Source organism: Balaenoptera borealis (assembly GCF_965194805.1).
Source record: "Balaenoptera borealis genome assembly, chromosome: 3".
NCBI classification, from domain to species: Eukaryota; Metazoa; Chordata; class Mammalia; order Artiodactyla; family Balaenopteridae; genus Balaenoptera; species Balaenoptera borealis.
In genome coordinates, this window is record NC_138866.1 from 73812546 (window position 1) to 74385045 (window position 572500).

At 44.7% G+C, this 572500-nt stretch overlaps 15 protein-coding genes, 2 long non-coding RNA genes, 2 pseudogenes and 2 gene segments (V, D, J or C); 10 read left to right on the plus strand and 11 right to left on the minus strand.

Annotated features, from left to right (window-relative positions):
- Window positions 1-6: 6 nt before the first annotated feature.
- On the plus strand, window positions 7-7182 carry LOC309626014 (uncharacterized protein C14orf93). Its single transcript, XM_082386249.1, has 5 exons — window positions 7-215; window positions 4655-4716; window positions 5085-5188; window positions 6038-6150; window positions 6440-7182. Exons 1-5 carry the CDS (start codon window positions 57-59, stop codon window positions 6857-6859), a joined length of 858 nt encoding a protein of 285 aa, XP_082242375.1. The 5' UTR covers window positions 7-56; the 3' UTR covers window positions 6860-7182.
- A 3393-nt stretch (window positions 7183-10575) lies between these two features.
- AJUBA (ajuba LIM protein) lies at window positions 10576-21193 on the plus strand. 4 transcript variants are annotated; one of them, XR_014242872.1, is made up of 9 exons: window positions 10576-11976; window positions 14766-14867; window positions 16498-16565; window positions 16657-16719; window positions 17439-17569; window positions 17654-17705; window positions 18411-18479; window positions 18684-18782; window positions 18934-19140. XR_014242872.1 is itself a non-coding variant. In XM_082386170.1 (8 exons), the coding sequence occupies exons 1-8, from the start codon at window positions 10944-10946 to the stop codon at window positions 19087-19089; spliced, it is 1674 nt and encodes a 557-aa protein (XP_082242296.1). In that variant the 5' UTR covers window positions 10579-10943; the 3' UTR covers window positions 19090-21193. The 4 variants fall into 4 exon arrangements, 3 of the variants coding, with proteins under 3 accessions (XP_082242297.1, XP_082242296.1, XP_082242298.1); XM_082386170.1 differs by lacking the exon at window positions 18684-18782 and having other exon boundaries at window positions 10579-11976; window positions 18934-21193; XM_082386171.1 differs by lacking the exons at window positions 16498-16565; window positions 18684-18782 and having other exon boundaries at window positions 10577-11976; window positions 16664-16719; window positions 18934-21193.
- Window positions 21194-31349: 10156 nt separating this feature from the next.
- HAUS4 (HAUS augmin like complex subunit 4) lies at window positions 31350-39181 on the plus strand. Of its 6 annotated transcripts, XM_082386206.1 has the most exons (11): window positions 31351-31491; window positions 32541-32672; window positions 33171-33255; window positions 34738-34873; window positions 34964-35095; window positions 35436-35570; window positions 36716-36812; window positions 37691-37854; window positions 37998-38128; window positions 38488-38556; window positions 38708-39181. In XM_082386206.1, exons 2-11 carry the CDS (start codon window positions 32657-32659, stop codon window positions 38889-38891), a joined length of 1149 nt encoding a protein of 382 aa, XP_082242332.1. In that variant the 5' UTR covers window positions 31351-31491; window positions 32541-32656; the 3' UTR covers window positions 38892-39181. The 6 variants fall into 6 exon arrangements, with proteins under 6 accessions (XP_082242327.1, XP_082242330.1, XP_082242332.1 ...); XM_082386201.1 differs by lacking the exon at window positions 32541-32672 and having other exon boundaries at window positions 31350-31491; window positions 34731-34873; XM_082386204.1 differs by lacking the exon at window positions 32541-32672 and having other exon boundaries at window positions 31350-31491; window positions 34731-34873; window positions 37709-37854.
- A 14090-nt stretch (window positions 39182-53271) lies between these two features.
- PRMT5 (protein arginine methyltransferase 5) lies at window positions 53272-61163 on the plus strand. 5 transcript variants are annotated; one of them, XM_082386159.1, is made up of 17 exons: window positions 53272-53522; window positions 54188-54342; window positions 54626-54711; window positions 54871-55005; window positions 55400-55512; window positions 55659-55708; window positions 55927-56090; window positions 56870-57031; window positions 57207-57284; window positions 57380-57438; window positions 57525-57647; window positions 57734-57909; window positions 58443-58552; window positions 59002-59095; window positions 59283-59399; window positions 59737-59801; window positions 60613-61163. In XM_082386159.1, exons 1-17 carry the CDS (start codon window positions 53413-53415, stop codon window positions 60763-60765), a joined length of 1950 nt encoding a protein of 649 aa, XP_082242285.1. In that variant the 5' UTR covers window positions 53272-53412; the 3' UTR covers window positions 60766-61163. The 5 variants fall into 5 exon arrangements, with proteins under 5 accessions (XP_082242285.1, XP_082242286.1, XP_082242289.1 ...); XM_082386160.1 differs by having other exon boundaries at window positions 54188-54306; XM_082386161.1 differs by having other exon boundaries at window positions 53482-53608.
- A 1254-nt stretch (window positions 61164-62417) lies between these two features.
- Window positions 62418-72624, plus strand: RBM23 (RNA binding motif protein 23; the record flags this gene model as incomplete). 7 transcript variants are annotated; one of them, XM_082386184.1, is made up of 15 exons in its annotated part: window positions 62428-62641; window positions 65513-65666; window positions 66215-66290; window positions 66860-66981; window positions 67485-67532; window positions 67661-67828; window positions 68034-68087; window positions 68242-68359; window positions 68456-68608; window positions 68694-68831; window positions 69365-69430; window positions 70956-71151; window positions 71239-71343; window positions 71433-71517; window positions 71603-72624. In XM_082386184.1, exons 3-15 carry the CDS (start codon window positions 66225-66227, stop codon window positions 71604-71606), a joined length of 1323 nt encoding a protein of 440 aa, XP_082242310.1. In that variant the 5' UTR covers window positions 62428-62641; window positions 65513-65666; window positions 66215-66224. The 7 variants fall into 7 exon arrangements, with proteins under 7 accessions (XP_082242314.1, XP_082242313.1, XP_082242312.1 ...); XM_082386185.1 differs by having other exon boundaries at window positions 65513-65564; XM_082386183.1 differs by lacking the exon at window positions 65513-65666 and having other exon boundaries at window positions 62431-62641.
- Window positions 72625-82930: 10306 nt separating this feature from the next.
- On the minus strand, window positions 82931-87471 carry REM2 (RRAD and GEM like GTPase 2). Of its 5 annotated transcripts, none has more exons than XM_082386223.1 (5): window positions 87239-87471; window positions 85669-86010; window positions 85352-85425; window positions 84410-84617; window positions 83591-84019 (listed from the first exon to the last, which is right to left on the minus strand). In XM_082386223.1, the coding sequence occupies exons 1-5, from the start codon at window positions 87339-87341 to the stop codon at window positions 83724-83726; spliced, it is 1023 nt and encodes a 340-aa protein (XP_082242349.1). In that variant the 5' UTR covers window positions 87342-87471; the 3' UTR covers window positions 83591-83723. The 5 variants fall into 5 exon arrangements, with proteins under 5 accessions (XP_082242350.1, XP_082242351.1, XP_082242348.1 ...); XM_082386226.1 differs by having other exon boundaries at window positions 83912-84150; XM_082386224.1 differs by lacking the exon at window positions 87239-87471 and having other exon boundaries at window positions 82931-84150; window positions 85669-85777.
- A 4659-nt stretch (window positions 87472-92130) lies between these two features.
- LRP10 (LDL receptor related protein 10) lies at window positions 92131-98511 on the minus strand. Its single transcript, XM_082386158.1, is given in 8 exon segments — window positions 92131-93250; window positions 93362-93491; window positions 93842-94859; window positions 94978-95168; window positions 96364-96499; window positions 97000-97044; window positions 97433-97553; window positions 97555-98511. Coding segments are annotated over 8 exon segments (2256 nt in total). The 5' UTR covers window positions 97582-98511; the 3' UTR covers window positions 92131-92662.
- LOC309626030 lies at window positions 97051-109403 on the plus strand. 2 transcript variants are annotated; one of them, XR_014242892.1, is made up of 2 exons: window positions 97051-97332; window positions 106751-109403. It is a non-coding gene; the product is annotated as an uncharacterized lncRNA (long non-coding RNA). The 2 variants fall into 2 exon arrangements; XR_014242893.1 differs by having other exon boundaries at window positions 97051-97327.
- MMP14 (matrix metallopeptidase 14) lies at window positions 109236-119516 on the minus strand. Of its 2 annotated transcripts, none has more exons than XM_082386169.1 (10): window positions 119103-119516; window positions 115005-115153; window positions 114627-114749; window positions 113967-114274; window positions 113254-113419; window positions 112793-112949; window positions 112490-112628; window positions 112209-112359; window positions 111614-111729; window positions 109236-111241 (listed from the first exon to the last, which is right to left on the minus strand). In XM_082386169.1, the coding sequence occupies exons 1-10, from the start codon at window positions 119205-119207 to the stop codon at window positions 110907-110909; spliced, it is 1749 nt and encodes a 582-aa protein (XP_082242295.1). In that variant the 5' UTR covers window positions 119208-119516; the 3' UTR covers window positions 109236-110906. The 2 variants fall into 2 exon arrangements, with proteins under 2 accessions (XP_082242295.1, XP_082242294.1); XM_082386168.1 differs by having other exon boundaries at window positions 112793-112953; window positions 113258-113419; window positions 119103-119514.
- A 1900-nt stretch (window positions 119517-121416) lies between these two features.
- Window positions 121417-124733, minus strand: MRPL52 (mitochondrial ribosomal protein L52). The gene is made up of 5 exons (XM_082386259.1): window positions 124580-124733; window positions 124415-124475; window positions 124271-124338; window positions 121962-122026; window positions 121417-121591 (listed from the first exon to the last, which is right to left on the minus strand). Exons 1-5 carry the CDS (start codon window positions 124716-124718, stop codon window positions 121439-121441), a joined length of 486 nt encoding a protein of 161 aa, XP_082242385.1. The 5' UTR covers window positions 124719-124733; the 3' UTR covers window positions 121417-121438.
- Window positions 124734-131314: 6581 nt separating this feature from the next.
- Window positions 131315-164137, plus strand: SLC7A7 (solute carrier family 7 member 7). Of its 4 annotated transcripts, XM_082386179.1 has the most exons (11): window positions 131315-131446; window positions 131559-131632; window positions 135888-136433; window positions 158352-158477; window positions 159352-159496; window positions 161016-161139; window positions 161393-161496; window positions 161791-161887; window positions 162856-163005; window positions 163215-163398; window positions 163615-164137. In XM_082386179.1, exons 3-11 carry the CDS (start codon window positions 135935-135937, stop codon window positions 163716-163718), a joined length of 1533 nt encoding a protein of 510 aa, XP_082242305.1. In that variant the 5' UTR covers window positions 131315-131446; window positions 131559-131632; window positions 135888-135934; the 3' UTR covers window positions 163719-164137. The 4 variants fall into 4 exon arrangements, with proteins under 4 accessions (XP_082242305.1, XP_082242303.1, XP_082242304.1 ...); XM_082386177.1 differs by lacking the exon at window positions 131559-131632 and having other exon boundaries at window positions 131331-131446; XM_082386178.1 differs by lacking the exon at window positions 131315-131446 and having other exon boundaries at window positions 131456-131632.
- LOC309626033 lies at window positions 147849-161009 on the minus strand. The gene is made up of 2 exons (XR_014242896.1): window positions 160745-161009; window positions 147849-148342 (listed from the first exon to the last, which is right to left on the minus strand). It is a non-coding gene; the product is annotated as an uncharacterized lncRNA (long non-coding RNA).
- Window positions 164138-164588: 451 nt separating the features above from the next.
- OXA1L (OXA1L mitochondrial inner membrane insertase) lies at window positions 164589-180843 on the minus strand. The gene is made up of 10 exons (XM_082386189.1): window positions 180730-180843; window positions 180126-180287; window positions 167878-168091; window positions 166499-166642; window positions 166159-166244; window positions 165806-165970; window positions 165503-165607; window positions 165253-165415; window positions 165085-165165; window positions 164589-164998 (listed from the first exon to the last, which is right to left on the minus strand). The coding sequence occupies exons 1-10, from the start codon at window positions 180790-180792 to the stop codon at window positions 164871-164873; spliced, it is 1311 nt and encodes a 436-aa protein (XP_082242315.1). The 5' UTR covers window positions 180793-180843; the 3' UTR covers window positions 164589-164870.
- A 3187-nt stretch (window positions 180844-184030) lies between these two features.
- Window positions 184031-185425, minus strand: LOC309626017 (elongation factor 1-alpha 1 pseudogene; annotated as a pseudogene). The gene has a single exon. The product of its transcript is annotated as an elongation factor 1-alpha 1 pseudogene (transcript).
- On the plus strand, window positions 184663-275643 carry OR6J1 (olfactory receptor family 6 subfamily J member 1). The gene is given in 9 exon segments (XM_082386200.1): window positions 184663-184803; window positions 261540-261645; window positions 262864-272097; window positions 272100-272276; window positions 272279-272571; window positions 272575-272647; window positions 272650-272717; window positions 272719-272845; window positions 272848-275643. Coding segments are annotated over 7 exon segments (1113 nt in total). The 5' UTR covers window positions 184663-184803; window positions 261540-261645; window positions 262864-272009; the 3' UTR covers window positions 273135-275643.
- Window positions 223303-234846, minus strand: LOC309626020 (olfactory receptor 6E1-like). Its single transcript, XM_082386260.1, has one exon. The coding sequence runs from the start codon at window positions 234741-234743 to the stop codon at window positions 233769-233771; it is 975 nt and encodes a 324-aa protein (XP_082242386.1). The 5' UTR covers window positions 234744-234846; the 3' UTR covers window positions 223303-233768.
- A 10172-nt stretch (window positions 275644-285815) lies between the features above and the next one.
- On the minus strand, window positions 285816-305079 carry ABHD4 (abhydrolase domain containing 4, N-acyl phospholipase B). 10 transcript variants are annotated; one of them, XM_082386196.1, is made up of 8 exons: window positions 304955-305079; window positions 301143-301231; window positions 299670-299995; window positions 299363-299517; window positions 298862-299020; window positions 297496-297607; window positions 288036-288222; window positions 285816-287304 (listed from the first exon to the last, which is right to left on the minus strand). In XM_082386196.1, exons 2-8 carry the CDS (start codon window positions 301164-301166, stop codon window positions 287215-287217), a joined length of 1053 nt encoding a protein of 350 aa, XP_082242322.1. In that variant the 5' UTR covers window positions 301167-301231; window positions 304955-305079; the 3' UTR covers window positions 285816-287214. The 10 variants fall into 10 exon arrangements, with proteins under 10 accessions (XP_082242322.1, XP_082242316.1, XP_082242323.1 ...); XM_082386190.1 differs by having other exon boundaries at window positions 299670-300042; XM_082386197.1 differs by having other exon boundaries at window positions 304848-304974.
- LOC309626023 (eukaryotic translation initiation factor 4E pseudogene) lies at window positions 292968-293772 on the plus strand (annotated as a pseudogene). Its single transcript has one exon. The product of its transcript is annotated as a eukaryotic translation initiation factor 4E pseudogene (transcript).
- Window positions 305080-315403: 10324 nt separating the features above from the next.
- On the plus strand, window positions 315404-335622 carry DAD1 (defender against cell death 1). The gene is made up of 3 exons (XM_082386356.1): window positions 315404-315700; window positions 324629-324803; window positions 335381-335622. Exons 1-2 carry the CDS (start codon window positions 315490-315492, stop codon window positions 324757-324759), a joined length of 342 nt encoding a protein of 113 aa, XP_082242482.1. The 5' UTR covers window positions 315404-315489; the 3' UTR covers window positions 324760-324803; window positions 335381-335622.
- A 12604-nt stretch (window positions 335623-348226) lies between these two features.
- Window positions 348227-376439, minus strand: LOC309626067 (T cell receptor alpha chain constant-like). The segment is given in 6 exons: window positions 375805-376439; window positions 374151-374179; window positions 352218-352472; window positions 350592-350636; window positions 349610-349717; window positions 348227-348787 (listed from the first exon to the last, which is right to left on the minus strand).
- A 58000-nt stretch (window positions 376440-434439) lies between these two features.
- LOC309626287 (T cell receptor delta constant-like) lies at window positions 434440-462321 on the minus strand. The segment is given in 5 exons: window positions 443898-462321; window positions 437467-437745; window positions 436793-436864; window positions 436314-436427; window positions 434440-435367 (listed from the first exon to the last, which is right to left on the minus strand).
- Window positions 462322-572500: the final 110179 nt, after the last annotated feature.

Genomic DNA, 572500 nt, shown 5'->3' on the forward strand with positions numbered 1-572500 from the left:
CCTCAGAGACAGGGCCGGAAAGCGGAACCAAGCTGCCACCGCCCCGCCCCGAGGACATGCTTAGTGCTGCTGCTGCCCTGGAAGGTGCCTTGGAAGAATCAGGCCCTGGGGGAACTGGGGAGCTGAGACACTCTCTAGGATTTACTGCTTCCCCATGCAGGACCAGAGGGAGTGGGCAGAAGAACTCCAGGCGCAAGCGGGATCTGGTCCTCTCTGTGAGTGAGCTCAATTTCTACACATTTTTCTTCAGTCTGGAGAGATAAGTGAAGAGGGAAATGTGGGTTGATTTTAAACGTCCCATATCGAATGAATGGTATCCTGAAGCCTGCTGGAGTGGGAGGGGCAAGAAGGAGACTGACTCTTCCCTAGCCCAGGGACAGGCAGCCCCTCTGCTATCAGTGGAACTTCTTTAGGTTTTTCCAGATAGATTGATATCTTCCATTTAAAGATAAGGGAATTATATCATATATATAATTACATAATTATATCTCCTGGTGATCTCATAATCCTGATGGGGAGATCCTTAAGGGGTTAAGCAGATTGACTGCAGCAGAGTAGCACTGGAAACTGCCTGCAAATTACCAGTGTTCAGGATAAGTAGCAAGGGTCCCCTTGGGCAGAAAGGCCAAGGTGTCCTGAGGTGGTCCCATACCCCAAAGATGCAGAGGGCCACTAGACACTCAGCTCAGGTATAAAAGGTTTGGAGATTCTAGTGATTCTCAGAGCACTTGGCAGGGAAGGTACTGATATGATCCAGTTCTGCCTGAAAACTTGCAGTGGCTCGGAGCCCTAGGAACGTCACTAAACATCCTACAGTGTACAGGATGTCTCCCCCAACACCCCCATTATCCAGCCTAAAATGTCAATAGTGCCTAAACCCTGTTTTAGGGTGACCGCAGACCTTTGGATCAGCTCTGTCGCCCAAAACATCTTTCTGATAACTATGGGGATGTTCTTTAGCCATATCGTGTTCCCACTGACCGTAATGGGCCTCCATTCTCTGGATAATGGCTGATGAGGTAACTTGAGGGTTCTGGTTAGGAGTGGAGGTCACCACTGACATCCAGCAAAATCTCCTCATAGTATAGAACTCATTTCTCCTTGTTACAGTCTTAGTAAAGATTGAAAACAGCTGACTACCATTTATACCTCCTTTATTCATATTACTTCTTTCTTTTTCTAAGAGATCCTACTCTTACTCTGCCTTTCATTTGATTTGTTTTTACATTGACAGATTCTTTTTTTTTTTTTCCCTTCCAGAAGACACAATTCATAATCAGTATCAACTGGTTTCTAACCTTCATTTCAAATTTTGGTTATGTTCAGTGACATGTCACTTATCAAGAACAGGGAATAGGGGGACTTTCCTGGTGGTCCAGTGGCTAAGACTCCATGCTCCCAAAGCAAGGGGCCTGGGTTTGATCCCTGGTCAGGGAACTAGATCCCACATGCTGCAACTAAGAGTTTGCATGCCGCAACTAAAAAAAAAAAAAAAGATCCTGCATGCCACAACTAAATATCCCGCATGCCGCATGAAGATCCCGTGTGCCGCAGCTAAGACCAGGTGCAGCCAAATAAATAATATTAAAAGAAAAAAAAAAAAAAAAGAACAAGGACTAGGTTTAGTTTCTCTGTCATGGATTTCTGGCCCAAGAGGGCACTGTTGTTGCCAGTGATAGAAATGGAGGCTTATACCTAGAAGTACATTTCAAGGGATTTCCCAAAAATTCATAGTGCTGAAATTGTGAATAAAGGTGTGATAGTTAAAATTTGCATAAAATCAGGACTTTTGATCAGTTCCATTCCTCTAGTGCCTACTGCCTCCAGCGAGAGGTCTAGTGATGAGGCCTGGCTTCTTCCTGCCCTTTGGAGAGCTCAGCATTGGACCTTCTGGGAGGACAGCATTCTCAGTCATCCTGCTCTGTGTTATAGTGCTTGAAGAGGAGCGAGAGGACCAGTCAGGGAGTCTTGCTGCCCGTCACAGAGAAAGATATAAAACGTTCTTGTATTAGTCTGTGGGTTTAGAGGGAGAGGGATAGTTGCAGATCTTCACCGTTCCAACCTTTAGCTCTGGGAAGGAATGAGAGAGGCACCTCTCCAATCTGATGAAGCTGCTGTGGGTTGCTGCTAGGGATCCAAAAGAACCAAATCGGAATCTTAATTCCTTGGACTGCTGCAGATCCCAGCCACCCATTGGGGAAATTATTCATTTTTAGCTCACTCAGGAGGTAGGTGAGCCAGCAGCCTTTACAGTCTTAATGCTTATTATTGTCTAGAGTATTTTCCCTTTCCACTTCAAGCTTGGTTGGATTTTTATCAGCTGATCTCTTCCAAGCCACTTGAATTGGAAGCTATGCAACTCCCCCACCCTACTTTTTTTTCTTTTCTTTTTTTCTGCAACTCTTTCAAATTCTTTCTGAAGCATTTACCCATCTTTTGTGATTTTTCAAGTTTGGACTACTAAGAGGTAAAATAACTATATCAAATATGAAGCTAGTACAACAGTCTTTTTTACAGAGTGGAGACCCTAGCCATAAAGAGTTAACAGTAATTTCCTAAGTTGATATGGTCAGTCAGCCATACGGGTAGGAGCGTAAATTGGGCATTTTTTAATATGAAGCTGAAATCCTGAGATCAGCATCCCATCAGTTTGGGACTGGGTAATTTCCATTGACTGAAGGACCTTGGGCTGAAAATATAATGAGAAACAACAAAACTAAATTTAATAGGAAGAAATGTAAAATCCTACATTAAAGTTTAAAAAAAAAAAAAGGGCTTCCCTGGTAGCGCAGTGGTTGAGAGTCTGCCTGCCAGTGCAGGGGACACGAGTTCGAGCCCTGGTCTGGGAAGATCCCACATGCCATGAGCAGCTGGGCCCGTGAACCACGATTACCGAGCCTGCGCATCTGGAGCCTGTGCTCCGCAACAGGAGAGGCCGCGATAGTGAGAGGCCCGCGCACCGTGATGAAGAGTGGCCCCTGCTTGCCGCAACTGGAGAGAGCCCTTGCACAGAAACGAAGACCCAACACAGCCATAAATAAATAAACAAATAAATAAAATTTTTAAAAACACAAAAAACAGTTGCAGAATGGTGGAGACAGTAATCCATGTGAAAAATGGACTTGAGTTGACTACAAGCTCACTATGAATGAGCCCTGTGACACTGAGAGTAGGGATGGGCTTGCTAAGAGAGGTACAGCATCTTGAGTTTCATTCCTAAAAGTATAGAGTTCTACTTGGGGAAGTAATGCTCCCTTTGGCCAGACCTCAACAGATGAGTTAGATTCAGTTCCAGGTGCCATGTTTTAAGAGGGACACTGGCAAACCAGAGAGGCACATAGTTTCATGAGGAGTCTGTCTGGCAACTATGTCATGAGGAATGGTTGAAGGACTTGGTGTTTAGACGGGATAAGAAAAGACTTGGGGAGTACATGGAAGCTGTCTTCAAATACTTCAGGTGCTGTTAGGGCAAAACTGGGGTCAGATTTTGGAGCATCTAAGGCAAATTTTTTTAAAAGTTTGTTTATTTATTTATTTTTGGCTGCACTGGCTCTTGGTTGCTGTGCGCGGGCTTTCTCTAGTTGCAATGAGCTTGGGCTACTCTTCATTGCGGTGCATGGTCTTCTCATTGCAGTGGCTTCTCGTTGCGGAGCACGGGCTCTAGGCGCGCGGGCTTCAGTAGTTGTGGCACGTGGGCTCAGTAGTTGTGGCTCGCAGGCTCTAGAGCGCAGGCTCAGTAGTTATGGCGCTTGGGCTTAGTTGCTCCGCGGCATGTGGGATCTTCCTGGACCAGAGCTCCAACCCGTGTCCCCTGCATTGGCAGGCGGATTCTTAACCACTGCGCCACCAGGGAAGCCCCTGAGGCAAAATTTTTTAAAAATTAGAGATGTTCAATAGTAGCTGAGTCAAAAACTAGTGAGAACCCATCATTAAAGGTGTATAAGCAAAGGTAGCAACTTCCCTGGTGGCACAGTGGTTAAGAATCCGCCTGCCAATGAAGGAGACATGGGTTCGATCCCTGGTCCGGGAAGATTCCCACATGCTGCAGAGCACCTAAGCCTATGCGCCACAACTACTGAGCCTGCGCTCTGCAGCCCGCGTGCTACAACTACTGAAGCCCGCACGCCTAGAGCCCGTGCTCCGCAACAAGAGAAGTCACCGCAATGAGAAGCCTGTGCACCACAACAAAGAGTAGCCCCCGCTCACTGCAGCTAGAGAAAGCTCGCATGCAGCAACGAAGACCCAACACAGCCAAAAATAAATAAATAAAATTAAAATAAAATAAAAAAAGAAATGTCCACTTGCAGTAGCCCTGGTGTATATTTGCTCTCTCCTTGCTATTAGGAGTATGTTTGTGGAAGTGTTTGAAACCCTCTACTGTAGTGATCATATTCCCTGGGAGCAGAAGTAAGACCAGGGGTAATCCTGGAGACTCCACACAAATTAAATGAAAAGGAAAGAAAGGGAGGGTTCATTAGAAATACTAACTTGGATCGGCTCTATGGCTAAGAAAGGACATCAACAGAAATGGTACCTAGACTATGGGCAGCATTCAGGCAGAGAACCCCATAGGGACAGTGCCTAGGGACCAGAGGAGGGTTTCATCATACTTGCTCCTGGCTTGATTCTGTGTTTGTTTGTTTGTTTCCCCTAGAAATTGGTCCACAATGTACATAACCACATCACCAATGACAAGAGATTCAATGGGTCTGAAAGGTACGATCCTCTTGAGGGAAAAGATCATAAGGAACTTTGCCAAGGAGAGGGGAATAGAGGGGGCTGCTCCAGTATAACAGTGAGGCTAAGGCTTCCATCTCACCATTGCCCCTTGTATACTGTCTTAGGCCATGGAGGACTTTGCCACGAAGTTGATTAGTGCTGGGAATCTCTGTCTAGCTTTTAAAATGATGACGAGGGACTTCCCTGACGATCCAGTGGTTAAAACTCTACCCTCCCACTACAGGGGGCACGGGTTCCATCCCTGGTTGGGGAACTAAGATCCCACAAGCCACGTGGTGCAGCCAAAAAATAAATAAATAAAATAAAATGCTGACTGCCTTATTCACTCTCTTCTCTTGTGGTAGCATCAAGTCCTCTTGGAATATTTCAGTAGTGAAGTTCCTTCTGGAAAAGCTCAAGCAGGAGCTGGTAACCAGTCCCCACAATTACACTGACAAGGAGCTGAAAGGTGAGAAAAACTAAGTTAAAAAAACTAAGTTAACTCCCATCCCATCCTTTCTTCATCCCCTGTTCCTGGCCAGAGGAGAAGAGGCATATGGAGATGATTTAGGTGGTTTTGAAAATAGAGGACTTAAAAAAATTGGTTTTGGTTATTCTTTTCACCTACAATATATACAGGATTGTCTCTAATTGCCTTTTTATTCCCCTACTCAGTCTGAAATGAAAATGGGAGAAGGAAAGGGCCAGAACACCATCATGCATGACACTTACACGCAGAGCCTGAATCTAGGGTGTTATGAAAAGGAGGTCAGAATCCAGCCCTGCCCTTTTGTCCCTAAATATTATGTCCTGGGTTTTCTACTTTCCTTGCTCTTCTGTTATTTGTCTGTAGCACTAAGAAAGCTTCTGCTGAAAAAGTACTTGTAATCTGCTGCCAGCTGAGTAGAATGGGGGTAGGTTTAACTGGGAGTGGGGGAAGGGAGTTACAGAAGCATTGGAGTTGTCTTTTTTTTTTTTAAATATCTTTATTGGAGTATAATTGCTTTACAATGGTGTGTTAGTTTCTGCTGTATAACAAAGTGAATCAGCTACACATATACATATGTTCCCATATCTCTTCCCTCTTGCGTCTCCCTCCCTCCCTGGAGTTGTCTTTTTATAGTGGGAGGAGTTCCTGTTGGAGACGGAGAGGGGCAGAGGGAGCTAAACCAGAGAGGAATGAATAGATGCTGATGGACATACCCAGAAAGCCCATCGTCTAAACAGTGGTTCACCCCTCTCCCATCCAGTAGTATTAGGGCAAAAAAAAGGGCTGAGGACTCTGCTTTTTGCTGCCTGCCTTCTCCCTCCCCACCAGGAGCCTGTGTAGCCTACTTCCTTACTAAGAGGCGTGAGTACCGCAACTCCCTGAACCCCTTTAAAGGCCTAAAAGAAAAAGAGGAGAAGAAACTTCGAAGTCGCAGATATCGGGTAGGTTTCTAGTCTTTCCTTTCAAGATGCTAAACTCTAAACTCTAATAAATAAGTCACAGTGGGAAGGGCCAGGGGACGTGGCATCTGAGAAAAGAGTTGAGATCCAGGAATGAAGCAGAGGAGGAGGAGGAAGGGAGCCAGTTCTAAGATCTGACTTGGGTTCTCTTGAGAACTTGGTTCTCTCAGGCACAGATTTTACACAGCCTCCCTTCCACCCAAACCCTTTCCCCAAACCTAATGCATGGTTTGTTGCTCTTCCTAATCTCTGTCCTGGGCTCCTACCTTAGCTTTTTGCCAACCGATCCAGCATCATGAGGCATTTTGGCCCTGAGGACCAACGCCTGTGGAAGGATGTGACAGAGGAGCTGATGTCAGATGAAGAGGACAGCCTTAACGAGCCAGGTGTCTGGGTAGCCCGGCCTCCCCGTTTCCGGGCCCAGCGCCTCACGCAGCTCTGCTACCACCTGGATGCCAACTCTAAGCATGGCACCAAAGCCAACCGTGTGTACGGACCTCCCTCAGACCGCTTACCTTCTGCTGAGGCCCAGCTCCTTCCACCAGAACTTTACAATCCTAATTTCCAAGAGGAGGAGGATGAGGGAGGTGATGAGAATGGACCTGTCTCCCCATCTTTTGACCAACCCCACAAAACCTGCTGTCCTGACTTGAACTCGTTCATTGAAATCAAGGTGGAAAAGGATGAGTGAAATCTATAAACCAAGAATAACTCTGGCATCCGCCTCTTCCCATGTCCTCAAAATGGGTGGCCACAGGGCTTCCCAGAATAACGAGATGTCTTCTGCAGTCTGAGAAAGCAAATCTGCCTCTCTTCTCAACACAGTCTCCACTGGAAGTGGAAGCTGGCAGCTCTGGTGGGATAAAAGGACTTATCTCCAAGGGGGAAAAACTCCCCCTGCTGTGAACGACAGGCCAGAAAATGCTTATTCCTAAGCATAACAGTGCCTCGGAGGAGCCTGGGATGAGACAAGGAGGAGGATGGGTCCAAGAAACAGGAGGCCTTCTTGACGTATGCCCTGGTCTCTGAGTTGTTTTTTCTTCTGGTTTCACTCAAAGCTCTAGGGAAGCGGCGCTTGGTTATACCTTCTACTTCTTCCCCTGACTGCTGGTCTTGCTCTGCAGTGGAAGCAGCACAGGACCAGGCCAGGGTAATACTGCCACCTGGTGGACAGTTTCAGTCATGGGCTTCATTCTTCTGAGCAGAACACAGGCTCCATCCGTATTTGGGAATTGGGATCTAGATGTAATAGCTATTGTTTATTGAATTATATAAGGAAGATTTTATTATTCCCATTGTACACATGAGGAAGTTAAGGCTTAAAGAGTTCCCCTGTCTCACCAGTAGCTGCTTTCCCACCGTGTGACCAAGCAGTATACGTGGCTTGGTAGCTATTTCTTAGTCCTGTCAGCCAAGCTGTATTTTGAGGAAGGTGAGTGTGTGTGTGTATGTGTGTGTGCGCACACAAGCACACATGCAGAATATATATACACACACAAAATTTGTGCCTTTTTGGATGGATTGAGAAGTAAACATGGCTTTCTTGTCACTCAGTCAATCATACAACAAATATTGATTGCTTACTAGGTGTCAGGTACTGTGCTAGGTGCTATGGATAAACTGTTGAACAGGTTAGATACTGATCAGAAGTTTTATTGTCTAGTCAGGAAGCCAGGCATTTAAGTAGGCAATGAAATGAACTGTGATAAGTGTGATGATGGGGGAAGGTAGCTACCATGGCTATGTACCACAGGGGTAACTAACTTACTCTGGCGGTCTGAAAAGGCTTCGCGGAGAGTGTTTAAACTGATGCTTGAAAGACGGGGAGAAGTTAACCAGGAGGGAAGGGGAAGCCAAGAGAGTGTTCCAAACCTAGGGAATAGCAAGTACAAAAGTCCAGAGGCAAGAGAGAGCACAGACAAGGTGCAGTTCTACTGCAGAACCATTTGGGGAAGGGATGTTGCTGAGAGAAGAGGCTGGAGAGATAGACAGACTCTGTAAAATACCTTAAAGAGTATAGACTTAGTTAAAGGACAGTGAGAAATCGCTGACAGGTTTTAAACAGGGAAATAAGATGATCAGTTTTGTGTTTTTGAAGAATCACTTGACCTCAGGGTTCAAGATGGATGAGAGGGAGAAAGCCTTGGCAGGGAGACTTTTGCAGTGGTCCAGGAGAGAAAAGATGGTGGCCTGATATATATATATATATACATATGTAGTGGTGATGATGAGGGAAGGACAGATTTGAAAGATATTTTGGAAGCAGAATTGATAGGACTTGCTGATAGGACTTGCTTGGATTTGAGGTTAAGGGAGGAGGACATAGGGTTGATGTTCAGGTTTCTGGCTTAAGTAGCTAAGTGGTTAATGATGCCATTTACTCAGGAAATGCTGGAGGAGCCAGTTTTGGGAGGCAGGGAAGGTGAGGTCAGGGTGTTGTGTGCCTTTGAGACAACCAAGTGGAGATGCTATTCGTCAGCTGAGTTTTTAAGTCCAAGAATGTCTGGGCTAGAAATATGGATTTGGGAGTCACCTGTGTACACAGAGGCTAATTAAGGTCCTGGGAATGGAGAATAGGGCCGGTGGAGCTCCCAGCTCCAGTTCAGACTATGGAGTGGCTACCCAGAGGGCGTGAGCACTACTGGAGCATGCGCTGTCAGTGCACCACACCCCCTTCACTTTCGTCTCCTTCCTGTTAATCCCCTGAAAACACAGGTTGTTGATCCCAACTGTGCCCATTGCTGCCACTACCAACTCCTGGATGCGCCTCCTTTAACAGCATCTCAACTTTTCAGAAGATTTACTCTCCCACTTTAACCCCAAAGGAGCAAAGTTCCCAAATATTAGAGGATGTAAGTAATTGGAAGGAAGAATCCGAGTTCTCCTTCCCCATGTGGAAACAGGAAAGGAGGGAGAACATTATGGTTGATTCTGAAGACATAGCTCACAGCAGGTTCTGGATGCAACCTGATAGCTCCCCTTGGTTACTAATGCTCTCAGTCCTCCCTGCTTCCAATCTGAGAGTAAACTCTCCTCTGGATCAGGGAAAAGCTGTAGGCCTGACCTGGGAAACAGAGAGGCTGATTCTCAGGAGAGATGAGGTCAGGGAGACAATGCAGCTAGGACAGAGAAGCCAAATAGTTTGTGCCAAATTAATTTCCCCAAAGATATTAACCTCCTTTCCTCCCCCATTCCCTAAGGCTACACTAAAATTATAAAAGGTGTTCAAAATGTTGAGATGAAAATAATATGCATGATTTGTTTGCGTATAATTTTCATACGAATTTACTATCTAAATACAAAGGAGTCATTTCTTTCTCCATTCCCCTCTCCCCCGCCATGTGCTAGTCTGGGCAAAATCAGTTGGCTGATATTTAATTAGGCATGTTCAGCTTCAGCCATGGCTTCCTCTTTTCCTTATTCTTGATCCTTCTAGTATGGCCACGATCAGCCTCTTTTCCTTTTCCACCTTGATCATTTTCACTTGCTATCTCCTCTAAATGACATTTTCTTTTTCTCCCTTTTAAGTTAGTACTTATTCTTTATCACCAACTACTGTGGGCCAACCAAGGGCGAGGCGTTCGCTAGCTCTAAAACCGGGCCTTCTATCCCCAGTCACCTGAAATATTTGCTAAAAATCTCATTTCCCAACACCAGGGGGTGTCTATCTATCCCTCTATCTGTCCTACCCTGAAGGTAAAGATTAGTCCCAAGCCTTTTCCTCTCTCCTTTTATATACACACTAAAGCTCCCTCCCTCCCGTTACAGAGTTTTGGGTTCAGAAAGTTGTCTTTTTATTGCAGCTTATCTGTTTGTCTCTCATTCTCTCTGGACCTGAACAAATTTGTCTTTCTCTTGGTCTGTTCAGCCTTCCGTCTCCGCACCACCCACGATCCCCTTTGGTCCGGCTCTCCTTTCTTTCCATACCTGTCTTCCACCACCTCTCTATAAGGGCTTCCTCGCCTTTCTGGGCTCTTATGCGTCTCTGAACCTCTGTATGTATCTACCTTTCTTCTCTCTCCCTGTCTCACTACTTCTGTATCAGTCCCTTCTCATCTCTCCCACAGTCCCCACACTAGAAACAAAGTCACGGTGTTTGCGCACAACATGCCTCGCGTCGCCCCGTTCTGGACCGCGACATTCCACCGTGCCCCTCCGCGCATTCCAACTGCAAACAAAGAGTTCCCCTCCCCCTCCCCCACTTTTTCATGTCCCAATTCTTGACTGATGTAGTACCAACTGTCCCAACTGCCCCTCGCCCTCCTTTCGCCTCCAGTCGGCGGATCTCCAGTTCCAGGACACTTAGCACCAACACCCGCCCCCCCTCCCCGACGCACCAGATTCCTGCGCCGACACCCCCGTTCGTCTCGCACACGGCGCTCCGCCCCTCCAGGAAAGTAGATCCGGCCAGGCAGACAAAAGTTTGGGAGAGAAGTTGAGTCGGTGCTGAGTGTGTGAGCGAGGGGGGCGGGGGCCTGGGAGAGTGGGGCTGCCGGGCGAGTCGACGCGTGAACAGATAGACCTGCGGACCGGACAGCCGCGGCCGTAGGCACTTCTAGCCCCGCTTAACCCCTGATGCGCGGGGGGACGCAACCCCTCTCGCTGGGGGATGCTGCGGGATTCTTGGCGCCGGGCATCCGGGGCGCCCGCTAAACCCCTGTGCCTATCCTGTGCCCCTGGGGAAGCGAAGTCCGGCCGCAGGGAAAGAGAGGCGGCCGCCGAGACGCTGCAGGGTGCCGGGCGGGGAGGGGGCTGGAGGCCCCAGGCCCGAGGGCATGGAGCGGTTAGGGGAGAAAGCCAGTCGCCTGCTGGAGAAGTTAAGACTCTCGGACTCCGGCAGCGCCAAGTTTGGCCGCAGAAAGGGTGAATCTAGCAGGTCTGGGTCTGATGGGACCCCCGGGCCGGGCAAGGGGCGCCTGAGTGGGTTGGGGGGACCTAGGAAATCAGGGCCCCGTGGAGCTACTGGGGGACCTGGGGATGAGCCGTTGGAGCCAGCCCGGGAGCAAGGCCCCCTGGACGCTGAGCGGAACCCTCGCGGCTCCTTTGAGGCGCCGCGCTACGAAGGCTCCTTTCCCGGGGGACCGCCTTCCACCCGGGCCTTGCCTCTACCTCAGTCATTGCCCCCCGACTTTCGGCTGGAGACGGCCCCAGCCCTAAGCCCCCGCTCCAGTTTCGCCAGTAGCTCAGCCAGCGACGCGAGCAAGCCGTCCAGCCCCCGGGGCAGTCTGCTGCTGGACGGGGCGGGGGCTGGTGGAGCCGGAGGTAGCCGACCCTGCAGCAACCGTACCAGCGGCATCAGCATGGGCTACGACCAGCGCCACGGCAGCCCCCTGCCCGCCGGGCCATGCCTGTTTGGCCCACCTCTGGCCGGGGTTCCGGCGGGCTATTCCTCTGGAGGGGTGCCGTCCGCCTACCCCGAGCTCCACGCTGCCCTGGACCGACTGTGCGCTCATCGGCCCGCGGGGTTCGGCTGCCAGGAAAGCCGCCACTCGTATCCCCCAGCCCTGGGCAGCCCGGGAGCTCTAGCCGGGGCCGGAGTGGGAGCGGCAGGGCCCTTGGAGAGACGAGGGGCGCAACCCGGACGACACTCGGTGACTGGCTACGGGGACTGCGCCGCGGGCGCCCGATACCAAGATGAACTAACAGCGTTGCTGCGCCTGACGGTGGGCACAGGTGGGCGAGAAGCCGGCGCCCGCGGGGAACCCTCGGGGATTGAGCCGTCAGGTCTCGAGGAGCCGCCAGGTGCGTTCGTTCCAGAGGCCGCCCGGGCCCGGATGCGGGAGCCGGAGTCCAGAGAGGACTACTTTGGTGAGTGAGAGAAGTGGTTAGGGACGGGAAGAGACCCGTCACCGCATTCGGTTCCCCACTGCCCCGGCGGCGGGCGCTGGGAAGTCGGAGGCAGAGACGCGGGGGAAAAGAGGCAAGAGGAATTTCCCCTTCCCACTGGGTTTCAGATGGACCACGGGCACCTTATTCCTGCTAAATTCAACCCCCCTGATGATCTCGTGAATCCCAGTTCCTCAGCTTTAGAGCCTGGGTTTTTCGCGGTAGGAGGCCTTGTTGAGGGGAACCAAGTGGGGCTGGGAGAGCATCCCCCCATCTTGCTCCCCCCTCGGCGGCGTTGCCCCTGCAGGCTCCTGCGCGCCGCGCCCCCAGCCGGGCCCAGGCTCCGCCCGCAGGAATTCGGGGAATGCGCGGGTGGGGGGGCGGGGCGGGTGGGCCGCGTGCGTGCCGGCTCCTGCCCGGGCGCTCCAGGTGCCCGCGGGCGGGGCCGGCCGCGCGGCACTGGGCGGAGGTGGGGTGCAGGGGGTGGGGGAGCTGCTTCCTAACACGCGCGGAGCTGTGGCCGCGGTCGGGGAAGTGGAGCCCGGGGGGAGGAAGAAAGCCCTGGGACGGAAAGCAGGGACCCTACTGCTGTCTGGCCCCAGTCCTGCTGGCTCCGTGCGTGGGTGGGCATTTAAGCCGAGACCCGGTGGTGTCAGCTTCTGTTTTCCCCATCCTCCGGAAGTCAGGGCAGAAGCCTTGACCACCGGTACAACATCACCCCTGGATGGATGGCGACCGTGTATAGCTGCCAGAAATAACCCGGGCTTCAGTTCTGGCCATAACCTGCTCAGAATTCAGGCACGAAGTAGCCCCTTATTTCCTCCTGCTAAAGAAACCTGGTCGCCGCCTCTCTCCCGGACGCAGTTACCTTCAAGAAGTGTTAATTGATTATATGTCTCGGCTATGGGGGGGGATATTGGTGTCTTGAACGATCTTTTAGCCGAGACCCACAGGCACCACTTCACTATATAAAAAAATGCTAATCTGATTGTGATAGGAAGTACAGAAAGAAGTGGAGGGCCCGCCCCTAGGTCTGTGGGCCTCTTCAGTGTTCCCAGCATCTTCTCACCTTTCTCACCATCCGTGTTCCTGCCCCGGACCCCATGCTCTAGAACTCTGTGGCTAGAAATGTAAATAGAGAGAGGAACCCAGCCAGGGAAGGAAGGTTGGGAAGGAGGTTCAGAGGTAGCAGGGCTGCAGGCTGGTTCAACTCCAATCTCCCCCCATTTCCCCCCCACCCCGCCCCCACCTGAGAGAGGAAAACCCAGAGCAGATGATGCTTTGGTCAAGGGAGACTAAGTGACAGGATCCTTTTAGCAGTTTCCTTTTGAGGCTGGGGAGAAGTGGCTGATGGGTGGAGAGAAGTCTCCTCGGCTAAGCCATCAGAACCAGAAGGAAGAAAGGAGCTGGGAGAGAGTGCAGTAAAATGGCAGGAAGAACCTAGGAGTGGATATGCTGGGTTAGAGGAGGTGAGGCGGACATGCCTGAGCAGTTGGCTCTTGTCTTCCTGTAATGTCCAAGGCTTCCCAGAGCAATGGCTCTGACAGGGCCCCCTGGCATGGCAATCTTGGGGCAGAGTTCCCCTCCCCTGGGGAAGCCGAATTTTGACCCCGGTGGGGGGGAGGCGTGCTTCTCTCCCTAGGGGTCAGGTTGCCTCCTCTGACAGAACCCCCAGCCTGACTGTACCCTCCTACTCCTGCCCCTAGTAGGGGCCCTCTTCCTTGGCTACAGCCTTGCCCAGCTGCCAGAGGGTGGGAGCAGGACAGGCCTGGGCCCATCAGTCGCTGCAGCTGCTGCACGGGCTCCCAAGCCCCTGGGCAAAGACTGGATGGGCCCCAACAGGCAAGGAGTGTGGCAGTGTGCCGAGGGGGAGAGGTGGGGCGGGGTGAGGCGGGCCCGTTGGGATCTGTTCCCCAAAGACAGGCCCTAGCCCTCACTCATGGGCCTGGAATTGGGGAGTGGAAGGAGGGAAGAACACACCCAGGAAAGGCGGGTGCCAGAGCCAGGTGTTATGTATTTTAGGGGAGATGTCAGGGAAGAGCAGTTTGGCTCTGTTCCTCCTATGATAGAAGATGACAGGCAGACATTAGGGGTTCTGCCACCCTTCCCCTCCTTCCTCTGCAACCCTCAATCCGTGGAACACACCCTGCATTCTCAGCAGCCACCTCCCCAGAGGAGTCACACTCACATGGTCCCCTCTGCACAGGGCCCTCTGCTGAGCCAGATCCTTCTTTCCATCTTTGGAAGCCTAGAGGTACAGAGCAGAAGTCATTCTGTAGCTGAATGGCAGTTCATTTGACAGATGGGGAAGCCGAGGTCCTGGAGAGGCTTTCTGGACCTGGCGTGCTTTCACTAGGAAGTTTTTTCCAGCCTGCTGCTGGGCCCTTATGGACTCACATCTCTGACTGTCCCACACAGTGCAACGGGGATCGTATGTTGCCTGATTAGTCTTTTCTCCCCAACAGAAACCAAGCGTCTGAAGTCCAGGGACCATATCTTTGAGTTTCTCCAATTTTCCACAGTATTGGGCATAATATTGTTGCGAGGCACTAAATAGATGTTCAGAAAATGTCTGTTGATTAATCAGTAAACAAGAATAAGTCTGCCGAGCCAAGACCTTGCTGCATCCCATTAACTCTCTCTTCCCAAAAGGGAGCCCGTCAAAAGGAGGCTGTGACTGGTGGTCCTCTGCCATCAGGAAAGATGAGGAATCCCTGGTTTTGAGCTGGGGGAGTGCGCTCTGATGCTGACAACCTCTTCTCTCCTCTCAGGCACCTGTATCAAGTGCAACAAAGGCATCTACGGGCAGAGCAACGCCTGCCAGGCTCTGGACAGCCTCTACCATACCCAGTGCTTTGTCTGCTGCTCCTGTGGTGAGTGCAGCCCCCAGACCTTCTGGACCAGGGCCTGAGGCCTCAAGCACTCTCCGCACATACACACTCATGAGTGCCTAGGGAAAGCAGGGCTTGTGCTTCTCCATTTGCTGGTCTGGCCCCCACCTTCTCTCTTGCTTCCCTTCTCTGTACTCTACCTGGCTCTCTCCCGCCCGCCCCCATGTCGGGTCAGCTTGCTGAGGTCAGCCCTCCCTCTGCTGAGCCTCTTTCCTCCGCTCTATTCCTCCCTCTTTTTTCTGCCTTCCTGCTTGCCCAGCCTGGACTCCCTCCCAGCCCTCCAGCCTCTCCTTGGAGGGGCTTGGTCTTGGGCAGCCGAGTTGCCTGGGGCGACAGTGAAAGACTGGAATGTGGGAAGGGTGGGGTGGGCTGAGGGAGCGGGGAGCTGTGGGGGAGTGGAGAGGGGGGTTTTCTCTCGGCTGGTCAGAGTTCAGCCACCTCGCTGGAGTGCAGGCCACTGGGCCATGCCAAGCTGATGACATCACGCTCCAGGAATGCCCGCTGCTGTTAGCTCAGGAGGCCCGCCTGGAGCAGGGGGTGCTCCCAGCGGCCTCAACTCCCCAGCCTTTCCCTCACCTCCCTCATTACCCGGCCCCCCTGCTTACCCACTCTGATTCCTTTGCTGGACCTTTAACTTCCTATCTCTGCCTGTCTGACTCCAGCCACTCCCAGCCCCTGCCTGGCTCCCTTTAGGTTCATCTATCTGTTTGTCCTTCTGTTTATAGAGCCTCTTTTGGGAATGTCTCTTTCCCTCTCTCTACTCCCTTGTGTCTCATAAGTTTCTAAGTCAACTTTTCTAAACCACTGGGCAGAGCTGGAAGTGGAGATTTTGATGAGAAGAGGGCAGAGGTAGGAAACTTGCCAATTCTCATTCCTCCTCATCCCTGATAATTTAGACACCCTGGAGCAGTTCCTGGGTGTTGGTTTCACGGGGAGCGGTCCTGCCTTGTCTGCTTGCAGAAGATCCTGGGCTGCTGCTGACCCCGGAGACTCTGGGTCCCTCTAAGCTTGGGGAAGCAGCCTAGTGCAGCAGGAAAGGGGACCGACTTTGCTCCCAAACAAAGCACTTTGTCCCCAGCAGTAGTTCCAGTGTGTCCTGACCTCCACGGAGCCTGTCCCTGGGAGACAGACAGGGCTAGGAGAACAGGAGAGCTGTGCAGAAGCTCCTGGGTTGAAAGGTCCCAGAGGGCAAAGTCCATGACAGTGTGATTGTCTCTGAGCGCATTGTAGGGCCCCGTGTTCAGAGTTCCTTGACCTTGTCCCCCAGCCTGTGGTTGGCTTTGCTTTCCCAGGTGGCTCCCCGAGCAAGCACAGGCACTGGAGAAGGCGGCACCCCTGTAAAGCAGGGTCACAGAAAACTGTTGAGGGGGCAGGAGCTGGAAGAGCAGCAAGCAAAGGAGTGGGGACTTGGCAGGAGTGAGACCAAACAAATTGGAATTGCATCAGATGGGGTATTTGTGTGGGGAGACGGGACAGACAGCAGTTAGGCGGACAAGCACTGAAATCCAGATTTAAACGCATCATGAAACACCGGAGAGCAGTTACCCCATGGCGGGGATTCCCTGTGCCTGGACCCTGGGAGAGGCTCCAGCCCCTTGTCTACTGCTTCTAGGGCGAACTTTGCGCTGCAAGGCTTTCTACAGCGTCAACGGCTCTGTGTACTGTGAGGAAGATTATCTGGTGAGTGAGGGGTCCCCTGGGCCTGGAATTGGCTCCCACCCATCAGGTCATTCTCAGCCCGTAACATCCTCCCTTGGTCTTCTCCTCCTAGTTTTCAGGGTTTCAGGAGGCAGCTGAGAAATGCTGTGTCTGTGGTCACCTGATTCTGGAGAAGGTAAGCACAGTGTCTTCAGCTGAGACTGTGAGGCTGAGGGGCCGAGGGGTGGAATCAGGAACTAAATGCATACTGAGAAAAGGTGGGGGGAGGAAACCTATCAGCAACTACTTGCATCCCATTCTTCCCGAGAACCACTGTTTACAGTGGCTTCTCTTTGCCTATGGGATCAAGTCTGGACTCCTCAGCCTGCCACCCCAGGCTCCTGTGATCTCTAACTCCCTAACTCTGCAGGCACAGCCCGGCCCTCCACCTGAGCCAGCAGCGTGGGGTCCTGAGGCTTAATCCCCTTTCTGCTACTGGTTGGGATCAGTTGAAGCTCAGTTTTCTTTTCTGTAAGGAGAAGTTGGGTTGGATCAGTGGTTCACAGCCCTGGCAGCCTAGCAGATCACCTGGGAAGAAGTCAAGAAAATACCAATGCTGGGTCATCACCAGAGACTGTGGTGAATACTTCTGGGTGGGACCCAGGCATTGATGGGCTTAAAAACCTCCCTGGGTGACCCTGATATGCAGCCAAGGCTGAGAAACACTGGCGTGGAGGCTCCCTAAGACCTTTTTCAGGGTTTCTGCCTCCATTTTAAGACTCTTTGGTCCTCCCAGATTACACAGCATTGTTCTAGGACGAGAGCAGGGGCTCAGATGAGGTTAGTGGGAGCAGCAGGGAACGTCTTCGGTAGCTGGAGAGCAGAGACTGATTCTCCTCCCGCCCCCCGAGCCAGATCCTCCAGGCAATGGGAAAGTCCTATCACCCCGGCTGCTTCCGATGCATCGTTTGCAACAAGTGCCTGGACGGCATCCCCTTCACTGTGGACTTCTCCAACCAGGTGTACTGTGTCACAGACTACCACAAGTGAGTGCCCCGCCCAGGGTGTGGTGTGGACCTGGGCTCAGGGATTCCCCCCACCTCAGCTCCCCTCTGTCCTCTCTCTTTCAGGAATTACGCTCCTAAGTGTGCGGCCTGTGGCCAACCCATCCTCCCCTCAGAGGTCAGTATGTCTGTGTTCTCCTGCAGGGCAGCCAGTGCTGCTGCCCCTGGGGAGGGACTGGGGACATGCCGCCTGGCCTCCCCTGGGAGGCAGTGGTGCTGAGGAATGTACTCCGCGAAGATTCCCGTGTGACTCTGCTCTCTGGGTCATCACCCTGACCCCAACATCCGGGCCTGGACTTGTCTGACAGCCTTGCTGGACCCAGGCTCCATCTCTTTTCTCCCAGTCCAGAGAAGGAGACTTTCTTTGAAGTCAAGGTCACCAGCCCCCAGATGTAGGGGCTGGAAAAAGGTGGGAAGAATCCTCAGGGCTGGTAGGAAGGGGTCAGAAATGATTTACGCTGTGTGTGCCAAGGGAGAGAAGCCAAAAGCCCACGAGGAACCAGGCCCTATTGGGTCTCCTCGTCCCCGGCTTAGCTTACGTTACTGATGCAGCCTGCCCCTTTCCTTTCCCTCTGTAAGGCCTGAGCCCCTGGACAGAGGCGAGGCTCCACGAGGGGACATGCCTTCCTGGAGGCAGTGCCAAGGAAGGAGAGGGGGAAGGTTCCCACAGGGTTTGCAGAGGCCACCTCAAAGCTGCAGACCGTGGCAGAGAGGCTCTGGAGGACTCTGTATGATCTTCCCATTGGAAGGGGGGCTGGTGGGGGAGGGGAGAGTTGGGGTTATCGTGCTGCTCTCATGCCCATGGGGGTGTGCATTATTTCAGGGCTGTGAGGACATTGTGAGGGTGATATCCATGGACCGAGATTATCACTTTGAGTGCTACCACTGCGAGGTGAGTGTTGGGTGCCCGGGATCCCAGACGAGAGCTAGAAGGGGGCTGGGGGAGTGAAGTCCTAGAACTGCCAGAGTCTGTAGGAGAGGTCTAGGATACGGGAAACCAGGAAGGTGCTCTGACCCATCTCCAGTCTCTTTCGCGTCCTTCAGCCGCTCTCTCTGGGTGTGGTCGTTTAGTCCTTTCTAAATCTGGCTTCCCCAGAGTCAAGACTCCTAAAACTAGGGACTCCTGGTAACAGCTGGAAATGGGAGCCTGTCTCATTATTTCTGCTGTAGCAGCGACACCTGGCGTCCAGCTGAGGTATTTTCTCAGGTTTCTCTTCTGGGAGTTCATCCCCCTCCAGCCCCGCCCCCTTTTTCCCAGTCACTGGGAGTCTAGTGCCCAGCAGGGCCGACTTCCACGATGTCCCCGGTGCCTGGGCTGAGGTAAACTAGGTGTCCTTCTTCCCTAGGACTGCCGGATGCAGCTGAGTGACGAGGAAGGCTGCTGCTGCTTCCCTCTGGATGGGCACTTGCTCTGCCACGGCTGTCACATGCAGCGGCTCAATGCCCGACAGCCCCCTGCCAATTATTGGGTTGGCCAAAAAGTTCCTTCGGTTTTTAAGTAAAAATAAAAGACACATTTTTCATTTTCACCAAGAACTTTGTTGGACAGTGTAGTCACTGTTTTGTTCCACTACTTTCTACCATTTTTCAGGCAACTTCATAATTCCATCTTCCCAAAACTCTCTTTTTGAGCAAAGAACTGTTCCAGGTGCCTTTTACAGTCTTCCAGGGAATTGAAATTTTTTCCATTAAGAGAATTTTGTAAAGACCGAAATAAATGGAAATCCGAAGGTGCAATGTCTGGTGAATACAGCGGATGAATCAGAACTTCCCAGCCAAGCTGTAACAGTTCTTGCCTGGTCATCAAAGAAACATGCGGTCTTGCGTTATCCTGATGGACGATTATGCATGTTCTGTTGACTGATTCCGGATGCTTTTCATCAAGTGCTGCTTTCAGTTGGTCTAATTGGGAGCAGTACTTGTTGGAATTAATCATTTGGTTTTCTGGAAGGAGCTCATAGTAAAGGACTCCCTTCCAATCCCACCGTATGCACAACATCACCTTCTTTGGATAAAGTCCGGGCTTTGGTGTGGTTGGTGGTAGTTCATTTCGCTCGCCCCACGATCTCTTCCATTCCGCGTTATTGTACAGTATCCACTTTTCATCACCCATCACAATTTGTTTTAAAAACGGAACGTTTTCGTTACATTTCAGTAGAGAATCGCATGCGGAAATATGGTCAAGAACGTTTTTTTTTCGCTTAACTTAGGTGGAACCCAAACATCAAAGCAATTAACACAACCAAGCTGGTGCAAATGATTTTCAGCGCTTGATCTGGATATTTTGAGTATGTCAGCTGTCTCCCTCGTTGATTGTTCTCAGTTAATGTCTTGATTTGATTGTTATCAACTTCAACTGGTCTACCCAACCATGGAGCATCGTCCAGCGAGAAATCTCCAGCACGAAACTTCGCAAACCACTTTTGACACGTTCGATCAGTCACAGCACCTTCTCCATACACTGCACAAATCTTATTTTGCGTTTCAGTTGTGTTTTTACCTTCCTTGAAATAATAAAGCATAATATGCCGAAAATGCTCCTTTTTTCTTCCATCTTCAATATTAAAATGGCTACACAAAAATACACCAATTTTTATAAGTTTTTTTTAAAATGCACACTGATATGATAGCTGTCACAATACAATCTAACAAAATTGTTTCAAATGAAGTTGAAGACGACTAAGCGCTACTAGAGCCATCTTACGGAAAACATCAAACGAACTTTTTGGCCAACCCAGTATATCTGAGATGCAGTCACTGCTGCTGCCGTCACCACCATTGACAAATTCCTCTGGCCGGTGGGCCCCTCTGAGGCCAGTCAAGAAAAGGAAGGCACTCTGTAGCCCTGGCAGAAGAGTCCCCTAGGGAGGGCCCCAAGGGCCAGAGACCAAAGATCAAGACATTCCAAGTGGATTGTGGAGGTGGAGCCCTCCAGTTGCCATGATGTGGGTGACTGGCCTTTCCAGGTGTGCAGCCTGTGCTGTAGCACATAACAGGCACACACAGGCGGGTTCCAGTATTTTCTAAAGGTCTGATTCTAGTCTGTATCTCTAGTATACATTTGTGTGCACACGGGCACACACACACACACACTCTCTCTCTCTCTCGCTCTCTCTCTCTCTCGTCAGGGGACTCTTACACTTGGTTCATTAGTAGTAGTTCAGCTCTCCAGACCTGCTGCCTCACAGAGGAAACCAGAGTTATATCCACCACAGCTCCCAAACTGTGAGGTTCCAGGAGCCAGAGAGGCAAAACACTTTCACTTGGTTCTGATCAGTTTGGCTAGATCTCTTAAAACCAATCCACTAACAACTTGTTTACTTAAAGTTCACTTGATGACCAGTTTACCAAAAGCTGAGTTCCCTTTTGGATATTTTTATAGCCATTTAGTTGTTCTGTTCTTTTTTGTCACGCTTGGGTATTTCAAGGATTTATATCTTTTCATCTAAGAGTACCCCTGAGTTATCAGCAGCATAAATTTATCAAATTTGCAGCACTTTGTAAATGATGAGATTGCTTCCTACCTTTATGGATATCTTTTTCTGTTACCTACTTTTCAAACTTTTTTTTTAAAGTTTCCAGCAATAAATAGAATTGGTACAGACATTTTGTGTATCATTTTTTGTGTTTCTTAATCCAATATTCTTTTCCAAATTAGACGCTTTGAAAACTGTAACAGAGCTCAATATGATTTTGATGCCTTGGTCTGTCTACTACATTCCTGCTGTTAAAAGGCCAATAGAGTCTCAACAAATAAACAGGCATGTGGCATACTCAGTTGACTAACAAAGGTGTACAGACAACAGCAATGAAAAGTGAAAGGGTGAATCTGCGAAATCTTTTTGAAATGCTGCAGATTTGATAAATACTTATTTGAAACTGTCTCTAGGTGAATTGGTTTTAGGCAAATTAGTCTGATAACCTTTGATCCTTAGTCTTTATTCTCCACCACTTAGAGTTTCATATTGGAAATGACTCTTGAGAACAGAAATTCCACATTTAGGGATGATTCTAAGATGACTTTGCCAGCCAACCTGGGAATTGCATAAAAGAGGCCTCTGATGGGCTTCCCTGGTGGCGCAGTGGTTGAGAATCTGCCTGCCAATGCAGGGGTCCAGGTTCGAGCCCTGGTCTGGGAAGATCCCACATGCCGCGGAGCAGTCGGGCCCGTGAGCCACAATTACTGAGCTTGCGCGTCTGGAGCCTGTGCTCCGAAACAAGAGAGGCCGCGATAGTGAGAGGCCCGCGCACCGCGATGAAGAGTGGTCCCCACTTGCCGCAACTAGAGAAAGCCCTCGCACAGAAACGAAGACCCAACACAGCCAAAAATTAATTAATTAACGGATTAAAAAAAAAAAAGAGGCCTCTGAGTGAAAGTAAGAGATCAGATTCACACCATGGAGTGCCAGAGCGGAGGAAATGTACTTTTTTTTTTGGGCAGGGTAATGTTCTGAAACAAAATAACGTGTTCTACAGCTGGGATTGCTTCTTCTGAACTATTGTTATTAAATAAGTGAATACAAAGGCTCTGTGACTGGGAAAATCTCTCACCAGGCTGCTCCAGGTCTGGGAAATGCAGAAAAGCACTTGTAGCCTTACATCCATCCCTTCAGTTTTTTTACTCTCGGGGGTCTTGTCCACTCTGTCACTCTGACCCTTTGTTTCTTACTGTGGTTTTGGCCTCCCTCTGCCACTGACTGGCTGATTCCTTTCTAGGTCTGTGCTCATCTGTCCTAACCCTGAGGGGTCCCCAAGACTCTGTCCTTGCCACTGGGGCTACTTTCTCCTTCCTGAGGAAAAACAAGTGCTAATATCTGATGAAGATGGGCCCAGGGAAGGCAGGCCATGGCATGGGAGAAGACCCAGCTGCTGCATGGCATCGCTGGCAAGTTCCAAGTGTACCCCACATCTCAAGAGCTTCCCTTCTTCCTGTTCACGGGGAGATTGCTCATCCTTAGCAGTTCTATTTACTATTTCCCGTTGGTATTGAAAGATTCATGGGATGCTGCCAAGGATACAGCAACAGGTGGACCTTGTTTGGCCAATTTGCCACCTGATTTTCATCAACAGCCAATAGGCCTGAGACGGCGAAAGGGGAAATGGAAGAATTATGGATCCGTTTTGTTTCTCTTTAGATGAGAGTCACGGACAGGGGTCAGGCTTTCACAGCAGACTTGAGCTATTTGCTCTGGCCAGCCCTGTTTGCTACAGGCCCGAATGGGGTTTGTGAATAAGCCGACTGGTGCGGGTTCTCTGCCTTACTTCTTAGAGACTCGACTGCTTCCCCTTCCCCCTGGAGCTCTCAAGGCCACGGAAATGGTAAGACTCCATTTATAATCAGGCTGGAGACCATCCTCAGTCAAGAAGGACATAAGAGAAAGCTGTTTCAGGGCACAGAAAGCCATTTGGATGAGGTCCCTGAGACTGTACCTAGATGGAAGGGAATAAAAAGGGGGGAATAAAAAGAGACTAACAGGACTGCGAGAAAAGGATTGGGAAGAAGCAGTGAGTTGAAGCATTTTTATTTCTTTTTTTTTCTTTTTTGGAAGGACCCATACCCCAGAGCTGGCCTAGGGGCATTCAGAACCCTAAAGGCAAGACTCCACAAGAAGGGCAAGGGTCTAACCAGTCTCAATCCTCTCCATCCTCTCCTCCCTTGCAGCAAGGAAGACCTAAGGCTGGGCCTCTGCTGTGTCAATTGCTTGTGGAGGGCCCTGTTGTCCACGCTTGGCCCTCGTTGGGAAGGAGGTCCTAAGGTTTGACCTTGGAAATCTGAGCAGACTATTCCTGGCACATATAGATTAGACTGGTCTAACTGTGATGGTCGGGAAGTCGTCAGAGGCAAATTCTGTCCACTGTGGGTATTATTTCAGCTACTATCCTCTTAGAAAGGATAGTGTTGACCCGTGTGAAGGGAGCAGGGAGAGATGGGTTAGGAGGAACATCTACTAAAAGGTACTGGTTAGGCATGTATCCTAGAGAGTTACAGCCAAGCGAGGTGTGCGTTTAGAGATATCCCCGTCACCTCATTTTACTGAATGAAGAAATAGAAACTCTGAGTGATGATGGGACTTACCCAAGGTCACACAGCTGGAAAATGACTTTCCAACTTCTGAAGACTAATAAAGAGCTTATTTCCCCTCTTCCCTCCCCACTACCCCCACCCAGGGACTCCCAGGGCATCAGTAAACTGTAAATGAGACAAGTGCTTCACTATGACAGATAATTAGGGCAAGTTTTAGTGGGAAAGCCAGGGAACACGAGAGATAATAATGAAAACTTTTGGTTCTTATTAGTGCTTTTTTTTGTTAATTAGGATTAGCAATCACCATAGTACCTTTAAGAGCACATTAGGGGAAACAAAGGAAATATACTGCAGGGGAGTCCCTGTCCTTGAGGAGGCCACAGTCCAGCCAGGGAGATAAATACACACATAAAATGCGGTGAGAAGATTACAAGCAACATGTCAACAAATGCAAAGAAATTGAGTGTTACAAACGAGACCTAATGCGCAGGGTACAGGTGATGAAACAGTGATGAAACAGTCTGGCTTAGAGTGTAGATCAGAAGGTGGCAGCCCACTGGCTAAATCCTGTCCCCAGATGCATCGAGTTTGGCCCACCGGGAGTTATTTTCTACAGTACTAACTTGAACCCTAGTTGAAGAAGGAAAAAATGCCAGCTAATAGATGTAGAAAGAATGACAGAATTGGGAAAATGGCATTTTGTGAACTTTGATAAAACTATTGATCCTAGCAAAGATTATTAATTGGTGTTAAAAACCATAGGTGAGGGGCTTCCCTGGTGGCGCAGTGGTTGAGAATCTGCCTGCTAATGCAGGGGACACGGGTTCGAGCCCTGGTCTGGGAAGATCCCACATGCCACGGAGCAGCTGGGCCCGTGAGCCACAACTACTGAGCCTGCGCGTCTGGAGCCTGTGCCCCGCGACGGGAGGGGCCGCGATAGTGAAAGGCCCGCGCACCGCGATGAAGAGCGGTCCCCGCACCGCGGTGAAGAGTGGCCCCCACTTGCCTCAACTAGAGAAAGCCCTCGCATGAACCGAAGACCCAACACAGCCAAAAATAAAATAAATAAATAAAGTAGCTATAAAAAAGAAAAGTGCTTTAAAAAAAAAAAAAAAAAAAAAAAAAAACCATAGGTGAAATCATTGGTAGACAACTGCACATTCATACAGCGCCAAGTAACACTGTCAGTTTACAAACTTGAGGACAAAAATGTAACTGTATATTGGAGGGATCAGACTGTCATCACTCATTTCCTGGAAACAGTCTTGGTATCACTTACCAGTAGGCCAGTTCTGGTATGAGGCAAATACATAACCCAACCTAGCATATATTCTAGCTGCTCCCTACCCCAAAAGAAGTATTAGATATAACTTACAGTTTACAGGAAATATCTGGGATAGAGAAACGAACTAATGGACACTAGGAGGAAGCAACTGGACAAATCTAGGGGGTGAAGCATTCTGCAGGGCAACTGGCCAGCTCTCTTCAGCAAGTCAGTATGATTTTTTTTTTAAAGCCAAAACTGCTATGAAAGAGACTTAAGGTATACAATAATAATCCAACGCATGGTCCTGGATTCCCTGTTAGTTTAAACAAATTGCTACAAAAGATGTTTGTGGTCAACTGGAAATGTTTTAATATGAACAGGGAATTAGATGGGGTGAAAATTTACTGAAATGGAAAGGTCAAAATCATTAATAAAATACCAGTTCCAAAACCATAATCATTTTGCTTTTAAAATGTCTATATATTTATGAATAAAAAAGATCTGAAAGGATATGCACTAAGGTGTTAACAGTGGTGTTCTCTGAGTGGTGGGAATATGTTCTGTTGTTGTTGGCCTACATTTTCCGTTTTTATACGATGCATGTGTACTTCCTCTGTAATAATAATAAGCTATTATGAATAACTGGTTGCCAACATTTACAATTCAGGAGATTTCATATAAAAATCTGGATATTATATACAAAGAGCTGGGTTACTAAGGTTTTTTGAATAATCAGAAGATGTGTCACCCCGGGCTTCCATTGCCACATGGCAGCAACTGGTCAGAACTGAGTGATGGCTGCTCCTTTGCTTGACGTATTCTCTCCTTAGTTTGTCACAGTCTCCACCACTCTTTGGTCTGTGCCCGTCAGACATTAATTACCTGCCTGGCTCCCATAGACTTTTTTTTTTTTTTATAAATTTATTTATTAATTTATTTATTTTTGGCTGCGTTGGGTCTTCGTTGCTGTGCGCGGGCTTTCTCTAGTTGCGGCGAGCCGGGGCTGCTCTTTGTTGCAGTGTGCAGGCTTCTCATTGCTGTGGCTTCTCTTGTTGTGGAGCACGGGCTCTAGGCACACGGGCTTCAGTAGTTGTGGCACGTGGGCTCAGTAGTTGTGGCTCGCGGGCTCTAGAGCGCAGGCTCAGTAGTTGCGGTGCACGGTCTTAGTTGCTCCGCAGCATGTGGGATCTTCCCGGACCAGGGCTGGAACCCGTGACCCCTGCATTGGCAGGCGGATTCTCAACCACTGCGCCACCAGGGAAGCCCTCCCATAGACTTGTGAGTCAGTAACCCTTGATTTGGATGATCAAGGGCTCCCCATCCATAGAGTCTCCCATTATTAATCATTTGAAAATACCGATAAATTAGTTTTGAAATGCTGCCCAAGAAAAGCATGCATTCCAGAAATATCTGTGCCTGGGTTTTTATACAGCAACCCAGTCATGGGAAACCCAGATGTAACACTTGATCTACTTAGCTACCATGGTTGAATACTATAAATTAGTTTGGCAAAATTTCTCTTTGGTAAATGGAATATAGAAAGTGTACTAAATTGCTAACTTCCTCAAGGTTTTGCTTTTTTTTTTTTTTTTTTTTTGCATAACACCTCAATCATAGGAAGCGTTTCAATATTTACAGTGTATGTTCTTCCCAAGCATGAAACTCCAAATGCCCTTTGGTAGGTCTATTTCTCCCACTGGCTCTGACACAATTTTTAAAGGAGAAAATCTCTTCCATATGCAGCTCAGTATGAGACAGTGTCATTGTCAGTTTAAAGCCCAGGGAAATACTTTATCAGCCTGGTACGTGTTTGCGCATTACAGCACCACACTCGGTCGGTTATAACAAGAACTGAACACGTTGTGCTTCATGTCTAGCTTTTCAAAATGATATGAATCTTCTTCTGAATCAATTTCCTTTAACTGTTTCATATCCCTGTGTTAAAAATGGTTTCAATCTGTCCCATTTTTTGAGCCAAACTTCTCAGCTTTTCTTTGAGATCCAAAATTTCCTATCAGGCCTTGTTTATATCCTAGCTCACAACAGCTTCTCAGTAAAACCAGGCTCATTCCAGTTTGTATAACAAGTTTCCATGAACAGTCAGGCCACCCTTGAAGCCACAGCGCTGGGTTTGAAAGCCCCTTGAAAGGGTTAAGCGTTTGCAAAAGTGGCACATTATGAACATTTGTTCTAAAATTTTCATTTGATGTCATAGGTTGATTACATATTTTCTTTATCCACCTGTTTTCTCCTTAAATCATGTACTTACAATGGGCATGAAATTTTCTAGCTTAATCATCAATAGTTGTGGCTCTGAATAACTTCATTTTCCAGTGAACACCCTTGAAAATAATTCTGAAATCTCTTGACTGCCTGTAATAATTTTTATTCCTGAAACTAGCTTCTGAGTCCATAATACCATAATATATTCCTGCTACTTGTCTTCAGGTACTTTCAAAGTGGTATGGCTTTGTTTGTTTGTTTGTTAATTTTTATTTATTTATTTTTGTATTTTGGTCACGCTGCATGGCATGTGGGACGGTTCCCCAACCAGGGATCGAACCCGGGCCTCCACAGTGAAACCACTGAATCCTAACCACTAGGCCACCAGGGAATTCCCCAAAGTGGTATCGCTTTAAAAAATTTTTTTTCTAGACAATTGCTTAGTTAAGCATGGTTCCATAATTCAATGGCTATTTTAATGTCCTAGCTTTGAAACGGGTTATATAAGCCCAAATTTTCAGTGGGAGAAAATATTCTACTCAAAACTTTCCATTAGTTTGGTAAGTAGAATCCTAAATGCTCACCCGAAATCTCTATCTTTGGAGCAGCGTTTTGTTTCCTGGCTAGGGTATGGGAGGCAGAGTCCCTGCAATATTCTCAGCAAATCTCCATTCTTCTCTGCAATTCTAAACAATGCAGCAAAGGAATGGCCCAAGTCTGAAAGGCTAAGTAGACTTTTTCTCAGACTCCCATTTACATTTATTATCGTTAAAACATATGTGAATATGTTTTTGAATATTTTTTTGAATACTCAGTCAAGAGCAATGTCTTCAAGAAGGTAGAGCTAGATTGTGAACAGGAGTTATGCCTAATTTATCTTTCTCCACCTCCCCCCTAACACCCCCTCCTCCACCAGAGTCTAGCTCAGGAATACTTGAGCATGTTCATGGCTTTATCATTAAAGAACATTTAAGAAGTGAGCGATTGTATTGTGCATATGGTATAGCAGAAGGTGAGATGAACAACAGTGATGAAGAGACAGGCCTATAAAGGCCAAGCATCCCACGGAACAAACAAAACTATATAAGGTATTAGCACTGTGGGGTGGTCAAAAATTCATCCTTTCAACAAATAAGTGCGTCTGTATGCCAAGCACTGAGATAGGTACCTTGGGGTCATGGAGGAAGCACCTCCTTAAATACAAACCCCCCAAAATTAAGGTTTTAAAGAGGATTCTGTAGCACTTCTCAATAATAAAAACATGAACTGAAAAAAAATGAATTATTGAGAGTAGCAACAACATGGATAAAACTCAAAATTCACTATGCTGAGTAAAATAAGCCAGACAAAAAAGAGTACATCTTTATTTGATTCCATTTATATAAAATTCTAGAAAGTGCAAACTAATCCACAGTGACAGAAAGCAGATCAGTGGTTGCAAGGGGCCCGAGAGAGGAACTACAAAGGGGCACAAGTAATCACTTAGGGAATGATGCCTATGTTCACAATGTTGATTGCGGTGATGGTTTCACAGAAGTATAGTTATGTCAAAACTTAATGAGCAGTACACTTTAAATATTGGATGCCAAAATACCTCAATAAAGCTGTTTTTTAAAAAATCCAGAGCAAAGAGATAGAGAGGGAGGGAGGGATGGGGAGAGAGAAAGAGAATGAATTCTAGGGCCTCTCTTGCAATTCTTTCTTGCTCAAGGACACCAGATGGTGTCAATTGTAAGATCCTTTTTCGGTATTCTGCTGCAGTCTTAGCTGCCAGGATGGTCTATAGGCTCAACTTTCTCGTCTTAAGTAGAAGTGGCCTGTGAAGTCTTTCACTTCACCTGGTCTGGTCTCCTCTTGGACCCAGAATGCAGCTTGGACTCCTTGTCTCTGCCTCCACTTGCTGGGAAGTTTCCTCCATTCGAAATGATCCAAATTTCCTCTCCTTTCAGGCCCAGCTAAGAGAAGATTTATTTCAGTCTTCCCTATCCATTCCTGCAGAAAGAGTTCTGTACCTTCTTCAAGTTTCTCTGGTATTTATAATCTAAACTGCTCTTTTGACACCTTTTTGCTGCCATGTACTGTTTGCTTTTCATATGTATGTTTTATCTTCTGAACTTAGATTATGAACTTCTTCAGGGCAGGGACTGAGTCCTATTTATCTTTGTGTCTCTCCCAAGGCACTTAATAAGTGCTTAATAAGTGTCAGTTGTAAAACACCTCACTTTGATAGTCTTTCCAAAGCATTATCTCAGCCATTATCTCATTTGATCATTACATCAACACTGTGAGATTGGAGGAGCTAGAAATATGTTAGTTCTTCCTTTTGACAGATAAGGAACCGGAAACCCAAGGTCACACAGTTTGTTAGAGACAGAGATGGAACAGATAATTGCATGTGAAGGTTTGATCCAATTCAAGGCTTCCCAAGGCTCTCCCCTCTGCCCTCCTACCTTAAGACAGGCCTCTGTACCCTTCACCTCCTCATTTCCCCAGTACTTTAGAGCTGCTTAGCCAAAGCTTTGTAGTACCATTTTAGAAAATTTGGCAACTATGAGACATGAAATTTCAGTAGATTTCTGATCAGCTCTGAGTCACCAAAGCACGCTTGCTATTTTGTTCCAAGTGCTGTTTGTTAGGGACATTATGCCTGGTATTTAATGACGCTGCACTACAGAACTGAGGAAGCATAAATGATCTTTAAAAGCCTTAGAAAATGACAGCACTTTAACATTAAGCATGAAAGGTGGAAGTTGACAAGATGACCAGGGGTAAAAAATTTCTGCACTGGATCACCCTATTTCCCTATGTATTGCTAACAGAATTCTCTAGTTGGTACCAAAAGAAAAGGTTAAACTCTGCCACCCAGCACATCTAGCCCTGAGATTCTTTTCCCTCTACCCCAGACTATCTGCTTCTCTGATGCAAGAGATTTCATAACCTTGGTGCAATTTACTTAACATCAAATATTTTAAAAATAATTCACCTAATTCCAGTCGACTTTGAAAAAAGGGTGGGTGAGGGTTAAGACAGAGAGAGGTGGGGAGACCCCCCTGAGAGGAGCAATGACCTTTGGTCAAAGTCCATAGCCAGCCTGAGGTCAAGGCCAGAGAGGAAGTCAGGGGAATTGTCCTCCTCCTCCCACCACTGTCTTCCCTCCCTCCCACCTCCTGCTGGGATCCCCCATTGGCTGATACCAGTCAGGGAATATGGGAACCCTGAAGTCCTGAGGTAGTCCTTACCTTCTACATAGGTTGAAGAACAGAAGGTGGATCTGGGGGGCAAATGTAAGACATCCAGCTCACTGGTCTAGGGGTGGGCAGGTGACCCAACCTGGCAATAAGACATATGGGAAAGTCTGCTGGGTGGTTCTGGGAAAGATTTTCTTCCCTGACTGTTACAGGAAGAAGGCTCTTCCCCTTCCTTCTTGCTTGGGATGCTGTTGAGAGGATGTACTCCTTGAACTTCTGAAGCCACCTTTTGACCACGAGGGGACTGCGAAGAGAATTGCAAACAACCTTGATACCAGGGAGCTGCTAAGAAGTCTTAGGACCCCCAGCGCCAGACTTCTGGTTAAGCAAACAAGAAATGTCCACATAGTCTAAAAACAGAAGACAGGGGTTTTAGTGACGGATGAGAGGTAAAGGAGAGGGCAGAGGAGGAGCCTGGGGGAGGAAATTGGATGGGAAGCCCACCCAAGGGGCAGGGCTGGGAGCGCCTGACCAAGGAGACTTGCAGACAGGGTCGGGGTGGGCGGCAGGTCTGGGAAGGTTCAGAGGGCCCTTGCGTCAGGTTTACACTCTGCAAGCCGCGACCTTGAGCAAGCCACATAACCTCTTTGCGCTTTAGTCTTCCCCTCTGTAAAATGGGTATGATAGTGACTTCCTCGCAGGACACTGTAAGAACTAAACGGGGCGGGGCAAGGCAAGTAAAACGCTTGGCGTAGTCTGACTCATCGTGGGCCCTCAGGAGAAGCTGGCAATTACTACCATCTTCTCAACGTTTGCCCTCAACATGGGGGAAGGTACCCAGGAGAAAGGGCAAAGAAGCCTGCCTACGACGTCTCCCTTTCCCAGCCCGGATTCCGAACACCCAGTCTTCCAGCCGTTGGGGTCTAAGGGCGCGAGCGAGGCGGGGGGCGGAGCCTGCGTTCCCGCCTCGAGCGGGGCCCCGCCCCCTACCACTGCCTCCAGTGCGCTTTCGGCCTTTTCCCCTCCCCCGACCTCCCCGCGCGGTCCTCCGGGGCCTAGCTTCCCGCAGCCCCTGCGCCCGGCCCGAGGGAGAGCTTCCGGAGCCCGGGCGCGGCCGGGGGTCGGGTGTTGCCGCCGCCGGCCTGCCCGCCCCAGCCCCCTCGGCACCGCCTCGGGAGCTTCAGCTGCCCACGCTGTGCAGGTTTGCTCCGGAGGGTCGGCGGGCGGCGCTGCGGGGAGGAGGAGCGCTGGGAGGGTCAAGCTGGCCAGTCCCCGGTATCCGGTCGCCGAGACCGCCCTCGGCCTTGGGAATCCTTGACTGCCCGGACGGAAGGAAAGTAGGCGCTTGGAGAGCCCGCTCCGCATTTTGATTCATCTCGGGCCCTGTAAGGGTCACATCTTGTGAAAATACCTGTAAAATCAATTTAACGTTCAGTGCAGCGTGTAAAGACAGCTCTAAGAATTTAAAAGACGCCTGAGTCAGAACATTTAAATGCTTCGGTCCTTGTATCACCGTTTTAACACGTCTGAGTGCAAAGGGTGGAGAATCGAGCCTGATTGCCGCCACCGTTCACGCCCTGTAGCACTTTAAAAGGGTAAAGGAAAGCACCCTAAAAAACCCCAAGTGGGCACTTCCCCTAGGGAGGGAAGAACAGCTGACTTTTTTGAAATTTGGATTGGTCCTCATTTCCGTGGGCGAAGTTTCCCTGCAAAATTTGTTTGCAGGCTTAGATCCGTGATAAACAGAATGCTAAAACACTGAGCTTAACTAAGTAGTGGCTTTTGTTGACAAGTCGATTGTGTTATTAATTCTTAATGTCTCATCCAAGGCAGGAATCGTTATCTCAGTTTTGCAGGTGGGAAAAAGTTTGGCACAAAAAAGCAATTCCTTTAAATTCGCACAGAAGCAACGGCTGAGCCGCAAATTAAGTCTTAGCATTCTGATACCTCAGCTACGTCCCCCTCTAGACCATGTTACAACACAAATGAGTAGTTACTTTGATGTTACTCATAAAACCAGGGAGTAAACCAAATGTTCTGTGAACATGAAGTGTTAAATCATTGTAACCTATGTCTGTTCTGCTTTGGGAGGCTCAGCTTCCCTTTGGAGTTTGATACTTTGCAGAGAGGAGGGGGTGGAGCAAAGAAAGAAAAAAATGGGAAGTCATGTCAAGGGAAAAATTTTGTCCCCACAGAGTCCAAACTGTGCCCATCTTTACTGCCCTTTTGTGTTGATGTCATTCTTTTCAGTGTACTCCGTGTTCTGGCAAAACACCGACGGCTCACGTCGTCCTCCCGGCCTCAGACGCATTAATACACCTTTGAGTTCCTCTTCTGGCCCTGACCTCCCTGTCAGTCTTCTTGTCATGCTCTTTCCTCCAGGTGCTCTTTACTAACGCTGTTATGTGAAAACCAGTTGTTTTTGTTCAAGTGTGGAATGATTCGTCACTCCTGAAGGATGTTTCTAGAGTTAATGATCAAAAACTACCAACAGATCTCAGATGAAAGGACAAGTTAAAGAAGCACGCGAAACTATTGTGGAATTTGATAGCTGAGTTATTTGACTGGAGAAAAAAGCAGACCTGGATATTTTTCCCCCTTTTCCCAGTTCACTCATAACTAGAAAGCAGCAGCTCAGTTTTAACCTTAGACATAATGGTGGGGGGAGGGGGCCATCCTCCCGTTTAGACTAGTGAATTGGAAAGTTTTCTTTCCCAAGGAGGCTCCTTTTCAGACAGGACCCAGGATGTGTGACATAGTCCCCGCCCTGTAAGAGGTGTTTCTCCTCCCCTGCTTGTAGATGACAGAAATTTGAACCCAAGGTAGTTGTCTCTCTCTGGAGCAGCCAAACCAGTTTATCTTTTTGTTTCTTTTACTCAGTTGGACAGATAAGAATCACAAGAAAAGCAGATGGCATCCGGGGATTTCTGCTCATCTGGAGAAGGGATGGAAATACTCCAACAAGGTAAGGGTAGCCATTTGCAAGAGGTTTGAGGACTTATCCACAGAGGTCTTATCTAGGGTCTTGTCTTCTGTAATAAAAAGGGGGAATTTCCTGGTGGTCCAGTGGTTAGGATTCGGCGCTTTCACTGCCATGGCCTGGGTTCATCCCCTGGTTGGGGAACGGAGATGCCATGCGACGTTGCCAAAAAAATAAAAAAAGGATTTATAATGTTCACCAGTATGGTTTCTCGCACAGAAGCCTAACTTTCTAGGGAAACTAGAATACTTGAAGATTCTTAAACACTCTCTTATTGGCAGACAGATTATACTGACTCCTGTTCGGTACCTGCTAGTGCAGTAGACTAAAATTTCAAGATGCTCCCATGCTGAGTTAGCAAGCATATCCTGAAGATGAGGGTGGCCAGTGAACTTTTGAAAGCTACCTTCCTACCTGTGTCTTGAATTTTCTCATATCTTGTCCTCCAAAATCTCAGATCCTTCCATATCTTGAATTCTTTGCATATCTCAAATCCTTTCTTGAATCCTTCAAAAACTTGAATCTTCTGTATTTTGACCATTTCCATAGTGATCTTTCAATGCCTTGGGGGAAAAAAAAGAGAGATTTCTTGTTCTCTAAAAGGACTCTGGTATGATGGTCCAAAGAATGAAAATGTAAGTGTTTGGTAAGTGGGAGTAAAACAGAAGACCTCAGCAGAAAGCACGTGGGAAAAGAGATGGAAAAAAAGCCCTTTGAGCATATGGAATAAGCAGTGGATCCTGACTTCTTGCACTTTTTCTCATGCATATGCTGTTCTGCATCCACATGGGTTACTCAGTCTATTTACAATAAGGAGAATTTGGTTAGTTAAATTTTTTATTTACTGTTAAGAATATACCTTCTCTCAGTCTTGCTTATGCGACTAGAGATCACATACAAAGAGGGAACTTTACATGTGTTTTTTTTTTTTCCTTCCTCAAGAGCTCTAGGTATTCTGTGTGAATGAGGCATTTTAGGTACTGTGGTATACCAACGAGTCCCTTATTCTTGATTCTCTTTGTCTAATATTTTCCAACTGCATTTCCATTTTCTAAGATCTTAGTTTTTTTAAGACTCATTCCCTAATTCTTGATTAATGTCCTTGTATATAATATAAATACTTGTTACTTTGAGTATTGCCTCTAGTTTATTTGTGGATTTTTTTCTTTCTTTCTTTCTTTTTTTGGCCACGCCACAGGGCTTGTGGGATCTTAGTTCCTTGACCAGGGATTGAACCCTGGACCCTCGGCAGTGAAAGCACAGGGTCCTTACCACTGGACCGCCAGGGAATTCCCTATTTTTTGATTTTCTTAAAATTTTCATTCGATTTAGAAAACTTCCCTACCAAAAACCTAGGGGTTTTTTGGAATTGAGTATTAAGCTAAGAGTTATGCTCAGTTATATAAATTGAGTCCATACTGTCTTTGCTTTTTGGTCCCTATGGGGGACATCCCTTTAAGTGTGCAGCAAACAGCTCCCTCCTTGTAACCTGAGTGAAGAGGACCTATTACAGAACCCACACTTCAGCAAACTGCTGCTGAGTCTCTCACAACACATGGACGAGAGTGGCTTAAGCCTCACACTGGCAAAGGAGCAGGCTCAGGTAAGGGCCCTGGGAGAAGGGCTAATAGGGAGGAAGGAAATATCTTCTGAGAAAGAGGGGTTCCTACCTGGGATTTTTTTGTTTTTTTAGGCGTGGAAGGAAGTTCGATTGCATAAGACAACGTGGTTAAGGTCTGAAATTTTACAGAGAGTCATTCAAGAGCTGCTTGTGGACTACTATGTGAAGAGTCAAGACAGAAATTTAACTTCTGAGGACAAAAAGGTGAGGCAGGAGAGATGAAGTAGGCGTTGGTACCCGCTGTAGGAATGACCAGGCCAGCTATGGCTTCAACTGATTCTATGATCTGGGGGAAATAGGAGCTTTGAGTAATGGTTATCAAGAAAGAAAGGGACTGTAGTTATGGGGGAGAGGTGGGTGTGTTGTCAGGGTTTTGAAAAGAAAGATTGACAGGAGAAAGTACTGGCAGCTGGGAAGTTATCCGAAGGGGATGACACGTTTGAGGACTTTGAAGATGTGTGAAAAACTGGTTTGTGAGGATGGAGGAGGTGGAGGGGGAGAAGTTTTATAGTAACTTCTTTTTGTTTTTTATTCTCTCTCTCAGTTTCATGAGACCCTGGAACAGCGGCTGCTCGTGACTGAGCTGACACAGCTCTTAGGTCCCAGCCAGGAGAGGGAGGTGCCCCCACTGCTTGGGCTGGAGAAGGTGGACCTTCTGGAGCTCATGCCACCCTCAGAGGTTGGCGGGGAGCAGATATTGGGACCAAAGAAGAGAAATGGCTTAATTTCTCCCATATATTTAAACATTTTTTGGTTAAGCTTTATTGTTTCTATAAAAATGAAACATGTTCGTGGTGGTCAAACTCTAGTAAATAAGAAAGACATTACAAGGAAGAAAGTAAAAGCTGAAATACTAAACCTAGAAATAAATGCAGTATTATTATATACAGCTTGACATAAATAGTATTATACCTTCCATACCTGTATAGAGAGTATAATCTGTTTTCACAATATATTTTGGACTTTTTTCAAGTATATGATTATTTTCAGGTAAATATATTACTTTTCAAATAACTGTAAATAAGATGATACCTCCTAAAGCACTCTTTTTTTTTTTTTTTATTGAAGTGTAGTTGATTTACAGTATTGTGTTTCAGGTGTACAGCAAAGTGATTCCGTTATATGTATATTTATATCTATTCTTTTTCAGATTCTTTTCCCTTATAGGTTATTATAAAATATTGAGTAGAGTTCCCTGTGCTATACAGTAGGTCCTTGTTGGTTATCTATTTTGTATATAGTAGTGTGTATATTGTTAATCCCAACCTCCTAATTTATCCCTCCCACCTTCCTAAAACACTCTCAGCAGTGTCCAGGCACATAGTTAGTGCTCAGAGTCCTTATTATATCATCAGTTTAAATTCCAGATAGGATTCCATTGTATGGATGTAGCATAATTTGCTTAACCTTATTGATGGATATTAATTTAAGGTTATTTCCACATTTTTGCTGGTAGAAACCACACTGATAGGAACATGCTAGTTCATATGTGTCTTTGTATGATTACTTTCCGAGTGTTAGTGCTTGAAGTGGGATCACCAGGTCACAGGCTACACACATAGAACACACTGGTACATATTGCCAAACTGCTGTCCAGAGAGGAGCTCCCAGTGCACCTAGGTCCCCACATTTTCATCAGCATGGGATCTTGACAGTCACTGTATTCTTTGCTAATTTGATAGGTCAAAAATTAATCTCCCTGATGTCTCTTGATGCACTTTCTTTGGTTATCACTGAGATTGTTAATCATCACATATTCATTGACTGGATCTTTCTAGTTCCAACAGTCTGTCTGCATCTCTCTTTTCACTTCTGTGGCTGTAGGATTTTGTGTGGATGAGAGCCCGGCTCCTGCTTGAAGTGGAGGAGCAGCTCAAGAAGAAATGTTTCACTCTGCTCTGCTACCACAATCCCAGTTTAGGTGCGTGCTGGCTGTGTTCTGTTCATGGCTGGCCTTCAGGGCTCCTGGTCTTCTCTTTTGAGAATAATGTGTTTGAATTTTAGATTTGGGACAGAAGCTGAGAAGCGTTGGAAATGTTTACTTGTTTGTTTCCTTGCTGGTAGAATAAAAGCAAGAAATTTTGTACGGACTTCTTTTATTCAGCAAGGTGGCAGCATCCTCTTGCTGCAGGGAAGGATAGTTTGTTCTTAAGAGAATCAGAATGAAATAGGGAGTAAAGTTCAGGTTAATGGGAGTTGACCTTTTCCTTATTTCTATGATTTAAGAGTTAAGGGCCAGGGCTTCCCTGGTGGCGCGGTGGTTAAGAATCCACCTGCCAATGCAGGGGACACGGGTTTGAGCCCTGGTCCGGGAAGGTCCCACATGCCGTGGAGCAACTAAGCCCGCGCCCCACAACTACCGAGCCTGTGCTCTAGAACCCGTGTGCCACGACTACTGAAGCCCACGTGCCTAGAGCCCATGCTCCGCAACAGGAGAGGCCACCGCAATGAAGAGTAGCCCCCGCTCCCCGCAACTAGAGAAAGCCCACGCACAGCAACGAAGACCCAATGTGGCCAAAAATAATAAATAAATAAAATAAATAAATTAAAAAAAAAAAAAGACCCAACACAGCCAAAAATAAATAAATTATTTTTTAAAAAAGATTAATAAAAAAGAATTAAGGGCCAAATCTGGAATTCAAAGTAAGAATGGAGAGAACTTGATGAGAACTGGGCTGTTTTTACCAGGCCATCAGAAGAAAAGCTGGAGGAAGACAGAATTTGTAGGGTTAGATATCGGATAGGGGCACTGAAACATGGCCTTCAAAGGGCAGGAGCAATTAGGGTTTTCCTATCCAGCGCTCTGTCTCTGCCCAGATTCAGACAGTGAAACCCTGAAGGCGGCAAAGGTATGGAACCTTGCAGAGGTCCTGGTGGGTGAGAAGCAGCAGTGCCAGGATGCCAGGAGCCAGCAGAAGGAGCAGATGGTGCTCCTGGAGAAGAAGAGTGCCACCTACTCCCAGGTTTGGCAGGGCGGTGGGATGGCCTCCTTTCATTTTTACCCTGACCCCAGGGGCCCCTCTGGGGAAGCCAGGGATTTCTGATCTGCTTTCTTTTCTACTCTCTTTCGTGGCCGCCCTCTTGCTCCTGCCTCCCGGGTGCTCAGGTGCTTCTCCGCTGCCTGGCCTTGCTGCAGAGGCTTCTTCAGGAGCACCGGCTGAAGACTCAGTCTGAGCTGGACCGTATCAATGCCCAGTACCTGGAGATCAAGTGCAGCGCCATGATCCTTAAGCTGCGGTGAGCTGTGACCGCCGCGGATCTGAGGGACTCCATCTCATACACCACCCCCTCCAACCCTCGCCCTCATCTCTTTCGTCTCCATCATGCCTGGCACCCTGTGGGTGTTCAGTAAATGTCACATAGCAGTATTAGCCTTTGGATTACTCTAAAGCTGTCAACATTCTTGGGTCTTTTATTTTAAAGCCCTCTGAAATAGGTGGTTTATTGTGAGCTAAATTGCTCAGGAATTTGTAATGACCTTGTTTATCCTGTTACTGCTCAACACAGGACCTTGACCATTGGCAGGTCCTGTGTCCCATTCCTAAGTCTGCTGCTGTCGGATCCTCAGCTTGACATTTCTTTCTTCCCTCGGTCAGGATGGAAGAGCTAAAGATTTTGTCTGACACTTACACTGATGAGAAAGTGGAAGTTCATCGTCTCATTAGGTGAGAACCCCCAAGAGCCTGACGCAGCTATTCAGAGCTTGTCCCCATACCCTCCACCCTCCAGACTCATTCATTTTAGTGCCTTCTCATTCTCGTGTACTTTCTGAGGAACCAGATCCTTATATTGTATCTTCTGTGCCTGGGCTTTTAGGGACCGTTTGGAGGGGGCCATTCACCTACAAGAGCAGGACATGGAGAAGTCCCGACAGGTCCTGAACACCTATGAGGTCCTCGGGGAGGAGTTTGACAGGCTGGTGAAAGAGTACACCCAACTCAAGCAGGCAACTGAGAACAAGCGCTGGGCCCTCCAGGAGTTCAGCAAGGCCTGCCGCTGAGTGTGGGCGGGGCCAGGAGGCTCAGCTTCTGCATAGGGGCTGCCTCCTCCTCTTCCTGCTGAAAGGGCCACCACCACCTGAGCCCACCTTCACTCAAGGGAGCGTGGGGACACTTGCTCAAAACACTGCAGTCCTTTAGGCACCCTCCTGGTTTTTCTTCCTTGTTTACAATGAGAGTCTCTTCTAGCAAATGTAACAGATTTGTATAATTTTCTGTACAGCTATTTGTCAGTGCCAGCCCTGTATCGTACTTGATTATCTCCTGAATAAAGTGATAATGTTGTATCTGAGGATTTTAGTCATTTTCCTTTGGGCAAAGATAAAAAAAGAATATCAAAGGCTATATGGAAAAAAAAAAAAAAAAGGCTATATGGATAAGGAGGGAAACTGAGTGGATCCAAATAGAGATGGATCCGTAATGCTTACTCAAAGGGGGGAGGTTGAAGGGCCAGCCCACCCACGTGGAGTCTTTTTTTTTTTTTTTTTTTTTTATTTATTTATTTTTGGCTGTGTTGGGTCTTCCTTGCTGTGCTCGGTCTTTCTCTAGTTGCGGTGAGCGGGCTTCTCATTGCGGTGGCTTCTCTTGTCGTGGAGCACGGGCTCTAGGCACGCGGGCTTCAGTAGTTGTGGCTCGCAGGCTCTAGATCGCAGGCTTAGTAGTTGTGGCTCACGGGCTTAGTTGCTCTGCAGCATGCGGGATCTTCCCAGACCAGGGCTTGAACCGGTGCCCCCTGCATTGGCAGGTGGATTCTTAACCACTGCGCCACCAGGGAAGTCCCATGTGGAGTCTTAGAGGCTTCATTCTTAGCAGAAGTGGATTAAAACTGGTCTTGCTCTTGAAGAACTATAGTCTCCAAAGGAGTGCTAGATGCTCAGATGGATAGGGAACTATTCTGTCACTGTGGCTCTCAGTGGGGCGGGTATGATAAAGTAGCAGGCATCCAGCTCGGTTACAGGAAAGGACACAAGGCATTTGTGTTCCTGCTTCCCTCTGGTGTGGTTTGAGGGTTACTTCTTTCTCTGAGAGCAGAGGGTGGGAGGAGATCACCCTGAGGAACCAAGTTCCACGGTCTATTTAGCTTAGAAAAAGGCAGGGCCCTGGCTGGTGTCAAAGTCAGGGACTGCAAACAAGCACAAGACCGACACCCTCATTTAGAAGGGCCTACCCAGCTTCTCAAACCACTTTCCAGGGAGACTGTCTCAAGGTGCTCTTTTGCTAAGATCAAATAATGATGGTTCCCTGCACTATACAGTAGGCCCTGTTGTTTATCTATTTTACATATATAGTGGTGTGTATCTGTTAATCCCACACCCCTGATTTGTCCCTCCTCCCTCCCCTTTTCCCTTTGGTAACCATAAGATTGTTTTCTATGTCTGTAAGTCTGTCTCTGTTTTATGAATAAGTTCATTTGTATAATTTTTTTAGATTCCACGTATAAGTGATATCATGTGATATTTGTCTTTCTCTTTCCGACTTACTTCACTTAGTACGATAATCTCTAGGTCCATCCATGTTGCTGCAAATGGCGTTATTTCATTCTTTTTTATGGCTGAGTAGTATTCCATTGTATATATATATATATATATATATATATATATATACCACACCTTCTTTATCCGTTCATCTGTCAATGGATAAAAGACATTTAGGTTGCTTCCACTTCTTGGCTATTATAAATAGGGTTGCAATGAACATTGGGGTGCATGTATCTTTTCTAATTAAAGTTTTCGTCTTTTCCGGGTATATGCCCAGGAATGGGATTGCTGGATCATATGGTAACTCTATTTTTAGTTTTTTAAGGAACCTCCATACTGTCCTCCAGTGGCTGCACCAATTTACATTCCCACCAACAGTGTAGGAGGGTTCCCTTTTCTTTACAAAGAGTGTTCAGTGCACCTGAAGAGAGCACTACGGTGGTGTGTCTTGGTCCTTTCCTTCTTCACACTGCCTGGAGATGGAAGGTTCGCAGTAGTAAATTTGTCTATTGTGGAGATGAGAAGGGGCCTTGGAGGGCAAGCAGAGGGGTTGAGCGAGAGCTGAGGGTTAGCATCTTGGACCTCAGCTGCCCTCTCCTCCTCACATTTTTCAGAAAAGATTTGCCTTTACTGTCGCTCATTCATTCTTTCACACTCCTCTCTCTCTTCACTTACCTTTTACCACATCTGATCAAGAACCAAGTCTTGCTGGGAATTCCCTGGCAGTCCAATGGTTAGGAATTGGCACTTTCACTGCCAGGCCAGGGTTCCTGATCCCTGGTCAGGGAACTAAGATCCCTGCAAGCCCCGCAGCCCGGCCGAAAAAAAAAAAAGAACCAAGTCTTGTTGATTCTTCCTCCATAATGAGAGGCAAAGTATATCACCTCCAGAACTTGGAATAGGATCGCTCTCTGGAAGGAAACTAGGGCACTCTCAGACAAGCAAAATCTGTCCCCTCCAGGCTTTCAAGGAGGGGTGACTATCCAGGTCTCAAGGGAGTGACCTTGCCTTCATTCTCTCTCAGCCACCACAAAAAGGGGAACCCGGCGCCCCCGGGAGGGCCCCTCACCCCATAAAGAGTCTCTCCACAATACCCATCCTAAAGGATCTGGACTAGGTTTGTTTTTTTTGTTTTTTTTAAAGTTTATTTATTTATTTGGTTGCACCAGGTCTTAGTTGCGGAAAGTGAGATCCTTAGTTGTGGCATACAAACTCTTAGTTGTGGCATGCATGTGGGATCTAGTTCCCTGCTCAGGACCTGGGCCCCCTGCATTGGGAGCACAGAGTCTTATCCACTGCGCCACCAGGGAAGTCCCTGGCCTAGGTTTTGTTAAGGGAACTGGCAGGTCTCCTTATACCTTGAGATAGTGAAAATATAGGCGTTAACTCATCATGAACGAGGTTAGCAATCTGTAGAAAGAATTTTCCCTAAAATATAGTTATATTCAAGTGGCTGAGGTCCAGCCAAAGTGGCTAAGTAAGGCCTGGTCTCAGAAATATACAACTGAAATGTAGAAAGACCTAAATGTACTAAGCCTGGCTGAAGAAAGAATGTGTAACCAAACGTAAATGATTAGCCCAGAGTTTAGAAAAGGGTTATCCAAAGAACAAGATCAGGGCTCTCCAGAGGCTCTGGACCCACCAAGCTGGAGCCAGGCCCTGAACCAGAAGACCTCCCCAATGTCCTGCCACCTTGTGAGACCAGTCAGCATGGCCAATGGGCATCCTTCCCCTGCCACTGCCCCACCTTACTCAGGTCCTCATTTTGGGTCCCTGCAAATTGCCCTAACTGCCCCTCCTCTCATCTTATACACCACTGCCAGGCCAATTTTTATGATGATTCTGATTTGTTTTTCCCAGGTAGTTTGTAATTTTCACTTCACGTCATTTCTCTGTTCAAAACATGTCAGGTGTCCCCACTGCATACCAAACACAGTCCACATGGATTAGCTGGGAATTCAAGCCCTCACAGTGCAGCTCGACTTTCCAACCTTTTCCCACCACGCACACCTTCTACTCACCCTAAGCCGCGCCCCCAGTGGGCTTACTCAGCCTTTCATGCTTTCCTGTGCTTGTTATGGTTCTATCCACCTGGCAAGAACTCTTCTGCTCATAAATCCTATCATCTTGGAGGCCCACCTCAAGTTCTGCTTCCCCATGATCATTCCAGCTAGAAAAGGTCTCACTGTCATTTAATACCCACAGCACTTTTTTTTTTTTTAAATAAAGAATTTTGGGTTTTTTTGTTTTATTTATTTATTTATTTATTTATTATTATTATTTTTTTGGCTGTGTTGGGTCCTTGTTTCTGTGCGAGGGCCTTCTCCAGTTGGCGGCAAGTGGGGACCACTCTTCATCGCGGTGCGCGGGCCCCTCACCATCGCGGCCTCTCTTGCCGCGCGGAGCGCAGGCTCAGCAATCGTGGCTCACGGGCCCAGCCGCTCCGCGGCATGCGGGATCCTCCCAGACCAGGGCTCGAACCCATGTTCCCCCCGCACCGGCAGGCAGACTCCCAACCACTGGGCCACTAGGGAATCCCAGCCACAGCCCTTTGTTACAACTTCTTTAAGGTGCCTGTCATGCAGGCCTTGAATTTCATTACCCCACTGGGCAGTGTGTTTAACTCTATCTACAACATCAGAGGCTCCTGGAGGGCAGCTGGTTGTAAAACAGGTGTTCTCAGTCTTTCTGGTCTCAGGACTCCTTTACTTGCCACTATTTTTAAGGACGCCAAAGAGATTTTGTTTATGTAAGTTTTATCTGTAGATATTTCGCATATTAAAAAGTAAAACTGAGAGACTATCATCGGTCTTTTCCTGAAGGATATCAGAAAAAAAAATTACTTGGTTTTATTTATTTATTTTTAATTAATTAATTAATTTATTTATGTCTGTGTTGGGTCTTCGTTTCTGTGTGAGGGCTTTCTCTAGTTGTGGCAAGCGGGGCCACTCTTCATCGCGGTGCGCAGGCCTCTCACTATCGCGGCCTCTCTTGTTGCAGAGCACAGGCTCCAGACGCGCAGGCTCAGTAATTGTGGCTCACGGGCCCAGTTGCTCCGCGGCATGTGGGATCTTCCCAGACCAGGGCTCGAACCCGTGTCCCCTGCATTGGCAGGCAGATTCTCAACCACTGCGCCACCAGGGAAGCCCCTACTTGGTTTTATTGAGCATGGATGTTTCTTGAATATAATCCTTTGCCGAGATGGAGTCAGGTAGTATCCGAGCTCTAGTTAGTCACAACTGCTTTGATATTTAAATATGATCTTGATTAGATCTCAATTTTATAAACGCAGAACTTAATCCCTAGTGGCAAACGTAGAACCAAAAGAGCTTTTTTTAAAAAATAATTTTTTTATTGAAGTATAGTTGATTTACAATGTCGTGTTAGTTTCAGGTGTACAGCACAGTGATTCAGTTATACATACATACATATATATACACATACACACACACACATATATATACACATATATATATTCTTTTTCAGATTATTTTCCCCTATAGGTTATTACAAAATATTAAGTATAGTTCCCTGTGCTATACAGTAGGTCCTTGTTGGTTATCTATTTTATTTATAGTTGTGTGTATATGTTAATCCCAAACTCCTAATTTATCCCGTCTCCCTTTCCCCTTTGGTAACCATAAGTTTGTTTACTATATCTGTGGGTCTATTTCTGTTTTGTAAATAAGTTCATTTGTATCTTTCTTTTTTTTTTAGATTCCACATATAAGCAATATTATATGATATTTGTCTTTCCAAAAGAGTTTTATGTACATGTCACAGGGAAGGAGGCAGCAAATGAATAAGGCTTAAATGATTTTCTAATATTCCTTGATATTTGATTGTCCTCTTCCTGCTACAGATAAAACGCCACTGAGTGATATCAAGTATATGAATTACAAGCCTATGTCTTAAGAATGGAAACTTTCTATTCAGAAAAAGTTGAAGATAATTGCTGGAAGTTTACTTGAACATCATTTTAAAAATTATTTTAAAGACTGAAGAAACTAATACAATATAGAATGGTCTTAGTTGTCATTGTTAGAGAAAAGCAAAGAAAAAAAATCCAAGTAATTTAATTTGACTTTGAAATGTGATTTGATATTTACATAATGAGATGATGTGTCTGATATTCTAGACATTCACAATATTTAATAAACTAAATATTTTCCCAATCAAAAAGGTTTTAAAAACTGAGAAAATTTTAAAATATTTATTAATTCATTAAACATAATAAGCCCATTGCATGTTAACATAAATAATACATTTTAATTAAAAAACTGTGTTTTCCAAAACAAAAAAAACTTATGGGGCTTCCCTGGTGGTGCAGCGGTTAAGAATCCACCTGCCAATGCAGGGGACATGGGTGTGAGCCCTGGTCCGGGAAGATCCCACATGCTGCAGAGCAACTAAGCCTGTGCGCCACAACTACTGAGCCTGCGCTCTAGAGCCCACAAGCCACAACTACTGAGCCCGCATGCCACAACTACTGAAGCCCACACGCCTAGAGCCCATGCTCCGCAACAAGAGAAGCCGCCACAATGAGAAGCCCGTGCACCACAACGAAGAGTAGCCCCCGCTCGCCGCAACTAGAGAAAGCCCATGTGCAGCAATGAAGACCCAATGAAGCCAAAAATAAACTTAAAAAACAAACAAACAAAAAAAACAAACTTATGAGAAGAGTGATATTGTTTTATATTTTTGCAAATCTCCTTGGTATCTGGTTTAATCGAAGGCAGCTGGATTCTCATATCTGCTTTCTGTTATGATATGTGGCTTTGGCTGAATAAAGAAAATCTGGCCTCACACAGACACGTAGGAGAGCCTCATGCACCTCCTAAAAAGGACTCAGGGAGCCCCCAAGGTCCTTGGACCACATTTGGGGAAACGCTATTGTAGAAGAAAAAGCAATGGGTTGGGAATCAGAAGAACTGGATTCTTATTCTGGCTCTACTATTTAGTTGAAGCACAACTTTGTTCAAGACACTGAACCTCAGTTTTCTCATATACAAAATAGATATATTAATAAGTCCTACCTCACAAGATTATGTCCTGAGCATTAGGACAAGATTATATCCTGAGGTGAGATAATATATTTAAAGTACCTGGCCTGTGGTAGAGCTTAATAAATATTACTCTGTCCAGAGAAAGACAAACACTGTATGATCTCACTTATATGTGAAATCTAAAAAACAAACTCATAGGAAAAGAGATCAGACTTGTGGTTACCATAGCTGGAAAGTGGGGGAAGGGGGAATTGGAGGAAGGTGATCAAGAGGTATGAACTTCCAGTTATAAGATAAATAAGTCCTAGGGGTGTACATGGCGACTATAGTTAACACTGCTGTATGATGTATAGGAAAGTTGTTAAGAGAGCAAATCCTAAGAGTTCTCATCCCAAGGAGAAACATTTTTTTCTTTCTTTTCCTTTTTATTGTAACTATATAAGAAGATAGATGTTAGCCGAAACTGTTGTAAACATTTCACAATATATGTAAAACAAACCATCATGCTGTACACCTTAAACTTATACAGTGATGTATGTCAATTATTTCTCAATAAAACTAGAAAAAAACTAAAACAAACAACAAACCCAAAAATATTAGTCTGCCTAGGAGGACTAACGTTATTGCTATGAGTGAGAGTGACTGCTGAAGTTCGGACAGCTACAGGGGCCTAGAGAGGAGGGGGGCCTTGGCTAGGTCTTCAAAAGAAAGAAGAATGGAAACAAGCAGAAAGATCAAGGAGAGATCACAGGTTTTAGATACATTGAAAAGATGTTTCCCGCATAGTATAAACATGCTTATTATAGAACACTTGGAAAATACATTTTCCCCCGCACATATTGAAGTCATTCTGCATGTACGATTTGTAATCTGTGTCATTTAATGGCATATCATGAACGTTTCTCCATGTTTATTAAATTTTCTCTGACAACATTGATTTTAATGATGACTGCTTAAGATTTCCTTGCATGGATGATTTATTTGACTATACCCCTATAGGATATCCAACTTGTTATACATTTTTTGTAATCATAAAAAAATGCTACACTAGACATTTCTCTTAATGAATCTTTTTGCCCTAGTTTATGAACATTGTCTAGGATAGCTTTCTAGAAGTAAAGTTATAGATGATGTGTCTTAAGGTTAAGATCAAAGGCTCTGGAGTCAGTTGACCTAGGTTTGTACCCCATCTAAACCCCTTCTTAGGGGGGCAAGTCACTTAACCTCTCGAAGACTTAGTTCCTTCACCCATAGATGGATAACATTTCCTTCCTCACCGGGTTCATGTGAAGATTCAGAGTTCTTGTGAATGTAAAGTGCTTTTCATAGAACCTGACACAAAATAAGGGCTCAATAAATGTTAGCTCTTATTATTATCATAAATGCATTCAGGGGACTTCCCTGACGGTCCAGTGGTTAAGACTTCACCTTCTAATTCTGGGGGTGTGGGTCCAATCCCTGGTCCGGGAGCTAAGATCCCACATGCTTCGTGGCCAAAAAACCAAAATGTAAAACAGAAATATTGTAACAAATTCGATAAGGACTTTAAAAATGGTCCACATTAAAAAAATCTTAAAAAAAAATTGCATTCATATATTTAATCATGCATGTATACACATACAACTGGTCTGTTTCTGGGCTATTGGTTTTGTCTTTCTTTTTTAAATTTATTTTATTTTATTTTATTTTTATTTATTTATTTATTTAGCGTTGGGTCTTCCCTGCTGCATGCGGGCTTTCTCTAGGTTGCGTCAAGCGGGGGCTACTCCCTGTTGAGGTGCGCAGGGTTCTCATGGCAGTGGCTTCTCTTGTTGAGGAGTGCGGGATTTAGGCACGCGGACTTCAGCAGTTGTGGCGCACGGGCTTAGTTGCTCCGGGGCATGTGGGATTTTCCCGGACCAGGGCTCGAACCCGTGTCCCCTGCATTGGCAGGCGTATTCTCAACCACTGTGCCACCAGGGAAGCCCCTGTCTTTTTTTTCTCTGTCTATTCTTGTACCAACTGCACATTGTAGCCTTTTATTTATTTATACATTGCTTGTTTCATAAAGGGTTTGAGGTAACGGGCTAAAAATGTAGAGCAAATTCCGTCTCCTTTCTCCTCTTTTTAAAAATTTTTCTTTGCTTTTCCTTTTTAAAAAAATCTATCTTACTTCCTTTCTTTCCTTGTTTCTTTCCTTCCAGGTCTTAGTTGCAGCACGCGGGATCTTTGTTGCCGCATGCAGGATCTTCGTTGTGGCATGCGCGATCTTTTGCGGCATGCATGATATTTAGTTGCGGCACATGAACTCTTAGTTGCGTGCGGCATGCATGTGGGATCTAGTTCCCTGACCAGTGATCGAACCTGGACCCCCTGCATTGGGAGTGCGGAGTCTTAGCCACTGCGCCATCAGGAAAGTCCCTTCTTTGCTTTTCTTGTCTGCTTTTTATTACAAATGAATGGTAGAATCATTTTATCAAGTAACAAAGGATTCCATTCAAATTGTGACTGAGGGATTCCCTGGTGGCGCAGTGGTTAAGAATCCACCTGCCAATGCAGGGAACACGGGTTCGAGCCCTAGTCCGGGAAGATCCCACATGCCGTGGAGCAACTAAGCCCGTGCACCACAACTACTGAGCCCACGTGCCACAACTGCTGAAGCCCGCGCACCTACAGGCCGTGCTCTGCAACAAGAGAAGCCACCGCAATGAGAAACCTGCACACCACCATGGAGAGTAGCCCCCGCTCACTGCAACTAGAGAAAGCCCGCGCGCAGCAACAAAGACCCAACGCAGCCAAAAAACAAAAATTTAATTAATTAAAAAAAAAAAAAAGAATTGTGACTGAATGTTGGAAAAGTGAGAAATTAATTTGGTAAGAATTGGCATCTTTATAAGATTCATTTTCCTAAGAACATGACTCGTTTCTCCCTTTTTTTTCAATCTTTATATCTCTCAGCAAAATTTTATGATTTTCTATATATAAGTTCCTTGCATTTTCCAGTAAGGTTACAGCTAAGTATTTTATGGTGATATTATTGTTACGTCTGTGAATGGGTAAAAAACTAATCACAATAGCTAATGTATATTGAAGGCCTCCTATGTGCAGATAGGTTCTAAATGCTTTACTATATATATATATTTTTTATTTTACATTTTTTTTCCAGTCTCCCAGTTCATCCCACCCCCCCCACCCAAATGCTTTACTATATTAACTAATTTAATGCTCATAACAGCTTTATGAGATAAGAACTATTATTTACATTCCTATTTTGTGGATGAGGAAACTGAGGCCAGAGGGGTTAGGTTCACATGGTTAGTAAATGGATAAATAGGGCTTTAACCTCTTGCCATCTGGTTCCACCGCCCATGATCTTAACTACTATGTTATTGGGATATTTCCTAGTTCCCAGACCAGGGATCAAACCTATGCCCCCTGCATTGGAGGCACGGGGTCTTAACCATTGGACCGCCAGGGAAGTTCCGGGATATTTTTATTAATTATGTCTTCTAACTGGTTATTCTTAGTTTATAAGAAGGCTACAGATATGTTTTGTATTTGTCTTGTATTAAGTGATGTCGCTGAATGCTGTTATTAATTCTCATCATTTTAGAATTGATTCTCATGGATTTTCTATGTATACGATCATATCATCTGCAAACAATGATAAATGTGCCTCTTTCCAAAAGTTATAACTGCTTTTAAAAAATTTCCAGTCTTATTGTATTGGATTTTTCAGAATAATATTAAATAACGGTGATGAGACAAGACATTCTTGTATTATTTTATCTTTACATGAATTGTTGACTTCATATACACATATATGTGTTTATATATAAAGAATATTAAGACTATTAAGAATGTTTTAGAAAATGGAATTGACTTACCATGTTCTCTTTGATGTCTACTAAAAATTATCAAATGTTTTTCTTGCTTGCTTTATTTTTGACCTATTATATAAATAAATTTCCTAATACCTAACCTTGTGTTAATTCCTGAGATAAACCCTAATTGGTTCTGGTATATTATTATGTTAATATACTATTGACTTTTATTGTTAGTCTTAAATATTTTAGGATTTTTACATTTATATTCCTAAGTGAGACAGGTCTATAGGTTTGCTTTATTTTTTTGTGTGGAGGGGGCGGGTCCTATTTCTGACAGATTTTGATATTAGGTATATTCTGGCTTCATAAACAAATTGGGTAGTTTTCCATCTTTTTTTATGTTCCAGAACAGTTTCTACTTTCTATTCATTTTGACAGATAAATACTGTATAATAGAGATGACAAGGAAGAGAATGCAAATTGGCACAGATTATTTTGCTTCAGTAACTCTGCCACTTTTGTAGCTGGAGGACAGCCTTGATTGTGAAGAAGCAATTTGGAGCAGTAGGAGGGTCAAATGGGCCATTATTTTGGTGTTGAAGAGTGCAGCTGGCTGGGCAGGCACAGAGGTGAGTGAAGGTGGGCCTGGGGAGGGAGGCGAGGGCTGAAGAAGGAGGGGTGCCCAAGAAAAGGTGAAAGGAGGGTTTACAATGCACTGGCAGTGTTTAAACAAGGACATAAAAACAGAAGCAGGTAGAAGAACTGGGCCTGAAGGTGAGGAATGCTAGAGGGCAATGGGAGGGTTATCTGGGAGTGGGTACTTCTTCCCTTCCAAAAAAGTTTCCAGTGCTCTAGACTGTTTGTCACTGGCTCCTGTTGGAGAAAGTAACATTATTTCTCACCTACCACCTCCCTGTCTTCATCCCAGCAAAGGCCTACATCCTATAGTATAATAGTGACTGACATGCTTCTGAGCACAAAAGTTCAGCAAGGAGAGCAGAGCAGAGGGAAGGAGAGCATAAGATGGACCTCACCAACTCTGACTTTATGCCTAGGGCCAAGTCCTTTAAAAGGTTCTCTATTTCTTTTTCAGTCTGTTCCTTCTGCTCCTCTGTAGCTCATATAGACAGACCTACAGACCACGCTGTTCTTTAAGGCAAAGCAAAGTGCTGTAAGACAGGCAGGGAGCAATTTGGTGTGGAATTCCCGGGAACTGTTCAGCATTATGCTTGCCACATAGCGGAGGCCATTTTGAATGAAAAAACAAAGACATCCCAGACTAATGAAATTCAGCCCATCTAAGTTTACTTTAAGGTCAGTCAGAAATTCTAGGCTCTTTTTATGCAAATCCTTTGAAAATTATTTTAACTGATGGCAAAATTGACATTACTGTTTCACAGATTTCCTCTCTCCCTTTCACCCATGGAGGGGTTAGTTAACAGAGCAGCCTCCAGCTTGACATCAGGAGGAAGATTCCAGGAGCACAGATGGTCCACAGCCCAGATAATTAGCTTCTGAAGACAAAACAACATCTAATAAGTCTTCTGTGAATGTAGAGTTTGGTTGGGCACAGCTGGGGGAGAGAACAAGCAGGCCTCCCCAACAACTCTTTTTCTTCTTAAAATGTCGGCAGAGCACTCACCCACTTCCTGTCAACTCCCTACTCATAAGAACTGCAGGGAAGAATTCAAATAAATATTGTAGACACTCCAGCCTAAAGGAGGGGAAGTATAACTCCCTACTCCTTAAGCGTGGAATGCACAAGTGACTTCCTTCCAAAGAGTACAGGATAGAAGGGGGGGGGGGGGAAGGAGTGTAATTTTACAGTGGAGAAACCTGATAAACACTAGTTCTACCAGGTGATAAAGGTCAACATCAACAGTCATAAATTATATTGATGGTATGTACTCTTGATATGATGTGATGAAAATGGCACTTTACCTCTGTGATCTTCCTCCCCCAAACCCATAATCCCAGTCTAATTATGAGAAAACCATCAGAAAAATTCCAATAGAGAGGTGTCCTTCAGTATACCTGACCAGTACTCCTCAAAATTATCAAGGTCATCAAAAACAAGGAACATGTGACAAACTGTCACAGCCAAGAGGAGCCTAAGCAGACATGACAACTATATGTAATATGGTATCCTCGATGGGATGGTGGAACAGAAAGAAGACATTAGGCAAAAACTAAGAAAATCTGAATAAACTATGTACTTTAGTTACTAATAATAATGTATCAATTCTGGTCCATGAATAGTAATAAATGTACCATACTAATGTTAAGATGTTAATAATAGAGAAAGCTGTAGGGAGGCATGAGAGAACTGGTTGTGTTGTACTACCTGCTGAAGTTTTCTGTAAATCTAAAACTGTTTTAAGAAATAAAGTCTAGGGGCTTCCCTGGTGGTGCAGTGGTTAAGAACCCGCCTGCCCTGGTCCAGGAAGATACCACATGCCGTGGTGCAACTAAATCTGTGCGCCACAACTGCTGAGCCTGTGCTCTAGAGCCCGCAAGCCACAACTGCTGGAGCCCGCGAGCCACAACTACTGAAGCCCGTGCACCTAGAGCCCGTGCTCCGCAACGAGAAGCCACTGCAATGAGAAGCCCACGCACCGCAACGAAGAGTAGCCCCCGCTTGCCGCAACTAGAGAAAGCCTGCGTGCAGCAACGAAGACCCAACGCAGCCAATAAATAAAGAAATAAATACATTTATTTAAAAAAAAAAGAAAGTCTAATAATAAGAAGAAGAAGATGGGACAAAATCACCTCCAACTCTCTTAGGCTTCATAGGCATTTTCTTCTTTAGCTTTCTAATCTTCATCCTTTTGGGGCACTTACATTGCACCCAGGCTCCTTATAGCTTATCCCATCCACCCGTTCCGTATTTCTCAGAACTCTGATCCCCCACGGGCTACGGTGATCTCATTCAGTCTCATGGCTTCAGTCAGTACCTCTCTTCCGGCGATTTCCAAATCTTGTCTGGTTCAGATCACTGTTCATCCAACTCTCTATTACACAGCGCCCCCTAGACGTCCAATTTAGCATTTTCAAACCCAAACCCTGATTCTCCCTAAACCAGCTTCTACAGAGGCCAGAACCCTGGGTTATCACCCACAGACTTCCCTTTATCACGCTCCCTGTCAGTCGGTCCCTAAATTCTGTCAACGCCTCCTGCCTCGGGCCTTTTGTACTGTGTTCTGTTTCCAACCCTGCTGCCAGGCCCTCAGCACTTCTGGCCTCCCTGACTTCAGGTATTCCCTTTCTATGTCTTTCATTGCTTTCCTTTCCTTCTTTTCCACCCCTGGAGCAGGCATTCACAAAGGAAAATGTGGAGGTTCTCTCAGGCCTCCGCCAGGCAGTTCATTACTCCTCTCTCCTCACTATATTTCCTCACCATGAGTTCCTTTTCTCTATCATCAGTGTGTGTGTGTGTGTGTGTTTAGGTGTTTGTTTACTTTTTTTGTGTTTGAGACATAGAATCACAAAGACTTAGTGGCTGAATTGCCACAATCTATTTAAAAATATACTAAGGCCCATACAAAGACCCCAGCCATCAACCCGGTTTTCTCAGGATTCGGATGGACCTAAGTAGTGACACAAGAACCACCTTTGAATTCGGTAAGGGGAAAAGCTGACATAAAATGGCTGCAAAACGCAATAAAATTAAGACCTCAAAATGAGGGCGAGAGATAATGAGGAAATTTTAAAGAAGAAAGAAGGGGAGACTTTCAAAATACTGCTTATGTCCATATTGCGTGGTATGCAATAAAGGAAACACCTGTCCCATCGAGCCAGCCAGGAGTCGAACCTGGAATCTTCTGATCCGTAGTCAGACGCGTTATCCATTGCGCCACTGGCCCTGAGACAATTTCGCAGCTCTCAATGATGATACTTCCAGCTTATACTGCAGGGTTTTATGCTGCAGTGTTTCATGGGACATGTAGTCTCTTAACGGAATTCTACGAGTACACGGAGCATTATGGGAGATTGAAGTTCGTCAAAAACCAGACCCTGAGATTGGTGACTCTTCCGGAGCCACGCCGTACGTCACTGTGCAGCCCGCGGATTGGCGGGAAGAGCCACTCCCCACCCCTCCTCCTCCAGCTCCGGAGCCGTGGAAGACGCTTTGGTTGTTAAGGAGACTCGTCCCGCCTTTTGGGGGCTTTTCTTCGGCTTTGTGATTGGCTGCTAGTGTCAGGGAATCTCGGCGTGGACAGCGCGGGGGAAAAGATGGCGGCGATGGCGGTCGGAGGTGCCAGTGGAAGTCGCGTGTCCAGCGGGAGGGACCTGAATTGCGTCCCCGAAATAGCTGACACACTGGGGGCTGTGGCCAAGCAGGGGTGAGGGCCTGGACCTCTGCGAGCGGAATGCGGGGTCCGAACTCAGGGACAGAGAGGCGCAGACCAGTCATTCCCGAGAGGCAGGGGTGAGGGGGTCGGAGTGGATATGACGAGGGCGGGGGAAACCATTAATCCTTGGAGGGGAGAAGCCTCGGGCCCTGGAGCGTGAGAGAGAGAAAAAAAAACTTGTTGGGGGCGTGGGGTCACTGAACCCCAAAGTCAGGGGAGTTATAAGGTGAACTCACACAGGGGGCGTACAGACCTCCAGGGCCATGGAGAGCGAGATTATCGTCTGAGAGTGTAAGAGTTAGGGGGCTAGGGAGAGAAGAGAAGAACCTTGAGGGGGGAAACTTGGGCAGTACTGGTGCAGATCTGGATGTGACAGTCTTGGAAAACCAGTGACAGCAGAATAGAAAGTCCACGTGGTGTGGATTTTCATCGTTTCTCTTTACTCATCTTTTCCATGGCTGTGTTCCGGGGAGAAATTGAGGCACAGTACAGCGGAAGTGATATGCCCCAAGGTGGGCTGAATTCAGCAGTCCAGTCGGATGACTGACGGCAGCTGAAAGGGTTGTGCAGAATCAAGATAGCCTAGTCCAATTGCTTGGATGTCTGGGCACTGCTGTTGTCTTTACATGACGATTCTGGGTCTGTCGCGGTTGTAGGTTTGATTTCCTCTGCATGCCTGTGTTCCACCCGCGTTTCAAGAGGGAGTTCACTCAGGAACCTGCTAAGAATCGGCCGGGCCCCCAGACACGATCAGACCTACTGCTGTCAGGAAGGGGTAGGGACCATCCCACATGCCCCTTAATTATTAGAGGCAATAACAACTTTATTTATGTTTTATCAGTGCCTTCCTTCTCTTCCTTTCTTGACTTGGATATATTGGTTCCCCCCGGGATATAGATAACTCTTGTTCTCTCCTTGCTTACCTGCTAAAAGCCTTAGTTCCCTATTCTGCGTCAGGCTCTCCCGTCCTGTATCTGTGATAGAAAAAGTCTGTCTCATCTCTAACTCTCTAGTCCCTGTTAAGAACTAGAAATTGAATGAGTAAAGTTCTGAACCTCATTCAGTCTTTGTCTTTCTTGGGTGGGGGAGTGCAGACTGGAATACACTAATTGTGGGAAAGCTTTCTCCATGGATTCGCCCAGACTCAAAAGTGGAAAAGATCCGCAGGAACTCCGAGGCGGTAAGACTGACCTCTTCAATTAATCTTTTTAAAGATCAGGTTTGTAAACAAGCTGGATGGGGAGAGTAGTTTTTTCCCCCTCCATAACTTAGTAAATCTAATATAATGCAGTTAAAGCTATTTGAATTGCTAACTTTTTCCTCTTGATCTCCATTCCAGGCTATGTTACAGGAGCTGAATTTTGGGGCATATTTGGGTCTTCCAGCTTTCCTGCTGCCCCTAAATCAGGAAGATAACACAAACTTGGCTAGAGTTTTGACCAACCACATCCACACTGGCCACCACTCCTCCATGGTATGGCTGAGGGCCTCCTTTCCTGCTGCATATTATGGTAGTCAGGCCGTGCTAAGTATCTTCTTGTTCCTAGCCATTCATTAAAAGGTGCATTTGGCAGAATTGAAATGTCAGTACTGCCTACCCACAACTAAAAGTGGTAAGCAGAGAGTTATAAAATATATAGAATATTCAATTACTTCCAGCAACTTGTAGTGAAATAGAAGACAAGGCAGATACTTAAGGATATGCACAAGATACGTGTACACATACATATAATCACAAATTGGGAAAAGCATATAAAGAGAGTAATTTGAAATCTGGATCAAGATCTTTTTAGTTGAAGGAAGCTTTCTGGACCCAATGAGTTCAAAACAGTTCTAGGGTACAGAACCTATTTATTGTTCATGTGCAGTTCTGGATGCGGGTCCCATTGGTGGCACCGGAGGACCTGAGAGATGATATAATTGAGAATGCGCCAACTTCACACACAGAGGAGTACAGTGGAGAGGAGAAGACATGGATGTGGTATGTCTCCTTTTGCTGCTGTACCAGGGCAAAGCCTAGGGTGGAGGGAAGTACAGAGTGGAACCTGTAGGAAGGCCTCCTTGAGGTATGGTGATTGGTGGGCCATATGTATTTGACTGTATTTTTCTGTATTTGACTCTGGACAGGTGGCACAACTTCCGGACCTTGTGTGATTATAGCAAGAGGATTGCGGTGGGTAAGTCCACATATATCCTGGGATAGGTTATCATTCTCTGACCTCCTGTGACCAAAAATCAGGGGTCTCATGTACACTTGGCTGCTCGGAAGTTTTGCTACTTTCTCTGTGCCTCAGGTCTGCCTTGCTCTTAAGGAGTAGACAGATCTTGCACAAAAGAGCAAGGAAAGGCTTCTGGCGTATCAGTGATTGACAGGTCTTTCTTTTCCCTTGTGTAGCTCTCGAAATTGGTGCTGACCTCCCATCTAATCATGTCATTGATCGTTGGCTTGGGGAGCCCATCAAAGCAGCCATTCTCTCCACCAGCATTTTCCTGACCAATAAGAAGGGATTTCCTGTTCTTTCTAAGATGCACCAGAGGCTGATCTTCCGACTCCTCAAGGTGTGTAAGTAGAAGGGTTCTAAAGGTGCTGCAGCTAATCCTCTTGCCTTATTCACATATGTATGATGGGGTGTTCTTTGTTGTGTTTTTTTTTTCCCCTCTGTGGGGCTCTTTTCCCCTGTAGTTTCTGGAGAGCAATTTCGGCAAAGTTGGGGGTCTTGAGAGCAAAAAGGCAAATAGCAGTAGAGGCCCCAGTAACATTTCAAAAGGAACCAGATCTCATGAGAACTTTGCAGAAAGTTTCACTCAAGAAGTTATAGCAACAGGGCTTCCCTGGTGGTGCAGTGGTTAAGAATCCGCCTGCCAATGCAGGGGACATGGGTTCGATCCCTGGTCTGGGAAGATCCCACATGCTGCAGAGCAACTAAGCCCGTGCACAACAACTACTGAGCCTGCGATCTAGAGCCCGAGAGCCACAACTACTGAAGCCTGCACCCCTAGAGCCTGTGCTCCGCAACGAGAGAAGCCACTGCAAGGAGAAGCCTGTGCACTGCAACGAGGAGCAGCCCCTGCTCCCTGCAGCTAGAGAAAGCCCGTGCGCAGCAACAAAGACCCAAGGCAGACAAAAATAAATAAATTAAAAAAAAAAAAAGTTATAGCAACAATCCATGGGCCTCTTGAGCCAGGATGATGTTTACGTGGCATAGGAGGGCTCTTGACGCTTTTGTTGGTATTTGGTGATCTGGGCCTTATTTTATGCTAGAGTTCTTTGGCCATAAACCGTAATAATATCCTCTTGGTATAAGGACTGTGTCTGATGGTCTGACTTATTCTCACAGTTGGAGGTGCAATTCATCATCACAGGCACCAACCACCACTCAGAGAAAGAGTTCTGCTCCTACCTCCAGTACTTGGAATACTTGAGCCAGAATCGACCTCCACCCAATGCCTACGAACTCTTTGCCAAGGGCTATGAAGACTACCTGCAGTCCCCACTCCAGGTGGGTCTGGAGTACACTGAGAGGAGGGAGGTTGGGGGAGGAAATGTCTCTTGAGAACAGGTACCCTAAAATCCTACCAAAGCTCAGGAGGCAGTGGGAAGGTTTTGGTATTCTGGTGCATTGTCCTTGCCAGAAACTGGCTTACTTACTTTGCCTTTTTCCTCTCATTCATCAGCCACTGATGGATAATCTGGAATCTCAGACATACGAAGTGTTTGAAAAGGACCCTATCAAATACTCTCAATACCAGCAGGTACAGTATGGGTCCCAGATGGGGTCAAGCACAGAGCCGGGATGACCTGGGTGAGGATGGCATTATAGCCATGAGGTCTTCCCTCGTTCCCCCAGGCCATCTATAAATGTCTGTTAGACCGAGTGCCAGAGGAAGAGAAGGACACCAATGTCCAGTGAGTGCTCTCCCCATGATTCCAGAGATTTGCATGCCTGCTTCTTTACATGCAGAGTCAGCTTGACTCCTCCCTCTCTTTGTTAGGGTGCTGATGGTGCTGGGAGCAGGCCGGGGGCCCCTGGTGAACGCTTCCCTGCGGGCAGCCAAGCAGGCTGACCGGCGGATAAAGCTGTACGCTGTGGAGAAGAACCCAAATGCTGTGGTGACGTGAGTAGCCACCTTTTTTGCTGGGAAGTTTGTCCCCAGTGTCAGTTTTTCTTATCTTATCCTCACTTGTATCATCTCTGTTTTAGGCTGGAGAACTGGCAGTTTGAAGAATGGGGAAGCCAGGTGACAGTAGTCTCATCGGACATGCGGGAATGGGTGGCTCCAGAGAAAGCGGATATCATTGTCAGCGAGCTTCTGGGGTCCTTCGCTGATAATGAGCTGTCACCGGAGTGCCTGGATGGGGCCCAGCACTTCCTAAAAGGTGCCTCCAGGCTGGGGTGTACTGAGTAAGGGGATTGGATTATCAACTGGGAAGGCTGGACGGGACTGGGGGGGGATGGGTGTGGCAGCAGCCTAGAGGAGGTTACAGAGTTTAGGGAAGGCAGGGCAGACTTGGGTCAGTGCCCTTAGCAAATGAAGCAATTTCTTTGAACCTCGGTATTCGTATCTGTAAAATGAGGAGAGTGGACCAGAGCAGAGACTCTTAGTCTGAGGTCTGTGGACTTCCTGAGATGACATAAGTACTTTGGGCTTAGCTTTCATCAGGATCTTACAGGAAAGAAAGTTAAGAACCACTAGATTAAAATACCTTGGGTTCCTTCCAGTTTCACTCTTGTGTGACTCTAAAGTAACCTAGAAGTAGACTCCCCCAGGGCAGGAGTTAGGAGCAGGTTGGCCTGGGAATGTGATAGCATGGAGCTGCCTGGGTCTATTTTGATATGGGATGCCTGGGCTTTCAGTACAGATGCACCATTTCCATCCCTTGGGAAGTAATGTGACTCTCCCGCTCTGCAGATGATGGCGTGAGCATCCCTGGGGAGTACACCTCCTTTCTAGCTCCCATCTCCTCCTCCAAGCTGTACAATGAGGTCCGAGCCTGTCGGGAAAAGGACCGTGACCCTGAGGTAAAGAGCTACTCTCTTCTGGAGGACTTTTCTCTTTAGTCCTTTTCTTTTTCTCTGTCAGCATAAGTGTTTTCTTCCACTGGAGAAGATGAAGAGGTGAAGGAGTTGGGGATGTGGGAAAGTGATTGAAGTGAAACTATGTTTTTATCTTTTTCTTTTTTTTTTTTTTTTAATATTTATTTATTTGGCTGCGTTGGGTCTCAGTTGCGGCACATGGTATCTTCGTAGCCGCGTGCTGGGATCTTCAGTTGCAGCATGTGGGATCTAGTTCCCTGACCAGGGATGGAACCCGGGCCCCCTGCATTGGGAGCGCAGTCTTAGGCACTGGATCATCAGGGAAGTCCCTGTGTTTTTATCTTTATCTGTGTCCCTAAAGCTTGAGCTGCATTCCCTGGGGAATTAGGTCGCTCTCGCCTGTCTTCTCCAGATCTTTTTCTCTCTCGGGACAGGCCCAGTTTGAAATGCCTTATGTGGTACGGCTGCACAATTTCCACCAGCTGTCTGCGCCCCAGCCCTGTTTTACCTTCAGCCATCCCAACAGAGGTGGGTTCCTGCATGGCTGTGCTCTGACTGGTTGGGAGAGAGCTCACCCTCCTGGTTTCCTCCCTTGCTGTCCTGAGTCTGCTCTATCTGCTCTCTATCAAGGCTCCCTTCCTGGTTCCTGCTCATGCCTTACCAAGTTGTCTAGGGTTTCTGGCCGCTCATCACCCACACCGCTCTCCCCTGACAGATCCTATGATTGACAACAACCGCTACTGCACCTTGGAGTTTCCCGTGGAGGTGAACACAGTGCTGCATGGCTTTGCAGGCTACTTTGAGACTGTGCTTTATCAGGACATCACTCTGAGTGAGTGTTTGGAGCAGTAGATGGGGAGTATAAGACCATGCTACCTGGGCAGCGTACATAGATGTTTCGGGCAGCCTATGTACATGTTTCATTTAGAGTCACAGGGAACCCAGGAATCAGTGAATGGGGATCTTTGATTACTTGCTTCTGTGTTCACAGAAGAGATTCTCCTCAATCTAGGCAAAAAGCAGAGTCATGGAGACCTCAATTTTTTTTTAATTTTTAATTTTTAAAATTTTTATTGGAGTATAGTTGTTTTCCAATGTCGTGTTAGTTTCAGGTGTACAGCAAAGTGAATCAGTTATACTCAGTTTTTTAAATTACTTTGTCCACTTAGGTATCCGTCCAGAGACTCACTCTCCTGGGATGTTTTCATGGTTTCCCATCCTCTTCCCCATTAAGGTAGGAATCACCTTTAAGGCTCCTTGGGTTAAAGAGTAACTTTTGTCATTGGTGTTCTGCCCCTTCCCTTCTCCCAGGATGATGCTTGTCTGTGACCCATGTTCTACTGCTCTCACGTGCTCTTGGATCCTGTTGTAGATGTTGGGATATGTGCAGGGGCCTTCCACCTGGCTTCCCACATCTACTCTGGCTATTCTTCTGTCCATTCTCTACCTGGAGCAAGAGTCATCTTTTAAAAACCTGAATCTGATCCTATCTCTCTCCTGCTTTTAAAACCCTTCAATGTCTCTCCACTGCCCTACGATAAGGTCTTAAATCTTTGTTAGACTTGGTGTGATCTAGTTTTCGCCTGCCTTTTCAGCCACTGTCCTTGGATTACGTTGCTTCAGTCCTATGGACCTTCTTTTGGTTCCTCTAATGCCCCATGTTCTTTCCTGCCTCGGGGTTTCACACCTTTGTCCTCTGCCTGTAAAGTTCTTGGCTCATTTCTTGACTCAGCTGACTTATCTTCCAAGTCTCATTAAACATTCTTATTGTCAGATAATTTTCCCTGACCTTGTAGACTAGGTTAGTGTTACCTTTCATAGGTGTTTTCATAGCACCCTATCCCTGTTCACAGTGTTCATCCCACTTTTGATTATTTGTTCAGTGTCTGATTGTTCATTTCTGATTATTTGTTCTGATAGACTTCAAATAAACCTCATGAGGGTTGGAACATCGTTTGATCATTTTATCTCCACATCTAGCTTAGTACATTGCCACATAAAATTCATTAGCTCCACCCTGAACCTCCATGTCTTTCTTCTTACAGCAGCCCATTACCGTGCGTGAAGGCCAGACCATCTGTGTGCGTTTCTGGCGATGCAGCAATTCCAAGAAGGTGTGGTATGAGTGGGCTGTGACAGCACCAGTCTGTTCTGCTATTCACAACCCCACAGGCCGCTCTTACACCATTGGCCTCTAGCCCTGCCTGCAGGTGTCTAGAGCCTTGGAAGCAGCTTCAGGTTCTGCTCCTGTAGCACAGAAGGTGCAGTACACCATGGGCTCTGATTTGCCTTGCCCATCAGAGAGGAGCGTTTCAGTCCACTTTCCTGCCTTACGTCAAGATGGGCAAAGGATGAGAATTGCAGGGCTCACGCCACCAATCTGTGAAGACTTCAGGCCAGGGCATGAGGAATTCATGTTGGATCTGCGGCTACTCCAACAGGCACTCAGCCTCAAGTGCTCCCTGGGATAGCCCTGAGAACATGTGGATTGAACAACTTTTCAGCCCTTTTCTCTGCCCATCTCTGTTCCTATTTTGATGATTTTGTGTAAGGAGGAAATACAAATAAAGTGAGGTTATGGCCCTTCCTGCTCCAACTCTGCTGCCCCCTGCCTCTGCTTCTCCACCCATTACTTACACATATTCAGATCTATGCTCTTATCCAAGACTTGAAGGGGCGTAGCTTTATTTCCTATTTAAGAAGCTTAGTGGTGACTCTTGGACTCCCAATTATAGGCCTTTCTGACCAGCTACAGAGAGGTCTTGTCCGTTAGGACCTGTGATTAGGCTCTTGTCTGGGGGAGGAGGCATAGTGTTTGTTGCCATGGAGAAAGATAGGGTAGTGAGTGAAGCCAGCTTCCCTTCCACCTTCCTGAGCTGCTGTACTGCCAGCTCCTCTGTTACCTCTTGGGAGAGAAACTGGAAGTCATCCAGGCTTCGCCAGCAAGAAGCCACTTATTTTGTTTGAATAAAATCATAGGATTAGAGTTTGAAGTCCTAAGAGATAATCTAGTCCAATTCTACATTTTACAGAAAAGGAATTTGAATTGATACAATGATACAAAGTTAGTATTCAAATCAGGACTCAACACGGTTCCTGTGACTCCATGGCCCTCTCCATGTTATAACCAGCTATCTTTCTGGCAGCTGTATTAGGCAGCTGAAGGCTCGGGGGGTTCTGGAAGACGTTGCAACGTGAGGGTGGACATCAGTTCCTTCTCTTTCTGGTTAGAGGGCTGAGTACTGCTGCACCGAGTCACCTGAGAAACTGCCTCAAGTTTACCCTTGCGGTGGGAGGTGTGTGGGGCACTGATTTGAACTGAAGGTATGTGAGCTGTAGGACCAGGCAGAAGCGGAAGAAGACAAATCTGTGACAGCCTCGTGAGATCCAAGCGCGGAGGAAACGAGGCAGCGGTTGGGAGGGTTGTAATGACAGAATGGGGATGTGCAGCCCAGCATCCCTCCCCACGGGAAGCAAATACAGTTGCTCTCCAGAAAGCTGTCCCAGAGAAGCCTGACGTGAGCTCCTCGGCAAATCTGAGTGGGGACGACCAAGGACGTCAATAGGCTCCTCCGCGGTGTCCGCCTAGTCTACAGGAGAGCCGGGAGCGAGCCGGAGGATCTTTCTCTCCGGTGCTCTGCCCGGTTGCCCCGCCTTCCGCAAGTCATTTAACCAATGACAGAGCGGTAGGCGGCTACCTAAGGACGCTTCTGCTTTCCCTCAGTCTCGGAAGGATTAGCCAATCAGTGGGCACTTGATGGTTGCTAAGAGACCTTTGAGCTTGGCTCCACCCATGCTCAGGATTTTAGCCAATGAAAATCTGTACTTTGGAGTGTTGCCGCGATACCAGTGAGATTAATTCCACCGCCTGAATGTTTCGGCGCCTGCGCAGATTGGGGAACGTTCTGGAAGACAGCGGAGCTGCCGCCATTTTGCGGGAAGAGGAGCGGCTCCGATTGTAGTGGGGGTCTTACTGCTGAGTCTCTGGAAGGGAGCCGTGCTTCGCGTCCCCCGACACACCCAAAGGAACGGAGGGAACCGGGACCCCCCCCGCCCTGCGGGGACCCGGAACTGGTAAGAAACCCCGAAACCGGGTCCCCCCCCCGAAACGTCATCTATGCGTGACGTTGTCGCACGGCGCCTCCCCCTGACGTCACAGGCAGAAAATGGCGTCAAGAGCAGAATTGGGCAAACTTTTTATTTATTTATTTTTTGGGGGGCAAACTTTTAAAATTAAAAAAATTTTTTTGTTTACTTTGATCTGGAAGTGTTCGCTACCTAACTGTAATCCATCGGCACCCTCGTGGCTACATCCTTTAGCGATGAAGATGCCGTTTCAAGGGTCCCAGTGACTTATCTCTTTCCAGGTCCCCGCAGCCCTGACATTTAGGGTGTCCCACACTGTGGAGGGAGCATCGACCCACCACGGTCTGAGAGGACATGTGAGATCCGTTTTCAGCCCCTAGTGCCACCACTCAGAGAGAGATGAGGGAATTGAGGCTTCTTCAATCTTCAGTCTCTCAAAGACTCATGTTCAGTATGTTGGCCACTCTGCCCACACATCCTGTGGCGGTAGAGGAGCATAGTGGGGCCACATACGAGGCTTTAGAATCGGGACACTGGCCCTCGCAGAGATGCTGCCAGTCGGTAACTTGTAGGACCATTTTTTGAAGCGTGGCCTTGGCTTGTTACACAACATGGGGAATGATTTTATCTTTCTCATTGTTTCTGTTCTTAATTAAGCTGTCTTCAGTTTGGAGATGGTTGTGCCCAGCTCAGTTACCGGACCCAGGAGATGGCGCTACCATCACCCCTGGGACTCCAGCGTTTGGTGAATTCTGCCTGATCAGGGCTGACAGTGGTTCTTCACTCTCCTTTGCCCCCGCGGCAGTGGGGTCTTGTCTGTGCTGGCTTGGGTCTTGTCTGTGCTATGACAAGGTCCATGTAGTGCCGTGATTGTGGGCCTTTAACATAGTTTTTGGAGCAGGGTTGGAAGAAAGCACTATAATACTTTAATGTATGGGATTGAGTGGACTTTGACCCATAAGTTAGGACTCAAAGAGTTTGAAAACTCCCAACGTGAAAGCACACAGTGTTTGGGACATTCTGTTTTTAGGACATCTAGAAAGATAGACTAAACCCAGCAAGATTGCAAGTTTCAAAGTGTGCTGGTGTTATATATGTCTGTGCTTAAATAGATTCATTCATTTGTTTCTGAAGTCTGAAAACTTTATTCCATAGGAAGGGGTTCATTTGTCAACTTACATGAAAGTTTTTTTTTCGTGTTAAGTTATCCCTATGCTGTACTAGCACTCAACAAAGAGCAGTTCTTGAAGCATTTCATTGGGAGAGTTAAAGGCAGGCTGTGAAAAAGAGAAGCATTATGACACTTAGAAAAATTGTATAGATTTGGCAGCCAAAATGAATGAAAGGAACAGAGCTTGTAGATCAAAAACTTACTTTTAGAACCATTTTTTCCCACAGTAGCATATATTAAGATATATGCTGGCATATATTAAAATCAGATAGCATATATTAAAATCAGCCTGAAAAAAAAAATCAGCCTGGTTTCTAATATTTTGTAGCATATACTGTTACACACTGAGTATCTGCAGGCCACACAATAGGTGTGACTAATGGGACTGATTCTTTTGATGTACGTATCAGAACATTAATTCTTCAGGTCAGTGTAAATTTAAAATAGACGTCTTGGTAAGCTGTGTACTTTTCTTTTTTAAATTTCCTTTAGGGTTTAAGTTATAAACCACATGAGAGAGCAGTAACCTGTTAGAATGTTAGACTTAAGAGTCGGAAGACTTATGATCAAGGGTCAGCTCCTCCATTTGAGCTTTGTGACTTTGGGCAGTTCACAGAACCTCAGTTTTTTCATCTGTGCATTTTTAAAATCTTTCTTCCTCCCTCCCTCCCTCCCTTCCTTTCTGCTGTGCAGCATCTTAGTTCAGGCACGTGGGATCTTTAGTTGCGGCATATGGGCTTTTTACTTGCAGCATGCATGTGGGATCTAGTTCCTTGACCAGGGATCGAACCCGGGCCCCCTGCATTGGGAGCACAGAGTCTTACCCACTAGACCACCAGGGAAGTCCGTCATCTGTGCATTAGATCCAATATTTGCCTGTAGCATATGTTACCATTGATTGTTAAATAAATGTAAGGTGTTAGTATAAGAGATTGAGTTCACTGGTTTTTAGACACACCTATTTGATTTTGGTTTGGTTTCCATTTTAAGCCTTAAATTTGGCTCCAAGTAAGTTTTATTGGTTGGCTCTTTCCAAGAATTTTATCTTTGTAACATGTTTAGCATAGTGCCTAGCAATATTAGGTACTATAAATGATAGATATTGATATAATGATTACTCTTATTAAGTCATCAAAATAGGCTATGGACTCTGAGGGCAACCAAGACAGCATGATTGGATGATGCATTAGCTGCTTTAAAGAGGACAAAGTTCTTGAGGATATGGAAAGTCTAATTATTAACCTCCTTGCATAGAAAGTATTTAGATTAGTTTTTTTTTCAGCTTTATTAAGATGTAATTGACATAAAATAAAACTGTACACATTAAAGTGTATAGTTTGATGGGTTTTGATGTGTTTTGATATGTGTTAACACCCATGAAACCATCACCCCGCAAATTCCAAAATGCCCTTTTATAATCCTTTCATCCTAGCCCCTTCCCACCTATTCTTATCCTTAGGTAACCACTGGTCTGCTTTCTGTCACTACAGGTTAGTTTGCATTTTCTAGAATTTTATGTAAATGAAATCATACAGTATGTATTCTTTTTTTTACCTGTTTCCTTCCACTCAGCATAATTATTTTGAGAGTCATTCATGTTATGTATATCGATAATTTCAGACCAGTAATTTCTGAATAATTTATCCTATTGATTTTGTTTGGTGTCTTCTTTTTTTTTTATTTGATAGACCTGTCGTGGACAGACTTGGGAAAGACCATTGCTAGATGTGAAAGCTTGGGGTAGGCGAGAAGTCCTACTGTACCTTCCTAGACAGAAAGGCTTCAAAGTGGGACTGGTTAAGCCTGTCTTAATCATGGTCTTTCTGAGTTACCCAAACTCTGGTTGGTATTGTACAGAAAATGCTTAATGATGAATCCCCTCATTATTTATGTTGGGAGGTGGTGTGGGGAAAAGCTTAGGACAAATCTGCATTATTCTGGTATTGCTTTGTCTTGCTCCTAATTTTTAGTCATGCGTTCTTACCTTTTTATGGGAAATATGTGCCGATTTAAGTTTAAACTAATTATTTATTCAGAATTTTGAACAGTAGAATGGAGGCCGAATGTCTGTTGTAAAGTAAACAGTAATTTTGAGTACCAACATTTTTTCTTCACAGGATGGGGTCTATATTGTATATTGTTTCTACCTAGATATTCAGTTTTCTTCTAGACCCCTGACCTTTTCTAAGCCACAAAGCAGAACTAGTTCAGATCAGTAAGGTGCAAAAATAAACTTAGGGTAAGCAACAGCGGGTAAGGTACCTTTGGAGTTCAAGAAACAGAACTGTATATCCTGAAGTCTGGTTCTTGCAGGGGGGAGGGAATGTGGGGTGCTGGAAGGGGAGGAAAAATATAAATGAGGTTCTTACGTATTGATGTCCTCTCCTCAGATCTGCTACAATGGCGTCCGATGACTTTGATATAGTGATTGAGGCCATGCTGGAGGCTCCCTATAAAAAAGAGGAGGTAAGATTCCCCATCTCACTCTTGGAATTGGGCTGGTAAGAAAAAGCACTTGTGGATCATCAGTTTCAACGTTTTGTGAATCTTCTTTCCCTGTTCGTTTATTATGTGCAGTGGCTTTCATGAAAGGCATAATCTTTTAGTAAGCTCTGCTGGAGGCCGATACTCAAGGGCCATGCTTACAGAAAGGGCCCCAGAAACTGGGGGTCGGGGGGACATGAAGTTGCGGTGGGAACCAGTGCTTTGCTCACAGCTCTCAGTGACACAGTAGAAGGTCAGTGTATCTCAGGCATAACTCTCATTTCTCACTCTCCAGGGAAATGGGTGTTAGTGGAACAGATGTTGGGGTAGCTAAAGGTTTGACTTCAAAATCTGATTTCTTCTTTTTGGGTAGTTTCTTTCCTTATTCTCTTATTCTTTTTGTTAGGAGGTCCAGGTGCTTAGAAACTGTTTAGATGATTGAGAGCTTCGATTTCATGAGCTTTCTTCCTTGTCCACTTCTTTCCTTGCCCAATGGAATCTGTGTGTCTGGCACCTGGTACCTTGTGTCATTTTCCTGGCGAACCCCTCAGGATGAGCAGCAAACTAACGAGGTTGAAAAGGAGAGCCCTAGTAACACCATCAACAGCACCAGCCGTACCGGCAGCAGTGGCAGTGGCACCAGTGGGAGCAGCGCCAGTGGGGAGGCAAGCAAGTGAGTGTGGCCTGAGGAAAATGGGTTGGCAACTTGAGGAAGGGAAGCAACTGTGTCCGTTATAGAGACAGCCAGAACAGGGAGGTGGTTGCTGGTAAGATTTCTGACTTTTAGTAATGGCTCCACTGGGTCATGGGAATGATGGTGACCTGGGTTAATGATCTTCTAGTCTTCGCTTGCCAGTGTAGATTTGTGGATAGACTTGTGGATCAGTCCAGGCGTTGATGTAGTATTTCACTTGAATGAAATAGCAAGAGGATCTCTGATTTGGAAACATGAGCTTTTGCTTGGTTTTGTGGGGGAAAATGGCCATTTCAGATGCCTGACAGCATTCAGGGCTCTGTGTAAACTGATGTCATGCCATTGTTGTGAACTTCTGCCATATTGTCTTCTAGACTTTGGTCTTTCACTGCTTTCTGTTTCGCCCTTGCTTTAGTGTCATTTCTTATCCTTGGGAGAGATAATGAAACCTCAGTAATAAGAGTTTATGTTCTCTTTCACAGGAAGAAGAGGAGTCGGAGCCATAGTAAAAGCAGGGATAGAAAACGCAGGTCAGTCATTCTGGGGCCGCTTGGGTTTTGAGAATTATAAGTGGAAAGAAACCAGGGAAAGCTGTACATTAAAGGCCAGAAAGGTTGGTTTGTTTTTTAAGGAGCTTAATAGTCATTGCCGTCCACAGTCGTAGTCGAGACCGTCATAGGCGGAGAAGCAGTCGGAGCCGGAGTCGAGATCGGCAGCGTCGTCACCGCAGCCGTAGCTGGGATCGTCGACATAGTAGTGAGTCACGAAGTCGAGACCGACGTCGTGAGGATCGTGTGCGCTACAGGAGTCCACCGCTTGCCACTGGGTATCACCTTCTGCTTAGAAGATCGTCTTTGTATCGTATTTTGGGAGAGGCAGGAGACCCAGTTACTGGAGGGGTGATACTCAGAATTCGCATGTGCGATGGGGTGCTGTAATCTGGTTTTCTCATGGTGGAAGACCCAGCACTGGGCCAGTGTGGATAAAGGTGGGTGACCCGGTTTTCAGTTTGGTTGTTCTCTGTTCCGTAGGCGTAGGTATGGACACAGTAAGAGTCCTCATTTCCGAGAGAAGAGCCCAGTCAGGTGAGTTGACAGTGAGCACTCTTTTAGGGATTGTGAGTTACGAATAAAAAGCGTTTTGAGCCAAACCACAGGAATGTCTAGTACTTGAGGGTAGCTGAAGAATGATGACCAAGTACTGGGAGGGAGGGTCTCGACGATTTTGCTCACTCTTTAGGGAGCCAGTTGATACTCTGAGTCCTGAGGAGCGGGATGCCCGCACGGTGTTCTGTATGCAGTTAGCTGCCCGCATTCGGCCTCGAGACCTGGAGGACTTTTTCTCGGCTGTTGGCAAGGTAACCCTCTTCCCCCTCTTAGTTGTCTCTGAGAAGCCTGTCTTCTATCCATCCTCCTTTATGCCCAACTCAGGATTTCCTTTTTGCCCTGGATAGGTTCGAGATGTACGTATCATCTCAGATCGGAACTCACGTCGTTCTAAGGGCATTGCCTATGTGGAATTCTGTGAGATCCAGTCTGTGCCGCTGGCCATTGGGCTGACCGGGCAGCGGCTGCTGGGAGTGCCTATCATTGTACAGGCCTCACAGGTGAGCAGCCTGAGAAATGGACATAAGAAGATGGAGTTGATGGTGGTAGGTGTGGGGCATGACCCATCATCTCCTCCTTCCGCAGGCTGAGAAAAACCGACTGGCAGCCATGGCCAACAACCTGCAGAAGGGCAGTGGTGGACCAATGCGCCTCTTTGTGGGCTCCCTGCACTTCAATATCACCGAGGACATGCTCCGGGGCATCTTTGAGCCCTTTGGCAAAGTGAGTAGAAAGTGAGGGAAACCTCTGAAGGGAATCGGAAAAAGTGGGGAGGGCAAGTGTACCTCCTCGTTCTGTCTGACCATGATTAACCCACTGCGTGTTTCACGATGGCCATGTGGGTCCATGCTGGGGAAGTTGGGCTCCATCTGTATTCATACTGCTCAGGAGACAAATTTGGCACCATGAAATCAAATAATGGGGTCCAGATGAAGTAAGATGAGTCAGAAAAAGTGTTTGGGAAAGAGATGGGCTTTGTCTCTTTTTTAAAATGATTTGGAGAGATGTAATGGGTTGGTTAGAAAGTTAGAGGTATTTAGAACAATCGGGGTAAGGGACTTCCCTGGCGGTCCAGTGGTTAAGACTCCGTGCTTCCACTGCAGGGGGCGCAGGTTCGATCCCTGGTTGGGAAACTAAGATCCCACATGCCACATGCTGCGCATGGCCAAAAAAAAAAAAAAAGAACAGTCTGGGTAGGAAAGATCAAAGGTATGGCTTAGCCAAAAGATTATTGATTATTTTTCTCTATTCTGCAGATTGATAATATTGTCCTGATGAAGGACTCAGATACAGGCCGCTCTAAAGGTTATGGTTTTATTACGGTGAGTCTCTAGTCTTCAGCTTTTTAATTTTAGTTTAGGTTTCTCCACTTGTCTGATTTTGCAGCTTAGCTTCATCCTCCTCCCATAGGAACTGTCTAAATGACCCATAAACCCTGGTGCCTGAAGCTTGGACTAACCTTCTGCCCCTTGAGATGAGTGCATTGCTTGAGATCATGGCTTTTCTCCTACACTCTGTCAGTGGCACTGGTATGGGGTGTCCAGGAGGTCAACCAGCTTCCCTGGTGCTACAGCTTGCTCTCTGGGTAATAGTAACGATTCCAGGCTGCAGCTAAGAGGCTGGGGGCATGAGGGAGGTTAGGTATGGGCCTTTATAGATGTGCTTTATAGAATTGGTATATTTTCATGATGGGGTGGGAATAAGAAGGTATATACTTCTCTCTGGTCCTACCCAGTTTGAAGCAGTTTCCCCATTGAGAAATATCTGTATATTTAAATACCACTATAGGGAAAACAGTGAGGCCACCTAATAGTGGGCAAGTCTCACCTTTTCCTGACACTCCCAACAAAATTGTTTCCAATTCCCATAACTGGTTCTTCCAGCCCCATGTGACTCCAGGCTAGGACTGGCTGCCAGCCACAAAGTCTGATAGAAGCTGATATTTTCTGGGCTCAATCCAGGTAGCATACACCCCCCCCAGTTGCCTGCAGGGCAGAGGGGAGGTAGGTTGTGTTCTACCATGGGAATTGCTCATCTCAGAAGTATCTGGTAAAAGCACGCCACCTACACCACCTGCCTAGGAACTGTCAGTACCACGTGCCAGGCCCTAGGACAGGTAATACCAGAGTAAATAAAGCCAGCTGTGGTGTTCATGGTGGCAAGTACCTTTTCTAGCTCCCTGTGTGACTCAGATGCAGAAAGGCTTCTGTGGGGCCTTTTTGCCCTTGTGTTGCTGCCTTTTAGGTCAACACCCTTGACACATAAACAGCAGACTGGGAATCCTCTTCATGCCAGGCTGCAGCTAGTGCTGCTGCTGAAAGGGACGAGAGAGTAGAGGCCTTCTGGCCAGTGGGCCAGAGTCAGCAGCACTGGGGCGGGGTGGGAGTGGGGGTGCAGTCTCGCTCTCAGTACCAGGGTGTGCGCCTTCCTGAGGCTGGGCTCTGGAGTTCCACGTTCCTGGTTCTTGACTAAGGACTGAAACTTACTAGTCCTGAGGGCTGAAATTAAAGCTCAGGAGCCTTGGATCTCAGCCTGTCTTACTTCCATTTGATATGCCCATTTGTGAAACAGCCTGTCAGACTGGGCTCCCTACAGATGATGCGCTGTTAGGTTCTCAGTGGAGCTGGAAGATTGAAAAGCGATTGCGCTTGAGTCAGCTGGAAAAGGTCTTTCTTAGAGAACCATTTGGGGGCATGGGGATCTTAGGTCACATTCCCTGGGAAAGAAAAGTTTGAGCCACAGTGAGCATGCAATTTTCATGGGACAGTAGGACGAGAGAGTATAAGTGGGGCTTTGAGAGCATGTCTGTGGCCAGGAGGTACCTGATATGGCCTGGGTTTCTTGTAGTTCTCTGACTCTGAGTGTGCCCGCCGGGCCCTGGAACAGTTGAATGGCTTTGAGCTTGCTGGTCGGCCTATGAGGGTTGGCCATGTGACCGAGCGACTGGATGGTGGCACAGACATCACTTTTCCTGACGGAGACCAGGAGCTGGATCTGGGATCAGCGGGTGGACGTTTGCAGCTCATGGCCAAATTGGCAGAAGGTAGGGCTTCTCTGCAGAGTGAAGAACATGGCGTTGAATTTTACATCATGGGTTAGGACTTAACCCCACCTCATCTTTCCCTCTGAGGCTCTGGAATCCAGCTGCCGACCACCGCTGCTGCTGCCCAAGCTGCTGCCTTGCAACTGAATGGAGCAGTTCCTTTGGGGGCCCTGAACCCAGCGGCTTTGACTGGTAGACTTGGACTTGGGAAAGGGAGAGAAGGGTCGGGCCTGGAAGGCATGAATGCTCTATGCTAACTCCCTTGTCTCTCTTTGTTCCAGCTCTGAGTCCGGCCCTGAACCTCGCCTCCCAGGCAATCGCCTCCCAGTGCTTCCAGCTTTCCAGCCTCTTTACCCCCCAAACCATGTGAGTCTCAAGGCCCAGCTCATTTCAGTGTTCACAGTTCCTTTCTTTCCTCCGGCTTCCCGTTTACATCTTCTCCATGCCACAGGTAATGAGTGGCGCAGTCCACTGCCTCCCTCTGCCTCTGGGTCCTGCCACTCCCTTCTCCACGTCTACCCTTCCATGGCCCCTTCTCTCCATTCTGTGGACCAAACCATCCTGAGGGTGTGAACATTGACGGTGGGGGAACTGGGACCCCCCTCGGACACCAAGGAGAGCTCCTGCCCACCGCAGCCGCAGTGGGAATGGACCCTGGTGAGCAAAGCTGCCAGTTGAAGAGAACAGAATCTGCACTTGCATTGAACATCTGTTTCTCTGTGTTTATCGTCTCCTGGGATGACCTTCCTTGCCCTTTCCAACCACCTCTTACTGATTCCTTGATTCCTCCCCCATTGGGAAGGCCATAGGGCATTAACTGAAGGAACTAACCGCTCTCTGCCTGCCTGTACCCTACAATCTGTCACGGAAAACCTTTAAGACCTCTGGTCTGTGAGGACTTTGGAGTTTGAGGGAGTGAACCTTGAAAGTGCTGGCTTGCTGCTACAAGGGCCCTGGAAGATAGCACGGACATGTGCGTTGGGAAGCCTGCCTTAAACCTTAGCTTGGGGCCAGAACTGCTACTGTGGGCTCAACATCTTGCTGGGAGGTGTGGGAATGATCTCTCCTGCCAGCCGTTTTGGATGTCTTAGGGGCATTCGGGAGTTCAGTGAAAGGTGGGGTACCTTTCTGTTATCTTCCATCTTCCTTTGTGTAGTTGTCCTTCCTTTGGCCCAGGGTGGGAGGATGGAGGGGAGGCTGCTTCTCTCCACCACTTCCATGTGCCTCTGGAGACTGGGGGCTCAAGCCCAGCTGGGCACACGTGAGTCTTTCTCACTGTATTTTATACCCTTGTGTCTGTGTACATAAATATAAATATATATATATAAACTTTGTACAAAAGGCAGGTCCCACAGTTGTGGCGGCAGCTGCCCATGTGTGTGGTCTCGGTCCAGTGGTGTGTCTGTCTGACGTTAACTTATCCTGAGCCAAAACCACGAATGGTTCTAGGGATATAAAACATTTGTAATGCCATTGAGTTTTTTTCCTTTATTTTAATTTTTTAAAAATCTGATCTTTAGAAAGAAAAACAGACAAAAGGCACACACGCCATCTGTATCTGCTTTATACTCCCGTGGTCTTTATGCCCTGTGGTCTCCTTCTGTCTTTATCTTGATTCTCTCCAAACCTCCCTGCCTAGTGGACAGACCTCCGGGCTCCCTCTCTCTGCCTGGGGACAGATCTTGTCTTTCCACCAGATGGCAGTGTGACGGTAGCACGTTCTGCACCTTGCTCTAAGGGTGTTTCGTGATCCTGAGGAGCTTAAGTACCAGAGAAGCCTCCTAAGCTCACCATTCTTACCTTGTTGAACTCTGTACCTGCCTTTGGACCTTTCTGTAGTGGACATCCAGTCCAGTATCCAAAGGGGTTTGGGCATTATACATCAGGGCTCCCCAGGCCTGAAGTCTGCAGTTGTTGGTCCTTTCAGTCCCCCAGCTCTTTCCATGCGGCTCTGATAACACAGGCCTGAGACCAGTCGATGAATCCCAGGGAGCTGAGCATTCCAGGCATGGCCCTTCCAAAGGTGAGGGCACACCTTCCTCTGCCTGCTTTGTAAGGCTTAGAATAAGGGGCCAGCCCGGAGCCTGGCTCGCCAACTAGGGACCAACCAAAAGCAGAAGGTCTGAGGTTCAAGGACAGGGCTCTGTGGGCTTCCTCCATTCTTTACTGGTCTCTATGCAACAGAATGTTGAGAGTTTATTGTCACACTAAAAATTTGGATAATTGCTGCTAGGTTTTAACTTGTCAGTTAAGGCTTCTAAGCAGAGTGATGGTTTTTTAGTGGTTAGCTTATGACGTTGCTCTTTACACTGCAGTGTTAAGTACCTGAAACCTACTTGTGGCATAAAAGGCCACTGGGACTCTGGAGGGACTTCCAGGCTGCTGCAGTCTCACCCACTGTCACCCCTACCCCTTCCCTGTACTAATTTGCTCTCTGGACCTGGGAGAAGGGAAGGAGGCCGCGTTGTTTTTAGGTAGGAGCAGCTGGCTAAGGCCCAGTCCCTTGCAGTTATTGATGCGGCTGCTAAGGCATCCTGACCTCAGTGCAAACCATTTTTACATTTTTATGCATCCTCCTGAGGCTATGGGCCAGGCCTCCTCATGGCAGTCTTGAACATCTTCAAACTGTAGGTACCCCCAGGCCTTGCTTCCTGCCCTCAGGTGGGCCCCCACCACTGCTCAGTTTCCTTATACTCCCATTCCTAGCTGCTTTGGCCTTCCTGCACTTTGCGTCCTTCCACCTCAGTTCTAACTTGCTCCTTGTTCTTAGAGCCTTGCATACATAGCTTTTTGCTGGGAGAGAGACAAGGGTGGAAGTAAGGGAATGTCTAAGACAACTTCTGTTCTAGTCTTAACCCACATAAGGTGACAATGTCTAGTGGGTAACAGCCGGTGTCACTGTGTGTGACTCAGTGCCTTCTTGTTACTCATCCCTCTATAGGGGGTGGTTGGCGTGGAGAGAAGGGGCAGTGAACAGCCTCTGGGCCCAGCCTGATGTAAAGGAGCCTCCCTCAACCTCCTGCCTGAGCACGGTGGCTAAGGTGGGAGTAGAGATGAGACTTGCCCAGATCTGTGCCCAGCGCAGTTAGAATTTTCCCACCAGTCCTCAATTCTGAATGGGATTTTTCACCTGACTTTCGGCTTAGAGCCTCCACTCCTCTCTTCTCTAAGGCAGTGGCATTCCTCCCTGTTCTTTAAATGCTGCTGGATTGGGATTCACCCTACTTCTTTCTTAGGCTCTGTGGGCTACCAGTGGAAGCAGGGCTGTGACCTATGAACCTTTAGTCTTGGTGCTTATAAGGAAGGGAAATGAGCTAAAAACTTGGAGATACTCTGTCACAGCCCTGCCTTTCTCTTAAAGAGTCTGGTGCGAATCAGGAAGTATTACCTGGACAGGGACTTCCCTGGTGGTCCAGTGGGTAAGACTCCACACTCCCAATGCAGGGGGGCCCAGGTTCGATCCCTGGTCGGGGAACTAGATCCCACATGCATGCCGCAACCAAGAAGTTCGCGTGCTGCAACTGGAAAAAAAAGGAGTGGGGGGGAGTATTACTTGGACAGTCAGAAGAGGCTCTCCTGGCACCAAAAAGTGGGGTGGTTAACAATGAGAATTTACATTTATGCAGGATTTGGTGTGGGTTAGGCATTGTTCGAATCATTTTATTTTTTTTTATTTATTTTTTTAAAATTTTTTTTTTTTAAATTTTATTTATTTATTTATTTATTTATGGCTGTGTTGGGTCTTCGTTTCTGTGCGAGGGCTCTCTCTAGTTGCGGCAAGTGGGGGCCACTCTTCATCGCGGTGCGCGGGCCTCTCACTATCGCGGCCTCTCTTGTTGCGGAGCACAGGCTCCAGACGTGCAGGCTCAGCAATTGTGGCTCACGGGCCTAGTTGCTCCGCGGCATGTGGGATCTTCCCAGACCAGGGCTCGAACCCGTATCCCCTGCATTGGCAGGCAGATTCTCAACCGCTGCGCCACCAGGGAAGCCCCGAATCATTTTATATGTATTGAATTGTTTAATCCTCACAATGACCCTCTGAAGTAGATTCTTTTATTATCTTTACTTTGTTAATGAGGAAACTGATACCCAAAAGGTTAACTAACTTGTCCCCCGATTATGCAGTTAGCAAGTTTGGGATTTCAGTCCAGTCTAGCTTCAGATCCCTTGATCTTAATTTTAACCTGCCTCAGCATCACTGTGGAAGCCAAAGCCTTGGAGTCATGGGGAAGTGTCACTTTTTCTGTCTCTATACTCATAGTTCTCAGTATATCCTGAATTCTTCCACTTCCATGTCTACTGTCTTGTTCTCTCTTACTGCCCCTCTCTGCTGGTCAAAATCCTGGCCTTTAAGACTGATGATTTCCTAGTTGAAGTTGATTTTCCTTTTCAGTATTCTTGGTCCTATGTAGGTCTTATTCTGACTTTATTTACAGTTCTTTGTAAACTCTGTTACTAGATGGTTATAGATTGATGAAGCCAGTCATAGATGTGTCTTTTTCATTACTGTTTTGTTTGCACCATTTTGTATCTGTTGAGTTGAATTAATTCCCTCTCAGTTCAAGTCAGAGCCAGGCTTTCCAGAGGCTGTCCCTTCTAGCCTGCTTTTCCTAGCAGTCTCGTCCATTTCTTCCTCACTGCTCCAAGAGAGGAGGCAGCTTTACTCTTTTTGGTGTTACCATGGTAACCTGTGAAGCTTTCTGTCTAAAGTGATGCTTGCCACCCCAGAGACTGATGTTTCCATGGCAACCAGGTGAAGTCAGTAGTCATGAGCTGAATGCGGGAAAGGAGTTCTGGTCTGAAGCTGTGTGAATCTTCTGGCTTCAGATATCCCCCCCTTCCCTTCCAACTTTTGCACTCTATATCCAGAACGGATTGCTCGCAAAGTGTATTCTTTTTTTTTTTTTTTTTTGGGCTGCATTGGGTCGTCGTTGCTGTGCGAGGGCTTCTCATTGCAGTGGCTTCTCATTGCGGAGCACAGATTCTAGGCGCACAGGCCTTTGCTGTTGCGGCACGTGGGCTCAGTAGTTGTGGCTCGCGGGCTCTAGAGCGCAGGCTCAGTAGTTGTGGTGCATGGGCTTAGTTGCTCCACGGCATGTGGGATCTTCCCAGACCAGGGCTCGAGCCCGTGTCCCCTGCATTGGCAGGCGGATTCTTAACCACTGCGCCACCAGGGAAGTCCCTCAAAGTGTGTTCTTAGTTGAGAGAGCTCTGTGTGAGGTGAAGCAGACCAGTCAACTTAGATCATGTGGGAAGATGGAGGCAAGGAAAGAGATGATCAAAGATCACTTTTAAAAGTTGGATGAGGGACTTCTCTGGTGTCCCAGTGGTTTAGAATCTGCCTGCCAATGCAGGGGACACAGGTTCGATCCCTGGTCCTGGAAGATCCCACATGCCGTGGAGCAACTAAGCCCTTGCACCACAACTACTGAGCCCGCATGCCACAATTACTGAAGCCCTTGTGCCTAGAGCCAGTGCTCTGCAACAAGAGAAGCCACTGCAATGAGAAGCCCGTGCACCACATCGAAGAGTAGCCCCCGCTCGCCACAACTAGAGAAAGCCCGCATGCAGCAACAAAGACCCAACGTTGAAGACCCAATGCAGCCATAAATAAATAAAATATTTTTAAAAGTTGGATGAGTTCTCTTGGCTCTCCCAGATGATCTGCTCTCAAGAGCCCTTAAGGAGTTGGGTGGAGTTACTGGAGACCCATTAAGCAGTTATTTTTGAGGGCAGTGGGTGGATGAGGTGCCTGAAGATTGGAAAAGAGCCAGTCAGTGCTGGATTGCAAGAAGAGGGAAACAGTGACCTTGGAAATCAGAGACTTGTCAGACTCTTGCCAATATCCCAGAAAGGATGGGAACTTCAGTCAGCTTTCAAGCATCCTGAAGCCTACTTGTTTAAAATGAATGGTGCTGAGAATTAGCCTCCTTCTCCCACTTCCTGGGCCCAGCCAAGCCAGGGAACCTCCACCCTGTAGCAGAAAGATCATACTCTGGAACAACACCATGTGCTTCAGATCTCTCTTCTGCCACAAACCAGCTGAGTAAGCTTAGGTGTTACTTCTCTAACTCAAGACTCCTCCCTTTTAGAAAGGAAATGATAACAGTAGTACCTGTCTCGGGGATGTTGTGAGGATGCAATGAAATGATAACCTGTAGAGGCCTTAGAACTTGATAGCTTCCCATTCCTCTGGATGCCTACATACTTGACTTTCTACCTGACCTAATTCTCCTCCCCAACTTTGAGAATGCTCGAGATTTACAGGGGCGGAACTGATGGTGGGGCAATGGTGAAAATAAACCTTCATTGTTCCTGGGCTAAAGTCCCAGGCTTACAAGGTCCTAGGTCACACACAGGCTACATTTCAGGAAAACAAATCCCACTGGTCAAATCTCTTTATACTTGAAACTCTAATCAGGTTACAACCAGATGGCTTTGGAAAATCAAGGTGGGCCCCTCAAGTACCTTCAGGATACCTAGTGCCCTTTGCTTGGTCTGGCTGGGGAAAATCCCAGAGCAGTCTCTGTTATAGTCCTTTGCAAGCATCCCTCCTAATCTCCCCCAAGCATTCCTATGGCACCTGTCTTTGTGGTCTCCAGAGCCTAGCCCTACCTACTCTGGCAGTTTCCTTTCAGAATAAGTATTTTAAATCAGCACAGGTCCTCTGCCTAAAGTTGTAATTTGAACAGAAAAATGGGAAACTGTGTAGTATAATACCATCCTTAGGCTTCAGTTGCCAATCTTCCCCCCAAAACTCCCCAAACAAGAAATCCGATAATGGGTTACCTGTGAGTCTTGCAGGAGGCTGTTGGACTTTGTGGACCACAACTTAAATTTGTATCTCCAGAGTGGTGCCATGCTTTGAGAGATTAGCATGTTGCATGGTTGCCTGAATAAGGGACCAGACACAGGTTGCAAAAAAACATTGCTTCTAAATCAACTATACTCCAATAAAAATTTTTAAAAAAAGAAAAATAATAAAAAATTTTTGTAAGAAGCATTACTTCCACTGCTGATTTGTACAATCATGAAGATATTTGCATTTTAATCTAGTCCTCATGATTATCCTACAAGATAGGTATCATTATCCTCGTTTTATTTATTTATTTATTGGCCACGCCTTGTGGCAGGCAGGATCTTAGTTCCCTGGAACTAAGGAAGTGCAGAGTCCTAACCACTGGGCCACCAGGGAAGCCCTTATCCTCATTTTATAATTGGGAAGAGCTGAGGTTCAGAAAGACAAGAGAGGTTAAGAGTGACTTTCTCCATAGACTTCCATCCAGAAAATAGCCTGAGTGCCAGGTAAAAGGCTTGCACAGCCCCATTGAATTTATATTCACGCCTTGACTTTACAAGGCCACCAAGCTGTAGAGTCATGACATCAAGATTCAAATTCCTTGAGTATTTCCATCAGAGAGCCACCAGGTGATAAAGGACTAAGAAGCAGAATGCTCTTGTCTGGTTTTGGGGACCCTTTGACATCCTCCCAAATTTTGCTTCCTTCTGTACAGGGAGGGTCTTTACCTCATCATGTGGCAGGCTGCCCACCATTTCTCCTGTACATTTGCTCATGTGGTTTTGCCGCAAGACATTTATTTTCCTTCTTTCCCCCATCTATCTACAGCCTATGTATAACCTTCAAGGCCCAGTTCCTAAAATATGTCTTCCAAATGTTCTGTCTCTTCCATTCAGACTTCTTAGAGCACGTGATATAGCTTGCAGTTAGTCAGAATGTGGTATAGTTTGCTGCTGTTTTGGCCATGGTAGTGCTACTACCTCCAACTTGCCCTGTCTCTCCAGCTCAATTGTAAGCTACTTGAGGGCAGGGATAGTGCCTTATCTGTATTTGTTTTCTCTTTAGGGCCCAGCACAGTGACTGGCATATGGCAGTACTTGAGCAGAGCAACAAGCATTTGTAGATGAAAGATTAAAACGTCCAGGAAGATTTTACTTAGACTGATGTGGATTGGAACAATTAGATTAGATTAATAAAAAGATGTATGTATGGGTGGACTTTCTGGGAGCGAGGATTTAACCCAGAAGACTTGCGGAGTGTCCTTCCATGACTCCGGCAGTCCTTCAGAAGAGGAGAGCCCCTGTTCCAGTCTCTAAAGAGGGTTAGATGCAGCAGGGCACAAAGGCCCAATTGTAAGCAGAGGCCCAGAGCAGAGGGATAACTTCTAAGACAGGACTGGCCTCACCTCTGGCCTCTCAAGGGAGAGAACACCCAGTCTATGCTCTTGGCCAATGAGGCGGCCTTGTGGGCCAGGCGGCATGGGGTTAGTAGAGGTTGGGCAGGGACTGGGCTGATAAGGGAGCACAGACCCCAAGTCAAAATTGGACTGGTTAAGAGGAGCACGGGGCTTCCCTGGTGGCACAGTGGTTAAGAATCCGCCTGCCTATGCAGGGGACCCGGGTTCGAGCCCTGGTCCGGGGAGATCCCACATGCCGCCGAGCACCTAAGCCCGTGAGCCACAACTACTGGAGCCCGCGCGCCTAGAGCCCGTGCTCCGCAACAGGAGAGGCCACCGCAATGAGAAGCCTGCGCACCGCAACAAAGAGTAGCCCCTGCTCTTTGCAACTAGAGAAAGCCGCGCGCAGCAACAAAGACCCAACGCAGCCAAAAATAAATAATAAATTAATTAATTTTTTAAAAAAAGGGCGCGTGAGGGCAGAGAGGATCTTACCTGGCACAGGCAGCTCAGCATCGGGCCCCCTTGCTGGTCTCATGCCAGTCCAGATCAGCAGCCTGGGCTTACTTTGCCTTGATCAGAGGGAGGGAGAAGAGTGGCCAGGCTCTCAGAGAAGACCCCACCTCTCCCAAGTCTAGCAGGAGCGGGGCTTCAGCTTCTGTCTGTTCTGAGCTCTTTCCTGTAGGCGTCTGGAGGGAACACACAGATGGGTCGGGCTGATGGAACTGGCTGAGTTGGGGGGAGGGAAGCTTGTGGCGTGTGTGGCTCCCCTCATGGGGGAGGTCCTGCCGTCATCATCTTTAGACTTCTGCCCCATGAAAGGCACTGGGCCTTCTGGTTCCTCATCCTCCCCTCCTGCCACATTTGACCAGTGGTGGTACTCTTCCTCTAGAAAACCCTTCTCCCTGGGCAGTAGCCATTACCTGCTCAACCCTAGTTCCTCCACCACTTCTTTGGCAGCTGCATCCCACCTTCTTCATCTGCCTGTCCCCAGGACTCTCTCTTTGGTCCCTCTTCTTTCTCTGGAACACCAAAGCTTTGTTTTGTTTTAAATTATTTAGTTTAGGGACTTCCCTGGTGGCGCAGCAGTTAACAATCCGCCTGCCAGTGCAGGAGACACAGGTTCGAGCCCTGGTCCGGGAAGATCCCACATGCCGCGGAGCAACTAAGCCCGTGCGCCACAACTACTGAGGCTGCGAGCCACAGCTACTGAGCCCTCGTGCCAGAACTACTGAAGCCCGCATACCTAGAGCCCGTGCTTTGCAGCAAGAGAAGCCACCACAATGAGAAGCCCGCCCACCGCAACAAAGAGTAGACCTCGCTCTCTGCAACTAGAGAAAGCCCGCGTGCAGCAACAAAGACCCAATACAGCCAAAAATAAATAATTTATTTTAAAAAAATTATTTAGTTTATTTAGCCATAGTTAAAAACCCAAAAGGTAGAAAAAAGGCATACAATGAAAAGTAAACCTCCTACACCTGTTGTCCACCCACCAAGTTCCCCTTCTCAGCAGCAGTCAGTACCATCTCGGCTCGTGATTTGTTGGGTCACAGACCCCTTTGGAAATCTGATGAAATTCGTGAACCTATTCTCAGACAAATGCGTGACTGCACAAACGCATCAGATTGTACCATTTCACAAGAATCACAGACCCCTAAAGCCCATGTGTGGTTTGAGGCTAAGGATCCCAACCTGTACTGCATCCTCTTAGTCTCTCCCTTAGTGGGTCCCTGCTGCAAAGTGAAAATGCAGGGTTCCTTCTTCAAGGAGCCTTGTTCAAGCGACAGCAGAGCATTAAACTAAGCATGGGGCCCTGTGTGACTGCCCTGCATCTCATCCTTTCCTCTGGCTTTACTACCATTGGTATGGCAATTATTCTCCTATCTGTGTCTCTTGCCCTAACTTGTTTTGAATTTCAGACTCAGCTGTCCAGGGATGTATTTCTGAGCATCTCAAACTCAAGAGTCTCCAAAATGGAGCCATTTACCGGCTACCTCCCCTGCCCCCTAACTCCCAGTTCCTCACCATCCTCCCATCACCTGCAACTTCTCCCTGTCTTTATACCCAGCCACTCAGTTGTCAAGTCCCACAGATTCTGACTCTAAGTTCCATGCTGCCTCTCCTTTCCCACTGCCATCTCCCTCCGCGTGGTCCTTCATTACCTTCCATGTGTATTACTGTGATTGTCCCCTAAACTCATCTCTTCAGGCCTTGCCTCTGCTGCTCCAGTCCATCTCCTTGCCTCCTCTTCCCAAAGGACCAGCCCCATCATGTCACTTACACACTCAAAACCCTTCAGTGACTCTCACTGCCTACAGAGTTGGGCACAAACTCCTTTGCCTGGCATTTAAAGTCCTTTGCAATAGGGCTCCCAAACTTCTTTTCGGTGCTCATCTCTTAGCCCTCCTCTTCATGTCCCTGAGGTTTCAACGCAACTGTAGGACCATCTGGTCCCTTAATGGGCCCAGTGTGTTTTCCTGCAGTTTACAATTTGCACTGCCGCTGTTCCTGGTCCCCAGAGTTTAGAGCTGGCTTACGCCACTATAGCCATGTAATTTCTCTGGCCCTTTTACCACAGCCACTGCCCATGGCTCTGCCCATAGTGTCCCCTGCATTCTTTCTACTGTCCCTCTCCCTCTTCCCATCATCCTCACTGAAGGGGAACCTCAGATGCAAGGCTGGATACAATCACCATTAAGTATCAAGCAGACGAGAGTCCAATCCCAGCTCTATTGCTTATTGACCTCAGGCAAGTTACTTTCTGTTTCTTCCACAGTAGAAGAGGTAGTGACACCTCATATAGTCATTAAAGAATTGAGACAAAGTAAATTAAGTCCTAAGGATAGTGTCATTATTCATATCATCATCTCACCACCTGTGCTGGGCTGGTCCCCCTTGGCTCCTCCCCAGCTGCAAGGACTCAGGAGACATCTCATCCCTCTTTCCATCGAGTTCTGGGAACCTGGGTGGGGTGGAGTGGAGGCCTGGCCCTCAGGTGCTCGGGTAGCTGTATTGTATGTCTAGGGGTGAGGGGAACTGCTGCCTCTGCTCTCTTTGTTCACACTCAGCTCAGGCAGCAGCAGGCGTGGGCGTCCCCAGGGGAGGCAGTGACAGCTTCAGCTCTCACAGGGACCTTGCAGGTGACAGCTGGGGAGGTGCAGGCCAACCCTATCACGCCCCAGCTGATGGGCCTCCCTGTTGGATGTGGGCCCCACCTTGAATCAGCCCAGGTCACAGCTGAGTGTAGTTCTGGGTACAAAATGTAGCCTCCAGCCTGCTCCTTGCCGGATAAGGGGTAAGGTGATGGGGACTTGGTCACTGAGTTACCAAATTAATTCTAACGGGTCCCTGCTCCTCTCCAGGCCTGTTTTTTCATTGGCAAAGGGACAAGCTGGACTCCGTAAACTTTAGGGGCCTTTTGCCCCTTGTTATGACTACTCCAGGACTAAGTCAGTTCCGGAGTCTCCCTAGAACCGTTACAGACAAGAAAACTCAGGCTCAGAGGAGCAAGGAACCTAAATCCACCCATCCCTTCCGTGGGGGGGGGGGGGGCGCTTTGAGAACAGAGAGTCAAAGTGAGCAAGTGCAGTAGAAAAATTCTTTATTGAAAAGGGAAGGGTGGCCCCCTTGCTGGTGCCTCCTGGGACCTGGCTAAAGGCGGGTTGCCACCGCACAGCTCTTCAGGCAAAAGTCTCTGCACACCTTCCCCTTAATAACCTTAAAGGGGAAGTGCCGTGGTGTAACGGTAAATCACAATCAATTCAGAAGAACAGCGCTTCCAGGCCCTTGCCTTTAAGAACTTCTTAAAGGCAAAGTGGACAAGTGCAGCAGATCAGAGCCAGGACGCTTTAGGAAAGTCTCAAAGAAGCGGCTCCGTGTCTTTACCTTTAAGAATCTCTTAAAGTTGAGGCATATTCGCGCTGAGTACAAAGGTGGAAAACTGTAAAGGAGTTTACAAAGCACTTTTCCAGTTCTTGCTTTTAGCATCTCTTTACGGGAGAGGTGGTCAAGCGTGAATTAATAAAAAAACAAAATACCTTGCAGAACTACTTCCCTCCCCGCCCGCCGGAAGCCGCCCCGCCCAACAGTCGCTGCGCGACCCCCGCGGGTCAGCGTCCTCGCCTTCCAGGAGCCCCGAGGCCGGGAGGTAACCGGGGGGCGCGCGGAGCGGGTGGGGCGACGCCCGCCGGGGTCTGGGGGCGGGGGGCCCAGCTCCCAAAGTCACACCGGGGCGTCCCGGGAGTTTCTGGTTTCCTAGACTGTCTTCACAGAGGAAGCCGGAGGGGGGCGGGGCGGGGCGAGGGGGCGAGCGGAGGGCGCGGTGACCATGGCGACCGCGGTGACCATGGCGACCACGGTGACCATAGCGACCGCGGCTCAGAGCACGGAGAGGTCGTGACACGACCTGGAGCGCTGCTTGAAGAACTTGGTGTTGCGCGGCACCAGGTTGGCAAGGAAGCGCTTGGCCTTCTTGGTGAGGCTCTCGCGGCGCGTGGGCGGCGCGGGGCCCTCGGGCCTGCCCCACTCGGGCTGCGGGCCCCCAGCGCGGTTCGGGCCCCGCCGCAGCCGGATCTGGCGCACCGCTCCCTCGAAGAGCTCCCGCGTGTTGTGGTGCAGCGCGGCCGACGTCTCGATGTGCTTGCAGCTCAGTGTCCCTGCCAGATGGCGACCCTCTGCAGGAAGGGACGTGTTCAGGCGCCCGCCCGCCCATGGGGTTGCGCTGGGCCCGGGGCCGGGCGAGGCTGGGTCTGGGGGGTCCAGGGCGTGCAGTGGAAAGGGATTGGGGCAAATGGATCTCTTGCAACTGATAGAACAAGCAGGGATTAAGTGGAGGGCGGTGGTGGTGTGGAGGGGGAGGGAGAAAGGGGCCTTGAGAAGAGGTGAGGGGGAAGAGAAGGGAGTCTCGGGGCCCAAGGCGTGGGCATTGAGAGTCTGCCCTTAGCCTGGGGCTAACTGCAGTTTTGTGCACCCAGGAGGGTAAAAGGGCCTTATGGAGAAGAGATGTCCTGGAAGGGAGAGGGTTCCCTGAGATTGCAAACATGAATGAGGTTCAGGGTACTCACCCTCCAGTGAGACCTCCCGGGAGCGGGCCAGGTCACTCTTGTTTCCAACGAGGATGACAGGCAGGTCATGGTGGGGCCTCCCAGCCCTGAGCCGTAGTAGGGTCTCTGGAACTTTGGAGAAGCTTTGTCGGTCGGTGACTGAGAAGACGATGAGAAAGGCATCCCCCGTCTGAAGGCAGTGGTCCTGCAGCCACCCCCCTGCATCCCCCTGCAGATGGGCAGAGAGTCGTGGAACGTCAGGGCTGGAGGCATGGGAGAACCTGCCCAGCACCTACACCTCAAGGATGAGGAGCCAGGATGTGAGGGAGAAGCCACCTGCTTAGGACACAGAGCTAGTTAATGGCAGAATCTCCATACTCAGAGTGTGTTTGTGGAGGAGGGAGAAGTTTGTAATGTGAGCCCCACATGGGCGAATGGGGGACATAGGATCCTAGACTAGGGTAGCCCATCCTACTTTCTTATGCTTAAGCTCTTAAAAAATGAATGCTATTCAAGTGTGTGTAATCTGGCCTCTCGTTTCTGCATAGTAATCATTTATGTCCAAATATTCACAAGTCCTCACTTTTTTCCCCCTTCCCTGACATTACAGAGCCCTGAGCTTCTGTCCTCTCAGATCAGGATCTTCTAGGCTGAAAAATGTACAGAGGGGGTCAGTTTCAGGGTGTTCAGCCTGGCTTGCAGTTGCAGGGTTTGTCAAATCCAGATCCTAACTTTCCTCTGGGTCAGAAGATCCTGGAAACCAGACAGCAGCTCTCAATGCCATGGTATGTGCATAGGTGTGAGCCTTTGCTCTCTGAGACAATATATATGAAAGGTCAGGTTCCACTACATGTTAAAACCAGGGGCTGTAGTCCCACCAGCCTTCAGCCTTCAGCCATACTTGGCCCCTCCTCAGCTCTCCCAGGTTTCATCACCTGCTTGCAGCCACATCTTAGTTCTCACCTGTTCCCAGATGTCATAAACAACTAGAGTCACTTCCTCCTTATCCACCATGATGCGTCTCTCATAGGTGTCCTCTGTTGGGAAATAGGGACAGGGAATAGAGCCCATTAGGAGGCTCCCCAACACCTGTAAGACCTGGTAACCAGGGATGCCTTAGATCCCAGCACCAGGGACCCCCTCCAGGGAGGTTGCCACAGAAAGCATTGAAACAGTTTCTCTTAGGTTCTGGCCTCCAGGACTGTTCATGCCTTGAGCTCTTCCATCCCTGACTAGGGCTCCAGAGGCACCCTCAATCCTTGCAGGGCTCCCCCAAATACCTGGGTTCTCCGGCTCGTGAGCACTGTCTCCCTGGAGACCACCGAAAGTGCCTGCTAGGGTGCTCTTGCCCACGCCGCTCTCCCCCACCAGCATGACCTTGAAGATGCCATCCTTTTGGGTGGGGGCTGCCTCTCCTGAACCCAGGGAGTCAGAGGAGCCAGAGGATGAGGTTTGAGGTGGCCAGTCAAGTTCATCTACAGCCTGGGCCCGCCGCAGCTGGTGCTTGTAGGGGACAGGCATACTGCCTCTTCGTCTGGGGGCCCCCGGGGCAGGGGGTGGCCCGCCCCGGTCCAACCCTGCCAACAGTTTCTCTGGCTTCTTCAGCAGTGTAGCATCTGCTTCTGGGGGGGGCAAAGAGAAGGAAGCTATGAGTGGGGTAGGCCTAGACACCTGCAGAGGACTCAGTCCTGGCTGCTCCAGCCTCAGAGGCCCAGTCGATGACCGTGACCCAGAAGGAGCTGAGAATCTTTGGTCCGACCTCTTCCACTGAACTCCACCAGAGGCCTGAACTGGTGGGGCTCCCAGGGGCTGACCTGAAGGCTTGCCCAGTGTGGTTTCAGCCACAGCCCGTTCAAAACATGCCCCATGCAGGGGAGGCACCTGTGTGCAGGCTTGCACACCCACTCACACTTCACACTGACACACAGGCACACCCCCAGACTAGGCCTCTGGCCGAGGGCTGCCCCTCCTTCCACCGGGAGGCCCTGCCCCCTCCTGCTTCCTGCACTGATGATCCCCACCCAGAGGATAAACTGAAGCTGCTGCCCAGGTTCTGGGATTGGGTACTGATAGAGTCAAAAACTTTGTGGGGAGCCTGTTCCCAGGGAAGGGACTTGCTCACTGAGATGTGTGTGTTGGGTCTCCATGGGTGTGTTAAGGGGGCTGCCTCTTCCCATGGCCCTGTAGGTAAGCATCCCCCAATGCATGTCTGTGTGTGAGAATCCTTCTGCACCCCTGGCTGTCCCTGTGAGTCCGACAGAATATTGTGTTCATCGTGAGGCTGAGGGAGGGAGAGAGAGGGAGGGAGGAGGAGAAATAGCGAGAGAGCAGTAGCAGGGAGAGTGACAATGCACGGGTCAGGGTAACTGGAGGAGGAACCACAGACATAACAAAGGGGGATAGAGAGAGGCTGGAAATAGCCCAGGATCAATACTTGGCTGGCAGCCAGGGCCTCTAGGAGCCAGAGAAACCCTCAAAACAGTTCCCCAGGGTAGCCCCCTGCCCCTGATTCCCAGGCTTGTGGGCTGCCCCTTGTCTTTCCCCCTTCCCTCCTGCCCGTCCCAACCTCTTGGGAATGAGGCAGACCTAGGGGCTAAGTACCAGTTTCCCCAGGGACGCCCCCGGTGATGGGTTAGGGGACATTTAGGCAGCCCACCTCTGCCCCCTAGCCCCCCACCTCAGCTGAGCCCCAGTCCTGGTGTGGGCAGGAGGCTTCCCCACTTCCTGAGTTGGTCTTCCCCTCTTGCTGTTTGGGTTCGAGCTCCTTCAACCCCTAGTTCTGACCTCCCCACCAAAGCTTCAGCTCCCACCCCCATGGTTGCAGCCAGCACCTGCCAGCTCAGCCCTCACCTGGTGTGGGCGTCCCTGGCGGGGAGGCCTGGTGGCTGCCAGCGGGGCAGAGTGCTGTGGTTTCTGTGTCCGTGTCCATGTCGGTGTCGAGGTCTGTGTGCATCGGTGTGCGTGTGCGTGTGCAGCCTGGCGGCTCGCAGCACCCGCTCCCTCACTCAGCAGCACTGTCAGCTCTTCCCTTTAAATACCACCCCCCATGCCCTCCCCCTAGACACCTGGGGAAACAGTCCCACCTCCTGATGAGGTCACATATGCTAATGAGCCATGATGTCAGCGGGATTCCCTCCTTTCTGCCCACCCCACCCCCCACCCCCTTTGCATCGCTTCCCTCTGGGAGCACACACACTGCGGAGTCTGGTTAAGACATGAACAGAACAAAGTCAGAGGGGCAGAAGAGACGGGTTCAGAGAAGTGGGGTGAGGGGTCAGGGGGCAAGGGAGCTGAGGATGGGAGGAGGCAAGGACCCAGGGCCTGGGTGGTCTTTCTCCAGGAGCCAGGACTATGTGTCATTTGTCTCCGTATCCCAGCCCCTTAGCCCAGCGTTCAGCCCGGAGTGGGTGCTCAGTAGCTAAATGGAGGGGCTAAAGGAAGAAACCAAAAAAGACGCAGGGACAGGAGGACAGCCACCCCGCCACCAAGCTTCTCTGCCACCCCCTCTTCCCCATATTACCCCTTCTGGGCTAAGGCCCACAGCAGTACCCACTTCCCAGCCTGGCCGCTAGGCAGATGGGGGCTTTGAGGAAGGAGACATGGCTGCTTTGTTTGGCAGCTTCATATTTTTACTAGGTTCAGGTGGGTACAAACCATTGTGGGGACTCCTTCCCCATCTCTCCCTCCCTGCCCGGCCCACCAACCTCGTGTTAATCAGAGCAGGAAAAAGGGGAGAGACAGCCCTCTAGAAGAAGTTCCCAATCCCCAGTGCGGGAGCCAGCCCCCCTCTCAGTGCTCTCTGGGGCAGCCCCAGGCCTTCTGGGCTACACAGGGCAGACACACAATGACACCTACCTCTTGCGGGGGAAGCCAGGATAGCGGGGCTCCTTTACTGCTCCTTTTCTGCCCGGTCCCTTTCCCTTCAGACTCCCACTCTTGACTTCCTGATGCCCCCAAGGACCCAAACACACATTCCGATTTCCTGGCCCCTTCTCACCCCATTTTTGCCAGATGCTGTGCTAAGCACCTTCCTGCATTCTCTCCTTTCATCCTCATGACCCTGAGGCTCAGAGTGGTGGGTGAGTGGCCTGTCCCCCAAATCAATCATGCAGCTGGAAAATGGGGACACCAGGATTCCCACCCAGATCTTTCCAATGCCAAAGACTGTTTTTTGTCTCTATGCTATGCTGCCTTCCTTGTCTTAAATATTCCAACTGTCTCCTATTATTGGGGACAATCTATATTGTGATCTTCAGTGGACTTTTCCAATTGAAGAAGCAAATAGTGATCTCGGGGTTACTAGTGCAGTGACGCTTCACTTATGTGGAGGTCAACTGCAGGGTAACATTGTGGGGTCTAGAGGGAGCAGAAAGAACTCTTAAGCAGCTACAGTCTTCATGTGCTTCACTCACTGGACAGACCCTACAGTCCTCAATCACAGCCTACTCGTTCTTACTTTATTCACAATTTTAATGTGTCCATGTGTGTTCCTGTGCTCAAAGATTAGAAGCACATTTATAGCAGCTAGTGACCCCTGATCGCTTGGTAGCAAGGGAAGCAGTATCACAGAAAACTTTTATTTTTAAAATTTTTTAAATTTATTTATTTATTTATTTTTGGCTGTGTTGGGTCTTCGTTGCTGCGCGTGGGCTTTCTCTAGTTGCGGCGAGTGGGGGCTACTCTTCGTTGCAGTGTGCGGGCTTCTCATTGCGGTGGCTTCTCTTGTTGCGGATCACGGGCTCTAGGTGTGCGGGCTTCAGTAGTTCTGCCCTGTGGGCTCAGTAGTTGTGGCTCGCGGACTCTGGAGCGCAGGCTCACTAGTGGTGGCACACGGGCTTAGTTGCTCTACGGCATGTGGGATCTTCCCGCACCAGGGCTCGAACCTGTGTCCCCTGCGTTGGCAAGCGGATTCTTAACCACTGCGCCACCAGGGAAGTCCCCACAGAAAACTTTTAAAGCAGTCATAAGCATTTAAAAAGTGGTCCAAGGTCATCTGGCATTAAGGCAAATAGCTTTTCTGACGCTGTTACAGCTTCTGAAAACATTGCTGCAGAGGTTTTTGGTGTCTATGAATGATCCTCAGCTATCCAGAAGGATTTATATTATAGTGCAGATGGGCTGAAGACGAGTGTAATGTTTTAGAGTGATTTCCTTCCAGAATGAGTTTTTAAAAAGTTTTAAATTGTAAAGGGGTGAGCTTTATGTTTCTGGAAAACTCATTTAGGTGGTAGAATTCATTTCTATGATACTAGATAAGAGTGTCAGGGGCTGGAGACCCCAGCGAGGATTCTTGACCATGACTTCCGCCTGCCCTCAATCCAGCCTTAGGCCACAGACGCATGCTGGGTTTCATCTTGAACCACCATCTCTCTTGTCCCACTGGTAAGAGGCTGTGCACTTGCCCAGCGCAGGGGCACTTGCCCAGCGCAGGTCAAGGTTCCCTCAGGAACTGGAGGTCCTGTGTAATAGTGGGACAGACTGAGATTTGGAACCGAGCTGATCCAGATTTAAGTCTGCCTCTCAGTAGAGACTGGAGCAGTCTTAATTCCTCGGAAGCTGCTCATGAGCCTGTGACTTGGGGCTGTGATGCCCACGGCACAGCCTCGTTGTGAGGGTTAGCTACGTGTGATAAAGGGTTTGGCACTCAGCAGGTTGCCCAACAATTTGGTGCTCCCACAGTCTCAGGCTGTGTGGCTGGGGGTCCCTTTCCCCTCCCAGCGTGGCCTGGAGCTTGGTTCAGGCCCAGATTCTGCTCCTTAAGGACCAAATTCTGGTATCTGCTCAGATTTATCTCAGATTTTCAGCCTGATCCCCATCTCATAACTGAGATCACCTCCCTCCTCCCCACCAAGGGCCTTTGCATGAGTCCCACACCCCCGATACTGGGCACCTTGGACAGTGGTGTCTATCCTGATAGGATCTGAAGTCGCCTCACTTCTTTTTCCTTGGGCCGTGGTGAAAATAACTTGGGTGACAGCCCCCTACTGCCCCACCCTTGCCTGGGTAAGACCCTCTATCTTAGTTTCCCCATTCTGCCTGTACAATGTCAGTCCCCTCTCCCCGCCACCTGGGGCTTCACTGTGGCTGACAAAAATGGTGTTACTGCTTGCACCTCCTAGATTACACACCCAGCACCTAGAGGAATCTTCTTTCAGGCCCATAAATCTACATGCACAGGGCTTCCTAGTGAACTCTACCTTCAAGTCCTCCCTCCAGCATTCTGAAGCATTCCACCACGAGGAACATTCTTCTACCTTAAATCTTTGTCCATTTTCAAGTTTCAAATACCCCTAGGAGGTAAAAGGTCTGGAGCAGGACAAGGATGAGGATATCAGGCTGAAGGTTTTGAGGTGGCTATGGAGAAGGAGAGGAGCAGGGAGAGGCGGAGGCCAGGTGATGGAGAGGCATGGGAGGGGAAATCAACATTCCCTGCCTGTTTTCACTGGGCCCGACGCGGGTGGGACCCAGTGATTGTTTGCACTGGGGAAGGCAGGCCCGGAGGGAGAACAGCAAGCAAGGATGAGAATCTCTGGAGCCCCTTCCCCAATCTCTGGAGGGGGCGTGGAGTGAAAGGTGCTTGAGTCTTCCCCAAGCCAAGATGCCAGTGTCCCAAGACTGTACCACATCCCTCAGCCACTTCCCTAGGCTCCTGCTCGCTGCGAGAGGGAACGGTATGCAATTAGTGCTGGGTGTGAGGATGCTGGCAGTGTGTAATCAACAGGGCCCCTCCACCAGGGAGGTGGGGATAGGCCGGGCCAGGCAGGAAGGGTAAGGGAGCCTGAGGGGGAGCCCCTTCTCCGGGGACTGATTCTGTTAGGGAATGCCTCAGCTCTGCTCCTGTGGGCATCACACCCACTCCCACAGGCTCTTTCTAAATCCTTTGTCCCGGCTGATTTTCCTTTTAAACTCTGGGACAGCTCTGTCAGCTTGCTTACCACAGGCTGGGTCCCAACATTTCTCACAGATCATTCCCTCCTCCATTACCCTCTCCAGCTCTTTGGCTCTGGCTATTGCTTGTGCCCCTGAGCCCCTTTCTCAGGAAGTCTAGGGTCCCTCTTACAGCCCTAGCCCTCACTGTCTCCTTAGTTTGCTTATCGTATGGACTCTCACCCCGCCTAAAATTCACAATTCTATACCAGCTACTGACAGCATTCTTTAGGATCTAGTTTGGGCCCTCTTCCAGGAAGACCTCTTGGATCTGGCCAAGGTGATGCTCGCATCTTCACACCCTGAACGATTATGATTTTTCTCTGGACGCATCTTTGCCCGCTTTGAGGCATCCTGGCTGAGAGTTCATCTGTCTTGCCTAGGACAGACTGAAAATGCCTGGTAGGGTGGAGGATGGAGGGCAGGAGTGTTTCACCAGGGACAGTCTGCTTCTGTGACTAATGCTCTGCGAGTACTCCATAAATGGGAAGTTTCTCAGCTGCAGGGCCCAGCGGCCTCACCACTTCCGGCCTGGCGGTAAGGAGGCTTGGTGCTCACTGCTGGTGTCAGTCACTGTAGAGCTGGGCCCCAGGCAGTGAGTGCAGGTGGAGAGGGTTAGTCTTAGGGTTCCTAGAATTTTCTTACCCTCTGAGTGGTATAAAAACCAAGGATGGGTGGTTGGAAGATAAATAGGAAAAGGCCAGGAGGTGGAGGGCAGAGCAAAGGCCTTCATAGGGAGGAGTAAGGTGAGGGGAGCATAAGCTGAGATGGGCAGAGAGGCGGGGGCTCGTGCTCACAGCTCATTTACAAAAATCTTAAATTTCTGATTCCTTTATTTTCAACCTTGGCTTCCTGGACAATGGCCTGGCTATGGAACAAAAGCATTTGCTGTGCTCTTCTTATGAGCCAGGCCTTGTAGGAGGGATCACCATTGGCAAAACCCCAGGGCCTGCCCAAATCCTCCCCTTGGGGGCTGGAAGTCTCCAGCCAATTGGCATTCTGGTGCTTAAGGCCACTTTTGGGTGGGTTTGGCAAGGATGGAGTGTCCAGGCCTATGACCCTTTAAGAACTTTACTTTTTAAAAACAGCTACCCAAATGGTGGTGGTGTGGGGAGAGGGTGGTGGAGGACTGTGGTCTCTGGCCATGCGCAGAGAGGGGGGCTCTGTGTGAGCCCTCTCCCTGCCTGAGGGACACCTAACTTTATAGCAGCTGCATGGGATCCATGGGCGTCCCATCAAGTGCCCTCACACTGAGGGACAGGGAGGGAAGTGGTGGATGGGAAGCTGAGCTGCCCTCTAAAGGGTCACTGTCACTGTGAATAGAGCACCCAGGGGAGCCAGGTCACCTCAGGCCAGCAGTGGCTCATCTTCTGCTTCGACCACCCAGACCCCGGGCTCAGCCAGTGGCACCAGCAGCACATCGTCCTCGTCCTCTGGGGACAGGACTGTTGTGTGGGGTCCAGGTGGGGCCCGGGTTGGTCCTGGCGGCCGCAGGCTGGGCAGGAGGCGGCCTCGCAGGGCCTGTACCACTCCAGACAGCAGTGATGGCTCCAGGGGCGCCGCAGGCAGTGGCCCTGGGGCCTCAGGGACAGTGGGGAAGGCTGGAGACGTGCTGGCAGGTGGCAGTGGAGCCTTTACAGGCAGCGGGGGTGCCTGTTCCCCATCCTGCCCACCCACCGCCCCGCCCTCACGGGCTGGACCTGTGCTGCCATCTAAGGTCTCAGGGGGAGCAGCAGAAGGTGTGACCTGGGATCTGGTCTCAGAGGTCCGGGCTGGGGGACTGGTTCGCGGAAGCAGGCCCCAGCGGCGGAGACGGCGCACCAGGCGGCGCATAGAGCGGCCCCGCTGGCGGCGGCGGGTGCCTGAGGCGCCCCCTGGAGTCATGTCCTGGCGCAAGATCTGTAGCAGAGAACGCAGGTTGCCCAGCACGGAGTTCTGCAAGGAGAGGATGAAAACACCAGAGTCAGAGGGGGTGGGGACAGCCAGAAGCCTGAAAGAAGGAAGGGCTGGGAGTGGGAGGTGGTCCGGCTGGGGAGGGTGACTTACGTCATTCGGGTTCTCTGTAGGGAAGTCCTCTACAGGTGGGATGGCGCCCTGGGCAATGAGCTGCCCGTAGGAGGGAGGCGCCTGCTGTTGCACAATCTCGGCCTCTGTCCGGGAGAGGGGGGCAAAGATGCTGGAAGGGACGAGGACGGCTCGGTCACGGGTGCTGCTCACCAGAGCCGCCTGCCCCAGCCTGGACAGGCCTCTTTCCTCCGCACCCAGGCCGGGGCACCCGGAGCTAGGCCACGGCTTTCCAAAGTCATCTGACAATCCCCCTCCTTCCTTGAGATGGCTTTCAGGATTTAGACCTGTCCCCCCTTCAGAGGAGCACGTCTGCCAAGCTAGACAACCCTAGGAGCCAACCCAGAACCTGGTCACCAGAACCTGTCCCCAATGTGGGCACCCTCTGGTCTTCTGTGGCTGCACAGGCCCTGTCCCGCCCTCAGTCCCCACGCCTCTACCGCCAGCTGCATTCCCACTGACCTGTACTCCTGGGTACGAATGGCATAGAGCTTGCAGGTGCAGCCCAGGGCAATGACCAGCAGCAAGCCGCACACGAGGCTGCCAATGACCGCGGCGGTAATGACCTTGCGGGGCAGGGCATAGGAGCAGTCCCACTCGTCGCTGCCGTCAGCGCAGTCTGGCTGCCCGTCGCACACCCACGTCTCGTACACGCACTTCTCGTCCCGGCACCGGAAGTTGCCAGGCTGGCAGTGCCGACAGCGTCTCTCGTCTGCTCCATCAGCACAGAAGGTCTGGTAGTTGCAGCGGTCAGCAGGCAGGTAGCAGGCTGTGGCACCGGGCGTGCCAGCGGCCCCACAGGGGTAGTGTCCAGGTGGACAGCTGGGGCAGTTCTCCTCGTCCGTGCCGTCGGCGCAGTCCCATGAGCCGTCGCAGCGCTGCGCCTCGCTGTAGCAGCGCTCGCCTAGGCCCTCGCTAGCCCCCAAGCCAGAGCCTAAGCCACAGGGTCGGTCCCAAGGCAAGCAGTAGCCCCGCACGTGGTAGGTGGCATTGAAGCCCCAACCACTGCTCCAAGCGACTGTGTGGTAGTCCACGGTGGCCTGGCCGGACAGTGTCTCCACGGTGACAGCCTTGCCATTGCTGAAGTGGGTGAGGCTGCGCAGCAGCCGGAGGGTCTCGGGGGGCCCGGCGCCATCATACACGTGCACTGCATCTCCATAGCCCAGGTCCAGGGCCGTGAAGCGCACTGCCAGGCGCCGGCCATCATGGGGGTCCAACAGCCAGAGGCAGGACTGGGGGTGGGAGACTGAGGCCAGGTGTGAGTATCCGAGGGAGGAGAAGACCCCATAGAAGTCTTCCAAGGTGTGATTGCAGGGTGGGGTGGGGACAGGGGCCGGGGTCAGGTTGGGGAAGGGGTCTGAACTGCAACCTGCCTCGTCAGAGCCATCGCCACAGGCATCGACCCCGTCACAGCGCTGGACCAAGGGCACACAGCGGTGGTTCAGGCACTGGAATTCTTCCTGCAGGCACATCAGCCAATCTGCAGAGGCACCATGGAGAGGGGCTGTGAAGCACTGGAGCTGGCAGGATCCTCCCCTCCTCCCTCAGGCTTCCACTGCCTGTTCTAGTAGCACTACAGACAGCCCTGTCCAGCCCACCTTGGCTGTAGGAGAGCAGGAAGCCCTGGCCCATGGGTGCTCTGGCCCCAGCATAGCTGTAGGTGATGGTGACGTTGCCTCCAGGCAGCTGCAGAGGGCTGGCAGGTGCCTCGCACAGGGAGATCTGTGGCTGGATGGGGGAGCGCAGGATTAAGCGCTCTGAGCCACAGGCCAGACGCAGTTTTTGGAACCTACAGGGGTGAAGGAGAGCAGGACGTAAGATATTCTTGACCACTGCTGGCTTCTTCCTCCCCCAGTGCTGTCAGGCCCGTTCTACTCCAAGAAGCACGAACACCTGCTTATCCACAATCCAAATAGCCAAATGAAAATGCAGTTAGCCAAATTCCTTTGTAATCAAGGCAACAGCCCTAACAGAGGCCTATGGCACCATGAGACCATGAGTACATCCTAGAGCCTTTTGGAAAAACTGCCTTGTGTTCTGGACTGAGTTAGAACTGATTCGTTGCTTTCCTGTTGTTTCAGCACTGTCACCCGAGTTTGGTGCTAGCAGTAACCGGCAATTACCATACAGCTTAATTAACCAGAACTCATCATCCCCTCCCAGTGCCCAGTGGTGAGACCTGAGATCACCATGCCATTCTGATCCCTCTGCCCCAACAACCTCTCCCCAGATTGCCCTCTCCCTTCACCTACCCATTTCTGGGTAAATTCATGGGAAGTGAGCTGTGGGAAACAAATAGCCAGGTACTCAACATGGGCCCCAACCCCACGGCCCACGGTTGGAGGAGCCCAGGGAGACCTGGACTGTTTAAAAGATCTGGGGAGGGACTTCACTGGTGGTCCAGTGAGTAAGACTCTGTGCTCCCAATGCAGGGAGCGTGGGTTCAATCCCTGGTCGGGGAAGTAGATCCTGCATGCCGCAACGAAGAAGCCCACGTGCCGCAACTAAGAGCCTGTGTGCCGCAACTAAAGATCTCTCATGCCCCAACGAAGATCCCACGTGCCGCAACTAAGACCCAGTGCAGCCAAAATAAAATAAATAAATATTAAAAAAAAAAAAAGAAAGAAAGATCTGGGGAGGCTGAGGAAGGTTCTAAGCTGATGAAGGAACAGCTTTGAATCCCAGGCAAGGATGTGCAGTGGATTGAAGACTCCTCAAAGCAGTCATATCGGAGCGCAAAGACTGTTTCTAGAGTGACTGTTGTCCTTCAGAGATGACAAGACCCAAGCTAGATGTCCACTCCAGGCAGTTCCAATTCACCATGGAACAAGCCAGGCTTTTAGGGCAGACTAGGCCAAATCTAATTCTACTCTTCCCCCTGTTGACAGGGATGGAAGTTCCACGGAGAAATGATCCCTGAAGTCTTTTCCATGGTAGAGGAGGAGGGGTGGGGGAAAGGAATAAGGTCTTGCTCTGCTTCTCACCTGAGCGTTACCGTCTGCTCCTTGCTGCCCAGGATGAGCCAGGTACAGTTGGCAGGGGAGCTGCGGCTGTCCCGGCCCACGGGCCTCTGTAAGGTGCCCTGCACTTCCAAGAGCACTGCCGGGGGGTCCTCACAGGCTGGAGAGAGAGAGGAAGGTAGGGACATCGGTTGAGAGCCTCTTACCATGCCACGCCTCCTCCAAGGGCCTGGGTTTTTCAAGAAGGAGCACAGAAACTCCCCTGCCCCAGCGACACACACTCTAGAGGCATAGCCTTCAGCGGGCCCCTGTCTCTCCACACTCCTCATAGTTCCACTTTAAGTATCAACACCACAAACAATATGAGGTCTGCTTTGTGCCAGCCACTGGGCCAGGAGGAGCCGGAAATACTGTTTCTATCCTCGCGGAGACTACATTTTGGCTAGGCAGTTCAAGGATGGATATTTGGGGAAAAAATACATAACTACCAGCTGAGGGCTTATGCTGCGTCTCAGTTTCCCCATCTGTAAAATAAAGGGTGGATGACCTCCACTCTAAAACTATGGTAGGTACTAGAGGAATTCAAGGAAGAGAGAGTCTTTCTCTTGGGTCCTCCCTCATTACCAAGCCCATGGGACCCCAGGGGCATCCTCTACTCACCAGGATTTGGGAAAATGATCCTGTCTGGGTGGGCCACAGCGCCTCCTAGAGGAAGAGCGAGAAAGGGCAAGAGTCACGCTTCGGAGTTTTCTTCACCTGAGCGACTCAAGTAGGAAAGGGAGCCATCTGCGGCTTCCGGGTAGTTTACAGGAAAGGGTGGTGGAGCAGAGGAAGGCAGCGGTGTGTGACCTCGAAGGAAAGTCCGGCAGCACGGCCTATGGGGTGCGTACGGTGATCTACGGAAGCCAGAGGGAGGCTGCGGGCTGAGGAGAGCGGCTAGAGAGTTCCCGCGGATTGGGGCAGGCACTGCCGGGCACGGGCTGGCAGGGTAAGGTGAGGGGCCACGTAGGAGGAAGGGAGCTAGAGCCCCTGGGCCCGGTGACAGCCCTGGGAGCGGGTTGCCGGGCGAGTAGTCTCGTTTTCGGTTTCTTACCCAGGAGGAGGAGAAGGATGGCCGGCAGCATCGTGAGCCGTCCGGAGGTGCAGGAAGAGTCCCGGAGCTTCGGTGGTCTACCCAGTGGGGAGGCGGCGCCGCTCCGGGCGTCCTGGCCTCCCAGTGCCGCCTCCCCGAGGGGCCTCCATGGCCCGGGCTCCTCGACCGGTGCTCTGGAGGCCAGGGCTGGGGGTGGGTGGGGGGCGGAGGCGGCCCGAGCGCAGGGGCGGTGCCTCTCGCCAACTTCGGAGTTGTTTTCCCCGGCCGCCGCCGCGCTCTCTCTCGAGGCCGGCCCCCGAAGCCCCGGAAATCGGCTGGAAGACCGGTGCTGGGGCGCGCCCTCGCCTAGAGCCGGCCCGCAGGCCGCGAGCGCCCCGGTCCAGGCCTGGCCGCCACCTGCTGGGGCTTGAGGCCACTTCCTCTTCGGGCCAAACTTTACCGACTGTCAGCCCCCAGGGCCGGCCAGGGCGCTGCTCAACTTCTCCAGCGCGTCCAGCCCGCGGAACGCGGCAGGGGAGCGGAGGAGGGAGACAGGCGGCTCGGCACAGCGCCCAGTCCCTCGCCCAGACTGTACCCCCGCCAGCCCAGGGGTTGGAGGAGCCCGGGCGGAGGAGGGGGCGGGTGACGAGCCTGGCCCCACCCCTGCCAATCAACGCGCTCTCCGCCCACCCGCCCGTCTTAACCCCTTTCCGGTCGTGCAGTGTCTTGTCACTTGGGCTTTAAAGGCGCTCAGCTTCCACTTTTAACTCTGCTTTGTTTAGTCCTTTCCGTGTAACGTTAGTTACAGGACACGTCTGTCAAAGGGCAACTGCTTATTCCGTAACTATCATGTCTTTCCTTTGGATCCTTAAGCTCTCAGTACTTTTCTTGTCCCAGTGTCTGGGATGCGGTAGCACTTTTTTTGGTGAGCCTCTATTATAGCAATTACCACACGGTGTTGTAACTATTTGTTTACTCTTTCCCGCCCCTGCCCCTCCCCTGCTGTGGAAACTGAAACTTCCCGTAGGCTGGGGCCTAGACTGTTTACCTTTATACCCACAAGGCTTCTCTCCTGCTGAGACACAGTAATTCAATAAAGGAATAAATGTGCCTTCGCTTCTTGCTGGCTATGTGACGTTGAGAAAATTGTTTAACCTCTCTGTGCTTCTCAATTGTAAAATGGGGTTAATAATGTACAATTCCCTCTTAAGGTTATTGTCAACATTTAGGGAGATACTACAAGTTGGGTATCTAGGGAGTGTTTCATACCTGCTAGCAATTATTATTATTAGTCACAAGAGATATTTCTAATTTGTGTGGGCTTGGGGTTGCAGATTTCTTGTGGCGCTTATAGGTAATAATAGTAAACAATAACAATAGCAAATAGTTTTTGAAAAAAAAATAGTTTTTGAGCTTTTTTTCACATTTCAGGCACAGATCTAAGCACTTTTCAAGTATTTGCTCTTTTAATCCTCTCCACAATCTTGTGAGGTAGTTATTATTGTTACTCCCACGTTACAGGTAAGGAAACTCTGGTACAGAGAGGTTTAGTATTGCCCAAGATCATGGATCTAGTAAATGCTGAAACAAGGGTTTGAACCTAGGCTATCTGGCTTTGGACAGAGTGTACATTCAGAATCTTACTACTCTCTCCTCTCTACAAATGGTACAAACAGTTTTCTGTTCATGACATTTGTTGTTGACATCAGTTTTTAATTTTTTTTTTTAAAGCATTTATTTATGGCTGTGTTGGGTGGGTCTTCGTTTCTTTGCGAGGGCTTTCTCTAGTTGTGGCAAGTGGGGGCTACTCTTCATCGCGGTGCGCGGGCCTCTCACTATCGTGGCCTCTCTTGTTGCGGAGCACAGGCTCCAGACACGCAGGCTCAGTAATTGTGGCTCACGGGCCTAGTTACTCCGCGGCATGTGGGATTTTCCCAGACCAGGGCTCGAACCCGTGTCCCCTGCATTGGCAGGCAGATTCTCAACCACTGCGCCACCAGACATCAGTTTTGATGTGTTCAAAACTGAGACCTCAGCAGGGCCTGAAGCCATAGACTTGGCCATAAGAAGTCCTTCTGCCACTTGGATCTTGGTCCCATGCCAAGGGAACTTGGTTCCTTGGTCTCTCTATGTTCCCTACTATAGCCCTTGGGATTAATGAGGGGTGAAATAGAACCCTAAATGTGGGAGGAGGATGTTGAGTAAAGGGAAGCAGGGCAAAGAGGTTGGGGAAATTAAAAATACTTAAGTCCTGAAAGCGATCACGGAAGTTTTAGTTGAGTGCAGGCTGTGTTCTCTATGCTGGGTACTTAGCAGATGCCTGGAACTTGTAAGATTTCACTTTAACTTCAAGGAGCTTACAGAATAGTTGGGAAGAGAGGTCAGATATATAAATTTAAAAAGTCAGACAGCCATGGGGAGTACTTGGGAGTGGCTTGTGGGGAGTTTAGAAATGAATTTAGAAATAAAACAGGAAAAGTGGTGGTGAGATGGGAAGAGTTGTAAGGGGCAGGAGGAGGAGGAAGAGAGCCCATGGTCTGGAATGCTGAATAAACTAAGATTTGAAAAAAAAAAAAAATCAAGATCTAGGCTGGGGGCTTCCCTGGTGGCGCAGTGGTTAAGAATCCGTCTCCCAATGCAGGGGACACGGGTTCGAGCCCTGGTCCGGGAAGATCCCACATGCCGCGGAGCAACTAAGCCCATGTGCCACAACTACTGAGCCTGCGCTCTAGAACCCTCGAGCCACAACTACTGAGCCCACGTGCCACAACTACTGAAGCCCACGAGCCTAGAGTCTGTGCTCTGCAACAAGAGAAGCCACCACAATGAGAAGCCCGTGCACCGCAACGAAGAATAGCTCCCGCTCGCCGCAACTAGAGAAAGCCCGTGCACAGCAATAAAGACCCAATGCAGGCAAAAAAAAGAGTGAATTTGAGCCAAAAGAAAATAGGAAGAAATGAAAGAGAACCTATAATTAGTTTAAGCTTTAATTCGTTTAGTGATTTTAAGTGTCCAAGCCCATATAAATCACACTGTAGACCAAGTACATTTAGAAATGGGTCTGTGGAGATGTTCTTGGAACTCTGAGAAATTGTGAAAAATAGTGGAAGTACTGGAAAATGGGCAGATATTTGGTTTTCAAAATGCCAATATCTAACTTTCATAGAGTACTCACCATATGTTTGGCACTCTTCTCAGCACTGCGCGTATATCATCTCATTTAATCCTCACCACACCTCCAGGAAGTAGGTGTTATTTTTGTCCTCATTTTATAATTGAGGAAACTGAGTCACAGATAAGTTAGATAACTTGCTCAAGATCAAACTACTAGCATGTGCAGCAGCCAAGGTGCTCTGGTCTGAATGTTTGTGTCCCTCCCCCCACCCCCAATTCATCTCTTGATTTCCTAACCTCCAAAGATGATAGTACTAGGAAGTGGGCCTTTGGGAGATGCTTCGGTCATGAGGTGGAGCCCTCAGAATGGGACTAGTAAAAAAGGCTCTAGAGAGATCCCTAGCCCTTTCCACCATGTGAGGACATAGAAAACACTGGCTGTGAACCAGGAAGAGGGCCCTCACCAGAGAGTGACTATGCTGGCACCTTGATCTTGGGCTTCCCATCCTCCAGAACTGTGAGCAATAAATTTCCCTTGTTTATAAGCTACCCAATTGGTTGTATTTTGTTATAGTGGTCTGAATGGACTAAGATGGAAACTTGGTACTGAGAAGTTGGGGTGCTGTTGTAACAAGTACATAAGAATGTGAAAGCAGCTTTAGAACCGGGTAATGGGCAGAGGCTGGAAGACTGGAGGTGCATGCTAGAGAAAGCCTCCATTGCTGTGAATGGACTGTTAAGGGTGGTTCTTATGAGGGCTCAGAAGAAGATAGCTACAGAGAGAGACTCAATCTCTCAGAGAATACCTAAGTGAACAGGATGTTGGTGGAAATATGGATGGTAAAGGTTATTCTGATGAGGTCTTAGACGGAGATGAGGAAGATATTGCTGGAAACTGGAGGAAAGGCGATCTTTGTTATAAAGGGGCAAAGAACTTGGTTGAATTGTGTTCATGTCCTAGTGTTCCGTGGAAGGTAGAACTTGTGAGGAATGAAATTGGATATTTGGCTGAGGAAATTTCTAAGCAAAGTGTTGAAGAAGCAGCCTGGTTTCTCTCGGATGCTTGTAGTAAAAGATAAAAATGATTCAAAGGTGGAATTGTTCATCAAAAAGGATGCACAACTTAAAAATTTGGAAAATTCTTACCACTATCTAACACTCTATATTTTACTCATTTATCATGTTTATTCCCTGCACCACTCACAGGAATATAAGTTCCATAGGGGCAAGGATCTTTTCTTTCACTGGTGAATCACCAGTGCCAAAAGCAATGTCTGGCATAAAGTAGACAATAAATAAATATTTGTTGAATGAATGAATGAATGAATCAGTGACTGCCAATCATAGGCATCACGTGGATTATGTCTTTTAATCCACTCAACTACCCTTTGAATTATTAGCCCATTAAAAAAAAAAAAATTTAATATGCATTTTTTTTTTTTTAAGTAGAGGGAAGGATTGATTTATTTACTTATTTATTTTTGGCTGTGTTGGGTCTTCGTTTCGTGCGAGGGCTTTCTCTAGTTGCGGCGAGCGGGGGCCGCTCTTCATCGCGGTGCGCAGGCCTCTCACTGTCGTGGCCTCTCTTGTTGTGGAGCACAGGCTCCAGACGCGCAGGCTCAGTAGTTGTGGCTCACGGGCCTAGTTGCTCCGCGGCATGTGGGATTTTCCCAGACCAGGGCTCGAACCCGTGTCCCCTGCATTGGCAGGCAGACTCTCAACCACTGCGCCACCAGGGAAGCCCTAACCCATTTTAAAGACGAGGAAATTGAAGCTCTGGGAGGATACACAGCTTGCTGAAGGTCACCCTACCAATAAGTCATAAAGGCTGGATCCAAACCCAGATTGTGTAACTCCAGAGTCCTTGTCCTAACCACTGTGTGGTACTGCTTCTCTGGGAAGCTACATTTTAAAAGACTGACAAAATGATTTAATCCAGAGGAGGGTGATGGGAATAGTGAGGGGTCTCTAAGCTGCTCCGTATGAAAGCTGTTTATGGAACAAGAAAGGCTTTTCACCTAAAAAAAGCTTAACTGTAGTGAGCGTTTGTATATATGAAAACTAGATCCAAATATTTGAAGAGCTGTAGCGTGGAACAAGAATTTGTTTATTCTGTACAGTCTGAAGGGCAGAAACTGGAATTAACAGAACAAATAAAGATAGTCTCTGCTCAGGGTACAGGAGCTGAAGGCATAGGTAGGGTTGATGCAGAGGGATACCAGTCCTGGGCTTTCAGGGCTCCTTGAAAACTTTGACTTGTGGATTGTCGGATGGCAGAACTTCTGGGAAGACAAGGGCAAAGGAGCTTCTCAAAGCAAGTTGTGTTAGATGCTAATACAAGGCCAAAGAAAGTGAAAGCAGAGAGGAGGCCTGGGGTGGGAAGAAAGGGGTCACGAGGGCCTTTTAGGGAGAAGTTTCAGTAAATGCCTGGTTGGGATGCAGACACAGAGGTTGGGTTAAAAAGAAATGACTGCGGAAGGAATACAGCTTTTGGAAAACCTTGGCTTGAGAGAAAAGGGGAAAATGAGAAAAATCATTCAAGATTGCAGCAGAATCCAGGAGAGCTTTTCAAGATGGGGAAACCTCTGTGTTTGAAGGGAATGGGGATTGAAGACTCTACCATATGTTGACGGGAGTAAGTTTCCTTGTGCTTTGGAAAGAATGAGATGCCGGGTCAGGGACACCCCTTGGAGGTTTGAGAGCCACCTCAATCATGTCCATTTTGGGGGCCTCTCGCGTATTAAAAAATTAAATACTAAGACTGTTTTGAAAATATTTGGTGTATTTTATTTATTTATTATTTATTTATTTATTTAAAAAAATATTTATTTGTTTATTTTGGCTGCACCAGGTCTTAGCTGTGGTACGCAGGCTCATGGTTGCGGTACTGCGGCATGCACGCGGGATTCCCCGACCAGGGATCCAACCTGGGCCCCCTGCATTGGGAGTGCAGAGTCTTACCCACTGGACCACCAGGGAAGTCCCAATTTGGTGTATTTTTAAAAAATTAATTAATTAACTTATTTGTTTATCTTTTTATTTTGGCTGCGTTGGGTCTTTGTTGCTGCGCACTGGGCTTTCTCTAGTTGTGGAGAGCGGGGGCTACTTTTCTTGTTGCGGTGCGTGGGCTTCTCATTGCGGTGGCTTCTTTTGTTGCGGAGCACAGGCTCTCTCAGAGAACAAGCTCAGTAGTTATGGTGCACGGGCTTAGTTGTTCCGCGGCATGTAGGATCTTCCTGGACCAGGGCTCGAACCTGTGTCCCCTGCATTGGCAGGCGGATTCTTAACCACTGCGCCACGAGGGAAGTCCCCCAACTTGGTGTATTTTAAGTGTTTATATTTAACAAATGAAAACTTTTAGCATAAATAGGCAATAATATAGTGATATTCACAAAACACCTACAGGCATTTTTATGAACTACAAAATTTAAGAATTTTATAAATGTAAGACTGGGATTAAAGGAGGCTCCCGGCCCCAGGGTGCAGATGACTTTAGGAGGATGGGTGCAAGTGAGAGTCCCCCCAGGAGGCTTGGGCATGACCTACAAAGGCCTCAGAGAAGTGGCACAGAAATGTCCCATTCTTAGATACAGGAGTCGCAGAGGCCCGCTTGCCTTGGCCAGAGGGAGCTCTGTTCTAGCATTCTGAGGTCCAGGAGTGCAGACCCACCTGGACAAGCCCAGGGGACAGGCATCCCGGAGAGATCAGTGTCTGAGGCGTCCACCGGAGGGCAGTGTGGCAACTCAGAGGACAGGACTCCAGTTCCCCCTTTACTTCCTCCCGCAAACCCTCTGTCCTGCACCCCTTCCACTCCCACTTCCTTCCTGGAGTTATTCGAGGACTGTTCACCAACCCCCAGCACAGGCACAGACGACGGAAACTGACTTTTCCCTCTCTGCAGCTGGAAGACTAAGGCTTGTCATCCTGTCGCGCCCATAGTCCCACCCCTTTAAGTACAGGTGTCCTGGGTGGAAGCGTGGAAAGTGGAAAGGGGGAAGGGACAGGCCGGTGGTGTGCTTGGCCCTGAGCGTTGCTGGCTTTGCCCCTACCTCTCGGTTCTCCGGGCTTGGCTTGCAGTGCCAACACCGAGCACGAGGGGGCGCTACCACCCTGCAAACCCTCCCCAGCGGTCTCTGCTGCAGAAGGGGCTGCGCTCAGACAGAGAGGATGGGGTGGGCGTTGCTCTGGGCCCCTTCTCCAGCTTTCCTCCACCCAGAACTTATGTGCAGTTTTGTGCAGGCATGGGGTGGGGTGGGGGGGACCTCTGGAGCACAGACCAGTAGAGTGGAGGAGAGACTCTGGGGACACCTGGCATGGAGCTTAGAGGAGTGAAGGGAGAGAGACCTTCCTGCTGGGTGCTCCAGGGTCCAGGTGCACGCTGTCCTGGGAGTGCAGCCTGGAGGATTGGTATTTCCAGAAGAGGTAGGCGAACACAACCCAATACCAACCATTCCCTGATTAAGGGCAGGCTCTGGGATAGGGCTGGCACATAAGGAGGAGGTCTGTAGGGACAAAGCCATTGTTCTGGAGTTGTGAACCTCTTCCCTCGACATATTTTCTTTCTTCTTTGAACCTTTTAAAGATTGAGGTGAAATATAAAGTAAAATTCAAAAAATGTACTAAACTTAAGTGTATATAGCTCAGTGATTTTTTTAACCTATAAATTTACTATGTATACACATACTTATTACACGTGTATAGAATACTTCTGTATTCACAACTACAGCTGTTAACATGTGTATATCACAGCTCTCACTGGCAATTCAAGTCAGTAAACATTTATTAAGGGGCTCCTGTGTGCCTAGCGCCAGCCATCCTACTCTTTTGTAAGGAAGTGAGGACAGAACGTTCGGCTGGTGGCTGTGATGTGGTCAGTGGTATTATGAATCATAGTCATTCTTCGACAGAACTATACCACCCGTGCCTTGGAGGGCAACAGCTGCCTGTGTGATCTACCTGCAGTGCCCATATTTTTGGAATCCAAAGTGGGAGCAATTGTCTGCTGTGTCTGAATATACAAACTCATGGAACCTCAGGAAGATATCATTGGATCCAGGATGTTGGGTCAGGGCAGCCTCGCTGCTAGCACAGAGCCAGGCACAGAGTGGCCAAGGAGAGCGTTTTGGGGAATTGATCTTGCTCTCTGGCCTGGTGCTACATGTCTCTGGAAGCTGGGCAAAGGGTGAAGTCTTTGACCACAGGCTGGATCAAAATGAGCTGGAGCCAGTCACGTGTGTGTGAATCCGCTGGGCCCTTCGGAGGCACCCGTCTTTCCCCCGCTTTGTGGTCAGCCTGGCCTTGCCCCACCCAGACCCCATCCTGCCCCAAATCGGGGAAGTGCCCCTAGCGGGAAATCAAGTGAGTGGGCAGGATGTGACCCATGGTGAGGCAGCTCCCAGACCTGGCCCAGTCCCTGAGTCAATGAGCTACTTCAGGCTCTCTGAGGAAGTGCTTCCTCCAAGTCACTACAATGTGGACACCTCTGCTTTCCCCTCTACTGCCCCTCCCTATCCAGGTGTGGGTCTTTGGGTGCAGGAAACTGGTCTTCTCCTCCTCCTCTAAGCCACGAAGGCCCATTGTAGGAATAAGGGACCCTGCGGAGACCTGGTCTCAGCCTGGAGGCAGGGAAAGCAGCTCCCTTGGGGTGTGGTGACAGCCCTTGCCTGGGGTGCCCAACTGATCCTGTCGTGGAACCCCGGGGTCCAGGCCTGCGGAGGGACAGGGGAGGACAGAGGGGGCTGGGCCTGGCTGGGGAAGGCTGGCCTGGAAGGCACCCAGCCGCGGCCCAGGGCCAGGGTGGAAAGTATGTGTGTGAGCTCATTTGGAAGGTGGCTTCTGGCCAGTCAGGCCTGCCTCCTTTCCAGGCCTTGGCTGCCCAGCCCCCTCGAAGAAGGCTGCCTCTGGGTCTCCCCAGTCTCCCAAGACTGTCTGAGTGAGGAAGGCAGAGACCCACAGGCTAGGTGACTGATGGGAGTTGCTCTCCTAAAGGAGGTGAATTCAGATTTGGGCGGTGGGTTGGATGGGGGTACAGGGACTGCAGAACAACAGAGCAACCTCACCTGGCGTTCCCCGGGGCCTTAAGGAAAGGCAACTGCCCTGAAAGCCTCCCCCTCCCACCAGGCCCCTGCCTCAGACGTTCACCACCCCCATCCCTCCCCCAGCTGCTGCCTTTGTCCCATTCACTTCCTCTGGCTTCTGAGTCCTATGCCTCCTCCATCCCCTCAGAATACCTGTTCCTGCCCCCAAAAGGAAGGTGACTCCTGGCGAAGTGGACTCCTGAGGAAGAGCCCTTCTCCCCTGTGCTCCTGCTCCTGCGACACAGCACAGCAGGCAAGCACACACATGCTGACAGATTCCACAGAACACACACTGCCATGCAGACACCCAGCTACATGGAGTCCACAATGGAAGAGACACCCGAGAGACATGGTCAGAATCTGCCTGTACAGGAAAAAAAGTCAGACAGACCTGGGTTTTAATTTTGGACTACCGAGCTGTGAGCTTGAGCAAGTCTTATCTGGGCCTCAGTTTCTGCATCTGTAAAATGGGGCAATGTTTGTGGTTTCCCACCACCTCCCATTAGCTGGAAAGGGAAGTGGGAATACAGAGGGTAAACAAAGGACTGGGAAGGCTGTCAGACTGTGGGGAGATGGGGCCTGGGAGAAGGACAGGGAAGGACCAGCAGAGCTGGCCAGATTGTACGTGGGGGTCACTCCGCTCAGTCCCCTCTCCTGTAGAGAGTCCAGCTCCTCTTAGATCTTCCCCTCCCTTCCTATCCCGTGGACCCAGCACCTGGCTGGCAGCCTTGCAGGCATGGGCCCAGCTGGTGGCAGGAGCCCCGAGAAGAGAGTCGATGTCAAGGGCGTCCATGGCTCCCCCCAAACGTGTGGGGTGCAGTGATGGGCAGAGTACAGTCCTATCTCCTGAGAGCCCGCTTCCCTGGGTTCTGCCCAAACCTCCTTGCAGATTCCCCTTGGCTCCCTCCTGGCTACTCTAACTCACATTTGCTGCTTTCGAATAAAGGAACTTGGAACCATAGAAACTGGGTCAGGCCCAATGGACAAAGCAGGGTAGGGCCAGTGAAAGCAATATTTGCAGGTCTCCCGGGGCCTTCTGCTCTCCCCTCACCCAGCCTGACCTGGTGGTTCACTCAGCTGGGGCCCGGTGGGGTCCCCGGAGCAGCCTCACTGGGCTGGATCCCTCAGACCCAAGGCACGTCAGAAGCACGGGACCTTGCAGCCTTCACCCTGCAATTCTCCCAGCTTGTGAGGCCTCTTCCACCTCTTCCCCCTTTGTCTCTGGTCCTCCATTCCCATCTCTCCCCCTTGGCTTCAGAGAGAATCTTGTGATTCCAGAATCAGGGCCAAACAATTTCCTCGTGATGGGGAAACCACACTCCAGACGCCAGAGCCCTAGGCTCCCCCTCCTCTTCCCTCTGGCAGTCCCCCCTCCCCATGCTCCTCCACTGGCTCCAGCTGTGTTTTGCAGAACTCCCACTGGATAACATCTGTAATTGCCTCCAGATGTGGGCCACAAAAACACAAAAGGGCCATGAGCTCATCTCTGAGCTCCTTGCCACACACTCGGGCCCTACCACCCCCAGACGCCCCTGACTTCTCAGGGTCCCCATCCCCTCCGGTGAGGGTGGCGGGGAGGTGGTGTCCAACTCCACTGAGACACACAGGCCCTGCCAAACAGCTGTTGGGCAGGAGAGGCGCAGGAGGCCAGGCATAAGGTCAGGGTTCCTGGCTGGCAGGAAGGGGGGTACCCCTTCTGCCAAAGCAATCACACCAGCCAGCCCTGACTAGCAGCTGCATCAAACGCCTGGCCTAGGCGGGGCCAGGGCTCTTGGAGGCAGGCTGTGGAGGGGGCCTGGGCTGGAGCCCGGGAGGGAGCGAGGGCTGGGCTGAGGCAGGAAGGGAAGGAGGGGAGAAAGAGGGCTGCTCCCTTCAGCTGAGCTGACTCAGCAACTGAGCGATTGCTCCCTCCAGGCTGGTTTGGAGGAAGGGTGGGTCGACAGCCTGGGAACCCTGTCTGGGGCAGCAGTTTCTAAGGAAAGAGGAAACAAAGCCCTGTCATTCTGCCCTTCCAACCCGACCATCCTGCCTCTCCTGGGCAATTGGGGTGAGACCCCTGTTTTGCCAGAGATAGGCTGCTCCTAACTGGCCACGGGGCAACCTCTTTCTTTCCCCTCTGTTCCTTCTGCCCCTGCAGGGGAGCCCCAGGCCTGGGAGAGGCTGAGATCCTGAGGGCTGGGGAGAAGGGCCTGTCCCCCGCTTCCCCCCCCCCCCCGCCCCCGCAAGCCTGAGGCTGACTGTGATGGGGGAATCCCCCAGCAGCCGCGCGAGGCCTGAGCAAACAGAGGGTCTGCGGCTGGATCACACGACAGGGTAACGCAATTTAGGAAGATTTTCCGAGTGGCTTCAGCTTGGCCACTTCCTCTTGCTTTTGCAGTCCTGGGCCTCAAAGGTAGCCTCTTAGGCCAGGTTGGGAGAGGGGAGCTGGCTGGGCTCTGCGGACAACACCGCCCCCGTGGAGTATGCCCTCCTCCCCATCTCTGGGCCCCGGATCCCTTTCGTCCACCGAGAATAAACATATTCCGTTATGAAAAATACCCAAACCCCACCTCACGGAAAACACCGCACGGCCCTCCTGCTTCCTATGCCCCTCACAGCCACGTCCCAGGCACACAAACTGCAGCCACACCAAGAACGTGAAACACTGTTTATTCTTTGTGGAAAGGTTGAACAAGGTCGAAAATGTCCTTAGAGGGCACTGACCCAGCCCCGCCCTGCAGGTCCTGGGGTCGGACGCCTCTGCCCCACCCCCACCCCTCCCCATGCCCCTTGTTAACAAAAAGGAACGATTTGAAGGGAATTCATATATAATAATTATAATAAAAATATACATTAAACAAAACAAAAAACCCAAACAAGACAACTTTAGCCGAACTGCCAGCACCGTTCACCACACTCCTCCCACCCCTGACATCCCTCTCCGCTCACTGCCCCCACGTGGTCTCTCACTCTCCCAGGTCTCCGGGTACCAGGACCACCTTCGGCGGCCCAAGGAGACCTCAAATGGGTGGGCCGGGTGGGGAGGGGAGGGCAGGACACCTGTAGAAAGGGCTTGGGGGGGCGTCGGGAAGCGAGGGGCTAACCTGACAAAAGGCCCAGGCGCCCGCCCATTCCTGGAGGCTGGCGGAGGCAGGCTGATCCTCGGCTCCCTAGCTAGGTGGCTGCTCTCATCAAGGTCCCGGGTCGCCAGTCCCCCAGGCCTGCCCTCTCTGCTCCTTTCTCTGGCTCCCTGCCTTCCCCTCCGTGCAGTCTGATTGAAGCCAGGTCACCAAACGGGAGCAGGTGTGCCTTTCTTGGGCCCTTCCTGAGAGCTCCAATAAAATGTGCCCTCCCCCGGGTACCACAGCCCACCCTGTGGCGTCCCTGCCGGCCTGGCCTGCCCGGCCCCCGGCCGTCCACTCCTGCTGCACCTCCCTGGTTTGCCTTTTGGTCCTGTCCTGTCCTCTCTGACTGCTCTGCCCCTGGGTCCCTACCCCAGCTGCCTGCATTTGAGTGAGGTTCTTTCTCTGTGGCCCCCAGGCTCACCCCCAGGACTCCTGGGGCCCACCCCGGTAGCTGCACCCCCTGGTCTCAGCTCTTCCAACCTTGACATCCCCGTCCGAGGCTAACGTTTGGGAGGGTAGGGCTGTCAAGGGTTTCTGCAGCCCCAGGTTAGTCCTTAATGGCTCAGGCTCCTTCCGTGGAAGTTCTCGGGGGCCGGTGGGGCAGAGGCGGATCTCGGTGGAGAGGACTGACCCTCTCTGAGCTTTCCTCCCAAGGTCTTAGGGAAGCTGAGCGGCCCTCACCCCCTCACTCTCTCAGGGTCTCCCCCTCACAACAAGATTAGATTTCTTTCAGCCAGAAAGAGTGTGGGAGGCTGCCAATTGGGTACCCCTGGGGGCTCGCGGGGCTAGCGTGCCCAGAGACCCCTGAGGTCAGAGTTCAGAGGTTAAAGGTATGTCAGGGAATGGAAAAGGAGCAGATGACCCCATTTGACCTTTACCAGCGAGGTCTGAGGGTCCTGCCTTCAAGTGCAGAGCCCGGACATTCAGATAGGGCTGAACACACACCAAGCCACGGGGGCCCCTGAGGGGCAGGGGCTGGGAGGCCGGCCCCTGCTCAGCCTCCGGGGGAACCCATCTAGGGAAGAAGCAATGCCAGCGCGGAGTGGGGGAGAGGCCAGTCATGGGACAGAGAAAAAGGGATGTGGGGGGGCTGGGGAGGGGGCTCGGGACCGGCGGGAGCAGCCCACCCACCACCACCTGCTGCCACTGGCCTTCAGAGGCAAAGTCCTCGTGGGAGGAGTGGGCGGGCGGCAGTGGGGGTCAGACCTTGTCCAGCAGGGAGCGCTGGCAATAGAGCAGTCGCTTGGGGGTCCCGTGGCGTCGGAAGAAGAAGACGGCGAGGCCCACCGCCAGCACCAGCAGCAGCAGCAGCACAGGCAGCACCACGGCGGCAGCGCTCACCGCTCCGCTGCCTTCCTCGTCCACCTCGATGATGATCACCTCCGTCTCCTCCTCAGTCCCCTCATCCGGCCGGCCCCCCGACGACGGGCAGCCCATCCAGTCCCGCAGGGCTGACTTGGGGTAGCCCGGCTCGACCTTCAGCTTCTGGTTGTTGAATTTCCAGTATTTGTTCCCCTTGTAGAAGTAAGTGAAGACTGCAAGGGTCAGCAAGAAGGCGGCACGGCAGATGAGAGGTGCGGGCAGCGTCCGGAGATGAGCCAAAGAGAGAAGGAGAGTGGGAGAGAATCCGTCAGTGTGCGCGCCAGCTGAGGGAATCGCTTCGCTTTCCTGAGCATCGGTTTCCCCAGCTGTGAAACCAGGGAACTCTAGCGCCAGGTTGAGACAGTGGTGGGGATTAAGGGGTCTGAAGCGTGGAAAGCACTTACTCAGTGCCTGGCACAGGGCAAGGGCTCCCCTGTCCTCCTCATCATTATTTTCAACCCCGATCCTCTCCGTCTTTCCTCCTGCTCTCTCTCAACTCCCTGTTCCGGTCCTCCCCTCACAGACGCCTCCTGTGCCCCTCTCACCTTCATCGCTGCCCATGAATGACCCTCTGGGAGACTCAGGGATTCCTTCCCAGACCTTGATGTTTTTGGGGTACTCGCTGTCCACTGCTCTGAGCTCCTCGTTGAAACGGTAGTACCTGGGGGAGAGGCAGGGAAGGGAAGTGGTTGGACACTGGGCATGTCCTCCGAGGGGAGTGGGACCCGGGACTGAATTCGCCGGTGAGCAAAGGGTGTCTGTGGACGGGGGGCGGGGGGACAGGGGTTTTGAGTAATGAGGGCCTGCAGCTGAAAGCGGTGGAAGCTGGGGGTGGGAGGGAGGGCCCAGGCTGCAAGGAGCCACCAGCGGCCCTTAATGACAGTGCCTGGCAGCTGGGGCGGCGGCACAGGGCTTGGGGCAGGAGGCGTCAAATGAGCAGGTCTGAAATGGTGACCCGGTCAAACCCCACTCACTCAGCACCCCATGGAGGCTGCCCGTTGCTAGGCAACAGCACAGGCTCAGCCAGCTTCTTCTCCAGGGGAACATTTCAGGGGGAAAGTAGGTCTTCCTCCAGAATTGAGGAAACCTGGTGGTGGTGTCTGAGGAGGAAGGCCTGGGCCCCAGGGATTGAGGCCTTACTTGTTTCCCCGAAAGAAATAGGTCTTTCCATTGGGCATCCAGAAGAGAGCAGCATCAATCTTGTCGGTAGGCAGCCCTCGACCCAGCTCCTTAATGTGCTTGGGGTAGCCAGGCTCCAGGGAAGCTTCGTCAAACACCCAGTGCTTGTCTCCTGGGGAGGAGAGGGAAGGGCAGGATCTGATTCCACCTGGGCTCTGCGGTCTTTGGAGGAGTCAGGTGGAATTTGCTCCTCCAGGGAGACCCTCCCCACACCCAAAGACTATGGCAGAATGTCCGGTTACCTTTGAAGAAGACAAACTTGCCATCCTTCCTCTCATAGGCAGTGTTGATGGATGCGGGCAGGCCCCGCCAGAATTGGCCGATGGGCATGGGGTATCCATCCATCACCTGGTTTTTCCTCACCCGCCAGAACCAGCGCTCCTGGGAGGCAGTTCATTACATCCTTAGCTTTGTCCTCCAGCTCAGTCCCCAAAGCTCCCGCACTGCCTCAGTTTCAGTATTTAGTCCTCCTGCTGCTGTTTCCACCCAGCCTCCCGGTCATGGAGCCCTTTTGTCCCCCACACCAGCCCACTTCTTCCTCTCACCTTGAAGACAAACATCTCCCCTCGGAGCATGGCCACGGTGTCAAAGTTCCCATCACAGATGTTGGGCCCATAGGTGGGGTTTTTGGGCTTATCAGGGACAGAGGGCCTGGAGGTGGTCCTGGGTTGAGGGGGCATCTTGGTGGGGGACCCTGACTCGCTCCCTGGGGCAGAGAACACGAGGGGCACTTCAGACTTGGTGGCAGAGTAGGAGGAAAGGACAGACATATGGGCAGATAACACCTTTGGAGAGGTGTGGCTGGGCCTTTGCGGGAGGCTGAAGCAATCAGCTGGGGAAGGACAGAAAAGGTGGGGTCTTTTAAAAGTGGGAGCGGATGGAGGCAGGGTCAGGTGGGGGGCCGGGGGGAGACTGTAGGGCATGAGGGAGGGGAAAATGCACAGGCCAGGGAGAACAGGAGAGGATAAGGAGCAGAGAGGAAGGAGCAGATGTGGGCATAGATTACTTGCCATAAAGTTGCTGGATGCCCCGGCGGTCATCATCGGGCAGCACAAAGTTCTCTGTGTCCATCCACTGGTAAAAGGGTGCCATGATGGCCGAGGGATCATTGGAATGCTCAAGGCCCAGGGCATGGCCCAGCTCGTGCACAGCCACCAGAAAGATGTCATTCCCTGGAGGGATGGGGATGATTATGATGGCAGCCTGGGTCCCTTCCCTCAGACTCCCTGCTTCCCCATCAGAAGCTTCAGGTTCACAACGAAGCCCGCCTGCCATATTTTCCACCCAAAGTGACCAGATCCTGAGTTCCAGCCTCATATTTGGCAGAGGAGGCAAAAGCCGGCCAGCAACTCTTCTGGGTAGAGGCGAGAGACTGTTCTGGGGCTGGATCCAAATCCCAGCAAGGATTGGGAAGCTGAAGTCCTATCTGGGCCTCAGTTTCTCCCAGGAGCCAGACATGACATTTGCCTGGAAAAGTGAGTGATGCAGATGCTTTGAAGCCTTTGACTGGGAAGTCAATATTGGGCGAGAGAAGGGACCAGATGTAAATAGCTCAAAACGGGATTCCTGCTTTCACTGGAAGTCAGACCGGGAGATGTTTGTGGTCCCCCAAAGCCCTGAGATTTGGGGGTCTGAGGCTTGGGGAGGAAGCTGGAGAACCCCCATACAAATGACTCTTGATTCTTCCAGGGATAAGAGTCCCCAGGCTACCTCGCTCACCATTCAGATCCTCGTTCCGGACAGTCCAGGGCTCGGCAGAGTCAAAGTGGGTGTCCCCTCCAATGTTGGGGCCTGGGAAGTAGGCATGGGCCAGGAAGCCGCCCTCGCCATCGAAAGGCGTGCTGTCACCGTGGAAACCCTCAGCAAAGAAGATCATGATGTCGGCCTGCTTCTCGTGGCCCTCACGGATGTAGGCATAGGGTACCTCTCGGAAGCGCAGCGGCGTGGCACTCTCCCACACACGGAATGCCTTGCGGATGGCCTCGAATGTGGCATACTCCCCCACCTTGGGGGTGTAGTTCTGGATGCTGAGGTCCAGCCACGTGGGGAGAGGATGGGAGTGTGTTAGGACAACGAGGGGCAGAACTCCTTCCCTGTACTCTCCCAGGTCTGACTGAGCTGTCCAGCCACCTTTGTCTGACCCAGCTCTTCCTGCCGCCTCACGATGCCTCTGTCCCAAGAACTGAGGGCTTTCTGGGCCTGGGATATACCCTCCACCGGCTGCACCCCTCTCCAGGATGAGAGCCATTTTCCTCCCTACCCCCAAGGATGCTTCTCAGGAACAGGGGTGAGTAGCGAAGGGAGCCTCAGGGTCTCTAAGCACCACTGATAGGGAAGGGTGACCTGATGTGAGAAAGGCCATTTGCCTGTTGGACTCACCAGAAAGTGATCTCGTTATGCTGCCATTTGAGGCCCTGGATGGCATAGCGCTTCCTTCGAACATTGGCCTTGATCTCAGCCCCAAACTTGTCTGGAACACCACAGCGGGGGCGCCTCATGGCCCTGGGGTGTGAGGATTGTGGTCAGGAGAGCGTATGAAAGAGAAAGATCTTCAGAGGAGAGGGGGACTGTCCGGCCCCAGGGTGAGTGTGGGGAAGAGACAAGGTCATGAGGTCTGGATGAACAGGAGAGGGTCGGGATCAGCTTGTGGGGATGAGGTATGGGGGTGGAATCAGGCATTCAGGTGGCAGCCTCTCTGGTACTCAGTGTTGTGTCGGTGGGTGCTGGGCAGAATTCCTGCCAGGGTCTAGCACTTACTTCATGGTGTCTGCATCAGCCTTGCCTGTCACTCGCAGACCGTAGAACCTCTGCATGGCAGCGATGGCAGCTGAGAGTGACTGAGGCGAGCGCTGTGTGTGGGTACGCAGGTCCCCAGGGGGCAGGTAGCCATACTGCTGCAGCCAGGCCTGTAGGGAAAGGGATGTGGCTTGGAGCATCCCCACCTGGCCCGAGGGGAGCCTCTGTTTCCTCACGGCACCTGGAATGCACCCTTGGCTTGGTGTGGAAAGGGCAGTGAGCTCCCAGCCTGGCTCTGGCAGTGGGTCTGGAGGAACTCCCAGGCTGGACCCAAACTCTGGCCCGGGTCCTAGTATGGCTGATCCTCTTGGAGGGGTGGGGAGCCACAGTGCTGGGCTTTGGCTGTAACTCTTTTGATGGGAGCCCTGGTGGTTTAATTGAGTTCTAGGATGTCTTCTCAGAGCTGGGATTCCTTCTAGCGCTTTTCTCCTCTGTGTCAAGTGTTCTTGTAAATACAGCATGTCCCACCTGAGGCTGGGGTGTGCCCATGGTGGATGGAGAGGGGAGAGGCTGAGAGGGCTCCACTTTGGGGCCTGGCATGGGCTCTCCTGGGACAGGCATGCTGTGCCTCTGGGGTATACACAGCTGAGATCTTTTCAGAAAGGAGAGCAGAAAAGGAGCTAGGGCTCCGGCTGGCTGCTGATAGGGGAAGCTGGGGCGTTTGCAGGTGGTGCGGACGTGATCCAGTCACAGAGTCGGGATCCTGCCACTGTCGCCATCCAAGCAGCATCTGACCTAGGGCTTGGGACCTAAAGACCCATTTAAGGTTCTCAGTAGAGGGAGTGGGAGATTGGGATGGTGGTTAGGATTAGGGTTAGTATTTTACTTAGTATTTTGGTGACTGTAGTTTATTTTAGGTATGATGTGAATTGTCCCTAATATAAAGGCTGGCATATTGCCTTAAAGTTAGGTTTTTGGTGTTTGTTTGATTGAAAGGTACCCACATTGCAAAGCCCTGTTGAGGAAAAAGTCAGCCTTTATTGTAAGAAAAATGGAGTCTTTTCCTAAAGCCTGAAAAGTAAAATGAGCCAAGTTTTATATGGAACATGAACATGCTCAGCTCCTCCTACGGGGGGATGCTACCCGGATGGCTCTGGTCCCTGCTCCAGCTTTGCCTTCTTAAGGAGTCCAGAGGATGCTGCAGGTTGCCTAGGGCGGGAGCTTGGAGTGCAGAGTGGTGCTGCATCCCTTACTCCAGGTCATTAGGTTGGCTCTCCATGTGGCCCTTCACCTCGAGGCCCAGGCCTTGACGGTGGTGCAGTGCTCTTGCACTGGGGCTGGGGGTGATTCAGGAGCAGCTGACTGGGGACCTGAGCCCGCAGGGGCAAGAATTGCAACATGGTTCTGGGAAGCGATCCCCTACGGCTGATGATGGGAGTTAGGGCCCGAGATGTAAACAACACAGCCTTTCCCCAGCCAACAGGCCCAGCCAGAACAACCCTAGCACCACCCGCTCTGAGAGCCCCTCCTCAGGGGAAGAAGGCGGGGAGCAAAGTTTAACCTCTGTTATACCGGAGCAGGGCAGGAGGCTCCGGTCTTGGGCTGCTCTCCCGGGAGCTCTAAACTTGCCCTGACCTGTGCTAACTGATGCCACAGCTAGTGCCTGCAGGAGGCCTGCTGTGGCCTGTGCCCAAGTATGCAGGAAACTCCCTTTGCCCCTGGCCTCACCTGTAGGGTAGTCACATCCCGGGCTTATGACCTCTCGTGGGGGAGCAGCTGCTTCAGCTTTGGGAAAGGATGGGAGCAGCCCACTGCTGGAGCTGGAAGACTGAGGTCAGGCCCCCTCAACCCTCAGGGAGCAAAGCTCCTAGGGCAGGATGACAGGAGGGAGGGTGGCAGAGAGATGGGGAGAATCCACGTCTGGGAGCTCTGGGATACATCCCTCTTCCTGATGAGTCTTTCAAGAAGGTGGATAGGTCTAAATATTTACGCCCACAACCTCCACCCCATATGCAGTAGAGAAAGGTGGAGACTTAGTCAAGAAAGGGACTTCTCTGGAGTCAAGAGAGCCACAAGTCCTGGAAAGGAAGTGCCCCCATTCCTCTCCTCCTCCCAGGCCTAGGCTCCGAGCAAAGCAAGAACCACAGAGGAGACTATGAGGTCGGAACCACAGAAGAGAGGACTCTTGTGTCTGCGGCTGAGTGGGAGAAGGGCCAAGTGACAGACTGGCCAAGGAGAGGAGAGGGCTGTCCCGGAGCTGGTGCAGGACCCTGGAGGTGGTGGGAGGAGGCCGGCTGTTTGAGGCCTGGGCCACCCCAGCTCTCCCTTCCAGATTTGCCTGGAGAGGGAGCAACTCTGCAGGGTCAGAGAACTGAGTCGGCTGGCTTTGTCTGAAAACTGAGTGGTGCAAGGTACTCCTCTAGGGGAAAGTCAAGGACAAGGAACCCCTCCCACTCGTAGGCCCACTTCACCGGCCTAGGAGTCCTGGAGGGGGTTGGGGGGAGTCTCTGGCTCTGCTGCAGGCCCTGGATCCCAGCCTCTGGGCCTGCTCCTCCCTCCCTCTGCCTCCCACCCCTCCATGGCCCAGAAGCAAATGATGGTTCTGGCACTGGGACTGCCCATGACCCGCTTAAAACAGAGCCAGGGCTGCCGCCCCTCCCCAAGGGGACCTAGTGGGGCAGGGGAGGGAAGGAAGGCAGGGCAGGCGAAGTTGGCAGCGGGAAGCCCCCAGATGCCCGGGCTCCTTTTGTTAGGCGCTCTCCCCTTCAGGCCTCTGATGAAGACTCCAGGCCTGGAAAGAGGATGCCTCCTCCTCCTCCTGGACCTTGTCAGGCTTAGCCTCTGGGCAGATTTTCACTCTTCGTGGTCACCTCCATTCCTAGGGCCACACTTTTCCTGTCAGTCTCAGGACAGAGAGAGTGTGTTCTTTCTGGAGATGTTTTCTCCCGGGGTGGGACCAGGGCCGGGACCAGGAGGGAGGAAGCCAAGTCCTGATCCCTTCCCCCTGCTCAGGGGCCCTTCCTGGCCCCTCCCGACCGCACCCAGGCCCTGGCCGAGCTGAGTGGGTTGGGATGGCCCAAAATAAGAAGCTGATCAAATCCGTCTCCCACCTTCACCCCAAAATAAAAGAGAGAGAGAGGAAAAACTTCCTCAGACAACTCCCACGCGGCTTCCTCCCAGGCCCGGTGGGCCAGCGTCGGGGAATGGGTGGGGGGCAACCGAGTCAGTCAAGACCTGCGCGGGAGCCCAGGGCCAGGCCCTCACCCCGCTCCCCGTGCGAAGCCCCCAGTCTCCCTGCAATTAACACAGAAAAGCAATTAACAAAAAGAGCCTAAAGGCGCCGAAGGGGGAGCAGGGAGCGGAGGCGGCAGCCCGGCCGAGGCCCCGGCTCACAAGGAGACCTTTGTGTGTCCGGAAACGCGGGCCAGGGCGCCAGCGCCGCGACCCTCGACGCCAGGGCTCCGAGCCGGGACACAGAGGGTCCTCTCGGGGAGGCGGGGGGTGGGGTGGGGGCCGGGCCCGCTCGGCCGGCCACCCCCGACCGCACCTGGCAGCCGACGCGTCCGAGGAGGGCCGGGAGCGCCAGCCAGGCGGCGGCCACAGCGTGGGGGGCCCGGGCCAAGGGGCGCCGTCCCCGGAGCCCTCCCGGCCGGCAGAGCGCCGGCGAGCGCGGGCGGGAGAGCGCCTGCGAACTGGAAAGTCGAAGAAACAACAAACTCTCGCACATGACAAGAAACCAGGACAGCGCGGGGTCTGAGCGGAGTCCAAATATTTATCAGGCTCCCGACCGGTTCCAGAGCTGAGCTCAGAGCCCAGGGGAACTGGGGAGGGGTGGGGAGTGGGCCCCGGCTGGAAAGTTCTTCCAAGGAAAGGAATGGGAAAGAAAGTCGGCGGCGCGCGCGCGCGCGCGTGGGGGGTGGTAGTTGGAGGAGGCAAAAGTTGGATCGACTTTGAAGTTTGGAGATGAGGAGGGAAAGGAAAGGAAGGGGGACCCTGCAGGCCGGAGCAGCCGAGACGCCGAGAGCCCTCCTCTCCGAATGGGGGCTGTCCCCTCGGAGACCCCCGGGCTCGCCTCCCCGGCGGGCGCGACTCCGGGCAGGGCCGGAGGAGCTCACTTACTTCGGGGCTGAAGCTGCTTTGGGCAGAGCTGAGGGAGGCGAGCGCGGAGGCGAGCGCGAGCAGGGGGAGCAGCAGACTGCGGGCGGGTCGTGGGGCGAGAGACATGGTCCGCGACCGTCCGGGCAGCCGGGCCGTGCGGGCTCCGCGGCGGGGCCCAAGCCCTGGGGTCGCACCGCCACTCCCTCGGGGCGCCTTTTGTCTTCCGTAGGCACTGAATTTGGATTCCTAGAGCGCTGTCCGCTTGGAGATGAGGGGATTGTTCTTGAAAGCGCCTGTTTGCTCGTCCCCGCTTTCCCGTTTTTTGATCTTTCTTCTGCTTAGTCTGCGAACTGGATGGCGAGCCCTCTCTCGCTCTCTCCTCTGGTCCCTCCCTTCTCCCACAGGCTCCCTCCGCCCCCGCCCCAATGCCCTCCTTTCCCGGTGCGGACGTGGTTGTTTCAGTCTGAATCCAATTACAGCCAAGAGCAGGGTAAAAAAAAAAAACAAAAAACCCTAAGTTGCCTTTCTGTGGTGGAGGCTGCCATCTGCAGGGGTTGAGGCCACAGCCGAGAGCGGGGGGCTTGGGGGGACTCAAGGGACGGGATGTGGGAGACTTTCTCCTTCTAAGCATATTTTGGGTGGCTTGATTCCTCTGCTTCCACCGTTCATCTCACCTCCGTGGGAAGCACTGGGAAGCTCAGCGCCTGGGGCAAACACGGAGCTCAGAGCCTGGGACGGTGGGGGCATCTTCCGTGTCCACGAGACCTGGTGTGCGGGGTTGTCTGCTGGGGTCTGTGGCTCAACCGTATTGAAAATTGTGCCCCTTATTCTTGTCAGCCACCTCCGTCCCTCCCCTAACAAGAAATAATAATATTAAAAAAAGCAACAATACCAAAACCCAACTACCCACTGACAAATCCCACCACCACACTGGATCTGGGGGTCCTGTCCCCAGAGAAAGACGAATGCGCCCCCTTTATTATTGTCCTTTGCAATCTGCTGCCCCTTGAACTAGAACTGGCTGGGGAGAAAAGGAGTGCAAGGCCATGAAGTCCCGGGAAAGGCAAATCAAGTTTGGTGAAACTGCGGAAAAGAGAGAATGGGAGTCAGGACTGCGGGGTTTAGTTCCCGCTCTATACCGGAAAAGGAGATAATCCCTTAAAGAGTATAATCTCCTCCTTCAGGGGCTGACTAGACTCTGAGAACAAAAGGTGGAGGTATGAAGGGAAGGGGGAGGGCAGGCTAGACCTGATGGTGGGAAAGGGAGACAGATAAGAGGCTGAGGGCTAGATCTGGAAAAGCAACACAACAGAGGCAGGAAAAGTGTGGGACACAGAAAACCCGACCATCAGCGAAATCTAAGATCCAAGAACTGCATTGGTCAGCGAAGAGAGGAAGGAGGTTGGTGGGGGTGGCGGAGAAGAAGGGAGGGAAAGAAAGCAAGGGGAGGAATAAAGGAGGCTGGACAGAAATTATGTCAGGTAGGAAGTTCCAGAAATCCTAGAGATAAAAGAACTGTCACATATTTGTGGCAGGAGAATGGAAGAAAAGCCCAGTGCTCGGTATTGTAATGGGAGCAAAGGTCCTTTTTCCTTCAGTATCCATGGGAGGAGCCATGATCAATAAAATGAAAGGTTTCCCTGGGGCCTGTGCAGCTAACAGATCTGTGGGAAGTATATGGTGGCTATTAGGTACCTATTCCACGGTCACTGTTTGGGGGCTGAGTACATCAGGGCTCCCCTACACAAGTGGGGGTTGGGAAGTACAGGCCTCTCTCCAACCAACCTCTGGAATTCAGTCAGACCACAGAAACCTCAGGATCCCACTCTTTAGCAGAACATGCAACACCCAAGTCTGCTGTTCCCGTGTCAGCCTTCCCAGTGGGAGTATCCTCTAGGGCCATGTATCTGAAGTTTATAAAAACGGATACCAGTTGCTTGCCAAAAAGTGGATCTCAGCTGGAAAGCCTTTTCCATCAAAACATTTATTAATGCGTAACTGCATGAGGCCTGAACTGTGTATGGGCTGTTAAAGGCTTGAGTGTGTGGCTAAAGCCAGGAAAACTGTTGCCCCCTTTTTCACGTCTGCAGAGGAGGAAACTTGGGCCAGTCCTATGGCCTGCAAAAGAGGGGGTCAATACCCCTGAGCAAGATTCTGCTGAACCGTAATGGAGCTGGGGTGAGGGCACTGTGCCAGCACTTCCAGGCAGTGATCTTACAGCCTGTTCTTCCTGGTGTCCATCCTCTTTTGCCCTGAAGACAGAGAGGGAACATAAAGGCTTTCTTCTGGCTGGGATGACACATCTAGGTGATAGAAAAGAAAGCCAGAGCCAGGCTGGGGGAGACAGGAGTTGCTTTTTATTGACTTGGTCGTGGGTTCTGCAGTAGAGCCCCTTTGGGTTTAAGAGCATTCTGCTGCTTCCTTTCTTCTTCCTGCAACTTCTCTTGCTGCCTGAGCTGCCATGCCTGTAATCCAGCATCCATTTCCTGTGACAGCAGTACAACTCGTCTCTGAAACAGACAGGAAAACAGCGTGGATAACATCTGGGGCTTGAGCTCTGCACCATATATCCTTTCATTCACAGATCAAAGTCAGAGGTTTCAGCTGGAAAATGACACCACTGACTGGGGAAGGGGTGGAACCAGGTCCTGGGCTGGGAAGCAGGAGGAAGGCAGCAAAATGGGTGTCTACTATTGGTTCCTGCCCTAGGAGTGCCCCACTCTATCCTCCCTTCTCCCGGTACCGTTAAAACCTTTGGCAGATAAAACCTCGGAGTGAGGGGTACGTGTTAGCTTAGGTGCCAACTAAAGACAAATTACAATTTAAATTTTCTCCCCCTGATTACACACAGTTTGCTCTGTGTGGGCTCTGGCCACTCACTGCAAACTTTTCCCTTTGGGCTTTTCTCCGAAGCTGGCCTTTCATTGGAGGAGCAGGGCGGCCATCTGCAGATAGAAGTGAGAGAAAAGGCAAGTGTTAGAGATGGCCTGCAGGACCCTGGGAAAGCGGCTGTGATAGGAAAGAGGGAAGAACAAATCTTGAGCTCCTCTTTTCCATTTCACACCCACTGTACCTTAATTCCCCTAGAACACTTCCCTCAATGGCGAGGTATGCCAGAACCACCAAGAATAAGCTCCTAGGCATGTTCCTACTCTATTTTACTTACCCCTCCCTCATTAGCCTAGAATTCAAGGTCCTTTGCAATGCTGAATCTCCTGTTTTATCTTCAGAAACCCTCCACTCAAGCAATCTGATTACTGTTCTACTTACCAGTGAGTCCTTGCTGAGTTCCGTCTCACTCTATAATGAAACACCCTCTTTTCCTTTCCTTCCAGCCAATTCTCATTCTTAGGCCCACCTCAAGCTCTACTTGTCCCAGAAATCCTTCTCTTATCTCTTCAACTCTGTCAGCTCTCTCTTCTGAAAGAAATGCATCTCCATCATTTAATATTCATCTCTCTGTCTGGGGACATTTATTGTGATACTGATTGTTTTTAGCCTTATTTAGCCACCTCAAATCCTTCTGGAAATAGGCAGAGCATTGAAATATTATTACTTAATTTTTAAAATGTCCATGCTTTGTTTTTCCAGCTAGACTTTAAGTTCCTTGGGATTAGGGACTGTATCCCTTACTTTCACTGTAGTATAGTGTAGGCCCATAATAAAAATCTTATAAATGTCTGCTGACTTGCTGAAAAAATGCAGTATCTGATCTCAAGTAGTTTATAACAGAGATTAAAAGGATACTTACTTTCTACAAAGAAAGAAACAGTGAAAACTCTGTCCAAAAGTTTGAAGGCAAGACAAATAAGAGATAATATTCATCAGGAAAGGGAACCAATACTGTGTATATCAGGTGCTTTACACTGGCTGTTTCATTTTATCCTTCCAAGAACCATCGGAGATAGGTATTCTTCTTTTACAGATGTGGAAACTGAGAGATACCATTAAGTAACTTGCTAACCACAAAGTTAGCAAGTAGAGAAGCCTGGATTAAGAATCAATTCCATGGGCTTCCCTGGTGGCACAGTGGTTAAGAATCCGCCTGCCAATGCAGGGGACGTGGGTTCAATCCCTGGTCCGGGAAGATCCCACATGCCGCGGAGCGACTAAGCCCGTGCGCCACAGCTACTGAGCCTGCGCTCTAGAGCCCGTGAGCCACAACTACTGAGCACGTGTGCCACAACTACTGAAGCCCAGGCGCCTAGAGCCCGTGCTCCCAACAGGAGACGCCACCACAATGAGAAGCCTGTGCACCGCAACGAAGAGTAGCCCCTGCTCGCGGCAACTAAAGAAAGACCCAACGCAGCCAAAAATAAATAAGTAAAAATAAAATAAAGTAAAAAAAAATTCAATTCCAGAGTCTTCCCAATATTCCATACTACTTCAAGGAGCTCCTAGGCTTCCTACAGTAAATAACAAGTAGGAAAAGAATCTTCACCATCCTCCTCAGCCACCAAGTATCTGATTAAGAAGGTTCATACTCCTATAGAATCCAGTACTCAGGTTTCTGTGCTGTTGAAGGGGGCCTGGCCTCTGCCCAGTTCTAGTCCTGGCTTTGCTATTATCTAGCTGTGTGCTCCTGAGCGATTTACTTCTGTAGGCCTCAATTTTACCACCTGTGAACTGGAGTCCCAATGCAGTGGGGAGTGGCTTCAACTTTTTTAAGGTCCTTCCTTTCTAGGGCGTTTTGTTTTGTCTTGTTTTAAGGTAAAGGAAGAAACTTTTCTGCAGAGAGCCCCGTCATCCTCTGTCTTCACTCTTCTAAGCCTCTCTCTGAGACGCTCATTTAGGCAGCCTTTCAAAGAGCTCTACCTGCACTTGGTAACAAATTCTCAACAATGTACTCACCACACAGAAGGGCGGTTCTTCGTAACTTTAAAAACACCACGTCCCTCTCAGACACATTAAGTCTTGTCCCTCCCGCGGGATGCCCCACATCAGAGTTAGCTTCTGCTTATCCCCACAAGCCAAGAAGATCCTGTCTAGCTTTACTTTCCATAGGCGTAGTTTAATTTATAAAATAAACAATAGGATTTCTTCCCCCCAACTCCAAATACAAAGTTCAATACTTTGTCCACTCAGACACAACCCGCACCTTGACACGCCCCCCCACCCCCCTCCGTCCAGGGGCGTTCCCTCTGGGTGAAAATCTCCGAAGTAGAGTTAACTGGCAGATCAGCGCTCACCCGCATAAGACCAGTCTGGGAGCTCCGTAAGGGGCCCGTAGTCGGAGGGGTTGGCAGCAAGGCCCTGCCTGGGTGGAGAAAAACAGTTCCGTGAGGACTCAGCCCAGCTTCTGGCCCCTCAGTTCCCCCCAGACCGGCACTCACCGGAGTCGCCACTGACTGCCCGCCCGAGCCGCGGCGCCGCAGTGCAGCCTCCGGACACCTGCTGGGAAAACAGGGCAGAGTTGGGAGAGAGGCCGTGCAGCCAGCCCAGGCGTCCCGGGCCCGCCTCCACGAACCCCCGAGCCCCCATACCCTACACCCGCTTACCAGAGAGCACTAAACGTAAAGCAGCCATGCTGAGGCGCAGGAGCCGGAAGTGGGCGTGGCCTCGTGGCCACGCGCGACGCTGCGCGGGAAGCCGGAAGTCGCCATCTTGAATCTGGTTTTCAATCAAGGGCCACGCCATCTTGGTTCATCGTACGGAAAAGAGGGACAAAACTGCTTCCAGGGATTTTTGGGCGAGAACGGTCGTTCAGCGTATGCATTCTCAGTGGTGGTTACAACCGTGCGGAAGTCGCGTGCGCCCAGACTTAACCGTTCTGAACTGTTTCCCCCCACCCCCACCCCCTCTATTGCCCCGCAGCGGTCTCTAGTCCTTTGAAATTTATTCTTTTATATCAGTTGAGTAACATCCACGTGACCGCATTCTGTCTTCTGGCATCACTGTAACGTATTTCCCCCAGCCTAAGAGTCAAATTTAGAGTGAATCAGAAAATTTGGGTTTCAGTTCTCATTTATCAAACGAAATTGAAGAACTTGTATGTGATAAGCACTGTATTCGGTGTGGAGAGCAGAGCAGACGTCCCTATTCAGATAGAGCTCCTAGTCTAGAGAGAGATGATGATAATCAAATAATCATACACATTACTGTAATATTACAGCTGAGATGAGTGCTGGGAAGGGAAGTAGGTGCTGCTTGTGAGCACATGATGGGAACTTGATCTGGAGTAGGCTGTCTAATAAGGCTTTCTTGAGGAAGAGGTATTGGAGCTAAGATCTGATTCCATTTTTATAAGAGCTACCACCACAGATTGTGTAATATAATCCTCGCAAAAACTTTGTGAGGTAGGTAGTAGTAAGTGGCAAACCCAGATCCGTGGCTCCTTCCCTCTTTTTTTATCACTCACAGACATACTTTTATTGTGCTTTGCAGGTATTGCATTTTTTACAAATTGAAGGTTTGTAGCAACCTTGCACAGAGCAAGTCTATCAATGCCAGATTTTCAAACAGCATTTGTTCTCTTTGTGCCTTTCTGTCACATTTTGGTAATGCTTGAAATATTTCAAGCTTTGGCATTATTATTTGTTATGGTGATCTGTGATCAGTGATCTTCGATGTTACTATTGTAATTGTTTTGGCATTTTTTTAGCAATAAGATATTTTTCGAATAAGGTATGTACTTTTTTTTTTAGACATAATACTATTGCACACTTAATAGACTTTAATATAATGTAAACATAATTTTACATGTACTGGGAAACTAAAAAGTTCCTGTGACTCACTTTATTGTGATATTTGCTTTATTGTGATGGTTAGCTCCGAGGTATGCCTGTACTTGCCTTGGGGAAGTCATTTATCCCTAATTTCTTCATTGAAGAAAAAGCTTAAAATACATCACATTTATGAAAACATTTTAAGAACGATAAGGTAAGTGAAAGTGCTTTATAAATGGTGAAGCGCCTACAAAAGTGGCCATTACTCTTGTGCTAGGCTAGACACTTAAACATATGCTGACTGGGGGAAACTGAGGGAGTGGTGTAATGGCCTATCTGGAAGTTTATCGTTTCCTTCTGCAAGACTGGGAAGTTTTTCCACAGGAGGTGGCTCTGAACTGTGCTTTGAAAGAGGGGAAGGGTGGGTCCTGGTTTAAGAAGTAAAAGCAGCTGTTTCGATAACAATAAGAATGGTATAGGGGAGGGCTGAACTAGAAGGGATGGGAATAAAAGAACCTTGGCTATAAGCCAACGGATGGACCCAAAAAACTAAGCAAGGGAAGTAAGACAATAGAGTACCATTACCATTTTACATTTGTACACTTAATTTTCAGTTATCAAAACACTTCTGTATAAATGATACAAAACACTTCTTTATAAATTTTCATAATAAACCCGTAAAGTAGATAAGACAGACCAGGAAGCAATCACTGTAGAGATAGCTTGTAATTTTCAAAGATCAGGAAATTGAACCAAAATGTGGCTGTGGATTTATTGTTTTACAGTTGCAATAATGACTGAGTAACACCTTTCCCAGGCTAGGCTCCACGTGCCTTTGGCTGGTTCTGAGATAGACGGCTGAGGCAGACAGCACTGCAATCCCATTACATAATTTACAGTTGGAGAATCATGTAGTAGGAGCCAAGGGCTGGAAAAATAACGTCGGTGTCAACATTCAAGATTCGTAGGAAAGATGACAGGCTGGCACTACCATCAACACTATATAAAGGAGTTGAACCAGCAACACTCCTCTATCTTTTAGTAGCTCACACACTATGGGTGCAAAATCATAAAAAAGGCCACATGCATTAAGGGGAAGAAATAATGTGGACAATATGAACTCCACACGCAAAACTGAACACATGCACTAATTTAATAGTCGTGGGAGTCAAGGAGCCAGAGCTGGAGGACTTTGGGGCAGATGGGAATCTTGATCTGGAAAACTGGGAGGGGAAAGGTCTTTGGAAGGAAGATGAGTTCAGCCTTTGATGTGGTTAGAGTGATGTGGCAGGGGGGACAATCCATGGGTTGGAAATCCATGGGTTGGAAATATGGGTTAGGTTTTTGAGAGGGAGAGAGAAAGAGAACTGTAGTGCTGACAGCTAACATCATCAGCATTCTCAGGGACCTCATGGAACACTGTTTCAGGGGAGTGGGTCTGGCACTAGGACAGCACTCCTCAATGACTTCATCAGACTCTAAGCCACAGGAAAGCGGTTTCATCATCCCCTAACTGAATGTCTTTCAACCTCTGGACGTCATCTGGCAAAGGCTAGAGTTAACAACGGTGGGAAGCATCCGGAATCTGAGCTTCATGTCTTTCCTCTGTTACTTAAACTCCTTTGCCTCTCCAGGGCATCACAGCCTGCATTTGGCTTTAACACATTGTTGTCCATTCATGTTTTCGTCCAACATGTTTATTCAAATATCCTTCTGTCAGGTCTGTATACAGTAATTTTTGTACAAGTGCACTGGGAAAGTTGGTGCTTTTTGAACTGTTGTGATGAATAATGATGATGTTGGAGAAAGAACATTAAGTGAAGGTGACTCTGGGTAGCTAATTCCACCTCATTTCGCAACCTCTTCCCCTTTTTGCATACCGTGACTAAATTGAAGGTTGAAGAAGAGCGAACTATTTGGGAAGTGTCTTACTTCATGTTCCTTCATTGGCTTCCTCCTTAGGACGGCTCAAAAAAGATCAAAATCACTGTCACCCCAAATCACTGTCACTCCATGAAAGAACTGTGGGAACTGACAGCTATAAACCACCCACTCACACAATACATTGCTTTGCATATTATTTCCTTATTACTTACATAATTTATTGTAACATATTCCTTTTCTTTTCCCATGGCTGTCAAATCCCTGCTCAATCAGTACAGGCTAAATTCTGTGTTAAATGACCCAGCTTCAGGATGAGTAAATTATGACCTCGGGCTACACTCTTTTTTTCTTGCCTGGTAGCTGGGAAGTCTCTTAAGCTGTGTGCCTTACCACCAGACTGGTCTTGAACGGGGGTGGTTCTCTATGAATCTCTGCAGAGTGGCTTTAAAAGATGCCAAAGCTGGACTGTCCATAAAGTATACTAAAGGAAATTGTATTATTTACAAGTCATCTTTTAGGTTTAATACGTGGTGAAACATTTTCACATCCCTTTCCCCAGCAACTTCCTCTTTTATTGGTCCACTCTGCCACTAAGACTGTTCAGATGGAAGGTGCGGTGGGGACTCCAGCCTCCCGGACACCCTCAGCCCGGACATTTTTGGTTAAGTGCTGCCTCCTGGCGGCGGCCCTACGGCCCGACACCTTCCCGGCCCGGTGGAGACCACTTTCTTTAATTTGGGATCTCGAAGCTGATGCAACAGCTTCCCCGAGGGGGCGGAGAGTTGAGTCGCCCTTCCGGGAGACCCCTCCCCTGGCTCCAAGCGGGCGCCGCTCCCTCCCCTCCCCCACGGGGCTTTGCGATCCACAGTCCCTCCCGAGTTTCAGCCGAGAGCGTCTCGGGGCTGGAGGCGGGGTTGCCTGGGTTCGGGGCCCTTGCCCAGACCCCCGTCGGGCCCGCCAGCTCGAGCTGGATTGGGAGGGAGGGAAGAGGAAGCTGAGCGTTCCTGGGGCGGAGGACGCGTCTAAGGGTATCCGCGGTCATTTTCATTTCCCAGGGGCAGCGCAGCTGTGCCTGAGCCAGGACAGGGCAGGGGAGCGGCTTGCGGGGCCTCTCGGTTCTCGGATCTTTGCGATCTTCGCCTACACCCACCACAAGCCCTCTCTTCTAGCGCTTACTGGAGCCCGGGGGGCGGGGGCGGGGGCGGGGACTGCTTGGCCAGGTGGAGGGAACGAAGGGGTCCGGGTGAGGCGGGGTCGTGGTGCCCCAGGGCAGAGCCCGCCTCGGCGGCCGCAGCCAGACCTGGACTTCGGAGGCGACCGAGCCTCCCTGAGGGGCTTTGGGGGCGGGCGGTGGCTGGGTCGGGGTACGAAGGAGAGATCTTCGGGCCGCAGACACGGAACCGGGGGCCGAGAGAAAGAGGGAAGTAACGGGAAACGGCGGGGACGACGTCAGGGGGCCGGGCCGGGAGAGCTAGGCTGGGAGGGGGGCAGGGCGGGAGAAACGGGCAAAGGTGAGCGCTGCGCGCGGACGGGGCGGGGGCGGAAGGGGGATGGGGCGGGGCGAGGAGCTCAGTGGGGGCGGGTCTGGGAAGAGTTCCCGCTGAAGGGCGTGCGGTTCCGCCTTCCTCAAACCCGCATGCATTTGCGTGAACCTGAGCGCTCGCCTCCCTCTGCCTCCGCCCCCTCTGCCCTTTCACCCCTACTTAGCGCACCTTGCGCTCGCCGCACACAGAGCGGCCACCTGAGCCTGGGTGTGGGGCAGAGCAGCCGGGAGCTTCCAAGCCGGGGAAGGCGCGTTAGCTGAGGGGCATTTTGTTTTTGTTTTCCCATTGAGGAAGCAGAAAGTCCCTTTCAAATCATTCTAGACCGCCAAGTAAAACTGTGAAAACTATACTCTTTTCCTTCCCTTCAACCCATTACTATCAAAAAGAATAAATACCCTCCCCCCTCAATACTCGTTGATTAGGAGCCAGAGCAGCTGCAGCATAGGTGGGCCTGAAGGGCAAGTTCAGGACATTCCCGGAGCCCAATTGGGAAATCAGTCTAGGAGGAAGGGCATTGTTCATTCATTTATGCTTCCAGCAAACATTTGTTTGTCTGCACAGGCCCTGCGCTGGGGATACTAGTGAGTAAAGCTCTGGTGGTGCTGCATGCTAGTGGGGGAGGTGACAGCAAACAAACAAACTCCAGGTGATAGTGGGTGCCTTTGAAGAAAAGTCCGGCCCGTGAGGGGGATGGAGATTGGCAGAGGGAAGAAGTTACTCCTTCCGAGACTCCTCAGGGAAGGTCTCTGATAGAGTGGTGTTTTAAGTACAGACCTGAATGGAGTGAGTGAGGGAATGAACAGTAACATGGGGGAGAATGTTCCAGGCAGAAGGAACAGCCATTGCAGAAGCCCTGAGGTGGCAGGGAGCATGCTTGTGCGGCAACAGCAAGGAGGCCAGTGCGGCTGGAGTGGAGAGAGAGGGAGCAGGGACCAGTGCCAACAGGGGCAGCTTTAGGGCTGTCTTCCTAGGAACTTCCCTCATTTACAACTTGGATTTGAGCCCAGAGTGGGATTAAGGGGCAGGCCAGCTGGGCAAGCAGCCTGGGTCTAAAAGGGCGCTAAGTTATCCTTAGGGTAATTCAGTTTGGAGCCAATGAACTCGGACTTCTGTCTCTTGGTGAACTGTAAGTTGGCTCCCCTCCACTGACAGAATCCTTGACGACTGCTCACCTAGACCACCTATCTCTAGAATAATTCTGCAACACGCAGGTACAGGTACAAGTTGCAGGGTTAGACCAGCCAGCTGATAGTTGCCTAAAGGCAGTGGTCACAGCTGGAATTCTGAAAATGTGCTACACGATGTGAAGTGCCACTCCCTGAGATTTATGCCATTGTCTACATTCAGAATGGTTTGATATGCCTACCAAGAAACTGTCTGCTTCAGAAAACTGCATGTAATGAATTCATGCATTAAGCTCTAATTTTGAAGAGAAAGAATGAGGCTTCCAGTTTTTATTCCGAGAAAATCGGTATTCCCCCACTTCTGCTACATAAACATTCAACAGATATTTAAATAATGCTGGTTTGAGGGGGTGCCAACTCATTGGCTTGCCCAGGGTGCCAGGGCTTGCTCTGGTCCACTTGGCCGGCTCTTACCTGGCAACGCACACATCACGTGAACCACCTGGGGACCTGAGATGTGAGCGGGCTTGCTTAGTGTTTGGGTGTGTGCGTGGCTATAACCCCACAACTGGCCTTCCTTGGCATGCATTGGCTTACATAGGGGCTGAAATGGCACTGAGGCTCTTGAGATGGGACCACAGAGTTCCAACGCCCTAACCATGGATCCTGTGCCCTCCACAGGGCCAAGGATAGTACGTGAGTGGGAGATGAGTAGGGAATGGAATGAGCGGGGAAGGGGAGTTGTAAAGGGCATCAGGAGAGCACCGTAGGTCCTAGGTCGCTGGAAGAACTCAAGAGCTCGGTAAATGCAGGACAACCAGGAAGTTCAGGGGCTGAGGTAGAGGGGAGGAGGAGCTGAGTGGAGAAGGTGCCTGGAGGCGGGCAGGCGTTGAGGTCCTCTGGGTCTGAACAGGCTGTCCCAGCTGCAACCCGTTCCCTGGCCCCTCCCTGCTGCCGGCCAGAGTCACACATGTGTTTTCCTGTTTTCCATATCGGTCCCCGGAGTCACACTCTGCCTTTTCTGCTCCTCAGAGCCAACAGCTGCTGGAGCTCGAGCCTTACCCCGGGTTCCCTTTCCCAGCACCTGCCCCTCCTCCCGAGCACTGGTAGCCCCTCCTCCTCGCACCTGCCCAAAGATCTCAGGACAGGTAAGAGATGGGAGAGGAGGGACAATGGGCGAGAGGGGAAGTGCCAGAGGAGGATGGAGTGAGTCCTGAGAATTGGCTGAACCGGAGATCCAAGAGCCTCTTATTTTCCCAGCCCCAGCCCTCCCCATGCAAAGCCCTCTGCCCAGAGACTTCAGTGCTACATTCGTGGAGGCCCTGGCCACAGAAGTAAACACTTTCTTTCTTGCTGCACTTTTTTTTTTTTTTTTTTTAAAGGGACTGTCATAGCTACAGTGGAATATAGAAAAACAAATGGAGAATGGGGGAGGGAGTAACTGAGCTCCCAGCTCGGAGAGATGGGGGAATCCATCTGTAGCAGAGTGTGTCTGTTTTCTGTTCCTGTTATTCGGGGAGGCAGCACAGCTCAGTGGGAGCTAGGAAGGCAGGACGTGGGTGTCTGGGGGAGAAAGTGTCTTTTCACCTTAGCTCCCTGAGCTTGACTGAGGAACCAAGAAGGTGAACTGTACGCTGGTCCCTGGAGGAAGCGTGTTTTGGTTTTGCCATATTCACAGGTGGGGTCAGGGTGCGGGGCTCCGCTGCCTGCTGGGGCCCTGCTCCCTGTGTTCCCTGAACCCCTGTATCTGAAACTTCTCCTGTAGGATGAATGTGCTGTCCGTAATCTCCTCTAGGTCCTCAGAGAGGTACGCACCTCAGACAGGAAGGAGACGGGGTGCTGCGTATCTGGAACGCTGTTATCTCCTAGGATTCCAGGCTCTGCAAGTTTCTCTTGTAAAGCCTGGGGTGGGAGAGCACTTCAGGACAGGTCCTGCTGGTTCCAGGCTGCCTGAATGGTGGAGGCATGACCCTGAGAGCTGGGGTCTCAGGAAGGAATGCGAGCTGCCAAGGATGGTGCCTTCCTGCCCACGGAGCTGGTGCTGGGCAGTGGTTGAGAAAAGAGGGGGCATCTTTTCTCTGAAGTCAGCCTCCTCCGTCCCGTTTGAGTGGGTCTACTGAAGAGTAGGCTAGGAAAGGGATTCCATTCATATAGATAAGCACTTCCTGGTGAGACCACTAGGGTGTGCTGTTTGCTGGAGTGTGGGTTTCACCCCAGTGGGTTTTTGTCTCAAGATTCCACGATGAGGATTTCACCTTTCAGATACCACCAGCCAGGAAATAAGCCCTGCACGCGTCTCTCCCCACTTAACCTTACAGTTTCCCCTTCGTTTGTCCCCCCTTCACTCCTTTTCCCTATGCCCCATTAGGACACATGCCCACCCTTGGTGCCAGGGAATTTGATCTAAAAAGGCCTGGCGTGATGATGTGTTTCCGTATGTTTTTGTTTGCTTTAGAAGTGGGCACCCTAGCAATAGCAGCACTGCCAAGAGGACTTGTAATCGTTTCTCATTCCTGCAAAGGGATGAGAAAGGGGAGGAGCAACCAGGAAGGAGATGGGTGGGCTTTGTTGGAGCCTTTAGCCTAGACTTTATTTTATTTTATTTTAAATTTATTTATTTTATTTATTATTTATTTTTGGCTGCGTTGGGTCTTCACTGCTGTGCGCGGGCTTTCTCTAGTTGCGGTGAGCGGGGGCTACTCTTCGTTGCGGTGCGTGGGCTTCAGTAGTTGTGGCTCGCAGGCTCCAGAGCGCAGGCTCAGTAGTTGTGGCACACGGGCTTAGTTGCTCCGCGGCATGTGGGATCTTCCCGGACCAGTGCTCGAACCTGTGTCCCCTGCATTGGCAGGCGGATTCTTAACCACTGCGCCACCAGGGAAGTCCCCTAGCCTAGACTTTAGAGTGAAGGACAGCAGAGACTTTCTTTTAATCTACTCACATCCTCCCCCAGGTAGTTCATTAGAGAGCCATCTAAAGGGCTTTCTTGCCTAAGAGGAGGGCTAGAGACTGGGCAGGTCAGAGGGGGTGGGGAGGTTGGAGAGAGAGTACGGAGCTTGGGCTTTGTTGGCTTACCTACCCGCCTCCCTTGCTATGGCATCCTGGCAGGTGACTTACTTAGTGTCTGCTTTAAGGGGCTGCTGGGGGGATTAAATGAGATAAGACATATAGGTGTTTAGCAATATGTCTGGCTTGGTTAAGTGCTCAATAAATGACAGTTACTATTATTATAGGAACGTTTAAGGGGGAGCTGGGAGAAAAGGACAGTCTTCTGGATGGATTTCAGACGTTTTTGTGAGAGTGGCTTGGGAGACATGATCTCTGGGAAGGCTAACACCAGGGTCCCCCTCCTGGGTGAAAAAAAAAAAAGTTTAAGGGACTAGAAGGGGAGGTTGTAGGGTAAAGATAAGCATCCCCCTTACCCCAGGGCTTTTTAGATCTTTGTTCTCTGGTAGTTGAATAACCAAAGGGGGTTTGAAAGGGCACGAGAAGGAACAGAAAGACAGTTGGATTTCAGAATGAGTAGGGTGTATTTCTGTTGGTAAAGGAGACCCAGAATACCGGAGTTAAGAGGACTCTAAAAACAGAATATATGCTTTCCCCAAATTGCTCAACTTCCTCTGTCTGTTCTGGGCCTTTCCAGTATAGCTCAGTGAAATCTTATTTCCCCATAGTTTTAGGAAATTGGAGGAAACTTGTATTTGGGGAAGGTGTTTATAGGAATTTATGCTTAGTCCATAGATCCTGGTATGTTTTCTTAAGGATGAAAGGGCCTGTGAGTTGGGCATGGATGCAGCCAGAGGTTTCAATCTCATTTCTTGACCTTGTTTCCTCGGAAGCAGCTTGAGAATCAGCCTTGGGGTCATGGCGCAAGTTTCGGGCGGCCACCTCTCACTCTGTGTGGGGAAGTGTGCAGAGTTCTCTTAGGACACCCGATCACGAGTTGGACTGTACTTACACTTCCTCTAATCACATATGAACAAGCCTCTGTGGCACAATGTGCAACCTTCCTGCCTTTCTTATTCAGGGTGAGAGAGAAGTGGGGCTAAGCTGGGGCCTGGAGAGAGAGAGAGGGCTGTGCATTCTTTCTCAGCCGCAGCCCTGTCCTCAGCTAATTTGCTTGGGGACAGCTTCCCCAGGGCTGCAGAAACTGTACCCACCCAGCTGACCGGCAATCCTTTCTTCTGGGTCCCCAGTCCTGGAGCAGAGCTGACAAAGGAGATTCCTGAGAGAGGGTGCTCTTATCACAGAAAGTGCTGAGCCAAGAGCTCCTAGCCTTCCCCTTGCAGACGTGAAGGACCAGTGAACCTTGGACCCAGACAGTTGCTTAACACCCCTCTCCCCCTCCCTCTGTCCCTCTGCCCTTCTTGACTTCTTGATATGACTTAAATCCATAAGCATTTGCCTGGCCTTTCCTTTTACTGCTGGCTGAAAGGCAGGAGTGGTCAGATCACAGCTCCCAGAGGCTGTGTCTCTGAATGTCCGCTGCATCGGGGACCTGCTTCCACCCAGGGCCAGGGAGTGAGTGTGCTTCCCACCCTCTCCCTCAGCCCCGCTCATCTTGCCCACTCTCCCTTTGCTGCTCTGCAGTGTCCAATCGCTTCCTTTCCTGAGTGCCTCTAGCCCTAGGATCCGTCCACTTGCTTGGCCAGCCTGGCCTGTCCTCCTCTCAGCACCTCCTGCTCCATGATGCCCAGCATTTGCTACCCCGCTTCAGCTGTTTCCTTGCCTCTGCTTTGGTGCTGTCTCTCCAGCAGCAACTCCTGGGTGGGGAGTGGTCATCAGCTGCCGCCAGTCATCTCTAGGTTGGGCTGCACATTTGGATCACTGATCTCTCATCCATACTTTTTTTCGGGTGATGCAACTATGCAGGGATTTGATGGCCGGAGACCTACAACACTAGGGGCTGGGAATGGTATCTGGGAAAGGAAAAGCACGGAAAAGAGAAGGCCTGTCTTCTTTCTGGGTGGGGCTGGGCTGCTTGGGCTTTAGCTGGGGCTGAAGAGTTCAGCTGAGGGTTGTTAAGGTATACTCCCTGAACAGGGGGATGGTTGTGAGTTTCCAGCAAGAGCTCTCTGAAGCCTTTAGGTTTGCCAGAGCCAGGGTCCTTGGGGGAAAAGGGCAGTGTTGTGAGGAGAACCCACAGACTAGCTGCTTGCAAGGTTGGTTCCCAAGGTTGCATCTCATCACAGGTGACAGGTGAGACTGAAATTGGAGGGAAGACAGACTTTTTTTGGGTAAGGCTGAAAAGCACAGGCTCAAATCATTATGGTTACACGTGGGAACAGCCAAATTGTTCGTCTTCCTGTCTCCAGTGAGCTCAGATAGAACTGGGATTTAGTTTTCTATCTTGTAAATCAGGTGGGCAGTGCCAGCCTAATGATGAGAAACATGCTTTCTCTCTGGGGAATGAATGCCGTCCTTTAAAGACTCGAGTTGGCAAGCCAGATGGAGAAGAGGTTCATGGGAGGTGGGAGGTGAGAGAGAGGTCTCTGAAATGCTGGGCGTGGGTGGCTTGCCCACTCTGGCCCCGGTGGGGGAGAGTTCTCTGTAATTGCCAGCCTGCTCTATGTCTTCACCTTTCTTCCTTAGAGGGCAATGCCAGGAAGCTGGTGAAGGCTTTCCTCTCCTCCTCCACCATGGTCAACGGCGTTAAGTATGAAGTGGCCTCCCAGCATGAGAGGGACGCCTCCCCTTTGGCCGATGAAGCCAGCCCCAGGTCGGAGCAGGTAAAACTGAAGAAGGAGATCTCGCTGCTGAGCGGCGTGTGCCTGATTGTGGGGAACATGATTGGCTCGGGCATCTTTGTCTCCCCCAAAGGCGTGCTCATATACAGCGCCTCCTTTGGCCTCTCCCTGGTCATCTGGGCTGTCGGGGGCCTCTTCTCCGTCTTTGGGGCCCTTTGTTATGCGGAATTGGGCACCACCATTAAGAAATCTGGGGCCAGCTACGCCTACATCCTTGAGGCCTTCGGGGGACTCCTTGCCTTCATCCGACTCTGGACCTCCCTCCTCCTCATCGAGCCCACCAGCCAGGCCATCATTGCCATCACCTTTGCCAACTACATGGTGCAGCCCATCTTCCCGAACTGCTTAGCCCCCTATGCCGCTGGCCGCCTGCTGGCTGCTGCCTGCATCTGTAAGTGGGGCTGGGCAGGAGGGGTGGGGTGGAGCGTGGGGCAGAGGCCGGCACGTGAGTCTGCTTAGTCAGTAAGAAGGAGATGGAAAGGAATGCCTCTGCAAGACACTTTTTTGTTGTTGTTAAATTAATGTACGCTAAGTGTGAAAATTCAAACAGCATCAGAGTGTCCAAAAAAAAAAAAAAAAATCCTTTCTCCCAACTTCCCTTGGTAAACATCATTAGCAGTCTCCACCTTTGCTGACTTTTTTCTTCTTCTTTCAAGGGATGTAGTTTTGTTCTGTTTTACAAAAATGGGATCCTGGTACACATATAATTCTACAGTTTGGTTTTTTTCCCAGAATTTATCAGTGATGTTCTTTTCGATTTACAGATCTACTTTAAAACAATGCTTCATGTTATTCCATGTTAATTTTAAGGATGTATTGTATGTTTAACTAATTAGGCCTCTGTTAATGGCCATTTCAGTTGGTTCCAGTTTTTCAGTCTTACAGATAACACTCCAGTGAATATCCTATTGCGTTTGCATGAGTTTTTCTGTGGGCTAGATTCTTTTTTAAAAAAATTTATTTCATTGAAGTTTAGTTGATTTACAATGTTGTGTTAATTTCTGTTGTACAACAAAGTGATTCAGTTATACTTATATATACATTCTTTTTCATATTCTTTTCCATTATGATTTATCACAGGATATTGAATATAGTTCCCTGTGCTATACAGTAGGACCTTGCTGTTTAGCCATTGTAAATGTAATAGTTTGCGTCTGCTAATCCCAAACTCCCAGTCCATCCCTCCCCTCCCCACTCCCCCTTGGCAACCACAAGTCTGTTCTCTATGTCTGTGAGTCTGTTTCTGTTTCATAGATAAGTCATTTGTGTCATATTTTATTTACTTATTTATTTATTTTCAATTTTAAAAAATTTTTGGCTACATTGGGTCTTAGTTGCAGCACGTGGGATCTTCGTTGAGGCACGTGGGATCTTTTGTCGCGGTGTGTGGGCTCTTCGTTGCAGCGTGTGGGCTTCTCTCTAGTTGTGGCGTGCAGGCTCCAGGGCGCGTGAGCTCTGTAGTTGTGGTGCGCGGGGTCCAGAGTGTGTGGGCTCTGTAGCTTGCGGCACATGGGCTCCAGTTGAGGTGCGCGAGCTCAGTAGTTGTGGTGCACGGGCTTAGTTGCTCCGCGGCATGTGGGATCTTAGTTCCCTGACCAGGGATCGAACCCACGTCCCCTGCATTGTAAGGCGGGTTCTTTACCACTGGACCACCAGGGAAGTCCCTGTGTCATATTTTAGATTCCACATATAAGTGATATCATATCGTATTTGTCTTTCTCTGTCTGACTTCACTTAGTATGATAATCTCTTGGTCCACATGTTGCTGCAAAACGCATGATTTTGTTCTTTTTTATGGCTGAGTAATATTCCACCGTATATATGTACCACGTCTTCTTTATCCGTTCATCTGTCAATGGACATTTAGGTTGTTTTCATGTCTTGGCTCTTGTAAATAGTGCTGCTATGAACACAGGGGTTCATGTATCTCTTTGAATTATAGCTTTGTCCAGATATCTGCCCAGGAGTGGGATTGCTGGATGATATGGCAACTCTGTTTTTAGTTTTTTTGAGGGACCTCCATACTGTTTTCCATAGTAGCTGCACCAATTTACCTTCTTTCCATCTCATAAATAAAATATTATTTAAATTTGTACGTTCAGCAAAGCCACTTTGGAGGTGCTGAGAGGCTGATCCTCTGCAGCCCTTTCCCTCTGCTGCCTCTGTTCTAGAAAAGTGCCCTCCCAGCGTGAGAGACCCTGGGACCTTGGAGACCCCGCCCACCCCCGGCTGTGGAGAAGCTGAGTGGTCCTGTCAGTTTCAGAGGCAGCTGTGGGGGACAGGCATTTTGCACCAGGTACAATTGCTTGCTGGATCAACCCTCTCAATCAGCCTCATGTGCTCCTTCCTTTCAGTTTCTCCACTGCCTCATTTTACTCTCAGCTTCCTCTCCAGCCTCCCTCTTTTGACTGTTGTGCAGAGAGCTGGCTGTCCTCTGTAGGCTCCTCCCGTGTTTCGTGTGCCTGTGTGTGGGCTCGGACTCATGTCTGTGTGTGGGGCTGTTTGTCATGCTGGCAACGGTCAGGGAGGTACAAAGGCACTGCCCTGGGTTGCAGGAAGGGGGTTTTCCCTTGAGGTCTTAAATGCGATCTGTAGTTTCTCTGGCATCATTTATAGATGAGCTGGTGGGCTGACTTTCTGATGAAACTAATCTTAGGATCTGTTGGTCTCGGAGTCCCCTCAAACATGGGCATATACTTACGTATCTTGTGTAGAGTAAGGATTATTCCACTTAAGTAAAATTTCCAAGAGGTCTGCATCCCTTTAAGCACCAGAATTCTATTTTAGCCATCTTGGTTGAAATCTCTTTAAAACCAGTGATATGTCTGCTTGCCCTCATAACTTGACTTTTTTTTTTTTTTTTTGGTGACTCAGGGTCACCACTGCACACGTCAAAGCTTGTATGACTGAGGCCCCTGGTCTGGGGATGAATGTTTGCTTCCTCAGTGGCCTCAGACAGCTGGCCTGACTTCAGGGCCTCAGGTTTTATTCTTTCATGATTTTGATGTGTGTTGTCTCTGACAGCTATTGTTCCTTGATTCTGGCATTGGGCCTGCCTTCATCAGTCTTTTTAATTTGCTGCTTCTAATTTGGGAATAGAGACGTACTCAAACTCTTGGGCACCCAAGTACACATACACACACATGTGCACCCTCCTAAGAATACGTGCAAAGTAGCCACAGTTACGATTAGTCTGGAGAGCTCCCCAGTTAATAAAAGACAGAGTTTTGTGCTGGATTTACAGCATATATTTGAGACAAGCCTGATAGAATGAAAAGCATTCCAGACTTGTGTTTGAGGCTGGGCTCAATAACTGTGTGTAGTGACTGTTACTTCCAGATTCCTGTGAGCATGACATGCGATTCAGTGAAAACCATAAATCATGACTCAAGTGTAATGTATTGATGATTATGATTAAAATTGCTCTCTCTCGGTTGCTTATAGGACTTTGTTCTATCTCTAATAATCTTCAGAGGGACATAGAGATCTGGAAGAAGGTTCAGAAGGGCAACCGAGATTGTAAGTAAGAGTTCAGGGGCATATGATTCATGAGTTTCTTCCTTCAGCTCTTGTTTAATGAGCAACCAGTACAAGTCAGATGCTAAGATATTCTGTCCAGATAGGATCTAGGCAGTAATAGCTCATTTATCTAACCGTAACCCTTCAGGAGAAAACCAAGAAGTAGGGAGAGGAAGAGGCTTACAAGCAGCCAGGAAAGAGGCACCCTAGGAGCAAGGGAGATGACTTTCCTCTTGTGGGGAGGAGCGCTTAGGACGACAGTACAGGGACTCTGATGTCTGAACTGAATTTTGAATAGAAACACAGCCATCTCCTCAGACACTTCTCACAGAGGGAACTGCGTGTGAAGGTGCAGGGTACAAAAAGGCGCAGAACCGGTCCAAGAATTCCAAGTAGTTGGTATGGCTGGAATGTGGGTAGGAGAGGAATGAGAAGGGAGAGACTGGAAATGTAGCCCCAGGGCCAGCTCCGCAGGGGTTTATATGGTGCCAAAACAGGTTAGACTTTATCTTGAGAGCAGGCAGAAGTTGTTGACTTTAAGTGGAGACATGAAATCACATTTGCTTTGAAGAACTCTGGCTTTGTGGAGAGTGTTTTTGGAAAAAAGTGAGAGACAGAAGGTAGGGGTACCCGGTTAGGGAGCTGCAACCTGAAGGGGAGTGGTGGCCTGCACTGTGGGTGGTGCCTTTGGAAGGGAGATGAAGGGATGGATAAAGAAATAGTCATAAGGTGGGATTTCTAGGACTTCTGGGTGTGGAGGGCATGGGAGCTCTCAGAGATAATGCTAAGGATTCAGGCTTGGGCAGATGGGAGGTGATGGGGTTGCCTTCTGAAATAGGGAAGGTGGGCTGAGTGATGAGGTAGAGGGGCCACCTGGGGCTTCTGCTGGGATGCTCATGTGCCCTTCCAAGAGCTGTGCCTTCCTAAGGTCATCATGACCCAGAGTCGGTCATTTTCCCACCAATTGAGTCACACTTACCTAAAAAAGAGGTACATGTTGATGTCAGTCTATTAATGTACATGGTGAGCATACATGTATGATTTCTTTTTTAAAATTATTTTTAATTATTTTTGTTTTTTGGCCGTGCCATGCTGCATGTGGGATCTTAGTTCCCCAACCAGGGATCAATCCTGTGCCCGCTGCGTTGGAAGCGCGGAGTCTTGACCACTGGACCGCCGGAGAAGTCCCACATGTATGATTTCTAATGGGCAGAAGGCATGTGTTCGCTCTCAAGACACCCCCTTCCTAGTACCATAGTCACTGGGGAACCCATCTAGTAATCAGGGAATTCCTTGCAGGGCATGGAACCAGAACAAAGGAAGAAAGTTTTGACTATTTGAGGAAAATTTACTGAATGTGGTGGGTTCTCTAAAGTATAAGGCTGAAAGGTAGAGCCCTTCTTGCAGGGAACTCATGGTTAGTGGAGAAGAAGGGCAAAAATAGTCAGTGAAACATTGTATATCGTGAGTGCTGGGAGGGGCTTGAGTGTGGCTAATTCAGGAGGTGAGGTCCGCAGTCAATACCCAACACCGAAGGATGGAGAGGAGTCAGTGGGGGGGGTGTGAAGAACCCACTCACCACAGCCTACAGAGCCGACGCCATCTGACGCTCTGACACATCTCATCCCTCTCACCCTCACTCTCTCCCCTGCAGCTCCGGGCCTCTCCTTCATGCTTTTCTTCCAATTTGCCTGGCACACTCCCGCTTCAGGGGCTTTGTACGTATTGTTCTTTCTGCCGGGAAGGCTTTTTCCCCAGATGCCTTCAGAGCTTATTCCTTTACTCCATTCAAGTCTTTGCACAAATATTGCCTTACCGGAGAAGGCATCCCATCTAAAATGGTCACTCGCAGTCTCCCAGCCGGTTTTGTTTTTCTCTATAGACTTCTCACCACCTGACATTAATTCTTTACTTGTTTATTATCTATCTTTGCCTCTAGAGTATCAACATCATGAAAGTAAGGACTTTGTTTTGCTCACTGCTGAGCCTCTGGCACCTAGAACAGTGCCTGGTGTCCGCTAGGTACTCAGTAAATATCTGTTGAATGAAGAAGGCGTAAGGAATTCTAGGCACAGGGAAAGGCAATGTAAAGGCACAAAGGTGAGAAGAAGTGTGGGGTGCGGGCTGTGCATGGGGGATTATGGGATGTGAGGGGACAAGGGGAGGCAAGGGGTTAGCGCACGAGGCCAAACCTTCCTAGAGGGTTTAGATTTTCTCCTGAAGCCTATAAGGAGCCATTGCAGGATTGGAAGGAGGGAGCAGGGCAGCTGGGGTGGGACCTAAGAGCAAGTCTGGAGGCAGAGACACGGGTTAGATAGCTTTCTTACCGATCTAGGTAAGAAACGACAAAAGCCTGAACTGCTGTTTTCCCAGCACTGGTCATTGTCATTATGGAGCTCTCGTGTGTGTGTGTGTGTGTGTGTGTGTGTGTGTGTGTGTGTGTGTGTGTGTGTGTGTTTACACAGGATGGGCAACCCAGTCCAAGATTACAATGGATCATGATGAGTGTTGTGACTGGTGAGAGACAGGGAGCCCAGGAGGAAACCTGAATAGCCTAGGGGTTTGGAAGCTCTCCATAAGGAAGTTGACACCTGAATGAAGAAGAATTAACTGAGTAGAGAGGGAAGAGGAGCATCTCAGGCAGCAAGAACGTATGTATGAAAACTTGAAGACAAGAAAGGACATCTTTGTGACACCGAAAGGAGCTTAGGTATTGCGTTTAAGGTAGGAAATGTTGAGAGTTGGCCTGCAGAGGTAGATGGAGGTCATAGGATAGGTTGTTCAGGGCTTTATATAAACTGTTCTAGTTATTATTGCTGTGTAACAAATCACACAAAACTAAGTGTTTTCAAACAGTCATTTTATTCTTTCGTGGTTTCTATGGCTTAGGAATTTGGGAAGGGCTAAGTGGGGCAGTTCTGGCTCAGGGTCTTATGTGGTTGTAGTCAGATGGTGGCAGGAGCTGAAACAGGCGAAAGCTGAAGCAGATGCAGGCTAGATGGGCATCTTTTTCTCAAGTTGCATCAGGGCTTTTCCATGTGGTCTCTCCATATGGATTACATTGAGCTTTCTCACATAATGGCAGCCTCAGCACAATCAGACTGTTTTACTTGGTGGCTGAAGGCTTCAAGAATGAGTATCCGAGCAAGCAAAGTGGAAGCTGCATTGCCTCTTATGACCTAGCCTCTGAAGTCACATGGTATCACTCCTGCAGTACTATATAGGTAGAAACATTCACAGAAGACCATCCAGTTTTAAGAGAAGAGGCATAGACCCTACCTCTTGATGGGCAGAGTATTAAAGTCACATTGTATGAAAAGCATGTGGGATGGAAGATATTGTTGAGATATCTTTGGAAAATATAACCTACAGCACATGCTATATTAAGGAGTTTGGTGGGCTTCTTCTAAGGCAATGAAAAACCTCTTTGGGCTTTCAAAGTAGAGGAGTGATATTTGTGATTTAGATTTTAAATAATTTGTGATTTTTAGGAAGATTATTCTGACTTTGCAGGACCACAAGCAGTGGGACCAGTTAGGAAGCTGTTACCATGATCCTGGTGAGAGATGCTGGTGGCTTGGACCAGAGTCATGTTTTGGGGATGAAGAGCCTGGTTAAGACTTGGACACCAGTTAGATATGGGTAGAGATTGTCAATGATGATAAGATACTGAGCTTTGGCATCTGGCTTGGGCAACTGGGTGAATGGTGATGCCGTTTACTTATAGGGGGAACACTGGAGGAGCAGTAGTAGGTTTGCAAGAAATTGATGGGATCAGTTTGTGCCTGGTGATGTTGAGTAGGTGGTTAGATATTCCTATGTATGTGGAATCATGACAGTTGGGCTGGTGATATACTTTTGGGAATCATCAGTGTATAGTAGTTGAAATCACAGTAGCAGATGAGATGATCCTGGGACAGGATATAGAAAGGGAAGAGAAAAGGGCTTTGGATAGCATTCTTGGAATTCTTAGAATTATAAGAATCCTTAGAGTACCAACGTTGAGGGAGAGGTATTCTGCAAAAAAGATGGAGAAGCAGCATCCAGAGAAATAGGGAAACGTGGAGAGGGTGAGTGGAAGAGAGCAGTTTGAGGAGTCCGTGGCCAACAGTGTCCAGTCTGCTAAGAGGTCAAGCTAGATAGGACTGAGTGGAGTTGTTTGGATTTATCAACATGAAGATCACTGGTGACTTTGGAGAGGGAAACTTCAGGGAAGTGAGGACGGAGTCATTTCAGAGAGATCGTTTATTTATCCAGCATGATTTATTGAGTATCAACTCTGCCTAGTTCTGGGTTAGGTCCTGGGGATACAAGGATAACTGTTACCCAATCTCTACCCTCACATAGCTCACAGTTGATGGGAGAGACAGATACGTAAAGTGTTCCGAGGAAAGGCAGTGCACCCAAGGGAGGTGGGTTTACACTCAAAAGTAGCCTTTCTTGGAAGAACTGTTAAATAAAATATGGAATGGAACATCGTTGGAATTGACAAGAAGGAGGTCAAGGGGAACTTTGGCAGGCTTTTCACTGGAGTAGTGGAGCAGATGTCAGACTCCATTGTGGAGAAAGGGCAGAGAAGGGAATATAGATGTGCTTTCTAGAAGATGGACTCTGGAGGCAAGGAAGGCGGTTGTTAGTGGAAGGGACCAAAGCCGAGGGGGGAGTTTATGGGAAAGACTTAAGCCCGCCTTAGGTTGGTTTGGCGGTGTGTTTCTGGAAAACTTGGATGAAATATTCATACCCTACAATGAAGTCTTCCCCATGGTTGGAATGCTTGGGATCCTGGAGTCAGCATTTCTGTCCCTTGAACAGTCCAGGGCGCATCCTCATCCCTTTGAGAGGCAGCGGTGCATGGTGGTGAGGAGCATGGCATCAGGCAGGTTAAATTCATTAGTCTCAGTTTCCTCATCTGTAGAATAGGACTCTACCTCACAGAGGTGTGCTCTATATTACTACCATACTTTCACCCTTTCCTATTCATCAGTGACAATTTCTGGGGAGCAAATACGGTTTCTATTTCTGTCCGGGTGGCTTACGTTTCCTTTACGGGTGTAGTCCTCCTTTGGAACTGCTGATGAACTAACTACAGCCCTAGATAGGCTAGTATTGTTAATAGACCTTGAAATCATTTACGGATTATTGCTTAGGTAAGTTTTTTTGTATGCATGGGTGACTTCACTCATTGCATGGTCAGGGTAATCACATGCTGCCCTCTCTACCAGGAATTCCACCTCCCTTCCCCCCACCCCAGCATTAGCCTCTGTACACTCAGTGCAGGTAACAGTGGTCCTGGTGCCCACCTGCACCCACTTCACTGCCCCAGGCTGGATGGGTTGCCTCTCAGTGACTTTCATAACACCTGATTCTTGTAGTCATCCAAGTTTACTTTTCTGGGAAGGCTGGGGACTGGGTCTTAATCAAAGAGTCTGCACAGGGTCTGGAACACAGTGGGTTCAAGCTCAATACATGCTTAGTGGGTGGATGGGTGCATGGAAGAATGAATGGATGAATGGATGAATTCTGAGTTCTGAAGGAATCTTGCTGTCCCGTTCAGGGCTCTATAAATGGTTACTTTTCCCAACCAGAGGGGTGTGCATTCAGCCCCTCCTGAAGCTGATTACTCTGGCTTCTTAGAGCTCTTTGAGGATTGCTCCAGTTCTCTGCAGCCAGGAAGCCCTGTTACCCCAGGGGGAGATAGTCCCACTCCCCGGCCCACATCCTTGCATGCAAATGGGGGGCAAATAGTGTAGCGGAATGTGTACAAGCTTTTGAGCTGGCCACTGGCTGAGTGGCCTCAGTTTTCTCAATTGTAAGATGAAGATAATAAACCTACTCTGTCAGATTAAATTAGATGATGTATGTAAGAATGTCAGCGACCCTGTGACCCAGTTTTTTTGGTCTAGATTTCTGCCTTTTGTTAATGGGATGTTTTATCTCCTGTGTATTCGGTCTGCCTGCTGTACCAGTCGGCCAGCAGCACACATGCGGGGCCCCCTTTGAACAGACTACTCTTTAGGGATCAGGCGGTCTCGGCATCCCTGACGCTTGACCCTCGTGATTTGCGTGTAGTAGGTGCTTTTCAGTGAATGTCGGCTGGAGGAGTGAACAGAAGGTACAGCTCCAGATTCAGCTTGGCCGAGAAAGGCATTGCATCTCTTGGCTCTCAGGGTGTTGGGGGCTGAGGGCCACTGTGGGGCCCGGGCAGAGGGGACGGCGGCTGCTCGAGCTGCTCGTGGACGCTCTAGGACTTCAGATCTCTGAGAGCTTTGGCCACTGTCCTCGGGCAGCTTTTCCTGGTACCAGAAGACTTCGTGTCCTTATGGCTAACGAGGTGGAACAGCCAGATGCTGGGCCCCCAACTGCCTTTTGCCCTTTGAACTTTCTACTTGGAAGCTAGTTGCCTCTTCCAGAGGGATTATCCATTTTAAGCTGGGGGTGAGGAAGTTTACATTTCTTTTTTTTTTAAATAAATTTATTTTATTTATTGTTTATTTTTGGCTGCGTTGGGTCTTCGTTGCTGTGTGCGGGCTTTCTCTAGTTGCGGTGCGCAGGCTTCTCAGTGCGGTAGCTTCTCCTGTTGCAGAGCTCAGGCTCTAGGCTCACAGGCTTCAGTAGTTGTGGTGTATGGGCTTCAGTAGTTGTGGTGTGCGGGCTTCAGTAGTTGTGGCATGCGGGCTCAGTAGTTGTGGCTTGTGGGTTCTAGAGTGCAGGCTCGGTAGTTGTGGCTCACGAGCTTAGTTGCTCCGCGGCATGTGGGATCTTCCCGGACCAAGGCTCGAACCCGTGTCCCCTGCATTGGCAGGCGGATTCTTAACCACTGCACCACCAGGGAAGCCCAGGAAGCTTACATTTCACGTTCCACATTCACAGCAGCAAGGGGACTAGAGTCAGAGCGCTGAGGTCTTTCTGGTATGGGGTCAACGTGAACTTCAGAACAAACTCTTCAACAGCAGGGAGGGAGGTGGAGCTCTGTGCTGGCCTGATCCCCAAAGCTTTTCAGGGGTTCACCCTTGGTCTCTTCCTTTTTCTGTTCTCTTTCTCTCTGCCTCAGAAGAGGCTAAGGGAACAGCCTAGAGGGAGCTGGGGAAGGAGCTAGGGACAGTGGGTCCCAACCTCGGCTGACAATTGGAGTCACCTAGCGGGTTTAAAAAAAACACTTGGGACTTCCCTGGTGGCGCAGTGGATAAGACGCTGTGCTCCCAATGCAGGGGTTAGGGTTCAATCCCTGACCAAGGAACTAGATCCCACATGCATGCTGCAACTAAGGAGCCCACCTGCTGCAACTAAAGGAGCCCACTTACCACAACCAAGACCTGGCACAACCAAATAAATAAATAAATAAATAAATATTAAAAAAAAAATACTTCTGGCCCCTTCCTCTCCCTCTCTTGTCCCCCAGCCAAAGAACTCTGAACCACTGAGCAGAAGAATGGAAATTAGCTTGGAGAACAAGACTTGAGGAAGCAGAAAGTTCCTGCCGAGGAGAACTGATGGGGGCCGTGGGAAGAGAGGTTCTCAGTTGTCACCATGCTTTAGAATCACCCAGGGAACTTTAAAAACGTGCCGATGCCTGGGCTGTACCCCAGAGCTTGACTTCATTGTCCTGGGTGGGGCCCGAGCACTGAACTTTGTTAAAGCTCGTTGAGTGATGCTCGTGTGGAACCAGGAATGCTGAGTTAAGTGAGGGTCTGGGCTTGCTCTGATCAAGGTGGTTCTCTAAGTGATGATTTTGTTTTGTGATGACCTAAGGTAGCCCAGAGCAGGCAGGTCATCAGGCTCCCCTGGCGAGCCCCGTCTCAGACCTGCTGAACCAGAACTTCAGGGGTGGAGCCCCAGAGCTGTAGGTTCACACTCCTCAGGGGATCCTCAGGCCATCCTGATGCTCAGTCAGCCTTGGGGACCCATTTCTGAGAACCTGAACTGGACCTAGCTGAGCAAACCAGTAAGGATCCTGTTACCAAGGACTCGCTGGCTTTGAGACGGGAGCTGATGGAGCCGTTAATCGGTGAACCTCCTGGTGCAAAGTGCTTGCTTGCTCCCTCCTGTGGTGCAGACCCACAGCAACTGAAGTGCTGACTAGGCTCCAGAAGGCAGGGTGGGAAGACCTGATCCAGTGACCCACAGGGCTTATGCTCCGTGTGTCTTCTTGCCGGATGCTCTCACCCATGAAGCCTGAGTAAGCGACATGGTTATGTAGCCTGAAAAGGTGAAAGTGTTTGAGGACCAGCTGCTATCTGAGACATGCAACAGCACCTAGGAAGTGTGGAAGAAATAATCGATCAAGGAATCAAGAAGAAAAAGTGATTTTTAAGTTGTAGAGAGTATCCTAAACCAGCATTCAACAACAAAAAACAAAACAAGCAGTAAAGAAAACAAGGAAAAACTTGAAATGTCTGGCTTTAGGCAGAAGAGCTGAGGCTTTTTTGGAGAGCTTAAATCTGGTCCTTCTGAGGGAACAGCCTCGGTAGAGTATTCTGGAGACATCTGGGTATTCGCAGGCCTGAGCGTACCAGTTAAGGGGCTGGACTGCTCCCCAGCAGTGTGACTCTGACTATGCATAGACTAGCCTAATGCAGAGACGGGTGGTTTTTCTTGAGTAACACGTGACAGAGAGCTTGCTCACCCCAATTAAGCCCACAGGCCGCTATCCTTCTGCTGATTGCTGGGGGATGAATGACGTCACCAGTCAGCAGACACATGAGATGTGTCACTGGTGACTTTGAAGTTCACGATAGCGAATGGAGTGGCAGGTGGAATCTTCGTCTCTTTGTCACTTGAAGTCTGTGTATGTGAAAGAAAAAAGAGAACACAGAACTGAGTCTTGGAATGTAAATGCTAGGATACCAGAGGATACACTCTGGTGAGGGATGGAGCAGATGTTATAGAGATTGGGAGAGATGCATTTAATAAAGCTTTAAACTGAAATTTTAGAGGAAGGGGAAAAATACACAGATAAAAGTATACATCTGGGTAGTTTGGAGGCTATGAGGTATTATAGAGAGAGAAGAATAAAGTTGGAAAAATTGCTCAGTAATGCATTTGGAGAGGCTAGAAGATTGGGAGTGATGCTTTTGGACTCATCAACATTCAAGGAGGCTAATAAACACATTTGCTTTTTACATTTACTGCAAGGAGGAAACAATTTATTTGATTAGAATATGACAGTGACAGAGTATACCTTGTTTGGGCTTCTCTGGTGGTGCAGTGGTTGAGAATCCGCCTGCCAATGCAGGGGACACGGGTTCGAGCCTTGGTCCGGGAAGATCCCACATGCCGCGGAGCAACTAAGCCCGTGCGCCGCAACTACTGGGCCTGCACTCTAGAGCCCGCGAGCCACAACTACTGAAACCCGTGCACCTAGCACCTATGCTCCTCAACAAAAGAAGCCCGTGCACCGCAACAAAGAGTAGCCTCCGCTCGCCACAACTAAAGAAAGCCCGCGCTCAGCAGCGAAGACCCAACACAGCCAAAAAAAAAAAAAAAAAAGTATACCTTGTTCAAAAGTGATGGATTTGCTAGAAAAGCTGAGATGGATATAGTATATCAAAGAGAGATGTACTTGTATGAGGATCTGCTATAATAAGGGATGCCTGCTCCCTCTGGGCAAGGTTATGTTTTGATTCTTTTCATTGCAGTGAGAGGGAAATTTCAGGACCAAGACATAGAGACCTGTCAAAGGATTTTACCTCCCCTTTCTCTCTTTCCCAAAAAACGTAATGGACAGTACTACCCAGTACTGCCTCCAGCTTTTTGCCTGCAGGAGGGCTGCTTTTCACAACTAAACAGGAGAAGTCTCTTCCTTCCTCATTATAGATACGTGGCCCATCTCTTAGAAAGGACACCAAGGCCCTGGCCTCTGTTAATCCCATCTGCTTACCTTGGGAAGAAGAATTATTACATAGTGCTATCAGAGGGCTCTCAGATACCAGTTAGGGATTTTTCCTGAAGATCTCCCATAGTAAAGTATATGGAAATAAACCCCCATCCTAAGGGAAGAAGCATGGTGAAGAGAACACGAAGATAAAAGCAAAAAGAAGTAGGAATGATGTAACTGTGGGCATTTACTGCACACTGTCAGGTCAGAAGAATAAGTGTTTTGCTTTCCTCATAAAAATCATAAAATTTGTACAAAAGGGAAATATGGTAGCGATGGAAGCTTCAATTCCCTGAGCACTTTTGCTAAAATCAATTGCATTCTATTAGAAGCAGTACCTCTCTACATTAAAAAAAAATGGTATATTATGGAAGATTTCGAACATATACAAAAGTAGAGCAAATTGTACAGTGAACTCCCAGGGTTCAAGCACCAGCATCAATGATTATCAACACTGTTTTATCAACATCTATGCTCCAACCACCCCTTCCTCACCCACACTAGATTATTTAAATCAAATCCAAGACATCAAACCATTTAATCCATAAAGACTTCAATATGTATCTCTAAAGGATAAGGATTTATTATTATTATTATTATTTGACATAACCAGGGGCAATGTGGAATCCTTGTGAGGAAGTGATTATGCCTTCTCAGAGTTGGTATGTCCCAGGAAAAGAAATGCTGGATTTCCTCCAAAATGTACTCTAAATTTTAGGCAAAGAGATTACAGAAAAGTTCAAGGCAAAGAATTACAATTTTACAGCCAGGGATTTAAAAACAGAAAAAAGACCAGGGGTGTCTTCAAAATGAAATTCTTTTTTTAATATTTGTTTATTTATTTTGGCTGCACCAGGTCTTAGTTGTGGCATGTGGGCTCATAGTTGCGGCATGCGGACTTTTTAGTTGCGGCCTGCATGCGGGATGTAGTTCCCTGACCAGGGATTGAACCTGGTCCCCCTGCATTGGGAGTGTGGAGTCTTACCCACTGGACCGCCAGGGAAGTCCCTTCAAGATGAAATTCTGATACAATAATTAAATTATCTTATTTAGGAAGAACAGGAGAATCATCTGAAGAAAGTGATGTGATTGAACACATTGATTTTTTTTAAACTAATTGATTTTTAAAAATTTATTTATTTTATTTATTTTTTAAATTTTGGCTGTGTTGGGTCTTCATTGCTACGGGCTTTCTCTAGTTGCAGTGAGTGGGAGCTACTCTTCTTTGCAGTGTGCGGGCTTCTCTTTGTGGTGGCTTTTCTTGCTGCGGAGCAGGGGCTGTAAGCACGTGGTCTTCAGTAGTTGTGGCACACGGGCTTAGTTGCTCCATGGCATGTGAGATCTTCCCAGACCAGGGCTCGAACCCGTGTCCCCTGCACTGGCAGGCAGATTCTTAACTACTGCGCCACCAGGGAAGCCCCAAACACATCGATTTTTGATGAGCTCAGATTTTTAGAAATGATACGCAAGAGATAATGAGAGGTGACATAATCAAGACTAAATAAATAAAGGAGTGACCCTGCAAGGAGAGTGTCCTGAAGGTTAATGCCCAGCATAAACTAAGACCTGAAGAAGTAACTAAGGCCAACAAAAGTTTCCGAGAGCAATGTTCAGAGTGAGAACAGCACGGGCAAGGCTGGATGCTCTGGGGGCAGTTAGATCTATGATAATAGATGGTGGAAAGGAGAGGCCACAGTCCCACTTTTCCTCTAACTTTACCTGCAGGATTGCTCACCTAAGAAAGGGTTCAATAAAAACCCAACAGGCCGATAGATCTAGGCCAACAAAAAAACAAGACCAAGAGAGTTGAGGAGATAGTAATAAACCGTGTCATTGCTTTAAATGTTTTTAACTATACACTTGCAAACAAATGGAAAGAATTGATAATTAGCTGAGATGACAGAATGACTACTAGGCATCTCCAGGACCTTGGAGAACAGGAAGGGTATAAAAAGGAAACTGTTGAGTGACGTTATTAGTTTCCTATTGCTGCTGTAGCAAATTACAACCAATTTAGTGGTTTAAAACAACACAAATTTATGATTTCACAGTTCTGTAGGTCAGAAGTCTGAAAAGGGTCTCACTGGGCTAACATCAAGGTTTCAGCATTGCCATGTTCCTTTCTGGAGGCTCTAGGGGAGAATCCATTTTCTTGCCTTTTCTAGCTTCTAGGGGCTCATGGCCCCCTTCCATCTTCAAAGCCAGCAGTAGCTAGTCAAGTCTTTCTCACATCAAAAGTCTTTCACACTGACTCTTCTGTTTCTCAGGGCCACTGTGCCTACCACAAGTGGTAACCTGGCTTTCCAAGAAAGAGAAGGAGGGACTTCCCTGGTGGCGCAGTGGTTAAGAATCCGCCTGTCAATGCAGGGGACACGGGTTCGAGCCCTGGTTCGGGAAGATCCCACATGCCGCAGAGCAACTAAGCCCGTGTGCCACAACTACTGAGCCTGCGCTCTAGAGCCCGTGAGCCACAACTACTGAGCCCAAGTGCCACAGCTACTGAAGCCCACGTGTCTAGGGCCCGTGCTCCACAACAAGAGAAGCCACCACAATGAGAAGCCCGCACACTGCAACGAAGAGTGGCCCCCGCTTGCCGCAACTAGAGAAAGCCTGCGCACAGCAACAGGGAAGACCCAACACAGCCAAAAATCAATAAAGTAAATAAATTTAAAAAAAAAAAGAAAGAGAAGGAGGTGGATTCTGAGCATTCTGCACTGGTAATCTGAGGTTGATTCCTCCCCAGTTCTAGGCTCATCTGTTAAACCTGGTTAGCAAAGTGTGAAGGGAAGAAAGGAGGATCTCTAGTAACCTGTACAGATTTGCTAAAAACAAGCTAACCTCATCTTTTGTTCAATTTTAATTTTTTTATTCAAGTGTAATATACAAAAGGAACTGTGCACATGTCATAAGTGTACAGCTTGATGAATTTTCTAACTGAACACACATGTGTAACCAGCATCCACATCAAAAAAGCAGCCCCCTGAACCTCTCCTGTGTTTCTCCCAGTCACTCCCCTGTGCCCCCCATGCACATGCTAAGGGAAATCACTGTTCTGACTTCTAGTAGCATAGATTAATTTAGCCTGTTTTTATGTAAATGGATATAAAGGGTATGTACTCTCTTGTGTTTGGCTTGTTCACTTAATACGTTTGTGACATTCATCCATAATTTTGTCTGTAGCTGTAGATGGTTCATTCTCATTGTTGTTTAGTATTCCATTGTATTCATTTAGCCATTCTATCGTTGATTGGCATTTGGGTTGTTTCAAATTTTTGACTATTACAATGGTATAGCTATGAACATTCTAGCATAAATATGTACTAATTTCATTTGAATCATTATTTGATAGCATCATTAGATTTCTAGAGCAGAGACATGTGTATACAGATTTCAGAGAGGTTCTTGGCAAACTCTTGTGATATTCTTGTTGACAAGGTAGAAAAAGGTGGACTAGATAAAAAAAATAGTTTGGTGGATTCCTGGTTGACGTTGTGGAATAATGACAGCAGAGAGGAGGGTCTATAGTGATAGACTACAGGGCTCTATCCTAGTCAACATTTTTATAAGTGACTTCAGTGAAGACCCAGAGGGTTTGTTAATTAGATTTGCAGATTTCACAAAATTGAAGGCATTTGAACTGATTAAAATTAAGGGGGAAATCCATTTCTGGTAAATGGGAATGATGCCTAAAAATTCAGAGAGGAAAGTTACTAGGAATAAATGTAAAGCCCCATATTTGGGATTAAAAAAAAATCACTTTTAATAGGCCCAAACACAGGGAGAGGGAAAAGTTCATCAGTTTGGGAGAAAAAAAGGAGTTACAGTTGACGAATTCAAACTGAGACTCCGTAGCCTGCAAAAATATCTGGAGTTTTCTGTGTGGGTCTCAGTTTCCAGGGAGACACTGACAAAGTGCAATTAATACAGAGGAGTGAACTGGGCTGGTGAGTGGGAAACCATATTTATCACACAAGATGTTGAAGAAAATAGGTCTTTGGCCTGAAGAGGGAAGACTCAGGGGAACGGGATGTCAGTCTTTAATGATAAGAAGGGCTTATCATGATGTGCGAGAGGCTTTAGCTTGATGCTCTGTGGCTCCAGAGGACAGGTCCAGGACAATTAGCTACAAGTTGCGAGGAAGAAGTTTTTGGCTGGGTGGGAGGAAGAGCTATTGGTGGTCTCTTTACAAACGGCATGAGTGGCCTAATAAATTACTGAGGTTTTTACAGTTCCTGGGAATTTGAAGCAGAAAATGGCTTAAATAGCAGACTAAGTTGTGTGTTATGTCGTATGTATTTAAAACTAATGGTGCTGGGAGAATTGTAGGCTGAATGTTCTTTTTCAGGGACTGTTTAGTTTGCGCATCTAAACTAAATCTGGGCGTCTGATCCTGAATGGGCCTGCAAGCTTTGTTCACTTCTGGATCAAGCCAGGCATCTGCTCTCCTTGCTTTTAGTTCTAGAGCTGACGCTGGGCCTTAGCGCTGGAACTAGCCTCCTCCTCCAGGGGGCCCATGGAGGCTGGGTTTCATGACCATTCAGGAGCAGCTCTTTAGATAATTATAGGAGTGACTTCTTCTCAGCTGCTTCTTCCTCCAAAGCAGGGGTCAAAGCAGGAATGGGGTGCACCTGAGTCAAGGGTCCGAGGTGAATTTCAGACCGTCTTCCGGTGGTCTTGGCCCAGTGTTGGGTGGGGATTGAATTGCACCTAGAGGTAGGAGGGTAGGGCATCTCTGTCCTTGAGGTTAACTTGCAGTTGCCTCCGTATTATTCTAACCCCATGTCCTACCCCCACCCCCTTCCCTGCCTCTGAAGCAGGAGGTCAGGCTCCACTTCAAGAACAGTGCACTTGGCTGGGCTCTGGGGCCACCGGTCAGCTGTATCCGCTGGGGGTGGGGACAGAGAGCCCAGTCAGCACTGCTGCCTGCCTTACCCATTTCCTGCTCCCACGGCCAAGAGGCCCTGGAGGAAGCTGTGCGCTGGGGAGGATGAGGGCCAGCGCTCTTTCCAGAGGATTCCCTTCTTTGTTCAAACCGAACCTCCTGTGCTCAATACAGAGAGCGGATCAGGGCAAGATGGTGGGTCAGTGGCTGAGAGCGAAGGCTCAGGAGCGGTGGAGGAGGGAACACTGGTGGGTAAGAGCAAGGATACAGATGGATGGATATGGAAGTAGACTAGAGAAGCTGTAGGGATTAAAATGTAAACAATCCATGTATTTTCTTCTCAGAATTTGTTGCAGTAAAGGATAAGGAGTTGGCTCTTCCCTGTCCACATCCTTGGACAGAGCTGAGAACAGAAGCATGTGGCATGTGGCTACAGACTGACTCTGAACCGGAACCAGTCTCTTAATTCTCAAGCCTATCCCAGTTTAGTGTTGTCCCCCTGGTGACCCTGAGGGCTACCCATGAATTTTTTTTTTTTTTAATTTATTTATTTTTGGCTGCATTGGGTCTTCGTTGCTATGCGCAGGCTTCTCATTGCGGTGGCTTCTCTTGTTGCAGAGCACGGGCTCTAGGCGCACGGGCTTCAGTAGTTGTGGCACACGGGCTCAGTAGTTGTGGTTCGTGGGCTCTAGAGCGCAGGCTCAGTAGTTGTGGCTCACGGGCTTAGGTGCTCGGCGGCATGTGGGATCTTCCCGGACCAGGGCTCGAACCCGTGTTCCCTGCATTGGCAGGCGGATTCTTAACCACCGCGCCACCAGGGAAGTCCACCCATGAATTTTTTTTTTTTTTAATAAAGGTGTCATTTTTATTATAATAACATTAAAAATAATCCCTCTAAATAAGATGAACTTTGTCATATTAACTAAATTAAAAAGCCCATTTTTCATAGGCAACAGAAAACATTATGGCTACTGAATTCTTATTCTTGCACTAGGAGAAAAATATATTAGAAATCATCATTCTGAATAGCTGGAGACCTGATGAAATACATGCAAGTATCATAGCCAATTATATAGTGAAAATGAGACCTTAAGAGGAGACTTATGTTGTCGAAGAACAGTCAGCTGCTTTTCACATCAGTATGAAAAAGAGAAACACAACAACGGACAGAGGGGACAATAATAATACCTCTGATTTGTCTTCTACTGATTGCAGTATACAAGAAAATTGCCGATCAGTATCTTCATTTCTTTGCCAATGCAAAAGATAAATTTATCACTTAAAAATTCAGTTACATCCTTTGGTGTACTTTTGTATGCATTTCTGTTGGGTATATTCCATGGAATGGGATTTCTGGGTCATTGTATGTGTGTATGTTCATTTTAATAGAAAGTGAAAGTTTTTCAAAACCCATACATCAATTCATACTCTCTCCAGGCTTGGATGAGAGTTCCAGTTATACCTCATCCTCACCAGTATTTTTACTTGGTATTGCTATGTGACACATTTGATTTCAGCCACTCCCTAATGAATACTTGGTTTGAATCACTTTTCATAGGTCTAATGGCTTTTTTATATCATTCTTTATGAAGTGCATTTATAAGCCTCGGGTTGTTTGTCTTACCCAGGGGCGACAGCAAACTGGAATGAATGGTCATTCTGCCTATTTTTGACATATGCAGTCTTGAAAATTCAAACCCAGTTCAAATGCATAATAAATACTTACCATGTTTTTTTTTAATTCTCAAAAATAAGTCTCAACTTATTTTTTTAGTAGAAAGGCTGGTTTCTTTATACAACGATATATGTTTACAGTGTGTAGCTTTGGAAAATGACTGATATGAAAACTGCTGTATGACTGAGTGATAAGCCCAGGGGACAGATGCTTAATGTGTAAAGCTACAGTGGGTTCCTAACCATTACTAGAGTCGAAGCATTACTACAGATACAATGTGGAACAATTCTCTTTACCAGGCCTGTTAGAAACAAGCGGTGTGAAAATTTATCTGATAAGCTACTTGAGATAGGAGATGAGATACCAAGAATTATGCTTGTATAAATATTGATGATCTCGATAAATGACTCTCTAAGGTCAAGGGTAACTGTGCACTTCTGATTGATGGAGTAGAGTATGTACTTTTGGGATCAGAGTGGAAAAAAATGGGAGTGATCTCTGCTAACAGTAGATCTGGATCCCTGTTGAATCCAGGAAAAGGATGACCCCATTCCTTTGTGAATATGGTAGCTCCAGTTGTCCCAGATGCTTCTAATCCAACCTGGCTTGAGTTATATTAGTAAGTCAGCAGCAGAGCCTGAGGGTGAGGGGTGGAGGTTACAGGATGGAGAGAAGAGGCAGGAGGCAGAAGTCCGGTGGGGAGTAAAGGATGGGTGACTGGCTGAGGAGGATCAGCAGATCTGAAAGATTTGCCCGTTTTGTGGGATGCTTGTGGAGACTACATGCTTGTGTCTTTATTAACTTAACACTACGTTGGCCTGGAGTTATGGGTGCATTTTTGCCCAGCCCTGTGATAAGGTTTGGTTGTTCATTGGCTTGTTCATTAGGCAGAAAGGCAAGTGTTTGTTTGGGACAGGAATGCCCCCTTTCTGGAAGAGCGGAAAAGAACTTGGGCAGTAAGGGAGGGGGAGACAGAAGGTGAGACAGCTGTTCTGAGGGGCTGCTCTTTCCTGCCTCTCAGGATGAAGTAGCCTCTGGGCCAGAGTGTGATGAGACCAGGACACAACAAAACAGAAGGACTGGGGACACTGAGGGCCACACCACTGCCAGAACTGAGACAGGGAGTACTTGGGACTGAGTTGGTGGCTTGAAGCAGGCAAGCCCAGCACTTTCTCCTCTGGTAAGGCAGGCTGGCTCTGATCTTGTCTTCGCAGCCCTTGGGAGAAGGGCTGGCTGTTAAGCCCTCCTTCTAGCGCTCCAGTTGCTGAGCTGGGACGGAGGGAGCAGTGAAACGATCCACTTTGCCACAGCGGGGAAGGTACGGGGTATGTGGCTGCCTGATTGTTTAAGAGGTTGGTGGAGGATTGAGGAACATTCTGCTGAATTTCAGAACTGTTTCTTTCGATTTTCTTCCCCTCTTGAATTTCTTCTTCTGAAGTAGCAGATTATAGCTTTTTTGGGGTGGGGTGGGGTAGTGGATTTCTCTGAGATTCTGGTGAAAGTTATGGACCCTTTTCTTAGAACAATGCATATTCTTTGGACATATGTACATAACACTTTATAAAGAATTTCAGGCCTGTGGAAGCCCTAGGTTAAGAACCCTGGCTCTAAGGGCAATCCATGAATTTTGCTGAAGCTCATCCAAGTAAAGGGATTGCCTCTACCCCAGGATAGAAGGGCTTGAGGAATGTTTGTGGCTCTGACTTTTGCATTGTCCAGTCAGGAAACATGCCCCATCCCCCTTCTGTAGGAACCTCAGTTCCAGGAGTCTTTCCAAGCATGCAAACAAGCAGCTGAGCTGGCCGGCAGTAGCAGGAAGTCTGGCCTCCAGCCTAATCCTGGCCACACATCCTGACCTGCTGGCCCAGACGTTGGATAAGTCACAACAGGACTCATCAAGGTTAACAGTAATCCCACAGCATCAGAGTGCTGGGTCCTGGAGTCCATATAAGGGGATACAGGGCTGGAGAGGGGGAGAGACCATGACTTTTCAGAGACAACAGCTGGAACGCATCACTAATCCTGTTCCGCTACCAGTTGCCTCCTATTGCTGTGGGCACTTTTGTGTGTAAGCAAATCCAGTTGCTTTGTTTTGTCTCTTGTATAAAGTGCTGAGGGCGTGTGTGTGTGTGTGTGTGTGTGTAGCGCTGTGTACACAGGTGCTCAGCAAGTGCCTTTGAATGATAATGGTGAGGGCATTCTGGGCAGAGGTTTCCAATGAAGAGCAGGTCAGAGCCCAAACAGTCCTGTCTTTGGCCAAAGGGTCTATTTTGGTGACTGGTACTAGAAAAATTGCTTGGGGGTCTAAGGCCCTCTGGATGGTGGGGTCAGTCACCAATCAGTATTATTTTTCTTTCAGGTCTCTTAACCTTCATTAACTGTGCCTATGTCAAGTGGGGAACCCTGGTACAAGATGTTTTCACCTACGCAAAAGTATTGGCACTGATCGCCGTCATCATCGCAGGCGTTGTTAGACTTGGCCAGGGTAAGAAATAAGAGTGACAGCAACTAATGTTTGTTAAGCATTTTCTATATGCCATACTCCTCTAAGTGACCTCTGTGCATGATTTCATTTAATGGGTACTATTATTATTCCCATTTTGTTTATCTTTTTGGCCATGCCCCGAGGCTTGCAGGATCTTAGTTCCCCCACCGGGGTTGAACCCGTGCCCCCTGCCATGCAAACACGGAGTCCTAACCACTGGACCGCCAGGGAAGTCCCTGAAGTCCCTAGCTTAAGTAGTGGAGCTGAACTCTGTACCCAGGCAGACTGACCCCACAGCCTGTCCTGTCGCGTCTCTGCATGCTGCCTCCCAGAGGAGGTTGATCTGGGCAAAAAGGAGCCTATCCCGGGAGCCGGTTTTTGCAGATCGTCGAGCCCAATGCTGTGGCTCTGACTGTTCTCCCCTTGGGAGCAGACAAGGGCAGAAATGAACCTCTTGCACCCACTCCTCTCCCAGTTCCCAGGTGTGAACACCTACCCTGCAACTACTCTGTTGATTGGGCATACTGCGCCCTGCCCTTCCTCCACTCTGTGTCAGCTGTCTGGGTTAGGAAGGGGGCAGACAGAACTGCATCACCTCCGTTCTCCAGCCCTCTGCTCTGTCGTGGTTCCTTCCTCTAGAGAGCCGCCGGGGTCCTTCCTGTGAAGATCCCTGTGCTGCTGCCTGCACTCTGGCCCGTTACTGTAGATGTCTCTCTTCTGCTCCCCATTCCTTCACTGGTACCCTTGCTGCTAAGGTGTTATAAGCCACACACATTCTATTATCGTCACATTCTTCCTCTCCTTTACTGGATCAGCTTGTAGTTGGGGTGTAGGCCACTAATCCTTCTGCCTTTCCATGTTCTCTGGGTTCCAGGAGCCTCGACTCACTTTGAAAATTCCTTTGAGGGTTCATCATTTTCAATGGGCAACATTGCTCTGGCACTGTACTCGGCTCTGTTTTCCTACTCGGGCTGGGATACCCTCAATTATGTCACCGAAGAGATCAAGAATCCTGAGAGGTAGGTACCTCACCATCAGCTTTCCATGACAATGATAGCCATCATTTATTGAGCTCCTACTGTGTGCCAGACAGCATACCACAACTGGTTGATTTTATCAGTGTCATTTTAATAGACTGGAGGCCGGAGGCCCAGAGAAGTAACTTGTCCATGATTACAGTAGCAGAGCTAAGAGGTGAACTTTCTTGCGTGTTAAAAAAAATTTTTTCTTTCCAGGCTTTTTCTCATTTGTTCATGCATTTCTGAATTAATCAAAGCAAGTTGTACCATGTGCTCGTGTATGCTTTTTTAAAATTTAAAATTTTTTTTTCAAAAAACAGATTTTCCTTGATAGATTTTTCACCCACCCTTATTCCCATATATATAACTTTAGGTCACAGACTACCAGAAACCTTCCTTTCCCTTCTGATCCCTTCCTTGTTTCTCAAATTCATACTGACTTTGAATTGTGGTATTGTTTGTTTCAGGACACCGTTTTTACTCTGAATTGCCCTGTAGTCACGCAGAGTAAAAAGAACACCGGGCAGGGAGTCAAAGGGCCTGGACCTGTCTTTCCACTGATTTGTTGGATGACCTTGAGGGAATCCCCTGCCATCTCTGCCTGCTCCTTATCTGTAATTGAGGGGGTTGAATTATATGATCTCTAGAGCCTTTCCTGGCTCTGAAATTCAATGATTCTAGGAACTAAGATTTGCCAGGGAGTGAGGTTTCTGTAAATTTCTAAGTCAAAATAATAATAATAAACCCCTTTTGGGTTTGAGAAACAGTATTCCTGATACACATCTAGTGCTGCAACCCTGGGAGCAGATAATAGCAGATCGAGGCCTGGGCGGTGCTTCCACCTACCGGACAGAAACTGAACGACTTGAGTATTTGCCCCTCTCTCCTTTTTTTTTTTCCCCCAGTCTCACTGTGAAGAACGTTTATAAAGATCATGACTTTATTGGGCCAGAGGGACCTTGAGAAGTCTTTTATGTTTTTCTCTTGGCCTCTGGTTAGGATGGCACTCAAAGCTCTCAAACTGAGTAAGGGGTTGGGGTGAACATATTTCCCAGATTGCTTGTTCAGATACACATATTGTTCTTTCTACTGAGGGCCTATCTTATTCTCTGGAGAGGTTAGATTTCAGTTTCCCTCTATAATTTCTTCTTTCATATTTAACCTTAATACAAATTTTTCAGTGTTGACAGCCTTATGGGAGGAATCCTGATACTAAGAGACCTCTAGAGTAAAACAAACAAAACTTACCTGTGCTATTATCATGCTGTGACACAGTCATCTGTTAATCCTTTTTCCTTTTTTGTGTAGGCCTTTCTCGGAACACGATGTTCCTTTCCCTGATTGTCTTTAGTTCAGCGCTTAAGCCACTATCCTATCCTATCCTAGGCAACTTCAAAGGCAAAAGCCCTGGGGAAATGCCACGGGAGGCCCCATCCCCGGATTAGTGGGGCAGAGTCTGAGAATGAGAGTGGGGATGAGGCTGTGGGGCTAATATATCCACTATTCTGTTTGGCTGTAGGAATCTGCCCCTCTCCATTGGCATTTCCATGCCCATTGTCACCATCATCTACATCTTAACCAATGTGGCCTATTACACGGTGCTCGACATGCGAGACATCCTGGCCAGCGATGCTGTTGCCGTGGTAAAGGGTTTTCACTAGCAGAAGGGAGAGGGTGTGTCTGTGGGCTTTGGGTATCGTGCTGCTCTTCAAAGTCCCAGAGAGCGGGTAGTCCTTGAAAAGAGTATGCCTAGAGTACTGGGCTTACGAGGTCCTGTTAGCCCTGCTGTGGAAGAAGGGTTGGGGTGCTAGTAGGGGGCACCAGGGGGCATGCTTGTCCTTGCCTTCCATCCCCGTTAGGTCCTGCTAATGACTCTTCTCCATTCCTTTCCCTTAGACATTTGCAGACCAGATTTTTGGAGTGTTCAACTGGACCATTCCAGTGGCGGTTGCGTTATCCTGCTTTGGTGGCCTCAATGCCTCCATCGTGGCTGCGTCTAGGTATGCGTGTCACCTTTTACTGAGGGGTGAAGTGAAGAGCTATGGCAGGGCAGGGCAGGAGTTACAGGACCCAGACGTCAGTCACCGTAATCCCGAAGTGACAGTCACAACCCTTTGGCCTTGTTCGCATCAGGAGGCTCCAGTTCTTACAAGTCTCAGTATTGAACTCCATTCCAAATTATTCAAACCCTTTTGAAGGAGGGGATGCCAGCGAGGGAGGGCCTTGTGGCACAACAGCCAGGCCACACCCACGTCCCACAAGTTTCTCAGCCTCTCCTATCTTACCCAATATAGGCTTTTCTTTGTGGGCTCAAGAGAAGGCCATCTCCCTGACACCATCTGCATGATTCACATTGAGCGGTTCACACCAGTGCCGGCTCTGCTCTTCAATGTAAGTGGTCTCAAGACTGGGGCTGAAAGCCAGATTGTGGGGGAACTTTAGTAACAGTAGATACAACTGTTCTTAGCTCCCCAGAAGCTCTAAAGAAGATTCTAGTAGAAAAACTGTTGATGGACCATCCACTGTGGGCAAGGCACTGTGCTGTAACTGCTGCAGTGGTTTTTTTTTTTTTTTTTAATTTATTTATTTTGGCTGTGCTGGGTCTTGGTTGCGGCATGCAGACCCTTGGTTGCGGCATGCACGTGGGATCTAGTTCCCCGACCAGGGATCGAACCCGGGCCCCCTGCATTGGGAGTGTGGAGTCTTACCCACTGGGCCACCAAGGAAGTCCCTGCTGCAGTGGTTCTTGAGAGAATCCATATTCTCTAAGGAATGGTGACCTCCTCTGGTCCAGGATGAGGCATACAGTTCATGGAATACACTGTAATGACTGCCGTGGCAGACAGTGACGTAGTGTTCAAGGGAAGAAATGGTCACTCTGTGGGGGTAGAGGGTGAACGAGGAAAGACTTCCTGGAGAAAGTGAATTTGAAGTGGATTTTTAAGGTTAGGGTTGCAAACGGTAGCGATGGATGGGCTTTAGGTTGAGAGAAACAGCATCAGAAAGTCCGGAGGTTAAGCAGTGTGGAGTTGGGCAGCAGAAGGTAAAAGCTGGAATTGTATGTTGGAGCCATTCTGGAGAGGCTCTGGGGCAAAAGCTATTTGAGGAACTGTTTTGAGCTGGGCTGTACAGAGGATTAACCTGGCAAGGGTTTGAAGAATGGGCTGAAAAAGGCTACTGACTTAATAGGAAAGGAGCGAGGTGTTGAAACTAAGGTGGTAAACGGGGTGGGAACAGAAAAGGACAGCTGCGGAGACTGAGGACTTGACAAGGGGGTGGGTTTGTGGGAGATAAAGGGGACTGGCAAGTGCCTTGCGTGACAGGCCTTGAGAGCAGCTGATGTGGGCTTGCGCTTGCAGGGTCTCATGGCGCTGATCTACTTGTGTGTGGAGGACATCTTCCAGCTCATTAACTACTACAGCTTCAGCTACTGGTTCTTCGTGGGGCTCTCTATCGTGGGTCAGCTTTACCTGCGCTGGAAGGAGCCTGACAGGCCTCGTCCTCTCAAGGTAGCTCCTCTCCGTCCCACCTCTGCTGCACCCGCTCCAGGGGGTTCTTACATTTATTCAGAAGCCTTTGCCCGGAACTCGAGGGTGGTTCCGAGCTGAGGAAGGGGGTGACAAGAACACTCAGTGCTCTGCTGGTCACAGGAGGTGGGGTCGTCTTGGCTGTCCACCCTGAGCTGTCTAACCTCCACTTGTTTCTTCTGTGCCCTCAGCTCAGCCTTTTCTTCCCCGTTGTCTTCTGCTTCTGCACCATCTTCCTGGTGGCTGTTCCACTCTACAGTGATACCATCAACTCCCTCATCGGCATTGGCATTGCCCTCTCAGGCTTGCCCTTTTACTTCTTCATCGTCAGAGTGCCAGAACACAAACGACCTCTTTGCCTCCGCAGGATTGTGGGTAAGCCTTGGATCCTCAAGTCGGCTCAGCTATTGTACAGCCTGGTTTTTTTTTTTTGGCTTTTTCTGCAAATCTAGTCTCCCAAATCACCGTTGCCATAGCTCCTACCTGTTGTTACGGCTTAACTGTAATTGTCCCCTTGGGCCCAGCCCCAGTGCCACCTGAACTCAGCCCAGTTGACCTCTTCTCAGTTTTGACTCAAACTTCTCTTTGTAGCATCTGCCACGCGGTATCTCCAGGTCCTATGTATGTCAGTTGCTGCAGAGATGGATTTGGAAGATGGAGAGATGCCCAAGCAACAAGATCCCAAGTCTAACTAAACACCACAAGAAATCCTGAGATGTGGGAAGCAGGGGCCTCATCTCCTACTGGCTGGAGCCAAGGAGGCTGAAAAGCTCACTTCTTTGGAGGCGTCTGTCCAGAAGCCTCTTAGGCAGCTTCAGCAACCTCTGAACTTGCTTTCTGAGAGATGGAGAGTAATTTATTTGTTTTGCTACATGTTGTTCCGTATTTCTTTTAAAGGGACAATAAAAAGCAGACTGCGATGGGGAGCATGCCAGGTGTGGGCTTGGAGGTTCCAGTGGCACGTTCCCATGTGTTAAGGCATCCACTCACCTCCAGTGTGCCTGCCCACTCCTCTTTCCCACTGAAAGACCCAATAATGCTCCAAACTTCCCGTCTCCTTTAGAGAGACGTGAAACTATCAAAGGTGCTAGACAATAAAAGGGTATGTTCCTGAGCTCTGAATGGCTTCATTTTTATATAGTGTCTCAAGGACAGCTCCCATTAGCCTGGCAGGAAGACTAAAAACAATCTATGCTTGAAAGAATCTGAGTATCTCTTCCCTCTCGAGCCAGTGGCTGAAGGCTGGTGCAACCAGTCTCTACACAAGAGAACACCTAAGCTGCTGTAGCAAAATGCTAGGTTGTTCGATAAAAGCTTTATCAACTTCCATTCCTCTTAATTATCACTAAAAACTTAAGCATATCTACTTCTTGAAGGATATTTTATAGGTAATCTTGGGGTAAATGAATGTGGTTCCTCCAGATACAGTCTCCACCTACCACGCATACCTCTGACCACAAAGCAAGTATGGACGGGACAACACATCTAAGCCCTTAATGCCAGGTTACAACACTGAGACGCCTCCTAAGAGCATGGGCCAGCAAGAACAATCACCACCCAACCTATTCTTTTTTCTGAAGCACTCCATCCATTTCCCTGTTTAATAAGTGTCAGGGAGCAGCATGTAGTACAGAGGTTTACTAACTCAGCAGATGGGAAGATCACTTGGCTCCCCAGTGTTCTTTCACACTTAGGTGGAAGAGTCTGTAGTGGAATCCACTTTTAAAATGAACATCAACATGTCCCCCAGTTTCTAGGTCTGGGGCAAGGACCCAGCATCAATTCTTGTTCTAAGGTTGAGTCTCTGAAGAGAGAGAGTTCCTGCCAGTATGAGCAGGGAAGAGAGTTCAGCCAAGTGTGTCACTCCAGGGATGCTTTGACTTTGGTTTGTTGCTGCTGCTATTGGGGGTGTTGGGAGGTCCATCCTTTCCATGCTGTAGCAGAGGGTTGTGGGTAAAGGTCTGTCGTAAGGGACCTGGGGGAAGAAGAGAAAACCAATCTCGATGAACAAAGGAAAGGAAGAAACAAATGACAGAATTTAGCCTGCAAAGGGTTATTTACCCCTGGCTGCTAGCTCCAAGTGATTCTGCATGCGTCGTTCACGCTCCTGTAGCTGATGTGCCATTTCGGCATTCTTCCAGCCTGTGTAAAAAGGAGTAAGGCAGTTGGTCCTGTACCCACTTCTAGGCCACTCTCCCCGGGTCCTATTCACGGAGGACAGGCCCTTACCTCTTTTGAAGCTCTTTATGAAGCCTTCCCGGGGAGGTAGTTTGTCTGCGTCATGCACAACGCGCTGGGGGATTTTAAGTACAGTGCGTACAGCTGGAATACGGAGGCAGGCCACCTGGCCCAGGGAAAACATGTTGGAGGAGAGCCAGTACATGAACACTGCCTGGAGAAGGAAGAGAAGGTACTCAGAAGCTGCGTCCCTGCTCAGCTCGCCGGGGGACTTGGAGCCAGCCCCTAAGCCATTACCTACCGAGGGGAAATGGACAGTTATGGGCAAGACTGCCAGGGGCATCAATCTGATAACATTTCTCATCCACTGAAGGTCAGAACTTTGCATGCCAGTTTCAGCACCTAGCTGCAAAAAAAAAAAAAAAAAAAAAAAAAAAGAGGCAGGGGAAGAATAGTAAATGCATGGCAATTTTAGTTGAATGTGGCTCAGATTTCTTACCCATCAACTCTATTTCTCCAGGGAGCGAAGAATGACCATTCTATACAACTACTTTCCCCTCACTCCCCATTCTGCAGGCCTGGCACTCGGCGAACCTGGGCTTACCTCAAGGACACCCCACATTGTAGCAGTGACCACCAGAGGTAATATGTAAGTGGGGTCAGATAGTGTGAGATCCTGGAACCACCAGAGGCCACCTGTCTGCAGGCTGGGCACGGGAAGGTTAGCCATTTCTCTCAAGGCAATGAAGAAGGAGATGAAGATCGGGGCCTATGACACAGGATAAACAGTGTCAGGACCCTTTAGTAGAAGGGACATTTTAATTGCTCCATTACTGAAACCCATGTAGCATAGTATCACCACCACATGCTTTTTTGGGGGTCTAGGGCATGGGAAACACAGAGGAGTAATCTGATTGGTTCTGATAAAGTTAAAGAAGGGAAATGTTTTTTGCTCACCTGAGTCAGAGGTAGAATGAGAGGTCTAAAGAGTTTAATATCATGCTTTTTCTGGTAGAACGTCATCTCCGAGGAGGCCCTGTAAACTGTGAAGGGAGCAGAAGCTAACGGTTGGGCTAACAGCTAGGTCGGAGGAGGTGACCATCCTCATCACCTGGCCCATGAGATTTCTAACTGACCCTGGCCAGTCACTGGAAGCATTAGGCCTAAGAAGCAGGTAAATCTTAGAACTTGCTCAACTGTAGCAACTCCTGATTTAGGCTGCTCCCCCAACCTGAACTGAATGTCAGGGAAAGCGCAAATGTGGTCCTCACCCATGCTCATTCTGCAACGGACTCACATTCAGTGTGGTTTCCTGTCAACTTGGCCTCTCTGATTCGAGCGGAAAACTTCTGAATCTCTGGCAAGTGGTTGTGGATGTTAGCGGCCTCTCGCTGGCCCTTCACGATGAGAGGAAACACCAGGCAGCGGGCAAGGACTGTACCTGGAAAACACAAACTAAGACTGGAGTGAAATTCAAGCCATTCTGCAGCTAGAAGGCTGAAGGTTTTTAGGTCCTCACTGAAAGGGGCTCTTAGCCCAGACTTTTCCACCCTGTGACTCATGCCCAAAGGGCCCCAAAACAAAGGGTACGGGTATGACTTAGTTCCTTCGAGGCTCAGTCTTCTGCTTTGACGTCAAAAGTCTGGCATTAACTTCTCTAGGCAAATGACCGGGAATCTTGTTTCCTTGAACAAAAAGGTGACAGAAGCCACTTTTGTAGATCAATGGTTTCCAAACTTTTCTATGATCAATGGACTCCTTTTTTCCCCAACTCTAAGTGTAACCCCAATATACGTAACAAATAAAATCAAGCTGCCCTGGGTGAGGAGGTAGTCTGACTATAGGATTGTTCAAGCTCTGGCCTTTGCTTTGCTCAGAAGCACTTTTACAGAACTCTGGGGCTCCCAGGAATGAAGTTTGAAAGCCACTGTCCTAGAACTGCCTGCAGTAGGAGGTAATCTGGTGGCCTACTGCTTTAGCTCCCTCCTATTTTTCTTACACTTCACATTTCTTGATCATTTCAACAAATATTTATTTAGTTGATGGTATCTGTGGGTAAGCAAGTGGGCCTGGGCTGAGAAGAGACCAGGTGGAGATACAGGTTTAGGCTTTATCAACATTATGATGAATGGTGTGAAGTGGACAGAGAAGGGAGCTAAGGATGGAACCTGGAATCCCAGCACTAAAGGGGCAGGTAGAGTACTGAGCAATGGAGATGGGAGGGTGTGGTCAGAAAAACAGGAAGAAAATCTACAAAGACTGTCGCAAAAGCCAAGGGACAGGGCTTCCCTGGTGGCACAGTGGTTAAGAATCCACCTGCCAATGCAGGGGACGTGGGTTCGAGCCCTGGTCCAGGAAGATCCCACATGCCGCGGAGCAACTAAGCCTGTGCGCCACAACTACTGACCCTGCACTCCAGAGCCCATGAGCCACAACTACTGAGCCTGCATGCCACAACTACGGAAGGCCGCGTGCCTAGAGCCCGTGCTCCGCAACAAGAGAAGCCACTGCAATGAGAAGACCGTGCACCTCAACGAAGAGTAGCCCCTGCTCGCCGCAACTAGAGAAAAGCCCGCACGCAGCAACGAAGACCCAATGCAGCCAAAAATAAATAAATAAAGTTCTAACCCTAAGCCCCCATTTCCTCTACTGTTGTACAAGATATATCCCCCTTACATGCAGCAATGGCCCCCCACCAAGGTAGGCCTAGGTTAACATGCATAAATTCCAGTAAGTTCTGGATCAGTCCCACTGGGGTGTATGACCCCAGCCCAAGCTCAGTGAAGCTCTGTTCTGCAGCAGCCAGGATGGTATCTGTAGTGTCTCCAGAAGCCACCTCAGGTACTGCTGTAGGTGGGGGAGTTGCAGGAATGACCGGAGGGGCCTGAACCTGTGGGGAAAAAGGAGGGAAAAAAAAAAAAAGCCAGGCGTTATATTCGGGGAGGGGGGGACACACACACAGAAATCGAGGTCCCTCTTATGATAACCGATACTGGGGTACTCTCTTGACTCCCTGTTTCTCGTTCTCCCAGGGTAGCCTACACTGTCATAGAATTCAAAGCTTAAAAAGAACATTTTATGCCAGGAAGTCAATTAAAAAATACATTATTTTCCTGGATTTTGTAATGCTTGTGGTATTTGTCAGCTTTTAAAAACCATTACTTTGTAAAGATTTCTTACTCTAAGTAAATATTCCCACTCATATTTTTTAAAAAAGGATATTTTATTTCCCCCTCTAGGCAGAAAGATAAGTTACTCAAAATAAGACTTCATGACTCTCCTTCATGTTGGGAAGTTATCTGTGCATTTTCCAAACTTCAGTCATTCGAGTATCACTGGCACGATTCTGCATACACTGAAACTACTATAATTTTTCTTTAAACAACTCAGTTTTTAAGATCAAAAATATCTACTTGGTCTCATCCTGAGAAATATTAATGTCCATGAAATCAGGGATATACAAGTTATAATCAAAGATATACAATTATAAATTGTGTCAACTGAAAAAAAAATGCACGACCTAAAAGTTGACAACTGTGTGTTATTTGGGGCATTACTGAGGACTTAAGTGCAGGACATAGCCTCTCAGCTCTGAGGGACTGTTCCGAAGAGGTAAGGGAGGAGCCAGGATGTATAGGAGTTTTTTGCAAACAAACAAAAAAACAACCCCAAAAGCCAGGTAGTCAAACACCAAAAAATTACTGCTAATTAAATAAAAACCAGATGTCTCAGGTTAATGAATTTAGTGCTTTTCTATGTATGGAAAGACACCAGAGTTTGGGTTTATCGAAATCATTCCTTTGATTTGTACCTTAACTATCTAGGGCCAGTATTCTGTTTCTCCATCCTGAATTCCCTCAGGGTGCAGTGTTGGGGGTGGCTACAGTGGCTGATGGCCCCAACATACTTTGTTTAGCGATATGGCGGGTGACATTCTTTGTCCTCGGCACCTCCTTCTAGGTCATAAACTGGACCAACAATTGGGAGGCATTTCATGACCAATTTTGTCCCATGGCACTAGGAAGGCTGATTCTAGATCAGGCAAAGATTCTGCTGATAGGCTACTCAATTTGCTAATTTTTGGATCAGGCCCTGTTGATAATCTAAAATTCTCTGGATCGCCTGTCTTATGTGGATGAAGAATGTTGCCTGCCGTATCAGTAAATAAAGGATGCTGCAAGCCATCAAGCCATCAGCCACCCTCAACTATATACCCTGAGGGGATTCAGGATGGAGAAAAACAATACTGGTGCTATACAGTTAAGGTGCATATCAAAGGAATGATTTCAACAAGCCTAGACTCTTAAATCATTCCACACATAGAAAAGTGCGAAACTCATTAACTTGAGATGTCTGGCTTTTAACACTAATCTTTTGATGTTCTGACTACCTGGTTTTTTTTTTTGCAAAATTCCTATATATCCTGGCTCCCCTCCCTTACCTCTTCGGAGTAGTCCCTCGGAGCTATCTCAGAGGATGTCTTCTGGCTTAAGTCCTCAGCAAGACCACTGAATAAAACATAATTCTCAACTTTTAGATTGTGCATTTTTTTTCAGTCAACAATTTTGGCGACCACGAAGGGACCCAGAGCAGAACTCTCCTTTGCCCGAACTCTAAGAGGATCCAGTGCCTGGTACCAGCAGAGGCCTCTTGGGCCTGTCTGCCTCCTTGGAGAGTCCAGACGAATTTGGGTGATTCTTGGATCTCCTGATTATTGGTTGATGATCCTGAGTTTTATTTGGCAGTGTCTCACTGCCCAGTTGAAAGCTACTAGGGAAACCAGGTAGAAAGACTGGGAGTTGCTCAGTTGAGACAATAAGGAGTCTGGACTGGGTGATTAGGTGAGAGGCTGGCCTAACATCTTTGCCTCCAGTTAAACACTCTCGCCAAGTCTATGTATGTACAAAACTTATACTTACAAGTACTCACTTAATTGGGAATTAAAGGAAATCTTGCCCTGAAAATAGCCCATATGGGGCTTTTTTTTTTTGCTGCATCTCACAGCATGCGGAACTTCCCCGACCAGGGATCAAACCCACACCCCCTGCAGTAGAAGCGAGGAAGGACCACCAGGGAAGCCCTGGGGCTCTTTTACTGCATACGCAGTTAAGTTAGAGAAACAGCTTCATAAACCATCTTTTCAGAATTCTGACCTTAAAGAAATAAAAGCCCTTCTGGGGGAACTTGCAAGTCTCTCCCAGTGTCTGAGATGTAAATGTTCTACTTGATCTTCTTAAGTGTGCGAGTGCGAGTGAGTATGTGTGTTGTGTTTTGTGAGAACTTGGTCTCTGCCATCCAGAAGGTACATATATTTTGCAGCCAACTGAACAGACTGAGATTCTGAGCAGTCTTTTTCCTGACTGTGCGAACTCTCAGGGGCTTTTTGCCATTTTAACTTTTGCTGCGTCAGCCTGTACAACAAAGGCCTTTACTTTCTTAGGCTATTTTTGGGAGTAAACCTTCTGTATCTTGGTTAGGTGGCATCCTTTGCACTCTCTTGTGGGGATGCTTCTTTTGTCCCATTGGTCTGAATCACAATTAAGATATATCTCATTAATGGCCAGATGACAGGTCTTTTAAATTGGAAAAACTCTAAATTGGTAAATCTTTAGAGAGTCTCATTATAAACAGCTGTTTTATCGGGACCCATGGAAAAACCAAATTAGAAGGTGGAAAAATATATATAATGGTTAACCTAAGAACTCCTTTAGTTTAAACCAAACAAAAAACTGGTTTGGGAAGCCTTATTCCTGGTCTCTGCTTCCCCTCAATGGGTGTTATAGATGCTAAAAAAAATAAAAATAATGTTAATTAGGTTCATTAACAGGGAAATAAGAAAAAACTGAAGGGAAGGTCTAGAGACTTTTTCCCAACAAGGTGGAAATTTTAAAGGGACTTGTCCCAAAAGATAAAAAGTCTCTAGATGGTTTTTAAGAAATGGAATAAATAAAATGGACATTAATGGGACTAAAACAAAAGGTTTTGGTACAATATTACCTAAAGTTGGATGGGCTTTAGCCCCCTTTAGGGATTCCCATTGATCTTCAACATTAAGGGGCCCCAAACAAGTCTGTTCTTTTTATCCCAATTAAAAAAAAAATGTATATTTAAAAGGCTGGAAGAAAATTTCATTGAGATATCTGACCAACAATTACTTGGGGCAACATATAGGCCAATTAATCAAATTAAAAGATTGACAGGGATTTCCTTGGTGGTCCAGTGGCTAAGACTCCGCGCTCCCAATGCAGGGGACCCGGGTTTGATCCCTAGTCAGGGAACTAGATCCCACATGCTGCAACGAATATCTCGCACGTGGCAACATAAATAAATATTGAAAAAAAAAAAAAAAAAAGAAGATTTACAAAGGGTCTGAGTCCTTTGGCTCAGCCCCTCACTGGGAACCCCACTGTCTTCTATTTTTTAAAATATTTATTTATTTGGCTGCATCAGGTCTTGGTTGCAACACGCAGGATCTGCGTTACGGTGCGCGGGCTTCTCCCTAGCTGTGGTGCGTTGGCTCAGTAGCTGTGGCTCGCGGGCTCTCTAGTTGTGGCACACTGGCTTAGTTGCCCCATGGCATGTAGGATCTTAGTTCCCTGACCAAGGATTGAACCCGCGTCCCCTGCACTGGAAGGCGGATTCTCAACCACTGGACCATGAGGGAAGTCCCCCAGTGCCTTTTATACAAAAATACTATTTTATATGGTCAGCATAAAAAGAAAGGTTTCTGCACTCCTTATAAGACCAAGGCTTGTTGATGGGGTCCTAATAGAAACTAAACTTAAAGGTATAAAAATTGAAAGAATGGAGACAAAAGTTTATAAACATTGGTATTAAATGAGCTTTACATAAGATGGTTACATGTCTTTTACCTAATTATATTATGGGAAAGACATGTTTTACTGGGGAATGCTTCCTTGCCTGATATAACACAGGGTGTATAAATCTGCCCCTCAGGAAATATAATTAAACACACTAAAGGAAACCAACAGGGTTACCTGGGCCTGCACAATATAAAATAAAAACTGGGAGCAATATTCAAGGGCTAATAAAAAAAATAATAGAGATTTTGCTCTGGATTTAACTTGTGAACTCAGAAAGAGGACTTTTGTTGAATGTCTTATGTAAGCTTTTAAAGGCATGGTTAAGTTAAACCCTAAAATTCTAGAACACAGAACTCATGAATTTCAGTTTAGTTGGAAATCTTCTCAGTGATATAAAAAAGCAAATAAAAGAAAATACAGGGCTTCCCTGGTGGCACAGTGGTTGAGAATCTGCCTGCCAATGCAGGGAACATGGGTTCGAGCCCTGGTCTGGGAAGATCCCACATGCCGCGGAGCAACTAGGCCCGTGAGCCACAACTACTGAGCCTGCGCATCTGGAGCTTGTGCTCCGCAATAAGAGAGGCCACGACAGTGAGAGGCCCGCGCACCGCGATGAAGAGTGGCCCCCGCTCACCGCAGCTGGAGAAAGCCCTCGCACAGAAACGAAGACCCAACACAGCCAAAAATAAATAAATTAAAAAAAAAAAAAAAAAAAGAAAATACAGTTGGGCAAATCAAGCTTTTAATATCATTTAAGCGGCAAACCAGTTCTTTGGAGAATTAAAAGCAACTGTCTTTGTCTTGCAAATCTCTACAAATCAAAAATATAAACACAGCTCACAATGACTTAAGGCTGAGCCTAATTAGCTCAATCAGGTAAAATCTGAAACCAAGGAAAAAAGAGAAGGCCTTATAAAACTCAAACTGCTAGAAAGGCTCCCTCACTCAAAATCTAGTTCATACCCTTTAAAGGATCTGTATTTGTTTTTGAAATCTTTTGTCACTTTGGTTAAGTGAATAAGTATTGTTTCACAGTGACCTATGATCCTATGTGACCATGTGTTTTGAAACCTTTTTGATATTTTTGACAAGCTTACAAGTAACAAATTCTAACTGTTATTTTAACCTCCAGCTAACTCTGGGATGCTTCAAAGAAACCCTGAGGCATCTCAGAGACAAATTTAAACAGCGGCTTACGTGGTATGTTTAAATTACTTGAGAAATATTGTCAACTGATTGGAGACAAACCTTAGGTTATATTGTATGGGTAAATGTCATTAATATAGCTATTCCAAAATTTATATGGAATTCTTAAAATTCCTGGCATAATGTTATCAGTCATAATTCTAGTTATTATCTTAAAATGCTGTACATCACAGAAATATCCAAGTTTCTTGTCAATTACACTGTAATCAGATTTTTTTCTTTTTAACATCTTTATTGAAGTATAATTGCTTTACAATGGTGTGTTAGTTTCTGCTTTATAACAAAGTGAATCAGCTATACATATACATATATCCCCATATCTCCTCCCTCTTGCATCTCCCTCCCACCTTCTCTATCCCATCCCTCTAGGTGGTCACAAAGCACTGAGCTGATCTCCCTGTGCTAGGCGGCTGCTTCCCACTAGCCATCTACTGTAACCAGATCTTTAACCACGCCATTTTAAGTCTTTTGTGGTTTATAGACAACCACTGTTTTACTCTGGTGCTTTTATAAAATGAAGATCTTCAAGAAGATTCATAAAAAGAACTTTCTGGGACTTCCCCGGGGGTCCAGTGGTTAAGACTCTGTGCTTCCACTGCAGGGGGCGCAGGTTCGATCTCTGGTCAGGGAACTAAGATCCCATATGATACGTGGCGTGGCCAAAAATAAATAAATAAATAAAAAGAACTTTTTGACAAATGTAAGTTTCTGATAACTTTTAGATCATACCACTAACTTGGGTAAGAAATTACAAAACTCTAATGAAAAACTTGCTGACTTCATCCAGATCAACAGCAATTAATTACATGGGACTGAACGAACTGATAAATATGATTTATAATTTTCTGAAATATACTGGCTTTTAATCTTTGTTTTCCAGGAAACCTTTCTTCTTAGGCTATGATCTAAAGCAAGTTGATAAAGTATACGTTTGTAAACAAAGAGGAAACATTTACCTTTCTACCTGATCCATCCAGAATTTGGCTTCTCCAGCTGGCTCTCCTGTGGACTTGATGGTTTGTTTTTTTTTTTAAATAAATTTATTTTTGGCTGCATTGGGTCTTCGTTGCTGTGCATGGGCTTTCTCTAGGTGCGGCGAGCGGGGGCTACTCTTTGTTGTGGTGCGTGGGCTTCTCATTGAGGAGGTTCTAGGTGCGTGGGCTTCAGTAGTTGTGGCATGTGGGCTCAGCAGTTGTAGCTCGCAGGCTCTAGTGTGCAGGCTCAGTAGTTGCGGTGCATGGGCTTTGTTGCTCCGCGGCATGTGGGATCTTCCCGGACCAGGGCTCGCACCCATGTCCCCTGCATTGACAGGCGGATTCTTAACCACTGGGCCACCAGGGAAGTCCTGACTTGATGGTTTATTGTGTGACCAGATTACAACTATTTATACTAATCATTATTTTAATTTGTTCTCTTTGTTTCCAAATTGTTTATGCCTTGTGTTTCTCTCTGCTGTACTATGATCTGATTAACGTTACTAGCTATAGTATGTATCCTGTCTATTTTATTTTTATTTTTGGCCGCATCGTGTGGCATGCAGGATCTTAGTTCCCCGACCAAGGATCAAACCCGTGTCCCCTGCACTGGAAGCACGGAGTCTTAACCACTGGACTACCAGGGAAGTCCTCCTGTCTATTTTTTTTTTTTTTTAAGCTGCGTTTTTTATAGCTACTTTATTTATTTATTTATTTATTTTTGGCTGTGTTGGGTCTTCGGTTCGTGCGAGGGCTTTCTCCAGTGGCGGCAAGCGGGGGCCACTCTTCATCGCGGTGTGGGGACCGCTCTTCATCGCGGTGCGCAGGCCTTTCACTATCGCGGCCCCTCCCGTTGCGGGGCACAGGCTCCAGACGCGCAGGCTCAGTAGTTGCGGCTCACGGGCCCAGCCACTCCGCGGCATGTGGGATCTTCCCAGACCAGGGCTCGAACCCGTGTCCCCTGCATTAGCAGGTAGACTCTCAACCACTGCGCCACCAGGGAAGCCCCCTCCTGTCTATTTTATAAGATTGTCTCTTGTATTACACAATGTGTAACCATGGTTAAAAGTCTTGAGACAGTTGACCATATATGTAACTCTACATAGAATAATTGTAATAGTGCAACTCTAGATATGGGAAGAAGCAACAAGGGAAAACATTTCCTGGATCCTAATAGATGAGTAAGACAGGTGATCCAGAGAATTTTAGATTATGAACAGGGCCTAGTCCAAAAATCAACACATTGGCCTATAAACAGAATCTTTCCCTCATCTAGGAATGTGTCTTCCTAGCAATGTGGGACAAAATTGGTCATGGAATGCCTCCCAAAAACATTGATCTAATTTATGACCAAGAGGAGGCACTGAGGACAAAGAATGTTGCCCGTCTTATCAGTAAACAAAGGATGTTGGGGCCATCAGCCACTGCAGCCACCTGCAAGGGTGCACCCTGAGGGGATTCAGGATGGAGAAAAACAGAATACTGGCCCTAGATAGTTAAGGTGCATATCAAAGGAAGGATTTCAATAAGCACTCCTCCCCGCCAAAAAAAGCCCAGACTCTTGCATCTTTTGTTACATAGAAAAGTACTAAACACATTAACTTGAGACATCTGGTTTTTCTTTCATTAAGAGTAATCTTTTGATGTTCCGACTATTTGTTCTGTTTTGTTTTTTTTTGGCAAAACTCCTATATATCCTGGCTCCTCCCTTACCTCTCTGGAACAGTCCCTCAGAGCTGAGAGGCTGTATCCTAGTTAAGTCCTCAGTAATGCCCCAAATAAAACACAATTCTCAACTCTTAAGTTGTGTAGTTTTCTTCAGTTGACAACTCGTACCTCATTTACTTTTTTTTTTTTTTGCTGCACCCTGTGGCTTGTGGATTTTATAACTTATGAAAATATCACCAAGTTAATTTTTTTTCTTGCTGACAGCTCTGCAACAGAAATAACATGAACTTACTGACCTTCAGTAAACCTAGGTACAATAAAAAAATGTCTGTATTGATTAAACCAGCAAGCTTAAACTAGCTTTAACACCAGATATTAATTTAATATTGAATATTTCCTAGATCACATGAACCTGAAATTCATTCCGGCCAGTTTCCTTTATATTTAGAAAGATTTAATTCGTAAGCGCTTACTTTTAAGTCAATTAAATAGAGGTCTTTTATAAATTTAGAGAGTATATCCAGAGGTAGTGACTACACTACGTGTCTACACACACGTAAACAGACAAAACTAGAGATCTCATAGTTTCACTTAAAAAATTTAGCTATGAATCAGGTATTACAATATAAACTTACTAGTTTATAAATAACAGTTGGAATAAATTAAATTCATTCGCTCAGACGACTAAGGCTTTGCTATTTGTGGAAAAGACTTTTAAGATTTGTATCTCCTTGATAAACCCTAAGGAGGGTACGAACTAGATTTTGGGTGAGGGAGCCTTTCCACTGGTTTGAATTTAAAAGGCCTTTCCTCTTTGGTTTCAGGTTTTACCAGATTGAGCTAATTAGGCTCAGGTCTTTGTGGGCTGAATTTACATTTCTGATTTGTAGAGATTTTCAAGACAAAGACAGTTGCTTTTAATTCCCCAAAGAACTGGTTAGTTGCCTAAATGATACTAAAAGATTGATTTGCCCAACTGTATTTTCTTTGTTTTTTTAATATCACTGAGATTTCCGACTAAACTGAAAACCAAGAGTTCTTAGGGTTCAATTTATCATGTCTTCAAAAGTTTGGGGCTTCCCTGGTGGCGCAGTGGTTGAGAATCTGCCTACCAATGCACGGGACACGGGTTCGAGCCCTGGTCTGGGAAGATCCCACATGCCGCGGAGCAACTAAGCCCGTGAGCCACAATTATTGAGCCTGCGCATCTGAAGCCTGTGCTCCGCAACAAAAGAGGCCGCGATAGTGAGAGGCCCGCGCACCGCGATGAAGAGTGGCCCCCGCTTGCCACAACTAGAGAAAGCCCTCGCACAGAAACGAAGACCCAACAGAGCCAAAAATAAATAAATAATTTTTTTAAAAAAAGAAAAAAAAAAGAAATGCAAGACATTAAAACAAAACAAAACGAAAAGTTTGGACAAGGCATTCAACAAAGGCCCTCTTTCTGAGTGTACCAGTTAGACCCAGAGCAAATCTCTATTACTATTTTCATTAACCCCGGAATATTAGCTCTCAGTTTTTACTTTGTATTGTTCAGGCTCTGGTAACCCTACTGGTTTCCTTTAGTACGCTTAATTAATATTGTCTGAGGAGCAGATTTATATGCCCTGTCTTATAATAAATACCAGGCAGGGGAAGCATTCCCCAGTGAGACATAATATCTATCCTACAGTATAATTAGGCAAAAGAGATGTAACCATCTTACATAAAGTCCATTTAAATATACCAATTTTGATAAATTTTTATCTCAAGTCTATCAACTTCTATACCTTTAACTTTAGTTTCCATTAGGATCCCATGAACAAGCTTTGGTCTTAAAAGGAGTCCAGAAACTTCCTTTTTATCCCAATCATTTAATCTATTTTTGTATAAAAGGCTCTGGGGTCCCTAGTAAGAGGTTGAGCCAAGGGACTCAGGCTCTTTTGTCAATCTTTTAACTTGACCAATTGGCCTGTGGCCTCAAGCAATCGCTGGTCAGGTATCGCAGTGTAAGTTTCTTATAGCCTTTAGAAGGGGTGAAAAAGTATATATACACACACACACACACACACACACGCACATTACACTGGGGTAAATAGAGTGGACTTGTTTGGGGCCCTTTAATGTTGGGGACCAATAACATTGGTCCATCCAACCTCAGGTAGTGTTGTACCAAAACCTTTTGTTTTAACCCTATTAACATCCGTTTTATTTATCTCATTTCTTAATAGCCATCTAAAGATTTCTTTATCCATTTGGGATGAGTTCCTTTAAAATTTCCACCTCGTTGGGAAGAAGACTCTAGACTTTCCCTTCATTTTTTTTTTAACCTCCCTGTTAATCAGCCTCATTAACATTATCTTCAATGTTTTTATTAGCATTTGTAAGACCCTCTGAGGGGAAGCAGAGACCACAAATAAGGTTTCCCAAACCCTTTTTTTTTTTTTTAAACTAAAGGGAGTTCTTAGGTTAACTATTTTGTGTGTGTGTATCCACTTTCTAATTTGTTTTTTTATAGGTACCAATAAAACAGCTGTTTATGACAGCTCTCTAAAAATTTACCAATTTAGAAGTTTTTCCAATTTACAGGATCCAATGGCTATTGATAGGTGGTATTTTAATTACAACTCAAACCAATAAGATGCAAGAAGCATCCCCACAAGAGAGTGCAAAGGATGTAGCCTTCACAAGATCTAGAAAGTTTACTCCTAAAAAACAGTCTAAGAAATTAAAGGTCTTTGTTATAGGCTGACGCAACGAAGATTAAGATGACTTAAGTCCCTGAGAGTTGGCGCACTCAGACAAAAGACTGCTCAGAATCTCAGTCTATTCAACTGGCTGCCAAACGTACACCATATATGTACTTTCCAGATGGCAGAGACCAACTTCACACACACGCGCGCGCGCGCACACACACACACACACGCACGCACGCACGCACGCACGCACGCACGCGCAAGAAGATCAGGTAGAACGTTTACATTTCAAAGACAGAGAAAAACGCAAGTTCCCTAGAAGGGCTTTTGTTTCTTTGTAAGAAACAAAGAAAAGATGTTTTATCAAGCTGGCTTTCTCTAACTTAACTGCATATGAAATAAAAAGAGCCCCTATTGGCCATTTTCAGGGCAAGGTTTCCTTTAATTACCAATTAAGTACATACTTGTAAATGTAAGTACAAAAACCTGGCAGGGTGTTAATTGGAGGCTGGCTTTCTGAAAAAACTTTAGGCCAGCTTCTCAGCTAATCACCCAGTCCAGACCACTCTGAGTGTCTCAACTGAGTAACTCCCAGTATCTTTCAATTGCGCAGCCAGGTGCCTATTAGACACTGCCAAATAAAACTCAGGATCATCAAGCAATAAGTGGGAGATCCAAGAACCAGGAGAGACTCACCAAAATTTGTCTGGACTCTCTGAGGAGGCAGATGGGTACAAGAGGCCTCTGCCGGTACCAAGGCTCCAGTTCCTCAGATTTCAGGTGAAGGGGAAAACTCTGCTCTGGGTCCCTTCGTTGGTAGCCCAGGCTATGACTGAAAAAAAATGCACGACCTAAACGTTGAGAACTGTGTGTTATCTGGGGCATTACTGAGGACGTAAGCCCAGGATACAACCTCTCAGCTCTGAGGGATGTTCCAAAGAGGTAAGGGAGGAGCCAGGATGTACAGGAGTTTTTGCAAACAAAACAAAACAAAACAAAAAACCAGGTAGTCAAACACCAAAAAATTACTGCTAATTAAATAAAAACCAGATGTCTCAAGTTAACGAATTTAGTGCTTTTCTAAGTATGGAAAGACGCAAGACTTTGGGCTTATTGAAATCATTCCTTTGATATGTACCTTAACTATCTAGGGCCAGTTTTGTTTCTCCATCCTGAATTCCGTCAGGGTGCACGGTTGGGGGTGGCTGCAGTGGCTGAAGGCCGCAACATCCTTTGTTTACTGATATAGCAGGTGACATTCTTTGTCCACACTTGATATGCAAGTTATAATTTTTCTAATACACACACAGAATCACATCTCATATCACCATCAGTGGCTTGCCACCATTCTGGCAAACAACACCTAGTACATAACGTAAATCTTTCCTCCTGTGCTCTCAATAATTTCCCCACTGATTTGAAAATCTCTCCCAAGCAGAGATGCTATCTTTTGGCGAGTTGGGTGGAGTGTGAACAAGAACTCTGCTCCACATTCCCCTCCCCCAAGTCAAAGCAAAATAAAAACAAATCAGAAAGAAGCACCACTCCTAACATTGCAGGGGCGAAACGTCTCTTACCTGGGCTTCTGCAAAAGAGATGGCAGTGGTACTGAGGCCCCGGGGGCCTGGGGCCGCGAGGAGGACACAGTGCGGGTGCCCGCAGCAGCGGCCGGCTGGGAACCGGAGCCTCGCTGTCAGCGCTTTCCGGGGCCATTGGCAGGGCCCTGCGACGCTGTGGAACTGAGTGGGTAAAAAGAGGATGGAATCCTTTTACCGGGTGAACTCGCTCATTATCCTCACGGCCCGCCCCCCGCCAGACAGGCAGCCAACTACCACAGGTGAGCACATTCTACTCCCTGCGCTCAGACTGCGAGCCTGAAGACTTGCAAGCTGTGAGTCCCGCATCTCAGCTACCGCAGACCCACCCCGGGGCCCAGAGGTAGAGGCTGAGGTTTCCTTAGAAGGGATGACACTTGTTCCCAGGAACAGACCACGATACTAGGCTGCTGAACCCGCGGAGTCGGGAACGGAACCCTCCCGCGTCCTCATGTGACCCGAGGTCACGAGACGCAGGTCCCGGTGAGCAGATCAGCGTCTGCTCATGCCCACAGCACGAGTCATTCCTGGCTCGGGTCACAGGGATAGGGTGGCATCCTGGCGCTCGGCTCCGGGGCATCCTTACCTGACGCTGGGGCCGTAGCAGGCGGAGAAACTCCCGGCGTCCGCACATCAACCCCAACGCCATCTTGCCAGGAAGAGGACTTATGTTCGCGTCTGCGCACTCAGAACCGCAGCCTCGCGGGAGGAGGCCCTTTTGGAAATGGGCATGAAGCCAGAGCTGTCGCCACGCTCAGGCGGTAAAGGAGACTGGAGCTTGACGGCCATATTTGAAGTGGGTAAGAAGCTGCAAAGGGCCACATTAACAAGATCACGCAGAGAGTGTTTTCGGGAGATTGAAGTTCAGAGCCAAATCACCACCGGCTTTCGTTAGTGGCTGCATAAACCTGGGAAGTTTTCTTTGTCCTTAAAATCCGCGATTCTCCTGCGATTTGTTAACTAAAAGGTACCCTCTAGACGATCTTGGCTGTCCTTGGTGTGGGGTTGTCCTGGCCAGTGATGTTCGATTCTTGTTGCTAGATGATACTGTAATCGCAGAACCAGTGAAATTTGAGAGTGGTCTGGAGTTTGACAGAAATTGAGGGAAGGCAGCTTCTAGGAAATATTTTCCTTCCAGATAAAAAGACAAAGCTTCAAGAGGAGGCTCCATCTTTCCCCTTCCCTTTCCTTAGGGATTGGTTGAGGAGCATCTTGTGACATTGAGGGGACAAATCTTTAAAGATGAAAGGTGGATCGTTAGGGAGTTTGAGATTGACATGTACGCACTGCTATATTTAAAATGGATAACCAACAAAGACCTACTTGTACAGCACAGGGAATTCTCAGTATTATGTAACAGCCTAAATAGGAAAAGAATTTGAAAAAGAATAGATACATGTATAATGTATATGTATAATTGAATCACTTTGCTGTACACCTGAAAGTAACAATATTGTTAATCAACTATACTCCAATATAAAATAAAAAGTTAAAAAAAAAAAGCTAACGTGCTGAAGATGGTTGTATGGAAAGAGAGAAAACCCCTGAATACTTGATGTCACTGAGCTGCTGCAGCAGGCTTGGAAACACCTATCTTCAGATTTTGTTGTGTAAGATAATTGAAGGTCTTTTTTGTCTAGACTCGTAGGTCTCTGTTGCTTGGGTTCTTGAAACTGATAGCATTTCTAGAGATACATGAGGTGAAGTTCCCCTCCTCCAAAGAAAAAAAGTAAGAAAGATGGGAGTTGAGTATATTTGAACCCCTACGAAGACTCTCAAACTACAGAATACTTTTGAAATAGCAAAATATAGTTTGGGAAAGATACAATAGCCTGAAATGATTTCAGTCACTGCTAGTTTGGGCTGGTTATACATGTACCTGACAGGAATGATAAAAACAGAAGGCAAAGAAATATAATACAGATTTAGTAGTAATTAGGGGTATGACCTATTAATCACATATGTTGGACACCATTGTAAACAAGCTTTTTAAAGATTACTTTGAAAAATCAATACAGTTAGAAGTAATGACAAATATACAGCTACAGAACACTTGGCAAAAAAACCAAAAACCAAAAACCAAACAACCTATCATATGGTAGACTGTTACTTTGGTGGCCCCAAATGAATCATTCCTCTCAGTTTTGCACCCCTGATAGTTACCTCCTCTTGAATCTGGGCTGGCCTATGACTTGCTTTAATCCGTAGAATTCATTTTAGACCTATGCCTTAAGAAGACAATAGCTTCTACTTTTGCATTCAGGGAGATGCCACTGTGTTGGAAGTTTGACTTCTCAGACTTCCATGCTGTGAAAAGCCCAACCTAACCACACGGAGGAGCACTGAGGCCTTGGCTAACAGCTCCTGTTGAGCTCCCAGCCAACAGTCACCACCAACTCTCCAGCCATGTGAAGAAGGCCATCGTGGAAGTGGTTTCTTCAGCCTCTACTGTAGTTACTTTGGGTGACTCTATGTGGAGCAGAGATAGGCTGTTTTCTCTGCTCAGCTCTGCCCAAGTTGCAAAATACAAGCAAGTAAAATGATTGTGGTTTTAAGCCACTGAATTTTGGAGTACTTTGTTGTCTGGCAGTAGATAACTGAAATAAATTTTAATGTTATGTGAATAGGTTTTTGTGCCTGGGAAAAGCGCATCTCCTTACCACTAAAGCTAACCGAGGCCTGCTTATATTAGTTTGCACTTATTTCTGATATTTCTGTATGTTTTTATTGCCTTTTCATGGGAATTGGTCCTATTTTCCCTTTTAGATTGTACATTTCTAGAGGCAGGGAACAAGCCTTCTATCTTTTGCACTTTTTCCCCCTCATTAAGCTTTTTTTTTTTTTTTAATTTTATTATTTATTTTTATTTTTGGCTGTGTTGGGTCTTCATTGCTGTGCGCGGGGGCTACTCTTCATTGTGGTGGGCGGACTTCTCATTGCGGTGGCTTCTCTTGTTGCAGAGCACGGGCTCTAGGCACGTGGGCTTCAGTAGTTGTGGCACATGGCTCAGTAGTTGTGGCACGCGGGCTCTAGAGCGCAGGCTCAGTAGTTGTGGTGCACGGGCTTAGTTGCTCCGTGGCATGTGGGATCTTCCCGGGCCAGGGCTTGAACCCGTGTACCCTGCGTTGGCAGGTGGATTCTTAACCACTGTGCCACTAGGGAAGCCCCATAAACTTTGTTTTAATGGAACTCAAAATTCTGTGACAGAGTTTTGGTCAAGTTGTTTCCATTAAAAAGTACTGATTTTCATACACACAGCTATATTTAAAATAGATAACCAACAAGGACCTACTGTATAGTACAGGAAACACTGCTCAGTGTTCTGTAATAACCTAAGTGGGAAAAGAATTTGAAAAAGAATAGATACCTGTATATGTATAACTGAATCACTTTGCTGTACACCTGAGACTAACAAAACATTGTTAATCAACTATACTCCAATATAAAATAAAAATTTAGCATGCCGCAACTAAGAAGCCCACATGCCGCAACTAAACATCCCACATGCTTCAACTAAACATGCCGCAACGAAGATCCCGCATCCCAGCACAGCCTAAATAAATAAATAAATATTAAAATAAAATAAAAAAATTTAAAAATTGTTCAAAAGGGGAAAAAAAAGTACTGATTTTAAAACCTAATAACTTAAAACTGCCCTACACAAAACAAATGGTCCACCATACATTCTCCTTTCCTTCTGAAGGTTTTATGATGCATGTTATCATTAAGCAGTCTTTTTTTTTTATTGGAGTATAATTGCTTTACAATGTTGTGTTAATTTCTGCCGTACCATTAACAAGTCTTTTACTATTAAACTTAAATGAAAAAAAAAAATCTTAAATGGCCAATTGAGACAAACAGTTCTGAGACTGTTCTTCCACCACTGATTAAGACTGGGGTGGCAGGTATTGGGGATAATATTCATTTAGCCTCTGAGCTTTCTGGGAAGACTTGGTGACCTCGCCAGCTCTAGCTGCCTTCTTCTCCACTGCTTTGATGACACCCACAGTAACCGTCTGTCTCATGTCATGAACAGCAAAATCGCCCAGAGGAGGATAGTCAGAGAGGTTCTCAACACACATGGGCTTACCAGGAACCATATAAATGATGGCAGCATCACCTGATTTCAAGAATTTGGGGCCAACTTCCAGCTTTTTCCCAGAATGACCATCAATCTTCTCCTTTAGCTCAGCAAACTTGCAAACAATGTGAATGGTGTGACAATCCAGCACAGGTGCGTATCCAGCACTAATTTGGCCTGGTTGGTTCAAGATAATCACCTGAGCTGTGAAGCCAGCTGCCTCCATTGGTGGGTCATTTTTGCTGTCCCCAGCCGCATTGCCATGATGAACATCTTTGACAGACATGTTCTTGACATTGAAACTCACATTGTCTCCAGGAAGGGATTCACTCAAAGCTTCATGATGCACTTCAACAGACTTTACTTCAGTTGTAACATTGACTGGAGCAAAGGTGACCACCATGGCAGGTTTGAGAACACCAGTCTTCATTCGACCCACAGGGACAGTACCAATACCACCAATTTTATATAGATGTCTTGGAGGGGCAGACGCAGGGCTTGTCAGTTGGACGAGTTGGTAGCAGGATGCAATCCAGAGCTTCAAGCAGCATGGTTCCTCTGTCGTTGCCATCTTTACAGGTGAGTTTCCATCCCTTGAACCAAGGCATGTTAGCCTTTGGCTCCAGCGTGTTGTCATCATTCCAACTAGAAATTGGCACAAATGCTACTGTGTCGGGGTTGTAGCCAGTTTTCTTAACGTAGGCGCTGGCTTTCTTAACGATTTCCTTGTATCTCCTCTGGCTGTAGGGTGGTTCCATAGAATCCATTTTGTTAACACCAACAATTAGTTATTTCACACCCAGAAGGTAGACCAGAAGGGCGTGCTCACAGATCTGCCCATGCTTGGAGATGCCTGCTTCAAATTCACCAATACCAGCAGCATCGATCAGGACAGCACAGTCAGACTGAGATGTGTCTGCAGTCATGTTTTTGATGAAGTCTTTGTGTGCTGGGGCATCAGTGATGGTCACATAGTGCTGTTGGTCTTGAATTTCCACAGGGAGATATCAATGGTGATACTACGCTCACGTTCAGCTTTCAGTTTATCCCAGACCCGGACATACCTGAAGGAGCCCTTTTCCATCTCAGCAGCCTCTCTCTCAAGATTTTTGATGGTTCCTTTGTCGATTCCACCGCATTTGTAGATGAGATGGCCAGTAGTGGTAGACTTGCCTGAATCTACGTGTCCAATGGCAACAATGTTTTTAAAAATTTATTATTTTTGTCTGTGTTGGGTCTTCATTGCTGCACTCAGGCTTTCTCTAGTTGCGGCGAGTGGGGGCTACTCCTCATTGCGGTGCAAGGGCTTCTCATTGTGGTGGCTTCTCTCGTTGCAGAGCACAGGCTCTAGGCGCGCGGGCTTCAGTAGTTGTGGGATGTGGGCTCGGTAGCTGTGGCACATGGGCTTCGTTGCTCTGTGGCATGTGGGATCTTCCCAGACCAGGGCTTGAACCTGTGTCCCCTGCATTGGCAGGTGGATTCTTAACCACTGCGCCACCAGGGAAGTTCCCGTTTAAAGTGTTTTAAAGAGAGTATATAGTGAAGTGTTAGGTAACAAAATACATATTAACTGTGAGTGCAAAATTAATAGGGGCCACAACAGTCACAGAAAATTCATGAAAGAGGAGAGTGGATGAGATTTTGGCTGGTGCTTCCAGGCAGAGGGAGTAAAACAACAGGCCTGTGGAGGATAGTATGAAGACTGGTCTGCAATGGAGTTAACCCTGTAATTCCTTTACAAAGACTTTATCCTAAGAAATTAACCAGAGTTATATTCATAGATGTTCATTACAGTGCTATATAAGTTGGTAAAAACTGGAAACAATCTCTATTTTGTTTAAGAGTTTCTCCTAAGAAAATAATAAAAAATACCAATATTCAAAGATGATCATTACAGTGTTATTTAAAATGACAAAAATTGGAAACAATCTACATTTTAACCAATAGGGAAATACAAATGGCTCAGGCTACATTCATTCAATAGAATATGTGTTCATTTCAAAGCATATTTTTAATGATAACAAGTTGGCAAAATGTTTATGATTTAGTAATATATGTATATAATTATGTAAAAGAAGCAGAATGCAAAACTATAAGTACATTATGCTGTTAATTTTGTGAAAAAAAAAATGCATGTCTTAGGAAAAAAGCCTGAAAGAAAATACACCAAACATTTTATATGAGGATAATCTCAAGGTGATGTAATTATGGGTGATTTTTATTTCCATCTTTACATTTTTCTATAGTTTTAACACTTCTAGCAATGATTATATATTTTGTTTATATTCCTAGATACTATCTGTATTAGCTTACTGGGGCTGCCGTAACAATATACTAGGCACTTAAACAACAGAAATTAATTTTCTCATAATTTGAGAGGCTAGAAGTCCAAGATCAAGGTATCAGCAGATTTGGTTTCTTCTGAGGCCTTTCTCCTTGGCTTGCAGATGGCAACCTTCCCTCTGTCTTTACATGGTTGTCCTTTTGTCTGCACATGTTTCTGGTGTCTCCCTTTGGGTCCAAATTTCCTCTACTTATAAAGACAATGGTCACTTTGGATTAAGGCCCATCCTAAAGACCTCATTTTTACTTAATTGCCTCTTTGAAGACCTTGTCTCCAAATACAGTTACATTCTGAAATATTGGGGGTTAGAATTTCAACATATAAATTTTGGGGAGACACGATTCACCTATAGCACTATTTAAAAATGTGATTGGTATATTATTGAAAATATGAGAGACAAAAAATGGGGCAAGTGTGAGTAGAATAGAAAGATATATGGTGGCTAATGGTGGGAGAACAGGTGAAATAACAATGATACCTAAATTATTTTTTTCTTTTTTTAAATTGAAATATAGTTGATTTACAGTGTTGTGTTAGTTTCAGGTAGACAGCAAAGTAATTCAGTTATATATATGTATGTGTATATATATATATTCTTTTTCAGATTCATTCTAAGTTATTACAAGATATTGAATATAGTTCCCTGTGCTATACAGTAGGTCCTTGTTGGTTATCTATTTTGTATATAGTTGTGCATATGTGTTAATCTCAAACTCCTAATTTATCCCTCTCCCTCCTTTCCCCTTTGGTAATCATAAGTTTGTTTTCTACGTTTGTGAGTCTGTTTCTGTTTTGAATTAAGACCTAACTTAATTTTTTATATTCAGTTCTCTCTGTTCAAATAACTGCTGTAGTTTCTGTCTCTTGACTAGACTCTGATTTTTACAGTAGTGGAACTGGATTTGGGGAAGGTGTTGGGTTTAGTTTTGGATATCTGAATTTGCAATGACAGTGGGATATTCATGTAGAAATATCTTGTACCTAGATGGAAAAATGATGCTGGAGTTTGTGGGAGAGATGGGAAACTGAAAACATTTGTCATTGTCAGCACTGATGTGATGATGGAAACTGTAAGACTACTTGAATTCTCTGAGTGAGCGGTGTGGGGAGCCAAGAGCAGATGGTTGACCATGGTCTCACATATACTCACAAAGAAAAAGTAGCAAAATTTTTTAAAAAAATCACAAACTTGAACATATAATGATGATTTTATGATAAAGCATTGATAAATGAAGCTCATACCAAGATTTTTTTTTTTTTTTTTTGGTACAGTTAACTTCTTACCCAACCTGTGTTTCCAAGTCTATCCCGATATTGGGGCTAGTGTGACAAATCAAAGCCTAGGAACCCTGGAGCTCTTACTTTTTTTCCCCAAGACCTTTGGGGAAAGCCCGCAGGTCACATTGAAGGCAGTGACTTACCTTTCCTCTTTTATCTTTTGGTTTTGCCAGTCTGCTAACAATACTATAGTGGTACTGCAGAACATAATAAAAATTATGAGAAATTTTTTTTTGTAATAGGTCTTTATTGGAGTATAATTGCTTCACAATACCGTGTTAGTTTCTGTTGCACAACAAATCGAATCAGCCATATGCATACACATGTCCCTATATCCCCTCCCTTTTCAGCCTCCCTACCATCCTCCCTATCCTATGCTGCTGCTTCCCACCAGCCAACTATTTTACATTTGGTAGTGTATATATGTCCATGCTACTCTCACTTCGCTGCAGCTTTGACCTCCCACCCCATGTCATCAAGTCCATTCTCTATGTCTACCTCTTTATTCCTGCCCTGCAACTGGGTTCATCAGTACAATTTTTTTTTAGATTCCATATATATGTATTAGCATACGGTATTTGTTTTTCTCTTTCTGACTTACTTCACTCTGTATGACAGACTCTAGGTCCATCCACCTCACTACAAATAACTCAATTTTGTTTCTTTTTATGGCTGAGTAATATTCCATTGTATATATGTGCCATATCTTCATTATCCATTCATCTGTCGATGGACATTTAGGTTGGTTCCATGTCCTGGCTATTGTAAATAGAGCTGCAATGAACACTGTGGTGCATGTCTCTTTTTGAATTATGGTTTTCTCAGGGTATATGCCCAGTAGTGGGATTGCTGGGTCATATGGTAGTTCTATTTTTAGTTTTTTAAGGAACCTCCATACTGTTTTCCATAGTGGTTGTATCAATTTACATTCCCACCAACAGTGTAGGAGGGTTCCCTTTTCACCACACCCTTTCCAGCATTTATTGTTTTTAGTTTTTTTGATAATGGCCATTCTGACCAGCATGAGGTGATACCTCATTGTAGTTTTGATTTGCATTTCTCTAATAGTGATGTTGAGCATCTTTTCATGTACCTCTTGTCCATCTATATGTCTTCCTTGGTGAAATGTCTATTTAGGTCTTCCGCCCATTTTTTAACTGGATTGTTTGTTTTTTTGATATTGAGCTCCATGAGCTGTTTGTATATTTTGGAGATTAATCCTTTGTCTGTTGTTTCATTTGCAAATATTTTCTCCCATTCTGAGGGTTGTCCTTTTTTTTTTTTTTTTTTAAATAAAGTCCTTCAATCAGTTATTTATTTATTTATTTATTTTTGGCTGTGTTGGGTCTTCGTTTCTGTGCGAGGGCTTTCTCTAGTTGCGGCAAGCGGGGGCCACTCTTCATCATGGTGCGCGGGCCTTACACTATCGTGGCCTCTCTTGTTGTGGAGAACAGGCTCCAGACGCGCAGGCTCGGTAATTGTGGCTCACAGGCCCAGTTGCTCTGTGGCATGTGGGATCTTCCCAGACCAGGGCTCGAACCCGTGTCCCCTGCATTAGCAGGCAGATTCTCAACCACTGTGCCACCAGGGAAGCCCTGAGGGTTGTCTTTTTGTCTTGTTTTTGGTGTCCTTTGCTGTGCAAAAGCATTTAATTAAGTCCCATTTGTTTATTTTTGTTTTTATTTCTGTTACTCTAGGAGGTGGGTCAAAAAAGATCTTGCTGTGGTTTATGTCAAAGAGGGTTTTTCCTATGTTTTCCTCTAAAAGTTTTATAGTGTCTGGTCTTACATTTAAGTCTTTAATCCATTTGGAGTTTATTTTTTTAATTATTATTATTTTTTAATTAATTAATTAATTAATTAATTTTTGGCTGCATTGGGTCTTCGTTGCCGTGTGCGGGCTTTCTCTAGTTGTGGTGAGCAGGGGCTACACTTCGTTGTGGTGCGTGGGCTTCTTATTGCTGTGGCTTCTCTTGTTGTGGAGCATGGGCTCTAGGCACGCGGGCTTCAGTAGTTGCAGCACGTAGGCTCAGTAGTTGTGGTTCATGGGCTCTAGAGCACAGGCTCAGTATTTGTGGCCCACAGGCTTAGTTGCTCCACAGCATGTGGGATCTTCCTAGACCAGGGATCGAACCCGTGTCCCCTGCATTGGCAGGCGGATTCTTAACCCCTGCGCCACCAGGGAAGTCCCCATTTGGAGTTTATTTTTGTGTATGGTGTTAGGTAGTGTTCTAATTTCATTCTTTTACATGTAGCTGTCCAGTTTTACCAACACCACTTATTGGAGGGGCTGTCTTTTCTCCGTTGTATGTTCTTGCCTCCTTTGTCGTAAATTAAGTGTCCATATGTGTGTGGGTTTATCTCTGGGCATTCTATCCTGTACCATTGATCTATAGTTCTGTTTTTGTGCCAGTACCATACTGTCTTGATTACTGTAGCTTTGTAGTATAGTTTGACGTGAGGGAGCCTGATTCCTCCAACTCTGTTTTTCTTTCTCAAGATTGCTTTGGATATTTGGGGTCTTTTGTGTTTCCATACGAATTGTAAGATTTTTTGTTCTAATTCTGTGAAGAATGCCATTGGTAGTTTGATAGGTATTGCAATGAATCTGTAGATTGCTTTAGGTAGTATAGTCATTTTTACAATATTGATTCTTCCAATCCAAGAACATGGTATATTTGTCCATCTGTTTATGTCATCTTTGATTTCTTTCATCAGTGTTTTATAGTTTCCTAAGTACAAGTCTTTTGGCTCCTTCGGTCGTTTATTCCTAGGTATTTTATTCTTTTTGTTGCAATGGTAAATGGGAGTGTTTCCTTAATTTCTCTTTCTGATTTTTCGTTGTTGGTGTGTAGGAATGCCAGAGATTTCTGTGCCTTAATTTTGTATCCTGCAACCTTACCAAATTCATTGATTAGTTCTAGTAGTTTTCTGGTGGCATCTTTAGGATTTTATACATATAGTATCGTGTCATTGGCAAACCGTGACCTTTTTACTTCTTCTTTTCCAATTTGTATTCCTTTTATTTCTTTTTCTTCTCTGATTGCTGTGGCTAGGACTTCCAAAACTATGTTGAATAAGAGTGGCGAGAGTGGACATCCTTGTCTTGTTCCTGACAACTCATTCAAACATTCACTGTGTGCCTACTTTGTGTCAGGTGTCTGTTATGTGTGTAGTTTACTGCTCACAGTTGTTCTAAGCCTTTTCTCTCCTTTGGTTCCCTCTGGTTGCCCCTCAGTACCTATACCTTCTTCTCTTTTGACAGGGGCCCTTACCTCCTACTTTCCTAACAGAGAAAAGAACCATGTGAGGTGAGCCTTTTAATCCATTCCAAAATAACTCTGTTTCTTTCTCCCCACCTTAGAAGAACTGAACTTCCTCTTTTTAAGTTTGAACTGTCCTTGTGTTCTCAATCCTCTTTGTTTTCTCCCTCTTTGTCTTTGTGGGTGCTATAACAGCTAGAATCAAAGATTTCTCCCTTAAATATCTTCTTTTTGTCTAGCTTAAGCACCTTTAATTTCCTCTTCTCTCCTTGGCCTGTAGACATAATCTTTTTTCTCTGTGCTGGAAAACACACACACACACACACACACACACACACACCAAAAACCATTGTTTGACCTTGATGTAACTCTTAGCCTATTTTTCTAACCCTTTTATTGTTGCAGGTTCATAATGGAGCAGGAGCCTATGGGACCTTCGCCAGACAGGCCCTTCCCGCATATCCAGTGTTTAGCTTGTCTCTGAAGTACCTAGATAACAGTATTTGATGCACATTTCCTGAGTTGTTTTACAGATGTGAAACCCACCCCCCCACCAAATGGAAGATGTTAACTACTTGATGACCTTTAGCACACAGCCCCAGGCATCCTGGAGCCTAAGGACTAATAATGTTAACCCCTGTGACACTGCCCTGTTCCCTCACCGTCAGCCAATCAGAGAATTGTGCATGAGCTGATCACATACCCTGAAATTGCACCCTGCAACTGCCCTCCCTCACCTGGCTTTTAAAAATGCTTTGCCGAAACCCTTCTGGGAGCTTGGGGGTTTTTTTGGGCATGAGCCACTCTTCTCCTTGCATGGCCTTACAATAAACCTTTCTCTGCTCCAAGCTTTGATGTTTCTGTTTGTTTGGCCTCACTGTGCGTCAGGCACAGGAACTTGTGCTAACAGGTTTAAGAATGAAACTCCATTCTCAATGCACAGTCACTCCTAGTTCTGCTCTCTTGACTCCTGCTGCTCCTTCAGCCTCTGTCCCTGTCATTCAAACTGGTCACTGAAAGGCAGTCCTGGCTTCCTAGTCACGAGGCACAGTGGGTTTTTCTCAGCCCTCCCTGTCTTAGCTTCTCTGTGGTATTTGACACTGTTGATCCCCCTTTTTTCTAAAACTCTCTTCTCTTGATTTTCATAGCACAACATATGATTTTCTTCTCATCTTTTTGCTCTAACATTTTCAAAACAGTTTGGATGACTAAATGTACTGAGCCTAACTTCCAACATATCTGTTGCAGTTTGAAGGGGTCAGGAAGGAATAGTGGGCGTTAGCAAAAGCTGATTGCTGCTCAGATAGGCTTTGTAGGATGTTGTCCAATGATGTTAAAAGCTTCCTCGCTTGGAAGGTCTAGATATTTGATTGTGTCCAAGGCTGGTTAAAGTAACCAATCTTATAAGAGACTAATGCTCCCTATGTAGTGTCTTCCCTGAGCAGAGCTTGCCTTTCCAATTCTCTTTATTCCTCTAAGTTTCAATCTTTCAGTTTCTAATATCTCAGATATATTAATTCCATTGTTGAGCAATGGTCAAGCTCTCTCTTCTGATTTTTACTTTTTATTTCCTAATGATATGTGTTGATTTTACTTGTCAGGTTTTCAGAGTTCTGGAGGTGTTTGCTGTCAACTCAGTGTTCTATGTAAGAAAAAAGCCCCGCTTTGTCTGACAGGCTTTTCTCTCTTCTTAAATGTAGGAGTTATTTAACATAATCTAGGTTTTGAAAAGTAGAATGCCTCATGGAGATTTTATGTTTGTTACTCAAGATGTAGAAAATAGAGTTCATTTTTGTCTGAGAAGAATTTTCTCTCCATAAATAAAAAGTGATTACTTAAAAAGTCATCATCCTATTGAGACTGGATAAGAATAAGAAAAAATAACCTGGTCTTATAAACAATTTCTTTTTGTATTGTGCTAAGTTATAGGTGAACTTCTAGTTCTTACTGTTGTTAGTTGATACTTTAACACGGAGCCTTCAGCCAAATGAAAAGGGAACCGTGCGTGGTGAGTTGATGGAAAATGGAGTCTTTACGGCAAAGAAAAACGAAGTCTGAAGTTATTTCTCTGTGAACTTTAACTACTGTTTCTTCCTGATTTCAAACATGGCAGGTTTTAATAGAGACAACATTCATCCCTGCTGTTGTCATTTACTTTGAGTTAACCATTTATTACTGAAACTTAAAGATAAAATCTAGGGAGATTTCTCAACTTAAGGTTCATAGCCTTTCTCTAATTTTCCCTCTTCTCTTATGTTGTACTGCCTTTCCCCTATACATTTGTTGTACTTGGGTACATTGTGAAGTCCAAATTCACATTCTATTTTTATTTCAGTATGAGGGAATTTCAGAGTATAAGGTCACTTGGCTAGTAATAAGTCAGGTCAAGAATTTATCCTAGATCTCCTATTAGCCAAATTGAGAACAGTTAGAACCTCAGAATTAATAATAACATGGTAATCCACTAACTAAAATAATCCATGAATCCATACTGATGTACACAAATGAATGAATAAATATATAAAAGGTAAAGAAGGGAAAATCTCCTTCCAGCAGAACGCCAACTAATAAATGTGATAAATGTGGAAGGAATGATGGAATTAGAAAATCACGATTTGGCAACCACCATATTAATAATTGCTTCAGGCAAGAATCATCAAAGGAAGCTAAAATTTGTGGGGGAGTTTGCTAAGGAACATGACACTTACATAGTCTCAAGATTATCTAGTGATTACACAGGGAAAAATAGTAATTTTACAGTGGCACAATCTGGTAGACACTTAATCAAATAATCAAAATTAATATTACCAATAAGGAGACCAAGTAGCATCATGTACCTCTGATGTGATGCATTGACAAGTTGGCATTCCTGCCAAAAATGCATAATCTGAATCTAATCATGAAGAGACATCAGACTAATCCAAACTGAGGGATTGTCTACAAATAACTGGCCTGTAGTCTTCAAAAAAGTCAAGGACATGAAAAACTGATTAACTGTTCCAGATTAAAGGAGAGTAAAGACACATGACAGCTAAATGTAACATATAATCCTGGAATTGGAGACTGCACTTAAAAACAAAGGAAGGACATTGTGTAACAATTGATGAAATTTTACTTGGGACTGTAGATTAGACAATGGTATTGTATCAAAGTTAAATTTCCTGATTTTGATAATTGTATTGTGATTATATAAGAGAATGTCCTTGTTCATAGGAAATGCCCATTGAAATATTTAGGGGCAAATAGGTACGACGTTTGCAACTTAATTTCAAATGGTTCAGAAAAAAATGAATACACATACACAGAAAGAATAATAAAGCAAATGGGGCAAAATGTAAACACTTAGTGAATCTGGGGAAAGAGTATGTTGGAGTGCCTTGTATGATTCGTGCAACTTTTCTGTAAACTTGAAATTATATCAAAATAAAAAGTTACCAAATAAACCCAATTCTGAATTTTGGGGGATTAATTTTTTTAAGTAAAATCTTTAATTGAAGTATACTAAGCAAACAGAAGAGCACAGACACCAAAAGTGTACAGCTCGATACATTTTTATGAAATGAACCCCCCCATGTAATTGTGATCCAGGTTAGGATCTAAATTATTACCGACATTCTGGAAGCATCCTTCCTAGTCATTACTCCATCCTTCCACTGCAAAGGCAACCTTTATATGACTTCTATTATCGTGGTTTAGTTTTGCCTCTTTTTGAATGTTGTGTAAATAGAATCATACCATATGATTATTTTTTGTGTTGATTTTTTCCCAACATTTTGTCTGTGAGAGTCATTTCTTGATGCAAGTAGCTGTAATTCATTTGTTTCTTTTTTATTCTTTAATATTGCGCTGTATTTAAATAGACCGTAATTTTTTTACCTGTTCTAACATTGTTGGACACTTGGGTTGTGTAGTAGGTAGTCTCTAAGATAGCCCCTAGTGATCCTTGTCTCCTGTTATTCATCGCATTGTGTAATCCTCTCTCCCTGAGTGTGAGCTGGACCCAGTGACTAGTCTCTAATGAATAGAATACGGCAAAAGTGATGGATTTTCACTTCTGCGATTAGGTTGCGAAAAGACTGTGGCTTCCATTGTGGGTTCTCTCTCTTAGTTTGCTTACCTGGGGGAAATCAGTGTCATGTCATGAGTCAACCCTCTGGAGAGGTCCAAGTGGTGAGACATGAATGAGCTTGGAAGCAGATTCTCCAGCTCCAGGCAAACCTTGAAATGACTGCAGCCCAATGGCTGACAATTTGACAGCAACATCATGAGAGACTAAGAGCTAAGCCACACTGGATTCCCGACTCACAGAATCTGTGCGATGTTAATGTCTATGTTATCAGCTGCTAACTTTTGGCGTAATTTGTTTTGCAGTAATTGATAACTGATAGAGATTTTTTTTTTCTAGTTTTTGACCATTACAAATAGTGCTGGCCAAACCTTCTTATATGTGTGGTGCACATATGAGAGCATCTCTCTCGGCGTATATACCTGGGAGAAGAATTACTGAGTCATAGGGTACATTTATGACGGCCTTACAGTTTTCCAAAGTAGTTGTACCGGTTTATAACCCCACAACAATGTATCAGAGTTCCTATTCTTCCATACCCTTGGTAGCACTAGGCATTATCCGTCTTTTTAATTTTAGTCAGTATGGCATATCATTTAAGAATATTTTATCTTGAGATAATTTCAAACTGAGAGAAAAGTTGCAAGAACAGTACACAAAACTTCCATATTCTCTTTACCTAGATTCCCTAATTTTTAACATTTTACCATATTTCTCTTTCCCTCTAATGTATATGATGATTCTTTCTCTGAGAACAAGTTGCAAACATGATGACCCACCCCTTAAATACCACAGTGCATTTCCCCCAAATAAGAGCACTTTGATATATAATCATACTACAACCATCCAGAATCAGAAAATCAACATTGATACAATATTATTCAATCCATAGACCCTGTTAAAATTTTGACAACTATTCCATTCTCTTCCTCTTTTCTGTGGTCTAGAATCCAATCCAGTATCATGTTGCATTTAGTTGTCATGTCTCTTTAATCTCCTGTAACCTAGAATAGTTCCTTAATATTCCTTAATGTTAATGTCTTTCATGACCGTTGACAGTTTTAAAGAGTATACACGTTTCATTCTGTTAGTACCGTTGATTGGGGTTTGTCTGATGCTTCCTCACATCCAGACTCAGGCCATACATTCTTGGCAGGAGTACCACCCAACCCCCCCCAAAACAAACAAACAAACAAACAAACAAACTGATGATGTGCTCTTCTTAGAGAATCACATTGGGAGATATCCAATATCAACCTGTCCCATTGCTGATGACGTTAACCAAGATCACCTGGCTAAGTTGATACTGCCAAGTTTCTCCACTGTGATGTCATCATTTTCCCATTCGTAATTTAATAGTGTTTTGTAGGGAGATAGTCCAAGACTATCCCAATATCCTGTTCCTCATCAAGCTTTACTCACCAATCTTAGTATCCATTGATGACTCCTGCCTAAATCAGCCACCAATATGATGGCTGCCACATGGTGATTTTTAACGTCAATCATTCCTTCTACATTACTAGATGACATTCAATTGTCAGAAAGCACTTTCCCTTCTTTTTTTTTTTCTTTTTCTTTGGTATTTGGGATCCCAGTTCCCTGACCAGTGATTGAACCCGGGCCCCCTGCATTGCGAGCACAGAGTCTTAACCACTGGACCACCAGGGAAGTCCCCTCTTCTTTCTTATTCAGTCATTCTTTCATTCATTTATTCACATCAGTATAGACTCATGGATTCCTATGTTAGTCAATGGATTAAGATCTGGTACTATCATTATTATAACATTATTATGATGATCAGATTGTTCCAGTTTTGGCTAGTGAGAACCCTCTCAAGCTGAGTCCCCTGTCCTTTGGACATATCAAAGTGTTCTTTGAGCACTTCCTTATTTTCTGCTACAACAGGATGTTCCAAGCTCATTTTATGCCCCAGTCCTGGAATCAGTCATTTCTTCAAGGAGCCCTGGTTCCTCTTATTTGTTTATTTTTATTTCAAAATTAATTTTTATTGGTGTATAGTTGACTTACAATGTTGTATTAGTTTCAGCTGTAAAGCTAAGTGAACCAGTTATACATATACATATATCCACTCTTTTTTAGATTCTATTCCCATATAGGTCATTACAGAGTATTGAGTATACAGTAGGTTCTTATTAGTTATTTATTTTATATCTAGTAGCATGTATATGTCAATCCCAATCTCCTAATTTATCCCTCCCCCCCCCGATTCCTTTTAGTGGAGAATGGTATTTAGAAACCAAGATCTGGGTGTTTAGTATGCTTATAATAACTGTATCACAGGCATCCACTGATGATCTATCCTATCTATCTATCTATCTATCTATCATCTATTTATTTCATCAAGTATGAGTTCACACCAACATCTCTAATTCCAATCCAATACCTCCATTTTTTCTCTAGTCTTCCTCCATTCCATTTGTGTAAATTCCTCCTCAGGCCCTGATAAACCTGGCTCTCATTGTCATATATGTACTTATTTCTCAATCTTCCTGTATGTAACCAATTTCCCAACCACAAAGACTGCCTACTTGGCTGGCCTTCTTCTTGGTCCTGCCAACTTCTCAGTCTCAGCCCTGATGCCATTTCCTTGGCCAGCATCTGCCTTAGTTTGTTCTCTCCCTGTGGCTGCCTTTTTGGCAGCCACACTGCCACCTTCAAAGATTGGGCAAGGAAGGGCAGGGAAGAGGGCAGAGGAAGAGCCATCCTGCTATTTTGACTCTTAGGCCAGCGTTTTATTGATCTGGCTCCTTAGTGAGAATTCAACTCTCTTCAGGAAGAGATACCCACTGAGAGTTTGGCCCCTTAAAATATCCCAGGGTGCTGGGTTATTTAATGACTAAAAGTGACTAATATTTGCAGGATGAAGCATTATTTAATGAGAATAGGGGAAAGAGAAACAGCAGGAGCAGGTGGGGAAGGATAAACAATCACCACTCCAGTTGGGCCTTAGATAGAGCTCAACTTCAGTCTTAGTTTTATAGTGAGAATGGTTCCCATCAGTGCTCCTGCCCCAGAGCGTGAGCTTGCCATAGAAAGGCTGTGTTGGGTTGAAGAGGGGATGGAAGATAGGTTTTCAGATCTATTCTGAAGTGGAATGCACATTTTAGGATGGTTTTGGCATCCACTTGGCCTTCCCAGATGCCCTGTGGTCAGGCTAGACCTCTCAAGCAGCTTCAGACTCCCAGGCCCCTGACCCAGGCTGGAGTCAGAATGGCCTCTGGAGGGCAGAGGAGCACCGTGTGATCCTCCTCAGCTCTAACCTGATCTCACCACTTCCGTTGCCTGTTCATTTGCTAATAAACTTCTGGAATTCCTTGGCAGACTCTCTTCCACATTTTGTCTAATAAGCTAGAAAGAATAAGGGTTGCATGATCTGGAATAAAACTCAGAAAAGTTAAGTGACATTTATCTAATGTTATAAAGTTATATATATGAGACACTTTGGTTCATATATGTAAACAGGTAATAGCAACTAGCGAATTCATGAGTCAGAGTAATGTTAAGTACAATGATTTGTTTGATATAGTCATTACTGACAGCCTCAAACAACTACTGACATAGTTGTTTGAATTTTTAACAGTGAGTGATAACTGCCCAGGTGCCACATTTCTGGCTGTATAGAACAGTGGCTAAGCACGAGGATCATCTCAGACTGCCTGGGTTTGTATCCTGATGACACTACTTCCTAGATGTGTGTCTTTAGGCATGTCAGTTACCTTTTCTGTGCTGTAGTTCTCTCATCTGTAAAAGTACCACATGGGGCTCTCATGAGGTTTAAGTGAGATCATACACAATTTTTAGAGTGGTGCCTGGCACATGAGAAGCACCCAATAAACATCAGTTTGGGGGCTTCCCTGGTGACACAGTGGTTAAGAATCCGCCTGCCAATGCAGGGGACATGGGTTCGAGCCTTGGTCTGGGAAGATCCCACATGCCGCGGAGCAACTAAGCCCATGTGCCACAACCCAGGAGCCACAACTACTGAGCCCACGTGCCACAACTACTGAAGCTCGCGTGCCTAGAGCCTGTGCTCCGCAACAAGAGAAGCCATGGCAATGAGAAGCCTGCGCACCACAACGAAGAGTAGCCCTCCCTGGCTGCAACTAGAGAAAGCCAGCGCGCAGCAACGAAGACCCAACACAGCCAAAAGTAAAAAAAGCAAAAACCAAAAAACATCAGTTTGCACTTGTGTGATTGTTATTATCATCTTAAGCTGCAGATTCATCCTTACCAAAAAAATTCCATAACAAATCTAATCAACTTTCTTGTCTTGGTTCTCCTATCGACATCATGAGCTTATTATTTACTACTAAAACTGTAGAGAGACCATCTCCATTTGCTTCTCCATTAGTTTGAAACAGATGAGATTGAGTTGACCTATTCTGCAAAAATAGCTGGTTGGGTCCAGCTGCAGTTTTCTTCAGTCCCATTTATTTTTTCATCATTACCTCACTGGGAAGTTGAAACTACTCTTCATAGATACCAGTGTTCCACTAATCTGACCCAGCGTCTGCTGACAACTTTTCAATCATTGTAGTCTATTCAGTTCTTTTTACTCTAGAGGAATTTCTCTGCTAAGCAAAACCGAACTGAGCAATTTCAAACACATACTTAACTTCCATTAAAAAAAAAAAGACATCCTGTTAATGAAGAAAGACTGAGTGATGTTGGGTGGAACTCTGAATTGGGAGCCAGAAGGCCAGAATTCAAGTTTCAACACTGCAGCTATTTGCACATATCTATTGTGTATCTTCTACGTGTGAAGCAATATGCTTGCCAGGCATTGAGGGGATTCAAAGAAAGGATTCAAACAAGTGGACTTTCTTCTCAGAGTGTTACAACCTGGTTGGAATAGCAAAGCAGCTGTGATAGGAGACAATGAAATAAATGCAGAATCCAGCATCCACCCCATTGTATGCTGGAGGAAAGCACGAAACTGTAATAAGGGCCTGGAGGAAGGGTGCCCTGGGCAGTCAGTGCCTCTTCCGCCCATTGTGTGCTCTCCTTTGTATCACAAAGTCTGGAAACCTGGGAACAGGATTCCCCAGACTCCTTTGCTTTCAGCGTTCTTGCTGTAGTTTATGTTCTGCCAATGAGGCGCTCTTGGCAAGTGTGGAAAGCAGAAGAGAAGCCCAAGGCATTTGCCCCGTTCTCTTCTGGCAGTGTTGGTAAGTGGATGTATGAGCTTCCTGTATGTGAGTTTTCACAGTGGCCCTGGTGCTTCCCAGCTGATTCAGGGCTGTGAGGTCTGTGTGAGCAGTAGCTTCTAGCAGGCTCCTGACTGCTTGAAAGCAGCAGTGTCTCATTCAATACTCACTCTCTAATAAAACTAGGTCTTCTGTAATGCCATGCTCTTTTTTACCTCTGAGTCTTTACTCATCTGTCCCCTGTCACCTATGTTGTCCTTCCTTCCACTTCCTTTGTATTTTATTCGTCCTTATGGCCCAGCAACTAGTCAGTGACTGTTGCATATCATGCAACCAAACAATATTTTTTGGATGAATAGATGAAGGAATGAAAGAAAGAAGAGAGGTTACAGGCTTAGGCAGATCTAAATGGGATGGGGGTAGTGAACACAGTGGAGAGGGTAGGATATGAAGAGACAAAGCAGAGTAACAATTGAAGGGGTTGCAAATGGGAAAAGAATAAATGGAAATGTGGCTCTTCACTGGCATAATATCACTGGGTTTTTAATAATCTACTATTTATGAAAAAAAGACAAGCCCCATGGTTTGCTAACTATGTGAACATTTGTTAAAGTATAAAGATAAGATGGGTGGGCTTCCCTGGTGGCGCAGTGGTTGAGAATCTGCCTGCCAATGCAGGGGACACAGGTTCGAGCCCTGGTCTGGGAAGATCCCACATGCCGCGGAGCAACTGGGCCCATGAGCCACAATTACTGAGCCTGCGCATCTGGAGCCTGTGCTCCGCAACAAGAGAGGCCGCGATAGTGAGAGGCCCGCGCACCGCGATGAAGAGTGGCCCCCGCTTGCCGCAACTAGAGGAAGCCCTCGCACAGAAAAGAAGATCCAACACAGCCATAACTAACTAACTAACTAAATTAATTAAATAAAATTAAAAAAGCAATGTTTTTTAAAAAAAAAAAAAGATAAGATGGGTGAAGAAACGGGTCTGCTACAGTTTGAGGGTAGGAAGAAGGAATTGTCTGGTGGTCAACTGGTGTGGAGATGACCTATAGAAGAATGTAACAAAGGAGATCTCAAATAGGAAGACAGGTTCTATACAGGAATGATGGGGAAGGACACTCAGGTTTAGGTAGAGTAGATCATAGTGATACCAGGCAGGGCCCTGTGGGGATCCTGGGCACAAAGCCTTTCTGTATCCCCCCATTTCTTTGATTACCTTCATTCAGCCTCCATGACCTTCCCTGAGTTCCAATGGGCAGATTCAAGCAGTTGTTAATTAGGGAAAGGGGGGGATGCAAGACAAGGGAGAAACAAACAGTCAAGAGAAAGAATAGTGCAGCCTTGGGGCAGGGTCCTGGTTACCCATCAAGGGATACACACCACAATATCTTTCAGCTATTTTGCAGATACTGAAACCCCCTCCAGATGAGAGAAGTTAAGGATTAAAGATGGTATGCTGCCCACAAGCATGTAGACCCCAGACCAGTTGGAACCTGAAGGCTGATGATGCTGACTCCTACTTACCTCACCACCAACCCATCAGAAGAACGTCTATGAGCTGATCATGTCCTCTTTGAACCATTACTATAAAACTTCTCCAAGTTGGGACACACAGCTTTGAGGGCATTAGCCTGCTCTGGCCCCCTTTGCCTGGCAAAGCAATAATGCTATTCTTTTCTTTCTTTTTTTTTTTTAAATAGAATTTATTTGTCTGTTTAAATTTTATTTTTTAATTAATTAATTTTTTGGGGCTGTGTTTGGTCCTGTGGCTGCTCAGGCTTTCTCTAGCTGTGGTGAGTGGGGGCTATTCTTTGTTGCGGTGAGCGGGCTCTAGGCACGCAGGCTTCAGTAGTTGTGGCGCACAGGCTCAGTAGCTGTGGCTTGCAGGCTCTAGAGCATAGGCTCAGTAGTTGTGGCGCATGGGCTTAGTTGCTCCATGGCGTGTGGGATCCTCCCAGATCAGGGATCGAACCTGTGTGCCCTGCATTGGCAGGCGGACTCTTAACCACTGTGTCACCAGGGAAGTCCCAAAGCTATTCTTTTCTGCTTCACCCAAAACTCTTGCCTCCGAGATTCAATTTGGCACTGGTGTACAGAGAAGCTGAGCTTTCGGCATCAGTAATATTAGTATAGTGTTTTACACTACTGAAAGTGTTTTTCAGGTGCATTATCCTATTTTATCCTCATTGCAACCTGTGAGCAAAGTATATACTATTAATACAAATAAGTTTGCTTGGAAAAGCAATGTGCTTATTGTGGAAAATTTAAATATATAGATCACAATGGAAAAAAATAGAAATCACTCTTAAAGCCACCATTGTTAACATCTTGATGCTGGCCTCTCAGAGCTTTTCGATGCCTATTTATCTCTAAATTTTAAAATGGGATGTTATTATATACTTTAACTTTTAAAAAAAATAAATTTATTTATTTATTTTATTTTTGGCTGTGTTGGGTCTTCTTTGCTGTGCACTTGCTTTTCTCTAGTTGTGGTGAGTGAGGGCTACTCTTCGTTGCGGTGTGTAGGCTTCTCATTGCCGTGGTTTCTCTTGTTGCAGAGCACGGGCTCTACGTGTGTGGGCTTCAGTAGTTGTGGCATGCGGGCTCAGTAGTTGTGGCACAGGGGCTTAGTTGCTCCGCGGTATGTGGGATCTTCCCGGACCAGGGCTTGAACCTGTGTCCCCTGCATTGGCAGCCGGATTCTTAACCACTGTGCCACCAGGGAAATCCCCCTTTAAATTGTTTTTACGCTTGCTTTTTTTTTTACTTAGGGCATTGTGAACATATTTTCATGTCATTAAATATTCCCCTGTGCATAATTGTTAATGGCTGCATAATATCCCATTGTCTGGTTAAGTAAATTATAGTATAAACTAGTCAGTCATTTACTGCTAGCATTTAGTTGACTCCAGTTTTTTACTTTTGTCAACAATATTGAGATGAATGTCCTTGCAGTTAAGTCTCTGCACATATCTTTAATTATGTTCTTAGGATAACTGCCCAGAAGTGTGTTGAATGAAAAAAATGCACAATCTGAAAGTTGAGAATTATGTTTTATTGACTTACTGAGGACTTAAGCCCAGGAGGCAGACTCTCAGATAGCTCTGAGGAACTATTCCAAAGAGTAAGGAGAAGTCAGGATATGTAAGAATTTTTGCAAAAACAAAACAAAACAGAAACAAAAAACAACCCAGGTAATTGGAACATCAAAAGATTACTGTCAAAGAAAACCAGACCTCAAGTTATGAATTTAGGGCTTTTCTGTGTATGGGAAGATTCAAGAGCCTAGGCTCATTGAAATTATTCCTTTGGTACACACCTTATCTAGGGCCAGTATCCTGTTTATCTCCATCCTGAGTTCCCTTAGGGTGCACCATCAGGGCTGGCCGCAGTAGCTGATGGCTGCAACATCCTTTGTTTACTGAAATGGCAGGCAACATTCTTTGTCCACAGGGCCTCCTCTTGGTCATAGATTTGACCAATGTTTGGGAGGCATTTCATGACTAATTTTGTCCCGTGACACTAGGAAGTTTCATTCCTAGATCAGGGGAAGATTCTGTTGATAGGCCACTTGATGTGCTAATTTTTTGATTAGGCCCTGTTGATCATCTAAAATTCTCTGGTAATATATTATGATCCAAGGAATGTTTTCCCTTGCTGCCTCTTCCCATATCTAGAGTTGCACTATTATAACTGTTCTATGTAGAGTTATATATGACCAACTGCCTCAAGACGTTTAGCCATCGTTAATTTTGTTGAAGGCCTGGTTATACATTAGTTAATGCAAGAGACAATAATCTTATAAAACAGACAGGGTATAAGTAATACAGCTAGTAACATTAATAACGTCATAGTGCACAGAGAGGCACAAGGTATAATTTGAAAACAAGAGAGAACAAATTAAAACATGATTAGTATAACTAGTTGTAATCTAATAACAAAAAGTCATCAAGTACACAAGGGTGTCAGCTAGAGAGGCCAAATTCTGGAAAGATCAGGTAGAGAGAAAAAGACATGTGTTTCATCTTTGTTTACAAAGGTAAACTTTATCAACTTGTTGTATGTCATACTGTAAGAGGAAAGGTTTTCTGGAAAACAAAGATTAAAAGCCAGTATATTTCAGAAAGAAGTTGTAAAATTATAAATCATTTATCAGTTCCTTTACTCCCATGTAATTAATTCCTGTTGATCTGGATGAAGTCGTAGATTTTCCATTAGAGTTTTGTAATTTCTTACCCAGTTCAGTGGTATGATCTAAAAGTTATCAGAAACTTATATTTGTCAAAAAATCCTTTTTATAAATCTTTTTGAAGATCTTCATTTTATAGGAGCATCAGAGTAAAACAGTGATTGTCTATAAGTCTTTGACAAGACTTTGGTGTGGTTAAAGTTCTGATTACAATGTAATCAACAAGAAACTTGGATATTTCTGTGACGTACAACATTTTAAAATAACTAGAATTACAACTGATAACATTATACCGAGACATATCAGAATTTTATGAATTATATAAATTTTGGAATATCTGTGTTAATGACATTTAACCTAAGATGATTTTTTAAAATATTTATTTATTTATTTTTGGTCGCATTGGGTTTTTGTTGTTGCGCGCGGGCTTTCTCTAGTTGCAGCGAGTGGGGGCTACTCTTTGTTGCAGTGCATGGGCTTCTCATTGCCATGGCTTCTCTTGGTTGCGGACCATGGGCTCTAGGCACGTGGGCTTCAGTAGTTGTGGCTCGCAGGCTCTAGAGCGCAGGCTCAGTAGTTGTTGCGCGTGGGCTTAGTTGCTCTGTAGCATGTGGGATCTTCCTGGACCAGGGCTCAAATCCGTGTCGCCTGCATTGGCAGGCGGATTCTTAACCACTGCGCCACCAGGGAAGCCCTAAGATGATTTTATAACCACTTTTTGATAATGTTTCCCATGTAATATAACATAAATAAACCTAATTAGTTTTAATATCTTTCTTTGGGATGTTTCAAGGGCCCTTTGAAGCATCCCAAAGTCAGCTGGAAGTCAAAAGAACTTTATTTAAAATTTGATATTTGGGAAGTTTGTCAAAAAATATCAAAAAGGTTTCAAAACACTTGGTCATATAGGATCATAGGTCACTGTGAAACTATTGTTGAACCCAGGTTTGTGTGCCTGATGCACAGTGGGACCAAACTAACTGAAATGTCAGTTTGGGGTGGAGAAAGGTATATTGCAGGGCCAAGCAAGGAGAATGGGGTGGCTCATGCTCAAAAGACCCAAACTCCCCAGTGGGTTTCAGGAAAGCTTTTTTTTAAAAAATTTAAGTATAGTTGGTTTACAATGTTGTGTTAGTTTCTGGTGTGCAGATTAAGTTATACATATGTATTCTTTCAGATTCTTTTCCACTACAGGTTGTTAAAAGATATTGAATATAGTTCCCTGTGCTACACAGTAGGACCTTGTTGTCTATTTTATGTATAGTAGTGTGTTTTAATCCCAAGCTCCTAATTTATCCCCACCCCTCCCCCTTTCCCTTTGGTAACTATAAGTTTGTTTTCTATGTCTGTGAATCTGTTTGTTTTGTAAATAAGTTCACTTGTACCATTTTAGATTCCACATATAATATCATATGGTATTTGTCTTTCTCTTTCTGACTTACTTCACTTAGTACAATAATCTCTAGGTCCATCCACGTTGCTGCAAATGGCATTATTTCATTTTTTTATGGCTGAGTAATATTCCATTGTATATATAGACCATATCTTTATCCATTCATCTGTCGATGGACATTTAGGTTGCTTCCATGTTTTGGCTCTTGTAAATAGTGCTGCTGTGAACATTGGGGTGCATGTATCTTTTTAAAAAAATATTTATTTATTTATTTAGGCTGTGCCAGGTCTTAGTTGTGGCATGCGGGACCTTTGTTGCAGCATGTGGATGTCTTAGATGCGGCATGTGGATATCTTAGTTGCAGCATGCATGCAGGATCTAGTTCCCCAACCAGGGATCAAATCTGGGCCCCCTGCATTGGGAGTGTGGAGTCTTACCCCCTGGACCACCAGGGAAGTCCTGCATGTATCTTTTTAGAGTTTTCTCTGGATATATGCCCAGGAGGGGATTGTGGATCATATGGTAACTCTATTTTTAGTTTTTTAAAGGAACCTCCATACTGTTCTCCACAGTGGCTGTACCAATTTACATTCCCACCAACAGTTTATGAGGATTCCCTTTTCTCCACACCCTCTCCAGCATTTATTATTTGAAGACTTTTTGATGATGGCCATTCTGACTGTTGTGAAGTGATACCTCATTATAATTTTGATTTGTATTTCTCTAACAGAGATGTTGAGCATCTTTTTATGTGCCTATTGACCACCTGTATATCTTCTTTGGAGAAATGTCTATTTAGGTCTTCTGCCCATTTTTTTAAAAAAATTAATTAATTAATTAATTAATTAATTTTTGGCTGTGTTGGGTCTATGTTTCTGTGCGAGGGCTTTCTCCAGTTGTGGCAAGCGGGGGCCACTCTTCATTGCGGTGCGTGGGCCTCTCACTATCGCGGCCTCTCTTGTTGCGGAGCACGGGCTCCAGATGCGCAGGCTCAGTAGTTGTGGCTCACGGGCCCAGTTGCTCCGCGGCATGTGGGATCTTCCCAGACCAGGGCTCACACCCGTGTCCCCTGCATTGGCAGGCAGATTCTCAACCACTGCGCCACCAGGGAAGCCCCTTCTGCCCATTTTTGGATTGGGTTTTCTTTTTATATTGAGCTATATGAGCTGTTTGTATATTTTGGAAATTAAGCCGTTGTCAGTCACATCATTTGGGAATATTTTCTCCCATTCTGTAGGTTGTCTTTTCATTTTGTTTACGGTTTCCTTTGCTGTGCAAAAGCTTGTAAGTTTAATTAGGTCCCATTTGTTTACTTTTGCTTTTATTTCTTTTGCCTTAGGAGACTGACTTAAGAATGCTTTGCTATGATTTATGTCAGAGAATATTTTGCCTATGTTCTCTTCTATTGGGGAAGCATTTTTAAAGACAAGGTGTGGAAGGGGAATAGGAGGGTGTGTGATCAGCTCATGCACAATTCTGATTGGTTGATTGTGAGGTTAACAGGGCAGTGTCACAGGGATTAACATTATCAATTCTCAGGCCCCAGTAGGTCTGGACATGCTCATGGTCATCAAGTAGTTAACTTCTTCCATTTGGTGGGGTTTTAGCATCTGTAAAACAGTTTTCCTAGCCCAACTGCTATTTTTGTCACTGCATGTTCACATCCTTGCAATTATTAATTCTCTTTTTTTTTAACATTTTAAAAATTGTATTGTTTGCTTTTTTAATTGAAGTGTAGTTGATGTACAATATTATATAAATTACAGGTGTACAATACAGTGAGTTACAATTTTTTAAAGGTTATACTCCATTTATAGTTATAAAATATTGGCTATATTCCCTGTGTTGTATCAATACATCCCTGTAGCTTATTTTATACCTAATAGTTTGTACCCGTTAATCCCCTACCCCTTTATTGCCCCTCCTCCTTTCCCTCTCTGCACTGGTAACCACTAGTTTGTTCTCTATTATTTGTGAGTTAGCTTCTTTGTTATATTCACTAGTTTGTTGTACTTTTAGATTCCACATGTAAGTGATATTATACAGTATTTGTCTTTCTCTGTCTGACTTATTTCAATGATTAATTCTTGAACCAGGCTTTTGTGACTCAGGGGAGGCCTGGGAGACCCAGCTTTTCTACAAAGAGGAGGCAGGCAGAGGATATGGGGAGAGAGGTCTGTCCTGGGAAGGCCCCATAGGGTCCTGCTTGGTTACAAAATAATACTTATTCACTTAACCAAAGTGACAAAAGATTTCAAAAAGCAGATGCAGATCACTTGAAGGCAAAGAAGCTCACACAATCTGTTATCAAAAGCAGTATTCTAAGAAAACTTTGTTCTCTTAACAGAGAAGAACAAAATCCAGTCCTGCACCAGCCTACTTTTAATAACAAAAGCCATTTGCCTAATTAAGTTTAATCTGATCCCAGCCTGACCATGCATAAAACTCCTTTTTCAGGGCTCCCTTTCTACAAACCTTCCACAACTTTCAGTATCTATATTAGTTCCTTTTTCCATCCAGAAACAACCAGTTGTAGGACAAAAATCACTGTTTCCCCTTAACACAGTGTACTTCCATTCCTCATACCTTCTTGTGCTGAAAGCCACATTCTCCTTGCATACTGAAATGTTTCCCTTAATATTTTTTATTAGCTTTAATTACATATTACAAATTTAACCCTTAAAAACTTTAATCTCTAGTGAAAACTGACAAGGAACAAGTAATTGTGAATTGTTTGTCATACCAGCATTTTAAAAAAATTATTTATTTATTTTTGGCTACATTTGGTCTTTGTTGCTGCTTGTGGGCTTTCTCTAGTTGCGGTGAGTGGGGGCTACTCTTCGTTGTGGTGCACGGGCTTCTCATTGCGGTGGCTTCTCTTGTTGCGGAGCACAGGCTCTAGGTGCGTGGGTTTCAGTAGTTGTGGCACGCTGGCTCAGTAGTTGTGGCTTGTTGGCTCTAGAGCGCAGGATCAGTAGTTGTGGCACACGGGCTTAGTTGCTCCACAGCATGTGGGATCTTCACGGACCAGGGCTTGAACCCGTGTCCCCTGCATTGGCAGGGGGATTCTCAACCACTGTGCCACCAGGGAAGCCCATCAGCATTTTCTTTTCTTTTTTTTTTTTTTTTAATTATTTTATTTATTTTTTTATTTGGCTGCATTGGGTCTTCGTTGCTGCACATGGGCTCTTCTCTGGTTGCGGTGAGTGGGGGCTACTCCTTGTTGCGATGCACAGGCTTCTCATTGTGGTGGCTTCTCTTGTTGCGGAGCACGGGCTCTAGGCGCGCGAGCTTCAGTAGTTGTGGCACACAGGCTCAGTAGTTGTGGCTCGCAGTCTCTAGAGCGCAGACTCAGTAGTTGTGGTGCACGGGCTTAGTTGCTCTGCAGCATGTGGGATCTTCCTGGACCAGGGCTCGAAGCCATGTCCCCTGCATTGGCAGGCGGATTCTTAGCCACTGCGCCACCAGGGAAGCCCCCATCAGCATTTTCTGATTGGAATATTACATAACCACGAGAAACATCCATTTTCTCAGAGAATAATTTCTTTCTTCAATGTGGTACAAGATGTGCGTCTAATAAACCCAAACACCTTTAGCTTCCCTCTTGTAAGGAGACAAAAGTAGGCAAATTTAGACTTGTTTAGCAATTAATATTCCAGTATTTTATCTTATTTGAAATGACCTGGATATTCTATGAATTCCCATCATTTAACTTAATTTAGCAAAGCTCAAATTACCAAAAATCTGGAGAAACTATTTTAGACAGACATACCCAAAACAATTATTCCTAAGAGTTCACCTGAAAATTCTTATCTCGGGTAACTTTAAACTTATAAAGTATCACCATACCAAGTAAATTTTTTTTTTTTTTTTGCTGACAAACTCTGCAACACAAATAATATGAACTTATTGACCTTCAGTAAACCTTGGTACAATAAAAGACATGTCTATATTGATTAAGTCAGCAAGCTTAAAAAGCTATTAATATTAATAGATATTAATTTAATATTGCATATTTCCTAGATCACGTGAACCTGAAATTCATTCTGGCCAGTTTCCTTTATATTTAGAAATATTTAGTTTGTAAGCACTTACTTTTAAGTCAACTACATAGAGGTCTTTTATAAATTTAATTTTGAGAGTATATCCAGAGGTAGTGACATCTCATATGTATGATGTGTACACAGACATTTAAATAGACAAAACTAGAGATCTCATAGTTTCACTTAAAAAACTTAGTTATGAATCAGGTATTACAATATAAACTTACTAGCTTATAAATAACAGTTGGAAGAAGTTAAATTTATTTGCTCAGATGACTAAGGATTTACTATTTGTGGGAAAGACTTAAAATTTGTATTTTTCCTTGATAAACCCTTAAGGAGGCTATGAATTAGGTTTTGGGTGAGGGCGCCTTCTGGGTGAGGGAGCCTTTCTAGCAGTTTAAAAAGGCCTTTCTCTCTTTTTTTTAACCTTGGTTTCTGGTTTTACCTGATTGAGCTAATTAGGCTCAGGCTCAGGTCACTGTGGGCTATATTTACATTTCTGATTTGTAGAGATTTTCAAGACAAAGACCGTTGCTTTTAAATCTCCAAAGAACTGGTTTGTTGCCTACATGATATTAAAAGATTGATTTGCCAAACCATATTTTCTTTTATTTGCTTTTTTATATCAGTGAGATTTCCAACAAAACTGAAATTCAAGAGTTCTATATTCTAGAATTTTAGGGTTTAATTTATCATGGCTTCAAAAACTTGCATAAGGCATTTAACAAAGGTCCTCTTTCTGAGGCACAGGTTAAATCCAGAGCAAAATCTCTATTATTTTTTTTAATTTGCCCCTGAATATTGCTCCCAGTTTTTACTTTATATTGTGCAGGCCCAGGTAACCCTATTGGTTTCCTTTAGTATATTTAATATTTCCTTAGTGGCAGATTCATATGCCGTGTCTTATAATACCAGGCAGGGGAAGCATTCTCCAGTGAGACATAATGTCTATCCCACAATATACTTAGGCAAAAGAAATGGAACCATCTTACACAAAGCCCATTTAAATATACCAATTTTGATAAACTTTTACCTTAATTCTATCAACTTTTATACTTTTAACCTTAATTTCCATTAAGATCCCATCAACAAGCCTTCGTCTTACAAGGAGTTCAGAAACATTCCTTTTTATCCCAACCATTTTATCTTTTTTTGTATAAAAGTCTCTGGGGTCCCCAGTGAGATGCTGAGCCAAGGGTCTCAGTCCCTTTTCTTAATTTTTTTCACTTGATTAGTTGGCTCAAGAAATTGTTGATCAGGTATCTCACTGCAACTTTCTTCCATCCTTTTAAATATGTATATTTTAAACTGGGGTAAATAGAGCAGACTTGTTTGGGGCCCTTTAAAGTTGGTGTTGGGCTGCACTCCGTGGGCCTGCAAGCCTTGTAGTTGCCCAGCCTCGAGACCGAAGAAACAGCCCCAAGACAGCGACAGAGACATCAGTGGTTTTAATAGGCAGGGGATCTTACATACCTGAAACAAGGTCCTGGAGTGACATCCCGCTGTGTGTGGCAGAGGACAGGCAGGACACAGCAGCAATCTCTGCTACTGAGGGGAGAAGGAGGCTACCATTTATAGGGGGAATTGACGTTGGTTTGGCTCATCAGTTACCAGGGCAACCAGCAGCTGGGGCATGCCCCTCACAGCCCCTCAGGTCAACGACCCTCACAAGGGCAGATGTTTCCCTTTAATAAACTAGCAGGTGGAGACTTTCTGGTCTAAAGGACAGGGGGTAAGCATGTTCACATGAGTAGGGTGCAGGTGAAGCAGAGACTGGTTGATCAGGGGCTGTACAAAGAGCAAGAGGACAGCCATGTTGAGTGGACTGACCACACAGTTAGGGACCAATAAGGGGTCCCTTTGACCCATTCAACCTTAGGTAGCGTTGTATCAAAACTTTTTTGTTTTTAATCCTATTAGCATCTGTTTTATTTATCCCATTTCTTAATAATCATTGAAAGATTTTTATCCTTTTAGGATGAGTCCCCTTAAAATTTCCACCTTGGGGCTTCCCTGGTGGCGCAGTGGTTAAGAATCCGCCTGCCAATGCAGGGGACACGGGTTTGAGCCCTGATCCGGGAAGATCCCACATGCCACGGAGCAACTAAGCCCGTGTGCCACAACTGCTGAGCCTGCGCTCTAGAGCCAGCGAGCCACAACTACTGAGCCCGTGTGCTGCAGCTACTGAAGCCTGCACGCCTAGAGCCTGTGCTCCGCAACAAGAGAAGCCACCACAATGAGAAGACCGCGCACCGCAACAAAGAGTGGCCCCTGCTCGCCGCAGCTAGAGAGAGCCTGCGTGCAGCGGCAAAGACCCAACGCAGCCTAAAATAAAATAAATAAAATAAAATAAATAAATTAAAAAAAAAAATTTCCACCTTGTTGGGAAGAAGCCTTTAGACTTTTCTTCAGTTTTTTCTTACTTCCCTGTTAATCAAGCTAATTAATATTAATTATTCTAACGTTTTTTATTAGCATCTATAAGACTTATTGAGGGGAAGCAGAGACCACAAATAAAGATTCTCAAACCATTTTTTTAAATTAAGATAGTTCTTAGGTTAACTATTTTATGTATGTATATATATTTTCCACCATCTAATCTGTTTTTTTCATACGTACCAATAAAACAGCTGTTTATAAGGAGAGCGCTTTAAAAATTTACCAATTTAGAAGTTTCTCCAATTTAAAGGATCCATCATCTGGCCATTGATGAGATATATCTTAATAGTGACTCAAACCAATAAGACACAAGAGGTGTCCCCACAAGAGAGTATGAAGAATGCCACCTATACAAGATCCAGAAAGTTTATTCCCCCAAATAGCCTAAGAATGTAAAGGCCTTCAGTGTATAGCTGATGCAATGAAGGTTAAGATGTCAAAAAGCCCCTGAGAGTTGACACAGTCAGAAAAAAGACTGCTCAGAATCCCAGTCTATTCAACTGGCTGACAAATGTACAAAATATGTGTATCTTCTGGATGGCAGAGACTAAGTTCTCAAAACACAACACACACACACACACACACACAATGCCTAAAGAAGATCAGTTGGAATATTTACATCTCACAGGAGAGAAATGCAAGATCCACCTAGAAAGGCTTTTGTTTCTTTAAGGTCAGAATTCTGAAAAGATGTTTTATGGCCTGTTTTCTGTAACTTAACTGTGTATGCAATAGAAGAGCCCCATATTGACCATTTTTAGGGAAAGACTTCCTTTTATTCCCAATTAAGTAAGTACTTGTAAGTGTAAGTTTTTTTTAAAATTTATTTTATTTATTTATTTATTTTTGGCTGCGTTGTGTCTTCGTTGCTGCGCACAGGCTTTCTCCATTTGCGGTGAGTGGGGGCTACTGTTCGTTGCAGTGCGCGGGCTTCTCGTTGAGGTGGCTTCTCGTTGCGGAGCAGGCTCTAGGCGCGAGGGCTTCAGTAGTTGTGGCACACAGGCTCAGTAGTTGTGGCTCGCGGGCTCTAGAGCGCAGGCTCAGTAGTTGTGGCTCACAGGCTTAGTTGCTCCGCGTCACGTGGGATCTTCCCAGACCAGGGCTTGAGCCCGTGTCCTCTGCATTGGCAGGTGGATTCTTAACCACTGTGCCACCAGGGAAGCCCGTAAGTGTAAGTTTTGTACGAACATAAACCTGGCTGAGTGTTAGTTGGAGGCAAAAATGTTAGTCCAGCCTCTCACCTAATCACCCAGTCCAGATTGTTCACTGTCTCAACTGAACAACTCCCAGTGTCTTTCAACCGGGTTTCCCCAGTATCTTTCAACTGGGGAGCCAGGTACCTGTTACACACTGCCAAAACTCAGGATCATAAGCCAATAATTGGGAGATCTGAGAACCAGAAGAGACTCACCCAAATTCATCTCGACTCTCTGAGAAGGTGGATGGGCACAAGAGGCCTCCTCTGGTACCAAGGCTCCAGTTCTTGTAGAGTTCAGGTGAAGGAAAGAAGTCTCCCCTGGGTCCTTTCTTTGGCTGCCAAAACTGTCGGCTGAAAAAAAATGCACAACCTAAAAGTTGAGAATTATGTTTAATTTGGTGGACTTACTGAGGACTTAAGCTTGGGAGACAGCCCCTCAGATACCTCTGAGGGACTGTTCCGGAGAGATGAGGGAGAAGCCAGGATATATAGTAGTTTTCACAACAAAAAAACAGGTAGTTGGAGCATCGAAAGATTACTATTAATTAAAGAAAACCAGATATATCAAGTTAATGAATTTAGCGCTTTTCTCTCTACGGGAAGATGCAAGACTCTGGGCTCATTGAAATCATTCATTTGATATGCATCTTAAGTATTGAATATCTAGGGCCAGTATCCTGTTTTTCTCCTTTCTGAGTTCCCCTCAGGGTACACCACTGGGGGCTGCAGCAGTGGCTGATGGTTTGATGGCAGTAACATCCTTTGTTTAGGGATATGGCAGGTGACATTCTTTGTCCGCAAGTGGAATAACTGGATCAGTAGGTCTGCACATTCCAATGCGTTTCCCCCACATTCCCAGATCTTGCTCCCGAGAATCACACTTGCTTTTGGAGAGCATCTTTTCTCTGAATCTTCTACAACATAGGGTATTTTAATTTTATTTTGCCATTTTTAGATGTTGAAATAAACATTATTCTCATTTTTAAAAGCAAGGGTTGAGGCTGAAGGAGGCTCTCTATGGTATAGAATAGATGGTGGAGCCTGAATATATCCAGGTCAACTCTTCAATCCCATGTACTCTCAGTTACTCCTCCCCCAGGGATGCACTGTCACTTAAGGGCCATATTTCCTCTCAAGTAAAATAGATGACCTATATTACGTTGTTAAAAACTCCAACATGATGGTGGATACCATTAATTGAATATGACTACTAGTCATAGTAGGCGTTAACTAGGAATAGTAGGAGTTTAAATAGGAATTAAAGAGTAATTCTGTTTAGTCATCTTTTGTTAGAGCCTTCTTCATGCATTGGGTTCAGTTTAATGCTATAATAAGTAAAATAAGACATTTAAAATAGTCTGTAGACAGGTCATAAAAATGACCAAAGAATTAGATGAAAGGACTTAGGAATGCAGGATACTAGGTATTGAATTAATTAGACAGGAGAATGGGCTAGGAGGAGCTCTGATCTTTGAAGATTTGATGGCCTGAGCTTGAACCAGAGGAAAGGGACTCTCAGTGAGCTTGGAGTGTTCAGTTGACAGCAGGAAGTACATTTTGCAAGTGAGACACTGGAAGAGGGTGTGTTATATTTCTTGGAAGTCTCAAAGAAAGGATCCCTTCACTGTTGCCCACCCTAATACTTCCCTATGACAATTGCTTTAAAGGCAGGGAGAGAAGAGAATGGCTTGTTTGACTCTGTGTACATGTAAGAGAATCATGGTACATCCTGATGTGGGCTTAGCGAGGCCGCTGTCTTGCAGTTGGTGTCATCTGGATCTCTTTGCTAGCAGTCACCTTCCTTTTGTGTTCGTAGGTATTTCTGGTGGATGTAAGTGGGTGTGTGGGTGAGAAGGTAATGGGGTGACATGGACAGTTGAGGAAAAGGAAGGGCCTGGAGAGAGGTGGAACATGGGAGCTTCTCAACTCCCTGACTGTCCTCTTGTTTCACATCTGTCCATATGACTGGCTGGCACTTCTTGGGTCTTTATGGGATGAAGGTAAAAATCTAAAAAGGCTGAAAGAAAACTCCAAAAGGCCTCGTTTCAAGGTGGTGGGGTAGAGAGAGCACTGGCCTGAAAGTCTTGGGTTTGTTTCCAACTCAGTCACTCACTGTCTGTGTGGCCTTTGGGTCCACCATTTCACCTTTTTTTAAGTCTCAGGATTTTCTCTTTCTTTTTTTTCCACCTTGAACAACTACAACCGTAATAGTGTATTGAATGTTTACTATCAAATCAGGTGCTGTACAATGAAGGGATTTGAATATATCAGGGCCTTTAATTTGGAGTTCGTGGACAAGATTCAGGGGGTCTGTGAACGTGTAAAGCATTTTTCTGGGGAAAGAATTGAAATGTTCATCACATTTCATGGGAAAAAAACACAAAAATTTCAAAACCAGTGGGCTGAATGAGCTCTAATCTCCTCCCAGCCTGACTCCTGGCGTCTTCTCTTCTAGAAGGGATGCGGCTGCACTTGGCAAACAATTCCCTCCATGCACCTGAGTCTGCTCTAGGGAAAAGCTGGGTATGTGCTGGTTGTGGGCACAGACTTGTGAGGAGCCTGGCAATAGATGTGTCGGCAAATGTGGCAGAAACTGGCCTTCGGTGCCACACAGACTGGATTTAAACTTCACTTTGTCGCTTACCAACTAGGTAACTTTAGACACGTTAAGTCTTCCTGAGCCTCAGTTTCCTACCTGTAAAATGGGGATAATACTATACCTTCAATGCTGTTAATTTAGTAAGATGTTTAGAGGAATACTTGGCAAATAGCAAGCATTATTTGTTTGCTCTTACTATTTTTAAATAAATTTATTTATTTTATTTTATTTATTTTTGGCTGCATTGGGTCTTTGTCGCTGCACGCGGGCTTTCTCTAGTTGTGGTGAGCGGGGGCTACTCTTTATTGTGGTGCGCGAGCTTCTCATTGCAGTGGCTTCTCTTGTTGCAGAGCACAGGCTCTAGGTGCGCGAGCTTCAGTAGTTGTGGCGCGTGGGCTCAGTAGTTGTGGCTCACGGGCTCTAGAGCGCAGGCTCAGTAGTTGTGGCGCATGGGCTTAGTTGCTCCGCGGCATGTGGGATCTTCCCGGACCAGTGCTCGAACCCGTGTCCCCTGCATTGGCAGGCGGATTCTTAACCACTGCGCCACCAGGGAAGCCCTGCTCTTACTATTGAAGATGAATATAGATGAGTGTAAGTGAAAACGTTTTGGAGAGATGGTGTGTGTGTGTATTTGCGTTCGGTGTGGGGGGCAGAGTATACAGGAGACTCTACTTGGGTAGTAGGATATGAATTTTCAAACCATTTTGTGTGAAATTTGAATTCATTCTCTTTTTTTCTTTGTATCAGAAGTCCCTTCAACAAACACCTGAAATGTTTGTTCTGTCCTGGCAGAGTAGAACAGGGTAGAACTCCATTTCCCATCACTACCTTGCTCCCAGGATTGGCATGAGTCAGGCCCAGATACTTGGGGCCTGATCCTGGTGTTTGATAGTAATTTTCCTATCCTGGACATCCTCAGACAAGCCCATCGAAGACAGTACTTGGTGAGTTCCATGATTCAGGACCCTATGCCTAGACTGCACCAGAGACCTCATCGGCCCATCCTTGTCTGGGAGCCTGGCATCATCTGCAGCAGGAGTTCTGGAGCCAACTGTCCAGGCACCATGAGCAGAAATGACGTCTGCCCGTGTCTCACAGGTGCCCTGTGAGGTCACCGTTTGGCTTTTGCGAACCTTGGTGGAGTGGGGGAAGCCATCCCTGTGCCTACACTTTGGGGTGTCCCAGAGTGGCTGGAACACTCCCAGCTGGGACGGCTAGGATGGCGCCTCGGCTTCACTTGCTGGCCACAGCCTACTCTGTGAATCCTCTGTCTAAACCACGCTGACAGCCCTCCCTTGGTTCCATTTAGACGTGGAGAGAAAGCATCCTTGTCTTTGATCCTGTCCTCTGTTCCTCTGTATATTCTATGATTGGCCAGCGGCATTTCTTTGTGCAGGACAAATTTTACCAATGATTTCCTGGAAACGATTGGGGGACCCTGTCTCAGTCCATTCTGGGTGCTATAACAAAATAACACAGACTGGGTAGCTTATAAACAACTGACATTTATTTCTCACAGTTCTGGAGGCTGGAAGTGTGAGATCAGGGTGCCAGCATGGTGTGGGAGGGCCCTGTAATGGGTCGGGTCGCAGAATTCTCACTGTATCTCACGTGGTAGGAGGGGCTGGGAGCTCTCCGGGAATCTCTTCTATGAACACTAATTATCTTCATGATGGCTCCACTCTCACAACTTAATTACCTGCCAAAGGCCCCACCTCCTAATACCATCACTTTTAGGGCTTAGGATTTCAACATATGAATTTTGGGGGAGCACAAACGTTCAGACCATAGCAGGCCATCTCTTTCTTTTTCTTGTCAAGAACTTCTCTTCAGCACTTATGAATCCTTGTAATCTCATTCCAGGGAGGGGTGGGCCTGGAATTAGAAGCTTTGGCCCTTTAGAGATTCAAAGTGAAGAAGACAACAGAGTTAAAAAGGAAACCATGAGAAGAAAATTAGATTTCATACTGAGATATAGTTTAGATACAGTGAAATTCACTCCTTTAAAATATACAGATTAATGGTTTTTTTAAAAAATTAATTAATTAATTAATTATTTTTAGGCTGTGTTGGGTCTTCGTTTCTGTGCGAGGGCTTTCTCTAGTTGTGGCAAGCAGGGGCCACTCTTCATCGCGGTGCGCAGGCCTCTCACTGTCGCGGCCTCTCTTGTTGTGGAGCACAGGCTCCAGACGCGCAGCCTCAGTAGTTGTGGCTTACGGGCCTAGTTGCTCCACAGCATGTGGGATCTTCCCAGACCAGGGCTCAAACCTGGGTTCCCTGCATTAGCAGGCAGATTCTCAACCACTGTGCCACCAGGGAAGCCCCAGATTAATGTATTTTAACAGATGTATATAGTTGTGTTATTACAACCGCATTAAGATATAGAAGAGTTCCATAACCCCCCAATTTTTCCTCCTCTTTGGAATCAGTTCCCTTTCCCTATCCTCAGCCCCCGGTAACCATTGATCCTATTTCTGTCCCCTTTGCCTTTTCCAGACTGTCACACCAATAGAATCATGCAGTATATAGCCTTTAGTGTCTGGCTTATTCCACTTAGCAAATGCTTTTGAGATTAGTCCATGTTGCTGCCTGTATCATTAGTTATTCCTTTTTACTGCTGAGTAGCATTCCATGGTATGGGTATCCCATCGATTTATTTATGTATTCACCAGTTGATGGACATTTGGGTTTTTTCCAGTTTGGGGCTATTTTGAATAAAGTTGCTATGGACATTTGCATACAAGTCTTTGAGTAGACATATGTTTTCATTTCCTTTGGGTAAATATCTAAAAGTGGGATTGCTGGATTGTATGGTAAGTGTATGTTTATCTTTATAAGAGACTGTCAAACTGTTTTCCAAAGTGGTTGTATCATTTTGCTTTCCTACTAGCAATGTAAGAGCTCCAGGGCTTCCCTGGTGGTGCAGTGATTAAGAATCCACCTGCCAATGTAGGAGACACAGGTTTGAGCCCTGGTCCGGGAAGATCCCACATGCTGCGGAGCAACTAAGCCCATATGCCATAACTACTGAGCCTGTGTGCCCCAACTACTGAAGCCCCTGTGCCTAGAACCCGTGCTCCGCAACAAGAGAAGCCACAGCAATAAGCTCACGCACCACAGCAAAGAGTAGCTCCGGCTCGCTGCAACTAGAGAAAAGCCCGCGTGCAGCAACAAAGACCCAATGCAGCCAAAAATAAATAAAATAAAATAAATCAAAAAAAAAAAAAAAAAAAAAAAGAGCTTCAGTCATCCACAGACTCTTTAAGGATCCTTCACATACATATATTCTACTTTTCCTGCCATAATATGTCCTTTGGGGAGGATCCTGTCTCCTGTGAAAGCTTCAGAAAAGGTTTTGTAATCTGTTTCAGTTACAGCGGTTAGCACAACAGACTCCACCATTAGGAGACTCTCCTGTTTAGAAATAAAGACTATCCACTCCCAATCCTCGTTATCTCTGACCGTTATTCATCACTCCTCTGAATTTTCTCCACCCTCTTCATTAGGATGACCAAAATTAAAAACTTTGGCTAGCTAACTAATGATTAGCGTCAAGGAGTTTTATCTTTGATATTAAAGAAAGAGCAAAATGCATTTCTGGGCTTCTCCTACTCATTCTTCAGTTTTTCTTTATCTGTTCTCTCTGAACTTTAATTTTATAAACAAACACATTTCCCTTCAGTCTGACTTTTTGGAAGCGCTTCCTTTCCTTCCGCTCCTCAACAGTGTATCTCTCCATTGTCCCCTGTGTTCTTTGCCTTCGGGATTGGTGGCTGCACCTGCCTGCATGGCTGCTTGCATGGGGACAGCCAGGCCCTGGCTTATTCTTGGCCTTCTGGGATGCAGAGCGTTTTTGCTTCTTTTTCCACCCTCTTAGAAGGGAAAGCGAGAAAATTACACGATGCTCTGACTGCGTGTGTCCAGGAAAGGCCCTGTGAGCATGAAAGCCCTGGGTTTTTATTTTCATTCTATTCCACTTGAATAGAGGCACTCAGCTCTTTTCTAGACTAGAGCTGGCTATTCTGCATAAAACAAAGAAGTTATACATTAGCATGGGGTAACTGGCTTTTCTCAGTAGCTATCTAGCAATGACTAGAGACAATGGTTTAATTATAAGCCGCCCACAGTTAAAAGACTCATAACCCACACACAATACCTTATCAAAATTTCACCATTCCTTTGGAAAGAGGTTTAAACTGGTTTACGGATCTAATGAAGAGCCTACTTTGTCCTTTCCATTTCCTCGCTGCTCCCAAAGCATCTCAAGCCTACTTTAGCCTCTGGCTTTTGCCAAAGCTGTTCCCACAGCCTGGGGTGCCTTCCCTCCTTTCTTTTGCTTATCTATTATTTACTTCTCTTTCAAAGCTCTTTTCAGGCACTTCCTCCTTTAAGAAGGTTTTTGGGTTTTTTGCATCTTTACAATTTCAGTCCACCGAGCTCCATGAACATTCATTTCTAGTACACATAATTTAACTCAGATTATTCTTCAGTTGTATGAGTTGGTGGTCTTGTCTTTTTTTGCAGAAATGAGCTATTGGAGAGTAGAGACCACATCTTACTTATTTTTGCATTTTAGCCCCTAACACAGATCCCGGCAGCATAAAATTCTGTTGAACCGACGAGTGATTGAATGTTAGGCATATGGCAGGTACTCAATAAATAATTGTTGAGTGATTGATTAAGGGGCCGTTGTAGGAAATGCTCCGTAACTGCATTCACAGCATCACCGTTTTAATGCTGTTTTGTACTGTCTGCAGAAGTTCAGTTAGAAACTACCTACCCTCATGTCTTCCTCTAGCATTGACTCCTTTCCTCTCCCTCCAGTGAGTTGGATAGCAAAGGGGTAGATGACCTAAACAGTAGAGGATACGGAGGATTAGAAGGAATGAACAGACAACTGGAAAATATTTTTAAAATATTTTATAATCTTGGTTATGAATTGTATTCAGCTCCACAGGTTGGGAATTATATTTCATAATGATTACATGAAAAATGCGGGACACGAGCCACAGCTACTGAAGCCCACGTGCCTAGAGCCCGTGCTCCGCAACAAGAGAAGCCACCGCAATAAGCCCGCGCACCACAACGAAGAATAGCCCCTGCTCGCCGCAACTAGAGAAAGCCCGCGCACAGCAACGAAGACCCAACGCAGCCAAAAATAAATAAATAAATAAATAAATTTATTAAAAAAGAAAAGAAAAATGCGGGACAAATACTGACTGAGAGGCATGGTCTTGTTCACATGTAAAACCACTGAGCACAGTGCCTATTTCTAAGGATGGCAGGGCATTTTGAAGTGAGGATCCCATGCAGCCTCTGGAGGAAGGCACTCTTCACCCAAAGAGAAGGTTTCACCCGGAGGTCATCCACAGAGTCAAGATTCAGGATTGTGTTCGGGAGGAGGACCCGGATTAGCACCTCAGTGTGCCTTCTCCATGGCCAATTCTCTCTTTCCCCCTCTCTCCAGCGTTACTCCAAGGCAGACAATTGTGAGCAACACAGGGAGGGAGGAGAGCTGCTCTGCACTCCTTGGGCTCCTACCTCAGCCTCCTAAGGAGCAGCCTTCTGGCAGGGAAAGAGCCTTCCAGACTGAAGAGCTAGCAGGATCTTTACTTGAGATTTTTCTCGCCAAGTTGTTCAGGTGATTAAGGCTCAAGTATAATTTTAAGTCAACTCTGTTCTCCAGGGAACAAGCGAAGAACGATTTCACTCAATTGTTAAAACTTTGTAATGTGATTTGAGAACCATAAGGGACAAGGTAGGTAGTGGCAGATAAATACAGATGAAGGGGGACCTTGTTATCCTATCTGTAGGCAGCAAGAGGATGATGAAATAACAATATTGAATGAATGGATATATGTACAGCATGATGCTCCACCATTCATTAAATATTTACTGAGTACCAACTATATGTTAGACGTAAAACAAGTCCTTGTCTTCAAGAAGCTTACAGTGAAGTGGGGAAGGAAGGATTCATTTCATTCTACTTTATTTTATTTATTTTTGATCAATATTTTAAAATTGAAGGATAGTTGATTTAAATTTCTGCTGTACAGCAAAGTGATTCAGTTTTATATATATATATATATATATATATATATATATATATATATACATACACATATATATATATACATTCTTTTTAAAAACATTTTTTTCCATTATGGTTTATCATAGGATATTGAATATAGTTCTCTGTGTTATACAGTAGGACCTTGTTGTGTATCCATTCTATATATAAAAGCTTACATCTGCTAAGCCCAACCTCCCAATCCATCCCTCCCCCAACCCCTTTCCCCTTGACAACCATCAGTCTGTCCTCTATGTCCATGATTCTGTTTCTGTTTCATAGATAGGTTGTTTTTGTCATATTTTAGATTTCACAGGTAAGTGATATCATATGGTATTGTCTTTCTCTTCCTGAGTTACTTCACTTAGTATGATGATCTCTAGTTGCATCCATGTTGCTGCAAATGGCATTATTTCATTCTTTTTTATGGCTGAGTAGTATTCCATTGTATATATGTACCACATCTTCTTTATCCATTCATCTGTCAGTGGACATTTACGTTGTTTCCATGTCCTGGCTGTTGTGAACGGTGCTGCTATGAACATAAAGGTGCATGTATCTTTTTGAATTAGAGTTTTGTCTTGAGTGGGATTGCTGGATTATATGGTAACTCTATTTTTACTTTTCTGAGGAAACTCCATACTATTTTCCACAGTGGCTGTACCAACTTACATTCCCACCAACAGTGTAGGAGGGTTCCCTTTTCTCTACACCCTTTCCAGCATTTGTTATTTGTAGAGTTTTAAACGATGGCCGTTCTGACTGGTGTGAGGCAGTACCTCATTGTAGTTTTGATTTGCATATCTCTAATAATTAGCAATGTTGAAGATCTTTTCATGTGCCTATTGGTCATCTGTATGTCTTCTTTGGAGAAATGTCTATTTAGGTCTTTGCCCATTTTTTGATTGGGTTTTTTGTTGTTGAGTTGTATGAGCTGTTTGTATATTTTGGAAATTAAACCCTTGTTAGTCACATCATTTGCAAATATTTTCTCCCATTCTGTAGGTTGTCTTTTCATTTTGTTTATTGTTTCCTTTGCTGTGCAAAAGCTTTTAAGTTTGATTAGGTCCCATTTGTTCATTTTTGTTTTTATTTCTATTGCCTTGGGAGACTGACCTAAGAAAAGATTGGTATGATTTATGTCAGAGGACGTTCTGCCTATGATCTCTGCTAGGAGTTTTATGGTGTCATGTTTTATGTTTAAGTCCTTTTGAGTTTATTTTTGTGTATGGTGAGAGGGAGTGTTCTAGGAAGGATTCATTTTAAATTTGAAGTGTGTCAGTGTAACAAATAGGTGTTGGGGTAGAAAAATTGAGGGCAAGAGGATCTGTGCAAATAGAATGGTCAGGGAAGACTTCTCTGGGGAGTGACATTTATGGTGACATGAACTGGTGAATGAACTGAGCTCATCACAGTCAAGGCCGGGGGAAAAGCAACTCTCCAGAGGAAAGAACAAGGGCAAAGGCTCCATGTTGGGGAAGAGCTGGTGTATACCAGTACCAGAAGGAGGTCAGTGTGTTTGGAGGATGGTGGAGGAAGGGCAAAGGCAGGAGCTGCTGCTGGACAGCTAGATCTGGGCCAGACAAGACAACTGCAATCAACTGGGTCTCTCTTAGAAAATCAAATGCTCTTGAAATCACCAAAGGACACTGGGGGTTAAGGTAAGGCGTTTGAGTTTTATTTGAAGATTAAAGGGAAGCTACTAATGAGTTTTACGGAAGTGACCTGACCCCATTTATGTTTGATAAAGATCACTCTGGCTGCTGTGGGAGGAAGGACTGGAGGTGGGCAAAAGAGGGCTCAGGAGATGGGTGAGGAGACCATCACAAGTCATCCACGACAGATGCTGGAGACCTGAACCAGGTGGGAGCAGTGGAGATGGAGAGAAGAAGTTGATACTAGGATTTGTTTTAAAAAAAAAAAATGATAGAGGTTAAATGTATATGTTCCTTTTCAAAAGTGACAGAGGTGCTATAAACTTGAAAGTCTCCGTGAATCACTGAAGGCAGCCCCTATGCCATGTCTTCTCCCACAAAGGGACCAATGGGCACCTTGGAATCAGATTGGGAGTTTCCTTTAGAAAGGGAAATGACCATGGACTCACTAAAGGGCGTTCCTTTCAGAAGACTCCTTCTGAAGTCATCCTCTCTAAAGGAGAGTAGGTGAGTGGCTTCTCCTGGTTCTGTGAGCATGGCAGAGCAGCTCCTGTGGCCAGAGAAAGCCTTCCAATCTCTTTGAAAGGCGATGTTGGAAGTCACTGGTGTGTGTTGAAATGGTGAAAGGCTGAGTGGATACGTGTGTGCACGCACACATGCGCTTGTGTGAGACCAGCCTGTCTGCTATACCCCCTTTCTGTGTAAGGACTGGATTTCAGGGACCCTTTAGGAGAGAAACAGGTAGGCCCAATAACAGATACTAGAATTGATGTCAATACAGAAAATGGGGATTTGCATAATTAACTGAAAAAATAAAAAAATATGACCACATGTAGCCACATATCTCCATGGGTTTGTGGAGCAGTTGATATATTGGTTACAAATAGATAGATGGATGGCTGGATGGCTGAATGAATGAATGAATGAGTTTATTTCACAGCAAGGGAATTTGGAATAGTTTGTTTTGTGGTCTGAACAAAGCTAGATACTATATCTAGCTTACACCACATATCTGTAATTTACCTTCTACTATAGAAGGCCTTAGACCCTTTACATCTGCAATGTGAATATTCTGAGATTCCTAAAATAGTGTAACTCTCAAGTATCTAATGCAATGTTGGAGAAAGATAAAGGGAGAGCACTAAAGGAAGTAAGTTGGGCACTGAGACCAGAAGTCTGCAGTGTGGTGTAATAATAAAATGGGAAGGAACATTACCATTTATAGTCCCTATTGCTCTATAAAAAGGCAACATCCTAAGAATGTTGTTTGTTGAGCAGCGTGTGGGAATTTAAGACTGGAGAAGCTGGGACGGGGCTAAATTCTCTTTTTAAGAAACATGTCGGTAGCATCATAATGGGGTAGGTAGGGAGGAACCCAGAGGCAGAGAATGCTGGAACCAGTGGGCAGAGTCATGGAAATATGGAGAGGGCATGAGAAGATTGGAGATGAGAACCGAGACAGCCAATGGAGATTTCTGTCCTGCTGTGATGTGACCCCCGATTCAGGCTTGGTCCTAGGCAAAGCTGTTAAGTTGGCCAAAGTTGTCTTCCCACCTCTCTTCCTCTCTGAGTCTACATCCCCCCTGGCAGTTCTTTCCCTGCCACATGCTTCCACGCTGTCCTCAAGGTGAGCAGATCTGTACACTGGAAGTGCACTCGACCTGGAACTGGAAGGTCTGGATTCCCGTTCTGACCCTGCCACTCACCAGCAGTGGTGTGATCTTAGGCATGTCCCCTTAACCTCGGAGATTCTCAGCTTCCCCTGTTGAAAAATGGAGATCAAAATATTAGGTACTGCATCTCAAACAACTGTTATGAGGTTCAACTGATACGATGCTTGCTAAGTGCTTTTTAAATATTATAATCTCTCTACTTATTATAAAGGCCTGTTGCCCCTCTACCCTCGCCAAATGAACTGTACATTACTCAAAATGAAATACCTGCATTTTCCTCTTATCTGTCATCCTCACATCCTTTAGTGTGAAGTCCTCAGCCAGCTTTTGGCAGAATTATATGTAATTCTCAGCAGGTTGTGTGCCATTATTAATTTTGGCTCGAAGTGCTTCTCATGGGGATTTTAATTGTATTTTATTTTAAATTTTTTTATTAAACATTAAATAAATACTTACGTGTATTTATAATCTACACGTAAGATAAAAGGACAACCATAAAATGAACACAGATGTACCTACCACCCAGCTTAAGAAATAGGACACCAACACTGTTGATGGTCTGTGTGTGCCCTCTCCAACTCCATCTTCTTTCCCCACTTGAACTAACTGCAGTCCTGAATTTCTTGAGCTTATCTTTCCCTAGCTTTCCTTTATAGTTTTACTATATGTGTATATGTTCCTAAACAATATATTTTTATCTTTGCACATCTATTTATTTATTTATTTGGGGCTGCATTTGGTCTTCGTTGCTGCACGCAGGTTTTTTCTCTGGTTGCGTCCAGCGGGGGCTACTCTTTGTTGCAGTGCGCGGGCTTCTCATTGCGGTGGCTTCCCTTGTTGCAGAGCACGGGTTCTAGGCACACGGGCTTCAGTAGTTGCAGCACATGGGCTCAGTAGTTGTGGCTCGGGGGCTCTAGAGCGCAGGCTCAGTCGTTGTGGCGCACGGGCTTAGTTGCTCCACGGCATGTGGGATCTTCCCCGACCAAGGCTCGAATGCGTGTCCCCTGCATTGGCAGGCGTATTCTTAACCACTGAGCCACCAGGGAAGTCCTCTTTGCACATTTTTGAACTTTATATAAATGGCATAAAATTGTGTATATTTTTTTGTTACTGTAATATTATGTTTCCGACAGTCATCCATGTTAAAGTATGTGGTTATCATTCATTCATTTTCACTGCTGTATAGTATTCCACTATGTAACATTGCTTTTTCCATTACTTTGTGGAGAGGCATTTGGATTGTTTTCAGTTTCTTCCCCCAATTTCTAGCAGTGTGGCTATGAATGTTTTTGAACATGTCTCTTGGACACACATGCAAGAGTTTCTCCAGGGCACATGCTAGATTTAGTGGTTTTAGTAGATTGTGGGTTATGCAGATCTTCAACTTCATTAGATAATATGAAATTGTACCAATTTATGATTTCACCAGCAATTTATGAGAAGTGAAATCATAATAATAATGTGTCTTGCAATTCATCAATATATTTCTCCTTTTATTATTAAAGTCTTTATTTTTTCTCAGTACAGTTTTATTGTTTTCAGACTTGCATATTCAAGTCTTAAAAATCTTTTGTTAAATTCATCCCTAAGTATTCCATATTTTTTGGTGTTGTTGTAAATGTTTTTTTAAAAAATTCAATTTCTGATTGTTTATTGCTAGCATATAGGTTAGCGTATAGGCTTCTCTATAAGAATCTTGTATTCTACAAACTTACTACACTTATTCATTAATTCTGGGAAGATTTTTGGGTAGATTCCTTAGGATTTTCTACATAGATGATTATATCATTTGCAAACAAAGACAATTTTACCTCCTCCCACCCCCCAAACTGTGTGCCCTTTTTTTCTTTTTATTGAGGTACAATTGACAAATAAAATTGTAAGGTATTTAAAGTGTACGATGTGATGATTTGATAGATGTATATATTGTTAAAGGATAACCCCAGAGTTAATTAACATATCCATCACCTTACATAATTACCTTTTTATTTTGGTGAGAACGTTTAAGTTCTACTCACTTAGCAACTTTCAATTATACAGTACAGCATTATCAACTATACCCACCACATTACACATTAGATCCTCATACCTTATTCATCTTATAATTGAAAGTTTGTACCCTTTTACCAACCTCTCCCTATTTTCTCCACCTCAGCCCCTGGCAACCACTTTTCTACTATCTGTTTCTATTAGTTCAACTTTTTGTTGTTGTTGTTACACATATAAGTGATATCGTGCAGTGTTTGTCTTTCTCTGTCTGGCTTTTTTTACTTAGCATAATGCCCTCCAGGTTCATCCATGCTGTCACAAATGTCAGGATTTCCTTCTTTTTTTACAGGATGAATGATATCCCATTATTTATATATACCACATTTTCTTTATTCATTTATCTGTCAATGGACTCTTAGGTTATTTCTATACCTTGGCTGTTGTGAGTAATGCTGCAATGAACATGGGAATACAGATAACTCTTCGAAAAAATGATTCTGTTTCCTTTGGTTGTATATCCAGAAGTGGGATTGCTGGATCTTACGATACTTCTATTTTTAATTTCTTAAGGAATCGCCATACTGTTTTCTATGGTGATAGTACCAGTTACATTCCCACCAAAAGTGCATGAGGGTTTTCTCTTCTCCACAACTTTGCCCACATTCGTGATCTCTTTTCTTTTTAGTAATAGGCATCTTAACAGGTGTAAAGTGATATCTCATTGTGGTTTTGATTTGCATTTCCCTGAGGTTTAATGATGTGAATCACCTTTTCATTTGCCTGTTGGCCATTTGTATGTCTTCTTTGGAAAAATGTCTGTTTGGGCTCTTTGCCCATTTTTAAATTGGGTTGTTTATTTTTTTTGCTATTGAGTTTATGTGTTCTTTGTATATTTTGGATATTAACCCCTTATCAGATATATGGCTTGCAAATACTTTCTCCCATTCCATAGGTTGACTTTTCACTTTGTTGATGGTTTCATTTGCTATGCAGACACTTTTTAGTTTGATGTAGTCTCACTTGTTTATTTTGCTTTTGTTGCCTTTACTTTTGGTGTCATATCCAAAAATCATGGCCAAGACCAGTGTCAAGGATCTTACTCCTTATGTTCTCTTCTAGGAGTTTTAAGGACTCAGGTCTATGTTCAATCCATTTTGAGTTGATTTTTTGTGAGTAGTATAAGATAGGGGTCCAGTTTCAGTCTTTGGCATGTGGATATCCAGTTTTCTCAACACCTGTTGAAGACACTATCCTTTACCCATTGTATATTCTTGGCTTCTTTGTTAAAAATTAATTGACCATATATGCATAAGTTTATTTCTGGGCTCTCTGTTCTGTTACACTGAGTTTTTATGCCAATACCATATTGTTTTGATTACTATAGCTTTGTAATATAGTTTGAAATCAGGAAATGTGATGTCTCCAGCTTTGTTGTTCTTTCTCAAGATTGCTGTGGCTATTCAGGGTCTTTTGTGGGTCCATACAAATTTTAGGATTGTTTTGATAAGGATTGCATTAAATTTGTAGATTGCTTTGGGTAGTATGGACATTTTAACAATATTAATTCTTCTAATCCATGAACACAGGATATCTTTCCATGTATTTGTGTCCCCTTCAATTTCTTTCATTAATGTCTTATAGTTTTCAATGTACAGATCTTTTACCTCCCTGGTAAAATATATTCCTAAGTATTTTATTATTTTTGATACTATTGTAAATAGGATTGTTGTCTCAATTTCTCTTTCTGATAGTTTGTTATTAGTGTATAGAAATGCAACCCATTTTTGTGTGGTGATTTTGCATTGTGCAACTTTACTGAATTCGTTTATTAGTTCTAACAGTTTTTTAGAGGAGTCTTTAGGGTTTTCTATATATAATATGTCATCAGCAAATAAAGACAACCTTACTTCTTCCTTTGCAATTTGGAGTCTTTTTATTTCTTTTTCTTGCCTAATTTCTCTGGCTAGGATTTTCAGTACTATGTTGAAAGAGTACTATAAAAGTGGAAAGAGTGGGCATCCTTGCCTTGTTCCTAATCTTAGAGGAAAAGCTTTCACCGTTGAGTAAAATGTTAGCTGTGGGCTTGTCATATATGGCCCTTATTATGCAGAGGTAGGTTCCCTTTATATCAGCTGAACAGACCAATTACTAGTAAGGAGATTGAATCAGTAATCAACCCCCCCAGAAAAAAAAGGAAAAAAGAAAGAAAATCCAGGACTAGATGGCTTCACTGGTAAATTCTACCAGACATAAAGAAGAATTAATACCAGTCCTTCTTAAACTCTTGCAAAAAAGTAAAGAGGGGAAAATACTGCCAAACTCATTTTGTAAGGCTAGTATGACCCTGATACCAAAGCCAGACAAGGACACTACAAGAAAAAAAGTTATACCTAATATCCCTGATGAACACACATGCAAAAATCTTCAAAAAAGTTTAGCAGGGGCTTCCCTGGTGGCGCAGTGGTTGAGAATCTGCCTGCCAATGCAGGGGACACGGGTTCGAGCCCTGGTCTGGGAAGATCCCACATGCCACGGAGCAACTAAGCCCGTGAGCCACAACTACTGAGCCTGCGCGTCTGGAGCCTGTGCTCCGCAACGGGAGAAGCTGCGACAGTGAGAGGCCCGCGCACCGTGATGAAGAGTGGCCCTCGTTCGCCGCAACTGGAGAAAGCCCTCGCAGAGAAACAAAGACCCAACACAGCCAAAAAAATAAATAAATAAATAAATTTATTAAAAAAAAAAAAAGAATCTACCTAACTTAAAAAAAAAAAAAAGTTTTAGCAAACTGCATTTAACAGTACAGTAAAAGGATCATACACCATGATCAAGTGAATTTATTCCATGGATGCAAGATGGTTCAACATCCACAAATCAAGAAATGTGATACACCACATTAACAAAATGAAGGATAAAAATCAAATGATCGGGACTTCCCTGGTGGTCCAACAGTTAAGACTCTGCGCTCCCAATGCAGGGGGCCGGGGTTCGATCCCTGGTCAGGGAACTAGATCCCACGTGCCGCAACTAAAGATCCTGTGTGCCGCAACGAAAATCCTGCACACTGCAATGAAAATCCCACTTGCCGCAACTAAGACCCAGCGCAGCCAAATAAATAAATAAATAAATAAATAAATAAATAATTTTAAAAATCACATGACCATCTCAATAGATGCAGGAAAAAGCAGTTGACAAAATTCAGCATCCTTTCATGATAAGTCTGCATGCCTTTTATTTCTTCCTCTTACCTATTGCATTGGCTGGGATCCTATAGTACAATGTTGAGTAGAAGTTGTAAAGTTCTTGTTCCTAATCTTAGGGGAAAGTATTCAGTCTTTCACCATTTAGTACTTTACTGTAGGTTTTTCATAAGTATCCTTTATCAGCTAGAGGAAATTCTCTTCTATCTTAGTTTGCTAAGATATCTCTTCTATCTTAGTTTGCTATCCAGTTTTCTTTTTTTAATCATGAATGGGGGTTGACTTTTGTTAAATGCTTTTTCTGCATCTATTGAGATGATCATATGGTTTTCTCCTTTATCTGTTAGTATAGTGAATTACATATGATTGACTTTTGGTTGTTGAACCAATCTTGTAATTGTGGGATAACCTCCACTTGGTCAAGGATGTATTACCTTTTTGCTATGTTGTTGGAAATAGTTTGCTAAAGTTTTTTTAAGAATTTTAAAATCTATGTTCTGAGGAATATTTGTAACTTCTTTCTTGTTAATATGTTTGTCTGATTTTGGTCAGGATAATGCTGGCTTCATAGGTTAATCTGGGAAGTGTTTCTTCCTCTTCTGTTTTCTGAGAGTTTTATAGCATTGGTATTATCTCTTTTTAAAGTAATTAGTAGAGTTAACCATGAGGAAATCTGGGCCTGCACTTTTCTTTTTGGGGAAGTTTTTAACTACAAATGCAATTTCTTTAAAAGATATAGGACTGCTAGAGTTATCTATTTTATTTTGGGTAAGCTTTGGTAGCTTGTGTCTTTCAAGAAATTTATCCATTTCATCTAAATTGTCAAAAACATTAACATAAGTTGTTCATAATGTTCCAGTATTACTTTTTAATGCCTATAGAATTCATAGTAGTGTCCACTTTCTTATTCCCCTTATTGGTAATTTGTGTCTTCTCTCCTTTTTCCCCTACTTTCTCCCAACCTCAAGTCCAGCAGAGAGACTCTTCCACCAGTTCCCACAAGTATCTCAGAATTGAGACTTGTTTGGTTTCACTGGCCTGATTTTAGTGATATGGCCATTCCTGAGACAATAACCATGGTCATGCTCTGACTGGTTAGGGATGAAGTCACCACCACCCCAGCTACATGAACTGAGAGGGGGAAGGGCCTTACTGAGAAAGATCAGGGACCTACTACTTTAAGAATGGGAAATGGATGCAGGCAGATAGAAAGTACATATGGCCATTACAGCATTTATGGTTTTTTTCCTAATATAAAGAAGTCTAAAACTTTTACATAGCCAAATTTGTAAACTTATTTTTATATTTCTTCCATCAAAAAAGCTCCCTACATGTCTTTAATAAAATAATTTTTACCTAAATTTTCTTTTTCGTGGTTTATATCTATCTACTTAATTCATCCTGAATTTATTTCAGTTTAAGAGATGAGGTGAGGATCTAACAACTTTTTCTTCAAGGTCCTAGGTAATCTCTTCATTTACCTTCATTTATTCAGCTTATTCCTTCAGTAAAACATAGTACCTGACACTTAACATGGTTCTTAACTTTGTACCAAACCCTGTGCTAAGCATTCTAACATATACTAATACATTGATATTTATAAGGTTTCTATGCGATAGATACTATTATTATCTCCATGTATATCTGAGATACAAAGAAATATTGCTTACTCAAGATCAAATGGCTAATAGGTAGCTGAGATCTGAACCTAGGTTTCTAGTAGCTGTTCTCAGTCTTTGTGCTATACTGCTTCTAAGAATCGTTGATGTCCACAACATGCCTTGCAGCTACTACCTTTGCAGCTAGTAGGCTTCTGCTGTACCCGTGCATATTATTGTTCCTACCAGTTGGCTTGTACCAAGAATCAGTTGTTTGTTTCTAAACCTTGATGTAACAGTTGGACTTGTTCCTGTAATGACATTTTAACTAAATAAAGATAAGCCAATGAAATACGAGTATAAAAGCAAAGCTAGTTCTATGAAAATGAAGTCAGTTCCTTTCAATAGATTCCATATTGGAATCTATTGAAAAAAAATTGACTATTGAAAAAAAAAATTGTTGACTGAGGTGTGGGCAAGGAATGTGAAGACTGGAAAAAGACAAACAAAAAGCGAAAATTCTGGAATTCTGCTCACAGATAGTTTCTTAAGCATCTTTACAATTTTTGTGCTGCTGAAACCAATCTTGAAATTTCATATTATGAATGTGGTTTAAACAAGAAAGACTACAACAGTCATTGTATTCATTCTCAAAGAAAAGGATATTTATAGACTAGTGAGTACATATGTGTTTCTAGGTTTTAATTTCAAATAAATATTTAAGGCATGTATCACATTCAAATTGATATTCTGCTCTAACCTTTCCCCCACCCAAATAACCAACTACGTACTAGACCCCAAGCTTTTTTAAAGGAAGTCTTCTAATGTGGTTAGCCAGTAGTCTTGGCATCATTTATTGACTTGACCTTCTTTACTGATTAGAAAGTCTACCTTAATCATCTATTAGATCTTTATGTCTACTCTGCATTATCTTTCTAGAGTATCCAATTCCACTGTTGTATTTGTTTGTTCTTAAGCTAGTGTTTTAATACCTGATCCTTTCTTTGTTCAACATTTCTTGGCAATTCTACCTCATTAATTTTTCTGTATATACAATATTTCTGAAGCCTATCATGAATATATTCTTACTGAGAATATTTTTTATCAATTTTGAAATATTCTAGTGAAGAAGGTATGCTAAGTTTATAATTATAACTTAAAAATGAGGCAAGATTAAGAAACTCAGATATAGGCTAGGGTCAGAAACATTAAGACATACCAGACGTAGCTGTGGTACGCTGAGCTTTCTGTACTCTGAGAAGACTGCGTGAGCCAATAATGATGCATGTGAGAAACCACTGTAGATTAGAGGGCATGCTGAAAACTGTCTAGGAGGGAATAGTTCATGGAGATCAGGACAGAAGCTGCATTTGCAGAGGTTCAGGCAAGGAGGTAACTTCCTCCCCTCCTCTCAGGTCCAGTACATCTTTGTAAGAAGAGCTTGTTCACCTGCTCCCTAAACACCTGCTTCACCTGTTTGTTCCTCAGGGTGTAGATGAAGGGGTTGAGCATCGGAGTCACCATGGTATTGAGCAAGGCCACCACCTTGTTCCTGTCCTCGCCCTGGCTACCCTTGCCTGACTGGACATACATGAAGATGCAGCTGCCATAGAAGAGAGAGACAACAGTGATGTGGGAGGAGCAGGTTGAGAAGGCTTTCTGCCTCTCCTTGGCTGAGGGGTTGTGGAGGATGGTATGGAGGATGTGGCCATAGCAGATGGCCTTCACAGACAGAGTGCCCAGTAAGCTGAAGTTGGCCAAAATAAAACCCAGAAGCTCAATCAGACTTGTGTCCGCACATATGAGTTCCAGGAGTGGAAAGTTGTCACAGAAGAAATGATTAGTGATATTGGGGCCACAGAATGGCTGCTGAAATATAATGAAACTTGGAACGATGATGATAAGGAATCCTGTCATCCATGAACAAAGAACTAGCTGGACACAGACCCTTTTGCTCATGATGGTGACATAAAGCAAGGGTTCACATATGGCCACATACCTGTCAAAGGACATCACTGCCAGTAGGTAGAATTCTGTGGTTCCCAGGAAGAAATAGAGGAAAAACTGAAGAAAGCAACCTGCCAGGGAGATGGTCCTGTATCTTGTCAGGATGTTGGACAGCATCTTGGGGAAGATGACCGAGGTGAACCAGATCTCCAGGATGGCAGAGTTGCAGAGGAAGTAGTACATGGGGGTGTGGAGGCGCCTGTCCATGAGGGTGAGGACCACGAGGAGGTTTCCCAGTAGAGTGAGGAGGTAGGTCAGGAGGAGCCCCAGGAAGATGAGCATCTGCAGCTCACAGGCACCTGAGAGCCCCAGGAGGACAAACTCGGTGACAGTGGTGTGGTTCCCCATGGCTCCTCTGACCTCTGCGGGGGATGGCCCATCAGAGGTGTGCTGCACCAGGAGTCGTGATGTTCTGGGGATCTGAGGATGTTTGGAATTGATAGGAAAAAGTGGTGAGTGTTGCATTTTGAGTTGAAGGATTCCTTTATTTTTGTTTTACAGAGCTCCCTTGGGGCTATCTGTCTCATGTATGGTCCCTGTTATGTCTCTGTGTTAGAGGCGAGAGTGGTGTTGCAGGGGGGCCTAAGTAAGGCCCCAAACCAAAAATTATTCTTGCTTACTTTTGTTAACCAAAATTTTATTTCTGATTCCTCAACAATTACTTTGCCTCTAACATTATACCCTGCTTTCACTACCTTTCATTTTTATCTTTATTCTAATAAGGGTCTTCCTCCATAAGTAGTTCATATTTGAGACTGGTAACCTTTTTGCTTAACTTAGCCATTCACTACACAGATCCATTTCCTCAGGTAAACTGATTGAGAATGCATAGACACTCTATTGCTAATTCAATATTACCTGAAAATTTGATGCCTTTCACTAGTATTTGGATTAATAAAAAGACAAGAGGAAATCTATGAGAGAAAAGTACAACTCTTACCAATCAAAAAGAGAAAAATACAAGTAATGTATGCACAAATAAAAATTCCTTAGTGGGAGTTTGGTATTTAAGATTCTTAATGATCCGTCCTCATATGATATATCCACAGTCTCTTTTGATTACATCCTCCTGTGGGCTCAAGATACAATAAACCCTTTGTGATTTTTTTATTCTTTATCTATTTTATGCACCTATGTTTTAGCACATGGCATTCTTTCAACTTGGAATCATCAGCCTTTTCAAATCCTATTTATCCTTTAAGTCTCTCCTCAATAAGTGCTGTCATTTCCATGAAGCCTTCTCTTTTGAATGCCTGAGTCTCTGTATCTCTCATAGTTTTATTATATATCACTCAACTTTTATTGTATTTTATGGTTGTTTTTCATTGTTGCTCAAAGATGTCTTTATTAATCTTTGCATTTTATATAGCTCTTAGAACAACTTTCTTGAAATAATCAGCTTTAGTAAACATTTACTGAATGAGTGAATAACACCTCAGATGTCTGTGAGATGGATTTGGTGTTGTCTGACACAGAATAGGTTGAGGACATGTTGCTTATGTAGTACTTCCTAGAGGACAGTAGCCTTGCAGAGTAATATGTCAAGTAGTACGTTAAAATGACCCATCTGAAGAGGGTTTGCTTTTCCTCATTAGAACGTGGAGATGTCTCCCCACAAAGATTCTCTAAGGGGAAACTCTCCATCTTTGAGACAGTCTGGAGTTTGAGCTAGTAAAGGGACAGAGGTCTGTTTGGGTCTGCTAGAGTGCTTCCAGCAGCAAAACAAAACCAAAACAACCCCCCCCGCGCCCCCCCAAAAAAACCCAAACAGGACTTCCCTGGTGGCGCAGTGGTTAAGGATCCACCTACCAATGCAGGGGACACGGGTTCGAGCCCTGGTCCGGGAAGATCCCACATGCTGTGCAGCAACTAAGCCCGTGCACCACAACTACTGAGCCTGCGCTCTAGAGCCCACGAGCCACAACTATTGAAGCCCGCACGCCTAGAGCCGGTGCTCTGCAATAAGAGAAGCCACCGCAATGAGAAGCCCACGCACCGCAACGAAAGGTATCCCCCTCTCGCCGCAACTAGAGAAAGCCCACGTGCAGCAACGAAGACCCAACACAGACAAAAATAAATAAATAAATTTATTTTAAAAAAACAACCCAAACAAACAAACAAACCCAACAAGAACAACAGCAAAAAACCCCAAACCCTAAAAAAGATCTCTTTTTAAATGTCCGCATCCCTGGAAGTTTCCTTCCTTAAGCATTATCAACTATTCCCTTAATGATCAGGCAGAACTGTAGCAAGAATCATTTACCAGTCACTGGAGAATAAGATTGGGACCCAGTTTAGGTACCTGGGATGAAGGAGATGCTAGGGGATATTAGTAGAGAAGATGAAATGGTAAACTGTATAAACTTTCTCTTTTTTTATGGTTTTACCTTCTCTTCAGCACAGGCTGCACTATTCAAAGTTATTCCACAAACTACTATTGTATATAACATTTGTTGACAGTTACTAAAGAACACAAAATAGTTGATCAGCCTCTGAGGATGTAACTAAGGGCTATTCCCCAGGGGTTATTTTGAGGCTCAATATTGCTTAGATACTCAGCGACTTGAAAAAGAGTTCTCTGTAGCCCAATCATTTGGTTCAAAGGTGAGCCCAGGCAGCCAAGAAACTTACCCAGCTCTTTCCAGGACAGAAGCAGGACACAACATGAATGTGATACCCAGACACATCATCAGGAGCTAATAGAATGAGTATCATTTAGGCGAAGTCCTGGTGGGACACATTGGAAGAGAAGTGGGAATAGAGACTAAGATGAGGAAGAGTTCGATGGGAGTGGAAGGCAAGGAGAAAGCTCTGGGTTCATACTGAATCATGAGCTTAGCGCAGATAAACCATGAAAAGACATTGTGATTAGTCTAAGGATATAGCTCATAGACAGGGCTGCTGATAAACTTCTGTTTTTTTCCTGTATCAAATGGGAGGTCAACAGCCAGGGGGAGGGGCTTCCAGATACAAAGGGAAGGGGTCCACTTCATGAATTCAGGTATTTCTCCTTTTATCCTTCAGGCTTGGTGAGTGAAAGGGGAGACTTGCCTGGCAGCCTGAGAGCCTGGGCATGGCTGCACCATCCACTCACACCATTCATTGTTTTTTTTTTTTTTTTTTTTTTAATTAATTTATTTAATTTATTTATTTTTGGCTGCATTGGGTCTTCGCTGCTGCGCGCAGGCTTTCTCTAGCTGCGGCGAGTGGGGGCTACCCTTCTTTGTGGTGTGCGGGCTTCTCATTGCGGTGGCTTCTCTTGTTGCGGAGCACGGGCTCTAGACGTGTGGGCTTCAGTAGTTGTGGTGCATGGGCTTCGGTAGTTGTGGCTCGCGGGCTCTAGAGCGCAGGCTCGGTAGTTGTGGCGCACGGGCTTAGTTGCTCCGCGGCATGTGGGATCTTCCCGGACCAGGGCTCGAACCTGCGTCCCCTGCATTGGCAGGCAGATTCTTAGCCACTGTGCCACCAGGGAAGCCCCATTCATTGTTTTAAGGGTCAGTCATGCAGTGGCCAGTGGGAAAGTCTCTGTGGATGCCCTGGAGGTTCGTCTTGCCTTCTGGATAGTTCTAGCACACTTAGAAGGTGGGTGAGATCTTCTCCTTCTAAGGAAAAGCATTAAGAGTTTCACCCAAACTTGATGCTCTCCAGAGCTTTGGGTTTTCCAAGGGGACAGTTACACAGAGCACAAGGTGGGACAGGCAGATCTCCTCAATGTGAGTAACTTAATGGTTCTGCCTGGATAAACGTTGACTTGCCTAGCATTGACCTGGACGGTGGGGCTGAAGTTACAAATGAGACCCAGTGTGTGTGCTCGATGTGCCACATCTTATAAAAATTATCGAAGACAAGTGCCAGGAAGTGGACGGTTTGGGGAAGCCATTGCTGCTCTGCCATCCTCTGCAGTGCCATGGTGGAGATTACCCCTGAGGCCCAGGGTTAGGTGTCTAGCAGCCCTCTGGGAAAGTCCCAGTCAGGCCATTCCAAATACACTACTCACAGGATTCCAGAAGATACCTGGTTCACATGGGTATTTCTTGAGCTTGCGATATTGTCTATGGGCTCTAAATGCAGATCTTATTCTTTAAGAATAACTGTTCCTTTCCATAGTATCCTGAATGGTCAGCTGGCCTTTCCTGGATGGGAGAATGGTTTCCTTGGACTTTGTCATCATTCAGCTCACAGGATCTGATGAGCCCAGAATGTTTTGAAATTTTCCACATTCCTCAAGCTCATCCTGGGAGAAGCCTTGGAAGAGTTCAGTTATCATTTAGTGGAATCTTCCTTCATCCTCCTTTTAAACTAATGGGGGTGATTTCAACTGATAAAGACTTTTATTACATTCTCACGTTGGGCAAGTTTCTGCGAGATGATATTTCTTCTGCGGACAATGGGGCACTGTAAGACAGTGAATGAGCTACTCCTGGAATAAACACATCTCTTTGTGGAGGTGACATAAGGGCTGAGGGATTTGGATTGCAGCTTTGTTTTCTTCAGGGATCTACTCTCCTCCTAAGTTTTATGGTGCTTGTGATCCCTGGAGAATTAGTATAACGAGCCTCACTCAGCTTCTTCCCAACTGTCTTGGCTGTTACTACAGCTTTGCAAACAAAAGTTTCACTTTTTTGTTCAGATCAAGAATAACAGTTAATTTTAGTTAAAGTAATAAATCTAATTAGTCCTATGAAATTGGGACTCCTGTCTAATATTAGGCAGTCCTATTATTACAGGGATGTAAGGAACCATCACAAGTAATATAGAACCTTGGTTAATCCTACCCTGGTCCCTACCTCACTGGGGCTAGGAGATGATAGAAGATGGGGTCCTAGGGGAAAGGGAAATAAGGGAAGGAAATGAAAAGGTTAGAATTATATTTTCCCCCAGCTTTATTGAGATATAATTGACAAATAAAATGGTATATATTTAAAATGTACAGTGTGATGATTGTGTACATCGTGAAATGATCACTACAATGAAGTTAACTAACACATCACCTCACATAGTTACCATTTTTGTGTATGCATGTTTGGTGAGAATGCTTAAGATTTATTCTCTTAGCAAACTTCAAGTATAAAATACCATGTTACTAGCTATGAACACCGTGCTGTACATTAGGTTCCCAGAACTTATTCATCTTATAGTTAGGAGTTTGTACCCTTGACCAATACCTACCCATTTCTTCCACCCTCCCAGGCCCTGGAAACCACCATTCTCTCTGTTTCTATGAGTTGGACTTTTTATTTGTTTGTTTGTTTAGATTCCACATATAGGTGATGCCATACAGTATTTGTCTTTCTCTGTCTGGCTTATTTCACTGAGCATAATGCCCTCCAGTTTCATCCATGTTGTTGCAAATGGCAAGATTTCCTTCTTTTTTTATGATTTAATAACATTCCATTGTATTGTTTACCTGAGATAAATAGACTGTCAGATATTTTTCCAGCAAAGATGGGTTTATTTGGGATCAGCAACTCGGAGTTGCAACCATGGTGAGCCATGTGAAAATCCCTGCACTACAAGGGAAGGAAAATGCTTTTATAGAGAGGAAAAGGAAGTTGGGAGGGCTATAGTAAACAAAGCGTCCATGACTTTTCATTGGCTGAGTCCTTGCCAGGAAAGAAAAGGAGTCTCTCTTCTTCCTGTTGGGCTTTGCTATCATCTCAGGGCGTGAGAACTCCCCCTTCTGGTGTCTCAATTCTATTTAACTGAGATTTCTGCTTATTAATTTTTTTACATTTTATATATATAAACCATATCTTCTTTATCCATTCATCTGGTGACAGACACTTAAGTTGTTTCCTTAGCTATTGTGGGTAATGCTGCAAAAAACACAGATTGCCGATATTTCTTTGAAATAGGGGGACACCCTGGATGCACTGGGCCTTAAGGGCTACTACTGCCGCTGCATGCTGCTAGCCCACTGGACTTGATAGAGAAGCTGCTCAGCTATGCGTCCCTGGAGAAGTGATCACGGACCATGGCAGTCAGTGTCTTGCCCACAGTTTGTTCCCCCGAGGTGTGGGGAGCTGGAAGCAATGCTTGCCCACAGCCCTGTCAGTGTGTGGCTCCCTCTCTGGAAAGAACCATCCAGTAAAGGGCTTTGAGGACCACAAGGACGTCCTAACAGTTAAAAAAATTTTTTTGTTTGTGTCCTTTGGATATTTACTCAGAAGTGGGATGGCTGGATCATGTGGTAGTTCTATTTTAATTTTTAAAGAAACCTCCATACTGTTTTTCATAATGGCTGTACCAATTTCCATTCCTAACAACAGTGTACAAGTGTTCCCTTTTTAAAAAAAATATTCATTTATTTATTTGGCTGCGCTGGGTCTTAGTTGCGGCACATGGGATCTCCGTTGCCACGTGCAGAATCTTCATTGCGGCATGCGGGATTTTTTTTAGTTGTGGCAAGCAGACTCTTAGTTGCAGCATGTGGGATCTAGTTCCCTGACCAGGGATCAAACCCGGGTGCCTTGCATTAGGAGTATGGAGTCTTAACCACTGGACCACCAGGGATATTCCACTGGACCACCAGGGAAGTTCCAGCGGTTCCCTTTTCTTGACATCCTTACCAACGCTTGTTCTTCCTTTCTTTTTTTTAAAATAATAGCCATCTTAACAGGTGTGAGGTATGAGGTGCCATCTCACTGTGGTTTTGATTTGCATTTCCCTGATGATTAGTGATGTTGAGTATATTTTCATGTACCTGTTGGTCATTTGCATGTCTTCTTTGGAAAAATGTCTACCCAGTTTCTTTGCCCATATTTAAATGGGCTTATTTGATTTTTTGGTATTGAGTTGATTTTTCATGAGCCCAGGTATCTCTCTCGAACTCCAGAACCATCTATCCAACTATTTACTGAAGAGCTCTACCTGGGTTCCTTAAAGCCAATGTGTTGAAACTGACTGGAACCTAAATGGGAAAAGAATTTGAAAAAGAATAGATACTTGTATATGTATAACTGAATCACTTTGCTGTACACCTGAAACTAATACAACATTGTAAATCAGCTATACTCCAATATAAAATAAAGATAAAAATAAAACTAACTGGAAGAATATACCAGAGACCAATAAAACAACAATACTTGTTGCAGGTGGTGGTTTGGGGCAGAGAGGGGCAGGGTTGACAGCATGATTTCTCACCATGTATCTTTTAGATGAATGAAAAAATGTGAATGTATCATCCTCCTCTCTCCCCCAATCCACTTCTGCCCAAACTTGCCCTTTTCATGTGTATTCCTGTTTATGTGAATGGTATCATCATTTCCTTGGTCACCCAAGCCAGAATCTGGGGAGTTTTCCTCGACTCCTTTCTCTCCTTTACTCTCTTACCCCAACTTCTGTAATTTTGCCTCAAAAATATCTTGCAAATAAATTTCCTGTTTTTTCCATCCCCACTGTTAGTGCTTTAGCTTGGGTTCTTTTATCTCTTACTTGGATTTTAATATCTTTCTCACTTTAGTTGCCCACATTCTGCTAGAGTGATCTTTTAAAAACACAAAACAGGTTATAATATTTTCCAGCCTAAAATCATTGGATGCCTTCATTAACCTTCAGAGTAAAATGTAAGCTTTCTAGTGTAGCATCCTTTTGATCGTGGGTCCACCTACTGCTCCAGTTTCTTCTTCCGTGATTCTTTTTCCATAGCTTAGTCTTCAACCAAACTGCCTGTCCTTCTTGAAAAGAACATGTTCTCTCTGGCCTCCATACCTTTACATATGCTGTTCTTTCTACCTGAAATGCCTTTCTAACTTTGGCAAAAATCAGATCGAGTTTTCCATGAGAAAACTTTTCTGAGTAGTTCTCCTACCCACCCCCAGCCCAACCACATTCCTCTCATCTATAAATATAAATTCTGATATTGCACTAAATACAATATTATCACTGTTGAGTTTTTCCTCTGTATTTCCCTACTAGCTGTGTGACCCTGGACAAATCCTAACATCAGAAATTGAATCATATTTTTCTTTGTCTTTCAGACATCTGGCACAGTACCCATGTGGTGGTATCACAGTTTTGAATTGTTAACCATTGTTTTTTATGGGTATTTCTTATCCCTCCGAGCTGTCTTATTCCTCCCATTTGGGTAAGGAAACTGGGAAAGAAATGTTATTGCAGAAGGCAGAATAAAGCCTTTTCAAGTTTAGGACTCAGGGCCTAGAAAAAACCTGATGAGTCAGGGCAAGGCTTCTTATTTCCCGAGATTCTGCATAACAGGGGAAAGAGGAGACTTGAAGAGGAAAACAGGATAGCTCAGAACTGTTGGGTCTCCGGGACTGTACTCTGCCCTTTCCCAACCCCAGGCTGAGTCTAAGGGGGGAGATGACAGAACCCCACACAGAGTTGTGGGTCTGAGAACAGAGAGCACTTGTAATTTGCTTTCTGGGAAGGTCCAGGGCAGTGACCGTACCTTAGGGGAAAAGTGGCTGCATAAAATTCCTAGGCAGGTGGGACGTTTGAGAGCATCAAAGAGTTTCCCACAGCTCAGAGAGGTGCAGTAATAAAGGCTAGAGTGTCTGAAAGGGGCACAGAGAGAGCAGGGAGAGCCGCCCAGCCTGCAAGGGCCTCATTGATGAAAATGAGGAGCAATGTACCTGCTACCTGTGGACTGATGACCGGGGTCAAGATGGGAGGATCCAGAGGACCGGTGGGCAAAGGAGGCCTCCTTGCCTCCTCGCAGCTTCCTCAGAACTTAGACACAACACTGGAGAAAAGTGTGCTTGTGGGAGAACCCAGAACTGACTGAGATTTAGTTTCTACCATCAGGTTAATGGGGCGTCTACGGAAATTAAACTGAGTTTTAAGAATAGCAAGGAGGGGCTTCCCTGGTGGCGCAGTGGTTGAGAATCTGCCTGCCAATGCAGGGGACACGGGTTCGAGCCCTGGTCTGGGAGGATCCCACATGCCGCGGAGCAACTGGGCCCGTGAGCCACAATTACTGAGCCTGCGTGTCTGGAGCCTGTGCTCCGCAACAAGAGAGGCCGCGATAGTGACAGGCCCGCGCACCGCGATGAAGAATGGCCCCCGCTTGCCGCAACTGGAGGAAGCCCTCGCACAGAAACAAAGACCCAACACAGCCATAAGTAAGTAAATAAATAAATAAAAATTAAAAAAAAAAAAGAATAGCAAGGGAATTAAATTTGGTATACACGAGTCTGTGAACTAAGATTAATATTTGCTTTACCTGGCATCATATAGTGTTACAAATTAATGAATTAAATATTAATGTAAAATTTACAAAGGAGTAGAAGTACATATATTAAATTGCTCTAAGTAAATTTTGCAATATGAATATAATTTAGATTATTAATCCTTTCTCAATAAAAATGTGAATATCATGAAGGACTTTGAAATGGAAAAAAAAGATTACAAAATTAGTGAGTGTCCTAACTCACTCACTCAGGTCATCTCTGCCTTCCAATGTTTTTAAGATGTTTTAGCACTTTGTAAATTGTAGAAAACTAATCATAATGTAAATTATTCTTGTCTGTAGAAAAACACAAGGATTGTGTTCATTAGAATGCGACTGACAATTTTCTGTAATAGACCCAGTGTGCACGTATTTACAAATTCATTTCAGAATTTCGTATCCCTATAAATGTCATTGCTCTTTGAATGCTTCTTTAAGCTAGTTGTAATATCTTACCGGTTTCCCTCATAAATGAATGAGTTGTTAAATAAAATCTTTGACATGAGTCCATATAGCTCATGCTTTGAGAAAAGTCTGCAAGAATTGACCTCTGAAATGTCAACACAGCCTGCTAGAAGTGATTTTAGGGAGAGACAGAGAGTCATCTCCTGGGATATCTCTTATTAGGACACTTGCCTACTGTAGGTTGGAGCACTCTGCTGTAATAGCATAAGTAATTTGTAAGAGGTTTTCAACATTTTAGTTAACAGATCAATAGACGGAAACAGAAAACCACTTAATCACAGAATGCAGTGAAATAGACTGCTTTCACTTTAGTGAAGTCACAGTTTTCCTCCCACAGTGTGTTCTGCTGATGGACGTGTTGGAATAAACATGTGACTTGAGAGAGATATCTTCTGCATGGTACAAACTTTATTATGCCAACATCTGGCAGCCGGATAAAATGATAGTCAAGACCTGGAGTCAAATCACTCTTTAAGCCTCAATTTCCTCATTTGCAAAATGGTGTGTTCTGCTTACAGTTGCCGTGTAGCAAAGCGCCCTGAACTTGGTGGTGTAAAATGTGAGTCAAGACTTCAGGAAGGGCTTGGCTGGGAAATCTTACCTGGAGGGTCTCTCATGAGACTGGGACTGCAGTCATCGGAAGGCTTGACTGGGCTGGATGTCCAAGATGGTCCACTCACATGGTTGGCAGTGAAGACTGGTTGTTGGCTGGGAGTTCAACTGGCACTATTGATTAGAAATATCTACACATGGCCTCACAGCATGATGGCCTAACTATACTAGGAGTTCTTAAGTTGTGGCTGGTGTTCCCCAGAACAAACGTCCCAAGAGCCTGGTAGAAGTTGCAAGGCCTTTTCTGACCTAGCCTTGGAAGTTATATGACATCATTCTACCATACTCAGTTGGTTAAAGCCTGCCCTGGTTCAAAGTGAGGGTATATAGGCCCCAACCTGTTGATAGGAACTTTGGCAAAGTCACATTGTAGAAAGCATTTGGGATGGGAGATATAGTTGTGGCCATATTTAGAAAATACAATCTGCCACATGTAGATAATATTATTGCCTATTTCATGAGGTTTTGTGAGTATCAACATGAGAAATGGTCTTAATACAGGACTTAATCAGCATCTAAATACTGATTTAATTGCTTAATTTAATTAAGTGCTTAAGTACTGATTAAGTACTTAACAACACTTAAGTACTTAATCAGTACTTAATATAGTGCCTGGTGCATTGGAAAAGCTCAATAATTGTTACCATAATTATTACTTCAGCACTGCTCTTTACAGTTTTTCAGTTTGTGGTAAACACTATTTTGATTTTCTGAATTCTCATTCTCAGAGGAATCTGATTAAGATTAGACAAAGGCCAAAAATTACAAGTGAAATTGAATGGAAGTATATTGTTGTTACCTTTGAAGTGTCTTCTTGTCACTTTAAAAATTCTGAAGTACAGGACGGCCTTTACTTGGAAGTAAAATGTCCCAAATTGCAGGGGGGTGGTGATTTGTGACCCTCTTACTTCGAGGTGATGAAAATGCTTTGGATCCGAACTTGCACTAGAGCATTAGTACTTATTGCTTTTGGCTTTGTTTTCTCACTGTTAAATCTGTTGTAATGAAGTCAACGTAAACTTTCTTATCAAGGTTTGCAGGACTGTTCTTTATGACTGGAAAGAAAAGTCACAGATTTTCAGATGTTTTGAAATTTAGCAGCAGTAAGTTTCCCTTCCCAAAGCGATTTGAAATGAATATCTGAGACAATGAACTACCTCTGACAAACTCAGCTTGTGCTTTGTTGTCATCTGTGATGATTTAGATTCCCCTTTCCTTGGCTGTGAAATCGATGTCACAGCTGCACTAGGTACTGGGCAAATGATGTTCTTTTTATCTGCTTTAATTATGAAACTGCATTCTTATCACTGTGGGTTGAAGGACATTTTTGTACCTGAACACTTTGATTTGAGGGTGATGTCAAACAGATTTTGACTCAGATAAATATTCAGTTGTGCCAGGAATTACAAATAGACCTTGTGACCTTGTTTCAATCAGCAGAAATGTGGAATGAGTTAAGAAAAAAATGTATTAAAATAACATTTTTGTTTTCTTTTTGCTATAAAATAATTTATGTTCCTCATAGGAAATTTTAGAAAATCCAAGCAAAAAGAGAAAAATAAAAATCACCTGCATTCTTACCACCTGGCTGCAATAATTATTCACATTTTAGAATAAGCATCTTGTGCATACACACATTTATGTACACCACAGATTTTAAAATAATGGATCGTGATGTACATGTTATTTAGCATTTGGATTATTTTTAAATAAAAAAACTTGATAGAGTGTGGGGATCTTTCCATGTCAGTAAATACATAAAATCAATTTAAATTATTTTAATCAGTTTCCTATTTGTCTCTCTGCATTTAATTGTTTCCCATTCCCACAGTTACAAACATTATAAAGTATATCCTCGTACAGATATTTTAAAAAGTTGTTTAAAAAATTATAGAAGTAGTACACATTAAAAAATTCAAATATTATAGAGGATTGTAAGATGGGAAAAGTAAAAAATTTTCTTTCCTCTTCCCCTAGTTCAATTAACAACAAGCATCTGATAATAATTTCTGACTGGGATTGTTCACATGATTATTATTTTATCTTTAATTAACATCCTTTGGTTAATTATATCTTTAATTAATATTTCTGTCTTTAGTAATATCTCTGCCTTTTTCCTTGGTTTATCATCTTTCAACAGTGTCTGGGGCTATATTCTCAAAGATGAGGAATTTATCACTTCTGCAGTACCTCCCACTTCCCTGATCCCCCCAACTCCAGACTGTAGTAGTTACTTTTTTGTTCATGTAGTTAACAATACATAATTAAATCTCTATTCTTATTGTCAACTTTAGTGTTCCTAGATACTCCCTTACCAAAGATTAAAAAATTGATTATCCTTCTGTCTCTCTTCCCATGTCCTAATATTTTTAGCTATATTGTAATTTTGTTTTATTTTTTAAATTAATTAATTAATTAATTTATTTTTGGCTGTGTTGGGTCTTCGTTGCTGTGCGTGGGCTTTCTCTAGTTGCGGTGAGCAGGGACTACTCTTCGTTGCAGTGCGCGGGCTTCTCATTGTCGTGGCTTCTCTTGTTGCGGAGCACCGCCTCTAGGTAGTTTGGTACTTTTCTATCCTAGTATATCTGTCTCTGGGTCTAGCAGATCCTCCTCAACTTCTTTTAAGCTTCTTTCACTTTTCATAGGTCATATTCAGCTGGCTGCCATATAACTAATGTCTATCCTGTGTGTCCTCTTTCTTGGTTCCCTTTTCATTTTGCTAGAATCTTTTTCTAGCATTTTATTTCCCAAAAACCCCATTGTACGCTATACTCTGAGTGCTTGTGTCGCATATGCAATTATTTTGCCCAAACTTGATTGATTTTTTGGCTTGATTTAGATTGATTGTTTAGAAATCTAAGTTCAAAATTGTTTTTCCAACTTGGAGGATAAATGAGAAACTAATAGAAATGGTTATTGGGCTTCCCTGGTGGCGCAGTGGTTGGGAGTCTGCCTGCTAATGCAGGGGACACGGGTTCGAGCCCTGGTCTGGGAAGATCCCACATGCCGCGGAGCGGCTGGGCCCGTGAGCCACAATTACTGAGCCTGCGTGTCTGGAGCCTGTGCTCCGCAACAAGAGAGGCCGCGATAGTGAGAGGCCCGCGCACAGCGATGAAGAGTGGCTCCCACTTGCCGCAACTGGAGAAAGCCCTCGCACAGAAACGAAGACCCAACATAGCCATAAATTAAAAATAAATAAATAAATAAAAATTTAAAAAAAAAAAAAAAAGAAATGGTTATTACCTTTGGAGACAGGTGAGTGGGGAATGGAGCAAGTGGGGATGGGAGTGAGACTCTGAACACTTTTTAATATAGTTTCATTCTTTTACCAAGTAAAAGTATTATTTATAAAAAAATTAATTGAATAGTAAAAACACACAAACCTTTTCCCACCCTCAAAAATTTGAAATATTGTTCAATTGTCTTTGAGAATTAAATGTTGTTGATGAGAAGTTTGGTGCCTTTCTTACCCTTGTTTCTTCTGGTAACCTGTTTTCTCACTCCCTCTCTGGGAATTTTCAGCATTTTCTCTACCCTTGGAGTTCTGAAATTTTACTAGATGGAGTCTAGGAATGAGTCTTTTAAAAACTAATTTTGCTTGCCTCCACATAGATCATTTCAAAATGAAAACTCATGAAGTTTGGGGAGATTCTCTTCAGCTATTTCCTTGAATATTTCCTTCCTGCCATTGTCTCAGTTTGAAACTTCTCTTAGACAGATCTTTGACTTCTGGATCCATCTTCCATGTAGCTTAAATTTATTTTTATATTTTGAAATTGTTTACTTTCTAGTCTCCACTGTAGGGCATTAAATTTAATTCTGATTTCTTATTATCTTATTTTCATTTTATTATTCACACAGTCCAGTGCAATTTTTTAAACAACTTTATTATTATTTTTTTAATACATTTATTTATTTTATTTATTTATTTTTGGCTGCGTGCGGGCTTTCTCTAGTTGTGGCGAGCGGGGGCTACTCTTTGTTGCAGTGCGTGGGCTTCTCACTGCGGTGGCTTCTCTTGTTGCCAAGCACAGGCTCTAGGCACATGAGCTCTAGGCACACGGGCTCAGTAGTTGTGGTACTCGGGCTCAGTAGTTGTGGCTCGCGGGCTTAGTTGCTCTGCGGCATGTGGGATCTTCCCAGACCAGGGCTCAAACCCGTGTTCCCTGCATTGGCAGGCGGATTCTTTTTTCTTTTTTTTAATTTTATAGCTACTTTATTTATTTATTTATTTATTTTTGGCTGTGTTGGGTCTTCGGTTCGTGCGAGGGCTTTCTCTAGTTACGGCAAGTGGGGGCCACTCTTCATCGCGGTGCGGGGACCGCTCTTCATCGCGGTGCGCGGGCCTTTCACTATCGCGGCCCCTCCCGTTGCGGGGCACAGGCTCCAGACGCGCAGGCTCAGTAGTTGTGGCTCACGGGCCCAGCTGCTCCGTGGCATGTGGGATCTTCCCAGACCAGGGCTCGAACCCGTGTCCCCTGCATTAGCAGGCAGATTCTCAACCACTGCGCCACCAGGGAAGCCCTGGCAGGCGGATTCTTAACCACTGTTCCACCAGGGAAGCCCCAGTGCAATTTTTTGACATTTGTATTTTTAATGTCAAAAAGCATTTTTGTTCTCTGATTGCTCCTTTTCCTCACAGATTATATGCTTTTATGAGTATCATATACACTCAATCATTTTGAGTATTGCATAAATTTTAAAGCAATTTTAGTTTCCTTATCACCTCAGGTTTCTCTAATGTTAGTTGCCCATTTGTTCATCTTTGTACCTCTTTCTTCATGCTATTGATTTTTATTCAAATATCTGGTGGTACTTGAGAATCCAGTTATATTTATGAATAAAGGCTTGGTTAAATAAGGGTAGCTGCTGTGGGTTTTTCTCCCAAGAGGAGTAGGTCCATTTCCATTAAAGGGCCATTCCTTGAATGAGAGAGCCAACTGTTGGCTATGTGTAAGTTGGCTAGGTTTGCTGAGAGGTAAACTTCTCTCTAGGGTGAGAAGGTGTGAATTAGGCAGGCCAGTGGCAGTCTGAGTAGACCAATTAAATATTGAAGACTGGAAAGGTGATTAAAGATTTAATAATAAAAAGAGGCAGAACCAGATAGATTCACAGCTATACTTTGTGAGATTGATTGAGACCAGATAATCTCAATGTTATTTAAACTATTCTAGGTCACAGAAAAAGATGGAAATCTCTATGATTCCTTTTGAGAAGCCAATATAACTTTAACCTAAAACCTAAAAATAAGGGAAAGGAATACAGAACAAGCACGCTTTTGAATATAGGAGGAAAATCCCTAAATTAAATACTACTAAGTAAAATCTGGTATTTATCAAAAGGATAATAAATCATGCCTAGAAAAGTTTATTCTGGGAATACAAGTGTGTTCAGTATCAGAAAATCTAGCAACATAATCTAGGACAATAACAAATTAAATAAAAAATATTATGATCATATCAATAGATGCTGAAAACTTTTGATAAAATTTAGCAGCCATTCTTAATTTTAAAACTCTATAAAAATAGGGACAAAAGCAGACTTCTTAAATATAACAAAAACCAATTACCCAACACACCAGTAAAGCTCATTGAAATATGGTTTCAATTAAAATTAGGAACCAGATAAGGATGCTTGCTATTGACATTATTATTTGATATTATCTTGTAGGCTTTCTAGCAAATACAGTCACACAAAATGATATAGCTGGTAGAGACGTTGGAAAAGAAGAGATAAACACAAGCTGGTAATATGATTGTATAAAGCCCAAGAGATTTAGTACTATATCACTAGAGTTAATAAAGCATAAGAAAATAAGGAAAATAATGTATTCACAACAAGAACTACAGCAACAAGGACTATAAAATGCTCCAGGGCAGCTCACCGACTGTGGAGTTCCGGCCCTGTGGGGACCCAGACTCCATTCCTGCTTCAGGTCAGTCCCCCTGTGCCAGGATACTTTTAATAGGTAGTGATGGCACAGCTGGCTATCCACCTGGAGAATATAAACTTCCTCTGTTTAAACAAGGACTTTGTGGCTCTAGAGAGACAGTTTCCTCTGTCTTCGTTATTTTGATTTCGTTTGAGACTTGTGGAAATGAAACACAATTTTATTTTCTTTTAGCTTTTTATTTTAACATAACTTTTGATTTACAGTCAAGTTGTAAGGAATTCCCATATATCCTTCACCCAGATTCCCCATATGTTAACAATGTACCACATTTACTTTATCTTTTTCTCTCTTGACATATTTCTCTTAACATAAGTTTAATAATTTCTTGATATTTATACTAATAATATTATATATTAATATATACCATACTAACAGTGCATATAATCTAATACAGCATAGTGAGCTTAGTACATTAAATAGCCTTTCATATTTCCTGTCCATATTTCTCTGGTCATCTTGAAAAAATTTTTAACATAACATAACAGACCATACTTTGCAACTTGCTGATGTTGCCCTAAGGTTTCTAAAATCTAGATCCTCATCCTGGCTCTCTCTTTCTGTTCCCCTTACAATTTAGTTGAGTGAACCGGTCATTTGTCCTATAACATGCCCACAGTCTCTGCTTACTCTTTGCATCCTCGTGGTGCTGTGCAACCCATTCCTCTGCCCCTCTGTATTCCCTGAAGACTGGTTGTTTGATGTAGAGGCTTGATCAGATTCAAGTTTGATTTTCTTGTCAAGAATATTTCATACTGTTGTATTCTAATTCTTTCGTACTTTCTTTAGTAGCTGGAATACTTCCATAAGGAGAATATTCATCAACTATTTGGTTATGCTGTCTAGATTGTTTTTAACTTTTGCAGAAAGGAGTCAATGAATTATGGTACCTAGCTCAATAATTAAAAGTTGTTTGGGCTTTTTTATAGCTTATGAAGAACCACATCCGAATACCAAGCAGGAGTTCATTGGCAGATCAGATTTACTGGAAGTGATTCACAAATATCATTAATAAACTATTATTATCTCCTTCACTTAGCTGTGCCTCATGACTTCTCCTATTTAACTAAATCCAGTTCATGATTCTTGACAAACTTTAAGGTATTCATTTAAAATGAGTTATGAAATAATTTAACAGTGAATCACCTTTACTTATGTATTTTTATATTGAATAGCAGGAAACCAACAGAGAAATTTGTCACTTTTGTTTGAGAACACAGTTAAATTTATTCTTATTTGACTCTTTCACCCTGGTTGATTAACCAGCTGTGTTTAATTTGAAAGCTTATGAAATTAAGTTTCTTATCAGCACAGAACAAGGCATTTTATAATACAGCATCTGGATTTAAAAATGGTTTAAGTCCAAGGAGATTATTTTTACAGCTTTTCATTAGAGCTGACTTTCTATAGCTGAAAACTACATTTCCAAGACTGCATTATAACTAGTATTCTGGATGAGATCTAGATTTTGTACATGCAGAATACAGAATCTGGAGCTGTGTTATGTGGGGAGAGCGGCAGGGCATGAGATAACCGTGTTCCAACATGGTTCCCGGCAGACAGTGTCACTTTTCCTGCTCCAGCAGCTTCCTGCAGTAGAATTGGCAGTGCACCCCATCACAGCAGAGATAGTCTGGCTAAGCGTTCCTGGAAGTTCTGCTTAGATCCTATTCTTCCATTCCTTCCAGTGACTTTGTAAACCACACACAAAAAAATCACTTTCTGCTTATACCAATTTGAATGATTTCCGTTATCTGCAACCTATTTCTCACTAATAATAAAGCTACTGATTTTTGTATATATATATATTTTGATTTTTGTATATTATCTTTGTACTGAGCCATCTTACTCAATTTATTTATTGGCTGAGATAATTTTCTGGAAGTTTCCAGTTAAAAATTGTACAGTTTTCATCTCTTTGCTAATTTCATCCTGATTTCTCTTGAATATTTGCACCATATATTGTAGGCAACAGTGAACATTTTGCGGTTTTTCTAACTTTAATGGAAAGCTTCTAGTCTTTCCCAACTGAAAATAATTCTGATTTTGGAGATTACAGATATGTAATGTTATGAAGGTATTCATCTTTTCTCATTTTATTAAGAACTTTCTAAGCTAAAAAAAATTAAGAATGTTAGTTGGTTTTTATAAAAAATTTTTTTCAACATCCATGGAAATGATTATAAGATGTTTCTCTTTTTTTCTATTTGTATGATGAACTATATTTATAGATTTCCTAATATCGAATTGTCTTGCATTCCTTGAAAAATCCCACTTGGTTATGGTATCTTATTTTTTTAATGCTTTACTGGATTCTTATTGTGACTATTTTGTGATTTTTGCATTGATACGCATAAGTGGGTAGTTTTCCTTTTTTTGTACTAGTTTTGCTGTTTTCCTATTGATATAATGTTTGCTTTATGATAATAATTAGAAAAATTTCCTTATTTTCTGTGCTTAGTTCTGTGAAATTATCTGCATCTGGCGATTTTTGGCGGGGAGCATGTAGAGGGTAACTCTGACAACTTTCTTTATTCTATGCTACTTCTGTATGTTTAGATTTCCCATCTTTTCTAGGGTCAGTTTTGATCCATTTCATACAAGTTTTCCAATGTATTTGGATATATGTGAGCAAAACCAAATATATATATTATGTCTTTACTATATATATACATATATGTATATTTCTGCTGTATCTGGTTATTTCTTCCTTTCCTATCTGGTGTGTTTGTGCTTTCTCCTTTTAAAAAAAGTTAGGCTCACTAATAGTTAATCTGTTTAGTTGATTTTCAAAAATCAGTTCTTGTATTTGCTGTTTTTAGTTATAAAAATTTATTACTTTGTGCTTTTCTCTATATTAATTCCTTCCTCTTAATTTTTCTTCCTAATTTATTGTTTTGCATACTCAAGTCATTAATTTTTATTCTTTCTTGTTTATAAGCATTTTAGGCTATGAGTTTTCTCCTGAGCATTTATTTAGCTATATAATTCCATATGTGAGGTGATAATAATAGTGATAGATAAATCAGCCTCTCATGAAAATAGTTTACAACTTTACATGAACACAGTCTTCTGAAAATAAACATTTTAAACACATATAGTTTCCTATAACAAATATTTTTAATTTCAATGTTACAAGACAACTGTCCATGGAAGTATTTTTTTAAATAATTAATTAATTAATTTTTGGCTGCGTTGGGTCTTTGTTGCTACGCGTGGGCTTTCTCTAGTTGCAGCGAGTGGGGGCTACTTTTCGTTGTGGTGCGCGGGCTTCTCATTGCGGTGGCTTCTCTTGTTGCGGAGCACGGGCTCTAGGCACGAGGGCTTCAGTAGTTGTGGCATGCGGGCTCAGTAGTTGTGGCTCTCGGGCTTTAGAACGTAGGCTCAGTAGTTGTGGCACACGGGCTTAGTTGTTCCGAGGCATGTGGGATCTTCCCGGACTAGGGCTTGAACCCATGTCCCCTGCATTGGCAGGTGGATTCTTAACCACTGTGCCACCAGGGAAGTCCCCATGGAAGTATTTTTTTTTTTTTTAATTATTTATTTATTTATTTATTTTTGGCTGTGTTGGGTCTTCGTTTCTGTGTGAGGGCTTTCTCTAGTTGCAGCGAGCGGGGGCCACTCTTCATCGCAGTGCGCGGACCTCTCACTGTCGTGGCTTCTCTTGTTGCGGAGCACAGGCTCCAGACGCACAGGCTCAGTAGTTGTGGCTCACGGGCCTAGTTGCTCCGCGGCATGTGGGATCTTCCCAGACCCGGGCTTGAACCCGTGTCCTCTGCATTAGCAGACAGATTCTTAACCACTGGGCCACCGGGGAAGCCCGGAAGTATTTTTTAAAAACTCTTTCAATAATGTGGGAATGCTCCTTGGTCTTTTTAGTTGACTGATTCAGACAAATGCTCAATTCTGTAAGCACAAGATCCAGGAAAAAAAAATGTAGATTTCACTAAATTTTCGAGTAACTGATATGTAAATATTTTTGCTGTCTTCTTATCTATCTAACAAGACTCAATGGTTGGTTTATGTTTTCTTTTTTTTCACATCTTTATTGGAGTATAAATGCTTTACAATATTGTATTAGTTTCTGATGTATAACAAAGTGAATCAGCTATATGTATACATATATCCCCATATCCCCTCCCTCTTGAACCTCCCTCCCACCCTCTCTATCCCATCCCTCTACGTCATCACAAAGCACCGAGCTGATCTCACTGTGTTATGCAGCAGCTTCCCACTAGCCATCCATTTTACATTTGGTGGTGTATATACATTAATGCTACTCTCTCACTTCATCCCAGCTTCCCCGCCCCCTCCGCGCCCTCAAGTCCTTTCTCTACGTCTGCGTCTTTATTCCTGCCCTGACACTAGGTTCATCAGTACTGCTTTTTAAAATTCCATATATATGAGTTACATATGGTATTTGTTTTTCTCTTTCTGACTTACTTCACTCTGTATGACAGATTCTAGGTCCATACACCTCACTACAAATAACTCAGTTTTGTTCCTTTTTATGGCTGAGTAATATTCCATTGTATATATGTGCCACATCTTCTCTATCCATTCATCTGTTGATGGACATTTAGGTTGCCTTCATGTCCTGGCTATTGTAAATGGTGCTGCAGTGAATATTGTGGTACACTTATCTTTTTGAATTATGGTTTTCTCAAGTTATATGCCCAGTAGTGGGATTGCTGGGTCTGGTAGTTCTATTTTTAGTTTTTTAAGGAAACTCCATACTGTTCTCCACAGTGGCTGTATCAGTTTACATTCCCACCAACAGTGCAGGAGGGTTCCCTTTTCTCCTCTCCAGCATTTATTGTTTGTAGATTTTTGATGATGGCCCTTCTGACTGGTGTGAGGTGATACCTCATTGTGGTTTTGATTTGCATTTCTCTAATGATTAGTGATGTTGAGCATCTTTTCATATATTTGTTGGCTATCTGTATGTCTTCTTTGGAGAAATGTCTATCTAGGTCTTCTGCCCATTTTTGGATTGGGTTGTTTGTTTTTTTGATATTGAGCTGCATGAGCTGCTTGTATATTTTGGAGATTAATCCTTTGTCAGTTTCTTCATTTGCAAATATTTTCTCCCATTCTGAGGGTTGTCTTTTCGTCTTGTTTATGGTTTCCTTTGCTGTGCAAAAGCTTTGAAGTTTCATTAGGTCCCATTTGTTTATTTTTGTTTTTATTTCCCTTACTCTAGGAGGTGGGTCAAAAAGGACCTTTCTGTGACTTATGTCATAGAGTGTTCTGCCTATGTTATCCTCTAAGAATTTTATAGTGTCTGGCCTTACATTTAGGTCTTTAATCCATTTTGAGTTTATTTTTGTGTATGGTATTAGGGTGTGTTCTAATTTCATTCTTTTACATGTAGCTGTCCATTTTTCCCAGCACCACTTATTGAAGAGGCTGTCTTTTCTCCATTGTATATTCTTGCCTCCTTTGTCAAAGATAAGGTGACCATATGTGCGTGGGTTTATCTCTGGGCTTTCTATCCTGTTGCACTGATCTATATTTGTGTTTTTTGTGCCAGTACCATACTGTCTTGATTACTGTAGCTTTGTAGTATAGTCTGAAGTCAGGGAGCCTGATTCCTCCAGCTGTTTTTCTTTCTTAAGATTGCTTTGGCTATTCGGAGTCTTTTGTGTTTCCATACAAATTGTAAAATTTCTTGTTCTAGTTCTGTGAAAAATGCCATTGGTAATTTGATAAGGATTACATTGAACCTGTAGATTGCTTTGGGTAGTATAGTCATTTTCACAATATTGATTCTTCCAATCCAGGAGAATGGTTTATCTCTCCATCTGTTCATGTTACCTCTGATTTCTTTCATCAGTGTTTTATAGTTTTCTGAGTACAGGTCTTTTGCCTTCTTAGGTAGGTTTATTCCTAGGTATTTTTTTCTTTTTGTTGTGATGGTAAATGGGATTGTTTCTTTAATTTCTCCTTCTGATCTTTCATTGTTAGTGTATAGGAATGCAAGAGATTTCTGTGCATTCGTTTTGTATCCTGCAACCTTACCAAATTCATTGATTAGTTCTAGCAGTTTTCTGGTGACATCTTTAGGATTATCTATGTATAGAATCATGTCACTGGCAAACAGTGACTGTTTTACTTCTTCTTTTCCAATTTGTATTCCTTTTATTTCTTTTTCTTCTCTGATTGCTGTGGTTGGACTTCCAATACTATGTGGAATAATAATGGCAAGAGTGGATATCCTTGTCTTGTTCCTGATCTTAGAGGACATGCCTTCAGTTTTTCACCATTGAGAATGATGTTTGCTGTGGGTTTGTCATATATGGCTTTTATTATGTTGAGATAGGTTCCCTCTATGCCTACTTTCTGGAGAGTTTTTATCATAAATGGTTGTTGAATTTTGTCAAAAGCTTTTTCTGCATCTATTGAGATGATCATATGGTTTTTTTTTTTTTTTTTGATCATATGGTTTTTATTCTTTTTTCTTAAAGCCTCTTTGTCAGTGTTCTCCGTTTCCTTCAAGGCAGTTTTTTACATTGTTAACTAAGGCTTATAGCTTTTGTCTTCTGTTATAATTTTTAACCAAGATCAAATTAGTGAATATCAAACATATATTTCTGATTTCAATGTTATTATTTTATGAATGAATTATTTTAATATTTCACCATTGAGTATAGTCATTAATTAGGTTTCTTGTGAATATTTGAAACTTTTTCCTGTCTTTAGAAATGTCATCTATCCATAGAAGCATAGATGCTCACTAAGAGTTAAAAATTTGCATCAGATGGTGGGTTTTGGGTGTTCATTGTACTATTTTTTTATGCTTTCCTGTGTATTTGAACATTTTCATAATAAAAAGCTGCAAAAAATCAGATCTACTTATATAATTATAAGAGACATCTAAGAATGCTTCAGAAATGATCAAAGAAGAGAGGGAGTTGACCATTGGAAGGGACACAGTGACTGTTTGAATTGTAAGCAGACAGTTGTTACCCTCTGTTGTTTTTCCTCATGGAGAGTGGAAATGCTCTGGTGTGTGACAGGAAATATTTAGGTTGGATAGTAGAGGGAATGGCCTTCCGTAGGAGACCATGCAGCTGCATCCCCTTGCTTGTCTTTAAGAGCTCCACAGATGCTCTCTGTGTCACATGGTGGAGGTGAGGTGGCTATCCCTTTGGTTGGAGAGAGAAGACAGTTGAATGGTTTCTCAAACACACCCAGGGGCAGCTGCAACTCACATAACTGTATAGGGTTAGCCAGGACGGTGTCCAGTGCCCTGAAAACAGCAAGGGTGTAGATCAGGTTCTGCCTGCAGTGGACCTGCTGAGCTCCACAGATTCCCTCTGTGGATTAGCCTCTGCCTTGTATCTCACCCAGAGCAGTTCCATCAGAACTCTGAGCACAAGCCAGGGAGGGGCCCTGGAGTTCACAGAGCCCAGCTCTTTACTCTTCTGGGAATGAAGAGTTCATACCAACCAGGCACTTAACAAAAGTATGAGATTTTCCAAGAGAAACAATACTTATGACATTGGTCAAGCAAATTTCCCTGATAGTAAAAAGTCATTCACAGGACTTCCCTGGCGGTCCAGTGGTTAAGACTCCGTGCTTCCACTGCAGGGGTCACAGTTTCAATCCCTGTTCGGGGAACTAAGATCCCACATGCCGTGCGGCACAGCCAAAAAGAGAAGCAAAAAGTCATTCACCCAAAAGATAGTTGGTGCCCACTATATCCAGAGCCATACTGAGACTATTTGGGCTACAGGATCGTTTCCAGAGTGCCATGCATGGTAACATCTAGGGGGACGGGTTCTGGATTCTGACCTGGATTTAAATCCTGACTCTTCCATTAACTAGCTATGTAACTTTGGAAGCAAGTGCCTTGTTGGTCTCTGTGCCTCAGCCCCCTCCTCGGTGGAGTGGGTTTCAGGATTACAGCACCTAGCTCATAGGGTCTGCTTAGAGGATTTGGGATAACATGTGTAGTCTTTGAAACACATGTAGTAAATGTTCAGTAAATATTCACTGTTGTTATTTAGCCTGGTTGTGTTGCATCCTCTTTGACAAGCCCCATGCTCTTCATTTTCCAACCACTCAGCTACCTTAAACAGACCCCAAGTTACCTCAGGGCTGAGAAGCAGCTACTCTTGGATCTTCCTGGTCACCCAGCTGGAGGGGGTTTCCAGGCTCTCAGGAGCTTCTTTCTAGCCTTTCTAGCTTCATCAAAACCATTACATTCTCAGCTCTGTCAGAGGACTCTGACCCTTGCCGTTGGGTTCTGTGGGTGAGGGAGCAAGTGAAGCACCCTGTGGCGATGGCCTTGGGGTCTGTCCTCCTGTCCTTTCCTTTTGAGCTATAGGTGTAACTGTGGGTGATGAGATTCATTTAACTCCACCACGGGCAGCCCCAGGGGTCCTGCTGTATTATCCTTCATCTACATTCAGGAGTAACGTCCCTACCAAGGCCTTGGTGTAAGTCATTTTGGGGAGACTTTGTGACTCCATGTGCATCTAGTACATCGCTGTGTTTGGATGGTTTCCCGGTTTCTGTGGAATTTTGAGACTTGGAGCCCCAAGTATTGATTCACTGACGGAAACTTTCCCCTCTCTGGAGTGAAGTTGTGGGGCTTCTCTGGAGACTCATTACAACATTGCGATAATAAGGCCCCAGCCACCTCAAATCCCTTGGCTGTTGATTGCTCTAACTTTGAAGCTGGAAGTTTACCCTTTTATCCCCCAGTTGCAGAGCATAGTAACTTTGGGAAAGTTTATTGAGTCTGGTTGAGGGAGTGAGGGAAAAATGGCAGGCAAGGCCCTTCCAAGGGCTGGATCAGTGGGGTTATGACCATGGGCATTGTGTGGCTGTGATGGGTGGGAGTGGTCCACGTCCAGGAGCTACAGGATAATTCCTCCTTTGTCCCTTTCCTAGGAGTCTCTGTCTGCCCCTCCACCTCTTCATCCACTGTGTCCACTGAGCTTGCCCACCCACAGTGGCCTGTTCAAAACCTGGGCCCATCTCAAGGCATGGGCCTCCACACCTACAGCCTCTCTCTGCTCAATGTCACCTCTTTAGATGGGCTTTTCCTGTCCATCATGTGTAAAACAGAGCCGCTTCTGGATTTGCTCACAAATCCTTCCCTGTCCCCTTACTATGCTTATTTACTTTTATTCATAACACTACCTGACATTTTATTTACATATTTATATTTGTCTGTCTTCCCTACTAGAAGGAAAACTCTATGAGGGCAGAGACTGGTGTGTTCATTGCTGTGTACTCTATACTTAGAACAGGCTTGGCACAGAAGAGGTGCTGAATAAGCATTTTTAAATGAAAACAAGAAAGCAAAACACCTCTTTCTCAGAGGAGTCTTTGCACAGAGGAGAGTAGCTGTGGGGTCTGGGCAGAAGAGGAGATGTGGATTTCTTGCAGCATTTTTCAGCAGTTTTGGGTGTAAGATGCAGGAGTACCTTTTGAGAAGGGGATGTGAGGCATGAGAAAACCAAGGGTGAATCATTTAGAACAGTTCTCATCCTCTTGGGATGATTGGTCTCTCTCTGAGAATGATACCAGTGGACTCGAGATGTCTTCAGCACCTTTGATTACTCCACTGAGGTGAGCATAATATGTTCTCATCCTTGGACCTCAGGAATGGGACCTAAAGTAATTTGAAGTATGGAGGATGAATACTCAAGAATATAGGCTTGCTTCCAGCCAGACAGGACCATTCCTTGTTTAAAGCACAATTACCCTTGGTCTTCCTGCTTTTTCTCCTGCCATTTCTCCTAACAAGAGTGCTCTTCCTGCTCCTCCCCCTTTCCAACTGCTACCTCCTCTTCTAGATCAAGTTCAAACTCTTCTTTTGTGAAGCCTTCCCAGCCATCATGGGGAAGAGCAACCTTTCCTTCCTCTAAACGCCTTTAAGTCTTACCATTCATGCTTTCATGACATTTGGCCATAAATGATTTGGGGGCAACTCAAGTACTAACTAACTAACTAACTAACTAACCAACTAACTAACTCTGAAGTCTTTGGCTTCTCTAGTCTCCAAAGGTCATCCTTCCCTTCAGTGTTTAAAAACCACAAAAGTCCAAGCTCGGATCCTGATCCACCACTGAAAGTTCAGCTGTGGACTGGTTCCCCACCCATGTAATTCCCAGAGTATGCTTACATTTTCTGCCTAGCCCTGCTGGTTCTGGAGTTCTGCTGGACTTCTGGCTATCTTGTGACCAGCTTCTCCAACTGCTACTGCTTTCTCCATACCTCCTCACCCCAAGTACAGACGAAGACCCCTGTATTATCTGTCCAAGCACATCACAGACCAGCACCTACCAAAGCTTTGGGTTAATAGGAAGGACTTCTAGTATAGGAAAGAGGGAGGAAAACCCCATAGAACGAGATACAGGAAATTATTATTCTTGGAGTCCACCAGCCATATATACCTAGACAAGGTTTTTTTTTTTTTTTCTTTTACACTTTCCTCATCCCTCATTCTGCTGCCACATGGCCACAAAATCTACCTTCTGCCATGTAGTACCCTTGCCTATATCTCTCTCTGCTCCTTTCATCCCTGGATGCAGGACCCTGATCTTTGAGACCCAGTAAGAAGGGAAAACCCCATTTTAGTCCCAGGCTCACTTCTCAGGACACATCTTTTTCTGCAGAGATGGATCTCATTCCACAATGCAAGCCATTTCAATGTCATGAAAGACAGCAGTGTACCTCTCTCTGTCTTAACCATTGAAAACACTATTTTGGCTTTGCTGCCATAAAGCCATTGGAATGTTTTCCCAAACAAACATAGTCTGTTCCCAAAATTGAATCTGAAAATTGCTGATAAGTTTAAAATAACTTATTCTGGCTTTTAGACATTACATTTTCAAAAATTGGGTTCAATCTCATTAGAACACTTCAGCACACATTTTTTTTTCCTTTAAATGTGTTTTCTATCTTACAGAAATCGGCAGAATAGTAAAGCATCTAGGAGGAGATTGGTGGTGCCGTCTAAGGGAAGACCAGGGGAATCTGTCCCTCCCTTTTGAAGGCTCCGAGAGTGTCTGGAGGTAGGTGTGTTGTGTTTCAAGGGTCACACTAACAAAAATGTGCTTAGGAGTGATGAGCATTTCAGAATGACATTTGGTTACTTTGCATGAGAGATAGGACTGCTAACCAGAAATGCTCTGCCCAGTCCATTCCCTCCCTCTGCCCTATTCCTCCCAGTCAGAAGCACTCCCTGAGATCTCACTGACCCTTTGTAAAAGAAAAGTGTGTTCTTCCATCTCAGTCAATGGATGTCTAGCATGGAGAAGTCTCAGGAAGCAAGCAGTACTTTAGAAAGAGTTAAAAATTCCTCCCTAGTCATTCTGCCTGTCAGGGAGTAGGCAGTGGCCTGCTCACTGGATGAGCCCAAAGTCATCCAAAAGAGCAGGGGCGGCCACTCCCTGGGTTAAACTCATCCTTCCTGGGACAGAGCCCCTGGGAACTGAGATAAGGACAATCATGAGGTGTGCTCCCCTCCTCCACCGCCAGGGGTCTGCTGTGAGCTGGCGAGGAAGGCAAGTCATGGACACAGTAAAAGGTGAGAGACACCGGGAGGTGCGCTAAGTGGTTGATTACTTGACCAAGAACCTAGAAATGAGGGAAATGGATGGTTCCAATCAGTGGTTCTTAACCTTTTTTGAGTCACAAAGTCATATGAGAATTTGACTCTTCCCATCCCCACCCTAATCTACGTAGACACACCATTTCACATATATTTCAAGAGTTTTCCCAGAATACCCTGGAGTTCATCTGTGGACCTTCTGCTCGAGACTGTAAACCCCTGGAAGGCAAGGACTGGGCTTGTTCGCTGATGTGTGTCCAGTGCCTACCCAAAGTGTCCAAGATGAAGGAAGTGTCAATAAATGTTGAGAGCTAAAAGGCAAAAGCAAACCCGCGCTTGCCTGGCAGAAGCCAGGCCAGGGTGTGCAAACACCAGTGGCATCAGTGCCATGAGGGGCTTTGATGGTGACATCCCTGTCACTATCCTTCTTGACATTTAAAGCCAGGGCTGCTGAAGTATGAACTCTTCACTCTTCCGACCCTCTGGTCCTGACCTAGTGTGGTGACCTGAGACATGTACGGTCAATGATAGTCTGGGGAAGAGATAAGTGACATTTTGAGGATTCTCACACTGCTACCTGGTTTTTGCGATGCCTTTGACATCAATTTATTCTAAAGGCTTCTTTGAAGTCATCATTCAGCTGCATTTACTGAGCATCTCAGGGTCTACTGTGTTTCAGGAGGGTGCTTGATAAATGCTGAGGACTGAATCGCCATAACAGCTGGTCTGGGTCACTTCAAAGTCCTCTGCCACTGCCAGCGAGGGAACAAGAGGAACCACTGTAACCACTACCACTTTCAGAAACTCCTACGTCACTGGTCTGCTATGAGCCATGCTGAACACAGTCAAGTTGCTCATAGAACCTACTCCTAGGCCAAATAAGTTCAGAAAGGGATGGGGCTCCATAGTAAAGAGAACTGAGCCCCAAAATATCAGAAGCTTTAATGAAAAAGGTCTATCAATTCAGAAGCCCCAAAACTCGCAGATTCTTCCAAAGAACTGCCAGAATGGAAGACACACGGTGCACCAAAGATTTGGTGCTGAGCATAGCCCACCAGTTCACACACTTTCTTCCCTGTGGTAAGCTCCCTGTTAGGGATTCCATAGTCCTTTCCTGAAACTTATCCTCAGGCTGGGGCCACCGTCAGATCTGTTTTTAATGTCCTTAAATCTACAAGAAGATTAGAGTTCCAGTCCCTTTGAACCCCTGGGAGAGTCCTCATTTTATACGCAAATTGGTATATGCAAATAGATACGAGGGGGCACTTCTCACCTCTGCTGCAGCATTCAAGGCACTGATTAACATAAGTGGATGCTCTGGGGTGTGACCTTAGGAAGCATGTCAGTGGTGCCAGGTGGAGGATGGATGTTATCTGCTCTTCCCTGATGCACTGGAACCCCAACTCTTGCCCAGCCAAAATATGCTGCTGGTCTAGCTTAGTAACAGACATTTTGCCTTATTTCTGTAAATTGACTAACGACTTTTTCTTCATTCTTGTTCTTCATAACCTCTCCATATATTTGGCACTGTTGACGCTCCTGCCATCTTGGATTTCTCCTCCCCTGCTTCTTAACCCTGCACGGTTCTGTTTCTGTTGGTTTGCTTTCTGACTATTCCTCTTGTTCCCCATGGTGATTTAACCAAGGTCTTTCCCCGAAGCTCCACCCTTTTTTCCTTCTCTACATAAACTTCTCCAGAGTGTACGGTTTCATATCCACTTGCTTGCCTGCTTACTCACTTACTGAGCCTCTCTCACATCCCTTATGTGGTACTAGGCTTAGAGAACACCAAGATGAATAAAATCTAGTTTCCGCCTTCAGGGAGTCATATAATTGATAAGTGGTAACTTGACCCGGTACCTGGCTCTTTCTACTCACGTTCCGGTGCTCATTGCCCTCTGTCTAAAGACTGTAAGTTATTTATGCATGCTCAGTCTTAATCTCACATGACTCCTTTGCCTGTAACTCCAGCCTTCATTGATTTTCTTCTCCAACAAACTGCTTTAGTCAGGAGAGCTCTTTGTTTTTTTTTTTTAATTGAAGTATATTTGATTTACAATGTTGTGTTAATTTCTGCTGTACAGCAAAGTGATTCAGTTATATACATTATTTTTTATATTCCTTTCCATTATGGTTTATCACAGGATGTTGAATATAGTTCCCTGTGCTATGCAGTAAGACCTTGTTGTGTTTCCATTTTTTAAAATGTATGTATCAATTTATTTATCTATGTATCTATTTATTTATTTATTTTTTGTGGCTGTGTCGGGTCTTAGTTGGGCATGTGGGATCTTTCGTTGTGGTGTGAGGGCTTTTTATTGTGGCACGCGGGCTTCTCTCTAGTTGTGGCACTTGGGCTCCAGAGCATGTGGGCTCTGTAGTTGTGGCGCGCAGGCTTAGTTGCCCCGCAGCATGTGGGATCTTAGTTCCCCAACCAGGGATCGAACCCACGTCCCCTGCATTGGAAGGCAGATTCTTAACCACTGGACCACCAGGGAAGTCCCTCCATTTTATATATGCTAGTTTGCATCTGTTAACCCCAAACTCCCAATCCATCCGACCCCCACCCCACCTCCCCCTTGGCAACCACAGATCTGTTCTCTATGTCTGTGAGTCTGTTTCTGTTTCATAGATAAATTCATTTGTGTCATATTTTAGAGTCTATATATAAGTGATATCATATGGTATTTGTCTTTCTCTTTCTGACTTAGCATGATAATATTAGGTCCAATCATGTTGCTACAAATGGCATTATTTTGTTCTTTTTATAGCTGAGTAGTATTCCATTGTATATCTTTTTTATCCATTTATCTGTCGATGGACAGTTAGGTTGATTCGATGTCTTGGCTATTGTGAATAGTGCTGCTATGAACATAGCGGTGCATGTATTTATTTATTTATTTATTTGGCTGTGCTGGGTCTTAGTTGCGGCACGCGGATCTTCATTGTGGCTTGCGGGATCTTTAGTTGTGGCATGCGGGATATTTAGTTTCGACATTTGAATTGTTAGTTGCGGCATGTGGGATCTAGTTCCCTGACCAGGGATCGAACCCAGGCCCCCTGCATTGGGAGCGTGGAATCTTAGCCACTAGACCACCAGGGAAGTCCCGCATGTACCTTTTAGAATTACAGTTTTGTCTGGATATCTACCCAGGAGTGGGATTACTGGATCATATGGCAACTCTATTTTTAGTTTTCTGAGGAACCTCCATACTGTTTTCCATAGTAGCTGCACCAACTTACATTCCCACCAATGGTGTATGAGGGTTCCCTTTTAGGAGAGCTGGGTTTTATTCCTTCAATAGTTTTATTACCTTGGGTAACTCATTTGACCTGTATTGGATTTAATATCTCTATCTGTGGAATGAGAAGCTTATAGCACTGGGATTCTTTCATCTCCAAAATTCTATTATCATTTACAGTTGGAGGGAGGTAGTGGCTAATACAAAACAGCAATTATATAGTGAAGCTAATGCTTTAAAAAAAAAACTTATGAGCAGCATCCTCATGGGGATTGCTAGCACATCATAAAATTGTTGGCTGGGTCTGGAAAATATTTGTCCTTATCACTTATTATAATTAGCCAGTCGCCAGAGCTATTAACATGCTCAGGTAAGAGGAAGGCAGGCATGGGAGTGGCTGAAGTTAAAGCAGGATTAGATGGCAGCCTTAAACTTTCTGGAAGGATTGTCCTCATATAGGTACTGTTCTGAGATCATTGATCTTTATAGTAAGTTTGTACCTTAATCCGTAAATTTATACATGTTATTCATGTTAAATAAATTTCTATAGAGTAAGAGTTCTGCTTCAGATCTTAAAAAAAAAATTCCTGATTAGAAAAATGATATTATTTCCTTAGTCATTGATACTTTGAATTAAAAAAACAGATCCATTCAAGTTAGTTGACTAAAGGGGTATGTGTACATATGTGAAAGAATGAACTATTAAATGGCAATGAAAATGAATCACACGCAGCACAGTTGAACCTCCCAAATGTAAGATTGAGCAAAAGATGCCAGACACAAAACAACAGATACTATATGGATCCATTTATATGAATTTCAAAAACAGGCAAAACTAACCCATGATGTTAGAAATCAGGATAAAGGTTACCTTTGGGATGGAGGAAGGGAGTTAGAGAGGGACTTCTGGGCGCTAGTATCATTCTATCTCATGACCTAGGTGGTGGTTACACGGGTGTGTTCACTTTATGATAATTCGTTGAGCTTGTGATTTGTGTGCTTGTCTGTGTATATGTTGTATTTAAATTAAAAAAGTTAGGACTTCCTTGGTGGCTCAGTGGTTAAGAATCCGCCTGCCAATGCAGGGGACATGAGTTTGAGCACTGGTCCGGAAAGGTCCCAAATGCCGCAGAGCAACTAAACCCGTGCGCCACAACTACTGAGCCTGCTCTCTAGAGCCCGCGAGCCACAACTACTGAGCCCACGTGCCACAACTACTGAAGCCCACATGCCTAGAGCCCGTGCTCTGCAACAAGAGAAGCCACTGCAATGAGAAGCCCACGCACCGCAACAAAGAGTAACCCCTGCTCACGGCAACTAGAGAAAGCCCACGCGCGGCAACGAAGACCCAATGCAGCCAAAAATAAATAAATTAATTAATTAATTAAAAAAAATTTTTTTTAAGTTAAAAACACTTGAGTTCTACACTGTGGATTCCTGATTCCAAGTGGCAAGAAAAGTATGTCTAGAGAGGGAGAACCCAGCTTAGGCTTGAGCAGGAGGGACAAGAGCTGGGCTCTGGAAATAAGGTGGGTGGAGAAGACATTCCAGTTGGGCCAGCTGGGGGCAGAGTGAAGACAGTGGTCAGACTGAAGTAAAACATGTGTACAATAGTGTGTAAGGTGGGAGCTGAGGCTGGGAGGTAATTCTGGGAGAGACCGTGGGTGGGGCTCTTGAGTACCCAGCGGAGCAGCTTGGTTTTTTCTTTTGGATAGTGGGAGATCACTGAAGATTTGGCATATTGAGAGCAGAACTTTAGGATGCTGGAGAGGAGGGTACTCGGTAGCGTGGAGTGGTAGGGGTGGACACAGTTGCCACGGCGGTACTGGAGAGGGGCGGATGGAGGACTGCACTCTGAGACTCTCTGAGACATGTCTGGTAGTGTTGATCCTGGCTAGTGTTCCACCTCCTGTTCTTGCTAGTGTAGACATGTTTGGGTTTTCATCCTTTCCTAAGTGGGCCTCAGGGGCATCAGGCTCAGGCTGTGTTCAGGGACAGCTTGGTAAATTGTGCCCCTGAGGATTTCCCCCATGATTGGATCCTTCTCAGAAAGTGCGTGCTCTCACCTGAGCCAAGCCTGCCCAGCCCTGCCCCAGTGGGGGCCAAGCATGGGACCCATACGTGAGACCCTTCCATTGTATTGCCCCTTTCAGCCCTGATCAAGCAGAGTCTGCGGCAGTGGAAACCTCGGTGTGACGGTGCCCAAGCCTGGGGCTGCCCTGTGGGCAGGACATGCTGGGGATTGGCCAGTGTGCCTCCTTCAGGCTAATGTGAGTATTGCTGAGTCCCCTGGGTGAGTGTTGCTGATCACTCTGTAGAATGCAGATGGCGGAGGACAGTGGGGGTGGTTTCTTCATTCCAGGAATCCTAGGCAGGGAGGGTTAAGCAAAATTCCCATGTAAAGAAGCATCTTCCCTTGTCTTCACTCTTTGTAGCCAACCAGATATGCTGTCCAAGGAGAAAACAATTGATTAAGGCAGAACTGTGGTCTGATGAGATGTATCCCGGGGTCAGGAGTGACAGTGTTCTAAGGTGGGGTGGTCCATATCTCATAAGGACGAGGAAAACAGGATTTGTTCTTTGCCCAAAATGGCAGCATAGCAGAGCTTCTTGAAATAACAGCAACATTTGATTATGGTGGTTTATGATTTTCTAAGGCACTTCATATGCATTATCTTATTTTCCATTTTGAGCTTCTCAACCAGGCTGTGAGAAAGATAGGGAAAAGAGGATTATCCCTGCTTATCATGTGAGGATTTATGTGTGGATGTCCGGAAAGGTGAGGTGATTTGTCCAGTCTCAAAGGTGGTAAGGGGTGGAACTTGAAACCAGGTCTCTCCACTCCAGGTCCAGATTTCTCTCGATGTACTAGCTATATTTCCCCGACAGGATTCAACTGTCCTGCAGTAACCATAGGATAAGTTTAGCCCCAGGGACATTTGGCCAACAGTGTCTGAAAACATCTGATGGGGAGGTGGTACATGTTGGATTGAGGGGACATAGGAGGAGGAAATGAGAGAAGCGGGATGATAATTGTTGCCTGTCAGGTGAGTGCAGTGTTCCTTTTCCCAAGAAGCAACCAAGACTAGACTATAGGCATTGAGCAGAGGACGACACAGGAGGCAGGGAAGACGGCAGCATGAGAGGGGGACAAAGCACCATCCAGTAGCTTGCTGGAGAGGCTCCCCCCGACCTTCCCTACCTGCGTCAGATGGTATAGACAGCATGGGAGGCTCCAGTTGGTCAGTAGATGGCCCAGTTGGACTGAAGTCTACTTCCTCACCCATTCAGGGTGAAGGCCCAGAAGATCTCTAGACCTCTCAGTACTGGAATGGGTGCCACTCCCTGTAACTTCCTAAGGAGTGTAAAAACCCAACAGACTAAACTTTCCAGCAGTCTACACCATGTGCGCACTCATCAGGGAAGACTTCACAGCCAGGGCAGAAGTCCAGATGAGTTGGGAGGGGTTCATTTCACCTGTCAGATGCTGCTGGTCTAATGTGAAGCTCACTGTGGCTTTTGACCAAGGTAATTACTGTAGAAGGTTCTAGGTGGCAGCAGAGTCTGGATGAGCAGACCTGAGCTTAGAGGTGGCATGAGGGGTCCCCAGTTGAGCTGAATGCAGAACAACCATTTGGCTTTTCTGGGTTGCCTAAAGGGCAGAAGGTCCTGTTATAATCTAAGGCATGTATCTTTGCCTTCATTAAACTTCTTGAAATTTTTGATACTAAGGGGTTACTTTCCACTGGGTGCAATGGCAGTTCCTGCAAAGATGTATTTTGAGAGTTAAATGAGATGTCTTGCTCCCTCATCTTATTATTTCCAGCCTTGGTGACCAAGATTCACCCTCTGCATCATTCTTCTTGATTTTCTAGAATTTGAATATGTCTGCTCTTGGTAATTGCTGTGTGTGTGTGTGTGTGTGTGTGTGTGTGTGTCCGAGCAAGTGTGTCTGCCGTGACTAGGGGTCAGGGCTTCTCCCTGGGGCCATGACATTTCCTCCTGCCACATTCCTTCTTCGAGATCCATGCTACAACGTGGTAGAACCTGGAAAACATTATGGTAAGTGAAGGAGGCCAGACATAAAGGACCACATATTATATAATCCATTTATATGAAATGTCCGGAATAGGCAAATCCACAGACACAGAAAGTAGATTAGTTGCCAGGGAAGGGGGTGAGGGGAGGGATAAATTAGGAGGCTGGGATTAACATATACCCACTACAATGTATAAAATAGATAACCAACAAGGACCTACTGTATAGCACAGGGAACTACACTCAATATTATGTAATAACCTATAAGGGAAAAGAATCTGAAAAGGAATATATATATAACTGAATCGCTGTGCCGTACACCTGAAACTTACATGATATTGTAAATCAAGTATACTTCAATAAAAAATTTTTTTTTAAATTGGTTGCCCGGGGTTGGAGGGGTTGATAAAATTGTTCTGAAATTGATTGTGATGATGAATGCACAACTAAATACTAAAAGCTATTGATTTGTACACTTTACATGGGCGGATTGTATGGTATATGAGTTATATCTCAAGGAAACTTTTTAAAAAGAAAAGATCCTTGTGCAATACAGACACAGTGAGTTGGCTGCAGACACTGTGTGATGTGACTACAGTGAGGTGGGGGCAGGTCCTGGGGGCAGACTCCATGCGGGAGTGGCTGAGAGTGAATTCTGAGATGGGCAGAGGTTAACTCAATCCTTGGGATTTTTGCAGCTTTTTTCTTCACTAGTTTATTTTTCTGTCTTCCCTAGTCCAGTCCATAGACGGTCTTGGTCATTAGTAAGCAGCAAGGTCCTACTGTATAACACAGGGGACTATATTCAATAGCCTGTGATAAACCATAATGGAAAAGAATATGAAAAAGAATATATATTGTATAACTGAGTCACTTTGCTGTACAGCAGAAATTAAACACTACATTGTAAATCAACTGTATTTCAATAACATTTTTAAAAGATTAAAAGAAAAGAACTTGTATGGATTCACAGTCTTTTCAACACTTGTTTTTATCATGTGTCTATTTTTTTCAATATGGGGGTATAAAATAGTATCTTGCTACTGTCTTAATTTGCATTTCCCTAATTACTAATGAGATCAAGCATCTTTTGGTACATTTATTGGCTATATTTCTTTCCTCTTTAATGTAATTCAGGTCAAGTGTTTGGCCCATTTTTCTATTGGACTGCTGCTTATCTATTCCTTACGGCTTTGTAAAAATCAGTATACTGATTATATATTATGGTTACTAAACATTTGTCTGTTATCTGTGTCACAGATATGTTCTCCCTGTTTGTAATTTGCCTTTAACTTTACTTTGGGGGTCTTTTAATAAACAGAAACTCTTAATTTTAATGTAGCTTAATTTATCAATATTCTCTTTTTTGTTTAGCACTTTTCTGAACTTCTTTAGTAAATTCTTTTATATGCTAGGGCCCAAAACAATATTCTCCTATCTTTTCTTCTAGAAGTTTTGATTTTTACACTTAATTTTTTTGTCCTTCTGGAATGGATGTTAGTGTCTGCTGTGAGACAGGGAATCTAATTTTACTTTTTCCCCATATGGACAATCAGTAGTACCAGCTTCCTTTCATCTCTGACATGTAGCACTGTTCCATATTGTGTGGGGTTGTTTCTTGGCTCTTCATTGTGTTCTGCTGGTCATTTTACGTATATTTGTGCCAATACCATCTTGCCTTCATCACTCTGGTTTTATGTCGTGATATCTGCTCAGGCAAGTCCTCCCCACCATCTTCTCCTTTAGCAACGTCTTGACTATATTAGGATCTTTGCTGATTTACATTTTACCCCCCAAATGGGATCATAATGTTACTACTAGTTTATAACTTGCTTTTAAAACAAACCCTTAATAATAATAATACATTGTGAATATTTTGGCATTCTTATATAATTTTTAATGACTACATGATATGTTACTGTTTAGATATTCCACAGTTTACTTATTCCATCCCCCATTTTTGGATATTTAAGTTGTTGCCAAATTGTCATTATTGTAAACAATTTTGTGGTGAATGTCCCTGTGGCAAAATATCCATGACTATTTCCTCAAGTTGGGAGTAGGATGTCTAAGTCTAAGGATTGGTGCAATTTTCAGGTTTTTTTTTTTTAAAGTTTTTTTTTTTTTTTTTTTTTTTGATGTGGACCATTTTTAAAATCTTTATTGAATTTGTTACAATATTGCTTCTATTTTATGTTTTGGTTTTTTGGCCACGAGGCATGTGGGATCTTAGCTCCCCAACCAGGGATCGAACCCACACCCCCTGCATTGGAAGGCGATGTCTTAACCACTGGATCACCAGGGAAGTCCCTAGGTTTTTGATAGAAATTGCTAAATTATTTTTTAGGAAGTTCACATGAACTGTGTGATAGTGAGGTCTCATGGCAGGCTCCCTTACTAACAGCGAACATTATCATTAAAAAAAACAGCAACAACATACATTTTCCAACTCCATAGGCAAATAATTTAAAACCAAGTTAAATTTGGCTCACATATCTAATCTGGATTAGCACATTCTATGTTTGTATTTTTCTAGTGAACAGCCATGGGGTTTCATACACTGAACACGCTCCTAAATACATCTGTTCCATTAGGGGAACTGAGCTGGGCCTGTGGGCTCATGGAGAATCAGACTGTCAGGCGATGGAGTTTATTTTGCTGGGATTTCCTCTCAGCAGGCAGGTGGAGCTGCTGTTCTTGGTGCTGCTACTGCCCACATTCCTGCTGACGCTCCTGGGGAACCTGCTGATGATCTCTGTGGTGCTGTCCTACTCCCGCCTCCACACCCCCATGTACTTCTTCCTGTGCAACCTCTCATCCTGGACATCCTCTGCACCTCCGTCATTTCTCCAAAAGCATTGGCCAACTCAGTATCTGGGGATAAAACCATCTCCTTTGCTGGCTGTATCACCCAGTGCTATTTCTACTTCTTCCAGGGCACGGTAGGGTTTCTCCTGCTGACAGTCATGTCCTATGACCGCTATGTCACCATCTGCTACCCCCTGCGGTATAGCACCATCATGAGGCCTCCTGTCTGCATTGGGACCGTTGTGTTCTCTTGGGTGGGAGGCTTCCTGCCTGTGCTCTTTCCAACCATCCTCATCTCCTAGCTGTCCTTCTATGACTCCAACATCTTTGACCACTTCTTCTGTGACAGTGGGCCCTTGCTGGCCCTGGCCTGTGTGGCACCACTGCCGTTCAGCTGATGGATTTTATGCTTTCGTCCACAGTCATCCTCTGCTGCAGGGTCCTCCGTGGCCTGTTCCTATATGTACATCGTCCTGACAGTAGCGTGCATCCCTTCTGCAAGTGGGAGGAAGAAGCCCTTCAACACCTGTGCTTCCCACCTGACCATAGTTGTGATTTCTTGTAGCATCATGGTGTTATCTATGTGACTCCCTCCCAGAAAGAATATCTGGAGATCAACAAGGTCCCTTCCGTCCTGAGCAGTATTGTGGCTCCATTCCTCAACCCCTTCATATATACTCTGAGGAATGACACGGTGTTGGGGTTCCTCAGGGATGTGTGGGTCAGGGTTCGAACAGTTCTGGAAAAGAGTATGAGAACAATGCCGAGGAGCGGATTGTCCTCCAACAGTGACCACAGAGGAGGGGCTAGTTCCTCTTTCTCTTCACTACCGGGTATCCGTCGTTCAAATCCCCAGTATTAAAAGAGAGGATTGCCTTAGCAAAAGGGTGAGCTAGCTGAGGGATCCTGAATGGTCTATAGCAGAAAGAAGTGGAGCTTGGAGACAGGGACTTGGACTCTGGCCTTGGTTCTAACTCAAACTCTGTGGCCACAACTGTATCACCTTGTCACCTGCCACTCTGGCCCTCAGTGCTCTCATCTGAAGTATGACAGCATTGGACTTGATGATCTCTAAGATCTGTCCACACTGAATATTCCAAGAATTGCAGAAGGGCCATACAGCCTGTGTCCTGTTTGAAGTCCCATCACGTTTGACCCTGTTTCCTCGTGGATCCTGAATACAACTCTTCTATCAGCTTGGCACAAAGTCATTCCTGGTCCCCTCTGCGTAGAACCCCTTTCCTTCCATCTTCTCTAGGAATCTTTCTAGGAATAAGCTTCATTATTCTCCGATCCACTGTCATATCCTGTAATCCACTGTTTTCCCTCAGTGGACATTTGTAATGATTGGTGGATATACGTAGTCCGTGTTATTTAATAACACTGCTTTCTGTACTAGAACATGTCATAACATTCAACGTGATCCCATTCTTATGTAAGACATGCCCTGTTCCCTCAGCCTCCAATGATTGAGCCACTGATGGATAATTTGACTGAAGACATAATCCATTGCCGGGCCAATGATCTATGACCTGTGTGGCTTGGCTGGAGCAAATAAACTGTGCAAACAAATGTCTCTTTTTTGAGAGTTTGAACTAAGACATGCAGAGACTATATTGAACAATGGTGATTCTGCCCCTGGAAACTCAAAGAGACTTGGTGCCTGGAGTGGCCATTTGGGGGCAAACACAAGCTGATGAGTAATTCTATTTTTTGTTGGGGGATCCTCCATCTCTTCTTTTTTTATCGAAGAGTTGTTGATTTACAACGTTGTGTTAGTTTCAGGTGTACAGCAAAGTGATTCAGTTATACATATTTAGTTTTCAGATTCTTTTCCATGATAGGTTATTACAACAAGCTGATGAATAATTAGAGGAAACCAGTCTGCCCATCAGATAGAATGGAATTGGTGTGTAGAGAAAAATAGACAAGAGACAGATGAGAGCCCACTCAGCTGCAGAGACACAGAGTAAAGGGCCCTCCTCTCTAATGACTTCCCAGATCAGGGAGCTGACAGTTTTATTTCCTATTCCCGGATTTGATGAGGTTGCCAGTACCCATACATCAAACCCCTTTTTACTGAACTCTTTTGAGAAGGTCATTGTTTTTCATGACCAAAAAGCAGCTTGACTAAAGCTCCCTCTCTGCACCAAGTGTAGCCCTTCCCTCTTTCTAGCTCCGAGGAACTAGAAAGATGCCCGTTTCTAACTAAACTCTTTGTCTGAATTCCTGGTGCCCAAACACTGCCTGAGATGCTTGACTGGCACCATCTAGGCCTATGGTTCAGGTCAGTGCAAGCCAGATTTTTTTCAGTGTCATCAGAAACACTGAGGTTTCCTTCCTGTCCCCCTCGGCCTCTAGCACTGCAGGATCTACTTTGCCTGAATTAGCACCTGTGCTTCACGTGCACACCTAAGGAAACTCTGTAGAGTGCTGTGGCAACAAACGAAGACCACCCAAATGAGAACAGAGTGCTATTTATCCAGAACTGGCTACCGCGAGGAAGTCAGCCACCATCACTTGTATTTGACTGAGACTCAAAGGCAGGCAGGGAGCTGGGAGGCTTTGTAGCAGAAGAAGAGGGTAAGGCTCAGGTGTGCTCTGATTGGAGGGTTTTGGCCTGGGGAAGCCGGAAGTGGGCTAACTAGAAGTAAGGTATCTTTGGGAGCGTGTATTTGGCTTTCTCTGACTAGTGCTGAGTTGGAAAAAAAGTGGGGGAAGGAATGGGGCTGCAGAAAAATTGGGACATTGGCAGTCCTGACCACCTCCTGACCATTCTGGGCTGACTGCTGCAGAGGCTGTAGATTGGTTCCCTGCCTAGTTGCTTCGGGTTTTCTGGGTCAGAGTTATATTGTCATATACGGTGTGACTGTTGTCCATTTGTGTATTCAGTGTCTCAGTTCTTATAGCATTGAAGTTCTTGCACCATTTTAAAGTTTAAGCAGAGGGACAATCCTTCCTAAGCAGACAACCAGATCCCATCAGTAACAGATGATGAAAGGTGACCTCAGACAAGCAGAGTTTAGTTGGTTCTCAGGCCCGGAGTGGGAGCTGGAGAAACAGAGGAGGTCTTGCATGTGCTGAAGACCCTGCTTCTTTGAGTGACCCAGACTCCAAGGTTTAGACCCTTTGGCTGGTGGGGCCTGCCCAGGGCACCCCGGCACTAGAGGCAGTTCCCTGTTACAGTACATCTGGCAAAGCATCTGGGCTCTGAGGTCCAGTCTTCCGTGAGATTAGGAGACAGAGCAGATGTCTTGGGTCGGATTATGGAGAGAAGGAAGCTAGGCCACTCTGCTTCCCCGTAGGGCACTGACAGGGCCTCAGAACCTTGTCCTCTCTGCCAGAAATGTTTCACTGAAAACATCTGGAGGTCCATGACCCCTCAGTTGTCCTTCTTTCCTAGCCTCAGGAACTCTTTAAACCACCGACTAGACTTAAAAGCAGCGACAGGGACTTCCCTGGTGGCGCAGTGGTTGAGAGTCCACCTGCCATTGCAGGGGACACGGGTTCAATTCCTGGTCCGGGAAGATCCCACATGCAGCGGAGCAACTAAGCCCGTGTGCCACAACTACTGAGCCTGCGCTCCAGAGGCTGAGCCACAACTACTGAGCGCACGCACTGCAACTACTGAAGCCTGCACGCTCTAGGGCCCATGTGCTGCAACTACTGAGCCCACGTGCTGCAGCTACTGAAGCCCACGCCCCTAGAGCTTGTGCTCCGCAACAAGAGAAGCCACCGCAATGAGAAGCCCGCGCACTGCAACGAAGAGTAGCCCCCGCTTGCTGCAACTAGAGAAAGGCCACGTGCAGCAACAAAGACCCAGTGCAGCAAAAAATAAATAAAATTAAAAAAAAAAAACCAGCAACAAATTCCTACAAATTTCCAAGTTCCCACTGGGAACCTTTAGCCAAGTGCTTCCGTTCTCAGCCCACAGAAGTCACTTCCTTCTTCTAGGCCTCCTCATCCTTTGTGTGGTTGGTACACTTGTCTGCCTGTCTTCCCCAAGAGACAGCAAATGCCAGTGAGGGCAGAAAACTTGGTATTGTTAATTTTGGGTCCTCTACCCTCTTTCTCCTAGGAACCTACATTAGTGTGACAAAACAAAATTATTTTTAAGGCAGGACAAGAAAATTTTAACCGTCACCATTTTCTCTGCCATTTGACCCACTCCTCCCTCCTCTTTAGTGTGCATTGTGCATCTGCATTATACATTAACTAGATCCCCTTAGAAGACACAGGAATGATGCCGAAAACTCAGCTTCTCTGTACACCAGTGCCGAATTGAATTGAAACAGGAGGGTAGGAGGCAGGGCACAACCTTTGTAAGAATGACATAGCCCAAGGACATGACATAAACTGATTAGAACCAAATGGATCCAAGATGGCGGACAAGTCAACTTTTTCCACTAGACGTTGAGCCTCAGTATCAGCAAGCTCACATCAGCAAGCTAAATGACACACCCACAGGCGTCAGGACAGTTCCAAGACCGACCATAAGGATCAAAAAGTGGGTGGTGGCCCAATTCCTGGAAATCCCGCCCCTTCCCGAAATAGCTGGAATACTCCTCCCACTCATTAGCCTATGAAGTTACCCACTCCTATAAAAACTGACAACCCCATACCCTGGTGCATCTCTCACCTTCTGAGATGGCCCACACTCTGTCTGTGGAGTGTGTACCTCTCTAAATAAATCTACTTCTTACCTATCACTTTGTCTCTCACTGAATTCTTTTTTTTTTTTTTTTTTAATTTTATTTATTTATTTATTTATGGCTGTGTTGGGTCTTCGCCCCTGTGCGAGGGCTTTCTCTAGTTGTGGCGAGCGGGGGCCACTCTTCATCGCGGTGCGCGGGCCTCTCATTATCGCGGCCTCTCTTGTTGCGGAGCACAGGCTCCAGACGCGCAGGCTCAGTAGTTGTGGCCAACGGGCCCAGCTGCTCCGCGGCATGTGGGATCTTCCCAGACCAGGGCTCGAACCGGTGTCCCCTGCATTAGCAGGCAGATTCTCAACCACTACGCCACCAGGGAAGCCCCTCTCACTGAATTCTTTCTGCGATGAGACATCAAGAAACTGAGCTTCTTTAAGTCCTGAAACCAGGTGTGTGATCTCAGTTGGAAGACTGTGGGTTTTGGCTGGGTTCAAGTCCCTGCACGGGGGTTCCAGTCCCAATCTGAGGTGCACAGTTTCAATTCCACTTCAAAGACATGGTTCCCAGTTCCTTAAGAAAGACTTGCTGGGTCACAAAGCTGGCCAGAGGCTGATTTAAATTTTTAAAGCTAAAGATGTATAGATACCTTTTTTAAAAAATTATTTATTTATTTATTTTTGGCTGTGTTGGGTCTTCGTTTCTGTGCGAGGGCTTTCTCTAGTTGCGGCAAGTGGGGGCCAGTCTTCGTCGCGGTGCGCGGGCCTCTCACTAGCGCGGCCTCTCTTGTTGCGGAGCACAGGCTCCAGACGCGCAGGCTCAGTAATTGTGGTTCACGGGCCTAGTTGCTCCACGGCATGTGGGATCTTCCCAGACCAGGGCTCGAACCCGTGTCCCCTGCATTGGCAGGCAGATTCTCAACCACTGCGCCACCAGGGAAGCCCCTATACCTTTAATATTTATATACATTTATATACCTATACATACTTTAATATTTATATACATTTCAAAGAACAAACATAGAACTCACAGGTTTCCTAAAGTAGATGTCTAAGAAAAGGGAGAGGAGAGACAGCTCTTCCCTTATTTTCAACAGGGAGAGTTAAGCCTTGTCGATGAAAAATTAATCAGTCGATCTAAGAAAGAAATGGAAAATTTTATTGGAGCCAAATTTGAGGATTATAACTTGGGAAGAGCATCTCAGAAAGCTGTGAGAACTGTTCTCCCCGTTAGAAGTCAAGGCACAGTTATATAATTTTTTTGAGACAGAAGACTGCACATCAAATGATGTCTTATTGTCAGTTTACATGATCCAGATCTAAACGTCATCGTGGTGGGTAATGTGACCCCTTACAAGATCAAGAAGTCACGCTATCTTTGTAGGAGTTGTCGTGTTGATGCTGGGAGAATGTTGCTCTTTATGGTTAAGCAGGTATTCCTGCCAATGGGGAAGGTCTGGTGATGCATGATGCAGACACACAGTGCACAGTGGGGGAAGAGAGGAGGCCAAAGGGCAGAGAAGAATTTTTTATGTTTAAATTTTTTGTCTTGCCATAAAATATGAATTTTATTTCACAGCCTCTTACTTTACTTGTATTTGCCCTTATACAGCCCTCTGGGAGCCCATTCCTACAATGCTTTTTGCTTCTACAAGCTTTGTCAGCTACCGGTAAATGTCTGTGCTGGACCAGGTACAAATCAAAGTGAGCACGCCTGACTCCTGTCTGATGGAGCTCACCCACAGAACTGACAGATGAACATAAATCAAAGTGAGGATTACCTTTGGCAGGAGAGATTTTTTTGTTTCTAATCCTTAATTTTTAACTATGAAAATATACAGTCATTGTAAAATTTCAGCCAGTACAGAAGTGTATAAAATAAACCATGAGAGTTTTACCAGCCAATTCTACTCTCCAGCAGCAAACATTAATTAAGTAATTTATGCTTATAGAACATATGCATATTTATTCATACACACTTAACTTTTATTTTACAAAAATGGGATGGTGTTATATGAATTGTATGCCATTTGATATTTTAAAATATCGTTCCATGCCAATACCTATAAAACTTCGTAATTTATTTTTAGATGTCACTTTTATAAACAATGGGTACTGAGATTTCTAGTATTTTGTTAATGGTGCTAAAAGTTATTGGCATAAATTCCTACTCTTAGTACTCATGGCTTATAGCATTTGTCATTTTAAATTTCAGTAGATTATTTTGGTAGAGTCTACCAAATTGTCTACAAAATTTGTGGTAACAATTTCCTCAGCCACAAACATTGTACGAAAATGGCCATCTTCCTCACCATTGGCATTACGAGATATTGTCAGTCTTAAAAATATTTTTGTCCTTCTGCATGTAAAAAATTTTATCTCATTATTGTTTTAGCAGTGAGGTTTATCATCTTTTCATATGTTCATTGGTTATCTGTATATCTTCTGTGAATTGCTTATTCATATTTTTTGCCTTGTACACAAAGATAAAGCATTTATTTTTCTGCTGGTTTGTTTTCCCTTTTCTGATTGCTTGGTATAAATTATTTTCATTGCTTATCAAAAGCATTAATATTTTGCACTCTTCAATCCTGCAATTTTACATCTAGGAAGGAAATCATTGGTCAAATGGGCAAAAATGGATGTACAAGGTGCTTGACACATTGTTTATAAAATAAAAACATTCAGAAAGCATTCTAAAATCCAACAATAGAAAATTGGATCCACTAATTATGACAAATCTACACACAGGAATACAGTTAAGAATAATGATATACAGTCAGCCCTCTGAGGGTTCTGCATCCACGGATTCAACCAACTGCAGGTTGAAATATTTGAAAAAAAATTCCAGAAAGTTTCAAAATGCAAAACTTGAATTTGCTGGGCATAGGTAACTATTTACATAGGATTTACATTGTATTAGGTATTATAAGTAATCTAGAGATGATTTAAAGTATATGGGAAGATGTGTAAGTTATATGCAAATACTACACCATTTCATACAAGGAACTTGAATATCCTCAGATTTTGGTATCCGTGAGGGGTCCTGGAACAAATCCCTTGCAGATACTGAGGGACGACTGTATTTTTTATACTCTACATTTATTGATATAGAAAGAATACATATATACATACATATATATTCAAAAATATTTAATGTGGTTCCTTCTGGGTAATGTAGTTATGGATGATTTTTTTTTTTTGGGCCAAGCCACATGGCTTGCGGGATCTCAGTTCCGCCCAACCAGAGATTGAACTCGGGCCATGGCAGTGAAAGCCCAGAATCCTAACCACTAGGCCACCAGGGAACTCCCTGGATGGTTTTTTTTAAAGTCCGTTTTCTCCTTATTTTTCTACAATAAAAATGTTTTGTTCACACACAAAAAAGGAAAAATGTCCTCAGAATTGAACTTCTGCTCAGATCAGGGTACAGTGGAACCATTGCATCTACCTAGGAACGCAAGGAATGACCCCTGACATTGCATGAATTTTTTTTTTCTTTTAATTGGTACTGTGGTTTGTTAAACTAACCAAGGTTTTTATTTTTTTTAATTTTTAAAATTTTTTTATTTTTGGCTGTGTTGGGTCTTCATTTCTGTGCGAGGGCTTTCTCTAGTTGTGGCAAGCGGGGGCCACTCTTCATTGCCGTGCGCGGGCCTCTCTATCGTGGCCTCTCTTGTTGCGGAGCACAGGCTCCAGACGCGCAGGCTCAGTAGCTGTGGCTCACGGGCCCAGTTGCTCCGCGGCATGTGGGATCTTCCCAGACCAGGGCTCAAACCCGTGTCCCCTGCATTGGCAGGCAGATTCTCAACCACTGCGCCACCAGGGAAGCCCCTGCCTGAGTGTTTTTGGCAGCCTCATCCTTTACTGCCTCAAACTGAGCTTCCAGTGCACTGAAACCTTCATATTGGTTTAATGTTCTCACATGAACTGTCCTCGCTTTACTTGTTTGGTTTTTTTTTTTTTTTTGGCCTCGCCTTGTGGCATGCAGGATCTTAGTAGTTCCCCAACCAGAAATTGCACCCACGCACCCTGCAGCGGAAGTGCAGAGTCCTAACACTGGACCTCCAGGCCGTTCCCTGCAACCTAAACTTAAAAAGCATCATCCACGTCCTCCTTTTGTCTTAACATATATTGTGTAACTCCTACCAGGTATTATTTTCCTGTTTGTTTCTTTTTTCATCCTCATCCAAACGCTTCCAGTTTCAGTTCTGTGATTTCCTTTTCCACATATACACTACTTTCTTTCCATGGTCATCCTCCAGTCATGAGTTCTACATCATCTATTTGTCTTCTTGTGATAAAATTCAAGTTCCTTTCCCATTCTGGTCTTCTCTAATGCAGCATGTCCCAGACTTTAGGATTTTATTAAAATTAATTAATTATAGGGGAAAATCCCTTGATATTGATGTGTTTGGCAAGCAAGAAATGACATTCCCTCCCACCCCAATCTTAGAATGTCAATATCTTTTCATTAAAGAACATAGCTTAATCTTGGTAGGGTTAGGGCTTCCCTGGTGGTGCAGTGGTTAAGAATCTGCTTGCCAATGCAGGGGACACAGGTTCGAGCCCTGGTCTGGGAAGATCCCACATGCCACGGAGCAACTAAGCCCGTGCGCCACAACTACTGAGCCTGTGCTCTAGAGCCTGTGAGCCACAACTACTGAGCCCGTGAGCCACAACTACTGAGCCCGTGAGCCACAACTACTGAAGCCCGTGCGCCTAGAGCCTGTGCTCCGCAACAAGAGAAGCCACCGCAATGAGAAACCTGCTCACTGCAACGAAGAGTAGCCCCCGCTCTCCACAACTAGAGAAAGCCCGTGCGCAGCAACAAAGACCCAATGCAGCCAAAAAAAAAAAAAGAAAGAAAAAATCTTGGAAGGGTTAGAAAGGACATAATTTCAGAATTTAAAAATATTGAAAAAAAATTATTTCATCATAGACCAGAAATCCTTTGTCATGTCTGCAGACGCGTGTAGGAAACCACTGATGTAATACATGTTTAAGCAGCTTTATTTGGACACTTTTCTCTTTCCTTGAAAATTTTGGGAAGTACATAATGTCCATTTTTTTAGTTACCTTATAATTTATCAGAGGTCCATAAATCTTTTGTCTTAAGTCACAAGCCCTCCTCCAAACTCCGTCCTTGACACTACATCAGTTGTCAGGTGTCAGCCTCGTGCTCTTTCTTTTCCAAAGTCAGACACTTTGCACTGAGGAGATGAAAATATTGTCTGCAACCCCACGTCCTTCAGAGTCCTCTTTGTCCCAGGTTTCTTCTGGTTGTATAATTTGTTCTCACATGTATCAACTAAAATATGAGGTTGCCTATAACAAACTCTGCATCAGGCGTCAGAACACACTGGAGGACGGAGAACCATTAGCAAGGTCAGGTCTGCAGAGGGCTCCTCCCACCCCATTACAGAGTCGCCAACCAGGAGAATGTGGTCTTGTCTTCCTGGGTTGGGGGAAGACTCTGTGCATCTGTTGGCATCAATGAATCCTCCTTAGTATTCTGTCTAGGAATTCATTATTCTCGCAAGTGCCAAGCTGACATTGTCTTTCCTCCTCAACCCTAGTGAAGAGTGATGTTTAGGAGGATAAAGGCAAAGGCTTTTCTAGTATAATAATGCTGAGCTTATGCTGTGAAAAACAGTCAACATGAGCAAGTGAAGAAATGGTTCATCTTGAGCTATTTCACCTGGATGGGGTTGGGACGGACCCTCAAAACCTCAAGCATCTCACTTGCTTCTTCCAGATAGACCAGGACCCTGGGGGAGGGGGTGGAGATTAGAGAAAAAGGACCCTCCAGACCCCATCTAAGAAGGACTCGGTGTGAACTGACAGGTCACATGATGAGAAAAGTGATGTTTTGCACCATTCATTGGACACTGTTATCAGCCAATAGGATTATTTTCTATCTGCTCACAAACTGAACCTGCAGCTGTGAGCTTTCAGCGTGACATGCCAGAGTGGACAGAGGTATTCATCAAGATTTCACCACCCTTTTGGCAATGAAACCAGACTGCATTTTTAGCACACATATTTCAGTGTCTATCTCCCGAGGAGGAAGTTATATTTAGCACATTTCCTGCTAGCCACTGAACAGTGCAAGACCTTCTGGGTCTGGAGTTAGTCACAGCCCTTTATGTCTATCTGTGGAATCCCTCCTTGTAAACTGCTAGGCCTTTGAGGAGCCCGAGTTTATAGCATGAACTGTTACCATAAATCCTTAGAACCCACCAGGAAAGGTGCTGATTGGGTGGTATGTTCATAGCGACTTCTTAGTCCCAGCCCTGGGAATGTTAGGAATGCCCCAGTCAGATGGAGTGTGTGTGTGTGTGTGTGTGTGTGCGTGTGTGAACATGCTTGCATGCATCCATGTGTTTGGGCATGGTAGTGTAAACGGGGCACTCTGGGTGACCTTCTTCAGACTCTAAAAAAAAAGATTTTATTGGAGTATAGTTGATTTACAATGTTGTGTTAGTTTCTGCTGTACAGCAATGTGAATCAGTTATAGATATACATATATCCACTCTTCTTTAGATTCTTTTCCCAAATAGGTCATTACAGAGTACTGAGTAGAGTTCCCTGTGCTATACAGTAGGTCCTTATTAGTTATCTGTTTTATATATAGTAGTGTGTATATGTCAATCCCAGTCTCCCAATTTATCCCCTCTTCCTTTCCCCCCGGTAACCATAAGTTTGTTCTCTACATCTGTAACTCTATTCCTGTTTTGTAAATAAGTTCATTTGTACCCTTAGACTCTTCTTGTACCTACTCCTGAGGATGTGTTTGCATTGCGTTGGGTTTGGGAAAATCAGATCAGCATGTTATGCGCCTCCCAAAGAGAGGAGCGAACAGGAGATGAACTTTCAGGGCCGTAGGCCCTACTTTTCCACATGGATCTTCTGGGTCAAGGGTCAGAGACACAGGGTCCCTTAGACCAGTACCTGCAGACAGGGGGCCTCAGAATCTTCTAGGGAATGTGTTTAAATGCAGATGACATGGTCAAACTCCACCCAGGTATACTGAATCAAACTCTGGGGTATACAGCCCAGGAATCTATATTTAAAAAAATATCCTAGATTGTTTTGTGATGTGAGTGGGTTTGCTGACTACTGCCTCACTTGGCCCTTCCTGCAAGGGGATGGTAGCAGCACTCAGCGCTGACATCAAGTCTTTTTGATTTTACCTCCTAAACATTTCCTGCATCTTCTCTGCATGTCCACTAGTCACTGGCCAAGTCCAAGCTACCAGCATCACTGGCCTGGACCACTCAGCGGCCTCAAAGTTTCCCCTGCAGGGACTCATCCCCCTCCAATCGGTACTCAACACAGCAGCCAGAGTGGTCATTTCCAGTCTCAAGTCAGATTCTGTCACACTCCCCACCCTACCCTGACCCTCACTCCAGTTATTATTTTTTTCTTTTTCCTTTCTTTTTTTTTTTTTCCTTTGGCTGCACCGCGCGGCATGCGGGATCTTAGTTCCCTGACCTGGGATCAAACCCGTGCCCCCTGCAGTGGAAGCATGAAGTCTTAACCACTGGACCGCCAGGGAAGTCCTGCTCCAGTTATTTCTTTCCATCGCTTTTAGGATGAACACATTCTTCTCACAGCCAGAGGACCCACAGGACTGGATCCGCACCCCACCTCATTTCACAGCCATTGTTCCTGCTAATAGGTCTCTCCACAGACCCGCCCCCCCCCCACTCCTTTCACCTGCTCTTCCTTCCGGCTCAGCTGTCATCACTTCCCCAGGGACCCCCCCCCCCCCCCCACTTCCCAACCTCTCAAGGGCTGCACTTTTCAGTTGCAATTTTTTACTAATTGATGTAATAATCTGATTAAACACGAGTCTTCATGTAGAATGTAATTTCGCATAGAGGCAGGGACCACATTTCTTCACTATCACAGCCCTAGTGCTTGGCTCTAAATACCTGCCCTCAGGACTTCCCTGGTGGTCCAGTGGTTAGGACTCGGCGCTCTCACTGCTGGGACCCCAGGTTCGATACCTGGTTGGGGCACTAAGATCCCATAAACCGAGTGGCAAGGCCAAAACAAAAACAAAAGCAAAAACCTGCCCTCGCCTCCATATGGCAGGTGTTGGCCATCAAGCAATCTTCAGTCAGAGAATATGCAGGGTCCTGGGATAGACCAGAGCTTTGTAATTATACCCAGGAGTTCCATTCATTTGTTCATTCATTCATTCATGATGACAAGTGTAGGATTAAGTGCCATTTTGAGCTGTTAAATTCTGGGCCTAGCTGGAGTCAGCCAGCACAGCAGGCACCGCTGGTAATGATTTGAACATGTCTGAACACTTGGCATGCCTCACTTCCCTTGGCTCAATCAAAATAAACATCTACTGAACATGAACTAGGTGCCAGATGTGCCCCTTGTCCTTAAGCAGCTTGTGATCGAGGGAGGAAAGACAGACACGAAACAAGTGACTACAAGTTTATGAGTTTTACCAAGGGGCATTCGAGTGTGCCACGGAGACACAGAAGAGGGGGTGCAAGTCTAGTCTAGGGGCTCAGAGGAAAGCTTCCCTGCAGAAGGAATATTTGAGCTGAGGTTGAGGATGAGTAGGAGTCAGAATAGGCCCTAGCGAGCAGTCCAGGTGAAGGCCAAGGTGAACTTCAGATGATAGGGCTATTTAATGGGCAGTAGGGAGCACCAAGTTCAGCCTAATTCTCCTCCTGTCAGTTGGGGCTTGGCCCATCCAGCCCTTATCCATCCTCTCAGGGGGCAGATGCTGCACTAAACGGGAGAGGGAGTGGAGTGGCCTGTGCGTGGGTACCTCTCGGGGCCCCCTTCTCTGACTCAGGCGTCACAGGAGCTGTTGTGAATTCAGCACCACTCTTGTTGGAGCAATATTAAACATCATCACCAAAGGCAGTTTTGACTCATTTCTTTATTAATATAGAAAAGGAGCCCAAGGCAGCTGGACCAGTAGTACAAAGCACCAGGAGTTAATACTATTCTGGTGAAAGGGTTGGCTTTACAAAAGTGAAGGAGTAGGCAGGAGCTGCCCTGGTTCTGGGGCCAGGCCCAGCCTACTGCCCAGAACCTCGGAGCAGCACCTGGAACCAGCCCCTGGGAGAGAGTGACGGGGGGGAGGGGGTCGGGGGCTGATGAGCTGGAGACCAGAAGGACAGGTGGCAGGGATGGAGGGCCAGGCAGTGAGAACCATCCTGTGGCTGATGAGGACAGACCACTGCCGGCTGGAGGCTCCCCACTGGACCCTGGGCGGAGGCGCACGTGAGCCCCAGCTCCGGGGGCAGGTAGAAAAACCCTGCGGATACTAGAGAGGATGGGGATCCAGACACGGCTCAGGGTTGAAGGGCCTTTCCCTTCTCTCCACCAGGGGCCACCTTTCTCAACACTATCGGTGGGGCTTCAGGGCCCAAGGCACAGAGGGAGGCCCAGAGGCCTCCCAGCGGGAGGAAGAGGGGGCAGGAAGGAAGCACTTGAGTGTTCCCAGCTTAGGCAGCTGGGGCTGAGACACAGGGCAGGCAAACAGCACCCCCGTACAATGAGGCTGGAACGCGGGGCTGGGTTGCGCTTATCCTCAGCCAGGACCAGCCCCATGGCAACGGTGCCCGCCTCAAACCTTGGCAAACAGAGTCTGCCGTGAGCACAGGCTCTCAGCAGACCCGGGTGCCAGCCCTAGCTCTCCTGGAACAGAGCTGTCTCGCCATGGACCAGCCATGCCTTGCCCTGCCCTGGGCCTCCTCTGTTAACGAGGGCTTTGGATACGACCTCTCAGGTCACGGGAGCTGCAGGACCTGCTCTTGGTACTTAAGTGGGAACCAGTCCCAACCAGACTCCAGACAGAACTGGCATGGCCGGGGGGCCGGGGGTGATGGGGCAGGAAGATATTCCTGCACGGAACCTACCCCACACACACTCCAGAGCCAGGAAAGGCTACTGAGAGCCTCTCCTTCGCCCAGGGGAGGCGGCCGCCCTCCCTTTGGCACAGGGGGGATGCGGCTTGGTGTGACCCTTCATAGCCACACCTGGGTAACACTCGGCATGGAGAGAATGGGGTGGCACTCTGCAAGCCTTTATGTTCTTCCCTGGGGTGGGGAGCTCAAGGCCACTTGTGGCTTTTGCCTCTAGCCCTTAGCGTAGAGAGGAGTGCTCTCCTTCTCTGGTCCTGCCCCGGGGACAGCCCGAGACTCTGCCTGGCTGGCACATGTTAGTTGGTCAGGAAAGGACAGAGGGGTAAGTAAGGAGACAGGGAGGTGAGAGTGACTCTCTGGCTTTCTCCTCGCCCTCTAGGGAGAGCAGCTCAATCAACCGAGTCGCAGATCTCCTCCACCACTGCGTTGAAGATGTGTGGCTGGTCCGCGTACACGTGGTGTGAGGCGCCCTCGATCTCCTGTGGATGGAGGACCCCACCAGGGGTGGGACAGCCCTTTATTCAAGGCACTGGAAAGCTATTGCACCATTTCTTTTTCCCTTAAGACTGCTTGCCCGTCACCCATGAGCACTTATTTTACCTAAGACAACAGTCCACCTTTCTCCCCAGATCTTGGCACTTCCCTGTGGGAGTCAGTGAATCCCAATATCCCATCCTTACTTCTCCTATGGCGCCTGATTTTACCTCTCCTTCCACGCCAGCCCCTCCACCGACCTGCTCATGTCATCCACATGTCCACTAAAGCAGGGCCCATCAGGCACCAGCCTAATTAAGCATACTCATTAGCAAATGAGGGGGGAGGGGGTAAGGAAAAACGGCGGGGGGGGGGGCGGGGGCCGGAGGAGTGTGGTGGGAAGGCTTCACGTCAGCCTCTACAGTTCCCAGCTCTGCTTTGGGGTGGGAATTACAGGGGGTAGAGGGACAGCGTGGTGCCTGTGCCTGACTACTGGACAAGAATCTGCCTTTCAGCTGAACTGAGCTACACAGAAGTGAGAAGCCCCTAATTATGATTTTACAGAGAGCCAACCCTTTCAAATCCACTGCCGTAGCTCAACCCGTCCACTCCTGTTTCCCCCTCGACTCTCCCATCACCCTTCGCTACCCTGACTCAGCTACTCTGGGTCAATCAACACGTGCTGGGATGTTGCAGTGTTTCCACCTCAATCCTGCTCCTCCAGTGGCCAACGTACCATGTCTCGGACGTAGGAATCCGGCCGCTGCAGCTTCACCTTTTTTCCCGTGCTGGTGTCTATCCAGGTGTTAGCCCCATAGATCATGGTGATGGGCATTTCTTTTTGAATCAAGTGAATTCGCTCTAACATGGGTCGCCGGGCCCAGCCGAAGGACTCCATCATGGTTTTGAATGCCGTCTCCCCACTGAAGAAGCAAAACAGGGTGAGGCAATGAATAAACGCCACAGCCTAAAATGTCAATTTGTTGGTCTCAGAGGCTGGGGCAGTATCTTTGTCATCCTTTGTGTTCCTCTCAGAGCCCAGCACTGGGCTCATTAAATATTAAGAAGATTAGGAGACAGGACTGAATCTCCAGAGGCTCCTATCACAGATGAGTTGTGAAAACTTGTGGAACTTGTGAAAACCCCATGGCACTGAGAATTATCCAAGAGCCTAATAGGTTACTATTTATTCAACAAATATTTATGTGGCATCCCGGAGCTGAGGGTGGGGACATATGAACAAGACAGATGCAGTGCCTGCCCTCCTGGAGCTCACATTTTCCTCATACTTCAGGCATAAATAATGAATTATATGATTAACTTAACTTCACATTTCCCAAGAATTATGAAAGGGTGGCAGAGTTCTAGGAGAACACAGACTAGGGACTTGGCTTCCTGGGGCTGAAGGAGAGAGTCAAGGGGTTCACTTGGGGTGGGCTCTGATGAGCAAGTACTACAGAAGCACAAAGGGTTTGCTGAGGAGAATGGAATGAAATCAGTCTTGTGAGGACCTGGGGGGAGCAGCAGTTTGTGTGACTTGAGAAGCAATGACGGCCAATCTGATCTCCTTTGCTCCCTGGCCATTTCCTTAGGGAGAGCTAACCAAGGCTGTGTCACAGGGGTCTGCAAGGCTGGGGCAGAAGCCAGCTGTCCAGGTTGCTCTCCTGGGAAGCAGGAGAGGTTGGGGACACTGCCGCCCAGCAGGCTCAGCCTGTTCGGGAATTATATCCCCAGTCTCCTTTGCACCCCTGAGATGAAGGAGAGCCTGGGTTCTGCACAGGCCACCAGAAACAGGGTTCTTCCTTAAGACAGTGCAGCATAGTGGAAAAATCATGGACTCTGGAGTCAGAGAGACATGAGTTCAAATCCTGGCTGTAGTTTCTAAGCAAGTCATGTAAACAAGAATACACCTTAATTTTCTCATTTACAAGCTGGGAGGAATTATACCCACTTTATTAGGTTATTGTGAAGAAAATGAAAATATGTACAAAGCCCCTAAATTTAGGTGAAGCAAAGTAGGTACCCCATCCCCCAAATATTATTCTTTGGCCAAATCGTATGTTTTCCAAGGGAATGGTAAGAGTTACCACGAGCTCATGAGGGTTACAACTCAGAAAGACTCAGGGGCTTATAAAATTGAGTGATGGGGTTTGGGGGAAGGGGCTGGTTATCACTGATGTCATCTCTGCTTCTTCTAGGACCTGAATGAGCTGTGTGATTATATACTCTGTGGCTTAGATTGGGAGGCCATTCATTATACGGAACTAGGTCTGGGGCTGGGGAATGCTCTGAGGAAAGGGCTAGGGGTGGGCCTGCAGGGCCTCAGAGGGTATGAGACTGGCACTGAGCCCAGTGGGGGCTGAGAGGAGTCGAGAGCAGGAAGCAGGGGGCTCCCTGATTTGACTGTTGAGCTGAGTTTCTATACTGCTGCTTAAGCAGGGCCCTTCAATCAGCTGGGCTCCTGAGGAATGTTGGATGGACAGTTCCCACGCTGCCTGAAACCTGTCTGGGTTTGACGCTAATGCTCAGACAGTACTGCTGGAATGCAAAACCCCAGTTGCTTCACAGCTTTAGGCTGAACAGTCCTGAAATGAGGCAGGGCAGTGCTGCTGCTCCCAATGACCTTGGCTCCCCTGAGATGCTTCCCAGTAGCGTGGGGTGAGGCCCCCTCAGAGGTGGTGCCTCATGGTATCAGCCACTCACATGGCACTGCCCGAGGGGAGGACTACCTCCCTATCTCTGCCCTGGATGGCAGTTGTCAAGACTGTAAATCAGCAGGCTTGTGGGGCCTATGTCTGAGTTGTCATAGATATAAAATTCTAGAGATTCTGTGGATATCCCCAAATCCCCCAAAGAGAGGGAAGGCATTCGTATCCCAACAGTAAGTATTTCAAGGTGCACATAATTAGATTTTTAAATGCATAACCTTTCCATCAGCAGTTCTATTTGTAGGAATGTAGTCTAGAGATACAGTCATATGTGTGCAAAGGAAGATATATGAGAGGTTCCCTGAAGCAATGTCACATGATATCTCAGACCTAAAATAACAAGAAGATTCAGGAATTACAGGTCTGGGACAGGAGAAGACTTTCTTTTTTTTTTTTCTTTATAAATATACCATGTTCAGAGAAGGAAGAAGAACTACAATCCTGTAGCCTGTGGAACAAAAACCACATTCACAGAAAGATAGACAAGATGAAAAGGCAGAGGGCTATGTACCAGATGAAGTAACAAGATAAAACCCCAGAAAAACAAGTAAATGAAGTGGAGCTAGGCAACCTTCCAGAAAAAGAATTCAGAATAATGATAGTGAAGATGATCCAGGACCTTGGAAAAAGAATGGAGGCAAAGATCGAGAAGATGCAAGAAATGTTTAACAAAGACCTAGAAGAACTAAAGAGCAAACAAACAGAGATGAACAATACAATAACTGAAATGAAAACTACACTAGAAGGAATCAATAGCAGAATAACTGAGGCAGAAGAACGGATAAGTGACCTGGAAGACAGAATGGTGGAATTCACTGCTGTGGAACAGAATAAAGAAAAAAGAATGAAAAGAAATGAAGACAGCCTAAGAGACCTCTGGGACAACATTAAACGCAACAACATTCGCATTATAGGGGTCCCAGAAGGAGAAGAGAGAGAGAAAGGACCAGAGAAAATATTTGCAGAGATTATAGTCGAAAACTTCCCTAACATGGGAAAGGAAATAGCCACCCAAGTCCAGGAAGCGCAGCGAGTCCCATACAGGATAAACCCAACGAGAAACACACTGAGACACATAGTAATCAAATTGGCAAAAATTAAAGACAAAGAAAAATTATTGAAAGCAGCAAGGGAAAAACGACAAATAACATACAAGGGAACTCCCATAAGGTTAACAGCTGATTTCTCAGCAGAAACTCTACAAGCCAGAAGGAAGTGGCAATGATATACTTAAAGTGATGAAAGGGAAGAACCTACAACCAAGATTACTCTACCCAGCAAGGATCTCATTCAGATTCGATGGAGAAATCAAAAGCTTTACAGACAAGCAAAAGCTAAGAGAATTCAGCACCACCAAACCAGCTCTACAACAAATGCTAAAGGAACTTCTCTAAGTGGCAAACACAAGAGAAGAAAAGGACCTACAAAAACAAACCCAAAACAATTAAGAAAATGGTCATAGGAACATACATATCGATAATTACCTTAAATGTGAATGGATTAAATGCTCCAACCAAAAGACACAGGCTTGCTGAATGGATACAAAAACAAGACCACTATATATGCTGTCTACAAGAGACCCACTTCAGACCTAGGGACACATACAGCCTGAAGGTGAGGGGGATGGAAAAAGATATTCCATGCAAATGGAAATCAAAAGAAAGCTGGAGTAGCAATACTCATATCAGATAAAATAGACTTTAAAATAAAGAATGTTACAAGAGACAAGGAAGGATACTACATAATGATCATGGGATCAATCCAAGAAGAAGATACAACAATTATAAATATATATGCACCCAACATAGGAGCACCTCAATACATAAGGCAACTGCTAACAGCTGTAAAAGAGGAAATCAACAGTAACACAATAATAGTGGGGGACTTTAACACCTCACTTACACCAATGGACAGATCATCCAAAATGAAAATAAATAAGGAAACAGAAGCTTTAAATGACACAATAGACCAGATAGATTTAATTGATATTTATAGGACATTCCGTCCAAAAACAGCAGATTACACTTTCTTCTCAAGTGCACACGGAACATTCTCCAGGACAGATCACATCTTGGGTCACAAATCAAGCCTCAGTAAATTTAAGAAAATTGAAATCATATCAAGCATCTTTTCTCACCACAACGCTATGAGATTAGAAATGAATTACAGGGGAAAAAACGTAAAAAACACAAACACATGGAGGCTAAACACTATATTACTAAATAACCAAGAGATCACTGAAGAGATCAAAGAGGAAATCAAAAAATACCTAGAGACAAATGACAATGAAAACACGACGATCCAAAACCCATGGGATGCAGCAAAAGCAGTTCTAAGAGGGAAGTTTATAGCCATACAAGCCTACCTCAAGAAACAAGAAAAATCTCAAATAAACAATCTAACCTTACACCTAAAGGAACTAGAGGAAGAAGAACAAACAAAACCCAAAGTTAGCAGAAGGAAAGAAATCATAAAGATCAGAGTAGAAATAAATGAAATAGAAACAAAGAAAACAATAGCAAAGATCAATAAAAATAAAAGCTGGTTCTTTGAGAAGATAAACAAAATTGATAAGCCATTAGCCAGACTCATCAAGAAAAAGAGGGAGAGGACTCAAATCAATAAAATTAGAAATGAAAAAGGAGAAGTTACAACAGACACCACAGAAATACAAAGCTTCCTAAGAGACTATTACAAGCAACTCTATGCCAATAAAATGGACAACCTGGAAGAAATGGACAAATTCTTAGAAAGGTATAACCTTCCAAGACTGAACCAGGAAGAAATAGAAAATATGAACAGACCAATCACAAGTAATGAAATTGAAACTGTGATTAAAAATCTTCCAACAAACAAAAGTCCAGGGAGATCGATCTAAGATGGCGACTGTGGAACTGGAAACCACCCCTACTTCTAATCCCCCACCTACAGAAGAAGAGAAAACAGAATCTAATCAGGAGGTTGCTAACCCAGAACACTATATTAAACATCCTTTACAGAACAGATGGGCACTCTGGTTTTTTAAAAATGATAAAAGCAAAACTTGGCAAGCAAACCTTTGGCTGATCTCTAAGTTTGATACTGTTGAGACTTTTAGGCTCTGTACAACCATATCCAGTTGTCTAGTAATTTAATGCCTGGCTGTGACTACTCACTTTTTAAGGATGGTATTGAGCCTATGTGGGAAGATGAGAAAAACAAACGAGGAGAACGATGGCTAATTACATTGAACAAACAGCAGAGACGAAGTGACCTCAATCGCTTTTGGCTAGAGACACTGCTGTGCCTTATTGGAGAATCTTTTTATGACTACAGTGATGATGTATGTGGAGCTGTGGTTAATGTTAGAGCTAAAGGTGATAAAATAGCAATATGGACTACTGAATGTGAAAACAGAGAAGCTGTTACACATATAGGGAGGGTATACAAGGAAAGGTTAGGACCTCCTCCAAAGGTAGTGATTGGTTATCAGTCCCATGCAGACACAGCTACTAAGAGCAGCTCCACCACTAAAAATAGGTTTGTTGTTTAAGAAGACACCTTCTGAGTATTCTCATAGGAGACTGCGTCAAGCAATCGAGATTTGGGAGCTGAACCAAAGCCTCTTCAAAAGCAGAGTGGACTGCATTTAAATTTGATTTCCATCTAAATGTTGCTAAGATATAAGAGAAGTCTCATTCGCCTTTGTCTTGTATTTCTGTGTTCATATTTTTTTTTTTTTTAATTTTGGCTAGAGTGTCCACTATCCCAATCAAAGAATTACAGTACACATCGTCCCCAGAATCCATAAATGTGTTCCTGGCCCACTCTGTAATAGCTTAAAAGAATTAATGATTACAAACACATTTGACCCATCTAAAATATTAGAGAAAAGAATTTGCATTTCTATACCTTACAAGAGAACGATTCTGTTTATGTTCCATTGTATGCAGGAGCATATTTTGCTGGTTTGAAAGAGTATGATGCCTACATTTTTCTAACAATTTTCTTTGTTTCTTTTTACAGCATTGTCTGTGCTGTACTCTTGCTGATGGCTGCTAGATTTTAATTTATTTGTTTCCCTACTTGATAACATTAGTGATTCTGATTTCAGTTTTTCATTTGTTTTGCTTTTGTTTTTTTCCTCATGTGACATTGGTGAAGGATCCAGGAATATGACACAAAGGTGGAATAAACATTAATTTTGTGCAAAAAAAAAAAAAAAAAAAAGTCCAGGACCAGATGGCTTCACAGGTGAATTCTATCAAACATTTAGAGAAGAGCTAACACCCATCCTTCTCAAACTCTTCCAAAAAATTGCAGAGGAAGGAACACTCCCAAACTCATTCTATGAGGCCACCATCACCCTGATACCAAAACCAAACAAAGGTACTACAAAAAAAGAAAATTACAGACCAATATCACTGATGAATATAGATGCAAAAATCCTCAACAAAATACTAGCAAACAGAATCCAACAACACATTAAAAGGATCATACACCATGATCAAGTGGGGTTTATCCCAGGGATGCAAGGATTCTTCAATATATGCAAATCAATCAATGTGATACACCATATTAACAAATTGAAGAATAAAAACCATATGATCATCTCAATAGATGCAGAAAAAGCTTTTGACAAAATTCAATACCCATTTATGATAAAAACTCTACAGAAAGTGGGCATAGAGGGAAACTACCTCAACATAATAAAGGCCATATATGACAAACCCACAGCAAACATCATTCTCAATGGTGAAAAACTGAAAGCATTTCCTCTAAGATCAGGAACAAGACAAGGATGTCCACTCTCACCGCTATTATTCAACATAGTTTTGGAAGTCCTAGCCACGGCAATCAGAGAAGAAAAAGAAATAAAAGGAATACAAATTGGAAAAGAAGAAGTAAAACTGTCACTGTTTGCAGATGACATGATACTATACATAGAGAATCCTAAAGATGCCACCAGAAAACTACTAGAGCTAATCAATGAATTTGGTAAAGTTGCAGGATACAAAATTAATGCATGGAAATCTCTTGCATTCCTATACACTAATGATGAAAAATCTGAAAGAGAAATTAAGGAAACACTTCCATTTACCATTGCAACAAAAAGAATAAAATACCTAGGAATAAACCTTCCTAGGGAGACAAAAGACCTGTATGCAGAAAACTATAAGACACTGATGAAAGAAATTAAAGATGATACCAACAGATGTAGAGGTATACCATGTTCTTGGATTGGAAGAATCAATACTGTGAAAATGACTATACTACCCAAAGCAATCTACAGATTCAATGCAATCCCTATCAAATTACCAATGGCATTTCTTATGGAACTAGAACAAAAAAATCTTAAAATATGTATGGAGACACAAAAGACCCCGAATAGCCAAAGCAGTCTTGAGGGAAAAAAATGGAGCTGGAGGAATCAGACTCCTTGACTTCAGACTATACTACAAAGCTACAGTAATCAAGACAATATGGTACTGGCACAAAAACAGAAACATAGATCAATGGAACAAGATAGAAAGCCCAGAGGTAAACCCATGCACCTGTGGTCAACTAATCTATGACAAAGGAGAAAAGGATATACAATGGAGAAAAGACAGTCTCTTCAACAAGTGGTGCTGGGAAAACTGGACAGCTACATGTAAAAGAATGAAATTAGAACACTCCCTAACACCATACACAAAAATAAACTCAAAATGGATTAGAGACCTAAATGTAAGACCGGACACTATAAAACTCTTAGAGGAAAACATAGGAAGAACAGTCCTTGACATAAATCACAGCAAGATCTTTTTTGATCCACCTCCTAGAGTAATGGAAATAAAAACGAAAATAAACAAATGGGACCTAATGAAACTTAAAAGCTTTTGCACAGCAAAGGAAACCATAAACAAGACAAAAAGACAACCCTCAGAATGGGAGAAAGTATTTGCAAATGAATCAATGGACAAAGGATTAATCTCCAAAATATATAAACAGCTCATGTGCTCAATATTAAAAAAACAACCCAATCCAAAAATGGGCAGAAGACCTAGATAGACATTTCTCCAAAGAAGACATACAGATGGGCAAGAAGCACATGAAAAGCTGCTCAACATCACTAATTATTAGAGAAATGCAAATCAAAACTACAATGAGGTATCACCCCACACCAGTTAGAATGGGCTTCATCAGAAAATCTACAAACAACAAATGCTGGAGAGGGTGTGGAGAAAAGGGAACCCTCTTGCACTGTTGGTGGGAATGTAAACTGATACAGCCACTATGGAGAACAGTATGGAGGTTCCTTAAAAAACTAAAAATAGAATTACCATATGATCCAGCAATCCCACTGCTGGGCATATACCCAGAGAAAACCACAATTCAAAAAGACACATGCACCCCAATGTTCATTGCAGCACTATTTACAATAGCCAGGTCATGGAAGCAACCTAAATGCCCATCAACAGACGAATGGATAAAGAAGTTGTGGTACATATATACAATGGAATATTACTCAGCCATAAAAAGGAACGAAATGGGGTCATTTGTTGAGACGTGGATCTTGAGACTGTCATACAGAGTGAAGTAAGTCAGAAAGAGAAAAACAAATATCGTATATTAATGCATATATGTGGAACCTAGAAAAATGGTACAGAAGAACCGGTTTGCAGGGCAGAAATTGAGACACAGATGTAGAGAACAAACTTATGGACACCAAGGGGGGGAAAGCGGCAGGGGGGTGGGGATGGTGGTGTGCTGAATTGGGCGATTGGGACTGACGTGTATACACTGATGTGTATAAAATGGATGACTAATAAGAACCTGCTGTATAAAAAAATAAATAAAATTTAAAAAAAATACCATGTTCATATCACTTTTTCAGTTAAAAAATAAAAAGATCAGGGGCTTCCCTGGTGGCGCAGTGGTTGAGAATCTGCCTGCCAATGCAGGGGACACGGGTTCGAGCCCTGGTCTGGGAAGATCCCACATGCCGCGGAGCAGCTGGGCCCGTGAGCCACAATTACTGAGCCTGTGCATCTGGAGCCTATGCTCCACAACAAGAGAGGCCGCGATAGTGAGAGGCCTGCGCACCGCGATGAAGAGTGGCCCCCGCTTGCCCCAACTAGAGAAAGCCCTCGCACAGAAACGAAGACCCAACACAGCCATAAATAAATAAATTAAAAAAAAAAAAAAAAGATCTTTGGAAATGTTTTCCAGACTTTTTGCCTGTCAGGCTAACTGCCTATCTCCAGGGAAGAGTAAGGGTCCTCCTCTAGAGACAGGCGGCATGTTTAATTAATCTATTATCTTCTCCATCCCTTTGTGCCTATGCCTGGGAAAGTCTCTGGAAACCACCAAGCCTGCTAATGCCTATGTTCCCCTAACTGAATGAGAGCTCTGTGGAAGAAGAAATACAGCACAGAATGATCCTGGGACAGTTCTGGAGTTTTCCAGCAGCTGGAGTTTTAGCTGCCAACCCATCGACCTTGAGCTGACTCTGGAAGCTGCCCTCACCTGGGATTCTGGGCATTGCAGTGGTAGATATACTCCGATATAGTATCATCGTCAAAGAAGTCTGCAAACTTGCGCTTGAAGTCTGGTCGGAATCGCTGTACCAGGCTGGGCCCTGGGAGGGGACAGAACGTGGAGAGGCCGATTTGAATAGGGAGGAAAGACTCCTGCCTTTGTATGTGTTAACAACTTTAACCAAACATTATTTCTCCTAAGGGTTTGTTTGCTTTGTACACTTAATGTTATAGTGGCAGACAGAGCATGCAAGTCTTTTGGGAAGCTCCAGGTGACTACAAATGAGAGTCAGTTAGTTGCCAAAGAATTTAGATAGTCTAATGTCACTGAGGAACCAGAATTATCTGCAGCTCAATGAAGTCCCAAGATCTTTCTCTCCAAGGATTACAAGCCCCACAGGAGTCCATGGTTGAGATGCTTTGCTTTTACAGTCTGAGCTATGTTCTCTTTCTCCCCGAGACCCTTTATGGCCGTTTAATCTTCTGAAGGTAGTGGATGAAACCAGACCACCTCCCAAGAGCCCTCTCACTTTCAGGCCTGTAATAGAATACGAGTGAAGAGGTAAACCTAATACTGGCATCTCAGACTCGGGGCACAGTTTTAGAGCAATCTGTTCCCTTCACCTTTCTTTAAATAGTACATACACAAGCAGTAGGGCACTTGAAACACACTGTAAAAATTGGGCCTAATGAATGATCAGCTTCAGGCCTCTCTCTCCCGGTCTGCTCTCTCTGTGTGAGAAGCAAGGGTTGAGAGGGAGGCAAAGCCGGGATCCCCTGGGCCCTGGTCCTCCTGCATGGCCGCCAGCCAACCTCCCCAACCATAATAGCTCTGATGCCCACGCATGGACCTGGCCAGAGGCAAGTCCAGCAATGGGGAGAGTGGTTAGAGCAGGGCTTCTCCCTGTAAAAGGATTATAGAAGGTCTGCTGGAGTGCACAGTGCTGGGTGCCCTAAGAAGGTCAGCCCTCTGCGCATTTAGTATCCTTTGGCACCTGTGTCTCTTGCTTTCCTTCCTTTCTCCCCAAACTCCTACCTTCTGCTCAAGTGCTCATTTTTCTCTTTTATCCAGAGCCATTCTGTTTCTCTTGAAGGGCCTAGAGAGATAACTCTTATTCAGCCAATAGCAATTAATTCATAATAATTGGCTATTGAACATTACTGTGTATATATAAGCCATCAGTGCAAAATAGATGGCCACCAATCTTTTCCATAAAGGGAATCTGCTTTTCTCTTTATCAGAGTAAAAGGCTCCCCAGATAGGGAGGGTGCTAGCAGTGTGAGGTCAGAAGGCCGGGGCATACTGATCCCATTCGCTCTGGCTGGCTCCCCCCTCCTTCCCTCCCTTCACTCACAGGGTTTGCTGACAGCTACTAAGTGGTGAAGACGTGGTGTCTGACTGGGGCAGGAGCTTGCCTGCCACTGTGGGCTAGGCTGGAGGCTCTGGTCCTGACCTCTCCTGGCAACAGGTGCTGGGTGAGCTGCAGGGATGGGATCCAGCAGTGGTGACCACGCTGAAACACCAACAGGCTGCCATAAACGTGGAGCACAGAAACTCAGCAGAGGAAGAGTCACCTCATGGCCCCTTCCTCTCTCTCTGGGGCACAGAGTAGCAGTTCTGCTCCATCTGGCTCTCGCATGGAAAAGCTTTTTCCATGCAGATGGAGGAAAAAAAGAACCTTCTGAAACTGCAGACAAAGACATCTGGTCCAGATTAACAGCTTTAAATAACAATGTTAGGCCTATTCCCACTTTTCCTGAACAAGAGGGGATGCTGAGAGTCCAGGTGCAGTGGGGCTTCTAGAATGGGACAGCCGTGGTTTGAGGAGACAGTTTTCCATCTACAGGCTACTCACCCCAGGGTCCAGCTACTCGAAGAACAGCCAGTGGATTGGAACGCCCTAGGACAGAGGCCACAGCCTTGACCCAGGTCGGGGGTGCACGGATCTGACTGGGGTCAGTTGGTCGGAGGGGAAAGCCCCATGGGTCCACCAGGATGAGGTGTTTAACTCTAAAGGAGGAAAAAGGAGGAGTCAAGTTGTCTTTGCTTGAAGGTATCACAGCCCTTAAATCACCCAGGAAGAGAACTATTGGAAACAAATACCGGAAGTTTCCCAGCAAGGCGAGGAGTCGTCGTGATGGAGATGGGTGGCTCTTCCTTACCTGTCAGGGTACTTGATTGAGTAGGAAGTGGCCAGGAATCCTCCCAGGCTGTGCCCCAGGAGGATCATACTGGGGATCCCCATGGTCTCCCGCCATGTCTCTATCGAGGTCACAAACTCGTCCTCGGCCCCCTCTGGGTCCCTCGGGAACGCTGGCCTAGAGCTTCGCCCGAAGCCGAGCAGATCGAAGGTGTGCAGAGTGCGGCGGGCGCTCAGTGAATCCATGTTGAGGATCCAGAGGCCCACGCCGCCCCCAAAGCCATGCACCATCACCAGGGGGGTGCGGTCCCTGAGCTCAGGGCTCACTGTCACCGTCCAGATCTTGTTCTGGTTTGGGAGGGACACGTATCGGGCCAGGAACTTGTTCTGGAGGCCTGGGGAGAGGGGTCCAGGGCAGAGCGATCAGACTGTGTGCTGACAGCGTCATCCTTTTGCCTGGACTCCCGCTCTTCAGCTCTCTCTCATCCCCAAACCCTTCCTGACCTCCCTTGCCTTTCCTTTCACAACTCTCTGACCCTACGTCCTAAGAGTTCAACTCCAAGTACAATTTGTAGACCGTCTAGTCTGTAGGTATTAAGAGGGGCCATCTTATTCCTTGAGGCTGTTTGGGTCCCTTTGGGTCCACGGTGGCAGTGACCCCACTGACCCCACAGAGCTTCAGCATCTGTCAGTCTTGTACCTGTGTGTGCTTGGGGCTTGACCCATGGACAGTAGTGTCCTCACTGAAGGTATCTGGGAGTGTTGAGCCAGGTCCCTCTTTGGGACAGACCAAGGTGGGCAATGCTTGCTTTGCTGGTGTGAAGGCAGTCACATGACAGAGCTGCCGAGGGGAAGTCACCTGGATCCCAGACAGCTTGAAAGGCTTGAAAACTGTGGCTCTTCTGTGGTTGTACTTAACCCAGCCCATAAGAGAGAGGGTAGCCATGGCTGGGGCAGTGGCTACAGGGCGGGGAAGATCATATGAGGAACATGGGGAGATGTGGCCCAAGGATCTTGTTTGGTAACTGGATGGCGGGGTCGGGGGGGTGCTAACTGGGCAGAACACAAGGAATAGTAATATTAGACAATACAGGACTGCTGGTCCTTGGGTAGGAAGATGGTAAATCTAAGAAGTGCTTGTGTGTTTGATGAGAAAGGGAGAGATGGCAAAAGAAAAGAATAGGAGAAGGAAGAAGTAAAGGAGAGAATGTGTACATTTATACATGCTGTATGTTAATAGCTGGTACAGGGTTTGAGGTGAAGTTGTGGGATGAGACAGAAACCAGCATGATGGACAGGGAGGGAGATGTCAAGGAACCACTATCATGGAATGTGTGTCCTCTGGGCAAATCTTTTCCCTCCAGTCACAGACATCCCTTCCTCCCACCCCAAGCATTGTCAATCAGGAATCAGTGGGCTCAGTGTGCCAGTCCCCGGGAAGATCCTGTATCCTGGGCCTCCCGAGGGAGGTGGGACGAGTGTCCCTTCTACTTACACTGGAGGATCCTGGCTTCCACATTCTTCAGCTGAGACATGGAAGTGGGGCGCCAAGTGGGCAGCCAGCTGCTCAGCCAGCCTTGAGGCCTGGGACAGGGAGACACGGAGACACTCACTGGCAAAGCTGGAAACACTGATGCTCTCAGGCTTGCTGGCAGTTAGTTACAAAAGAGTTATCAGGGCGCAGGGTGTTTCCAGGCTCGGGAAACCTGCCCCTATGGCAGTCAGCAATTCCCTGGTTGCCTGATAGACTGTTACTCTTCTCTGATAAATGGTTATTAACAACAACATGCCCTTTGTTTCAACAGATACTCAGAATACCATGTGCAGGACACTTCACAGTTTACAAAGCCCTTTCACATTTTTTTATCTCATTTGAGCTTTACAACTCCCCTTTGTTACTGGTTATTATAATGTTCAAGGAGGTTACAAGGGGAAAAAAAGCCAACTTTTAACTAATGTTTCAGTTCTCCTTTGCCATCCCTAGGACTGTATGTTCCTTTAGAGTAGGGCAAATTCTCATGCCACCTGCCCTCCTGGCAGGGCACCAGGGTTCGTGTGTGCCCTCTTCCAAGCCCCTGAAAGTACAGAGCACTGTGTCAGTGCCCAGTTGGGCTCTCAGGCAATCAATCAGTCCAGCCTTGAATGACATGATGGGACAGGCAGGGAGAAGGATGAGGGAGACCTGGGTTCAAGTCCTGCTGTGATTCCCTGACAGGACAAACGTTGCCCTTGGCCTTGTTTCCAGATTATAAAATGAGTAGAAAGCTCACACATGTCATCACCTCCAATGGCATGCAGTAAAACAGATAAGATAACCTATCTTGCTTTCTACTTTATACCCAGGGGACTTTAAGTCATTGCAGGGTAGAGGTTGAAAGTAGCAGTTGTTGTGGAATAATTTTTTAAAACCCTGGATCTAGGGACTTCCCTGGTGGCACAGTAGTTTAGAATCCGCCTGCCAATGCAGGGGACACGGGATCGAGCCCTGGTCCAGGAAGATCCCACATGCCGCGGAGCAACTAAGCCCGTGCGCCACAGCTACTGGGCCTGCACTCTAGAGCCTGCGAGCCACAACTACTGAGCCCACGTGCCACAACTACGGAAGCCTGCGCACCTAGAACCCGTGCTCTGCAACAAGAGAAGCCACTGCAATGAGAAGCCCGCGCACCACAACGAAGAGTAGCCCCTGCTCGCCGCAACTAGAGAAAGCCCACGTGCAGCAATGAAGACCAATGCAGCCAAAAATAAATAAATAAATAAATAATAAACAAACAAAACCAAAAATAACATGCTTAAAAAAAAAAAAAAAAACACCCTGGATCTAAGTCACAGTAATATCATTTACAAGCAGAATGGTGTTGGCCTGTTAAATAACCTGTCTTTGAGCATCTAGATATGGAAGGGACCTCATAAGGCGCCTGGGACAAAACAGATGCTCACCGAATGAGCTTTTATTATTCCTTTTCCATCCCATATGGTATTTCTCTTTTCTTGAACTCTGTCTGGATGAAGTGGATTTCAGGATCCACACCACCAGTTACAGAAAGGGCCTGTAAACATCAGAACAGTCAAGCAGGGGCATTCTGTGGGGGAGCGAGGGGAACTATTACCAACCCCCCCTTGGCACACATTGGGCATCTTGCTACATCATTTGGAAGTGCAGAATTTTAGATTAGAATAGTTCCTTAGAAATCTAGTCCAGCCTCTTTATTTTACAGATGAGCAAAATGATGCCCAAAGAGGTTATACAGCTAGTTAGAAAAAGAAGCAGAACTAGAACCTAGATCTCAAATCCAGGTTTCGCCTTATTTTTTCAAGGCCACACACGAATACTCACATTATACAAGCACAGTTCCACACTTGTCTGTTTTCTGAAAGGAGGTGTGACCTAAAGCCAGAGACTGAAGTTCTAATCCTGGCATTGCCACTCACCAGCAATGTGTCTTTGGACACATTATTTAGCCTTCTCTGTCAGTTTCCTCATTTTTAAAGGGAGGTAATAATAGTATCTACCTCAGAGGGTTGTTATAAAGACCAAATGAATTAATGCACAGAGAAATGCCTAGCACAAGATAAACTCCCAATAAATGTTCTTTTCCCCAGCTAAATCATAAGCTATCTATATTCCCAGTGTTTTGCAAGTAGCAAATCTCAGTGACTGAGGTTTGAAAGAAATACTGAGGTTGCAGCTGAAACTGGTCCATCAATGGCTTTAGCCAGATGAGAGCTGTCACTCTCAGTCAATCCAGTCCTACGAAGACTCAGAACCCTTCGAATATTCCTCTGGAATTCCTTATAGGCTTGAAGCACTGGCACCAAGACCACAGAATGTTGCCAGTCTTAAGAGACAAACTTTCCCGCCGCCCCACGGAGACTGTGACAAGTTAGGGCATGTCATCTGGACCCCACATTGCCTTATATCTGCCCAAAGCAGCACTCAGGAGAAATGTTGTTCTAAGGAACAGCATCAAGGGCTACTCTGCAGATACTCTTCAGGGAGAGCTTTTCCTCTCTTCTTCACCAAAAATGCTACTGGTAGAGCGCTGGAAATAGTCCCTGGCACACTATCTGCTCAATACCACTGGGGAGATGAGGGCTGGGCTGGGGAATTGAGGCAAGAAGCAGAGCAGCCGCTTAGCCACGAACTTAGCCTGGTTGGGGTGGTCTCTTCCCTTTAGGGTGCCTTTATCCTGATGGTGGGTGAGGCAGAAGGGGTTCTGTGCTGGGCAAGAAGACTGTTCTAAACCGCTGTGATCTTGAGGTCTCCTAACTTCTTTGGGCCCTGGATTCTTCACCTGTAAAAAGGAACTGAACTACCTGAATCTCTGCCAGCTCTAATAGTCTATTTCTCTAAGTCATTGTAGCTATTGTAAATCTCCTCTTGGAAGCATCATTTTGGAAAACACCACTCTCCCGGGCAGTTCCTTCAAGCCCAGGAAGCTATTATTGTCATAACGTTAATTAGTTTTGCAAGCAGCTCTGAAAAGGGGGGAACAAGTGGGAACACGGGATCCAGGAAAGGCCCATTTTTGGTGAACACGCCCCCCCGCCCCCCCCCCCGCACCCCGCTTGGCTGGAAGCTGAGTCATTCTCCAAGCAACTTTTCCTTGCTCCTATCAGACTGTGAACTGCTTGTCACACCACCTACAGGTGGCACCCCAAACTTGATGTCCTTGAGACGGTGTTAACAAATTCCCAAAGCTCTAATTCTGAAACCGCAGCATTAAGGATATTGTTATGATGATTAAAAACTATCAACAAGGATTGCCAGCGACTAAGCGCCTCGGTTGGCGAGAGCGAGTGAAACTTGCAAGCCTATTTAACCCAGACCAATCCCAGCGCAGTGGAGCCCTCTCTCCGCTTGCCACGCCTTACCCGTGCAGGGCTGGGCTAAGCGAGGCTCTTCCCACATCCCTGCCTCCCGTCCTGGAGCAAATCCAGACGAGCAGACCTGGCTGTTACCCCCGCACCCGCGTCCACACGCTTGCTTTGGGGGGTCTGAGACATCACCACTAAATCTAATCCCAGGGTACCTAGACTAGAGGGGAGCAAGGAATGAACGCGAACACTAAAGTGGAAAGTCAGAACCGCTGGGCTGTAGAAAGCGTTCTCTTCCATCGCTCCCCTGACTCTGCTGCCGCATCTTCTGGGCAAAAGGAAAGCAACCAAACGCAACCCCCAGCCCTCCCCTGAAGCCGACCTGAAAAAGGAAAGTCTGGAAGGTGTCTAAAACTGTTCCTCAGCCACAGACAGTCCCAGGTTCATGGCCCAGAGACAGAGATAGAGAAAGAGACAGGATTAACTCACTGCTCCTCCAGATCATCAGCCATAGTAAACAAGCCCTGCCGGGTCGAGCTGAGCCAGCCCATCCCTCCGCCTGACGCCAGCACCAGCTGACCCGGAATAGGGTAGGAGAGCAAAGTGGGGCGTGGCCAGCGCCGCGAACGGGGAGGAGGGGCCTCAGGACGCGGGCTGGGGCTCTGAACCCAGCCGGCTGGGACAGCCGGGACACATGAGATGTCTCTGAGAGCGTCACAAAATAGGACAGTAGTCCTGGTCACACATTTGGGGACAGTGAGGGAGATAAGTAGTACTGAAACTACCGAGTCCCTCACAGGAGCTCCATCAAACCTCTACTCTCTGATAATTAAAAAGTGACTTAACTACCCCTGCACGCTCCCACACACCCATTGGGCTTCCCTATTGTAGCCACCCCATCCCCTCAAGTCCACCCCTTAGTGTTCCTTCTAATCAGATGCTCAAGATGTTTGTGGAGACACTACCAACCGTTGAACGCTCCTACAAAGGGTCTGAGAGCCTGTGGCCCAAGTAGACTACCAAATTTTGCAAATAAAAACCAGGACGCCTAGTTAAAGTTGAATTGCAGATAAACAGCAAATACTTTTTTGGAGTAAGCATGTCCCATGCAATGTTTAGGACATAAATGGGCATCCTGTACTTTATCTGGCCACCCTAAACCTAAGCCACACAGGCCAAGATGAGCATTCCTCTGCTCTGGGGTTGTCTTTGGCCCCAGCCTGGTTCCCAGAGACAAGGTGGCTCAACCCCAGGTCTCCGTCAGTTTGGGGTCCCTGCCTCCACTTCCCCAGGGGGGAGCAGTTGAAGGACTAGCCTACAGGGGTGAGTCCGCTTTAGGTAGCTGGGATGGGGGCTGGAGAGAGAGAGGTCCTGATTGGCTTGCTCAGCAGAGGAGTCAGATCGTAACTGACTCCAGAACTTACCTGAACTGGTAAACAGGGCCTGATGTCCCTGGAGTGGTCATCCTCTTGATTAGGTTAAAACCAGACTAGAGATAGTGGATGGTGGGTGGGAGAGTGCTGGTTGTAGGGGTTTGTCAAGGTGGTTTTTTTTTTAGCCTTCCTGCAGGACTCAGGAGATTCTGAGATTTCTTCTTTCTTGTAACACAGTGTTAAACTGATCTGATTAGCATTACAAGGGATTGAAGTTTAAGAGAATAGACATTTATAGACTTTAGGGGTCTAGGAATTTGTAAGATGTGGGGCAAAGTAGTACAAATAGCAGAGGACCTGTCTCTCATTCATTCTTACAACAAAGCAGAGTGGTCCTAAACTTAAGGGTGCATTACAATCATCTGGCTGGCTTGTTAAAAATTCAGGTTTCCAAATCCCTACCCGCTGAGATTCTAATTCATTTGGTTTGGTTTGATGCTAAAAGCTGCAATTATAGGAAGCACTTCAGATGCTGAAGTTCAATGAATTCTGGGTGCAGGTCAATTTTGGTTTTACCATTTCTCTACTGCATGCTTGTGGGTAAATTATTTAGCATCTCTTTAATTTTCTTCTTCTGTCTTGTGTCTTGTAAGAATTAACCAAGATAATTCAAATAAACATTTAGTACACTTGTTTATGCTAAAAAGTTACCATATTATTATTATATACATACCTATTCAAAGCCAAGCATTATGTTAGGCACTAAGAACACCATTATCAAAAGTAAAGAAACACAGGGAATTCCCTGGCAGTCCAGTGGTTAGGACTCTGAGCTTTCACTGCTGACTCAATCTGCAGGGTTCAATCCCTGGTCGGGAAACTAAGATCCCACAGGCCGCGCAGCGTGGCCAAAAAAAAAAAAAAAAAGTAAAGAAACAGGCTGCTCTAGTGGTTAACATAGGCTTTCTATCTTTTGCCACCCTAGGCTATTTGTCCCTTTGCAGAGTTGGCAACTTTGTTCTGGGAGCTCAGCTCAAACCTCCCCTCTTCTGAGGCCTTTGCTGTGACAACAGGGTCTAAAAGAGATGCCCAGTCACTCTATCACATTATTCTATTTTATTAAATTATCGTGCATATTTGTGGACTCATTTATTATCATTTTCCCTCCACTAGAGCCCAAGTTTCCTGGAGGATCTTGTCTGTTTTGTTCTCCGCTTTGCTGCCAGCCCCTAGGACAGAGTGTGGCACAGAGTACACAGTCGGTCCTTACTGGAGAAAGAAATGGATGAAAAGTCTAGTGAGGAGGTATATGTATAAACAAGTACCTAAAAAACAATATGCTAAGTGTTATGGAAAGGGAATGTTGCCTGGCATTCCGGTAAACAAAGAATGTGACCTGCCATTCCAGTAAACAACGAATGTTGCCCGCCATCAAGCCATCAGCCAGTGTGGTCTCCCCCTGCACACTCCCACCCCATGGTGCACCCTGAGGGGAAGTCAGGATGGAGAGAAACAGGAAACATTCTGTGCTCTGGATACTGGCCCTAGGTAGTTAAGATGCATATCTAAGGAATAATTTCAGTGAGCCCCAGATGTTTGCATCTTCCCCATACATAGTAAAGCACTAAAATTAACTTGAGATGTCTGTTTTTTGTGATAAGCAGTCATATTTCCATGTTCGACTATGTTTTTGTTTTTGTTTTTTTTTAAGCAAAAACTGTATATCCTGGCTCCTCTTCGGAGCAGTTCCTCAGAGCTATCTGAGAGGCTGTCTCCCAGGCTACAGTCCTTAGTAAGGTCCCCAAATAAAACTTAACTCTCAACTTTTAGTTTGTGCATTTTTCTCTGATCATCAGTGTCAAGGGCTTTTGGAAGCTATACCATATAGGAAATTCCAGGCTACATCACTCCGAGACAGGGCAACAAAATCTCCCACTTTTCTGAAAACCTGTAAGATGTAGAACTTCTGGGGGCAAGGATGACCTGGCTGGAACTGGTATTAGATCTCTCTAGACCTCATCTCTTGTGGCAGTGCACAGAAGCATTTGTATTTTGTTTCTGTGTGCCAACCCAGCTCTACAGTAGAGGTTGGAGAGAAGTAGGAAACTTGAACATATAGAAAATGCCTTTTATAACCAAAGTTAATAGATCCCTTAAGGCGTCCCTGTTACTGAACTGAACTTGTGTCTGCTCACCACACAGCAAAGCTAATTTACTGACACTGGGTTGTGGTGAAGGAAAGTATAGTAGTTATTGCAGGGTCCAGCCAGGAGTACAGGTGGTCTTGTACTCAAAAGACCTGAAATCCCTGACGGCTTTCAGGAAAGGGTTATTATTTTTTCTTTTTTAAAAAAATTTATTTATTTATTTATTAAAAAATTTTTAATCAAAGTTTTTTTATTGAAGTATAGTTGATTTACAATGCTGTGTTAATTTCTGCTGTACAGCAAAGTGATTCAGTTATACATATATATATATATATACATTCTTAAATGCAACATTTGAAGTTAGGGTTGCAAGGGGCATGACTTTCTTCTGATTGGTTGGTGGTGAGGTAACAGGGTGGTGTTTCAGGAATTTTAATCATCAACCTTCTGGTTCCAACCAGTCTGGGGTCTATGTGCTTGTGCTCAGCATAGAGCCACCATCCTCCACCTGGGTGGGGATGTTAGTTTCTGCAGAACAGCTCAAAGGTATATGTCAGATCATTATGCATATCCTTTGAGGAAGAACTTGGGCTGGTTTATCATTGAGCTATTGTTTCTTGACTGCTTTACCTTTGTTTCTGTGTTCCTTCACCTCCCTAATTAGTAACTGCTTGAGTCTGCTCTTTGGCACTCAGGGAAGGCCTAGGAGACCAAAGCCTTTTCCTACAAATAAGAAACAGGGGACACAGAGGGGCTTTTGTACCAGGGAGGGTCCTGCAGGGCTCTGCTTGGTTTCATCCCCAGAGCTGGGATATCTCAGGATTAGGCTGGATCTGTTAGAATTACAGAGTGGAGAAGACTCTCAGGCCTGCTCTAGGCAGGCCTCTGAGGAGAAACGTAAGGTTCTTATTTCTCCTTAGCTTCAAGGTAAGATACACTATGTGCAAGTGTATCTTGTACCTCCAACATATGTGATTCTGTAACAGGGAAGAGCCAAATCTGACTACATGTTGGATCTGTTTCTTTTACTTTAACCTTTGATTCCCGTTGCTTTTGTTCACTAAAAGGATACTGTCTATACACAATGGCCTGCCTCAGGGAACCCTGCCTCTCTGCCTGAACCAAAGTGCCTTTGTTCAGGGAAACATCCTGACCCTGTCCACCTGTGGATGGCTGCAAGAAAGAAGAAATTAACACAACCCCTCCCCAAGGCTGGCCATTCCAGGGGACATTGCAATTCTTATGGTCTCTTTACTTTACTTCCTCATCTCCTCTCCCTCTCTGTTCTATAAAAGGAACTGGCATCCAAACCCCATAAGATGGTTTTTCGGACACACTAGTCTGCCATCTTCGCAGTCTGCTGGCTTTCGGAATAAAGTCGTATTGTATCCCTTGCCTCAACACCTCTCTCCGATTTATTGGCCTGTCGTGCAGCATGCAGAGCGAGCTTGGACTCGGTAACAATTTTACATATGATTTTATGTGTGATTAAAGTATTAATATGGTCTTTATGGGTGGAAACTAATTTTGACAAACCCTCTTGTTGTGGTCTGAACGCGCGTTGGAAAAGAATTTCCAGACACAAGGTAGAATGTAAAGAAGATAGAATTTATTAGAGGGAAGGGTTGCTGCCAGAACACCGGGCCGACTTCCTAGTAGTCTGGGAGAGTCGAGCCTGAACACGTGCTATTGATCAGTTTTTATAGCCAGAATACAAAAGAATGGTCCGAGGTGAAAATTTTGTTTACTGATGGTTGAGGCACATATACCTTCCTTCTATAGGGTGGGAGTGAGACAGGGAAGATGCCTTTCCTTATTTGGGACAGGCGGGCTCAGGAATTTCGTAACCATCGAAACATGGTGGGGAGGGCGATTGATTAAGAGTCCGGTAGGGGGTGTGATGTCGAAACATTTTCAGGCAGGGTCGTCCTTTGTCTTTGAAGCACCATTGTCCTTGGAGCACCACACCTCCTTCCTGTGCCTGTAAATCATATTAAATATTCCAGAAGTAGGTGGAACTGATGACCTGACAGTTCAGGCCTGGCAGGGATAGATCATTCTTTGGTTTCAAATGGGTGTCATCGCCTTTTGAATGAACTATGAATATGGTGTGACCCTTAGAGTAAACAAAGGAACTGAGTACAATAGCTCTAAAGTTGCTCTCTCCAATACGACAGCTACTAGCCACATGTGGCTACTTAGATTTGAATTAATAAAAATTAAAGTTCCATCGCTTCTCGGCCTTTTGGCTAAGATCAAGTGTAGTATCTGTTCTTATCAGTTTAATATCTGATACGTTCTCTTTCTGAGAACAACATATTAAACAGATTTTTTGGAGCAGGAAGTTGGAGTAGGAGCTTGCTCCATCCACTTCACACATTGATCTGGTATTGCAGTATCTCCAGGACTGGTGCACTCCTCTGGGGATAATAACTGAAGTTTAAAAAGCAATAACCAGACTTCCCTGGTGGTCCAGTGGGTAAGAATCCGCCTTCCAATACAGGGGGCGCAGGTTCGATCCCTGTGCTGTCACTGCAATGAGAAGCCCGCACACCGCAACGAAGAGTAGCCCTGCTCGCCTCAACTAGAGAAAGCCTGCGCACAGCAATGAAGACCCAATGCAGCCAAAAATAAATACAGAAAAGAAAAGAAAAGAGAAGAAAAGAAACAGCCCTAAAGAAGAGATGCATAGGTTGAGATACTGGGGAAGAGGCAAAGAGCTTCCATTCCCTCTCGGGATGTGTGACCCTCCCAGCATCTGGATGTGATAAGCAACTTATAAGTTCTTGGAACCCTTTTGGTTAGCGTTTTTTTAATGGAGGCTTCATTACATAGGCATGATTGATTATATAATTGGCCATTGGTGATTGAATTCAATCTCCAGCCCCCTCCCCTTCCTCGACCTTGAGGAGGAACTGAAAGTTCCAACCTTGGAATCATGTGGCAATCATTCCCCTGGCATCTAGCCCCCATCCTTAGGGACTTCCCAAAAGTCACTTCATTAACATAAACTCCAGTGTGGTTGAAACGGGTTTGTTACGAATAACAAAAGACATTCCTTCTACCTTTATTGCTCTGGAGCTATTTCCGAAACTGGGGACAAAAACAAGTATTATAACAAAAGATGTTCCTATTGCTCTTACCACTTAGGAAATAATGAGGGTTTAAGGAGTTCTGTGCCAGGAACCGGAGATGAAGAACAAATGTATATTTCTGGTTATATCACACTGTCATACAAGGAAAGGGGGTTTTGGCCACACTAGGGCCAAAGTTTAAAAGATGGAGCTGTTACATGCAATAGCAGAGAGAAGCAAAAGGAGGGATCTGAAGGAGAAAGTGAAAATACAAGGGAAAAGAATTGGAAAACAGACTCTCATGCAGAGATTTTCTTTAGAAGAGTCCTCTTCTTTGGAGGAGTTGTCTTTCTTTTGATAAAGAATGTCATTTCTTACTGTAGAGAGATACATTGTAAAATCATGGCCTTTGTTTATAAGGGGACCTTCTTGCCCTTCTACTTTTCCATTGTTTTATGATGTTGAGTGTTGAAGGGTAGCAGAATATGCCACCCCAAAATATGCCACCTTAGCATAAGGAATATTTTGAGCTGAAGGCAACTGGGAAGAAGCAGATGCAAGGACAGCTCTCTGCCCTCCTCCTATTTGCCTAAAAGCAGGACAGAAAGATGTCTCCCCTCCTCTCTCCACCAGGAAGGACAGAACTCTAGATCCTTACCAGCACAGAGAGGGCACCAGAGGAATCTACATAACAAACGTCACTAATTAGCCCTTATTTTTCATTAATGCTTCATATATTTACTTTCTCACAATTTGCTGCCCTAGAAACTCAAAGTTCTTTTTCTCTGTCTTGTTACTTCTCTAAAAATATATCGCTCTTTTTGTTAAGATGCTATTGTTATAAACAAGACAACAGGCTCAAAATGGAGTCACTTATGCTAACTTAATTACAATTTCAGCTCTCCCAGAAATGGAATCTTAAACCAGTCAATCAGGGATTGCCTGATCGGTACTAGTTAGGTAATCTGCCTAATAGACCCCTGCCATCCGCTAAAGGAAAGTGACCTTGCCGTAACCAATCTGCTTTTTTGTCTAGTATAATCTAATTGTTCCCTCTCCCTTCTGCCTATAAAAGTCTCTTATTTTAGATAGCTCCTCAGAGTGCCTTTCTATGTGCTGGTTGGATGCTGCCCAACTCATGAATTGTTGAATAAAGCCAATAAAATCTTTAAATTTTACTGAGTTGAATCTTGCTTGTTAACATTATATAAGCCCAAGTTCTAACCACCCTTTTGAGTTACTTGTAACTGAGTGCTCCCCTGTGTATGTGCGATGCATATGTTAGGAAAATTGTTTTTCTCTTGTTAATCTGTTTTTTGTCAGTCTAAATTATAGGGCCAATGAACCTGAGTAGAGGGAAACAGTTTTTCTTCTCAGTGTTTTAGTAACAAAACATCTAAGGTCTACTCTGACTGCAGCTTCAACTTATAAATTTGATTTGCCCTCTGAGAGCCATCTGGGTTGAAGTCCCTCCAGTACCCAATATTTTGCATGCCCAAAATATTGGGGCTCTGTGCTTTGCCAACTTCTAATTATTCAGAAAAATAGGGAAGCAGACATAGTTAATTACCAGGGTTATTGATAGTTGATAAGAGCAAATATATCCTGAACATTTACTCTGTGTCAAGTGCTATGTTAAATGCTTAATGTTAACATTATCTCATTTAATCCCCACAACCTGTCAACTAAAGAAGGTCACTCTCGCCATCCAACTCTAAAAGGATTGAGTCATTAGCCACTGTGGTTGCTGACTTTCAATACATCCTGAAAGGAGTTCAGGGCAGAGGTCAGGAATGAGGCACTCTGTGCTTTGGGAAAACTGGCAGAACAGGCCTTCAGATAGATATTTTCAGGAGAAAATTTTATGAACCCAATTGAGACAGGAGGGTCGGAGGCACTGACACAACCTTTAAAAGAATGACACACAGGGGAATTTCCTGGTGGTCCAGTGGTTAAGACTTGATGCTTTCACTGAAGGGGCCCGGGTTCAATCCCTGGTCAGGGAACTAAGATCCCACAAGCCATGTGGCCTGGCCCCCCCCCCCCCAAAAAAGAATGACACAGCTGTAGAGGATAGGACAAATACTGGTTAGAATCAACTAGGCCCAAGATGGGAGGAGATTCGAATTCCAGTAGACCTTGAGCCTCATTATAAGCTCATGGTAATACATGTACGTGCTAAATGACACACCCACCAGCACCATGACAGTTCTGAGGCTGGCCAAAAAAGGCCAAAAAGTGGGCAGCGGTCCAGCTCCTGGAAATCTCAGCCCCTTCCCCCAAATAGTTGGAATAATCCTCCCACTTGTTAGATTATGAAATTACCCAGCCCATAAAAACTAACGACCTCGTACTCTGGGGCCTATCTCCTGAGATGACCCACTTTCTGTCTGTGGAGTGTGTAACTCCTGAATAAATCTGCTTTCGCTCTATTTCAGCTAGCTCTTGAATTCTTTCCTGCAGGAAGCCAAGGACCCTCCTTGGTGGCCCATCTCTTCTTGCTGTTTTAAGTAGTCCAGAAAGATTTAGGTCATTATATTCGTGTTTGACTTTGCAGATCTCAGAAAACAATGCATTCAGTAAGTGAATTTTTCATCTCTTCTGCTTTCCCCCTTTGGGAGTTCCTGTGGAGATGTTATGATAATAGTTGACATGGATGAAAGGCAGACAAAACATAAGGAAGAGACTACTGGAAGGAGCCTGGCTGATTCCCCTGAGGAATCCACTCCTAAATGATTAAAAAGCATCAGCCTGGCCTTTAAAGTTTGAAGTTGAATACTGGTGAGGAAGCTACCCTCCTACTTACTGATGAGACAGGGAGAAAGGTTCAACTTGTCAGAGAAACTGATGCTTCTTGCCTTATTATATTGAAATAGGAACTGGTCTGGTTATCCACATTTTTTTTTTTTTTCCCTCAGCAACATAAGAGAACTTAGATTGAACTTAAGTTCTCATAACAGTGCAAATCTCCGTGGGTGTGAATATGAATATATCTTTTTAAATAGATTGTAAATCTTTCTGAGGACATGGAGTATTTCTCTTCTTTCTAGAGCTAAGCAAGGTTTTGCTCATGACTGATAATCAGTACATTTGTTGATGCTGATTTGGTTCCAGTTTAAACACAAATAAGAAGTGAAAATGAAGGAAGGTTGTCGTTTACTTGCTGTTTTAGGAATTTTGCTTCAGTACCTAGGATAGTTCAAAATTATTAATAAGCTGAAAAAGTACCTGGTTTATGTACCACCTGCAGCTGATAGTGAGATGAACTAGGTCTGGAAGGTCAGATTCATGTTAAATTAAAAGGGCAGCAAAAGCCAGAAACTAAGGCGGATCTTATTTTTCAAAAAAGTTAAAACTGTAAGTATAAATAGTTAATCCCACTTGTTAAAATACAAAACCTCAAACCTTTAGTTTCCTCTGCAAAATAAATTGGAGAGGGTAGGGCTTGAACCAGGCACCAGGCAATGCTCTTGCAGGTCTTTTAGCGCTGACATCCTGGGATAGTACGACGGGTTCAAGATGTCAGCTTGGGAGTAGGAGGCTGCTAAACTTGATCATATACTCTATGCACTTTAATGGACTTTCTCCCCGCCCCTGCCCATCACCAGCTCTTTTACGACTATATCAGATCCCCCTGAGGATACCTACACTCTAGCATAACGAACTACAATTTAGCAAAACGTGGGCCCGAGGAGGCACCCAATAAATGTCTGCTGAATGAATGAACACCTGCGGGCTTAGGTTCCACCGCGCTTATTCGTAAGCGTCTCCAAGGACCAGATCGCAAATCGAGTTCAGGCCCGGGTAGAGGTCGAGCTCCCCAACCCCGCTCCGCACTTCTCTCCTCCAACAACCAAGTCTAAACTGATGCCTGCTCAGTGACCGGCCGCGGTGGTTCTCACTGCGGGGCAACTTGACTTGCTCTAATGATCTGGGACAGGCATCTGCCGTTAGCGCCCTCAGCAGAATTAGGACCGAGCGGGTACTGAACCGGGAAAAGCCAGACATTGCCTTAAAGCAGATCCAAATAGTTCATCTTTGAGGACGCTGGTGGACCAAAGAGAACGCTGTCCGCTGAAAAACCTCTTCCCCTCTTCCTCCCACACTATCTTGTTGCTGGAGCAACTGTGGGCGTCACTAACATGACGGCGGAAATAGCGCAAAAAGATACACGTCTCCAGATCACGGACAGACCCGTTGCGCAGGCGCACTAGCTTTCTCTGGCTGTAGTTCTCATTCTGTAGATATATTCTGCGTCTGCGCGTTACTTGTTTCGTGCCTTGGCCGGCCTATACGCCTGCGCAAAGTAGCAAATTGGGGAGGGCGGAGCTGGTTATTAGCGGTGCGCATGCGCCGACACTACATCCGGTGTGGTCGTCGGGTCCGCTAGGAGTGTGGGGTACGCCGGCCGGAATATCGAGCGTGTAGTCATGTCGGCGTCGGTGTTGTCGGTCATCTCGCGGTTCTTAGAAGAGTACTTGAGCTCCACTCCTCAGCGTCTGAAGTTGTTGGACGCGTACCTCCTGTATATACTGCTGACCGGGGCGCTGCAATTCGGTTATTGTCTCCTCGTGGGGACCTTCCCCTTCAACTCTTTCCTCTCGGGCTTCATCTCCTGTGTGGGGAGTTTTATCCTAGCGGGTAATGATTCTATAAGTGATATCAGTTATAATGTGTTACTTTGATGCGTGCTTTTATTCCCACAGTACTCGTCTCTCTATATGAGACCACCGCCTCGTGAAGTTGAGAGAGGAACCTGCATTGCCCTCTTTTTGTGAATGGGGAAATTGAGGCACATTCAGGTTGTCGTGCCTAATACCAAAGAGCCGCCGAGGAGCTGGGATTAAATGTGGAAACACCTTCATGTTGCTGTTCAACCTGGTGGTCCACTTCACTTCATATTGGTCCATGGAAAACTCCCACCTTTCACTTAGCTTTAACACAACTTTGAAGTTGGTAAACTTTTAAAATGGAAAACCCAACTCTGAAGCTGTCATTTCACTATCCTGAACTCAGTTTTCACTCACGTAGGTCTATTTTAGCTTTATTATTCTGATTCCCAGCAAATTTGATACCTTGTAGACTGCCATATTTAACGAGAGCTGACTGTCCCCATATATTTTTGCCAAAATCTGAACTTTCTTGCTCAACAGGGATTCAGTGAATACTGAGTCCAGGCTTGGCCCAGGGAGTGTTGGCCAGTACGGTTTATAGGTGGCTACCACATGAACTTTTCCAGTCATGGTATCACCTGCTGCATAACTTGGAAAATATGCCAAAATTCATGTTTGTTTTTTTTTTCCACGTGTGATCATCAACAGTCACATTGTAAATTGTGTTTTGAATCTCATGCAAGGTATGGTAAAAGCTTTGGGGCTACACCTGGTGTACGTTTCTTGTCCTGAATGAGTTTACAGTGTAATTGGGGCATAGACAAAATACAGCGTTAGAATTGTCTGGAGACTTCATTTACAGTGGAGTCTTAATTACAGCTTAAAGTTAGAAACCTAGAGGATGCTTATTACACATTCAAATTGCTAGTTCAGACTCATGCCAGAGATACTCTGCCTTCTCCTTTGTTTCTCAAGATAAGTCTAAGGACTTAAGGACTAGTTCAGTAAGCCTGGCCTGGAGTTGCAGAGTAAGCCTGTACATCTTTGAATTTTGGCTTAGATGACCAAGACCTGGTTCTCTGTAGCAGCATCCTGGTCTATAGGAGTTTATATGTTACCATCATCAGATATACTACCCTACCCTCTTTGCTCTAGACTCCTCCTTCCTCCTGTAAAATACTGTTCATGACTAAGAATTTTATTAGCCAGACAGGAGAAGGAATCTTTTTATTTTATTTATTTATTTTTTATTTCTTTGGCCACCATATGGCATGTGGGATCTTAGTTCCCTGACCAGGGATTGAACCCGCGGCCCCTGCCTTGGAAGCACGGCATCTTAACCACTGGACCACCAGGGAAGTCCCAGGAGAAGGAATCTTGAGAATGTCTGATTTTGTTTTCCAGGTCTGGAAAGAGTAGGAATAGGGCGGGGCCTAAAAGGTGATTAAAAAAAAAAGCCTTCTCTGTGCTGAAGTCACCCTGGCTTCATAAGCTTCTAGGGTTAAGAATGACTTCTCAGGGCTACGTGGAAGAGTGGTTTGCAGAAGAGTGGATGTGGACTAGAGTTGCAGATTATTGGTGTGATAAAAGTCAGAAGATTTTTTGAGCAGATAATTTTTCCAGTGCCAGGTCTTTTTTTTTTTGAGAATGTTGTGGCTAAAGTTGAATTGGCAGACCCCCTACTCTCCTCCTCAATGAGAAGTTGATGGCCTGTCATTGAAGAGAATGCCTAGTGAAAGGGCACTTTTTTTTTTTTTTTTTTTAGGGCACTTTAATAGTGAGGTCCTTTTGGGGGATTCTGATGTCCATAGGTGTTGGATAATTGGTAATTGGGTCAGGGAAATGAACGTTGCTTTAGGAAAAGAAGGGATTCAAGACAATTCAGAGTTGCTGTGGAAGGGTATCGTTTGCATTTCTTTTGACAGACTTGACCTTACTAAATCCACTGCTGCCATTTGTTAGCTCAGATCCTCAACTGGATACTGTTAGTTTAAAAAATTTTTGGCTGTGTTGGGTCTTTGTTGTGGTGCGTGGGCTTCTCATTGCGGTGGCTTCTCGTTGCGGAGCATGGGCTCTAGGTGCGTGGGCTTTAGTAGTTGTGGCACGCGGGCTCAGTAGTTGTGGCACGCGGGCTTAGTTGCTCTGCGGCATGTGGGATCTTCCCGGACCAGGGCTTGAACCTGTGTCGCCTGCATTGGCAGGCGAATTCTTAACCACTGCGCCACCAGGGAAGCAAGCCCTGGATACTGGTTTTAATGGGAAATTTTAAACTTGGAGTTTATCCTTTGTTCTGGTTGTTGGGAAGGGAAGGCTTGTACTTATTTATAGTGCTGAGGTTTCTAACTTCCCCGAGTTGTGTTTCCTATTGGGAGAGAACGGAGGAGGCCAGTTTGGCTGAGAAAGGGAATTGTAGGCGATTACGTTGAAGGATTAGGTAGTGCTGGATGCTAGAGCTTTGAGTGCCAGGCCAAGGAGTTTTATCCTGTAGGTAATAGGAATGCATCTAAGGATTAAAAAATTAAAAAAAAAAGTTTTAGATTTAAGTAAAGGAGAGACTTAAAATTGGTGTTAATGTGTAGGATGAATTGGAGGGAAAAGTTCTTTAGTCTGGTTCCCTTAATTTCTTTTTTGGCAGTCTGTTCTCTTCCATTCCTTCTGCATGTGTTATGTAGCATATGTTCTTTGGAAATTGATTAGTACATTTTAAACTGATATAGGATGCTATCACATTTTTTAAAAAGCCTGGTGTTATTTGGGCCTGATGAAAATGGTCTGTTTTCGTCTATTCCCTCGTGACTGGGACACTTAACCATGGTTTCAAGGAGACAGAGGTAGAAAATTGCCATTGAGAAGTCTTTTTTTTTTGGATCAACAGTTTACAGTATAGTAGGCTTTAAAAGGACTTCAGAGGTAGAATATTTCTCTTCTTTCAGACAGATTTCATACATCCTCAGCAGCTGACTGTTTATCTTGTGGTTAGATCTCTCTAGAGGAGGACATCTGTCCCTTTTTCAGAGTAGCGTGTCAGTGTTGGCAGCCCTTCTAGTTTCCTTTTTTACCTAACTGAAATCCCTCTTTTTGCTCATTTAAAGTGCTATTTTGGAGGGATGAGTGGAAAACAATAAGACTGTCCTTAAAATAAATCTTTGATCCTGAAATCTGTTTTTAAGTCATTTCACAACTTTGGTCTCTGTTTTCTAATCTATGTGAAATATTTACGGATTAAAAAAAGTAGTTTTGTTCCCCCTAGTTTACAGATCCAAAAACAGTTTGAATCTGAAAGGCAAGGAGGCCTAATTCAGAGTGTTTTCTATCTCACGGGAGATCTTGGGCTGTGTGGACTGGGGTCCAGCATTTCTTTGGAAATTATCTATTAGATTTCTGGGCCCATAACTGTTGTCCAGGAGATTGGAAGTTTGCCAGCCTCATGCCTGACAGTCCTGTTGCTAAACCTCTTTCGTATCCCTTGCTACCTCTTCATCCTCTGTCACTCAGGCTCTCAAATACCTCTTATCTGGACTCCTGTAATCTTCCTTATTGATCTCCCACACTCTCATCTCTCTCCCTCCAGTCCATCTTCCACTGTGTTTGCAGGCTTGATTTGACTTGCAAATCTGATTGTGCTACTCCCCACATAAAATTTGTCTGTACCCAAAGAGAAATTTAAAAACACTTTAATGGCATAGAGGGTCTTTGATAATCTGGTCCCGGCCACATCTCCAGCTTCATCTCGTCTCCGCCTCCTCTGTACTTTATATTCCAGCATTATTGAGTTACTTGTTATTCCCTGAACATGCCGAGATGTCTTAAGCTATTTTACCTTTGTTTGACTGCCCAGAAAATGCCTTTACTTCTCAGCCATCTCAGCTCAAGTGCTGCTTCCGTTTGAACCCTTCCCTGGCTCTTCAGATTTAGGTCTTTCTCCTGTATTCTTGTTTCACTATACTGTAGTGGTGTAGTGCTCTTTTCATCTCTGCATCCTCAGTGCTTAGCACTGTATGTTAAATTGTGAGCATGCCTATAATAAGTTAAGGAATATTGAGCAATTATGTGCCAGGTTCCGTGCCAGGGTACTGAGGATTTAACTGTGGAACACGCAGACATGATCTCTACTCCCACAGAGTTTATAGTCTAGTGGGAGATGCAGACAAGTAAACCTGGATATAGTGCTGTGATGGAGAAGTATTGGTGAGAATAGGAACACAAGTAGGCACTCACCCCTGCCCAGTGGTCCTATAATACTTCCCTGATATGTTTGCTTTTCCAAAATATGCTTCATATTTTCTCTCTTCACTTTCATCTATATTTTCTCTTTTCCTTTATTCTCAGTTGATGATCTTGCTTTATTTTTTTTTTGCTAAAAAAGAAATCCTTTCATCTTCCTACCAAGGAATCATAGCAGCCCACCTACACATGGACCCCGTACTCTTTGACTTATTTCCTGTAATTGTGGATGATATATCCCTTTCCTATCAGAGGTCAGCTTCTTCACTTGTGCAGAGGATCCAGTCTTCTCTTGCTCACTCAGGGACTCAGCTTCTGTAATCATCCCTCCATTCTGCATCATTCATTTCTCTCTACTGGATCATTCCCATCATACATACATGCTCTAATAGCGTCCAGTGAAAAAAATTAATTTGACTTCAGATACCCCTTCAGCTACTATTACATGTCTTTCTGCTCCATCATCACAGAGTTCCTTGAAAGGATAGTTGTCTAGTTGCTGTGTCTGCTTTCTCACCGTCCATTCATTCCTTAACCTACTCTTGGTGGTGGTCTGTCCCCACCACTACAGTGAAACTGCTCTTGCCATCTTGCCAGATCTAATGGCCATGTACCTCACCTTGCCTGAATGCTCAGCAACGTTTAGCACTTAACATCGTTGGCTGCTTCCTTCTGAGTGAGTGAAGTACCTTCTGCTCAAAGCTTTTGCAGCACTACTCTCTCCTGCTTGTTCCTTCTCACCTCACTGGTTTTTCCTTCCTACTGTTTGTGCTAGGTGCTTCTTGGTCTGAGGGCATTGTTCTAGACCTCTTCTCTGTATTTCTTTCCCATAGGTGAATTTAAATAGTGTCTATATAACTACAACTACCACATTTATATTTTCAGTTTTGACCTGTTCCCTGAATTTCAAATTAGTAAGTCCAGTTGCCTACTTGACATCTTCACTTGATGTCTAACACACAACTCCAGATTGAACCTTCCGGCCTAGCCATCTGCCTCTTCGCTGGTCAGTACATGGTGTCAGCTTTGGTTATGTTGTTGAAGCCACAAATTTAGAAGGTTTTTTTTTTTTTTTTTTGGCTGCTCGGCCCGTGGGATCCTAGTTCCCCGACCAGGGATTGAATTGAACCTGGGCCCTCGGCAGTGAAAGCTCAGAGTCCTAACCACTGGACTGCCAGGGAATTCCCTAGAAGGTTTTCTTGATTCCTTGATTTCTCTTATCTCCCACATCCATTACATCAGCAAGCCCTGTCTTCTCCAAAATACAGCCTGTATCTCTTGACTTCTGTCCCTTTTGACTACCATTACCTGAGCTCTTTGGCTCCTGCATGACTCTTTGGCTTCTTGAACTTTGCAAACCATTCTCCGCATTGCAGTTCTACCATCCTTAAAAATTTTAGATCAGATTATTTTACTCATCTGCTCAAAACTTTGGAATATTGCTCCATTGTACTTAGAACTACATCCAGACTCTTTACTGAAGCTTACAAAGCCCCACTGATTTGGCCCTTGTCTCCCTCTTGCCCTTGATCCCTACAGTCTGGTCAGTCTGACCAAGATTGTTCTTGCTATCTGGAATGCTCTGCCCCTAGATCTTTGCATGGTTGACTCCTGTCTTTCAAATTTTGGTCTTAACTAGCACCTTCTTAGAGAAGACTTCTGTGACCCCCAAATAAGAAATAGCTTCCCAGTCACTCTTTTATTACCTTGCTTTTCTTCGTAGCGCATATCACTACCTCATATTTCCTTGTTTAGTTGTTTTCTCATTTATTATGTTTCTCTCCATTAGGGTGTAAGTTCCCTGGGAGCCAGACTCTTGTCTGTCTTGTTCTGTGCCATAGTCCTAGCACCTGGGACAGTGCATGGCGCATAGTAGATGCTCAGTAAATATTTTGCTGACTAAGTGAATATTTAAGGAGATAAATTAGAACTGCTAAAATGGAGCAAGCTGCCTTAGGAGGTAGTACATTTCCGTCTTTGGAAGTGCTCAGGAAGGACTGAAGGATCTTTTGTGGAGGAGCTTTTTGAACAGGTGTTCTTTGCCTTTTTGAGAATTACAAACCGTCCAGAGCCTGTGTTACTGATAGAGGCGGCATATCCCTGCATCTGAGGGATTTGCTGCCTCTGTCAGTAACACAGTCTCTGGATGGTTTGTAATTCTGCACCTGGGGATGACTTATCAGATTCTGGATATGGTGAGTATACTTTAGAACTATTCCTAGCTGATTCATGCAGCCTCCCCTGGCATGCCCATATCCGCCACCTCTTGGGTATTTTGTGCATTAGATGGGGTGTTGGTCTTCAGGACCTTCAGGGTCCTTTGCATCTCTGTGCGATTCTGATTCTTATGTTGTCATTGAAGTAACTTGGGTTACTATGATTATGATAATAATAACACATCAATTCATTTCTTTGTCTACCTTCATGGGGAGCTTCTCTTTCCTTTTGTCCCCTCATATTTCTCGAAGCACTACTCTACTCCCATCTTCCACCCCAATAGCCGCTGTTAATTGTGTTTGGTATCTCTTTCTCCAGATTTTTTCCTAGATTCCAACTAAAATAAATGAGAAAATAGTTATTTTTGTGTGTGTGTGTGTGTGTGTGTGTGTGTGTGTGTGTGTATGTATATATATATATGCAGTTTAAGAGAAATCTGAAAGGGAGTAATATTTTTGGCTTTTTTTCACTTAATATATCTTAGACATCTTTACTGTCAACGTATAGCAAATTAATCTCATTCTTTTGAATAATTGCATGGGATTTTATTGCATGTCTGTAGTGTAATTTATTTAAGTAATCCCCTTGATGTCATTTGGACTGTCTTCACTTTTTTTTTTCAACTTTACGAACATGCTGTTAGAATGCCTTTGTTCTCTAAGATAAATTCTTTACTCAAAAGACATTTAAAATATAATAGATGTTGCCAGTTGCTCTCCCAAATGGGTGAACCAAGCTATACTCACCACAGTGGGATTTTAATTGGTCGCCCTTGCTTCAGCCAGTGTCCTTCATATTTTGAAGGGTTCAGGTGACTGAAAAGATCCGGGGTTTTTCCACACTGTTTGCATGTTTAAGCATAATGAAGACTCTGTTGCCATGGTGATGGACTCTGAAGAAGTAGTCTGGTAGTTTTTTTTTTTTAAATTTGTTTATTTTTTGTTTATTTATTTTTGGCAGCATTGGTTTTTCGTTGTTGCAGGCTTTCTCTAGTTGTGGTGAGCGGGGGCTACTCTTCATTGTGGTGCGCGGGCTTCTCGTTGCAGTGGCTTCTCTTGTTGCAGAGCACGGGCTCTAGGCGCACAGGCTTCAGTAGTTGTAGCACGCGGGCTCAGTAGTTGTGGCTCGCAGGCTCTAGAGCACAGGCTCAGTAGTTGTGGTGCACGAGCTTAGTTGCTCCGTGGCATGTGGGATCTTCCCGGACCGGGGCTCGAACCCATGTCCCCTGCATTGGCAGGTGGATTCTTAACCACTGTGCCACCAGGGAAGCCCAGTCTGGTAGTTTTCTGACCTTTGGGTTAGATCTCAGTCTGTTGCCTTTTCTTGGTTAGTGATGGAATGGATGCTAGCCTGAAGCAAATTTGGGTTAAGTAGTGTAATCATTTGTCACAGGTATAAAGATATTTTGGAAAAGTGTATTCCTAGAGCTTTCTTTTCATGTCAAATGGTGACTGTGGCTATGGTATCAGGTTGGAATCTTCAAGGGTACAGGGTGTGGCAGTGGAGAGTTCTCTGTCAGCGTCATGTAACTTAGATCTCTTGCCTTTTTTGAGACAAGCAGCTGCTAGAACTTTGAGATCAAAGATTATCTACTATTGTGAGGTCCTCATGCATAAGCATCTCTGCTGTCTAATGTACACATTCTGTTGGAAATAATTCACAATTTTATAACTTTTGGTCATTCAGCCTAGCCCCTTTGTTACTGCCTCAACTACATCTTGATCTAGGTATAATTATAAACTTAATTCAGGAGATAAGAGAGTTCTAAAGATATTTTGGTTTTATATCAATATTTTTTTTTTCTAAGTAAGCCTTTGGTTTCTAGCCTAACTCTGAGAAGTCGTATTGTTCCCTTAAACAATTAACAGCATAAAATTTGTGTACAACTTGATGAAATTTTAAATTCACCCTTTTAGCCATCACCAGATTAGGATATAGAACATTATCAGTACCCTAGAGGCCTCTCCTCCTGCCTTCCAAGTCATCTCCTGTGAACGATAAAAACCACTGTCCTGATTTGTATTACTGTAGATTGATTTTGGCCAATTTTAAGCTTTATATAAGTAGAATCATAAAGCATGTATTTTTTGGCATCTGGATTATGTTGCTCATCATATTTGCAGAATTCATCCATGTTGTGAAGTTCTTTTTCATTGCTATATGGTATTCTATTGTATGCATATGCCGTAATTTACCCATTTTACTGTTTTTTTTTTTTTGGCTTGTGGGATCTCAGTTCCCCAACTAGGGATTGAACCCGGGCCCCTGTCAGTGAAAGTGCCGAGTCCTAACCACTGGACCGCCAGGGAATTCTCCCCATTTTACTGTTGATGGACATTAGATTGCTTCCAGTTGGGGGCCATCATGGGTATCATTCCTGTACGTGCCTTTTGATGGACTTATGTGTCATTTCTGCTTTAACAGAATTGTTGGATCAGAGGGTATGTGTGTGTGCATTAGTCATACTTGTTTCATACTTGTTGATAATCACTTTTGTGTTTTTCTTCTTGTACAGTTTGTCTGAGAATACAGATCAACCCACAAAACAAAGCGGATTTCCAAGGCATCTCCCCGGAGCGAGCCTTTGCTGATTTTCTCTTTGCCAGCACCATCCTGCACCTTGTTGTCATGAACTTCGTTGGCTGAATCATTCCCATTTACTTAATTGAGGCGTAGGAGACTAGAAGAATGTAAGTGATGATCTTAGTGCTTGTCACATAGTGTTGGTTTTAGAAACAGAAATCGGAGGGGCTGGTTTTGATCATGGTTGTCAGAGTTCCCATATTGTTGATAAGACGTTTGCAGAATTTTCCATATTGGTCTGCAGAGTATGTGTTAATATCATCATGATTCATCAGTGCTGCTGCTCTTGGTCGTTGCCTTCTCTTCTCACTGTTCTGCAAATCATTAAGGTAACAGAAAATGAGAGTTTGCTTGTAGCTAATACATCAATTTCTGCACCAATAACTCCATGAAAATAACTCTGAGATCTTGGAAGAGACATAAATTGTAAGTTTTGCTTTTAGATTTGCTCTATAATTTTTTTTCTGATTTTGATCTCAGATGACTTCAAATGCCAGGCCATTGTCCCCATAGTACCTAGTATAGTGCTTACACCTGATAGACATCCAGCATATGCCGAATGAATGACGGTGGCTGCTTGCTTATATATGTGCTAAATTAAAAATTAATGGGAAAATTGGATTAGCTTGGGAGAACACTTTAACATATAGGATGAGATGCCATTTGGTCATTTGCCAGTTTTCTTTTTTAGCAATAGAGCTCTTTTTTTTTTTTTTTTTTTAAGTAAACTCATATAGAATCTCAGCAGTGGAGCCGAGTTGTTCTGATTGACAGAAGTTGAAAAGCCCTCTTTGCTTGGGCTCTCCATATGTGGTATGCTCTCCCCTCCATCCTTCCCTCCTAAGCAGAATCCTAAAAGCTCTGAGAAGTACTTGACTCTCTCTCTCTCTCTCTCTCTCTCTCTCTCTGTGTATGTATGTGTGTATATATATATATATATATATATTTTTTTTTTTTTTGGCCACTCTGCACGGCATGCGGGATCCTAGTTCCCTGACCAAGGATGGAACCCATGTCCCCTGCCTTGGAAGTGCGGAGTCTTACCCACTGGACCGCCAGGGAAGTCCCTTGACTCTATCTTAAAACTTATGTTATATATGAGAAAACAGAGGTCCAGAACAATCCACTGGCCTTCCCTGGCCACATAGCTAAGTGGAAGCAGCGTAGCGCCTTAGTCCAATGGTGCTCTTGGCCTAGTGCTCTTTCAGTATCCCGTGTTGCTCACTGATGAATGAATGCGCTCTATTCTTTGCCTTTCTCCTACAAAATTAAATGTTGCTATTACTGGGGTAGAGAAACGAGAACCTTAGGAAACTTACCCTCTTTGGGGGAAGGATATCCCAGGACCAACCTCTTTCTATCACAACTTGGAAAGCTATCATTTTTGTACTAATCAGAAATCTAACACAAGAGGTAGAGCAGCCATGGACAAAGTGAATGCAATAATGTGACAAGGACTTTACTTCAGTTTCTAGCATGAAACAATCAGTTACTTAATATATTGCATAAATCCTTTCCATAGATATTGTCTCAAAAACAGTACTGTTAGTTCAGGTAAGGTTTCATTTTTGGCAGTGGTAAGTTGACAGAGGTGGTTTATATCAGTGAAAGAGGTTGTGAACCACTTCTTTCTACTATCTTAATACAGTTGAACTTTTTGGAGACCCAATCAGGACTTGAGTTGTTCCCCCATGTGCTAGTCAATGGCTTGATCCTGGGAACACAAAGAAAAGTAAAATGTGGCTGCCTTCAAACAGTGAACAGTCTAGAAGGGGAGAAGGGCATGTAAACACAGCAGTTAGAGCCGCACTAAAGACCTGAACAAAGTGCTGTGGCGGTCCAGAGAACGGGGCCGCCGTGCCACCTGGGAGCAGAGGCCGCAGACAGGGTGCCTGACCAATGACAGCTTCTTGAGTACAGCTAGAAAATTCACCCAGCAGCACTGACCTGTGAACATCCTGAGTAACCCCTGGGCTCTGATAGTAACCTTGCTGGAAAGGTCATAAGTCTTCTGATTGCCCTACTCTAAATTTCTAGATGAGTCATATTGTATGCTTTAACAAGGGGACAGAGCAAACAGTTCAAGGATGTTTGTTCTCTAGGATCAGGGAGATACCAAATCATGAAAAATAATTTCCTAGGGCTGTCGTGATTGGAGGAGGACTCTGCAGCAGAGAAGCTAGTATTTCAAAATCATGACAAAAACAGAGACAAAAAAGCAGGCTCAGCAGAAACTGCGTACTGCAGACCCTATCAACGATCTAGGGCCACCTGTTCAGCTGGGAATTATGGGCCCAAGGTATAGCACAATCTTCCAATCCCAGATTGCAGTGTTAAATCATTCTATAGAGAGTATATTCGTAGTGAAATCCTTCTGTGGGGGACTCCCCAGGGGGTTTTTCACAGAGATCATTTGTGAAATGATCACAGTTTGACATATACTGTACTGTCCTGCCCTCAATTTTCAAATATACATTTATTTGCCCTTTTTCTGTGCTTCTAACTCAGTTCTATGTGCAGTGTGCTAAAACACTTTTAAAATGGTTTTCGAGTGAGTTTTCAATATTTATATCAACTCAGAAGGTAGAACAAAACAGATTGAATATTCTCCATATTTGACAAGTATGTTGAGAGTTGGGTATAAAAAGAATAAACATCTATAGCTTACTGCTCTTGTGTGAATTTGGGGGTGACATTTAAAACGAGCAGCTACTGTGAAAAAGCATATCAAAAGAAAATGGCACTGAGTTAAAGAAATTTATTCCAGGAGAAGTAAGGAAGTTAACAGATAGTGAGTGCTCGCTTGGGCCAGGCTTTAAGTCTTATTTTATTTTCAAAACAACCTTATGGGGACAGGCTTGGTAATTCCACTTACAGATGCGAAACTGAGGTTCAAAGAACCTTGCTGGAAATCTTTTAAATCTAGTAATCCAGTCTGATGTCAAAAAATTTTTTTAATATCTATTTTTGCTTAAAGTTGCTTATTATAAAGTATTTGACAATTGCAGAGTTAAAGAAATGTGTTTAAAAAGTTACCACAGGGACTTCCCTGACAGTCCAGTGGTTAGGACTTTGCCTTCCAAGGCAGGGGGTGCTGGTTCGATCCCTGGTCAGGGAGCTAGGATCCCACATGCCTCGCAGCCAAAGAACCAAAACGTAAAACAGAAACAATATTGTAACAAATTCGGTAAAGACTTTAAAAATGGTCCACATCAAAAAAAAAAAAAAAAAAGTTACCACAGTTATTTTTATCACCGTCCTTTCCTTTAATACTTACTTTCTTTGCTTGTATGACAATTAAAAAAATACAGAAAAGTACAGAGAAGAATATAACCAACACCGCTGTGTGTCCACCACCTGGAGTGAACAGGTTTTGAACAGATGAAGCGTTGTAGATTGAGCTGAAGTTCCTTTGAATCCCTCCAGTCCCCATTCCTTCCCTCTGCTGTAAGACTTGACCGTCTTCATGGCACTTTTGTTCAGCTAGGACTATTGTAAAACCTACATCTGTTAACACAGCCTTTTCCAAACTTCAGACTTTTGTGGCCTCCTGAAAACATGTCCAGAGATGGCAGTGTGAGAAACCTGTGGTAAAAGTTAGCTGTTCAGTTGGCAGCACTGGTATAAGTGGCTATTCCAGTGGTCAAGAATAGAGTCATAGGGGCTTTCCTGGTGGTGCAGTGGTTAAGAGTCTGCCTGCCAATGCAGGGGACACTGGTTTGAGCCCTGGTCCGGGAAGATCCCACATGCCGTGGAGCAACTAAGCCCGTGCACCACAACTACTGAGCCTGCACTCTACAGCCTGCGAGCCACAACTACTGAAGCCCGTGCACCACAACTACTGAAGCCTGCACGCCTAGAGCCCGTGTTCCACAACAAGAGAAGCCACCACAATGAGAAGCCCGCGCACTGCAACGAAGAGTAGCCCCCTGCTCGCTGCAACTAGAGAAAGCCCACGTGCAGCAACAAAGACCCAATGAAGCCAAAAATAATAAATAAATAAAATAATAAAAAAAAGAGAAAAGAATAGACTCATAATGTTTTTTAGATTATCATAAAAATGAAAATGCAGGGCTTCCCTGGTGGCGCAGTGGTTGAGAATCTGCCTGCTAATGCAGGGGACACGGGTTCGAGCCCTGGTCTGGGAAGATCCCACATGCCGCGGAGCAACTAGGCCCGTGAGCCACAACTACTGAGCCTGCGCGTCTGGAGTCTGTGCTCTGCAACAACAGAGGCTGCGATAGTGAAGAGGCCCGCGCACTGCGATGAAGAGTGGCCCCCGCTTGCCACAACTAGAGAAAGCCCTCGCACAGAAACGAAGACCCAACACAGCCAAAAATAAATATATAAAAAATAAATAAATAAAAGGTTACTATTAAAAAAAAAAATGAAAATGCAAATAGATAACTAATAAGAACCTGCTGTGTAAAAACAATAAAATAAAATTCAAAAAAAAAATGAAAATGCAGGGCTTCCCTGGTGGCGCAGTGGTTGAGAATCCGCCTGCCAAGGCAGGGGACACGGGTTCGAGCCCTGGTCCAGGAAGATCCCACATGCCATGGAGCAACTAAGCCCGTGCGCCATAGCTACTGAGCCTGCGCTCTAGAGCCCGTGAGCCACAGCTACTGAGCCTGCGTGCCACTACTACTGAAGCCCTTGCGCCTAGAGCTGGTGCTCTGCAACAAGAGAAGCCACCGCAACGAGAAGCCCACGCACTGCAACGAAGAGTAGCCCCCGCTCGCCGCAATTAAAGAAAGCCTGTGTGCAGTGAAGACCTAATGCAGCCAAAACGAAAATAAATAAATCAATTTATTAAAAAAAAAAAAATGAAGATGCAAAAATGAAAAATGCTCCTAGTGAGCTTCTGAGTTGGGAGAATCCATGCACACCTAAAGTGATGATCAGTGTTTGGCACTTAGGTGGCAGTAATCTATTTTGAATGAATGCATTATATAGAAGTTCAGTAGGTTTGAATATTTAAAGATTTACATACTATCTGTAAATATTTCCTGTTTTGTTTTTCCATGTCTCCTTGTGAAATTCTTTTCAGAAAATGTCAGCCTATCTCAGGTGTTCTGAAGGGAAATGAAGAAAAGAGGGACTTAGCTACATTGGGTCACAGCTTGGGAAGGAAAGTTCCTGATGACTGATCCCTCTGGGATCAGAGGGAGAAGTGAACAGGGCTTCAACAAGGGGACAGACCTGAGCTTGGACATATGCTCAGCCTGAGGGCGATTGTTTGCCACCAGGTTGTGCTGAAACCTTGTTAGTGTTGCTTTGTTTTTATGGTGGAGGCTGTTCTCCCACAGGTCTTTAAAAATTCGTAGTGTTTAATCCCGGCTGGAGCGAGGGCGCTACAGGGCTGGGCAGAACATAACTGACAAACAGTACTATTTACAAACAAGCAGTCGCCGTTGGCTTTTTGAATTCATCAGGAAAGTACTGTAGTAATCTAGAAAGTTACCTCTGGAAGGGGATCTAAATGTTATTTCTTAGGCGCTACTGCCACCCGGTGGCTTGTACATTTCATTGCTGAGAGAAGGTACTACAAAGCCCAAGAGAAGCTGAGTTTGGGGGAAGAAACCACAGATACCTTTGTGATAAAACCTAGTTTCTTCCAGTCACAGGAGGGCAGTAGAGGTCCAAGCGGGCCTAGGTGTTGGGTGGGGCTTGCTTTACATTCTGGCCAGAGGTGGGCGGTGTCAGTCAGGCACAAAAGGGCATGCAACCTTTGTCACCTAGGGAAGACCAAGTGCACGGTGACCCAGAGGTTGACCTTTTATTTCCTTTTCTGATCTGTCAGTTCGAGAGCTCCCTTTCCGGTTTCTTGTAGACCTGTTTTTGCTCTCAGCATGACCTCCTGCTGGCAGTCATCTTTAATTTTTTTGGGTGGGGGGGTTAGTTTCCATTTTATTTTCTGTGTGACATTTCACCTTATATTGAATTAGGTTTAGCCACCAGATAAGTTCTCAAAAAGGGAACTACTCTAAATTTGTAGAAAGTATTTTGAGTTAGCATAATCTTTTCTCAACCCCCTTTTTTTTCCTGGTTGGAGGGTGAGATTCTTTACTTATTCTTAAAACCTTGAATCTGCTTATTTTATTTACAAAAAACCCAAATAATTGATGATTCTTGAATTGGTGATTGTGCTCTATTTGGTATTTGGTTCATTTAAAACTACCAAAAAAAAAAAAAAGAGAGAGAAAAAGAAAGAAAGAGAATATCAAGTAGGTTTGTGTGTTTTTTTTTAAATTTGGCCAAGCTTTGCGTTTTTCGGGTTCCTAGTTCCCTGACCAGGGGTGGAACCCGGGCCCCGGCAGTGAAAGTGCTGAGTGCTAACCACTGGACTGCCAGGGAATTCCCATAGATTTCTATTTATGAAGTTCATTCCCTGCCTTAGTTTCTCTAGCCTTGCAGCGCAGATGATTCCGACTGCAAGTCATCCTGCCCTCAGATTGCATAAGACCCTCTTCTTGGGGCCCTCACGGTCCACTGTGCATGCCCCTAACGCTGCACTTACCACCTGGTTATGAAACCATTCATTTTCCTGTCTCTCCCACTGGACTGTTAAATTCCCACAGGGTGTGGACCTCAGAGCTTAGCACAGGGCTAACGGTCACAATGCATGTTTGTCGAATGAGTGTATTAATGAGTAAATCATTTTCAGCTGCAACAAAATGCTGTGTAAAATAGCTGTATCATTGGTGATGCGGATGCTAAGACATGAGGAAAGTGCCGGGGAAGAAAGATGCCAAGGGAACAATTCACACGAGGGACGGTGGAGTGGGGCACGAGCGTGAAGCTAGAAGTCGGAAGACCTGTGTTGTAGACTTTGCTGTGTTGTTAACTAGTTGAATGGAGAAATAAGCTTGTCGTTGAGCCCTCAGTTCCCTATGTGCACAGGGAGGGGATTGGCCGGGATGGTCATCAGGGTCTCTTGCAGCTGTTACAGCCTCTGATTCATAGTATTCACGATAGTCCCATTGTGTTTGAGGAGGATCATGCTGTTTGTGTGGATCCTCAGTTGAGCTTTGCTTTTTATTTTTCTTCTTGCTTTTTACCTTCAGTTGTTGCTTTTTATCCATATTACCAGGTTTTCATCATCCATCAAAAGTGCGATTGTCTGTAACAAAATGCATGGTGTTTGTATAAGGCCTTTTACAAAATTAGACAACATTTATCAAATGTTTTACAGTTGTCACATAACCAGGCTTGCAGGACTCACACTCCACATGCACTTTAAAAAAAAAATAAATTTATTTATTTATTTATTTATTTACTTTTGGCTGAGTTGGGTTTTCTCTAGTTGTGGCGAGCGGGGGCTACTCTTTGTTGCGGTGCGTGGGCTCCAGTAGTTGTGGCTCACGGGCTCTAGAATGCAGGCTCGGTAGTTGTGGCGCACGTGCTTAGTTGCTCGGCGGCATGTGGGATCTTCCCGGACCAGGGCTAGAACCTGTGTCCCCTGCATTGGCAGGCGGATTCTTAACCACTGTGCCACCAGGGAAGTCCCCACATACACTTTTACACACATCAACCCACGTCATCCTCACGGCCCACCCTGTGTTGGAGGTAGACAAATAGCAGTGTTCCCGTTCTGTACATGAGGTAATTAAACCTTGGTGAAATTTAAGTTGACTTGTCCAGCGCCTGGAACTAATAAGTGACTGAGTGGGAACTCGATAACAGATACTTTGACTTCACACTTTTATATTCTTTCCTCTCTATTATGTTCAAAGACTTTTGGATGATGAATATACACATTTTGTTAGAAGGTTTCCATTAACATTATTAAGCTTGCTTCTCTTTTTTTTTTTTTTTTTTAAAGGAACCATTTTGAGATATGTCAGAGCGCACGGTTCTTTTTTTTTTTTTCAATTTTATTCATTTATGGCTGTGTTGGGTCTTCGTTTCTGTGCGAGGGCTTTCTCTAGTTGTGGCAAGCGGGGGCCACTCTTCATCGCGGTGCGCGGGCCTCTCACTATCGCGGCCTCTCTTGTTGCGGAGCACAGGCTCCAGATGCGCAGGCTCAGTAGCTGTGGCTCACGGGCCCAGTTGCTCCGTGGCATGTGGGATCTTCCCAGACCAGGGCTCGAACCCGTGTCCCCTGCATTGGCAGGCAGATTCTCAACCACTGCGCCACCAGGGAAGCCCACTTCTCTTTTTTAAATGGGAAAAACTTAGGAGAGGTTGATAAGAAAGGGTGAAGACAGGCTATCTAAAACGTCTCTGCAAAGTTGGTCATCTTTAGTATGATCTGGAAGAAGTGGAGGAGAATGCAGATCAGGAGACCTGACTTTATCCAGAGAGGGTGACCCTGGGCCGGCGCTGTACAGTAGAACTTTGCATTGTGCAAATCTAAGTCTGCACTGCCAAATATGGTAGCTACTAGCCACATGTAGTTATTGAACATTTGAAATGTGGCTAAGTGAGGCACTGAATTTTTCATTTTATTTAATTTTAACTCAGCTTAAATAGTCACCTGTGGCTAGTGGCTGTGGTGTTGGACAGCACAGCTCTGGACAAATCTGTCAAACTCTCAGGTGATGGTTTCCTCATCTGTAAGATTGAGAGGATTGGACGAGCTGATCTCTACAGCTCCTTTCATTTTCAGATCCATGCCTTCTGAAATTGTAGTGATTCACATTGAGCTCTGAACCTAGAGTTTCTGCAGAATGGTCTTTGATTCACATTTTCTCTAATTTCAGTTTTAATTGAGTGACCAGGATCTAGGATGAGATGGATTTGAAGGAAAATCAGTATTTGAGCATATCTGCTCAGTGCTGGTGTCTGAATAGAGCTGGTGCTGGGAAAGCAGATTCCAAACAGAAATGACCCTGTCTGGCATCATCTTTTGTGTCTCTACAGAGAGTAATTCTTTTTAACAGTTCTTTGTGTTGTGCCTTGCTTTCTCTTAAGATGATGAGAACAGGCTGATCGAATGGCGCTGTCTTTCCTGCTTGGTGAATAGACTGAAGAAGTCATGCTAACTCTTCTCAGTAGGTGTCTTCTACTTTGCATGTCTTGATATCAGGGGAGGAAATTTTATTTGTCAGTTTCTTGAAACCTTTATCCCCTGGTTAACAGTTGAAATCATTCTTCTGAGCTGGTGAATAGTCCAATTTTGTTGAGCTAATATTTCAAAGACTCCTAGAACCTCTGCTTTTAGAGTACTGTCTGGTAGATATATTTTTGCCTTAAAAGAAAGGAGCAGATCTATGTAAATAGGGATTTTCTGAAAACCATTGTCAAAGAGATTTACTCTCATGAGTCATTTTTTGCCTTTTAGTTGGACCAATCCCAGTGTCTTAAATTAAGATGTTTTATTGTCGTAGGATCTCAAAACTTGACTTTTGTACTGAACGAGGATTTCTTTTATAATTCTCATTGTGTCAGGCTCTTCACTGAAGTGGCCCTGTGCTCTATTCCTCTCTCACTTTGGCGGTTAGAACTGATGTGTCGTATTAGTTCATAGTCTGTTGTCAGAGAGTTTGCTTTAAGACATTTGATGGAGTGAATAGGTTAGTTTTAATAGGTGTGTTTGTTCTTATTTGGCACTGTGATCACTTTTGCTCCCTGCTTTTGCTCTTTGTTTTACATATTTCTCATAATTCCACTGATGCAGGAATGTTCTGCAATTATGTAGCATTTCTTTTCATTGTTAGTGGAATAAAAGCAATCTGGCTAGAAGTCTAAGATCTTTCCTCTAAACTCTGATGCTAGAATCTCCAGGTCACCTGAACCAATGCACAAAATAAAGTGGTGCCCTTTCACCTACTGGCGTAGCCCAGCTCTTCTGAAACATAGTGTTTCCCAACCTTTCTCATCTTCGCACATAGAAGATGACAATATTTTTATGGCACACTGCAGGAAAATGGGCTGCTTGTGGCTGGGGACATTGGGGCCCGTAGGGCCAAGGGGTCACCTCTGGCCACACCGTGTTGGAGCACAGCAGGTGGGCAGCCCTCCTAGAGGCGTGAGAAGTGAGAAGGGAAGTCGGTGTTTACGGGGCAGAGCTGGGCTCCACCTCACAGCTTACCGTCAGTCCCATCTGACTGGCAGCTGTGTGGCCTCTTCTCTTGGGGTTACTCTCCACCTCCTTCTTGCCAAAAATAATCTTACTGTTAAGTGAAAACAAAATGATTTCTTCTGTTTTGGTCCTTCGTTAAATCTGAGATTGGGAATCTTTCTCTACTTTCTTTCGAATTCTTCCTTCTTCCACTCCCCCTACCCCACCCCCCAAACTGGAAGTTAGTGCTTTGTAAGCTTTCTAAATCCAGAAAAGCTCTTTAGGCTAAGTTGCAATCCTCTCACCACAAAGAGGGTTTGTGGATCAGAGAGGTCAGAGTGACTTACGTAAAGTCGTGCAGCTAATTAATTGCAGAGGTGGCGTTAGAACCCACGGCTACAGTTCCGAGTGAGTTATGCCTTCGTGTGCTTGGAATTCAGATTTGAGCATTAATTTTTATGGATACCTCTATAAAATGTTCAGTGCAAAAATTTGCTTTATTCTGGTTGTTCTAACCTGCCTTAAATGCTGTCCAGAATTTGGGAACCCCGTAACTGCCTTTGTCTTTACGGGTTTAGAATTTAGATCGAAGAATTCGAGACCCTGTCTGTAGCATATCACAAAACATTTTTAGAAACCTTGAGTATCTCTTCTTACCTTTCTGCTTCTTTCTTAAAGGTTCACTTTTTGATTTCCCCTGGATAAGAAGAGCTCTTGAGATGGCAGTTTGTTGGACACACGGATTTTCTTCAGATTTGTGCTTACTACCGACTGATTTGGGTTGCGGTTGGAGAGCCCAGAGAGTTCCCAGGCTTCCGTGTCAGAACAACTTTGTAATGAGCATTTATTAGCACAGCCTCTGCCTTCCATGAAGTGTAACCTTTTTGCCTTCCAAATTAAAAAGCTCCATGCCACTCCTTCCTCTGCCTCTGGCTCTGTTTTTTGTTTTTATTCTTTATTGGTATGAATGTCCTTTTTTTCCCTTCAATCCGCTGTGCAGAGCGCTTTAGGAGTTGATAAGTTGCAACTGTGAAACTGCCTCCACGTTTTCATTAAGTGTATTTGAAGTTAATGACAAAAGGCGGGGCTGACAACCCTGGGAAACCACAGTCCTTTGTCTTTTCCCTGGAGCTGGTAATCCCTTACTAATCCTTCAATTGTTGCGGGTGGTTCCGCTCTTATGACACAATGCTTCCTCGAACTGCATCATTAAGCACTTTGTGAGAAAAGTGTGTGCTTCCCCATTTATATCTGTTTCAACGTGATGTAGTGGTGAAAAGTGAAATATGTATCTCTTAGACCGTGTAAGAAGAGTGCCAAAAGTGGGGTTTGTATATATGCTTATTTATAGGAGACACTACTTTCCAACCACCTTCACAAATGTTCTCTCATTTTGTTCTTACCATTATCTCAGGGGTTCCAATCCTCATTAGACAGACGAAGAAATTGAAGCTCCGATTTATAACTTGCTTAAGATCAGAGTTCATGACACACTTGGGTGGAACAATAGGTCTGCTGGCTGAAGTCTAGACATATTTATATGTATTGTGGTAGCAACCCTATTTCCATCTTGGGTGCTATGTACAGGAAATAAGCTATGTTGAGGATTCCACTATTTAAATTTAGCTGACTGCTGAGATGGTGAGTTGTGCTCTAGAGGTTTCCCAACTTGGCTGCACATTAGAATCGCTTGGGGAACTTAAAAACGAAATCTCAATGCCCAGGGCACACCCCAGACCAATTAAATACAAATCTTCGGGGGTGGCATCTGCACTTTGTACCACTAGCCGGGAGATTCTAACGTGCAGCCAAATTGGAGATGTGATGCTCGGGATTCTTGCTATGCAAAACGTAGCCTGTTGACCAGCAGTATTGACATAACCTAGGAGCTTATTTGAAAAAGAGACTCTCAAGCCCACCCCAGACCCTCCTGAAGCAGAATCTTTGTTTTAACGTGGTCAGCAGGTGATTCATGGTCATATTCAAGTTTGAGAAGCACCCATCCAGAGCAGGGGTTCTCAAATTTTGGTGTATCTCACAATTACCTGGGAACTTGGTAATGAACTTGGACCTCTGTGTTTCTTAGCTCTCCATGTAACTCTGATACACACTAAAAGTTTGCAAGTAGCTCTAGATTAAGAGTCGGCAAGCTTTTTCTTAAATGAATGGCCTGGCAATGTTCCAGTAAAACTTTATTCACAAAAGCAAGCTGTTGGTGCTTGGGCCATGGTTTGCCATTCCGAGGGATGCTAGTTCACTAAACGATGACTGAGTAATTGAATATGCTTTAAAACTTTTATGTACACATTTTCTCAGCCATAAAAAGAAACAAAATTGAGTTATTTGTAGTGAGGTGGATGGACCTAGAGTCTGTCATACAGAGTGAAGTAAGTCAGAAAGAGAAAAACAAATACCGTCTGTTAACACATATATATGGAATCTTAAAAAAAAAAAAAAAAAAATCATGAAGAACCTAGGGGCAAGACGGGAATAAAGACGCAGACCTCCTAGAGAATGGACTTGAGGATACGGGGAGGGGGAAGGGTAAGCTGGGACAAAGTGAGAGAGTGGCATGGACACATATACACTACCAAACGTAAAATAGATAGCTAGTGGGAAGCAGCCGCATAGCACAGGGAGATCAGCTTGGTGCTTTGTGACCACCTAGAGGGGTGGGATAGGGAGGGTGGGAGGGAGGGAGACGCAAGAGGGAAGAGATATGGGGACATAGGTATATGTATAACTGATTCATAAAGCAGAAACTAACACACCATTGTAAAGAGGTTATACTCTAATAAAGATGTAAATAAAAAAAAACTTTTATGTACACATTTGTACCTTTATCAGGAGGCTTATGAATTATTTTTAGTGTAGATTGGTAAACAGGTATTTTGAATAAGAAAAGCATCTGAACTTCAAGATAAATGGGTGGAAAACTGGGAATAATAGTGATAATTTTGTCAAGGAAGACATTACAGTTTTCAGAGCCTTTAATATACAAACTTTAATGTATGTCAGTGACCTTGAGATATATGGGGTAGATACTAAGCTCCCACTTAATTGGGTTAGCTGTTATCTCAGAGGTGATTTACCCAAGCCAGTGGGAAACCTTCATCTTTGGTGTGTCTTTTCACCATTTGCGATAAGGCAGAAGCCTATAGACAGCTTTTGGAGTCTTGAGTTTAAATTTAGTTAAAAGCTCATTACAACTCATTTTTAGTCTTCTGTTCACTTGTTCAGTGGTTCTCAACTCTACATGTAGGAGAATTACCTGTGAAATGATTCAAGTTTAAAAACTGCATTACTACTGCCCCCCAACCACCAATTGAGTTTCTGATTTTTTTTTTTGGCTGCGCTGTGTGGCATGCGGGATCTTAGTTCCCAACCAGGGATCGAACCCACACCCCCTGCATTGGAAGGGTGGAGTCTTAACCACTGGACGGCCAGGGAAGTCTCAGAGTTTCTGATTCTTATGTGTGTTTTTTGTTTTTTGTTTGTTTTTTTTTTAGCTGAAGTAACTAAAGACATGGTAGATGCGAGGCACTAAATCAGGATGGGTAATCTTTTCATTTGATGCATCTTCCAGTCTGGTTCTTTTTTTTTTTTTTTTTAATTTTATTTATTTGTTTATTTTTGGCTGTGTTGGGTCTTCATTGCTGCATGTGGGTTTTCTCCAGTTGCTGCGAGCCGGGGCTACTCTTCGTGGTGGTGTGCGGGCTTCTCATTGCGGTGGCTTCTCTTGTTGCAGAGCACAGGCTCCAGGTGCATGGGCTTCAGTAGTTGTGGCACGTGGGCTCAGGAGTTGTGGCTCGTGGGCTCTAGAGCCCAGGCTCAGTAGTGGCGCACGGGCTTAGTTGCTCCGTGGCATGTGGGATCTTCCTGGACCAGGGCTCGAACCCGTGTCCCCTGCATTGGCAGGCGGACTCTTAACCACTGTGCCACCAGGGAAGTCCCTGGATCTTTCTTAATACCCACTGGCTGTGTTGTGATGGTGCCTGTCCTGGGTGCCCAGTGTAGCATGCTGCAAGAGTGGATTTTGAGTACTACGGCACAGGGTGAGCTATATTGTAGCATTTGCTGCTGCCTCTAGCTCAGCATCTTTACGGGGTGGGTTTATTTTCTGTGCTCTTTTGTGGGGCCGGGGGCCATTTGCCACACCACTGTACATGGTCTGTTCCCTGCCATTCTTTGCAGTGGCTGGAAGCCTGGCCCTCAGCACCTCCTGCCCACACATTTCCTGCCCCCTATCACATGGAAACCATCTCGTGTGTTTTCTTCTTTTAGCAGCCAATACCTTTGGCCTCTTTGATCACATCCTTTCATCTTAGGCTTCAAAACACTTTTGTTATGATGGTTGAACATACTTGGGGCGGTCAGAGAGGCCTGCTCTCTGGTTTTGGAGGCTCAGTGAACTAGCCCTGGTGGTTACCAGGGGCTGGGGAGCTCGTGTACAAACTCAGTGTGACTGTGTCCTCCCATCTTGGCTTGCGGCTCTGGGCTTCTGAAGTTTGAGTGCTGTATAACTTTCTAACTACAGTTAATTTCAAAACATTAAGCAAATATTAAAAATGGCTTTTTCCTGCGTGAGGAAACAACACTTCACAGAACAAGGATCTTAGACGAGGGAATGAGAAAAAAAGAGGAGGACTTCTGAGGAACTAAAGAAAATATTTTGCTTAGGTTCAATTAATAGGTGGGTTCAAGCTTATGCAAAACTTCTGTCAATGGGATGAAAAAGAGGTGTATTTTCAAGACCTTAGATAGGTAGCCCGGTGCTGCCGAAAGCACTTTGCTTGCCCTGAAGGTGTTGATTCAAGGACCTGTTCTGCCACTTACAGCCTGTTGACCTTCTGTGGACCTTTTGTTTTGACTCTAAAATTTAGCCAATAATTAGGCACCCAGGCACCGTGCTACATAGGGCAGGTGTGGGATTACCAAAGATAAGGCACAACTTTGGTCCAGGAATGAGTAGCTACCACTGAGGGCCTACCATATGTGTGGCATGGTATTAAGTGTCCTTCTGTTATTTATGTTTCCCTGTAATCCCATGAGGAGGGAGGTGGTATTCTCCTCTTCCAGATGAGGAAATGGAAGCTCAGACTGTAGTGTTAGGTTTTGAATCTTATTTCTGTCTGATTCCAAAGCATTTGGATTAGGCTCTGAGTGAGATAAATAATATAACAAGCATGGGGATAATAATACTTCACACTGTTGTTCCAACAAAACGTAAGTGAAAGTACCTTGTTAATGCAACTGCTCTACAAATGTACCCTCAGAGCAGTTGTCAGAAACACGGAGAACTGTCCACACATACTGCTTTTCTCCCTCAGCTGCACGTCCAGTTTTACTGGCTTTCTGCTAAAGGACTGTGGTGGCCAACGTCAGGTCTTCCTCTTTCTCTGGAGAGAGACATCCTGAGGGACTCCCTAGATGTCCCTAGAGACATCCCTAGGGTCTGCTATTCAGATCTGCTCTGCCTTTTTCATCCCAGGGATGAACAACTTTGTTTTTAAATTTTTTATTTCACACACACACACACACACACACACACGAGATAAACTTGCAGATACCCAACATTCAGCTTCAACAATCATCGACGTTTTATTTATTAAAAATTTATTTATTTTATTTATTTATTTTTGACTGCGTTGTGTCTTCGTTGCTGCCCGTGGGCTTTTCTCTAGTTGCGGTGAGCGGGGGCTACTCTCTGTTGCAGTGCGCGGGCTTCTCGTTGCGGTGGCTTCTCTTGTTGCGGAGCACGGGCTCTAGGCACGCAGGCTTCAGCAGTTGTGGCACTCGGGCTCAGTAGTTGTGGCTCTCGGGCTCTAGAGCACAGCCTCAGTAGTTGTGGCGCACGGGCTTAGTTGCTCCGCGGCATGTGGGATCTTCCCGGACCAGGACTCGAACCTGTGTCCCCTGCATTGGCAGGCAGATTCTTAACCACTGTGCCACCAGGGAAGCCCTCATCGACGTTTTACCCCATCTACTTTCAGGGTGTTAATAAGAGACATCTGGTGGGGAAGCGCCTCCTTTCTATTACTCCATCATTTAGTTAAAAAATATTTGTGCACCTGCTCTGCCAGGCACTGGCCATGCAGAGGTGATCAGAACAGACAAGGCACTTCCCTTTCTGAGCCTTACATTCGAGTTGGGAAGAGAGCCAAATTAGCACATAAATAGAATCGTGTTGTTATGAAGTGGAGTGAAGGGCATAAACTGTATGAAGTGATCATGAGTGGAGATGGGGAGGGAGCTGCTCAGACACAGTGGTCAGGAAAGGCCTCTCTAAGTAGGAGACATTTAGGCTGAAATCTGACAGCTGAGTAAGAATCAGCCATCGGACTGGCTGGCCGGAGTGTATCTAGGTATTACTTTACTAACTCTTGTTGCCATATGATTGAGTAGTGGAGTTTGCTTGTGCAGAAAGTATTCCCTCAGGAGATGACTAACATCAACATTTACTGAAGGAGTGTCTCCTAAATGTACCGGCCTCTGCTTTGCCATTCTTCTGTAATCCTAAAGAGTGATCAAAGAGGGGCAGAGTCATGGAAGAGGGAAGGGACATGCAGGCAGAATATAAGACACCGGTCTTGGGAGGGGGTCCTGAGACCTCGTCTTTTCCTGCTCTTTCCTCTGTGATGGCTGCATCTGGAACCACCTGGGACTTGGGTGTCCACAGGGCTTGGTGGAAAGCCTGGTGTCCACAGGGCTTGGTGGAAAGCCTGGGGACCGAGTCTAGTGCTGATGTGGGCTTCGTTCACCATGATGGCAAGTGAGCCACTTCACCTCTTTCCCCATTTGTGAAAGGGGGAGATCATACTCTGCCTACTGCTTAGCTTTTCTGTGAAGGTCAAAGCCAGATCATGTTTGCTTTGGTGTTGCACAGATGCATGACATTCTTCATAAAGATTCCAGATAAGGATGTCGCCCCACCCCCGTCTCTTGGTAAATCACTGGAATAATTTGGGCCAGCAAGAAGCAAGGATGCCCTAGAGTTTGCTAAAAATAGTGTCTTGCTGTCTCCACTGGAAAGAAGACCTGTTTCATGTTAACCCAGTTTCTTCCCATCAAGGCTGGAAGCATGAAATGGAGACCAGTTGCTGACCACTCTCTGAACCACAGTCCTTCATCTCCTTAAACTCTCTGAAGTCCTGCCAGCCTTGTCTCGCATTTATATGCTCTTCCCCTAATGGTTTCTTATTTTCTCCTTGGCTGAATTTTGTGTGGGCGGTTCAGGGAGAGGGTAGACAAGCACCCTTTCTGTGTCTCAGTGGGATTTTTAAAAGAATTTGAAAATGGCAGGGCTCTCTCCTCTGGATCCTATTGCCTCCGCAATGGGAGTGTGCCCGCATTTCCAAAGCAAACAGGGAGAATGGGCTGACCTTTTCCCAGAGGTGGTGAAACCTCCCTGGAATGATGGAGGGTGTTCTGGCCTGGGACGACGGCTGCCCAGAGAAACTGCCTGCCGGAGGGTGGTCTGCCTTCATTCCTTCAGACCTTATGTTCAGCCAGGGCTCAAGGGGGCCCTTTTGAAGGCAGAGAGGCCCCCAGAGGGTGAGAGGGGCGATAAGAAGACAGAGTGTTCGGTGATGTTGCAATGAGAGGAGTGTGGGCCGCCTGGAGTGCTCTGGGGCTAGGAGTGTTGGCTTTTGTCAGAAAATTGGCTACAGCCTTGCCAGTGCCTCCCAGTTCTGCCATTTCCCTTCCATCAAGCTCTCCCGGAAGCTGGAAGCCGTGGAGGGAGCAAGAAAATGCACATGAGGGTGTAACCAGAAGCTCCTGGGCCCATAGTGAGGGGAGAAGTGGCAATCCGCTGGTGGGGCTGGGAGGCCTAGGCTCACCTGGGCACTGGCCTAGCGAAGCATCAGCCCCACTTTCATCTCAGCGTGGTGGTCCAGTTTGATCCAGCTCAACTCGCAGGATCTCTTCACCTTTGTGGGCATTCCCTTATATTTGCATTTCAGCTTACTAAGCTGAAACTGTGTGTGTGTGTGTTAACGGGAACAGTACTTTATTGAGATATAATTTACATATGCTAAAATGCACAAATCTTACGTGTGCAGTTGGAGTCATTTTGACACGTGTATACACCTGTGTACCCAGATCAAGATGCAGTACACTTCCACCACCTGGAAACTTCCCTCGTGCCCCTTTCCAGTCAGTCCTTCTACCCCAGAGTCATCCACTGTTCCCATTTCCATCACTGGTGATTAGTTTTGCCTGTTCTTGAGCTTCATCTGTGCGGAGTCATGTATTTTGTACAGAGGCTGAATCCCCAGGGCCTGGCCTGTGTCTGGCACTTGGCAGGTATGCACTGTGAGAGGAGCCTTGGTTCTTAAACTGCCCTGTGAGAGAGCACTGACCCCACTGGGAAACTGAGGCTGTGGGCGGTTAGTGAGCTGCCCAGGGCAGGAGGCAGTGGTGGATCCCGGCCGCCAGCCCAGGCTCCCTGCTTAGGAATCCAGAGGGCTCTCCAGTATCCCAGGGGCTCCCCCAGCCCCTCCCGGGGGACTCCTTTCTAGTGCTCTGGATGAGGGAGCCTGGTGATCCTGGGCAGGTAGTGCCCCCTGCTGTCTGCCCGGCCAGACCCTAAACCCTCTCTCCTCCAAGGGATGTGACAGGATCATTTGGGCCGGAACCCTACGCAGTGGTGGGCAAAGGGCAGGGGCTCGGCTCCTGGAGTGAAGTCTCCTGTCCTTTTATTTTCCTCTGAAAGGAGGTTTTCCTAAGCATTGGGGGCTTTCCTTCCTTAGAATAAGCAGAAAAGGGAGAAGAGGCCTCTTTGGTGGAGTGCTGCTGCCCCCAGGTGGGTGGCCGGGGACACTACCACAGAGCAGGACGTCCAAGCACCGCCGTTCTTCGGGTCTCAGGTTCTGGTTCTCCTTCTGCGGCTCCCCATCTCCTGGCCTCCTGAATCCTGGTCTCCTTGGCCTCTGAGAGGCAGATGTCCTTCACGGCCATCACCCTGCACTTCAGCGCTGACCTGGAGCGGGGGCCTTCCTCGGAGAACCAGTTCCAGCTGTGTGTAGGGGGGGCGGATGCGACCCCACACCTCCCGGGGACGGCGGGCCGGACATAGCCTAGAGGGCCTGTCCCGTATTAAGAAAGGGTGTGATCGGGTGAGATCAAGCTTTGATCTTCGGGCTGGGTTGGTGGGGGGGTGGGAGAGGCGGGGCGGGGCTGCTTCTCGCAGTGGGGTGTGCAGCACCTCCCCGGCCTGCTGTGGGCGTGGGTGCCGTTGCCAGGGCCCCGCCAGCCCCTCCCAGCTCGCCCACCGCCTTCCTGTCGCACCTGCGGTCGTGGTGGTGTAACGGCCCAGCCCTCCCGGCCCCGGCGGCACGTGGCCTAGGGTGATGCTATCTGTAACTCAGAATTTTAAACTCTTTTTTCCAGAGGATGTGGCTTCTGCGGGAGAGCTTCAAACGGTGCCCCATTTGCCCCTCGCGGCAGCCATGACGTCATGGAAATGGGAGGGGCCGCCCCAGGCCCCCAGAACATCTGCACGGAAGTGGTAGACTTTTTTCCACTTCCTGTCCTACTTCTGGCTACTGACTCAATGTCTGACCTGATTATTAATTTCAAAATATAGCTCTCCGTGTGATAGTCAGAGGAAACCTTACGCATGTGTGTGTCTGGGTGAAACTATGCCTGAATCGCAGGTGGCCTTACACAGAGGCAGGGCACTGGCCGCCGCAGTCTCCTGGCTCATCAGTGTACTTAAACAGAGTGACGGCACTGGGTCTGCACACGGCTTGCTGCCCTTCCCCAGACCCACCCATCAGTCAGAAGTTCTTTTTCCCCACACATTGCTCCCGGAGGTAGATTGGAGAAGGAGTTTTAAGATAGGACACTGGAGGAAGTGAGGTGGAGGGTAATGTGGCCTCCAGCCCTGGACCTTGGTATGGTGCCTCAGTGACTGGAGGGCTGACGCCTGGAAGCCCTGTGTGCTTTTCCAGAGTAACCATCCTCTAGGCTCTATTGGATGAGTGCCCGCCTGGGGCTGCACTGGCCAAGGGACCATCACTCAGGTTTTGCTTTTCCTGGTAGTTATTTTATTTTATTTTCTAAATTTATTTTATTTATTTATTTTTGGCTGTGTTGGGTCTTCCTTGCTGTGCACCTACTCTTTGTTGCGGTGCATGGGCTTCTCATTACAGTGACTTCTCTTGTTTGTGGAGCACGGGGTCTAGGCGCGCGGGCTCAGTAGTTGTGGCTCACGGGCTCTAGAGCGCAGGCTCAGTAGTTGTGGCGCACGGGCTTAGTTGCTCCGTGGCAATGTGGGATCTTCCTGGACCAGGGCTCGAACCCCTGTCCCCTGCATTGGCAGGCAGATTCTTAACCACTGCGCCACCAGGGAAGCCCCTTCCTGATAGTTCTTGACAGGTTGGTTACTCTTAGCTCATGGCTAAATTGTGAAATAGTGGCTCACCCGGCCACCTCATCTATTAATCCCCACTTTCTTTTTTCTTATGCTCTCCCCACACCCGTACACACATATACAACTTGGCTCCTTCCCCAGTGCCTGATGGTACTAATCATTTATTTGTTCACTTGCTGCTTAAGTGTATATTAAGCATTGGTTGTGTGCCAGGCACTGTGCGAGGTGTCGCAGACACACGGATGAACAAGATACACTTTCCATCCCAAGGAGCACATAGTTGAATGGATTTTTTTGCTGAGATGTTACCTGATGGCTAAGGTGATATCTGTTAAAGGCTTTACATGTGACCCCAGGGGAGTTGGATTCTATGGGCAAACCAAGAGGGTAAACAATCCTTTGAGACTCAGATGGCTGCCTCTCCAATGGTGGGTCAGGGCAGAGGGGTCGCTCTGGTGGAGCTGAAGACCCCACCCAAGTGTTCCTGAAGCACATACTGGCTTAGCCTGCTCTTCTCTTGTCTGACCTGTGATTTCAGTTGTACTCAGGGGGAAGGTCTCTGGGTGAAGTGTCAGAGAGTGTTCTAGAATCTTAGGCCTGGGGTCATGAGAAGTCATTTGGTCCATTCTTCTGCCTCCAGGGTTGGCCTGTGCTTAAAGCCTTTTGGAGCAGTAGGGTGTCTGTCCAGAGAAATGTGTTCTACAGCTGGCCTTGGTGACCCACTTCCCCCGGGATGGCATGGCCTTCCCTCCTTGAGGCTGGCCCCTGCTCATGGGGACTAGGGTTCTTCAGGGCTGGGCAAGTCTCAGGGACTTGATGACCATGTCTCCAGGTTTCCTCAGCAGCCTCTTCCCTCCACGCTGAACAATGCCGGGTCCCTTACTGCACTGAGGGACCTGCTACAGTGGCCCTCAGCCCAGCGCTGACCCTCCTGGTGGGCGTAGGCACCCTTCCCCAGGCCCCCTCACAAAGACCACTTTAATCCCCTCTGATACCCCCGGTGGGGCCTGGGCCAGACATGAGAACAGAGTGGACACAGGTGAGTGGACTCTGCACCACCCCTCACACACCTGCTTGCTCCTGCTCTGCCCTCTGGCTTGGCCCCGATTGACTTTAGGCTTAACAGCCTCAGACTTGAGAGAAAGTTCTTGCTGGGACTGAGGAACCCCTGGTTTGAGATGGAAACTGCTCAGGGGTGGTGCTGACCCTGCTTTCCAGATGGCCTCTTACCTGACTGAGACCTTGTCACCCTCAGCTTGGGCTGGGCCTGGAAGGAGCAGGCCTTGCTGCCTCCGTGGGTCTGGGAGGATCCCTAGCCGCGCTGCCGCATCCCCTCATAGGTTCTCGGGTAGCTTTAGGGGTCCAGTGATCAAGGGGCCCTGCCACCTGAGGGCCCTGGGCCGGTGCGACTGCACACGCTCCCTTGGCCTCCTCCAGCCCGGACCTCCTCTGAGGTTCTTGGAGGGGCCTGTCTTCGGCCCCTTCACTGCCTTCCAGGGTCCCTGCTCCTGTCCCCTGCCCTGAGCCCCATGTCCCCTTCATCCTCAGCATCTTTGCAGCCAACTCTCAGGGGCAGACCTGTCTCCCCAGTCACCCACACATCCCTTGCTTGGATCTTTTGTGTACAGACCAAAGTGAATTACTATTTTAGGAGGAGGAACAAAAAGACAGACTAAGTTGCCTGGGAGTTTTTCACAGTTGATAAAGGCTTGCTCTGTTAACCCCCCACCCCTAGGGGCATTTTCATTTAATATGGGGAAGTGAATGCTTTAATTAAAAGAAATTCCCAATGGTGGAATCTCCAGCACTGTGTTAGACTGATGAGGAGGCAGTTTTGGGTTCCCCACAGGTGGTGCCTGTTCTCCTGTGTGTGAGAGTGACCTGCTATGATGGGACTTCCTCTGAGACCTTTCGCTTCAGTGATCTTTAAAGGCACTTGTATTTAGGCTGCACACGAGGCCGCTCAGAGAGAACTGGGGTTCCTGTGACTACCCTCGGGAGGGCTCTGGAGATGGACATGGTTTTTACTTCTATAGAAGCCAGAGAATCAGAGATGCAGGGAGCTGAGGCAGCCTCCAGTCCTATGTGACATAGGTTTTACAGGTGGTGACCCTGGAGCTCACAGAGGGGAGGGACATGCCTAGGTTACCTTTCGAGCTGGTGGCTCCATCCCTGTGATAAGAAGCAGGCCTGAATTGTAGCTGGAAGGATTTGCATGTTTCTGGCTGTGTGGTCAGAGACACACAGGTGAACTGTACAGGTATTTGAGGATGGGACCCTACCCCCCCTCCCCTACTGCCCTGGGAATTGTTTAGCACTGGGTTTCAGTCTTGATCGTGGTAATTGTGAAGTGGATGGCTGAGTGGTCTCTGAGGGGTGTTCCCATCAGCGTCCATGACCCCAGGAAAGATGCTGAGGCAGCAGGAGGCTCAGGAGAACCCCAGGGGCCCCAGGGGATCCCGTCACCTGTGCTCTAGGTGAGGGCTTGAGACTTCTACTCTCCTTGGCTGAGTCCCTGGGCTTGCGGGGAGAGAGCTCATCTCTGCTTTTCTCATTCTCACATCCAGGGTGGTGGGAGTAGAAAGTGTGGCTAGGGTCAAAATCTTCTACCCGCTTCCCCCACTCCTAGACTGGGCACTCCAATGGGCTGGGCCTTGGGTTGGGACCCAGGCAGTGGAATGGTGGCCTTGGGTTGGGACCCAGGCAGTGGAATGGTGGGTGGTTCCCAGCCATGAATTTGTAGGTCAATGCACTGTTTCAACGGGAATCCAGTCTGAAAGGAAAGGCAAAGGAACTGTCCCTTCAGGGCAGGAGACAGTGGGTGGCCTTTTGGGGACACTTGCTATGTGGTCCCTGTCTGCCAAATTTCAACTCCAGGTCATTACCACCCAGGTACATGGGCCTCCTGCTACGGGTGGCCCCGTGGAAGAGCAGGGACCCGAGCTTTTCAGCGGGTTCACCTGGCCCCCAGTCCAGCCTTCTAAGTGGAATTTTTTAGAGGTTTTTCCATGAAGCAGCTTGTTGAGTTAGGCTCCCTGAACGTCATCATGGACAAGTGCCTTGGTTTCTTTCTGCCCAGCTAGTGACCCACAGCAGGCCGAAGACGATCCCGACCAAATCCAGTCAAGCAGGAGCACAGCCTCTGCTCTTCCAAATTGCTTTTAATGAAGCCATGGCAGCAGAATATGCAACGTGGTTCAGATACACAAGCAGAGCAGGGCCTAGATCATGAGATAATCTCCCCCACATCTTGGGAAAAGGGGTGATATGTATTTCTTTATGAACACTATGTAAAAAATATAAACAGCACACAACATTCTCCAGGAGCTAGAGCCCAAGAGAACCCACTGGGAACCATCCTTCAGTGGTACATCAGAGGCAGTCTCTGGGAGGGGCGGGGCGGGGAGGGAGTTTCCCCACAGCCAGGAGAGGCTGCAGCGGCCTCCGTTTTTGCCGAGAATGCCAGGCTGTGACAAGCAGCAGTGAGGGAACAGAGGGGGTGGCGGCAGTGCTGGGCAGCTCTTCAGCGTCTTGATCATGAATATCTGGTAGGCTCCAGTTGGTGGTATTGCCAGTGGGGCCAGAGAGGTGGAGGGAGCCTTCTTGTCCACGGGGGCAGAGAGTGCACCTCTCTGCTTGAAGAGGGAGAGGAGGGGCGACAAGGAACAAGGGGAGAGGGAGCACGGGGCTCTCACGTTCTTGGAGACCTGGGAGGAGAAAGAACACAAGTCAGGCTGCATACTGAGGAGATGCAGCACAGTTAGGGATGTGATGGGGATGCCTCTGTTTGTAGAGTTCTAGGAGCCAATGGATCCCGGCTTCAGTAGTTGTGGCACACGGGCTCAGTAGTTGTGGCGCACGGGCTTAGTTGCTCCGCGGCATGTGGGATCTTCCCGGACCAGGGCTCGAACCCACGTCTCCTGCATTGGCAGGCGGATTCTTAACCACTGTGCCAGCAGGGAAACCCCCCGGGTTCTTTTTGATGGGATGGTCTTGTCAGTGGGATGACCTGGGGTACTGGGGGAGAAGGGTCTGGAGACTCTAGCCAGGATTAAGGTGGATAATGAATACAATACCGTCTCACCATATTGGGGTCAGAGGGCCTGAGGAAAGGAATTGGGGGCCGCCCTTTTAGGATTTGCAGCGAAAGGGATACGATAGAAGATGTGGGTATGAATGAGTCTGGGTCCTAAGTTTCTCCTAAGTTTCCCTCATTAGCTGTGTGGCCCTTGATATTACTTGGCCTCAGTTTCTTCATTTCCAAAATGAGGGTAATAACAACTGTTCCTCGTACTTTGTAGGGGAGACATGGCTCAAGCGAGGTGAATAATGTCACCTGAGGAGTGTATTGTGTTTATCAAGTGTTTTGGGCCATTGCTATTAACAAGGGGAACTCCTAACAGGAAAAAAAAGGAGGAGTCTGGTGGGCCCAGACTTAGGACCTAAAAGCAAGAGCCTGGGGGACGTTAGCTTTGGGGACCCACCCCCAGACCCCCAGACCCCACCGCCCGGCTGAGATGCCGGCTCACCTCAGCTGGACCACAGCCGCAGCGTCATGAGCAGGTTGTACCCGACCACTTTCAGGAGGAGGACACGGAACCCGATCACTGACAAGTTTCGGAAGTTTAGGTTCATATCTGCAAAACCGAGGGGCCACAGCGGTCATGGGCACAGGTCTGCACAGCCCCCGTGACACCGAAAGCAGGGTGGGGAGTGGGGTGGGCGTCAGCGCCCGGATCTGCCTCTCCCTTTGAGCTTTGGTGCACATCCCCTCATAAACATATTTGTACATCCCTCCAGGGTCAACAGCATTTCATTTCCAAAGGGAAACACTGACTGCATTGACTCTTTGTTTTATTTCTGAGCCCCTCCGTGGATGGGGATGGTGGGCGCTCAGAACTTATCACACACAGCCCCCTGGGTCTGGGCCCCTTCGTGAGAATCTAGTGGCTGAACCACAAGACGGATGACTCAGTACAAATGGCTCAAATGGCAATGAATATGGGCCCAGGGTAGGTGGTGAGGAGTGGTGGGGATCTTTGAGAGACAAGGTCACCGCCTACATGAGTTCTGCTGCTCTTCTTGAAAGAAGGCAAAACCCCCTGGCTGTGGAGGGAAAATGTCTTCAGAGTGACCTGGTTAGTCTAGGGCTTCACAAACACTGGTCAGAGATTTCACACCTGGGCCACCCAGAAGCTCTCTTGAGCTGTGCTGACAGTGGAGCCATTGAAAGGAATACAGAGGCCTAGGAGTGAGTCACTGGTCTAGTAAAACTAGACTCATCCTCAAAGTACTTAGAGTGGAAAAGAAAATTAGAGATGGAGAGAGGAATCTAGGGATTTAAGAATGTCCCCAGGCAGCTCTGACCAGGGCTCGGACGGCTGTTCTTGTTCCTCAGAACTTCGTTCCTAGATCCACACATCCCTTCTCATCATCTCTATCCCATCCCAATAATTGTGGGTTCATCGCCTCCACAAACCTGTGTGAGGCCAGGATAGACCCCTCCCTTACCTGTTTCAAAGCTTTTCTCTACTATCTTGGTATCACAGGGAATTCCTAAAAGGAACAAACAAAGAAATTTTTCTTAGAGTCCCGAGCGTGCTGACTCTCCCACCCCAGAAGTTGGGCTGGTGAATGTCTCCAGCCTCTCCATTCTTCCTTGTGCAGAGATCTGGAGAGAACCTGTTCCATATGGGCACCTGCTGGGATGAGCCACTGAATGATGGCGGTGGTCCCTGAAGGACCAACACCCTGGCTTCTGGGCACCATTTTATTCACTTAATGAACACTGGTTGTGCTAAACGCATGTTACATGACACAAGGCCCTAAGGAGCTGTTATACCCTGCCCTTTGGGCGAGTTCCAGTCTGGAGTCTGATAGAGGAAGTAAAACAGACACAGTGACAAGTGCCATGAGGGGTATAGATGCTTTCATGTGTTCCACAAAGTTTTGACCCCTGCATCCCAAATTTGTTTGTTTGTTTTCTCTGACTCAGTAAACAGCATTACCATTGACACAGCTGCTCAGAAATAAAATCCAGCCACCTTCCTTGATGCCCCCTTTTCCTTCTCATCCCTGCATGGTTCTACGTTTGGATCCCAAATAGTGTTGGGCATGGGCATTTAACTCCCCTGCCACAAGCCCGTCCTGGCCTCCATCATCTCTCTGCTGCAAGGGCTTCTTTTCTGCTTCTACTCTTGGCTCCTACAATCCATTTCCCACTCAGCAGTCAGAGTGATTTTTAAAAAAAGTAAATTGGATGTCATTCCCCTGTTTATAGCCAATCAACAGCTTCTCATTGTACCTAGAACAGTGTCTCCCTCTCATGATGGGTGAGGCCCTGTGATGTGGCCCTTGCCTACCTCTTCCATCTCATTTCCTCCTGCCCTTCTCCTTTCTCACTGAGCTCCTGGCTCAGGCCTCTATAGGGTCCTTTCTCTGCCCTTGGCATGGCTGGTACCTTCTTAGCCTTGAAATCTCAGCTCAAATAGCATTTCCCCAGAGAGCCCTTCTGTGACTTTTGTCCCTAAGGTGGCTGTTTCCCCAACTCCAAGTTAAAGCACATATTACAATCTGGAGTTCTTTCGATTTCCACTTGCTGATGGTTGGTCTCCCGCAACGGGAGTGGGGCTTGCTCAGGGCAGACCCCTCATCTGATGTGTTTGCTCCTCCATGGCAGCAACTGGCATGTTGTACATGCACAAATCAGTGATCGCTGAGTGAATGAATGAATGAATGAGTGAGGTTAGGAGCTGGGAGAGACCTTTGGCAGAGAGGGAGAAATAAGGGGAGGGATCTTGGAGAAGTGCATCAGGGCGGGGCCTGGAGGAGCAGTAAGGGACTGAGCGGAGCCGGGGGCGGGGGGGTGGTGGTGGTGGGACTCAGAGTGGGTGAGCCTCAGGGCCGGTGTGCCCCTCGCCTCTCCCCCTCTGCTCTTTGCCCAGGACGTCCTGTGGCCTGCCGGCATGGGATTCACTGGTGCTCAGTAAAGAGAGGGGAGGGGGCTTTGCTGACAATTGATGAGGCTGAGACCACCAATCAGAGCAGCTTTTAGATACCAAGGACCCGAGCCCCGAGCACAGCCGGGCCTCTCGAAGGAGGAGACTCAGCTTAGACCGGCACCAAGGCTGCACTCACCTGAGTTGGAGTAGAAGGTCTGGTTGAAGGTGTCTTCGCATCCCACATCGGTCCTGCTGTCCCAAGCCACGACCCCGTTGCTCTTGGAACCCAGGGCTCCCATGTCCAGCACGGTGCTGTCTGAGCTATACACCACGGGCCTCGTGACTTGTGACGCATTGGTTTGAGATTCAAAATCGGTGTATAAGCAGACGGAGGTGTTGCTGGATTTGGAGCTTCTCAGCTGGTACACGGCAGGGTCGGGGTTCTGGATATCTGTAGACCCAAAAGACACGGGTTAGGAGATGTTCGTTTCTCTCCTTGCCCCAACCCAGGCCTGAGTCCAGATGCCAGTGATGGGCAAGAGTGGGGCTCTGTAGGGCTGACAAGTCACATTTGTCAGGCTTTAGATGGGAAAGAACATTGTAGACACCAGCAGCTTGCAACAGACGGGACTCAGGGACAGGCACAAACCATGAGTCCTGGCCAAGAGGCCAGGCTCTTAGTGAATGCTCTCTGCCAGGCCCTGCCTGCCATTCAAGGAAACCAGAAATGCAGGGCTACTTAAGTATACTGCCCACTCTTCTGCTTAAGGGAACTTCCTCAAAGCTCAGTAGGCACAGTAAGCAACAACATAGTTCTGACAGGACAAAGCGAGCGTAGAAAAGATGTCCAGCAAAGCAAACCATACGTCTTAGAATCCGGGGTGGTCTCCCCCACTAAGGTTGGGCATTGACAGGAATGTGAGCTTTATGATAGGCTGGCATGAAGTTGGAAGATCGGTCGCATCACCAGGAGATTTCTCTCACTGATAAAAGTTTTAGACGCTAAATCAGAACATCTGCATCCAAGCCCTGGCTCTACCATTTACTAGACACAAGGCCTTGAGCAATTCACACCCGCTCCCTGAGTCTCAGGAATTTCATCTGTCAAATGTGGATGTTGCCTCATCCACTTTCCTAACCAGGCTATTCTGAGAAGCCATGAGAGTTTCTCCATATAAATTATATTTAATAAACTGTGAAATACTGACATAATTTTAGTAATTGTAGCTCTTGATACTACCAGGAGACTGCCATAATAATGTGCTGCCAAGTAATACACAGTTTCTACTCTTCACCCCCCAGGAAGCAGGAGTTGCTGGAGGCTTTTCTTTAGTGCTGAGAATGACTCTTCAGTATCTTCATAGGATTTTGTGTTTTTAATGCAACCCTCAGTGTTTATTCTTTCAGACCTCTTGCCCTTGGAGGAGGAAGCAGAGCTTTGCCTGGAGGATTAACACGTTGGGGCCACCCAGAGAGTTTACAGCAGGGTTGGGACAACAGCTTCCTGCCCCTGTGGTTCTCTGCTCCCCCAGCTCCTCACCACGCATGCAAAGTTTTGCAGACCAGTGATGCATAATGCACCCCACTAGCTGAGCCAGCCAGGGTGGCCTTGGCAATGCAGATATCCAGCTGGACCCCAAACCAGGGGCATCAGCCCTTGGCATGGCCTTGGGATGGTGAGTCAAGGCAGAGCTGACTGTGGTGGGGCTGTCCCTGGAGCAGCAGAGCAGGGGTGGGTCCATGGTCACATGTGAGCGACATCCAAACCTCTGGCTTCAAAGGATTCTGCCTGCTCCCCTCTGATCTCCATCTACCTGTGGGGCTGACATCACCGTGGGTTAAAGATCTATGGCGTAAATCTCTTCCTGGGAGGGGAGAGACGGGAAGCCATTAACCAATACCACACGCCAGTGGATTTGTTAGTCATCAGCGGGGGTCATGGGTGGGACCGGGGAGGGGGACATGGAAGGGTGTGGAGGTGCTGAGAGAACGTGGCCTCAAGAAGAAGGCAGAGGCTAAGCTGCCACCAGACACAGGATGGCCTTAGAGGGGGAAGGGGGTTACTGTGGGGGCCAGATGCCCAACTTTGAGTCCTGGTTAAACTCTCACTCAAGTCCTAGTGCCAGGGGGGTGTCAGGCTGGAGAAGGTCTAGACCGCACTGTCCAATGTGATCGTCTTTAGCTACTTGTGGCTATTGAAATTAAGACTAACCAAAATCAAGTAAAATTAAAAATTCAATTAACCATAAACCTTCATTTTAAGAGCTCAGTAGCTACATGTGGCTGATGCCTACTGTATAGTACAGTGAAGAATGACAGAATATTTCCATTGTCATTGAAAGTTCTATCAGACAGCATTGGTCTGGAGTGAGCAATGCCACGGACCATGAGGAAAGACACCAGGCGCTGAGGGTGAGACTTAAAGCCAACTTGAGTTCTGTGAGGGGTGATAGCGGGGCAGGCTAATTGTAGCTCAACTTTGCTAGTGAGAGATCAAAATGAAAGAGCAGTTAGTGAAGTCAGAAGAACTGAGGTGATTTTTAGCCTCTTTCAAGTCTTGTTTTTACCAGTTGATACCCTTTGGGCTTCCCTATGTGCATTTTGGCTGTTGTTTCTCCTGTGCGGCTTCCCTACCCCTGATTTCCTCTCTTACTCACCCTCTCCTGCTCCCCACACTTCAATCTCTTCTTTGAGCTCATCATCCAAACGACTTGTCTAAAACATGGAGCTGATCGGGTCACTTTTTGTTCAAAATAATTCAGAGACTCCCTATTGCCTATAGGATGATGCCCACACTTCCTGGATTGACATTCAGGGGCTGCCATGATCTGGAGAGCTTGAATTTCCTCTCTCAAATCCTTTATATGCCCTATATGAGTACAGCTACACCAAACTCTTCACACTGGCTCCCTGGAATGTAAGCTCTGTGACAGCAAAGGCCTGTCCCTAGATTACTGCTGTGTCCCTGGTCTCTGCCATATACTAGGGGCTCAAGAAATAATTGTTGGATAAACAAGTGGCCTAGTGATCATCGGATTTGCAGAATTTCTGCTAATGAGACCTTTTGGTCAAAAAAGCTGGATACTGATCCCTAAACTTGACTCTTTAAAGCCCCCTTTTACTTTTACACCCCATGTACCTCTAGTGAGACCTTTTTGTCTGAAAACAAAGAATGAGTCACTGTTAATTTGGAGGGCTTTAGGGGTCCATCTGCCAGAGCCCTGGGAGGAGAGACATCCTGTTTCACCTTAGCAAGATAAACGCCTCCTACCACTGATGACATCTCAGAAGGTAGCCTTAGCAAGACTGGATCAATTTTTCAGTATGGAAGTCACCTATTCTAGTTCCTAGCTGTTCATTTAAATTCAGAACTAACGGCAGAAGCACATGTCCGAAGGCTCTAGTGCATTAGACCCCCAGGGGCACAGCAGTGATCGAAAGCTCCCTTACCACTAAATCTGTTCTTGGTACTTAGGCACCAGGAACCCAAAATGTGAGTTAGCAGCACTGACTCTGAGTCTGAGTTCCACTGAGGCTCTGGTGAGCGTCAGGAAGCAGTGAGCCTGCACAAACTTACTGGGAGTAATGGAAACTCTGGTTCCCTTAGCAAATTGCATCTGGGAGGCAATACCTCCATACCACTCTGAATGTCTCCATTACAGAGAGCCTAGGTTTCCCCTCCTCTGAGGGATGGGCTCTTACAGCCCACTGAGCAAGAAGGGGGAGGTCTAGGCCACAAGCCGTCCATGGAAAGAGCTGGCCCCTCCCACCTTCACCTCTGGTCTGCATTTTTGAATTGGATTCCCAGTTTCCTAGTGGCTGGTCCTGGCCCTAATTGTCTGTATTCTCTCTCTCTCTTTTTTTTTTTTTTTTTAAGGCTTTGAAGCAAATTTGTATTTATTCAGTTTACCATTTCAGAGAAATATGTGATATTTAAAAAATAATAATAGAAGTACTATATATGATCTATTATTATTTACTGTATACCAAGTTTTGTGATCAATACTGTATTCTCTTGAAGGCTGTAGTATTCCTTTTCTCCATTGTTTATAAAGTTATCTTTGGCTTTCTCTCCATCTAACTTCATTATTAGATGTGTTTACTTGGGCAAAATCATGTGCCTTGTTCATTCCCAAGATCATGCCTTCTTTCTTGGTGTTCCTTATGCCTGGAAGTCCCCTCCTCTCCTTGCTTTGCCCAAACAGATCTTACTCTATCCTTCAGACTCAACGAGTCCTTTCTACTGCATCAAACCTTCTCCATCTAGGCCAACTTTTCAGCCGGGACTCCATTCCTCTGAATCTCTACTGTGCCTTTTGACATCATCAGCTGGTTGATACTAATATGGTTTTCAGGTTGCTAAATTTACAATAGTTTGGTCCCTTTGGCTAGTTTTTATACTATTTGGAGACAGGTCAGGCATCTATCTTAGATATCTTCATACTCAGTCTCACATTTTATAGATTGATGGCCACATAGAAGGCATTTAAAATTAGCCACTGAATGACTAGAGTAAAATTTTAATGCGTTTGACCTAGAGAAACACAGATTTTCAAGATCGATAGTGTGGCTTTTCCCGTTCACAGAGGCCTCTGTAAGACAATTAGTTGTAACACCCACAGTTAGCCTTACCATAGTAATACTAATATCTCCGGGGAAAAGATTAGTGACACTGGCCCATGGGGTTGCAAATGGTGCCACCTAGAATGACTCACCAAATATTATGGCCACTTGCGTTCCTTTCCCAAATGTGTGTTTATCGGTCATTCCTCTGGTATTCACACTGCAGGTGACACCATTACAGAAACTCACTGGACTACCTCCTATTTCAGTAGCAGAAACACTGGTCTCTCACAGGGGATGGAGGGTCACACTCTTTAGAGGTATACCTTCTGATTTTCTGTGTTGAGACTTTGTCTCTTAATCCTTCCCCTCCTGCCTCATCCTGCTGTAGTGCCCTCGGTTGGAGGTTGTGGTTTCCTTAAACCAAGAATTCAGTAGAGTAAAATCCCCCGCTCAGGGCAGCAGTATCCTGGATCCTCTCGTGAAAGGTCCAGGACTCCTTGCCCATCACCTGACTCATGATTCTTCAGGTTGTAGCCCAAGGATGTTTCCTGAGCATTGAGCGCAGGATGAGAGGATTTTCTGGGATGGGTGGAAAGAAACATTTGGGATCCTACAGAATATAATACCTGGGCTCAACTCAGCATCTTGGACAAAGAAGAATTAATTGTCAATGTCCACCCTTGCCCCGCATTACTTACTTGGTTGGACACTTAGTCTGGTCCCTGCTCCAAAGTTTAACTTGTTACCACTGCCGGATCCCCACTGAGGGTAAGGTCTGTGCAATAACCTTCCTGATGTTAACCTGCTGAAACCCACCGGACTTTGAGGGCACCATTCTACAAGGCACCCTGGGTCTTTGTTTCTTAGGTTTCATATTTCCCAGGGAAGTCATTCCCCTTTCCCTTTACAATAATGAAGGTTTAGTAATAACAAAGCCTTGTTGATGATGATGATAATTATTATTAATATTATTTAGTAAAGCTACCATTTATTGATTACTTGCTATATGCTGAGCATTGTCTTGTTATGATGTGGTTATTGTCATTTTGCCATTGAGAAAGTGGAGACTTAATTAGCTAGAGATGGTAGAGCCAGACTTTCCCCCAGGTCTGCCAGCCTCCCAAGCTCTGCTATGAACCCCACACCATCCTGCCTCCGTGCCTTGTTATATTTGCCATTCAGATAGGGGTCTGGGTCACTTTTACCCTGGGAGTGGTTCAATGCTCTACTAAGCTCCAGAGAGGAAGATTCTGTGAGCAGGTATCCCCACACCATGCTCATTAGTCCATCCACGGAATTTAGCTACCTGCTGCAATAAAGGAGAATTTGTGTTTGCCATGAACTCATCTCTTTCCCCAAGAGCACTTAGCTAATTTCCTGAATCTTCAGATCATCTGGTGCTGACATTATCTGTTTTGCTTGAAAGCACTGAATATCTGCAACTCTTTTTATGTTTCTGTAAATTATTCTCAGATTTTCATTTCCTCAACTGGCCCTTGGCACTTCTGTCTTTAGTATGAGAAATGGGAACATCTTAAGATACCAGAAGAGTTTGTAGAAATGGAAACGAGTGTTTCACATATCCTCGAGTTTACCGTAAATCATTGCTGGTTTTCCCATAGACAAGTTGTCAGTTACTTTGCCCTGGTCATTTGCACCGTCATACTCACACGGGTGTACGGTCAGCCTGGTCCCCACTCCGAAGATCAGCTTATTGTAGCCACCAGACCACACACACTAGGAGGGTGCTTTACAAGAACTCTAGCCCCCCGGCAGGGTCAGCTTCACTGGGGCAGAAATGTCTCCTGTGCCTGTTTTACAGGCTCCTCCAAAATCCCCCTTTCTCTGGCACAAGAAAAAAGTCTGGCCCACTGAGTCCTAATTCCTCAGCTTTCTGTGTAATAATCTCACAGACCTTTCCCTCCTAGCCGGCCTTGAGCAGGTCAGGCCTTCCTGGAGGGTGGATGCCCGTTCTGGGTTCCACACTGGAAGTGAAGGAGGACAATTGGAAGGGTCTGGAGAAGAGCCAGGGATTAACTGGGAAATGAATCTTGAGGGAAAATTCACAGCACCGGCAATAGACGGAAAACCTTGGGTAGGGCTTAATTCATGGAAGGGAGGCCTATGAAAGCTCTCCTTTTAGAAAGCAGTCCTATGAGTCTTTGAAGGCAGAGACAGAGAGAGACTAATATTGCCATAGGGATATCACATACAATGCACAAGGAGCACTGCTTAACTCTGAAGGTTGTGAGAATCAGGAGTGAGTTATGGACGGGGCCTGAGAATCTATTTCTCTGGAGGGTTCTAAGATTAGGGTTGACATTCATATGGGGACAAAAAAAAAAATCTCCAAAGTTTGAGAGTGGTTTAGACAAGTCCTTCTCAGTGAGAAATTCACAGAACTCTGGTCCTAAGTTCCTCTGCAAAAAAGATTCTAAGCTCAAAGAAGTTTGGAAAACGCTGTATAGCGTATTTCAGTCCTGAAGACCAACAGTTCATAGTAGCATTTTAAAGGCTCTGAGAAGTCTTACAAGAAAGAAATTTAGAGCTTCTTAAACTTACTCGATTCAAGAATTTTTTTTCTTAAAACACCCCTTAACCTCTGTGGAACATGTACAGGTTTAGATATACATTCCCTGGAAGTCCCTTTTCTAGTTCAAAGAATTTAAAATTCATCCTAAACTTCAGCCTAATTTTATCCTTAAGCTTTCTGTGTTCTGAATCTGTTTGTTCTCCTACCAACTCCTACGGACACAATTAGGGGCCTCATTAATGCTGATTATTTCTTTCTAATCATTAGGAAACAGCTTCATATGTAGCAAATTTTCCTGCCACTGTCAGGAATGGCTCGAGGGCAGATACGTATGCAGTCATCATGCAAGACCACATCGCCCCAACACTTTGCAGGGTTTACCTACTGGGAACAATGGCAACTTTAAAGCCTTTCCCAAATGTGAATTTATTGGTTTTCTTTCCACACACCTTCCTACACACCTTAGAGCTGTGTACTTCAAAGAAGGTTCTGGTCCTAAAGGAGAAAAGTTTCCTTAGAACAAATGGAGAAAAGTTTCCTGGGTGACGTCTCAAGTAGGGACATAGACTTCATGTATTTATCATTAGACCTCTCCTTTTTGCTGCTAAAACCCATTTGTGCTGCTTCCCTCTCAGGGTATTGTAGTTCTTATGCCTCTGAACTCTGGTTCTTTAGAAATATGATGGGTTTCAGGCTTTCTAAATGTAGCCTGAACTGACCCAGGGCAGGGAAGAGGCTTTGGTGAACAAATCAACAGATAAATATGGAGGAAGCTTTCCCCAGAGAAGTGGGCTTTCGCCCACCCACGCACGTTCAGATGGATTCTGTAATCTCCCGGTTTTGAAATCTAACAACTCTGTTGGAGAATACTTGCTACTGTCTAAACCAATATGTTCTAAACAGTCACTATCCCTCCACTGAAGCCTTCCCTGAGTCTCCTAGCTAGAGGCATTTTTTCAACAATCATTTCTTAGGTGACACCTACGCATCAGGCCTTGTGCTGGAGTGTGGAGGTGTAAGGATGAATGAGAGAGGGTCTTGACCTCACAGAGCTTATGGTGCAGTACAGAATGCATGAAAGTACCAGGCAACTAGGATAGGAGGTCAGGGACGCCTTCCTTTCTGCTTTTCCATCGCAACTTGTGTGTACTTCCACTACGATGTGGTGACACTGGGCTTAATCGTCTCTTTATAGGGATGTTTACCCACTGGGAGATCCTGGATGGCAAAGACTCTGCATTTCCCTCCCTCCCCTCCTCCCTCCTTCTATAGTGCTTAGAATATAATAGTTGCTTGGTAAATATTTGTTGAATGAAAGCCCTCTAATTATTTTAATTCATTTTAAATGCAATCCTGTCCTCTGCCTTCTTTTATTAGGACTGTTTCATTTATCTTTTAAGTTCTGTATGGGTCCATTTTCTAAACCCAGTATTGTTTTTATTGTATCATTTAGACCTTAAGTTCTTCCTATCTCTCTTGATTAGATATGGAGTTTTGTGAGAGTGTATTCCATGCCCAGGGTCTTTAGGAAGTTTAACTTATCACCTCTCATGAAAACTAGATGGTAACAAAAATAAATTTTTTTGGCATAATCAGTCATGATTTCTTTTCTGATAAAGGTCTTTTGTCTCAAAGGAATCTAGAAATAGCAAAAGAGTCTGCCTCTGTAACGATGAAAAGGCCAGGCCCCATTGGCAATTACTACCTTTAGAAAATAGACCGCTGTTGAGCTAGTGGCTGGGAATTCAAATTTCAAAACATTCAAGCCTCATGAAGAATCATGAGAAATTAGCTCAGGAAGTGCAGACTCAACATTTAAGAAAGCCGAGTAGGGACTTTCTGTGTCTTTGGCTGGAGTCTAAGGTCAGGCACTTACTTGGATGCACTTGGAGTCTTGTTCCACTCCCAAAAGTGAGTGTTCTGCTGCTTGTGTCCACACCCTGGTACAATGCAGTACAAATACCTGCCCTCTGCCACCCAGGACGGCTGCCTGCGCTTCACACCTCCCCCCCCACCACCACATTTACAGCCTTCACTCTTGGGAATGGAGCTTTTGAACAGCCTGTTCCATCGTTTTGATGATAAATTTCTCTCTGTGTCACTTTATGCCCAATAATCAGTGCCCCTAGGTTTCTGCTTCCCTCCCTGCCATACCTGCATCCTACCAACCCAATTCAATGACTTTACTCATCTCTTCAGAAACGCTAAGTCCTGGACCAAAGCTGCCATGGTCACCATGGCAAGAAGGCTCAGGATAAGCAAACCAAGGATGAGACAGGTAGCCTTTGAGGTCTGGGGTCTTCCTTCACAGAGTGCAGGAGGGACAGTGGTGGCAGTGTGGTGGCATGGTTAACAGTAAGGCCTTGGAGTCAAATAGATTAGAGTTAAATTCTAGCCCTATTATTCCTAGCTGTGTGATCTTGGGCAAGCTACTTGCCCCAAGCCTCTGTTTCTTCATCTGTAAAATGGGCCTAATACCAGCTACCTAGCATTAGGATGGATGTGAGCACTGAATGAGAAATTCTTTGAAGGACAGAGTATAGTCACTGGCACATGTCAGGCATTCAGTAAATAGTAGCTAATAATATGGTGCTTCCCAGCAATGCTTTCCACTGAGGGAAGGATGAGGCTTCTTGTAGCCAGAGGAGACCTGTCCCTGCCCCACCGCCCTCTCCAGCACCCCAGGGGGTCTCAGCATTCTGGTTGGGATGCTGTCACGTGCGACAGATATCTCATGGATCCAAGGGGACGTGGCGAGAGATTCTCAGCCATGGGGTTGAAGGGCAGGATGGGCCCCTTGGCCGCCAGGAAGACAGTTCTGCTTCAGAAACCTAACCAAGAGTGAAGCCTCTTTTCTCAAACCTTGGTGATTTGTCCTCTGCACGCACTGTGCAAAACCCTTGTCCAGCACAGCCTCAATCATTTCATTACACCTGACGCAATGGGAAGTTACTCCCAGACAGCACAGGGCTCTTTCACGATGGAGCAGCCCAGTCACAGACTCCCTCATTTTTGCAGTATCCTCCCATCATATGTCCTCTGTCTACAAAATACCCCTTGGCCGTTTCTATAATACTCACGTGGATGAACAGCAAGCCTGGTCCCTCTTCCAAATACAAGCCCATAGTTTCTTCCTGATACACACAGCGAGGAAAGCCTTTGCTGAAACCTGTCTCACGTGACCTCCCTCTACCTATTGCTCCAGTGGTTGGGGCAACAATCCGGGGAAACACTGGCCAACGCCCCCAGAGTTGCAGGAATCTCCCACAGCTGTCCTGGAACCCTGAGCCTAGGGGTGGTGATGGGAGCCAGGGACTAGGGACCAGAAGAGCTCCTCACCTCCTTTACCCAGCAGAAAACACACGCTCCTGTCAGTGGAGAAGCAGGGCAGCAACTCCCCAGCGGCCGTACCTCCAGCACCACCCTGCTTGCCTGGGGCCACAGCAAGGTGTGACTCTGCTACTCTTTTGTCAGATACAAGTGCTCCCAGGATGGGCGGCAAAGGAGATTTTTATATTATTCAATATATTGTCAGTGGAGATGCTGAGAGGAAGGGAGGGTGGAAGAAACAAGGGGCACACGAAGGTTTGACACAGTGAGCTTCTAAGGACATTAGGGGTGGCATTGATGGAGGACATGCCCTCCCCCCTCCCATGGACATAAGAAGTTGTCCGGTACCTACGGGGTAGGAAGAATGGTGGGTGGGGGAGGGGGTCATATGTCCAGGAGGATCCTGGCTCACTTACTTGGTGTGACGAATACTCGAGTCCCCTTTCCAAAAGTGAATCTGTTCCCATAATCACACTCTGGGAAAGTGCATTACAAAAAGGTCCTGGGTTTGCCCACCCTCTCATGGAGGACACACACGCTTCCCAGTAGCTCTAAAAGCTGGGATCCTGGGAAGGCTGATCCTAACCTTTTCCTTCTGATGGGTGCTCTAAGCACAGGAGGGAGACTCCCTAATGGCTGTAGCAGCTTCAGCCCTGATGCTACCCATCACCTCCATTTTCCTCATCACAGCCATCAACAACAGCCTCTGGCTATTTCTCCTCTGGGAAACACAGAACCTTTACAAAACTTGGTGAAAAACCTGCCTCCTACATAGGCCGGGTGGGTGTACGTGTTTCTAAAGATACCAGGCAGTGGGACTTCCCTCACAGTGGTTAAGAATCCACTTGCCAATGCAGGGGACACGGGTTCGATCCCTGGTCCGGGAAGATCCCACATGCTGTGAAGCAACTAAGCCCATGCGCCACAGCTACTGAGCCTGTGCTCTAGAGCCCACGAGCCACAACTACTGAAGCCCATGTGCCACAACTACTGAGCCTGTGAGCCACAACTACTGAAGCCCGTGCGCCACAACTACTGAGCCTGTGCTCTAGAGCCCTCAAGCCGCAACTACTGAAGCCCGCACGCCTAGAGCCCGTGCTCTGCAACAAGAGAAGCCACCACAATGAGAAGCCCGCGCACCACAACGAAGAGTAGCCCCCTCTCGCCACAACTAAAGAAAGCCCGTGCGCAGCAACGAAGACCCAATGCAGCCAAAATAAATAAATGAGTAAATAAATAAATAAGTAAATTGAAAAAAAAAAAGAAAGAAAGAAAATAGATACCAGGCAGCAGCCTGCATTTTCCCACCTCAGCTGCCCCGCCTGAGAGGAAGGCGCCATTGCCTCAGGGGCATATGCAAAAATGTATTTTTCACTTTGCCAGAAAGAGTAGGAGCAAGAGCATTTCCAGCAAGCCAGGCCAGGGCACATGCTAAAAACATGCCTCAGCGTGACTCAGAGTCACCGCATCCTCTCTGGGGCTGAGCGAGGTTTCTGGGTGACTCACGCCTGACCCCTTCCTGTTTCTACTTTTTCTATCCTCACCTAAGTCAAGGCTGCTTTCTGTCAAGGGGCCTTTCTGTCAAGAAAGTCAAACATCTCAGCAGATAACAGTCTTAAACCCTTTTCCAGAAACACAGGGGTGGAATCCTGCTTGCTCTCTGCCGGGGAATATGGACTGTCCATTGTCACTGCTGTCCTGTCTCCAGTCAGTAGGGTCCCAGGTCCTGCGCATGACCACACACAGCACCCTGCTTGGTGCACCCACATATAAATTGTTATTAGACTTTTAACAGATGAGTGTTTTGTTCTTCTGACAAGACTGGAAGTCCTTCAGAGCAAGAACCGCATCTTATGCTTCTTCTTTTCTTGGTTTGTTTGTTTCATTTTAAACCACCTATGGCCCCTGGCTTGATGATACTCAATAAGCACTTACTGAGTTGAACTGACTTTTACTGTGCATAATTATTGGGACAAGAAGGCCAGTTTTGGGAGAGGTTAAAAGCTAAGTATACTTTTGGTAAATATGAGCTGCAAAACCTAAGTGCTTAGGCAGAGAAAAACCAAGGAAGCATTTCTCAGAGATAATCAGGAGGCAGCATAAAAACCACGACATCGTGAAGTTCTTATGGACCCTCAGCAGAGAGGGGGCAACTGAATGAACAAGTACTTGACTGCAAAGGAAACTCAAACATTTTTCTCCTGATACCTTGACATTGATTCTCCTTAAAGGGTAAAACGAATAATATGGCAGAAAAAATATATTCTGAGTTAGCAGCATTGGTATGATCAATAATAACAAAACAGTAGTGGTAATAATAATAATAATGATGTGACAATAATAATGATAATCATCCTCATCATAATATTCTATTATAGACCAGAGCAAATGCTACGTATATAAATATAAACCCAATGCTGGAGGTGGGGTTACACATTTCTGGAGAGCTGACTTACTTGGGCTGATCAAAAGTTGGGTGCCAGTTCCAAATACGAATTTCTGATAACCTGTGTTCACACTCTGACATAACTCTATACAAAATGGTACCCTATAACTGGGCCAACTCTATACAAATGGTGCCCTATAGCTGGACCATAGCCGGGGATTCCTGAGTCACACACAGATTAGTTACTAAGCATGTTCCCGAGTTTGCGTACATGCGCCAAAGTGGGAAGAGGCGTGTAATTTTACTCTTTAACCTTCATTTCTAAGACCATTGGAAGATGACAAGAAATAAGTCACAACTCAATAGGAAATCCTGCTTTGTATGCAGTAGATTATATAAAAAATGTCATGAATATTCAGGTTGAAAAAGCCATTTATGTAATTACAGAGTTTCAGTTCTAGACGGGACCTAGGGTAGTTATGTCCATCCACACTTACTAAGTGTTTACTACATGTTTCTGGCATGAATGAGGCTCGTGGATACATATAATGCAACATTACCATCACCAAACTATTTTCTTACTTAAATAGCAGACAAAACCCTTGGGGGGAAATCAGTGAAAACAGATATCCTTCAACTGTAATAAAAATCAGGCTATTTCAAGGAACTTACTTGCTTCAACAAATAGGCTTGTTCCTGTCCCAAAGATAACTTTGGAGCCTCCACTATTTCCCACAGTGATTTGTGCTGTAACAAAATAGGCTGCTTCCTTTTCCTTCCATTTTTTAACCATAGCTGTGAAGCAGGCCCAGGGAGCCTATGGGAAGGTGCTCATAATAAGGAGCAATTTTTTATATTCTCCCAGTAAATCCATTTGGTTTCTTCCTATTCATGAACAATCTCATACCTCCTACCTACTGGAAGGGTTAGTTCACCAAACAGTAGTCATGGAATATGGCCCAGGGACCAGGATCCCCACGTTTTCATCCCAGCCCTAGTTCTCACTGATTTTATGATAATGGACAATTCGACCAACTTCTCTGGGTCTTAATTTCTTTACTGGAAAAAAAGAGGTTTGGATTTCCCTTTCAGAGCTAAAGTTCTATGATCCAGCAATGTCCAAAGTGCCTTCAATGTTGCATATTTTTATAACTCACAAATGAATCAGGCACTTATAGATGGGTTACACTGGACACTGGTCTGCATGGGGAAAATACAAGAAACTGTGAGGGGAAGGGAGAGTCAGAATAAGGAAGTGGCTGCTGCCAGCTCTTCTGTCTCCTCTCTCCATTGGGGTAAATTCTCCCAGCAGCCCCTGTACTACTTGTTTCCTCATTAAAACGGGAAGAGAACCCTTTAGATTTGGGGCATCCAAGTCAAGATTTCCCAAAGCTCCATGTCTCAAGTCATGGCAGTATCTAAGAATGGAAAAGATAAATTCCATGTATTTCCTTACTAACTCTGATTGGCATCCTCTCTCATTTCTAGGTAAGCCCTGGCACAGGGTCTGTGACATAATGTAGTAGAAAGAGTAAGCTTTGAGATCAGGCAGGCAGACCGTGGTTTGAATCTAGACCCTTCCACTCAATAACCCTGGGATCTTGGGCAGTTACTTCTCTGAGCCTCAGTTTCCTTTTCTGTAAAATAGGAATACTGTTCCTTGATCCATAGTTGTTTGAAGATAATCAATACTGTCTGTCATGCCCCTAGTATCGTATCTACACATCATAGAAACTGAGGTGGTGGTTATGATTTATATGTTAAGTTAAATGATTGATTAACAAGGTTTTTTTAGTGTTATAGAACTTGTTTGTGAAATAGCCATGAGTCCATACCCTTGGGTTGTATAAACTCTAGGATGGTATAGGAGTAAGAACCACAGATTTTGAGGGCTTCCACCCTCTCATCTCACACTGGAAGAGTCTGAGGCACACAGAGGGGCAATGACTTGTTCAGCATCACACTGCCAGTTGGGGCTCAATCAAATCTAAAACTCTAGACTGCAACCAGAAGCCCTGGGCTCCTTTCTCTGCACTTCACTGTTTCTTCTTGAATAATGTTTAGTGCAAAGGGACATCATCTCTGGAATGAACTTGGTAGGGCTTATTTGGAGCATAGGTCAAGTGACCTTGAATAGTCTCCTGCAATGAGTCTCAGAATCAATGGCAGTGGAAGCAGGAAAGTTCTATTAGATCAGGGCCATGCAATTTTCTGCTCTTCTGCTTTTTTCCTCTTTCTGGCTCCATTTAGCTCGATTCTAGTGCTAAAAACTCTAATACTGGACAGAGCTTCTGTCAGCCTCACGCCTTGGGAAAAGTCTTAATAGCTTGCTAAATTCTTAAAGAAAATGTTCTTGGACAGTCTTTGAATATTTTCATTAATTTATCTGGGTGCCACAATTCTTAATACTTCAGCACTAGATTATGGTTAATTATAAATAAGATACAAATGACAAAAATAACATCTTTTCTCCCATTCACCGTCACTGGAATACATTTTGTAGTTACCTTAGAATTGCACACTTACTCAGCTCCACTTTTAGCCGGGTGCCTTTCCCAAAGGTGAGTTTGCTTGCCCCTCCCCATGAGTCCCACAGTGTCCGCTGCCTCACAATAAACTCCCTCTGTCACTTCACCGCTTTTCCTGATTTACCCTGATGAGTTAGAAAATACTTAAGATTTAATATAGCTATTTGACTTATTCATAGGAGAAAAAAGCTCCCCCCACCCCAAATGGAATAAATTCATAGGCTGCTGGTGCCAGGAGGGTAGAGGGGTCATCAACCAGACCTACTTCCCCTTTTATAGAGGAGAAAACTGAGGCCTAGAGGCAAGGGATCTGCTCCAAGTTACACTACTAGTTGGTGGCAGAGACAAAAACACGGGTCTATTTGATTCTCAGTCTAGTATTTTTCCTTCTCCACCACATACTGAATGTACAGTGTTGCTTACTATATTCACTTCTTCCCTTTGGCTGGGAAACTTGATTTTTCTGGGTATTTGATTTCAATTAAACAAGCACTTACCAAGCACTTACTCTGTAAAAGGACCATATTAGACACTTCATGGTATATAACAGGAACCTCTGCTCTTAAGGATCTTTCAATTTTAATAGGCAGATCTTCTCAGTAATGAAAGAATTCTGTAGCTGTATGTGTCACAGATTGTCCAAGACTCCTCAGCTAGATTGGGGATATAGAGGGAAGAGGAATGGGAGGGATACCTGGGGTGACGCTACAGTCTAGTCTTTAAATAGGAAGCCAGGCTATTTCTGGAGAAACCAGGTTTGTCTTAATTATCTGGGTATTAGTCTCTATTCCATTCTACCTAGCAAATTAGTTCTACTAATTCAACTAATTCAACTTCTAATCCTACTAATCCAACTCTTCTGTTGGTTATTTTCATTTTTCAAAGTGCTCCATGAAGGCTCAACCTTAAATTCATAGGTCAACTGATAAAACAAGGATGATGCATCCACAATGGTAAAACACAGAAATTACATGTAGAAGTCTTAAACCAGAGAACGAGAAAACAGGAGTGGGATTGGGTCAACATTTACCTGGAGAGACCAGAAGTATAGTCCCCTTTCCAAAAGTAAGTTTGTCGTATCCTGAATTCACACTGTAGCAACCCCCCATACAAAAATGGCCTGCAGTGTTGGGTCTTCCAACCTCTGATTGCTTACGGAAGGGAAAGAAGACCAGCATTTATGGGGAACCTACACATGCCAAGTGGGTTGACAATCTCTATATATCACCTTGCCTTATTTGAGCCGTTAACTGTGCCATGAACTCTGATATTATTGTCCTTATTTTACAAATGAAAAACAGATGATGTGGGGTTAAGCACACTGAACCAGCACCGCTACACAAGTACCCTGGAGACATGAGACTTTTTAACATAGGACAGATACATGTTAGGAGGAGCTATGAGTGAAGAATCCTTCTCCTCCTTCCTACGAGATTGAGATTGCAGTTGTATTGGGGTTAATTCTCTTGCTAGAACCAGACATTAGACCTCTAGTAACAGTGATGCCCCGAACTCCAGCATATCCTCCATCACACGATCATTTCCTGAGACATGAAAACATTTTCATCAATCTTCCTGTTGTTCCCTTGATACTCTACTCACCAGCCCTGACCAGCAGTCTCGTCCCGCTCCCGAAGATCCATGTAGAGCCTCCACCCTTCCCACAGTGTTTCTTAGTCAGCCAAAAACACCCACAAGCCCACACACCCTTCGCATACCCAAGACTGAGAGATACAGCCCTTTCACCTATGAAGGGGACTACATCTTAACTTTCTTTTTACATTCCACATAGCACACAGGCCATTCAACTCAAATATGGGCATTTATTGTGCAACACTTAAAATGAAGCCTCTCTCTCCTCATCGCTCTGGGTCTATCACCACCAAACTTGTGATTTTCAACTCTGTGCATCCCACAGATGTATCTAGTCCTTTTGTCTCCATCACACTTATCAATTTTTAGATTCCTGCCATAGTGTCTCTCCTAGTTTTAACTTCAATCAATTGAAACTTCATGGAATAGCATCCAGATCATTGAGGGACAGCTTCCTGCTCCTACAGTCAACTTATTTTGCAGACTTAGGCCTAGTGGTAGCCTGGTTACTTACTCGAGTCCTGTTCTGTCCCCAAAGCCAGGCATCCTGATTAAAGGGCACCCACTCTGCTTCAGGTCTGGTAAAAAACACCACTTGCCTTCTCTTTGGTTCTTATGCTCTGCAAATTTACTGTTTTCAATTGGCCTCATGGGTAGCGTCTTGGCTTTCTTTTCTATTAAGAAAGAACACAACTTGGATGCAATAAAACTATTATAATGTTAAGGGTTGGATGAGGGATCTTTCTGTAATATCTTTATTTAAATCTTCTGAAAATGGCCAGAAAAGGCCTATTACGTCCCCGTTATGTGCTCCAAATGTTACAATCTGAGAGACAACAACACAAGTAAGGAGAGGTGCTTAGGAATTTAGACTTACTTGGGGTGACTTGAAGCGTTGTTCCAGTTCCAAAGGTAACCTTTTGGTTACCCCCAGAATTCACACTGCATTTCAGGCCTTTACAGAATGGCTTCCTTTCTGCCATTCTCATGTGGGTGACATGTGAATCTCTGTACTTCAGTAGAAGAGAGAGTGGTTTTCACCGATGCCTATGGCTACATGAAAATAACTCTTTTACTAAGAATCTACATATTCTCTTCATGTTGAGAAGAGAATATGTAGATTCTTACATATTCATGTCCAAGCTGTCCTAGCTTTTACTTTTTTTCTGAAAACAAATAATCATAATATTTTACATGTGTATAGCATTTACTAGTTTATAAAATACTTTCATATCCATTAGCTTATTTTATCTTTAAAAAAACTTATGAGGTGAGATGAAATATTTTCATTTTACAGGTGAAGAAATTGTGGCTCAGATGCACCGATCAAGCCAGGATTAGGACTAGCAGTGTTCAGGCAAACTTTGCCTTTTTCATTATGATCCACTCTCTGACGGAGCTGTGTCAGTCTGTTATTTCTGGTTCATCGACACTACTATTTTTCCTCCACAGTTAGATCTTTCTAGCCTCTGTGCCATTACTTTAACATTTCTTTCTATTTCAGAATGCACTTAAATCCACATAAACCATGCATTTCTTGATATTTGGGCCCTACAAATACTGCAGTAAGTTCAATGGGTCTCAGTCACCACATTAAGCCTCCTACTTTAGTGACATATTGTCTACTTACTGGGTTTTATTGATAATCTTGCCCCAGTCCCAAAGATGCATGTATTATAAATCACAGCACCGTGCTGCCTGCCAAGAATTCCTGAGCTACCTTGATAATAGATTAATGTGATTAGCATGTATCTATCCTCCTTCCTGGGAACTCTGGCTGGGATTTCCCCCTCTTTTTATTATTGAAATAAAGACTAAGCCATGGAGTTAAGCCTCTGAAAGCCTCTTTTCAGAGCACAATAGAATTGATGGAGGGGAAAGCCTGAGAAGAGTCCAGCTGATGGTCTTTAGACAACTCCGACACATTTCCTTCAAAAATTTCACCAAGTCATCTTGTTTTACCAGCCAAAGCATATCAGCTTTGATTCCCATTTTTACTTAGGAATCAATTCCTGTACACGAGCTCATTTTACCAGTGGTTAGAAAATTGCTCCTATCCCTGTAGGTAATCTTTCTTTCTTTTATCAGTTTAGTGTGTTTTAAAAAATTTGTGAGCATGGGGTGGGACAGGGGATATGGTTGGAGTATTAGACACGAGGGCCAGCATCTGTTTTTTTCATTTTGTTTTGATGGCTTTCATCACTAAACCCCAATACTCCTTGAGTTAAAGAATAAGGACACATTTAGTCATGTGTGCAATGTAAGTCTGCAGGATAAGTTCAGGCATTATGATCAATAATAACCAGGTACTTACTGGAACATACTGATACGGTGGTTCCTTTCCCAAAGACCAACACACTTCCTGTCTGGTAGGCACAGTGAAACGAGGCCTTGCAAATACCCTGAGTACCTGTTCACTGCCTCCAACGTGTATATAACTACAAACAATGGACACTTGTATTCTGTCCTTGCCTTTGGCAAGGGACTCGGTGAGCTCTCAGTGTTTGGGAATGCAACAGTAAAGCTCTGTTACTTTGTGAGAAGGAGAGGGTAGACGGGGGTGTGTCCTCCACTTACTCAATAACTATTCACTGAACACCTCCGTGTGTAAGGCACTGTGCTAGGCGCTGGGATAGAGCAGAAAGCTGCTGGGATACTGTCCCAGTCCTCGTGGCGCTTACAGTCTAGTGGGAGGCACACAGAAACAAATCCATAGATAATACAGTATCAAGTGATGAAAGTGCAGGAATAAATCAGGCTGGATAACGGGATGGAGAATCAGGTAGCGGCTGTGTTTGGCGGCTTGTTAGAATGGCTGTGCAAGAAGGGTCTCTCTGAGGAGGTGATATTATCTGAAGTGAGATCCAAGCGTGGAGGAATGAATCATCACCTCTATTTACAGATGGTCTTTAGACAACTCTGACACATTTCCTTCAAAAATTTCACCAATGGAGGTGAAAAGCCAATAGAGGGCCTGAAAGATCAAAGCCTGGCTCCAAATCACACAGTGTCAGGGACGGCCATGGACGCTTAGATCATGCCTTCTTTCTGTTGAAGTACTAGGTCTAGTTCTACCATGTAAATTCCTGCTTAGGAAAGACAAAATGAGACAGAGATTCTTCCAAAGTGACTTTGGGATGTTATCTGGGTAATTGGAAACTGTGGCACTGGCTGTTGAGGCATCAAGGTTGTAAGAGGAGGCCAACTGGAAGAGAAGGTGTTAGCATCTCAGAGTGTTTCTCTGATGGCTTTTCTGATGGAGCTGGCCACTGAGATGGGGAGACTTCTTCCATCCTGTTTCCCTATTAACTTGGCAAACAATGCAATCCATTGCCCAGCAAAATGAGCTCTTACAGTTACGATGGGGAGAATACAGGGAGAGCTCTGCTCCCCACTAAATCTGAATAAACCAAGGACATTTGCCAGTCCACTTAAATGAACAAAAAAGCCTGTTACATGTCTCAGTAACTAATTGAATTCAAATTTCATGGCAATACTTACTAAGATTCACCTTTAACGTGGTCCCCCTTCCAAAAACCAGCTTCAGGCTGCTTAAAAACCCCACAGGGATCTATTTCATTACAAAAACCAAAGTGAGCTTCATTTTCAAGCACAGGAATTCTCCCAGGTTCTCTCACTTGGTTGAAACCCAGTTCAGCACCAAGCACATATTTAGGTAAACTCAAGAAAAGTCTTAAACTCATACATTCTTTGGAATGGTAGGAAACCTCCGAAACCATTTCCTACAAGCTCACAACCTCAAGCATTTCTCTCCCAAGTGATCTCAGGTTTTGATGATCTCCAGGGACAGTCTTAGTCACCAATTCTCACGTTCTATTTTCTCACAACTAGAAAGGTTCACCTTATATCCAAATTCAACCGTTTCTCTGCCATAGCCAAGATCCATGAAGCTTTTTCATCCTCAAGTTTACCCTCAAATGGAATTTTTCATAAAATCTGACTCTCAAAAAAATCACGAATCACCTGACTGCCCATACTTCTCAAAGAGATTTCACATACATTATCTCATTTGAGTCTTACAAAATCCTTTGAGCTAGACAGAGCTGGAATCATAATCTCCATGTCATAGATGAACTGAGGCTTAGAGAGCTTCCCATGGACGCATGGTTGGTGAGTGGCTGAGTAAGATCCGTTGTCTTTTGGCCCCGGGCTGAATGCCTTAATGATTTATTTGTACACGTTCACGTATTGATCATATCACCTTGGCTTTCAAGTATCTCTCCCTTCTTTATTCTCTTCCTTAATGAAAAGGACAATGTCGTCAACAACAAAAACAATATCCACCCCCTTCCTCAAAAAAAAAAAAAAAAAAAAGCAGCACTCTAAACAAACCTCCAGCTCAGCTTTTTCAGAGCAATGTTCTTTTAATCCTCACACACTTTCTGTGAGCCAGGAGATAAGAATTACCAATATTTCATTTGCATTAATTGGGAAAACTGAGGGCCAGAGGAGATAGATCAGAATGCTGGTTATAGAGGCTGCAGCCTGGTACAGACAGCAATATACTGAACCTTAGAACACATGGGTCCTGGCCCTGCTATTGTGACCACATTCAAATCGCGTAACCACTCTGAATAGAGAGAATCATCGCTTTCCGCCTTCCTCTACCTTGTGGGACAATCAGACAAACGATGTGAAGAAATAAGGAAAGTGCCTTAATTGTTTTCCTTTTCTTAAGAAGACAGACCCTAGAAAATATCAAGATGGCGATATCCTTTACCCACACTGAATTTGTGCATACCTATGTGCTTATGCGTAAGAGCAACACTACACATTTCTAAGGCAAGTTTGAGACAGATTAACGTGGGCCAACACGGCGCATTCAGTTTAAAATTGATGGCTAGGCTCCTGCTTCAATGCTGGAGACAGAACTCTGGCTCAAGAGCCGGTACTCACTCGGCTTGACTAACATCCTGGTTCCTCCTCCAAAGGTTAGCTTGTTCCCTGCAGAGTTGGTCACACAGTGATTTGAGGCCCAGCAAAAACCACGGGGACCAAGGAAATCACACTCCATAGATGCCTGTCAAAGGCCCTGTCCTATGGCCATGGCAAAGTGGAGGGCTTGTGATGGTTAAGGTAATCCTGTCTCCCAGCGCTGTTCACACTTTGTAGAGCTGGAATGCTTGTCCCTGGGCACGTATTTGGGTCTCGCCCTTTCATATATTTACTTACTTCTCTGCTTTGGCTGTTTGGCGCTGGATCTGTGAGTGAGGATAATAGGTGTCAACCATAAACTCACTCAGGGGCCCATTTGACCATTCGTAACCCACAAAGGAACCTGAGAACAGGAAGCCCTGTAAGCTCTGGGAAGCTTCAGGGTCAGGCTGGTCATATATCCAGCATGGAAATGCTGATGAACTCACCCATACACAGGCATGCACGCCGTTACCATCTCTATATTCAATTTAGTGCACAGGGAAGAGCCCAAACAGAGGAAGGATACTTTAGTCTTGGGTCCACCCAGGCCCTCCGAGCTGCTGTGCCCTGTGGGTCAGCTTTACTTTCCTTGGTCCAAGTTTCAGACCCAGACCCCCTCCAGCTATTCTAGAGCCCATTCATTGGTGAGGCTTGTACTAAGGAAACGGGGAAGAGGCTTTTGGGGGAAAGTTTACAGAATATGATGGAGAGGTCATTTCTGATAAGAAAGGAGTTGATGGAGCCTTTGATAGGGAGATGGCTGAGAATCACAGGACTCCAGAAAAATAACCCTGGCAACTCTGTACCTTAATCTGGCATGCCCAGCCTGGGGTGAGGGCCACATCCTTCCCCACACGTTGGGTGTGGACCAGAGCAGGTGTTTCGGGATGCCTCACACTCTCTCGTGGGGCGGCCCTTCTCCTTTGCCTTTAGTGGGGACACATACCAGTCTCCTCTCAGATTCTCAAGTTCCTGAAAGTGACGCTAGGTGGTCTTGACCTTCCTTCCGCTTCCCCATCCCTGTCTAACTAAGAAGGAGGGTCCTCCAGTAGCAGCAATATACATATTCCCTAAGACATTTCCCTAAGTCGTCCCTAAGACTTTCCCTTTAGTCCCTAAAGACTAAGGACATTCATTCATCTCCCTTTCTAATTTCTTCATAGTACTGTTTCCCTGGAGTAGAAAACAACCCACTCACCAGGCTGTACAGTTAGCTGAGTTCCTTTTCCAAAGTAGAGCCTCCCCAGACTTGAGTCTCTATCGACACAGTGCTGGGCCCCTTTACATGAACTTGGTCCTAATGTTCCCCATCACTCTCTCCCCTGCCCTGGGGGACAGGGTTGAAAATTCACCCTCATCCTCTTTAAGTGGCTTTAAGTCTTTTTTCTTGTGCAGCCGACAGTCTGAGCGAGACAGTCAGATCTCAGAGGCTATCTCTCAGGGGACAAATGGTCTGGGCTAACAATAGTCTTCCACCAGCAGAGGCCCTCTCCCATCAGAAAGCAATTACACGGCCTTTTGAGAGTGTTTAAATTGGAAGGAACTTTGCTTCCCTGGCCCTATTTCCCAGTATAAAAGGCTGCTCACTTACTTGGACTGTCATTGTGTTTGGATCCCTTTCCAAAGCTGAACTTGTGAAAACTTTGATAGACTAGTTCTGTCCTCTGCAAAATCACCCCATTTCCCTCATTCAGCCTCTGGTCATCCCTCCAGGCATTCTCTTTTCCTCTTCTTTCTTTTTTTCTTCCTGATATGGCCCTTTATTTTCCCATTTATGGCCCTGGGAGATCATACCCCACCATCTTCTGGGTATAAAAATCCCAAATAGGTTTTAGCTGATGAATAATTCAACGACATATTTCTTTGGCTATCAAAATAATAAAAATAGAAGAAACAGGTCTGAGCTCACCTTCTCATCCTCTAGGCTGGAGTCATGAGATCTTAGCGCTTAGCATTGAAAGGGAGCCCAGAGATAATTCAGTCCAATATCTAAAATAGCATAGAAATCCCTTCTACCACATCAGATAGTCAGCCTAAAGGACCCAGTGTGCAGATCTCCAAGGAGAAAGAGTCCCGCACTTCACAAAGCAGCCTTTCCACTGCAGGCCGGTTCCCCTTGTTTAACAAGATTGCACAGGAGGCGGAGACACATATCCTTTCAGCCACTGGTACTAACCCCTTTCCTTGTCTAAATGGCAGTTTTTCAAATATTTGGAAAGAGTTATGTCTCATCTTAATACAACCCAGTGACTTTTGGGGGGGACCTGAGATAATTTCAGATAGCTGCCTTGGTTTTTATCTGACCGTAAAGCCCATGCTCTCAACAAATTTATCCTTGTGAAGGTATCCCTGAGGCAGAGAGCATTTTGCGGTGGAGGAGGATGTGAGGGAGACACGTGAGGTAGACAGGTCAGGGTCCTAATGGTTATGGTCTTAGCGCAAACTGGGAAATCTTTTTGGAATTTAGTTACTGACCATTGTGCTTCCCAGCTGGAATTGCTTGTAACTGTGCCCACCATTTTGTTCTAAAATTATTCTCATTTTTTCCTTCTTACTTACTTGCTCTTACAGTTACTGTTGTTCCTGCTCCAAACGTCAACTTGTAGTCATTAGAGTCACAGTGCTACGTCTTCCTACGCAAACCTCATCCTGGATAAGAGAGTGGGCTGGGGGGACAGGCAGGCTGTCCTGAGGTCTAGCGCTGCCCCCTCTGTGTAGGAGCCCTTTGGTAACTATTTTAACCTCTTGCTTTGTTTTTCACTTTCACAGTTTCCTCACCTGTGAAAGTGGGGATGATAGTATCTATCCCAGGAGACCGTGAGGAAGGTTAAATGACTTAAAGTATGAGAGACATTTACACAATACTTTGCACATAGCAAGTGTTCAGTAAATGTTAGATTATTATCAATATAATTATAATATATAATTTTAATTTAATAAAATTTTAATTTGTCACATCTCCTCTCTGAAACCCTGGACATTCATAGGTCCTTTAAGTTATATCCAAATGCTTTTTTTTTTGGGTCAACTAATAAAAGCAGCAATAGTTAAAATTTGGGAATTTTCCTTATATAAGATACCATCCCAAGAGTATGGCTGGCAGTTTCAGAATGTTTACTGAATCATAGGATTTGTTTACTACATTTTATATCTGTTTAAGGGACATATGAACAAGGACCCAAAACACAAAATAAAAGAACTCAAAATAAATACAGACTGGTAAGAGGAATTCAGGATAATACGTTGGTGACTTTTTCCTATAGACAACTGTCACTTACTTGGCTTTACACTGAGTTTCGTCCCAGATCCGAAGTAAAAATCTGGAGTTGTACACCATGTTTACTCTCATTACAAAAAGTCTCCTGGACTTCCTAAAAGGGAGGTGTGTTATCCAGAGATGACTAACCAAGTTAGGCCAAGACTAATGCAACCCCACCAGCTTTTTTATTTTTTTGCTACTTTCCTAGAAAATTCAAGAACCAAAATGAGGAATGAGGCAAGAAGACCCATTCATTATCAGAGACAGGCAAGACAAGGGCATCTGATTTTCTTCAGTGCTTTTATCGATTTCTTTTCTTTAGTTTTCTGCTTGGGTTCTTTCTTGTGTCTTCTGTGCTTCATACGCACACTATCTGAAACAGGGACACTGCAAATAAATGCTCTTTACCCTTCTCTTTTCCTAATTATAAATGGAACGTCTCCTCCGGTGGTGGATTGGATTGTGAGGAGAATCCTGATTCTACCTTTAGTTCCAGGGCTATCTGGAAGCTTCTCTCCTTGAGTTGGACCTAGGTCTGTGTTGTGCTTGGCAATCTGACCTGAGCTTCCTTTTAAGGACACCCTGAACCACAACAACAAGCTAGCAGTATTATGTATGTATGATCAAACAAGATCGCTGCGTCTTATCTGTCAAAGTACCAAAGTCCATTATATAACCAAATGTACTTTAACAGCCCCCGCCCAGCCCCACAGTGAAACTGTACATTTTGGCTTTTTTTCTCCTGCTCTCTGCCTGCATATTCCCTTTAGGAAGGGGGGAGAAAAAAGAGGCTGCCGCGTTGGCTGTCATTTGCAAGTCTAGATGAAACATTATTTATGGGCAAAATATTTTGCTGACACTTTCAAGAGAAAGGAAACCTCAGAGCCAAGAGTTAGACACCCACACAGTTTGGATTTAAACAAATCTCAACAAGTGAACACAGGAGAAATAAAATAGAGGTGACTTCAGTCCAAGGCAAGTAATTATAATACTTATGCAGTTTGGGAGGGCAAACTTGTTCTTACTTGTAGAAACGATAAGCAGTGTGTTACAGGCACACTATGCTGGAAGGGCACCAGAGAGCTATAGAAATAGAGCTTCATTTAAATATCTTAAATAGGCACTTTTGTGTTTAGCAACTTATGTAGAAATAAGCCAGGATAGACTAGAAATATGGCTGGCCAACTAGACTTGGTTTAAGATAGTTCCTGGTAAAACCATCTTGTAGCATTTCTCCTGGTTCTAGTGAAAATATTATGAGAAAGAGAGGTTCCCTTTATGGAATCTGATCCTATTCTTCTAGGTTAGGATAGCTTCTTTTCTACTCATTTTCACCAGCTCCTATTCCAAACTTAGCAAAAAGGCTTCTCTTTCTCTTTGGTTTTTGATAAATAATTCTCTTCTTATGTTACCCTTTTAAGTATGTGTTTTTAGTATCTCTCCCCCGACCCTACTCCACCCCCTGGCCCATTACGTTACATAAATGTACAGCATACATTTATAGATGAATAAATCCGTGGAAATAGTATTTAATTGTAACGGCCTACCAGGTACAACAGTCAGTTGAGCCCCAGATCCAAAGGTCAGTTGCCAGCTTGAACCAGAGGAAACACTGTGCTATGCCCAACAACAAAAACCAGATCCAGAATAGGCCGGGTTGGCAGAGCACAGAGTAAAGAGTTGGCAATTACTTTATGAATTAGGTGTGTATTATTGTCAATCTAGGTTTGATCTGGAGTGACCAAATTGCCTATCTACAAATTGTAAATAAAACCTTCTTTGTTTTTATAAGCTCACCTTCTTTTAGGGAATCTTTGCTTCCCACTTTCTACTACAGAGTTCCAGGGGTCAAATATATGCTTTAACATATATAGACCACTCCCCGATTTTAGAGGTCAAACCTCTAAGTGTTCACATCTTTTCAGACTCACAAAGCCCAGAACAGAGAATATTTCTCTGCTGCTCTGGGGATCTCTGGGTTACGTCACCAGGAAACTGCCCGAACCCTTGAATCCTCCTTAGACTGAGTACAGGATCTAAATGAGGTATAGAGCTGCATTCGTTAACTAGTTAATTTGGCCATGAGTTTGATACCAATAAAATAATTTTAGAATGATCAAACTATCAGGGAAATTTCTAGTTTTCCCCTTCACTTTTGGGCCATTTCTTTTCTCATGACTGTGTTGATTTCACTGCTAAAAGACTTTAAAACTGCAACAAAGATCAATTTTAATATTTCCTAAGGCAGTGAGGATGGTATAAAAGCTCAAGAGGGATCAGGATATGGATGGTCATATGCCAGGGAACAATGGGGTCCACCTCCAGAATGCAAGTTCCCTGAGGGCAATATCACATTGAGTTTCTTCCCTGATGGGTCAGCTGGTCCGAATGCTGAGCCTGGCATAGAGTAGGTACACAAAAATATTTGTCAGATGAGTCTTGCAGATTCCTCAGACCTCAGGCCAGGAGAATTAATGATAGGGACTTAAATTCTAGTCTGAGCTCAGCCATAGACTTACTGTGGGACCATGATCCGTCTCTTCCCTGGGCCTCAGTTTCCTTACAGGTGGACGGTCAGAAAAGATGACTTTAAGGGTTCTCTCTGTTCCACGAGGCTATGTTGTACAAATTTTTGGCCTAAATTCTCAGAAACAGAAAGTGTCCCAACAGTACTTACAAATAAACTTTTTTTTTTTTATTAAGTGATTTTTAGACCTTGGGAGAGGCTAATCACCGTTATTCTGGTCAGTGATCATTACTTACGAGATTCCTTCTATACGTTGACATAATCTTAGTTGAAAAGAATAGCACCTGGCTTCCCTGGTGGCGCAGTGGTTGAGAATCTGCCTGCCAGTGCAAGGGACACGGGTTCGATCCCTGGTCCGGGAAGATCCCACATGCCACGGAGCAACTAGGCCTGTGCTCCACAACTACTGAACTTGTGCTCTAGAGCCTGTGAGCCACAACTACTGAGCCTGCGTGTCGCAACTACTGAAGCCCGCACGCCTAGAGCCTGTGCTCCACAACAAGAGAAGCCACTGCAATGAGAAGCCCGCGCACCACAACGAAGAGTAGCCCCCGCTCGCTGCAACTAGAGAAAGCCTGCGCGCAGCAACGAAGACCCAACGCAGCCAAAAATAAATAAATAAAATAAATTAAAAAAAAAAAAAAAAAAGAATAGCACCTTAGAGTCTTGTTAAGGAATTAGAAGTCTTGTCGCTGATTACCATACAAGTCCAGGGCTACAGATCCTAGCCAATATCCCAAGTAATCAGTCACACATCATAGTCCCACCACATATATTCTGGGAGCAATTCCCAGGCACTCCCGTGCGTGGCCCATTTTGCACACAGATGTCAGATCCTAGCCGGGGGGAGTTTTTTTTTTTTTAAATTTTTTATTTATTTAATTAATTAATTAATTAATTAATTAATGGCTGTGTTGGGTCTTCGTTTCCGTCCGAGGGCTTTCTCCAGTTGCGGCAAGTCGGGGCCACTCTTCATCGCGGTGCGCGGGCCTCTCACTATCGCGGCCTCTCCCGTTGCGGAGCACAGGCTCCAGACGCGCAGGCTCAGTAATTGTGGCTCACGGGCCTAGTCGCTCCGCGGCATGTGGGATCTTCCCAGACCAGGGCCCGAACCCGTGTCCCCTGCATTGGTAGGCGGATTCTCAACCACTGCGCCACCAGGGAAGCCCCCGGGGGGAGTTTTGTCCTTCTATTTGATGTTCATTCACCCTTTCTAAACATTCTTCATATAGTGTATAATTGAGTCTAAATCAGCCCTTAATCCACAGACATTGCTTAATCCAGGGCTACACATTTATACTTACTGGGCTTCACAGATAACTCGGTTCCCTGTCCGAAGATAAGCTTTCCTCCCTGATTATAATTCACACAGTGTTACATATCCTGTCAAAAACACATCCAATCTTCCTGAACACATTTCTAATCCTCCACCCCAGAATCCACAGCCGATCTCTCCCACACCACAGCCTGAATCACGGCTCTACTTCTTCCTGTAACTTTATTCCTTATAAGGGGAATCAGGTACTTACTCGGGTGACTGATAGAGAAAAATGAGAATTCCTGTGTATCCAAAAATGTTTCTGTTTAACACCAAACCGATCTCTCACTTTTGCTTACTGGCTCTGGGTATTGTTGTTCAGGGAGATGGCTTCCTTTCAAATATGTCATGGTCTCAGCTAGAAATACTTGGCACGTGGGTTAGAATTAAGGGCAGGTGAGGCTCCAAGAAATCAGGCTTACCTGGGGCGACCACAACCCGGGTCCCTGCTCCAAAATTCAATTTCCCCCAGCCGTCAGTTGTCACACTGTGACGAACACCTCTACAAAATGGCTTCCCCAGGGAAGACAGCGACTAAATGAAGACAAACGGCTCATGGGGAAACAATCTTGCTGCAAAATGAGGGAACTGCATGATATGAGATACAAGCTTTCTCCCCCCCCCCCCCCCTTCTCTTCTGATTTCTTTTACTGCAAGACACCAAGGATGATGTTGCCAAGAGCTGCCCTTCCTAGGCTGCAGGGCCAGAGAGTGGCACTGCTGGGGTTAACGAAGACCAGGTTTAGGGGAGACTGGGCTCTGCAGGGATAAAACCCCACCATCTAGGAGTTTACCTGCTGCCAGACGCAGCCCTCAGCACCACGGAACTCAAGTTACAGCTGGTTACCACGGCTCCCCTCTCATTTAAATAACCTGCTGCTTCGAATTCACCGTCTACCTGAAAAAGTGTTTGCTCCCTGAGTTCTGTTCCTGTTAGAATATGCCGGTCTCTGAGAGGCCTCAGTTTTTAAGTGCATGAAATGGGCATAACCCTATTGGAACCTCCTTCTGAGGAAGACTTGCCATCAGATGGTTTTACTTATTGGAAGATTAAGAGAATGGACGGAACCCAAGGCTGGGTTGTCGGTGGGGTCCTGATGGCTTGCTTCCCTTCCGCACCTCCCACAGCTCCTTCAAGGACAAGGGAGATGACCAGGCTCCGGGCCTTGGTCCGCTCAGCCCCTTTAATAGCCTTCTGGTCCAAGGAGGCCCCCGTGGGAAAGAGAGCAGGTCTTCCTCTTGGAGATAATCATATTCAGTGCACAATTCAAATTGGATGCCACTTACTTGGCTTGACAAGCAGCCTTGTTCCCTTCCCAAGGACACGGGAGAAGCCTTGTCCTTGCGCACAGTGATTATCTCAGCATCAAAAACCTGCCAACTCAGCTTTACCCCCCCCCCCCCCGCCCCCGACAAAGCCCTCCTGAGAAGGGAAAGCTCCGATGTACTTCCTCCAGCATTATTCCCACGGGCCTGTGATTTTCCTCCCTGAATAAGCATCCCTCCCACTCCTTATCGTCCTCTCCATCCCGGCTCGGAGGTCACAATGGGCCCAGGTCTCAAGCACGGCTGGTTTCTGTTCCCACCTCTCCGTACTTACAGGGCAGCACAGACAATCTGGTTCCCCCACCGAAGGTCAAACTCTGGGCATAGTTATTCCCACAGTGCCTCTGCGCTCTACAAAAACCCCTTAGAGCTTCCCCCACCCCGAACCCACCCCGCCCCATATCTCAACACCATCAACGGCGCAGGACCCAGACCCTGTGTTTTTAGCTTTAGGATGAAAAAAATCAGCCTGCTTGTCCTAAGTCTGAGAACAAAGGGGGTTTGGGACACGACAAGCAAGGGTTCCAAAACTTAACCCAGCAACCCCGGTGTCCTGAAGGATGCAGCTTTGCATTAATGAGCCAGAGTTTTTTCACAGAGCAGCTCAGGGGCTGGGAGGAGGCTTAGAGAGGTTCTCTCGTTTCTCCTCCTGCCTCGAGGCAGGGCTGCACTCCTATCAGCCCTGAGACGAGAGTGTCTATCTCCTTTTAAAAACCCTAGTGGGAAGCAGCCGCATAGCACAGGGAGATCAGCTCGGTGCTTTGTGACCACCTAGAGGGGTGGGATGGGGAGGGTGGGAGGGAGGGAGATGCAAGAGGGAAGAGATATGGGGATATATGTATATGTATAACTGATTCACTTTGTTATAAAGCAGAAACTAACACACCATTGTAAAGCAATTGTACTCCAATAAAGATGTTAAAAAAAAAAAAAGTGTTATAAGGTAATGGGGAAAAAAAAAAAAAAAAACCCTCCAGAGGAAGTGCTCTGGCAACTGCTCCTGACAGCTCATTTTCACCGTTCACAAACCTGTTAGGAAGGTTTTTATCACTAACCTAACTCCCTTCCTCTTGCAGTGTTAGCCACGTCCTGTGGTCTGAGTCCCGGTGGGGCTGGAGAACGCAGCTTTTGTTTAATGCGTCCTCTCCCAGACTGAGATGTGACTTGATTCCCACCTTACACTCAACCCCTTGTCTTCAATATTAACTGGCCCAGTTTGCCTCTATAGACTCCTGATCCTCCATCCCCAGGTCTGAGAGTTTCATTTAGGGACTATTTTTCAGGCGCCATATTTCTCACGAGCTTCACTACCCGGAGGAGCAGAAACACGATCTGGGGCAAGAAGCTCTTCCCTGTGAAGCTTCCATCCTCTCTCAATCCCTGTCCCTCCACATGGGGAACCCGTGCCTTGGGGCACTTTGGAGGGAGTCACGCTGGGGTCAGCTTGGTGAGAGGGTGGTGCAAGGTTTGTGCTGCCGCAGCCCTCGCCCGACTATACTGTGAGCTGCGTCCCTGCTCTAAGGGGTTATTGTGTAGCCTCAGATGCTCCAGCCATGAGCTCTCTGCAGAAACCTCTCCCCTGCCTCTGACACTTGGACAATTTTGTATTTAAATTAGCCAGGATTATTTCTATTTCCACTTAGACACTTTCCAATCCCAGGTGAAGAATTTCATAGAACAGGCTGACACTCTCCACCCTCCCCCATGCCAGCTCTTCTCCTGCTGCATGACAGAGCCTTGACAGAAGAGCCTGAGGGGCGAAACGAAAGCTCTACTGTGTATTGGAGATGATGTTTATCATTATTATTAATAGCTAGGGTTTAATGAGCTCTTTCTGTGTTTTGGGCACTATGCTAAATAATTTAGCTGTTATTATTTTATTTGATCCTTTCAATAACACAACAAGGTAGGGATATTTATCCTCATTTTATGGATGGGGAAACCGAGGCTCAGAGAGGTTAAGTAATTTGTCCAAGGTCACACAGCTAGTAAAGTAATGGCGCCAGGACTCGAATTTAGGTTTTTCTGTCTCCAAAGCTCACACTATAGTGCCTAATCTGTAATCACTTCGGGACACATGGCATCTCAGAGGTGCTGTAGAAGTAGACTCAGTGCTGAGTCTCATATTTACAGCAGAAATTTTATTCTCAAACTAGATGCCTAAAGTTCTAGTGGTTCTTTTCAGAGATTTAAATCACAGTGATGGGGGCAGGTAGTCAAAGTTAGATGTACAAAAGTACTTTCTGGCAGCAAGGGCTGCTAAATTTTGGAATTGATTACAGAGAGAAGCCGAGAAATTTCCTGCCCTAGACCATCAGACGGAGCCAGACTGTATCCCATGTGGCCAGGGAGCCTGCAGGAAAGCCAAACCAGGGGTAGGGGTGCTGGGTCCCCGGTGGAGGTCCTTCCTGACAGTGTCACTGGCTCAATTATTGTTTATATCTCTATTTATTTGAAAATGTTGTATATGCTCCTGAAAGCTCCTCACCATGAGCCAGAGCAAGTGTGTGTGCACGCACACACATCTCATTTTAAAGCAGAGAAAGAAACCAACTCTCTTTGGCCTGGGGAAAGAACATTAATAAAGAGCCCAAGCAGATGCACAGGATTAAAGTATTTTTCAAACTAACGATTTGATTGATTGCCCCTAAAGGCACAGCCAAAGAAGAACACAACTTACTTGGCTTCACAGTGAGCACGGTCCCGTCCCCAAATGTTAATTTGCCTGCATTGGTGTTACACAGTGTTCGGTGCTATTGCAATAACCTTGACTCGGGCCTCTAGGAAGACAGGTGGAGGTGGAGGAGGCAAGCAGGAAAACAAAACCTGAAATGACTGCCCATGGCCAGAACAATCTCCTTGTAATTAGGTTAGAACGTGGGACGAATACTAATAACTAGCAACTTCCCAGTCCGATTCTATTTGCTGTAATTTTCCTTGAAAGAATGGGCCTTGGCAGGAGCAACTCCTGGGAAATTCACTCATAGTGGCTACTGCTTGGTCTCCTGGGAACCCCTCTTTGTTATTCCTGCGAGCCCTTTATCTATTTTCACCCAATTCCTGCCTTTTTTTCCTCTCTGCCTTCCTCCTCGTGGAGGTTCACATATTTTCTCAGGGAGAGACTACATGGATCTTAAAAGCCAAGTACAATGCCCCAGGGAATATGTGCATTAATAGCCTTGTTTTCCAACTGGTATCATGAACCACCCAACACAAACCAAGCAAAGAAAACACCACCTGTGTTTTGACAGCTTCTGCATGATGGAAGGCAGTCATCTTGGGAAGAATAATTAGCCAGAAAGAAGAACTTACTTGGTGTGACCAAGAGTTTGGTGCCCTTCCCGAAAATGAGTTGGTAACCCCCAACTCCAGAGTACACACAGAGTTTCCTTTCTTTGCAAAATCCCCACAGATGCTGAGAAAATCAAACCACTCACAGCATAGGAGCAGTGCTGACAAAAGCTCAGGTTGTAACAACAACCAGATGACAGGCAAAAGAGAAGGGCTGTCACAGAGGCTTGCCATGCGGGGGTGGGGTGGACCATCCCTGAGTCCTACAGAGACCTGGCTGGATTTCAGAGGTCAACTGGTCCATCCTCCTGTCTTCAGCCAAGGTGTTCTCGGACCAAAGACCTATATATTCTTTAAGAGCTCCTGGGAAGGTAGCTCTTCTTTGCCAACGGCCTTTGCATTCAACCAACTGTTCCTTATATCTAATTGAAATCTGCAGTCTGAGTTCTTTATGTCTTGAGCTCCTCTCCTTGAAGATGGGTGATTTCATGTCAACATGCTCCAAATAGAAACTTATCACAACACACAAACCAGTCCCAGTGGTCACCTCTGGGGAGGAAACTGATATTGAAGGAAGGGGGGGGTCAAGGTGAATATTGGCTTTATCTGTAATTTGAATTGTTTTTACAATGAGAAATTTTCATGTATTACTTAGACAAATTAGAATTAACAACAACAAAATTAATAACAACAATAAATAGAAACACACAATATATTTTCAAATGACTCTTGGATCTCAGACAAGCCTTCCTGTCCTCCCTAGACTAAAGAGTCTCAGGTTCTCTGTCCTAGGGTTTTGGTTTACTGGGATCAGGGGAGGGAACTAGGTAGGATGTGTGGCCAGAACAAGCTGGAGGCGCTGAGGACGGGGTGAGGCACGGTGCTTGCCCATGATTGTCTGGTTAGCTTTTGAATTATGCCAGAGTAACCTGTTCATCTTCCTGCTTAGCACTGACTTCCCAGCTCCTACCAGAACTTTCTTGGGGGTAAAAGCATTCATAGGTTCACTGAAAAAATCATTTAAAGGCAGAAGCCATTCTGATCAAAATTAGGGATGGCCAGGGGCACTTACTTGGAATCACAGCCAGTCTTGTGCCCTTTCCGAAGAGAAGCTGCCTGCTTCCTGAATTCCCACAGTGATTGCCTCCATAACAAAAACTCTGAATGCCTGGCCTTGGTGGTTTTCTGAATGTTTCTTCATGTTAATCTTTTTCCCTGGGTGGAATCACACAGAAATCTCCCCACTTAACCATAGTTTTTGTTTTCCCTTAGCACGTCTTTGCCTCCTTCTCCCTGATTCTCTACAAAATGTGGTATCGGTAAGATGCCCCTGGTTTGACTGTCTACTCTGCCGATACCCGCTTCCATACATGGAGTTATGGCCCAAGAATGCATTTGTGAACCGCCTGCAGACTTCCGGCTTATTGTTAGCCTGTGAAAAATATTCCAAAGGAAACCCTGTCTCTGGCCTCATAATGAACTCTTTGCTGTGCTAGGAATAAAAAGGAGTGGCTGCTTTTTCTAAATGAAAAAAAAGATTTTGAAAATGGTACAGAGTAAGAAGGTTCCGCACAAGATGTTGTTCTTGGCTGACGTACCATCTTTGTTGCCTCTGGATTAAAGTAGCTCTTAAAAAAGTTATCTTCCACCCATCCCTGGAACAAGTGAAATGTGAAGGCATGGGGCACCAGAGCCAGGAATCTTAGCAGAGGACAAACGGAGAAAATGAGTCTTTTATAAAGAGTGGAAGGAGAGGAGTCATAGGTAGGCTAGGGTCATTTCCAAAGCCACTTGGCTGGAGTCAGAAATCATCCTGGGTTTAATGATGTGTCCAAACAAAGTCCACTGGGGACAAGCCTTGGGGGGGGGGGAGACTTGAAGATGGACTCGACAAAATTTCACAAGTTTTTTACGCTCCATAATGTATAAACAATGAAAGAGGTAATTGATATTTAAGCAGCAAAAACACTGGCAGCAACTTTCTGAGCTCTAGAGGGGAAAGAACTTGATATTTGGCTAGGCCGTGGAAGGACCAAGGACTGGCCTCTGTGAGAGCAGAAGGGCCCAGGACTTAGAGGCTACCCACATGTTTAGAGCCTAAGAAACTTTTCCCACCCAACACCAAAACCACTTTCACTCAACGGGAGCCAATATCAGAAAATCACATGAACAGCACTTACTGGGGAGAACATGAAGTTGAGTCCCTCTTCCAAAGACAACTTTGTTAGAAGTTTGTTCGCACTGTGATTGGGACCACAACAAAAACTCCTAGTGACTCTTCAGGAAAGCTACCCATCCCTCACTGGCTATCTCAGCTTCATAGGATATTTCCTTCCCTACTGTAATAAACAGGCCTCATTATCTCATCAGCCATCTCTCTCTGTGTCTCCTGGTTGTTTTGCTTGAATTTTTATGCTGCTTATTGCAAATGTGCAGAGAGGAAATTGGATGACCTCATTTGACACTGAGGGTGAATTATAAAAGCAACAATTCAACAAACTCCTGTGTGATAGCTAACACAATTCTGTTACACCAGGCAAAAAGTGGCTGGGTGGACAGCCACAGAGCTAGAAATCTACTCTTCAGAGCCTAAAGAAAGATGGGGGCAGGAAGGGCCACGTAAGACACACATCTGAATTTCACCTGAGATAGAACTGCATCACAGAGCCTTCACCTCACCCTGGGCTCTGTTCTGGTGTGGCCGTATCACCAAACCCTGAAGATACCTTACTTTAGGCCAAGTACATGTTTGCTGCACACATTACAGCCCTGCCCTACCTGGGGGTAGTAGGGGTCATCCATTTCGGCCCAGAGGGATTCTAGGCTTGCAGGAAATGCTCTCCTTTCACAGTCCATGGATATGGTCTCTCACCACTAGGAGGTGGATACTGGATGGCATTACCACCAGTCCTGACTGGGTCCTTGTTTGACTCATAAAGAACTAAGCCCCACTGTTTCTTCCTCATTGTCTGCCTGACCCCCAAAATGTCTTTTTCACAGTCATTACAAAAGATTAGCATGGATTGGTCATATTTACAAGATCCAAAGCAAACTTATGGCATTCTCTAGCTTGTTTCCTTGTCTTTGGGCATTTCCCACAGCTAAACCATTCAAAAATAGGCTATTTTTTTGAAAGCTCCTTGGTCAGTTGGTCAGTACATAGTGTCAATCATAACCTAATGTAGGGTTTAATAACCTAGTCAGTCAACTTGACTGACAACTGAGGTCAGTCAACTGCCTCTTAATATTATTTTTTTAAACTGACATTTGGATGGGTCCCTTTGTCCCCAAAATGCATTGTGGAGAAGCTGACATACTAGGTGTACCCCCAGGAATGCCAGGCTCTTGAATTCATTATTTCCCTCCTCCCCAATGAAGTATGTTCAAAAAGTTTTTACTCCCCATGGAGGAATTGATCATTAAACAAAAATTCTGTCATCATGCCTGCCATTTTATTTCACTCTGAATTCCATTTCAGGTGTTAGTAAGCCATCTGGGATCATTAGTTAATCTCAATTTTTTTTTCTCCCATTGCATTTGAATAGTAAAGCTATGCTTTTAGTGAAATTTGACAGGTATCGGACTAGGTGTGGACCTTTGTCAAAATGGGACAATGTTTGAGTTTTATATTGGGTCTTTTAGAATAAATACATATGCAGGCATGAGTGACAAAGAAGGTATCTTATGCACATGAACAGCATTTAAAATGAGATAGATTTTTAGTAGAATGGAAGACAAGTTCTGTGGGCAAAATCACAATAAACACAAATCATTGCAGAACATAGTTTAAGAGACACTGTGACTGTAGATAACTCATGACTCCAGTATCTCTTCGGAAGAAGGGGAGCTGAGCTACCATATTAAAGGCAATTTGGGATGGTCTCATTCTGCGTCTGTTTATCATTATTGCTCTATTCTCAACAATCATGAATGTTTCATGCATTTACAAAAGTCATTTTTCAAAAGGTACATTTGTCTACATATTAAATTAAATCTCTACTAACTCCACAGGGTTTATTTGTTTGGTCAAATATAAATAGAACATGGCCACTTACTGGGCTTTACCAACACCTGGGTTCCAGTTCCAAAGATGATTCTGGCATTGTTATTCCCACAGCATTTCCTGCCTTTACTGAAACCCCTGGTAAAACCCCACTACACACATGGCATGGTGGTGAGGGGGCAGTTGGACTCACCATGATTTTTTTTTTATGTGTTTCTGGAAAATGGTCTTTTACGATAGGAAGAAGAACATTGGTTCTGCTACATAAAGCAAATCATTTTTATTTAGAAAGACCAGACTTAGGAGCTTCTAAGACCCTTTTGCCCTGTTAGGCTTAAATCTGCCAAGGCTGAATCAAATAATTTGTTAACAACTCTTGCTCTCATATGTGTGAGCTCAGCCCTAGACAGACGGGTCTGAAAGGATGATGCATTCCTATATCCAAAGGGATGTTTTCCAGCTACAGAGCTGCCTGAACTCCTATCCAGGCTCCACCCAAATGCCTCAGTCCTGGCCCCTACTCACTGGCCAGGTTATTTCCAAGCTTTCTCACTGTGTAATAGTGTCTATGTGGTAGCCTAAGAAGATATTTCACCAGGGAAGAGAAACAAGAGGCAAATAGTCCTATCTTTTCCTAAAGAAGTGCCACCATGGACTCATATGATGCTTCAGATGGACAGGAGCAGGGAGTTATAATACACCATCTCCTACATTTTAAGAAAGTCCAGTCCTGCAATAAATGGAAGAAGTGAACATTTTCTTTAGAAGAAAGATTTTATCCTAAAGGCAAGGATGAGGGCCCACAAGAGCTCCTTTATCACAAAGCTGAGCATTGGCTGGGTTTTAATATACATTTTAACATACATTGAGAATCAAAGAAAAGAGAGAGGGGTGAGTATCCAAGACAGTGATACCAGGTCTTGGTTAAAAATAGAGCATAAGTGACAGGATTTTAAGCTTGGAGAGAGGAGAATTGATCTCATCCCCAACGTAACTGTGACCTGTTGCTTCTTCAGAGTTGAAGAGAGAGTTCAATGCTAGTTTTCTCTCCTCTTAGCCTGGGAGCAGTAAATGTCCAGAATAAACCAAAAGGATGTAGTACAGGGAAAACGAAAGGGAAAACGAATGGAGGACGTATAGGGAAGGTGTTATTGAATATATGGATCACCATATAAATATTGATCTAACCCACCCTAAGCCTCGTCTTTGCCCTGCCCCAGCCCGGGTCAGTTTTGTCTGCCTTCTCAGCAATCTCCCCAACCATAGCTCTGAGGTCTCTTCTGGGAGAAAAATAAGGTGCTTGGACCAGGTGACACACAACTGTACAGACAGGTTAGCAGAGATTGTATCTACCTAGGTAAAGGTAGGACTGGAGCTGATAAATAGCCTGGGAATCATGTTCACAGAGCAGAAAGCCTGTAACATTTAGATGGGAAGAATTTTTCTACAGTGGTTTTTCCTCCTGGGATTTACCTTAACACTAGCCCATTTCTCCTTCTCTGACTGTGCAGTGCCATCAGGAGAATGGGAAATTTGAGAGCCTGCCTAAATAAGGGATGACGGTGGGGTAAGAACTCTAGCTTCATCCCTCCTTTTCACTGAAGAGTGGCTGTTACTTCCCACTTGCCAGGGACACAGAATCCCACTACTCACGTACTTGGCTTGACAGAAAGCAGTGGCCAGTCCCAAAGAGGAGCTCGATGGCAGCACTCCCATAATTCACAAAGCCCTTCAGAGCCTTACAATAACCCTCAGGAGGGGCATGGCAGGATGGGGAGTATGGGCTCAGTCTTCCCAGGCTAAGAGCTCCTTAGTCCCATCGCTGCGAAAGCAGACTTGCCAAGTATCCCTTCAGGCTCCATTCTTCCCTCACGTGCCCTGACACTGCCTTTTATTTTTTTAACATCTTTATTGGAGTATAATTACTTTACAATGGTGTGTTAGTTTCTGCTGTATAACAAAGTGAATCAGCTATACATATACATACATCCCCATATCTCTTCCCTCTTGCGTCTCCCTCCCACCCTCCCTATCCCACCCCTCTAGGTGGTCACAAAGCACAGAGCTGATCTCCCTGTGCTATGCGGCTGCTTCCCACTAGCTATCTGTTTTACGTTTGGTAGTGTATATATGTCCATGCCACTCTCTCACTTCGTCCCAGCTTACCCTTCCCCCTCCCCCTGTCCTCAAGTCCATTCTCTACGTCTGTGGACACTGCCTTTTAAATTACACCCTTGTGGGACTCATGCTGAAGCCCAGAACCCCAGGGGATTCGCCAGCAAATGACCAGAAGCTTTGCAGGTATCTGCTCCCCACTCAGGACAGCGACCAGAGACGAGGATGTCGGGAAAACCGCCCGCACTGCTTTTCACCCCTTGGTCTTTGAATGTGGCCCTTTCTGTTTTCTCTGGATTTCTCTTTTGATAAAATGAGACTGGTTATATCCTTGGGAAAGAATTCCAACCATATTAGAGGGAATTAGATACTCCTTAACAACCCATCTCTGCTCTCTTGGAGGACTAGTGAAGCATTATTCATTCTGGAAGCAACTAGATCAAACAAGAGAGTTGGTGGCTGCCATTGCTTCTCGCTGGGAATGAAAACCCTACTTGGGTCGAGTGCATTGTCTCCAGCAGGCTGGATTGTTCTTAAGAATATAACTTGCATGCTATGCCTCGTGTATTAACCTGTGTCTCCTCTCCCTTACGGTCGGTCAAATCTCTGAGACTTACCTGGCTTTATAATTAACTTGGTCCCAGAGCCCCAGATCAAATGATAGTTGCCATCCGCACAGAGACAAAAACCTTAACCAAAACCTTCACTGTCCTTCTGGGGAGCCTATTAGAGATAAATCCCAGATACAAAGTCCAGAGCCAAGCACATGAAACAACGTAGGACTATTGACTATTGAAGATTATTTGCTCATTTAATTACATTTGATTCCCTCTCCCATTATAGATTCCAGACACAGATGATGAAATCGAATGACTAAACATCCAAAGTCAATCTCGGTCTCTCTGCATATAAGGGAAGCAAAATTCATAAACAGTTTTCAAATGGGAGAAGCTGAACTTGCTTCACCTTCCCTGACGTTTTAAATAAAAATGCAAAAGAGAGAAACAGGGGCTTCCCTGGTGGTGCGGTGGTTAAGAATCTGCCTGCCATTGTAGGGGTTCGAGCCCTGGCCCGGGACGAAGAGTAGCCCCCGCTCAACACAGCTAGAGAAAGCCCGCGCGCAGCAACGAAGACCCAATGCAGCCAAAAATAAATAAACAAATAAACAAATAAACTTAACGAAAGAGAGAAACAGATCATTTTTTTGGAGTTATAATGCATCTGATTTTCTAGTGTCTTGTTTTCACTGCGGATAAGATTCTAGTCAGAACCATGGCGTTCATATATAGATTATACTGATTTGGTTTACAGAATGTTCTCTCTGTGAGAAATGGCATCCTGAGGGAATAAGGACCAGGCAGCCAGAGGTGGGGAAGGCCCTACAGAGTGCAGTGCTGGGAAGGGTGGCCCAAAGTACCACGAGGATGAACCAAAGGGAGTTGGCTGTTTATACAAAACACCTTTGCAAAATCACTCCTTGGTTTCTAGGACTTACTTGGAAAGACTTGTAATCTGCTTCCAGCCCCAAAGATCAGTTTGTCTGTGTTGGAGAACACAGTGATACCGAGGCCTACAAAAACCCCCTGAGCCCAGCAGGGCGCTCTGCCTTCACATCTGGCCCCTCTGCTCTTTCCCTATCTCTGGCACCAAATAACTACCAATGGCAAAGCAGATTTGGACATGTACATTTCAAACACCAATGCAATCATCAGACAGTTTTTGTTTTGGTTAAGTTCCATCCCCAGTGAATTCCTATGGCCTGTGCTTATTATGTTTTCAATTCACAAAGGTGACAGCTCGAGATAATTCACCATAAGAAAACGGGGAATCTCAAGCTCTAATCCCAGTTCTGATTTTGGGGGTTTGACTTCAATTATTTAACTTGTCTGTGCTTCAGCTTTTCTGTCTGTGAAATTGTGTGTGATGATGTGTGACCCTGTTTACCTTCTTAGAGAATGTTGTGAAGACAAAAGGGCTGGCGGTAGAGCAGTGGGTTACACACAGCAATGCATTTTGAATAATGTGGGGAAAATTGCTTGTTTAAGCCAAGATATTTTTAATGCGAATAGAAGGGAATAAGTTAGCTAAAGTGTACTGTCAAAATAACTAACCAAAAGCTTTCTTAGGAAAAGCTGAAGGAGAATATATCTGTCTTGTGTGTTTTCCTTCAAGAAAGTTAGTGGACACAACCATTTAATCTGCCAGAGGAGACAGGCCTGGAAAAGGTCAGCTGAATTCTGAAGTTTAACTGCGGGGGGATAAGAAGAAATGACTGTCCTCCCATAGCAGCGAACGAGCATAGATTAGGTTCCCACAACGTGCTAACTTTCCTTTGCTGTTAGCAGTATTAATTGAAATCAGTCAAAGTTATATCTGAAAATGAATCTGATCGTCTTAATGGTCAAACCGGCAGGGCAGCTGGATCGAGAAATTGTATCCCATCAGTGACTAGCTGGGAAACGGGAGTGGGGGGAGAACTCCTCTATATGACTGACAGACATTCCCACCCACAGAAATGAGAAAAGATGCACTTACGTGGTGTAACAATCACTTGAGTGCCGGAGCCAGAACACTGTACGCCCCCAAAGCCTGACTGTCCACAACGGCTGATTCCACTACAGAAACCCGCCCCCTCTTCAGAACCACACAGGTCGAGTCAAGGTGGAAGCTACAGTTTCCCAAGTAGGAGGGGACTCACACACATGCATCATGAAGGCCGTAGTGGTCCTCATTCTGGGGCGACCTTCCTCCAGAGACTCCTCCTCATCCCGGGCCCACCTCCACCTCTTGCAGGGGGTGGGGGGCCCTGCCCTTAGGGAGGATTCTCTCAGGTACCTGAGCCTTTGGAGGATCACTCAAGGGGGCTAAGAAACTCCTCAGAAATACAACTGATGGCCCAAAAGGCAGGCGGCCTCTTTAGTGTGTGGTAGGGTTGGTGCTGGGTATGGGCATGAGAGTCAGGGGTCACAGGAGACAGAAAGGAGTTAGAGGAGTGGGAGATGGAAGGAACAGCCCTAGAGCAGAAGGGTCTGAAAACAGAAGCAAGAAGGGTGGACACACAACAAGAGCTGCTGTGCTCTGCTTTGTGAGATCCCAGGAGCTCTGGGGAAAGACATGTTCCCGCCTCTGTCAGTTGCCCTGACCCATTTAGCACTGTTTCACCCTGTGTAACAACCTCTCACATGCAGCTGAGAAGGCCCACACTACAAACGGAGAGCCCCTCCCTGTCTCATTTCTGTCTTGCAGAACCATCTGAACAAATGTTCTACACGAGGGGGCCGGGACAGGAGCCACAAAAAAGATACTCCGACTCTGTTTCTCTCTTTCTAATTAGGCTGTCAATCTGTTTAGCTAGTAAGTCCTATGAAGTGTCTTAATCTCTTCCAAGGAAAGGAGTCATATAAATGCAAAGTAGCAGCAGCCATAAGTCAGATGGCTTGCTGGGTCTCTTTTCTTTGTGTGCAGAGATGTTGTTGAATAGAGGGAAAACTTGCTGTGTGGAGAGAAGACAGACGGGGGGAAAAACACAACAGCATCTGTTTTTATTAGGCTGAGTCTCTACAGCACAAAGTAAAACAGATCTGGCAGTTATTTAGGTAATGTGACAGTCAATTCAGGCCATTTTGAGCACAAAAACGGTTTCTCAAGGAAGTGCCTAAATATTTGGATCAGCTACTGACATTAACCAAATTAACTAGACAATTGTGCTGTGTAGACACAAGCTAATAAATGTGCCCTGAGATGGTTCTTCTGAAAGGGTCACATTTTATGAACTTAACATTAAAACTGGTCCAATATTTATACCCACTCTCTTCATTTTGGCACCGCAATTGACTTTTCCCATTTTTTCTTACAACAGGCCTTATATTTGGAGCTGCAAAGGTAAGGGTGACCTTCTCCCTGGAGTGTCTTATCAGGTTAATACACGGAAGCTCATTTAGAAATTCAATAGGTGTCTGAGATGTGAGAGCTGGTCATTATAGATTAAGGGCTTTTTCTCAAGTGGCAAAAGACTTACAGGGAATGACAGTGAGTCTTGTTCCCATCCCAAAGACAAGCTGGTTTGCTCCAGAATCTGACACAGTGTTTCTGCCCAGTACAAAACCACTTTACTCTGGGACATTTTCTTCCTCTTCTTTCTCCGTGAAGCTCACCCAGGGGATACCATACATGTTTTGACCCTTTTGACTCCTACTTGGTGATAGCCTTTTACCAACCATCCTGTGGAAAAATGCTGTTTTCCATGTTTCTTAACAAAAAAAAATCCAAGTCACCAACAGTCTCCCGTCTTTCCTCTCCATTTTTTTTCAAACAAAACCTTGTCATTTCTGTGTTACCCATTTTCCCCTTGAAAGACAGTTCTTAGAGAATTCTAGCCGCTACCAGGGTGATTCTCACTGTAGTACGCCATTATGTAAAATCACCATTTTTTTTTTTTTTTTTGGTGCATCTCTCACACTAGATGTTTTTATGTCTCCCATAAAATTATATTCTCTCAGTCTTAGCCTAGAAATTCCAGACCTAACTCACCTCAAATCCTGCCCCCTTTTTTTGCCACTAGCTGAAACCAAATGGGTTAGAAAAGAACGTAGCCAGGCTTTACCCACTTTCTCCTTACTACTGTAAAAGAAAAATAAAACCTAAAAATAAGAGTCTTTGGTTAGAAGTTGAAAAGGCAGAGATGATTAACCAAAGAATGAATTTAGTGGGTAACTCTGGCTCGTTCGAGAACATTCAGACCTACCTGGTTTTACTTGTAACATTGTCCCCTGCCCAAAGATGAGTCTTCCTGTGTTGCCAGAGCCACACTGTAATACTCCACTTTACAAAAACTTTAAAAGGAGATAGTTTTTTTCCTTCCTTCCCTCCAGCAACCTGAGCTAGTAATAATAACTAATATTTATTGAAGACTTACTAGGTACCGCCACTATGCAAGGTCCTTGATAGGTATTAACTCTTTTAATCTCATAACAATGCAGTGAGCTAGGTACTGCTATTATTCCCATTTAACAGATGAGAAAAATGAGGCATGAAGAGATTAGGTAACCTGCCCGAGGTCACACATCTGGTAAGTAGCAGAGTTAGGGTTTGCCCAGGCAGTTTGATTCCAAAATTCACCTATAGTGGCTATACCTTTCATTAGCCTTAAAAACATTCTGGGTTCCCCTTTAAAGTGTGCATCCCAGTAACACTGATAAAATAGTTAGCTCATCCATCCTAATAAACGTGCCTTGAGCCAGTTCTTCTGAAAGGCTTACATTTCATAACCTTAACATTAAAACTGGTTCAATATTTATACCCAGTCTCTTCATTTTGGCACTGCAGTTGACATTTCCCATTTTTTCTTGCAACACATGACTTCCATTTAGAGCTGCAAAGGGAAGTGTGACCTTCTCCCTGGAGAGTCTTTATCGGGTTAACACACAGAAGCTCATTTAGAAATTCATTAACACCTATATCAAAGATGTCTTTCCCAAAGCCCCTGGACTCCATTGTATAACACCCCTTCCTCTCCCCACAGCTCCAGCCTGGAGCTCCAGAACTTCCCTGGGAGCTAGCCCCTGCCAAAGCCACAGCAAACACTGCTAGGAACAAGTCTGGTTGTACAAAGCACAATTCTGAACAGGGTAGGTGGTCCCTAAGATGCTCCTGAAGAGTCTTGGAGAGAAGAACTTTTCAGGAGAGGCCAGAATTAGGATGAAATCAGCTCCTTCCCTGTTACTTCTAGCAAATCCACCATAAGGCTGTAGGCCAAAGAGAACTGAGAGATGCAGAAATTATATGGTAAGTTTGAGTCATTCTGGATAATCCATGGTGAGGAGATGTCCTCCAGGGAGGTCACTGGGAGGGCCCTAAGTCCCAGGAGTTCCCAGAAGCACTTGAGTTATCTTTGGCTGGGAGGAAACAGGATTCACCAATGGCTCATAGTGAGGTCAGTACAGTATGGACTAAGTAGGTCTAACTTTCAGTGCTCTCTGATGGCTCTTTTTGGAAAGGGCCACCTGTTTGCTCTGTGAGAAAACAGTCTAACAGTGCAACTGCCTTCTTACCAGGCACATCTGGACCCCTCTCTCTAGTTATCTTAATTGAGAGGTGGGCAAGGGCTCAGCTTGGGTGGACAGGAGAAAAACACTATTCATTACTGCACATTTAAAACATGAGGGCTAAAGAAGGAGACAGTTTCTGAGATACTTCCAGCTGCACAGACAGGTTTGAGAGAGTTAATTTGAAGACTCACTTGGATTTACTGCCACACTTGTCCCCAATCCCCAAATCAGCTTACGGTTGTTGCCAATATTACACAGTCATAGAAAGCTTTACAGAAACCGACCAGGCCAATGTGTACCAGGAAATCCCTTTCAATCCCCAAATCCAGCCGGCGTGCTTCTCCAGCTGGGACCCTGGCCAAAGAATCAGCGGGGAAGACTGTTTATTATCGTGGTCAATTCACAGCATGGTTAGGACACAAAGGCTTTTCTGAGGTTAAATAGTTCATCCCCCAACCTCGAGACCGAGCTGTCCCCTCACCAGGCCAGCAGGGCATGGCAGAATCCTGACAAAGTCACTGGAGAAGGTTCTCTCACTCCAGTGCTCAGCCATCCCCGTGTTCAACACAGACTTTCAGACCCAAATGGTTAAGACAAAAAGGACAAGGAATCTGTTATTCTCCAGCTTATTTGTTCCTGTGCCAGATGATTACATATGTGCCCGTTTTCACATGTACATATGGTATATATATACACTGTATAATCATTAGGATTAATGATTAGAATTAACTTTAAAAAGATTGGGTGGAAAAAACAGCCCCCAGGTGAAGTTCAGTGCTATGGCTTCCTTTAGAAATCAGAGCAATCATTACGGATTCAGCAGAGATACTCACGGGGTTTGACCATTAACCTTGTTCCCCCTCCAAATTGTGAACCTGTTGCCTGCATTATTAGTCACACAGTGATCTTCAGCTCAGCGAAAACCTCCTAGAAACCGAACGAAGTTTTCCCTAAAGATCTTCTGGAAGAAGCGATACCGTGAGCACAGAGAATATTAAGTAATTGTCACAGTAATAACCTGGCACAGAATCCTAGCTCCAGCCTGGATTTCAGGACTGTTTCCACATTGGATGAATGGAGGATATTCTTTCTAAATATTCTAAAGAAGGAGTTTTCCCGCATAAGCCCAGCATACTGACTGCCAAAAATCCTAGCTATCCTCTGGTGTTTTACACAATAATTCTCCAGGGGTACTGAAGATCATGTACCTCATTTGGACAAAGTAGGAACAGTTTTTGTCCACGGCATCAAAGCCAAAGGAGTCAGAGATATTGTCATCGCAATGGGAGAGACTGAGGGCAGCTGCAGCTGCCTACCTGGCAAGAGGGGTCAGCCTGCTGGTTCACCCTTTCAGGGCGCTGGAGCCAGACACCTCTGACCGAGGTCCAGGTTGTGGAGCATCTAAGGGGATTTCCACTTTTTCTCATCCCACAAAACCAGAGACAGTCACAGGCGCTAGTCAGCCCTGGAGTTCACCCTTGACTCCAGCTCCAGATCTTTTCATCCCCAACTTAGACGGTCACCAGGAAAAGGACTTTCACTACTTTCTATCTGTGTCCTAGTGGGGACTTTTCCATTCTCACTGCCCTTTTCCCAGGAGACAGCACAACTCAAGGACTAACCTGAAATCATTCTCTTACAGGTAGCTTCTCCCATCCTGTCAAGGTGACCCTTTTGAACCACTCTTAATTTTTTTTTTTTTTTTTTTTTGGCTTAAAACAATAAGCATTTATTAGACCATGAGCCAGCAGTTCAGTGATTTAAGCTGGGCTTAGCTGGGCAGTTCTGTTCATTTTGGCTGGACTTATTCTCGGGTCTGGGAATCAACCAGCTATAAACTGATGTAGGCTGGCTATGGGAAAACTGGTGCAACTGACTCTGCTCCAGTGCCCTTAAATATCTGGGTTGAGCATTTTTCTCTTAGTGAGGACAGAGGTGCAAGGGCACGGTTGAAAGCTTGCAAGTACTTCTCAAGCCTCTGTGAACCTCTCTTAATTTTGAGGTAGCTTGAGGAAAATCTGAGAAGGAAACTCCATAGGCACCACTGCTGAGTGTACAGCATGGTGTCCTCCCTCTTCCCCACCCTCTGGCCATCTGGGGGACCAGGGGCTTAACAACCAATACTTCGGAATGGACCACTCCAGAAGGAAAACAAGAAATGTACAGGGAATTTGGCAGCCCATAAATTTCCTACTTGGATTTAGTCAGTGTTGTTCTCCTCCAAGAATGTCTTCCCTCCTTCCCACACCCATTACAGAAGCATCTCCTTCCTTCCTACTTTGCTATTTGCCTGCTGGATCTCTTACCCAAGCCTCCTTCATTTTTAAGAAGAGATATAGTTTCTCAAGTTGTCCCTATGAAATTAAGTCTGGTGACACTTGTGCTGGCTAAGAAACAATTTGTTTCATGTATGCCAGTCTATTTTCAGTGGTGGGTCTATGGTGTCTGATTTATGGACACCAGGTACAGGTGTGGGCATGTGTAAGCATTCAGGGGAAGTAGGGGTCCAGTTTGCCTGGAGCAGAGCATTTGAGAAAGGGAATAGGTGGAAACAGATTTGGAGAACAGAAAGGACCAAGGTTTTAGAGAGCCTTAAGTGACAGGCTAAGAAGTGGATAGGATGCTTTCTCAAAACATGAATGCCCAGGTGAAGCGTTGACTTGGATGAGGGAGAAAGGCATAAAGAGGGGTAGGAAAAAGCGAGTGAAAAATGTGGAATGAGGGTACAGTTTTAAAAGAATTCCCGTGTTGGGCTTCCCTGGTGGTGCAGTGGTTGAGAGTCTGCCTGCCAATGCAGGGGACACGGGTTCGAGCCCTGGTCTGGGAAGATCCCACATGCCGCTGAGCAACTAAGCCCGTGAGCCACAATTACTGCGCCTGCGCGTCTGGAGCCTGTGCTCCGCAACAAGAGAGAGGCCACGATAGTGAGAGGCCCGCGCACCGCGATGAGGAGTGGCCCCCGCCTCGCCGCAACTAGAGAAAGCCCTCGCACAGAAACGAAGACCAAACACAGCCAAAAATAAATAAATAAATAAATAAATAATTTTAAAAAAATGAAAAAAAAGAAAAGAATTCCCGTGTTTAGAGGAGTCTCTCAAAGTCTTTAGCTAATAAATATTTTCTAATAATTAATATAATTCTTATGAAATTGGTGGTAAGTTCATCCCAGCGAGCCTCCAAGCTCTCCTTTGTCCTGCCTGTCCAGAGTAGATGGACCCAGAATGGCCACTTCAGACAGCCGTAATTTTTGCTTCCATAACCAGTATTTCCCTTATTTTACCTTCCTTTGTGTCTCAGACACAAAAAACATGTAAAATGTCTGTCTTGCCTGTAATACTCACTTGCTAAAACCTGCAGGCTAGTGCCTGCTCCAAAGACGTATCTGTAGTTTCCTGAGTCACAGTGCTATGTGGCTCTACATAAACCAACATAGGGTTACCATGTCTTGGTGTAGCTTTGCTGTCAATTAGCAGGATATCGTAGGCACTTTCTCCATGGGAAGGTTTTGACCTCGTGTTTTTCTAAAAGGGATTTACTTGGGATAATATCTCAGTTCGTACTGAAAGTCTTTTTGCTTTGATTAGGTCTGGGCTTGCAAAACTTCCTCAATCTCATGCTATGTTTATCTTAAGTGTGTTTATTAAGTAAAGAGGTTGTTTTAACAAACACGTCAGGATTTAAACATCTAAATGATGGTTGAACCCTTCAAAGTACTCCCTTTAGGACTCTCTCTGAGAGTCAGTTTATCGGCCACACATACACAATAAGGACATTATTTTATAGTCATGCCTCAATTTTGGAACCAAAATAGTACCAGTAATTAATTTGAGTCCCTCCTTTATTTATAACTCATGGCTCTGAAAGCCTTTTGATTCTTAATAAAAGTGAAATCCACCTTCAGAAGATAAAGCCATCATGGCTGCTACAAAAAAGAATGTTCTGGGCCCTTTGAGGGCAGATTCAAAAGAGGAGGTGAGCAATGGACAGCGGGGGGGTGCGGTGAGGGGACTAAAGCGTGTGTTACTTCAGGCTGAGTGGTTTGACTGGGCCACTCATTTAAATGTATAAACTCTGTTTGTTAACAAATCAGCCCCATTACCTAATGTCACACCCGGTTCAGGCACAGAGGGTGGTGGACAAAATACGACTGAAATGTCAGATGGCAGGCATTTCTGCAAATAGTGTGCCTGCATGGAAAGCGCCCCAGTTTCTGTCATTCTAACAGAAAAAAACAAAACCAAAACCCCCAAACACTGAACTCTGCAAGGGTGGAGATAGCTTGTAAATTTTCAGTATTTCTTTCTGTAATCCATCTCTCTTCCCCTCTCCCTGAGAGCTTCACAACTCAGATAAACATTCTGCTTTATCACAGGAAATCCAGTGGCAGTGGGGAGGCTTCCAAGGTACGGGGCTTCTCTGTCCCTCCCACAGGGTTGACTCGGCCAGCCTGGGTGAAGGGGAGAAGTCCATGTAGGGAACTACTTTGTCCTACTTTGGGTGAAGAGGGGTGCTTCCACTGATATGACCCATCGAGGGCTGTCCTCTCTCCAGAGAAAGTTTGATTGTTCAACTATTCTCCCAGCAGAGGAAAGCCACGAGGAGCTTGTGGCTCTTGCTGCCCACCCCTCACCCAAGCCCTCGGTCCACCTGCCAGATTTTCCAGTTCTGCCAGGTGGACACGGCATAAGCACAGCTGGGTCCTCAGCACTTATCTGTTAAGGACACGCTTCCGTGGCTGTGTGCTGCTGCTTTGGTAGCCTCCCTTTTCATTGGTTTGTTTCTCTATCACCAAGCTTTTCTGCCTCTTTTCTCTGCCTCTTTCCCAAAGCCTCAATGTGCTTTGTGGACCTTCAGGAAACACTGACTACAGTATTAATACAGTGTATCAAACTGCCCATGGAACTGATAACCAAATCCAGCCACCAGGGAAACATGTATTCATATCTTGCTCACACATCTGACATAGTTAACAACTGCATGCTAAACGAAGCAATTAAATTCAGCCGTGTTTCAACACGTCCCTTTGGGTTTCTCTCCAGAAAGGATAATGAGTTAACCACAAGAACTCATGGGTATGACCAGCAGCGAGGTGAGTTTGCCAAAGGTGAATGCATACCCAGCGTTCTACAGTGCATTTTCCCCAAACAAAAAACCCCTCTCAGTAGCCACTCTGCCTCTCTTCCTCACGGGATCCTCCATTAAATCTAATGTCTAAACACCTATCACCCAGCAGTCACACAGACCGTGGGTCACCCAGGGTCCTCTTCCATGAGACCGTTGCTGAGGTCACCCACTCACCACAGTGAGGTGGGTGATCACTCCTGAGAAGTGCCATCCTGGGGAGGGGGCCCTGTTACATGTTATGAAGCCCAGAGTTTCCCTATGTCCAGCAGAGGCCAGTGCCCATCTGGCTGAGGACAGCCAAGGGCCTAGATCAGGGCAACTCTTGTAGGCTCATGGGTGAAGGGTGGGTAGACTCCACAGAGAAATGGGGTTGGTCAATTTCTTCTCATTCACTCTGGGTTGTGCTTTAGCTGCACTCACTGATTAATCTCTGAAATCCGCCAGTACTTACTTGGTTTAACAGGGAGTGTAGTGCCTTTTCCAAAGGTGAGCTTTCCTTGGCTGCCTCCATAATTCACAGTCATATGGGGCCTTACAGTAATCAGTGGGTGGGAAGGATTGAGGCGGAGAAAGAACGAGTGAGACCACTTTTTCCTCTAGTGGAAGTCTCACCACTTTGCAGCCTCAGCTCCCAGCTCCTTGGCAGGGGAAGGACATTTGTCTAAAAATAGCAGCTGGCTGTGCAGACAGATCTGAGCTTGATCTTAAACCACCAGTTTTGCTCCCAGAATACTGGGTTCTGATGGCCGACTCATGCCTGAGACACATGGGACAATTGCAAGGTCAGGCAGAGACATGCCATCTAGCACAGGTGGTCAACAGGGGGTCAGAGAGTGGCTATTCTGGGGACTAGGGGCCACGCCACTTTCATAGTTCTTACAAAGAATAGCAACAATAAAACCCAATAAAAACCCCAACAAAGGAGCTGATTGTGCCCCTCTTGGAGAGGAGGGGGTCTTCTTGAGGAAAACCTGATTTCTGAGTTGTTAGATCTTTTTACTTGGTCTTATCACAGAATATGGGTTTTGCATATTATCATTAGTGTTTTTATATATCCGGAGCCAGTGAGGGTTGACAGTGAAAATTTCTACTTCTTCATGACCTAATTCTTAGGATTGCCAGAATTCATCAACGAACACACTTCCAACCGGCTCAGGTACAAAGAAACTAGGTGCATCTACCCTCTTGGGAGAGGCAGTATCTTAATCCCACTAAACTGCACAGAACAGCACTTCCACTCAGGTCAGCCTTGGCGATTGACCCGCTCCCATCACTTACTTGGTTTTACTGTCAGTCTGGTCCCTGCACCAAAGTGTAGGTCATTGTCATTATTACCACAGCAGTACACCCTCTAACAAAAACCTCCTGGGGAAAGCTTGCAGCCAGTCTCCCAGCGTGGCAGGCGGAAGGGGGAGAGCCACCAACAGAGACCACAACACAACCGTCCCATTCTCCTCTCCTACAGGAGTGGGGCCATTTGTCATGCTTCTAGGCTGTACAAGTGGGCACTTTTCAGTGCACTGAGCACAGCTAATCCAGATTCCAAATTGGCACTCTGAGACATAGAATCAGCTTGCAAACAGGTTCCCAAATTATGTGTAAACCCATGCCACAAACAAATCATGCCCAAACACACAGTTTGTCTTCAGGGACCGCTGTTTATAAGGTACTGCCTGGTGGCATGCTCCAGATTGTTGATAATTTGCATCTTAGTTATGGGTTCAAAATACTCAAACTACTCATCTATGTAATTTCACGTTAATTATCATGTAGTTATTTTGTAATTGGTAAATAATGAAACATGGCAGTGCGTTGGGGCAGAGGGTTGACGTCTCATTATGTTTTCAGAGGATCGAGTATTTGTTTTACTCCACCCAACGATTCCTCTCAGAAGTTGAGTGTGTAGAATGTTAAGCAACTTTCCTTATAGTTACTCAAAAACAGTCATTAGAAGGTCACTCTAGCCCATTTCCTCCCATTTGTACACATCACCCCTGAAAATTTATCAGGAAAAGCAGGGCTCTCTACTCTGTATTTGAGAACGCTTTTCATTCTATTGCCCAGAGTGACAAAATCCTGATGATAAATTAATTCCCAAACCTGCTGCTCCAAAGAAAACAGAGTAATGAAGACTGAAGAAGCTTGAAGCAGGGAGAATTCTGTTTTCACAGGTGGAAAGGAAAGCCTCAGTAGTAGAAATAAAAATAACACAGATACTGATTGAATGCAGGTACCCTCAGTGAGACTCCCTCCCACTGGAATGAAGGCAGGACTACTTCCAGCTAGGATGTCCCCCCCCCAGAGCACCCCTGTTTTAAAGGACACACAGTTGTTACCCCATGGTTCCTGTTACCTACCAAGGGTGACCTGAAGCCTCGTTCCAGTCCCGAAGATGAGTTTCCTGCCACTGCCCGTGGATACACTGTGAGACGCTCCATGACAGAAACCTGCCACTAGAGTTCCTATCTGCTCTCCACCCTGCACTCCCTTACTCAGAGTTTCCCCGTGGATGGGCAGCCTGGGGAAGCCCTCAGGGATCCATTCCCATCTCCAAAACTCTGCAGCATTAACCCCTATGAGGGCAGCAGGGCTCTGGCCAGATAATACCCACCTGTGGCCCTCTTTGACCTCACCTGATCATGGGGTGCTGGCTAGTTGATGAAGGCTGAGGGGTTGTCAAGTTCAACTCCCCAGACATTGGGAATTGAGCTCTTTGTTCTTTCCCTTTCTGGGTTTTATGTTAATGAATCTCTCTTGTCAGAACTTGATGAATGATTGGGACTCAGAAAATCAAATGATTAATAACTGTTCTAACTTAAGGTCCCTAAGTCAGGCAGAGAAAAGGACATGAAGACAGAAAAGGAGAAACAATCAAACCTCTATCCACACAGCCATGTCCACAACACCCATGAAAGTCATTTTCATTGCAAAGGTGCTAACAAAACGGTCCCTATATGTTCATGCCTCAGTCCTAAGCGGTATCCTTTGTCTGCCAGAGCCCAGAATCCCCAGTAATGGCCTTGGAGTCAAATACACTCACAAAAGCACCCAGGAGACCTCCAGACTATCATCTCCCGCACGTACATGGTTCAAAACCTTCTGGGCGCTTAGGACCGTGCTGATACGGCAGTGGTACCAGAGGCCATCAGCAGGGTTTGGAAATGTCCCCATGGAGTCTGCATTTAGATCCCCATCTCCCGGGTGGAAGCACTTACAGGGCTGGATGATGAGCTCGGTCCCTTTTCCAAAAGTGAGTCTGTTAATACCTCCTCCCGTATTCACACCTCGAGTCAACCCTTTACAGAAATCCCTCTGCCGGAGAGCCCTGCCCTGCACCTCCAGAACCTCTATCTACAGCTACTCTGAAGCCACGGACAGCCTGTAGCCCTGGCTGGACCTGCTGGTCATTTCCTCCCCTCCGTTGTTGCTGTTGTAAAAGCTCAAAACACACATAACTGAGGTAAGGGCCCCGGCGATGAGGGCAGGGAATGCCAGCACGTGGTTATCAACTGCATCACTGCTGACTCCTTCATGAGAGCCGGCAAGGTCACAAAATGCTCCCCTGTCATGTAGAAGATGGGGAGGATGGAGGCCCTTAGTCACACACATTTAAAGGGGCTACGGTTTGTATATCTGGCATCTAAAACGGGACAATTCAAACGTTAGGCTGGAACAAATAATAGGCAGAGACATAAATGTTTCACTTTCCTCTCAGACTTCCTGGGCCTCACTGCTAAATGCGTCCCAGTCCCAAAAGTCAGCTTGCCTCCGCTGCCACTCTTCTCACTGTTGTCAACAGCTTTACAGAAACAAGGCAGACATCTGTCACGAGTGTCACCTCACCAACCTGTCTGCCTGGCTTTCTCCTTCCTAACACTGATCCCGAAGTGCTCTACAAACCAAGCAGCGTGCATCTTCCCTCACACCTCTCCAAGTCACAGGCTCGGGATAAATCCCTCAGCTCAAAGCTACAGGCTAAGGTTTCCATTTTGCAAGTCTAGACACCCAAACAGCAAGCAGTGTGGTCCCACAGAGACGCTGACATTTAAAAAAAAAATTTAAGTTCGATTTTAAAGCTGTAGGTCACACCAGTTAATTGGTGTGTTTCACTCTCTCAAAGGCAATGCGTGGGAACTCTTAAGTGAATCACATTAATAAAGTGTTTGTGTTGCTCCTGAAATTTCAGTTTTTATCTCTTTAGAATCAAATTCTTCTAAGCTAGAGTCTATTTGATTTGTCATGAAACACAGGTTGGGATTCGGGTGGGCCAAAGTGTGTTCTATACTCACGAGGCTTGACTGTCAAAGTGGTTCCTGAGCCAAAGATCTGTGTGTTTCCAGAATTCACACAGCATTAAACTCCTCTACAAAAAGAGCTTGTGGGCGTGGTTGTGTGGCGGCATGGGGGTGAGTGACTCAGTCCTGGAAACAGAGGACTGTTCCTCTTTGCATGTAGGACTTGCTGGTATTTGGCCAAGAAGCCAGAGACATTGGAATTATCACAGAAACTTCCCAGTGTGAAAAGGTCGATTGTGTATGGAATTTGGCTTGTGTTTGCTCTTTGCTTCTTGGACTAGAATAAATGCTACAACTCTTCTCTAGAAGGAACACTCCAAAGATTCAGTGTATCTTTTCTTTCAGTGCTTTTCTAGCCCCCTAGCCAGAATTTTCTTTCATCCCATTAATCCCAATCAGACTCACCTGTTCCAAACATTTCTACCCTGCTGTGATGTCCTTCAATTTCAAAACTCATAGCAATCACCAACCAGTAAAAATTTCTGGAAGCATTGCTTGGAAATGAGCTCTTTACAGCTGGCTTCCACATACAGTTTTTGAGTATTTGGGGCTCTGAGCTGGTTTAGAGCCACTCTGACTGTCCCCTGCTGGGTAAAGCATTCTTTTACGGTGTTGCTCTTGGTGGCACAGAGGAGAGTGGCATTTTCACTGGGTGTGTTATGTTTTCACCTGGGGACAGTCCCCTGAACACTTCTGGCTATTATGGAGCCTGTGGCAGGGAGCAGACTGACCATTACTAGGCCCCCACAGCTCAGCTCTGTCACTGTCTTGCCTTGTAACTCTATGACGCCCTCAGAGCTCCCTGTCCCTAGACAGAGTGGGGAGGGTACCATTTCCTTATCTTCTCCAGACAGAGAAGAAAAAGGCTTTGATGCCTAAAGGTGCTTTATCCAGCCTAGCTGGGAGGCGCTTTATAATGTAATTTTTACTACAAGAGTCTGAGCCATCCAAGCCCTCAATACTCATGCCTTTAATTTCTAACGCAGAAAGGAGAGAAAAAGATTCCTCTAGGTAACTGAATGGTTAAGACAGTGGAGAAATCCAGACTTGGAAAAGTTCCATCTGTCCAGTTCTTGCTCTTCCAGTGTTAGTGAGGTTGTCTTTTGTTACAAAGTGAACATGTTCAGATTTTCCACAGCTTATAATTTCAGATGCAAGAAATTTATTTGCCCCATGCTTTTCATGTTACTCTACTCTGTGTATGTATACCCAACATCTATCTCATTCTTTCTTTCTTTCTGTCTGTCTCTCTCTTATCTATCTATCTACCATCTATCTATCTATCATCATCTATCTATCATCTCAGACATAGCTTTTTTTTTTTTTAGCAGTTAATTCTGTGCCTTATCCACACTGTAATTTACTAAATGCAGATGTGCTGTCACACTGATAAATTCCACTGGGGAACGCCCCCCCCCCCCGAGTTTTCCAAGTTTAAGCCTTCCCCTTGGGATCAGGGCTCAGCGTCCCATTGCTCTGCCCCACCCAGAGCATCAGCTCTTAGCACCTTTCAAAATACCTTTGCCATCTGCAATGAGAGACACACACTGGACTAACTTTGTAAAACTATACTCTCTGGCATTCTGTCTGCCTGCCTCTCTGGGTCTTGTGGTTTTCTTGTCTTTTTGATAGCCGGCGTTTCAACCATTTCTTCCAAATGCTTGCAGTACTCAAAGTTCAAATTATCATACAAGATAAAAGTGAAGATGCAGTTTTTCTATCTAAATCCTCTTCACATGTCACATTAGCACATGATGGCAGCGGCAAAAACAGAATTGTGAACATATTTTCCAGTTTTGAATTAAATATTCAAGACTGGAGTTTCCCCAGAAAACTCAGATATTTGGCTGACACCCATCTCTACCAGTTATGAAAAAGGACAGATGGAAATTCTCCTAAGCCTGCACAGTCTAGTATGACCTCCAGAATCTTACATAGGCCATCTGGAAATTAAAGAATAACTGATTTGCTGACCAAGGATGAGGTACTTACTTGGTGTAATGGTGAGTCTAGTTCCTTTCCCGAAGGTTAATTTGTTTCCGTAGTTAGACACACAGCGTTCTAAGTCATTACAAAAACCATGGCTCCAATCTCTCCAAGCCCTACTGTGCCCTTCCCCCCCCCCCATTTCTTGTGAAGCCCCTCCTCCCAATGCTTCACCATCAAAGCCTCCAGTGATCCCTTCATACCAATTCCTGCTGGACCCACTGAGAGAAAGTGCGAAAAAAGCTATAATTAGGAGAGGCTTGACATGTGAGATCTGCTTTGATTTTTCTGTCAAATTTTTCTTCAGAGAGAGGACTAGACATCCTCTTTCTCTCTGCAGGTGCTGTCAGTGAATCCCTTGGGTCTAAACACAGGATGAGCCTGGACAGCCCTGCCATCTTTCTCATCCTCTTATATACCACTCCATAGTTCAGCTTTCTCTGAAGTTGCCTCTTTTCCCTTCTCTAGCCTTCTGGCCCATTCTCTCTCAGTTGAGGCTTGCCCCTCATTCTCTGCTCCTGTGGCCTGTGCCACAAAGGGCCACGCTTCTCTGGTCAGTGCTGGTGTGAGGGGCGAGCTGGAGGGGATGGCATGGTTGCAGATGGCACTGCTTGACCCCCCTCCTCCCAGGGGTTTCCAGGCAGGGAAGTAAAGACCTGTCATGGCATAAATCATTCTTGGGGTGGAGGGGAGAGAGGCTCTTTGCTCGGTTCCAGATAAAATTCTACCTATTTTAGAGAAACAGAGTAGCAGACTTTTGACGATTTCTTTCTGGAATTTAAAGAGTTTGCTCAACACAAAGGTGATGGAAAATTTTCTTTGACTTACTGTCAAAGAAATGACTGTCAAACTTGTCTCTCTCCCAAAATAGAAGTTCTGGTTGCCGGTGTTCCACTGTGATAGGAAGCTCAGCAACAAGCAGGCAGAAGACAGAGCCGGTGCTGACACCTGGGGCCCCACCTGAGGGACAGACAGACAGACAGACTGTCTCCTTCCCTGTGCAGGTGCAGGGGCAAGGGCATTAGTGGAAAGGAGCTTTAGGGCTTAGAGCAGCTGTGACCACGAGCGGCTGGAGGGACTGAGTCCCCCTGAGAGGGGACCAAGGGGAAGGCTAACATGCATTGTGTGTGGCTCGCTGTCTAATTAAAGGTGTGGGCCCATTTGTCTTATGCATGGGCATTTAAAAATATTCTTTTCCTCTGAAGATTTAATTTCTCTCCTGATGATCACATGATTCTGAAATGCATTTTCACTAGGTCTCTTCATTACATCTTTTAACTCTGGGAAGGCTTTTCTTTCTTTGTGAAATTTCTGGAACAATTCCTTTTCTTGGGATTAACCCAGTATGAGGCTCTGATCACTTGCTCCTTTCCCACCTGCCTCATTTCCCTAACACCCCGTTAGGCAGTGTCCATTGTTCACCCCCACCCCCCAACCTTGTCCCCCATGAGCAGTGAGTGGGTGGGAGGGAGAACACAGGTTGGCGACTTGTTTTTCAAATTGCCATGTTCAGACCCCAAGCTCTCTATGCTACCTTTTAAGCACTAAACCTACATTTACCATTCTTTGGCCTTCTTTTCTGATCACAATTAATACATCTTGATTCCCTCAGCTTTGTGTCTTCAACTGCCACGCCACCTGCACAGCCATTTGAGCCCCATGCCTGTGACAGTGAGCCCTGCCACACGCCACAGGCAAAGTCACGGGCGGACTTACTTGGAAAGACTGATAAGCTTGTCCCCTGCCCAAATGTCAGCTTGTTGTAGTTGTCACACAGCCACCCGGCCCTTTGCTATAACTGACAGGGGACTCTTAGCGATCTCAGACCCCAGTCTTTTTTGATGCCACTTCAAAAGGCATCTCAGGTACATGTGGGACAGGATCTGAGAGTGTTGGGCCACAGTTAGGTCGGAGTGATGTCACCCTTCTCTAGGTCAGGGGTCCCCAACCCCCGGTACTGGGCCATGGCCTCTTAGGAACCTGGCCGCACAGCAGGAGGTGAGCGGTGGGCGAGCGAAGCTTCATCTGCAGCTCCCCATTGCTCCCCATCGCTCTCATTACCTCCTGAACCATCGCCGCCCCCCCCAACACCCCCACCGAGGTCCATGGAAAAATTGTCTTCCACGAGACTGGTCCCTGGTGCCAGAAAGGTTGGGGACCGCTGCTCTAGGGGATGGTAGGAAACTTGCTAGGAACACGTGCTTCTCCACCTTGGGGTCACTGCAACTTCTGACATGCTGAGGGTTTTAAAAGCATCATTGAGTTCCCTTGCCTCCTTCTCCCTTCTCTGCTATCCCCCCATCCATACAATGTCCCCATCTGCATCTCATTTCCATCATCTCCAGGCCCCAGTTTGGTGACATCAGGTCCTCAGGCACCATTGATCCGCCTTCTCTGAGACAGCATATGTTCGCCGGCTGCCGTGATTAAAGGGCTGGAAATGCCAGCATCTCAGAGGCTGAGATCTGGGCTCCTTACTCTTTATCACTGGTCAATATGTTATCCTCATTTGTCTGGCTAATGAAGAGCTGACTTTTCTAAGTGGATGCTGTTTTGCTGAAATGGCAACTGCCAAAGAGCTAACAATAAAAGCAGAGCTCTGAAGGTGTTGTTGGCCTTTCAGACCCCTTTGGCATATTTCAGTCAAAGGGTTCCCAGGCTCAAATGTCCACATCTCAGCTTTGGCTCCCACAGTATTGGGCTTGGAGAAATTCAACAAAAACTGGGCAATATTGGTCCAACCTACCCCTTGTTCATTAGACCCAGGCTATTCTTGGAAGCATCTTGCACATTCAAGATGATCATAACAAGCCAACATTCAGCTTTATAGCAGTACTTCTAGCTCCACACCCACCTGATATGAATTGACGCTGTTCTTCAGTGGAGCAGACAGAGGCCACGATATCAGAAGACCACCCCCCAGCCCCCTCCTCACACGCAAAGTAGGGACTATGCTGTCTGCCTGATCTACGCAAGGACAGACCTGGACTCTCATCCCTTTGGCATGGGAGGACTCTGCCATCAATTGAGAGCCTAGGAAAACAGTGCCTGCAATACAATCGGAGTGATGTCACCCTTCTCTTTGACACCTTCCTCACCATCTCAGTCTTATCACGCTGCTGTTAAAGACATATTCCTACATTTTAATATTTTAATGTTTCCCCCTTCTTGTCTGTCATTCCTTCCATTTATGTTTCTGAGCACCCACGGGGCTCCAGCCTCCTTGATCCATTTCCATTTGACTCCATTTGCATCCTTGCAAGAAAAGGACAAAAGTCCTAAAATGCAAGAATACCTGGGGGACACTGTGAGTTTGGGTCTTTCCAGCTTCTTGGCTTCACGGTTAGGCAAGTCCCCTTTCTAACTATCAGCTTCTCAGAGCTGCCTCGCTTCTCCCTGCAGCGGGGAGTTTTACAACGACTGACAGAAGGAACTTTAAGAATCTTAGAAAAACAGTCAGTTTCCCTCTCTTCCGGGTGGGGTGCAGCAGCAAACACACCAAAGCCAAATCTTTCTGTCTGCTCTAATTATCAGCAAGGATACAAGTCACCATGAGGAGAAAGGTATTAAGCCTTGTATCTGAAACTCTTTGGAATTAATTGTAATCCCTTGGCTGGTGGTTTCAGTGATAGGAATGGACACAGTGGATGTGTATTTTTTTCCATCCCTTTTTTTGGGTCTCCTCTCTTTTTGTAGTTTTTGCATCTAGAGAAGCCGTAGGAAACATGCAGGGAACACAGAGGGATTTGAAATAAGACCTCAGATTCCCTCTCAGTTTTCATTTTTTCCCTGTCCGCTTTCATTTGAAACCCATTCTGAACTGAACGCCACGGACTTATTCAACCTCTGCTCTCAATTATCCCTCTCCACTCTGGATGATACCAGTGGAAACGGCCTCAGCTGCACCAAGAAGAATTTAAGGTTGATGTAAGGAAGAACTTTCTGACTGGGAATGGTATAGAATGGGTTACGCAGGTGAGTGTGTTGGAAAGGGTGGCACCCTCCCCTGCCAACAGAGTTGGGCATTATCTCCAGAGGCGTTTCTGAAAACTGCAAAGATTCTTTCCTATCTTTCCAGGGACAAGGTTGGCTTTACTCAACAGCAGGGGGATAGACCCAATGGCTCAAGGTCTAAAAAGGAATCTATGAATATTGAGATTAAAGAAGAGACAGGACCCTGGAGGCTACTGGTTAACTTCAAGCCAGATCTGGTTCCAAGGCAACACATTTCTCTCAAAACTAACACCAGGGGTGAAATCCCAGAATTTCCAGTATGCTGCTGTGTCCTGTTACACTTACTTGGATGGACAGTCAAAGTGGTTCCTTGTCCAAATGTCAGCTTTCCATAGCCAGCACCACCACCAGTGGTAACACTGCAATGGAAGCCTTTGCAAGAACCCCGGGGGCACCCCCGAGGCTCACAGACAACTTCCTCTTTAATTCTGGGGAGAAGAGACTCACCCAAAGGGGTCTGAATGTGGGAGAGCTTCTTCCCACCGTAGGTCAGAGAACCATTTCCACGTCTGGTCCTGGGACATTGACCTCCTGCATCCCCCCCAAGGGCCTGTTTCCCGTCTCTCTCCATTTCCTCCGGTTTTCATCCTGAGGCTGACTGATTTCTCATGTTCAGCATTTCTCTTTCTAAAGGTCTCATTTCCATTCTACAGCATCATTTTCAGGACAATTTCTCTGATCAGTTTTCAAGACATGTCCTCCCCTTCCTTCGAGGTGTCACGCATTTCTGATGACAATGAATTGATTACAAGGAGACGTGAGGAGAGTATTCAGCTTTCGGGAGGCTGACTAGAATTTGATGAGGTTTAGGTTCCAGCCCCAGGAAACACCAACTCCTGAGTTTCCCTTCATGTCCCAGCATAAGGAATGAAAACGATGGGCACATTTGACTGAACTTTCTGGTCAGCCTTGAACATGAATGACTCACTACTGTGAGTAGTATCTCACAGAAAGTTTACATCCGAGCTTTGTTACAGTGATTACCTATCCTGGGGGCTGTTTTGGGTTTAGCAAAGAAAGGCCTTTATTCTGGGAGGCCCCTCAAGCATAGGCAAATTGGGTCAGCTGGTCAACCTAAAGTCTTACCCAAGGTGTCCTGACCTCACAGAGCTACCCAGCGGCCATAGTGGTAGTTAGTTGAAGCCTCTGTTAGAGGCAAGCTCTGGCATGTTTACTTGGAGTTGCTGTAAATTTCATCCTTTGACCAAACACAGCTTCCATTGCTGACCGTCACACCCATAGGAAGCCCAGGGGTCTCCCTGGCTGTGTCTGGTGGCTGCCACAGATGTTGTGAGAAGCCAAATACAGGCAGTCTCATTATTTGACACCACTGTGATCAAACCCTGTCTCCAAAGAAGATAAAAAACCAAATATTTTAGCTCCTTACCTTCACTCAACTTTTAAACTCTTCAACTGGTTTGACTGAATTTGTGCTACTCTCACTAGTCAAGCAACCACTTATTAACAGTGTCAACATGAAACATGAAAAGGTGAGGAAACTAGGCTATTATTTAGTAAAGAAGAAGTGACGTCTGCTTTAAGGACAGTGGTCAGAGATTCAAACGACACTTCCCATCTCTTCCCTTCCCAGCATCACAGTATACAGAGCTCCCCACACCCTACTTCAGCCACTGAAACATCAGGATGTAAGCAAAATTAGATGCCTGCCATCAGCTAAAGCTCTCAAACAGACGGCACCAAAGTGTTGCTGTGGCAATAACCTCTGTGCTCTGCTGATTGAAAGAGAACACAATTTAATCATCGGTCCCTTGGACTCCAGCCTTGCCTTGGTAGACCTTGCAGAAGAAGAGTCCATTGTATGGAAAATCTGGCCTACAGTTACTGTCAGGAGCTCACCCTGGAAAGATGCTCGCCCTGCACAGATATTTTCTTTGCATGGTCAGGCTGGCCTCTTCTACATTTTACTGTGTAGGGGTTACAGCTCTCAGTCCCCTAAGAGGCCCACCAAGTGCTGAGAGGGGCTCCCGGCTTCTCCAGCATTCTGGAAGACCCACCACAGAGTTCTCCCTAGTGTGTTTCCAGCGAGACAACGAAGATAACACCTCCTGTCTGGTCCCCTGTCTCAGCTGCCCACTCCCAAAAAGGTGATGTCCTTGAGTCTCCCAGGAGGTTCATACGAATCCCCTTGAAGCTTTAATTAGCTAGGACCTCAGAGACTACTGAATGCATGGGATTCCACAACATCAAGCATTATTCACTATTTCTGTTGTTGCAGACATGTGCTGGTTTTGTCCCTGCTGAACAAGACACTTCTGCATGTGACAACTTCCCGCCTAACCACACTGCATGTTCTTTAGGCAGGACCTATAGCCCAGAGCATCCCAAGCCAGCTGCTACCAGGGCTGCAAGAACTCCTTCAACACTGCATGCACTGCATCTCTAGTCATTCACACCCTCGTGATTCAGCTTTTCAAGAGCTTCGACTGGGCTCTACTTTTCAGCATGCCTCTCCCAGTGCTGCGTCCTCTGCTAATCACAGAAAGTAGATCTGAATAAATGAAACTCAGCAACCAGGGTGCTTAGCTTATGTCAAAAGGAGACTGGGGGGCTTTCAACAGGTTTTTCCCATTTACCCAAATTTTATAACAAGTCCGTCTTCCCGGGGTTAGTTTATAAGCACCACCTTCAGAAGCCCACCAGCAACACAGAATCTCAAGAAATGCCAATAGAAACTGCAGTTCCTTACTGTTATATATAGCACTTAAAACTTTTCCAAGTACTTAAGACACATTATTACCCTTATGAAAGGGTGGGTATATATGTGAAGGAGAGAATAAAATGCAGTATTTTCACCATTCAGAGGACAAATGAATTTTTTCCCCTTTCCTTGGATGAGCTAAGTAAAATGGCGACTCAATCAATGATTTTGGTAATGGAGGGAACAGTGGGGTTAAACGCTCTGAGTTAACTGGACAGTTCCGCCCGTGGAGACCTCAGTTACTGGACTGGGGATGGGGAATAGAACCTTTAAGAGAGACAAAGTGAGGGTAAAAGAAGAAAAGAAATCTGTCTGCAGAATTTCCAGCATTCATTAATGAAATCTCAGGGTCCCATTATTTCAGGAGATAAATTTAGGGGAGTTTTAGTATCTACATCAGGAAGATTTATATTTGGTCTACTGAATTTGCATAATCAAAATATGCCAATTTCCTCTCTATCTTTTTGGCAAACATTTCCTGGCTTTAGCTGAATCCCTCAGCCTCCTGTATTCAATTTTTCTCTCTGTACCAATAATCTCATTTAAGATGGATGATAGGAACGTTTATGGCTGAAGGTAATTTAGCCTTTGTACAACGGAGTTCTAATCTCTCTGATGGGGATCATATCCTCCCAATGCAAGCATTAGATTTGGAAACTAACCTGGGATGTTTTGGGGACACAAGTAATTTAAATCAGAAGAAAGAAATGTTTTGAATCCCTCCCACTCCCCACCAGGCCCTTCAGACTTACTTGGATTCACAATTAAGAGAGTTCCTTTTCCAAATGTCAGTTTATAGCTGCTACTTCCACTAGTCTCACAGTCAGGGGAGGCTTTACAAAAACATGAACAGGAGCTGCTCTTGGCAGAAGGGCCCTGGGGGTCAATATGGTCTCCATCCCACAACCCTGCACTAAACTACAGGTTATTTGACAACATGCCCAGAAGGCAGCTGCTGCAGGTGGGAGCTGGGCTTCCAGAGGACAATGGAGCCCTGATAAATATATACTTCATTTATTACAAATTTTAAAATTGTTTTTCTTTTTCTTAGTTGCCACCTTAGTTTGGGTAAACTATCTCTTTTTCTTTTTCCCTCGTTGTCTACCCCTGGTTGGCACTCACACAGTTTCCATTTTATTGTACTTCAGGGCTAACTGTTTCTCTGTTTTTTCTTAAAATTGCTCGCATCAACACATTAGATTCTGGTTTACTGGAAACCGATTGCAGAAGGGGGAGTGAGGGAGTTTTACAGGGCCATATTCAAGGTAGGCGTTTGAGGGCTTTTTGGTCTTTCCCAATCTTCTTCCCCATGATGGACCAGGCAAAACAAGTATGTGCCCGTCCAGGAGAGGCTTTGGGACGTGGTCTAGAAAGGATAAAGCTGTTGGGAGCCCCACGTGGTTTCATTCTTTCATACTCACTGGGGTTGATGGTCAGGCTGGTTCCTTGCCCGAATACCAGCTTCTGGCCGGCACTCCCCAGAGGTGCACCTCAGCAAAGAGCTTTACACAAACTGCACACACGGAAGGCCCCTGTCTCCCACTTGAACAGGAGCCTGATCTACTCTCAGCGCCCGAGCCTGCTGGGGGCAATGGCCCGAATCTCACAAATCAGGGAGGTTTAGGACAGTGTCTATTTGGGGCTGCCTTCTTCCTCCTTGACAAAGTCCCCTTTAGCAGTTACAGACATGTACCATATTTTTATTCTCTTCGTCAGTCAAATACTTAACACCTTTATTTCCACTTCACAGAATTTTAACTTTTTTTTTTTTTAAATATCCTTCAGCTTTTACAGAGCTCTCCCTAAAAACAGCTGGATTAAAAGAATCTTTCAAATCAGAATACACAAGGTCCCCTGAGTGAAGTTAAGCTGGCTTCCTCCTTGAAATTGGTGGTTTGAATCCTAGGGTCTGGGACCCTAGTCATCTGGGACTTAATCCATTGGCTAAGACAGGAAAGGTTAGAAGTCAAGGCAGAAAATCCAGGGGAAATCCTGTCCTGTGACCCCTTCTTCTCTGCACACTTATTTGGACTTATTTTTGGACTTATTCCACCCCCCTCCCCCAAGACATTGCCAGCACTTGTCTCCCACAGGGAGCCCTCCTCAGAATCAGTTCTAGAGGACACCCCCCCATGCACCCTGAAGTCTGAAAGCAGACATGGTTTCTTTCTTCTGCTCAGGGAAATTTGATTGAAAAATAATTTCCAATTTTGCAAAGAGGAAAGGATTAGGAGAAAATCTGTTTGCTTCTGTTCTCCTCCTCCTCCCCCCTCCTCTTCAATAGTTTTAAACTATTCATATAAACAGCCCCTTTAGGGTTAGAGAAATGTGGTAAGTTTCTAATCTCTTCATCTTTTTTTCTTGCTGTCTATTTACTGCAGTCCTATATTTACAATCTAAATTTACATTTCATTTCCATTTGCTGAAGCTTCTAATGCACTTTTTCTATGACTTCCAGAACACCATGTGTAATGATAAACTCTATTGAAATGAACCAATTCAGAAGGAGTTTTTAGGGCTGGAGGCTGACATTTCTCTCTTCCCAAGACAGGTCTGGGGGTGAGCAAGTCATTATTACTCTTCCAGGCAAGCCCAAGATAAGGGCAGTGCAGCCAACTGAGCAACTAGGCTTGCGGGGTTGACGTGCTTATGTCTAAATAACTATCTGCTGAGCGTTGCTCCTTGGGATTAATTTGAGTTTTCTTCTAAATCTAGTTCCCAAATGTCAGCTTCCCATCTTTGTAGCTCTTAGAATCTCTCTGACAGGCAAAGCTTAAGGTAAATCTCATAGATGTTTTTTGAATCTCAACCAATATTTCATCTCTGTACACATCACAAATAAAGGCACCAAAAGAAGGATGAATATAACACCTTTGGGAGAAAATTTATAACAGTTCTCTGGGAGAGATGAGAATTATAAATAAAAATGGAATAGCATGTGCCTTTTCTGATTATCATTGCTAGTGTCTGGAGGACTGTAAATATCCAACCCAGTTCGGAAACACGGTAGCTGACTGGCTTGCTCTTTGAACTCTAGTTAGCAACTGGACACACAGGTCAGCGTGGAAACATTTTTTTTTTAATCTCATGCTATTTTAGGCATAAGGGACTTCAGGAAGGTCGTCTGGAGCTAACATAATACTCACTAGGACATCCTGATTCTAGCCTTTCTAATGTGGATACTAATTTGGCCATGCAAGTAGAAGTTTTACTTTGAGGTATCCATTGGGTAGTTGGTATCTCTTATGAATTGTAAGCAAAAGTTAAACCCCAGACAGCTGTCTGGAGTGAGCTTCTGTTGTAGTAAATAGAGACTCCCTCATGGAGCAACATTTCAGCTACATTCAAGTGAATTAATCGATTTGTTTTGAGAGTGGTAGGTAGCACTCAAAATCTCCCTCTGGTTATTGCAAGCCGGAGAGAAGGGTTGTTATTATATAAGATTAGGGAATCCTTCCCTGACACTTCCCAGTGAAGTTGCCCCTTTTCACTGAGGGGCACAGAAACGAGTGGGTATCCAAAGGGGCTTCTCTGATGAGCTCAGCCAAGGCAAGGCTGAAAAAGTCCCAGTTAGAAACGTAGTGATTAACAGCATCCTGGGGCCTGTTTTCAGCAGTTCATGATCTTTCTGACTATTTTGAATATTTGCTTTCAATCTTACCCTTTCCCTAAATATCAGCTTGTGATCAGCGTCAGCACCAGAAAATCTTACATGGCTTTACTCAACTTGGTGTGGCTCCAAGAATTTGAGAATTATGGGGATTAGACAGTTTTTCCCCCTAATTGCACCAACATGGAGGCCTTGGGAAGACAAGTAGCTCACCCGAGAGTGGTCATTCAGTCGTTTACATCAATAGGGTGTATCTCACTGTCTTCCTTTGGGTCGGGTTGCTATGTTGCTATGTACTTTAGTCTAATAGATCCTTTCTTCCTAACTGCTTTCTGCCCCGACACATTAAAACTTTAGTTCAGATTCCATTTGTCAGACACACATCTCCAACAACAACAAAAACCAGCTTTTAACATTTCCAAGGGCTTAAAGGTGTTGAAGAAACAGCCCTGAAGGGGTTCCATCAGAGGCTGCCCTCATTATCATGTTCGCCAGAAAGACCTGTGGCCCCAAGTCCCCAAAGATACTAATCACTGGATGAGTAATTCAGTGACCTTTCACTGAATTTTTAAGAGTGGTGGCTTATGATTAGAAACAAGCCGTCTTCTTTAAAACATACCTGGTCTAACACTCAGGTCGTTCCTCTTCCGAATGTCAGCTTATTAGTGGCTGTGGTACCACACGAAGACACGAGACTCTGAAAAAACTTAGCTGCCCAAGCTCTCCTTACTACCTACTTAAATGTTTATCTATCGTCCAAGAATCCCCTTGATAAAAGCGCTTTTTATAATGAGGGTCTGGTGGTAAAGTTTATGGACCTTCTGCGGCCCTCCGTCTTCCTTGCACTATTGTCACTTAGTTGGAAATGTACCAACATTCCCTCACAGCATGCCTGCTCTGGTAAAACAGGAGTAGGAACTGCCTCCCTCATTTAACAGAGGGAGACACGAGAGGCTCAGAGAGTTCATTGATTTTCTCTTAGTCCCATGGAAAACTCTACCAGTTCTAACACGAAATTAAACTTTCTATCAGTCTGACTCCTTAGTTTAATGCTGCAGTAGCACTGTCACTCTGGTTTATTAGATAAAATAGCACGTGAGGGTAAACAGCAGAGTCCCAGGGGAGGTAGGTACACATCAACGGCTGTTTCAATTGGAATCCACCAATGGGGCTGCCATGGTTTGGACTTGCGTCATAAAAGAAAATGGAAAATTTAGGAATCAGGGTTCCAGAGAGAAATTTGGAAGCATTAGTTATTCCAACTTACATGGGCTTACTGTCAGTTTCGTTCCCTTTCCAAAGAAGAGTCTTTCAGATCCGCCCTGAGTTACACCCCTCACAGACTGCTTTGCAAATACTGCCAAGGCCCTTCCACCAGGTGCTGGGAACCCAGGCTCCTCCCGCTCTCCCAGAGGAAGCACAGAGGCAGAAACACAATGTTGTGCAATGACACAGTTGTATTGTCATTCCTGAAAAGGGGGTGGGGAGGACCACGGAAACAATTTAATCCATCTTTACCTAACATTAGATTACCTTCATTAATTGACTGATTAGCTTAGTTGGTAGGCAGTTGCAGTTAATTGAAATAGCTCAGGCTTTGGGGTCAGACAGACTTGGGTTTGAAACCCAGGGCGAGTTCCTTAACTTGCTGCCCCTCACTTCCCCATCTGTAAAGTGGGGAGAACGCCGCCGCGTTGTGATGCTGTTATACAGACTAGGCTCTGTCGGTGGGTTGCAGTGGTCCTGCCGCTCAATCTCTGGCTTGCTTAGCTGAGAGCACACTTCTCTAGGGATCATTTTAGCAACTCTAGAGACCAAAGTGTCAGTGATTTCCCGCCCAAACATAATCCCCCCAACTGGTAAACATTTCGCTCTGGAAGCTGAGTCTCAAGAACTAAATTCCAGGCCCTCTGTCTCACTGAGTCAATCTGAAGAAGTTACTCAACCTCTCTCTGTGCTCCTATAAAAATATAAAATATAAAAATTTAAAAAGTTCTCTTCTATAAAATGAGGATAATAATAGCACTTAACCCACATAGCTGGTATAAGGATTGACTGTGGTAATGGATCGAAAGCATGGAGCACATTGCCTAGCACATAGTAAGCAATTAATAAATCATCAATATTTTCCTCCCCAGAAGCCAAACACATTGACGATGTTCCTCTTTTCACAGTGACCTAAAAATCCTAAAGCCCGTGGGCACTTCTCTTCCTCTAACTGGTAAACAAGCAGAGCTGTGAGGGCAACAGAAGAACCACCAAGCAGTTTGATGAGGAGGGTAAGTGATTTTGTGAGAATTTAGCAAAAGCTGTATCCAGCCGCAACTTCATGGTTGGACCATTTTGGGAGATGTGGAGAGGGTATCTTTTAGCCAGGCAGGATTTAAATATGAGTGGAGATGGGCCAGGAAGCCACATCCCCATCAGTCACTGTAAAAAGAATCTCATATCATTTTCAAGAAGAGGGTTCAGTGCTGTCCTCCACTTACCAAGATACACTGTGAGCTGAGTCCCTTTCCCAAATGTCATCTTAGAGCCACTGGTTTGCTGAACACAATGTTGAGGGGCTTTGCAAAAACCTATGGGGTTAATTTAAGGAACCCAGCTTTGCAGAGCTTCCCAAGAACTAAAAATTTCCTTCAGCCTCCAAGCTTTCAAGACAGGATAAGTGATGGTGTCTCTCTTTGTGGTAGCCCAGAGCTTCAGTGCTGAGAGATATGTCCAGAGATGATTGCCACTTTAAGACACAAGAAGGCTCAGCAAGCCGATTCTGTATACACATTCTGTGGTCCAAAGTAATTGCATAGCTGATGCAATCTATCATAGAATATAAAATCCCACTGGGAGAGAAATTAGCTCTGCGGAATTTATAGGTAGTGTTTGATGGTCACAGTCAATTGTCTGAAGACAAGACCAGCATTTTCATTTTGGCTTTTTGCATCTCTGCCTCAGTCTGCAGATGGCTGCACCTTTCCCCTCATATCGAGCTTAGCTATTCTGACTTTAGCCACCTTTCCCCCCCAAACAGGCATGCGATGATGTTATCTCCCTTTAGAACTCGGTGGTTCTGTTCTGAGCTCGCTAAGTCTTGGATAAAGAATGTTTGGGGTTCAAATGAAGTTGCTTAGTCAAGAACCATGATGTTTTCTTTCCCTTGGGTCTGGCCTGGCCCAGAGCTATGAGCGGTCTTGGCTTTGCCCTGGACCAGGCTCAGCTGTGAGACCATGAGCAAGTTCACAAACCTCTCTGAGTTTCACTGTCCTCATTTGCAAAATTAAAGAAGTGAGTTTGGTGGTCTTTAAGGACTTTCTGAGCTGTTAGTCTTTGATTTGATTCTCTGGACCTAATCTATCCAAAAATGCTGAGCAAATGGATTTTTTCCCCTCAGGGTGTCTAGTCTTCCTCCCCATTTCCTAAACAAAATAAAACAAATAAGCAGAGAATAGAAAAGTAGGTCTCTACTTATTATACAGGGAAATAAAGTTTTCCAAACCTGCTATCTGCCTTAACATTAAATCTTCTTAGATGTTTGAAGTCAAAATTTTGGAACCAAATCCTCAGGGGGAAGTGTCCTTTCTTTGGAGCTTCCAGATAATTCAAAAATCAAACCAAATAAACTGACACCTTTGGTTTAAAGCTAGTACTTACTAAGTTTCACTCTCACTTGAGTCCCGGTTCCGAACGTAAATTTCCTGTTTCTTTCCTTCCCACAGGAGCTGAAGCCTTTACATAAACTACAGGCTCTTGCTTACCCACAGGAAAAATGATCTGATATTTACAGTCTTTTCCCAACGGATAAGGGAATTAATCATCTAGCCAAGGGTGTCAGCTCTCTGGTTGCTAGATGTTAGATGCTGAGGGGGTTTTGTTAACACTTCGTCTGAAATGGAGGTACTCACCCAGGCTTACAATTAACTGAGTCCCCTTCCCAAAAGTGGGTTTCTCAGTGCTCTTCACACAGTGCCTGGGCCCTTTACCAAAAGTCCCTCTTAGTGCTGGGCTGTGACTTCCCCTTCTCAGATGCAGTCTGTCTCTAGTGTGATTAGGGGCACAGTAGGGGGCCAGCTTCATGAGCAAGGTCACTTAGGGTTGCCCTTCTCTTACGAATGCAGCCCAGGACTCAGGCCATGAGCAGAGCAGGACCAACCATGTTGGGGGGGGTGGTGTCCAAAGTTCTTTTCTGGCTTCCTGGGCAACTGAGACCCCTGTATCCTGAATATCTCCCAGGCAATTTCTTATTGCCCACCCTGTTGTACAGATCTATAAAAACCATAACTGGCTGGTGGTTCATCGTTAGTTTTGACCTACAAAAGGAAAGGAGACCCCCGTGGGCATCAAGTATAGGAGGGATGCCAGGCCCCCTTTTTCATTACGTGAAAGACAAAAAGTACCACTTCTTCCTGTGTTGACGGCGAGCCTAATTTCAGAAATGTATGATTGATTCTTGAAAAGCTTTCCCCCCATAGACTTAATAGATCAAGAAAACTTACAGTTGAGAAGAGAAACCTGCCCTACAAAATAATGAAATATGTGCTAAAGCCAATCATAAAATAACATTCTTGATTATCTTGTGTATTAGAATATTCATGCTGTTGTGTACATTTCTTTCTCCCCTGAAGCTAAGCTACTTACTCAGGGCCACAGTTAACTGTGTCTGGGTCTCAAAGGTAAATCTGCTGTCGTTGTTCATCCGTTGACAAAACCCCTCCTGCCTTAGGGCAATGATACCATCTCCTCAGAAGCTGGCCCAGATGATCCCTGGGAAAAACTGTGGGCACTTAATAAATATTTGTTAAATTGAACTGAATTGTAGTAAACATTAATCTTTTGTTCCTATTCCTTAAAGAACCCTTGAATATCTCTCTGACAATTTTCAGATGAAAAAAAATTAATTCTGCCGGATATTACTTACTGAGTTTCAAGATTCCTCTAGTCTTGGCTCCAAATGTCAGTTTCCTATTAACCCAATTCCCACAGGAGTGAACACTTTTACAAAAAACAGAAGCGACAGCATGGTTGAAAGGGATGTGGCATCAACTTCGTTCTCCTTCCTCACTAGTCGGAGGCAGCTCTCTGTCTGCCACAGGTGCCCTATCTTTCCTGGGAAAGGTCTGCCCTCCTTCCCTCTGTCAGGGCAGAGGTAGGAGAGGGCAGAGTAGATTTCAGGGAGGAAGATGATAAATAAGATATCGAAATGTTATCACACTCTGCACACTCTGCAGAGACTTCTTCTTTTTTTTTTTTTTTCCAAATTAATGTTTTTTTTGTTTTGTTCTGTTTTGTTTTTCTCCCCAAAGGCTGTTTTCAGCACTTTCTCTCTCCCAGATGCAATAATAACTGGATTCCAAGTTGGCATCTGGGCACGAACCTCCAGGCTCTGATGAGTCACACATATTTCATCAAGAAATGATGCTACGTCCCAGTGAAGAAGTGTGCTTTGCTTTTTCCCCTTGCTGGGCAATGAGGAGTTCAAGCAACATGCAGAGGGGAATATAAACCCATAACTCTCTCAGGACAGATCTGCAGCTTCATACATTAGCATCCTAGAATGCAAGACCTGGAAGGGAACTTAGCAGCTGCTGGAGCCAATGTCCTCAGTTTAAGGATGAAGAAGCCCAGGCCCTGAGGGGTAATGTTGCTCAAGCCCATGCCAGTAGATAGAGGCAGAGCTGAGGTTAGAACTCAGAACACCTAAGTCCCAATCCTACCTTCTTCCTTCCTGTGTCTCAGGAGAACAGGGATCTTCCCTGGGTAGTCTCCATCCTTAGTGCCTCTCCTGGCCAGCCCAGGTATGATTATCTCTGTTAAACAGTGAATAAGCCACACAAGGGAGATACTTGGTTTCGGCGCAGGGTGTAAAATTTTAAAGAGCAGTATAGAACATCTTAATTCATTTAAAAATTTTTATTTCTTAGGCTGCAGGCCACAGCAATTGATAGTGGGGCAAATGGCCCGTGAGGTCTCAGGGAAGCCAAGGGAAAGATAGAGATTTAGAAATTTGTCCTTTACCAAAAGGATAACCCAACAGAGAGTTGGCTCTGATTAGTCTTTCTCTGCGGGACTCATTACAGGACTGACCTCTAGAGCAGGGGTCTTGGCACACACAGAGTGGTGTGGTGTTACCTCCTGCTCCTGCTTCTGGGGCAGATATTGCTAATAGACACATCACTCCTCTCCTCTGAGTCTAGATGTGGCCTCAGTTCTTTTTCTTAATTGAAGTATAGTTGATTTACAATATTGTGTTAGTTTCAGGTGTACAGCAAAGTGATTCAGTTCTATATATAAATATATTTCTGATTTTTTCATTATAGGTTATTACAAGATTTTGAATATATTTCCCTCTGCTATACAGTAAATCCTTGTTGTTTATCTATTTTACATATAGTTCACAATCCTTCTTAAAACTGTGCTCCAGATAGCTACTACCAACTGCTAGCCCTTGGTAATTGAGATATAACCTGTTTGCCCTCGTGCCTGGGGAATAATTGGAGAGAAGATCCTGCCGATGGCTTGAGAAATCTGGTTGGCAAGGGTCAGGCCAGGTCCCACACAGCCCCATCATGAAAGGTATCACTGACCTGGCTGGACCAAGACTGTTCCTTCCATAGGCTGCTCCAGAGGTGGCAACAGTAAAACCATGGAGTATCTCTTTGTCCTCACAGCTTGCTTTCAAACGCAGGCTTTGGGAAACAAACCGAGGTAGCGTTCTTCGTGCTTACTCTTGCCTAAAGAGCCTTCAGCAAGATTTTTCCCCCAAACAGAGGTCCTGGGGGTGGAAGACATCTACTGGACCTTGGTCCCTGCCTGGCATGCTTCTTCTTACCCACCGACCCAGGTCTGTCCCGGGGCTCCTGGAACAGAACGTGGCACAGGAAGAAAGTGATGCAGAAACCCTTTCTCTAGACGACTCACTCCCGTTGTCACACATTCAGATGTTTCTAAGCTTCTCCTTTTAATCACATTTCTATTCTTTCATAAAAAAGAGATATGTTTGTCCATATCCATCCAAAGATATTTCCCTGTGTCCTTCACTGTTGCAGTAGGCTTTTGCTTGACAGGGAAATGTCCATCAACCCTTGTGGGGTGCTATCTCATGTCCTCGAAGACAGTACTCTGAGTGACTGGGGAGGATGGGTCCTTTGGGCCAACAGAGCAGCACCTGCCGGTGTCAGGCTTGAAAGGGGATCGGGGGACAGAAGCAGCAACTTTGACTTAAGTTCCGAACAAAGAATATTTTCCTCCCCTGACCTATTTTCTGCCAACCTCTAGTATGACCCATTTATGGAGATGGGCTAATTAGAACAGCAGAGGGCGCTGTAAGGTCAGAAACAAAGCTGCCCACCTCAGAAGAAACTGGGAGAAAAGTCCGTTTTTTAAAAAAATTTATTTATTTATTTATTTTTGGCTGCGTTGGGTCTTCGTTGCCACACGCGGGCTTTCTCTAATTGCGTCGAGTGGGGGCTACTCTTTGTTGCGGTGCGCGGGCTTCTCATTGCAGTGGCTTCTCTTGTTGCAGAGCACAGGGTCTAGGCGCGTGGGCTTCAGTAGTTGTGGCACACGGGCTCAGTAGTTGTGGCGCACGGGCTTAATTGCTCCACGGCATGTGGGAATCTTTCCGGACCAGGGCTCGAACCCGTGTCCCCTGCATTGGTAGGCAGATTCTTAACCTCTGCACCACCAGGGAAACCCAAAAGTCCCTTTTTTTGAGTGATAGTAGTGATCAAGGTCCAAGCCTGGGACAAGAGTGGCTTGTTTACCAAATCCCTGGGACCCCGCCAGGTCTGAAGGCCTCTGCTGAGTGGTGGTTTCGGGCTAATGAAAGTCAGTCCAGGGCGCTCACTGACTGCGGGAACTGCTCAGATAGGTTTAAGGGAGATGGGGTAGGGAAGTTCAAGGACAATACGTCTGTAATAGGTCATTAAATCTTGAGTCTCTCTTAGCCCTAAACTTTGGCGGTCACTCTCTTGTACATTGTGGTCTCCCATGAACAAGCCTGTTGAAACCTTGGGAAGACATAGGACAGTGGGCTAGCAGGCTCATTTCCCATGTTCCCAGTGCTCTTAGGGGTTTGGGATGAGTGCAGCTGGCTCAGGTCTTGGGGGAGTGCAGAGCTCTATGACACGCTTACAGCAATGACAGCAAATGAAAGATGTGAGTCACTTTTTTTTTTGCCATCGATTGGTACAACATGTTTTTGTTTTTGTTTTTTTTGCCAGATTTCACAACTTTATTTTTTAGATTTACTCAGCATCTTATTTCTGAACGTCTTTGATGAGACTCAAGCTCTCAGGAAATTTATTCATCAGTCTATTTCATAAAAATGACAATAGCAACAGCAATGCCTAGCGTTCTTAGATCACTTGCTGGGTGTATTGCATGTGTTATTTCATTTAATTATCCAGCAGTCCTGTGAAAAAGGTATTATCATTATCAACTTCATTTTACAGATGGAGAAAGTGAGGCTTGGAGGAGTTAGGTCGTGTTCGGGGTCACACAGCAAGTACACGCTGGAGCTGATAGGAACCCAAGCAGTCTGGATCCGGAACCCCACTCCTTAACCATGACACTGCACTGCTGTTCTGAGAAGTGCCCTTCCTGAAGGGACGCCTTTCAAGGAACGTTGGAAGGACACCATGGTGGGGAGTTTCATGATGTGCCACCCAAGGAGGTCTCCATGTGAAGGATTAGGGAGAGGGCTTGTCCCTCTGAGTGAGGGTTTTGAAGCCCTTTGCTCTGTTCTCAGGTATGGGCAGATGTAACTGAGGTTGGGCCATCAGAAGAGGAGCAGCAGTTTAATGTGTTAACTGTTATACTGCCTGGATCAGGAAGGGGACACTCAGCTCTCATGAATATCATGCCTGGCAACACCTTTAGGACAGGGACAGACTCCCAGAGACTGACTGGGGGCTGCTAGAGCCCGTGAACGTCTGAGAGCGGGAAGTTCTGGAGTGGCCTTCTCCCCAGCAGAGGGGCTGGTGCCTTTGAGAGGGGACACCTGCCTGCAGCAGGTAGTGCAGGCCTGGCAGCAGCTGATCAGACAGAGCAGCCCCGTTGCTGACCCTGCCTCTTCCACAGCGGGGGGCCTGGGGCTGCTCACGCTGGGGCTGCAGACTTCCTGGTGTGCACTTTTGCTAATCTTCACGACAAGGGCTGCCGGATAAAATGCAAAATGTCCCGTGAAATCTGAATTTCAGATAAACAACGAATACCTTTTTAGAGTAAATATATCCCAAATGTGGCAAGTCCCAATGATTACTAAAAAGTTTTTTTTGTTTTTCATTTGAAATGCAAACTTAACTGGGTGTCCTGTATTTTTATTCGCTAAATCTGGCAACCTTACTGTTTACAATAGGCAAGACATGGAAGCAACCTAATATATATATATATATATATATATATATATATATATATATATATATATATACATATAAAATGGAATACTACTCAATCATAAAAAAGAATGAAATAATGCCATTTGCAGCAACATGGATAGACCTAGAGATTATCATACTAAGTGAAGTAAGTCAGAAAAAGACAAATGTCATGTGATATCACCTAAATGTGGAATCTAAAAAATGACAAAAATGAACTTATTTATGAAACAGAAACAGATTCACAGACATAAAAAACAAATTTATGGTTACCAAAGGGGAAAGGGGTTGGGGGAGGGATAAATTAGGAGTTGGAGTTAGCAGATACAAACTACTATATATAAAATAGATAAACAACAAGGTCCTACTGTATAGCACAGGGAACTATGTTCAGTACACTGTACTAATGCATAATGGAAAAGAATATGAAAAAGAATATATATATTTATAAAAAACTGAATCACTATGTTGCACACCAGAAACTAACACACACTGTAAATCAACTATACTTCGACAAAATAATTAAAAAAAAATTCGGCAAACTTATCCATGCCATTGGTGAGTTTTTAAGTGGACAAAGTTATATTCTCTTGTTCACAAATATTTGTTGATTGTCAATTATGTGGCAGACACAGTCCTAGGGGCTGGGACAGATCAGTGAAAAGATAAACAAGGCCCTGCCTTCATGGAGCTTACGTGATGGTGTATGTGTATGCATATATGGGGTGAGAAGGGAAAGACAAATAATAAACGTGTAGAAACCTGATGATGACAAATAGTGATGTGAGGGAAAATAAGAGGTGAAATCGAGGGTGACTCTGGGTACCCAGGTGAGTGACTAATTTACTTGCCAGGGAAAGCCTCTTTGAGCTGAGATTTGTGGAAACCTGGAAGCAGAGTTTCAGGGACCTAGAAGAGGGAGGCAGGTAGAGGAGCAGAAGGAAGGCCACAGCTGCTGAAGCGGAGTGACAGAGGCAGGAGAGGACGTGCAGGGAGGTTGCACAGAGGGCAGAGATCCCACCATGTGCAGTGGGTCACAGGCCCAGGAAGGGAGGCCCTGCTGGCATCATCAGATTTACATTTTATAAAGACCTGCAGAGGAGATGGTCCAGGGGCCAGAGCAGAAGCAAGGGGACCTGACAAGGGGCGTTGTTGCCGTGGCCCTGACAAGAGATGGTGGTGTTGGTGGGAGGCGGTGGGAGTGGCGGTGGAGAGGAGTGGGTGCACTGGAGACACACTTCATGGTGCAACTGACAGGCCTTCCTGATGAACTGGAGGTGGGGGACCAGGGAGACAAAGGAACTCCGGAAGTACTCCTAGAAACACTCCTAGGTTTGGGGGAGCAAGTTGGTCTTCTATTTTTTTTAAAAAATTTTATTTATTTATTTATTTATTTATTTATTTATTTATTTATTTATTTATTTATTTATGGCTGTGTTGGGTCTTCGTTTCTGTGCAAGGGCTTTCTCTAGTTGTGGCGAGCGGGGGCCACTCTTCATCGCGGTGCGCGGACCTCTCGCTATCGCGGCCTCTCTTGTTGCGGAGCATAGGCTCCAGACGCACAGGCTCAGTAATTGTGGCTCACGGGCCCAGCTGCTCCGCAGCATGTGGGATCTTCCCAGACCAGGGCTCGAACCCGTGTCCCCTGCATTGGCAGGCAGATTCTCAACCACTGCGCCACCAGGGAAGCTAACGATCTTCTATTTTTTAGGGCAGTGCTTCCCAGCAGTTGTCATGTCTTGGCTTACCCAGAAGACAATATTTGTATTGAAATGTGGCCGGCAGGGGCTGGCCTCCGGGGCTCCAGCCACCCCAGGTCCCAGTGTCCACTGTGAGCACTGTCTCAGCGAGCCTGTAACCCGCTCACGGCAGTTCACCCACTGGGAAGGTCTGCTTCCGGGGGGAGAAGTTTCCAGCTGGAGCCAAGTGTGTGCTGCAGAGGGAGAGATGGAAGTCAAGCTGTGGGAAGTGCAGGGAGCGCTCTCAGGACCACAGCACTCCCTCAAGCATGAGAAATAGAAGAGTTCAATATTTTGCAATAACTGTCAGTGGAGTGCAGCATTTAAAAATTGTATAAAAATAAAAAATACAAAAAAACATAACAACAACAACAAAAATCAGAGAGTTCTAGAATTCAGGGCTAGGGCAGATTTTAGAAATGACCTCATCCAGCCCTCTCCTTTTTCTTTTTACACAAATATGTATGGCTAGGTTAAGGTCCTCATTCATTTATTCCATGTATAGAGTACTTCAGGTGTGTGCAGCTGTGCTAGTGCTGTGTGACAGTGCAACTCAAAGTGCGATCCTGGACTGGTACCCGGTCTGTGACCAGAGGATGCGGAAATGGAGGATAAGCCACTTTTAGGGCAATTTGATACCGAAGTACGTGATCATTGGACTTGCAGTCTCTCTTTCTTTTTTAAAAACTAATTCATTTTCATTGTGTTTTACAAAAGGGTTAGTTCAGGATGGATTGAGGACCACAAAAACAATAGCAACAACTTTTCCTGGGTTGGAAGCATGCGCCCCAGAGAGTTACAGCTAATTCAGTCACGTGACCATCAGGGCTGCCCTGCTCCCCTCACTTCCCTCCCATCTCCTTCCCTTCAGAAGCACTGAGACAGTCTCAGAGATTTAAGGAGCCCAGTTTTCTTCTATATCCTCCTCCCTGATATGAAAAGAAGATGATTCTTCTTGTGGGCTTCAGCCTTTTGTTTTTCTGTAAGTACACTCATTGTCATGTCCTGCTCGTTCTATCGCCCGTTTCCCTTTTTCTTACTTTCCAAGGCTTGGGCTCTTTCTCATTCACACTGGATTTTCCAGTTATTTTCTGCCTTTAATTTTCATCTCTGTGTCTTTCCCCTGCCTCTGCCCATTGAGTTCCCTCCGGATGGGCCTGTGCTGGACCCAGTGCCTGCGGAGTGTAAGACTTCACTGTTTTCTTCTTTTATTCTCTTCACAGACAAGGACGTGCTGTGTAACCAAGTGACCCAGATTTCCCAGGAGCAGACAGTGGCGAGTGGCAGTGAGGTGACACTGCAATGCATTTTCCAAACCACATACTCAGATCCAGACTTATACTGGTACCAAATAAGACCAGATCGTTCCTTCCAGTTTGTCCTGTACAGGGATAACACTACATCCTACGATGCGGATTTTGCTCGGGGTAGATTTTCCGTGCAGTACAGCCTGACCCACAAAACCTTCCACTTGGTGATCTCCTCAGTGAGGACTGAAGACAGTGCCACTTACTACTGCGCCTTGTGTTCCCACAGTGATGCAGGTGTCCAGGAAGTCTGCACACAAACCCCTGGGCACAGCCTGGCAGAGCTGCCTCTCCGGACAGCTCATGTCCTTGGACACAGCATCCTTCTTCCCTGTCATTCTGTGGTCCAGTCTGGCCTTTAGAGGTACCCTAACGTGTCTGCCAAATAAGAAAAGGCCTGGTCACATCCAGGGGAGCACCCTGGCTTCCAATGGAGCAGACATCTCCCCACTTCTGACACAGAGGGCCCTGGCTGCCCGAGTGCCCATGGTGGGGAAGGGAGACTGCACGTCTGAGAGACTCCGGTGCCCAGGTCGTGCCTGATACAGAGCAGGGCTTGACAAGGGTGTGCTGCGTGTGCCGGGAGCGTACCAGGACGGGGCTGGTGAAGGGCCAACTTAAGGAGAGCCTTTTGGAAGTGTCTTTATTTTGGTCTCCATCATTCATCCATTGCTGTGAATTGGCCTGTTTCCTTTTAAGACTCAAATTGGACACAAAGTTACTTACTTTAAAAAATTTCCCTGGTTTACCTTTCATTTGCATCTTCTAGTGCAGCCACCTTATTTCTCCTGGATTCTCTTTGGCACCTCCATTTTACTTACTGTGTTTGGAGAACATTTTTCTTTCACGGAAGAGCACTGAGATATTCCCAGAAAGCTGTCTGTGAAAACCAGAATCCCAGCTTCAAAGTCCCTGAGTTTGGAGCTCAGTGGTATCCCCAGGGGAGAGAATTACCTCCAGGGGAAACCAACAATGTGATGTCAAAAATAGATATACCCTCTGCCCTGGGAATCCATCCCTCCTTCCTCTACTTCTACGGGTGTCCCTTCCTTAAAACAACTATTAGAGTTATTAGATGCAATCTTAGAAATAGTAGAAGCCTTAGACGTTATTTTATAGGAAAAGCACTGAAGCCCAGAGAAGTGAGGGACATTCGGAAGGTCGCTGATCTGGTTAATGACAGAGCCAGGGGTGTGGGGCTGCACTTCTGGGGGTTCCCTCGCAGCTGCACCCTAGGAGGCTGTATCAGGAGGTGGCTTGGGCAGCAGTACGTCTGGGCTTCAACACAGGCAGGTGGAGAGCACTCGCTATAGAGAGGGATGGAAAAGACATGCGTGAGGGAGCCAAAGGATCAGGCCAAATGACTCAGCCTCCGGGGCTTTTGTTCTGCCACCTACTGAGCGTGTGTACTAATCTCCTGGAGACTCCTTCGGGGTCACATGAGATTCTACACGTGAAAGCTCTGGAAGACTATAATCCACGATAGCATGGTCTCCACACCAGAAGGCAGCCGCAATCCCCTCTGGCTCCTGCCTTAAATCTTTTCAGGAGCATCCTTTTGGTGGAAGAAATTCATGGTCCTATAAAATACTAGGATGCCTTTCGCTGATGATCAAAGTAGGCCAGAGGGTGGCTCATTCATATGCTATGTACAGGGCTATCCTGAAGTTCAGCCTAGCTGAACTTCAAAACAAGCCCTCTTCCCTGTCTCAGGGATGTGCTGTGCTCTTGTAGAAGGAACTCAGGGCTGGCACTCCTGATAACTTTGTTCTGCTCCCAGAAATATCACTGCCTCTCTGAATGACTTTGAACATGGTACATACCTTTTCTGGGGGACATATTTTTTTCCATCTGAAAAATGAGGATGTGTTGTTTTGTTCTTAGCAACTTCAGAGAAACATTCTAAGAATGGCCCAGGGTAACAGATGGGAATGTTCTGGAAACAGGCATTCTTGATGCACATGAGGTGAAGATGTGTGGAATCTTTTAATAGTTTTCCCCTGGATGGACCTGGCTTATCCATCTAGATTGTCCTAAACTCATTGACTCAGAATGCCACTGCCTCCTTTCTTTGGTTTGGGTTGTGAGGACGTGACATGGGAGTCTGCAGATGGCAAAGGCGGGGGAGTTGTGGATGAACGTTGTTCTTTCACTTGTAACCTCATGAGCCCCCGCCTGACAGCCCACATAGGTGCTGAGGAACCCACAGCGCTCAGTTGCTAGACCTTTGCTACCTGGGTTCGTGCACCCGGAAAAAGCTGGCCTTGCTGAGGTGGGAGGAGCAGAGCTCAGAGGCCACACCAGGGCCACTGCTGTTGTTGGAGTAGCAGGAAACCCAGGGGTGGGTCCCCGAGGCAGGAGCCTGCAGGCTGGGGGCCCAGGAAGCTGCGGTGTGACCTATAAACTCAGTTTGGTTTTTGTCTGACTACCAGTGAATTCACAGCTCCCCTTACCCCCTGCGATGGTCCGCAATGAGGAAAGCCAGAAGCAAGGCACACACAATGCACTTTAATACATGCAACAGAGACAAAGAAGAATGGCAGAAAACCATCAATACCAAAGGTCCAATGCCTTCAAACTTCCTGGGCACAAATGGGCAGGCAGGGGGGCATGAAGACACTGTTCTTACAGGGGAAATCTTGGGGTCTCATTCCTGTCCCTCCCCCCCAGAACACTTGCACAATGAGTTGCTTGAAAGCAAGACCCACGTCTTACCTATTTTTGCACCCTCAGTACAGTGCCTAGAACTTGGAGTAATTCATGTTCGTTAAATCAATTAATAGAGAGAAACACATTTCCTCTGCATTTTACTCTGATCTCTGCTAATAACTCTGAGAGTATTTAGATGAGATTTGAGAAACCCCATTGCCTGGGCAGAGAGTGTTAGGGAGTCAAATGTAGTTTTGTTTGTCAAATACTAGGAAAAGCAGAAAGTGCCTTTGTGGATGAGAACGCTAGTTTGGGGCAAACCTAGTGCTGGGTTGAGCAGAGCCTTTTATGTTTAGGTAGAAGCCCAGGATCTATTTTCCTCTTGGAGAATGGAGCTAGGAACCCGATGGCTCCCACTTTCTACTTCTGGAGGCAAAGAAAGTCAAAGGAACAAAACACCATTTTCAAAGTGTGTCAGTTGTAGGAAAAAAAATGTGTCCTATATACCTTCATATCTCTGTATCCTTTTATAAAGCAGCATGTAAAACAGTTGGGACCATAAGCCCCCACTCCCCAGGACTTCTGTCTTTCATCAGGCTGAAGGATAAGCTGGGTTTGTTGCCTTTAAAGGAAAACTGGTTTGGGTAACAGCCATTTAAGCAAGGCTGGGACGGGTCAACTTAAACCACCAGGAAGTTGAAAGCCTAGGAGATAGCACCTCTGTAGGCTTTTGGTTTCTTTCAGGGCATGTAGCCTTCTTATGCCAGTCAGCCTGCAAGTGAAGGAAAATTGTCAGAGTTATAGAATCATAGACTGTCAGTGCTGGAAGGAATCACAGCAGTCATGCAGTCTGGGAATGGCCAGTACTTGCTGTGGTTGTACCGTTGCAGACATCACTAATCTATCCTGGCACATTTCCCTTCTACACATGGTGATAGTTCAGCTAGTCACTATCAGTTTATCAATGTTGGCACAGGTCATAAAACCCATCTGCTCTCCTTTAGTTATTCTCCACTCCTTTGTTTTACAGATGTGATAACCCAGGCCCAGAGAGGTGCAGCAACCTGGCCTAGGTAACATAGTGAGTTAGTGACATAGGCAAACCTAAGCCCCGGGTCAAATTTCATGTCTAAGATAACCAGAAGAGGGAATGCAAGTAACAGGCAAATAATTCACATCTCATCCTCAACTTTGCATGCATCCGAGTGGCTAGTTGTGAGCTGTTCACTGAGGATGGGAGCATAGGTTCATCCCAGAGATAGGCTGGTCTACACATCGAGTCCTATGATTAACGATCGAGAGCTGACATCCCCTTTGTCTGGGCAAAGATAGGTTCTGCTCCCCCTGAACGTTCTTCAAGTGAAGCTTTACTGATGGCCTTGCAAAAAGCCCATGGTCCCTCAGCCATATAAACAAAATTAGCAGTAAAGAAAAAGATTTCTCCTGTTTAGGTCCAATTTTTTTAGCTCCTGAGTTGGAGGTGAGGATTATCGGCTGGTATGATATTATATTACATGGATTTTGAGTCTGGCTTGAAATAAAAGGCTAACAGGAGATGGGGTGTTATGCTGAGTACCTGAAAAGGTCCACCCTAGGAAATCATAATATGTCTCTATGTGTTTTTCCTTTCTCAATGCTTCTTACCATTCCTAAACTCCTTTCCTCCATGTGCAACATAGTTTGGGTGGAGGTAGGAATAAGAAGCAGCTAGTTCTTACCTTAAAAGAAAAATAACTTGGCAGTCAAGAGAAAATTGATGGCAACACTCTTGGCAAACAGCATTCGGAGCCCCAGCACTGCAAGAGACATCATGTTCACCTTCTCGGCTTGAACTGCAATTGAATGAGAATGAAGATGGTGGCTTCAGCAAGAGACTAAATTTCCTTCCAGAAATTGGACCCACAGCACCGAAACCAGCCTGCCCTGAATCACCATCATTCTTCCTGGTCTGAAGCCCAGCTTGGTGCCAGACAGCCTTCAGAGAACTAAGGCTGCTATTCACATCCAGCAAGGCAAGCTTTGGAAAAACCCATGCTTGCAGCCAGGCAAACTCTGCTTAGAGAGTCAGAGGGAGTCAGCTGGGCTCAGGTATGATTTTTGTTTTCTTTTGAAATAGAATGATTTTTGGGCCCCATCTGACAATGACAGAATTTACTTTAACCTCAATTGTGAAGTTGGCCCTTTGGTTTCAACTAACCTTGGGGCTCATAGCAGGTCTCTGGAGTTTGAGTTTGCTTGATGTTTTCAATTTCCTTTGGTTTTGAATTTTCTGGAACAAACAGCAGTGGTCAGGGTTATAATGATAATCGAGAGGCTCAAAGTGTTTCAGGTTTTAAAACTGGATTTCAGGTTTTACTTACGTAGACTTTAAGTAAGTAAACTAAGGACCAGAGAAGTGACTTGGTTAAGGTCCTATAGCTATTTGCACAGTCAACATACTTCCTGTCCTGAGACTTTTTTCCATTGTACCATGAGGCCCACATCCAGGTATGCCTCTAATTTGTAAGAACAACTAGAATAATTAACACCATGATAAGTTGGGCTGCCCTTTGTTATGGCATTCACACTAGATTAGACCTCACATGAATTTTCAACCCTAGAGTCTTTAGTATGAAGGAGACAGGGGTTGGTGAAGAGGAGAGATGGGGATGAAATAAGATGGGCTTTATCTTAGTTTCCAGTGCGGAGATGCAGAGAGTTTAATTCCTAGTCAATGATGGGAATTAGCCTAAGTCTTGAGTCTGAGCCTAAGTCTTGTTTCCAGCATGACGCCATATTGAGAGATCTGTCAAGAGTTTACATCTCTAACTTCTCTTTCCCTTGACTTTTCTTCCCCACAATCGCAGCCCCTTGAGGCCAGATAGGACCTACCTGAAGTATTTTTCTTCGGTTCGAAGTCAGTAGAGCGCCAGGTTTGTTTGTTATGTTGAACTGAACATGTCACTGAATCTGGATCTCCATACTGACCAAGCTTGACGGCACTGTACCTCCCACCGGGAGAGATGACGATAGCAGGGTCATATTCTCTTATTATCTTGGATGATTCCAGACTTATAGTTACGTCTTTGGGGTAGAACTCCTTCACCAGACAAGCGACATTTGTCCCGTTTTTCATGACAAAAACGGATGGGTTGGCAACGGCCTGAATTTCTGCAAATATAATCAATTTATTTTGTGAGATGATTATCCATGTGTGGGAGTTAAACCATGATGTTTTCCTCAATTCCTCTGGGGCCAAACACTACAATCCAGACTTTCCTGCATCCTGTTAGTGACCTGAGCTTGTTAGCACCTCTATGAAAGGATGGCCAAGAGAAGTAGACATGAAAGACAGCAGTTTGACTGCTAGTTAGGAGCTGCTAAGAGATATGGCTGGGAGCAGAGATAGAAAATGACAAATACAAAGAAATGTCTGGGTCTTTTGAGTTTCAAATATTTATGTTTTATTAAACAGTCCTCTGGACAATCCAGTTAGGCTGAAAATCTCTCTGAATCAGTTGGTTTATTTTAAATGCATGAGCCCTTGGAATGAGATGAGGGCAAGGTCTGAGAAGGACTATATAACTGGTTCCAACACTCTGCGGATGGAGGTGTTCGTGTCACTTCAGGGTGTCATCCCCATTTTTTGGACTGGAAGGGATCTGCTAAAGTTAAGTGGTCCAGGTGAATTCTTATTCTTTTGTAAGGGACCACCCTACAGTTTCTTTTGAGTCTTTAATCAGAGAATTACAGCTATCATTCGCAGAAGTCCTTAGGATCATAAAACCAGTTTAAGCCCATTTCTTCTTGTTTTGTTCTAAGTGGAGCTGTGGAACACTGTTTAACAATAATTGGGTCTCCTCCTGGCCTTCTCTCCTTTCATGCGTCATCTTGGACAATCATCTATCTGCTACTCTGTATATGCATCTTTTTCTTTCCTTAAAACCAGAGGGGGGTTGGGGATTTTTCAAAGGGCTCTCCTGGAACGTGGAAGGAGAAAACCTTCATTGTTTTGTTTCACGGCATAGCTGAAGCCACTGATAACAGACACCGATAACCCCAGCAGCAACGGCTTGGAAACCACACGTTCTGCTCAGTCACCTCCCTCCAGAACTGCGGCATTTCTCGCTTATGATACTGACTTTGGTGAGATGGATTCCAGTTGATTTTCAAGGGAGCTTGAAAATAAGTTATAGAGAAAGGAAACTAGTCCATTAAAAAGCAAAACCAAAATAACCCTATCTCCTTCATTACTTAAGAGTGTGACCCAGTCGTAGTCTGATTTAGTTGGATAATTAAGCCTTGCTTGGGATTTAAAAACCTAATTTCAAAGGCAGTTGCTAATGATCACTTTGGGCTGGAGAGACCTGGCTTGAATAATTTGAATAATGTGATATAACCAACAAGACAGATGTCTGAAGAAGGTCATACACTCAGGATATTGAGCTCTGAATCTGTTACTCAGCATTTCAGATAGAGCATAATGCATTGGTTTGGTAAAACATTTTTCTCAGATCCCCTTTCTCAATTAATGTCTATCCGTTCAAAACAATTGTTTGAAAGTAAAGTGTTTAACCCATTCTTTGGTATCATGGTAACCAAAGAAAAGGCTATCTGACTGAATTGAACCTTTTTTAAAAAATGGGATGCATACAATATAGTTGCCATATGTAACCTAGTCTATTTTATATTAGACCTAAACCAAAGTTTGAAGTTGTATAAAATTTGCACTACATTGTAGTCTAAACTTTAAAGATGTAATCGCTTATCTTTTGAGAATTTCCAGGCTTTCTCCTTGGTCCACAAATGTAATTACATTTCAGCATGTATTGCAAAGTGCTATTTGTTTGGGCAATTGTTATTTTATTTTCAGACTTTCTCTTTTTATGAGTACCCATCTAATGCTAAGGTTATGTGCTGGTAAACAATACAAAAAGAAGTGTATACCTTTCCTGAACAGTTTTTCTTAATTTATAAACTTAGAAGTCATCTATGTTCTAGATTCTCATAGAGTGTCTTACTGGTTCCCTAAGCATCGCAACATGGATAACAAATGTCACTCACAGTTTCAAAGATCTCTGCCAACATGGGATTTGACTTCAACACAAATCAGGTAAGTTTGCTCTACTCGATTACTCTGACCAGGGTGACCATCTCTCTCCTAAATCTTCCAGCTGCAGGACATTTTACAGGTGGCAACAAGGCATTCACACTAGTCAGCTTAGCTAAAGGGATGCCTAAGGATGAAGCAACCACCTTGGAGAATTTGGGCCTCTGCCCCTCTGGCACCTGATGCTCCAACTATTAGTATAATTCTTCTAGATTTCTTTGTGCTTTCTGGGCTGCTCTGAAGATTTCAGAAATAAGTTTTTTTTTTTTTTTTAAGTAAAACTAGTTACAGAGCTACTTCAGCTACTCAGCCTAGTGTCTTTACTGTGGCCCACTCCATCTGTACTACTCCATCTCCTAGTTATACTTTTTCACATAATGCAAACTGGATGGCAACCCTAGTCCCAGGAGTCAATTTCTCCCTAGAAATGTATGGAAAAAAAATCAACTCACGGGGCTCCACGAAGAGTTTGGTGCCAGCTCCAAAAAACATCTGTCGGGTGTCCCAGGAGCACATTGTGACGCTGCCTCACAGGTAACCAGCCTGGGGCTGGCCCTGGGGCCTGGGCTAGAACATCTGTATCCTGCCTCCCCAGCCTGGGTCCCAGCCTAGAGACCCCACCACTCAGAGAGCTACAGAGCTGCCCTTGATTAGATCAGGGGTCGAACTCATAGATTCTCAGTTCCCTTTGAAGCTAATAATAGTTTAACTGCTGGGTAAGGAGGTGAGCATGAAACCCCCAGCCAAGAAGCACTGGGACAGGGGACAGGGCTGAGACAGAGCAAGAGAAGAGGGTGACAGGTGACCAATAGCTGCCTTCAGGATGGAAACTTTAACATCCCGTTTATTGGGAGGGCTCTCCAAGAAGAACACATTAGCTTGGGAGTAGGGATGGGGCACTGAATATTGACATTTCTTGTAATGAATGTTAGGCTGAGGAGGGTTTAGACACAGATCTTGTTCTCATATTCTGGTTCGCTTCTCTTGGGTCACAATCCACCTTTTTGATTAGAAACCTAATTTCTTCCCCATCACGCAGACTGAGTCTCACAATAACAACAAACCTACTTTCTAATTCCCTGAGTCCATGGAAAGGCTTTCTAAGGACCTGAGGGTTGAACAAGAAATTGGTAGCTGACAGGGGATCCCAGTGGTGCTATGTGTCATGGATACAGGTCAGAGAAGCCAGCGCTTGCTTTGGATTGTTTATTTTTGTTTTATAATTTCTCTTGAGTCTGGATCCAGATACAAGCCTCAGGAGGACAGAGTAATCATGTGAAATAGAACTTAAGGATGATTACTCTGTCTTATCACCAAAATATCAAGAGTCTAGGGCTAGAGTTAGGCAAAGGGAAGGATGGTTGTATAGGGCCATTATAGGTGCCAAAACTTTAAGGATTGGGGGTTTGATTTGAAATTCTCAGTCTCCCTACCTGAGCTTCATATCATCATATTACACTCGATCACTGCAGGAAGAGAAAACCAGAGAAGCAATTGGAGAGCTCAGGTCAGCATCTCGACAGAGGGGCTAAGCATCAGTTTCATCTCTGAAGACTCCCAAAGGCACAGCCTCAGAGATTTGATTTTAGCACTGCAGATAACTCTGAATCTCAAGTGGAAATGATTTGAAGGGAAAATGAAACACAACACTTTTTGCTCAGATGCAATTTGCCTAACATCAATCAGACTGCAATCAGTTACAACGTGATTCTGTTTCTTTCCTTCTTTTCATTGCTCTAGTCTCTCTCCCTTCAAAGATAAGAAAACTCACCAAATTCCACTATTTCCCTGGAAGCAAGAGGCAATCAAGTATGCCTGTAAGTTTATATTACCCTCTGAGAGGCAGAGACCCCGTTGACATTACCAGTCCCTTTCAGGACTGTCAGATCGCCTACCCACATTCATGTATATTTCCCCACTTTTTATTTCCTCTGAAATAAACAAAATCAGAATCTAACCAATGCCCCATTGGTTTTGGCATTTTGGAAAGCATCTGAAAGACTGTTGTTCTCTGGACCGTCCCGGTGACTGATTGTTGGCAGCTACCCAGACTACCTGAATATGACCCCTGGATTTCCAAACACTGGAACAGACTGCCAGGGGACAATACCTCTAGGAAAGCACCACTACTTCGCTATTGTCTTGAAGTTGGGGGCTGTGTTTCTACTTTGGATGTAGGCTCCTGAACCTTTACAGAATCCTCAGATTCAGGGCTAACAAGGGAGGTGAGCACATTATGGTTCTCGGCAGAGCCAGACGAGGATGGGACCTTGGAGAACATTTAGTGTGAGCCAGGTACGATGATTTAATGCAAGTTCTCAGCAAAAAAGAGACAAGGGCAGATTGGCTTTTATCATCTGAGGCAGAGAAGACTATTTTGATCTAACTCCTTCTTTAATAATGTTTTTCTTCTTTCTAACCCTCCCTCTTCCTACGCTGTGACCGTGACTCTTTTTCCTCATTAACAGTGGAAAGATTCTCCTTATCTAAAACTTGCCTTTTCCCTGGTCCCAGTCCCTGACCAGAGGGCCAGAAGCCTGACCAAGGGCTTTATTTAAGCAGTTGTAGAAGACTTATCAATACTAATCCTCAGAACAGAGCTTCCAAGCATACGTAGAATATTTTCTTAAGAGAAACCTAGTGAATTTGTCCTCCAGTTTTACCCTGGCTCTTTGTAACAACAATGGATTACCCATTTAGAACCTCCTAACTTCTCAAGAAGTTGCGTTTATTCAGGACTATGCCACAACTCCAAGGGAATATACACACTGAACAAAATGCATAACTTACTCGGTTCCACGATGAATTGAGTCCCGTTTCCAAAGGTGAGTTGTGCTGTCAGCCCACCATTTCAGACATCATGACCAAAACCCTTACTCCCTATTTTTCCCCTGCCTAGTGCATCTGTTTGGAAGGAGGTGGGTTAGCTAGAGACATAGAACTTTGCAAGGGTTTCTGAGATCTAAGCATTTCACGTTGGCAGCTTCTTTGATGTGTGTTATCTTCTGAGTGTTGACATTGAGGGACGTCCCTACATTTACTGCTATTATCTCCTCAAATCTGTCATCTCTCACCCCTAGATCTTGCTTCAGGATCACATTTTCACAGGGAAAAAGGAATTAACTGTCAAATGGCTATTGTCAGCAGAAACATAACTGTAAGGTTCAAGTCAATCAGAAAGGACTATGCCTCAGTTAGAGGTGGAAGGACACGATGGCTGGACCAAGAGCCATTGATGAAAAAGACTTGGAGTCTATTAAAAGGATGCTAATACTCATAGATGACCACCATTTCTATAAGTACTTTACTACTTACAAATGGCTTGTGCTTACACTACCTCAGAAAACACTACTGTAACAAACTCCATGAGATGATATTATTAGATCTATCTTACAGATGGAGTCGCTGGAGCTAAGCATGGTTAAGACAGTGGCTGAGCTGGGCCTGACTCTCAGGTCTCCAGACCCCAGATTCCATTAATTGAACCAGCGTAATAGATGACAGGACTGAAAGGAGCCTCAGCTGTCACTTGTCAAAACCCCTGAAGTCATACAAAGTCTAAGTAATGGACACATAGGGAGAGTTTTGATTCCTTTTTCAGCATCTTTTTTCATTAAATCCCAGAATTCCCACTGGGTCATAAGACATTCACATCATTGGACTTCCTTGCTTTTCCTACTATATTGTCCCTTAGAATTGGTCTGGATGATAATCAGGATTTTAGTATGCTAAAGCTGGAAGACACCTGGGAAATCATTTGAACCAGCTAGAGGGAAACTCGAGTTCAGTGAAGTCACAGAGCTCGTCAAAGAGGATTGGAACTCAGTCTTTGACCTCTTGGTCTAACATGCTCACCACTGCACCTCATATTTACTAGATGTGCTGTAGTGCAGGTCTGGTCATTGCCCAGATCTGTACATGGTGAATGCATGGGTGTTAAGTAAGCTGGTTTGCTAAGGCTAGTCAGGTAGAGGGAAGGCCACAAAAACTCTCCTGGACGGAGAGTGGACCAAGAAGACTACTGCAGCACGTACCCACCCTGGATTGTATCAGAAACTCAGTCCCTGCCCCTCAAACCATCCCTTGCTAAATTACCTGCTGGAGGGATTTTCAACAACCTAAGAAGTGTTTCCCAAGCTGATGAGTTGGGAAAATATTTAACAAAGATAATTGCCAAACATAGTGGCCAAAAGAAAAACAACGAGTCACTTACTTGGTTCAACGTTCAGATAGGTTCCTTTGCCAAATATCAGTGGATCATACACAGCTGATGAACCCAGTCTAAAAACTGCCTTTCTTTTTTCTTACCACAACCCTGGCCCCAGTTGCCAGCTCACGTGATAGTCATTGGATGGGATTTTCTGTCTCATCTGCTTAACCTCTTTTCTCCTCAGTCTTGGGGGCTAACCTTCAGGACAAAGCAGGAGGCGGTTCCTGGGTCAAATAGAAATCTAGGCTTTTGCCATGTGTCACAATCTGAATTTGTGCTCTGAATGACAGAGGTTGGAAAAGAGTTTCTTAGATCAGGAGCAAAGAAAGGTAGACTGCTGATCATAGAGTGGGTGATTGTCAACCCTTGGCTACACTTAGGTGGGGCAAGATCTAGTGAGTGACGTGCCCCACTCAGAACCTTTTAGGAGAACTCCATTTCATATCCAGTCAGAGCTTTGCATCATTGACAGGCACTGTGCAGCAGCCAGACTTAGTATAAAATAGAACTAGAGGTTTTGGAACATTTTAATAACATGTTCATGAACTTCAAATTTGAGCAAGCTTTAATGGCATACTTACACTTAGAAGGGACAGTTAGATTAGCCTCTGTCATATGTAAAAATCAGTGTCTGTGCGATTGCTTGTATGTCACTCACAAAGTCCAGGGAGAAAAAGTGCATTTTCAGATCAGTTTACAGCCCATACAGGATTGCATATCATACTTTGAGAATCACTAAAATAGAGAGTGCTTCTCAGTTGTGGTGAAGTAGGGAGATGTCAGAAAACCTGAAATCGAGTTCAACTCAGTTTCTTACTTACTAAGTGTGTAATCTTGGCCAAGTTCCTTAAGGTCACTGAGCTTCGTTGCCTCCTTTATAAAACGAGGATACTGCCTTCTGTATTGGGAGGTTGTAAGATAAAATGAAAGGGTGTATATATAAAGCATTCTGTAAATGCTCGGTGTAAGTAGAATGCTTATTAGTGTTAGACTCAGAATAAAAAGTGTTACTTTAAGCAGGAGCATGTAATTTCACTAAGCTCAGAGCTCCCTGGGACAGGGATGTAGGGAGAGGTTGCTGAGGGAGGAGAGAATCCGGTTTCTTTGGTGTTTGGGATAAAAGTGCCCACTTCTGAAAGCTGAGGGTGAGGACTGGAATCCAGGTTTCTGTCTCCCTTGGTCTCTTCCCCAGGTCAAGTGTGACTGCCATTCCCTTCTCTAACCTTCCCTCTAGAATCCAAAAGCCCAAGTCCTTACTTAGGACTTAGAAGCCATCCTTTCCCCATTACCAACCTGACCTCATTCACAAATTCTCTCCAGGTCACTCGCTCTCCTCCAGCCGCCAGGCCTCCTTGGCGTCCTTCACACACCCCAGGCAGTGCTTGTGTTCCCTCTGCCTGGAAATGCTCTTCCTCCAGAAACCTGCATGGCTCCCTCTGTAACCCCCTCGGGTCTCTGCTCAAATGTCCCCTTTCCAATGAGGCCTTCTGTGACCCCTCTGTTAAAAATTGCACACTGCCCCCTCCCACCAATACTCTTCATTCCTCTTCCCTGCTTTATTTTCCTTCACAGGGCTTATTACCACCTACACTACTATATATATTTTTTTTTTTTTTTGAATTTTTGAATTTTATTTTATTTCTTTTTTTATACAGCAGGTTCTTGTTAGTTATCCATTTTATACATATTAGTGTATATGTGTCAATCCCAATCTCCCAGTTCATCCCACTACCACCACCCCACCCCCCTGCCACTTTCCCCCCTTGGTGTCCATACGTTTGTTCTCTACATCTGTGTCTCTATTTCTGCCCTGCAAACTGGTTCATCTGTACCATTTTTCTAGGTTCCACATATATGAGTTAATATACGATATTTGTTTTTCTCTTTCTGACTTACCTCACTCTGTATGACAGTCTCTAGATCCATTCATGTCTCTACAAATGACCCAATTTCGTTCCTTTTTATGGCTGAGTAATATTCCATTGTATATATGTACCACACCTTCTTTATCCATTTGTCTGTTGATGGGCATTTAGGTTGCTTCCATGTCCTGGCTATTGTAAATAGTGCTGCAATGAACATTGGGGTGCATGTGTCTTTTTGAATTATAGTTTTCTCTGGGTATATGCCCAGGAGTGGGATTGCTGGGTCATGTGGTAATTCTATTTTTAGTTTTTTAAGGAACCTCCATACTGTTCTCCATAGTGGCTGTATCAACTTACATTCCCACCAACAGTGCAAAAGGGTTCCCTTTTCTCCACACCCTCTCCAGCATTTGTTGTTTGTAGATTTTCTGATGATGCCCATTCTAACTGGTGAGGTGATACCTCATTGTAGCTAAACTATTATATATTTTATATAGTGAGGTTACCATCTGTCTTACAGTGGTAGTTACACTACACTGTAAGCTCCAATAAGGCATGGGTTTCTGTCTGTTTTATTCATGCTGATTCCCCAGCACCTGGAAGAGTGCCTGGCATATAGTGGCAGTGACTTGTCACAGGTTGCAGAGCTGAGATCAGGCTTGGCTCTGGAGGTGTCTAGTTTGCTTACATTTCTATTTCCTTTTGCCTTAAACCACCATTGACTTGTCCTCTCATTCATTCATTCATTCATTTGTTCATTTGTTTGTTCATTCATTCAACCAACATTTACTTAGTGCCTTCAATGTATTCATGGAAACGGTAAGGCACAACTCAGAGCCCTTGCCTTCATGGGACAAGGGAGATGGCCGATAAGTGAGCATTCAAAGTTTCAGGTGGAGGTGAGGGCTATACAAAATGAAGCAGGGTAAGGGGACTGTTGAAGACAGGGGTGGTTGAGGAAGGCCTCATTAGACATGACATTTGAGTAAAGACCTGGAGAAGGTGAGGGAGAAAGCTAGGGGAGTCTCAGGGAGAAAATGGTTCCAGGCAGAGGGAATGGCAGGTCAAGGCTCTGTTCTGGGAGAGGCTCGTCGTGAGTGAGAGGGAAGGAATGCCAAAGATGGGAATGGGAAAGCTATCTCTTGGCGTTTTAGAAACATGTTGATGATCCCAGGATTTTTTCTTGGGGGAAAGGGTGATGCTCTGATCATTGTCTGAACCTTTCTGAGTTTAGGGACCCTTGAGCCCTAGGGGTGTAAACTCAGGGGTGGCCCTTGCCTGGAGAATGCCCCTTTGGGTAATTGGTTTTGGTTTGGGGGCAGGAGCCCTGTTTTGGTGAAGGACTGTGGTGGGGATGGAAGGGAAACAGCCTAACTGTTGCTTAAGACTCTGCAGGCAGCTTGGGAAGGAGCTCATTAGAAGCCTGAGGGGGAGGCTGGGACAGGCAAGAAAAACCTCCACATGTGCCCCAATCGAACTTCAGTCCTGATAGAAGAGCAGAGTTCTTAAGTGCACAGGTTTTGGAATCAGACAGATGATACAAATTTTGACTTTGCTAAGCTGTGTGATCTTGGGGAATCCCTCCTGACCTGTAAAAATGCAAGTAATGGTACCTAATTTTGCATGATCATGCGAGAACCAAGTAGAATGACATTCATTTATAAAGTGCCTAGTCCAGTGGCCCAATACATAGTAGGCACTCAAAAAGTAGTAGTTGATATGATGATGATATATGTATGTTGTATAATGATATATATGACTCTAAGTCCATCCAGTGGCCCACCGGCAGGAAGATGTTCCTGATGACTGTGGCCCTTTCTAAGCTCCTGTCATTGTCATGGTCAGTAGCACACATTTACACTGTGGTACTTTATTCCTTGCTGTTTTATCCTGTTCTCTTGTTCTGTTTTATGAAGTTAAGTGGCAACCCCAGGTTTTCTCCATCTGGAGGGCTAAAAGCTGTGGTGGATCTGGGCTGTGGGTCTGTGTAGACCTGTTAGTTTGGTACTGCCTGGGAGCCCTTCAAGTAAGAACTTGAAAGAAGCACCTTTCCTCAGGTGCATCAAAAGAAAGAGCATCAAAAGAAAGTAGGCTTCTGAGAAGATAAAGGGTCTGAGTTTGCAGTGATGCCTCTTTATCTAATATTTGTTGCCTAAAAAGAAGGCGCCATACAAAGATATTCCGGATCCTGCCCTCTCTGTGTGCCCCTCATCTTTTTATTTCAAAGGACAATGGAAGTGTTTCCTAAACTTCAATTAATCACATCTCTTTTTGGGTTATTTTGGGTCACATCCATCAGTCATAAGATTTGCTTAATAATTTTCTTTAAATTTACTCACACTTTAACTTAAAATATAATTAAGAGGAAACTTTAAATCACGTGGGTTTGACAACCTAGTTGTACTATGCTGATACCATTAAAAGACAGCGCAATTGAAATGAAAAGGAAGTCTATCTATGTACCATCTAAAGCCACGTACTACGCATTCTACACTTAGGGCAACGGTGGCTCAAGTAAGTCAGTAAACAGAAGAACTTAATTCATTAGGAAGAACTTGGCGAACAAAGGGAGATAAGGGAACTCAGTCACTAACTTTGTCAGGAATGTGGATAAGCTATTATTTTAGTGAGAAAATTTAAAGCCAATGAGGTCTAACGGCAAGAACCTCCATTATTTGAATTTTCAAAATCTTACTATGATTTTTAAAGAAATATGAATTTTTCTGCGCTGACTCTGCTAGCCGGCTTCAGATCTGTATCTTTTTCTGGATGCAAAGCCCCTGCCCCACTTCTCCCTTTAGTGTGTGAGGTCTGGGAATGCCCAGCCTGCACTCCTCCTTTTGCCTTCCTTTGCCCTCAGTTCTATGCCTCTTTCACTTCATACACCCAGGACTGTCTTGTCCCTAATCATTCTCTGAGAGGGGTCCACTCCATCACATTTTCACCCCACCTCTCTAAAGTCTTCGTTTACTTTAGAAAACACAAGCTGAACGCCAAGGCATCAGGCCAGGACGTGCTGTTATTTTCCAGCAGCCAGCTCAGCAGATTTGGGACCCCGTTGCTAGACTTCCCTAGGATCTTTGAAATGGGGTGTTTTGTGTTTGTTTATTACATTTTCTAGCTTAATATTAATCTCCACTATCTAACTGGAAGCTGCTGCCCAATGGAGACTGATGTCCTTTTTTTTTTAGCAAGACACAGTTGAATTCAAATGTCACTTAAATGACCCGAGAAGATGTCTTCTGTATTGAGCACCGTCCTTTGACAACGACAGCATCGATTCCTTTATAACAGTTAATTAGTGAGTGGCACCGCATCCCCTTAGTGAGGAAGATGGACGCCATGAGTTCTTAGGGAGCTATGCCTGGCTGTGTCCTCTAGGCTTTAAAGAAAGCATTGCACATTCACTTTCTTCTGCTTGGGATCTGGTCTCAATGGGAACCAGAATGTTCCAGCTTCCTCACTAGTCACCTAACTTCCATTTGCAGCTCAAACAATTAGAAACAGATTTCTGGAACTGGTTCCTTTTTTCTGAAGAAAAAACAGAACAACACCAACGCCTACTTACCCTGGCCTAACCCTCTGTGCCCAGGAGGCTGACTCAGTTCTGAGCTCTCCCAAGAGCAAGTGTTTGGCCTAAAGAAGGTCAGAATTCTTTATATCTGGAGCCACCTTGATAGAATCCCCCAGACTCAGTTCAACCTTGTCCCTGGTCAGTTCTGACTCTTCTAGGGGAGCTGAGCCAGTGACTCTGTCGTCTCTACAGCCTGACCCAAAGCCCATGCGTTGGGCAGAAACTCCTCAGTTTCCCTGAGCTATGTGGGGGTCTTTCACAGCCCCCAAATCTATTTTTTTTTTTTTATAGACAATCCCCTCGCAATTCCTATGGAGGGGATTAACAGTAGTTCACATCTTCCCCAAACTCCTCCTTGACACAATATTAATGCTACTACTACCCATCTCACATTCCCTGATATTTCTGCCTCCTTAGATAGAGGATTAACCTCAAAAAACAGATAAATGAATTACTTACTTGGTTCCACAATCAGGCGAGTCCCTTTTCCAAAGATGGACCTGTCTCTCTCATGCAGCGCTTGAGGGCTTTCCAAAAGCCTCAGCAGTGCTCCCACCTTTCTTCTTCCTGTCATCTTGAGGATGGGAGGATCTTAAGGGTTTGGTTCTTTGAAAGATGGCACTTGATGCTCATCCAACTGGTTCGTGATGATATAGTCAATTGCAGATTCGCAATTGCTTTTGGGTTTGCTTTTGGGAGGTTGTAGTCTGAGAGTAGGTAGGAGCACACACTGCTGCGGTGAACATTTCCAGTATAGGACACTTCATGAAGTTATTGGAATGGTTGCTTTCTGTTATTTTAGACTTTTCTCACTTCCTAGATGCACACCTAACTCTCAGTCTTAGAAAACAGGTGTTGCCAAGGGGATCGGTCTTGGATCCATGACTATTCCAGAGTCAAGGCATTCACAGACACCCGGGCTGCTTTAAGTCAGATAACATGTGGCATACCAATGGTGACAGGGCAACATGAAGCACCAATCATGTACTGGGGATTTATAGTATATTCAGTGTTAGAATGAGCAACTACTACTGGTGATGGCCTAAAAACAAATCCCTCTCTTTAGATTCATCTTCCCAAACTGCACAGCAAAGTCCTCAGGCAAACCTCTCTAGGAATTTTGATTCAGAAATTCCGTAAGATTCCTTTTTGCAACAGAAACCAAGACAAGGATAGTTTTTGAGAATCACCTTTTTGTATTCCTCAAATACGGTTGAAATGCCAGTTTCACTCAAGAGAGAACAGCAGTGAGAGAGAGAGGCCAGCAACTGGGGGTCACCTCTCCTGGTTCGGACAACTTTCTGGCATCCCTTTTGGGTCACTGAGCAAGGAAGGACCCCTACTTGCTGTGTTAGTCTCCGGGGCATGGTAGCCAGGCTATGGATTTCCCAAGGAAATGTCACTTTGACCCCTGCAGTTTTTGTACAGGTCTCTGTGGGTTTTGTATCACTGTGCGTGTCCCACCCACAATGCTACAGAGCTTTATAAAAACCTCCCTTTGGTATTGCGCAATGTGGTCTCTGAGAACTACGGGGCCGGATGTTTTCTCCAAGTCATGCTCCAGCAAGATCAAAGGGATTTGGCTTAGGTCAGGGGAGGCTGGCCTGGGTGCTTCTGTCTGAGACTCTTTTGAACCCTTGGCTAGATCTGTCCTGGAGTTTGTGACTAGAACAGGTCAAATCATGATGTCTACTCCCACTGTGCTTTTTGGCCAGTCTACTCTCAGATGGTTTCCCACAGAGGAGTTTGCCAGACCTGAATGTCTCAAGTGGATTCTACAAGTTGTGGTTGGCAGAAAATGTTTGTGGGCAATGTAATTTCTCCTGTCACCTGCTAAGCTCCTGAATCATCTCTGTCTACCCCACTTTGCACATGGAGGGTGTTGTATAATTGACAAAGGGCTTTCACATAAACTTAGAATTTTATCCTCTCCATTGACTCTCTGGTTGTTAAACTGAAAGTCAGTAGCCCATATGCTGGTTTATGTGACTTGGAAAAGGTGACCTACTGGGCAAATGCAGTGGCAGCTCCTAGGGTTCTAGTTGGCAAACAGAGGTTACCTTTGTGAGCTTTATGAAAGGCTTCCCTTTCTCCAGCTGATGCAGCCTCCTACCAGGGCCTTGGCTCGGCCCGCAGAGCTCAAGCTGAATTTTAGCCCCACTCGTCTGTCCCCTTGGCCGAGAGCTGATTATTATAGATGCTAAGCCTTAGGGGGACCCCAACTAAGGGGTTACTTGCTAAAATTTATGGTAGCTCTCCATTATGCTCAGGATAAGATGGTTTGGAATACAGGCTTTTGCTTGCTTTCCTAGGCCTACATCTTGTACTTTTCCATTTGCTCCCTTAAACTCAGTTGCCTTGAACTACTTGCTTCCTGAAAGCGCCATGTTCTTTTATATCTCTTTACTTTGCCCTGTGATTGCTTTTGCTTGAAATGTCCTTTCCTTCTTCAGCTCCCAATTTGGTCCCTAACCCTGCTCCTTAGATCTTATTGATTTCCTGATCTGAACTTAGCTGTTGACATCTCTGGGAAGTTCTAAATGACTGCCAAAGACTGTACCGGGTTAGATGCACCCCTTTCCCTGAATCTTCTTGCATCCAGTGCTTATCCCTATCATTGCTCTCAAAACCCCTTTCCTTTGTTTTCATTAGGTACAGACCCTCGAGAGAAGGGATTTGTCTTGTTTACCTCTGTCCTCTGTGCCAGCACAGTGCCTCATTGAGTGAGTTCTCAGAAAGTGTCTTCTGCAACTATTTTAAGGATGCGGTATCTCATATTCTGAGAGGATAAGCTGGGAAGTGACAGGTCCATGGCTAGAACCCACATCTTCCCAATTCCCAGTCCCTTGCTGTCTCTGGCCCTGGGTGCCCTATGGAATACTACCTTGCATTTATTTAGGAGAGCATGGCATCATTAGTTGTAAATAATTGGATTTTTAACATTAGCCTGAGTTAAGCATCATTGGGAACATAAATTTGTTGTGATTTTCTCCACACCATGAAATATGTTCCAAAGTCAAAGAGAAATGAGTTTCATGTTGTCTACATATTTGGAGTATTCAAATCACATATCTGGAGTATTCAAATCAATATGTTGTCTACATATTTGGAGTAATGAAGGGTCAACTGTGCCTCTAGAGAAGCATCCTAGGATGTCACAGCTGCGAGAGCCCTCAAGGATCATATATTTGCTCCCCCGATATGTTCAGATGAAAGGATCTAGAAAGATCCAGAGAGGTTTTGGAACTGGCCAAGGCACCCAACTTCAAAAGAACATACAAGAAATCAAGTGTCCCAATTCTTAGTTCAGGAATATTTTTTTGTACACTTGGCAGATACCAAGTCTTCTTTGTTCCTTTATTCTGATGTTTGTAATTTGAAAGTCTGGGTATTCTCTCAGTCCTCCAGCTGATCTCCTTCCCTGGAGTGGCCTTAGAATGGAAACCTTGGAAGCCTGGCATTTTCTTTCTTTTTTTTTTAAATTTATTTTTTTAATTTATTTATGGCTGTGTTGGGTCTTCGTTTCTGTGCGAGGGCTTTCTCTAGTTGTGTCAAGCGGGGGCCACTCTTCATCGCGGTGCGCGGGCCTCTCACTATCGTGGCCTCTCTTGTTGCGGAGCACAGGCTCCAGACGCGCAGGCTCAGTAGTTGTGGCTCACGGGCCCAGTTGCTCCGCGGCATGTGGGATCTTCCCAGACCAGGGCTCGAACCCGTGTCCCCTGCATTGGCAGGCAGATTCTCAACCACTGCGCCACCAGGGAAGCCCCATTTTCTTTCTTTATGTGGCTTTTCATTGTTGTAGGATATGCTCTTCTGTGGGAAAGGGGAGAGGCAGGCACAGGGTGGGTTTATCCTGAAGTTCCCCTCTTCCTGGAAGGAGGCTAGGTCATTTTCAGTGCCAGATAAGTGCATTCCCAGAAGGGATCAGAGGAGAGGAACGGTGTGTGGGGACTGAGTTTACCATGGTGTTGTCCAATCCTGGGTGGGATCAGGCTTCCTGCTGGGACATTCAGAGCACTTGGGAAAATTTATGGGATGCCAGGCCAAGAAAAGAAATAGGGATTGGACAAGGGCATCCTAGAGCTTTTAATTTTGTGATTGTGGACTTTGAACTGGCTTTATTTATCTTCACTGCTTGCTCCTGATATTGACATGTACTCTTTGAAGGTTATAGACAAACTGCAGTGGATTCCAAGCTGATTCCAAGCTGTTGAAAAGACTTCAAACCACATACAGGGAGGAACAGCTAGAAAACTTTGGAGAATATAGACCAAAGGAAGGGAGGTGTTTGATCCTAGTCTTCAGATAACCATCAGGGTAGAGCTGGCTTATTAGAGGACAACTGGATTCACATGTATACTTATGCCTCCTATCTATTGCAGTATATTAGTTTGGTTGCAATATATGAGCAAAACTTGGCCTTATACATACAAACATGTAGTACAAAAAGGTAGGTTAGTAGCAGTATGAAATCTGAAACCGTGTTAATGGACTTACCATATTCTTTTCCATTAAAATCCTTTGGTCTTGCTTGCATTTTGGATGGAACTTTCACCCATGCATGGTTTTGTAACTTTATCCATTGGTCTTCTGAGAAATAATTGGTTCTCTGTGTTAGGCAACTTGCGTGTGTTATCACATTGCATTATACAATGTCTAATATATCATAGTAGTTAATATGATCACCAATATCTTTAAATCAGAACAGTATTTAAATACTGGGGAGCCATAGAGCTCATGGTAGCAGATACAAGTTTCCCAAATTCTAATTTTTGCCTGAAAGCTTAGATTTTTATCATTAGCAACAATGGTCCATTGTTTTTCTTGATGTGCAGGCTCAGTTCATTCATTTTCAAGAAAATGCCTGACAACTACCCAAATTTGATTAACCATGGTTTCTCTGCCAGTCATTCTGTTCAGCAAAATGGTGTTTCATGGAAAAAGTGGCTAGTTCAGCCTGTAACTCAAATGATTGCACAAATATTTTCCCTTGAGATAATATAATAATTTGGAATGCAACAGAAGTGCTTTATGTGTACTTCCACTTTTGTCACACAGAATACTAAAAAGACATATACTCAAGAGGGGAGATTTAATAAAATTAATAGTTTTACTGCTTTTTCAATGTTATGGACTGAACTGTGTCCTCCCCAAATCCATATGTTGACGTCCTTACCCCCAGTACCTCAAAATGTATCCTTTTTTTGGCGATAGGGCCTTTAAAGATAAGGTGAAATGGGGCCATTTGGACTGGATTAGAGTGGACCCTAATCCAGTCTAACTGGTGTCCTTATGAGAAGAAGAAATTTGGGCACACAAAGAGAAGAGACACAAAGGATTTGCATGCACAGAGGAAAGTCCATATGCGGACACAGAGAGAAGGTGGTCATCTCCAAGCCAAGGAAGGAGGAATACGGAGAAACCGACTCTGTGGGCACCTTGATCCTGGATTTCTAGCTTCAGAACTGTAAGAAAATAAGTTTCTGTTGCTTAAGCCACCTGGTCTGTGTTATTTTGTTATGGCAGCCTTAGCCAACTAATATAGTCAATAACATTTTTAGGTGAAACTGGCTTTCTTTTCCCCCTTGCAAATATAGCAATGAAGGATATATTGACGACTAATACAGAATTGAGGCCTCTGCCTTGACTCAGGATGAGGGACCAGGAGCTTTATCCACCATTGCTTTTACACCATCAGGGCAATGTCAACACAAAGAAAAAGGCAAATATTCTTTTGATATTATTATGGAACTAGTTCTGACATCACAGACTCCCTGAAAATGTCTTTGTGTCCTTAGTGGGCCATGGACCATCCTTTGAAAACCACTGTCCTAATCTATGTGGTTTGTGCTGCCAAAGCAGTCAATCCAGGCTTTCTCTACTGCTTGACCACTCTCTTCTTGTTTGCTAGTGATTAGCAGATCAATTATATCATATGCTTTGACTGAGGGATGAATAAGTGGTCAGAAGCCATTGTGAGCAGTAATTTTCCAATTCCTTAAAAAAGATGAAATTGTCCTAAATACTTTGGTGGACTCTCTAGAGTCAAAGACCATGGACCTGTATGTCCTCTGCCTGGGGTTTGTTCTCCTTGGTGGTACTCAGTGTCTCAGATGCTGGATCCATGAAGATGGTGCTTTGGGGACAGTGGGAGGGCTCAGGGAAGGCCCAGAGTCTGACTGTATTATGTTCAGTATCCAAACTATATTTCTGCAGCAAAACTTCAACCTTTCCATTAAAAATAATATTTCTTGTTTAAGTGACAGGTAGTTAGGACGGTGACTTGAATTTTTGGCAAAATCCTAAAGGGGAGGAATAGATCGACTTGGCTTTCATGGTTAATGGATCAAGCAATATACTTAGCAACTGGACTGGAATTTAAAAAGGCCAGGCTTTTGAACTGAGACCGATATAAAGCCCCAAGCATGGATAAATCTTGTCAAGTTCCCCTCAGTGAGGAGGCCCCCAACACACTTTGGTTTTTGTCAAAACCTTCTCTTACCTTCTCCGTGATGCTCACCCCGCTGAAGGAGAAGTGAGCTTGCCAATCCGCTGACTGGAGTCTTTGGTACGTCTGTAGAAGTCTGGCTCTGCCCCACCTCCACACAAGTGGAAGATTGGATTTTGAGCTATTATCATTATCTCAGATCTTGAAAGGCAGTGATTTTAAGATATACCACTTATGCCTCTCCAGTTCAAGATTGTTCTTGAATACGAACAATCCAAAGCGTGGAACATCATCACTTGCAGTTTTCTCATTAATTTTATGTATGTAGACAGTGACAGAGTCCATTGTTGTCTTAGAAATATGTCATATGAACACACAGTTTTAATTTCTTTAAATATCCGCGGATTCATGGTTTCTTTGAGCTGAGCAGTATTCTTCAAGAAATCATGCTGATTTTCAAGAAACATATTGTATTTCACTTTTTCACTGCTTAAACTTGCTGTAGACCTCTTGGCCACTTAGAAATGAAAACATTAAAAATATTTTTTTTATAAAGCTTTTGAAATATTAGGAAAAAAGAGGTGAATACAATCAATATCTTGGATTCATCATTTAGATTTAACAGTCTTTAATGTTTGTCATATTTGCTATTTATTTTGTTCAAGTATTTAAAATAAATTATAAACATCATGACAATTCCTTTCCAAAGACTTCAGCATGCATTTTTAAAAAGAAAAATATTTTTCTACATAAGCCTAATACCACTTCCCATCTAACAAAGTTAACAATTCTCTAAAATCTTTTAATATTCAGTCCATGGTCAAATTTCCTAATTATTCCCCAAATGTCTTTTTCATACGGTTTTTAAAAACAAAAGTCTAGTCAAATACTATGCAATTAATTTGGTTGCTACGTATTTTAAACTTCTTTAATCTGTAGTAGTTCTCCTTCCACTACTTTCCCTCCACTGTACTTGTGTTTTCTTTTCATCACATTGATTATTGAAGGGACCGGTCCTGTTGTCCTGTAGAATGGTCACCTTCTTTGTCTAGTTGTTTCTTTGTGGAATCCTTTAACTTCTTCTGGCTCCTTTGCCTCCTGATAGAACTAAAGGTTTGATTAGGCTTATTTATTTGTTTATTTTTGGCAGAAATACTGTGTAGGGGAAGATGTGTCCTGCGTACAGCATCATGTCAGGATAGACATAATGACTTGATGTGGCTAAGATCGATCACTAGGATAAGATGGTGACAGAAAAGTCTATCTTTTGTAAAGTTTCGTATACCCATTGCAACCAGCAAGTTATCTGAGACTTTGCAATGTTTTAACACTTTGTTTTTGGCTTGGAGTGTTTTTTCTGCATGATTTTTTAAATGTGAAGCCTGAAGTTAGTCACATTTCTTCTTTTATTTCTCAATGTCTATTGTTTATTTAACTACAAAGGTATCATAATTTGTTTGGTAAGATTTGTCTTTGCAGAATCCACCCTAGATGCACAAATATTTTCATATCACTCTTTTTAAAAGTATTAGTTAATTAATTAATTAATTAAATTTATTTTTTGGCTGCGTTGGGTCTTTGCTGCACGTGGGCTTTCCCTAGTTGCGGCGAGCGAGGGTCACTCTTCGTTGCGGTGCTCGGGCTTCTCATTGCAGTGGCTTCTCTTGCTGCGGAGCACGGGCTCTAGGCGTGCGGGCTTCAGTAGTTGCAGCATGCGGGCTCAGTAGCTGTGGTGCGTGGGCTCAGTAGTTTTGGCTTGCGGGCTCTAGAGCGCAGGCTCAGTAGTTGTGGTGCACGGGCTTAGTTGCTCCGCGGCATGTGGGATCTTCCTGGACCAGGGCTTGCACCCGTGTCCTGGCAGGCGGACTGGCAGGCGGATTCTTAACCACAGTGTCACCAGGGAAGTCCCTCATATCACTCTTACAGCTGACATTTTAAAGGCATTCCAGGATAAATGCGTATGTTCGTACACAAGCAAAGCTGACTCATTCATAAATGTTGAGTTTTTCAATGCTATGTTTGTAGGTAGCATAGAGTATTAGGAAGACCACTAGACTGAGAATCAACAACCAGATTCTCATCCAATCTGCCACTCTAAGAGCTTGGTCAAATCTATGAGCTTGGTTTTAGGATCTTGATCAAATCCTGACTCTCAATTTCTTCACATATAAAATGGGATTATAATGCCAATCCTCTTTACCTAATGGGTCTGTCAAAAAAAAATGAAATAAAATACATGAAAATGTTTTGAAAACTTCAAAGTATGATAAACATTTAAAATAGTCTCATTATCATTTTGCTGAACTCAAAGAAATTTCTCACACATACACATATGCTCATCCTCAACTTCATCAACTGTTTTATCTGGTGTGTAGTTTTTGCAGATATTTGAATCTATTCTACAGTCCTCCCAAAGTTTACTGTTTCTGAAAGAATTTTTTTTTTTTTTTTACTTATTTATTTTATTTTTATTTTTGGCTGTGTTGGGTCTTCGTGTCTGTGCAAGGGCTTTCTCTAGTTGTGGCAAGCGGGGGCCACTCTTCATCGTGATGCGCGGGCCTCTCACTATCGCGGCCTCTCTTGTTGCGGAGCACAGGCTCCAGACGCGCAGGCTCAGTAATTGTGGCTCACGGGCGCAGTTGCTCCGCGGCATGTGGGATCCTCCCAGACCAGGGCTCGAACCCGTGTCCCCTGCATTAGCAGGCAGATTCTCAACCACTGCACCACCAGGGAAACCCTAAAAGAATATTTTTAAAAAGAAGAAGAGTATTGGGCAGTAGAATTAAAAAAAATGGCTTCATCCTTCATACACCTGTAACCACTTTCAAGGTCCTAGAAACATGCATTTAAAATTGATATTAAAAAATAATATAAATAACAGATGCCACACTCCATTAAGGGGGATTTGCAGCAATCTCTTTTCTCTTTGCACTTAGGAAATCTCATTGCTAGCATCCTCTTGCACACAGGGAATTCAGGTCCAATAAGACTGGATTTCCCACACCTTCTCTCTCATTTTCTAGAATCCTAGATCAGTGTGGGATGCAGTTCTCACACTGGTGTCCTACCAGTTTGCATGTTCCAGTGCAAGAGGTATAATGTTAACAATGTTTATGCTAATATTAATGATTTTTATACTTTAATTTCTATTGCTGTTATTAGGGGATGGCCTATTCAGTATCTCATGAAAACTAGCATTTCATATATCTTCTTTTTTTTAATTTTTAAATTTTTAAAAAACATCTTTATTGGAGTATAATTGGTTCACAATGGTGTGTTAGTTTCTGCTTTATAACAAAATGAATCAGCTATACATATACATATATCCCCATATCCCCTCCCTCTTGCATCTCCATCAATTAGGATGAAAAATTTTTATATCCATAAAAGAGAAAACAAAGGATTATGTAAGCTCTCCCCTCCCACACACATGTAGGATTGTGTTTTCTGCAACCCTTGTGGTTGGGTTGATAATGGGGGAAAGAGTTAGTTGATCTTAAATGTTTCATTATAATACTCCTTCTAGATATCCACCACCTTATTTTTTTTAAGCATTTTTATTGGAGTATAATTGCTTTACAATGTTATGTTAGTTTCTGCTGTATAACAAAGTGAATCAGCTATATGTATACATATATCCCCATATCCCCTCCCTCTTGAGCCTCCCTCCCACCCTCCCTATCCCACCCCTCTAGGTGGTCACAAAGCACCAAGCTGATCTCCCTGTGCTATGTGGCTCCTTCCCACTAGCTACCTATTTTATATTTGGTAGTGTATATATGTCAATGCTACTCTCTCACTTCGCCCCAGCTTACCCTTTCCCCTCCCCGTGTCCTCAAAACCATTCTCTACATCTGCGTCTTTATTCCTGTCCTGCCACTGGGTTCTTCAGAACCATTTCTTTTTAGATTCCATAGATATGTGTTAGCATATGGTATTTGTTTTTCTCTTTCTGACTTACTTCACTCTGTATGACAGACTCTAGGTCCATCCACCTCACTACAAATAACTCAATTTCATTTCTTTTTATGGCTAATATTCCATTGTATATTTGTGCCACATCTTCTTTATCCATTCATCTGTCGATGGACACTTAGGTTGCTTCCATGTCCTGGCTATTGTAAATAGAGCTGCAATGAACATTGTGGTACATGACTCTTTTTGAATTATGGTTTTCTCAGGGTATATGCCCAGTAGTGGGATTGCTGGGTCGTATGGTAGTTCTGCTTTTAGTTTTTTAAGGAACCTCCATACTGTTCTCCATAGTGGCTGTATCAATGTACATTCCCACCAACAGTGCAAGAGGGTTCCCTTTTCTCCACACCCTCTCCAGCATTTATTGTTTGTAGACTTTTTGATGATGGCCATTCTGACTGGTGTGAGGTGATACCTCACTGTAGTTTTGATTTACATTTCTCTAATGATTAGTGATGTTGAGCATCCTTTCATGTGTTTGTTGGCAATCTTTATATCTTCTTTGGAGAAATGTCTATTTAGGTCTTCTGCCCATTTTTGGATTGGGTTGTTTGTTTTTTGATATTGAGCTGCATGAGCTGCTTGTAAATTTTGGATATTAGTTCTCTGTCAGTTGTTTCATTGGCAGATATCTTCTCCCATTCTGAGGGTTGTCTTTTCATCTTGTTTATGGTTTCCTTTGCTGTGCAAAAGCTTTGAAGTTTCACTAGGTCCCATTTGTTTATTTTTTTTAAATTTCCATTTCTCTAGGAGCTGGGTCAAAAAGGATCTTGCTGTGATTTATGTCATAGAGTGTTCTGCCTATGTTTTCCTCTAAGAGTTTTATAGTGTCTGGCCTTACATTTAGGTCTCTAATCCATTTTGAGTTTATTTTTGTGTATGGTGTTAGGAAGTGTTCTAATTTCATTCTTTTACATGTAGCTGTCCAGTTTTCCCAGCACCACTTATTGAAGAGACTGTCTCTTCTCCATTGTATATTGTTGCCTCCTTTATCAAAAATAAGGTGACCGTATGTGCATGGGTTTATCTCTGGGCTTTTTATCCTGTTCCATTGATCCTTATTTCTGTTTTTGTGCCAGTACCATACTGTCTTGAATACTGTAGCTTTGTAGTATAGTCTGAAGTCAGGGAGCCTGATTCCTTCAGCTCCGTTTTTCTTTCTCAATATTGCTTTGGCTATTTGGGGTCTTTTGTGTTTCCATACAAATTGTGAAATGTTTTGTTCTAGTTCTGTGAAAAATGCCATTGGTAGTTTGATAGGGATTGCATTGAATCTGTAGATTGCTTTGGGTAGTATAGTCATTTTCACAATGTTGATTCTTCCAATCCAAGAACATGATATATCTCTCCATCCATCTCTCCATCTGTCTCCATCTTTAATTTCTTTCATCAGTGTCTTATAGTTTTCTGCATGCAGGTCTTTTGTCTCCTTAGGTAGGTTTATTCCTAGGTATTTTATTCTTTTTGTTGCAATGGTAAATGTGAATGTTTCCTTAATTTCTCTTTCAGATTTTTCATCATTAGTGTTTAAGAATTCAAGAGATTTCTGTGCATTAATTTTGTATCCTGCTACTTTACCAAATTCATTGATTAGCTCTAGTAGTTTTCTGGTAGCATCTTTAGGATCCTCTATGTATAGTATCATGTCATCTGCAAACAGTGACAGTTTTACTTCTTCTTTTCTGATTTGGATTCCTTTTATTTCTTTTTCTTTTCTGATTGCCATGGCCAAAACTTCCAAATCTATGTTGAATAACAGTGGTGAGAGTGGGCAACCTTGTCTTGTTCCTGATCTTAGAGGAAATGGTTTCAGTTTTTCACCATTGAGAACGATGTTTGCTGTGGGTTTGTCATATATGGCCTTTATTATGTTGAGGTAAGTTCCCTCTATGCCTACTTTCTGGAGGGTTTTTATCATAAATGGGTGTTGAATTTTGTCAAAAGCTTTTTCTGCATCTATTGAGATGATCATATGGTTTTATCCTTCAATTTGTTAATATGGTTTATCACATTGATTGATTTGCATGTACTGAAGAATCCTTGCATTCTTGGGATAAACCCCACTTGATCATAGTGTATGATCCTTTTAATGTGTTGTTGGATTCTGTTTGCTAGTATTTTGTTGAGGATTTTTGCATCTATGTTCATCAGTGATATTGGCCTGTAGTTTTCTTTCTTTGTGACATCTTTGTCTGGTTTTGGTATCAGGGTGATGGTGGCCTCGTAGAATGAGTTTGGGAGTGTTCCTCCCTCTGCTATATTTTGGAAGAGTTTGAGAAGGATAGGTGTTAGCTCTTCTGTAAATGTTTGATAGAATTCGCCTGTGAAACCATCTGGTCCTGGGCTTTTGTTTGTTGGAAGATTTTTAATCACAGTCTCAATTTCAGTGCTTGTGATTGGTTTGTTTATATTTTCTATTTCTTCCTGGTTCAGTCTGGGAAGGTTGTGCTTTTCTAAGAATTTGTCCATTTCTTCCAGGACATTTTATTGGCATGTAGTTGCTTGCAGTAATCTCTCATGATCCTTTGTATTTCTGCAGTGTCAGTTGTTACTTCTCCTTTTTCATTTCTAATTCTCTTGACTTGAGTCTTCTTTTTTTTCTTGATGAGTCTTGCTAATGGTTTATCAATTTTGTTTATCATCTGAAAGAACCAGCTTTTAGTTTTATTGATCTTTGCTATCATTTCCTTCATTTCTTTTTCATTTATTTCTGATCTGATCTTTATGATTTCTTTCCTTCTGCTAACTTTGGTAACCCTCATTTTAAATCTTCTAATTGAGGAAGAGTGGGGACTTACTTTATATTACAAAGAATATATTATATACATAAAATATAGTTATGTACATGTAGTTATATGTATGTATAAAGTTTTCCTCATATATACATATCATAATTTTAAATAATGGAAATGTTACATATGGATATATTCCTTAAAGCAGTTTTTACAATAGGAGGAATGTAGAAGTTGCCCAAATTCTCCATCACACAAGAACTGATTGTTCCATAGCAGGTTCCTAAGTACAGTGTTAATGTAGCTCATTAAAAATACTGATTACTTAAAGTATCATATAAAAACATATGGAATTGATTTTATAATGTTATAAGAGATGAATTGTGTATATGGAGTATGGGTACATATACAGAGTATGTAATAATCTGTACTTTGAAAAGAAAACTGGGAAGGAATATACCCAAATAGTAACTGTGGTTGCTTTTAGGTGTCAGTTGAGTTTTTTTCGACATGGAATACTGTAATGAATTTTAAGGACAAAAGAGCTCAGGTCATTGAGTTCTAGCTGCCAACCATGCAGACAACCTTCCCAGTGTAGTCGTCCACCTGAACTCACTCTCTGTTAAGGATGTTTGTTTCTTGGCTGAATAATGTCAACTATGCAAAACTATTCCTGCTATTAGATTAAGTCACACACATTTAAATTTTATATTTCTATTGGCCACAATTCTGGATCTCTTTCTGAACACAAGAATAGAAGTGCCTGCTTAGAGACTCCAGATTCTCTTTGTCTGATTCACACCGAATCTCCAAACACGGAGAGAACAAACTTCCATCTTTCTTTTTGGGCAGTGTCCTCCAGCTTTGAAAATTCTGCCATGGTTGCTTTAGTCTTTAGCTCATGGCTATTATATCTATTAAATACAATGTTCCCTCCCTCCCTCCCTAACCTCAGAAAACCTGAAGCCTCCAACTATTTCCATTGTTCAGAAAATTAGTATGGACTGGTTTCAGGTCATTTCTTGATACCAGGTTTTGATGGGAATAGAATAGAGGCATATGAGGGATGTGATGGGGAGGAGGGTCCAGGGAAAAGGCCCAGAAAGATGAGAACAAGGAGCCGTGGATGACCTACTTTACAGTTTGCAGAAGGTTGGCAGCTGGCAGCCTCCCTTAGCTACTGCCAAGGCTTTGGATCATTCCAGCAACCGTGAAACACTTTTTTTTTTTTTTGGTGTGGAAACTGCAGGATTCAAAGATTCTGTACTCCATGAATTCTCATATTTTCTTTCAGAGACACTGAGAAAATACACATTTTAATACTGACCTTTACATTTGCTGGGGAGATAAGGTTAATATCAATTCAAGTTTTAAATACTCCGAGTCTACAAGAGTATTTTCCCTGGTACTAATGTTTTTGTGTCTTTCCTTATACTTTGTCCATATGCTTCCTATTTTTCTTAGCTTTGTGAAGTAGGCAGTCCACAGAAGGGACTATTTTCTTGTGTCACAAAGGTAGTAAAAGAAATCTACAGACTTAGGGAAAGCCAGGGTACAATCTCTTACAGAGTTTTGCAGTACAAGGACATCCTTGTAAGGTCTGGCACAAACTAGCAATAACATTCTCATGAGCAGTATCTCCAGCCCCATTGTCCTGCATGTGGAGAAAGGAAAGGTCCTGCTGCTCATGGCTTTGAAAGCCCGTCCAGTGTGTTATCACCTCATGGATTCAGAGAGTGAGATGGGTAAGGTCAGTGATTTAGGAAGGCATTCTATCAAAGTTTTGGATAGATCTGCAGGCATTCCTATGGTACCTATAGAGTTGTAATAACTACTTTCCAATAATTCACTTAACTTTCAGTCTCTTAAACTTAGTCATGACTCAGGATTCTCAGCTCTCAACAGGAAGAATTAAATCTGTGAATATGCTCAGGAGAAAGTCTCCCAGTCTCTCTCTTTGGGCAGGTGTCAGGTGATTGATGGGATCACAAGTATGGGACTTTCTGAGAAGCTGATTCTCATGCCCTACCCTGGTGGATGCTTCCTGGGTAGTTGGCGGTTGTGACCCACATCTATTGTGAACTGGCCCAAAGCCAGCAGCTTTTGTTCTCTGAATAAGAAAGGAACTCAAATGTGGGGTGTCAGGGGGTATGGGAACCACAGAATGTGGATATTCTGGATCTCTGGTGCCTCATAAGGAAGACATTATTAGGCGGGTGGTGAGAAGACTGAGTCAGCAGTGGACTTGAGCAGTTTCCCAGCACCCAGGTTCCATCCATCCCACCACTTTCCACCTCTATCTTAGAATATGGGCTTTTCCAGGTTTACTAGCCAATGTATATAGTCAGGTCTGATTTCTGGGATCAGTGTGATGGTGTCAACAATGCTGAACCAGGAGATCCTCCTCCAGATGTGGAGGAGACAAGATGGCTTGAGGTGTGGAAGCCAAAAAGCAATGGCAGAACCATCTTAACCCTTTGTGGCAAACACTCCATCCAGAGAGAAAGCCAGTGTAGGAAGAAAGTGTTTATTGTTTTTCTTCTGTAAATAGAAGCTAAATAATCTTAGTACAAAATTGTCTTCCCTTTACACACTCATTCTACACTGATAGTTGAGTTATTAGTGTATGTAGGGTGGAGCCTCCATTTTCATCACGGAATTCTCCATATGTAGAACCTATGTACAGGAAGCGGGAGAAATATATCCAAATGTAAAAATAGGGTGCATAAAGACCTGCTTTATACCTAGCTCTTGGAGTCTGTACTGGAGAGACGGAAAGATTTTACTCTGTAGTCAGATTCATTTACTTTACTTTGAGTCTGAAGACTTGCAAAGACTATGTCTTCGTCCAGTTTATTTTTCAGTAGATTTGATCTAACATAAATGGTAGAATGAGGTGTGGTATCAGAGAACACAAGTAGCTGAGAGAGTTGGAGTTTTTTAAGGTGACAATGTTTCCTTCTTCCACTGAAGGTCTGTGATCTGGACAGCCCCCATCACAGTGCAGAGAACTGGGGCACCTGAGCTTCGTACATCCATATATCCTGTAGAATCTGAGATTCAGTTCTGGGACTTTCAAGGAGTGGTACGAACATAGCCCACCTTTTCCAATGGCAAATTCCAGTGATACAGTAGCTGGACCTGAATTTAGGTAGAAACTTGCAAGTCTTTCTGAGTCAGGCATCTTCAAGTGTTATAGTGTCATGGACTCAGCCCCAAATGTTGCTCTGGTGACAGATCTCTGAGAAAGTGTGCACACACTGGGAAGGTGGTCCTAACTTTCCAGTCCTACATGGGTTGGGGTAGGACTGAGAAGCAAAAAACTGAAATAGGAAGGGACCTGTTTTGCATCATTTTTCAGTTGAGATACAAATGTCCTGGGAAAGGTCATTGTTGGAAGGTGTAAAGCGCAGGGTGAGGGAGGCTGGAAGGAAGAAATGAGAGGTGGAAACTATCAACACTGTGAGTAGATGTTGAAGAAGAAAGTATGAATTTATAAAGTGGAGGCCCAAAGATCAAGATTAGAGAAAGATATTGAGGAATAAACGCCACAGAAGACACAGTGAGTAATTTATTATGCAACAATGACCTGGTAGGCATGTTTATGGTTGCTATATGTCCCAAGGTTGTCTAAGCTTGAACTCTTTGCTCCCGATAGGTACCTGGGATCACAGAGAAATGGAGGAGGAAATCTCTCCATAGAGGTGTCTGAAGAAATTAAAAAGTTTAAGTTGTACATTGACCTTGTAATGAAATGAGAAAGTGTAGCAAAGCCCTTTGGGAGTTAGCTTTAGAAAGGAAACATTGGAAAATACAAGTAGGATAGAACATTTACAGGAAAAGAGGAGATTCCCTGGTTAGTGAATGGTCAGATTTAACACAGTTTGGAACATGTACTTTTCCATCAAAACATTGGTAACAACATTTTAGTGAACTTGGGTCTGGATGCCTTGTGTGAAGTAAAAATGACAGCTGGTATTTTGTGGGAGTTCAGTCAGGGAGTCATGGGAAAATTAGTCTGATAGTCATGGTAACCAGGCTGAGGAATTCAGGGGGAAATTCCACTTTTTCCCCTACAGTTTCTGTACAGGTCTCTGTGGGTTTTGTAGCAATGTGCTCGTAGATCCCACCCACAGTGCTACAGAGCTTTACAAAAACCTCCCCTTGGTTTTGTCCTATCGAGCCTCTGAGAACACCCGTCATAGGATTTTTCTCCAAGTCAAGCTTCAGCAAGATCAGAGTCTTGACTGCAGGTCAGGGCAGGCTCACCTGGGTGCTTCTTTCTCAGGCTCTTCTGTCCTGCTGCTGGGATCTGCCCTGGAGTTTGCAACTAGAATGGACTTTCAGAAATCATGACATCTTCTCCCATCTGTGCTTTCTGGCCAGTCTCCTCTGAGATGGTTTCCCACAGAGGAGTTTGTCAGACCTGAATGTCTCAACTGGGTTCTATAAGCTGTAGGTAGGCAGAAAAGTTTTGTGGTCAATGTAATTTCTGCTCTCACCTGCTATGCTTCCAAATCACCTCTGCCTGCCCTACTTTACACGTGGAGGGTATTATAGAGTCGAAAAGGCTTTCATATAAACTTAGAATTTTATCCTCTCCATTGACTAGCTTGTGGCTAAATTCAGGGCCAGTAGTCCATATGCTTCTTGGTGTGACTTGGAAAGGGCAACCCGCTGGGGAAAGGCAGCGGCAGCTCCTAGTGTTCAAGCTTGGCAAACGGAAGGCACCTTTGTGAGCTTTATGAAAGGCTTCCCTTTCTCCAGCTGATGCAGCTCCTCACCAGGGCCAGCAGAGCTGGAGCTGAATTTTAGCCCCACTTGTCCCCTTGGCCGAGGGTCCTTGTGCCAGACACAACCTGTGAACCTAGGCACAGGGGCTCTGGCCAAATTCAGGCCGTGCTATTTATTTATATTCTTGTTGGACTTCTGATTTTTAACATCATCATACCCTTTTTGAAAACTTTGGTGCTCTCAACACACTGGTCTTGGTTTGCCTTTGAACTCTGTGTCTATTACTGTGAAAATAAAGAGATACACTAGGGTCATTGAAAGTACCCTCATGGAATGTTAACCACTAAAGAAGAGTGTGAATTCTGTTGCTGTTGTTATCAAGAGAGAGCAGGATTGAAAAAAGGTTGATCTTCACACCTTCTTTGGAGGATCTTATCCAAATCCATGGCTTAATTTAAGTATAACAATTTTCCTTATAATCTTGTGACAATGCCTTCCCACCCTCCATACAACTGTATCCCTGCCCCATGAACTCCAAGCAACGTCATCTCCATACACAGGGTCTAACACTCTTTTGCTGATTCAAAAACTCAAAGAATGAATAGGAAAACTGGAGAAGAAGAAATGTTATTTTCTCAGTAACAGACAATGTAACAAAGGATGGCTTGAGCAGAGAGCAGGAGAATGTGGACCTCATGGGGGGGGCGCCAGTTGGGAATAAAACATTGAACTTGGATGGTTGAGTATGGCTGGTTTAGGTGCTAGTGTTTGAAATGGCAAGAGGTGGGTGGTTAGCGTGTTGAATAGTAAATTCGGCTTCTGATGCACCCCTGTGAGGCTCACTGACTTCCTCCTAGTGCTGGTGCACAGACTTTCCCAAGCAGCCATGAGAGACTGGTTTGAGTGGAACTAGCTTTAAGAAACAAAAAAGTTGGGAATGAAAAGGCAATTAAAATCTCGAGGAAACCAACACTTAAACTCTGCAACCTTGTGGGTCTGGGGCCGTGAATCTTACAATCCTGTGGCCATGGCAGAAAGTTTTGGGGTGCTGAATCCTGAGGAGAATGCAGCGGTTGTGTTTCCCAGAGTTTCACTCCTCCCTGTACCAGGAGTATCATCCAGGGACTTTGCAGGGCCTCCACTCCAGGTGGGTGTACGTCCCACTGCACTGACCTGGAGCGTGGCCATGCATGGATCCATACATCGTGGGTGGAGGTGACAGTGCCAGTTCCAGGCTGAGGCTCCACATGGCATCACAGCATGGATTTCTGCCAGCACTCTTGAGCCTTTGTCCTCTGAGGTGAGAAGAGTGTGCTCAGGGGGCCACTGCTGCTTCAGCCTGGGTCCCAGAACAGAGACACGTAGAGCAGCCGTGAATGCAGCCCACAACTTGAGGCCGAGTCCAGCTGGCCTGCTGACCAATGAGCAAAGGCAATGTATGTTTATTGCTGTAAAGCAACTGCGATTTTGTGAATGTTTGTTATAGCTAATAATCACAGTAGAAATACCTGATTAATAAAGATGCTAAGCCTTGTGGGGCCTGACCTATGAAATTACATGCTGAAATTTATTGTAGCACCCCATTCTCCTCAGGATAAGATGGCTTGGAATACAGGGTTTTGCTTGCCTTCCTAAGCTATGTCTTATCCTTTTCCACATGCTCCCCTAAACTCAGCTGTGTTGAACAACTTGCTTCCTGAAAGCTCCATGGTCTTTCATACCTCTTTGCCTTTGCCAAGTGATTGCTTTTGCCTGAAATGCCCTTTCCTTCTTCAGTTCCCCAGTATTGTCCCTAACCCACCTCCTTAGATCCTTTTTTTTTTTTAATTTTAAAAAATTTATTATTTATTTATTATTTTTATTTTTGGCTGTGTTGGGTCTTCGTTTCTGTGTGAGGGCTTTCTCCAGTTGCGGCGAGTGGGGGCCACTCTTCATCGCGGTGCGCGGGCCTCTCACTATCGCGGCCTCTCTTGTTGCGGAGCAGAGGCTCCAGACGCGCAGGCTCAGTAGTTGTGGCTCACGGGCCCAGTTGCTCCGCGGCATGTGGGATCTTCCCAGACCAGGGCTCGAACCCGTGTCCCCTGCATTGGCAGGCAGATTCTCAACCACTGCGCCACCAGGGAAGCCCCTTAGATCCTATTGATTTACTGGTCTGAGCTTAGCTGTTTTCTTCCCTAGGAAGTCCTAAATGACTGCCCAACAGTGCACTGGATTAGATGCACCCCCTTCCCTTCAATTTGCATGGCATCCAGTGCTTATCTCTATCACTGCACTCAAAACCCCTTTCCTGTGGTCTTAAAGAAGGAGTTTGTCTTGTTCATCTCTGTGTCCACTAGGCCAGCACAGTACCTCAATGAACTAGTGCTCAGAAAGTGTCTTCTGAATCCACTTTAAGATGGAGTATCTCATATTCAGAGAGGATGAGCTAGGAAGTGTCAGATTCATGGCCAGAAGCTACATCTTCCCAATTCCTAGCCCCCTGCTCTCTCTGGCCCTAGGTGTCTTGTGAAATACTACCTTACATTTGATTAGCAGAGCACAGCACTATTAGTTGTAAAGAATTCGATTTTTAACATTGGCCTGAGTTAAGCATCATTATGAAGATATATTTGTTGTGATTTTCTCCACGCCATGAAATATATTCCAAAGCCAAAGAGAAATGAGTTCCATGTTATCTACATGTTTGGAGTAGTTAAAATCACATTCTTTCCACTAACATGAGTAATCTAGCGTGGACCATGCCTCTAGAGAAGCATCCTAGGATGTCACTGTTGGGAGAGCCCTCAAGGATCATATATTTGCTCCACTATGTGTTCAAATGAAGGAGTCTAGAAAGATCCAGAGTGGTTTCACAACTGGCCAAGGCACCCAAATTAAAGAAACATACAAGAAATCAAGTATTCCAATTCCTAATCCAGTGATATTTTTTTGATACACTAAGCAAATACCCAGTCTTTGGTCTTCTATTCTGACATTGTCATTTGAAAGTGTCTGGGTATCCTCTCAGTCCTCCAGCTGGTCTCCTTCCCTGGAGTGGCCTTAGAATGGCCTGGGCAGTCTGGTGTTTTCTTCCTTTCTGTGGCTTTTCATTGTTGTATGAGATGCTCTTCTGTGAGAAAGGGGAGGGGCAGGCAGAGGTTGGGTTCATCCTGAAATTCACCTCTTCCTGGAAGGAGGCTGGGCCAGACAAATGCATTCTCAGAAAGGACTAGAGGACAGGGATGGTGTGAGGGGACTGAGTTTCCCATGGTGTTGTCCAGTCCTGGGTGGGATCAGGCTTCCTGCCTGGAGACTCAGAGGACTTGGAGAAAATATATGGGATGCCAGGCCAAGAAATGAAATAGGGATTGGACAAGGGCATCCTAGAGCTTTTAATTTTGTGATTGTGGACTTTGAACTTGCTTTATTTATCTCTACTCCTTGCTCCTGATTTTGACATGTATTCATTGAGGGTTATAGACAAACCGCAGTCTATTGAAAGGAGAATACTAGGCTGTGTGTGTGTGTGTGTGTTTTTTTTAAGGTGGAACAGACTGTTGAAAAGACTTCAAACCACATACAAGGAGGAACAGCTAGAAAACTTTGGAGAATATAGACCAAAGGATGGGAGATACTGAAGGTGTTTGATCATAGTCTTCAAATAACCATCAGGGTAGAGCTGGCTTATGTGAAGACAATTGGATTTACGTGTCTGCTTATGCCTCCTATGTATTGCAATATATTGGTTTGGTGAAATATATGAACAAAACCTGGCCTCATGCAGATATGTAGTACAAAAAGATAGGTTATCTGCGTTGTGAAATCAGAAACCGTGTTAATGGGCTTTTCCTATTCTTTTCCATTAAAATCTATTGGTCTAGCTTGCATTTTGGATGGCACTTTCATCTCTGCATGGTTTTGAATGATTATCCATTAGTCTTTTGGGAAATAATTTGTTCACTGAGTTAGGCAACTTTTGTGTGTTGACATATTTCTTATACAATATCAAATATATCACAGGAGTTAATATGACCACCAGTATTTTAAAATCAGAATAGCATTTAAATACTGGTGAGCCATACAGCTCATGGTGACAGAAACAAGTTTCCCTAAGCTCTATTTTTGCTTGAAAGTTTAGATTTTTATTATTAGCAACAATGATCCTTTGTTTTTCTTGATGTGACAGGCTCAGTTCATTCATTTTCAAGAAAATGCCTGACAGCTACCCAAGTCTGAATACCCATAATTTGTCTGTCAGTCATTCTTTCAAGTAAAAAGAATGGAAAAAGTGGCTAGTTCAGCTTGCAACTCAAACAATTGCACAAATGTTTTCCCTTGAGATAATATAATAATTTGGAATGCAGCAGAAGTGCTTTATGTGTACTTCCACTTTTGTCACACAGAATACTTAAAAGACATATACTCAAGAGTTGAGATTTAATAAAATTAATAGTTTTACTGCTTCTTCAATGTTATGGACAGAATTATGTCCTTCTCAAATTCATACGTTAATTATCCTTATGCCTCGTATCTCATGATATAACTGTATTTGGAGATATGGCTGTTAAATAGATGATTTAGTTAAAATGGAGCCATTTGATTTGTATTACAAGGTACTCTAATCCAATCTGACTGATGTCCTTATGAGAAGAGGAAATTTGGACACACGAAGAGAAGAGACACAAGGGCTATGCATGTATAGAGGAAAGTCTATATGAGGACACAGGGAAAAAGTGGTCATCTCCAAGCCAAGGAGGGAGGGTTCAAAGAGAAACCAGCTCTGTGGGAATCTTGATCTTGAATTTCTAGCCTCAAAACTATGAGAAAATAAATTTCTGTTGTTTAAGTCACCTAATCTGTAGTGTTTTGTTATGGCAGCCCTAGCCAATTAATATAGTCAATAACATTTTAATGTGAAACTGGCTTTGTTTGCCCTGCAAATACGTAGCAACAAAGAATACAATGACCACTGATACAGAATCAAGGCCACTGACTTCACTCATACTAAGGGACCATCAGTTTTACCCACCAAAGCTTTTGCAACATCAAGGCAATTGTCAACACTAGGATAGGCAAATATTGTTTTGATATTATTATGAAAATAGTTCTAACCTCATGGAAACTCCCTGAAAATGTCTTGGGGCCCCTAGAGGTCCATGGACCATCCTTTGAGAACCACTGTCCTAATCCATGTGGTTTGTGCTGCCAAAACTGTAATGGCAGCAGTCAATCCAGGCTTTCTCTACTGCTTGACCACTCTCTTCTTGTTTGCTAGTGATTAGCAGATCAATTATATCATATGCTTTGACTGATGGATGAATAAGTGGTCAGAAGCCATTGTGAACAGTGACTTTCCAATTCCTTAAAAAAGATGAAATTGTCCTAAATACTTTGGTGGACTCTCTAGAGTCAAAGACCATGGACCTGTATGTCCTCTGCCTGGGGTTTGTTCTCCTTGGTGGTACTCAGTGTCTCAGATGCTGGATCCATGAAGATGGTGCTTTGGGGGCAGTGGGAGGGCTCAGCGAAGGCCCAGAGTCTGACCACATTATGTTCAGTACCCATGCTATATTTCTGTGGTGATACTTCAGCCTTTCCATAAAAAATAACATTTACTTGCTTAAGTGACAGGTAGTTAGTATTGTGACTTGAGTTTTTGGCAAAACTGTAAAGAGGAGGAATAGACTGGCTTGGCTTTCATGGTTAATGGGTCAAGCAATATACTTAGCAACTGGACTGGAAATAAAAAAGGCCAGGCTTTTAAACTGGGACCCATATAAATCCCCAAGAATGGATAAACCCGGTCAAGTTCCCCTCAGTCAGGTGGTCCCCAATACACTGGCTTTTGTCAAAATCTTCTCTTACCTTCTTTGTGATGCCTACCCAACTGAAGGAGAAGTGAGCTTGCCAATCCACTGATTGGAGCCATTGGTACATCTGTAGAAGTCTGGCACTCTCCCATCCCCACACAAGTGGAAGACTGGATTTTGAGCTATTATTTTATAGAAAGGCAGTGATTTTAAGATATACCACTTATGCTTATTTCTTGAATAAGAATAATCCAAAATATGCAAGATCATCACTGGCATTTTCTTATTTATATTACCTAGGTATTCAGTAACAGATTCATTTTTGTTGTAGAAATATGTCATAGCAACATACAGTATTAATTTGTTTAAATACCTACAGCTTCAGGGTTTCCTTGAGCAGAGCAGTATTCTTAAAATGTATGCTAATTTTCAATAAATGTGGTTTTCCACTTTTTCACTACTTAAACTTGCTGCAGACTTCTTGGCCACTTAGAAATGAAAACTTTAAAAACATTTTATTATAAAAATTTGAAACATTACAAAAGAGAGGTGAAGAGAATCAGTATCTTTATAGTCTCCACCTAGATTTAACAATTGTTAATGTTTGTCATATTTGCTATTTATTTCAGTCAAGTACTTAAAAATAAATTACAAGCACCATGACAATTCATTTCTAACTGCTTAACATGTATTTTTTTTAAAAAGAAGAATATTTTTCTACATATCCATAATATGACTTTCCACTTAAAGTTAACAATTCCCTAAAATCATTTTGTAGCCAGTCCATGATAAATTTCCCTACTTCTTCCCAAATATCTTTTACTGATGGGTTTTAAAAACAAGAATCTAATCAAAGACCATGCATTTAATTAGGTTGCTAAGCATTTTAAGCTTCTTTATTCTGTGATAGTTCTCCTTCTACTGCTTTCCCTCCACTGTACTTGTTTTTTCTTTTCATCACATTGATTATTGAAGGGACTAGCCTGTTGTCCTGTAGAAGGTCTCACCTTCTGGATTTGTCTACGTGTTTCTTTGTGGAATCCTTTAACTTGTTCTTCTAGCTCCCTTGTGTCCTGCTAGAACTAAAGATTGGATTAGGCTTTGTTTGTTTGTTTATTTTTGGCAGGAACACTGTGTAAAGGAGGTTGTGTCTTGCGTACGGCATCATGTCAGGATAGACCTAATGACTTGACGAGGCTAAGATTGATCACTAGGATAAGACGGTGACAGAAAAATCCATCCTTTGTAAAGTTTCATATTCCCATTGCAACCAGCAAGTAATCTGAGATTTTGCAATGTTTTAAAACTTCTTCTTTTGGCTTGGAGTATTTTTTTTTCTGCACGATTTCTCTTATGTGAAGCCCAAAACTAGTCACATTTCTTCTTCCTGTAACTGTGAATGCCTCCATTCCGCTATACCAGAAAGAAATGTTATAAACCATCACTAGATGCTGAAAAATTCATATCTAAAAGAATCTGCTCTTTTAGAAATATGTAACCCAGGGAAGACATGTTCCGTTTCTGCTCTAAAAATGAGAATTTCATTAAAAGTGTTATATTTGTGAATTGTTTATATTCCCTGAAGTGTACTCTTCTCATTTTATTTTATTGAGCTGATGTATTCTATCCTTTAAGCCATAAGCCCAGTTATTTTGGACAATCTGGGTGGAAGCATAGGTACAGTTTTCCTCCTCTGTTCATCACTTTTTCTCTTGTGGACTTAAAAATAGCAATTGGACCTGGTGTGCTAACTGGTGATTGTAATCCCAGGATGAAGGGATTAATTAATTAGTATTGAACACATGCAGGGTCAGGGGAAGAGTGAAGGAGAGCCCAGGACTGGTCAATTCTCAGATCAGATGGTGGTATTCACATTGATTGATCCTCTGACTGAACAGAAATTTTTCTTAGTTCCTAGGAAATATCTTTCAAAAACACATAGTGTAAGTGGGTGGGGACAAGTGGTGCCTTTGCTCTGGGATGAGGAGAGAGCTAAGAGGCATTAGGTCACAGAGAAGATTCCTTGACTCTGAAATAATATTTCCAGTCAGGGTGGATCTTGTGACATCTTCAAGGACCAACTCAAGGTTCATCTCCAAGAGCTCTTCCCAGCTAACTCTACCCAACAAAAGTTTCCCTGCCGCCATCTGTTTACTTACTTGGTACTTTGTGATAACTCAGGTTTTACTTGTGAAGGGTCTGTACTCTTCATCTCATAACTGGGTCATTTGTCCAGTGCTACCTAATAACGACCTTCTTGCCATCTCTTCTCCCTCATTTGACAGTGTTTTTTTCATCAGAACAAGACACATGAACTGTCAGAAGTTGGGGATTCAGTGTCAGAATTTCACCTTATGGATCTTCTTGTAGGTATGGAATTTATAAACACAGTCTTTTAAAAAATGGACTCTGTATGATGGAGTTCAGTTCACAACAACCACTTTCCGAGCACTTGTTTTGTTTTGTACTGGGCATTGAGCTCTTTAAAGGAATAATTATTTAAATTAGACAGAAGTGGGTTCAACTTCTTGCCTCATGATATACGAGTGTGTGACCCAGTACACAGGCTCTCCATTGTTAGTTCCATCTACTTCGTCCATGATATTTTTTACTTTGCCATGAGTATATTTAACAAAAGTTGTTAAAATGTGGTGGGATTCCTTATTACTGATTATTTGGTGATAGTCATTTACATCTGAAACTATTGCAGTAGATAATGTGGAATAAATCTCTGATGAAAGGAGTTGGAGGCAAGTGGGCAGTAAACTCATACATTATTTCCCCATGAGACTCAGAAGACTCCTCCCAATGCTGAGACATGCACAGTAGATCACGGCTGGGGTTTTTGAACAAAGGCGTAATACACTTCAACCTCTGTGGTAGTAGTCACAGTGAAACACAGCAGTACAATAACCCTCCTGTTCCTTTTTTCCTTCCTTGGCACTTTGCCATCACCGACCGCCCTCTGCCATCTAGAATGCCTCAGATATCTCGTTTCACCAATGCTGTTATTGCGGTTAAATGCAATAAAACTCAGAGGCACAAAATTATTACAGTCACATAAATCAATAAGTAAAACAGTAAGATCTTAAAAGATAAATGGTCAAAGGATAAATGAAAAAACTCACTCATTGGTTAGACACATTCACTTAGGAAAATGTTTCAATCCTTTAGCAACAAAAAAATGTAAATAAAGATATAATAAGCTAGTTTTTGGAAAGATGTTTAAGCAATGCTTTTTTTAGAAAATGTGATATTTCTAATATTGGTAAGATGTTGGTAGCAATATATATTGTTTTATTTTTATTGCAAGCTAATTAGTTAATATCAAGAGTGTGAAAATATTCATATTAGTTTGAGCAAATATTTCCACCTTGGGGAATTTACAGTGAGAAAATACTATATATGTTTGAATATAAAGTGAGGTTTATAATCCTTAGCGAAGAGAGAGTCCCCTTATATTTGATTCCTTACAAAAATACAGAAAGCAATGTTATAATACTTTTATGCAATTCTTTGATTTTGCACAGTTAAGTACAGTTTAGTGAAGACACATTCACCTCTAATAATCTTAATGAATGTTACTTCATGGATACTTCTGGAAGTCAGCTGATGAGGTTAGTGAAAAAGATGACTAACAAGTTTAACAACCACTTAGTAACTATTCTTGGGAGTAAGCCTTTGAAATTACAAGTGTTCAATATTGTTTAAACAAATCTTTCATTTATTTATTAAAAAAAATAAATTTATTTATGTATTTATTTTTTAAAATTTATTTATTTATTTATCAAGATAAATAAATTTATTTATTTATTTAAAAAATTAATTTATTTTTAAAATAAATTTATTTATTTATTTTAAAAAATAAATAAATTTATTTATTTATTTATTCATTTATTCATTTACTTTAAAAAATAAATTTATTTATTTATTTTTGGCTGCGTTGGGTCTTCGTTGCTGCGTGTGGGCTTTCTCTAGTCGTGGCGAGTGGAGGCTACTCTTCGTTGCGGTGCACGGGCTTCTCATTGCAGTGGCTTCTCTTGTTGCAGAGCATGGGCTCTAGGTGCGCGGGTTTCAGTAGTTGTGGCACTCAGGCTCAGTAGTTGTGGCTTGTGGGACTCTAGAGTGTAGGCTCAGTAGTTGTGGCGCACGGGCTTAGCTGCTCTGCAGCATGTGGGATCTTCCCGGACCAGGGCTCGAACCCGTGTCCCCTGCACTGGCAGGCAGATTCTTAACCACTGCGTCACCAGGGAAGTCCTAAACAAATCTTTTAAAGTAAATTTTGTGTGTGTGTGTGTAAATCATGAATATTCACTTACAGGAGAAGTGGCAACGAACAGTCCTAATGTTCTGTGAATAGATATTGTGGTTCCAAATATTTTAGTGATAGCTTCATATATGGCTTCCTAATGTGCTATAATTCAAGCAATTTAGATACAAGTGAGTTTGATTGCTCTCAAAAAATATTTGAATATTTAAAAAAGCAGCTCGTTGATGACAAATACATTGATTTGAGATGCTTGTGAGGAATTTGAAAAAACATTCTGTGAACTCTGAGAATAGACAAAGACAAGTATTTCAAAACTAATATACTATTTTATATGAAATGTGATTTTAAATATGCATGTGTAACAAAATAATATATTAAAAATTTAAAGAATTTGGCAATTTATCTATCCCTCCTCGGGTTTATATAATCAAGTTGGCTAAGAAACTTTATTTTGAATCCTTTAATTGAGAGAAAGTGAGACTTACATACATATAAACTTCATATATATATGAAGTTTTACTCATATACACAGATGATAATTTTAAATAGTGAAAAGTTATATACAGATATGTTCATCACAGCAATTCTTATAATAGGAGAAATGTAGAAGGTGCCTAAATTCTCCATAAGAGGACTGATTATACCATAGCTATTCCTGGATACAATATTAATGTAGCTTATTAAAAATTCTGTTAAGAAAAAGTATCTGGGGCTTCCCTGGTGGCGCAGTGGTTGAGAATCTGCCTGCCAATGCAGGGCACACGGGTTCGACCCCTGGTCTGGGAAGATCCCACATGCCGCGGAGCGGCTGGGCCCGTGAGCCACAATTACTGAGCCTGCGCGTCTGGAGCCTGTGCTCCGCAACAAGAGAGGCCGCGATAGTGAGAGGCCCGCGCACCACGATGAAGAGTGGCCCCCACTTGCCACAACTAGAGAAAGCCCTCGCACAGAAACGAAGACCCAACACAGCCATAAATAAATAAATAAATAAAAATAAAAAAATAAACAGGAGCTGTTGTTTAAAAAAAGAAAAAGAAAAAGAAAAAGTATCTGATAACATAGAGAATTGATTTTATAATGTTCAAAAAGATACAAATGGGTATATGGGCGTATAATTACATATACAGAGTGTGTAATAATTTATACATTGAAAAAGAAACTGGGAAAGGATATACCAAAGTAGCAACTGTAGCTGCTTTTTGGTAGCAGTCCTGATTGTCTTTCAACATAGATTCTATAATGAATTTCCTGGAGGAAAAGAACTCAGCTCATTGAGTTCTAGCTCCCAAACAATGAGGACAACCTTTCTAGTGTATTCACCCACCTGAACTTACACTCTCACAAGCATGTTTGTTTCACTGCTGAATGGCTGTCAACTGTAAAAAAGCAATTCCTGCTATTGAGATGAAATCTTTTTCCTTATCTACATCTATATCTATATCTGGAAATCTCTATATCCATCTATCTATCATTTTTATTTTTTTTCTTTTTGGCCCCAGTTCTGTCCTCTGTTGTAGACAGGTTAATGTTCTCTGTCTTCCTGGACACGGGGAAAGAATTGCCTGCTCTGGGAAACTCCAGACTCCAGACTTTGTCTGTTCCACACTGAGCCTCCAAACAAAGAGAGAACAAAGTTCCATCTTTCATTGTGGGCAGTGTTCTCAAGCTTTGAAAATTCTGCCATGGTTTCTTTAGTCTTTAGCTTTTGGCTATTATCTCTACTAAAATAAATTATCTCTACTAAAATGTTTCCTCCCTCCCACCCCAACCTTAGAAAACCTAAAGCCTCCATCGATTTCCATTGTTCACTAAATTAGTATGAACTAGTTTCGGGTTATTTCTTGATACCAGGTTTTGATGGGAATAGAATAGAAGCATATGAGGGATGTGATGGGAAGGAGGGTCCAAGAAAATGGCCCAGAAAGATGAGAACAAGGAGCTATGGGTGACCTACTTTACAGTTTGCAAAGGGTTGGCAGCTGCAGCTTCCCTTAGCTACTGCCAAGACACTGGATTATTCCAACCACAGTTAAGCACTTCTTTTAGTGAAAACTGCAAGGTTCAAGGATTCTGTACTCCTTTAATGCACATATTTTCTTTCAGAAGCACTAAGAAAATACATATCCTAATACTGACGTTTTTGTTGTTATTTTCTAGGAGGTTCAGGTTAATATCAATTCAAGTGATAAACATTCTGAGTCCACAACAGTATTCTCCCTCGTACTAATGTCTTTGTGTCTTTCCTTTTACTTTGTCCGTGTGCTTTCTATTTTTCTTTGCTTTACTAAGTAGGCAGTACACAGAAGGGACCATTCTCTTAGGTCACAAAGGTAGCAAAAGAGATCTACGGCCTTAGAGAAAGTCAAAGTACAATCTCTTACAGACAGTTGGAGTACAAGGACATCTTTACAAGACCTGGCACAAACTAGCAATAACATTCTCATGAGCAGAATCCCCAGCCCCATTGTCCTGCATGTGGAGAAAGGAAAGGTCCTGCTGCTCATGACTTTGAAAGCCTGTCCAGTGTGTGATCACCACGTGGATTCAGAGCGTGAGGTGGGCAAAGTCAGTGATTTAGGAAGACATTGTATCAAAGTTTTGGATAGATTTGCAGGTGTGCCTAAAGTACATATAGAGTAATACCTGCTTTCCAATAATTCCCTTAACTCTCAGTCTCTTAAACTTAGTTGCAACTCAGCCTTCTCAATTCCCAAAGGAAGCATTCAATCCCTGAAGATGCTCAGGAGAAAGTCTCTCAGTCTCTCTTTGGGCAGGTGTTAGGTGATTGATGGGACCACAAGAATGGGAATTTCTAAGAAGCAGATTCTCATGCCCTGCCCTGGTGGATGCTTCCTGGGTAGTTGGCGGTTGTGCCTTACATCTGTTGTGAACTGGCCCAAAGCCAGCAGCTTTTGTTCTCTGAATAGGAAAGGAACTCAAATGTGGGGTGTCACAGGGTACAGGAACCACAGGATGTGGACATTCTGAGTCTCTGGTACCTCACAAGGAAGACGCATCTCTTGGACGCATTAGGCAGGTGGTGAGAAGACTGAATCAGCAGTGGACTTGAGCGGTTTCCCAGCACCCAGGTCCCATCCATCCCACCACTTTCCACCTCTCTCTTAGAACACGGGCTTTCCCTGGTTTATTAGCTAATCTGTAGAGTCAGGTCTGACTTCTGGGATCAGTGTGATGGCATCAACAATGCTGAACAAGGAGATCCTCCTTCAGATGTGATGGAGACCAGACGGCTTGGGGTGTGGAAGCCAAAAAGCAATGGCAGAACTATTTGAACCCCTTGTGGCAAATAATCTATCAGTGAGAAAGCCATTGTAGGGAGAAAGTGTCTATTGTTTTTTTCCTGAAAACAGAGATAAATAAATCTTGGTACAAAATTGTCCTCCCTCCGTACACTCAATCTGCACTGATAGTTGAGTTAATCAGTGTATGTAGGATGGAGTCTCAATTTTTATTACTGAATTCTTTGTACAAAGAAACAATGTACAGGAAGTGGGAGAAATACATCCAAATGTAAAAATGGGGTGGCTAGAGACCTGCTCTATACGTAGCCCTTGGTGCCTGTACTGGAGAGAGGGGAAGATTTTACTCTGGAGTCAGATTCCCTTACTTCACTTTGAGTCTGAAGACTAAAAAAGACTATGTTGACTTTGTCCAGGTTATTTCTGAGTAGACCAGATCTGCCATAAATACATGATAGTATGAGGTGTGGTGTCAGAGAACACAAGTAGACCAGAGTTGGAGTTTCTAAGGTGACAGTACTTCTTTCTTCCATTGAAGGCATATGATCTGGACAGCTCCCTTTAGAGTTCACAGAACTGGTGCATCCCAACCTTTGTCCTGGAGCTTCACAATCCAAACATCAGGTAGAATTTAAGATTCAGTTCTGTGCCTTTAGAGGAGTGATATGTAGATAGCCCATCCTTTTTCCAATGGCAAATTACAGTGATGAAGTAGCTGGACCTGGATTTAGGTAGAAACTTTCAGTCTTCCTGAGTCAAGCACCTTCAAGAGTCACAATATCAGTGGACTTCAGGCTTGGTCCCAAAAAGATATCCTTCACCCATCTTCTTCCTTCAGAACATGCAAAATGCTTCTCTGGAAACAGATCTCTGAGAAAATGCTCATGAATGGCGCAAGGTGGTGCTAACTTAACAGACCTGAATGGGTAGGGGTAGGACTGGGAAGCAAAAAACCGGAAGAGGAAGGGACCTGTTTTGCATCATTTCCCTGTTGAGATGCAAATGATCTGAGAAATGTCATTGTTGGAAGGGGTAAAGCTCAGGGTGAGGGAGGCTGGGAGGATTTCAAAGAAGAAAGTATGAATTTATAAAGTGGAGGCCCAAGGATCAAGATTAGAGAAAGATATTGAGAAACAAATGCCACCGAAGACACTGAGTAATGGGCCATGGAACAAAGACATGGAGAGCATGTTTATTGTTGCTGTATATCCCAAGGTTGTCCAAGCTTGAGCTCCTTGCTCCTGGTAGGTGCCTGGGATAACAGAGAAATGGAAGTGGAAATCTCTCCATAGAGGTGTCTGAAGAAACTAAAATATTCAACTTGTATTGTGACCCTGTAATGGGAATGAGAAAGAATAGGAGAGCCCTTTGGGAATTAGCTTCAGAAAGGAAACACTAGAAAATAAAAATAAGCTAGAACATTTACAGAAAAAGAGGAAATTCCATGCTTAGTGAATGGTCAGATTTAACAGTTTGGAACATGTACTTTTCCATCAGAATATTGGTAACAACATTTCAGGAAACTTGGGTCTGAATGCCTTGCATGGAGTAAAAATGGCAGCTGCTATTTTGTGTGTTCAATCAGGGAGACACAGTGGACAATTGGTCTGATCCCCGACTCTGTTGTTTAGCAGAGCCTCTGGCTCAGAAACACATTGAGATGTCTTGTGTTTTGCAGGTCTTTCCTTTTTGAATGCTGTTCAGGGCTGTTATCATACCTGAGGACATTACCCTTTCCACCTGCGTATGTACGATGTAGGACACCCTGTATTGGGAACACAGATGACATTGATATTTATGAACATTACCTAAGATCTAATTAATATCAGTACCTGAAGTGGTTTATAAGATTGGATTCTGAGGCTATAATATAGAATATAGACTTCCTGGTCTTTTTGTTACTGTCCCCAAATATAACCAGATAATCCTCTGTCTGGTTACTTGAGGGCCAAGTTACTTTCTTGCAGAAACATTCTTAGGAGTTCCTTTAGAAAACCTAGAGTTCCTTATCTGTAAGACTACAGACAAGCCACAGCCTGAAGCCCAGCCTGCTGACTTGAGCACAGATGGGAGAATGTTAACAGCCAAGAAATATGGGGTCTTTGGCTCTTTTCCCAGAACTGCCAGGCTAAGACCTTGGCAGAGACTCAACAGGAGGCTGAACTCTCTTTGCATATCCTTTTATACATGGGAGATGAAAAGCTTCAACCTTGAGTGATCACAGTTTTTGAAAAATCCTGATGAGGCATTAAAGAGGAGGAGGAATATCCCAAGGGAGGTGAGCTGAGGCAAAGCAAGGCAGGTGTGAGGTTGGCAATGACTCTCAATCCCCTTTGATTAATCATGAGTGTTATTTTGTTTAGTTCTTTTCCTGATTTTATCCTTACTGAGTCACATAAAGGAATCAGCCAGGCAGGAATCTGTGCATCACAATCTTGGGAATCTGTGAAATATGATCCCCTTTGTCCTACAGCTGCTTCCTTCTCTTTCTTGCTGGACAGAGACCTATAGCTTGTTAGTGTTGAAGGAAGCATAGCGACCATCTAATATAAACTCTTTATTGTACAGATGAGAATCTGAGGCTCAAAGAGTTTAAGTGACTTATTTAAAGTCACACAAAAAAGAGGCGCCCCTGACTCCCCCCGCCCCCAATTTTTTGTCAACAGGCTGCTGGCTCCTTTTAGCAGACGGAAGTTTCCTCGGATCTCAGACAGCTTTTTTCCCACTTGGGATTTTGTGCAGACACCCTTCACCATCTTCTCCCATCAGAACATGCATTTCTGGCAGGAGAGCAGCTCTGATTCACTGGCTTTTCTTCCTATTTCCCCTGGATAAGGTCTGTATAGTCAATTTTGTTTTGTTTTGTTTTTTTAATGGAAGAAGCCAAAGTACTGCAGTGAGGATATTTATCTTTGGGATTCATTTAGGGGAACATGGTTTTCTTGGCCAAATGCCATAGTGAGCTAACCCTAGGTAGAAAGAAAGCACGGGCAGCATGAGGATGGACAAATGTAACCCCTCACAGGTTAGTAATGAAATTTAATACTTTCTTTTTTAAGGATGAAAAAAAATCTCTGTATTTCCAATAAGGTACATTAATTAAATAGCCTACGACTGGTAAGGCCCTGCAGGGGAATATCCTCAAAGCTCGAAGGCTGAGCTTTCTGAAAACTGAGAGTTCCTTGTAGCTATTGTCCTAGACATCCGAACCATGTCTATTGGAAAAGAGTTTGGCATGCAAAATTCATTCTCCTTGTTATTTCTGCTAGAGCTGAGACTGGCCTGGGCCACCTTCATCTGGTACAGACAAAGGACAATGAAGACACAGTATGTTATTGGGGACCTAGATCCTCCCAATACTGGATTTGTCTTTGAGACTTTCACTATTGTCAATGCATGGAAAGAATTAGAGAGGTCGTGTGGGAAGAACATTCCTGATGAGACATTTTTATGAAAAATATGCTGGCAGCACATTTGGACTTCTTGGTTTGAAAAAATGCTAGTGGTCATTGTCAATGTTTCCTCCCATTTTATTTATTTATTTTTAATAAATGTATTTATTTTATTTATTTTATTTTTGGCTGTGTTGTGCCTTGTTTTCTGCAAGCGGGCTTTCTCTAGTTGCAGAGAGCGGGCTGCTCACTGAGGTGGCTTCTCTTGTTGCAGAGCACAGGCCCTAGGCATGTGGGCTTCAGTAGTTGTGGCACAAGGGCTCAGTAGTTGTGGCTCACAGCCTCAGTAGTTGTAGCGCACGGGCTTAGTTGCTCCGCGGCATGTAGGATCTTCCTGGACCAGGGCTCGAACCTGTGTCCCCTCCATTGGCAGGTGGATTCTTAACCACTGCGCCACCAGGGAAACCCTCCTCCCGTTTTAGATCCTTTATTCTTCTCTCTTCTGGGTTAAAACCACCCTCCTTCAGACCATTAAGAGCTGAGGAGTTAGAGTATTAGCATTACTGAGCACCTTTGGTGTGCTAGTCACCCAGGAGTGCCAGATGATTTCTAGCAATTATTTCATTTAATCTTTGTAATAACTCTGTGAAATAAGTATTATTATCTGTATTTTATCTATGAGGAAAGAGAAGTTTAGAGAAGTTAAGCAACCTTGTTCAAGGTCCTACAGTAAATGAGGAGTTGTGATTCTTCCTCACTTTTGTCTGATTCCACAACCCATGCTCTTTTTACTATTAAAAGAATTCATACATAAAAACATATATGCAATTTATAGACTAAATTTTTTAGACCAAATTTTTAAACTTGTTCATATCAAGATAGGTAAAAAGAACTTGCCAACGTTAGGGACCATTTTCAGATTACTGTTTTTAAGTTCAATACATTTTAATATTTTTGTGAATGATAAGCAAATTTATTTTTGTACATCACTTTTGTTATCTGCACTATATTGCCACCTATTTAAGAGAGGAAAATGCACCTACTTAAATTGTGCCATGAAAGCTTTTGTTAACACAATAAGGATGTTTTCATGGATCTGAAAACGTGGGAAGGATTATAGAAGGGAGTTATCTGGAACTCAGAGAAAATCCCATTCTCATCTCTCTCACTTTGGCATGATTATATGTTTTGGTCTTTCTGTCTCTTTCCTCCAGTGTCCTAGAAGTCAAGGGCTAACAAAAGTGACCATGATGGGTGGTCAGCTTCATCTGAGAGGCAGGTATGAGTTTAATTTTATGACCACCCAGTCATCATTCAGAACAATCCCTCTGGCCAACAGGACTTCTGGAAGTGTCACTCAGGACTGATTCCTTAGTGTCCCCATCACATCTCTCCTCACCCTTTGGCCCAACTGCCCCTGGATGCAGTAAACTGGAAGGGAAAATTCAAAGGAGCAAAGTGAAGACACTGTTTCAGATGAGAATAAAAGGTAGTCCCAAGTATGATCAAGATGGAGGTATAGATCTGGGAGGGGGAGATCCAGCTGGAGAAAGATCACTGATCTTAACATGCAGATTCTCCTCCTTTCGTTCTGCCTACCAGGGAGATTTCAACCCCCTTCAGTTTCTCTATGGTTCATGGCGGTGAAAGAACAATAATACTCAGCCTCTGGTTTCAGTCTGTTGGTTTGTAAATACAAATGATTACTGATGTTATTCCTAGTGGTAGCAAATCTTCCCTCCATGGAAAATGTGTAATCCTTAACATTCCCCGAAGGACTAATTTTAGAAACAAATTCATGTGGTCTTTCTGGAGCTTGATGGTAGCAGTTCACCCAGAAGAGTCGGAAGTTAAACCCAGAGGCATTGCAGGTGACCATTAGGGAGTCCCCAGGGTCTCTCATGGTCCCCCGCAAAGCCCCAGCTGATTCAGTGACTGGACCTCTGGAAAAAAGGAAGCACTGATAAGAACTGCAAGAGACAGACATGACACTATCTCAGAAAGGATGACTCCTGCATTACCATAGAGGAATAGCACAAGGAAGATCAGCCCAGGCAGATATCCCACGGTGGAGACCGAGGGTGGAAAAGTGCCCACAAACACACCATGGAAGCTATCAGACTTCTTGGATGCAAAATGTAAGGTTAGTTTCTGCAGTACAATGAAGTGAATCAGCTGTATGTATAACCCATATCCCCTCCTTCTTGGACCTCCTTCCCCACATCCCCATCCCACCCATCTAGGTCGTCACAGAGCACCGAGCTGAGCTTCCTGTGCTTTATAGCATGTTCCCGCTGGCTACTATTTTACGCACGGGCATTGTACAGCAGAAACGAACACAACGTCGTAAAGCAATTATACTCCAATAAAAAAAAAGTAAGGATAGTATCATGGGGGACCCAACAGGAGATAGTTCTTCACTCCTTGCATAGCTTCCTTTCATAGAATAGAGCTTGCTACAGTCAGAAAGGACTTTGCGCAGGTATCGGACCCACTCTTTTGCCCACAGACATGATTTAAAAGACAGGTTTTAATAAGCTCCAGAAAATGGAGCCTCTTGGGTTGCACAATATCTTTGGAGGCAGGCTGCCTGAGCTTGTGTCCAAGCTTAGCCACTCACCCGTAGTATGACCTTGGGCAATGCCTTACCCTCGCCTCGTTTCCGTGTTTTTTTCTGCAAAATAAGGACAATAGTAGCAATGGGTTGTTTGAAGATTAAACAAATTAAAACATGTAAACTACTTTGAGCAGCGACTTACACATACAAAAGTACCCCATGACTGTAGGCCATCAATGATCATTTTTACTGGTACCTCTTTACAGCTGTTGATGACTTTCATTTCAAGGAGATTTTTCATTTTGAATTTCTTTTTGCTGAAATTTCAGAATGTTTTCTCTTCTTCTCAGCTCATAGGAAATAGGGATGACTAATCATAGCATCATAGAAGGTGAGAAGGGAAGGGACCTCAGGCTGTATCAGTTCCGGCTTCCTACCCTTGTAAATGAGCCTGGGGAAGGGAGGTGATGGGCTCAGGTTCTCACACGACAAGAGTAGGTTTTGAACACACGTTCCAGTCTAGTGGGTTTCTTTTCCATTGTATAATAACTCTTCACAGGCTGCAATTCAACACTGTTTAATTTCTCCAAGACTTACTCAGGCTAATTCAGGAACGTGCCAGGCCAGTGACCCTGTGGGAAGAGCTGACCAGTGCTGAGTATAATAACATTGCCATTCTTATAATCTTATAGCAACTCATTAGCTTTCTTTTTCTTAACAGCATTGTCATATTGTGGACTTGCATTTATTTTGAAAAAGAAAGGGGAGGAGATTTTTTTTTAACATCTTTATTGGAGTATAATTGCTTTACAATGTTGTGTTAGTTTCCGCTGTATAACAAAGTGAATCAGATATATGCATACATATATATTCCCATATCCCCTCCCTCTTGCATCTCCCTCCCACCCTCCCTATCCCACCCCTCTAGGTGGTCACAAAGCACCGAGCTGATCTCCCTGTGCTATGCAGCTGCTTTCCACTAGCTATCTATTTTATATTTGGTAGTGTATGTATGTCAGTGTTACTCTCTCACTTCGTCCCAGCTTACCCTTCTCCCACCCTGTGTCCTCAAGTCCATTCTCTATGTCTGCGTCTTTATTCCTGTCCTGCCCCTAGGTTCTTCAGAACCAATTTTTTTTTTAGATTCCATAGATATGTGTTAGCATACTGTATTTGTTTTTCTCTTTCTGACTTACTTCACTCTGTATGACAGACTCTAGGCCCATCCACCTCACTACAAATAACTCAATTTTGTTTCTTTTTATGGCTGAGTAATATTCCATTGTATATATGTGCCACATCTTCTTTATCCATTCATCTGTCGATGGACACTTAGGTTGCTTCCATGTCCTGGCTATTGTAAATAGAGCTGCAATGAACATTGGGGTGCATGTCTCTTTTTGAATTATGGTTTTCTCAGGGTATATGCCCAGTAGTGGGATTGCTGGGTCATATGGTAGTTCTATTTTTACTTTTTTAAGGACCCTCCATACTGTTCTCCATAGTGGCTGTATCCGTTTACATTCCCACCAACAGTGCAAAAGGGTTCCCTTTTCTCCACACCCTTGGGGAGGAGATTTTGTCTCTGAATGGAAGGCAGGCTCTGGCCATTGATCTGTCTATTCCTCAGTAGAAAGGGTCAGAGGTACTGCCACGGGGACAAAGGCAGGGAGTGAGGAGCAGGGTCCCTAATGAGTGGGGTTTACTTAGGTGGAGAAGAGAGAGCGGGAGACCAGCCTTTCTTCTTTATACGGAACAGCTGCTGTGCACTCAGTGTGGAGATAGGCTCCCAAAGGAATGCAAAAGGACCCAGGGCAGGATTTGAGATTTCAAAGAGTTTCTTTAGAAAGGGGTAGAAAGCAAGGGTGGAAGTGTAGTGGACCCTCTGGAGTACTTTGAGGCTCTGTACTCCTGCAACAACCATGAGACTTTTTACTCCTCCAGCTCAACTTGGCTAGAAGGAGATTCTCCAGCTGACCAGAGGGGAGAATAGCATAGCAGGGATGCAGACTGAAAATACAGGGCTAATAGGGTGCTTTCCCATGGCAACCTGGTGTCAGGGTGTGGTGGGAGGTATTTATGACCAGGGGTTGGCTTTGGCTTTGCCACCCGCTGGCTGTGGGCTGGAGAGAAAGTTAATTTCTCCATTCCTCAGTTTCTGCATCTTCAGTGGAAGAGGATGAACCAGGAGGTGATTGAAGTTTCTCACCATTCTAACACTCTGTGTGTTGGGGGGCATAGCGGTAGGGCTGTAGGGCTGAGAAGGAGATCCTTCATGTGGGAAACATAATGATGGTTTGGATGCTGAGAAATGGACTAGTTGTGAACTCAGAGATTTTAATTCTTATTACAGAGGAGTGTTATTGCTACTGGGTCAACTCTCTGGTTTCAACATGTAGTGCCAGTAATGTTGGCTGCTTTGTGGTTCTTTTATTTATAAACTTGGTGCATGAAACTCTTCTTCCTCCTGAAGGCAATTGAGGTGGTTAATCTTCCATCAGTCACTCATGACCATAACGTGCTCTGCAGACACAGTTGAAGTCTTTATGGGCGAGGAGGCCTTGGATGGGGCAGAGCTGCTGACATCTCAGACCCAGGCTATGTGGGCTTTTTGTTTGTTTGTTTGCTTTTTTGGGTATTTTCTCTGTGGATGCTGACTTTCCTTCTACTGTCTCTGAGAAATATTGCTCACTTCTCTTAGGTGACAAGTGAGGATGGAAACCAACTCCGAGGCCTACCCTGGGCCTTGTGGTCCCAGCACACCCAGAAGTCCTGGAGGCGGAATCCCTAAAGTTTTGCGAGGAATTGTGAAAACCCTCCAGCTTTCTCCACAGTTACTCCAAATTCCTCAGGTTATCTGTGGCTGGCTTCCTGGAGATGAGGAAAAACCAAGAACATCACTGAGGTAAACATGTTTTATGTCAGCTTCCCTGTCTATTGGGACAGTTTTTGGGAGGCATGTGGATCTGCAAGTGTAGATGAGGTGGCAGATTCTCTCCTGGGGCTGCTGGAGTAGCGTCATCTTGGGGACCAGCAAGAGAAATTCTTCATCCAATTCGTATGCTCTCCTTTTATGGTTGGGAAGACACACATCAATCCATAGAATGTGGTCACCTAAGGAGGGAGAAAAGGCAAAGGGCTCAATGTTACCTGCCCCATGTTCCATTTGTCAATCATCCAATTCCACCATCTTCCTTTTCATCTTCTAAGTTTTGACCTTTTCTGTATGGCTTCCTCTCCACTTGTGCTAATTCATGGAATTCCATCACGTGGTTTTGAAAAATGAAAGTCTGAACGATTGGTGAAAGAGCTCGCAGCAAGAGAAGAAGAAAATACTGTTGCCTATTCCTCCAAGCTACAGAAAAGCTGGTACTTTTATGTGTCATAAAACTGGACATGAAAATATTATTTCTAAACAGAAAATTCCAGCAAACATCCAGACTCCAAATATACCTTACTGCTCATCCCAGGCCTTCGCTGAAATGTAACCTTCTCCTTGCAGCCTTTATTGACCATCTGATTTAAAAGAATTGTCTCTCTCAGACCCCTGATTGCATACTCTCTCTCCCTCCCTGCAAGTCTTCTCCATGGCAATCATCACCATCTAACATATTTTACTTGTTTTATTTTGTATTTATTTTCACTAAAATAAACTCCTGAGCTTCTGTATTCCCAGTATGTTTAGAAAAGTAGTTGGCACAAAGTAGCTACTTAATAAATTATTATTGAATAAATAAATGGATGTTGTTATATTCTATGAAAGTAGCTTTAATCTCCCAAAGTCTACACTTTGGACTGGTTTTCTTTCTCATAATTTGTTGCCTTAGTAATGTATTTATAATGACATTTCTTTTTCTGAAAGTTATAAATACTCTTGGGGCTTTGTCCTTATGCCAGAAAAGGATCGTTAAATTTTCCCTATTCTCCCACATGTATGCAGGCAATAGAAAACTTAGGGCTGTTCGATTTCTTATTTAAACACAGAGTTCGAGAGCCTGCCTCGTTAAAATGAATAGGAGCAATTGCATGGTGGCTTGACTTCCTTTGTCCCGTCAGCAGGTCCTTTTCTGACTGCATGTGTGTGTTGGCGCCTGGGAGCCTTGAGCATCTAGGCTGTGCCTTCAGAGATTTCCTCCAGTGTTTGATCCACGCCACCATACATTGTTACCATTCAGAGTGTATGTGTGAATTGCTAAAAACACAAGACCCTGAGGGATTCTGCCTTCCTGAAGAATTCCAAAATCATTTGATGACGGTGGTGGTAGGGTGAGAGGGAGTTAGGAGTTGCTCTTTGTTTAGGAAAATGTGTCATGGTGCCTTTTGGTTACGAGAGATGGCTTGCTCCAGCAGTCTGTTTGGAGAGAGATTTTGCAAATTTCCTTTGTGAAATAAAGTGGAAATGTTCAACCTTCTCCCTGAGAGTCCGAGACTCGGGGCCTGGGGCCTTAGGATTAAAAGGAGAGAAAATGTGGTGAAACTGAGAAAGCCTGCCATCCCCGCCCCTCCCCTGCTCCACCCCATTTTATCCCTATCATGGGGGGGATGTCCAAGGAATGTAGGAGCACTTATGTCTGCTCTCCAAGAGTAAGTTATTTGGTGTCCTAGAGTGATCTATTATCAGAAAATCTTGTTAGTGGATAGATGAGGCTTGGATAAAGCATTTCTGAGGGCAAAGTTGTCACCAGTCTTGTGCACTATTATATCCCCATTATTCAGCACAGTGCAGGGTATGTAGTACTCATTCATTACACATTTCACCCACTCATTCATTCAACACGTTTGTTGAGTGCCCATTTTGTGTCAGATTTATTCTAAGTGCTGGAGTTAAGGCAGTGAAGAAAACAGACAAAATCTCTGCTATCATGGAGCTTGTGTTCCAGTCAGTGGAGGGCTAAACAACAAATAAATAAGCAAGTAAAATATACAGCACATCAAATGGTAATAAATGCTATGGAGAAAAATTAAGCAGAGAGGAGAGATGGTATTTGTTGGAGGAAGAATAAAGCGCTCTGACCAAAAAATATTAGGAATGTATAACCCCATGGTTTCAATTTATATTTGGAGGCAAGATGTTGAATTGAGAAGTAGGAAAGAAGCCTCAATTCCAGAGTTTCTTCACCTTGTTGCTGTGGAGAATTTATTAGCCAGCACTTTCTGTCTGAGGCACTGCAAGGGGCTAAGACTCTACCTAGAGTGGGGAAAGTTTTGTTTGAACTCAGTTCTCTTCTTTGCTTGGTGGCTCCCACACTTTAATTCACCGCAGCGCTTTCTGGTGTCAGTTTCCTCATTTTTGAAAGCAGAGAACTGTGGATGATAGATCTTGAGCCCTTTTGCTGCCTCGATACAAGTGATAATAAGTCAGTCAAAATGGAAGAGACAAACTTGGACACTCTGTCTCACTGTGCAGATATATATGGATGGTAAAGTTGGCAATTCTACGGACCCTCCAGGGACCCACAGAATTTCTCCAGCTCTCATCACACTAGCCCCAGACTCCTGTAGCTGCCATTCCAGACAGGCCTCTGAGAAAGCGAGAAGAAGGCAGTGAATGCATTAGCACCCTAGAGACTCTAAGAGAATTCAACAAGCTGCTGCCTTTGACAAACATCAGAAGGGAGGAGGATGTCGGCCCATTTCCCACGTTGTGGCCTGGGAGACAAGCTGCAGACCTAAGGGTGGGCTCAGGAGTGGAAGTGGGAGGGGGCTGGGTAGCTGTGGTCCTCCTTCAGTCACAGGAGTGAGGAATCTCCGGAGAACAGCCTGGAAGCTGCAATTGCAACTGGTGTTTTAAAGCAAGGGAGGGAGAAGTGGAGGTGGAAGGGGTTAGGTACCCCACCCCCATTCCCTCTCCCCGGGACTGGCCAAGGAGTCAAGGGCAACCTCTGCATCACACAGATGACTGGACTTCACACAATTGTTCCCAGCCGTTCTCTAATTCAGGCATTGTTATAGGTGATGTATTTCTTTAGCATATCCCACAGCCCCTAGCCCAGAACCAGGGCTGTCTGCCTCTGACCCAGATCCTAGCACTGCTTCTGGAAACTGAGGTAAACTACCCAGTCTCTCTGAGGCTCAGTTTCCCCATCTGTGACACCGAGCTGACAATAAAGACCTCGCAGGGCTGTCATGAGGATTAAGTGAGTCCACACCTGCAGAGTGGTTGCATCTTGGCACTCTGTAATTTAGTTCACTTTCTCCTCAATTATTCCACTTTATTGTTGGCCCTTTACTTTACTTATGTTAAGTAACATTTATGGCATAGCTACCATGTGCAATGCAATTTACTTCCTCTCTATCATTTGCCTTTAACAACACTGTGAAGATGGAACTCTTATTATCTCTGAAGATGTAACTCTTCTTATCCTGGTTTCAAAGATGAAGAGGTACAGATAATTTTAGACGACAGAGTGAAGCGTGTGTCAGGATCACAAAATCTCAGAGTTAGAAAACATCGAGAAATCCTCTGGGACCCATGCTGCATTGTCCCAGTTTCTTGACAGATGGTCATGGAGCATTGCTTTGAACAGGTCTGGTGGCGAGGGCACAGCCCTGTTGTCCCTTATTTCTGACACATCCTGGGGACAGTCTCCTCTATGGACCACCCTCCCCCAACCTCCTGAATCACATGCTGTGTCCTTCAGCTCCGGAGTCTGAAATCTGTCGCCCTCCCTCATTACCAGTGGTATCTTGGGCAAGTGTTTTAGTTCTTCTGTGCCTTAGTGTCTTCATTTGTAAAGTGGGGATAATAATAGAAAATGCATCATAGGATTATTGTGAGGATTAGATCATATAACACATGTAAAGTGCTCAGAATAGTGCTTGGCATATAGTAAACACTCAACAGATATTAATCATTATTACAGCTAACATACAGTTTTATGAATTTGTCCAGATGTTTTCCCTCCTCCTTCTCATCAAAGACATTCTCCCAGTCTCTGTCAGAAGGACCCACTGGGTCTCTTTCTAGGAATCCATTTTGCAGGTCTTTTAAAACTATGGTTCCAAAACTTTGACAACATCTACATAAAGCTTCCAAATGTCATTCTTTATCATATATATATATACATATATATGAAAGGTCAGGCAAAATCACAAGAGATGGGAAGATTGGGAGGAGGCTTGGTGGACCAGTGAGGATCCCTGACTGGAACCAACTGTGTAACTGTGTGTGTCTGGCAAACACTTGTCAGCCTTTTTGTACTTCTACAGACAGCAGGATCTTTGATTAGATTATTGATAAGATTATTGATCTTTATGAATAAGCCGCACATATGTACAGCACACAACCCGATGAGTTCAGATATACCCATACACCCACGGAACCATCACAATAATCAAATGACTGAACATACCCATCCACCACCACAATTCCAATAAGGTATTCAGTAAGGTGAATGGTAGCTTTTCTAGACGAGGCCAGAAGGAAGGACAGGTTCAGCCTCAGAATAGGCTGTCAATCGTCTAAATCTGGAAAAGTACATTGCTCAAGATAAAAGTGGAGTTTAAACTGAGCTGTCCAAAGAAGGACAAAGAAATGCCAGTGGGAAAAAACTGTTCAATGTTTTGTTTCTAGAACATATAGAAGAAGAAGTAAAGAGGTAGAGAGGGAAAGGAGGGCAGAAGTCCAAAACAGTACAGCCAGCTAGAGATCAAGTCTTGCCATCCACGTTGGGAAGATGACAGACAGTGTGTACCACTGATGCAGAAGGAAGGGAGGAGTCTTCCCACCTTCTCAGCCCCTGTCCTTGAGAACAGCTAGATTCCTGGTGTATACGGTTGGGGAGAAACTGGACATCACCATAGACATACTTTGGAAAGTGCCTCTTTATGTCATATCCTAAGTACTTTAGGCTGTGTGGCCAAATCTTTTATGAAGCTCCAAGAAAACTGTTAAGAGTGTACCGTAAATGCTACAATTTCTGACTCTGTCTCTCCTCTCTCCTGCCCTACACCGGGCCACACCCCACTGGGGGTTGCCTATCTGAGCACCACTGGAGTGCATGGGCAGGCTGTGAGCCAGTGAACCTGAAGGAAAGTCATGAATGTCAGCCTTCTCTGGCTTCCATTTCTTAAACTATTTATTCAGGAGAAAGTCATGATCTTGTTGGAACTGCTGTTCCACTTAGATCTCCACGTTTTTTGAGCTGCTCAGAAGTGAACCCACAGCAGGGTGGTGGTCGAGGCACAGTAGTAAGATCCTTCATCTCTCTCTGATGCCTCCAGGATATTCAACACAGCCTGGTTGTTTAAAGAATCAATTTTACCTCGGAAGTTGTCCTCGAAACCAGGGCCATACGTGCCCCCTTCTCGGTATATGAAAGTCATTGTGTTACCCGGTGTTTTCCTGTACCAGAAGGTGTAGTAGTTACTGATGGATTCGCCTTTCATGGAGCACCTGAGGGTGACAGGTTCCCCCACAGACACACTCCTTGCTTGGTCTTGAGGCACCAACACGGCAGCTGACATGACTCCTAGAGAAAAGACACGAGGGGGGCTCAGTGAGGACTGGGGCTGAGATCATTGAGTAAGGGGCGCTGTGCTCGAGGGCCAGGCCCTGGCAGCCTTGATGCCTCACTGAGTCTTGCTCTTTTGAGGTTCCAGGATCTGCTTTACCTGCCCAGAAGAGGGTGAGGTGGATGAGGTAGCAGACCCTCTGCATGACTCCACTCAGGGACAGCTCTGCCTCCCAACTCGTCCTCTGCCTGGTCCCTCCTCAGAGTCAACACCTTCTCTGTGATGTGTTTGTGCCTGAGGAAACCAGCCTCTGTTGGCAGCTGTTACCCAGAGAGGTTTTGTCAATCACAGGAAGCACGCAGAGCCTGCTGACTGTTAATGAGATGACAGTGCCCTTCAAGATCAATAACATGGTCCAGATAAATAAGGCCAATTGAGAGGAGGTTAACACAGCTTATTTGGTTGATCACAAGATTTTTGCTTCCCACCCTAGAAGTTAAGTTTGGTATAGTTGCTTCATTTTCATGTTAGAGGTACATGTTGTATGCACTGTGGTGATGTTAAGGGTTAATACCCAGAAGAATTATTGACTTTTACAGCCATAATCAAAAGACCCATCAAACGAGGAGGTCGATAGTGTGTGCACAAGGACTGTGGGTGTTGTTGTGTTTACTCCAAACTCCCTCCAGGCAAAGTTGGATAAGGGTGATTCATCCAAGTATAAAAGAGCAAGCCAATGAAACACTGTCTCCAAATTTAATGCAATTTCCTAATCCTTATTGAGCTCATCTATCTTCTTTTCTGTAAGGTTCTTAGGTCACTTATGTTGAATTACACAAAGTAAAGTGTTGTACAAAACTTAGAAACCACAACTACCCCCCAGTTTATGACAGCCTAAATTTAGATGTACTTCAAAAGAGAGGCGTATTTGAATTCTTGGGACCCGCACATTTGGGTTTCAAGGCCAATAGTCTATGAAATATTGAAATTAAACAGGTAAATTAATAATGGAAACTAGAAGGTGCAGCTGAAGCGGGGAAGAGGGTCACCTGGTAAGCAAAGAGGCGTTCAATATCTGAGGATGGGTGCAGGACCTAAATTCCAACGCTAGTGGAGCAGACACCCACCTAAGCTTTCTTGTTTTCGCCAGTGTGACTGGGACCAGACTGGCCTGAGGATTCAGATAGAAGCAAGCTCAAGTTAGCTTGACCTCATGGTAGTTGCTCTCCTTACCCTAGTCATCTCATTTACCCAATTGCCTATCTCACCCACCATTTCTAGAGGACCATTAGCAAGTACTCAAGGTGGTCACATTCTCTGGTATCACAAAGTGCACTATTTGTACCTGTAGGATACAATGGTGCCTGTTCTCTATAGTTTGTTCAAAGCTGCCAAGGGCAACTTTTCTGGGCTTACTTGATCTTTTTATATCAGGTTGCTGGCCTATTGGCACATCCTATAAATCTAGTCATTTTTACTATGCACCAGACCTTGAGGATTCACTGATGAATGACAGATATGGTCTCTTCTCTCATGGAGTTTAGTTTCTAGCGTGAGAGCCAGTCATCACCTAATGATTTGCATAATGAATTTCTCCAGTGCTACAGAGTGACAAGTACTCTGCAGAAGCAGAATTAAGAGAGCACGTTACGCGGCCAGGATCTGGTCAGGAGGTCAGGGAAGTCTTCCCTGAAGAAGTGACTTTGCAGTTGAGACTTAAAAGCGGAAGTTACCCAGGTGCGCTGGATAGAGTCTGTCCCCCCAGATCACTCTGTTTCCTCCTCTAGGAGGCTGATCTCAATGGCCAGCGTCCACCTGCTTCCCTTGCTCTCTGGCATCCTGTTCAGTTTGGCCAATGGGCGGCACCATCAGGAGATTGGAGAGAAGGAGGAGGGTGAGGTGGGGTGTTCTTACCCCAGATTCCTTCCTGCTAGGCTGTGCCTTGGCTGTGGCTACTTTCCTCTGCCAGCGGCTGCAGGTTTTGGTAAAGACTCCTGTACTTCATGCTTCAGGCCCAGGGTGGCAGCGATTCTCCTGTTGCCAGACCTAGGGTGTTTCACCGTCTTTTTTTGGTTTCCCATAACCCAGCTGTATTAGTTTCCTATGGCTGCCTTAACAAAGTACCGCAAACTGGATGGCTTAAAACAACAGAGATTTGCTGTCTCCCAGTTCTGGTGGCTAGAAGTCTGAAATCAAGGTGTCAGCAGGGCCACGCTCTCTCCGAAAACTTTAGGCAAATCCTTCCTTGCCTCTTCCTAGCGGCTGGTGGTTTGCTGGCAGTCCTTGGTGTTCTTTAGCTTGGCTCGCCTTTCCTGTCACATGGTGTTCTCCCAGTGTCTCTGTCTTTACACGGCTTTCTTCTTACAAAGACATCAGTCATGTTGGCTTAGGGGCCCACCCTACTCCGGTCTGACCTCATCTTAACTAATTACATCAATCTTAACTAATTACAGCAATTGCAATGATGCTATTTCCATATAAGGTCACTTTCTGAGGTACTGGGGGTTAGGACTTGAACATATCTTTTTTTGAGGGACACAGTTCAGTCTTTAACACCTGCCCACACCTTTGCAAATGTCCTTTTCATTAGATTCTTTCTGATCACCCTTTTGATAGTGCCCTCTGTCTCCTGCTGGGACTCTGCTTGATACACCAAGTATTGGGGGCATGTGTAGGGAAAGAACATTCTATATAAGAAATGAGGACGTATTAAAAAAAAAGCCCCGAGGCAGGAGGAAGTGCTGTAGGCTTAAAGCTGCATTCACATCAAAAGAACAGTTAGCAGGGCTCAAATAAGCCTGTCTTCTTAGATAATTATCGTTGAATTCTCCCAAATTATTTAGGAAGTCATTCTGAAAAATTCCAAGACTGTGCTTACGTTTACGACTGTGATTTCTATCTGCCACAGGTTAGAGGTAATTTTAAGAGTTTTTGGCTAATGAACAAAAACAACCTTCCTCTAGGCCTGACGAGGAGAGAGTCCATATGAACGATAAATCAAAGCAGAGGTGGAAGACAGTAGAGGGGATGGAGCAGGTGATGATTTGGTTTGGTGGTAGCTGGGGCAGGTTGTGGCTAGGAGACATGCTCTACTGGTCAGGGAGAGTTGGGACCTGCTGCAGAAGCTTGGCCCAGGCCTGCAGCAGGAGCAAGATGGAACTCGAACACAAGAATAGCCTATGTGGGATGCCCAGGTGGAAGGTAGAAAGTGTTCCTGGGCCCTGCCCTTGGACTCCCTCTTTCTTAGGCTGTGTGCAGATTGTGTTCCCTGTACTCATTCTTTCTGTGTCCAGGTCAACAATTAGGCCACAGCTTCCCAGGTCCTGGGAGATGTCTGTCCCTTCATGTGACTGGGGAGAGTTAATGTTTCTTTACAGTCTGTGAGGGATAAATGAAATTATATTTGCAAACACTTGGCTCATTGCTTGGCTATTTGTTAGTTTCCTTCTTTTTTGACATTGTTACATAAAAATCAGGACACCTGAGACTTGGACAGTTAGTAGGAGAGACAAGACTGCTTTGGAGGGGGCTTTATCCATCCTTTTCCATAATCCCCATCAGCCTCCCATTCTTTGAAATCTTTCCCAATTTTATGTGCTATGAAAATACTGCCTCGAGGCAAGTCCCTGAGACATCTTTCAACCAGATTGCAGCCCCTTAGCCCCCCATTTGTAGAAATTCTGGAGTTGCCTTTGTATGCTTTACGATGTATAAGTGCAGCCTCACAATTGTTGTTTGGTCTGTCTTTATCTCCTGTGTAATCCCCCTCAAAGCACCCGTTGAACCCATAAAGGTCCTCAAAAATGCTGATTGAAGTGAAATGATTTCTTCTGCCCACAGGAAGTCTGACTTGAAAGTGAGTTGCTGTCTACAACACCCCAGGAGCGGAGGAAGACATTAAGGAGCTCATTCCCAAGATCATGGCCATAGGAAGGACCCCAAGTCTTTGGGTTGTGGCTCTAAAGATAGGCCATATCATTACAGAAACTTCTGCTCCCTTCAGCCTTACCAGACAGAAGAGGGTTAAGAAAGGCACTGCTGACCTCAATACGCAAGTTGCCACGAGCACTTCTTGCTTTTCCATTAGTGTACGGTTGCTAGAGATGGCTGTGAGGCTGAGGTAGTTAATATTTCATTTCCAGAGCCAGGGTGCTGCCTGGGGAGTCCCAGGCAAATCAACATAGATTACATAGCAATGGAGGAAGATGTGTTTATTGGCCTCACTGAGAACAGAAGGAAGAATGAAAGATTTGAAGGGAGAAGGGACCTTTGCAAGCCTTCTCATCCACGTTTCAGCCTTCACTTCCCCATGACCTCAAGCAGAGAGCTGCTTTTCCTGTTCTTCAAGTGAGTTCTTTGAACTCATATGCCATTTCTTTGAATTTGCACAGACTGTTGAGCTCAAGCAGCTGGGTAACCCCACCTCTGCTCGGACAACCCTCAGATAGAACACCATCTACACACTGGGCTGGAAGAGGTCCTGGAACCCAGGAGTCCCTGTTTTTCACTGCCTGCTCTAGTCTCAAGGGGCAGCTGTGCTGTAGTGGAGAGACCACTGGATTTAGGCTTGGAAGAGCTGGGTGTATACCTGACACCACCACTTACTTGCAAGTCACCTAACCTCTCTAAGCCTCCGTTTTCTAGACAATAAAATGGGGATAATACTGCCTCGTGCGGTCTTAAAATAATGGATGTGGATACACCTTGTGACTGATCTCCAGGGAGACCTGCACTTGGGGTCAGCTCACCAGTGTGGAAGGTGGGAGGAAGGGGCAGGCTTTGCTGTGACCTATGTGGACCCAGAGGAGTTGCACCGTGGGGAGGGCAGCGAGTAGTAAGTCCCTCCTCTCTCACTGTAGTTTCAAGAATCTCCAGGGAGAATTGGCCTCTACAAATAAAGTTGTTCTGGAGACCAGGGCCATAGAAGTCTCCTCATTGGTTTATAAAGTTCAGGGAGCCATCTTGGTCCCTCTGACACCTGTGTATCTTGTAATTATTCATTTCCCTGTCCCTGCCATTTGGCACTGCAAAATCTTGCTTCTTCTAAAAGGAACAAACATCTCTTCTTGCTCCAACAAGACATCTGGCTTGATTCCTGAAAAACAAAATTAAGGGAAAAGGAAGAGAGAGGAGGCTTATCAGAGCATCAAGGGACTGAGCTACCAGGGTGGGATTACAGAACCACCTTCCATTTCCATCTTCCCACCTTCTCTCCCAGGAGTCATTTCATCAGGGAAGTCATTTATTCATTCACCCAATTATTGGGCAAACATCCACTGGCTTCTATGGTGGGCTCAGTGCCAGGCTGGGCTCCATGGGGGTGACAATGTTTTGGGCTCTCCAGGGCTCACCTGGCCCAGGAAGAAGTGCAGGGCCTGCGGTTCTGAGGCTCCAAGGCTTCTCTTACCTGTGCAGCCTAGTGGCAGGAGATGCGCTGCGTGGCTTCCCCTGAAGATTGAAGGATCTGCTTCCGGGACTGTCTCCTGGCCCTTTCTTCCTCATCTCAGACCTTAGTGTCTCAGCGACTCGCCTGTGTGCTCTTGGGCTTGCCTGCGGACAACGAGGAAATGAGCCTGAATCAGCAGATGTTCTGCACCCAGAGAGCAGCCTCACCAGTAGTACAGACAATCTAGGGACTTTTTCTTTCTGCTGCAAATGGCAGCATCTCCCTCGTAGAGTGAGACCAAGATTTTGGCAGGGCAGATGTTGCTATTTAGATTCAGACAGTTTTTAATCTCCTTTCCCACCTAGTTGTGGATGTTCCTTTTCTTTTTTGTTGCAATATATTTATTTTGGATCTTTTATTTATATAACAAGGGAGCTGCTTCCTAGGAAGGGAGCTAGACTTTGCCAAAATGCCCATCTTCCACAGGACCTGAGCCCATAACAGTCGCACAGAATTGAACAGAAAATATAGTTGCACTGGATATAATTTTTAGGAACAATTAAGTGCCTCCTGTAGTATTCTGCCCATATCAAGAGCCCTGTAAGTGTTGACGTTGTACTAGAGAAACACAGCACAAAATAAGCATAATGGGGGGATGGAGTAAGTGGAGTGGGCAATGAAAATTAAATGAGAAAAAGCAAAGTTAAAGCATGAAAAAAGGTTTAATGGGGTATTGTAGAATTATCTACTGAAAGGACAAAGTAGAACAAACTAAAAATAAAAAGGAAATATAACAGCTTAGATAAGAGGGCTGTGGAAGCAGGGAAAAGCTGGAGGGTAATTAGGACAATCACCTCGATGCAGTGGTTCTCAGTCTTGGCTTCATATGGGGATCCCCTGGAGAATTTTAAAAAATACTGAAGCCTGGGTGCTACCCACAGAGAGTCTGATTAATTAGTCTGGGGTGGGGTCCACCCCACGGCGGTGGGGTGGGGATGGTGGTGTGCTGAATTGGGGCGATTGGGATTGACATGTATACACTGATGTGTATAAAATTGATGACTGATTAAAAAAAAAAAAGAAAGAAAGAGCTTAATTAGCCAATATTCTGAAATATGAACACAAATTTTTACAAAGTAAATTCTGGATTATTGAATTATTGACTTTGATTGTTAAATTCTGGATTATTGAATTATTAATTTTGATTGTTATGTATAGTTTCATAAATTTATTCATTCAACAGATTTTTTAAGCACACATGCTATGCACTAAGCTAGATGCTATGAAATACACAAAAAAAGTTTTAAAAGATCCTTTTTCTCAATGAACTTAAATTCTATTATACATTGAATCATAAGATATACATAAATAGTTATAATCCAAGAAGGAAAGTGATAAGGCCATAAAGAAGGTAGAGATAATGTGCTATGACAGTTTAGACATGGTAAAAATGACTTCCAGCCAGAAGTCCTATGGAAAGCTTCTTGGAGGAGATGAAATTTGAACTGATTCATGAAGATTAATTAGCATGCAGAGATAAGCGGGATGCCCATTATGGAGGAGCTTAGGGCACAAGGGCAAGAAAGTGGGAATTTCTGAGTGTGTGAAAGAGAGGATAAGACACTCTATCCTATCACTATTGGAAGGAGATACAGAAGCATGTATAAAAGAAAATAATAACTTTGAATTATAGTCTTGCAGCTAAAAGGGATCAATATTAATGTTGCTCTACACTTTTCTAGTTGTTTCATGTATATAATTTTATTTAAATAATTGAGAATGTACTGTATATATAGGATTATATACATATATTCATATGTGTATATATGTATGTCATATACATTTATATTATTTATTTTAAATAATTAAATGAATATTTTAAGTGAAAAAAAAATACTGAAGCCTGGGTGCTACCCACAGAGAGTCTGATTTAATTAGTCTGCGGTGGGGTCCAGGCATCTGGATTTAAAAAATCTCCCTAGGTAATTCTGATGTGCAGCTAGGATTGAAAACCACTGTGTAAGAGCATCATTTAGTAAAATGAAGAATACACCTTATATTGCAGTAAAGTCTTATTATAGTGTTGTCCTCCGGGGACAAGGCAAAACCTGTGGCCAGGTGTCACCTGTGACTGGGATGATCTGCCATCTTATCCTTTTCTCCAGGTGCAGCGTGGACTCTCAATAGCTCTCCTCCCTGGTGATGTCTCACTGCCTGTCTCTTATGAATCAGAGGGCATGAGGACCTGCTGAGGTCAGCTTCAGCCATCTCCCTGTTGCCCTGAGCTCCTACAGCAGTGTGGGGCACTTAGTGGGTGCTTAGTAAATAGTTGCTAAGAGCTATGGTCTTTGTCCTTCTGGGTCCTTCTCTGCCAATTAAAATGGGCTAAGTCTATGGGTCTTGGTTCCTCCTCTTAATCCTGCCCTGACCTTCAGGATCTAAATTATACCCTACTCGGCTCGCTCTTGAAAGAACAAATTCAGCCAAGAGAGTCTTCTTGCTGTGATTCTTTAGGTTGGACAACACGTCGCTGTGTGTGTGATGTGGAATGCAGCCTGCAGCACACCAGATCCACAGGATAATGGGTCCTTGCTGTGTTTCAAGTTGTGTTCTCTTTTTCTTCCCTCCCTCCTTCCTCCCTCCCTCCTCCCTCCCTCCCTCCTTCCTCCCTCCCTCCCTCCTTCCTCCCTCCCTCCCTCCCTCCCTCCTCCCTCCCTCCTTCCTCCCTCCCTCCCTCCCTCCTCCCTCCCTCCTTCCTCCCTCCCTCCCTCCCTCCTTCCTCCCTCCCTCCCTCCTCCCTCCCTCCCTCCCTCCCTCCTTCCTCCCTCCCTCCCTCCTTCCTCCCTCCCTTCCTTGTTGTTGTCCTGTAATTCCCAGGCTCACAGCAGGGCACAGTCATCCAAGGAGACCTGCCACAAAGAGTGAAAATGTGTGCAGTGCCCTGAAGTGGCCATGTGTTTTTGGAGGAGGTGAATTACCTTCTGTTCTCCTGGAACTGTTGATTTCACAGTGAAGATTTGCTGCCACAGAGCTGTGGGTAGAATGTAAATTTATTGCCATCTCTGGAACTCCTCTTTGATTTTCCCCACTTGCTGGAATAACCGTGGGGTGCTGGCAGTCCTCAGGTAGAACATGGAGAGGCCAGAACAGAGCTGTTCATGCTGATAAGAGACTAACCTTATGCCTTTGCTGATAGTAGTCTATTTATAAAAAAACAAACCCCAAATAACGGTAATTTTGTACTTCCATCCAACAATATCCAATAGAGAGGAAAAAGCTGGGAAAACTTGGATTGGGCCCAGAGGTTATTAGTTTTAAAGGACCGGAATAGAAGCCCCTCCCCCTTTGTAATATTTCTCTGCACATAAGAAAAAGCACTCCCTACTCTCCTCCTCTGAAAGGGAGAAAAATATTCTGTTCAAGGTTCTTGGTTGGCAGTAGGGCTGGGGGACAGGCAAGAGAGAGGGAGAAGATAAATGCTTTTTTTTTTCTCCTTTGGTGATGGAAGCTTATGAAAAAGTAGAATGTCCATGCTTCCATGCTTTTAGGGAGCTCAAATTCTGTAGCTCTGGCACCATATAGCTGTGGAATTAAGATCTTACCTTATACATCTTACACCTTCTAACCTGCCAGGTGTTTCCCAGGGTACAAGGTGGTGACAGAACTGGACTCTCCCAGAACCGTAGGGAAATTCCACAGCCACCAACAAAAACTTGGTCATCCTTGCTTTTTCTGGTTGGCCTTCCAGCCCAGACACAGTTCCAGAGATACCTCCTATGTCTTGGGCTCTGAACTAACATACCTACTACTTTTGCTTTGTTTTATCACAGGTTGAGAGGAAAAAAGGAATGAGGCTGAAAAAATGCTAAAACATGAGGTCAGCTCTAAAGACATAGAGCTTAAGAAACAATGGAAGAGAAACAAGAAAGCACTCTAGGGTGCTTTGGGGAAGGCAGCTGTGTAGATTAAAAAAAAGTGGCCATGAGGTAGCTTTGGGGGCTGGAGAAAGAGACTTCCAAAACCAATGAAGTGGGAAAGTTAGTATCTAAGTGGATGTTGGTCCTACAGCATCCTGGGCCACCATAACCCAGTGCCCTTGTCATGTCCCAGGAACGTCACTCACTCTGGATCTGCTGCTGCCCCGTTGCCATACTCTGTGTATCTCTGACATTCAAATTGGTTATGCGGGGTTTGTGGCGCGTCTTTGGTGGAAAGGGCCAACGACTGGGGTACATAAAATATTATCCATCATATTCACCACGGCTTGAGACACCATAGTCATGAATGGTTGTTTTATGGTCACCATGGTGCTGCTGTTTTAAAGCTTAGTTTAGAATGCAGGTGCTGTTCTATTCATCAGGGATATGACAAGTTAAAGGGCTGTTAACACTGAGCTGCGTAATGAACACTTAGTATGAGTGAATGAAAAGATTACTGAATAGAAATACGAGCTATCCAATTGGCAGGGCTTCAATTGCCAAGTAGTCTGAGAGCTCGCACACATGCATGACTGAGTAGTGACTGTGAACGGGGAAGTTACCAAAGGAGTGTGAAGGAAGTACCACGGGCGGCAAGGTAGACCCGCGTGATGAAGAACCTCAGCATCGATCAGCTGGAAGTAACATCCTGAGTGAAATTGAGGTCCATGACAGCGCCCACAGTATCAATCTAAACTGACGTCAGTGTCCAGTCTGCAGCGAGAAATCAGGGATGCAGGACAACAATAGATGCAGAGGGAAGGGCACATGCCAAGAAGATGGGCTGGAAGAGCACAGGGAAAGGGGATTTTTGCAAGACTCAGCTGACAATCATCTGTCTCTGTCAGAAAACCTTATTTTTAAGCATGCCAGCTCAAGTCCCAGTTGGTGACCCAGAGGCTGTAGCGTGCTGGGAGGAGAACTGTTGCCTCTACTCACGATCTGCTGCATTTGCGTTGACTCACAACGTGGTTGGGGACTCAGCTAGACAGCACACTAAATACCCAGCAGAATTCCTAAAACCACCATTGGCCCAGAGAACCCTTTGTTAATAAATATTATAGCACAATCTGTGTTTATCCAGGGAAGTGTGATAGGGAAGGGAAACTAGCAGGAAAAGAAAATAGAGTTTAAATGCCACAGCAGTTGAAAATGTTTATTTTTAGGGAAGAGATATAATCCAGACAATTTTCCTCTTGTTTTGAATGACTAAACCCTTAACTTCAAGCACGTGGAGGCCAATGACAATTTTTTTTAGGGCAACCAAGATGAGGAAAAGCAGCCTCTGTGTACACACACCAAAGGGCCATGGGGCCCGTGTCCACATTACAATCAGGGCCTCCCTGTGTGGTCATTGCGGCCCCCGACCCACTTAGGCAGATCATCAAGTACAAAAAGGCTTTTAGCTTTTCTCTAGACAATCTTTAGTTTCCAAGAGGCCTTGGGGGAAGCTTGGAAAGGAACAGGATCAAAATTCAGATGAAGGAGCAGAGGTGCAGTGACCACAAGCTATTATTAGAGCAGCTGGCGAAACATCTTTCTGTAATCCAGGGAGTCTTCCTCTTTTGCCCTCTTCTTTGGCCCTGACTCTAAATCAAGGAACCAGCATTATGTGGTTGAATCCTTGTTATGGTTGGGTGGGAGGGTTTTAGGCAAACCCTTGTCCTTTTCTTTTGTCTTTTTATTTTAAAGTAGATACAAGTGGGCACTATTGTGAAGAGTAGGTGGCCCATGGCTCTGACATACCAGCCTTGCCAGCTGGGGTGTGGGAATGTAGGCAATTAATAAAACCTTTGCAGCAGCTCCTGTGACCACAAGGGATGATATTGGCTCCATTTAGCATTTTTAAATTTAAGTATTCACCTGATGTCAAAGTATGTAGCTGTGTTCTCTCATCTGAGGTTGTTCATTTGGAAATACAGAAGGATGAAGCATTATTTCTTTAAATAAAATATTCATTACCATCTGTGTCTCAGTGATCCTTAAAGCAGAAATTCAATTCACACATTAAATTCAATAATCATATATTAAACACTTACTATGCAACACCCTGTGGAAACTGAAGATGAAACAGACTAAGAATTCCTGCCCTCCAGGGGTTTATAAATTAGGAGGAGCATAAAGGAGGTATCCAAACAATCATGGGAAAAGAGAGAAAACATGAAATGACTCAAGAGAGGTAAGTGCAGAGAAAAAAATAAATTAAAAAAAAAAAAAAGAGAGAGGTACGTGCTAACGTGGTTCACTTGGGGAGAGATCATATCCTCAGAGGCGAGTTTTGCATTGGAGATATAAATTTGGGAGTCCTGAGCACATATGTGGGATTCAACTCTGTGAGCATGAATGAGATCACCTAGGAGAAGATACAGAAGGGAAAAGGGACCTAGGCAAGGGTCCTGGGTGCTCTATATTTAGAAGCTAGATAGAAGAAGAGCCAGCAAGCGGACTGAGAAGGAGAGGCCAGTGATGTATAGGAAAATTAGTAAAGAATAGCATCTCAGAAGCTAAGCATGGAAAAGCATTTCAAGAAGGAATGGGTGGCCGGTGGTGCAGTACACTGCTGAGAGGTCGTATAATCGTCGGCTATTTATTCCTGTGTTTGTTTTATGTCTGTCTCCTCTTAGCTTAAGGAGGGCAGGCCCCCTGTTTATCTTGCTCACACATGTACTCAGCGTCTGGCGTGGTACTTGGCACAGAGTAGGACTCAAGATATATTTGTTTCATTAAGGAAGGAAGAATTAAAGCCAGTCTGAGGTGTTTGTACTTAATTAAGTAGGCAAAAAATAGTGTCTGAATAGCATCTTCAGATTCCTAACATGGAGTGTGATCTTAGCAAAAATGCAAGCCTCCTTTTGAAGGCCTGTACAGACTCGCTGGCCTCATGCATACCTCCTCTCATCATCATTAGGTGTCTTCCAATCTGGATGCACAAGAACAAGAAAACAGCAAGAATCCATTGGGTGATTCATATACTAAACATGCAACACCCTGTGGAAACTGAAGATGAAACAGACTAAGAATTCCTGCCCACAAGGGGTTTATAAATTAGGAGGAGCATAAAGGAAGTATCCCAGCAACCATGGAAAAAGAATCAAAATCCTTGAGAGCAGTGTTAGCCACTAGAATCTCATGAGATATTAATGGTTGTGCCATTATAGAAAGAATTCTCTGAACCCGATTCTGGGCTAAGTAGGTATATTTACAGCAGGAGTTCTCAGAGCATGTAATATGCTAATAAAGAATTGTGAACATTAAGAAAGATCTATTAAGGTAGAGCATTTGCCAAACTTATTTGACCATGGAATCCTTTTTAATTGCTTAATAACTGTTAACATCTTAAGAGACAGTGACATTATGAAGAACAATTTGGCAAGTGTCACCTCTGAGTTTTTCTAAGAAGAAAAAAAAATCATATCAAATTCCTTTTTAGTTGACATAGGGAGAAACTCTCCATGTTGGATACAAATTACATGGGTGGAGTCAAAGAGAATGACAGGTTGTATCATTATTATTCTCAAGTATTTGATCCTCTCTTTTATATGAGAGGATTATCAATCCCTGCCACTCCTTCATGTCCTGCCGGTGTCTTCTGTGGGAGGGGCATGAGTCCCTGCCCAGCTGATTTTGAGCGTGGCCATGGAAAGGCTTTGGTCAGTGAACATGGGTGGACATGAGGTATGCCATGTCTGAGCAGATGCTCTAAGGAGCACTCCGAGTTTCTATCAGCAGCTCTCTTGTTCTTCTTCCTCTGTCATGAGAACAGTGTGTCCCAAATAGTGAGTTATCTTTCAGTCTGGTTTCTGGAATGGGAAGACACAGAGAGCAGAACTTAGCAGACACCTTGTAGCCATCAACTTGTAGTAAAAGCAGGAGCAAAAAGTAAATGTTTGTTGTTTAAGCTATTGAGATATCGGTGCTGTTTGTTACTGCAGCAGAGTTGACTAATACAAAGAGGGAAATATGGAAGGCTGCTATAAACATGACAGTTTCTTTCCAGAGCTCCCAGAAGAGATACAACCCTGGAGGAGAAGCAGAAAACAGAATGGCTTAGTTTGCAGCTGAAGTTTTTACACTTCACAGGAAAAAAGTTGTACTTTTGTTCTGATGAAAAACAACTTCATGAAATGAGAAAACTACATCAGCTTAGATAAAGATTTGTAGACTTAGTGAAGACTGTAGATGCTGGCATATCCGAGAAGAAATCTCAATATTTCAAGCTGAATGAAATCAAAGGACACACAGAAGTGGAAGTTGATAACCAGTCCCACTGGCACTACTTGCCTCCCTGTAGAGCACATTACTTTCTTAATTGTCTCTTCAGATTTCCTCACAGTTCCCATTAGCAGGATGGGAAGAGGTCAGTGCTCCACAGCACCAAATTCTGGAAACTCCCAGAGGTTTGGGAGGGCTCTTTAATAAGAACAAAAAGTTAAAGGGAGTGACCATTATCCTAGGAAATAATGTTCTTCTTTCCCTCTCCCCTTCCTCTTTGCTCTTCTTAATTCTTTATCTCCTAAACTGATACCACTCCCATTTACCTGGTCTATTTTGTGGTGCGCACAATAGTGGCACTTTGGAAATCTCTAAGCTGTGTTTGACAGGAAATTTGCTACATCTGTGGTTAAAGAGCCCCAGTGAAATCTCTGATAGACATTAGTTTCCCCACAAAAAGACTAATTTGTTTAGTCTAGGTTCAGTATTTTTCCGTTTTCAGTATGTTTGTTTGTTTAAATTGAAGACATCATATAGCCAAATGTGTGTGTGTGTATGTGTGTGCGTGTGCATGTGTGTATTTAACTATCAAGGATTCTCATCTTCCTTCCTGGGTCATCTTCAGGAGCCTCCAAGCATATATTACCCCAGGGAAGCAAGTGTTTTCTCTGTTAGGAGCTCACATCACTTCCTATGAGGAGCCGTCCCCAGCTCTAGGCCATCACTTCCATCTCTATGTTCTCACAGCTGTGCACTCTTTACTCTGTTAATGTCTCTATTTCCTTGTCTGTTTCTACCACTAGAAAGAGCACCTTGAGGACAGGAATTGAGCCTTGGTGGTTTCTGTAGCTCAGCATGTGGCACAGCACCAGGAATATTGTACGTGTTCAGTACATATTTGAGGGATGAGGGTATCTATCCCCGTAATTATAAACTTGTGTATTTTAATAATATAGCTACTGAAAATACCCACCCAAAATCCAAAACACCAAAAGGGCTCATCATAAGCCCAGCCAGGAGTCACTGAGAAAATAATCATCATATTGACCCCTCTGATTTCCTCATAGCTCGCCAGTTTCTCTGGGCAGGTTTTGCTTACCTGTCCCAGGTCCCTATGTGGGAACTGGCTCAAATCTACAGAGGATCCTTTGACCCTCTCAGTTGTCCTGTGTGCCCCCAAACGGGCTCTTGAGTATGTCAGACAGCTAGAGAATGGGTGGAAATCACTGGTCTCTGAGAACATTTGGTCTCCAGCTCAGGGTGACTCTGGAGTCTTCAAGACCACTTAAAAGTGAGAAAATAGCAAGGCTTGGGACCCAACTGCAGCCCAGAGTCAGGGATGATCACCAGATTCTGAAAAATTCTGGAATCTAGGAGAGTCATTCAATCATTCAGAGAAATATATTTATGCAATTTGTCAGGTTTAAGATAAGCAAAAGCAGATAGAGTCCTTGGTCTCTCAGAGCTTACAAACTAATGAGAAACTAGACATTAATCAAATTAATGAAATATATTACAAACTGAAATATGAATGCATACTTAAAACCCCAAATCTGAACTTGCTGGGACATCTCAAGACATCTATGAAGAATTGATGTGTAAACTTTGATCCAAAAGATGAGTAGGAATTAAATAAGTGATGAGGAAACAGAAGAAGTATTCCATAGGGAGGGAACAATATGTACAAAGGCCCTGAGGTGGGAGGGTACCTGGTGCATTTAAGCAACTGGAAGAAGGCCTGTTTGACAGGAACTTGGGAAATGAGGGAGAGAGGGGTGAGAGGTATTGGCAGTGGAGGTGAGAAGAGGTCAGACTGTGCAGGGTCTTAGAGGCCACTTTAAGGATTTGTCTTTTGCTTATAGGCAATGGGAAGTCACTGAAGGATTTTTAATCAGCGGTATGACATGATCATAATTGTATTTTGAAGATCACTTTGGCTAATGTGGGGAGGAATGTATTGGAAGGTCCTAGAGACCAGCTAGCTCATTCAAAAAGCTAATGAAATGATTCAAAGGAGAACATGGTAGTTTGGACCAAGGTGTTAGTGGTGGAGGATGGAGAGGAGTGCATGGATTTGAAGTGATATATAAGATAGGAAACCTTGGGAAAGGATCATATTTAAAAGGAAGATTTTGACTTAAGTCTTGGAGTTGAGCTGAAGTAACTTTGAAGCATTTAAGTGGATATGGTAAACAATCAAGTGGATACACAGATATTCATGTATTTGTATTCAACTCATAGTTATTAACTATCTGCTATATGCTAGTCACAGTATTGAGAATAGTATGGAACAGAAAAGTATATTGAACTTGGATTCTTTTCTTGAAGGAGTTCAAAATTATGAGACAGTCATGAGGAATGGTTGAGGATATTTGGTATACAGAAATGAGGGCTTGGAGGTTGAATATGATAGCTGTCTTCAAATATTTAAAAATATAAGGGTAGAACTTAGTCTGTGTTGCTCCAGAATGCATAACAAACACCAGCATGTGAAGTTACAGGGAAGCAGACTTCGATCTGGTATAAAAAGTGATTTTTTAATATCAGAACTATCATTGAAAATACTTGAGACTGAACGATCATTTATTCAATCAATATTTAATGAACATGTAAATTGAATGGAGGGATTCCTGCTTGACCTTTAAGATCCCTTCTGGTTTCGAATTCAATGACTCTAATTTTCTGTTTAAACTCTTAATTGTTCAGAATGAAGGTCACAACTTGGATTTCCTTGAGTCCACTTCCTTACTTGGACCCTTCCTGTATCCTCCCTGGGCACTTTCAGGATGCTGTAATGAGTCATTTCTTCAAGGTTGTGACACCTTATGATAGAAACGACATTCTCTTCCTTGGTTTGATACAGAGGAAGAAGTGTACTCTGATTCCCTTCTTTTCTCTTGCCTCTCACTCCTTACCATGGTAACACGATGCTGAATGACTTGTTTGTAAGTGCAGCTGATTGATGGCACTGTTCCTGGACACAAGGTACCTTCTTGCTCCCTTTGAACAATCATATCTCCCATTTCTAGCCACACAGGATGCCTAGGGACTCCTTTGCTTGGGAGCCTGGTGGAAGTGTCATGCTTATTGCCATGCCCTGACAGGTGACCTCAAAGACTTTTTCAGAAGATGGGCAGACACTCTCGGAATTCTCTACACTGCTCTGAACTCTTTCAAGTGAGCCCTTTTCATGCTGAATAAAAATCACAGAAAGGAGGATAATGGGAAGAACAATAATATGAATTTATTCAACCCTCAATTACCTTTACAAATGCAATGGGGAAGAACAAGGACAATACAAAAATATTCACTGACTTTTATGTCATTCATGTGGCTCTGGGATTTCTGCAGAAACACTTGGTCCATGTCCACACTATACTAGAACCTTTGGTGGCCCCATCTCCACCCAAGTCTGAGGCTTCATGTATTATGTAAAAGACTTTCTCATCTACCTCCTGGTAAGCTCAGGGAATTTCTCCAGGTATTTAATTTTAATTCTTGTTTGGTTTCTTTTTTTAACATCTTTATTGGAGTATAATTGCTTTACAATGGTGTGTTAGTTTCTGCTTTATAACGAAGTGAATCAGTTATACGTATACATATGGGCAGAAGACCTAAACAGACATTTCTCCAAAGAAGATATACAGATTGCCAACAAACACATGAAAGAATGCTCAACATCATTAATCATTAGAGAAATGCAAATCAGAACTACAATGAGATATCATCTCATGCCGATCAGAATGGCCCTCATCAAAAAATCTAGAAACAATAAATGCTGGAGAGGGTGTGGAGAAAAGGGAACCCTCTTGCACTGTTGGTGGGAATGTAAATTGATACAGCCACTATGGAGAACAGTATGGAGGTTCCTTAAAAAATTAAAAATAGAACTACCATACGACCCAGCAATCCCACTACTGGGCATATACCCTGAGAAAACCATAATTCAAAAAGAGTCATGTACCAAAATGTTCATTGCAGCACTATTTACAATAGCCAGGACATGGAAGCAACCTAAGTGTCCACTGACAGATGCATGGATAAAGAAGATGTGGCACATATATACAATGGAATATTACTCAGCCATAAAAAGAAATGAAATTGAGTTATTTGTAGTGAGGTGGATGGACCTAGAATCTGTCATACAGAGTGAAGTAAGTCAGAAAGAGAAAAACAAATACCGTGTGCTAACACATATATATGGAAACTAAGAAGAAAAAAAAAAGGTCATGGTTTCTTTTTTCATTGTTTTGTGCTCAGACTCTCTCAGATTGTTATGCGGCAGTCAGGTTGCTTTCCCCCCAAATGTCCCTCTTCGTTGCCTCCAGGCTCTGTTTTCCATGCTTACCCCGTGCCCATCTCAGGTTCTGAGTGGCCTCAGCCCAATATGGGCCAGAACTTCATGCTCTCATCCATTCTGCGGGAGGAATTGACAACTAGAGAAACACACTTTTATCTCCTGTCCCTTTTCTTCCCAATCAGACTTAATCAGACACTAATGATTCATGGTTTTTTTGATCTTAGTTGAAGGTGTGTAGCACAAGGGTTGCAGTGGATGATCCAGGAAGGTCGTCATGGTGTGGTAAAGAGTACACTGACTCAATAAATATTAATTCATTTCCTAATCTGCTTGTGGATGAATGAGAAATGGACATACCTAGAATTTATGTGATGCCTCCTTCCAAGGAACATACAAGGACACAATAGCACCTCAATGAGACTATTTATTATATCAGTAACACAAATAATCTGTAACCTGATTTGGGGATGACTGATTGCTTATTGTGAGTCTCACACCTGGCTGCACATCAGAGCCCCTTCAGGAGCTTTATTTATTTATTTATTTATTTATTTATTTATTTATTTAAAGTTATTTATCTATTTTTGGCTGCATTGGGTCTTCGTTGTTGCGTGTGGGTTTCCTCTAGTTGCACTGAGCGGGGGCCACTCTTCGTTGCAGTGCACAGGCTTCTCATTGCGGTGGCTTCTCTTGTTGAGGATCACGGTCTCTAGGGGCATGGGCTTCAGTAGTTGTGGCACAGGGGCTTAGCTGCTCCGCGGCATGTGGGATCTTCCCAGACCAGGGATCAAACCTGTGTCCACTGCATTGGCAGGCGGATTCTTAACTACTTTCCCACCAGGGAAGTCCCAAGGAGCTTTTTACAAATATAGGTTCTTGGGTGACATTTGCAGACAACTGATTTATATTTCTCCACCTCCATGAAATTTTTCAATAATGATGGGTTCCTAGACCAGTGGTTCTCAAACTTTAATATGCATGTAACTCATCTAGGGAATCTTAATAAAATGCAGATTCTGATTCAGTAGATCTCGGGTGGTACCCGAGATTCTGCATTCTGACAAACCTCTAGGTGATGCTGATGATGTTGGTCCAGAGACCACATTTGGAACGGCAAGGTCTTAGACCTGAGAGGGGAAGAGGATGGGGTAAGGGAGGGAGGCTGAATTACCTGGGAAGCCAGAGCTCCATGCCCACACCAATTCAATCAAAATCTCTGGGGATATATTCCAGACATTGGTATTTTCAAAGAGTTTCCCCACGTAATTCAAATATGCAGCTGGAATTAAGAGCCATTGTTCAAGAGATTCCTTTGATCACATCTAATGCCCATTTCTCTGTAGCCAGGGCAGGAGACCTCAGGGACATTTTCCTTGTACTAAAAAACCAACAGTTCTTTTTCTGCTTATAGCAGAATTTCTCAAACATGTCCTCGGACCACTGCATCATAATCGCCTGGGGTCCTTGTTATAAAAACATGTTTTTGGGCCTGCCCCCAGGTAGACTGAATTAGAATCTTTGTAGCCTGGGCTCAAGAATCTGATTGGAAACAATCTCTCTTAGTGCTTTGCGTGCATAATAACGTTTGAGAAAAACTGGCTTATAAGATAAAATCAAATCTCTTTAGCCTTGTAGCCAGGAGTGTCTAAACAAGTTGGTCTCAACCAGAGTTTCTGAGCTCTCTCTTTCCCTGCTCTACTGCATTAATCCCCGGTGGTAGGCAGCCTCTAAGATGGCTCCCAATGAGTCCTACCTCCTGGTATTCATGCTCTCATGTAATTTTCTCCCCTTGAGTGTAGACTGCATTTATTGACTCATTTCTACTGAATAGAATATGGCAGAAGCGATTAGGTTACCAAAAGACTGTGCCTTCCATCTTGGATGCGCTCTCTCCCTCAAAGCCCTTTCTGTAGGGAAGTAAGCACCAGGCTGTGATGAACCCTGTGGAGATGTCTATGTGAGAACTCAAGGCTTGCCAGCATCCACATGAGTGAGCTTGGAAGTGGATCTTCTTCCAACAGATGCTTGAGATGCCTGCAGTCTTATGAGAGGCCCTGAGCCAGAGGACCCAGCTAAGACACACCTGGATTCTTGACCCATAGAGACTGTGAGATAATAAATGTTTCAAGCCTTTCAATGTTGCGGTTATTTATTATATAACAACAGATAACTAGTACACCCACCTTGAAATACCCTTCCTCCTCCTTCCCACTTATCCAAGGCCCACCTCTTTAAGCCTTAGCTGCTGTAGGAAACTTTTCTCATAGTGACTGTCTTTTCATGAACTCCTAGAACACTGCATGTGAAGTCGGCAGCACTCATTGTTAGATTGTCTACACTTGCTGGTATTTTTTAATTCATTTGTAATCTCTAGTTGTAATGTCTAACGCTGTATTTTAAAATAAATTGTAATCCCATTGATGAGAATAGAACTTAAAACAGAAGTTGACCTAGAACTCTTTCTATTCCTATGACCTATCCCAATATTATAAACACAATAAGTGCCCTATAAATAAATGTGTGATGAAGGTAATAGTGCATTGGAGGAGTATTGGGTAGAAGCCATCAGGAGAGCTGCAGTTCTCACATTCACATCTACTCTGTATCCTAATGTCTGATTTTTAACCTTATGTGAACAGAGGATTCCAGACAGATAGATACTTGAGCAGAAAAACAAAGAGTTGGCTACTAGTGTCAACAGGATGAAAGCACTCCCTTGATGATTATTAAATGTTTGTATCCTTAAGCCCTCCTGCCCATCAGTCTGGTCAGTGGTGCCTCCAGGCCTTGGCTCCCTGTGGTCTCAGATACCTTAGGCTCCCCCACTTCAACTTGGGACTTGGGGATCTATTTTTTAAATTCAGTTGATTTATGACCATCTCAGAAATCCCACACAGCCACAGATATTTGTCTCCAAAATCTCTCTTGCCAACCGACATAACGGAAGCCTGTGCGTTATCCCTCCCTGCCATCCCCGTGGGTCCCCAGGGCTCCTCTGTCAGTAAGGAAGGATATAAAACATTCAGTACCTGAAATAGTTATGGGAGCATTTCAGAAAATGATTCTAGTCATCCTTCATCACAGACTAGGAGTTAATGGTATCTCTAATACCTTTGGAAATTTTGATTAGGATGGTAATGGAAACCCATACTTGCTTTATCTAGTTTACGTACACGAATGGTTTCATGATAAAGACTCTGGAATGAGCTACAGCACTCCCTATTGTAGAAACTTGTCCATTTCAGCCTCTCCACAATGAGAGGATCTTCTCAGTATTGAAGGCTGTTTTTTCTTCAATCTTTTCTCAGGAGTCTGTGAGAGATAGGAGCGGAGACCCCTTGGTCTCCCTGCACAAACCCTAACAGACTTTCCTGCCCACCTTGGCTGATAAAGAAGGCCCCTCTCCACCAACTACAAAGATAAGGTCCTCGCCCCAACTCAGCTCCTGACTCTCTTATCAGATGTTACTGTTGAGGTTATCAAGTGGTCTCACCTCAGGCGTGGTGCTCATTTTAGCCAAAGATGGTCTCTAACTGGATCTGCTGCCTTGGTTTGACTTGGGAATTTGAGGTGATCGGAATCAGAACTGTAGCACTGTGGATGTCGGACCCACAGTAGTTAAGTTCCAACGTCTTTCACTGTTGTTTTTTGAATGTCGAGTATGTATTGACTTTTTAAAGCATCAATTTTCCCTTTGAAATTACTCCTTTCATTTTCATTAGAATTATTGCTTAGTCTGTATACTAAAGTCAGGGAGTTATTTTCATTCTTCTTATACCAGCTCATTTGATAGTTCTTCAAGTCCCCTCCAGTTATGCTGCAACGGAAGGTGGCAGGCTCCCCAAGGAGAACAGTCAGAGTTTTGGTCTCTGGTTCCAAAATTACATCCAGATAGACCCCTGAAAGGGAAAGCCCAAAGTTAGAGAGGCCTCGGAGAACTCCCTCCACTCCACGGGGAGGGGCTATCAGAGCCATGCTCAGCAATGTTCCCCCTTGGCCCCCAGCAAATTGTTCCTGCCACACATTTCCCTAAGAGTAAAAGGCCCATCGGCTTGTCCTTACCTGCCCAGCAGATGGCCAGGTGGAAGAGGGCACAGGACCACACCATGGCTTCACAGGGATGTCTCTGCGGTGTGCTGGTCCCCGGGCTGCCTCTGCCCAGATCAGCTGCTGTCTGCCCATGGGAAGTTTTGTCTGTTATAAGGGTGGCTGGGCATTAGTCACTTCCTCAAAGCGAGAGTGACAGGCCTGCAAGGCCACAGCTTAGGCTGTTTATGTGACAAACATGGGCTAATGACCTATTGCAGGCCGGATACTATTTGGGAGATATAAAGGTGAACTTCTGACATAAAGATGTAAAGTTCTGCCTTGAGAGGGCCCAGCGCTTTGGGGAGACAGACATAGAGCAATTACAAAGGGCTGTGAAATGCTGTAAAAAAAGGTAGATCCAAAGCACTCCAAGAGCACGGAGGAAAGAGCTGCTTCTGCCTGGGATACTCAGAAGTGGTAGCTGAACTGAGCCGGGCGAGTTGCGGAGGGCTTTGTCTGGAGGGCATTCCTGGGAGAGAGCTGCACGGAGAAGGGGCAGGGGCGTGCAGCAGCAAACCCGTCTGCCGGTCACGGTCATTCTGCCTCTACATAGTGTCTGTGCTGCTTCCGTCTGTCCCCTCTGGCCGCTGCCATCCCTGCCTCAGGCTGAGCATTCTTTCCCGGTTGCCACCTAGAGCTCTACTCTTCCAAGAGGCCTTCCTGCTTCCAGACTCTCCCCCTTTTCATCCATTCTCCATACAGGCCTCACACTAATTTTTCTTCAGACCAAAGGGGATCAGGTCACACTTCTGCTGAAACTCCTATGGTTGCTCCCCTTGGCTTTTAGGGGAATGTGAAGATCCTACGTCATGGCCATACAATCTCCTGATCTTCTTCCCTCTCCAGTCTCACTTTTGGCCATTTCTCCACTTGCACTCAGTACTTTAGCTGCACAAAAAAAACTTGCAGGTTCGAAGATGTGTTATAGTCCTCGTATGCCCAGTTTTTGCACTGGCTGCTCCTTCTTCCTGGAAAAACCATACCTTCCTTCTCCTCCCCTCCCCACCTCACCCAAGGGAGGTGTCCCCCAGCGTTCCTTGAACTTGTTGGGTCATGGCACTTATCATCTCCATTATAACTATCTGATCATTTGTTTGTTTTCTGTTTTGGACTTCAAAATTCTTTAGGGCAGAGACAGTATCTTTGTATGTGCATTCTCGGTGCCCAGCACAGAGTTTGTCAATATTAGGAGCTCGGCAGATACCTGCTGGTCCAAGCAGGATTTCTGTCTGGGTCCTCCTGACTCTCAAGGAGGCAGGTGGGTTGCTCATCTAGTGATGGCTGCGACTGGGAGAGGATTTGCTGGCTTCCCCAAGCCAAAAGTTGGGGAAGCCAGGTCTTCTGCCCGTTGATGTAGGTGTGGAGGAGAGGTGGGGTTCTCTGCAGCAGTGGGATAGCTCACACCCGACCAGAGCCTGCTTGTAATTGCTTGTGGCTAACATTCTGATCACCACTGGTGCTTAGATGGTATCACTACCTACATCATCTATATGCAAAAGGGCCACTGGCTTGGCAGGTCTTAGAGCTCTGGGTTTTGAATCTTGCTTTGCATCTTACCAGTAGCTGGGCAAGTTACATCTCTGAGTCTTGATTTCCTCATCTGCAAATAGGGTAACTACTTCGCAGGGATGTTGTGAGGTTGGAATGAGAGAACACACGTGAAATACTTATCCCTGTGCCTGGCACACATTGGTAGGTCACCACAGGAGTTGGTTTCTTTGTCATGGATGGGTTAGTGACCTAGTCAGAGCTCCCTACCTGAGCCAGAGTCACCTGGGGAGACATAGAGCTTGTCATTCCAAGCCTGGCACAGGACTTTCCTGTGAGGGAAGGAAGGAAGCTGAGCTATGTTAGGCTGTCCATAGGACTTTGGGCAGGTAAGTGGATGAGCTGAATAGAGCCCTGTCAAAGTCGAATGGGCAGTGTCAGTAACTTCTGTGCCCTTAGGCAAAGGGTCATCTCTGGCAGCTAAGGGTTGAAGCCACATATGAGCTACAGCCCCAGTCTTCTTTGTCCAACTGGGATGAAGAAACAATAGGAGGACTGGAAGAAGCAAAAAGACCCCCGGGTCAGATCAAATCAACCCATACTTGCTACTAGTGCCGTTCTCTCTGATGGTCTCTGCCCCTCTGAGTCTTTAGTATCAAATACCCACAGGGTCACTCGAATATCAGTGGGAGAGAGTGCCAGAACTTCTGAGTTTCTCTATAATTGGAAGTTTCAGGACCTACCTTGCCTTTGATTTGAGAGCACATCTACTCTCAACCTTTTGAGTTCTTTGGGTGAAAAAGGAAATAAATTTAGTGAACAAAAGCCCTTTCCTTGCTTTATCTCTCACTCATTAGCCTCAGACATCTCATGTTAAGCATTAGTAACAGTGAAGTCAGACTCTGACGTTTGCCCATGGTTGGTCTCCGTTTAGGTATGGCAGTTATCTGCTCTTTGCCTGTTTCTAGTTGCTGTATTCGCTCTCTGTTTCTCTGCTCTGACACTGGCTGGTTGGACAAGCAACTGGAGAATAGGAACGGAGGTGAATGAAGAGAGAGGAAACTGCATTTCTATTTCCCTTGATCGGGATCTCAGCTGCCTGGTGTCCCAGGACGGCCTTCAGTAAGTAAGTGGCTCTTCTCCGTCTGACTGATCTGGACTCAGAGTGCTCAGAAGGCTGGGATGACTTTGTTTCTCTGATTTGTTTTTCCTGAAATGTCTGGACCACACTCGTTGTTTTAAAGCAAACAGAAGATATTTTTGGAAACTAGTGAGGAATTTCAATGGGTGTCAAGGAAAATCACAGCGTCATTTGTCTCTAAAAAGATTTTGGTTGCCAGTGTTCCATCTGCAACTCACTTACCCAGCTGTTTGGCACTGAATGAAGCAGCTGCGAAGCAAAACAGCATAGAGGCAAGTGGGGACTATTTAGAGTTATAATTCTGCTTCTGTTGCTGACTTGGGACCTTGTGATGTAAATAAATAAACTTTTCCATATTTAGTCTCAGCTCAGCTCCTTTAAGATGTTTTCCTGGCTCCCGTCACCCAGCTCATCCTGAAGTCTAAAGGTCCTAATTCCACTCTGTACCTTCCTTCTCGAACCCTCCCGTAATTATTACAACCATGTACTTGTCTTGCTTTCACATGTGTCTGATTTGGTTCCTCTATTAGGCGACAAGCCCCACTACAGTGTGAACTCCAGAGTGGCAGAAAGCTTGTGTTACTTGCCTTGGTATCCTCGGCTTTTGGAATGATGTCTGGCAGGCACACAGTAGACACTCAATATATATTGTTGAATTAAGAAAATGAACCATGGGCTTCCCTGGTGGCGCAGTGGTTGAGAGTCTGCCTGCCAATGCAGGGGACATGGGTTCGAGCTCTGGTCTGGGAAGATCCCACATGCCGCAGAGCGGCTAGGCCCGTGAGCCACGACTACTGAGCCTGCGCTTCTGGAGCCCGTGCTCCGCAACAAGAGAGGCCGCGACAGTGAGAGGCCTGCGCACCGCGATGAAGAGTGGACCCCGCTCGCTGGAACTGGAGAAAGCCCTCGCACAGAAACGAAGACCCAACACACCCAAAAATAAATAAATAAATTAATTAAAAGGAAAGGAGGGGGGAAATTGATAAATGAAGATTAGTGTTACTATACGTATACAAATACATATTAAAAAAAAAAAAAAGAAAAAGAAAATGAACCATGCCAATTCTATAATCTGAGACTTATGGATACTTGATGAGCATTTGTTAAATAGTTCAACCTTCCTGTTCACCTTTTCTTCTAGGATCACATGGGGAGGTTAGAGGGCTTCCAGTTAGATGATGAGGTGGTTGGAGCAGGTGCTCTCAGGTATACCATCAACTCCATCATAGTTTTCATTTTGGTTCCTGCAGATCACTACCGGGAAACCCACCCTTGGGCAGTGCTCTCCAGTCAATGCATAGTTCTTTAATAACTTTCTTCTACTTTATCCAAACTTTCCTCTACCTTTGATGCTAGTAGAAAAGGAAGAACGATTATTTCTCTCACTGAGACTGTTAGCATGGCAGAATCAGAGATCTGGGTGACAGATAGAGTCACATAGAATCTCCTATTTCCACTTTTAACATTCAGCAATTCTGGGGATCTGTCACAAAGAACCCCAAAGTACCCCAGGGAAGAGAAAACCCAGAAAGAGAGTGACTCACTCACTCACCAAACACTGTCTGTGTCTGGGCCTGTCCCATCAGGGTTAAGACTTTGAAATCTGATTTCCAAAGCCAAATTTTGCAAAGGGTCCTTCTCCAGTTCTTTTATCCCAAAGAAAAGTCTCTTGTTTTGTGTGATTCTGTGCACTTGAAGGGCTGTTCTTGGGGGCACTGGTGCTGATAAGCCCATATGTTGGCTGCAAATGAGAAAGCCAGCAAGACAGCAGGGGATTAGTGTTTTTGCTGATGAATAAAAGCAAGATCTGAAGCAGCAGGAGACCCTGCATCTTCAGAAAAGAAAATAGAGAAGCCAGGTCTCAGCTCAGCAGTTCACGCCCAGTAGTTTCCATGGGTGGTTCCTTGAATAAACAGAGGCCAATGTGGAGGTGTCTTTATAGAGCCTGTGCACGTCTGGAATCTTGGTATGATCTTCACTTGACAGTTTTTTAGGATGCCATAAGTTCAGGTGTACTTTGATTTAATTTGTAATCTTTTTGGACATAGGAACTGTTTCAGGTCATGTAGTACGCCTATTATGTTGATAGAACTAATTCCTTACTTATGATTATGTTTATAAACAACCTTAATTTTATTTCTGGCTCTACATTTACAAATTATTCCACTATCCATTTAATGGGTAGGGCTACTGGTTTATTTTAATATCTCATAAAGTCTTACTTTCCTCTGGTTTTATTTTTTTCTATGTAGGAAGCCTGTAATAATTTATCAGCATCCAGTGAGAAATGTCCTGAAGGTCTTTTGAATTGTATTTCTGTGAATTCCCATTGATATTTAGTTCTTACTAGATGGAATGCTAATGTATAAAAAGAGTTTAATTGTCCAAGAGATTGACTTATTTCTTATCAGGTTCCTAAAGGTCTAGGCCAGCCCAATAGTAGGGACATGGATATGTAGTAATAATCATCATCATGATCTCATCACCATCCACAGCAACAGCCGCTAATACTTACTGAGTGCTTCCTGTATGCCAAGTGTTGCTCTAAGTGCATTACATGTAATAATTCACTTAATCCTTGCAATAATCCTCTAAGGTAGATATTACCGTTATCATTATTTTATAGCTGAGAGAAGCAAGGCACAAAGTAACTTGTCCAAGATCATATAGCTAGTGAGTCTGTAAGTGGAAGATCTGGGATCCAAAATTCAAGAAGTCTGGGTTCCAAGTCTGAACTTGAGCTCAATCATTGGTACTGTACTACTAGTCTACATCTATCTACCTATCTATTAATTATTTATTTAATTTACTAGTCTTTTATATATGTATATACAGATGTTCAATATTTTTCTGGGCTTTTAGAAATGTTGTTAGGTTTTCAAGGGTCTGTGATTAAGATGTTAATTGTTGGTTTTGATTTTTTAATGTGTGTCCAATTCATTTGTCACTCGGGGTATCAGAGACTGTGCTTTTATTTGTCAGGTCAAAGATTCAAGTAATTTAACAGGATTTAATTTTCAATTCTCACAGTTGAGCAAGATAAATGTGAGGCGGTATTACTTGCTGAATACATTTTATTATTTGAGAAGTGCTTGTTTTATATCTTTGTATTCCCACAGCACTTAGGATATCAATTTGCAAACCATGAGGGCCCTTTAGTTTTGAATGAATGAATTGATGAATGAGTGGGGGGAGTCCAAGGTGACACTGAACGCCCTCTGTCTTGGTGGGTGACCCTCTGAATTTTCTGTGTCGAGCTTGCCTGAGGCTTACAGCTTTGGTCTGGTGGGATATAAAGCATGCATTGTGCTGCCTGTTGGGCACAGGAGTAAATGGCTTTGTCTCTTGGCTCCTCATGCCTAACAGTTAAGGTCCTGGAGGACAATTTTGTCCACAGAAAACTGGTAATGTTCCAAGTCCAGGGTGCCTTGAAAGGCATGGTAGGTATGGGTGAGCCTTTGTTAGTCTCTGCAGACACCAGTACACAGAGTCACAGTTCCCACCAGGAATATTATATTGGCACTGGAACTTCACATCCATCCTAATCATGGCAGCTCTCTTGGAAGTTGTGTAATTTCGGTCCTGTAGGAGCCATCTGGCAAAGAGAAAAAGGATAGGAAATGAGAAATGAGAAGTGGTGGGAGATTGCACCCGTTTACCTGGGAGCCGGTTACAGAGGAAGGGCAGCACAACGCAGAGCAGCCGGTACATGGCACGGCTGCAGTTCCTCTCGGTGCTGTTTACCGCGAAGCCTACTTTGCATGCACAGTGCACTCGGGCCACCTTATCTGCAACAGCCATGTGGCTGCTTCATTGCTGCAGCCATAAAGGAAAGAGGTCCTCAGCGGTGGTTGGTGCTTGTGCTATCTAAAGACACACTCAGATTTGTTCAAAGGCAGCCATCCAATGGGCCTCTTTAGAGGGGCTCCAGTGCCCCTCTGCCTGCATTTGCGCATATGGCACCATTTCCTTATCAGCCCCAGGGGACTCATTCTCTGAAAGGAAACCACCAGGGAGAGAGTCTTTTGTTGAAAGACATTTGGTGGGTCATGATCTCTTGGGTCCTTCTTCCTGAGTTTCAGGAATCTAAGGTGCACAGAAGGATGAGGGAAGTTAGGAACAGTCATTTTCCTGAATGCACTATGGCTTCCGCTGCCCATTTGGTTCTGGGACTTGCTCTTCAGAAGCCAGACAGGGAAGAAGTAATTTGTTTATTTTTAATGAGTTGAATAATCAATCAACCATTCATTCAGCAAATATGTATTGAGTGCCAACTATATACAAACTTTCTGCTGAGTGCTGAGGATACAAATGGAAGCGAAAAACAGCCAAAATTTCTGCCATCATGGAGTTTAAAGTCTGGTGATGATGTTTAACTTCAGACAAGAGAAAGAGAAAGAATATATATGAAGTTGGGCAGGAGTGGGTAAAGGGGCCTCTGGGGTCCACACAAATCCAGGCAGGGTTTGTTCCCAGTCAACACAGCTGGTTGTGAACTCACCCTGGAGGAGCACAGACTGGAACTTTCCCTGGCAACTCATGCCCCATCCTAGAGTCAGAAGGTTCCTTTTCTGCCTACCTTCCTTTACAACCATTCCTTCTTCAAGAAATCATTCTGTTTGTTGACAATCCAAAGTTCTGAAGCTCCTGACTTAGCACTGTTATCTTTCTATTCTTGGAGTAGCATCAGCTTGGCTGTGATTGTTCCCACTGTGAGGATAACGGCATCTTTTGTGTGATGGTTTCCTTTTCATCATGTACACAATGACTGCAGAGCCAGGAAATTTTAATTTGGGATAAATAATAAGCTATCTTTAGGGCTAATCTTATTTTGAGAGACAGGGCTAATGGAGGTCAAGGATTCTTTCTCTTTTATTGCTTTCCTCAAAGCCTTGACTCCTACTTCCACTTCTTTCTTCCCTCATCTTTTTCCCTCTCTCTTTCCCAGGACTAGTCCTCTTTCTGCAAGATAGTCTCATGAAGAACTTTCAAGGGATAATGAGACAATGGACAAAGAAATAAGGAGACACTCACCGCAGGATGTCTGGACTTAGGGTTACACAGAAGTGAGCTGGGGATAGCTGTGGCCACATAGACATACACACAACAGACGTGCAGAGGTGGAAGGCTGGTGGTGTGACTGTGGGTGTGCCTGCACCAGGGCAGGTGGTGTGACAGGGCGGCCAGGAGTCCTCCAGAGGCATGACCACAGCAGTGTGGATGGTGTTTGGGACAAGGAAGCTAGTTGGGAAGATGCATATGTGCAGCATGGTAGCCCTAGACCAGTTCACCAGAGACTCCTGGGGAAAGCTGTCCCTGGTGGTGGGGGATATGTCATACCCAAAGCCATTTTACTGGAAAGAGGCTCTAACTGGATGCGGAGGCCAAGAACTTATGACGGACTTCCTCTGGATCTAGATCTCCTTATACCAACCTGAAGAGAGAGGAGAAAAGATAACGGGAATCAGGTGGTTTTAGGCACAGTAGTTGGGTACTTCTTTACATGCTGAATTCATAAATAAGAGGGGTGGGCAGTCAATTATGTAATGAGTTTTGAGGGCTCAGAAACCCCCTGCCCCCAAATATTCTTTATTGGTACCTGGAATTCTGTCATTGGAGATTAGTCCTTTGGGCCATAGAAATATAAAAATATTCCTAGGAGGATCAACACCTTAAGTCAGTATAGTAAAAACAGTAAGAATTAATTTCTGACAGCAAAGCCTTGAAACATGCAAACTAGAGAATCTTCCAGCACACAACCAGGATGCTGGGAAGAGGACATCTCTCTCATCTCCTTCACCCACATATATCATCCATCTGCTTTTAAAGTGTCTCTTGAATCTCTTTCCTCTTTCCAGATCCTTATTTCTGATCTTTCCCATTGTCTACCTCAACTTTCACATGAACTTTATATCTGAGCTCACTGCTTTGGGTCTCAGAACCAATCTTCCCACCCATAGTGATCTTTCTAAAACACTTTCCAAGCACATTGCCTCTTATGTATCTCTGATTTCTTCCAACTTCTCATAAAATCCAAATCCTTTAGCCTGGTTCGCAAGACCTTTCTCAATCAGGCCACTCCTTACCACGGCAGCCACTGCTCTGCCCCAGCCACTGCCGACTCATTCCCGCAGACTGGATGCTCTTCTCCAAACATGGTCCTATCCACCTTCCCGAATTGCCTAAGCTGCTCTCCCTCTGCTTGCCACGTCCTTCTCCAGTCCCTCCATTGGTCAAAATCCTTCATCCTTTAAGTCAGTCAACTATAACTTCCACCAGGGAGCCTCTTCCAGTCCTCTTGAAACAAACTAATCTCCCCCTCCTTTGGTCAACTGTGCATTGTACTCTGTTCAACATTTATCATGGTCTGACTTTAGAAATTAGTGCTAGAAGGGTCTGTATGTGTCTCCTTTTGGAAAATACACCCCACCCCACCCTATTCCCTTACTGCCCACAGGAAGGTTCATATGCCCGAGGAAAAGGTAGATTTCGCAGGGAATTTATTTTCAAGAGGCTGCCAATGTGTGCTCTCCAAGTACAGCTGATATGCAGCAGCGTTCCCTGAAGCCTGAGAGGGAAGCTGCTGGTCTCTGATGAGAATTTGAAAGAACGCTTCCAGCTGGATCATTTCTGGTGAATGTGCTAAAGGATTTGGCTCCGACACTGGCAATATTTGGGGTCCATCGTCCTTATTGAGGTCCTTGGTGTTCAACAAGGTAGCGTAGTGTCACTGTCTCCTTTAGGGAGTAACCCATTTGTATGGTTTGGAGGGACTGACCAAGATTTCCTACACTGTCACAGCAGCATGAAACATCAAATCCACCAGTTAATAACGAGGGTTGCCTGGTATTAGAATTGTCAGAAAGAACTATGGTTTCAAGGGAAGCAATCTCAGGTATTTCTCACCTGGGACAAGGTGTCAGTAGGTTGAGAACTCAGGAGAGATTTTGAGTTTTTCAAAATCACAAGGCAGGAGGGTCTGAGGTCATCAACGTCAAACCAGGACATCAGACCTGGTATCAGGCCTCAGGCATTACCCACCTACTGAAGATCTGGGCCTGGAATTCAGAGCCCTGAGGCAGGTCTGTATTTGAATGCAGTGCATTAACTGTGTGGACTTTCCTCGGCTCCTGAGTCTTATGTATTGACTGTCAATCTCCTCTCTTGTGGAAATTGTTTTTTCCAGGTATAGAACAGAGATTATGTCCTAGAGGCCTGTCCCTTGATCACATTGAAGACATCTTGAAAAAGAACATAGGATGGGACATGCTTAACCTATGATTAACTCAACTCCCATAGACAGTGATAGGAAAATGTTATTTTAGAGTGAAATTTTTTCCCAGTTGCTGTCTGCTCTAAGGAAGTTTCCTTTGATTTATAACATTTTTGTGAGAAGGATGAGGACCAACCATGTACCCTGAGGACCTAGATTTGAACTGTAGGGAGATATTTAAGCTAGGCATTTTTATAATAGGAGTATCTATTTTCTATTTTCTTTCTTTTGAGGGTGTGAGGGTTTTGTGGGTAGACTAGAGACTCTAGATGAACTTTAGAGCACTCTTCTTTTGTTGAGACAACTAGAGTAAGGTTGAGAATGAGTTTATTCACATCTAAAACAAATATCCACTCGTTGTGGAGATTATGAAGTCAGCATAAAACTAAATGCAGATGTTGTACACTAAGATGGTAAGTATTCTGTTAAGAAAAATCAATTTGTGTGTTTCAAGTTAGAAATGAAGGGCATATTTTCCCCCAAATATGAATTTAGTCAAAGCTATTGGTGTCTCATACACGGTATTTTAAGACCTAATAACACTGTTTTTGCCTTCTTGGGCCATGAAGGCCAGCCTCCACCTGAGATGGTGGAGGGCGGGTGGAGAGCTTTCTAGGAGGGAGCAATTTTTTTCCACTGTCAGTCATCCTAGGGCAGGAAAAGAGCTGGCCTTGGGTTCTGCACATGGAGATGTGGGGATGCCTGCAGATTTTTACTGGGGGCACTGACTTATCACTGCTACTTGGAAGTCCACAGGGAGACAGAAAGAGGTTGGGTTTTGGGTCTCAAAATGTGCACTTCTTTCTCTCCTCAAGCATTTAGCTGTGCTTTGAATGATTAAGGGAGCAGGCTGTGCCCATAGCCACATGGGATCTGTTGGCGGCAGGTAGAAGGGAGAGCAGCCTGGAGAAAAGTCTCATGGGATGACACAAGGTGGCTTGAAGAAGAGCTCTGGTTCAGTGGAGTTGTGGAGCCCCATGGGGACCCACTGCGGGATGAAGCGACCACAGATCCCCTGGGGGACAGAATGGATACTCCATATTCCCATGATAGAGGCTGCAGGTTATTATAAATTGAATATTCATGAAACAATGTCAGTATTTTGTAATTCACAGGCTGATGAGGTCTGAGGACACATGGGTGACATAACGAAGGATTCTAAAAGTAAGAGATCTGAAACTCTTAAAGTGGTGTTTGAAATAACATTTGTACAAGGACAACCACTGCTTTAATTAATAACCTAATTATCCTTAGCTGTCTTCAAGACTAAGAATGCTCGGCAACTAACTGATGACTTAAATTTTAGGTGTTATAAGAACTGGAAAACAGCAACAAATCTGAAAATGGCCAATTCCAATTTATGCATATATATGTATGCATGCTTCTATCCACCCATTCATTCAACAAACATTTATTGCCAAGCACCGTGTTTACTGCCAGGAATATAGAGCTTACTAAGACATTACCCTCAGGGAGCTTACATCTGAGCGGGTAGAGACAGGTAGGACTCTGCGTCCCCATTCAGAGAGACAGACTGTTCCTGATTAATGACGTGATGAGGTAAGTTGTCTTCTCAATCTCTTTCCCAGGGGATTGGAGGCAAGTCTGCATTCCAGTGAACTGCCTTTTATTCCGATGATCCCAGGTTTGGGGGAGCTGCTGTGATAGACCTGGCTGTGCTACTACTTTCATGGTGCTACAGTGGTCCTTAGTTTTGGCTTCCAACCAGAGGCTGCAGCCTACAATGACGGGTGAGGTGGGGACAAAGATGGAGCAGAGCACCTAGAGATTTGGCTGGTCCAGCATTGCCCTCCAGTGGTCAGACATAAGCATGCGGGGACAACAGATTTCCTAGAGGGAGGTTCTGAGGTGTCTGCGGATTCATAACGGGGCTCAGGAATGACTCCTGTAGATGAGGTCGGGAAAGCAGGAATTGGAAGCCACAGTCGAGGAATTAAAGTGAGAATTAAGACGGATTAATGACCAGGCACCTAGAATTGTGTGTGTAGAGAGAACCAGAAACAAAGACCACGTCAGTTTCCCGATTTGGATTTTGGCTGACAAGACGGCCAGGCTGCCTTGGGGTTTAGAAAGCGCAGTGGTGGTGGTGGGGACAGTGAACTCTCAGAGCTGTAACCCCAGTCCTCTCGGCCCACCCTGGTCTTCAGATTGACGCGCAGTCCGGGAACGAGCACAAATCTCATGAAATGAAATCAGATGCAAATTTATGTGTCATGAACTTTTGAAATACTAGATTTGCAAAGGGATCTAGTCCATAGGAAGGCAAATCTGTTCTCAGCATTCCTCCCGGGACTCAAGTGGTCTCTCTCTCCCTATGTCTTACATGTGGGTGGTTCCATAACACTGCTTTGGAGGGAAGTTTCTCTCTCTTAGCAGGAAGAAGTCTTCCTCCCAACCCCCTATTGGGTCAATGTCACTGGAAGATGTCCAGCACAGTAGGATGCTGTCCTGTGTCCCAGATCATGGATCTGTGAGTCAAGGCTGAAGCAGCCTTGGCAGCCAAGGTGCTCTTGGCAAAGTCTACAACTAGTGCAACGTTTCCTTCCTTTTTTGTTTCATCTTAGCACACAGTGTCCTTCAGATATATCATCACTTACCTTTCAAGGTCATGGAAGCAACAGCATTTCACTGTACCCTGAATCTTCCCCTGCTTTATTTCTTCTAGTTGATCTATGACTTGGCTTCCTGGATCTTCAGGCTTGAAATCTTCCCCGTCCCTGCCCTTGTTGCTCTCTTGCTCTGCTCCCCTGAAGAGAAAGAAATGGGTTAGAGAAACTTCCTGATCAAATTGAAAAAACAATACCGGGCAAACAGTGACCAGCTCCGGAACTGGATAACTGTAGCATAATGCATCGGTGGTCGAATTGCTCACATTGTTGCCTATAAAATCCAAGCATCCATAGCCCTACGATAGAAGAGCCCAGGCTTTACCTTATGAACAGGTTCAAACTGTGAATCCAGGGCAGGAGTCTGAAAGTAGCATAATGAGGACAGATGGAACATGAATATTTTAGTTACAGGGCTCTTAGAAGACACCATAGGTCATAGCAACTCTGTGTATATGTGTGTAGCTCTGTGTGCACTGCCATGTAGTAAAACAGAAACTTTCTGAAGTCAAGAACTGTGCCTTCCCTGCTCTCCTTCATAACCCCAGTGCACTTGGTAATAATCATATTGCCCCGTAGCGCAGCAGTTAAGAGACGATCCTTTGGAATCGAACAATTGAGAATCCAAGCCCTTTTACTTTAGTTTTTCAATCTTAGGAAAAATTCCTTTCTGAGACTTGAGCTCCTCATCTGTGAAACAGGGATAATAATACCTGCTCCCTCTTCCACCACATGCGGAGCGTCTGTGGGGATTAGAAGAGCTGGTGCCCGTGCAGCCCCGGGCATTGTTCATGTCATGAGGTCAGTGCTCAGCCAAGAGCAGCTGTTTCATTATTTCCATGTGCGCATGTGCACATGGGTGCATGAGCTCTCTGTGGGTGCGTGAGAAGTTTTCAGTCAAAGCCCAACTTAACTGTAAAATAAATCAGCCTCATTTGAGAAAACCAAAGCATGCAGGCATGGGGATGAATAGATTCCTTCCCTGTCCACCCTTTGCCACTTCCTTCCATCACTGTAAAGCCTTTGCCCATGTTTCCAGGGACCAACATGCTCTTGAACCCTGTCTAGAACGGGAGAACCGTCTGCATATAAACAAGCTTTCAGCTGAAAGAGGCATGAGGTGGCTGGCCCGCCCCTCCTGCCTCGAGCCTGGGCGCTCACCGCGCGGTTGGCAGGGCTCCGTCTCCTGCTCTGGATGGTCGTGATTGACCCAGTCTCGGGAGCTGCCAGCATGAGAGAGACTGGGAAGCTTGGTAGTCAATCATCACTGAGAGCCTATTAGGAGAACAAGGTACCAAGCAGCCACTCGAAAGGCGGAGAGTCTATAAATGGCCATTACAGAGGAAAAACCTTCCACTTGGCTGACTGGGGCCAGGTCTATGGCTTTTATTTTTTAAATTTTTATTTATTTATTTTTTGTTGCTTCAAAGATGTGCTTTATTTTTCATCTCAAATTCACTTTAAATGTTTGTCATATAATTTAATACCTAAGAAGACCCTAGATAAAATTGATTGATAATATTTACGACGTAATACTTCTCTGGGTAGACATATTTCACACAACAGTTTTCAGTTAATGCTGAAAAAAATCACTTAATTTTCATCACAACCATTGATCGATTAATGGATTAACAATTTACTCAGTAATTTAGACGGCATAAGGTCCAATAAAGGGGACAGTCTGATAATTGCTCAATGTGCAGTTCTGCCCCTTAGAAATACTAAATCAAGAATATGACAGATATTCCACTTAGATCCAGGTCTGTGGCTTAAACGCAATTGGCGCAGATGTCCAGTGAGGGGGGTACCTTCATTTTGTGCTCAATAAAACCAGTTTAATTCAGGGAAGTGAACTGTTATCCCCCCCAGCAAGGGTGAAGGTATAAAGACAGGTTGTAATTCTTGGAGGATCTAATTCTTCGGTAGTTGGAGACAGGAAGGGAAAGAGAGGGAGAGAGAGGGACAGAGATGGATGAAAGGGAGCTCTGTTATCCCAGGAAGTCCTAGGGTAATTACCTGGCTGAATTTCTCCTGGAGCTTCGGGATGTTGCCAGACGTGTCCGGGCCCTCTGCGCACCACCCCGCAGAGCCAGCCTCCAGGGTCCACCTCTCCCTGCTCTGGCTGCTCCTCATGTCTGGGAGCACATCAAAGGAGGTGTGATATTCATAACTCTGCTGTGGGTCATTTTCACATGGAGCTGTAGGGAGCCGCCTGTACCACTGCACGCTGTATTCAGCCCTTTGTCAGAGCAGCTGAGCTGAACCAAGCCCCCATTATGGGCGAGAGGAGTTTCCTTCTGGGAGACCTGGATTTGCCCCCAGACCCTCGTGCAGAATAAAATGGGTCTTTTTTTAATTGAGAAATAGTTATTAAAACATCTGCGAGTCTCAGCTCTGCATCTGCACTGCCCACAGGAACAACTCTGCGTGGTCCTTCCGTAAGAGTGTGGTCACCTCCAGGCCCCGCTGTTAGTGTCAATAACATCTGAAACCTCCCTGTTTCCTTCTCTCTGAGGACAAAGGACGTCAACAAGACTCCAGCCATGACCACATTTCTTACCAACAGAAGGAGGGAATTCTGCTCACCCCTGTTGAGTTTGGCTGTTGTTGGAGAGGGCAGGCAGAGACTCGTGAAATTAAAGCTGCAGGATTGCAGAGCAGGAAGGGGCCTTAGTCATCATCCGATTCTAGCCCCTCAAATTACAGATGAGCAAATTGAGTCACAGAGGGGTTAAGCGACTTGTCTAAGGTCACACAGACCAGTGAGGATTTCTAGCACATGGAATTATTTTCTAAAAGAGGGAGGGGAATAGTGGCAGTGTGAATCTTCCTATCACGCTCCCACCGCTTCAGAGGTTCGAACCTATAGGAAAGGGATGGGGACCAGGAGACCTGAAGCTGTATCTCAGCTTTGCACCTCAGTTTCTCTGTATGAAAAATGGCTGTCTTATTTACCTTCACTTCAGGACTGTTGAGGGGCTTCACGAGTGACTCTAAGAAGTCCTGGGAGCTTGGGCTTTGGGGTGGATGAAAGAACAGTCTCTTTCTGGGCTCCAGAGTGGGGCTGCTTGCCTGGGCTGACTAACCTGTTCTCAGATACTCAGTCACCACCGAGGCATTAAGGAGCCCCTGGGTTTGGGAGGGTGGGAAAATCAGTGCAGAATGATCAGACCTGGTGGTTGGACACAGGGTACGGGAGTGGGAAAGTGGGCGGGATGTAGTAATAACATATAGCGATACCTGCCTGCTCGCAGCCCTGGTAACAGTCTCTCAGGAGAATATGTGAGATGTGCCCACCAAGGGAAAACATTCTCCCTGGTTAGCAGGACCAGATTCCCTACCTTTGCTTGGGGCGGCGTGGGAAACATGTTCCCCTATCTGTGTGCATTTGAATGCATTTTCATTACACTGTATATGCCTTCAGTGCTGCCGGAAAAGCAAGCATGTCTCGCTCTTTAAAATGTCTAGAGCTCTTGTTCCCATTTGGGGTTTGTGGTTGGAAGGTCAGCCTCCAGAGCTGTCTGTTGGTAATTGGGTTCTGAATAAAAGAGCCCTCAGGGACCGCCAAAGAGACCAGAGAGCAGCCCACGGCCTGCCTGGGCTTAGTCGCAGCAGAAGCCAAACGGCGTCCCTTGGCAAGGTGGCCCCCGTTGGGCTGGGCAGCTCGTGCTTCCTGGCAATCCAGCCGGCATCCCGGCTTGGTGAAGCCTCGAGCCCAGAGGCCCAGGTCTGTACATCAGTCTTCTCAACTGCTTTCTCCTGTTATTATCTTGTCAACAGTAGTACCTGGGACACAAAGGACAACTCTGCATGATGATGTGGTGAATGACTGGTTAGGTGCCTCCTGTTTAATAACCAGAGACATGTTACTGTGCGGCATCTCTCCATATGTTGTAGCATCTGTGTCTGGCATGTAAGGGACTCATTTTCTTCACATATCTCATTAAAGATGTAAAGCAAAATGGAAGGGCTTGCAAGCCTACCTCTCCCTGCAACGCCTGCAACTCCCTTTTCTTACCCTCTGCTGCCATCTAGTGGCCACGTGCCTCCTCTGCATTGTCATTTTCATCATGGGGCTGAGGTCTCCGCCCCCGAGAAGCAGGAGGAAGACAGTTACATAATCCACACAATCATGGTTCTCCTTAGAGTCCTTGTTGCAACAGAAGGTCAGGACCCATCTCCTGACACCTGCCTGGACCACCCTGGGACTGCCTCTTGGAGCCTGAGAGGGCCCTTTCTCCTCTGGAGAGATATTGTCGGCCGACTTTCTTGCAAATCTGTCCACCTTCCAGACTCTAAAAGTAAATCACGAAGACCTCGCACGCTGCACACTTCTTGCCAAAAGCCAAGGTGAATCCTGGGGACAGACAGAGTCCTGCACCTCATGCTGATGTTTCCTCCAATATCTTCAAGAATCCCCAGAGGTTGGGATGGAGAAGGCACAGAGCGGAAGGGAAATTCCATGGGTCTTTTCAGCAGCCCTCCCACCTATTTCCATACAAAGTCCAAGAGGAAGCTTGCTCTAGACCAGGTCCCACTGCTTCGACTCAGGACCCACAGACCTTGTTTGACATTTGCTCCATTACCCGTGATGGCATCAGTGTGTTTTCAGCTCTTATTCATCAGCTTGGGGCCTGGGGATGTGTGCAAAGCTACAAAACGCTCCCCAGGATGGAAGACACAATGCAACATGAACAGCTTGTCATTACAACTCACGAGAGCAGCAAATGAAGAGGAGACAGGGTGTGACAGCTGCAGGGTTTAGGCTGGGGCTACAGGTGTCTGTGCATCACTGTGGGCTCCAACTCAGGAGGGAGGAAGGCCACTGTGCCTCTATGCTGGGGACTGAAACACAGAGTGATGTGGCTTTTGTCATCAAAGCCAGCAGCCCATGTCCTTATCTTTAAGCCTTGGCATGTGTTCCTTAATTTCATTAATTGAGTCATTCTTCTATATGTACTCAACTCTAGAATATACAGTGAAGTAGACACAAAGAGCATCATATGACAGTCTCAACCCTTGAGGATCTTGCTATCTAGAGAAGGAAGTAAGGACAAAGTACGATGGTCAAGGCAACATGGATTAATTCTCCAAATGAGAAAAACAGCTAACATAGGAAGCAGGGATTCTGAGAAGAGAGGATCCCTAGAGGTCACAGCAGCTGGGGAGCATATTATGGAAGTAAATGATTCAAGCTGTCCAAGGAATTGCTGTTGATGGTGAAATGCCCTCTGAGATGTGTGGCCTCCCAGGTCCCCATGGCCTCTGCTCTGGCTGTGGGCCATGCTCCCCGGGTTAGGAGACAAAGGGGTGTCTTCCAGGACCTGTTTATTGATCTGTAATAGATTTCTTCCCCTTCTCAACATTACTGTTCATTCATTGATTAATGTGTCATTCATATTTACTCATTCAAGAAATGTACTGCTCTAGCACTGGGGTTCGAGAGATAAATCCACAAAAACGTCCAAGTTTTCACACTAGCCTGACACTGAACTAGAGCTTCATAGAACAGAGACAAACTAACATCACTGCCAACTTTTGCCTCCATCTTCAGTCTTTTCACTTGTTAAGTACCTGTTGATTCTTTATTGCTTTACCTGTCCGTATGGTCCTCACACCTTGCCCCCAAGAACACTTCAGACAGATGCAGCCCCAAATGTCCAGCTGTGTCTTCTGGGGGTGACTGGGCCAGCTACCAGGGCTTCTGGTTGGCAGGGATGGTCAGAGAGGACCCTTTATTTGTCATGTGGAAATAGAAAGTCTAAAAACAAAGAAAAGACCCTTTGATTTAGTCTTGATTAAAAATAAAATAGACTTTAGTTTGCAATGGTGTTTGATATGCCTTGTGAGGGAGAAATCCTATTATGTCAAATTTTCAAAAGCCTGTGCTGTTAAGATAAAGATATTTACATTCCATGACCGCAGAGCTCGGTGAAAAGGGGCTGTCAAGAGACCAGACAGCTGCGGGGAAGGTTTTGTGTGATTTAAATGTACACAGCTTTGGCATCTTCTTAAGTTTACTGGCAAGGAACAAGCCAGCTCTGCTATCAACTCCCCAGGAATATAACTTTTAACGGCAAAGCATTTTATCACAAAAAGCTCAAACAAATATTATATTGCTCATTTAATCCTCAGAATATTGGTGTAGGAGACAGAATTCCTTGAGTTGTAAGTAAAGGTGCAAAGCTTTGATTACTTTAGCTCATCACTTTTTCTTTCTCTTGGTCTTGTCTCTTCGCTTTTCTCTCAGCAAATCACACAAAATAAAAGACTATGGGAGAACTGGGCGATTGGGACTGACATGTATACACTGATGTGTATAAAATTGATGACTAATACGAACCTGCTGTATAAAAAAATAAATAAAATAAAATTCAAAAAAAAAACTAATACTAAACTTTCTTTGGGTTATTTGTATGGAAATATGTTAATATAAATGTTTCAGACATTACATGAAATTCCTAAAAATCTTACATGTTCTGGTATAATGTTATAAGTCATAATTCTAGTTATTACTTTAAAATGTATATCTCAGAAATAACTAAATTTCCTTGTCAATTGCATTATTATGAACTTTCATCAATCTTTAACCGTGGTCATTTTTAAGTCTTTCGTCATTTACAGGCAGTTCTGGGTGTACTCTGATGCTTTTGCAAAAATGTTCCTATAAAAAGATTTCATCTTCAAGGAATTCATGGAAAAGACTCTGACAAGTACAGGTTTCTGGTAACTGACTATACTGCTGAACTGAATGAATAAGCATTTTCAGAACCCTAATGGAAAACTGATGAACTCATAAAAGTGCTAACAAAAGATCAAGATGAAAAAAAAATTAATTACATGGGACTGAGTGAACTGATGAGGATGATTATAATTTTTGTGACTTTCTGTTTGAATAAAAAAAAAAAAAAAAAAGACTATGGGAGACACCACCTGGGCATTGTTCCTTTGCCAGTCCTGTTGGCTGGGGGTTTATATTCTGGAGACAGAGGCTGCTAGGAAAGAGGAGGTACCAGGTAACATATGCACTTCCATGGGTACCGGGACCCGGGACCCGGCTGCTCTTGGCCGGGCCACCTTGGTGTTATCCACATCGTTTGCAAAAACAACCCTCCTAACTCAGTCAGCTCCTGGTCTTGGAACCAACGTGGAGCTAAAATCAGAGTCTCCAGACCTTGGTTCCCTCTTTTCATTTCTGAAAATGTCACAGACAAGAAAAGTTGGTCTGAGTTTTATGGGATTGTGAGGTATTGTGTCTCCTGAAGCCTGATGTGGAGTCGTGGGAACCACAAGCCCTGAGCTTTCCACCTCCTCCCTTTGTCCCCATCACATCTTCTCTGGGATTCAATAGGTTGAACCCTAAACTCGCAAACCAGAAAGTGGGGAAGGGAACTTAATGGTCATTGAGCATCTACACGAAAGCCCACTCACTCAGCTTTCACAGTCAGCGGAGGTGAGCATTATATTCCCGTTTCATGAGTGAGGGGGCCCTCAGTGGTTAAATAACCTTCCTAAAGTTTTAGCGCTAATCAGACAGAATTTGAAACTAGATCTAGGTCCTGGCAATTGCGATGACCACATACAGGAGAGGAAAGCGTAGGCCAAGCCTCCGTCCTCCTCTCCCCACCTCCGTCTTTGTTGAAGGGCTGAGGAATTGTTTGGAGGTGGACGATTCCTCAGCTGTGTCCCCTGGCTCTGAAGCCGCCATTCCTAAGACCCCAGGACTCCCACCACGTGTTGTCAGCTTCACATTCCAGACGAGCTGGGACCCAGGGCCTGGAGCTGCACCCTGGGCAGGACAGGGTGCAGGGAACAGTTACGATTTTAGTCCTCAGAAGCCAGCTGTCACTGTGAGTGTCCTGAGGCTGGAACCAGCCAGTATCACAGAGTTCCTTAACTGAGTCTCTGTCCTAGGGACTACCAAACCCCCGAGGAGGAGGAGGATGGGGGAGAACCAGATGCCCAGACCCCAGGCTACACTTGACCCTCTGACAGGCTGGACCCTGAGTGAGGAAAATCCGTGACAGAATGACCCCCACCCAGCCCCTTCTTCCCTTCACTTTCCCCGAGGGGCAGGGTGGTCCTGCTTTCTCCAAGCCAGTCTCTTGTGGGCTTCTCTGAAGCCAGTACCCACTGTTGTAGGAATCCCTACAGTCATAGGGGACCGTGAGAGGTTGGAAATTTCAGGCTCCAAAGGCCCCTGGAATCATGCTGGCTGACAAATAGAATTTAGTCACTAGTGCCCTGTGCTCAGGTTTCTTTGTGGTGATGTTTGCAGTTTGGTTTTGTTTTTATAAGATATGAGAGCAGAGACAGAGTCAAAACCAGGTCTTTCTGCTCTTTCTACCACATACACTGCTTACACTGAGTTACAAACTGAATCTGCCCAGTGCGGAATCTGTGCTAATGTTCTGCTTCTGACCTGGGCAGCAGGGGATATCTCCTCCTTCCTGGCACCAACCTCAAAGGTTAAAACATATCCTCAAACTAATTTCTATTAACAGAATATCAAGGATCTGTCATCATTTATTGATCCAAAATAATCTTGAATCTATTTATATTTTGGTACCACCTTTGAGGGTTACCATTTTCATCAATTAAACATACATTATATAAAGTCAGTCTTCATTTATTGGTATGTTGATTTTAACCCACACTCCTTAGTCTGACATTCCAGCAACGCTGGGGCATTAATAGTTGAGAAAGGTTTTATATGCATCTTCTCCAAGTAACAAATTTGGATTTTAACCTGCACCTTCAATAGCTGAACTTCAAAGAGTGACGGATGGGTAGATTTCAGAATCACAGCAGGTTGGTGGGAATACAATCCTTTTAGTGGATAAATTTTGTGTGTGTGTCAAATCCTACCATATAAGTGACTAACCTATAGGTAAGGCCATTCTTGACTTAAAACGAGGAGTTCTGGAAAATTGCAAATGCAAATCACTCTCAGTTTTTGATGTCAGAGAAAACGTCAAAGTGGACCAACAGTGCTGTGGCTCTGGCCATTTCCTGGAACTACAGAGAAGCGCCTTCCCCCTCGTCTCAGGGGGGTGGTGATCACTCTGCCGTGGGCCCTGGCGATGGCTCTGTTGACAGAGCTCAGAAGTGCAGAGCAGAATCGTCCCTTGGAGGAGAATTCCCTTCCATGTAAGACGTTCTTACAGAACAAATCCTCAAAAACCTTTGCTGGGCTTTACCAGGCTGTTCCCTGGCATATATTTCAGAAGGAGCCCGAGGCCTCAGATGGAATACACAGGAGAGATGAAGGGCCCCCATATACATGAAGATGCCCCTTTCAGTGACAGCACTTACGTCAGGCCGAGGTGCTCAGTGTGGTCACGGCTGATACAGGGAGGTGAGAGCTCACACCAGTGTGGGTGGATTCTGTGTGGAACTGTGACAAAATCCACTGGCAATCAAGTAGAAAATATCATAAACTTGCATGGGGGGGGGTGTTCCTTTTTGGGACACTCATCACAATTAGAGAGAATGTAGCTAATCAAATGCAGACTTAAGGGGGGAACTGGAGTTTTGAGGAAGTAGAATTTGGGAGAGAACTTTGCCACTGTTGTTTGCCCCGCCCGTCCCCCCATCACTCCCCATTCTCTCTTCCGGTCTGGTCTAGTGTTTGGAGAATGAGTTGATTGGGCACCTCTGGGAGCTGTGGGCAGCTCTGGGCTGAGCCAGCTCTTCTGAGCCGGTCAGAAGTCACTCATTTGGCCCCTGCCCGCTGCACTTCAGCTGTAACGACAAATTTCTCACCGTGCCCATGCCAGTGCTTTTCAAATTTATTTCTACCTGAGAACCACTTTGGCTAGGCAGATACTCCCTGGGCCTCCACCTCTCCACTCTCCTGCTAATGGAGAATACGCTCATTGGAATGAATGAAGAGAATGGAATCACTTTGTCTCAAACACGAATGAGTACTTTCCAATTGTCATAGTGTAGATATGAAAGTTAAAAGAGACAGCCCAGGGACCAGCTAATTATTTTAAAGGCCCAAGATGCCCGCAGAGTGTCCAAAATTGAACATGGAGGAACTATGTCCTCATTCAGCCCTGAGATCCTTGGGTTCCCTAAATCAAATGTTCCTGGGTGCTTCCAGGGGCCAACCATGAGGGAGTTCCTCACAGACTCAGAGGATGTTAGAGCTGGAAAACTTCATCTTTTAGTCCAATCCCTCATTTCACGTGTGGGAAACCGAGACCACAGGTGCCGAGTTCTCATAATTAGCTCAGGTGGGTCATGATTAGAACACAAGTTTGCGGCCGGCCAGTCTGGTCTTCTCACTCTCCCTCTTGCTGGGGAAAGAACAGTGATTCCTTGACTATCAGAGCAGGAGGTATTTGCACGGTTTTTAGGTTGACCTGTTCTTGTTTTTCCTGCTTTTAAGGCATATACAGTGTTTACCTACCAGTAGGTTTTTTTTCCAGTGGATGTTTGCTTACAGAAATGTCTGCAATTATTCCATTTTGTTCTGAAATTATTGGTAAAGCAACTCTTTTTTACTGGTCGTTTTTTAGGGGCCAGGAACCTGGGATGAATATTTAGGACTCTAAGTTTTGCTCACCTTTGAACTTCCCTCTTCCTCACGACCTAGCAGAGTGTTTGGTATAGAGAGACACCCAAAATGATTGCATTCAGTTGAGTTTTTTGAGGACAGTGGCCAAATAATGATTCTTTGGTCAATTTAGATTGCTCGCTTTGTCCCCCAGTGTTAGACATCCTCTTTCCCCGGTCCTTTGTTTTGAAACAAAGCATTATTTTAGTTTTGAATAAAAATGGTTCACCAAACAGAGTATGTTTATAGTTTGTATTGTTGAACAAAAATAATAGAGAGCTTTGCTTGAAGTTTGAAATAGTTAAATTCAGAAAAAAAAATTAAGGCAGTTCTAATTTACATAGAGGGAGTAAATTTTAGGAACTCCTTACTGCAGGGCTGGAGTATAGGAATGTGTGTTCTAGAGAGATCTAGAAAATTTTATTTAGGTTAGACAAGTCACTTTAAGGGAAACTAGGAATATTTTAAAGATATATAACCTAGTATTTAAAAAGTGATTTTATTAGATGATCTTTCTTACTGTATGTATTCATTGAAGGGAAAATTGTGAATTATATATAATTATAAGGAAGAAGAAGAAGGACATCACCCATGATCCCACTACCAGAGATAATAACTATAATTTTGTTATCTTTCCTTTTTGTCTTTAGTCTTAAACACTTAAAGTCTTAAGACTTTAAGTCTTTTAAGTTTAAAGACTTAAAGTCTTAAGTTTATTTTCTTACATGGTTGAAACCATATTATATATTCAATTTTCTGTTTTTCATTTACATTAGAGTGATAACGTTTTTCCCCAATTAGATTTTGAAAAGTTTTAAAAACTCTTCAAAATCTAATTTTTGATGGTGACATAGTATTCTATTGGGTAGATGGTTCTTTTTTTTTTTTTTTTTTTAATGTTCACATACAAGTTTTTATTTTCATTTCATTTCATTACATATGTTTTCATTTCTCTTGGGTAAATACCTAGGAGTAGAATTACTGGGTATTAGAGTAACTCTATGTTCAACCTTTTGAAGAATTGCCAAACTGTTTTCCAGAGTGGCTGCACAATTTTTACATTCCTGTCCAGCTGTGTATGAGAGTTCTAATTTCTCCACATTTCTCCTCACCACCAATTTCTCATCACCAACACTTGTTATTATCTGCCTAGTGGGTGTGAAATGACCGGGTAGATGGTTCTTAATTTGCTTAAACATTCTTCTAATGTTGAGTTTTTAGGTTATTTCCAATTATTTGGAGTATGAATAACACTAAATGGACATAGTATCTTATAAAAAGTCTGCTCAGATAACTCTTTTAAAGATAGATTACCAATTATTCAGACAAGAGGAATGGTGATTTTAAAAGGTCTTGATACCGAATACCGCATAAGCTACCGTTATATTGATTCAGTGTGTGATCATAGCAACAATAAAAATAAGTGCCCTTAATGTGCCTAATTGCATCAGCATTGAGTTGTGATTGCTTTTTGTAAATTGATATTCTTTGATATGAATAATAGTTGTTTTCATTTGCATTTTCAAATTTTAAGTGTGGTTTGGTTGTTTTCAAATATTCATTAGCAATTTATATATAATTTTTGTATCTCATTTTTGCCTATATAACCATCAGGCTAGTGTTTTCCTTATCCATTTATATGAATTCTTTATACATTAAGCATATTAACATTTGACTTATACAACTCATATGCATACTTTATTTTTAAGAATTTATTATTGATCTTTTAATTAAAGCATTTTTGGACATTTAGAAATCTTTTCACTTTATGTACTCAAATATATGAATTTGTATATAACCTTGATAATTTTGTTTACTGCCTTTACACTAGAAATTCCGAAATTCCTTTTCTATCCTGTTTCAGAGGGAGGGGACAAAATGTCAGTATAGGAGGAATAACTTATGTTGGAAAGAAGACTTGACTTGGGGCTTGGATTAGGGTTGATTTTATTAGTAGCTTTGACAGCCAGGTGTCTCTCCACTGCTAGCATGCAGCAGGAACTGAGGGTACAACATATGGTACCATTTTTCTTAGTGTGATAAGGCTTCTCACACGGCTGAGAAGATAGGGAGACTGTAGGCTGATAGTGAGAGACTGTGAAAGTTTGTCTGATTAAATTAATGTAAGAAGGGAGGAGACACAATGTCTCCCACTGCCCCAAGAAAAATGATATAATTTCCAACTTGACACTAGCATTATATCTCCAAGGAAATAATAATCCACAGGAGGACAGTAGCCAGCACTGTCCAGAGAAGAGAGGTGTTAACACTATGAATGCATGTAAAATCCAGTTGCCAGAGAGGTGTTTTTGTTGGGAGGTGAGTCTTCATGGTGTTTTGTTAGAGCTTAGGGGAAATATAATACCTCCCTTCCAAGCTCTTTAACTTCCCATATTCGCAACAAACAAATTTACTATCAATAATTTGGCTTCCAAAGTATCATAATAAGCAGGGGAAAGAGTGCCTTGGACAGGGACTAAAAGAGAAAATACACTGGCATTTGGTTTTAAGTCTAGGTCTCATCCCAATTTAGATGTTTTAAGTTTGCCACTGATGGGCCGATCACCTCTGGGTTCACGAAGAACATTCACTTTCTCAGTTCTATAGACCGAGGATCAATGAGTCAACCTCAAGTTTCCTCTAGCCATCAGCAAACCCTACCGCTACCCAAAGACACCTGGAACACACGTGTTTTATTTAATTTTTTAAGTGAAGGGAAAATATTTTAATGAATTGGGAAAAGACTGAGTAGAATTTGCTCATCCTAATGAAGATAACAAATGGAGCAGACAGGGAAGAAATAGATCCGGGGGCCACCTTGCAAAACTTTAAAGGGAGAAGTGTAACCAGGAAAACAAAATACAAAACAACTAATGTTGCAAGGTTATCACCTCAACTCATCCCTTGAGCAAGGACATTTCTGTGGAAAGTTATGGAGAGAAGGTACTAATGACTTGTGCACTCCAGAGAGCCAGATATAGAAGAGGCTTGTTAGCAGAGATGTGTGTGTGTGTACATGTGCACATGCACACTTGCATACACACGTCTACAAGGGAATGTGCAAAACAGCATTTTGGTTAGGATTGTGGCTCTGAGCCAGCTATCTGAGCTCAGATTCTGATTGTAACCTGTATGGACTCGGTGAGTTTGGACAATTTACCGAATCCCTTTGAGGCTTGCTTTCATCATGTTTAATGGGGATTAATAAAATTGGCATCATAAGGTTAATGATAAGTTTAGATGTAAAGTATGTGCAAGTACGTAAAATGTTTAGCAAAGTGTCGGCCACACTAAAAATCACTAATAAAGGTAGATTTTGTTATTTGCATATGTATATAAATGCAAATCTATACATATTTGCATACATATATAAATGCAAATGGGGACAGAGAAGAAAACTTTAAAAATTTAATTTTAATCATTCAAGTAATATACTCATACATTCTTGTTATAAAAATTAAAGCATTGCAATTAACCCCCAAATCTCCACTGACTGTCCCCCTCCCTCATGTGTAATTTCCCTTCCAGAGGTTGCTATTAATAGGGAATTTGTCATTGTACGTACAGTCCTCTTACTGTGCAATATTCAGGGTTTATATTGTACAAGTATTTTTACTAACATAAATGGCATCATACTCTATACGTTTTTCTGCAACTTGCTGTTCCCACTCAGTAAGGCATTTTGGAGCTCTTTTTCTGTTATTATGTATAGATTCACTTCATTATTTTCAACTGTATGGAATATAGACTTAACACAATTTATTATATCACTTTTTGCTATATGATTATGTTATTTACAGCTTGTTATGACCCCAAATTGCTGCACTCTTGTACATGCTTTCTTTTACAATAAAGGTAATGCTAAGACTGGGACCCAGTAATTGCTGGGTCACAGAGTATGTTCATTTCCAATATTAATATTTACTAACATAGGCTTTCTTGTTATGGTAGGAAAGATACCTTAGCCTCTCCTATTCTCACTACCAGGGTAAAATAGTACATTAATTTCCTTTTATTAATGTTATACCTTAAATAGCTAATTTTGTTATTTCTCTTCTAACATGAATGTTTATTCTTTTAGAAATTTCATTTTTTATCATAAAATTAATATATACTTATTATATGGAAAATTTGGAAAATACAAAAGAGTAGAAGGAAAACAGTAATCACCTTATTCCCATGAGCCGTGATATTGAGTACTTAATACTGAGATAATTTCCTACGGAATTTAAAAAGTTATAATTTAGTAACAACGAATTTTAACAATCAGCTTACATTATGCTGTTTTAACAAATAAATTAGCAAAGTAATAAATTATGTCTTAAATATATCAAGAATTTAGATTACTTAAATTTCTGATTGAAGAATTTAGGAAGCAAAGAACTTATGAATTTTATATGGTAGTGACAAAAACAGTATTCCACGTTTTATTAAGTAATTGTCCCGTTTTTGAATAGTATTCTTTTTTTTTTTTTAATTTTTATTTATTTATTTATCTATTAATGGCTGTGTTGGGTCTTCGTTTCTGTGCGAGGGCTTTCTCTAGTTGTGGCAAGCGGGGGCCACTCTTCATCGCGGTGCGCAGGCCTCTCACTATCGCGGCCTCTCTTGTTGCAGAGCACAGGCTCCAGACGCGCAGGCTCAGCAATTGTGGCTCACAGGCCCAGCCACTCCGCGGCATGTGGGATCTTCCCAGACCAGGGCTCGAACCTGTGTACCCTGCATTGGCAGGCATTAATTCTCAACCGCTGCGACACCAGGGAAGCCCCAATAGTGTTCTTTATACAGAGACAAAATTATCATTACTTTTAAGAGAGTTCCAAGACCTGTATGGAAATTATAATAGTAACAGGAATTATTTCAAAATTGCTTTTAAAAAGTTATTTATACTTGTATTTATCATATTTGAAATGTGTGTATCTTTGGAAGTTTTATGGGTCTTCATGTTTTTACGAGAATTAAAAATGTGTTTTCAACAGATAGTCTAAAACATGCAATTGGACCCCATAAGCTATGTGAAATTTAAGTGGTGTGGTATAAAAATTAATAACCCATATATTATGAGCAAAATTTGTAATGTAGTTCTCACCAAACATTAAGATTTGTGTAATTTCAGTTGAAAGAAAATGATTAACTTGTTTTTACTCCTGCCACATGGTGGCGCCACTCTAGCTTATAACGGAAGTAACCAGACATTCATTGATAGTCTGTTGTGTTTTACCTTTTGCTTTATGAAAATAGCTGGAAGAGATATTGGTTTCTCTAATGCTAGTATTTTTAACAGTCACTAAAATTTTTTAAATTGTTTTATGTCTTTTTATATTAGCATTCATTGAGTTGGTACGAAAGCTCATGCTGAAAAATGTACGCCCAAATAAATAAGTTTTTAGACAGATGTTAGCTGTAATTTGGTGCCATGAAGAAAGCCCAACGACACCTTAATACACTTTATCATTAATTTAAAGAAGAGCAATTGCTCAATATTATAGATAATGCTAAGCAGATAAAGAGCATCATCAAAGCAGAAGTATGTTGCAAAGTTGTAGATATATTGGTTCTGTAAACGAATTCCCCATTTTTTTCATGTGGGAAAATGAGCTTTGAATTATATGCAATATTGTAAAAAGCATATTTCTTATAAAATGCAACTGAATCATGTTGGGGCTTATCTTAATGTTGATCTTACAAGCAAATACCTCCGCAAGACTCCAATGCCCTCTTTTGCTTTTTCAGTAATATTAGCACTAAATGAAGGGCAAGCGATGTCAGGTAATTTGAATAGAAAACAATTATGGGAAAATGGAATTATTACAAGTTGGATTCTATAAGCATGTAAAACAACGTATGATTTGTACCTTATTCATCATTCACATGGCTATACTGTGTAGAGTTCATCTTTTGTATAAACCATTTAGCTACCGTTGCTTAGTAATAGGTATACTAGTCATTACATAATAAAGAACGTTTCATTAAAAGTTGAAAACATTCCTTTTAATATTGTACTCTTGTGCATATTAAATTTATCGACCCATCAAGCGAATGGATTAACAATTCAATGTGAAAGGAAAAATAACAATGATGAAAATCAGAAGAACCAAATTGATAAGTAAAACCCAACTCCACATATATATATATATTTATCTATTCAACTCAAAATTGATGATTTAGTTTCAGCAAAACATCATGTATTATATTAAATTAAAATCATTAAAGTTTTATTGGTTTTGACGTGTTGTGCATGTTTAACTTGCATTGTTTTATAGTTGGTATAAAAGCAATAATAAGTACGTGGCGTTTAAACACCATTTTATGTTTCTACATGTTTAAGTAACGTTATGGTAAAGTAACATAGTTAATACTGGAGTCTGTGAAAATTATTTGTCCTTTAGAGGAGTTGTATCTGACTCCAGTTGAGGAACATGGCTGTGGTGTTGGAAACTCTGAGTTTCCTTTTGCAGATACTTTTTTCCCTCTGTTCTCTGGCTCTACCACTGTGGCCAGGGTCCATGGCAGGGAATGAAGTGGAGCCCAGATCACAGAATGCAGGTGCAGGAGGCAGGTGTTGAGGGGATTGCTGTGTGACTGTTGTACAGAGGTGGGCAGCTGGGACTCTGAGCTGGGGAACCATGATGTGCAAGAAGAGGAAAGCATCTTTGTTGAGCTGCGTTACGAATTTTCTACTCCATCTCTTTCTCTCTCTCTCGTTTGCAAAGATCCTGCCTGAATCGCTGAAAGGAAAACACTGTCCGTGTAAATAGTTCATAATAAAGTTCTCTGTCTTTTAGAATTTATAGGGCTCTGGGATTGTGTTCACTCTCATTGGTGTTCGCCCCCATCTGGGAAGACCGGGTCGGTCAGATACAGAAAATGAACCTTTTGTCCATCATATCCTATAGTGTTTCTTTAGTTTCACTGTCTCCAAAAGGACTCCCAGAAGATCCAGACTGACATTTGAGCCTTTGAGAGGAAAGTTCTCTGTGTGCCCAGACTGCCATCTTCAGGAATCTCCCAAATCTCAGGTCATCCACAGTCACAAGGTCACCAGTGAGCCCCCAGGGGCTTCTCTACATTTCTTTCTGCCCATATTGACTGTCTTCTGATATCTGAGATAAGGACAAGCACTTTATTGAGTGCTGGACTGTGCTGGTCAACTTGGTTAAGCAGACGACTATTGTTCTCAGAATCCTCTTCCATGTGAAACTCTGCATTAGAGATGGCCCAAAGATGAAATTGCATAAGATTTGGAAGACGGAAGAGAAGTAGTAATAATTCCTCTTGTTACTGAGTCGAAGCTCATACTACTCCCCATGTGACAAGCCAATAAATTGAGAGATGTGTTCCTGGGGCAAGGAATAGAGACTTTATTCAGAAAGCCAGCAGTTTGGGAAGATGATGGACTAGTGTCCCAAAGAACCATCTTCCCCAAGTTAGAATTCAGGTTTCTCTTACACTTAAAGGGGTGGCGTTGGTGTTGTGGTTAGTTGCTGCAAGCTTCTTGGTGCCAGAGTCCTTTGTTCTTGAGCTGTCCAGGGAGGTCCAGTCACAATGTTCCCATAAACCTCCAACAAGACAAACGTTATTCGGTGTTCTGCAACTTTTTATCTCTGTATGAATGGAAAAGTGTTATACCTTTAAAAGTCAGCACCTTGAGAATGGGCTATACTATATATTTCAGGCTATAGGCAATATTCTTGACTTGTAGAAAAAGTAATAGAATACAAAGGTTAAAGTAAAATAAACAGATACAATATAGAGTCAGATTTGTTCTGCTCTATTACACTCTTAGAAGGTCACTGTGATCAGGTACAATGATAGATGCAGGGGTTCCAGGCAGGTCCCATATTGTCCTTTTTCTCCTCCATTCTATGCCAGCTAATCTTTCTGACTTTTAGTTCTGCCAACCAACAGTGACCCCAGGCCCATCATCAGATGCCTGACTGTATATCCACTGAAGAGGTAACAGCTTTCCAAACACCTCTCAATGAGTCCCTCTTCACAATCCCATTTTGATGGCTGAAAGTGCTTAGGTTCTTAGATTTTCCTTCAAGCCCCAACTCGTCCCTCTGTGCCACTGCTTCAGGCAGGCAGGTTAATGACCCCTTTTCTGATCCCCTGACTCCCTTTTCCAGACCTTCACTTCTCCAACTCCTCCTGTATTTGTAAGGTCTAATTCCTATAATGAATCCTTATTCCTTTATTCTATATCATTCACAGGGGTTCTGCTAACCTGGCTGACTCTAAGTGGTACAATTATTGGTCTGAAACTGATTCAGTGGAACAGAACGTTCAAGATGGGGAGTTGGTATTGATTCTCTGATTTTGCTAGGTGTAATGACCCCATTGCCACTGGTAAATGGGACACTAGTAGTCGCTAACATCAGGTGCCTATAGAAGAAAGTGCTGGGTTACCAGGTAGCTGTTGTCATTGAATAATTTAGTGGAAATAAAGAGTATAAGGACTGTGGGTTGCTTCTAAGTGCCATAAAGAAATTAGGGAAATAAAATAATGAACTTGGGATAATACATTTTCAAACAACAAAGCTCGCTGTGTTTTCAGGGAAAGTGTTGTCTCAAGAGGAATACTGGGAAGGTTCTGAGGAGGAGAGACACTGGGAAGTCTGGTCTGGCCGCACTGGCAGGATGGGTCAGCGTAGGCGGGCAGAGCCTGAGGGTGGGTGTGTGAGGGGTCTGGGGGACTGTGGTAAAACCAGCTGTGGGAACAGCTGTCTTAACTGCTGGTCCTGGCCCGCCCTTCTTACTGCCTGATGTGTGGGGAGGGGAGATGAAGTCAGAAACGTTCCATCTGAGACATGTAGCCAGTGTGTAGAGCTAGAGGAGTTGGCTTGGTGTCTGAGATCTGCAGGCAGACAAAGCTCAGGCAACAAGCTATTTAAAAAATTACTTGCTTTGTTTTGTGCAAATGCTATTTTTATCTGCTGCCCAATTACCTCAGGTACTAGATTAGGGAGGAGAATGCTTCTGGGGAGGAGAATGCTTCTGAGAAGGAGGTCTGGATACCATTTCTCTATTCTCTGAGCCCAGGGGTGGGAATGTTTTTCTAAAAATAATCAGCAGTTTCCTCCTCAGATCCCAGAGGATCACTCACAATTCCTGTTTCCCAGCGTTTTCCTGAGTGTGTGTGTGTGTCCCCAGGCTTCTAGAGCCTGGGGTGTTTTTGGCTGGCTCCTGGGTTTTTGTTTTTCTTTTCTTTTTTTTCCCCATCACTCTGCTCTCTGTGCCCTGAGAGCACAATGATGCAGATCCCTGACTGTAATTGTGAGCTGATGAGGCTGATTAATTTAGCCTCTTCTTGGAAGTTCACTGAATAGCATCCATTTGTTGAATAATCATTCCAGTTACACAGAATAATAAGGTGGAAGAAGTTAACTACGTGCTGACTACAAGCAAGTAGACCCCAGACTGGTTGGAACCAGAAGGTTGATGATTAAGATTCCCAAAACGTCACCCTGTTACCTCACCACCAACCAGTCAGAAGAGTTGTGCACGAGCTGATCACACACCCTGTGACCCTCTCCTTCACACTGTCTTTAAAAACCCTTCCAAAAGCTTTTGGGGAGTTCAGGTCTTTTGAGCGTGAGCTGCACATTCTCCTTGCTTGGAGCCTTACTATAAACACTGTACTTTCCTTCACCACAACCTTGTGTCAGTAGATTGGCTTTACTGTGCGTTGGGTGAGTGGACCCAAGTTTGGTGTGGTAACACTATAAATAAGAGGCACAAGGTCACTGATCTCACACAGCTTAGATCTGGTATGGTAGGTAGAGCGTCACATGAGAGGATATCCCCCAGAAAAGGCCTCCCAGAAGAATTGATATCTAAGTTAGGACCTGCTGGATGATTATGATAAACGGTGTGTGTATGTGTGTGTGTATAAGGGGGAAAAGGGGGATGGCAGGGTGCTGCTTAGAGAGGGAAGGTACCAGACTGAGGAAACAAAGGAGTCATCTGGGGGCCCCTGGACTTAACTGTGTTGTTGAGCTGCCCAAGCACAGGCTCTGCCAACACCCTGGATGCCTGCTCCTTTCCAACAGGGGTCTTTCTGGAGGAGGCCCTTGGGGTATGACCTGGCTCTTTCCTCACAGGCTGACTTAGGGCCACTCTGTTTTTAACATGGGCCTCATTCCACCATCCTCCATTTAACTTCAGCACCCTGGCTCTGAGCCTGCATCCACTCTGACTTAATTCTTTACCTACATAAACTTTTCTTCTTTCAGGCCATGAAAGCTTTCAGAAGGATAACTATAGAGAACATAAGTACACCCACTGCCTTGGGGTACTATTATTGGTATCATAAATAGTGCACCTGTTTCATTTAGTAAGTCTCTTGATTGAAAACCATTTTCTTGTTGGCTGAATTATTTCCTTATCATCTCATTTGTGTTTTATTTCATCAACAAGAATGTAAGTTCAGTATGGCCAGTATCTATCCCTTTTTAAGAAAAGGGATAGATAACCATTAAGAGTGCTTAAAAAATATTTCTTGAGTATGGGGATTTTTCACTGCATTGCAAATAGAAGTGAGAATGAGGAAAACCAGGCAGTATTAGACTATTTCACACCATCTTTCTCCCCCCTTCATACTTAACTAATAAGCTCCCTTCTCATTTCACTAAGAAAATAGAAGCAATCAGAGTACAACTTCTTCATCTTCTCACTCCAAATCTGCAACCCTACTGCCTCTGAAGCTCTGCTCTATGCCTTTGTATTTAATGGATGAACCCTCCCTGCTTATGTTAAGGCCAACTCCTCCATTCACGTACTGGACCCCATCACCTCTGCCAACTCAAGGACTTTACAATGTTAGGTTCTGTCGTCTGCATTATCAATTTCTGTCTCTTGCTGGATCATTTCAGTCAGTATGTATAAATATTCTATACTATCTTCTATGTTGTCTCATACCCCTGATAAAATATATATCTCTTGCTTGACAGTTTTTAATTCAGCGTCATGGGGAGGTAAGGAAGTGTGGGTTTTCTTGTATTTTTCCCACTGATTTCTCTGCTATGTACCTCTTCTCCCTCTCCCAGCATTTCTTAAAAATATCTATAGTATGTTTCAAGTTCTAATTTCAAAGGAATGCATATTTATTACATATAATGGGAAAACGGAGAAAATATGAAGAAGAAAATAAAGATCACCTTTTAAATCAAGTACACAGAGAGAAGCTTTGTTAACAGCTTAGTGTTTTAGCTTTATATATGTACATTTACAAAGTTGTAACAATGTGGTATATTCAGTTTATTTATTATATTTTTTCTCTTAAGAGCAAGAGTATTTCCAGATCATTAGTATGATTTTAATGGCTGCATTTGTATAGAAATTGCCATGATTTATTTAGCCATTCTACTACTGGTAGACATTTATATTTCCCCCAATTTTTTACATAATAAAAAGTGTTATGACGAAATACTGTACTTCTATGTAATTATTTATGCACATTTATGATTATTTCCTATGAATTAAATTAGTAGAAATAGAATTAATGGGACAAGCACATAAACTCTCTCTCTCTTACTCTCTCTCCTTACCTCCTTATGGTAGCAAAGCTCAGAATCCGAAGTACATGTTTTTTCCACCACTGGGCCTTGTTTGTGTCTTCAATCAGAAGCTTTCGGGGACTCCAAAACATTCCTTAGCTCTTTATTTAGGCATTGCCATTATAACCTTTCTTAAAAATACTATTATCTCTAAATTACAAAAATTGTTCATGCTGGCTGTCACCATCATATAATACTGAGATGGGTAAAGGAAAAAGTCACTCTCTTCTGCTTGTCATGTCCCGGTCCTTTGGTTCCATGGTGGGATTGGGGGAAACTTTTGTTCCCGGCGTTACTTGAAGTCAAAATTCTCTCTTCTGCACATGCCTTAGCTGCATGACTTGCCTTTTTGTTTTGTTGTCTCTGAAAACAACTCAGTATCTGATTAGAAACAGGATAGGGTGAGTTTGAGCTGGTTTTATGAGTATTGTAAGTTACTTGTTGAAGGCATGATAAATATGAAAGACTTTTGAAAAGCATCCTTGACGTAACTATTGAAAATGAAGAAAGACATTCTGCCCCCCACTTATGGATTTTCAAGTGCTTTTGAAATTGAGAAAACACTGAAAAAATCTGAAAGTAAGTTGAATGCCATGCTGTCAGACAGAAGATATTGTTTTCATTTAGAGATATTGCATTGTGATTTAAAGTAAATTTGTTAGAATCATCTCATTTTTTAAAAAGTTCATTTTAACAGTGAAGAATGCCTTTAGCTATGCTCCCAGTTTAGGAGAATCTGCACAGTCCTTTTATATTGATTGAATAAATTAGACCTAAATCAGCAATGCTACATTTTGCTGTTTACTAATCACAAGGCTGGTGAGTCAGAGGAGGCTGCAAGGTAAACACAGTTTACAAGTACAATAATCGGGGTTCTCTAACAAACATCCAACAAGTGATGTTTCTGTAACAAACATTCCTAATTAACAGTTCTTGGAACCATTAGCCTAATATTTTCAATATTATAAGAAAGCTCCTTGCTCTTTTTAGTTAACAGAAGTAAGCAGAAAACTTTATATAATTATAAGATACGAAACATGAATTTAGCTTATTTTTATAGTCACTGGTATGTAACTGTGCATTCGCTGCTTCCCTTTTCTATCTATATGCAGCTAATAACAAACATTAATTGAGCACTTATTATGTGTCAGGCACTGGCATCTCTATGAGGTACCTATTATTTACTATCCCAACTTTTCAAAAAGACGGAAGAGTGGAGAAATGAAGTATTTATTTAAGGTCACAGAGCTAAAATCTGAAGGATCTGCACGTAGGCCATCTGTACCTGGAGGCTGTGCTTTAATTTGTTTCACCAAACAAAGGCTTTTTGTTAACCCAGTGTTTTTCAGTCTCAAAAGTCCTTGTGTCAATAACTTCTTAAAACTTCTGTCAAAAAAATAATGGTATTTAGGTTTAACTTAACTTTTCATCAGGGCTGAATCATGGATGTTTGGGGCTCCTAAAAATTCATTTCCACGAAGAGCTGCTGGGAGAAAGTATACATCTGTTCACTGAGCCATTATTTCAGAACTTCAAGAATATGTGCAGGCTGGGTCTTTTTAACACTTCACAAAAACATAACTCAGTGTGATGAGATCAACAAGCAACTTACATTTTAGTAGGCGACAATAGGGAATAAAAAAAGACTCCATTTTTCTGCTAAGCCATTCTCTACTTTTGCTTGCCGTCCCCTGCTGATTGATGACCTCCTGCTGGCACAGCCGATTCAATGAGAGACCCGACACAGATGGACACAGATGTATACAAACAATGTAGGGAATTGGGGCATCCATTCTCCTCTTGAAGTGATGCAGTTTGGGGGTTAGATTTATGATGTGTTTTTATTGGCAACAGTGGCTCCTATGAAGTTTCTGAGAAGGTGGAGAACGAATGTTTGTTAGGCCTTGAATGTCAGTTGTTCAGAAATTGGGAAACATATGCTGGTCAATGAGTTTGCTGTCAAAACAGAAAAGATTGATAGAGAGGAGGACATTTCTTTAGAGAAGAGCAGGCAATCCAATGCCTTTGAATGCCCTTAAGGGAGACCAGTTTGCAAGGCTGGCATTTACTCTTTCATTTGGTTTAGTTGTGGCATTTACAGAGTAATGTTTTCAGTTTAATATGGAAATGTTATTTTAAATCCTATACATGCTGCATATAAAAGTGTCCGAATGAATTATCTTATGTGTTTACTATTTCTCCATGTTTGTTTATGTGCCTATTTGAAACTACTCTTTGCCAATCCCTGCTTTCATTCTGATATAGTGTCAGCAGGGTCCCCTAACAGGGAATATGTGTGCCTCTGGTGCCTCTAGTAACAAATTCCCATATTTCAGGGTTACACCAAATTTCATACTAACCCAAGCTATTTCTTTTAATAAGTATCCAGGTTGGCGGTTTTCAGTTGTGGTGTTTTGGTTTCCCAGTCTTCGAAACAGCACATAACCCTTGGCTGGCCTGAGGGGTATGTAATACATGTGGAAGTCATTTGTCATTTCTATAGGAGCAGAAAAGACATTGAATATGGCTGATTTGGTGACTAGAGACGTAGCAGGCAAACATTTTGTAACTGGCTCAGATGTACAAACCACAACAGCTTTATTTTCTATAACGACTTACTTTCTAACTCCAGTAACCATTTTTCCTGGTATCAGATAACTTACTTTAAGCAAATATAGGGTTTTCTTAGTTAGATCATAATTTTTAAAGTCAATTAAGGATTTTCTCCGCCAGTTTAGGTTTCCCCCTCTCCATCCTTGGGATGCTGTTTAAGTTCTAGAGGGCTTAGTGGTGTCCTGGTGTTGGTTGGGGGCACCAGGCCCATGCTGGCACCTGCTGGGATGCAGCACTTTGGGTCTGTCCTGCAGCATTATTGTTTCTGTGTGTCCAGATGTCCGAGTCCCTCTAGGTTTCTGGTTGTTGATATACGTGTTCTGTGTCCTTTTTTTCATGAAATTGAAACCCTTCCAGATTCACTAAGGCTCTCTCAGTTAATTTCCGTGCTTTTGTGTGCAGATGAAAATTCATCTGCGCTAACATCAATTTGGCAGAATGGGGTTGTCTTGGGCTCTCTGGGCCCACTGTCACTACAGCACAGCTATCTCTGCTCTGGTGGATACTTAAAAGGATATTGTCACTCAGGCTTTCCGACAGGAATTAGTAAGTCTCCTATTCTCAGTTTCCTACAAACCTCTTTGGGGCTCCATACTGACCCTCCCACCCCTCCGGTGGGAGGGGGTATGAAGGTAGGGCACGGAGATCCTCATCAATGTCTTAACTGTCTTGCTTTTATCTCCATCACCCCTAGGAATTCCCACAGACCTAGAAATTTGTATTAAATCTAGGGTTTGTACCAACCTATATTCTCAGAGATCTTTTTTAAGACATAGATTTTTTTTTAAACTCAAGGGTTATAACCCAAACTCAAACCCCTTGTCTTTCATTCTATTGTTTCTACAGAAAGTTTCCAAATTTTATTTTGGAGCTTGAAAGCAGAGAATTATTCTTTTTTCTTTTGTGTTCATTGTTTCCTACCTCCTTCAGTACAAGAAGTCAAGACTTCCTGCCTAACGTGAGAAGGATCACAGGGTGAATAAAATACACATCACAGGGTGAAATAAAATACACATCTGCTCATATAAAAATGTTACTTTATCACAGAGACATTGGGATTTGGAATTAAGATACCAGTTTACTAACACCTTTCTACAAGATCAGAGAAGATGTAAGTGATTACCTTCTGAGATACTGTATGAGGCACTGGTTAAAGGCATGAACCATAGAGTCAGATGGTATGGATTCAAATCCTGGGAGTGTGTAACCTAGGACAAATTATTTAACCTCCTCGTGCCTCGGTTTCTATAACTGGGCTAATAATTGGAGTTGTTATGAGAATTAAATAAGTTAATATGTGTACAACACTCAGAACAGAAACTGTTAAACAGTAAGCACTTAACAAATGCTAATTGTTATTGTTAGGTGTCGCCAGCCCATGTGTTGAAAACATTTAAAAGTGGTTATCTCACATATACATGTGTTCCAAACAATACATGTAGCATCAAAATTTAGACATTTTGTCCCCTCTCCAGTTATTTTGCCCATGTTATCTACTTTTAACTTTGTTTTTCACTCTCTTGATATAATTAATTAGTTGCTTAGGCATCACACAGATAAAACTTATTTTATCCATATGGAATTGCTCAATACAAAATGTAGCTACCAGAATTGGTCAGATTATGAGGTTAAGGGCATAGTCCTCCAGACTGCCAAGTCTACCCAAAACTTCTGACCCCATTTGAAGGGAGTTAGGAACCAACTATAAAGTTAAAGGGAAGAGTTTACACCACGCTATCCTTACTTCTGACAACTTCAAGTTTAGGGGTTTCCACAAACCACACTTAGGTTCCATAATATGCTAGAAAAACTCAAAGAATGCTTTGAAACCTATTATACTCATGGTTATTTTTATTACAGGAAAAGAATACACTAAAATCAGCCAAAGTAAGAGATGCATAGGACAGTCTGGGAGGATTCCAAACTTGAAGCTCCCACTGTGCTCAGGGATGGGTTAACTTTTCAGCCTCAGTGTGTGACAATACTCACAGAGTACTGTCAGCCCAGGAAGCCCACCTGAGCTTTGGTGTCCAGAGTTTTTATTGGGGCTTCATTATGTAGACATGATTGATTAATTGCCTACGTGGTTGAACTGAGTTTCAGGGTTGATCCATATCATGTAACCCAAAGCCCCCACCATAATTGATATGGTCTGTCTTTCTGGCATGGCCAACCCCCCATCCTAAGACTACTGGGTGAGGCCAGCCCCAAGCTGAGTCATCTTGTTAACAGAAACCATCAGTTGGCCAAGGGGCCAACCATTTATAACAAGGACAATTTATTTGTTATAATCATTTCCTGTGATTCTGGAAATTCCAAGGATTTAGAGATTCCCTCCCAGGAGCTGGGACAAAGGCCTGTTGTTGGGCAAGGCTAATTTCCTTACTACACATTAGTAGAAGTGTAAGCAAATTTCATTGTCTGTAATCCAAAATTTCTCCTTGTCTCTCAGGATCTGTCTCACTGCGATCTCTCACCTCAGTCTGGTTCAAGTTTGGAGATGATTAGTTTAACATTGTTTCTGTGTCCACACTGCATACAAACATACTCTCTGCAGTTTTCCACGGTAACACCTACCTTTGTGCGAATTCTCTTTAAGGTCTTTATTTTTTGTCTCCACTCTTATTGAGCTACAGCCTCACTCCCAGAGGTACTGCTTCATGTGCTTCTAATCCTCTTTGATCAGTATTTGAGTTAACGGATGTGGCACTGGGAACATTCACACTTAAGGAATAGTCCAACACAGAGTAAGATAGATGCCTGATGGCTCAGATTCATTCATTTATCAACTATTTATCACATTTTTTTTTTTGGTGCCAGGCACTATTTTGAACACATAATATTCAATGAAGCTTAGAGGTTAATGGGAAAGGCAGATATTTATTGTACAGATAACCTCACATAAATACATAGAAATCGTGATAAGGCCTATAAAGCAAAACCTGTTTTACTGTTTCGAAAAAAAATATTGCAGGGTTCTTTGAAACAATAAAACAGAGGGGACAAATTTAGATGGGGGGGTCAGGAAAGTGCTCATTGAGGAAGTGACATTTAATTCCAGATTTAAAGAATGGGTGAGGATTAGCCAAGTGACTGGAAACTCTGATTTGATATGACCTGGTAAGAATGGCATTGATGTAAGCTCTAAATTCAGTCTTTGTTCTGCCTCCCCACTCCCACTAAATGAGGAAAATGATCTTTAATTAAACTTGAAATTCAAAGGCCCTTTGTATCTAAGGGCCTAATTGGCTCTGGGGTCAAAAAGAAATCTAGTGAAGATATTTAGTGAAGTTGTGAAAACATTCCAAGAGGAGAAGCCTTTGGAAAGTTTTCAGTTTATCTCATTCCCATATCCGTAGCAACTGAAAGCTTTAAAAATTTTTTTCGGGAGATTATGCTTATGGTATCTGGCTTATGAGATCCACAGTGCTTTCATTCCATGAGATGTCTTGGGCCAGTCATTAAAATAGACTTTGTTCTTTTTCATAGTCACTGTTTTGCCAGGCAAAGGAACTCGAAATTATTGTAAAACATCACAAATATTCCTTGTTAAGGTGAGCCAAGTGTGCTGCAATGAAAAGGTTAAGCAGCTCTAATATCCAGCTTAAAATACATTGAAATGAAAGCCAGGGTGGGCTTCAGACGAAACACTGTGAAATGTCTGTGTGATACATGACAAGAAAGAAAGAGTAATTGGCTTTACTTAATCTAAGCAGTTAGGGATTTTGGAAGGGATATTAGTTGACTTGCAGAATCACTAGGCAGGCTGGGGAAACAGACTCTGGGTCTGATTACTAAGAGCAAAGGCCAGAGCCACCCATTCAACTGGCCTGATAAGGAGGTTGCTGTCCCTGTGCCAGTCACAGGACCACTTGATGGTGGTGCTGAATGTCCTGGAGAGGAAGCAGCCTCCAGTGCCACCAGCCACAGAACATGCAGCCAAACAGGCCCAACCAGGAAGTTACTACTCCCAGCCCAGTGAGGACGATGCTATTGTTGCCTACCCCAGAAACATGCAGTCTCTACAGCCTCCCACCAAGAAAAGTGATTTCCCTGCCTAGGCTATTCTTCGTGTGGCTCAACTCCCAATTAAAGGCTCAGGTCTGCACCCTAGCTGCAATGGATCCTGGGAACTATGTTAAAAAGTTTTTCTACCTTGGGAAGGCAGGATTCACAGCATGCGGAACTGTCAATGTGGACATAATGTTTAATCCTTTCCAGAAGCCATTAATGATGGTTGTTCTTTAAAGTAAAAAAGAATGCCCAGAGAGACATAACAAAATGATCATAGGGATAACGGGAAGATTCCAGAGAATAAGGGATCCTCAATCTAAGAAGATGAAGAATGAGAGGAAATATGGAATGTATTTAATAATTTAATGATGACACAACAGATAGTGTAATGAACTCAGTCATTAAAATGAGTAAAACTGAGGTTTGAGGTTGATTTAAGTATAAGAGCTTTACATCATACAAAGCCACATTTTTACAAGCATCAGCATGGTTTGAATTTATCTCAACTTGACATTATGCATAAATGAATTCAAGGGTGAGCAATAAAATCTAGTTTTTTAAAGGAAATTGTATTATTGATATAAAAAAATTAGGTTTACTAGTAACTGTTTGCCAGTGCCATAGATGGGTGACATTTATTTTGGTCTTTACTATTTATCTCCATCAGACACAGTTGTTTCTTAATTGTTTAGAAATGGCCAACAGTCATTAGTGATGAGAGCCAGTGATGACAGCCAGAGAAAATGAAATGTATGAAGTTATTAATTAAAGAATTAAGGAATATATGATCAAGCAATAAACTCCTTTCTAAATTCTAGGTATACTTGAGGAGGTACTGTTCCCTCTAATCCTTTTGGATGGTTCTTTCCATAGCCTGGGATATTTCCACATGCCTGAGAGGCACTCTGCTGAATGCATGAGGGCATTCTCTGCAGATCTCCAGGGTTATCTCTCTGTGTACCTCTCCTTTGTCTGGTATTCTGTCCTATGAACTCTAGCTCCTCCAATCTCAGCTCTGACTCCTCAACTCAGGGCAGTCACTGGGTTGTGACTCAATTTCCCCTCCCTGTGCTATGGTCTGGAAACTCTCTCAAGGCAATAATCTGGGGCAATGTTAGGGCTCCCCTCATTTGTTTCCCATTTCTCAAGGATAGCTGACAGCTTACATGTGCATCCAGCAGGAAGAAGCCTGCAGAAATCTGGTTGTCACAAAAGTGACTACAGAAAAAGTGGGGCTGATGGGCTGTGAAGTGATATACAAGAGGCATCTGACATAAGCCACTTGTCACTTGCAGTCTTTTTCCCTCCTTCCAAAGTGGTTGCTCCTATTTGGCCCCAAATCATGGATCCTAGCTGTTACTTATTTTCCTACAGCTTAGGTCTAAGAACAATTTTTGATACAGCAAAAAACCAAAGTGACAGCTTCATCTTCAGCTTCAACTCTAGCCAGAGCCAGGATTATCTACACACCAAGACACCACTGTCTAAATCTTACTGCTTCTGTTTTCTGTCATTTCAACTGTCAATAAAACAAAAGATGTTCTAAAAGTTCATTTATACCTCATGGAATGTCAACATTGGTTCTTCATCAGGAAATGGGGGCTTGAAATTAGAATTGACTTGATAAGGCTTTGGAAATGGAACCATGTCTGAGGTTAGTAGAGGTCGTTAGGCTTTTGGAGAACTCTGTTGGGTCTCAAAGACAAATAGAAGAGAAGGAAAGAGAGACAAGAAGAAAGACAAAGGGGAGAGAAAAAGTTATGGGGGTGTGGTGGTGGGTGGTCATTGGCCTTTGCTGGATTCCTCCAGGTCACCGCTGACACTCTGACTCCCATTGGGATCCTATTTTGAAAGTTGCCGTCTTATTTAGAGCTGATCCTCTTTTGTGTCTTTCCCCCAGTCGGAATCCATGGAACGTGGTCTCAGGGCCAGGTTTGTGCCTTACTGCCTTATGTCTGAACAACTTGCTATGAAATTGCCTCTTCATCAGCAGAAATCCATGTAAGATTCATTACCTTAAGACTTCACTGAAGAGATTTAAACTTTTATTGATAGTTGAAATGGTGGAAGATTTAAACAAATGAAATGAAAACAACTGATGAATGACTGATGAATGTCTGTCCTTGACATGGAAATGGGGTTTAGAAGGTGAGTCCTACCTCTTTCTTTAACTGGAGAAGGGAGCAATGTTTCAGGACTCAAGAAGACGTGGCAAGTTTGAAAAGGAAGTGGAGAGTCAATTAGTGTCATTTAAAGTGCAAGGGCAGAATAAGATAAACAGCTAAAATGGTTCCCGGAAGCAAGAAAATCATATGGCGCCTAGAAACCATATGGCCTCTCCAAGTGGTATGTGAGGCAGAATGAGACCTTTGGAGCTGAGTATCCAGCCTTGTACCCTTTGACTAGCCTGTGCCCATGGGTGGAATTGGGCTGCAGTCAATGGACTTTAGCCTCTAGTTCCTCCAGCTTCCACTCCCTTGAAACATAAAGGTTTCATGCTCTTGCAATTGAGCTCAGAGCAACCAAGGGAGAATCAGGGACACCTAGAGTTATACAGTCCTTAGGCCTGATGGATGGGAGGGTCTTCCAGCTGGTCCTTCTGGCCTTGGCTCACTGTCCCTTTCCTCCCTCACTGATCCATATGCTTCCTCTGGGATAGATCAGTTTGGTTAATAAGGCCTTCACAAAGAAAGGAACATATAACTAAGAAAATATATATTGTCCTCCCTAATAGCAGAAAATGACTGTGATATCCAGGAGGCCAATATGAAATAGTCTCCTGTGACTTTTTTCCAATATCCTAAACCTCTTTGAAAGATGCTTTTATTTACTACCTGACAGGACCCATTTATCTGAAGTATAGTCTGAATAAATGGACTTTAAACACTTGTTCATTCTTTTTCCTTGTCTCCTGACTTTAGATCTTGAGCAAATAACATTTTTTTTTTTTTTTTTGGAACCATGCTATTTATACGTTTTCACAAACTCCACAATCTTCGTTGCCTAAATGAAAAACACTGCTTGCTCAATTGTGCTTTGAATTTCATTCCAAATTCTGGTGACCACAGAATTCTTGATTTATTTTCAAGTGTTTAACACTTGAGGCCGAATGGAGGAGATCTCTCAGGCTGGGAGAGGTTGTTAGGGATCATCTAGAATTTTCCTCTATATTACAGACGGTACCATTGGGGTGCATGTGTAATGTACGAAGTCTCTGACTCATGACTAACAGACAAATTTAAGAGTCATGCTGTCCGTTCTGTAGCTTCCAATCAGTGGTATTTCTAAAGTTTATAATGATAAGACAATCTGATAAGTGAATTTTTATATCCTCTGATACCCTGATCTTTCTATACGAGAGTACTTTGTGACTTCTAGGAGAGAGACAAAACAAAGATACTCATTCATAAATTCTATTTCCTGATCTGAACTTTTTTTTTTTTTTTATCAGAATGGAGTCGGAATTTGATTGTCATGAAATGTTGAATCTCACACATGTACACAAACACATTTCAAATCATCCAAAAGCTGTTTTGAAATAATACTTAAAAAAAAAAAAAAAGCATCTGATTTGGCAGTAGTGAATAGAAACCTGGACAGGAGTCAGTGGGAAAGAAAAAAAGCTGCAATTGGTGAGTACACACAAGTGCTATGGATTGTAAGGGTCTTTTTTAGGATTGTGGGCTCTATTCTTAGGGTAAACGGTATCTGGCTGACTTGGCCTTTGTGTTGCAAAATTCAAGAAGTTGCCATCACATGGAATAAAACATGAGTGGTGCCCTTCAGAGTAGTGCCATGGGGAGGTATTGCTCATAGGGTCTGGGGTCTCTGGGGTTCGGGTCTCATCTGTGGGACTGACACTGCGGGAGCAGTGATTGCTTGTTCCTTGATTCCTTTACAGATATCTCCTTCCAACTGCAGTGACTTTAATGAGGATAAATATAATTCTGAAGTGCTACCTTGAATTTATTTAGAAAAAGAGAGGAATTTCATGAGATTTATTGCAAAATGATTGAAAATTTCTACTTTCTCCCAGAACTTCACTTTGGCTGACACAGTATTAGTCTTCCCACAGTTGTCATTAATTTTTCATACATTTGTTACCCTACAAGAGACTTAGGTACTGCCTTAATAAGGTATGTAACCAGGACATATGCTAATTCAACTAAAAATTTTAAATCTGAGTTACTTAAACTTCAGGGCTGATGCAGAAAAATACACTTAAGTAAGAATGTTAGGTAATCCCCCAGAGGTCACTTTACTGCAAGTGAATCATTTGCATTTATTTAGAGATTTAATCCCTGAATATCATTAGTTTTATAAATTGCATATGAGTTTCTATCAATAGTAAAAATAAAGGAGCACCTTAAAATAGTTTTCTCTTCTGAAAATGTACTCTGTTGTCTACTGTTCTACAAACAAACCAACCAACAGAATAACAAATTGCTCCCTCACCTCTGTTTTGTTTTTAGCTATCTCTCCATTTCTCTGCTTTCTTTCCCAACAAAATTTCTCAAATGAACTATTTTTCCTGCTTCTATTTCTTTACTTCCTACTAGCTCCTTAACCAATTTCAATTCATCTTCCATTTCCACTACTCTGAAACTGTTCTTGTCAAATGCACTAGAACCTCCTTGCTGCAAATCCAGTGGGCACCTCTGTTACCGTCTTGCTCAAACTCTCTGCAGACCAGTCCCTTCTCTCAGTTATACAATCCCCCCTCTTAGCTTTTCTGGTTTTCCTCTGCCTTATGGCCACTCCCTCTCAGTACTCTTTGCTGAGCTCTTTCCCTTTTCTGCTCACCTTCTTCGTGTCATAGTGCCCAAGTCTGACCCAAGTTCTCATCTTTTCACTAACTCTATTTATTCCTAGAAAATCTATCTCCCCATGCCCCTTGGCTTTAAATACCATGTACATGTCAATGACACCTGAAGTTATAGCTCTATCCCTGACCTCTCCATTAAGCTTCAAACCCATTTATCTAACTTTCTCTGTGACATCTTCCTTAGATTTCTAATGGGTATCATAAACCCAGCATGGCTAAAACACAAATCTTGATTTCTCTTCAGACCTGTTCCAATATTACCTATGTCAGGAAGTCACATCAAGATGTACCCAGTTCCTTAGGCCACATATCAAGAAGTCATTCTTAGATCAGTTCCTTTTTCTTTGCCTTCTCCCTCACTTAAACCATAAGTAAATTCTGTTAATTTCACTGTCAAATATATCTTATATTTGCATATTTCTCTTCATCTCCAGTCCAAACCACTATCATTTTCGCAAAGATTGTTTCAACATTTCAACAGTCTACTAAATGTTCTCCTTTTTTTTTCCCCTTTGGTCTCCCCTCCTCTCTCTTTATCTACTTTCTACACTGGAGCCAAGTAATGTTCTTAAAAAAGGTAAATCAAACCATGTCACTGGCCTATTTATAATTTTCCAGCAGCTTCTCATTATATTTATTAGTAGAAATCCCCAATCCTACTCACCATGGCTTTTGTAAGGCTCTACATGACGCCTCAAGGAAACATCTTACACCAACCTCTGTCTCATTCACTCTGCCCATCTCATTCCTATTCCTGGAAAATGCAAGGCTTTCCCCCATTTTAAAGCTTTTGTATTTGTTTTCTCTGTGCCCAAAATGTTTTCTCCCCATATCTTAGCAAGACCTGTTCTTTCTTTTCATTTGAGTTTCAGCCTAAATATCATCTCAGAGAAGTTTTTCCCTGACTACTTAATGAAAGTATTCTTGGAGACTTCCCTGGTGGTGCAGTGGTTAAGAATCTGCCTGCCAGTGCAGGGGACACGGGTTCCATCCCTGGTCCGGGAAGATCCCACATGCCGCAGATCAACTCAGCCCATGCGCCACAGCTACTGAGTCTGTGCTCTAGAGCCCGCGAGCCACAACTACTGAAGCCCGTGCGCCCTAGTGCCCGTGCTCCGCAATAAGAGAAGTCACCACAATGAGAAGCCCGCACACCACAACGAAGAGAAGCCCCCGCTCACCGCAACTAGAGAAAGCCTGCACGCAGCAGCGAAGACCCAACGCAGCCAAAACAAATTAAAAAAAAAAAATTAAAAATAAAAAAAAAGTATTCTCCACTCTTACTCCCTCACACCACTCTCTTTTATTTTCCTCTGAACATTTATAAGATCTGGTTTACCTTGTTCATTTATTCACTAGAATATTAATTCCATGGGAGTAGATTTTTAAATTTTGTTCACTGCTATATCTTCTGGACTTAGAACGCCTGGTAAATAGTAGGTGCTCAGTAAATATTGGTGGAATGATTGAATTTGTTTATTCCTGTATTTTTATGTCTCTTTCCACACCGTTCTGATATAAGCTTCATGGTTGGAGGGACCTTGTCTTGTTCATTGCTGTGTACTCAATATCTAGGATAGTGTTGGGCTCATAATAGTCCCTTAATAAATATTTATTAAATAAATGAATGAATAAAACAGTATGACTAATATACCCAGTATTTGTGAAATAAAGATGGTTCAACATCACTTTTCTTGGCTTTTTAACGAAGAGGACTCTCTTTTAATGCTGAAGAAATGCTTTATTCTTATCTTATTAATTTATCACAAATGTGTTAGGCTCCGAACAGCAAGTTGTGCCTGTCCCCCTCTCTGGGCAAGAGTCTTACCCAGGGCAAGGAATGTGGATGCATATAAAGTGAACATAACCACAGGATGAGCAGTAGGTCTACTAGGTTATAAGCTCCTGGACACCAGAGTGTCTCAGACACATTTTATCAACGGAGCCTAGAAGTGTTTTCTACCTAGTTACTCACATATTTACTGAATTGAGATGTTAGAATGTTAAGGAAAAAGACAGAATCCTAAACCTGTCCAGAAGGTATAAAAAAGTCATAAAAGAGAATGATTCAAAATGGCATCACCTTTCTTAACAGCAACTCTGGATATAAAGAAATAGTGGAATGATATCTTCAAAATACTGAGGGAGGCACCATATGTGCTCTGTACCCTTCTTCTCATTAAAAAAGTCAATGAAAAGAGCTTTTCTTCCCAAATACTGGAAATACTGATGGAATTTCAACTTATAATTTTATATTCAGTCAAAATATCAATCAAGCATGAGGATAGAATAAAGATATTTTCAGACATGCAAAAAGTGACTGAAGAAAAATCCTATGCAGCCTTTATTATAGAGGTTTTAGCGAATGTGTTTTAACAAAAAGAAGGACTAAACCAGGAAATGAAGGTATATGAGATTCAAGATGCAAGGTAACCAATAAGGTAAGCAATGCTAAAGAGTCCTAGAATAGCATTTGTGCAGTAGGTCCAAAGAGCAATCAGTTCACAAAGGGCAAAGGATAGAGATCAAGGGACAGTGACTTTCTGGAAAAAAAGAAAAAATTGATACTCTACTTGATGTGCTTGATGCAGTTGGGAGAAATTATTTTAAAATATTTTAAAAATCTGTTGAAGAACTCAGAAAAAATGGGAAATTGATATAGAACAAATGAAAAAAGGAGGCAATTATTAGCTAAAAACAAGTTGTACCAGAAAGGAAATGTAATCGTAGTACTCATTTTGGCTGGACAAGTGACACTCTTTACATGGTCAAAATCATATATGTCCTGACTGTAGATTTAACCCCATATTGTCATATAACCATGTTAGGAAGGTGACAGTGGTGCTGTGTTACCATAAAAGGAAGTCAGTAGATAATGTCTAATATTGATAAATGAAGGGTAAAGCACATAATTTAGAAATTGCTAAAATGGAGCTGGGTTGAACATGGGAGTAGAACATGATATTGCTTTCTTTTTGGAGGGGGCGGATGGGGAATGGGAGAACAGACCTTTGTAATACCACTGACTTTTTAGATATGTGCTGGCAGTATTTGATTAAAAAAACCTTGATTTTAGAAGAAAAGGGCTTAGTTATAAGTTAATATGTGCAACTAATTTTATTGAGTAAAAAGAACAATGAAAACAATAATACTTATGCTTATGTTAAGAATTCCAGTGGGGTGGGGAAAATATGCAAGGAATCCTTGGTGGTATAAAGGCGGAGGACCAACGACTGAGACCCACTGGGTTTGGTATTTTGTTTCATGAATTTTCATAAATACAGTTTCCTATTAGGAATCTCCATGTGAGAAACTTAGGATCTGTGTTTTTTTCCAAAGAAGTTATTGAGCTTCCCCAGGGCCACTTTACGCAGTCTTTCATCTCTGCACACAAACCAAACCATAAAGTTATCCTTCTACCAGTTTTCCTAAGGCCATTTGACATTTTTCCTAATATGATGTAAAAAGGCCATTGACTGCTGGGCATCATTAGAAAAGAATTTAGAAACTAAAATTATTATTAGGTGCTTGTTATTTACATCCCATTCATTTCTCCAAAGATTTGAGGTATTAGCCCATCCGTGAGTATTAGTAAACTCATGGTGTATCTAAATCTACTACTAATAATATCTACCACTTACATAATACTATCTATGTCCTGGGGACTATTTCAAGCACATTGCACGTGCTATCACATGTCATCCCACAAATAGGAGTTAGGTAATATAATTAACACTGTTTCCTTTTTTTTTTTTAAATAGTTGAGTAAAAACTGAGGCACATAGAAAGAGCAAATTGGTCAAGATCATCCAGTTAGTAAGAGGTGGAACCAGTATATTTATACCCTGGCAATTTAGCTCCAGAGTCTATATATTCTACTTCCTATGTAACAGACCATGTATTGTTCTAGTTCTTACTTGGTGATGGTGCTTTAGAGATTAGGGATGGTCTAGAGGGAGAAAATCTTAAATTTTAAAAACTTTAAAAACTTACATCATCTGTCTGATGAGAGAGACAGACGAATATGGAAAGACAAGAATGAGAAGAGGTGATGCCTTTCAGCTTTAGAGTTTGGGTACAGGCTCCAGATGCCTGGGGAAGCACTGTGTCTCTACAGCACAAAAGTAGGTGGCAGAGTCTCGGGGCTGGGAAGCTGTGATGTGCAGGGAGCTGTGACGTTCTTTTCTGTTGATTGTGGCGCTTACTCTTCCTTTCTTCTTCATCTCTAAGCTCAGTATAAACAAGGAGACAACACTTCCTCCAGGATTCTGTTGCAACCACTGTAAGGTGGTCATTTCTCCTGAGTAACTGCAGTTGACTGTGACAAAGTCTCCTTCCAGGGCACTCAGGTACCGGGGACGCTGCTCCACACCATTTTTGCCACTTACCCCTGTTCTCAAAGACATTGGCAAACACAGAATATTACTATGAGTGCAGCATTTTTACAAATGTCTTTCTTTTACACGTTTCCCAGAGGGCACTCCAGATTAGTCACTTGGACTCCCTTATCTCCCCTCCTCAGAATTTTGAAAAAAATATCCATTTAGTCTCCCTGTTCCCATACCCAGAAACTCCCCAACTTACAGTGTAACCGAAGCCACAGAACAGCCAATAAAACTTGCTGGGTCTTCACCATTTTTACCGCAGATCTCTGTTAGAGGATTTGGAATATATGTTAGTTGGTCAAAGGAGTCTGTTATTATTATAAGTTCTCCACGTTTACTTTAGAACTCAAACGGGATTCCCAGCCCATCAAAGGCAGAACAAATGCACACGTCTGCACTATTTGTAGGGTTACCTGCACAGCGAACTGTCCGTGGTCTTTTAAATAAAATGCCCACATTGCCACCTAGTGGCAACACATACAGTTGTTCATTATGTATCAATAGGTCAAATACTCTGATGAATAAATGAAGACAAAACTGGAATCAAAGTTATCATCAGTGCTAGGAGCCCCGGAGATGGGGTAAGATGGGGAATAGAAGTCCAGTGATTCCTTGGCTTCAGCCGGCTATGCTACATCAAGTGGAGTAAGTGACAACCTGTGCATTTCACATTGTATCTTTCTGAAAATCCAAGGACAGCTCTGTTCTGGTTTTTAAAGGTATTCCTTATAAATATATCTGGTTTCTTCATGTGACATCCCTGTTTCTTCCCATAATATTATGTCAGACTGCTTTCCTAGTCTGATCTTTCCTTTTTGGACTTGCTACAGTTTTTCTATGTCTCTTCAAATATGTTTCAAATGTTTATTCATCTGGTTTCTGGCTTAACTATGATTGTTATCTATTACTGTTTCAGTGGTCTTATCACACTGTTGAATTATTTTGAACTTGTAGTCATTTTCTACTTTTGGGACTCCTTTCCAGCCCATATCCCCTCCATTGGATGTGCCCATTAAGAGATGAATCTAGAGTTATGTTTGTACCAAGTGACCTCGTTTCCCTGACTATAGCTTACTGTATCTGAGTAAATACTGGGTTTATTAATTTGCAATAGGAATATAAAAATAGTAGTTAGACAATATTTGTCACTAGAGCTATAAAACCCTATGGGGTTCCAGCCAGAGTCATCTCTTGGCAAGATGGAAAGCTGGGTAGGTTCAAATTCAGATTATTGTGGAGTAGAAACCAGCAGGCTTACAGTGGAATCTGGTCTCCCAAGAGGAGAACTGATTATACTTTCAGAGAGGAGTAACTTTAGAAAGAACAGTAAATTGATGGTTTTCTTCCTCTTGTGAGGCCCAACTGTATTTTTTGCAAATGGATTTTATGAGATTCACCTGTACCCTTTCAGACACTCTCCCTTTCCTTGAGCTAGTTTGAGTGGGTTGCACAACCAGATCATTGTCACAAAAAATACTGTAAGTCCACGTCCTTTTTTCTATATATCACAATTGATTTGCATAAAAATACATGCAGAAATATATAGTTATCAACATTAAATTTTATTTTGGCTCTTTCAGTCCATCTAATATGATCTAACACATTAGCTACCTATCTTAACATTGTGCCATTTGCACAGTTTATGGGCATATCTTACATGAATTCACATTAGATGACCATGAACAGATCAGAATGAAGGATAAAATCATATGATAGAACAAGAGAGACAGTTCTCTACATGGAATCTTTACTCATGGCCATTTTTTCAGCCGAGGATCCATGGACTGTAGCATTACACAAAAGGGCAAAGTGAATATGGTTTGGAGCCAAATAGACCTGTTTGAGTCTTAGCCCTGCCACTTACTAGATTGGGTTTTGAGAAGTTACCACAACACTGCAGTCCTCCGTTTCCTGTAAAATGGGGATAACAATACCAAACTGTGGTTTTGTGGTGAGAATCACAGATAACGTTGGGAGTTAACAAAGTATCGTGGTTAAGAATTCAGGCCTTGGGGGAACCTACCTGTACTATACTGACTGTGTTCTTAGGCAATTTAGTTAATTTCTCTGTGCCTCAGTTTCCCTGGGGCTAATGTAGTAAAGATTAAATAAATCAATGTATGTGATGCACTTAGAACAATACTTCATCCATATTAAGCCCTTGACAAATGTCAGCTATTACTATTATTGATAGTATAATAGGGCCTGTGATAAATACATCACTCAACAAATGATATGTGATATTATTATTTTACTATTTTCCTAATGATATAATGAAAAACGAAATAGTAAATGTCTTGCAAACATTTGAGACAATTTAAGTCTACAGAAGTACCTTGAATTTAGCAGCTTTGTTTAAAAAATTATTTTCAGAGAACTCATTCCAGCTCATATTGATGGCTGCATTATTTTCTAAGGGCACACATGTCATCTGTTAATAATTTGCTCTAAAACTTTGCTGGATATTAATCCACGTCTTCCATGTTTATGGGTTTAGGATTCCCTTCATTCTCCTTAATTTTTCAAAAAAATTTGCCCAGTGCCTCTCAAATCATGCCAGCAAATTCTTTTTGTAGTTTGGAAATTAATTTAAGTGACCCAGAAGACTTGATTATATTGAAAGTGTCCAAGACCTCTCTTTGCATCTCTTCCCTTATCATAATTTTCCATTTTTTTCTTTTCCAGTTTGACAGTTATTCTGCTTGATAGAGAATAGAGAGTGAACCAGGAGTTGAGACACTCTATTTTTTCTCTGTTATCTGTCAACGTTATTCTGTTTTCCTTAATATGTGACTCAAACTTCTCCCCTGCCCCACCCTCGTCTTTTCTCCAAAGTGTGCTAAAATGCCCTTTATGCTGCACCTCGTATTTTCTTCAAGCTTCATTTTTCACTTTTAATGGGTTTTCAATTTTGAATGCTTTCCTTAAAGGCCATGATATCTTTGCTATTCCCCTTTGTCCATGTGTCAGACAGCCCATATTTTTATGATTTTTAGCTAGAATCTGAGTTAGTGTACTTCCCTGTGCTGCTGTAGGTTTCATTAGATGACTTCATCTTTAATATTATTATTGAAATTGTTTACAATGGATAGTAAGAATTTGATTTGTTTTAGAGTTTCTCACTTCATTAAGTACAATTATATTTAAATGAAATTCACCATTTTAACCATTTTAAAGCATACAATTCAGTAGTTTTCAGAACATTCACAATATTGTGCTAACATCACCACTGTCTAGTTCCAGTACATTTTATCATCCCCCAAAGAAATCCCAAACTATTAAGCAGTCACTCCCCATTCCTTCTTCTTCCAAGCCCCTGGCAACCACTTATCTGCTTTCTGACTCTATGGATTTGCCTATTCTGGGAATTTTATATAAATAGAATATGCAATATGGGCATTTGGTGTCTGGCTTCTTTCACTTAGCATAATGTTTCAAGGTTCATCCATGTTGTAATGAATCAGTATTTCATTCCTTTTTATGGTTGAATAATATTTCATTGAATGGATATACTACAGTTTGTTTATCCATTTTGGTTGTTTCCACTTCTTGGCTATTCTGAACAGTCATGTACAAGCTTTATGTATTTTGGGTAGATACATAGGACTGGAATTCTAGGTCATATGATAAATCTAGGTTTAACATTTCAAGGTGCTGCCAAACTGCTTTCCAAAGTGGCGGCACTGTTTTCCATTCTGACCAGCAACCGTGAGGGGTCTAATTTCTCCACACCCTTGATAACACCTATTTTTTTAAAAAATTCTTTTATTTTTTATATTATTTTATTGTTGCTCATTATTTATTTTTTATATTGTTGTCTTTATTTTTAAAATTATAGCAGTCTAGTGGGTGTGAAGTAGTATCTCATTGTAATTTTGATTTGCATTTGTTTAATGACTAATGATGACTACCTTTTCATGCTTATTAGCCATTTGCATATCTTCTTTGGAGAAATGTCTATTCAAATCCTTTGACTCATTGTTTAATCAGGTTATTTGTGTTTTTATTATTAGTTGTAAGAGTTCTTTATATATTCTAGTTACCCATCCCTTATCAGATATATGATATATATGATTTGCAAATGTTTTCTCCCATTTTGTAGGTTGTCTTTTCATTTTCTTGATAGTGTTTTTTGAAGCACAAATGATTTTACTTTTACTGAAGTTGACTTAATATTCTATTTTATTGCTTGTGCTTTTCATGTCATATCTAAGAAATCCTTGCTCAAGATCACAAAAACTTACTCCTGGGCTTTCTTCAAGAGTTTCACAGTTTTAGTTCTTACATTTAGGTCTCTGAGCCACTTCGAGTTAGTTTTGGTGTGTGGTGTGAGGTAGGAGTCCAAATTCAGTCTTCTGAATGTGACTATCCAGTTGTCCCAGCACCATCTGTGTCTTGGCTCTGAAGCCACATTTTAAAAAGTGTAATTCTAAAGGTGCCATTTCTTAGCTTAAAGTCATTTTAAAGCATTCATTGTTTTTTGGATAAATACTGAAATTCCTATAATGACTTATAAAACATTATCTGACCCTTAATCACTCTATCTTCCTAGAGATCTTGCCTTCGTTCAGTTCTTGAAATACCCAACATACTTCTCTTTCCAAGGTTCTCCTGCGTATTCCCCAGGACGCTGTCCCCCAAATTCCAGGCTGGGCCTTTGTTCAGTTCTTGAAATACCCAACATACTTCTCTTTCCAAGGTTCTCCTGCGTATTCCCCAGGACGCTGTCCCCCAAATTCCAGGCTGGGTTTATCACTCTGTTGAACACTTTCACCATTACCTGCAAGTATCCTTCACAGCACTCATTACACTTATAATTAATTCATTACCTGATTAGCAATATATGTATTACATATAATATATATAATTCATTATATTTTTATAATGTTAAAATTATTTTTATAAACATACTGTTTATAATTTTTATGACAGTTTCATTGATAAGTGCAACTCGATAGGGTGTAATCATAAAGCACTTCCATTTTTCTCACATCTGTCTGTGTAAACCTGATACGAAGGCTCCTTTCTTCCAGCCCTCCTTGATACATGTGTTTGTACATACCATAATTTCTCCAGGAAGTCTTGTCATAGAAATGATCCCATT

Excerpts from the sequence above, each read along its gene's own strand:
- LOC309626014 (XM_082386249.1), top strand. The coding sequence starts at position 57 with ATGCTTAGTGCTGCTGCTGCCCTGGAAGGTGCCTTGGAAGAATCAGGC. Across the intron at positions 5,189-6,037 it reads CACTGACAAGGAGCTGAAAG|GAGCCTGTGTAGCCTACTTC; the intron begins GTGAGAAAAACT and ends CCTCCCCACCAG. Across the intron at positions 6,151-6,439 it reads TTCGAAGTCGCAGATATCGG|CTTTTTGCCAACCGATCCAG; the intron begins GTAGGTTTCTAG and ends CTCCTACCTTAG.
- AJUBA (XM_082386170.1), top strand. The coding sequence starts at position 10,944 with ATGGAGCGGTTAGGGGAGAAAGCCAGTCGCCTGCTGGAGAAGTTAAGA. Across the intron at positions 16,566-16,656 it reads ACTGTGAGGAAGATTATCTG|TTTTCAGGGTTTCAGGAGGC; the intron begins GTGAGTGAGGGG and ends TTCTCCTCCTAG. Across the intron at positions 16,720-17,438 it reads GTCACCTGATTCTGGAGAAG|ATCCTCCAGGCAATGGGAAA; the intron begins GTAAGCACAGTG and ends CCCCCGAGCCAG.
- HAUS4 (XM_082386206.1), top strand. Across the intron at positions 35,096-35,435 it reads TAACTTCTGAGGACAAAAAG|TTTCATGAGACCCTGGAACA; the intron begins GTGAGGCAGGAG and ends TCTCTCTCTCAG. Across the intron at positions 37,855-37,997 it reads AGAGTGCCACCTACTCCCAG|GTGCTTCTCCGCTGCCTGGC; the intron begins GTTTGGCAGGGC and ends CCGGGTGCTCAG.
- PRMT5 (XM_082386159.1), top strand. The coding sequence starts at position 53,413 with ATGGCGGCGATGGCGGTCGGAGGTGCCAGTGGAAGTCGCGTGTCCAGC. Across the intron at positions 56,091-56,869 it reads TGATCTTCCGACTCCTCAAG|TTGGAGGTGCAATTCATCAT; the intron begins GTGTGTAAGTAG and ends TTATTCTCACAG. Across the intron at positions 59,802-60,612 it reads CCATCCTCTTCCCCATTAAG|CAGCCCATTACCGTGCGTGA; the intron begins GTAGGAATCACC and ends TTCTTCTTACAG.
- REM2 (XM_082386222.1), bottom strand. The coding sequence starts at position 84,661 with ATGCCTCCAGCCCTGACGTTCCACGACTCTCTGCCCATCTGCAGGGGG. Across the intron at positions 84,151-84,409 it reads CCGGGAGGTCTCACTGGAGG|TTGCAAGAGATCCATTTGCC; the intron begins GTGAGTACCCTG and ends TTGTTCTATCAG.
- MMP14 (XM_082386169.1), bottom strand. The coding sequence starts at position 119,207 with ATGTCTCTCGCCCCACGACCCGCCCGCAGTCTGCTGCTCCCCCTGCTC. Across the intron at positions 113,420-113,966 it reads CCGGAACGAGGATCTGAATG|GGAATGACATCTTTCTGGTG; the intron begins GTGAGCGAGGTA and ends CCATCCCTCCAG. Across the intron at positions 112,629-112,792 it reads GGGAGATGTTTGTCTTCAAG|GAGCGCTGGTTCTGGCGGGT; the intron begins GTGAGAGGAAGA and ends ACTGCCTCCCAG.
- MRPL52 (XM_082386259.1), bottom strand. The coding sequence starts at position 124,718 with ATGGCGTGGCCCTTGATTGAAAACCAGATTCAAGATGGCGACTTCCGG. Across the intron at positions 124,476-124,579 it reads TTTACGTTTAGTGCTCTCTG|CAGGTGTCCGGAGGCTGCAC; the intron begins GTAAGCGGGTGT and ends CTGTTTTCCCAG. Across the intron at positions 122,027-124,270 it reads CCCAGACTGGTCTTATGCGG|ATGGCCGCCCTGCTCCTCCA; the intron begins GTGAGCGCTGAT and ends TTCTATCTGCAG.
- SLC7A7 (XM_082386176.1), top strand. The coding sequence starts at position 134,774 with ATGTCCGCTGCATCGGGGACCTGCTTCCACCCAGGGCCAGGGA. Across the intron at positions 158,478-159,351 it reads CGTTGTTAGACTTGGCCAGG|GAGCCTCGACTCACTTTGAA; the intron begins GTAAGAAATAAG and ends TCTGGGTTCCAG. Across the intron at positions 161,140-161,392 it reads CCAGCGATGCTGTTGCCGTG|ACATTTGCAGACCAGATTTT; the intron begins GTAAAGGGTTTT and ends CCTTTCCCTTAG.
- OXA1L (XM_082386189.1), bottom strand. The coding sequence starts at position 180,792 with ATGGCGTTGGGGTTGATGTGCGGACGCCGGGAGTTTCTCCGCCTGCTA. Across the intron at positions 166,643-167,877 it reads GTGGGGGGCCATTGCTGCAT|GTACAGTCCTTGCCCGCTGC; the intron begins GTAAGGGGGATA and ends TGTGTTTTCCAG. Across the intron at positions 165,166-165,252 it reads CATAAAGAGCTTCAAAAGAG|GCTGGAAGAATGCCGAAATG; the intron begins GTAAGGGCCTGT and ends CTTTTTACACAG.
- LOC309626020 (XM_082386260.1), bottom strand. The coding sequence starts at position 234,743 with ATGGGGAACCACACCACTGTCACCGAGTTTGTCCTCCTGGGGCTCTCA.
- ABHD4 (XM_082386190.1), bottom strand. The coding sequence starts at position 305,016 with ATGGGCTGGCTCAGCTCGACCCGGCAGGGCTTGTTTACTATGGCTGAT. Across the intron at positions 301,232-304,954 it reads GCTGATGATCTGGAGGAGCA|GCCTCAAGGCTGGCTGAGCA; the intron begins GTGAGTTAATCC and ends TCCCTGTCCCAG. Across the intron at positions 287,305-288,035 it reads ATTCCTACGTCCGAGACATG|GAGATCGAGGGCGCCTCACA; the intron begins GTACGTTGGCCA and ends CTCCATCCACAG.
- DAD1 (XM_082386356.1), top strand. The coding sequence starts at position 315,490 with ATGTCGGCGTCGGTGTTGTCGGTCATCTCGCGGTTCTTAGAAGAGTAC. Across the intron at positions 315,701-324,628 it reads GGGGAGTTTTATCCTAGCGG|TTTGTCTGAGAATACAGATC; the intron begins GTAATGATTCTA and ends CTTCTTGTACAG.